Source organism: Mirounga angustirostris, unplaced genomic scaffold (assembly GCF_029215605.1).
Source record: "Mirounga angustirostris isolate CCGP_5_RB_7025 unplaced genomic scaffold, mMirAng1.0.hap1 SCAF_4, whole genome shotgun sequence".
Lineage (NCBI taxonomy): Eukaryota > Metazoa > Chordata > Mammalia > Carnivora > Phocidae > Mirounga > Mirounga angustirostris.
In genome coordinates this window covers 64777244-65344587 of record NW_026991712.1, presented here as the reverse complement: position 1 = coordinate 65344587, position 567344 = coordinate 64777244, and the positions used below count along the sequence as shown (strand labels likewise).

Genomic DNA, 567344 nt, shown 5'->3' with positions numbered 1-567344 from the left:
CCAGCCAGGGTCAGCAGAACCCTCCTGGGAAGCACCTTAGCCCAGACCAGGATCCATGTGGGCCCTGGTCTTCTTTCATCCCCTTCCTCATGCTCTCTTATCATCTGCCCTACCCATACGCCAAAAGGTTTCTTGAGGTCCTGGGCCGACCCTGGTTCCAGAAGGACATTCTGGCAAGTGGAATGCTCATGCTGCATGGTTCATAAATTCTTCATAGAGTCATGTGAGACTGGGCTACCAGAATGGCAGTGTACTCTCTCAAACACTGGATGTAGGACAAGTTCAACACCAATAGACCCTTGACTTAAGCTACATGTGTGGGCCCATGTGTTAACTCTGATCGGGCTTTGTTTTATGGTGCTATATCTAATCCTTAGCACTCAAGGCCAACCCAGGGTGGCAGCAGGTATCCTTTACTCTATGTGACCCCGACTAATGTTCTCTTCTGCCTCCACTTGATGTGAGGACATTACGCTTTCCCAGGTCAGCTAAATCTATGCCTGATGAGAGATAAGCCCTTCCTTGTGCCAGTGAGGCCTCTTTTTGCATTCCTCTCTGCTGGTGCCAATGAATGGAAGGCAGGGTGCAGTTAACATTAACATAATCACTTTCTAGGAATGTAGTGGTTGCTGCATAAAGAATTCAAAAGACAGATTTGAAAGATGTATTGTTCTAGATTTATGTTATAAAATTCCAAGTGGTAAATTCAACATAACCAGAACACAAATTATTGTTCACATTTTCCTGCATATTCTGGATAAGAACTTCATCTGTGGTCATCATCAATGAAATACAGTAAAAACATTTGAGGGAGTCATTAGAAGCCAGTATTCACAAGTGGCTTGATGGATGATATTGCATCATATCTAACAATAACCGCATTCAATAATGGTATTACAGAATTGCAGAAATACAGATCTATATTGTTTCAATGCATACAGTTTCCCACATGAACTCACAAGAATCGTGAACAATAACAGTACTGCTATTTTTTTTCTCATGGTGGGAGATAGGAATAATGCACTTGACAATAAAGAATATGGAGAATACAGAAGAATCTTCACATATACTGCCTGAATATTCCTTTAGGTGTAAACTTCTTGGTTTTGCTATTAAGTATACTTCCTGTTGGAAATAAAATCCTTAGAAAATGAATCAATCTTTAAAAAAACAAAAAACCGGGCGCCTGGGTGGCTCAGTCGTTAAGCGTCTGCCTTCGGCTCAGGTCATGATCCCAGGGTCCTGGGATCCAGTCCCACATCGGGCTCCCTGCTCTGCGGGAAGCCTGCTTCTCCCTCTCCCACTCCCCCTGCTTGTGTTCCTGCTCTCGCTATGTCTCTCTCTGTCAAAAAAAATAAATAAAATCTTTAAAAAAATAAAAAAAATTAAAAATAAATAAATAAATAAATAAACAAAAAACCAAAATGCTGACAAGAAGCAATGTAATCATTGTCTTCCACTTGGCTCTAGAGTAAACCACATTTACTTAACCACACTTAGGTAAACAGTTTATTGACTGTAACCTTTTATAAACAACTTATAAACAAGACACTTAAGGGATGCCTGGGTGGCTCGGTCGTTTAAGCGTCTACCTTCGGCTCAGGTCATGATCCCAGAGTCCTGGGATAGAGTCCCACATTGGGCATCCTGATCAGCAGGAGCCTGCTTTTCCCTCTGCCTGCCGCTCCCCCCAGCTTGTGCTCTCTCTCTCTGTCTCTCTGACAAATAAATAAATAAAATCTTTAAAAAAAGAAAGACATGAGACACTTAATTATGATCATAAAACAGAATGTAAATGTCACCAACTTTAGCAACACAAGACATAAAAATTCAAATGATGGACACTGGGAAGTGGGAAGAGGGGTAAAGGAAAGCGAGGGGCCAATGGCTTCATCTTTTAAAGTGTGAAGCTAAGGATTATAGCTTCATGATAAATTTAGAAATAAAAGGGCATACCTGCTGCAGTCACAAAGTTACCCCATGAAGAAACTAACAATACTGATAAGACTATGTTGGGAGGCTGGATAGGGAGATGGTAAGTCTAATGAACTAAATTTTCATCTATTAGAGCACTAGATACAAGATAATGTCTAAAATTGAATTCGGCAAGATATTATCTTCTACAGAGTGGGAACTGAGATGCAGTGGGGATAAGAAATTTATTTTCATGACAAATATTTTATTTTAAAACTATATGAAGCATTTCTTTGTTAAAAATAAGTTTTAAGGGGCGCCTGGGTGGCTCAGTCAGTTAAGCGTCTGCCTTCGGCTCAGGTCACAATCCTGGGGTGCTGGGATTGAGCCCCATATTGGGCTCCCAGCTCAGTGGGGAGCCTGTTTCTCCCTCTCCTGCCACTCCCCCTGCTTGTGCTCTCTCTCTCTCTCTTTCAAATAAATAAATAAAATCTTTTTTAAAAAAATAAGTTTTAAATGCAAAAGAAACTAAAGTATGATGGCTGGACAAGATAATTTTTAAGATTCCTTTCACATCTAAAATCCAAGGGAAGTGCTTCCAAATCTTAGTCCACTCAGGGGGAACCCTGGAATTTTTACTGTCAGAAAGGCTACCTGAACAGAAGCTAGCCCATGCCACTGGGAATTGCACAAATATTATTTTGATATATGTCAAATTTCTACTCCTGACCTTATTTTATCTTCTCAGTAGCTCTATGAAGCAATTATTATAATCATCTGGGTTTTAGAGATGTGGTTCAATGAGATTAAATTAGCTTTCCTGAGTGACATGAGCTTTAAATTGCTAGAAGGCAGATGAACGCATGGTTTTCTCGTCACTCTAAGTCCTCTTCTTTCCCACCACATCATGCCTCTTGTGGGCAGAAAGAGAAAAGTAAGAAAAATTATCTGCCCAAGGGCCAGTGCCCCAGTGAGATGTTTATATAACTGCCCTACGATTATAGGTTAGCTCCTCGGGAATCCGATGGAGAAGGCTGGCAAACTATAGCCTCCTTTTCTACTTAGGCTCATGAATATCAGCGATCTGTCAGCACACTTCACCAAAGCTTTGAGAGCTCATCAAAAGACTTGGAAAGGCCCATTAAAGTGATGGGCACCAACAGAGCATACAGCATCCAGAGGGCACTGGCTACAACCATTTGGACTCCCCAACCACAGCATATTTTCTTATGTTTGACCCACCCTCCTTCTTGACATCTTTTGCAAGTCCCAAGTCATGGTGATATACTCCTATGTTTCTTTCTCATGCTGCAATGAGGAGAATGCTTCCAGGACACATGACTGTCAGGAGTGCAGGAACTCCAGGAAGATTCGGGGTGGGATGCAGCTCATGCCTGTCAGACAGAATTTCCCAATACCTATCTTCCCAGGGAGTGCTGGACCTCTCAAGTTACCTGCACCAGACTCCTGCTTGGTGCTGCAGGGCTGCAGAGTATCCAAAGAGGGTATGTTTCCTGCTACTATAACAACAGAGTCCTTGACCTGCAGAAATCCATGAGAAACTGGAGACAGCTTATATAAATCTCCACTGAAAATACTTTATATTTCAAGTGGCTCTGCCAAATTGGAAACTGTAGCCTTAGAGCAACTTTGTGAAGTCATTGTGGTCCCCACCTGATTCCTCCTCCTTCCTTCTCTAAGTGTTCTCCTTTCCCCGCCCCCAACACTGGCTTCCCAGAGATGGACTCCACAGTGCACCCTCCATTTGGGTCAGAACAATAATGCCTCTCCAGACTTCCTTCTCCTTCCCTCTTTTCTGTGAGCCAAATTTAAGAGACAGGCCAGTTAACTTGATAATTAAGGGCACTGTATGCTATATATTGATGTACCGTCCCTCCTAGTAACATGTTTGCATTCTGCAGGAGGCCTTCAGTGCCTAAGTCTAAGTGCTTGACAGATGGAGGGCCATGTGCGCCCTGGCAGGTCTACTGGTGTAGTGGCTATTTTGAAGCAAATAACTCCAAATTCCTCAAATCACCTCAAAGAGGCAACACCTGATGTCACTGATGCAGAGTGCGAGAGCCGTCCTGGGGCACAATGAATGACATGGGCCACTTAAAAGTTCCATTGTCCTAGCACTCTGTTTACTGTAGTAATGTGGAATATTGTTCTTTGACCTCTCCATATTTCTTAGTATTACATTTAGTGTTATTTCAGTTTCATCAGGCCTCTTTGGCCACACTAAGACCCAACGTACCAAAATTACACTATTTAGTAAAATAAACTCAGATCACTTCCACACTCCAAAGAAATAAGTGTAGTTTCCTTGACATGTGGACTTATATTTTTAATTCATGTTCTTAAAAATATTCAAAAAAGACATAAAGGGAATACATTCAAGGGGTCAAATTCAGTCTAAAAAAAAACAAGAAATAAAAAGGTAGTGAAATAAGTATGAGGAAAAGAGCAACTTACATGTAAATCTTACAGAATCATTTTTCATATTAGACTTGTACATTCTAAATGAAACAGGAACCGATGATTTATTTTTTATTTTTTAAAGTATCTTGGTTTTTTTTCTAAGATTTATTTGAGAGAGAGAGAGAGAGCGAGAGAGAGAGCACAAGTAGGGGGAGCAGCAAAGGCAGAGGGAGAAACAGACTCCCTGCTGAGCAGAGAACTGACATGGGGCTCGATCCCAGGACCCCGGAATCATGACCTGAGCCGAAGGCAGATGCTTAACCAACTGAGCCACCCAAGCGCCCCCAAACAACGTTTTAAATAAACATATAAGCTCTGTCTTTTAGTGGTTAGGATATATAAACTTAGCCTAAATTTCTTGAATGGATATGCAATAAACTATTTATAACATTTTCTCTGTCCTACTTAACTTATGACTAATCCTAAACAATTAGAGAGTCAGATGGCCGAGTATTTAAAGAAGCAAACATCCTAAATAAATAGAAGGTCATTTCTAACTGAAATCCTGAGCCCCAAGCCTCTTTAGATACATGGCTATGGGGTCACTCACCAACAGCTACAAAAGGAAGCTGCAAAAGGAATCCTACAGAATCCTGCAATTTGAAAATAAGGAAAAACAAAGGAGCCTTAAGATCTGGATAGCATGGTCATCTGGTGGGGCCAGGAAGACTCCCCAGGCACCTCTAATAATATCAAAAGCAATTTTCAATTTTCTATATACCTCATGAAATTCTACCATATGGACCCTTCTCTTGAAAATTTGGGAAATAAAAACCTGCATCGACTGCTGATTTTTTATGATGCCAACATCCCTAAAACCTCTCAACATCTCGTCCCCCAACAAGAGAAACCATTTATAAAGTAAGGCTGGGTCTGCCCCCAAAGCCTATCATTTCACTAACACTTAAAAATATTTTCTCAACATTCCCAAGCAGCGCTCAAAATCAGCTTGATATATATAGAGAGCCTCCTTTGTGGAATAACAAGATTATTTTTATCATTTTCTGATTCTCAAAAATCTGACCTGTCACCAAAGAACTAAAAATATAAGGATGATAATGATATCCTTCGTCATTTCCCTCCTGGCTAATGGCTGCATTACTAGAGTTGGGTTTTTATCTATTTTCTGAGGGTCTTCTCTGATCATAGCACTCATCTTTTCATTGCTTCAAGATATGGGATAGAATAGCTATCTTGGGAAGGTGGCTGATTTTTTTCCCCACCTTTAAAGACAAGGTGTTTTTGCAAAACATTCAGCTCAATTTACCCTCTGCCTATTCTCTTAAATCACATTTTTGAGTTGGAAGTATATTGGAATGGATCCTAGAAAACAAACGCTGACTGAGGAGAAGCATTTTGTTCTTTTACCACAGCCAATTCAACACAGCAGCAGCATTACTGAGTGCCTACTATGTGCCAGGAATATAAAGATGAATAAAATGTTCCTCAAAGAGCTCACAACTTACCAGAGTAGACAGTCCCTCTAACAAATAACAATAGTATGCTATGATAAGAGCTATAATTTTATTGTTGTTTATATAAACATACAAGAATAAAAACACTAGTAAGAGAGCAACAAATACTGTCTAGGGAAATCAGAAAGGAAATAGGAAGCCAAATGATGTATTAGAGATAGATCCCAACAGTCTCTTACTGCTCAGAGATTCTGTCCCAATCTTGATATATCTGGGATTGGAAAAAAAAAAAAACTGGTTTTGAGAGTTGTTAGGAACATACGCTTTTTGGTTAGAATTTGGAATATACCTGTGAGGGTAAGTCCTCTCCCATTTATTCTTGGGGGTTCATTTTGGTGTCTTTTTTAAGTCATGCACAGATCAAAGTACCTACTCATTGGTCTTGCAGATCCGTGAACAAAGGAGTGTTTCAACTGTAAATGCCTCACATGGAGAGAACTCATTACTCTAACATTGATGAATTCTATTTTCAGATTGGGCAAGATACATCAATATGTTGTCAACCATTATATTGTCTATTACGTTATCAACAGGTTTTCCCGTACTTTGACTGTAGGTCTGGGGAGGACAAGATAAAGGAGACTTCCAAGCAGGGACAAGAGTAGGCCCTTGTTCCAGTGGCAGAAGGCTAGGGACAGAGGGGACTGAAAACCAGTAGAGGACTGTCTTCATAGGGACATGACAGTGGAATCTAAAAATAGTGACAGATGGTATCTGATTTAGGTCTTCCTTTTCTCTGTAGTAAAGTTCATCAAACATCGTTACCTCATGTTGTTGTGTTAGTAAGTACTGGTGGAAAAGAAGAAGGTTCTATATCCATGCTTTGCAGCTGAGTGAACTAAAGCAGGCTGTGACAACATCAGAAAAATTCTTATGAGATGGCCAGAGGTAAAGGGGGCAAAGCTGGGAGAGGGGTGGGACTTGGGTAGCACCTAGCTGACTGGTAAGGAAGAGACCTGGGGTCCCAAGTGTTCCTTTTACAAACTCTCAACCAAGCATCCTGCTTTCAGCCCTGCTCCCACTCTTGCCTTCATGGATTCCATGTGTTTCCTACTCTAAGTCTTTCCAAGATTCTACCTCAAAATTGGCTTGCTTGCTTTCTCATTCCTTCCCGTTGCCTTCTCTCCCCTGCAGACAAGCAGCTTTCAACTGTCCCTAGTCTAATAAGCATGTTACTCTCTTCTGTTGGATTTCCCGCTTCCAAAATTGAGTTTTTCTCTCTCACCATCTCTCCTTTCTCTTGTTCTCATAGGTTCATGCATTTCAAATTCCTTTACAGTGAGGTTTTGCACAGGAGTGGAGATGAATGCATGTGTTCAATCTATGGTTTTCTTTCTCAGTATACTTTGTTTATCTATTCATTAACATTCTATTTACTTGAAAATAACATGACACCAGTACCTTGCTTACAATTAGCACTAGACCCCTAAAAGGGCTTATAAAATCAAGACCCTCAAGGTTGGAATGAACTATAAATCAACCTGTCTGAGCTCTCATCAGATGTTTAATCCCAGAAATTCTTCAGCTTGCCTGATACAAATTTAATTTATTGAGTAAAAATGCATAAAGCTAGGTTATGATTTTGTATATCGTTATATATCATATTTAATAATACTAACAATAGCTGCCACTTATGATACACTTTCCATGTGCCCCACCCTGTGCTAAGGGGCATTTATGCCTCCCCACAATCCTATGAGGGAAGTATTATCATGGTCCACTGCTCCGACCACCCCAACATTTTGCAGAGAAGGAACCTGGGGTTTAGTGCAGGTTTAGCACTCTGATTGCTGGTAGCTTTACATGACAGGCAGAGCCTAATTTTGAGCCAGCTTTCTCAGATTCCAAAGCTTATCCTCTTAGCTGTGATGGTTCCAGATTTAACACTATAAGACTCTTAAAGAACTTAATTGTTTCTGCAGGGTGTCTGGTGTGTGCTTTCTGCTTTTTTTCACTTGGAGTTTTAGCCATTAGTAATGTTGTACTTGTTTATTGTTGTCTACATTTGGGTCTTTAGGGTTATGATCCACAGTAGTCCCAGGTTGACTTTGTCTGCCAAATTACTTTTTTTAAAAATTAAGATGAACCCAGAAAATAAAAAGAGTTTTTAAATTAGTTTAGGTCAAATGATGAAGGTAAATGTTGTCAAAAGACATGCTAATAGTTTCTAGGTAGATAGATGCATTTATCATCCATTATATAAAATCACTATAGCTTACATATTGAGTATAGTTAAATTAGCATGTTGACCAAGCCAAAGATTCTGGGTTTGGTGGGTTCTTTTTGCTAAAAATAACCACACAGACCCTCTTACACTGTTGGTGGGAATGCAAGTTGGTACAGCCACTTTGGAAAACAGTGTGGAGGTGCCTCAAAAATTTAAAAATAGAGCTACCCTATGACCCAGCAATTGCCCTACTGGGTATTTACCCCAAAGACACAGATGTAGTGAAAAGAAGGGCCATATGCACCCCAATGTTCATAGCAGCAATGTCCGCAATAGCCAAACTGTGGAAAGAGCCGAGATGCCCTTCAACAGACGAATGGATAAAGAAGATGTGGTCCATATATACAGTGGAATATTACTCAGCCGTCAGAAAGGATGAGTACCCAACTTTTACATCAACATGGATGGGACTGGAGGAGATTATGCTAAGTGAAATAAGTCAAGCAGAGAAAGTCAATTATCATATGGTTTCACTTATTTGTGAAACATAAGGAATAGCATGGAGGATATTAGGAGATGGAAGGGAAAAATGAAGGGGGGAAATCAGAGGGAGAGATGAACCATGAGAGACTATGGACCCTGAGAAACAAACTGAGGGTTTTAGAGGGGAGGAGGTGGGGGAATGGGTGAGCCCAGTGATGGGTATTAAGGAGGGCACGTACTGCATGGAGCACTGGGTGTTGTACGAAAACAATGAATCGTGAATCACCACATCAAAAAACTAATGATGTATTATATGGTGATTAACATAATAATTAAAAAAATAACCACACAGTTTTCTTGTCAACAATTTCAATGTTTGAGGGTACACTGTTAGAAGAGGCAAATGTAACAGAAACTACCCAGAACCCCAAACCAGAAGACCCAGGGTTGAGTCACAGTTCTGCATTTCTGTATTTTGAACCACAGCTTCAGGATATGTAAAAAAGAAAAGAACCTAATGCACAACAGTACTTTGAGCACCACTGAGACAATGTATGTGTAAGTGCTTGGCAGAGAGTAAGAGCTTAATAAAAGCTCATTTATCAGTTTGCTCAAAGAGACTCTAGCAAGTGTTGAAGAAATACTTGTTGAATAAGTTAGGGAATAGGAGATATATTGGAGGATATGTACAAGCAAATAGAAGAGGTTGGGTGTCTGAAATATCTTTCTAAAGCATCCCCAAGATTCCCAGGGGTGGCCCCTCTAATTGTAACAGCTGTACTAGTCACAGAGAGGCAAGAAACTTGAAGTGTCAGCTCATTTAACTGTATAGGGATCTGCGATGTGTGGCACAGTATTACCTGTGACTTGTTTTACCTCTACCATTATTAACTATAAATCCTGCCCAGCAAATCTCAGCACTGAGTTTTATCTGAGTGCAGAAGATAGTAGAATCTTCTCTTAGACTCACTATGGATGTCTTCCAAGGATAAACGATGCCACAGGAAAGGCAATTTATCTAGGTAAATACTATTATCTTCTAATGTCCAAAGTCTGCTAGACATAAATTTAAATCCCAACAGAAAAGTCTTTGAAAGGTTTGCCTCTGTCCTAGGTCTTCCAACATCAGAAAGATTTCAGACAGAAAGGGGGACATTTTTCCTCTCTTGGATATTTGAGAATGATGGCTCAGACTGGAGGTGGCATTGGGAATCCCACCAAGAACTGAAGGCTTAGGCTTAAATCAGAGCAGCCCCCACGTGCAGATGTTTCTACAGAATGTCCAGTAGGGCCCTATATACCAGGAATATGTTGAGGGCACAGCCAACTCCTGTAGAGTCATTTCAGATTGGACCCAGGCTCCTTAGAAATCCTTTGTGTTCAGTCCCACTGAAAATGGCTTGATATTATGGATTCATGAAGAAAGGAAGGCATGGGACAAAAGATATTTGTCTCATATCTTTCCTGATTATCCTTCAAATGTTCCTATCCTAGAGATACGTACCTCTCAAGCAAGAAATCATTCTGACTCTCAAAAATGTCTATAAAGACTGAACTCCAGTCCCAGCTCTGTCACTGACAGAGCATTTCAAGTTACTTAATCTCTCTGAACCTAGGTTTGTTGTTTTTTAATTTAAAAAAAATTAATGAGAACATGGGACTAGATTATCTCTTTGGACCCTTCTAATTCTAAATATCTCTGATATATCCATTAATCTGACAGGAATGAGCTTAGCTAATAGAATCATATGACTAGCAGGGAACATTCCATAGCTAACACTACAGTCAAATACTTCTTATTTCCTCCTATTTTCCTCTGTTGAGTGTCTGATGGAACTGAATTATAGGGTGGGGCTTCTGGATCCTTGTCTGAGCTGCCCATACCAGAAAAAAAGATGAGCTATGGCCTTTAAGCTGTTGAAAAGTTGTATTTCTCATAACCTAAGTAACTTTGACACTATGCACCACAGCCTGACAATTAAATTTTTTTCTCTCTCTCTCTAAATTTCAACCAGTGGATATGCTACATTGAGAGTGAAACCATTCTGATGTAAAGACATCTCTTTTCTCTCATCAGAGCCTAAAAAGCTGTCAGTGCCAGTTTCCTTATTAGTAACCAATCTGCTTGCTCAGACAGTGCCTCACAGTTTAAACCAAGTGAAAATGCTGTTCTCCAAGAACAGAGGAGCAAACACAGCTGAGGAATCGAGTTGAGCTGAGGTGGTTTGCAGAAGGCCACAGGAGCTGAAATTAAATGTGCTGCTCACCTCACCAAGACAGGGAAAGCAGAGTGCTGCTCAAGCCAGTGATGTGTACATGGTGCCTGGAAAAACATTCTCTACGGCTGCATTCAAGGAATTGCTCAGCTCATGCCTTGGCCCACAATTGCCCTTCATTAGGCACTCTTTTGAATTGGCCCAAGTGACACAGTCTTCTCCAAGGGAGTTGCTTCCAGCTTGACAGAATAACCATGGAGCCCCATTCCTTTACTGCCAATGCACAGGAAACACGCCGTGTACCATCTTCAACCTAACCTGTAACTAGTTTATTGTAGAGCAAGAGAGTCTGGAAGCTTGGTCTGCACCCCAAAAAAACTCTAAGGCCCTTGAGCAAATGGGTCTCAAGGAAATTTGCTGAGGGTGGTTTGTCACAAAACAATAAGACCCCAAAGACAGGTGGCCATTAGTCCCACTCGAGGAAAATAAAACAAGGAGGACACTAAAAGGAGAAAGCGTTTTCATAGACTTCCATGTGAATATCATGGGAAGTAGGACATGGGTAATGGACGTGAGGGAGGAAAGGTGGAGTGAAAACTGGCATCCTGGAAGATCCCAGTAACAGAGAGCCCTGAATCTGAAGGCAATGGAAGTAAACTGGGAATCCAGCAAAGCCCATATTTTCTGTGGGCATTTTTGTCATCCTCCTTAGTCCCTCTCCTCCCCAGCTGTTGGAGCCAATGGTTCTGTCCTGCAGTCTTAGGTACTTTCAAAGGGACAAGTGAGCAATTTTCTGCCTCCAAAGACCCCTATATTTCCTTGATTCTCAGACCAGAAATCTCTTTGGAGATTTAGGTGACAATACCCATTTTACCATCATTAAAATGAAAATACCTTGTTGAATTAAAACACATCACCAGAAAAGCCAAGAAAATCAATCATTTGGATATGAGCACTGAAAATCTCCACATGGGTTCTTCTGTGTTCTTCAATAATACTCACTCTTCTGTCATAGCCTGGTGGTTATCTGAGTGTAAGTACTTTATTTTTTAAATATACATCCAGAAAAGTGTACATATTAGAAGTGCATAGCTTTACAAACTGAACACAACCATGCAACCAGCGCCCAGATCAAGAAACCAAAAATCACCAGAAACTCTTTCCCTGACCCCTTCCAGCCATTCTTCCCCTTAAGAGCAACTCTTATCTGGCCTTACAACAGGATAGATTAGTTTTGCTGGGTTTGTACTTTATAAAACCGAAACGATATGGCCTATTCTTTTCTGTATCTGTATTATTTCCCTCACCAGTGTTGGTGAGATTCATCTATACTGTTGGGTGTAGCTATAGATTATTCTCATCACGATGCAGTATGATATCCCACTACAAATATACCACACTGTGCCATTCTGCTGTGGTGGGCACTATGGTAGCTTCCAACTGGGGCCTATTTCAAATAGTGCTGCTGTGAACATCTTGATACCTGTTTTTGATAAACATATGTAGTCAGTCATATTTTCTTATAATATCTGGCCCTACAGTAGATGGTCACGTATTTATCTGCTTTTCCAGACCCCATTTTTAAAAGCTCAGTAAGAAAGTATGCGCTGGGTGTATTTAGAAATTTATTAGAAAAAAAATAGGGTGATCTGATTTTCACATTGTCGCTCCACAATATTTTGGCAGTTTGTTCTCTAAAATCAAGCAGCAACAACTAAGCTTAAACTGCAGCCTGAATTCTTATTACCGTGGAATCACAGCATTCTCACTTGACAGACTCCTCCCGCCTCCTGGCAACAGCTTGTAATCACCCCAGCTATGTCATCTATTTTCAGCTCATATAAAATTCTTTTTTTTTTCAAAAATACTTTTTCCCAGTCTAGTTTTTCTTCTTTAAAATTCTTTGATTTTTAAATTAAAATATAGAGTAGTTCAGCCTAGTATCCTATCTTCAAAATGACACTGAAAAATGTTTTATGGGAATGTGGGAGAGAATAACCTTTCTACTTCCTCAGAGGAGACCCAGTGTTCTGTATTTTTTTTTAAAGATTTTATTTATTTATTTGACAGAGAGATAGAGAGAGAGAACAGGTAGGCAGAGAGGCAGGCAGAGGGAGAGGGAGAGGCAGGTTCCCCGCCGAGCAGGGAGCCTGATGCGGGGCTCGATCCCGGGGACCCTGGGATCATGACCTGAGCCGAAGGCAGCCGCTTAACCAACTGAGCCACCCAGGCGCCCCGTTCTGTATTTTAATATGGAAACTTAATGAGCAGATTCAGAAAAACTATTCCCAGGCTATGTGTGTTGTGGGAGCAGAAGGTGAGTGATTTAAAACATGGTCTCCAATTTCTTTGACATCCCTCCCCTCAAGAGGTAGAATCTGGGTAGATGGTGACTGGTTTGACCAATTGAGTAAAGCAGAAGTGATGCTGTGTGACTTCATGGCTGGGTCATAAATGGCCATGCAGCTCCTATTTGGTTCTCTTGGAATGTTCACTTTCAGGATGTTCCTTCTCAGAATTTAGCCACCATGCTGTGAGGTACCCAAGCCACCTGGAAAGGCCACATGTAGGTACTTTGGTCAATAATGCCAGTTCAGCCCAGCCTTTGAGTTCATCCCAGCTGCTACGGGGTTGAATTGTGGCCCCCCACCCAAAAAGATATGCTGAAGATCTAACCCTCAGTACCTCAGAATATGACCTTATTTGGAAATATAGTAATTAGTTAAGATGAGGCCATTTGGAGTAGTGTGGGCCCTTAACATGCCCTTATCAGAGAGAGAAGAACATCATGTGAAAACACAGACACACAGGAAAGACAGCCATGTGCAGATAGAGGTGGAGAGTGAAATCATGCTGCCACGAGCGAAAGAGCACCTGGGGCCACCAGAAGCTGGAAGATACCAGGAAGAATCTGCACCTAGAGCTTTTGAGGGAACATGGCCCTGCCAACACCTTGATTTAGACTGCTAGCCTCCAGAATTGTCAGAGAATACATTTTTGTTGTTGTAAGCAACACAATTTATAGTATTTCCTTACAGCAGCCCTAGGAAACTAACACACCAGCCCAGGTGCTAAACATGTGAGTGACAAAGCCCTCAGTGATGCCAGCCCCTAGCCACTAGAGTCTTCTCAGCTGAGGACCCAGGCACTATAGGAGAAACAAGCCATCCCTACTGCACCTTTTCGGAATTCCTGGCCCACAGAATGTGTTATGGTGGGGTTATTTTGTGCCTCTAAGTTTGCAGGACTTTGTCGCATGCTACTAGTAGTAGAGCAGGAGCCATCAGAGTTTCAGACATGGCAGCATGAGGCCAGGCCCCTCAGTGTAGCCTACACAAGACAGACCAGTCATCTCTGCTCTGAAAATGTGCTCAGCATCAGAGTGTCCATTGACACAAAAGAGTAATTCAATCCTTGAGTATTCTGCAGGAAGCATGGGCTTTGAACCTGGAACAACAGGTACTATAAGCCAAGCCATGCTAAAGGATTTCACATGGATTATCTCATTTAATCCTTCCAACAGCCCAAGGAAGGAGGTCCTATTTTAGGGCCACTTTTATAAATGAGGACACTGAGGTACTAAGAGGTTAAGAAACCTTGCCCTGAGTCACACAGTTCATAGTGGTAAAGCATAGTCTTCACACTTAAGGAAATGGCACCAAGAACCAAGAAGTTTACTACAGTCATTGGAAAGAAAGGATGTGATGCGGCTGGTTTCCAGTGCAGGACAGTGACCCAAATGTTTATTTGCTTACTTAATGGACATTTCTTGAGTTCTATTCTGTGTTGCTGTGTCACTTTGGGAAGGCACAGTCTTACCGCCTTAAAGATTCAGACATGTAAACAAGCATCTTTATAGTTTGGTCCAAAGTTGAATTATTCAAAAGAAACTGCCTTGATTAGGAAAATGAGAGAAAATAAAGCAAACCAGTACAAGGAAACAATGGGGTTTCCTTGCTGGTAGAAGCAGAGAGAAAGTTGAAGTCAATGATAGCTAAAATTCTAAACTAGAAAACAAGTTTGGGGTTAATCAAGCAGTGGAATGTGAAATTGAGCTGTGATTGGGTCCTATGAATCCAAGCAAAGCCCCACATATTCTCAGTGGCCCAAGGCATCCGATTAGATCATATCTAGCACAGCTGGGACAAAAACATTCATGACCACATCTAAATGAGTTCACTTTTAGACTTCCTTTTCCCTTCAATCAAAATGTACCCTTCCAGGTCCCAAAGGAGAGGAAAAAGGAGGAAAAGTCAGGGAGAATAGTTTGGTGGATGAAGACATTTTCCTGTTCTCCCAATGCTCAAGACAGCCTGGCCACAATGGTCCCTCTGAGTGGTCACCTGGGCAGATGGGCAGAGAAACAATTCCAGACTCAAGGATTTTGCCTGTGATGGGTGGCCCTGACTGTCATCCAACCACTTGAGGGTTGAGGGTGTTGTACTGTTTTGCAGAACTGGCAGAAATAGGTCAATGAAGCTCCTGGAACCTTAGCTCACTCTCCTGGCTTTTTGTCCCCTCAGCCCAGTCACGACTGCTTTAACCTTTTCTTCAAGTGGAATGTTCCTTCAACAACTTAAAATAGTTTCCAAAAATGTCTCACAGGAAAGAGAAAAGGTGAAGGTTACATGGAGCTGGCTCACCCATTTTGTGAGCTAAGATGAGTACTTTGATTTTTTATTTCTGATATATTTTATTACTGCTTTAAAAGGAGAGAGTTAAAGGCATCTGGGGATGATTCAGTCAGGGAAGGAGTTCAGTCCAGGACTTCTGCCGGCCCTCTAGAATATCTGGCACCCACTAGTCATCTGTGAGGAAGGGGAGAGACCGAAACTCCTAAAAGCCAACAATATTCCCTGTTTCTGCTCATCAGACAGCAACTCATTACCTACAGGCTGCAGAGCAAGGGAGACATATTTGTAATAGAGTGTCTGCTATAGAGAACCTTTTATTAACTCATTTATCTTTATTATCTTTATTACGTCCAATGGACATGGAGCCAGGATCACCATCAAAGCATACTTGGAAATAGCTTCAAAATTCTCCCAGTTCCCATTGAGATATGCTTTAAAGCTCTTTTTTTTTTAAGATTTTATTTATTTATTTGAGAGAGAGAGAGATAGTGAGAGAGGGAACACAAGCAGGGGGAGTGGGAGAGGGAGAAGAAGGCTCCCCGCCAAGCAGGGAGCCCGATGCAAGGCTCGATCCCAGGATCCTGGGATCATGACCTGAGCCAAAGGCAGATGCCCAACAACTAAGTCACCCAGGCGCCCCTGCTTTAAAGCTCTTATTATATGCCCTTTCTTTGTAGGAGTTAATCAAATGGGAGTCAATAGAAGATCCACTGGGAGGAAAACCTCGTTGAGTCTCTTGTCACGTGCAACATTGACTGAAGATATGATGAATGAGGGACATTTCTGTCATCAGATTAACTTTAGTGTGAGAGGCAGTATACTCAGAGTCTTCTGGGCTAAACCTTATGAGTTTGAATCCAGGCTCTCTAGTCTACTAGTTGTGCAATTTCAAACAATCTCTCTGGGCCCCTTTCCCTCATCTGTAAAATGGGGACAATAACAGCATCTACCTGCTAGGATAGTGGTAACCAATAAATGAGTTAATATTAAAAAGGCCCTATAATAACTGTGCCATAATGTGTTTTCTATCATTTGTTATTAGGAAAGGGAGCAAGAGTAGACTAAAATGAGACAATTGAGACCCTGAAAGATAGAAAGCTAGTCCCAGATTCTGTGTCCTCCTGAAACCACTTTAACCATCAGCGTCCATGGTGATTCTCCCATCCATGTGGAAAGAACATTCAGCAAGAAGAAAGAGCCCTTAATTGTTCTCACGTCACCAGAAACACACAGGAAGTCACATAAAACCAAAGTGAGATCTCCTGCTTTTATTACTGTATAAGTTCTGCTATTTCTTATTGACAAACTTCCCTATGATGTATAATTTGTAGGGCCATATAATCAAGGATTATTTGAAAAACAGTTTGGTGGGGGGGAATCAAGGGTGGATAAGGTTGAGTCGATTTGCCTACCTGTCAAATTGCTCTAATGCACAAAAGTAGAATGAGTAGAAAATGGAGGTAATATGAGGTAAACGATAAGGGTTACCTTCTTTCCAATCCTATACCAAGATTGGTCCTTGTTCCATAATAAGTGGTCTTCTCTGACAACATGCCTTAGACCTCCTCCTTTAGGAATCACTGTCCCTTAAACTCAATATCACCCCCTCTTAGCACAATACCTGGCACACAGTACTCTTGGTTTTTCAAAAAAAAAAAAAAAAAGACTGAATGGATAGATGGATGGATGGATGGATGGATGGTTGGATGGATGGATAGATAGATGTAAATTTCTTCAGATACCTAATCCATTTGAAAGAGAAGTATCTAGCTTTTCACAAATCCCCAAGATCTTAATTATGGAAATTTCTGGATTTCACCCAAATCAGTTTTCTCTACAGACACAGGCTTTCTGTGCATATCATTATACCACAAATTGTCTTTTCAATTTCCACTAAAATTTTATCTCTCACTTGATGAGCAATTTTTGTACTAGTTGAGACACCAGCTGAAATAGTTTCTCAAAGTACTTTTTTTTCCTTTCTGTGGAGAGTATATGGTGAATTGCTTATATTCATAGAACAGGGTCACTGTTGAATTTCACATTCCACTGCTTGATCTACCCAAAACTTCTGTTTTCTTAAGCTATAACTGTCTCCAACCTCAACTTTCTCTTTACTTCTATCAGCAACACTGGCTTACCTTTCTTTCAAATCTTTTTCTAAAAACCACAGAAAGTTCTAATTTCTTTTATTTCATGAACACCACAAAGATGTGGAGGTCTGGACAGTCAGGGAGCTGAACTCGCTACCTAAGAGTATTGATCTCATATACTAGTCTAGAAATATGACACACAGAATTTGCTCCCAACTTGAGTCCCTATGACATAGTACCTCAACTTTCAGGCCACCTCCACTCACATTATATGACTTCTCCTATTAAAAAAAAAAAAAGCCCCCTTAGTAACAACCCAATCTCCTATGTACAACCAGCTGGAGTGTGACATCAATATCATCAATATTTCAAAAATACTTTTTATAAAATAAAACAGTGAGCAAACTTGGGGGTTTTTGTTCTTTAGCATCTGTTCAATGAGTTGGAGGAGGCCTTCACATTTTTCAGTTAATATAGTTCCTATTGGAGATAACACCATTCACTTTAAGACTTAGAATGAAGGAATATTTTTGATAAGGAGTGATGTCAAGTAGTATATTCTATGAGGTAGTACATGCAACTCACATATACATACCCTTGCTTTGTGGGCTGGTCTTTCAGCTTCTAGTCTAAGAATTCAAGCCAGCCTTTGTATTCTGGGCTTTGAGGCCTGAGCAGATAGAGTACTACTTGCTTTTCTGGAATTACTTTGCTTGGGTTATACCCTGTGAAATATTCCAGAGGTTGTTGTATATTCATTTTAAATCTATCTGAATATTAAGATATGTTGGGTATCTCTAAAGATATTTCCTTTGCTGCCTAGAAATAGAATGAATTTACACTTCAAGGAGGCTATTCAAACTGCAAATTCTGCCACTAGGAAATCTCCTCTAAGACTGTCCTTGCACAAAGGAAGATGCACCTGGGCTGAATGTTCTTTTTTCTTCCCTGTCGGCCCTTGTTCTACTTTCATCTTGGTCTCAGTCCAGCCCATGCCTCATTAAAACCATTTCACTGTGGACTGATGAATGAAAAGGAAACCAACAACATGTAAAAGAACCCCTCTCCTAATAAGCCCAGCTTCATAAAGGATAAAATTTCTTTATTGATAACAATACCTGATACTGGAACAGTGCTTCACCTTTTCAAAGCTGTCGGGTCCATGGGCATTCTCTCCTTAGAGCTCTCTGAGGTTGGCAATTATTACAGTGAAGTGCTTATAATTATCTGCTCAAGCCTCCTGACTGTGGGGAGACAACCCTGGGATCTCCATTCAGGGCATTAGATGTAACTAGTTTCTAATTACACATTATGCAGCTTTGAAATGCAATGAAATTTTGGATTTCATTCCATTGAGAAAATATATCTAGATCCCACTTAGAGACACAGTACCCACTATAGCAGCTAATGGCTCTGACCCAATGGTAGCTAGACGGCAATGTTGCTTATCCACACATACCCACCTCTTCATGGTGGTCACATTGTCCAAGTCAGTGGGGCAGCAGCGTGAGTCAATTCTTAAGAGGCTAGTATAAGTCCACTCTTTTTTTTTTTTAAGATTTTATTTATTTTTCAACAGAGAGAGAGAGAGACAGCGAGAGAGGGAACACAAGCAGGGGGAGTGGGAGAGGGAGAAGCAGGCTTCCCGCTGAGCAGGGAGCCCATTGTGGGACTCGATCCCAGGACCCTGGAATCATGACCTGAGCTGAAGGCAGACGCTTAACGACTGAGCCACCCAGGCGCCCGTCCACTCTTTCTATGAAACAGATAGCATCACATAATATTTGAGGGTTTAAGATATGCTTTGAGTTTACTTTATAGCAGTTTTCCCAAGTGGTATGAACATCAGAATGCCGTGGGATGCATGTTCAAATACCTTCTTCTGGATCTATCAAATCAGATTTTCCAAGGGATTTATATGCTCAGGAAGGTAGGGGAAGCATCAGTCTCATAAAAATCTTTACCTAAAAAATGATTGCAAAAATATTCAATTTTATTTCTAATTTTTATGAAGTGAATACTGAGTCCTTCCTGCTAGATTCTCTGGCAGACACAAAGAGAAATAAATAAATAATAATTTCCTTTATCTGTATCAAGAGTTTTGCATATTCATCTCTAAATCCTCATGACAAATGTAAGCTGTAGATTGCATTTTACAGATGAGGAAGCCAGGGCTGGGGAAGGCTAAGTCACCACAGCTAATAGATAATGGAGTCCCAGTCATTCTGGCTCCTCATCACTACCTCCACTGTCTTACTTTTCTCCACAAGAGAGAGAAGACACATGCCTGGAGCAGAATACAAGCAAAATGCTGTCTGTGCTCAGTGAGGGTAGAGATGGCATTAAGCAAAGAACTTATTAATGTGGTCTGGACCAAGCCAGGAAGACTTCAAGGAGGAAGCAGGAGGACAGGCAAGATTAGGTAGGTGAAAAGAAGAAGGGAGCATATTATGGGGAGGAGGAAGGGCAACACGAAAAAGAAGATGGTACTGTTATGACCAATAAGTACTTACTGAGCACTTAAATGCCAGACACTTTCTATGTGCTTTAAATGTGTTCTCACATCAGTCTAATCCTCACATCAGCACTGTGAGAGCAGGCTAAATGAGAGCAAAATCTCATTTTGACTTAACTTAAAGGCCACATGTCATAGAGAGTAAGTCAAGTCCTGACATCTCCCTATTTCAATTCCTTTCCTCCCCTTGTTCCCAACCACACCTCAGAGACAAAATTCACAGAGTGTATCTTCTGTAGGCAAGCTCAGATGGTGCTCATGGTGAGGCCCAGCTTAAGTGGGGGCCCAGCCACATTACAAATGCCATAGGAAACTTTATTTCATGTTCTCAAACAAATTCTGATGTATATGGGCTTGTGAAAAACTCATTTGAAATGGGCTAAATTGTTGATGATAATTAAACGTTCAGGGCTCTTCAGAAAGTTCCACTGCTGGGGCGCCTGGGTGGCTCAGTCAGTTAAGCGTCTGCCTTTGGCTCAGGTCATGATCCTGGGGTCTGGGATCGAGCCCCACGCTGGGTTCCCTGCTCAGTGGTGAATCTGTTTCTCTGTCTCCCTCTGCCCCTCTGCCCCCTTGTGCTCTCTCAAATAAATAAGTAAAATCTTAAAAAAAAAAAAAAAGAAAGACAGAAAGAAGGAAGGAAGGAAGAGAAAAAGAAAGAGAAAGAAAGGAAAGAAGAAAGAAGAAAGAAAGAAAGAAAGAAAGAAAGAAAGAAAGAAAGAAAGAAAGAAAGAAGAAAGAGAGAGAAGAGAGAAAGAGAGAAAGAGAGAAAGAGAGAAAGAAAGAAAGAAAAAGTTCCACTGCCATCAGTCACATTGTTCTGCTCCATGAACTTACTCTCATCAGAGCATGAATCCTATGGTGGCCCTTTGTGTGAGGCCCTGAAGGATCCTAGGAGGAAGGCATGTGCTCCCACAGGGGGCAGGCATGGACAGCACTGTGCAGACAGGCAGAACCACTTCTTTTCTTCATGGCTGCCTTTAATGTTCTTCTGAAAAAGCTTACATTAGGGTTTATATAGAACTGAGGATTGGCCTTAAAATAAAATGATCAACTTTAGTCTCATGTCTGTGCCCCTTCCTCCCTCACTAGGTACCCAGTATCTTCATGCTCCCAAGCACTTAAAGCTTTCTATGGAGGCTGGATTAGGCTCATCTCGTGGAACTGCTGGAATTTCTTCCTTTCTCGCTTCCTTGCAATCTCTTATCAAATTTATCAGTGGAGCATCCCATTCCTTCATTGTCTTGCTAACTCCCAGTGTGAGAAAAGAACCAATTATGTACTAGATATAGGAGGCACATCATAGGTACTCCTCAAATGTTAACTCATTTAATACTCACTAGAACTTTAGGAATAAGAAATATTTTTATTGATGAGGAAAATAAGAACAGGTTGAATGACAGTCATATTGTTAATTGGTGGCAGAATAAGATTCTAATCCAGGTCTGAGTCAAAAACCACTCATTTTCTAGTGTATATATGCTCGTTGGGTCCTCTGAGAAGCAGACATGGTGACAAGATTAAACATGTAAGAGTTTATTGGGGGACTCCTTCTTAAGGAAGGGGGAGGGAACAGGAGCAGGCTGGAAGAGCCTGTAGATGGAGAGGCAGGTCTGACTCCTGGGAGGGAGAGGGGGAAGGGAGGGAACTGGACTGCAGCTCTGAGTCAAAGTCACCCGCTGGAGGAGTCCTGCATCCCTCGGGAAAGGCCCTGTGCTAGTGCTGCATCATGCTCAGCCACTGGCTGGGAGCAGCCTGGGGAACTTGGCCTCAGTGTGGATGTGAGGGGGAATCCAGAGAGGAAGCAGCTTGTGCTGTCAGATCATCATACTCCCACAGGAGGAGATCTGAGTTATGCATTTTCATGGCTACCATAGTCACCCCACTGCATGGCCTGATCTCCTTCTCTATACAGGAAAGTAGAAACAGCTCCTCTATGCATCCCAGAGGCCTCTCTTTCTGAGGAGAAATTTGGACAGAAGACGTTAGGTGTGTGAACAACAGTACCCATTACTGCAGTTGGCCTTGGGCTCATGTCTGGTTCTCCTCCACTCCCTCCTCCACTGTGCATTCAAAGGTCCCCTCATCCTCAGGTATAACCTCAGCAGAGCTTGGTGGCTTGCCTAACATTTTCAAGAAACCTTCGTTCCCAAGGGATCTGAGGCCTTGGCAACATCCTCCTTAGGATGGGATGGTGGTGTGTAATCATTCATAGTCAAAATGTGACAGAGATGTATCAGGAGACATCCAAGTGGATTGCCTGGGCTCTGCCCGTAGTCTACCTGCCCGTGTGTAACAGCAGCCCTGCTCCTCCTGCTGATCAGTGGCAATTACCCCTGCCAGGACTGTGACCCCTCTGCTTACTGGCTGGTCCTTGGAGGTGAGTCCCAAGGGCTTTGGTGATAGTCTTAGCTTATAGCTCAATGAGAACCTTGTTGTGCCCTCTGGCAACAGTATATACCCCCTGGGGACCAACACTTTCAATCTTGAGAACAGTAAGTACAAATCCCCTAGTGAATCACTGAGAGTGAGGGAAAGTGGAACCACTCCTGCTTCCACCTCTTGGTTTCTAGACCCTGCTTTTCCTCTGCTCCCTTTACTTGTGCGCTTGTGCGCTCTCGCTCTCTCTCTCTCTCTCTCGTATGTCCTCATCTGGCCTTCCTGTGCACAGCCTTCGTGAATATGTGCATGTCTCTTCTTCTTATAAGGGCATTAATCCCATTATAAGGACCATACCTTCATGACTTCATCAAACCTTAACTACCTCCCCCAAAGCCTTCTTCTCCAAATATCATCACATTGGGGATTGGAGTTTCAACATAGGAATTTGGCAGGGGGGGTGGGGATACGGGGGTGAGGAGGGGGGAGACACAAACATTCAGTCTATAGTACCTGGGTCCTTGCCAGGTGTTAAATCTCATGTCCCAAGAAAGTGTACCCAAGAAAATGAATTCCTGTTCATCTAGCCAGACATTCCAGCCCCCTTAATCAAGCACCCTCAAAATCTAGTTCCAACGGTATTTCCTTGATGGCAGGAAATTCTAGGTAACTCTTGAGGCTCCTTTTGTGCCCAATCTCTTTCCTCCTTCATCAGGCTCAGCATGTGCTCAGTCAGGTTATGCTGGGATTTAACCTGTTACCCACCTGGCAGCCAGGTGAGGAAGTGGGAACAGCTCCAGTTGTCTTGTGGTGGTGAGGTCTCCACAGCATCTCCCAGGGCTGGGGAAGTGCTACCAAGTACAGAGGAAACTCTGAGGGTTTGGAAAGGCTGCAGAAACATCCAACCAGATCCCTGCTGTGTTCCAGGGTCCCAGGTTTTCTCAACCAAGGTTCTGATCTTAGCATGGAAGACCTGCCTCAGCTGAACACCTGACTGTCTCTAGCTCCGCAATTCTGTCTAAAGACACTGCTCGGTTGGGTCTCTTTGTGAGCTATCAAAGACAGCCTCTGGCTCTCACAGTTAGCATTTAACTGCTTGTCAAAGGCCCTCCATTTCTCACAGAAAGGCTCCCATCTCATTCTCTGCAGGGCATCGGTACAACGAAGTAGTAACCAGCTTGTGCAGACCTCTCCCTCTCCGCCCCCATAATTTTCAGTTCTCCTTCCTAGGGTATTTTCTCAGGTCACCACTGGTTAAAAGCTGAGCATCTGGGCCTCCACCCTGTGCTGGGGATTACCATGCACTACATATCCTCAGGATGGTACCCTCTTTGCCTTCTGAGCTGTGAGGAAGCCTGTTTCACAAACCCATCTTACCACCTGCTTTCTCAGACCACTCCTGCCACCACTTGTGTTAGTTTGAATCCTTCAAGGGTTAGGTGTGCAAGAGATTTGTTGAGGGAAATGCCTGTGAAGGATAAAGGGGAGGGAGCAAGAAAAGGCAGGGAAGGCCCTCAGACCACACTGCAGGTCTGACACCTGTGAAGGAAAGGGAACGGGAGGGACCTGGGTAGGAAGGGTCTGGGACTGTAGCACAGTTCTTAGAAGGGTTCAGTTGGGCTAACGGGGAGACCTCCAGTCAAAGTCACCAGAGACCCACATCTCTCAGGAATGGACCTGCATTTCTACCCTTGCTTTGTCAGTCATTCATTGCAAGTGGCCCACAGGAAACATGACCTGGTACAAACATGGTAGAGGCTCCAGTGAGCTAGCAGCTGGGGCTGCCAGTTAACAATGCTCCCTAGAGCAGGAAATCTGAGCAGTGCATTTTCATGAGCACCAAATAACACACTAATGACCAAACTAAGTCTGGCCAAGACGTTAATGACTGATAATGGCTTGAGGCATTAGTCACTCTAAATAACATTCACATTTTGATAGCTCTATACAAAGAAATGACAATAATAGAGTAATTTTAAGATGTATGACAGGACCAATGGAAAAAGTAATTTGGTGCAATTGAGTCTTCCTTTACTCTCCTCAAATCATGCCATATAGGAAGCTATTCTGTATGGTACATATGCCCTTGATATTCTCATAAAATGGAAATAGTTCCATTTTAGAATTCAAGACATTAAGTTTGGGAGTAGGGAAAGAAATGCTCAAAATAAAGTCCATTTTTGCCTCCCCTATCTTAGGCTGAGAGGTGAGTAGTATTACGATTGGATGAAGCAATTTTCCACCTGCATTTTTCATAGCCAGTGAAAGAGAGTGGTGATGCCAGCCTGTGCAGACTCTTAAAGCTAGAAGGGACCCCATAAATCCTGTCCATTGTACATCAGTCTCCTGCCTGGTAGCAAACCCGTGTGCAAGGTTCTCATCCCAAATTCCCACAAGGTTAATTGTCCTTGGCTTGCACACCTCCAGTGACAGGGAACTCACTGCTTCCTAAGGCAGTCATTTGGTGGCTAGACTGCTCTAGTTCTACGATGTTTTAAAAAGTCATTGAGTCAGCACTCTTTTCCACATTTGGCCATGTTTTCCACAAATTACCTCACTGACTCCTTACAATGACCAGGGAGGAAGATTTTTTTCCCCCATTTTAAAAATGGGGAGCCTGAGAAAGAGTGGCCCTTAGTGTCACACAGCTGGAATTCAACTCCACGCCCAGTTCTTTTTCTTAGTCTCCCCACAAGTGCCTTAGATTATGTTGGGATCAGTCTCTAGTTTCCACTTTTACTGATTCTAGTTCACACAGAACAAACCTAATATTATTTAACATATGATGTCCCTTCAAATATTTGGATGAGACCTTAACATTATTCTATGACATTTTAATATCCAGGTTAAATACCCAATTTCCTCAACTATTCTTTGAATGCATCAGCCCCAAATGTCCCCAGACATGCTCAGCCAGACACAATTTAAGTCTCTAATATCCTTCTTAATGTGGCACACCCTACACTGAGTACATCTTCCAGACATCTTATGACTTGTGCAATGTGGAAGAAAACCATCACCTCCCATTCCCCACACACTATACTTCTATTAATGCAACCACACTATGCTACTGACTCAATAAACTTATAGACAACTTAAGCCTCTAGGTCTGTTTCACATCATTAAATTGTATTTCACATATTCTGTATTGGTAAAAGTTTGGGTTTTTTTTTAAATCATATTCATTCTGTTTAACTTTAACATATTAAATCAGTCTATTGCTCCAGCCTGTTAAAATTCTTAACCCCCTTTGTAGCATTTGAAATCATGTGATCATCTATAAATTAGTGTTTTTGAAAGAGCATCTGAGTATTAACAAATACTGTAGAGACCAGCCTATCCCATTATCACCTATTACAGGACCTATTAAGACCTCATTCCCTCTTTCCACTTCTAGAATCCTCTCTATCATAATGCTCTTCACCTGGGAGCTTCTTAGAAAATGCAGACTCCCAGGCCCCATCCCTCCTACAGAACAGAATCTGCACTTTAACAAGATTGCAAGTGATTACATGTGCACACTGAATTTTAGCTGCTCCGATCTATGTACCTTGAGCAGGTGACTTAGCTCCTCTGCCTCAGTGTCCTCACCTATCAGAGGGAGAAGGATGAGAAGCGAAAAGCCCTACAGCCCCTAAGTCCTCTAATTCTCTGCTTCTTCTTACTTCCTCAGTTGCCTTAAATTGTCCCCAGAACTCTCCTGCAGTTCCACCATAAAGGCAGGGGAAAATTGATGACTGATACAAAGATATACCTCATCCCTTTCAATATTAATAGCCACAAATGAGAATCTTTAACTCAGGAGTGGCAAGGCTCTGCATAAGCAGCCTAGAGTCATTTGATCTCTGTCCTAATTGAATCCCAGATTTTTAGCTGAGTTCCAGAAATACGACACTAGCTCAGAGACCCATGCCACGAAAGGGCTCTGAGATGTGTCCTGTCCACCTGGGGAGATGGGGATCTAAAAAGGCTTTTATGAGAAAGCCTTTCCAAATGAGAAAAAAAGCACAGGCTCCTTTGGAATCAGTAGATCAGAGCTCAAATTCTAACCAGTGTGTTCATCTGTAAACTAGGAGTAGTAAGAGCACTCATGCTGTAGGTCACTGTGAGTCTTACATGAGATTATTTCTGTGACATGCTTAGCCCATAAGAGATCAATAAATACTCAATATTGTTTTTATTGTTATCCTTTCATATCTAGAACAGGGATAATTTTAATTATCACACAGCATTGGTATACGTATTAAATAATGTGTATGAACATACTTTGTACATGGTTACAAATTACCCAACATCTGCTATTTTCTGACTTTAACTGATCTTCCACAACATAGATGCATAACAAAGAACAAATACTGAACAAAGATGTATAGATATCTGTCCTCTAAAAACCTGAAAATCAAAACAAGGGTAAAAAGAAGAGAAATAAGCCAGAGGGGCCAGGCTCCAATCAAATTTGTTGCCCCTACACAAAATTGCAGTGTCACCACAAACCAGTATTTAATCTATGTGTATAAGTCAGCATTCTACAGAGAAACAGAACCAATGGGAATGATGGAGAGAGAGAGGTTGACTGATTTCAAGAAGTGGCTCACATGACTGGAGAGGCAGGCAAATCCAAAGGCTGCAGGGCATGCTGGCAGACTGGAGACCCAGAGAAGAGCTGATATTGCAGCCTGAGTCCAAAGACAGTCTGGAGGCAGAAATCCCTCCTCCTCTGAGAAGAACTCAGTCTTTTTCTCTTAAGGCCTTCAAACTGACTGGAGGAGGCCCACCCACTTTATAGAGGTAATCTGCTTTACTCAAAGTCTACTGGTTTGAACGTTCATCTCATCTAAAAAACACTTTCATAGAGACAGATATTTGGTCAAACTGGTGTTTGACCAAATATCTGAGTCCTGTGGCCTAGCCAAGATGATGAATAAAATTAAACATCACACTATTTTACAGGTAAATATAGGCTCAATACAATTTTTATTATATCTTGTCTTCCAGCCCCATATGCCACTTATTCCACCAGAAAAACCAATGATGGCTTTGTTCTGCTTGTCCACTGCAACCACAGTAAGAAACCAATAGATCCTTTTCATTTATTTTTCTTAGAAAAGGAAAAGCCCTCCAACTTAGTGTGAATAACATAGTTAATATTGTTACATGAGTGCAATATACCAGATAGTATCCTAGGCATTTTGCACACATTCACCATAACACCCACCAATCCAGCAAGCTTAAATGATCTCTCCTCTACTAATGAGAATGCTAAGGTTTCTAACAGTTGTAATACCTCCCCCAGTATCATATAGGAGAATTTGAATCAAGTTCTGTCTTATTCCAAAGCCTTTCTTCATTCTACTGTCACACTGCTGATGGCAAAGACATCTTAGCACAGTGATTAGTTTTTAAGGAAAAAAAAAGATGAAACATTTTTAAAAGCTGGAACAAATGGCTCCACTAACTTTTCTATCCTTTTCTTCCCTCTCACTCTTCATTGCATTAGTATTTAATGTCATTTTAGGTGACAGAGAGAGAACAGACATTCACCACTCTCTGTACATGGTGATTTGTTCTAATAATATATTTTCCTCCTTTCAAACTGATGTTCCTTCACCAGTTAGTTAATGTAGGTCTATCAGGAGAAAGTTACTGCATTAAAACATAGATGCACTGTGGTCAGCTGCAAAGGTACCTTCTTATCCTGGATGGTCACTTAATGGCACCAATCTGTAAGAGGTCAGATCAGCTCCTCAGTGCTCTCCTGTGCCCAAACACAGTCATTCTAAGGGAACTGGGGTTCACTGTCCTCTGAGGACTATATTAAGCACTTTAAAGTCTAGACAGAAATGAATTGTCATGGAAACTCGCAAAACTCATAAAGAGAAGATGACCCAAGTATAATGGATTGACAAAAAGAGGATTTTTTTAAAAAAAGATACTCACTTTTATTAGTCACATAATGATCTTTTTTTTTTTTAATTTGACACACACACAGAGAGAGAGCGAGAGAGGGAACACAAGCAGGCAGAGTGGGAGAGGGAGAAGCAAGCTTCCCGCTGAGCAGGGAGCCCGATGCGGGACTCGATCCCAGGACCCTGGGATCATGACCTGAGCTGAAGGCAGACGCTTAACTGACTGAGCCACCCAGGCATCCCAATGATCTTTTAACTACTGCTACTGTCCCTTAGTAATGTTCATTGTATAAAAGCTGTTAACACAGATGTTGTCTCTTCAGCATGGAGTCCATAACTGACACGTGCTGTCACTTTAGGTAAGATCCTCAAATCCTTTTAAACCTCAAAATGCTCATCTCACAATTTTAAGAGGATTAAATGAGATAATGCATGTGAAAAGAGGCTTAAAATTGTAAATCAAACTCTTCTAAAATAAAAGAGTATTTAAATAAAAAAGAAACAGGCTTGAAAGCCCTTCAGTAGTCAAAACTTTATCTGAACAGATAACCCAAAGTTGAGAATACCCAGTAAATGGGAGTGCTGGATTCAAACACAGCGTCAACATCAATGCCTGTACTCGAACAGCTCCCCTAGTTCATGCATATCCAACTTCCTTAAAATACACAAAGTCCCTGGGTTTCTAGTGCACAGCATAAAGTTGTACTGCACAGAGCAAGCACATCTGGGACAGCTCACAGAAAGAAAATAGAGGCTTCCTATATTTGTCAACAGTTCTAAAAATTTACATGATATGACAATAACAAGTTGTGAAGCTAAAAGAAACTTTTCTAAACTTAGTAATAATAACCCATTATAACCAACCATGATAAAAAGACTGAATTATCTTTCCATTCTTGCTATAGAAAACATGACAAAATGGCTGTCATTGGAAGAAATAGTAAAGAATTTACAGATAAAAATGTAAGCGAAAAATTCCATAGCAATGTGTTAGGCATTTAATTTTGTGACATTTGTTTTTATCAGCTCTTTTAAAAACTGTACTTTGCTGTGATTTCTTGGTATAAATAATTCTGTATTTAATTTTGAATTTCTAGTTTTTGTATTCTTTTTCTTAATGAGAAATAGCAAAATTATATCAGCTTTTGCCCCTTCAAAACTGAGTTCTACCCTGACTGCAGATTCTCTAGTAGGAGAGAATGTGATTAAAAATAGTGATTTGGTCCGGACTTCCAGCTCTATTACAAAGCTGTCATCATCAAGACAGTATGATACTGGCACAAAAACAGGCACATAGATCAATGGAACAGAATAGAGAGCCCAGAAATGGACCCTCAACTCTATGGTCAACTCATCTTTGACAAAGCAGGAAGGAATGTCCAATGGAAAAAAGACAGTCTCTTCAACAAATGGTGTTGGGAAAATTGGATAGCCACATGCAGAAGAATGAAACTGGACCATTTCCTTACACCACACACAAAAATAGACTCCAAATGGTTGAAAGACCTCAATGTGAGACAGGAGTCCATCAAAATCCTAAAGGAGAACACAGGCAGCAACCTCTTCGACCTCAGCCGCAGCAACTTCTTCCTAGAAACATCGCCAAAGGCAAGGGAAGCAAGGGCAAAAATGAACTATTGGGACTTCATCAAGATAAAAAGCTTTTGCAAAGCAAAGGAAACAGTCAACAAAACCAAAAGACAACCGACAGAATGGGAGAAGATATTTGCAAATGACATATCAGATAAAGGGCTAGTATCCAAAATCTATAAAGAACTTATCAAACTCAACACCCAAAGAACAAAGAATCCAATCAAGAAATGGGCAGAAGACATGAACAGACATTTTTCCAAAGAAGACATCCAAATGGCCAACAGACATATGAAAAAGTGTTCAATATCGCTCGGCATCAAGGAAATCCAAATCAAAACCTCAATGAGATACCACCTCACACCAGTCAGAATGGCTAAAATGAACAAGTCAGGAAACGACAGATGTTGGTGGGGATGCGGAGAAAGGGGAACCCTCCTACACTGTTGGTGGGAATGCAAGCTGCTGCAACCACTCTGGAAAACAGTATGGAGGTTCCTCAAAAAGTTGAAAATAGAGCTACCCTATGACCCAGCAATTGCACTACTAGGTATTTACCCCAAAGATACAAAAGTAGGGATCCAAAAGGGTACGTGCACCCCGATGTTTATAGCACCAATGTCCACAATAGCCAAACTGTGGAAAGAGCCAAGATGTCCATTGACAGATGAATGGATAAAGATGTGGTATATATATACATAATGGAATATTATGCAGCCATCAAAAGGAATGAGATCTTGCCATTTGCAATGACGTGGATGGAACTGGAGGGTATTATGCTGAGTGAAATAAGTCAAACAGAGAAAGACATGTATCATATGACCTCACTGATATGAGGAATTCTTAATTGCAGGAAACAAACTGAGGGTTGCTGGAGTGGGGGGTGGGGTGGGAGGGATGGGGTGACTGGGTGATAGACACTGGGGAGGGTATGTGCTCTGGTAAGTGCTGTGAATTGTGCAAGACTGTTGAATCTCAGATCTGTACCTCTGAAACAAATAATGCAATATATGTTAAGAAAAAAAAAAAGAAGGTAGCAGGAGGGGAAGAATAAAGGGGGGGAGATCGGAGGGGTAGACGAACCGTGAGAGATGATGGACTCTGAAAAACAAACTGAGGGTTCTAGAGGGGAGGGGGGTGGGAAGATGGGTTAGCCTGGTGATGGGTATTGAGGAGGGCACATTCTGCATGGAGCACTGGGTGTTATGCACAAACAATGAATCATGGAACACTACATCTAAAACTAATGATGTAATGTATGGGGATTAACATAACAATAAAAAATTTTAAAAAATAGTGATTTGGGAAGGCAAACAAGAAATTCAGGTTTAAGTCCTATCTGAATTTCTATTTCATAGTGATTATTCTTTTTAGTCTTGTAAGAATATAAATTTACCTTAATTTGAGGAATACAAGGAAATCTTTATGTGAGAATTGCTATAAAATAGGGTGTCTGTCACACAGTAACTTCAATAAAACAGTCATTAAATATTAATTGGGGAAATGTTTATAATAAATGTGATGGCACATCCCAACTCCCTATCTTATATAAATAATAATGAGAACATGTATTTTATTTGAGCTAATATGATTGCATTATGAATTCTTAAGTGGAAGATAATCAAATATAACAAGTAGCAAAATGAAAACAAAGCCTGAAAATATAGCACCCAAGACAACAATAAGTTGAACTAAATAAAACTATCATATTATATACCTATGATGCTGTGATTTATAATAAGAAATAAATATATTTGGTCTTTGTCCCTATTCCTGGCACAAAGTTCTTAAGCCTTATAAATTCAGAAGTGATAAGAGCACTAAGAGCATCTTTTGTTTTTATATTTGGTCTTTGACCCCGGTCCCTGACACAGGGTCCCTAAAACCCTTGTAAATTCCTAAGTGATAAGAGCACTAGGCTCCTTTTGTTCTAATGAGGTGACACTGGGTGGGCTCCTGGATGGCTCCTGGCGGGGAGGGGGGGGGGGGCTGGTCACCAGAAAGACCAAGCCATGATTAGAAGCTTGGAATTTTCAGCCCAATCCACCATCCTCCAGAGAGAGGAAAGGGGCTAGAAATGGAGTCAATAATTGATCATGCTTACGTAAAGAAGCTCCCATAAAATCCCAATAGTATGGGGGTTGGAGAGCTTCTGGTTGGTGAACACATCCACATACCAAGAAGGAAACACACTCAAACTCCATGGCAGCAGAAGCTTCTGTGCTTGGAACCTTCCCAGACTTGGCCTATGTACCTCTACGTATCTGACTGTTCATCTGTATCTTTTATCAAATCCCCTATAAACTGGGTTTTTTCCAACACAGTAATAATAATAATAATAGGACGGAAGCAAGGGAGGGAGGGCGGAGAAAATCATCTTTTCATCTCATTAAGAACTGGTTATAAGAAAAAAGAAAAGAACTGGTTATAAAAGAGAGCAAAGAGAACAATTAAAACACTATATATATGTTTATATTTATATTTATAGTTTTTATATGGGTGTGTGTGTTGAGTCTTTAGACCCAACTAATTTTTAAAGTATTTAAAAACTGCTCTGAGAATATACAATCTAGGTAGGGTGAAAAACAAAAATCACAAACTATTCATAATGATGGGGTGGAATGCCAAGGTAGAGACAGGGTTATTAATATAACACTATTGTGACTTATTTAAATCTAAAGAATTGGCATGATTTAGTAAAAACTACTTCTAGGTAAAATAATAATATTTGTGAAGAAGCAGTCACAGATCTAGCCCTAATAAAAAGGCACTAAAGCAATAAGGTTTGAATGCTGAAAAATGCTGAAAAAACACATTAATGTTACATTATTTACACTATTCCAGAGCATAAATAAGAAACTTCTCAATTCATTCTTCTAGTCTATCCTAACCCTAATACCATAATTGAATAAAAATAGCAAATACACATGCACACATACACACACACACTTATAGGTCGTTCTCATTAATGAACATGACTATAAACATTCCTGTATAAAATTACTGGAAAACAGAATCAGCAAGATAGTTACTGAATATGCATCATATTCAGGCAGACTTTATCCCAGGATTGTAAGAATTCTTTATTAGGAAGTCTATTCATAAAATTCATAAGAGTAACAGAGTATATGGAAAACTTAATCATTTCAAATTATTCTAAGTTTTTTGATAAAAGTAAAAACCTTTAATGAATTAAAAAGAATACACTAGCAATGGGAGGGAGGACTTTCTTTCTTTTTTTTTTTTTAAAGATTTTATTTATTTATTTATTTGCGAGAGAGAATGAAAGAGAGAGAGCATGAGAGGGGGGAGGGTCAGAGGGAGAAGCAGACTCCCTGCTGAGCAGGGAGCCCGATGTGGGACTCGATCCCGGGACTCCAGGATCATGACCTGAGCCGAAGGCAGTCGCTTAACCAACTGAGCCACCCAGGTGCCCAAGGAGGACTTTCTTAAGGTAAAATATATCTCCTAGAGACACAGAGCAAGTATTATACTTTGAGTTGACATTAAACTAATTTTTACTAAAATCAGAAGAAAAGGATGCAGGCAACCAGGCAATACTATACTAGAACACTTAACCAATGCATTAAGATGGCAAAAACAATGAGAGAAAATTGTCATTATTTGTACAAAATAATGTTGTATAATACAACAGAATCAACTGAAAACTGTTAGAATTAATAAGAAACTAACAAAGTTGCAGGATATAAACAAACCCCCAAAATCCTACATATTAGCAATGATCAATTTTAAAAGGTCATTAAAAAAGAATTCTATTCAAACTAGCAACCAATAAACAAACAAACCTACCAGTATATCTAACATAGGATCTATAAAAATTAACTGAACAACATAACAGAAGATTGGAATAAATAAGGAGAGAAACCATTATTTTAAAGTTGTCAATTTTCCCCAAAAATCAATCTATAAATTAAATGTGATCCCATACAAATCCCAACAGAATATTTTTAAGGGAACTTGACAAACTGGTTCAAAAATTCTCATGAAAGAGAAAAATATAAAAACAACATGTTTTTGAAACAGAATAACAATAGTTTTTCCTACAAGATTTCAAAATATACTAAAAGGTTGTTTTAGTATTAAAGTAGTATGGTTAAGAAATAGATTAATAAATGGAAGATAATAAAGAATCCAGAAATAGCAGTCTCTCTCACTCCTTCCCTTCCCTTGCCATACACACATACATGTGCGTATGAGCACACTCTGGAATTTGATTAATATTAGATGTGACATTTCATATCAGGAAGAGGGGAGTAAAACAGAAAAATGGTTTAAGAATTTGAGGTGTAGGGGAGAAAATACCTTTTCCCCTACCCATCTTAGGTTCTCTGCTTGGCGCCCTGTATACTGGACTGACAAAAGAGAGATTAACAATAGGAAAGCACAAACGTATTTAATATAAATTTTGTATGAAACAGAAGCCTTCATAGGAAATAAAGACCTGAAGATGTGGTTAAATCTGAGCCTTTTTATACTAGGTTTGATGAAGAGTAGAAAGTTGTGAGAAAATATGATAGGACAAAAGGGTATGAGCTAAGGTATTAAAGTAGGAGAAATTCAGTAAGCCTAATTTGTTTGGATTCCTCTTGGCATCCCTCCATCTTCAGAGATAAGGATGCTCCTTCCCTCCAGGTATAAGGAAAGCACCTCTCATATGAGGGTCTTATAACTTGCTTCAAGGTAGAAGGGGTTGATCAGAAAGTTCTTCCTGTACCTGCCATTTCTCAGATTCTTTCAACTTGAAATATTCAAAATGCCACGGCATCATATTTTGGGATAACATGTCCCAAACCCTGTTGCATGTAAAAGGCTATTTATTTCAACACTGTCTATAATAGAAAGAACTTAAAGGAGTAGCCCTAAAACTAAGCATCAATAGGAGGATGGTTAAATAAATTATAGTAATCTACACTATGGAATACCACACAGTTATTAAAAGGAATAAAGTGGACTGATTGTACAGGAATAAAAGATCTCTAAAATACATCAGCTGGAAAAGAGCAAGTGACAGACGCTTCCTTGCAAAACAAAACCACCACTATATGTAAAGAGCAGTGAAATGACTATAAAATTATGTTATTAAGTGTGAATAGGGGAATGTGTGTGTGTGTGTGTGTGTACAGGTGACAGCAGGCTTTAAAGGAGGATTACCATATTTTATTCTACATCCCTATTTGTCTTAATCTCTTATAAGAATGTAGTTATGTACTACTTATATAATAACACACAATTTCATAAACCACAATATTCAAACAATCACAATTTTATCTCCCTTTAGGGGAAACACAATAGCATAAAAAAGCCCTGGAACATATTAGTTCTGCCTCTTAAATTATCTGGATTATTATCTCCTTATCTATAAAATGAGGATTTTGACTAGATTATCTCATTTCCCTAAAAAACTTTACATTTCTATGAGCCTATAAAATATAATTAAATATTTTCCACTTTTTTATACTTTATTTTTAATTTGCATTTAACAATACATCAGTTTTATGGGTACATTACCATTTATTACAAATGTAATAATGAAATTTTTGCATAAGTAAATTTTGTCTGCCACAAATGAGGTTACCTACTTCTATACTTAAAAATGATAGAGTTTAGTTTAGTTCTTTATCATATCAGAATTGCTACACGGTCAATGAATATTATAATGAAAGACAGGATGCAAATCATACAATTGTTCTTGTTGGGAAGAAATGTGACTAATTTAACTTTCCTAAACTCTTTCTCTCAGTTCTATTCATTAAATCTGAAAAAAGAAAATGACATAATATAAAATTTCCATAAGAGAAGACCAGGCCCTTCTCCAGAAGAAGTAAAGAAAGAGTTTAAGCTAGAAAAAAAAAATGCCCTTCATTTGAAATCTTTAAGAAAATGTTCCCGATTCTTCAAGGTATTGAGACAAAAGCAAAATGATATTATTTGAGAAAAAAAGGTATTTTCATGCAAAAATGCCTGAATAATTCACCTAGAACATTCTCCAGATCATCACTACCCTGTTAGTGAATACTAGAGGAAAGAAAGAATTTGTAGGGAGGAGCAAGATGGCAGAGGAGTAGGAGACCTAAATTTCCTCTGGTCCCAGGAATTCAGCTGGATGGTTATCAAACCATTCAGAATACCTAAAACTGAACAGGAGATCAAAGAAAAGAATATCAGCAATTCTATGAACAGAAAAGTGATCACTTTCTGGAAGGTAGGACATGTGGAGAAGTGAATCCCAGGTGATATACGGGAAGACAGACCACAGCGGGAGGGGACCTCCGTCAGCCGCTACCGGCAAATGATAGAGTAGCGGAGCACAAAATCGGAACTTTTAGAAGTCGGGTCCGCTGAGGGACGTCACTCCAGTGGCTAAGTGGGGTTGGAACCCTCGTGGGACAGTGTGGTCTCAGGACCCTTGGGGTCACAGAAAGACCGGGGATGCCTGAGTGCGGCAGAGCTCCCGGGTATCAGAGAGGGGAAGCTGGCTGCAGAGATGGAGCCGAGGTGTGGGCTCTCAGCTCAGGGTTGCCATAAACCGTGATCCACGGCACAGTCGGGCCACTGCTCCTCCAGCAGGGACCCAACAAGCAGCAGATCCAGGGAGACTCCCCTTCCTCCCTCGGGAGGAGCGGCGCAGGAGCGCAATGCAGAGATCTGCTGGGTTTGGAGACTCCACACGAGGTCGGGTGCCAGAGATAGAAATGCTAGGTCACAGGCCGGGTGAGCACGGAGTGTGGCTGGAGACTGGGGAGATGGGAGTGACTGACTACTTTTCTCTGGGGGCTCACTGAGGAGTGGAGCCCCGAGTTCTTGGCTCCTCTGGGTGAGGGGGGGAGTTTGGGAGGCCGCCATTTTCACTCTTGTCCCCCAAAGCTGTATGGAAAACTGGTAGGGAACAAAAGCTCCTAGGAGCAAACCCGAGCACATTACTTAGCCTGGCCCCCAGCAAGGGCGGGGCAATTCCGCCTCTGGCAAAGACATTTGACAATCACAGCAACAGGCCCCTCACTCAGAAGACCAGCAAGAACAGCCAACCAAGACCAAGTTTACCAATCAATGAGAACGGCAAAACGCTAGAGCTAGGGGAATACAGGACACAGAATCCATGGCTTTTTCCCCATGATTCTTTAGTTTTTAAAAGTTAATTTTTTTAATTTTCTTTATTTTTTTTCTTTTTCTATTTTTTTAGTTGAATTTTTCTTCTTCCCTTTTTCAACCAACATCTTATCAATTCCTTTTTTAAAATCTTTTTTAATTTTCATTTTTACTTTCATATTTTATCCCTTCATTGTATTTAACCTTATTTTTTTTGTGTATATATATATATATATATATATATATGTATTTACTTTATTTAAAATTTAGGATACTGTTTCTCTAACAGACCAAAATATACCCTAAATCTAGTGTATGACATTGTCCTAGTCTCCCACCTGATCATATCTCTTTTTTTTTTATTTTTTTCATTCTTTTCTCAACCAACTTATCAATTCCTTTTTTAAGATCTTTTTAAATTTTCATCTTTACGGGCACCTGGGTGGCTCAGTCAGTTAAGCGTCTGCCTTCGGCTCAGGTCATGATCCCAGGGTCCTGGGATCGAGTCCCACATCGGGCTCCCTGCTCCGCGGGAAGCCTGCTTCTCCCTCTCCCACTCCCCCTGCTTGTGTTCCCTCTCTTGCTGTATCTCTCTCTGTTAAATAAATAAATAAAATCTTTAAAAAATAAATAAATAAATAAATTTTCATCTTTACAATCATATTCCATCCCTTCAATGTATTTATCCTTATGTGTGTGTGTGTGTGTGTGTATAAGTTTTTCATTCTTTAAAATTTGGGGAGGCAATTTCTTCTAACAGACCAAAATACACCCAAAATCTAGTATGTGGCTCTGTTCTATTCACCAGCCTGATGATATTGTTTTGTTTTGTTTTTTCCCTTTCTTTTCCCCCCGGGGTTTGGGTCTCTTCTGATTTGTTTAGTGTATATTTTTCTGGGGTCGTTGTTACCCTGTTAGCATTTTATTCTCTCACTCATCTATTCTCCTCTGGACAAAATGACAAGACGGAAAACCTCACCTCAAAAAAGAAAAGAGGCAGTACCGACTGCCAGGGACCTAATCAATACAGACATTAGTAAGATGTCGGAACTACAGTTCAGAATGACGGTTATAAAGATATTAGCTGGGCTTGAAAAAAGCATAAAAGACACTAGAGAATCCCTTTCTGGAGATATAAAAGAACTAAAATCTAACCAAGTCGAAATCAAAATGGCTATTAATGAGGTGCAATAAAAAATGGAGGCTCTAACTGCTAGGATAAATGAGGCAGAAGAGAGAATTAGTGATATAGAGAACCAAATGATGGAGAATAAAGAAGCTGAGAAAATGAGAGATAAACAACTACTGGATCACGAGGGGAGAATTCGAGAGATAAGTGATACCATAAAGCAAAACATTAGAATAATTGGGCTTGCAGAAGAAGAAGAAAGAGAGAGGGGGGGCAGAAGGTATATTGGAGCAAATTATAGCAGAGAACTTCCCTAATTTGGGGAAGGAAAAAGGCATCAAAAATCCAGGAGGCACAGAGAACCCCCCTCAAAATCAATAAAAATAGGTCAACACCCTGACATCTAATAATAAAATTCACAAGTCTCAGAGACACAGAGAAAATCCTGAAAGCAGCCTGGGGCAAGAAGTCTGTAACCTACAATGGTAGAAACATTAGATTGGCAGCAGACCTATCCGCAGACACCTGGCAGGCCAGAAAGCACTGGCATGATATATTCATAGCACTAAATGAGAAAAATATGCAGCCAAGAATACTATATCCAGCTAGGCTGTTACTGAAAATAGGAGAGATAAAAAGCTTCCAGGACAAACAAAAACTAAAAGAATTTGTGAACACCAAACCAGCCCTACAAGAAATATTGAAAGGGGTCCTCTAAGCAAAGGGAGAGCCTAAAAGTAACATAGACCAGAAAGGAACAGAGACAATATACAGTAACAATCACCTTACAGGCAATACAATGGCACTAAATTCATATCTTTCAATAGTTACCCTGAATGTAAATGGGCTAAATGCCCAATCAAAAGACATAGGCTATCAGATTGGATAAAAAACAAGACCCATTGATATGCTGTCTGCAAGAGGCTCATTTTAGACACAAAGACACCTCCAGATTGAAAGGGAGGGGGTGGAAAACCATTTACCATGCTAATGGACATCAAAAGAAATCTGGGAGGGCAATCCTTATATCAGACAAATTAGATTTTAAACCAAAGACTATAATAAGAGATGAGGAAGGACACCACATCATATTTAAAGGGTCTATCCAACAAGAAGATCTAACAATTGTAAATATCTATGCCGCTAATGTGGGAGCAGCCAATTATATAAGGCAATTAATAACAAAAGCAAAGAAACACATTGACAACAATACAATAATAGTAGGTTGTCAACGTCTAGTGCGTTGGGGTCCCTGGGTAAGGGTCTACGAAATCACCAGGACACAGGGGATGCAGAGCAAAGGCAGCACTTGCAACTGCATACTGCCGTTTATTACTCACGTAGCTGTATACTTGCAGAGATCAGATAAACATAACAATGTATCAAGCCAACATCTGTGAAGTGAAATATACACGAAATGCAATAAGAACAAAATACATCCTGTTTATGCTTGCAGAATAAAGAATTCTCTTAGCCATCCTTCCTTTGGAGACAACATGTTCTTTGTCTTTAGAAAGAACACTTCTGATTAGAAAGATACACTTTAAGCTAGGCAAGAGCCACTTCCTGCTGATCCAGAACTTGCAACATGAGATAAGGGGAAGAGAACGTTTTCTCCTCCTGGCCTAGGCCTGCCTGGCCGACCTTAACCTCACTGCAGTCCTCAAATGACCCTGGCCTGCAAGGGGCCTACAAGCCTACACCATCTCAATTCCCTCTTTTTTCTTTTGTTTTAATAAAAGTGCCCTCCAAAGGATGGCCATAGAATTCTGGGAAGGCTTTAGATAGCAAAAATGCAACAGCATAAAGCATAAGATAACAATCAACAATACAAGTCCCATTCCTCCAGCAGTGTGCCCCAAACTCTGAATAATACCTTTTGGATCTAGTCCCTCAAGTTGCTTAAGAAGTAAATTGGCCAACGTAGCGGCATCTGATACAGTAAGCAAGGCACACATAGCCAAAAATAAATTTTCAGGCGTACAAGCCTTCCCCGTTCGCTGCAGGATTTTTTGCCCCTCCCCACTAAGCTTTTTAATTTGCCCCCAAGTCGGCAAAGCAGTAGCAAATATCTGCCGACGGCGACGTCGTCCTCCCAAATTCAGATGTGCCATGGCCTGTAACGGAAGTTCATCTTGGTCTGGATTCCCCATTTGTCGTCTGGTGGGATACAGTGCCATTCGAATTGGCCCTCGACTGGATCCATCGCGCAGGGAAGCCAGGAACAGGTCCGTCCATCCTCTGTGGAGACATAAGCATAACCCTTCCCTCTGCAAAGTAATAGCCCCGGTTGCCATTCTGCATCTGCGGTTGGTTTAAACCATATATGTTCATTTAATGGAGGGGGAGCGACCTCTCCCTCTATGAACTGTTTCTCTGCACGGGAGAGGATATCTCCCTGTGGAAGATTCAAGAAATTTAATGTGAACAGAGCTTGTTGCAAAATAGAACGTGCATTTGATTGAGTGAATGCTAAGATATGATCCTTTATCCTCCTTTTTAATTTTTTAATTTGTAACTTTAAGGTATTATGTGCACGTTCTACAATAGCTTGCCCTTGAGGATTATACTCAATGCCTGTTTTATGCATGATACCATATTGTTTACAGAAAGTTTGAAATTTTTTACTGCTATATGCAGGTCCATTATCTGTTTTAATAATAGATGGTAAACCCATCACAGCAAAAGTTTCTAAAAGATGGGTGATAACATGTTGTGCAGTTTCGCCACTTTGTGCTGTGGCCCATATAAATTGAGAATATGTATCTATTACCACATGTACATACATACAAAGTTCAGAAAACCACATCTGCCACTGCAGATATTCAGGCTCCTTTAAAAGAGCCCGACAGAGGACCCTCCAGTCCTCAGGAGAAAAACTGTTATAATGTCAAGCCAGACCATTAACTAGCTCCTTAACATAATGTGTTTGAGGTCCATATAAAGACACTGCCTTTTTCAAGCGACCAATATCTTCTATACCTATTCCTTCATAATATGGTGCTTGTGCCATTCCCTGGACCGGGGGAGGCCTAATAACAGGAAAAGCAAAGACAGAATTAGCTGCGCCAGCCTCATCATCGCTATCCTCTAGCGCATCAAGCTCAGCTAAAGCAGCAGAAAGGAAAGGATTTTTAGAAGAAAGAGCTGGTACAGAAGGCAAAGGCGGAGCAGAGGGCTTCCTAGAGGGTTTCTTAGACTCCTCCGTCATAGCCATAACCTGCTGAAAAACCTTCCATACATGCTCCACCTCGGGATCCGACTTTACTTTCGGTTTTGGTTCTTCATTACCACACTCGCTAGGCTCACGGGATGGTGTAAGCTTAAAGGTATCTTTCTCTACCGCCCTTTTCTCATCCGTATCTAAAGGGAGGTCTTGTATAGAAGGAGCCATCTCCTTATGGAAGTCTTCGACCGTGCGGTCATCCTCCATCGCTTTAAGCACTGTAAAAATAATTGACCAAATAGACCAAAACCGCACGGGAATTTTTTCTCCCTGTCTCATTGCCTTCTCGACATTATGTCGAACTCGCCGCCAATTATCCATGTCTAAAGTTCCCTCCTCTGGAAACCAAGGGTTCCATTCTCGAACCACCTTCAAACACAGCTCAATATCATTAGAAGCGACAGTAATACCATAGACAGCAAGTGAATGCTTCAGCATTCGAACATAAGGAGTAGAAGTTTCTTGTCCCATCACCCTGTACTTAATTAAGTTACTCACCCTTCCTGTACGTCCTTCAGGGCCCCTGTTCAGGTGCCAATTGTCAACGTCTAGTGCGTTGGGGTCCCTGGGTAAGGGTCTACGAAATCACCAGGACACAGGGGATGCAGAGCAAAGGCAGCACTTGCAACTGCATACTGCCGTTTATTACTCACGTAGCTGTATACTTGCAGAGATCAGATAAACATAACAATGTATCAAGCCAACATCTGTGAAGTGAAATATACACGATATGCAATAAGAACAAAATACATCCTGTTTATGCTTGCAGAATAAAGAATTCTCTTAGCCATCCTTCCTTTGGAGACAACATGTTCTTTGTCTTTAGAAAGAACACTTCTGATTAGAAAGATACACTTTAAGCTAGGCAAGAGCCACTTCCTGCTGATCCAGGCATTTAGAACTTGCAACATGAGATAAGGGGAAGAGAACGTTTTCTCCTCCTGGCCTAGGCCTGCCTGGCCGACCTTAACCTCACTGCAGTCCTCAAATGACCCTGGCCTGCAAGGGGCCTACAAGCCTACACCATCTCAATAGGTGACTTTAACACCCCCCTCACTGAAATGGACAGATCATCTAAGTAAAAGATCAAAAAGGAAATAAAGGCTTTAAATGACACACTGGACGAGATGGACTTCACAGATATATTCAGAACATTCCATCCCAAAGCAACAGAATACACATTCTTCTCTAGTGCCCACGATCTCCAGAATAGATCACATCCTGGGTCACAAATCAGGTCTCAGCTGGTACCAAAAGATTGGGATCGTTCCCTGCATATTTTCAGACCACAGTGCTTTGAAACTAGAACTCAATCACAAGAAGAAAGTCAGAAAGAACTCAAACACATGGAGGCTAAAGAGCATCCTACTAAAGAATGAATGGGTCAACCAGAAAATTAAAGATGAATTAAAAAAATTCATGGAAACAAATGAAAATGAAAACACAACTGTTCAAAATCTTTGGGATGCAGCAAAGGCAGTCCTAAGAGGAAAGTATATAGCAATACAAGCCTTTCTCAAGAAACAAGAAAGGTCTCAAATACACAACCTAACGCTATACCTAAAGGAGCCGGAGAAAGAAAAGCAAATAAAGCCTAAACCCAGCAGGAAAAGAAAAATAATAAAGACCAGAGCAGAAATCAATGAAATAGAAACGAAAAGAACAGTAGAACAGATCAATGAAACTAAGAGCTGGTTCTTTGAAAGAATTAATAAGATTGATAAACCCCTGGCCAGACTTATCAAAAAGAAAAGAGAAAGGACCCAAATAAGTAAAATCATAAATGAAAGAGGAGAGATCACAACCAACACCAAAGAAATACAAACAATTATAAGAACAAATTATGAGCAACTATATGCCAGCAAATTAGATAATCTGGAAGAAATGGATGCATTCCTAGAGAAGCATAAACTAGCAAAACTGAACCAGGAAGAAATAGAAAACCTGAACAGACCCATAACCACTAAGGAAATTGAAGCTGTAATCAAAAATCTCCCAACAAACAAAAGCCCAGGGCCAGATGGCTTCCCAGGGGAATTCTACCAAACATTTAAAGAAGAATTAATATCTGTTCTTCTGAAGCTGTTTCAAAGAATAGAAATGGAAAGAAAACTTCCAAACTCATTTTATGAGGCCAGCATTACCTTGATCCCAAAACCAGACAAAGACCCCATCAAAAAGGAGAACTACAGACCAATATCCCTGATGAACATGGATGCAAAAATTCTCACCAAAATACTAGCCAATAGGATCCAATAGTACATTGAAAGGATTATTCACCACGACCAAGTAGGATTTATTCCTGGGCTGCAAGGTTGGTTCAATATCTGCAAATCAATCAATGTGATACAATACATTAATAAAAGAAAGAACAAGAACCATATGATCCTCTCAATAGATGCAGAAAAAGCATTTGAAAAAGTACAGCATCCTCTCTTGGTTAAAACTCTTCACAGTGTAGGGATAAAGGGAACATACCTCAATATCATAAAAGCCATCTATGAAAAACCCACAGTGAATATCATACTCAATGGGAAAAAACTGAGAGCTTTTCCCCTAAGGTCAGGAACATGGCAGGGATGTACACTATCACCACTGTTGTTCAACATAGTACTAGAAGTCCTAGTCTCAGCAATCAGACAACAAAAAGAAATAAAAGGCATCCGAATTGGCAAAGAAGAAGTGACACTCTCACTTTTTGCAGATGATAGGATACTTTATGTGGAAAACCCAAGACTCCACCCCAAAACTGCTAAAACTCATACAGGAATTCAGTAAAGTGGCAGGATATAAAATCAATGCACAGAAATCAGTTGCATTTCTATACATCAACAAGACAGAAGAAAGAGAAAATAAGGAGTCGATCCCATTTACAATTGCACCCAAAACCATAAGATACCTAGGAATAAATCTAATCAAAGAGGCAAAGGATCTACACTCAGAAAGCTATAAAATACTCATGAAAGAAATTGAGGAAGACACAAAGAAATGGAAAAACGTTCTATGCTCATGGATTGGAAGAATGAATATTGTGAAGATGTCTATGCTACCTAGAGCAATCTACACATTTAATGCAATCCCTATCAAAATACCATCAACTTTTTTCGAAGAAATGGGACAAATAATCCTAAAATTTGTATGGAACCAGAAAAGACCCTGTATAGCCAGAGGAATGTTGAAAAAGAAAAGCAAACCTGGTGGCATCACAATTCTGGACTTCAAGCTCTATTACAAAGCTGTCATCATCAAGAGTATGGTACTGGCACAAAAACAGACACATAGATCAATGGAACAGAATAGAGAGCCCAGAAATGGACCCTCAACTCTATGGTCAACTAATCTTTGACAAAGCAGGAAAGAATGTCCAATGGAAAAAAAGACAGTCTCTTCAACAAACAGTGTTGGGAAAATTGGACAGCCACATGCAGAAGAATGAAACTGGACCATTTCCTTACACCACACACAAAAATAGACTCCAAATGGTTGAAAGACCTAAATGTGAGACAGGAATCCATCAAAGTCCTTGAGGAGAACACAGGCAACAACCTCTTCGACCTCAGCTGCAGCAACTTCTTCCTAGAAACATCGCCAAAGGCAAAGGAAGCAAGGGCAAAAATGAACTATCGGGACTTCATCAAGACAAAAAGCTTTTGCACAGCAAAGGAAACAGTCAACAAAACCAAAAGACTACCGACAGAATGGGAGAGGAGCAAATGACATATCAGATAAAGGGCTAGTATCCAAAATCTATAAAGAACTTATCAAACTCAACACCCAAAGAACAAATAATCCAATCAAGAAATGGGCAGAAGACATGAACAGACATTTTTCCAAAGAAGACATCCAAATGGCCAACAGACACATGCAAAAGTGCTCACCATTGCTCGGCATCAGGGAAATCCAAATCAAAACCTCAATGAGATACCACCTCACACCAGTCAGAATGGCTAAAATGAACAAGTCAGGAAATGACAGATGTTGGAGAGGATGTGGAGAAAGGGGAACCCTCCTACACTGTTGGTGGGAATGCAAGCTGGTGCAGCCACTCTGGAAAACAGTATGGAGGTTCCTCAAAAAGTTGAAAATAGAGCTACCCTATGACCCAGCAATTGCACTACTGGGTATTTACCCCAAAGATACAAATGTAGGGATCCAAAGGGGTATGTGCACCCCAATGTTTATAGCAGCAATGTCCACAATAGCTGAACTATGGAAAGAGCCTAGATGTCCATCAACAGATGAATGGATAAAGAAGATGTGGTATATATATAAATGGAATATTATGCAGCCATCAAAAAAAAAAAACCTGAAATCTTGCCATTTGCAACAATGTAGATGGAACTAGAGGGTATTATGCTAAGTGAAATAAGTCATTCAGAGAATGAAAAGTATCATATGATCTCACTGATATGATAATTTTGAGAAACAAGACAGAGGGTCATAGGGGAAGGGAGGGAAAAATGAAACAAGACGAAACCAGAGAGTGAGACAAACTATAAGAGACTCAATCTCAGGAAACAAACTGAGAGTTGCTGGAGTGGAGGGTGGTGGAAGGGATGGGGTGGCTGGGTGATGGACACTGGGGAGGGTATGTACTATGGTAAGCACTGTGAATTGTGTAAGACTGATGAATCACAGACCTGTACCCCTGAAACAAATAATATGTTAATTAAAAAAATTAAAAAAATAAAATACCGCTTATCAGGGTGATAGATGAAAAAAAGAAAAAAAGAATTTGTAGGTTCATCAGCAAAGAGTTCTACCTTCATTAGCCACCTAGTCACTTAGAATCCAAATACAATTTGTATCCTAGTTCAGGAGGACATACAGTTGGGGAAATGGAAAGAGTTCACAAGCTCAAGAATAAAGCAAGAATATCCACTCTTCCCACTATTGTTCAACATTACAGAGAAAAATGGTCAAATAAGATGTTCTTTGCTTGACACCAAAATCAAAAGCAACAAAAGCAAAAATAAACAGTTGAGAGTACATCAAACTAAAAAGTTTTTGCACAGCAAAGGAAACTACCAACAAAACAAAAAGGCAAACTATCAAATGAGAAACAATATTTGTAAATCATATATCTGAAAGGGGTTCATATCCAAAATATATAAAGAACTCATACAACCCAACAGCTAAAAATAAAATCTGATTAAAAAAATGGGCATTGTATCTGTACATTTTCTGAAGACATACAGATGGCCAACAGGTATATAAAAAGGTGCTCAACATCACTAATCATCAGGGAAATGCAATGCAAAACCACCATGAGATATCACTTGACACACATTAGAATGGCTGTTATCAAAAAGATAAGAGTTAACAAATGTTGGCAAAGATGTGGAGAAAAGGGAACCCTCATGCACTATTGGTGGGAATGTAAATTGCTATAGCCACTATGAAAAACAGGATGGGGGTTCCTCCAAAAATTAAATATAGAACTACCATATGATCCAGCAATTGCACTTCTGAATATTTATCCAAAGAAAATGAAAACACTAACTCAGAAAGATATATGCATCTTCATGTTCACTGATTGCAGCATTATTTACAATGACCCAGGTGTCCATTGATAAATGAATAAAGAAGATAGGTATGTATGTGTGTGTGTATCTACACACAATGGAATATTATCTAGCCATAAAAAGGAATGAAATGTTGCCTTTTATGACAACATGGATGGTCCTTGAGGGCATTATGCTAAGTCAAAGAAGTCAGACAGACAAATACTGCATTATCTCACTTAAACAAACTGAATTCAGATGCAGAGAACAGACTGGTGGTTGCCAGAACCAGGCTTGGTGTGGGGGTTGGGGGGAGCAAAAATAAGTGAAGGGGGTCAAAGGATACAAACTCCAGCTGTAAAATAAATAAGTCATAGGGATGTAATGTACAGCACGGTTACTATAGTTAATAATACTGTATTGCATAATTTTGCATATTTGAAATTTGCTGAGAGAGCAAATCTTAAAAGTTCTTATCATAAGAAAAAAATTGTTAACTACGTCTGGTGATGGATGTTAACTAGACTTACTGTGATGATCATTCACAATATATATAAATACTAAATCATTATGTTATACACCTCAACTAATACAATGTTATATATCATTTATACCTCAATTTTTTAAAAATGTAGATTAAAGCAAAAAATAAAAAAAGATGTCCCTCAAATATACCCTCCTTAACAATAATAATTTGGCATCTATCCATGGACAAAAGTGCCTTTGTTGGAGCTTTGAGGTCCAGATAGGAGACTATAAAAGCCCAGTGCCATCGAAGACTGAGAAGAGCAGGCTCTCCTCACACCTAGGCAACTGACTCACCAACCAGGTCCTGACTACAGATTCAGACACTGCACTGCACCCCTGAGCACTCAGCTACAGTTCCATTTGGCTTTGGTTCTGTCATCAACACCATATGCCAAGGCACTAGAGAGGAGTCATGCTGACCCATGTGTAGGGTAACAGACATAGAGACCTCAGTCCTGGTTGTGGACCCTGACATGGCCTGTGAACCAGCCCTAGCCCTCTAGGCCATGACTCAGGAGCCTCTGGAGGTAAGCCTGCCAAACTCAGACTGTAGATTCTGAAAAGGCCCTCTAACTAGCTCAACCCAGCTACAGGTCCACTAACATTCTCACTGGTACAGGGGCCTCACAGGAGATGCTCCTATCTGCACTTCCGAGATCCAGAGAGGGCCCTCTATATGGCTCCACCTTCCTCATAGCTACAGTCTGCCGATTCGCCAGCAGTCCAGAGGGTCCATGGTCCCAGCAAGAGACACTCCCATCTGTGTACCCAGAGATCCTGAAAGGGTCCTATGCAGCCACTATGTAAAATAGTATAGAGGTTCTTCAAAAATTTTAAATAGAGCCACCATATGATCCAGCAATCCTACTTCTGGGTACATATTCAAAGCAAATGATATCACTATCTCCAAGAAAAATCTGCATCCTCCTACCATGTTCATTGCAGCATTATTTACAATGGCCAGGACATAGAAACAACCTAAGTGTCCATCGACAGGTGAATGGATAAAGAAAATGTGATATACATATATGTAAAACACATAAAAATGTGATATAATAAATGTTTATATATATATTATATATAATAGCATACTATTCAGCCATAAAAGAGAAGGAAATCCTGCCATTTGTGACAACATGGATGGACCTTGAAGGCATTATGCTAAGTGAAATAGGTCAGACAAAGACAAATACTGTATGACCTCACTTATCTGTAGAATCTTAAAAAAAAAAAAGCCAAACTCATAGAAACAGAGAGTAGAATGTTGGTTGCCAAGGCTGAAGTGTGGGGGAATTGGGGGGATATCGGTCAAAGGATACAAACTTCCAGTTGTAAGATGAATATGTTCTAGGATCTAACATTCAGCATAGTGACTACAGTTAACAATACTGTACTATACACTTGAAAGTTACTAAGAAAATATATCTTAAATGTTCTCACTATGCAAAAAAATTATAATTATATGAGGTCATAGATGTGTTATTTAACCTCATTTGTGATAATTTCACATTATATACATGTATCAAATCATCACATTTGTACATCTTAAACTTATACAATGTTATATGTTAATTATATCTCAAACCTGAGGAAAAACACATTGCAGTAAGTACAGCAAAACAAAAAGGTAAGAAAAACAAAAGGCAAATATTGGAAAGGAAGAAGTAAAACTATTTTCATTCACAGGTGACATGATTGTGTACATAGAAAATCCTAAAGAAACAACAAAAATTACTAGAATAAGTAAAGTTTGAAGGTATAAAAAGTTTGAAGTTGGAAGGTATAAAGTAGAATTTTTATATTGACCTTCAAACCTTCAAAAATATAATTTTTATATAGTAGCCACAATTAGAAATTAACCAAGGGTTATTTACAATAGCATCAAAAACATAAAATAAATAGGAATAAATTTAACAAAGGCTGTGTGAGACCTCACATTGAAACTACAAAATGCTGCTGAGAGATATTAAAGAAGTCTTAAATCAATAGAAATATATACCATGTACATGGATTAGAAGACTTGATATTGGTAAGATGTCAATTATCTCCAAACTGGTCTATGGATTTAATGCAATCCCAAACAAAATCTGCACAGGCTCTTCTGTAGACAACAGCTTGAGTCTATGAAGATATAAATGATGTAGAATGGTCAATCCAACACTGAAAAAGAACAGTGTTAGGGGACTCACGCTAGTTGATTTCAACTTTTTGTAAAGCTACAATAATCAAGACAATGTAGTATTGATTGCCTCTGGGTTGACTGGAAAGGTACATAAGGGAGCTTTCTGGGGCAAAGTAAAAGTTCTGTATCTTGATTGAGTGATAATTTCACAAGCGTATAATTTTTCAAGATAAATATTCACATACCTGCCTGTCTATTCTTGGTACTTGAGCTATATCAGTAGACAAAAAAAGAAGCAGCAGCAGAAGATGAAGAAATGAAGAAGGAGAAGGAAGAGGAGGAGGAGGAAGAGGAGAAGGAGAAATGCCTGCTTTCATGGCAGGAGTCAGGAGAAAGAGACAGATAATGAGGGACAAGTATAATAAGGAAATTATATGACATGTTAGAGAGTGACAATACTGTGGGAAAGAGAAGAGTCCAGTAGGCTAAAGGAGCACAGGAGCGCTGGGAGGGTGCAGTTTTATACTGAGTGATAAGAAGATCTCAGTAGAGCAAACACTTGAAGGCATGTTCCAACTTCTTAGAGGAAAGAACATTCCAGGCCCTCAGGCCTAGGAAGTGCAGGGAGGCCAGTGTACCTGCAAGAGAAATTTCTTAGTGCAATTCCAATAGAACAGAACTTTCTCTAAAGATCCAGTGAGCACCTCCCTGAGCTGTTCCACCTGAGCTTAATGTAGGGCCTGCTGTCTAAGGGCATATATTAACCCAGATGACAATGGAAAGAAGAGAGAAATTGTGGCTTCTTTACACTGGTTATCTCATTCTGTGTACACTTCAATGTTGCATGCTTGAGGCAGGAAGTGAACTGTCTCATTGCTGAGCTCTGGTCACTTAACTGGCATGAAGGACACTGGTGCACCCTCAAAAATTTTGTTTCTGAGAGGTAAAAAACTGAAAACAAAACAGAATGAAACAAAAACAGTGTTTATTTCCCAGTGGCTCTCAGGTCTTAACCATTCCCTGCACTGGGGCAGAAAAAGGGCAACTTAGGGCAAATAAGAATGTTCCAAGCCCTTGAGAGTCCTCCAGAGGTAGGCAGGTGGCTTCTGGAAAGAAAAGAGTATGAAGGACCATAGCCAGAGTGCACAATTTTGAAGGGAGTGGATATTTACTGATTTCCCAGAATATTAGCACTGTGTGGTCACACAAATTCACTCTGATGTCGTTTTCTAGAAGACAGTCTATTTTTCTTGTTGTGTCTGAGATGGGCACCAGTGTGATAACTACAAACATCAGTTGGTCTAGCCAGTTCAAGCAGCTTTCCTTAATAACGTCTTTCCTTTTGTTTTTGTTTTTAACCTTGGGTCTTCATAAAGGCAGCCAAATATTAGTTGGAAAGAGCTGAGCCAACACTGTGATTCCTAGTTAGATACAAATGCCACATACAGAAGAAAGAACAAATATTGGACAATTCCCCCTCTCACATACACAGCCCAGCTTAAGAGAGACATAGCTAGAAATCAGAGCAGTAGCAGAGCCTGGAACTGTTTGCTTGGAGGTATGAAGTGAGGAGGAGGAAATTTAGCTACTATCTTATAGTTCACTCCTGCTATTGAAAAAAAAAAAAAAAGAATATAACTGAGTCTAGTAGTTTTAGCCAAATTCCCTGCTAACTAGCCTGTTCTGTCACTGTGGATTCAAGCTGGAGCTTACTGACTCAGTAGAAATAGGGAGGCATCTACTTGATGGCAGTTAATTTCCACTTCTCTTGTTTTAAGAAAACATTTGGTATTTACTTAACAACGCTTATTAACTCAAATCAATGTGAACTAATTAACATGAAAGTGTTATCTAATTTTTAATCAGTATTAATGCTGGTTTCCAGTAGCAAACACTTCAGAGTGAAACACTTAACTGATGTGTTTCCCAAGTTTTCCCCCCATTGTATTCAGTTTTAATTTGTGTGACAAATTTCACCTCACAAAGTGCTTCCTCCTATTTGATTCTTCTTAAACGCACATTGAGGTCTGTTTATATATTAATTTCTGCTAGAACCATAAACATCTCCTCCTTCATGTCTCCTCCCCAAAGGACCAAAAAGGCCTCTTGAGTGGCTATAAATGTCTCTGTATAAACACTTAATTAAAAACTGTGTCACAGTTAGAGTCAATCTGGTCTGCACTCTCATGCCAAAAAGCAGTCTTTCAAGCTGTGCATTTTACTATTAACTTTCCAGTGTAGCTTTAGAATCTCAATCAATTCTTTAAGAAATGCAAATGTTCTTTCCCTTTGGCTTAGCAGTAGCCACTGGGAAATACATATGTATAATTCCTTCCTGGTTATGCATGTGCTGTAACAATAATCAAAGCTAGATGCCACAGAAGATATTCCAGAGCATTTTTCCAACATTTAACTTTCAGCCTTCCCCTTGGCCCAGCCAGGTGGATAGTGAAAGTGCCACATGAAAATGTAGCATGTTCGTAGGATTAATCTTAATCCATTCTCACAACTCAATTTCCACTTCTGCTGGTGGGCCTCTTGACTACAGCACCCTCTCCCTCCAACCTACTCTCCACTCTCTTGCTAGGGTATTCTAAGGTCCTTTCCTGGCCCGCCTCAGACAGCCCTCTAGGTTTATCCTCTGCATCCCCTTAACACCCAACTTCAGGAACATACCTATGCTCTAATCATGGCATCACCAGCAATTCCCAAACACACCATGGGTTGTGTGCTCCCATGCCTTTGTACACATTCCCTCTGCCTGCAATGTCCTTGTCCCCCTGGTGATCCTCCATCCATCCTTCTATAGTCAGTTCAAAAGCCATCTCCTCTGTGAGGTCTCTCTCATTGCTCTCCCCCATCCTGGGCAGAGTTGAGGATTCTCTGCCAGTTCCCATAACACCATGGGGCCCTTGTCTATCCTAGTATTTATCACATAATATTTAATTATGAGTTTCATTACTGTCTCCCCACTAGGCTGTGAGCTCCTTAAAAGTGAGGATATTTTTCATTCTTATATTCCCAGCTGCAGCACCATGCCTGGCATCTGACAAGTAATCAAGAAGTCTTTATGGAATGAACGGAAGCTGATACAAATGTGGTAAGTATGGATTTTCCAGCTCTCCCACACATGGAAGCATGTGAATCCCACACTATGGAGATGGATGACCTCTGCTCAAAGTGGGCCTAAATCCCTGACCAAGAAAAGAAACCTAGAAATTATACCATTTCTAGATGCCCTCTCACCGATCCTTATCTCTATGTCTGATGGTATATGGGCATGGATCATGGAAGCATTTATGCCATGAAGGGATCCAGAATACACCACAATGGCATAAAAATTATTTTGAGCTGAAAGTATCTAAATTTCCTGAAATGCTTTTTCTGACTAAAAGCAGAACTTCCAAAAAAAACCCTCAAAAGAACTCAATTGTCATAAATCCCCTCCCCAGAAGGAACCAGGGAAGAGTCACTCTTCCACCCAAACAGACATTGTCAAAAAACTGTTATCTCCCAACTATTTTCCTAAAAGCCCATTTATCTTTCTAAAAAGTCACTTGTTTTCCCTTAAGAGCTCTTTGATACCCACCCTTTCCCCTTTAAGAAGTCATTTGTTTTCCCTAAGTGCCCCTCTCCCTTTTACTTTTCCCTATTAAGATGGTAAATAAGCCCCAAATTTTAACCACCCCTTTGAGTCACATTTTTCTGTGAACCCCCATACTTAAATTCATATTTATTCATACTTAAATGAATAAAAATCTGTCTTTTCTCTCACTACTCTGTCTTTTGTCAGTTTAATTTAAAGGCCTCCAAATACAGAACCTAAGAGGGTAGAAGCAGTTTTTCTTCCCCTACACACACATTAATCTGTATATGTGTGTATATGTATTTATGTAACTGTAGATACACATAGTCACATGGACAACTGCTCATGCCTACAGAGGGCTCCTATGGAAGATTCTGTTTGAAAGAAGAGGTCTATAGCTAAAACAAACAAATAAAAAACAAATAAAACACCAATCCATAAAATGAGGCCATTTGCTTTGATGAAATTTCATCAATTTCACAAAAACATGAATTGTCTAAGACCAAACCAGCAGGCTAGAAGGTAATCTATAGCTCCCATTATAGTATAGGAGAAAGGAATCCAAAATTAGAGACAAGAGACTAATTAATATATGAGCCCTGTTCTGCTGGATGTGACTGTCTTCCCCATAAGATTCCCAGGCTGCATGAGAGTAGTGACTCTTTCTGTTTTGTACATCATGGAATCCTCAGGGCCTAGCAGAGAGATTGGGACATGACAGTTATTCAATGACTAGCTGTCGAACAAACAAATGAACAAAGTCTCCTGTACTTGTCTAAGGAATTCTGGATTCTCAACTTGCTAAAGTAACTTTTCTAAGCTGCAGTATTTTAAAGATAAAATAAGCATAAAGACAATACCTATACCAGAGAGTTGTTTTAAAGATTAAGATAGTTCATGTAAAATATATAGCAATGCCTAACACCAAAAACTGTCCAATAAGGATTATTTTTATAATTACTATTACTATTAGTACTCCCTGAGCAGGACTGAAGTTTGTCCTTGAGGCACTTTTTTTTAACCCCTTAAAGGCAAGGTAGACAAAGGCTGGCTATGCTAGGCAAATTCGTTAACTTCTCTGAGTCTATAGTTCCTTACCTTAAAACATGAATAATAATGCCTTCCTTCCAGGGTTGTTGTAGGGTAGGTAAGGTAGCATAGATACTCATATAGTTGGCTTTCAATAACTATTAGCCAATTGTCAATCAACATGCTCATCTTGGTGATGACAGTGCTAAAGGCTGCACTTGTGGCGTACATTCTATGAGTCTACATAGATCATTCAGGCCTCATAAGGTAAGCATTATTAGCCCTATTTTATGATGAAGAAACTGACACTCATAATGGTTAAGAAACTTGCTTGACATCACACAGCTAATAAGCAGAGCAGCAGGATTAAAACTGACACGTACCTCACCCCACAGCACATGATCTTTTCTCTTCCAGTCCTGCTACTTTTGCAAGCCTTGTCCCATGAATATCTGCCTACCCTGTCTGCATTGTCCCCAAGAGGGACATGTGTTTGAAAAGGAACCTTACCCTGCATGTCAAGGCTGAGACCCTCATGAATCTGTCAGCCACGGAGACTGCCCATGACAGGCAGGGGCAGGACTCTCCTTTATGTTGCTTGTAAGAGAAGCAAATTTGTCATCCACCCATAAGCAAGTATAAAGAATTTCCAGTCTGAATTTTAAATTGGCCTCATTTTTATACCATTTTATCTCCACTCTTTCTCCTCTTTCTCAACTTTTTCTAATCTGTACTTTACGTATGTTTGTTAGATATCTTAAAGCATATTTGGAGTAAGGTAGGAGTATCATAAATAAGCCAGCAAACATACTCCACAGGGGATTCACTTGAATGCCCCAGGAAAATCTAGAAAGAACACTTCACAACAGAAGCGCTGTAACAGGAGACAAAAGCCCTGCATCCCAGCCCAACTCCCTGCTGAGTGCCAAGTGAGTCGCACAGGAAAACCACACACCTTCACAACCAAGCTGCACCAAACTGCCTCTTTGAGCCCCAAGAAGTTGTAAATGAGCTCGTGGTCCTGGACACAGGTCTCCAGGCAAACCAGAGACAGCAAAGAAACAGAGGCTTAGAAGCCTAACCTTGTACAACAGTACAACTGGGGCAGGAAGACAGAACCAGGGACCACAGGCGGATGCAGGCTTGAAAGAAGGTCCAGGGGCTTTCTCACAAGGCCAGTGCCTACCCAAGAACTACCAACAACTCTCAAGGCAGGAAAGGGATGTGACAGAGAAGTCTTGTACCTGGTGCCCCATCTCAAGGAACAACAGGGAACAAGATTTAGGCATTGTTTTCAGAGATGCAGAGTCTACCTTAAATCTTGCTGCCTCTTCAAGGCTGTGTCACCAGTGCATGGTGAAACCTAAAATTCTGTCAGAAACCAACCCAGCTTCAGTTCTAGATGGGTGCTGGTGATATTTTAGTTGCACAAGGGAAAGTGGGTATTTTTAAAACACAAATTAAATCATATATCTCCCTTGCCTAAAACCCTCCAATGATTTCCCATTTCACTTAAAATAAAATTCCAAGTCCTCACTGGACCCTACAAGGTATGGCCCTGCCTGCCGTTCTGAGTGACCTCCGAACCTTCTTCCCTTCCTCACTGTACTTCAGCTACCAGAGTCCCCTAATGACCTAAAGGACTGAGCTCACCCTGTTCTTCCCTCAGCCCAAGATGTCCCCCACCCAAGATCTTTGCAAGGCTGGCTATTGGGTCCCAGCTGAGCCAGCACCTCCTCAGTGGGGTCACCCCTGACATCCCAAATCCCCAAAGAGTCATTGCCCATCTCACCACCTGGTTTTATTTTTTCATGGAAGCATCACCATCTGAACTTATTTTGTCCTTATTGTTTTCTTGTTTATGTTGCTTCTTTCTGACAGAACGTAAGCTCCATGAGAAGGGGAACTTGTCCTGTTACATTGTCAAGCTCTGTGTTCAGGCCTTGATTTCACACCACACAACCACAACCTCATGCTATCCTCTTTGCACTAGGAGGTCCCGTGTCAAGAAGGAACTGGCCTGGCACCACAGTGCCTGTGGAAGGCATTTGGTCCCAGAGCAACCTAGATCCACATCATAAAGTGTTGTCTCCATAAATATTTGTGGCAGAAAGGCAAAAGCAAGAAAGGCAGAAGAGAGGAATTGCATGGGTCTTCCCCTATTTATACAGTCCCTCATGCTCCTAGCCACAAAGACTCTGACCTCCCTTTTGCAGAACTCCAGGCCTTCTCTCATCCAGGCAAGCCTCAAGGTCACAGAAGATGCTAAGTTCCTGGGAGCATGGACCATGTCCTTCCTACTCATTGGTGTGTTGGCTGGAGCACCGACCATGAGGCACAGCATCTGACCTGGAGCCAGCCTTCAATAAAATACATGTTGACTGAGTAAATAATAGTAAGCATGAAGGAAGATGGGTGAGGGCAATCAAGTTGCTCCCGCACCTGATGGCACTGTCCATCAAGATGCCTTTGAGAGCATTACGGCAGGCCTCAAACTTAAACATGCACCTGAATCACCCTGGAGAACTTCTTAAAAATACTGATTCCTGGATCTCACCCTACAGATTCTGTACTTCCAGGCTGGGAAGCTGATGCAGAGCTAGGAAGCTGATGCAGGCTGCGGAGTCATGGTATCCAATATTAAGGGTTTATGGATGACTGGAATCCATATGAGGATTTTCTCCTTTATTTGGTCAATAGCCCAGAATTTCTGGATAATGATGAAGCTGTGCCATTCTCTATGCTGTATGGAGCCTTGTGCCCTGTGGGCATCTGATAGATGTTGGTTGATATTAATAGAAATAAAGCCTTTCCCTTAATCCTTCTGAGCATCTTCTAATGAGGAATCCAGTTCTGCTCTCTCACTGTGAATGACTGGCTTACAGGTCTTGAGCTGAGTATATTATAATTCATCTAGTTATGAGGCAGGAAAATGAGTATAACCTTCCTGAATATAGCCAGCAGGTGTTGAGAAAGAGGCCAGGCCCTCAGCTCAGGCTGGGAGAAAGTGAGTGTATCTTTCAATAGAAGCTTATTAAGTGCTGCAAGAATCACTTGAAAAGAAGATGACAGAAAAACATCAATGGAAAACCAGTCTTAAGGTAATCTGAAAGTAAGTCTTAAAAGAGAGCCAGTTTGGGAAAAGGTATCAAAGGAGAGAAATCAAATACCAAGCATGACTTCCCAGCAGAGAACCCAAAACAATACAGTGGTCTTTCTAGCAGGCAAGACATTATTAATACTGATAAGATAAAAAAGTGTAGGTCACGAGGTACTTTTGCTTCAGAGAGGTCAAAGCATTTTCCTGAATCGTCTCACATTTATCCTCCGCAATCTGATTAGATGATGACTGTGGCGGGGACAAAGGTAAGGAAACTGAGGCATGGGGAAATTAAGCAAAATGAAGCTGCCTGCATAATCTATCTGGGGCAAAGTCCAACCCCACATGAGGGGGTCTCCAGATTTAAAGCCCAGGTTTGTTCCCACTGACATTAGCCCACAGCTCATATTACAGCAATGAAGTATAGTATAGATCAGTAAGATCCGAAGAATGAGGTATCTGGATTAGGAGTTGTTAGGCTCAGACTGGCAGACTAGTTCAGATCTCTAAAATGGATTCCCCAAAGGATGCCCCAGGACCAAACACATCCACTTCTTAGCCCAGCCGCAGGTCAGCAAGATTGAGTGGCCAGGTGTGGTCTGTCCAGACAGACCAGGGATCCGGGGATCCTAGTTAGGGCCCCAGCCATAGAGGAAGAAGGGAGGAGTAGGGCTTCTTCAGGTTGCAACCCAGCCCCTCTGAGCATAGTAAAGGGTGGGGAGCATCCTGGTGGGACCCCTAGACCACCCTCAGCCTTGTCTTCTTCTCCACACTTTTCACAGGTGGGACTGTGTCCACACCAGGCAAGAGCCTGCACAGGGTCCCCTAAGTTCCTCACATTTATCCAGGGCCCTGCAGATGTTTCACTGGCTCCTCACACTTAGCAGGCCTAAAACGGCACCGATTTTCCCCAGCAGGCAACTGCTCCTCTTCTGTCCTCCCTGTTTCAGTGAGGTCCACCAGCATCCAGTTGGTCTTGTTCCCCGCACACCTCTCTGTGCCACAGACAGACACTCACCTTCTCCTCAGCAGCACCTCCTCCTGGCCCCTCTTCTCTTAGCCACTGCCTTGATTCCGGATCTCAGCACTCCCCACCAGGGTTGCCACAGCAACCTCCCTCCCCAAGCACCACGCCTCACACTACATCTCTGCAATGCTGCCAAGCTGGCTGTGATGGAATTCCTTTCTAGTTCCCCATCACTTTCAGAATTAAACCCGAACTCCTTAGTAAGGCACCAGGCCAAGATCTTTATGATTTAAGCAACACACCGTCCTCACCAGTCTTTTTACAATAGGAAGTGAGAAACCAGTAATAAGGACTTAGGGATTATCCAAGTGGAGAAAGAGAGGAAGGGCCCCTCAGTCCTCTCCCACCTCAATTCCTGGCAGGGCCCCACCCTGTTTCAAAGCCCCAGTTGTACCAACAAACAATGTACCATGTCCCTGTCTCCCTGCCTGGGCAGGGGGTTCCCTTCCCCTCTTCCTCCACCTGGATAACCCCAACTCCAAGTATTAGTTTCCTAGTTACTGCTGTAACAACATACTGCAAACTGGTTGGCTTAGGACAGGAATTTATTATCTTATAGTTCTGTAGGCTAGAAGTCTAAAATCAAGGTGTCAGCAGGGCCATGTTCCCTCTGGAGGCACTAGGAAGGAACAGTTCCAGGATTCTCTCCTGGCTTCTGGTAGCTCCATGGTTTGTGGCAGCATAATTCCAATCTTCTTGTGGCATAATCCCTGAGTGTGTGTGTGTGTGTGTGCGTGTGCGTGTGCGTGTCTTTGTGTCTATCTTCCCCTTTTATCAGGATACATACTGGGTTAGGGCACATGCTAATGACCTTCATTTAACTCGATTACCTCATAAAGGTCCTAACTCCAAATAAGGTCCCATTCTGAGGTACTAGGGGTTAGGACTCACACATCTTTTGCAGGAAGGGACACTTTTCAATTCATAACAGTCCTTAAAGACACAGCTTAAGCATCACCTCCTGGCTGAGCTGGGCTGGGTGCCCCTTCCCCAGCACTTCCCTGGTATCCTACCTAATCCCTGTCACATCATCTTTATAGTCCACTTGTCTGTGTCCCCCACCCTACCATGACTCTGAAAAAAGGAACCAAACCTTCATCTCTGTAGTCCCAGGTCCTCCTCAGCCCAGTGCTGGGTACATCATGAACATCAAACATTTGGGGTTGATGAATGAACACAGATGGTGATGGACTTTGCAAGCTGTGCCGCTGGCCCCATTACATGCCTTCACCACAGGAGTACAAGGGAACACATGGTCAACAGTCTTGACTGACCTCTGTCCAGACTCCAGCCTCAAGGACAACTAGGTAAGCTGGCAAATTTAGTCCATTTGTCTCATACCAGCGTGATCCTGACACCTGGAAACTTCAGCAAAGACAGGGATCCATGGGGTGAAACTTCAGGATCTCCAAACCTTTGCCTTGAATATCATCTTTCAAGCTGTATTCATGAATTGTTGCCAAAATGAAGAAAGATTTTTTTCTTCTGGTTGTTTTCCTTACTGACCTTGTGAACCCATACTTCTAGAAGAAGATCCTTAAGGTGGGACAGCAGCTGTAGACTTAGCTACAGTGTGCAGCTCACTTCTCCTCCAGCATATGGAGAAGACAGGAGGCTGCAGATGTCACTGCTTCTTCACATCCACGCTGCCTGCGTGCCAAAGGCTACTTGGACCCCCGTCCCTGCTGTGACTAGAGCAGCCAAGAGAACTACTTGGTACCAGGCCCTTTTGCTCTGTCTGTAGCACCTGGCCTTCTCAAAGCATGAAATTAAAACCACTACCTTCTACCTCAACTACAGTAAAACACTGACAATTCATTTGGAAGCATGGGTCACAGCTGTCCTTCAGTAACTGCCATGCCTGAGACTGTGCCTGCGTTGAGCTTTTCATCTCCAACTTAATGAATTGTGAAACAGAGCCATCGTCTGTGCAGGGCTACTCACCCAAGCAAGTCCAGTCAATAAACGTATGTTTAGATTCGTATGTTTTGTTTCCAATGTGCTCTTGCGGGTTTGTGGCAGCATAATTCCAATTTGTCTTATACAGCTAAGATCCTTCATAGTGATGGCGAAGTAAGTGATCAGGTTGAGAGGAGAAATGCCACACAGCTGGGAAAGTACTCATGCAGGAAGAATCCTGCCACTTCCATGCTGCAGAGATTCTTTAATGTTCTCAAGAACATGAATTCCCCATCCTTAGAGCCTCTGCTTTGCACCACTTGTCATTATACTAATAATGGCTAGTTTTTTATTGTATATCACATCATTAATAATAATTGTGGTCATTTACTGAGTGTCTGCTAAGTACCATTAAGCCTTCACAGCAGTCCTAGCTGAAGCAGTTAGACAAGAAAATGAAATGAAATGCATCCAAACAGGAAAGAAAGAATTAAAATTGTCTCTGTTTGCAGATGATATGATCTTATATATATAAAACCCAAAGATCCACCAAAAAACTGTTAGAACTAATACACAAATTCAGTATTATTTCAGGATACAAAATCGACCTACAAAAATCAATTGCATTTCTATATATTAACACTGAGATATCTGAAAGAGAAATAAATAAGACAATCCCATTTACAACAGCATCAAAAACAATAAAATACTTAGGAATACATTTAACCAAGAAGATAAAAGATCTGTTACACTGAAAACTATAAGATGTTGATGAAAGAAACTGAAGAAGACACAAATAAATGGAAAGATATCCCATGTCTGCGGGTCAGAAGAATTAATACTATTAAAATATCCATACTATCTAAAACCATCTATAGATTCAATGCAACCCCTATCAAAATTCTAATGGCATTTTTCACAAATGTACAGAAAATAATCCTAAAATCCATAGGATACACAAAAGACCTTGAATACCCCAAGCAATTTTAAGAAAGGAGAACAAAGCTGGAGGCATTACACTTCCTGATTTTAAACTATATTACAAAAAATAAATAAATAAAATAAACTATATTACAAAGCCATAGTAATCAAAACAGTTTAACACTGGCATAAAAACATACATATAGATCAATGGAACAGGATCAAGACCCCCTGCATATAGGATCAACTAATACTTGACAAGGAGCCAAGAATACTCAATGGGGAAAAGATAGTCATTTCAATAAATAGTGCTGGTAAAATTGGATATTCACATGCAAAAGAATGACACTAGACCCCTATCTTACACCACTCACAAAAATTAAATTGAAATGGCTTAAGGATTTAAATATAAGAAACTGTAAAACCCCTAGAAGAAAATATAGGGAAAAAGCTCCTTGACACTGGTCTTGGCAACAATTTTTTGGCTCTGACACCAAAAGTACAAACAACAAAAACAAAACAAATGGTACTACATCAAACTAAATCTTCTGCACAGCCAAAGAAACAATCAACAGAATGAAGAGGCAACCTATGGAATGGGAGAAAATATAGGCAAATCATATATCAGATAAGGGGTTAATATCCAAGATATATAAAGAACTCATATAATTCATTAGGAAAATAATGATAATGATAATAATAATAATAATATTAAGAAATGGGCAGGGAATCTTAGTAGACATTTTTCCAAAAAAGACATACAAATGGCCAATGGTACATGAAAAGATACTCAACATCATTAATCATCAGAGAAATGCAAATCAAAATGACAATGAGATATCATCTCCCACTTTTAGAATGGCTATTACCAATAAGACAAGAGATAATAAGTGCTGGCATGGATGTGGAGAAAAGGAAACCTTTGTGCACTGTTGGTGGGAATGTAAATTAGTGCAGCCACTATGGAAAACAGTGTAAGTTTCCTCCAAAAATTAAAAATAGAGTTACCATATGATACAGCAATCCTACTTTTGGGTATATACCCTAAGGAAATAAAAACACTATCTCAAAGAGATATCAGCTTCCCCCACCACCATGTTCATTGCAGCATTATTTACAATAGCCAAGACATGGAAACAACCTGAGTGTCCACTGACAGATAAATGGATAAAGAAGATGTGGTACACACACACACACACACACACACACACACCAAGGAATATTTTATAGCCATAAAAAGGGGAGGAAATCGTGCCACTTGCAACAACATGGATGGACCCTTAGGGTGTTATGCTAAATGAAAAAGGTCAGACAGACAAATATTGTATGATCTTACTTATATGTGGGGTCTAAGAAAAGCCAAATTCATAGAAAAGAGATTAGAAAGGTGGCTGCCAGGGGCAGGGAGTTGGGAGAATTGGAGAGATGTTGGTCAAAGGATACAAACTTCTAACTGTAGGATAAATAAGTTCTGGGGATCTAATATATAGCATAGTGACTATAGTTAATAATACCTATATTACATAAAGTTGGTAAGAGAGATCTTAAATGTTCTCATCATACACACAAAAACACTGTAATTATGTGAGGTGATGGATATGTTAATTAACCTTATTATAGTAATGACTTTGCCATATAGACACATATCAAATAATCACATTGTACACCTTCCAACTTACACAATGTTATATGTCAGTTATATCTCAATAATGCTGGAAAAGAAAAGCCTTCACAGCAACTCTCTGAACTCTTGTCCCCATGCTATTAGAGAAGGAACTGATGGCTTCTTTGCCAAATGTTCACATGGTTAGTACGTGGCAAAGCCAGGGGGCCAGCCCAGGTGTGTTTAATTCCTGGGCCCATATTCTTGACTAAATCACCTTCAACACCTTCAGGTCTCCAGAAATCACAGTCAGAAATAAAACTCTGAATGAAACAAAACTGAACTTTGTCCTCTTGCACTTCCAGCACAGAGCACGTAAATGCATCTTACTGACATAACTGGAATCTTCCTCAATTGTCTCCTCCACCCCCTGCCATCCCTAGTTGTTGATGCAAATTGTGGGATGAGGCAAGAAGGCCACCTGAGTGGAAGCACAGAATGAAGCAGCTCCAAAGAGATGAAAATAACCTCCCTGTACCCAAGTAAACCTCCAGCACATGGGGCCCTGTAGGGATCCTTGCAGAGCCTCGATGTAACAGCTGTGACTTACATTCCTGTCCCCACACTTTCTACAGACTATGCAGAAATGACATGGGTTCCTGTATGCCTCACAGGGAAAGTAACCCACCCCCCACCAGGTGAGCAGAGACAAACATATGTCATGGGCTCCTACGGAAGTCACTCCTCCTGCCAAGGCAAGAAGCCAGCCTGGACCGGAGTCCAGGGTTTGAGTCCCAAAGGTCTGCAGGAACGAGGTATATAAAGAGGGGAAGCTGAGAAAGGGCCTCAGCTGACCCCAGCAGACAGGACCAAATACGTAATTTTTTAAAAATTCACTTCTAATTCATGCATGTGGATAAAATGACTACGGGCCTGGGAACATCTACCTAACTGGAATCATGACATTTCATTAAAGCACTGTTGACCCTGCAGGAGAAGTTAGAGGCACTAAAGGAGGAGACGCGCCTACATCCCCTTTGCTTAAAGCCTTTCAGTGGCTTATATTCTCTGGAAGAAAGTTCTAGCATCTTGGTCTGCACAATGTGGCTCCCACCCTAGCCCCAGGCCACCCCATGCCTGTGCTCCTGGGCTTCCATAGATGCTCTAACATACCTTGCTCTCCTGTCTCCAAAGTAGCTGTGCCTGTACCCAGAACATTATCTCCATGCTCTCCTCACCAGCTGACAGCTACTCATCATTCACATCTCCACTTACCACCTCCTCCTGGAGCCCTCGCAGCTCCCCCCAGGTGGAGGTCAGACACTTCTAAGTTCTCTCCTAACACCTCTACTCGCTATCAAAGCACTCATGCTGATGGAAACTGTTTGTTACTAGACAGAAATCTCCCTGAGAGTAGGGTCCAGATCACTGTGTTGTTACTATGCATCGAGTAACCAATGTTGTACTGGAAACACAAACTATAAATGAATGGAACAAATGAATGGAGCAAATGAATTCAGGGATAGAGCTTGATTTATTCTCTCTGTCCCTGAAAGTTCTCTTCCATCTGTTCTAAAAATAGATCCCTCTCATCTTGTCAACAGGGTCTGTCCAAGCAGGAAGTGTCAAGCCAAGGATCCATTCAAATTCTTTGAGTTTTGACTATTTCCCATTAAAAATATAATCCATAAATGCAGACCAAGGCTCCATCCATCAGACACCAAAGACTGAGCCCGACATCATCAATAAGAGGGCTGTTCTTGAGTCAGCACCAGGAAATGAAGAGTGATCCAGGCCCAGCAGCTCAGGGACACCAGCAGCTGCACCAGCTCTGACGGATTACCTTCGATGCACAAAGAGCATGTCTAAGAAGCAAAGAGGTCTCCTGTGCAGCAAGACGAGAACTGCACAGATATGAAGCTTAGCTGGTTGAGAGAAATTAGTAAAATGTTACTCTGTCATTTAGATGTATATTCATTTTTCATTTGGATTAAAGATATACTACATTTTCTTTATGAATAAAAACATGCTGCCAACTAACAATCACCTGTGCAAGAGAAGGAAACCCAATGTAGATTCCTTTTAATACTAGAGCAGGAGTAAAGCTGTCTCTTTATTATTAAGATTAATCTGATTAGATTGGAGAGTATTTTGGCAATTTTCTGCCTTTGGATTTGTTTGAAGGAGGTTTCGGGGGAAAAGCAACAATGTGCCAGTGAACCCAAGAATAGCAGCCGCCCCTATACAAACTCCACACTGGAGGACTCACACCCAGCATCCCCCCAAACCTGAAAAGTGGCCCAAAGAAGACACCTTTTAGGCTTTTCACCGTTCTCAACAACGTCCCTACTCTGGAAAATGCCCCTTGCCAAGCTAGGCATTCCAGGTATATTTATACTCTGTGACCCACCCTCCTGGCTATGGTGACCTATGCTGGGCCAGAGTTGGAAATTTGGAATTGGGGTTAAGAGAGTCTGGTTTCAATCTGGGCTGGTCCCTTGAGCAGGGAAAGCCCAGGGTCTTTGCAAACAGCCATTTTCTGCCAAGTGGACAGAGGAAGAGAGTAGGGCAGTGCATGGAAAAAAGAAGCAGGAAGCAGCTGTTGTGAGAGAGAGAGACTTTCTGGATTCCCTCACCTAGACCCTCCCTGCTCCCTTTCTCCAACACCTTCCCTCCTGGCCTAGACTCCTGTCCACTGTAAATGAACTTTTGGACACCCTCAGACTCCATGGAGCTCTGCTTCTACTGGACTGATCCTCCTTGACTTGACTGAAAGCTGGCCTGGAAGAGCACTGATTGCGGTGCTACATCGGTTATCTCCCCAGATCACGAGGGCACAGACCCAGTTTCCCCAGCACTCGGGTGCGCTCAGTACATGTTTATTGAGTAATGATATCACCCTCCTTGAAGGCCTCTCAGGGGAGGCTGCTCATTCACTGGCTTCCCAGACACCAGGAAGACAGGTGGACATTTTCCCTGCTCCCTACTGCTGCTTCTAGACACCATTCCTCCTCCCTTATTAAAAAAAAAAAAAAAAGCCAACACAGCTATTCTTCTCTCAAGTTTATGACATCACAGTCATCCACCCAGCTCAACTGCATTCCTCAGACAAGTTCTACCCGCCCCCTAACATGGACCCTCACCAGCCCATGGTCTGATTCCAGCCATTGGTAATTTGGTTACACCAAATCCATTTCGGGGTAACATCTGGGAATGGCCTGGTGAGAACTGATATGTCTGGTTCAGGGTAGCTACATGGTTGAGACTACATATGCTAAAGAAAGAGGCGAGTTCAGTCAGTTCTGGTCAGTTTGGCTCATGCAAGCAGCGAAACTAGAGAAGCTGGCTTTGAGGCAAGGCTCACCTCCCTTAACATTAAGTGCTTTGACCCAAGTACCTTAGTCCCTCACTAACACTGAACTGAGTGGACATTACAGCTTTTGGCACTTCTCCAAGACAATTTATTTAGCACCCTGAATAATACCCCAGATTCTTTACATTCCATCAGCACCAAGACATAACAACACCATTCATTTATTTCCCATTGTACAGAGCCCGGGGAGAGGAAGATGCCACAGGAATGACAATAGCTGTTGGTGGGGTGATGCAGTCTCCCTTTACAAGGCCCTCAGGACCCGTGTGTGGTTCAATTATCTCTGAGCAATTAAATCCTAATGGGGAGAAGTACTGCAAAGAAAATTGCAATTATACACATGTGTAGCTGCCTGCACCACACTTCAAACCCCTTTTATTTCTTGGTCTCTGTGTAACATGAGAGCTGTGCATGTGGAAACCAATTAGGACCAGAGAGCTTCTTCCCACATAATCAGACAGCACATCACTAGTGGGATTCCCTGCCTGACACAGAAGCTGTGGGGGTAAAAGCCATCTGCCCAACCTGGCAGGCAAGGTATAATTTCACATGCTTTCCCAGGGCCCTAGCACAACTTCAAAAAAGCGGAGTTGAAATTATTTGGCACTTGAAAATCAGATTCTTTTGTGTCCAATGGCTGCCCACTGCTTCCTAAGCAAGGAGAATCATGCAGATGGGTAAAAGAAGACATAGGAGGCCCTGACTGGTAAAAGTGACAATTTACAGAGGGCCCAGCAATACCCTTGACCAAATCCAGACATCTCCAAGGAATCACCAATGATAGGCGGGCACACATGTCTGCAGAGTCACTCCCATCGGCACATTGGGTACATAGAACATAGTATTGACCCATTCGAAGAATCTTCCCAGGAGGGTCTGGCCATTAGGTGCTCATACCAGAGTAACATGTAGTACTACACACACACACACCCCTTGTTCTTGCCTCCCCCCTACCTGAAGCAGCTCTTGCATGTAGTGCTACAGTACAAAGAAGTCTGAATGGTCACAGGTAGGTGGGATGGCAGTGATGTTTCATATCCTCTTGCTCATTGGTCTTGGTTGTTGCCTAAACTGTCAAGCTCAAAACTTATAATCAAATGATAAAATTATCTGAAGCAATCATGTACATCTTAACTTTCCATTTCAATATATCATATTAATTATGTGATACTGTATAGCTCTAAAGCATGTGACTGGCCCACAAAATCTTTAAGGTTCCAACTGTCCACTCAGGAAACACCAACCAAAAGAGATCTAATATTCTGCATTAGATTCCTTTTCCAGTTCGGGTCCTCACCAAGACATTCAACCAAGCACGTGAGCACATCTAAATTCATTGTTCACAGCCATGCTGCAAACTGACTTCATATGAAAAATTGCTGAGCCTTTCCTCACTGACCTTCTCCCAGACTGTCCCCCCACTTCCAAGTCGCATTTCTTAGAGCTTCCGTGTCCACTATCCTGCCAGTTGCCTCACTCCGTTCTTCCACACTCTGCCAAGGAGAGAACCTGGCCCCCTCCCCTGACAAAATGTAGCAATTTTCACTAAATTACAATATCTCTGATACCAACCAAACTAGATATTTCAGACCTAAATTGTTTCTAGGAGGCTTGAGGTAAATTTATCAGACAGTTGTTAAAGTCTATGCTTCACTTAGAGGCAGCAACACACAGGCTGATTGACCCATTCGAGAAAGATGGTCTGGTCATTCAAACACCTGACAGTCAAGGGCTCAATTCAGGCAAGTTTGGATTGGTGAAATGACATAGTTGATGGGAGAAAGGAGAACCCTACAGGAGCAGCAAGATTCTCCTCCTCATAGAGGAGAGAGGGGGACCAGAGAGAGGCTTACAGTAGGTGTTTGAAAAATTTAGAGTTCGGTTTTAAAGTCCTATGTCTTATTCAAGACTATTTGATGAATTAGTTTTGATATAAGCTGATATCTTCTTAGCTTTAGATTAACATAATATGCACAATATTAATTTTATCATTGTTTATAATTTATACTTGTTTATAATTATTATATTGTTTATAACTATGTTTATTATGACATAATTAAAACAAGGATTCTGAAGAGTGTTATACTATGGAAAATACTTAAGAAGTAATGATAAGTCAAATGACAAAGGGAACCAAAGTACACATAATGTAGGGTATAATTTCACATTTTAAAATAAAACTTATGCAAAGAAAAATATAGTCTAGCAGACAGTTCACCAAAATACAAATGGTAGATGTGTTTAGGTAATGGGATTATAGACCTTTTTTCTCTTTTTTCTATATACCTTTGATTTCCAAATCTAATGAACAATGTACAATTTTTAATGAACATATTTTATAATAGATACTTATTTTAAAATATAAGAAAACTGTCTCAGAGGCCACACTATAAAAATCAAAAGGAATCAGAAAAAAATAGGTAAGAAAATCACTATATGAAACTAACCTGTGACTTAGAAGCTACTAGGGCAACTGCCCTCTAGAAAAAAAAATCATGAGACTTAATGCTGTGGACACGACCCCACATTTTTCCTTTCTCTCTTTTGCTTTACCACATGGAAACAAAGGATCAAGCACCACTTTTGAGAACTGGAAGCAGGCCATTGAAAGCCTGCCTTCACCTGGTACATTTTTAATTTTTACTCCTCTGCTACTTACAAGGGTTTTAGCACACTTCCTGCTCTAAAATTCTCAGGAACTAAAGCCAGACCCCAGGCACCATATACATCCTGAAAGAACTGCAATTCCAGAGGAGGTTTTCAGTCTCTAAGAAGATTATATTTCTGCATACTGTCATCTCTCTGAACAAATTTCAACTTTGTCTTTTTTTTTTTTAAAGATTTTATTTATTTATTTGAGAGAGAGAGAATGAGAGAGAGCACATGAGAGGGGGGAGGGTCAGAGGGAGAAGCAGACCCCCCGCTGAGCAGGGAGCCCGATGCGGGACTCGATCCTGGGACTCCAGGATCATGACCTGAGCCGAAGGCAGTCGCTTAACCAACTGAGCCACCCAGGCGCCCAATAAATAAAATCTTAAAAAAAAAAAAAAGATTTTATTTATTTATTTGAGAGAGAGAATGAGGGACGGAGAGCATGAGAGGGAGGAGGGTCAGAGGGAGAAGCAGACTCCCCGCCAAGCAGGGAGCCCGATGCGGGACTCGATCCCGGGACTCCAGGATCATGACCTGAGCCGAAGGCAGTCTCTTAACCAACTGAGCCACCCAGGCGCCCTCAACTTTGTCTTATTCATTATTGCAAACCCAATGCCTAGCACAGTACATGGTACCAAAGGATGCTTCAAGCATATTTGCTGAATGTTTTCTAAATATTTTTTAAATTTAAACTCAATTAGCCAACATATAGTACATCATTAATTTCAGATGTAGAGTTCAATGATTCATGAGTTGCATATAACACCCAGCGCTCATCACATCAGGTGCCCTCCTTAATGCCCATTACCCAATTACCCCATCTGCCCACCCACCTCCCCTCCAGCAACCCTCAGTTTGTTTCACAGAGTCAAGAGTCTCTCATGGTTTTTCTCCCTTTCTGATTTCTTCCCATTCAGTTTTCCCTCCCTCCTGCTATGATCCTCTGCACTATTTCTTATATTCCACATATAAGTGAAACCATACGATAATTGTCTTTCTCTGATTGACTTATTTCACTTAGCATAATACCCTCCAGTTCCATCCACATTGATGTAAACGGTAGGTATTCATCCTTTCTGATGGCTGAGTAATACTCCATTGTGTGTGTGTGTGTGTGTGTATATCTCACATCTTCTTTATCCATTCATCTGTTGAAGGACATCTCAGCTCCTTCCACAGTTTGGCTGTTGTGGACACTGCTGCTATAAACACTGGGGTGCAGGTGCCCCTTCATTTCACTACATCTGTATCTTCGGGGTAAATACTTTCTTAGAATCAGGATTAGCCTTAGTAGAAACTGAAGTGAGTTCAAGTTAGTGAAAATTATATTTTATCATATTTAGGAATTGGGTTTTTAATTTGTTATGACTATATGTTATTTGGACAAATAACTGTACGGTTTTAATGAGTTTTAAAATTGGCCAAATTAACATGTGGTATCACTTTTAATAGTTATTTACACATAAGAGAAAGAAGCTGAAGCCAGACACCACCAACCACCTAGTGCAGCTTATGTGGATCACTGACAGACTATAAAGGAAGAAATCAGCAGCCTCTGGAACATTACCCTTGCAAACCTGAACCTATGGAATGATGGTGACTGTTCCATGCGGAGTTGATCCTAACCACTCCTGGGAAGTGTACCTGAGGGCCAGCCATTTGGTACCAGCGCTGGGAAGAAAACAGGAGCAACCATGTTGAAACCTCATAGCCGGTGACTGGACCAGGATAACTGGTACTGGCAAGAGTCTACAATGATGCTGTGTCTGATGCACTTTGACAGGTGCCACCTGAAAGTCCAATTCAATCAAAGTTGGTTTTGTGCTACATTTCCTATAATTCGTTTATAACATGTCACTCGTTCTTGTGCTACACAGACAGGAAAATTCAAAGATTTAACTGGCTTTTTCCTATCCTGCCAGTTCTTCAGCTCTTGGTTATATTCTCCGTGAAGGGCTCTGCAGATTCTTCAGAAGGAATATGAAATAAAAAAATAATAATAATAATAACAGTGCTTTAAATAAGTGAAGTTCTGGCAGGTTTCAAGGGCTCTCCTATTCAATATCAGACCCTCTTATTAATCTTCATAGAGTCAGAATTAAGAAATGAAACTTACAAAAACTTTTAAGGAAATGGAATTTTAGAGTTTAACAAAAAGAGCCACACAATAATATCTTTCAACTGTGGGAATGGCTTTCACATAGCAAGAAGCTACTTTTCATTTAACAAAGAACAAGGAGAGCCCAGCTTTAGTTGAAACTTGAGGAATTTAGTTCACATAATATGTTATCTTTTGTTCTCTGGTATTCTTTCCCAGGACTTTTTTTTAAGCAGGATAGATTCTCATCTTGCCGAGATGCTTTTAAACAATTTAACCTGAATGCAGAAGATGGAACAGACGGTCTTTTAAAAACTCTCCATATTCAAGATGCTGGACATTCAAGGGCCTCAAAACACCTGATGCATTTTCATACAGTGATGACCCGATAGCTTTCTCATCCATTTAAACCTACTTGTTGATTTCCTCTCCTAGTTATTGGGTACTGTCTACTTTTCCTCCAACTGTTCTCACCTGTCCTCTGACCTCTTCATCCTGTCCAAGTCCCTGTGAATTCACATTATGTTCTCTACAATATGGAGGGGACTTTCCTCTTAAACCATACAGGCCTCTAAAAAAAAAGGAGGATTATTAACCACAGGGTCTTGTTCAAATTCCAACAGGGGAAATTGCATTTTGCCTCCCTATCATTTATTCCCGTCATTTATTCAGAAATACTATTTAATATCCCTCTCAAAATAAAACCTGTTGCAGAGAGGGCTGCCTCAGAGGGGCCTGCCTTTCCTAGCATAGAGGAGATGATGTTTCAGAAATGTATGACTAATACTCCTGGGGCAGGAGCTGAGTACACTGGGATCCTTTGGGAGTAAAGGTACCTCCGAAGGATCAAATTGATTTTTATTTTATGAATGCAGTAGACAGTCCCATTAGACAGATTTTTTCCCTCCAGCATTTTGCAGCATCTTCTGAGATTCAGAATTAAGCCAAGAGCTGCTTGGTAATACTGTGTGGATGACGCATTACACAGAGCTGACTCTGTGACATCATGTCGTCTTGTTCTCAGAGCAACCTGATGTGCCTGCCCTGCACACCCCAATTCTGTGAGTCACTGCATGATATATTGTCCAGGAAATGCAAAATGATGTTCTTCTTAAAAACTCATGATTAAAAAAATTGAGGCTTCCGGCTAGGGAACGTAGAGTGAAAAAGTAAACTCTCAGGAGGGGCAAGTTCTCATTTCTGTTTTTCTTTTCATTATTGTTTAAGATCCTACAAGGGATTGTAGTTTATAAATAAGCATGGCAAGTGGTTATTTTCTTCGGTGTTTTATTGCCACAAAAATGAACTTTATTTTTACCAATCTGAACTTCCCATTATGAGCAGCGTGCCACTCCATATCCTAAGAAGCTTTTACCATCAAAAATGACTGAATATCTATATGTGTATTATGGATGTTGAATATAATTGCCTAAATAAGCACCACTCATGCCTGAAGAATTCTGCAATACAAAACAATCCAGATATATACAAACTTATAGTGAATTTTGACAATGATAGAATAAAAATCAAGGATAATCTACTAAAGAGAAAATTAAAATTTAGCCTTATCCAAATACTTCCAATCTGAACCAAAAAATCATGTGCTTGATACCAAACAGTAAGAATTCAAAGTTTAAAAATCTTTTCTTTTTCTGTCTCCACCTTCCAAATTTAAGTAAATAAAAGAACTGGTGAACCAAAGATCCAGTGAACAAAAAATGCAGGGAAAAAGAGAAACAGCAGACATTAATCAAGCTGAGATGTTAACAAGGACAGAATCTCTTTCTGGCAAGGCTGACCTTTCCAACCCAGTACATAGTACTTGTCATTCCTAGAGCTTAAGACACTAGGACAGCCAGACAGATAGCAAGAGCCCAGACCCCCAGGGTTCAAAAGCAATCAGGCAGACAGCACATATTAAATACCCTCCATTGCCTCAAAACCACCATCCTTTTCCTATTAGAAATGCACTATTGGGGCACCTGGGCATCTGACTCTTGGTTTCAGCTCTGGTCATGATTTCAGGGTTGTTACATTGAGCCCTGGGTGGAGCTTGCTTGAGATTCTCTCTCTCCCTCTCCCTCCCCACCACTTGCTCATGCTCTCTCTAAAAAAAAGAAAAGAAAAGAAAAGCACTGTTAATGAGAGGGCAGCATCATTTGGGACTTTGGATGCTACAGATTTGATTTGGACCAATGTAAGGGCGCCTGGGTGGCTCAGTTGGTTAAGCGACTGCCTTCGGCTCAGGTCATGATTTGGACCAATGTCTGGTTAAATCCCAAGGAAGTATGCCCCATGAAGGTATGGGTTCCATGGAGGAAGGATCACTCTGGGTAGTTACTTAACAGGAAAAGAAACCCCTGGAACCACTATTGGATTTGGAAGTCAGCCAACCAGGCAGAACCTGAAGGACCCTCTAGACCCAGACACTCTACTACATCCCCAGAGGAATTTTAGTTCTCTCTGTGCCACAGCCCATTTACCTAACAGCAAGGAGCAATGAGGGTCACTCAAGTCCTCTTCACTGGCTCTACAGTTGAAAATTCAGGCAGGCTTCCAGCGATACTTCATGTTACAGGTACATACATGCCTAGCAATGCATTCCCTTTGGCTTCACAGCTGGAAAACAGCCGGAGGTAGCAGGTGAGAAACAGAACAACTTTGCCTTTTCCCCCAATATTACTCTGGGCCAGCCATGGGAAACTTCACTAGGGGTCCCAAATGGGTTCAAAGTCAATGTCCTAGAAGAAATAGTAATAATTACAGCTATTTTTAAAAGGTGTCAAAATTTCACAGTTATAAGGATGTTCATCTAAGAACCTAGAAATAATGGCAATAGCGTGGCTTAAAATTAATGCAAAAGAGTAAAAGATACCCAAAGGCATCTAAGGCAGATGGCTCCCAGGCTTGCAGTTTTATCATAACTTCATTGAAAGCAACTGCTATTTTTAAAAAGACCCAGTCAATCAGAAGAAAGATCCAGTCACTATGGAAGTTCTAATTGTTACTAGCTATTGATACTACAAAAAATAACTTAAGGGTTGCATAGGTAGAAACTGTCAAACTGTTTTCCAGAAAGGCTGTGGTTTTTTACATTCTAAACAGCAATGTATCAGTGATCCAGTTTCTCTGTATCCTTGTCAGCATTTGGTATTGTATTTTTTTTTTAAGATTTTTTCATTTATTTTTTTGACAGAGAGAGACATAGCGAGAGCAGGAACATAAGCAGGGGGAGTGGGAGAGGGAGAAGCAGGCTTCCCGCAGAGCAGGAAGCCTGATGTGGGACTCGATCCCAGGACCCTGGGATCATGACCCGAGCCAAAGGCAGACCTTAACGACTGAGCCACCCAGGCACCCTGGTATTGTATTTTTTTAATCATTCTGATAGGTGTATAGAAATATCTCATTGTAGTCCTATTTTGCATTTCCCTAGTGGATAATGATATTGTACATCTTTTCGTGTGTTCATTTGCCCTATGTATATCCACTTTGGTAGAATGTCTCTTCATGTCTTTTGACTATTTAATAATTGGATTATTTGCTCTTTTACTGTTGAAGTTTGAGAGTTCTTTATAGGTCTTAAATACTAGTTCATTGTCAGATATGTGGTTTGCAAATATGTCCTCCTAGTCTGTAGCTTTTCTTTTACACTCTTAATGAGGTCTTTCAAAGACCAAAAGTTTTAAACTTTGGTCAAGTCCAATTTATCAAGTTTCCTTTTATGGATGTGCTTTTGGTGTTAACCTAAGAACTCTTTGCCTAGTCCCAGATCTCAAACTGAATTTTCTCATTTATTTTTTCTAAAAGTTCTATAATTCTGCATTTTACATTTAAGTCCAAGATCTATTTTGAGTTAAATTTTCTAGGGACAGCTGCGTGGCTCAGTTGGTTAAGCGACCGCCTTTAGCTCAGGTCGTGATTCTGGAGTCCAGGGATCGAGCCCCACACCGAGCCCCACATCGGGCTCCCTGCTCAGCAGGGAGTCTGCTATTCCCTCTGACCCTCCCCCTTCTCATGTGCTCTCTCTCTCTCTCTCATTCTCACTGTCTCAAATAAATAAAATCTTTAAAAAAAATTTTTAAATATTGTATAAGACATGAGGTTTAGGCAAGATTCCTTTTCCTCGGCATGTCCAACTTCTCCAGGACCATTTGTTAAAGAAGTTATCCTTCCTGTATTTAATCCCTTCTGTATTTTGGTCAAAATTAGTTGGGCAAATCTGTATAGGTCTATTTCTGAGTTCTCTCTTTCATTTCATGGATCTATATGTCTACCTCTCTATGAATACCAAACAACCTTGATTAGTGTTGCTTTATAATTAGTTTTGAAATTGGATAGAGTGATTCCTCCCACCTTATTCTTCTGTTTCAAAATTGTTTAACAATTCCAGTTCCTTTGCCTTTCCATATAGATTTTAAAATAATCTTGTCTACATCTATAAAAATCTTGCTCAGCTTTTGATAGGAATTGCATTAAACACACACATTCTATTTGGAGAGAATTGACATCCTTGCTATGCTGTCTTCCAAACCATGAATATATGTCTATTTATTTAGATCTTTGATTATTTTAGCAGTATTTTGTAGTTTGTATAATACAAGTTTTATTTACATTTTGTTAGATTTATACCTATTTCTCTTTTATTTGTGCAAATGTCAATGGTACTGCACTTTTAATCTCAGTGTCCACATGTTCATTACTAGTATATAGGAAAACAACTCATTTTTGTGCTGGATTCACTTAATTATTATAGGGGTTGAGTTTTGTTTGTCTTCTGGAGGGGTACTTTTTGGTAGATTTTTCAGGATTTTCTACACAGACAATTATGTCATCTACATCTAGAGATATATTTCTTCATTTCTAATATGTATGCCTTTTATTTCCTTTTCTTGCTTTTTGCACTGGCAAGAATTTACAGCACTATGCTAAAGAAGAGTGGTGAGAGCTGATACTTTCGCCTTCTTCCCACTTTTAGGGGGAAAACATATAGTCTTTCACTATTAAGTTTGATTATGGTTTTAGGATTTTGTAGATTCATTTTATCAAGCTGAGGAAATTCCCCACTAGTCCTGTTTTTCTGAGAACGCTCTTTAAATAAAAAATGTTGATTTTTTAAATTTGCATCTATTGATATGATCATGTGATTTTTCTTCATTAGCTTGTTTATATGGTGGATTACATTGTACAATTTTCAAATGTTAAACTAGCCTTGCATAACTGGAATAAACCCATTGGCCATGGTGTATAATTTTTTTTTATAGAATACCAAATTCTACTTACCAACATTTTATTAAGACCTTTGTGTCTATATTCATTGTGGAACTAGATCTATAGTCTTCATTTTTTGTACTGTCTTTGTCTGGCTTTAGTATCAAGGTACACTGGCTTCACAAAATAAATTGGAAGTGTTCCTTTCTCTTCTATTTTGAAGAGATTTGTAGAATTGGCATTAATACTTCTTTAAACATTTGTTAGTATTCTCTGGTGGAAACTTCTGGCTCTGGAGATTTATTTTAGGAGGTTATAACTTATGAATTCAAATTCTTGAATAGTTATAAGGATCTTCAAATTGTCTATTTCATAGTGGGTGAGTTGTGGCAGCCTGTGTTTTTCAAGGGATTGGTCTATTCCATCTAAATTGTCAAGTGTATGTATGTGGATTTGCTATTAATATTCCCATATTATCCTTTTAATATTTACAGGACTTTTAGTAATATTCCTTGTTTCATTCCTGCTCTTGGTAATTTGCATCTTCTCTGTTTATTTTTTCTTTGTTAATCTTGCTGGACGTTTGTCAATTTTATTGATCTTTTCAAAGAATCAACTTTTTGTTCCATTACTTTTCTCTACTTTTGTTTTTAATTTCATTGATCTGTTTTTATCTTTATTATTCCCTCTCTCTGTTTTCTTTGAACTTATTTTGCTCTTCTTTTTCTAAATTCTTGAGGTGAGAACTTGTTGATTTGAGACTTTTCCTCTTCTCTAATGAAAGCACTAAGTGCTATAAATTTCCCTTAAGTACTGCTTTAGCTATGACCCCACAAATTTTGATATGTTCTATATTCATTTTCATCAGTTCAATTTCTTTTTACTTCATTATAATCTTTGACCCATAGATTACTTAGAATTGCACTGCTTAATTTCCACATGCTAAGAAAATTTCCTGTTATTCCTCTGCTAGTGATTTCCAAATAATTCCATTGTGGCCAGAGAGCACATAATTATGACCTCTATTCTCTTAAATTTGTTGAGGTTTGTTTTATGGCCTAAAATATGTTCTATTTTGGTATATGTTCCATAAACACTTAGAAAGAATGTATACACTGCTGTGGCTGGGCAAAGCTTTCTATAAATGTCAATTAGATTTTGTTGGCTGATGATGTTGTTGAATTCTATACTCTAGCTAATTTTCTACTTAGTTGCTCCATCAATGTTGCTAGAGGAATACTGAAATCTCCAACCATAACTGTGGATTTTTCAATTTCTCCTTATAGTTCTGTCAGTTTTTGCTTCACATATTTTGCAGCTCTACTGTCAAGTACATACCCCCTTTAGGATTACTATCTCTTTTTAGTAGACTGATCCTTTGTAATTATATAATGTCCCTTTCTTATTCTAATTTTCTTTGCTTTGCAATCTACTTTATATGATATTATAAAGCTACTCCTGATTTATTTTGTTTATGTTTGCATTTTTCATCTTTTTCCATCTTTTTACTTTCAATCTTTCTATATTGTTATATTTGAAGTGAGGTTCTTATAGGCATCATATAATTGGGCCATATTTTTTAATATACTCGTCAACCTCTGTCTTATAGTTGGTATATTTAAACCTTTGACAGTTAATGTAATTATTGATATGTTATGAATTAAGGATGCCATTATATCTTTTGTTTCTCTTTGTTCTTCCAGTTTTCCATTTGTTTTCTTTGGCTTGTCTTAAACATTTTTTACTGTTACTTAAACATTTTTTAAAAATCCATTAGACTTATCTATGTTACTTTTTAATGTACCTCTTTGTAGAGTATTTTAGTGGTTGCTCAAGGTAGTACATTATATATAGATAACTTACACCTCTACTGATACCATGGGGGCAGGGAGGTGGTCTCATTACCACTGAAGAGTGATGAAAGTCCTAACTCTCTACTAGGTCTCCTCCAACAGCACTCTAGTGGAGGGGTTTCCTTATTACAATGTGGAGAAGGTGGGAGTCTTTTCCAATGTGGGTTAAGGTAGGGCCATGGTTTTCATGTGGTATTTGACTAGAGTAAAGCAATTATTATCTTAAAGTTTTCTGTCTTGAGATTGGGCTGGAGTGGGGGAGGTGGAAAAAAAAGTCTTGTCTTAAAAAATAAAAATAAAAATAAATAAATAATAGTGTTCTGTCTTCCTAAGCTGCCTCTTTCTTAGTCCTTTGGCTACAGAGAGCAGGCTCGTGTTGGCACTTTCTTTGCACTTGGTGCTTTCAGATTACTGGCTTATCAAGCCCTAAGTCTCAGATTTATGAGACAAAAAGAAAACACAGGGAATTTACCATTATGTTGTTCCTTGAGTCTTAAGGTTTCTAGCTTTTCTGCCTTCTTCTTTCCACCTTTCATAATCTTCTTATGTGTGTTTTATATATACTGTCCAGGGTTTGGGTTATACTTATCCAAAGAAATAGGAAAAAGTATGTCTATTCCATCTTCCCATTAGTGTAAGTACTTCTTCCTTAGCTATTTAATAAAGAAAAAAACAAATGAAGAAAGCACCAGCTAGTCATTACATTGTCATATAAATATATTCATTATCAGATAAATATATTTATTGTAAGATAAGTGTTACCATAAAATTTAAATTGAACTGGTATTTATTCTGATTATTATTATCAGAAAGCTGGGTTTTTCTTTAAGGCAAAGAGAAGTTTTCTTATAATGTGAAATGTGAACTGATTCATTTTAGTAATTCAAAAGATTGTTCAATTATCAACTTGATATTATGAATGTTCTTTTTTTAAAGATCTATTTATTTATTTTAGAGAGAGAGTGAGAGTTGGTGGGGGTGAGCAGAAGGAGAGAAAGAGAATCTTCAAGCTGATTCCCTGCTGAGCGTGGGGCCTGACACAGGGCCCAATCCCACAACCTTGAGATCATAACCCGAGCCAAAATCAAGAGTCAGATGCTAAACTGACTGAGCCACCCAGATGCCCAGTTATTATAATGTTCTCATATAAAATTACATTTGTATCAGCTTGTTAATAAATGCTGTAATTTGTGGCAGGTTATAGATAGAGCAGTTTTCAGATTAAATTCTGCCACAAATACTAGCATCTATTACCAGATAGTAAGAAAGCAACCTGTTTTCTTAGCTAGATGATGTCCCAGTCTCTGTCTTCTTAAATGCTCTAACCATACCTTGTATAATTTTTTTTCAAGAAAAACATGAATTCTAGAGGCAAAATTCAGTTAATCTCTCAATCAGCCTCAAGTGACCAGAATCTTCTAAATTGTAGGAACACAAGACTTTATTGTATTTAAGTCTCAGGCACCAACTCCATATGTGAGGGAAGGCAGGCTTCCTAGTTTCTTATACCCTTTCATGCAAGAGTGGGAGAGTGTCTCTAAAATATTTCAATCAATCTTTTCATGACAATACCCACTAGCATCCCCCTACACATCACAGAGAATTCAATCGCTGAGAAGTAAAGGACAAGGGGAAGGAAGAAGTAGTGGACAAAGCATTTTACAGTTTTCCCAGAAGTGGAGCGGCTAGTAACCACTCTGTGTTACAGTCACCTCTTGTAAGCTTCTGAAAGTCTCTACAAGCTTCTGAAAGTCATATCAGAGTGGGAAAAATACAGCATTCTTTACAAAAGCTATTTTCAGACTTTTTTTAAAAAACTTGGATTCTAGTAGAAAATAGGGAGGGGTTGCTAAAGTCCACCCATCTGCCCACCATTACCCAGTCCCCTCCCCAGGAGGGTAGTTCTCAAATTGTGGACCCCACACCAGACTCACTGAGTCAGACTCTCTAGAATTAAGGTCCAGAACCAGCATATTTAACAACCTTGTGGTAAGTTGGGAGATCTCTGCCTTTGTGCTTTGAGGAACTTAGTTTGCAAATCACTATGCTACAGTTAGTTTAATAGTTAGCATAACACAAAGAAAATCAGATCTCTATGGGGAACATTAAGTGGAAACAGAACCACCAAAATCTCCAGTCACAGTGAACAATTAAAGGGCAGCCACCACAGGTGGTCCTGGGGTCCAGAGCAGGAGTGTCCATGCATTCCAAAGACGAAACCCAGGCCAGGGTGACTTCCTATTGTTTTTGCTTCATTGAGTTATGAGGTGAATGGTAATATAGTATGGGTAAAGGTAGGGGGGTTTTCTTTCAAATTCCCTTTTTCTGAAATAACCTTTTTTAAAATAGTAACTTATTGAAACATTTTATGTCTTACTGAAACATCTTACTATGGAAACATGACATTTAGAGAGAAGTCTATTAGTCAACGAATGTCAATTAATGAATAGTGTTCTTTCTGAAGTTGACACGAATAATTTAATTGATGAGCACCATCAGCTAACATCAATCACTGAGGGGACACAGGTAGCATTCCAAACAGAGAACAGAAAGAAGGGGTTTGGAGGAAGTGTGCTGCATAAAGTCAAATATATGTAGAATAAACAAATACCTATACTGTCAAAAAATAAAACAGAACAGCGTCCCTGACAAGCCCCCATAAGCCAAACCACTGGAAGCAGGCAATGTTAATGTTAACACTGCTTTTAAATGAACAGTTTATGTTTTTAATATCTGATTTCAAATTTTTCATATTGCCTCTCCTGTATGTAGGGATTTCACAATTTCACATATTAAAGCATAGCAATATTTGACTATACTTTTAGTATCCTAAAAACAAGCCAGAATGTCCAAGAAAGGAATAAATAAATTTTAAAATATTTATTTCCAAAGAATATATAGTGGCATAGGAAAAAATTCTTTATACAATGATAATTTTTTTAAAAAGCAGAGATACAGATCTATATTTCAGTATAATAATGAGTTTGATCCCAATTTTGTAAACATATGCATACATATGTTTATTTGAGGTAGGCTGAAAAGAAGATTGGAGTGAAATAAATATACTGGCACATTTATTTCAACTCTGGGTATTGAGTATATTATTTTCTGTTTTACATATTTTTGTTCCAAAATTGTCTACAATAAATGTGTATTCATTTTATAATGAGAAAAAAAATGTTGCATTTTTCTAAGTGACCAAGCTTCCATTCTTTTGAAATGATTCTAGGATCTTTTCTACTTATTCATGTCCTCTTCAGCAATAAAATCATCCCCAACATATTTGAAAATACCCTTCAAGCACAAAGACATTGCCCAAATTTGAACACAAATCACTAAAGCTTGAAAATTCTACTATCCTATAAAGAACATGTGGTTCATATATACAGTGGAATATTACTCAGTCATAGAAAGGATGAATACCCACCATTTGCATTGACATGGATGGAACTGGAGGGGATTATGCTAAGTGAAATAAGTCAAGCAGAGAAAGACAATTATATGGTTTCATTCATATGTGGAACGTAAGGAATAGCACAGAGGACCATAGGGGAAGGGAGGGAAAACTGAATGGGAAGAAATCAGAGAGCGAGACAAACCATGAGAGACTCTGGACTCTAGGAAACAAACTCAGGGTTACAAAAGAGAGGGGGCTTGGGGGATGGGTAACAGAGTGATGGGTATTACGGAGGGCACGTGTTGTGATGAGCATTGGGTGTTAAACGCAACTAATGAATCGTTGAATACTACATCAAAAACTGATGATGTACTGTATGTTGGCTAATTGAACATAATAATTTTAAAAATTCTACTATCCTAGATCTCTCCATATGCCACGTACTGGCACATTTATTTCATACATAAAGAAGCTATAGGATAATAAGGAATTTTACCAGAACCTGATGTGTCTGCCATATTGTCATTCACATTCTGTTGTACTTTAGGCTTTATAAAGGATATGTCAATTACTAACAACTGAGACTTCACCTGTTAGAGAGGCATAGCTTGAGGATATAAATCATACATACATTCTGTTCCTAATTAAGGAGGAAGACTGACATATGTCATTGGAGACAACATAACAGACAGCTCTTCTGTGACACCAGCTTTTACATTAGTCAAAATGTTGCTTAGGAAATACTTGTCAGGATAAGACAAGGTTATATATACTGTTACCCATGGGACTGAGGACAGTCACCAAACATATGTGTACAAGACAAAAAAAGTTGCTACATAAAATCTTCACTCTTGAGTTACTCCAGTGGTATATATAGCAAAGAGAGGGTTTGAGATCCAGGAGGGAAAATGGAAAGGGAATTCAAACTCCAGAGTTGCTCTATAGGTGAGATTAGTGGGTAGGAGTCTCCCTGGCACAAAGAAGAGGCACCTTGTAAAGCTATCGTCTAACAATCATGGGTTCGAGTCCCAGTGATCCCACTTATTACCTTTGTAACTACTGATGATTCACATAATGTCTCTCATTCTCCTCATTGTGAAAGGAAAATTAAAATAATCAAATGGATAAGATGATTACGAAAATTACATGAAGAAATATATGCAAATTATTTGGATCATAAGTGTTTGAGTTCCCTAGTAAATTCCCATTCATCTCTGGTCCATCTGTGAGGAAGAAATTTAGGCATTTTGTTGGTGTCAGGGATTGGGTTCCATGGGATGAGGCAAGTCAGGGGCTGCAACCCGAGGGAGCACAGGGCCCTGACAGCACAAAGAGCAAAAGTCAAGCCTAAATCCTTTAACACTATTTCTTCCCAACTGAGTCACAACCCATTAGTGGAATGCACATCAATTTACTGTGCTGTGATTAGCATTTTTTAAGTGAAATGGAATGGACTCTATTAGAGTTCAGCAAATGTGATAAGGGTAAGTTTCATGAGATTCTTGTTTCTGTTTCATATATATGTATATGTTAATGTATGTATGCTGGATTGTGATGTGAAATGTATTTATTACTGTGGATCAAGGTAAAAAATTTTTGAAAACTACTTCTTTAGAAAAAGCCAGGTTTCAAAGTCTCAGCCCAAAGGTTCACATCACAATGACTCAGAGCTTGAAGGAATCAGGATAGGAACTGATTTGTGACAGTGTGAAGGCAGAAACAAGATGATTGCTGGAACATGCTTGGGGTATCCACCCTCTCTACACCTATCATTAGTATGTAGTGAGCTAGGCTGGCTTATCACATGCATAGCAGACCCTCGATACTGGAGAGATCTGTTGAGACCTGGTTCCCAATATGCTGGAGGTTAGCAGCTACTTTCATATTCCCCAGGGAAACCACTGATTTCCCTATACTAAGGGTAACCTGGGTTTTGTTCACCTGCTCTGTGGAACTCCTCATCTGGGGCTTGTTTTCTTACCTCCCTCTCGCCATACATACCTCTTGGGGCTGAGCCCTGTTCTCATTCTTCCCCACCTCACCCCACTCAGAGTTCTATGGACTCAATGGCACCTTGTTCTATTCCATGGCCAGTAACCACACTGGTCCTCCCCCTCACAACCCATATTGGCTCCAAAATGGAATTGATTTCCCACAGCTCAACTCATGATGAAACCTCTCTCCAACATGAAAACCTTTCAATACCATGTGTTTAAGTTTGATTAGCTTATCTTCTGTGTCTTTAGCTAATCACCAGAGCAGACCAGAGAGAGATGGAGTATCACCTGCTTCCTGGGACACTAGTTCCCAAATACTGCCTCAATAGCAAGCACGAGTCTCTATGTTCATAGTACCTCTCAGCTTATTTTTGCCCACAAGGATCTCATGCACAATTGTCAGGGGTCCTGCTGAGGTCCTGATAGCCAATGTGTACCACGGTCCTGTGGGAAATTATCTTGATGCCATTTTAGGCTACCAAAATGCCAAAAGTACTACCAGGAAGTCATGGAATGGTTTGCTAAAAATCCACTTATAACACACAGGGAGAAAGAAGGGGAAAGAGGGGGAAAGAGACCATAAAGTTAAACACATTTAGATAGGGTTACAAATAAACTGGAAGGACCTCACTGCTTGAATTCTGGGTTAGCAGTGTTCATTTGTCTTCTCTCAATCTCTCTCTCTCTCTCTCACTCACACACACACACATACACACACACACATACCCCTTTCTGACAATAACCAAAACTGAGATTTGAGCAAAGAGGGCTCATGGACGGAAGGTGCCCTGGGCCCACACATTAGCTTTGTTGGAGAGATGTAGGGATAAGTATCTCTGGCCATCGCTATAACTCAACAGTTAGCTGATTAAAAGCCCTGGGTTTATTTGTATTTCTTGGGCAGAGGACACGTGAGGCCAGAATGGCTGCTACAAACAGGGTCTTATGAATATTACGTGTTCATTTAGTAATGTGAATACTTTGTGCCTTTTTTATATTTAGCATCTCATAGATCCCATATATATTTAGTGTATAATGAATATTTAGTACCCAGGACCTCATGAATATTAGATATTTTTTGATCCTTTTATTCCTTCCCACCTATGTTTGACCCATGCATGTTCTACTTACTGTTTGTCTATATATAACATACCTTAAATGTTTCACTTATTTTTTTTACAAATTTATCATCTTCTATAATAGAACTAAATATTTCAAAAGCAAGTGCACATTACAACCACATTGCCCCTAACTGCCAGACTAGTAATCCTTATGAAAGAAACTCATTTAAGTGAACGTAACTTATCTTCATTGATATGGGAAATCTAGCATAGCTTCCAGAGCTGACTAGCTGGTTTTAACCACTATGAACTATGTGGCTCCAGTCAGTCACTTATTCTCCCCATCCTTCAGTTTCCTCAACCGTAAAACTGGAATGATAATGATATCTACTATATATGGCCATTGTGTAGATTAAATTAAATAATCTAAGGACTCAGAATAGTGCCCAGCACATAGTATATGCTATATAAGTGATAATTTTGTAATAAAGTTTTCCACAGACCCCTTCACACAGATGCCCTAAAACATCTTTTTTTTTTTTTTAAAGATTTATTTATTTATTTGAGAGAGAGAGAATGAGAGACAGAGAGCATGAGAGGGAGGAGGGTCAGAGGGAGAAGCAGACTCCCCGCCGAGCAGGGAGCCCGATACAGGACTCAATCCCGGAACTCCAGGATCATGACCTGAGCCGAAGGCAGTCGCTTAACCAACTGAGCCACCCAGGCGCCCCTAAAACATCTCTTTTTCATCTAAGCTATCAACTTAATGCCATCTCTAGGTCTGGAATCTACCTCTGTTCCCTTTGGGAAAATTATAGTGGTGCTTGTCTTATCTGAGATTATGTGACAAAGCAAAGTAAATGTAAATATGACTGTAACACAATGAGATCAGTCCAATGAGAGGACAATGCAGAGAGTATTACACTCTTCAATCATCTCTCATGTGAATTACACCATTTCCAATCATTTTACCCTCTTTTTTAACTCTCAATTCTTATTCTCTGTAGAACTGATTTGCCTGTATTATCTGGCTGTGGTTTTTTCTCCTTCTCCTGCCCTATTCAGTTTAAAGTACTCTATATCTGCTAGCCAGCTTGTGAACAAATGCATCCTGTCCCTCCATCCATTCTCTACACTTGGCCAAGAATGCATCATCCTGATGTTTTATACCAGGATTCACACATCCAAGCCCCATTTGTCAACACCATCTGCCATTTCCTTCCAAGATCTTCCTCAATCGTCCAAGTCCCATCTGAAGGTAGAAATGATGAAAAATGATAATAGTCACCCTTTGCCCAATAGCTGCTATGTACCAGGAAGTGTGTTCATGCTTCCCACTCTTGATCTCTAATCCTGGTACCATAGGCATTATTGTTAGCACCCAAGATGTCCTGTTAAGTATCTCTCATAAACCCAGAGACAGGAAAAATAAAAATGTATTCAGAGTTAAAATGTAAACTCAATACAATAGAGATCAGAAATATGTTATCACCTTAAATACCCAGAAAGTGAAGAGTCTTGCATTAATTGAACAAAACCAGATAGAATGTATAGTTATCTAAAGAAAGAATGTGCCATAAAAACTGTAGAAAAAAAGAAGTCAGTCACTAGCTAGTTGACTGAAGAATCATTCCCAACTCCTACTCTCTTGTCACTTTCCACCATATGGATGAAAAAGCCAAGCACTTGCTTTTCCAGCCTTCTTTGCAGCTGGAGGGATGGGAGACAGGCACATAAGGGGACCCAGCAACGGGATCATATAACACAATTCTGACAAGTGAGAAATAACTGGAAATCTGCTGGGGATGTCTACAAGAGGTTTTGCTTTCATAACAAAAGGGACAATCCTCCCCCTATCTCCTCCTGCCTTGAATGAGAAATATAATGGCTACAATCAGAAAGGACATGGCATTTAGACTCTAATAGATCTGAGTTCGAATCTCAGTTTTCCCACTTACTGGAGGTGCGGTATTTGGCAAATTCTTTAACATGGCTGAACTGTAAATGGGTTTAATAACACCTGTAGATGTTCCAGTGAGAAGAGAATGATGCACCAGAATGGTAAGATGCTTGAATCCTCAGCTGTTACGTTCTTTCCAACTGGCAGCTTCATGAAATTGACAGATTTTAATCAGAATGCACTTGCTACCATTGCTACTCTCTGGGTGCATCTACATCCCTTACTCTGCCCATATCTCTGAAAAAAGTCCATGTATTAAACTCTCTCAAATTGACCATTTCAGGGTGCTATATACTTTCTGCTAGAGCCCCAACTGATGCAACCACTGATGAAATATGCATGTCTGAGATGACCTCATTCAGACTGAGAGTAACCAGTCCAACCAGGCCTCAGAGGCGTCTTTCAATCCAAAGACTCCTAAACCAAGCCTTCCTTCCTTTCATGTCTGTTATTCACTCCCAAGTTACCAGGAAAGGACTCTGGTCTCCCTCCTGTCTCAGGAACTTACACACACACACACACATACACACACCCCATCCCACCCCAACCAAAGAAAAGGAAATAGCATCCAAGCAGGGTGAATAGCTGGATTAAACTTTAAGAAGAATAAAGAGGGGTGCCTGGGTGGCTCAGTCATTAAGCGTCTGCCTTTGGCTCAGGTCATGATCCCAGGGTCCTGGGATTGAGCCCTGCATCAGGCTCCCTGCTCGGCGGGAAGCCTGCTTCTCCTTCTGCCCACTTCCCCTGCTTGTGTTCCCTCTCTGGCTGTCTTTCTCTCTGTCAAATAAATAAAATCTTTTTTAAAAAAAGGAAGAAGAAGAAGAAAGAAAAAGCAGGAGGGACTAAAATACTTTAAACTCCATCTAGTTTCATGTTATATCCCTAAAGCCTACTATAGTGCAGTCAGTGAGCTCAATAAATGAATGATAAAAAGGACTGACCATGTCCACGTTCCCACTCCAGCCCAAGAAAGAAGGAAAAGCAGAGATGAAGGGGAAAAGCTTCTCTCACAAATAGGCTGGAGAGAGGAGGGGAAGGCCAACAATGATTCAGTAATCTCAACAGTCTGGGATTACTTGTATGTTTCATGTTGTGCGCTTACCCTCCATTAATTTTGATCAGGTTATCAAAATCCTGAATTTCCTTATTTCCATCTGGTATTATTTCTCTTATTTTACTCTAGATTCCTCCAGAATTCAGACACACTGAGGTGTTGAGAAGCAACTTTCCTCAAACTTAGTGGCCAACTTCCATTCATTGTTTAGCATGAAAATTAACACAAGAGAATCCCAGTTCCTGCCAGAATTGAGTCATTTCCATAACCTTAGTGGCCTTGGGCTTTTCCTTTGGGCTTCCCCACTAAGCGGCCTGTTGGGCTGCCTAGCTCTAGGTTTCCTGGTCTTCTGGCCCCTCAGTGCCATTTATACTATTCTATCCCTACTCCTGCTATCTTAAGATCTGCCTTTACTGCTGCTAGGAGAGCCACTTGCTATTGCCAGCAACTTACAGTAATCAGCAGCAATTAGCAGCAGCTGCCTGACTTAACACATATAAGAAGCAACTCAGCAAACTCAGAGGGAGAAACCTCTGAGAATCTGGACAATGGCTAACCTCTTCTCATCCTCCAGCTGCAGAGGAAGCCTTACGCCTATCTCCCCAGAACTCTAAAGAAACTGCTAATCTACACTAGATCTTGTAAACTCACAAGGAGCCATTTCTTCTTGGGTCTGCAACATATCTTTCTGGAATTCCCTCCATGAAACGCAGTTTGGCATGCTCAGGTGTAGCGAGATGGCAAGTGACTAGCTTCATGTTATCCTCAGTGATGAAGGTTCAGAAGTCATTCACCTTAAGCTTCTTCCATCAGCAAAATGGCACCAAAGGACTTCACAGGGGTGATGTTCAGAGGTGGCTCATGGAAAATGAATCTTAATTCCCTCATTATTCCATTCAAGACACAAATTGGCTGTGCCCACCATCCAATGCCCAGAAGTCAAATTCTGCTGAAAAACAAGACATGGGTATCAGTGTGGAACTGCTGGTCATGTTCTGGAGAAAACCAATAAGCAATCTATCTACATATCATTAAAAACAATTATTAAGCCTCTCCTATGTTCCAGGCACACTGCAGGCACTGGTATTCAGAGATAAAGAGTTCACGGGCTGGAAAGAGAGAGAAAGATCTAAGTAGACAGTTATTATACAATATGATAAACACTGTGATAGCAGGAAGTACTGTGTGCTAGGGAAGCCTATAAGAGGACATAAGGAAAGACTTCCTGAGAAGATGATGCTCAAACCAAGCCTTAAAGAACAAACAGGAGTCAGCAGGACAGAGACAGCCAAGGGCACATCAGGTGCAGTTAGTTTGAGACAATGAGAGAACCTGAGACATTTGTGGTGCTGTACTTTTAGTTCAGCTGATAGGTGAGGGGATAAGAAAGGCATGAAGTGGCAAGAGATGAGACTGAAGAAGGAGAGTCAAAGGAGGAAAAAGTCTAGAGGTTCTTGGTGAATTCCAAGGTTCTTCCAACCACTATCTCTATTTTCTTAAAAAGGACCCATGAGATAGCGGAATTTTAGGAATAGAAGAGAATTTGGATATCAACTATGGCCAACTGTTTTATACACAGGTAAACTCAGGCCCACAGAGGTCAAATCAAGATAAGAGGCAGCACACTGAAATGATGGGATGATAGTAGTTCACAGATGTAAAACATCTTATAGCCCATCAAGCCCTTGCACTTACCACATATCAATAATGGAAGGAAATGTGAACAAGTCCAAAAGACCTAAGTTGTTAGCATGCCTCAATCACTGCCTGGGATGAGTGATCTTCAGTAAGTCCTTTCGTGGCTCTGGATCTCATTTTCACATCTACAGGATGAAGAAGCTGGATCACTAAGGCTTTTTCCAGTTCTAACACTCCACATTCGTAGAAGCTGATACTACTGAGTCTTTACTGCCATGTTAGAAAAAAATAACCTCTCCTCCAAAGACCTGGAGTTATAATTTTCTGAAGGTTTTCAAGGTGGATCTAACCCATATTTCTAATCATAATCCTTTTCCTGCTTAAGCAAAATGGTCACAAATAATCTAACGTCACCCTTATTAAAACTGTCTCCAACTAAACGAAAAAATAAGGTGCCTCCATAAACTCTGGAAATCCCTCCGATCCCCAAAGAGTCAGTATTGCACTCCAAACTGAAATTGTTTCATGATATGCAAACAAAGACCCAAAAATTATAGTTTCCTTTCTTTTTTAAATTTAGGCACTAAAAACCTACAGGGACATTCCATAATAAAGAAATGAATATATTGCACCTTCTGCCTTTCTCTTCATTTATTATTAAAGACATTTGCAGGAGAGCAGGCTCACATTGCTTAGGAATCCATCCGGGCCTGCTGATAATTCTCATTATGAGGTGAGGAGCACAATCTGAGAGGTCCTTCATCTTATGGAGAGTGGAACAATGTGGCTATCAACACAAAGACTGAAGATGCAGGCAGGCAGTACTCAGCAGGAGCAAAAGGATGCCTCGGTAGCAGTGATCATGTTTCATGCAAACAACCTAAAATCAAGAGAAGAGAAAAAACTGAAAATGTAATTTGCTAAGTTTTTCAACAATGGCATTTATTTTTTAAATAAGAGTTCTGTGCTTCAAAGCATTGTGCTCTAGTGTGGGATCTGAACATGGAAAAGCTCAGCCTGTCTTTGAGGAGTTTACAAGGAACAGGAGAGATGAAAAATGAGAGTAGAAGGCAGCAAGAAATGGGTATCACAAAATCACAAGGTGAGTTCAGAGAGGAGAGAAATCGCATGCTGGGCTATGAGTGAGGCTGCAACCAGTTGGGGCAGGGCAGGGCTGTGGCAGAAGGTGAGTGAAGCATCTGCTCTCCAGGGTGTCTGGACCACCTCCCTCACTGGGCACTCTTCCTTCACTTAACCATTTCCCTCCTTGCATCATCTACATATCCTTTCTTCCTTCCTCTCCTTCTTTCATTTGTTCATTGTGTATCACCTCCACTAAAATGCAAGCTCCATGAGAGCAGAACTTTGCCTTGTTCTCTTCAATGCCTAGAACAATGACTAGCATGGAACGGGTACTGAATAAATGGTAGGAAGCAAGGCAGGCATGCAGGAAATAAGTGGGGAAAGGGGAAGGAGGGAGGGAAGATACAATCCACAGAAATGAATTCATGTCCCTACTCATCTTTACCTTACATCCTATTTACATTTTAAAGTCTGATGTGGATTCCTTCCACTGAGAGAGCTGCCCCTGCTCTGTTTAGCCCACCTAATTCTTAACTTGGCCCTAAATTCTCTTACAGTCCTGTGCCTGGCCATTCCCCACCCTGCATCCCACCAAACTACACAATCATTTGTACATGCCATGTCTTTGTTCCTGTTCTTCCTGTGCCTAAAATAGCATCATTCTTGTACCTTTCTCTGCCAGATAAACTCCCACTCATTCTTCAAAACACAATGTAGCAATTTAGCAATATCTAACAAAATGTTAAATATGCACTCCTTTTGATCCATCTACCCATTGCTATAAATGTATCCTTGGGGTTTTCTCACACAAGGCAAATGTTAGCTCTTCTAGGAAGTTCTTTCTGTACTCTGAGCCCAGGCCACAGGCTCTCCTGTGTTCCAAGAGCACACAGAGCACCCCTTTCATATATCATTTATCCCACAATGTGTAACTATTTGTTTACAAGGTGTCCTCCTTATGGTAAACCTAACCAGCTCATGAAACTTACATTCTTATGGGTAGACAGACAAAAATATAAGTAAAAAAGCAAATAAATACATAATTATATACTTTCAAATAAAAGCTGGGAAAAAAGGATAATGCAATCTCCAAGTAAGGAATGAGAATCCCCCTTTTTAACTTATTATGTACCTATTGTGTATCATGGTTGACACATTTTTAAATCTAAATTCTCCTCTAAGTGTTTGTACTATGCACTTTGATATTCTATGGTATGTTGCAGGCATCTAGGTCCTGTCTGCCCAAGTATGCTGTAAGATTACAGTGGGCAGAATCCATATCCTGTACATATTTGCCTGCCCCCATATCATCTAGCACATGGTGCACAGCAGGATTTCAGTTACTACCTGGTTGGTCATAGAAATAACTGAAAGCAAGGTGTTACTGACAAGTTTGAAACATCATCTATGAATAAAGAGATCAAACCCATGGAGAGAGAGGAGTCCAAATTTGGCCCCTGACTAGCTCATATTAAAAACAAACAAACAGCAAGATGGTGGAGGAGTAGGAGACCTAAATTTCTTCTGGTCCCAGGAATTCAGCTAGATAGTTATCAAACCATTCTGAACACCTATGAACTCAACAGGAGATCAAAGAAAAGAATAGCAGAAATTCTCTGAACAGAAAAGAAACCACTTTCTGGAAAGGACCCAACAAGGGGCAGATCCGGGGAGACTCCCCTTCCTCCCCAGGAGGAGCGGCACAGGAGTGCACCGCAGGGATCTGCTGGGTTTGGAGACTCCACACCGGGTCCTGTGCCAGAGATAGAAACACTCGGTCACAGGTCGGGTAAGCACGGAGTGTGGCCGGAGACCAGGGAGATGGGAGTGATTGACTGCTTTTCTCTGGGGTCTCACTGAGGAGCGGGGCCCCAAGTTCTCGGCTCCTCCGGGGCGGAGATTGGGAGGCCGCCATTTTCACTCTCGTCCTCCAAAGCTGTACAGAAAGCTTGCAGGGAACAAAAGCTCCTGAGAGCAAATCTGAGCAGATTACTTAGCCCAGACCTGGCAAGGGCGGGGCAATTCCGCCTCCCACAAAGACATTTGAGAACCCCTGCGACAGGCCCCTCCCCCAGAAGATCAGCAAGAACAGCCAGCCAAGACCAAGTTTACCGATCAATGAGAACAGCAGAACTCCAGCACTAGGGGAATACTGCACATAGAATTCATGGCTTTTCTTCCCATGATTCTTTAGTCTTTCAAAGTTAATTTTTTTAATTTTCTTTTTTTTTTTTAATTTTTCTTTTTCCCTTTTTCAACCAGTATCTTATCAATCCCTTTTTTAAAAATCTTTTTTATCTTTCATTTTTAGAGTCATATTCTATCCCTTCATAGTAGTTAACCTTATTTTTTGGTATATAAATATAAGTTGTTCTCTCTTTAAAAATTTTGGGATACAGGGTGCCTGGGTGGCTCAGTTGGTTAAGCAACTGCCTTCGGCTCAGGTCATGATCCTGGAGTCCCAGGATCGAGTCCCACATCGGGCTCCCTGCTCAGCAGGGAGTCTGCTTCTCCCTCTGACCCTACCCCCTCTCGTGTTCTCTCTCTCATTCTCTCGCTCTCGCTCTCGCTCTCAAATAAATAAATAAAATCTTAAAAATTTTGGGATACAGTTTCTCCTAACAGACCTAAATATACCCTAAATCTCTAGTGTATGCCTTTGTTATAGTCCCCTGCCTGATCACATTCTCTCCCTTTTTTTTTTAAATTCCTCTTCTTTCTTTTTCAACCAACTTCTTATCAATTCCTTTTAGAAAATCTTTTATAATTTTCACCTTTACAGTCATATTCCATCCCTTCATCATATTTACCCTTATTTTTGTACATATATAAGTTTTTCTTTCTTTAAAATTTTGGGAGGCACTTTCTTCTAACAGACCAAAATACGCCCAAAATCTAGTGTGTGGCACTGATCTATGCACCAGCCTGATCATATTCAATCATATTCTTTTTTTTTTTTTTGTAATCTTTTACTTTTTCGTTTCTTTCCCTTTCTTTTCCCCTGGTTTCAGGTCTCTTCTGATTTGTTTAGTGTATATTTTTCTGGGGTCATTGCTACCCTGTTAGCATTTTGTTCTCTCATTCATCTATTCTCCTCTGGACAAAATGACAAGATGGAAAAAATCACCTCAAATAAAAGAACAAGAGAGGTGCCTGGGTGGCTCAGTCGTTAAGTGTCTGCCTTCAGCTCAGGCCATGATCCCAGGGTCCTGGGATCGAGCCCCGCATCAGGCTCCTTGCTCCACGGGAAGCCTGCTTTTCCCTCTCCCACTCCCCCTGCTTGTGTTCTCTCTCTCACTGTCTCTCTCTGTCAAATAAATAAATAAGATCTTTAAAAAAAAAAAAAGAACAAGAGGCAGTATCGACTGCCAGGGACCTAATCAATACGGACATTAGTAAGATGTCGGAACTAGAGTTCAGAATGACGATTTTACAGATACCAGCTGGGGGCGCCTGGGTGGCTCAGTCGTTAAGCGTCTGCCTTCGGCTCAGGTCATGATCCCAGGGTCCTGGGATCGAGTCCCACATCGGGCTCCTTGCTCAGCAGGAAGCCTGCTTCTCCCTCTCCCACCCCCACTTATGTGTTCCTGCTCTCGCTATCTCTCTCTCTGTCAAATAAATTAATTTTAAAAAAAAATCTAAAAAAAAGATTTAAAGATACTAGCTGGCCTTGAAAAACGCATGGAAGATATTAGAGAAACCCTCTCTGGAGAAATAAAAGAACTAAAATCTAACCAAGTCAATAGTGAGGCTAATAATGAGGTGCAATCAAAAATGGAGGCTCTAACTGCTAGAATAAATGAGGCAGAAGAGAGAATTAGTGATACAGAAGACCAAATGATAGAAAATAAGAAGCTGAAAAAAAAGAGAGATAAACAACTACTGGATCATGAGGGCAGAATTTGAGAGATAAGTGATACCATAAAGCAAAACAATATTAGAATAATTGGGATCCCAGAAGGAGAAAGAGAGAGAGGAGCAGAAAGTATATTGGAGCAAATTATAGCAGAGAACTTCCCTAATTTGGGGAAGGAAACAGGCATCAAAATCCAGGAGGCACAGAGAACCCCCCTCAAGATCAATAAAAATAGGTCAACACCCTGACATCTAATAGTAAAACTTATGAGTCTCAGAGACACAGAGAAAATCCTGAAAGCAGCTCGGGACAAGAGATCTGTAACCTACAATGGTAGAAACATTAGACTGGCAACAGACCTATCCGCAGACACCTGGCAGGCCAGAAAGGACTGGCATGATATCTTCAGAGCACTAAATGAGAAAAATATGCAGCCAAGAATACTATATCCAGCTAGGCCGTCACTGAAAATAGAAGGAGAGGGGCGCCTGGGTGACTCAGTTGGTTAAGCGACTGCCTTCGGCTCAGGTCATGATTCTGGAGTCCGGGGATCAAGTCTCGCATCAGGCTCCCTGCTCAGCAGGGAGTCTGCTTCTCCCTCTGACCCTCCCCCCTCTCATCTCTATCTCATTCTCTCTCTCAAATAAATAAAATATTAAAAAAAAAAAAGAAAATAGAAGGAGAGATAAAAGGCTTCCAGGACAAACAAAAACTAAAGGAATTTGCAAACACGAAACCAGCCCTACAAGAAATATTGAAAGGGGTCCTCTAAGCAAAGAGAGAGCCTAAAAGTAACATAGACCAGAAAGGAACACAGACAATACATAGTAACAGTAACCTTACAGGCAATACAATGGCACTAAATTCATATCTTTCAATAGTTACCCTGAATGTAAATGGGCTAAATGCCCCAATCAAAAGACACAGGCTATCAGATTGGATAAAAAAACAAGACCCATCGATATGCTGTCTGCAAGAGACTCATTTTAGACCCAAAGACACCTCCAGATTGAAAGTAAGGGTGTGGAAAACCATTTACCATGCTAATGGACACCAAAAGAAAGTTGGGATGGCAATCCTTATATTAGACAAATTAGATTTTAAACCCAAGACTATAATAAGAGATGAGGAAGGACACTATATCATACTTAAAGGGTCTATCCAACAAGAAGATCCAACAATTGTAAATCTCTATGCCCCTAACATGGGAGCAGCCAATTATATAAGCCAATTAATAACAAAAGCAAAGAAACACATCAACAACAATACAATAATAGTAGGTGACTTTAACACCCCCCTCACTGAAATGGACAGATCATCTAAGTAAAAGATCAAAAAGGAAATAAAGGCTTTAAATGACACACTGGACGAGATGGACTTCACAGATATATTCAGAACTTTCCATCCCAAATCAACAGAATACACATTCTTCTCTAGTGCCCATGGAACATTCTCCAGAACAGATCACATCCTAGGTCACAAATTAGGTCTCAACCAGTACCGAAAGATTGGGATCATTCCCTGCCTATTTTCAGACCACAATGCTTTGAAACTAGAACTCAATCACAAGAGGAAAGTCGGAAAGAACTCAAATACATGGAGGCTAAAGAGCATCCTACTGAAGAATGAATGCATCAACCAGGAAATTAAAGAATTTAAAAAATTCATGGAAACAAATGAAAATGAAAACACAACTCTTCAAAATCTTTGGGATGCAGCAAAGGCCGTCCTAAGAGGAAAGTATATAGCAATACAAGCCTTTCTCAAGAAACAAGAAAGGTCTCAAATACACAACCTAACCCTACACCTAAAGGAGCTGGAGAAAGAAAAGCAAATAAAGCCTAAACCCTGCAGGATAAGAGAAATAATAAAGATCAGAGCAGAAATCAATGAAATAGAAACCAAAAGAACAGAAGAACAGATCAACGAAACTAGGAGCTGGTTCTTTGAAAGAATTAAGAAGATTGATAAACCCCTGGCCAGACTTATCCAAAAGAAAAGAGAAAGGACCCAAATAAATAAAATAATGAATGAAAGAGGAGAGATCACAACCAACACCAAAGAAATACAAACAACTATAAGAACATATTATGAGCAACTAAATGCCAGCAAAGTAGATATCTGGAAGAAATGGATGCATTCCTAGAGATATATAAACTACCAAAACTGAACAGGAAGAAAGAGAAAACCTGAGCAGATCTATAACCACTAAGGAAATTGAAGCAGTAATCAAAAATCTCCCAACAAACAAGAGCCCAGGGCCAGATGGCTTCCCAGGGGAATTCTACCAAACATTTCAAGAAGAATTAATACCTATTCTTCTGAAACTGTTCAAAAATTGAAATGGAAGGAAAACTTCCAAACTCATTTTATGAGGCCACCATTACCTTGATCCCAAAACCAGACCCCATCAAAAAGGAGAATTACAGACCAATATCCTTGATGAACACAGATGCAAAAATTCTCATCAAAATAGTAGCCAATAGGATCCAACAGTATGCTAAAAGGGTTATTCACCACAACCAAGTGGGATTTATCCCTGGGCTGCAAGGTTGGTTCAACATCCACAAATCAATCAATGTGACACAATACATTAATAAAAGAAAGAACAAGAACCATATGATCCTCCTCAATAGATGCAGAAAAAGCATCTGACAAAGTACAGCATCCTTTCTTGATCAAAACTCTTCACAGTGTAGGGATAGATGGTACATACCTCAATATCATAAAAGCCATCTATGAAAAACCCACAGCGAACATCATTCTCAATGGGGAAAAACTGAGAGCTTCTCCCCTAAGGTCAGGAACACGGCAGAGATGTCCACTATCACCACTGCTATTCAACATAGTATTACAAGTCCTAGCCTACAACAATCAGACAACAAAAAGAAATAAAAGGCATCCAAATCGACAAAGAAGTCAAACTCTCACTGTTTGCAGATGATATGATACTTTATGTGGAAAATCCAAAACACTCCACCCCAAAACTGCTAAAACTCATACAGGAATTCAGTGAAGTGGCAGGATATAAAATCAATGCACAAAAATCAGTGGCATTCCTATACACCAACAACAAGACAGAAGAAAGAGAAATTAAGGAGTTGATCCCATTTACAATTGCACCCAAAACCATAAGATACCTAGGAATAAATCTAACCAAAGAGGCAAAGAATCTATACTCAGAAAACTGTAGAATACTCATGAAAGAAATTGAGGAAGACACAAAGAAATGGAAAAACGTTCCATGCTCATGGATTAGAAAAACAAATATTGTGAAGATGTCAATGCTACCTAGAGCAATCTACACATTTAATGCAATCCCTATCAAAATACCATCAACTTTTTTCAAAGAAATGGAACAAATAATCCTAAAATCTGTATGGAACCAGAAAAGACCCTGAATAGCCAGAGAAATGTTGAAAAAGAAAAGCAAAGCTGGTGGCATCACAGTTCCAGACTTCAAGCTCTATTACAAAGCTGTAATCCTCAAAAATTTAAAAACAGAGCTACCCTATGACCCAGCAATTGCACTACTGAGTATTTACCCCAAAGACACAGATGTAGTGAAAAGAAGGGCCATATGCACCCCAATGTTCACAGCAGCAATGTCTGCAATAGCCAAACTGTGGAAAGAGCCAAGATGCCTTTCAACAGATGAATGGATAAAGAAGATGTGGTCCATATATACAATGGAATATTACTCAGCCATCGGAAAGGATGAATACCCAACTTTTACATCAACATAGATGGGACTGGAGGAGATTATGCTAAGTGAAATAAGTCAAGCAGAGAAAGTCAATTACCATATGGTTTCACTTATATGTGGAACCTAAGGAATAGCATGGAGGACATTAGGAGAAGGAAGAGAAAAATGAAGGGGGGGGAATCGGAGGGAGGGATGAATCATGAGAGACTATGGACTCTGAGAAACAAACAGGGTTTTAGAGGGGAAAGGGGAGGGGGGATTGGTTAGTCCGGTGATGGGTATTAAGGAGGGCAGGTACTGCATGGAGCACTGGGTGTTATACGAAAACAATGGATCGTGGATCACCACATCAAAAACTAATGATGGGGGCGCCTGGGTGGCTCAGTCGTTAAGCGTCTGCCTTCGGCTCAGGTCATGATCCCAGGGTCCTGGGATCGAGCCCCGCATCGGGCTCCCTGCTCGGCGGGAAGCCTGCTTCTCCCTCTCCCACTCCCCCTGCTTGTGTTCCCTCTCTCGCTGTGTCTGTCTCTGTCAAATAAATAAATAAAATCTTTAAAAAAAAAACAAAACAAACTAATGATGTATTGTATGGTGACTAAAATAACATAAAAAAAAAAAAAAGTATGGCACTGGCACAAAAACAGACACATAGATCAATGGAACAGAATAGAGAGCCCAGAAATGGACCCTCAACTCTATGGTCAACTAACCTTCGACAAAGCAGGAAAGAATGTCCAATGGAAAAAAGTCAGTCTCTTCAACAAATGGTGTTGGGAAAATTGGACAGCCACATGCAGAAGAATGAAACTCGACCACTTCCTTACATCACACACAAAAACAGACTCAAAATGGTTGAAAGACCTAAATGTGAGACATGAGTCCATCAAAATCCTTGAGGAGAACACAGGCAGCAACCTCTTCAACCTCAGCCACACCAACTCTTCCTACACACATCACCAAAGGTAAGGGAAGCAAGGGCAAAAATGAACTATTGGGACTTCATCAAGATAAAAAGCTTTTGCACAGCAAAAGAAACAGTCAACAAAACCAAAAGACAACCGACAGAATGGGAGAAGATATTTGCAAATGACATATCAGATAAAGGGCTAGTATCCAAAATCTATAAAGAACTTATCAAACTCAACACCCAAAGAACAAATGATCCAATCAAGAAATGGGCAGAAGACGTGAACAGACATTTCTGCAAAGACATCCAAATGGCCAACAGACACATGAAAAAGTGTTCAACATCGCTCGGCATCAGGGAAATCCAAATCAAAACCTCAATGAGATACCACCTCACACCAGTCAGAATGGCTAAAATGAACAAGTCAGGAAACAACAGATTTTGGCGGGGATGTGAAGAAAGAGGAACCCTCCTACACTGTTGTAGGAATGCAAACTGGTGCAGCCACTCTTGAAAACAGTATGGAGGTTACTCAAAAAGTTGAAAATAGAGCTGCCCTATGACCCAGCAATTGCACTACTGGGTATTTACCCCAAAGATACAAATGTAGTGATCTGAAGGGGTATGTGCACCCTGATGTTTATAGCAGCAATGCCCACAATAGCCAAACTATGGAAAGAGCCAAGATGTTAATCGACAGATGAATGGATAAAGAAGATGTGGTATATATATATAATGGCATATTATGCAGTCATTAAAAGGAATGAAATCTTGCCATTTGCAACGATGTGGATGGAACTGGAGGGTATTATGCTGAGTGAAATAAGTCAATCAGAGAAAGACATGTATTATATGATCTCACTGACGTGAAGAATTCTTAATCTCAAGAAACAAACTGAGGGTTGCTGGAGTGGTGGGGGGTGGGAGCGATAGGGTGGCTGGGTGATATACATTGGGGAGGGTATGTGCTGTGGTGAGCGCTGTGAATTGTGTAAGACTGTTGAATCACAGACCTGTACCTCTGAAAAAATAATACATTATATGTTAAAAAAAAAAAAGAAGAAGAAGATAGCAGGAAGGGAGAAATGAAGGAGGGGAAATCGGTAGGGAAGACAAACCATGAGAGACTATGGACTCTGAGAAACAAACTGAAGGTTCTAGAGGGGAGGGGGTTGGGGGGATGGGTTAGCCTGGTGATGGGTATTAAAGAGGGCATGTACTGAATGGGGCACTGGGTGTTACACGCCAACAATGAATCATGGAATACTACATCAAAAACTAATGATGTAATGTATTGTGATTAACATAACATAATAAAAAAAACCCTCTGAGGCTATAGATAAGTAGAACACTAATATGTAATCTGAATTTACTATCTATTAATTGAATTTGTGACTTATAAGAAACTTTATTTTGAAGAAGTACAGAAACCTATAGGAAGTGTATCATGCATAGCCTCTGATTTCTATACCCTCTATTATCTGAAGAAGGAGAAGGAAAAGGAAGAGAATCACACACACAATTAATAAGAATGAACAGACAAGTCACAGATGGGGAAAAATTATCACAAAACATATATATGGAACAATAATTATTGCACATGTACCAGATGGACAACATTTTTTAAAATCTGACATTAATAAATGTTTCCAGCAATGTTGCTCATTGAGAACTCTCATCCACTGCTGGTAGAAGTGTAAGTATACCCAGCTACATACAGTTGATTCTCATTATCGGGATGTACTTATGTTCTATAAAGTTGCCACAAACACTGAATTAGTAAATATTGGACCACTGCTCCTGGGGGAAAGAAAGGGTTAGTTTCCTGCAAGTCTCAAGTCACAATATTTTTGTCAACCAGTCAATACATAAATTTATTTTATGTGTATTTCTGTTTAAAGACACCTTATTTAACATATGTTGTTGATTCATCAACACTGAATTCATGGCTAATAGCACTATAACTTATGCCTAAAGGAAACATCTAAAACACATATATTCTCTGTAAGGCATATCATAGCTTTCTTGTGCTTAGGAACTCTAGACAGCAGCACTTCAGCACTACACTTGGGGCCCATTTTAAACAGTGAAATCAACAAAAACACAAAAACATTAAAAACTTGGCAGTAATAGACATGGCAAGGATACTTGTTTATAGTGAGCTGAAAAAAGAAGGCAGAGTGCCACCTGATTCAACCTCAGCTGGGAATGTGCACATTGGCAAGTCAAATATTTTGCCACTCTGCATACACTTTTCTGTGTATATAGTATACTTTGCAATAAAAAGAAAAATTAAATGTTTTTTAAAAAGGGTCAGAATGCTCCCCAAGTAAAATTCTTATATGAAATGGGGAAGGGAGGCAAGCAAGACCTACTTGCAAAGAGACTTTTTAGCTTTTCCCAATGTTTAAAAGATTATCACCTTGGGGCGCCTGCGTGGCTCAGTCGTTAAGCGTCTGCCTTCGGCTTGGGTCATGATCCCTGGGATCAAGCCCCTCATCGGGCTCCCTGCTCTGTGGGAAGCCTGCTTCTCCCTCTCCCACTCCTCCTGCTTGGGTTCCCTCTCTTGCTGTGTCTCTCTCTGTCAAATAAATAAATAAAATCTTAAAAAAAAAAAGATTATCACCTTAATAAGAGCACACATCAATTCACTTGCCTTTTCTTGATATTATATTTGAGTTGGAGGGCTTTATTTATCTTATAATTAAATAAGCAAAACATGTAATGAATAAATATAGTATATTTACACTCATCCATTAAATGGAAGTAACCAATAACTAATCTTGAGTCTTTTGGTATATGAGAATCATTAAGTTAGCCAAAGCCATATCTGAGCCACAAAACTTAATGCATGAAATTGCAACGGGTAGAAGCACCTAGAACCTTCTATCTAGAAGTGTACTAGTGAGAGTTCTAAGTACCCTGGAAAACACATAACAAAAAGTTAAACTGTCTGAACAACATCAAAGCCACGAGGCGTGAAACAAAATAATCCTCACAGTAACCAATTTTTCTATAGGATGTGCAACTTGTTTTTTGATCATGATATTCAGTGGAGAGAACTTTTCATCTGTTAATCCAGAGTCCATCACTTGCCCTATACAGACGAGTGGCCTTGAATTAATCATGTAACTTCTCAGGCCTCTAGTTTTCTCTCTATAATACATAGGGTGTAGGCCAGCCATCTCTAAAATGCTTTCCAGTGCTAAGATCCTCTGAAACCGAGAGTGAAATGTTTTTATTTATTTATTTATTTATTTATTTAAATTTAGTTAGTGAACACACAGTGCAATATTGGTTTCTGGAGTAGAATTCAGTGATTCTTCACTTACACACAACACCCAGTGCTCATCACAACAAGTGCCCTCTTTAATACCTGTCACCCATGTAGCCCATCCCCCATAGAGTGAAATGTTTTTAAAGGAGAACCCTTCACCTTAATGTTCAAGCTACAACTCATCTGCATTTAAGTGGTAAATGATCTGACAACCAAAGGAAATAATAGAATCAAAAGGCAATCAGAATCCCAAAGGAATTATTATAATTATAATCTTCCTTAATTAAATTGACGTAAAATGGAGGTTGTTATTAATAAATCCCTCAGCATGTAAAGCAAGAACACAGATCTTAGGGAACCAAAAGGGGGACATGATTAAACTGAAAGAAAACCACATTTTTGATAGTACAATCATTTCACACTTTCCGAAGGGCCTTTTTCCAAGCTGTTCCTCACTGCCCCTCATGAAGTTTCACAAGGAACTCATTAGGCTTTGAGAAGTGCAGGCTGACATTTGTAATATGTATATCAGGTTATAATACGTTGTTATATGTGAAGAAATAAAATCGGTAATCTTCAATTCAAATAGATCAATAAGCATATTCAATTGCCTGTTCTGCTTGCTACAACAGTTACAGATGACAAGATTTTCACCTTGTACTTAAAGCAATAGTAGGCGATTAGGTCAGGAGCCTTGAACAGCCAAATGGGTAACTCGTCACTTCCCTATCAGCAGAGCCCTATGGGTCCTGGCCTTCAATATTGCATCTGGGTGAAGAGCTATGTTTTTGAATTGCAATCTCTGTCCTCCATTGCCAGTACAACTAGCAAGTAAGGAAAAACTGACTTTTTAAGGGCCTGTATGGAGGAGACTGATGTTAAATCTACTTCGGTGTTTTAATAAACTATTAAAATTGAAGATCAGATGACCTTATGAACATTTTGGGCTTGTTAAAATCATCTTTTTCCAGGGCACCTGGGTGGCTCAGTCGTTAAGCGTCTGCCTTCGGCTCAGGTCATGATCCCAGAGTCCTGGGATTGAGCCCCACATCGGGCTCCCTGCTCAGCAGCAAGCCTGCTTCTCCCTCTCCAACTCCCCCTGCTTGTGTTCCCTCTCTCACTGTGTCTCTCTCTGTCAAATAAATAAATAAAATCTTTAAAAAAAAAAATCATCTTTCTCCAAATTTGAAATTCTTCATCACCCTAAGCCTTACCCTCTCCCAGAAATTAACTATCCTAGAAGAGTCCTGATGGAATTCTTTATTTCACTAAGAGGGATAAAGATATTCTAGATGGAACTTCCATCTTCCATTGTAAGAATGATGCTAGCTAACATCTACTGAGTGCCCACAATGCCACGCACTGTTAAATGTTTTACATGCATTATCTCTTTTAAAACTCATAACAAATCTAAGTGGCTAAAATTATCATGACCCTCACTTAGTGGATAAGGACAATGAAGGACTGACAGATCAGGTAACTTGCCCAGGATCACACAGGAAGTACGGAGTCTAGGACTGGAAACCTGGAATCCAGACACAGTGCCATAATGCATATCTTTTCAAAACATCTCTATACACTGTTGTCATACTCTTCCTTCTAGTCCTACATTATAGTAAACACCATTTAAGTTACCTTCACAGCTCCCAGTAACCCTCTTCCTCTGAGAACTGCCTACACACACACACACACACACACACACACACACACCAGAAGAATCCTGCAAACATGTACCTACTATGTTACTTCACCTTTTGGTCATAGCTGACTGGATCATGAGTGGACACCTGACCCAAGTCAGGCCAGTCAGAATCTCTCTCAAGAATTTCAACTGAAAGCTCTAGTGCGGAAGCATTAGGAGTGGTCATGTTAATGGCCAAGTTCTCTAGTGGTTGCCAAGGTTCCCAGAGCTGCCTGGCTTAGCCCCTTCCTGCATACTGCTTATCCAGTTTTCCTAGAATTCCAAAAAGTTTCTTTTCATGAATCTAAGTTGCATAAGAGTGGTACCAAGACATAGTCATTTATTCATTCAATAAACTTTTCAAGCATCTACTATGTGACAGGCACATAGATGGAAACTTAGTGGGTGGAACCCAACATTAAAACAACTAACCACACAAATAAATATATAGTTTCGAGTTGTAAAAAGTGCCACAGCAAAAAAGTATGGGTGCTGTTAGAGATGGAATTACTTTGTCATAAATGTGATAATATATGTAAAGCACTTAGCACAGGGTCTGGTTTCTAATAGGCTCTCAGTGTACGTATATTCTTTGGCCAAATTCTCTCTAAATAATAAATAATAGTTCTGGCACGTCTTCCTGGTTGAGGCCCAAATCCGGCCAAACTGTTCTAATTAACTGCTAATTTACTCCCTGCCTTTGGTTTCTGCTGCCAAATTATGATTCCCAAAATATCCTTTTATTATGCTGCCTATTTGTATCCCATGCCAAAGAATTTGGACTCTTTCCTGTAAGCCAGCTGTGAGGTCTCAGATGGGAGAAATGTAGGTAAGCAGGATTCTTGGTCACCTGCCCCACCTTACTCCAAGGGAAAATAAAGGTGCCCATGGGGGTGAGAGGGTGCATGAAGAATGAACGTCAGGTAGGCCATACAGCACTCATTATTTCTATTGGGTTAAATAAGTAGTCCAGCAATCCAATCTGCCCAATAAGTTTTGACCAATGAGGGAAGGAGGAGGAATGGAGAGAGCAGCTCTGAGGTAAACCCTTCATTCTTCAGCACTGGCAAGACTGCTTTGATCACTCAGAGCAAACTTCTATGGAGATGGTGAGTTCACTAAAAAAGTTCAACCATCAGTTCCATCTTTTTCACCATATCTGGATGTTGGAAACATTCTCTTTTCGAAGCAGAGGGAGATTCAGCCCCACCAGGTGCTACTCTGCCATCTATTCTCTCCTCCTCTTCCTCTTCCTTCTTCTCTTTCATCTCTCATTCTAAAGCATGTTGTGACATTTAATGTGGCTACACACGATAACGATCAATTGCACAGTATTATGCACAAGGACCTAGCTGATTTACAATGGGAATTATAGCTGTAGGAAATAGGGTTTATTCCTGGAAAGGATAATGAAAGCATAAGAACTTGATTTTATGAATCATACTACCCTGTGTGGAAGCAAAGTACACCCTATGAAAAAATCATTACTGTTCATAAAACTAAATTCAAGTCTGCTCCTGAAGGAGTAGTGAGTTCAATGAAATACATTCCTTCTTCCAGAGAAACACTGTGATACCCATTAAATGACAACTTAGAAATGAAGTAGCACTTAAGAAAATTGCTTACAAATTAGCAATTAAATGTAAACTTCCCTGCCTATCAGCGTCTTTCTCCCTCCATATTTTTAAAATATTTTTTTAAGATTTTATTTATTTATTTGACAGAGAGAGATAGATAGAGAGAGCACAAATAGGCAGAACGGCAGGCAGAGGGAGAGGGAGAAGCAGGCTCTCTGCTGAACAGGGAGCCCTGCATGGGGCTTAGGACCCTGGGATCATGACCTGAGCTGAAGGCAGCCACTTAACCTACGGAGCCACCCAGGTGCCCTTTCCCCCCAGTTTTTAAATGTAAGTTAAAAGAGATCCTTAGAGAATGTTCAGCAGATAAGGCAGAAGTAAAACAACATTTTCTACCTCCACAGTGCCTGTGGACCCAATCAATTTAATATGGGTTGGGCACCTCTCAACCTGAGTCCAGGAACCTCTACTTTCCTCCTTATCATCAACCTGAATTCTGGCAGAGACAGAGGGCACTTGTCCAGGGAATTAGTGGGTTCGGATCCCAGTTGCTCGGCCTGCCTGCCTCTCTCCTATTACTGATCCTTACATTTCTCAGGAGGCCAAATGGAAAGGAGATAATAAAATTCTCAAAGATGTTTTCTGGTTGATGATAATTTCAAAAGCCATTGTGCAAAATTTTCCCCCATCCTTGAAGTCCTGGGGGCGTGAAAGAATAAAGTGGAAACACTTTAGAAAGGATGAATGGTAGTCAGAGCAGACTTCAGAATAAACTATATTTTTAAATCTGACAGCAGGAACCATTCATTCAACATTTATTGAGCCAGGAAACTGACTCAGAGCTAAGTATTCAAAGATCAATACCACATAGTACTTGCCCTTAGGGAACTCCTAGTCCAGTAGAGAAACAACCACTTTAAATATTTTCAGGAACAATACAGGTTTATATAGTATTGAAAAAAATACTTGTTATTTTGATACCCAGTACCCACCACCCTTCTGATATTAGAACTCAATTTTGCCTCCCTCACTGGATTCAGTCTGGATGTAATAATTCAGTCATGGTATGATGTCCAAGACCAAACCAAATCAACTGGATACAATTCTCACTGAAAACTATATACAAGGTACTATGGAACTACAGAAAAGGATTCATAACTCAGCCAGGAAAGATCAGGAAAGGCTTCCTGAAGTTAAGTGATACTAAATTTGAGTCATGATAGCCAATCAACAGTTAGGGAAACAGGGTCAAAAACAAAGACATTTAGTGGGGCGCCGGGGTGGCTCAGTCATTAAGCGTCTGCCTTCGGCTCAGGTCATGATCCCAGGGTCCTGGGATCGAGCCCCGCATTGGGCTCCCTGCTCGGCGGGGAGCCTGCTTCTCCCTCTTCCACTCCCCCTGCTTGTGTCCTCTCTCTCACTGTGTCTCTCTATGTCAAATAAATAAATAAAATCTTAAAAAAAAATAAAGACATTTAGGAGCATAATACACAAAAGAAAAGAGATATATAGCGGCAGGGAAAGAACAGCACAATGGAGACACACATGTATAATTTATTCCAATAAAGTTAGAAAATAATACTGATATTTAGGTCCCACCCCACACCTATTGAATGAGAATCTTTGAAATTGAGACCAGGTATTGGTCTTTTATAAAAGGCTCCCAGATAATTCTAACTGTGGCTAGAAACAGCACACCAAACCATAAAAGGCAAACACACCTGTACCTGCAGAGCAGACCCTTCGCATTCTGGTCCCAGACTTCACTTTCCACTTATTTTACCACCTCTTGGCCCTCTTCCCTTTTTTTTAACCAACAATACTAAATTTCTTGTAGGTCTTCAAACATATCGTGCCTCCTCAACTATTTACACAGGCTCCTCCCTCCTCCAGCCTTTAGGAGGCTGCCCTCTTCCTCATTGGACATCTGGAAAGTTGTCAATTCTTCATGGCCAGCTCAAAGCCTAGCTTTCCTGGAAAGCCTTTCCTGACTCCACTACAGACGGAGGAGCTTCTTCCTCAGTCTTTCCCCAGCACCTATCCCTACCTCCACTGGAGTGACCATCTTACTGTCTTGTAACACTTCCCACCACTCCCTCCACACTAGACTCTGAGCAAGGATCTTGTCTTATTTTTGTATCTCTAGCCTGGTACATATGACTGCTACCCAACAAATATTTGTGAAAAATACAGCAGACTTCAGAATAAACTATATTTATCCAGAGAGAGGAAGGAATCCACCCACCTTCTTCATCTGTTAGATACTGGATATACTAGTCACTATTTCTTTCACTCAAACAAAAAGCCTTAAGGTCTTTAGAACTCCTTTTCAGAGTAGTCATGCAGGAGGAACCCTTGCTTAAATATGGAAATAACCAGTTACTCCTATTTCACTTTGATATCTTTGGATATATTCAAAGTTGAGGAGGTAGGACAGACTGCCTTAGGCCAGGAAATCTTTTCAATGTCTTATATAGCAACTTCTCAGTATTTACCAATGTTGGAGAATACACAGGAGTACAGAGATCAACAGTCTATCTCCTCACCTAGATCATAGGCCCCTTGGGGACAAAAGCTACAGTTTATTCACTTTGAATTCACAAGTCATAACACAGTATAGCTTAGAAGAGGAACTCAATAAATGTATAGAAATAAAACAGTCAATATCCCCTGGGGTTGGGGTTCCAGCTGGATCCCTCTGGGCCAATAGATGAAGTCTGCATCTATGCAGAAATCATCCCCTCATCTCATTTCTCTAGTCAAGACTTTTAGCATCCTGGGTTCTTATTCCAGCTCTGCCACTTACTGGCCACATGACTATGGCTTCTTCCCTTCTCAGAGCCTCAGTTTCCTCAGCTAGAGAGTTCTCACTCAGTTTATGCAATTGCAGTCAGATAGTGACTTGGCTAGAATCACCTTGAACACATCCTCATTCACAGATCCGGCAATTAATGCTGGCATTTTCATGGGATGTAATGTGGGCTCTCAGCTGGAATACCCTACACATGGCCTTAGCATGTGGCTTGGGCTTCCTCACAATGAAGTGGCCAGGTTTCAAGAATGAGTAGCCCAAGAGAGCAAAGTAAGTACATGGCTTTTTTTTTTTTTAAGTACACGACATTTTTATGACCTAGTTTTAGATGTCACACATTATCACTTCCGCTGTAGTCTATTGGTCAAAGTATCACAAAGGTCCACCCAATTTCAAGGAGAAGGGATATAAGCCTCATCACTCTATAGGAAGAGTATCAATACCACATTTTAAGAACAGCATGTAGGATGGAAAATATTGGGTAGTTATCTTGGAAAAATGCAATATGCCACACCTACCTAGGATGACTATGCAGATAAAATGAGACAGTGATATAAAGTACTTAGCCTGTGCATGGCACATGGTAAGTACTCAATAAACAACAGCTATAGGTATTTTTTTATTAGTGTTAAAGTGGCCCTTTCACTTTCCACCTGTGCCATAGAACCACACGGACTCACCTACAGATGAACTATGTAGTCACATGGCCAAAGAAGGTCACATCACAAGTAAGTGGCAGAGACAGGATTTGAGCCCAAGCTATCTGGCTCCCAAGTCTGCCCTCTTAATCTCTATACCAAGAAATCCCTCTTTTGGAGCTTCTGTCTTGTTGATGAATCTGAGAACCTGAGGAAGGAAGAGAGCAGCCATCAGTGAAATGAAGAGCCCATTAGGTTGGGAACATCCAGTACTAACTCTATGCGCATGGATACTGGTGGGGTAAAGAACATCAGACAATCCATATGGACCATTAACCAGGGCTCAGTTCCCAAAGAAGAGGATCCTCCTTGATCCTAGCACTGACTAGAAACAGCATTTTGTTTTCCACCAAAACCGTCATGGGTCAGGAGATCCTGTTCATGTCACTGTCTCTGTGCAAATGAAGCTAAAGAAAGGCAACTCAGGCAACTAGTGCACCAGGGAGGCAGAGGGAAGCTAAGCTAAGTGCACAAGGCTGAGGAGAGGTGGAGATGGGCTCTCCTCCCTGGGGAGGTGGTGGGGTTTAAAAGCATGGGCCATGGAGGCAGCCACCTGGCCTCCACTACTGACCAGTTAGGGGACCTCCAGTCTGAGCCCATTTCCTTGTTTGTAAAATAGGGGAATGATGATAAGAGAACCCTTGATGAAAGGCTGCTGTGGGGATTAAAGAAGCCAGGGCTTGGAAAACAATGGCACCTAAAAAGTGTTCAAACAGCATTAGTGATGGTGAGGATTCTGATTATGGAGTTCCCAGTGTTCCAGTTTGGGCTGCTCCAGGGCCCAGACACTCATTCTCTTGGCAAACATTTACACAGAGCTATGCAGATGTGAAAGGCTGGAGACCCCTCCGCACCCCCCAGGAGACTGATGAGACCTGCTGCCCCACAACTTGCACTTCTGCTTCATAACCTACATTGCATTGGCATTTCTTTTTCAGTTCCTGTCTTCCTACATAGACTATGGTGCCCAGCAGGGCACAGACCTCTTTTCTTACCTTTAAATCCCTAGCACAGTGCTTGGTACCTAATAGGTACTCAATAAATACTTGTTGAACTAATCAACAAATGAATAAAATAAAAATTCAACTCCCTACTCAAAAAAACAAAATAAATTAAAAATAAAATTTTTAAAAATCTCAGCCCTATTATCCAAATAGACAATATATTTTAAGAATTCAGTATGCTATCCCTCCTCCTTATAGCTGTCATCATCTTCTCTACCTCTTGGGATTTCTTCTTTCCTTCAATAAATATTTATTGAGGACCTATTTTGTTTAGGTGCTGGGAAACAGCAAAAATTTTTAAAAATAAAAATAAAAACTCTGCCTTCACAGAGCTATTTCTAGTATGGGAAACAGACATTGAAAAAGCAAAATAAAATATAAATATAATTTCAGATAAAAAGTGCTATGAAGGAAATAATCAGGGTGTTACAATACAAAATTCCTGGGTTGAATAAGCTTATAGAACCAGCAAGAAGAATCTATCTGGAGCTATGCTGGCATTAAGTGGCCAGGACTCTCCTTCCTCGCTGGGCCTAAGACAGCCCTCTCTGAAGGATACTGGGCAGTTAGGCCATAAGGAGGCAGGATTCTGACACAAGTTCTCAACACAGGAAGTGGTCTTTGTCTTTACCAGGAACCCATGCAGGCTGGGGAAGCTCCTGTTACCCACTAAGGCAGCACCAGCAGGGATCTGTTAAAACTACAAGGGCACCAAGCAGACCAAAATAGTACAACAAAGGCTCTGAAAATTAAATTGTCTTTGAAACCACAGCCTACAAAAGTAGCCCAGGACTGGAATGCTAAACCTAAAAGGGTGACTGCCTGCCAAAATAAAATACTAAATAAGATCCAGAGTCTCCTGATGTAATAACCAAGATATCCAGGATACAACCCATCATACCAAGAAACAAGAAAATCATAACTTGTACGAAAAAAGACAATCAACTGACACCAACATCTAGATGAATCAGATTTGGAATTATCTGACAAGGATTTTAAAGCAGCCATCATAAATATGCTTCAGCAAGGATTAAAAATGCTCTTTAAACAATGAAAAAATATAAAATCTCAGCAAAGAACTGTGAGTTATAGGAAAGAATCAAATGGCAATTATAGAACTAATAAATACAATAGGCAAAATTTTTAAATCTGACTGGATGGATTCAGTAGCAAAGTGGAGATAACAGGACAGAATCAGTGAACTTGAGAATATATTAATAGAAATTACTCAATATGAACAACAGAGAAAAAAGAGACTAAAAAGCAAAGCAAAACAAAACAAAACAAAAACAGTCTCAGGAACTTGTGGGACAACAAGAGATCCAATATTGCCATCACTGGAGAGGATAAAGAGAGTGGCTAAAAGAGTATTCCAAGAAATAATGGCTAAAAAGTTCCCAATTTTGGTAATTAAAATAAATAAATAAATAAAGCCACAGATTCAAAAAGCTGAGTAAATCCTAAATAAGATAAATGCAAAGAAATCTATACTAAGACACATCATAATCAAACTTCTGAAAACTGAAGACAAAAAAAAAATCAAAAGCAGCCAGAAGGAAATGATATTACCCATAGAGGACATCAATTTAAATGACAGCAGATCTCTCAGATTTCTCATCTAAAACCATGGAGGCAAGAAGGAAGTAGAACATTTTTCAAGTGCTGAAAAAGAAAAAGAACTGTCAACCATGAATTTTATAACTGACAAAACTATTATTCAGGAATAGAAGGGAAATAAAGACATTCTCAGATGAAAGAAAACTTAAAAAAAAAAAAATTGTTGCTGGAAGACCTATCCTTAAGGAATGGCTAAAGCAGGTTCTTCAAACAGAAAGGAAATGATAAAAGAAGGAGACTTGTGGCAAGGAAGGAAGGAAGGAAGGAAGGAAGGAAGGAAGGAAGGAAGGAAGGAAGGAGGAAGGAAGAAGGAAGGAGACTTGTGGCAAGGAAGGAAGGAAGGAATAAGAAACAACAGAAAGGGCAGAAATATAGGCAAACAGAATAGATTATCCTTCCCACAAGTTTTCTAAATTATACTTGGTAATTAAAATAAAAATGAAAATAATGATACTGAATACAATGATATTTAAAAGTGGAAAAGGTAAAGGGACCTGAATGAAAGTAAAGTTTTGACACTTCACTAAAAGTGGTAAATGCTAATACCATTCAACTGTGGTTAAGTCACATTCATATACTGAACACCCAGTGCAACTATTATGAAAATGATACACACAAAAACATTATAAACTGAAAAGTTTATCATTTTTACAAACCACTGAGCTTGGTTCTAAGAAACACAATGTTTTATAACTAATACCTGTCAATTTATGAAAAATATACTAATGGCAAAATGTTTATATGTTTGACTTAAACCAGGATTGTATTATAGTCTGTTAACAATATATAAATTACTAAATGGCCTACTTGATATTTTTCCCCTGAGATGTGTTTAAAGGGATTTTCTTTATCTTTTACATGAATGACTTCATGGTACTTTTTTAGTAATGTGGGTGAAATTACCATACACACAATAGGCAAGAAAATATTTTCAAGAAAGTAAACATAAAATTCAAAAAAAAATCTTTGTCCCTTGATTGGAATAAAATTAACCACTGAGGTTAAAAAAATAAATTTATGCATCAGGGAGCATTACTTTAGAGAGAAGGGTCAGGAAAAGTCTTTCCTTGAAACCAATGTTTGAGAAGATCCTAAGATAAAAGGCATTCCAGGTAGATAAGTACCCTATGCAAACATCCTAAGGCAGAACAGAGCCTGGTTTCGTTCAAGAGTCTTCTAACAACTAGATTATTCATATGTGTACCTTCTCTAATTGTTTTTGTTCCCTAAAACACACAGATTGTTTTTGCCATAAGAGTTTTACTGACACCTGCCGTAAGGAGAAATGCCCAATCAATAACAAAAGCAGCAAAAATGGAAACGTTACTAGGATACCAGGAAACTCACAGAGATCTCAGAGTAAATGGGGTCTGGATTTGTCTTGTGTCCCTTTTCCCCATCTCTTTGCAAATGACTCCATGGAGATTCCTTTCTAGCTTATCCTTCCCCAAGATACACACACACACACACACACACACACACACACACTTCAATCTTCTGACTCACTTCTTTATCTTGGTACTTTTTTTTTTAAGATTTTAATTATTTATTTGAAAGACAGAGAGAGCAAAGCAGGGAGGAGGGGCATAGAGAGAGGGAGAAGCAGACTCCCCGAAGAGCAGGGAGCCCGACTCAGGGTTCAATCTCAGGACCCTGAAATCATGACCTGAGCTGAAGGCAGACACTTAACCAACTGAGCCATTCAGGGGCCCCTATCTTGGTACTTTTAATATGGAAAACAAGTGTCAATTTGTGAACTTTTTCAGTAATCTAAGATTACTGGTTCTCAAGCAGGAGCAATTTTACTCCCCAATGGGACATTTGGCAATGCTTGGACACATTAAGATTGTTATGAGTGGGAAGTAGCTGCTACTAGCATCTAACGGGTAGAGGCTAATGATGCTGCTAAATATCCTATAATGGACAGGATAGGCCCCACAACAGAGAATTATCTATCTGATGTCACCTGCCTTAGGTTAATGACTATAAATTCCCATCCTAAGGGAATTCCAAGAACTCTGTCTCCCACCCCAGTGTCTAATCCTGATTTCTCCTTGAAAAGTCACCTTGATCTTTTCCCCGACCATCAAAAACACTATGGGTAGTAATTCCCAAAAGATGCTCCATGTGTTATATGACAAAATAGTTCTGTAGTCAAACAAGTTTCATAAATGTTTGGTCAAACAGAGATATATAGGTTCCTCTTATTCTTTGAAACTGGCTAGGTCAATAGAAATGGCTAAGGCCACAGGTGAGAGTAGAAATGAGCACCAAGAACTAAAGCAAGAGCTCTTTGACTACCAATGAGGCAAAGAGGTAGACAAGGAGACTGCAATCTAGCAATTCCGCTGATAGAGGCTGGAACCAAATATCACTGTTGGTACTCACACCCATTGATTATCTTCACCTAGGCACCTGGCTGGGGAAAGTGATGGAGATACAAGTAACAGTGGTACCAGGAACAGTAAGTACCTAAGTATGAATTTAAACCTAGTATTAGTTTCCTAGGGCTACCATTACAAAGTACCAAAACCTGAGTGGCTTACAAAACAGAAATGTACTGTCTCACAGTTTGGGAAGCTACAGGTTTAAGGTCAGGTTTTGGCAAGGTTGGTTCTTTCTAAGGACTGTGAGGGAAGGATCTGATCTGGGCTTCTCTCTATATAGCTGTTTCTCCCTATATCTCCTTACATGGCATTCCCTTGATGTATGCCTATCTCTTTGTCCAAATTTCCCATTTCTTCTAAAGGACATCAGTCATTGGATGAGGGCCCACTCTGATAACTTCATTTTATTTTCATTACCTCTGTAAAGATCCTATCTCCAAAGATCACATTCCAAAGTAATGGGCGTTAGGATTCCAACATATCTTTGGTTATCTTTGGAGGACACAATTTAACCCATAACACAAGGTAGGTTCAAATTCTTTGTTCTGGCCAATGGTTCTAGTTTTCTGGCCTAAAATCCTTTCACCAAAGCTATTAGTGAACAGTAAGAGGGACATATTTAATTTAATGCCTTCTTACGCATGAGCTACTTCATACAGAAAATGTCAAAAGTTAGACAGTAGGAGGGAGACCAGAAGAGAGGCCACATGTTGAATAATTGGGGGCTAATTATGGACATTTGTGCTTTCCAAGGTAAATGAACTGAGCTATCATAAATATGTCAGCATTTGCCTTCAGACAAAGTGTGACAAGAGTTTAGGCAAAGGGCAGTTGTTCTTCCCACTGTCAGAAATAATCCCGAAGTCTGTCAAACCTCAGACACAAAGTTCACATCTGTGGAGAACCTACCTGTGGTGGCCCCCTCAAAGCTATCTTATCCCCTACACCTGCTGCCATTTATTTACATTAAATGGCATTGCAAATTGTAGCAATTATGTGGATCCTGACTTGAAACTCATCAGTGCTTATACACCCACTTCACAGACACTGTACTCCCCTAGAGAACTGGCTGCATTCCATTACGAAGTTTGGGTCTTGGAAACTATTCAATGGCAGGTGTCGATAGCCAATAAATGAGCCACTGATGGCCTGCTTTCGTGTTTGAGCAGGAGCCATAACCCAGGGGGAAGTCATTCCACATCAACTGTCGCTGATAATCACATGGTGCCAAATGTCTGCATACTCTCACTCCTCCTCTCTGTATTTTTTATTTCATTTAAAAATATTTACAATGTCCTTACTACGTGTCAGGGACACAACCATGCTATGAGATAAATACAACTGCTATTCTCATTTTATAGATGGGTAAATCAGAAGGCACTGAAAGCATAACTTATCCAAGGTCACATAGCTAGTAAGTGTAAGAACTCATATTTGAACCAGGCAACCTGGCTTCAGAATCCATGTTGTATTCATTGGGCTCTGCTGTCTCTACATTGGCTTTGTGAGCCAATGTTACATGACAGAATTTGTTCAAACATGAATACTGAGGCAACCCCTGAGTATTCCACTCTAAGTTCTAAATATATGGACATCGCTCAGAGCAACCCTGTAAAATAGGTACTATTTCTATTCCCATCTTCGGTCTGGTAAATTGAAAGACAAAAAGAGGTTAAATAATTTGTCCAAGGTCACTTATAATGTATCTCAAAAATAATGTTTTTTTTTTGAGATACATTATATCTCCAAGGCTGGAGATACCACCTTGAACAAAGCAAACACGGTTCCTGCCTTAGCTGAACTAATGCCAGATAGGGACACAGACAAGTAAATAGGCAACTGTAACACACTGCAGTAAGAGCCGAGGTTAAGTTCTGTTGCTGTGCCAGCACATAGAGGTAGTAGTCAGCCTTCCCTCGGGACACTGAAAAGACTTCCTGAGGACTGATATTTTGACTTAAACCTGAAGATTAAGTTAGATAGGCATAGGGATAGAGAAAAGGGGGAAACTGTTCCAAGAGAGTAAACTGCATCTGTAAAATCAGGAAGCAAGACAACGGGCACGGTTCATTCCAGGAGTTAAAAGAAATTCAGTAGGATTTGATGTGTAGAATGCAAGGCAATGGAGTGGCAAGAAATGAAGTGGGAAAATAACATTATGCCCTAAGAACAATGAGGACCCACTGAGTTTTAGGAGGTAGAATAGCATCATCAGGTCTACATTCAGAAAGACAAGGCTGTAGAGCATGGATTGGTGGAAGGAAAACCAAAGTCAGAGAGTTATCTCTCTCCATTCTGGGAGTCACTGCAATAAACCCCGCTTAATATTATGCCAGAATTAAGCTCAGTGATCGACTGTCTCTATGGGGTGTGTGGTATAATAAAAAATATATTTGTGCCCAGTTTCTGGCAGAACTCTTAGAACCCTTGGAATTTCCTTAGCGACAGGAGTGTCTTTTGTTATTCATAAGGAGCACCTTTTGAGCACACCTGATTTATGCTTATAAGTGAGATAGGCTGGGGCCTTTAGACAGTTTCAGGATGGGACTGGTCACCGGAAAGACCAACTGATTAGAGGGATGAAACTTTCAGCCCCACTCACTAATGTCTGGGAAGGGGGAAGGAGGAACTATAGATTAAGCTCTATGAACACTCTTGAACAACAAGATTTGATGAGTTTCTGGATTAGTGGACATATGGAGGTACTGGGAGAGTGGCACCCATAGGAACCCTGATTTATAGCCAATCAGTCAGAAGTACAGGTAACAGCCTAGACTTGAGATTGGCATCTAATATGGAAAGGCTTGTGAAACTGAGTCCTTAATCTATCTTCAGACAGAGAGTGTCAGAACTGAGTTAAATTTGTAGGATACCCTGTCAGCATCACTGAGAATTGGAGAACTGTGTGGTGTGAAAAAAACTCTCACACATCTAGTGTCAGAAGTATTGAGAACAGAGGAGAAAAATAGAGTTTTCCCTTACAGGGTGAAAGAGAGGTGTCCTGTGTAACTCCTAAGCCACTGATTTATACAATTAGATAAATGGTGGTGCCACTTGCTGGGTGGAGAACACCAAAGGAGAAGTAAGTTGAGAGACAGCAGTAAAAATGAGTTCCATTTTGGACGTGTTTGGTTTCAAGAGTATGTAGGACCTCCAAACGGCAAATGGATAGATGGATCTGAAGCTAGACAGAAATCTGGACATGAGATAAAGCTTTTTAAATTATCAGTAAATAATTGGATATAGAACTCAAAAGACTAAATGCACTGATTAGGAAAAGTGCAAAAAGGAAAAGAGAACAGGGTTTCATGTGACATCATCATTTAAGTGCTAGCCAACAAGAGAAGCCTACAAAACAGACTGACATGGATCATTCAGAAGTAATAAGGAGCTGAGACACGTAGGTATCAGAGAACCCAAGGGAAACTAAAGGAAGTCTTTTCAAATGATTTTGTGCTGTAAACAAGTCAATTAAGACAATGGGAAGTATCCATCTGATTATGCCATATTGGAAAAGCAAAATGTTTGTTTCTGAGGGTTGTTTAGGAAGACAATGGAGAGCCCTCTGAAGAGAAATAAAAAACAAGCAATCATTTCTTGTCATTCACTATTGTAGGCCTAGATGGTAGCTGGATGGATAAATCACTCAAGATCTTTGGGTGCCACTTGCAACAAAAGAACAGCATCTTCAGCTCTATTTGGGGGCATTCACATAATAGTACTCAATGTTGAGCTAATTTTCTATCTTTGGCTTCTTTCTTTGTCAGCACATTATAATCATAGACAGAGTTGGATATAACTGTGAAGGAGAAAATCTGACTCAAAGATCCTTATCCTACCTGCTGCCAATGATCTAGTATCCTACATTTTCCCATTCCATCTCCCAAGACACTATAATCCCTGAAGGCAATAGTTCCCTCAGGTGTGTGTGCTGCAGCCATGGTTAAAGTTTTTCCTATATTCTTCCCTCCAAATTAGACAGGTCTTTCCTACCTCCCTCTTTTTTAGAGTCCCATGAGCAGGAGATGAACCACCCAGGGGTATTGTAATGCAATGCAACTACTGAATTTGCAATCAGAAAACCTGGGCTAGATTCCCAGTTTTACCATTTATCAGAACTATGTCACATTTTGGTAAGTCATTTTTCCATTAATCTCTCTGAGCTTTAGAATACCCACCTCTCAAAGGTATATAGATTGAGGGGGGGAGGAGCACTGGGTGTTATACGCAAACAATGAATCATGGAACCCTACATCAAAAACTAATGATGTAATGTATGGTGATTAACATAACATAATACAATAAAATTTTTTTAAAAACCTCTCTTTTAATGTAATATAGAGTCACTCAGTCTTCCCAACTGGATCTCTTGGATTCTTGGAACTACAGTTTGTCTAGCATGGAGTCAGATTTGCTTTGGTATCTGGTAAATCGATGGACTTTTTTCATGTAAGTTTCTGTGAGAATATTATTTCTGAAATTCTGTAAGAAGAAACAAACACCTCATTTCTGGGTGGGCTGAATTCTCCTGTGTTTAATCAAAGAGAGGTGTGATGAGCCTCAAAGGAGTAATTTCCTGTTACTTCCTGTTTTAGCAGCCCTGTATAGAAATAGCAAACAAGCATTTCTATGGTGCTTTACCATCTCCAAAGCACTCTTGCACATATGATTTGAAATTACCCCAGGATAGCTGACCCAAACTGAGATCTCACAACAGACTGAAGGCAGTAGCAGATATGAAAAATTCAACTGTTTTCTGTCAAGCCAAACCTAAGAAATTAGCAAAAATGTAAAACAAGGTGACTCTTCTCTCAAATTTTTTTGTCATAGGAAATATAGTTTTAATTAAAAGGTGTTAATTATATTAATATCTAATGTTTTTTTAATGAATTAATGTATAATTGTTTTAATTTTTAATGTGGATCCAACACACTTTTTATTTTTTTTAAATTTTATTATGTTATGTTAGTCACCATACAATACATCATTAGTCTTACATCAACACATTTTTAAGAGTGTAATGGGGTCCTGAAGCAAAAATGTTTGAAGACTACTGTGCTAGTGTGATGCCCAGTGAAATGGAATTTTAAATATTTTTTAATTAATTTTTTTATGTTCAGTTAGCCAAATACAATACATCATTAGTTTTTGATGTAGTGTTCAACGATTCATTAGTCGTGTATAACACCCAGTGCTCATCACAACATGTGCCCTCCTTAGGAATTTTAAATATTTCTTATTTTAAAAAATTGCCATTTGGAAATTGCTAATTGTTCTTTGCTTTCTGATGGTAGCCACATGGAGTTGCCTTGAAGCCTTCACTTTTCCTGGACAAGTCACCAAAATGCCCTTCAATTACTAACAGACACTGTGCTGGCATCAAGGTCCAACTCCCTCAACCCCACCTTCAGCCCACTGAGAGACTAAGCTTAAAGATGTCCAAGATGAGGTGGTTGAATTTGTGTAAGAAACTCAGAGGCTGTAGGTAGGGGCCAATAGGAAGGAAATGAGAACCCCAACTCCTTTGCTTCCTGCTTCAAAGTTACCATAATTGTCACCTGACTGTGTTGGGAGGCAGAGATTCCCAACAATACTCCTCAGGGTCACCCTAAGGTCAGGGGTCAGGCAAAGGGATCTTACCAGGATTTGGAGACAGCTAAACCCACACAAATGCCTACTGATCCATGTACAGATGGAAAAGACCATTTCATGAAAGGAAGTTATTGAGAACCTGGGGCTGCTTGGGCATGGGGTACCCGTGGGTGAGGGAAGAATTCCTTCCCCATCCTGCTCTAGTCGGTTCTGGTAAGCACAGCAATGGCAATGGCAACAAGCTTTGTATTTGGCAACTTCAATACGACCACACCTTCTGTGACACAGCCCTTGAGTAAGTGGACTGTATGCCCAGGTTGGAGCAGTGACACCAGTGAGTGGGAGCAACAGTAGCAGGCTAGAACAAGTGCTCTTATAGTAATGACCACTCTTCTCCCAGCAAGGCAATATTAACTGATGCTGACCTCCTGGATTAAATTCCTAGTGTTCATGGACTGATCACTGGAGGGCCCCTTCCAAGCCTCACCTCACCCAGGACCTCTGGCTAAAAAGGCAGGTGGGGGCACAGGGGTAGCAACTGGGAAACCACTATGGGGTGACATTTTTTGCACCCCAAACTGATGACACTAAACACCTCAGTTTCAGTTTCATTCCTGTGGTAGGCAGAATAATGACCTCCCAAAGATGTCCATGTCCTAATCCCTAGAACCTGTGAATATGGTACCTTACAAGGCAAAGGGACTTTGCAGATGTGATTAAAGTTAAGGACCTTAAACTCAGGAAATTGGCCTGGATTATCCAGGCAGGCCCAATCTAATCACATGAATCCTCAAAGCAGAGAATCTTTCCCGCTATGGTCAGAGATAGATGGGACAACAGGTGCAGAGAGAGGCTATATGAGGAAGGCTCCACAAGCCATTGCTGCTTTGAAAACAGAGGAAGGGGCCACAGGTCAAGGACACTGACAAGGGTAAGGAAACAGATTTGCCCCCAGGGCCTTCAGAACTGAACATAGTTCTACCCTGATTTTAGCTCAGGGGAGGCCCATGTTGGAACGTCTAACCTCCATAACTACAGATAATAAATTAATGTTGTTTAAGCTACTGAGTTTGTGAAAATGTATCACAGTAGCACCAAAAACAATTACTAGTCAGTGCCTTGCCCAAAGAGAATTCCTAAATTCTTTAATAAAACACTAGCTTAAGGATTGTATGGCAATAGCTGGAAGGGACCAGCTGAGCACAGAATGAATAAACACCTCCAGAGAAGCTCAAATGGGGGATCCCAAGCAGCAGGAGACCTGGAGAGTCCTGTGGTAGGTCACCCCCAGGCCCAGGAGCAAGTGATCCTGATGACTACTTGAAGAACTGGGATTATATTATTGAAATCTGTTGCATACCATCTCAGGACTTAATTTTAAAAGTTACCTTAGGAATCATCTCTAGTCCCTGCATCTTCTCATGCATGATTCTCTTCCATCAAATGGCACAACTTCTTTTGGGGACATTGTGTGCATTTTGTTTGTAAGTGGAGGCCTTGCTATTGGCTTCCTGGAAGGCCCAGAGAAGGTATTCTCTCATATTTCTCGGGCAAGGGCTTGCTTAGAAGAGGTCAAAGCAGCACAGTATCATTGTTAAGAGCAGTTCTTGGAGTCAGACAAGTGGGCTTGAAAACTCACTTTCTACCACTTACCCCTGTTTGATCTTGTGTGCTTTTTTCATTAACCTCTCTATGCCTCAGTTCTCTCAGCTGTAAAGTGGGGAATAATTATAGTGCTTACTCTTGGAGTTCTCTATGAAGATTTAATGAAATGATGCATATAAAGTACCTGACACATAATAAGTGTTTTTATTATGATGTAACCTATGTGGGTCCTTCAAGGGACCCAAGGGTTACATTTACTTTTTTACAAACCAAATGGTCCTTAAGGAGAGATTCATCCATGTATGCATGCCTCTCCCATCAGTGCAATTGCCAGAAGTCACAGCTACCAGCCAAATTAAAGTTGAAACATGTCTGTTCTCAGGAAAGTTACCCTAAACAATTCAAATAATAATATTTGATAATAATAATAATATTTAACCCTTTTGGGGATTGGCCATGTGCCAAGTGCTATTCTAAACCACATACATACAGTCTTCAAAATAAACCTATACCATAGTACTATAACTACCCCCATCTTACAGATAAGGGAATTGAGGAACAGAGAGGTTAAATAATTTTCCCAAGATCACACAGCTGAGAAATAGGGAGGCCAGTCAGTCCGCTCTGAGTTCCACACCCTTAATCACTACATCATAATATGTCTTTGAATCAAGTCATAAGATGAAATGTAAACCAATAAAATCAAAAGTACTGACCCTCCCCCTCACCAAGAAATAGGCAAGTATTGATTGGTTATTAATGATTTAAAGGAGCCAATCTTTTCAAAGAGTCAAAGGTTTCTGGGTAAACTTTTTTTTTTTACTTTTCAATTTTTTTTTTAATTTAAATTCTTGGTGACTTTTTAATTGGGGCAGGCTTAACTGATCTTACTAATCACTTCTGTTGAGTGTTATGCACCATTTAAAATTTCGAGCAAAATTAGTATTACTTTAGGAGGAACATGAGAAGTACTTTCGGATGAGTTGTTTCCCTTGTCCCTTGTTAAAGAACAAAAATTCAACTGAGTAAATCTGAAGATCTAATTGGCTTTACTCAATGATTCATGAATCCAACAACATCCTATCTAGCAAGTGGAGAGATGCTCTGAGGAGTTGTACAAAAATGGAAAGTTTTTATGGGAAGGAGGATGGTGCAAGGAAGTTATTAGTAAAAGAAAAGAAAGGATTGTTTCAGGCAAGGTCACTTTCCCTTAGGGGGAACCACAGGGGGTCTTATTAGGTAGATGACCTCATCTTCCTTTGGGGGATGGAGAGAGCCCCTGTGACAGATTACTTCATTGCAGCTGACCAGAAAATTCCTGAGCAATTGGTTAAGAATATATTTCTGGGGGAAACTGAAACTGCAATTAGGTTAGGTATTAAGTCCCGGTTTGGTGACTCCATTTTGAGCCTGTGGTTTTCTTTTTAACACCCTATATAGCCAGGGCATTGTACAAAGAAGGAGGCGGTTTGAGATACTATAGAAAGGAAGTATTAATCCAGACTAGACCTAGGACTTGACAATATCCATTTATCCCTTTGTCTTTTCAGTTTCTCCCTAGGCATTCTGCTAACACTTTATTCTTACTGGGTAAATGGTTATGTTGCTTTTCAATGGTTGCCCCAGTGACCCCAGCTACATTGTTGGTTGATCTCAACCCTAAGCCATTATATTCTACCTTGTACTTTCCCTAGATAAATCTCAAGGGGCTATCTAAACACTAATGACTTCTCACTGTCCCCTGTGAAATCCCCTGAGTCATTTAGGGTATAAATGAAAGAAAAAGTCCTAGGAATGAGGAAATTTGAGCCTCCTCCTCCCCACCTGGGGCTGTAGTTGCTGGTCCAATGAACATTTTGTTTGGCTCTGCCTGGGATTTCCCTTCTTACCTTCCTGAGTTTCCTTTAACCCATCTGCTTTCAGGGAATTTGGGCTGAGGCTATAAAATTAAAGTTCTTTATACTTAGTTTTCTTCCTTCTTCCCCACTCCCCATTCCACCATCTCAACTGAAACAATAAACACTCTTAAAAAACCTTAACCAAAGTGTTCTCACATAGCAAAACTTGCTGCTAAGGTTCTACCCCAGGTGAGGCAAGCATATCAGAGTCAGTAATACAACTGGAAAGTGATTGGTCTTTTGCACCTGTTGCCTGTATCACAAATAATATAATTGGCACGTGTTAAGAAAATGTGAGATTATTTTTCAGATATACACAGTTGTGATTTTAAAGATAAAATAATGTGATATCTATAATTTATGTTATCTAATTAGCATTTGTCTTCTTTGCTGGATTATATACTTTACAAGGAAGGAGAATGTGCCTGCTTTATTCTCTACTGTATCCCTGATCCACAATAGATGCTCAATAAATATTTCTTGACTAAGTGAGAAAGTTAATATGAAAGAATCACACAAAATGCGGCATGAAGAGCAGTCTGATTATGCAGAGGCAGTAATCAGCGGGCCCCTCTGTGAATGCTGCTTTTGGATGAAGGGTTGTCACCAAAAGAAACACTGTCTGCTTCAAAAATTTTGAATAGTACTAATCCTATAAAATGAACAGGATTTCAACACATATTTTAAAAGCATTTACAAAATGACTTCTATAAAATATTTCTCTCATTTCTCAAAATGTTTTTCTCATTTTCCATGGATTTCAGTGAAAAAGAAATTCTAGTACACATGATACAATAAAAGGCAGAAACCTTTTCTCGTCTGCAAAAGCACAGATATCTTTTCCAATTTACTTTTGCCACAACCTCCCAAAGGAAACACAAAGCTTGCCAAACTCAAATATTGTTAGAACTCAAACAGTTCTGGGTCCTGGGGTCCTGGGATCAAGCCCTGTGTTGAGCTCCCTGCTCAGCAGAAAGCCTGCTTCTCCCTCTCCCTCCGCTGCTCCCCCTGCTTGTGCTCTTCTCCCCACCCCCCACCCCGGTCAAATAAAAAAATAAAATCTAAAAAAAAAACCAACTCAAAACAATTCCAAAACTCAAAGGAAGGCAAGTTTCTAATCAACTCTGGGATGTTCACTTTCAATAACATTTTTTAGGGCTAAGAAAGAATAGGCCCAAATATAGCTTTAAAATGTTGAGTTATCTACTTTTTTTTTTTTAAGATTTTATTTATTTATTCATAAGAGATGGAGAGAGAGAGGGAGAGGCAGAGGGAGAAGCAGGCTCCCCACGGAGCAGGGAGCCTGATGCGGGACTCGATCCCAGGACCCTGGGATCATGATTCTGAGCTGAAGGCAGATGCTTAACCGACTGAGCCACCGAGGCGTCCCGAGTTATCTACTTTTATAACTGTTGGGGATAGAATTGTTGTTGCTTTGTCAAATCCTGCTGCAGTTTGACCCTTCTCTGTGGGAACTTGGTGATTAATAACGCCCTTAATTGCTTTTCCTCCTGCCCTCACAGCTGGTAGGAGAAGTGATGGATGTCACAAAGAAACACTGAACCAAGTTTTAAGGACAGAAAGGAAGTGGAGATGTAGTGCTGCTGGGCTCTGCCTCCTTCCTGAACCGTGGGAGGCCAGGGAGCCTCTCCCTTGTTAAGGAGAAAGCCTCAGCCCAGGTGCACTGGTTAGTCTCTCTCCCCATCACAATTCTGCTCCAGCTCATGACTGACAGGGAAGCATTCCTAAATCCCCAGGTTTTAGTTGGAGCTTTCCCCACCTGCCCTACAGGTCTATGGGGTGCGAGTGAATGAACCAATGAACTGTGTTTCCTTTCTCAGGTCCTTTGCTGATTAGTTGATGCAAGAGTGTCGGAGAACCATGGCTTTTCCTGTACTATGAATCAAGTGCAAGTGTTCCATAGGAGCTAAGATTACAGGAACAGTGTCCCAACTCAGTGCAGATGATGGAATCTAATCAAATAAGGAAGCATTGGAGAGGGGAGAGAGTGATAATGGGCAGTGAATGTGACTTTGATTTAGAAAGTGATTTTATGTCATTTGAGATAACTCAGTAACTTTCCAAAAAGACAGACCAAATTTATATAATTAGGTTCCCCAGACTACTGAAATCCCTTTCTGATAACTTTATTCTTTTGTTTTTAATACCAACTCTTTAGGAGAACTGGTATGGATGGGGAGGGCACAGAGGGACTAGACATCCTCAAGCAGCAGACTGCCTTAACTTAAAAGGGCCAGGATCTAAAACCTCAAAAGCTCTTGTCAAGAGAACATCTATAAGATGCATAAGGATTTATTGATTATAAAATGTATTGAAGGGGATCAGAATATGCCACCTCATAATATGCCACTTTGGCATAAGGATTATTTTGAGCTGAGGGTAACTGAGAAGCAGTAGACACAGGAGCTCTCTGCCCTCTTATCTGACTAAATAGCAGGGCAAATATTTCCCTTCCATAAAAGAAATTTCCACTTGTAAGGTATTCCACCCCCCCACCCATACCAAGAAGAGAACACAAGATGTAATTAATATGCGACCATCCTTTTCTTATCTAACCATGTATTTAACAGACTGTGCTACTCCCCTGCTTAAGATACTCCAGTGGCTTCTCATTCCACTTAGGATAAATCCAAACTCTTTAGCTGATGAAGCTCAACAATCCATTGCCTACCAGTATCTCCAAACTAATCACCCGCCACCCTCTCCTCACTTACTGTTTTCCAGCAAAACTGGACTTCTTTCTGTTGCTTGAACACCCCAGGTTACAGTTGTCAGATTTAGCAAATAAAAATACAGGGTGCCTGGTAAAATTTGAATTTCAGATAAAAATGAATTATTTTTTGGTATAAGTATGACCCATACAATATTTGGGATACACTTATACCAAAACAATATATATTCATTGTTTATCTGAATTTCAAAAAAAATTTTTTTTTAATTTATTTGACAGAGAGGCACAGTGAGAGAGGGAACACAGGCAGGGGGAGTGGGAGAGGGAGAAGCAGGCTTCCCGCTGAGCAGGGAGCCCGAAGCGGGGCTCGATCCCAGCACCCTGGGATCACGACCCGAGCTGAAGGCAGACGCTTAACGACTGAGCCACCCAGGCACCCCTGAAATTCAAATTAACCAGGCATCCTGTATTTTATCTGGCAAGGCTCATCCTTGTCCTAGTGCCTTTGCACTTGCTGGTGTTCCCTTTTCTGGAGGCCCCTTACTCCCAGATCACTGTCATATGACTGACCTTTCTTTGTCATTCAAATCACAGAGCAAATATCACCTCCTCAGAAAATCATTCTCTGGTCACCCAATCTACATGGCTCCCAACACACACATCTCTCCCTAACCCAGGCACTCTCTATCTCATCACCTTATTTCTTCCTTTTTGACACATAAGCTCTATTAAGGCTGGCACCTTGTCCATCTTGTTCACTCTTACATCCCATTACCTACAGTGGCATATAGTAGATATTCAATAAAATACTTGCTGAATGAATGAATGAATGTCCTCCCCATATACTAGCCTGGATTACACCTGTACATTTGAAAAGACTGCAGGTAGTAAGAAGTGAAAGTCCTTTTACTTCAGAAAATGGGGGAAAGTGGGGCACCTGGGTGGGCCAGTCGTTAAGTATCTGCCTTTGGCTCAGGTCATGATCTCAGGGTCCTGGGATCAAGGCCTGCGTCAGGCTCCCTGCTCCGCCGGAAGCCTGCTTCTCCCCCTCCCTTCTCCCACTCCACTGCTTGTGTTCCCTCTCTCTCTCTGTCAAAAAATAAATAAAATCTTAAAAAAAAAAAAAAGAAAATGGGGAAGGATCATTAGAAGTAGCCATATAAACTGAGCATACACTATTTGAACTACACCCCTAGCCAAATTATTTTATTAACTTTACCATTAGAAATTAAGAAAAAAAGGAAATAATCCAATTCTTGGAAATGATCTAAATCATTCAAATTACCCCCCTTTTCTAAAGGAGAGAAAAAATAGCAAAGCAAGCTTTGAATTTCAAGAAAAACTGTCATTAATTAGATTTTTTTTTTAAGATTTTTTATTTATTTTTGAGAGAATGAGCAAGCAAGCAAGCATGAGCAGGGGTAGGGGCAGGGAGAAGCAGACTCCCCACTGAGCAGGGAGCCCGATACAGGGCTCGAACCCAGGACCCTGAGATCATGACCTGAGCCGAAGGCAGCCGCTTAACTGACTGACCCACCCAGGTGCCCACTAATTAGATATTTAATATTGTTTATTCTAAGTAGCATATTAACTGTAGTTCAAATGTTTAACATAATAAACCTCTATTTTGTGTAGGCTTTACAGAACAACCCTCTTGAACTAATATACCCTTATTTCCATGTTTAATAATAGAATTTATATAATATTTTAAATCTTATAAAATATAAACCTCATTTGATCATTCTGCATGCTCTAATCTGGACCACAATTTTTCTATATTCAGTTATTATGGAGGATACAAATTTAGTTTTACCATTACCATTATGATACCATTTTAAAACCTCCAAGTACAATATTGTTCCTGTCGGGAAACATTAATCTGATTTACAACAATCTGTCTACAATGCCATTTTCAAGAATGCTTTACTGCAAAAAATAACAACTGCCTTCCTACGGACAGCCTTTTAAATTCTGAAGCCCTGTTGATTTTAATTTACCTGGTCAAAGTAATATGAATGTACATTGGTGTGAGTTTCCTGATTTCTACTTTTTGCATTACAACTAATTACTAGTTCTTCAGGAAACTGTCGGTGAAAGAGAATACCAGAATATCTCACAGTACATTTATGGATTCCTTAAAAGCATGGTTACCATGCTCTCATACTCTAAAACCACATTTCTTGGTCCCATGCTTTAAAGTTGAGTAGTCTTTAATTCTTCTTCAAAGCAGTTATGGCAGAGGCTAAAGTTGAGTTGCTCTTCTGGGCTTCTCCCTTTGACAGCTGAGAGAGTGATTGATACCTTTTCAGCACAGGAGTGATTTCATCCAGGGATGTGGCAGTAGTTCCCTTGGCTTCCTCATCCTTAATCTTCAGTTCTCTCTCACTGATATGCTGAACTTCTTCAGTACAGTCTATTAGAAGTGAGCCATGGAGCTGCTGAATTAATTGCCTTTGCCCCAACCATACCAGATCGTCTCGCAGCAGACAGAATCATGTGACTCCAAAATGGATAATGCAGACATCAGCCCAAAGTGAAAATGACTGGAAAAGGCTACGATCCCAATTTATTCTTGGTCTTTTTTGATCTCCTTATAACATACTTAATATATTTTTCTTCTCTTTGTGCCTAGTAACACAACTACACAGCCCGGATGCCATTTATTCCAGCTTACATGAGCTAAGGGATTGGAAGTTTCTTCCTAAAATCTTCAGACTATCATACAGATTGCATTTCAGTTCTAAGCTTATCCATTCACTACTTCTACATCTTCCAATTTTTACCTGCATAAAGTAAAACAAACCTTGCCCTCTTTTTTTCACCTGGCTATCCCCCTCACAACACCCAGGAAACATCGGTCCCACCCCCAACTGGAGAGGCAAAGGAACTCCTGGCAGTTATCCAGCTGATTCACCTGCTTCAGGAGACCTGAAGACTCATTCGCTCACTCATCCGCTCATTCAATAAATATTTATTAAATGACTTTGAGGCATTGTGCTAAGTACTGTGAAGAAATAAAGATGATTCAGATACAGGGCTTACCATGAAGTGGTTTATTGTCTACTAAAACACGCATACAAATAAACATTATAATGGTAGGCAAGAATGTGAGGCAATCCATAGAGTAAAAGAGACTCTATAGGAGAGGTAAAGACAAAGAGCTGTTGAATCCTAGCTGACAGGATCTGAGAAAGCTTCATAAAGAAGGTGGCATGTGAGGATAAGTAAGGTTTGAACCTCAGAGAGGGAGAGAAGGATATTTAAGCTCAACCACAAACCTGAGCAAATAGAGCAGTGGGACAGAGCACCAGAGCATATAGCCTCTCCCAACAGCTCAGTACAGTGCAGAGAATTGTAGACTTAGAATCAAAGCCACTGGGTCAAGCCCCAGCTTTGCTGACTTTTAGTCCTGTAACCTTAGTCACTTAACTTTTCTGAGCTTCAGTTTCCTTCTGTAAAGTGGAAAAGATAATTCTTTTTCAAAATTGCATGCGGTTGGGCAAATAAAATAGAATAAAGAAGTTAAAGTGCATGTTTCTAAATAACTTGTACCCCCTTTTCTCAAGACTTCTTTCCCTACTTGACCTGCATGTCTGCCTCCTGATTTCTACCCACAATTTTCCTCACCTTGCTTTTAACACCCCATCTTCTCCCATCAGGAAAACAGTAACAACAATCTCATTAAGTAGTGATCCCTGCTTCTTCCAAGACTGAATATAGGCACTATTGTTTTCCCTTTGAATTTGGCTTCAAAATGACACCCTTACTAAAACTATCCACAGAATTTACCCCTTTGAGAAACAAAAGTCTTCCAAATTCCAGCATATTGGTATTTTGGGCTCTTTTTCCTGTGCCAGTTCACTGTGTTAGATATGCAGAGGAAATGACCTAATCATTGGTCAAAGTCAAAGACACATATACATCTTGAAATTGTTCCTTAAGATAATCACATCAGGATTTCCTTGAATCCTAGGTTATAAATTATAAGCAATTATGTTTGCATGATGAAACCCCTTCTAATATAAGCCTGTAATCATAAAAGAAATGAAACATATAAATAATCATGCATATTACAACAGTTACATTGTTGATCTTCATAATTTAAAATTATCAATAGAGGAGTGTCTTCCTCTTGGACTTGAGTTAAAAAAGGTTGGGCATGGCAAAAAAGAAATCACAGAGTCAGGGTTTATGCTTTTCATCTTTGTATTTCCAATGACTGATACAGTGTCCGGCATGTGCTAGATGCTCAATAAATATTCACTGGACAAATGAATGAATGAGTGAAAATTACATCTCTCATCATACCTTTAGTCCCAAATTCCATCACAAACTGCATGTTCCATTAGTACCTTAAACTCAACAAATTACAAACCAAATCATTATCTTCCCCCTCAAAAAAATCCTTTTTATGATTTTCTATTTCTATTATTAGTATCATCATTCTCTGAATCACCCAAGTTCAAATCTGCATTGGTTCCTCATCTCATATTGAGTTACCAATTATCAGTTATCAATTCCTGACAACAGTTTCTTTAGAATATTTCTCACATCTGTTCCTTTTTTCATTCATCTCCACTGTTAACCAGTGATGAGGCAAGGTCAGGGATGCAGACAGGGCCAGGGGCCTCATAGGCCATCTTAAGAAAGGGAATATTCTTTTAAATGTGAAGAAGCCATCAATGGCTTTATGCAGAGGAAAGAGATCATTGGTTTTAGATTTGTCTCCAAAGGTTTTACTGGCTACTGTGTAGAGAATGCATTATAGGAAGACCAGCTAAGGAGGCTGTCCCCCTATCTAGGCAAATAATGAGAGTGAAGATAGAGAAAAGTAGAAGAATCTGGAGTAGTACATTCTAAAGTCCATAGGACTTGCTAATGGATTAAATATAAGGAGAGGGGCACCTGGGTGGCTCAGTTGGTTGGGCGTCTGCCTTCTGCTCAGGTCATGATCCCAGGGTCCTGGGATCGAGCCCCGGATCGGGCTCCCGGCTCAGTGGGGAGCCTGCTTCTCCCTTTCTCTCTGCCTGCCACTCTGCCTACTTGTGTTCTCTCTCTCTGTCAAATAAATAAATAAAATCTTAAAAATAAATAAATAAAATAAATACAAGGAGAAAGAAAGAGGGACATTAAGGATGACTCCTAGCTTTCTGACATGAGCAACTAAGAGTACAGCATTGACTGATACGGAAAATGTTGGAGACAGAGCAGGTTTAAGAGAATGATTGGTAGATGACAGAGGCTTCAACATATCTGAATGTTGATAGAAATTATCCAGTGGAGAGGAAATGATAGAAGATACAGGACAAAGAATAAATCAATCCTCAGGGGCCCCAGGGTCACAAATCCTGGGCTACCTGCCAATCTAGATGTTAGAGGGCTCAGCTTTATTAAAGTAAATGAGACCTGAGACCACAGACCACTAGTCAGGATAGAAGAATGCTTGGTTATACATGCATGAATGAATGAATGAATGAATTTGTTCAATGACTAAAATTATCTATCCTATTATTTTTATCTTTCAGAAGCAACATTAAAAGAAGAAATCTTAGAACATTTTTTGTCATTGTTCCCTATCCAGCCCCTAAAGAAAGAAATCTTCACTGGAAAAAGGCAGGTTACAAGCAGTATTCATTGTATAATCTCCTACACACACATGTGTGCATACATACATATTTTATACATACTGATACATAATTGAGGACTGTCATTAAAATGTAATAGTATCTTTATAATTGGATTACAAGTATTTTTCATTGTCTATATTTTATAAAATTTCTACAATGAACATGTACTATTTTTGTATTATGAAAAAAACTAATAAGTTCATTAGATAAATATCTTGGGCTCTCAGACACACCCAAGTTCTAGACGATTCTTCAGAGGGAAGGAAGAGACTAGTAGAGTCAGCAGCATAGCTTTATCCAAGGCATTTGGTCTCTGTTTGCCTGATCTCTCCTGCCACAAGGAGCATGTATATCCTCCCCAAGCCAGCTCCTGCGGTCTCAAACACCATTCTTACCTATGGTAGCTGCCACTCGCCCAAGAAAGTTCCTTTACCTATACAGAAAGTCCAGCCAAGGGGCCCATCACCATTTCTCAGGTCACCATTTATAATTTTTTTCATGACTTTTTTCAAAAAATATTGCATTCATATATTTTAAAAATTCAGAAGTACAGATAGTATATAATGAAAAAGCCTTCTCAAATCTCTGTTCTCCACACCTAGCCCCTTTCCCTTGGAGAAACAAATGTTACCAATTTCTCTGTGTAACCACCTAGAGATAAATTACAGATGGAGCAATAATTTTTTTAATTTAAATTTTGTTAGTTAACATACAGTGCAATATTGGTTTCTGAAGTAGAATTCAGTGATTCATCACTTACATACAATACCCACTGCCCATCACAACAAGTGCCCTCTTTAACACCCATCACCCAACTAGCTCATTCCCCACCCACCTCCTTCCATCAACCCTCAGTTTGTTCTCTATCATTACGAGTCACTTATGGTTTGTTTCCCTCTCTCTTTTTTTTCTTTTCCCCCTTCCCATATGTTCATCTGTTTTCTTTCTTAAATTCCACATATGAGTGAGATCATATGGTATTTGTCTTTCTCTGACTTATTTCACTTAGTATAATACACTCTAGCTCCATCCACATCATTGCAAATGGCAAGACTTCGTTCTTTTTGATGGCTGAGTAATATTCCATTATGCATGTATGCGCACACACACACACACACACCCCCCACATCTTCTTTATCCATTCATCAGTCAATGGACATCTGGGCTCTTTCCATAGTTTGACTATTGTTGATAATGCTGCTATAAACATTAGGATGCATGTACCCCTTCAAATCTGTATTTTTGTATCCTTTGGGTAAATATCTAGTAGTGAGATTGCTGGGTTGTAGGGTAGTTCTATTTTTAATTTTTTGAGGAATCTCAAAACTTCTCCAGAGTGGCTGCACCAATTTGTATTCCCACCACCAGTGCAAGAGGGTCCCCTTTTCTCCACATCCTTGCCAACACCTGTTGTTTCTTATGTCATTAATTTTAGCCATTCTGACAGGTGTGAGGTGGTATCACATTGTGGTTTTGATTTGTATTCCCCTGATAATGAGTGATGTTAAGCATCTTTTCATGTGTCTGTTAGCCATCAGGATGTCTTCTTTGGAAATGTGTCTATTCATGTCTTCTGCCCATTCCTTAACTGGATTATTTTAGTTCTTTATAGATTTTATCAGAAACGTCATTTGTAACTATCTTCTCCCATTCCATGGGCTGCCTTTTAGTTTTTTTGATCGTTTCCTTCACTGTGTGGAAGCTTTTTATCTTGATGAAACCCCAATAGTTAATTTTTGCTTTTGTTGCCCTTGCCTCTAGAGATGTGTCTAATAAAAAGTTGCCATGGCTGAGGTTAAAGAGGTTTCTGCCTGTGTTCTCCTCTCTCACATTGAGGTCTTTCATCCATTTTGAATATATTTTATTTATTATTTATTTGTATGGTATAAAAAAGTGGTCCAATTTCATTCTATGCATATTGCTATCCAATTTTCCCAACCACATTTGTTGAAGAGACTGTCTTTTTTCCATTGGATATTCTTTCCTGCTTTGTCGAAGATTAGTTGACCACATAGTTGTGGGTCCATTTCTGGGTTCTCTATTGTGTTCCATTGATCTATAGGTCTGTTTTTGCTTGGAGGTTCTCCAAAAAGTTAAAAATATAACTAATATCTAATGATCCAGCAATTATACTCCTAGCTATTTACCCAAGGATACAAAAATACAGGTTCAAAGAAGGACATGCACCCTAATGTTTATAGCAGCATTATCAACAATAGCCAAATTATGGAAAGAGCCCAAATTTCCATCAAATGATGAATGGATAAAGAAGATGTGGCATATATATATATATATATATATGTGTATATATATATACATATATATATATATATATATATATATATATATATGATGGAATATTACACAGTCATCAAAAAGAATGAAATCTTGCCATTTGGAACAATGTAGATGGAGGCAGAGCCCTCTGATCTAGGCAGCAGTCATCCGTTTAAGAAATCATTGGCCCTTTCCCAGCACATTGCATGGAGGGAGAAAAAGCCCAGCACTAACTACCTCAGTTCTCCTTGGAGAACAGCCTCTTCCTTCAGCCCCCTGCTCTAGGATGACACAATGAATAACATGTAGTCATAAAAATCAGTCTCTTTCATTTGTTTTCTATTATGTTGTACATCACTAAAGATCTAAATACAAAGGAAAAAAATTGAGAGAGAGGTTAAGTAACTTGCACAAATTCTATGGAGCTAAAGTTGATAAACACTATATATAACCAAGAGGGCCTAGAGGCTTTAGAGCCCCCACCCCATGTAATCTCTACCAGCACCCCAACCCAAGCTTTGAAATGAGTAAATGGTGTTTTCTCAGTATCTTATGTACAGAGCTCTGGAGAGTAGCCTCGAAGCCCCAACACCTACCAAACTAGCACAACTGCTCTGGAAATGCTATAGCTACACAATAGATGAAGGACAGAGTTGGTACATGATTTGCCAATAACAAACAGAAAAGAGACAATTATCACTCATCCTAAAAATAACCCTGGGAGACAGATACTATTATCCCAGTAGGGACACACCAAGGCTTTACAGATGAGCAAATATAAGTTAAGTTGCTTGTCCAAGTAACAGTGGCTGAGGCAGGTGGCTTAACAACTGAGCCACCCAGGTGCCCCAGAATCCACATTTTTAAAAGTAAGCTCTATTCCCAAGGTGGGGCTCAAACTCATGACCCCAAGATCAAGAGTCGCATGCTCCACTGATTGAATCAGCCAGGCACCCCAGGAATCCACATTTTAAATTTTGATGCATTCAGCAAATTGCATCCAAAGAGGTTATACCAATTTATATTCCCCTAAGAGTCTTTTTTTCTTTTAATAATTACAGCTGATTTTAATTGCGTACAATGAAATTTGTGTACATAATTTTATTTAATCCATAAAAGGGTCCTTTGGTCCTTTAGGAACTCTGGTTCCTAAACCTAAGGGGGACAATGGCCGAGTGTGGACTATGGTTTAGGACCTCATGATGCCTTCTCAGAGTCGTGTCTTCTGAGGGCAGATACATCAGATGGGCCCAGGGCACAGTTGCCTGATTCCAACAAAGGTCTTTGAGAGAAATCAATAGGTGTGTGTTGAAAAAAGGTACTTATAAAATCATTTCTGAGAAAAACAAAAAAAAGACCCTTCACAAGAAACCAGCCTCAGAGAAGCACTGTGAAGAGGCTAGCTGAAGGGAGAGGGGGGTCTTAAGTACTTTTCCACTTCCTGAACAATTTATTGGGCTCCCTGCCCTTACGCTTGTGATTAATAGAGCCTCAAGAGCTGTTGAGTCTCCAGGCCATTTTGCTTTAGGAAGCTTTGATTTGAAAAATGAGACAAGTAGTTTCACTGCTGTCATCAATAGGAAATTAGGAGATAAAAAGAAATCTATTTAAATGGCTTTTAAATATTCACAAGGAGAGCCACTGGGTCTTGGCCATGTTCCTCTCCTCTGTGCCCCTTGCCCAGATACCCCATTGCATCAGAATAATGAACACAAACTATGCCACTGTCAGCAGATGCTGAAGACAGTTGCAGTGAGTACAGCCAACATTGGCCTGAACTCTCTTGCCCCTCAGGAACTTAGATCTTTGGGGATGAGGTTCAATAAAGAATATTTGAGCTTTTCTAGAGCAAGGTGCAAGATAAGGTGACTGGAGAGGTACAGACACAGGAAAATGACAATCTGATTCAAAAGAAGCCTTTCACATTAGTTCTATGTAACTGTTTCCTTTTCTTTTTGGCATCCAAGAAAATCAAAGCCAAATTTGAGACTCAAGCACAATAATCTAGAGGACCCTGTAGTCTGCAAATCTGTGGTCTTTTTTCCTCTGGAGAGGCAGAACAGGAAATGGTTAAGGGCATGAGTTCCCATATCAAACTGGTTTCAAATACTGGCTCTACTGCTTACAAACCACGTGACTCTGACCATCATATTTAATTTCTCTGAGCCTCAGTTCCCTTTACCTCAAAATAAAGATTAAAATAGCACTTACCTCAAAGGACCCTTTTATGGATTAAATAAAATTATGTACACAAATTTCATTGTACACAATTAAAATCAGCTGTAATTATTAAAAGAAAAAAAGACTCTTAGGGGAATATAAATTGGTATAACCTCTTTGGATGCAATTTGCTGAATGCATCAAAATTTAAAATGTGGATTCCTGGGGTGCCTGGCTGATTCAATCAGTGGAGCATGCGACTCTTGATCTTGGGGTCATGAGTTTGAGCCCCACCTTGGGAATAGAGCTTACTTTTAAAAATGTGGATTCTGGGGCGCCTGGGTGGCTCAGTCATTAAGCGTCTGCCTTCACCTCTGGTCATGATCCCAGGGTCCTGGGATTGAGCCCCGCATCGGGCTCCCTGCTCAGCAGGGAGCCTGCTTCTCCCTCTCCCAATCCCCCTGCTTGTGTTCCCTCTCTCTCTCTCTGTCAAATACATAAATAAAATCTTTCAAAAAAAATGAAAAAAATGTGGATTCCCTTTGAACTAGTGATTCCACTTCTAAGACACTTATTAGAAGAAGTAAACAGATGTACAGGTAAAGACGTTGGCAGATACACTATGTAACTGAAAAAACAGCGAAGTAAACGTGCATCCATTGAGGAATGGTTAAATGAATTAGAATTCATCTATACAAAGGTATATATTATGCAGTAAGAAGAATAAGATATATGTGCTTCAGCAAGGTAAAAAATCCATAATATACCATTCTGTGCAAAAAAAAAAAAAAAAGTAGAATGCAAGGCAGCATATACTGTATGAACTCATTTGTATAAAATATACACATATTTAAATTTGTATTTAAAAGATCAGAATGATATAAACCAAATGCTAGTAGTCATTAGCTCTGGGGAGTAGGATGGGCTGGTGCCTGGAGAAAGCAGACTTTCACTCTTTATATAGTTCTCCATTAGTTGAATTTTGACAAGCAAGTGATATTTTACATTTTTTAAAAGATTAGCAAGCCTCATACTTTTGAGCTTAGCCACTCATAGAAAAATTAAGCAAATCAGATCCAGACATACTAGCATCTGAAGCTTTAAGCATATAATCATGTGGTTCATTTCAGCCATTTCAACTGGGTAAAATTCAATGTAATAAATAATAGAATTATGAAATTTTTACTTTGGCATACCTCAATACACATTTGTCCTCAAACTGTTTAACTGAATATATACTTTGTTTTCGACTCATCAATGCAACCTTTGTTTTCTTTTCTGATCCATGAATTCCCTCACAAGCCTATATACCTGCCTAATAGGTATTTCCACCTGGATATTCCAATGTGCTTAAAACTGACATGTCTATGTTGTCTGTTGAAGGGCATCTCGGCTCTTTCCACAGTTTGGCTATTGTGGACATTGCTGCTATGAACATTGGGGTGCATATGGCCCTTCTTTTCACGACATCCATATTTTTGGGGTAAATACCGAGCACTGCAACTGCACATACTGCATGGAGCACTGATTGTTATATGCAAACAGAATCATGGAACACTACATCAAAAACTAATGACGTACTGTGTGGTGACTAACATAGCATAAGAATTAAAAAAAAAACTAACATGTCTAAAACCAAATCTATCATCTTCCCAAAATATCCTATTTTTCCAAGGATATTCCCACTCTCCTACCACCTGGCCTTGGAAGTCTCACTCTTATTGAGTAGTCAGGCCTCAGTCTTACTCCATCAGCAGACTGGGTCAAGTACTGTTTGTTTTTGATCCACAGTATCTCTGACATCACTCCCTTCATTGCCATTCCCCAGGCCAGCCCCTAAATGCAGGTATCCCACCTCAATGTCACCTTGTATCTTTATTACAGTATCTATAATACTGTGGACATCTCCCCGGTGCACCCCCACCAACTGTAATCTCTAATAGACCATAAACTCCTCAAAAGAAGGTTCATTTTCTATTAATCTCAGCACCCAGCATCCTGCCTAGGGCACAGTGGGGGCTAGTTTAATATTTTTTTCAGTGAAAAAAGAGATGGAAAGAAGTAATTGGTCTTTCTTTCTAGCAGATTCTCCTTTCCCCATCTCCTTATACCCCACCTATTTTCTTCAATAGTTCTCCCTAGTTGATAATTCAATAGCATCATCATCATTGGTAATTTGCCACTTCTCAGATGAGAGCATAATCCTTTCAAATTCAATCATGAGTGGAATTTAAAGGACTTTATTTTATATATTCAGTGCTTTTCAAAGAAAACTTGAAAAATTCAAAGCTATAGAACCTAAAAAACTCCAATAGGCCCTATATTTCCATTGAGACTTTTACAAAACAGTGAAAATGAGCATTTATGAATCATTGGAGGGTTAAAGACCAAGTCCCTTAATTATCAATCCTAAAATATTATTTTATAAGAGGAATGCACACGTATTAAGAACTAGTCATGTAATTTACGAATCATTTCTAAATAGCTCTCTGACTATGATGTTCAGCTTATTAGGAGTTGTTAATATTCTATTACTCAGAGGTCATTAGCACATTCTGCTGGCAGTATAGATCACATAATATCAAGTGACAAAGGGAGAACATGAAATATTCCAATTGCAATTTCTTTTAAAAAGGGCTGCCATAACCTTCTCTCCAGAGTGCAAACTATATCTTGCAAAGTCTGAAAATGCTACAACTTTTCTCCATTAAGTGGGGTACCATCAGGGGAGGGGAAGATTACTTAAATAGAATAATAGCTAACATTTAATATGTGCCAGGCACAATTTGAAGGGCTTTCCAATAATTCACTAAATCCTCACAAAAAGTTTATGAGCTAGGTAGTTATTAACTCTATTTAACAGGTAGGGAAACCGAGTCCCCACTGAGGTTTTAAATAACATGTCCAAGATTGTATACCTTTTAAAAAGGGAGCCACGTGTGGCAGACCTAGACCCCCACTTTAAGAAGGCTTTGTGGCTAAACACTATAAAGATGTATTTCTTGCCCATGCTACATGTCTTCTGCAGGTGTCAGGGTGGCTCTCCTCACTGTGGTCACTCAGGGACCCAGACTGATGAGACAGTCATCATCTTGAATGCTTCTGATTTTCTTTTTTTTTTTTTAAGATTTTATTTATTTATTTGACAGAGAGAGACATAGCGAGAGAGAGGAACACAAGCAGAGGGAGTGGGAGAGGGAGAAGCAGGCTCCCCATGGAGCAGGGAGCCCGATGTGGGGCTCGATCCCAGGACCTTGGGATCATGACCTGAGCCGAAGGCAGACGCTCAGTGACTGAGCTACCCAGGTGCCCCAATGCTTCTGATTTTCAATCCAGAGGCAAAGAGAAACCCCTGGGAGTCTAGTATTATCAATTAAATGCTCCTGGTTTAAAATGACACAGATAATTTCTACATATAGCTTACCGGCCAGAATCACAAAAAGACCAGAAATGGCAATCCCACCATGTGATCAGAAAGGAGAAGAACTGAAAATACTTGATGAATTGTACTAATTGCAGTCTCATCTAGTGACCGAGATAGTTAAGGTCAAGGGTTCCCAAACTTGGCTCTGCATCTTGATCACTTGGGGAGTTTTGGTTTCTAGTAAAAATTCCCAGATTCCACCCCATATCTACAAAATAGAAATGTCCAGAGTGGAGGCTGGAAATACATAACCCCCTTGCACAATCCAAAACTATGTATCTGAGAATCACACCACTAGAACAGCTCCAAGGTTCCTTCCAAGGAAAGAATGCTATAAAAAGCAGGACACAGATTTTGGTGGACTGTTGTTTTACATATGCAAATTTTATTTTATTAATTAATTTGTTAGTCTCTATTAAATCTTTCTAAAGTATATTTTATGTCTTCATAAATTATATAGAGTAAACCTCTCCTTGTTGACTCTGATTGGTCATTCAATCAGCAAAGAATTCCCACCTTCATTCCAGCACTTTATTGTTGTCATGGTCCTGACCTCAGGAGGCTCAGGACCTATTATGGCCTACTATGGCCTAATAAACCATCTCCCTGGACAGCATTGGCCATGACCAATCCCTCGTCTCCCTACTACATGGCCCTGACTTCCAATCCCCACCCAAGTCTCACACCCTTAGTACTGCTTGCCATAGAGAGAATTTTGATTAAATATGCCCTTGATGGAGTTTATCAAATATATACAATGACTTCTTTTGGGGGGAAAAAAAAGGTGCTTATAAATGCTTAAAGCTGAATTAAACTGTTTTAATTATATATAACTTAAATATATACAAGCACAAAACTAGCCATATTTATATTACATTCTAGCTCCTGTACAACTATAAAAACAACATAAATTCATGAAATAAATAAAACCTAACAGCTAAGAGATCAGACACTTAAAATCAGAATGTCTAAGTTCAAACTAATTCCACCTCTTATAAATTGTATCTTTTTGAGTGTTACTTAAACTCTTCAGGCTTTGGTCTCCTCATCTGTAAAATAGGAATGATAATAATTCCTATTATATAGGTTGCTTCAGGATTAAATTAAATAATCCATGTAAAGCATTAATAAGTGATTAGTTAATGTTATTACAAAATCAATAACTTATATTACAAAATCAAATAAAATGCAAATTGAATTAATATAATGTGTTACACTATAATATAATGTGATACAGGATATTTTGCTGAAACCAAATAGCCAACATGAATATAGTACTGAACTATGACAGGTTGAGTCCACATACCCATGCTACTGTCTGCATGATGATTCAGTTTACCCATCATATTCCAACTGCGGGGAAAACTACATTTGCCCAGTACGCCATGATGGCTATGACCTTTTCCTGGAGTGAAATGGATCATCTGTCCATTGTCTTCCTCTATTCTATACCCATGAGTTTATAACACAGTATTAGCACAAAGGCAGGCTCTGAGATTACATATCTGTATTTGGTAATAAGATGGTCATTAGGATTTGCCAGAAAATGTTTATTCCTATTTCTTAAATTGTCATCAAAATGAAAACACAATAAAGAACATTCCCCTGAAACTTATGAGGAACCCTGGCCTATGATGGGAAGCCAAGAAAAAAGCTAATGGTGCTGGATGCCAGAATTTAGATCTTAAGTGATAAGCCAAGTATAAGAAAATGAAAGTTAATATAAATGCAAATTCCTACACTCATGTCCAAAAGACAAACCACACAAGTGATAACTGGGAAAACATATCCTGATAAGAGCACATATTTTAAGAACCAAGGAACTGTTTGATTGTCAATAGGATGATGTGCTTGCCAAAGATCTTGGTTACATTATCAGAAGCAAAGTCTCCAAAATAAAGTGAGTTCTACCCTGCTCCATGCAAGTGAGATCATACCTAACATCATTTATTTGGCACCATATATGGCCCTTTAATAGGTTTATTAGTAAATCAGAGCCAGTCTATTATGGTGATTAATAACATGGAATCTAGAGTTCAGACAACTAGATGGGAATTGTAATATCAGCACCACCATCTCAGGCATGTTGGTTCACCACTCTTTAGTTTTCTTAGTTTCCTTATCAGCCAAGTGCTGATACTAATAATGTGTATCTCATGGGACTGTTATGAGGATTAAATCAGAACATACATAGTAGTATGTACTGTATTCTAAAGGTAAAATGCTGAACACAATGTTTAGCCAAGGTAAGATTCTCAAAAAAATGGTTTAAACATTTTTAAGTACAATGAAGGACACAAGACAGTGAATTTTCCTTGATTTCATTTCACATAAAAATTATTAATAGAACTGGGAAGATTAGCTGAGAGAAGAGTCATCCTGAAAAGAACATGGGGTTGCTATGTTCAAATTTTTGAAGTATGTGACAAAGATGAAAGACCTAGGACCAATAAGTCTAAGTTATAGGGAGATTATAGGGAGATAAATGGTTTTTAACTCAACAAAGGTAAAACTACTCAATGAGCAGTTCAAAAATTATGCTGTTGCCACAGAAAGTGGTCAATTTCTTAGTGGTGGGAAGTTCCATAACTATTCTGACCTTCTGTGAATCAGTAAAAATTCCCTAATGCTCTTCACTCTGTGGAGTCCCTCCCTGAATGTCCCACCAACTGACTAGTCACACTTCAAGGCTACAGGAATCTAAAGACCAAAATCCTGTATCTCCAAGTCCCAGGATCATCTCAGCTTTCAACCTTTGCCCTGTATTCCCTTCTCTTATCTCACAAAACTGAAACAAGCCAAAAGATGCTTTTCATTTGGGGAAAGATTAAGAGGAAGCCATGAGCACAAAACGAGGTTATTACCTCCTTCAATGTCTAGCCCAAAGAGAGCCCAATTTCCTTCTAGACAAATCTTGCCTCATTTCACATAAGCCTTTAACTTCTGGTCCAGTGGCACTTAAATAATCCTTTGGAAGTCTATCATTTTTGCTGTTTTGGACATAATTGTGTTTTCATTTATCCAAAAAATGAAGCAAGGTTCAGCAGATGGAAGTTTTCTGGTATCTATTTTTAGTTTAATAAAAGAAAGAATTTTTAACCATTATTGCTGTCTAGTAATGGGGATAGCAATGGTCCTGTCAGTAGAAGTATTAGAACTGAAACTAGGTGGGTATGGGTATCAAACTAGATTACTTTTAAAGTCCCTTCCAACCATAAGAATCTATACTTCTATCTATATAATGATGTGGTAATTTCAAATGGAGTCTAGGAAGAAAAATCACCTGAGTGTATAAATAAATGAACCTAGGTTCATTTACTGAGACACGTCTGCACTTGCTATAAACACTTTAATTTAGAAACTAAAACTTCCATTTCAAATAGTTTTGTTGCTATTTTCTTCACCAAAGATTAGTGTATTTTAAAGATTTTATTTTTTTTAAATACTGCTCTACACCCAACGTGGGGCTCAAACTCACGACCCCACGATCAAGAGTCTCATGCTCTACTTACTGAGCCAATCAGGCACCCCCCGACACACTTGTTTTAATTCAATTTAGTTAACATATACTCTATTGTTAGTTTCAGGGGTAGAATTTAGTGACTCATCAGTTGCATATAACACCCAGTGCTCATTACATCAAGTTCAGGCGCCTCTTTTACAGATTTTTTTTTAAGTAATAGGTTAGTGTATTTTAATGATAAATGTTTGCAATACATTACAAAGAAACAAGTTTTCTAAGAATATATACATAAATAACAAACAAAACACTGGGTCTATAAAAGTTAAAGTGAAATCCCAGAGCAGCAATTGTATAATGTCCTCTGAAAATGTGTAACAAGGCTTGACTTTATGCTGAATCACTACATTATATACCTGAAACTAATATAATCCTGTATGTTAACTATACTGGAATTTTAAATTTAGAAAAAAAAAAAAAAAGGCTTGATTTTGTTTCCTCCTTCCACTTTCAGATCATGAATAAAATCACCCAGGAGGGTATGAAATTCAATGCATTGAATATAGGTGAACACAAAAATGAATGTAAGAAAGAAGCTACTACCAGATCATCTCAAAGCTATTCCTATGGTTAAAAATCTGCCTTTCTGCCTCTCATGCAAGAAGCAATGGTGTCCCATTGAAGAATTTTATTCTTTTAATGTCATCAGGCACTTTTGTAAAAATGAATGTGGAGGCTTTTGACACACTTCCTTCATATTGCTAAGGAATATACATCCCCCAGAGAATCTTCATTCTCTGCCTCCACAAAGAGCATGATAGTCTCAACCCCTGACATTTCCTCTTTAATAAACAGGGAATTTGTACATGGGCTGAAAAACGTCATTAAACACACTTCCTTTAGTCATTCAGTAATTTAGTTGCCATGGTAATCTTTGGTAAACTTGAAAAGTACTTTGGAGGGGTCATTTCCAAATGATTGTTTTTAAAATTCTAGAACTTTTAAAAGTCCTAGAGGATAAAGAGGATGAAAACGCTTTTCTCCTCGATGCCTCACCATGGTTTCATCGAATGGAGCAGAGCTATTCACAACGTGACATGCATTATACCTCTGACAATGATCATTTCATCATTTCCCACCTCAAGATCATTCTTACAGACTGCCCATATCTTCCCAACTGAGTGAAAGCTTTAACTCGGTTCTCCGTAGCAGCGAAGGGAATTAATTCATGAAATAAGCACTTTCCCATAATAGTCCCCAAAGCTTTTCACAATTGAGCAGTGTCATTTTTGGCCTTCCATCAATAATAGGGTGACAAAGTACACTCTGAAGCAGTTTAACAAAGGAACATCAGATAACTTGGTACTTGAACAGATCCAGGCCACTACCCAAGGAAACATTGTCAGGAGGCTCTGATGATTCATGGCTCTAACCCACTCTGTTCATCAACCATGTCAGGGCTCAAAAGGTTTCAGGAAACACTGTCTGGAAGACTTTCTTCTGGCTAATAGCTACATTTGACAACTGACCTTTAATCTTTACTTCACATTATCATCCTATCATTAGCCAAGGATAATACACGAGCATTTTTCAAAGATGATTTGATGGACTGAAGGTGTTCTAAAGATTTTTCATCCAAAGAAAGACACTATTATTAGCTTTACCAGACTCTGACTCTATCCTGAATTTTTAAAAAGAACTTAATTAAGTAAAATTAATGGTTTCACTAGAGTTGAATAAGCAGTCACACACTATTTGTTTCATTCTTTTCTGGGGGCTCTCTTGGTCACATTAGGATAGGCTAACACTCATGAACTAAAGCAGTGTATGTTGTGTGGTAGAAGGAGCACTGACCTGGAAAACAAGAGTCTGCTTTGACCTTAAGCAAGCCATTTAATATCCCTTAATCTGTTGCCTCATCTGTAATATCTGAGGATTGAACTGAGTAAGAGAGCATGTGGCTCCTATCAGTATAGCTGGAACACAGAGGGAGAAGTAAAATACAAGGCAAAACAAGGTTTGGCCATGTAGGGAGGGGCCATACCTTGCCTTGTGAGTCTCCTCAAAGATTCTGATATTTACCTGAAGAGCAGTAGGATATAATCCACTGAAGATTTAAGCAAGAGAGTGATGTGATCAGAGATGTTATTCTGGAAAGTTCACTATGGAGTTTGGATTATAGATCAAAGCAGAGACATGGAACCCAGTCAAACTACTTCAGTAGCCTTGGAATGATTTGCTTATGTCCCTGCCCCTGTGGCAGAGGCCACTTCACTACTACCCAAGTAGATCCAACCCTGCCCCGGTGCTGAATTACTTTTTAAAAGGGAATCATAATCCTGCCTTCACAAGATTGTTAAAAAGCCCAGCACAGTGCTTTGTCAAACCGACAGCTGTCCTGTTCTCCATTATCCCTGCCTTGGTCCCTCGATCTTCTGGTTATGGGATCTTGGGATGCTTACTTGCTACCTGGGGCCCTTGAAGTCAGAAGTCCTAGGTTCCAGTCTCCATTTTGACACTTCCTGGCTGCGTGAGCTTGGGCAGGTTGCTCACTGTTTGCAGCCTTGGGGTCCTCACCTGCAAAAAGTGGGGTAATAACTATCTCACAGTGGGGTCTGGATGATCAAATGAGATGACTTACTGAAAGCACTTTGGAAGTCATTCTGTATATCCTAGGCCTCCTTGTGCTTCCCATTCCTGGTAATCAGACAGCAGACCCTGGACCTTCCAGCCCATTCCACCGTGGGTGGGCCTGGTGTGGCAGGCTCCTTTCTGCCCTCAGGAGCTGCACTAAATAAACCTCCCCCTTCTTCAAATACACGAAACCACCATATCATCATATCAGATGACTGCCCTATCAGAAGGCCCTGCTTTCGCCTCACTCTTATTTAGTAATACCCACTCTAAAATACCCCTTTTTTCCAATAATCTCACCTTCTCTCACTTCTAGCTTCATTTTCTATCAGATTACTCCCCTCCATTCTCTGCTACAATTTTCCAGTTAATGATACCAGTTCAGACTCTTCTAAGAGAACTGGGTGGGGGTAGGAAGGTAGGAGGAGGCTAAGAAGTTCCACAAAAGTTCCTGGAACATGTGTGCATGAGGAGGATGGCTGCTGCTTAAACAAACCTCATTAGTTTTCCAGCTGCCTCTGTGTATGTGTATCTTTCCATCAACAGTGATTATGCAAATGTGATATTTGTTTTAATGAGCATGTCAGGTGTGTTTTGCTGTAACATTACATATGATTGACAGTGGTATTAAAGTAACAACTTGATGACAACTGCATAAGAATATGTGGAGCTGTAAAAATAGAGGTTTGGCAAACCTCTCTCTTTTAACAGTAGCACAGTCTCTGCTGGACAGTAGGACCCTAAATATCCTATAACGCAATTCCCACAATGTGAAGGAAATTCAGATATTCAGAATCCAAACCTAGTCATTCATACCTGCCAACTCCTTTGGAGGCACAAGACTGGCCTGGGGCTCCAGCTGGCCAGCTGACTAATATTAGGGAGGCAGTTTTCAGACCATATGTGGACTCTTTTGTGGAGCTGTACTGGGTTGAGGAAAGCACAGATTTTATTCTGGAAGATACAAAATAGCAGAGTGGATTTAGAGTCAGACTACAACTGAGTATGAATTCTGGTTTCTGCTCTTGCATGCTGTATAATCTTAGCAGAGTTATTCTGTGGATCTTAATTTTCTTATCTATAAAGTGAAGATATAGGACAATGCCTACTTCATGGTTCTGTAAGAATTCAATGAGGTGCTAGCTGCAAAGCACTTAGTATATGAACCCTCAAAAAATTATTCATGTTAGTAGAGACTTAGGACTGTGAAAGCATTAGTTTTCTGTTCACAAGTCTAGACTTTGTTCACTGTATTAGATATTGATGAAAATACTCCACCCTAGATCTGTCCTCCCATATTTTTCTCTCACCTCCTGCCTTAATTCTTGCTATCCTGACTGCCTTTCTCCACCTATATTGAAAAATGTCAAACCCTCTTCTGAAGGATACATGTAAGTGACCAAAATAATGGGAACTACTTAAAAAAAAAAATAATAATGGGAACTATTGATATCTCCTCTCAAGGGCGCTGACAGTTGTCTGGCAGGATCAAGAAAAAAGCTCATTGGGAAGAAGGGTCTCCTCTTCAACTCCTGCTCTTTCATTACATATAGTTGGGCAAGGAGAAAGGTGGCCTGCCGGAAGAAGATTCCCCCATCCTTCTCTGGGACACAAACAGGGACAGTACCAAGGAAACCAATACACCAAAATTGAGTAAGTTACCAAGACAACTTTTTATCAAAATCCATTTTCAGTTTTTTGATTTCACCATATGACCTCTAGTTATTGTTCTGGCCCTCCCTATCACAACACATACTCATACATATTTCATCCAAATCACATAAGGTTGTTATTAAAAGAGCAAACATCATGAGCCACCATTTGGCCATTTTATCTTCCTACTCCTGGCTCTAGAAAAGTGTATGATGGGAAATTCCCAAATAACAACAACAACAAAACCAATGGGATACCTGCATTTTTATGAAAATGACAGTAAGTCAGAAGGTTTTGAGAATTTCCTGTTGTCATAAAGGCAAAAACAAATTTCATCATCTCAAAAGTCTGAGCATCAATAAGGACAACAACCCTTATCCAATATATAGTTGCAAATATTTTGTTCCATTTCATAGGCTGCCTTTTCATTTTGTTGATGGTTTACTTTGCTGTGCAGAAGCTTTTTAGTTTGATATAGTGCTATTTATTTTTTCTTTTGTTACTTGTACTTTTGGTGTCATAGTCAAAAAATCATTGCCAAGACCAATGTCAAGGACCTTCTTCAATATGTTTTCTTCTAGGAGTTATGAAAACAGAATATTGAGGAGATATCTGCACTACATGTTCATTACAGCATTATTCATAACAGTCAAGATATGGAAACAACCTAAGTGTCCATCAACAGATGAATAGATAAAAAAGATGTGGTACATATATAAAATGGAATATTATTCAACCGTGAGAAAGAAGTCCTGCCATTTGCATCAACATGGATGGACCTTTAGGGTATTATGCCAAGTGAGGTAAGTCAGAGAAAGACAAATACTCTATAATGTCACTTAAATCTGTAATCTAAAAAAGCAAGGAACTCATAAAAACAAGGACCAGATGGGTGATTACCAGAAACCTGGTGGGCAGGATGGGGGAGTGGCGGAATTGGGACCCCTTGTTCAAGGATATGAACTTGCAACTAGTAAATAAGTCCTAGAGATCTAATGCATAGCAGAGTGATTTTAGTCAACGATACTGTATTATAAACTTTAAAGTTGCTAAAAGACTAGGTCTTAATTGTTCTCACCATGAAAAGGAAATGATAATTATGTGACATGATGAAGGTGTTCATTAACGCTACACTGGTAATCATATTGCAATATATATATATATATACACACATAAATGTATCAAATCAACATATTGTAACTTTAAGTTTACACAAGGTTATATGTCAACTATATCTCAATTTTTTAAAAACAAAAAAATTAAAAACCACACACTAAAACTAAGGGCAACAAGTGTGACATTTAGGCTTATTCTCTTTCCAAAAGTATCCAAGTTCTTTTTAACTTTGGGGCCAGCACTTGGTAGTACTCTATTCCCTTCAAATTCTTCTAGAGAATTTCTGCTCAATCCACTCTTCTTTTTTTTTAAAGATTTTATTTATTTATTTGACAGAGAGAGACAAAGCGAGAGAAGGAACACAAGCAGGGGGAGTGGGAGAGGGAGAAGCAGGCTTCCCGCCGAGCAGGGAGCCCGATGCGGGGCTCGATCCCAGGACCCTGGGACCATGACCTGAGCCGAAGGCAGACGCTTAACGACTGAGCCACCCAGACGCCCCTCCACTCTTCTTAAAATGACAAACTCTTTACATATTTACACAAAATTGTTTACTTTATGAATTAAGGTCCTCTATTTCCTGTGCCATCAGCAGGCCAATGATAGTCTCAGAACTTGATCAGCTAAACTTGGGTGTGAACTTAGTCTATGCTCTTCTTGGATTTTATTATAAGACGAATTTGCACATTTCAAACATTGGAGGTTTCTTTGAAGCTGAAATATATGAAAATTTTTTAAAGATTTTATTTATTTATTTGACAGAGAGAGACACAGTGAGAGAGGGAACACAAGCAGGGGGAGTGGGAGAGGTAGAAGCAAGCTTCCTGTGGAGCAGGGAGCCCAATGCAGGGCTCGATCCCACAACCCTGGGATCATGACCTGAGCTGAAGGCAGACGCTTAAGGACTGAGCCACCCAGGTGCCCCTGAAATACCTGAAATTTTAAAAATAGTTTGGTTTAGGGTGTCTGGGTGGCTCAGTCAGTTAAGCATCTGACTCTTGATTTTGGCTCAGGTCATGATCTCAGGGTCGTGAGATCAAGCCCTGCCTCTGCTCACGCTGGGTGTGGAGGCTGCTTAAGGTTCTCTCTTTCCCTGTCCTTCTATCCCTCCCCAGCCTGATCCTACCCCTCCGCACGACGTGTACATGCACATTTTCTCTAAAAAATAATAATAAAATAAATAAAAATAAATTTTAAAAATAATAAAACAATAATAAAAATAGCTTGGCTTTAAGATGCACAAATAATCCAAAAACTTTTAAATAATTAAAGGCTTCAACCTTCTCACGCATGAAAAATTTAGCTAGAATTCCTAATGAAATAAACTTTAACTCATATAACATAGAATTAAATGTTTCCAAACCAGGTTGCTCAAAAAGATCCAAAAGGCCTAAATAATTAATTGACAGCCAAGAATTGGGTATCATTTCCAAACCCCAAAAATGGGGTTGAGCTGAATGAGCAAAGAAATGACATATCAAGTTAGACATGTCTTGGTGAGGCCTTCCCAAGCAGGCAGCACAGTAACACCTCATCCTTCACAGCAGAAATAGCAATTCATCATCATATGGTACTATATTCTTTATTTAATAATAGCATTTAGCAAGCTTATTTTGGAATCTGATTCATTATCATTTTTAGGAAATGTAAAGGCCTTAAACCTTCTCCATACTGTGTGTGACTGTAGCTAAAGTTCACATCTTTCGCAGAAAGGTGAAACATCAGTTCTAATTTTATATACTAGTGTGATAAAGAGCATAAAGCATCAGATTGAAGGGCAGAAAACCCAGGTTCAATTTCTGACTTGGTCACTACTTTTCTGGCTTTTGTTAAATGTCTCAGTTTTTCCAATCACAATATATGGGCAGAATTCATTAGAACTTGTTACAGTTCTTTAGAACAAATTATGTCAACAGTATTTGTTTAAAAATTACTGAACCCATACTGTGTGCCTGACACCATCCTATTTGCTAGAAATACAATAGCAAACAGTTTCTAATCTCACAGAGTTTACATTTGTTCCAAATATGTTCCCTGCTATTCAATCACTGATATGATACCCTCACAAATTACTGAGGACACATGAAGTCAATAAGTTAATTTACTTATTTCCTTATTTACTAATTGACTTGGTTAAAGTCAACAAATATTTGTTGAGTACTTATATTGTGCAAGGCATTATTCTACATGCAATGAGAAAAAAAGTATGTCCCTCACTAGATTTATGCTGCAAGAAGATAGAGGTCATATTTGTCATTGCACTCTGTGTCCCCAAAGACTAGCCTGGTACCTGGTACTCAGCAGGTACTCAATATATAACTGCTGGAATGAGTAAATTTGTGAGTAGAAAAAAATATTATAGGCCCTGCTCTTAAGGGATTAGAATCTAATGAGGAATTTAAAGCATCTGTACAAGGCACCTGGGTGGCTCAGTTGGTTAGGCGACTGCCTTCGGCTCAGGTCATGATCCTGGAGTCCCAGGATCGAGTCCCGCATCGGGCTCCCTGCTTGGCAGGGAGTCTGCTTCTCCCTCTGACCCTCCTCCCTCTCATGCTCTCTGTCTCTCATTCTCTCTGTCTCAAATAAATAAATAAAATCTTTAAAAAAATAAAAAAATAAAAATAAAAATAAAGCATCTGTACATCAAATACAATAAATCATGGTACGTTATAAAAAGACATGAAGGATACAAAAGGATTAAAAGCAGAAACTCAAAACAGATACTAATATACCAATGTTCATAGCAAGAATATTCACCATAGGGACGCCTGGGTGGCTCAGTTGATTAAGCGTCTGCTTTCAGCTCAGGGCATGATCCCAGGGTCCTGGGATTGAGTTCCACATCGAGGGGAGCAGGGAGCCTACTTCTCCCTCTGCCTGCTGCTCCCCCAGCTTGTGCTCTGTATCTCTCTCTCTCTGACAAATAAATAAAATATTTTTTTAAAAAAAGAGAGCCGAGATGCCTTTCAACAGACGAATGGATAAAGAAGATGTGGTCCATATATACAATGGAATATTACTCAGCCATCAGAAAGGATGAACAACCAACATTTGCATCAACATGGATGGGACTGGAAGAGATTATGCTAAGTGAAATAAGTCAAACAGAGAAAGACAATTATCATATGGTTTCATTTATTTGTGGAACATAAGGAATAGCATGGAGGACATTAGGAGAAGGAAGGGAAGAATGAAGGGGGGGAAATCAGATGGGGAGACAAATCATGAGAGACTATGGACTCTGAGAAACAAACTGAGGGTTCTAGAGGGGAGGGGGCTGAGAGGATGGGTTAGCCCGATGATGGGTATTAAGGAGGGCACGTACTGCATGGAGCACTGGGTGTTATACAAAAACAATGACTCATGGATCACTACATCAAAAATTAATGATGTATTGTATGGTGACTACATAACATAATAAAATAAAATTTAAAAAAATAAAAATTTAAAAATTTAAAAAAGAATATTTACAATAGCATAAAAGGTGAAAACAACCCAAATGTTAACAAATGAACAGAGAAACAAAACATGGAATATCCATACAATGGAATATTATTCAGCCTTTAAAAGGAAGGTAATTCTGACACATGCTACAACACAGATGAGCCTTGAAGCATTAGACCAAATAAAATAAGACACAAAAGGACAAATATTGTACAATTACAATGATATGAGAAAACCTAGAATAGGCAAATTCACAGAGACAGAAAACAGAGTGGTGGTTACCAGGGGCTGGGGGGAGAGGGAATGAGGAGTTAGTGTTTAATGGACAGAGTTTCTGTGTGGGATGAGGATAAATTCTGGCAAGGGATAGTGGTGATGGTTGAATAACAGTGTGAATTTATTCAATGCCACTGACCTGTACACTTAAAAATAGTTAAAATGGCAAATTCTATGTTATATATGTTTTCCCACAACAAAAAATAATGGTAATTACAAAAAGACATGAAGGAGTTTGGGAGGCAGTGACATCAACCTGGCCTAACCAAGGATGGGTTTCTTAGAGGTGGTATCATTTCAGCCTGCTCTTCCACTTACTGCATACAAATCAGAGTTGTCACTGTTATCAATAAGAACCAAGCATTCATTTTCACAAGGTTCTTGAGTTTTATAGGACTCCATCTTATACAAGAAACTGGTAAGAGTGGTTGCTTCTGGGCAGAGACACTGGAAGTCTGGAGGGTTAAGGATATAATGGCCTGGGGTGAAATTTCTTCCTTTTCACTATACATTTGTTCTTTTTTAAAATTTTTTTGAGGGTAGGGGAAGAGGGAGGGAGAGAGAGAATCTCAAGCAGACTCCAAACCCGGCACAGAGCCTGATGCAGGGCTCAATCCCAGGACGCTGAGATTATGACCTGAGCTGAAACCAAAAGCTGGCTGTTCAACTGACTGAGCCACCCAGGCACCCCTATGCTCTAGGTTTTAATCTTGGATCCTCTTCTAATAAATTGCAATTTATTCATTTACTCTATGGCAGAGATATTTGTGGTGGCAATGCCCTGGATTAAAAGACAAGCTTCCTTAGACTCCTTTGCAGTAGGTATGGCCAGGTGATTAAATTCTAGCCCATGAGAAGTATTATGTTATTTTCTGAAAGTCCTTTTTCCTTCACTTTGCTTCCTTCCAGGAAGTGATTTTGAGGATAGAAGGCATGTGCTGAGGATAATGGAAGAGATAGGACACTTGGTCGCTGGTGGGATCCTAAAGCTTCCACCCAACACCTGGTTCCCTCCTGTGGATTTCTTTTAGGTGATGAAATAAACCACTGTGTGGTTAAGACACGGTTATTGGGAGTTTCTATTATATGCTCTTTACATAAGCTTTCTTTCCTTCTCCCCCACATATTGTTTCTTCTTTGGGCTCACTTTTTCGTTTGCTTACTTGTAATTCCTATACTTTCATATTCTGTAACTCACTCGCCGTTTTCTGGAAGTTTTCACTTTCTTGCTTACCACTTTTGCAATCCACTCTGCCTTTTGCATAGGGCTGCTACTAGGTATTCTCCTCCATCTCTGACTGCTGTGGCTACTTTATCAGTCCCATCATGCTGGCCTCTACACAAAATGCTGCACATTCTGCAGTTCTGCTATTTTGCAGTTGGTTCCCACTAGGAATATCAGCTCCAAGAAGGCAGAGCTGCCCTGTCTATTCGCAGCTGTACTCCTTGAACTTAGGGCAACACTTGACTTTTAGTAACTACTCTACAAATATTTCATTGAGTTTACTCAGCAAATATTTATTGAGCACCTTTCTAAGCACTAGGGACACCTCAGTGAACAAAATAGATAAAAATTTCTTCACTACGTTCTAGTGTGGGAGAAAGAAAAATAAACATTCAATCAATCAATCAATGAAAAAAAAAGAAGAAGAAAAGCTAATCTAGTATTTTACCAGGGGAGAGTTGCTATGGAAAATCAGGGCAGGGCAAAGGGGATTGGGGAACACATGGTAGAAAAGCTGGGCAGGAGGGAAAGGGGATCACAGTTTCAAATAAATAAAGGAGTAAGAGTTGGCCCTTGAAGAAGGCAACATTTGAACAAAGACTTGACAGAGGTGAAGAAGGGAGCCATTCCAATATCCAGGGAAGAGCATTCCAGGCAACTAGTACAATGAGGGAACAGCTAGTTCAAAGGCCCTGTGGCTTCAAGAAATAGTGTGGAGGACACTGAGCCTACAAGAAAGTGAGCAGGAGGGAGAGAGATTTGAGAAGAGATCAAAGAGATCTCAAACTTTGAAGGTCAATCTCAGTTTTTTGGCTGTTACTCTGGGTAACACAGGAAACCACTGCAGGGCTTGAAGCAGAAGAGGGACATGATGTAGTTTTAATTTTAGAACACTCTGGCTGCTGTGTTGAGAACAAATTATAAAGGAACAAGAATGGAAGTAAGAAGAACAGTAAGGAGACCTACAATAATTCAGATGACAGCTTGGGCCAAGATGTAGCAAGAGGTAAGAGGGAAATGATCAGATTCTAGATATATTTTGAAGGTAGAGGCAAAGGGATTTGTCAGTCAACTGGAAGTGGGGTAGTAAAAAAAAGAAAAGAAAATACTCCCTTGAATGATTCCAAGTTTTTTTGGCTTGGTCAGCTGGAAGAATAGTGTTGCCATTAACCAAAATTGGGAAAACTGCAAGTGGACCAGGCTTGAAGGGAGGATTTTAGTGTGGCTGTGTGAAGTGTGACAGGTCTATTAGACATTCCAGTAGAGGTGTTCCAGCAGACAGCTGGATATACACACCTGGAGTTCAGAGAAAAGTTCTGGGTTAGGAGTATAAAATTTGAGGTCATCATGAATATATGAAGAATGAGCTCTGAACAATGATAAAACCTATTTTCCTTTCTTGAAGGAATCTTAATATTTTGCAGATAAAAGAATGACTTCCAAAGAGTGTGAACAAGACCATTAACCAAGAAAACAAGTCAAAACCTCTATGATGCTTCCCATTCTTTCATTTTTTTTTTTTTTTATTTATTTGACAGAGAGAGGCACAGCGAGAGAGGGAACACAAGCAGGGCGAGTGGGAGAGGGAGAAGCAGGCTTCCCGCCGAGCAGGGAGCCCAATGCGGGGCTCAATCCCAGGACCCTGAGATCATGACCTGAGCCGAAGGCAGACGCTTAACGACTGAGCCACCCAGGTGCCCCTCATTTTTTTTTTTTTTAAGATTTTGTTTATTTGAGAGAGAGGGAAAGAGAGCACAAGCAGAGGGAAGAGGCAGAGGGAGAGGGAGAAGCAGGCTTCCCACTGAGCAGGGAGCCCGATGCCGTGCTCTATCCCAGGACCCTGGGACCATGACCTGAGCCGAAGGCAGACGCTTAATGACTGAGCCACCCAGGCGCCCCCCCATTCTTTCATTTTAAAGCAACATGTCTCAAAACATGGTCTGCAGATCCCCTGAATCAGAATAAAACCAACTTTTGTAAAAAATACTCTTAGTGATTCTCAGGCATACTCAAATCTGAAAACCACCCACTCTGTGTGTGTGTGTGTGTGTGTGTGTGTGTGTGTGTGTAACTCTGTGGCAGAGATTGTCATCTGGAAGTTTTCACTTTCAAACCTATAATGGCAACTAAGTGTGGGTTACACATGATGGACAGAACCTAAAGACAGTCACTAGGAATCCCTGATATCCAATTCATTTTATAATAGCCATAGGCTGACACGTGTTGCATGGAATTTATCAGTATTCAAGGAAATATATTTCTGGGTAATATTCTGAATCATTTCCTGCATCATCTCCAGAGCAACCTTGACCATTTGCCTTTAAGACAGACCTCTCTTGCTCTGAATTATAACAACTTTGGTTCAGAGGAGGATGTTTCAGGAAAGATGCTGCTATTTCTCAGCCATATCTGATTTTTTGGTGTCAACATTTAGAAAACTATATTCTCATGAGTTTTTTGGTTCTTTGTAATCTTTATTTTTTTCTTATACTAATTTTTTGCTTGCTGACAAAGTTTAAGAGCTCGTGAGACTATACTATAGACTCATAAACTGGAAAGTCCTTTCAAAGTGATTGGTTACTCAAAGAAACAAACACAGCCGACACTTGGAAGGCTTACCCAGGTACCCTTTCAAAGAAATGCTAATTCCAAGAGATTGTGCAAACACATTTAACAGGTTTCTTAAGTAATCGTTTTCAGGCCCAGATTAACCTATAGTAGCTAAGTAATATTTTCAAAATTTCTGGACCAGGAAAGCCATAAACCAAAGATCTCTTCATATAGTTTGTCAGGATGTGTGGCAGCTATGGGTTTCACTCAGGTACATTTCCTGCCTGACCCTTTTGGGTACTAGAGTTATCATTCCTAACCTACATCAATTGTTCTCATAGGTTCAAGAACCTGAAGCTACATTTTCAATCCACTCTATCAAAAAGAAAAGAAAAAAAAAAAAAAAAACACTTGACTCAGTATGCTATGGAGAATCTGGTATTAGAGAAACTTTAGAAAGTACTTAAGCCATTTTTAAATTATAAAACCCAAATTTGTGATTTCTCTAGGTTTTATTTTCCAAAATTCTGGGTATCTCTGACTTCAGTTCTGCTGGGCAAATAGTTTACATGTTAAATTACAGCTGTCACTTTCATTTGCCTCAATTCTAAAATGACATTAAATTTTTATAATTTCATTGTATAAAACATTAATGTTTGATAGGTTGCATATAAATTCAGCAAGAGTATAGAAGGACTGAAAGTCCAGAATAGAAATTAGAGATCCTAAGGATGCACGACTGTGTGATATAAGAGTTCCAGGCTGCAGGCCCATGGTATCTCCCAAATGGGCTCAGACCTCACCTTTGTACCCAAAGTGAACAGGACCCAGGAGGGGAGAGGGCTAATGTTACAGAGTCAGGAAGTGCTGACTCTGATGATTCCCTGGCACCATGTTAAGCACCTGCTCTTGCCTGGGCTCGGGTGCTGGTGAGAGGAGGGCACAGTGGAGGCCCTAGGCCAAAGACAGTAGTAGAAGAAAGGGTTCCCTGGGGAAGTCACTCCTCTTCTCTGAACATAAACCAGAAGGGGCAGCAGCATCAAATACTGACTTTTCCTAATTAAACTTACAAGCTTATGACTCTTGGCAGGCAGTAAGTTTATAAGTTATATCATTTTTTTATTTCCTACTGGTTACTACTAAACAGACCTGAAAGGACTTAATAAATATTAAGATACCCTTTCAAACTTTTATCTCCACTTTATTTAGATGGTACTTCATTCAGATCTTGTTTCTTCCTGGAAGGCACTGGATCTTATTCCCAAAATACTGAGGTACATGACTTCCCTTCTTTCCACACATGGTAAGTAGGAAGCACATGGCCATGAAGAGCACTGGGACCAGTAAGGGGGCATGAAAGGGAGGGAGCAAATACATGTACATTACAATATCTGGGAAGTACTGCCACACTTTTTATATGCCTTCCATAATGGCCTTTTGTCTTTTCCATTGGATTAACAATCCTTGCAATGCAGGCATCTTGTTGTCTTTCTATGGCACTTGGTATTCTGTTGCATTGGACATTCACTAAGTATTTGTCAATTCATGACCGATGCAAACTAGAAAGTGTAAAAAATAAAGATATCCTACCTATCATGTGTCCATTTTCAAGGCTGCAAATAGCATAAGATGCTGTCATGAATGCTTAATAGAAAAGCTGCAGTGTGCAGCTTACATATTCTGCTAATCTGGGAGCTATAAAACGGGAGAAAAATATAATGTAACAAAATGTTCTCAACACTTACTTTCTTACAAGAAATTGAAAAATTACAATTTGGAAGGTATCGATAGTATCTGCTAAATCGTCTGTTATTAAATATATTATCAAGGGAATAAATCCTTTTGCTGCCTATTGTAAGAAAACAGATTTAAACAAGATGTCAAAAGGAAGGAAAGAGAGGGGAAAGGATATGTTGTAAAAATATCCTTTGTTAAAAAGGCAGTTGCCATTTCCCCTTTATTTTTATAGCTGTTAAATGATGACAGAGACAACAAAAACTAGCAGTCATTAAAAATTTCAAACTATATATATTTATACATACAATTATGCAATATTGCCTTACTTAGCAATTCTTTTTACAACAGCTACATAAGATAATTTACAGAATTATCTCAAAGGGATCTCTAGCTGCTCTAGTAAAAACTTAGAAAATAATTTAATTTCTCCACAGGACCATTTCCAGTAAGTCAATTATGACAAATTAGTTGACTGTGAACTCTAACCTAGTTAACAACATCCTGTGTTTAATGACGCAATGCTTCAAGCAATGGGGGCAAGAGAGGTGGTTAAGACTCTCTCCCTCTCTGAGAGCCCATAAGAAGCAGAAACAAGAGCTGAGATGCAGCAACATCACCACCATCCTCAGACCGGACAGGGAAGGATGTGGCTACAGACTACTGGCATGCCACCTTTTCTGGGTCCTGCCTCCTTGACCTTCTCCCTGCCTCATGCATATCCCCCTATTACACCTGCTCTGACAACTGCCATCACCCTCCATAGTCCACACACGTATCATTTCTCTCTTGAACTAAGACAGTGGTCTCCTACCTACCTGGACTCTCTGCTCCCAGTCTCTTTCCCCTTGACTGCCACTTGAGTGAAATTTCCATCAATCTATAGGCTTACATCCCTTCATTCCATCAACTCCCTAATGCCTATAGCTCCTGGAGAACAGAAACACTTTCTCACTCCCACATCCCCAGTGCTAGCACGGCTCCTGGCACACAGTAAGTTTTCAGAAAATGTTGGCTGAATAAATATAGAATAAAGTGTGTCATGCAAAGCCCTTTATAATCTGGCCCCATCTGACCTTCATAGCCTCACTTTCTGCTATCCCTTCAAATGTTTCAGCAGTTCAGGATTGCTGTTTTCCCAAACACACAATGCATTTTCAAATTTCTGATCTCTAATGGAGCACTCTCTGTTTAAAATATTTCTCACCCATTTCAATTGTTACCCCCTAATTCATGTAGTGAAGTTCTGACTGAGACACATTAAATGAATGAATGAGCTAACAACTCTCACGGAATACCTTGCCTCTATTCCTGCATCTCACTGGCAGGACTACTCTGTCAATACTGTTTCCCCAGGCTCCTTCCTGTCAGGATTCATATTCCACCACTTAATAATATTAACTAAAACTAGCTATGTGAGCCTGAACAAGACTCAGTTTCCTTATTTGTCTTTAAAAATGTGGTTGGGAAACTGATGTCAGCCTGGGTCTATGTTTCTACTCTCATTCTTTTTTCTCCCACTTTTTGATAAAAGATCTGGAAATAAAAAACTATACCATGTGCTCAGTAAACAGAAGGATAAATCAGCACTTATAAAACACTTGGTGTATGAAGGAGGAGCAGAAAAAAGAGACCAGAAAGGTAGGTTTGGGGTGGATTATGAATATATCCAGGTATCATGCTTTACTCAGTATCATTTAAACAAGAAAAATAAATAGCTAATGGGGGAAGAGGGGTGTGTGTGTGTGTGTGTGTGTGTGTGTGTGTGTTGGGTGGCTCACTGTTAAAGACAGAGGCAATCCTACCCTCATCTGATATTTAGTTCTCAAAGAAATTGAGCAGGGCAGCCAGTGGAGGACACATTTTGTTTGTAACTCCAGGAGGACCAAGCTACTGCAGAGGAAACTGGCTTCTCTGACCAACCCTGGGACAATGCTAAGATTGCCTAAGGGAGAACCAGAGCTGAAGACCACTGAACCTCCCCAGCATTGAGAACCACACTGCTTAAAGAGACCCCAAATCCTGCTCTATATGGGATTCAACCCCCTCCCCCCACAGCTGATATAAGCAGGCAAAGAGTTTGTGGACCCTACCTGAATAGGTGGCCCCTATTGAGGCAGATTTAATGGCAGAAGAAACCTAAGGAGAACTTTAATTAAAATGTAATGACAACTCTTCCATACTGTTTTTCCAGAGTGACTGCACCAGTTTGCATTCCCACCAACAGTATAAGAGGGTTCCCCTTTCTCCTCATCCTCGCTATCACTTGTTGTTTTCTGTGTTGTTAATTTTAGCCCTTCTAACTGGTGTGAGGCAATATCTCATTGTAGTTTTGATTTTTATTTCCCTGATGATAAGTGATATGCAGCATCTTTGCATGTGTCTGTTGGCCATCTGGAAGTCTTCTTTGGAAAAAATGTCTGCCCATTTTCAACAGGATTATTTGGTTTTGGGTATTGAGTTTTCTAAGTTCTTTATATATTTTAGATACCAACCCTTTATCGGATATGTCATTTACAAATATCTTCTCCCATTCCACAGGTTGCCTTTTAGTTTCGGTGCTTGTTTCCTTCACTGTGCAGAAGCTTTTTATTTTGATGAAGACAACTCTTGGGTAGATTTTTTTTTTTCAGATTACAATTCTTTATTCATTTTTTTAAAGACTGGTTTTATGGGTAGATTTATTTAAAGGAAAGAAATACGTCTGGGCAAATTAAAAAAATAAACCTTACTTCTGAATTTAAAACCTACAAAAGAATCCAAAAAATACTACTGCTGAAATACAAAGTAGTCATCAGGATTAGTAAGCTAGAAGCTCTATAAGATCAAATGGAAAAGATATGTCAGAGAGAAAAATACAAACAAAAGGAAATCATTCATGAAAAGAAGCATGGAGACAGTTTCAAGAAGCCTGATATGCAAACGAAAATAAAGGCATTCCAGAAGGAAGAAAAGGAATAGAAGACAAGCCACAATCAAATAAAAGGAAAAATGAAAAAAAAAGTTTTCCTGAGCTGAAAAAAGCAGGGGCATAATTTCAAACAGCAGGGGCAACCAAGTGCCAGACAGGATTAATGGAAAATGACACACATTTAGGCACGTTCTGGTGTCATTTCTGAACTCCAAAGAATAAAAAAATTCACATAAACTTCCAAAAAGAGATCACATTACTTAAAAAGGAAAGAGAATCAGAAGAGCTATCACATTCTTCACTGATAATACTAGAGTTCAGGAGAAAAAAAGAGAAAAGGAATACTGTTCAGAGACTTTTGAAAGAAGTGAATATAATCCAAGAATTCTATGCCTGGCCAGAATATCATTTATAGCGAAGTTGGAGAACCTTCTCATTGGTGGGTGTCCTCCCTCTGGAGCCTCCCTCAACTTGCCTATGCCTGAGTGAGTAATAAACCTTTGAATTACTTGCTGTCATCGCTCTGGTGTGATATGTCTTAACATGAATACATTTAAAGCAGGGAAAGGAAGGCCCAGTAATAGGCAGGGCTAAACCACAAGAGGTAGAAGAAGGGCATTTTCAAACATAAAAGAACTCAGAATTTATACCACATATGTAAATTGTTTGAGGAAATCATTCAAGACAGAATACCTCAATTGAAAGAAAATTAAAACTAAATAATAAATTCATTGTAGGGGTCTAAAGTATAAGAAACAATTGGGATCCATGACTCTAGCAAAAGATATAATTATGTCAAAATACATGGTGGTATTATGTTTATATAAGAAAAATAGCATACTGCTCAAGAGCAGGAATGGAAACCAAAAGATGAAGCGAGTATCTTCGAAGTGCTAAAAGAAAGTAACTGTCTATTGAGAACTGCATCCTCAAATAAACAATCTTTTATTAACTAGGGTAAACTAAAAACATTTTCAGATAAATAAAAAAATGCAAGAGTTTGCCATAAGGAAACTTAATGAAGGAATTTTATAAGGATGTACCTCAGGAAGAAAGAAAACAAACTCAAAAAAGTTTTAAGAGACAAAAAGAAAAAATGAATACAGATATTGATAAATATACAAACTGATAAATTTAAACATATCACCTATAACTATAATGATGCTAATTTAAAAGTTTAAAAAAAAAAAACTAAAATACTGGCTAGCAATAGTGAATAATCTGATAGAGGATGATCAAAGTTTAGTACCTTCTACTATTCAGTCAGGAGTGTTAAGACATTGATTAACGTCACAACTCATTAAGTTAAATATAAATGGAAAAAATCAAATAAAACCTTGAAAAGGAAAACAGTGCCCAACTTCTAAATAATTAGAGAAAAAATGGAAGATTAAAAACAAATACGCTATCATTCAAAATAGAGAGAAATAAAAAAGGAGAAGAGGGCAAATTTTTAAAAGACAGAGATACCCTTCAACAGATGAATGGATAAAGAAGATGTGGTCCATATATACAAAGGAATATTACTCAGCCATCAGAAAGGATGAACACCCAACATTTGCATCAACATGGATGGGACTGGAGGAGATTATGCTAAGTGAAATAAGTCAAACAGAGAAAGACAATTATCATATGGTTTCACTTATTTGTGGAACATAAGGAATAGCACGGAGGACATTAGGAGAAGGAAGGGAAAAATGAAGGGGGGGAATCACAGGGGGAGGTGAACAATGAGAGACTATGGACTCTGAGAATCAAACTGAGGGTTCTAGAGGGGAGGGGAGGGGGGGATGGGTGAGCCCCCAGTGATGGGTATTAAGGAGGGCACGTACTGCATGGAGCACTGGGTGTTATATGCAAACAATGAATCATGGAACACTACATCAAAAACTAATAATGTACTGTATAGTGACTAACATAATAAAATATATATATATATATAAAATAAAAGACAGATTAAAACAAACCCAAACATATATGCTAAATTCCATTGAAAGTTAATGGATTAAACTTCCCAGTTAAAAGATGGAGACTGTCAGGTAGATTTTAAAATTCTAGCTATAAGCTACTCACCAGAAACATACCTAAATCATAAAGATGTAGAAAAGGTGAATATAAAAAGAAGAAAAAATATATTCCAGGAAAATACAGAGAACTAAATGAAATTCAAAGTATCATAAATCAAAATGTTATAGAAGCAGTAAAAGCATTACTTGAAGGGAAAGATACAGCTTTAAATATTTACATATTAAGAAATAAAGTATGAAAACTAATGAACTTAAGTCTAACTGTAGAAGTTTAAAAAAAGAATAACAAAATAAAATCTAAGTTGAAGATTAATAAAAGTAGAAATTAACATGTTAAAGATATAATGGAGAGTATCAATAAAGCTGAAAAATGGATCTTTGTGAAAACTTATAAAATAGAAAATCTCTAGTAAGATTGATCAAGAAAAAAGAGAATAGACAAAATAATATTAGGAGTGATATGATGGATATAACTTTAGATAAAGAGGAGAATTTTTTAAAGAGACTATTATAAAAATTTTATACCAGTAAATTTGAGATGTTAGAATAGATAAATTTCTAGAAATACATATCCTACTGTTTTTGAGAAGTCAAATGGCTTCATCTTTTAAAATGGGATCAGAACCTTAAAATCACCATGGTAATACCAAACCTAGATAATTTTATAGGTGAATTCTACCACACTTTCAAATAATCAGATGTTCCAATCTTATTCAAACTCTACCAGCGATCAGAAAAAGGAATACTCCCCAATTTAGTGAAGTTACTATATAATACTGATATCCAAACAAGACAAAGATAGTACAAAGAAGAAAAATTACAGGCCCACCTCACCCATGAATATAGATATAGAAATGTAAACAAAATGTTGGCAAACCAAAATTAGCAGTATAAAAAAGATAATACATCATGATCAAACTGGGTTTATCCCAGAATGCAAAATCTATGAAGTATATAAATATAATTTACTACATTAAATGATTAAAGGAGAAAAAACTATATGATAATTGTTGGGATTAGACTAAAAGGGTTCACATCCTGGTTTACCATTTACTAACTGCAAGACCTTGGGTAAGCTACTTAACCCTGATGATAATCAGTCTTCTCATCAATAAAATAAGGATACCATTAATATCCGCCTCCTAGTCCTATTTTGAGAATTTGTAAAGATAATCTGTGTCTGATACATTATACCTGCTCCTGGTATACATGCCTTTATTCCTCTTGTTACATCTACTAGAACACCCCTCTTCCTCCTCCCATCTATTCAAACCCTACCCAGGCTCAAAGGCCAACTCCAGATCCTCTTCTTTCATAAAGCCTTTACCATTATTCCCCTTAGCTTTAATTTATCTCCCTCTTCTACACAGTACAGTGTTCTTAAACTTCTGAAGGAGGGGTAGAGAGTCACAGATGCCTTAGAGAATCTAATGGGGAAAAAAAAGATCTATTCACAAAAATGCATATGCATACACATTTGCCTAAAACATCAGGAGATTCCTGTCCCTCTGAAGCTCACCCATGGAACCCCAATTAAGAACCTCTGTCTTCAAGTGTATGTTTCACCATCACCCACTCTTTTTACCTGAGACCATCTTAACAAAAGCACAGGTTGCTGCATGGAGCTAGAAGCAGCACAGAGAGAAGCTAGTGAAGCTCAATTCATAGATAAGGAAACAGACATACAAAGAGGTGACGTGACTTACCAAAGCCATGCACAAGTATAGAGGGTAACAGAGATGGAGCCAGAACCTGTCTCCTGACTATCTCTCTAGGTTTCTTTGCAAAAGTGTGTTTGAATAATTTATCTCCAACTCACAGAACTCCAAAATTGAGAAATAATGTTAGCCCATTTTTCAGATGGGGTGATGATCCCTTGGGGAATTTGTTTCCAGGTAATCAGGCTAGAAATTACTAAGACTTACTTACTCTCAGAATGATAGTTACTACACATACCAGCAACATTATTATATTTTATCCTACTTTACCTTCCTTGTATTGAAATTCTCTCACTAGCTTTATCTGAAGCAACACCAAACCAGGGAACACAAAACTGCCCCAATTTTATTATGTGAGGGAGCTAACTTGGAAGCTTTTTAAAAAACATTTCTACAACTGTAACCAATCAAAGAACATCATCAGTTCTAGATCTTGGGCCCAGATAGACACAAATAAAGTCAATCCACAATCTTTCATTCTCATAAACATATCTTCTGTCTTCTTCCCTATGAGACATTTTTCCAGAACAGCTAACAAATAGTAAAATGGATTATGCCCTGCTCATTCTCCACCCTACCTTCCAATTCTCAAAGAAGTTTAATGGAAGGGAAAAAAACTGAAAGAAAAAGAGAAAGAAAAGCATCATGAGCAATTTTTAGAACACAACAATCAACCTCCACATTATTAAAAACTGATTAACACTTGTATAGTCAGTCTCCTTATGCACGCAAGGACCTGTTTCACTATGTGGAGTCATACAACCAACCTAGGAAATGAGATAATGACTCAGGAAGAGGGGGAGGTTTGTAAAATGGGATATATTGGAAATTAGAGGAAAAACAATATTGGAGTGCCTGAAGAGCACAGGTTTTTAACAAATATACCTTAGAGATGAATGGTAAAGGCCACCTAGTCAAAACCTTTCATTTTTCAGGTGAGTAAACTGAAGCCTGAAACCTAAAATGCCTCACCTCTAAAATCCATAGGCTTTCCAGAGAAGGAAACCTGGGACCCACAATAAGAAGTCAGCTTGCCCAGCTGAAAATTCATACTATCCTGGATAATGAGGTAAGTACCATAAATACTGGAAAATGCCAGGAACGTTATTTAAACATTCTAAATAATAAGTCTTTCTTAGGCCTTGGGGGAAAGTACACACACCACAAGCAACCAGATCTTCTGCATTACCAAGTGGCTCACAGGAACCTAGATGAGGCTGCGGTGCACTTCTGGATGCTGTCAAGGACAGTGTCACACCTACTTGCCACAAAAGAGGTTTTTTCCTTTGCTTTCTTTAGCAAGGAAAACACCTAGAAAAAGTTTAGGCTGCAGCATTTCCCCTATATGTGGTCATATTTTTAATGTTTCTATCCACTGTTTTTATTTTTCATAGGTGTATTCTAAAAAATAATGGGCTGAACAATGTTTAGAAATAATTCTGGATTAAGAGGGACCAAGAAGTGGCACGCGGGTGGCTCAGTCAGTTAAGCGTCTGGGATCTAGCCCTGCATCGAGCCCCACATCAGGCTCCCTGCTCCACGGGGACCCTGCTTCTCCCTCTCCCTCTGCCTGCTGCTCCGCCTGCTTGTGCTCACTCTCTCCCTCTCTCTTTCAAATAAATAAATAAAATCTTTAAAAAAAAGGAGGGACCAAGAATTAATGTTTATTTGGCATAATAATAACTTCATTATGTACTCTTGATATTGCTTATGTGGGAAATATAGCAGAAAAAATTTATTGGCAGATTAATATTCGTTCACATATGGCCTATAACTGCAAAGACAAATTGAAATCTGCATGGCAATGAAGTTGCTCTCCTTAGGGGAAAGGAATTCAGGGCTCAATTGCCTAATCTGGAGTAAATCTACTCTAAAGTTTTCAAAAACTGTTCAGACTCCATTAATTAAGAAAAACACAAAAAGATCTCTTGCTCATTGCAATTTTACTTTCATAAGTTAAAATATAATTTAAAAAGATTTTTTAAATAAATGGATCTAAATTCTGTTGTTGGGTTCTTTGAGTGCAAATATCCCTAAAGTTCTGGAACTTCAGTTATCCTTTTTAAGTCAATCTTTCATTCTTATATTGAACTTCTTATATAGGTAAAGTCTAAAGCCAAACACCAATCTCATTCCCTTGGGATTTCGTGAAGAAGTCTTATGAAGGGGGGCGCCTGGGTGGCTCAGTCATTAAGCATTTGCCTTCGATTTAGGTCATGATCCCAGGATCCTGGGATCCAGCCCCGCATTAGGCTCCCTGCTCAGTGGGAGACCTGCTTCTCCCTCTCCCCCTGCTTGTGTTCCCTCTCTTGCTGTCTCTCTCTCTCTCTCTGTCAAATAAATAAATAAAATCTTTTTTAAAAAAAGAAGTCTTATGAAGGAAAACCATCAGCCAGTGGTGCTTACATACCTTACAGGTAGTGATAAGATTTGGGGAAATGCAGTTTTCTTGGTAAACTGCATTTGCAAATATTTGAAAAACAAACCGTTGTGTATTTTACAGATAGCAAATCAACTTAAGTCAATTCTAAAATGCTACCATCATTTTTACTATCCTCAAATCCAAAGTTCCCTCTAGACAAATGTACAATGTTTGGTAGTTATTCTATCTGCTTTTATACTAACTATATAAAATCTTAATGCTCTATCTTCTATGTTCATTTGTAAAACAAAACAATAGATTTTTATGTAGGTTTCTGGCTAAAACTGAAGCATATGAATACACAGATTTTTGTCTATGATCAAGAAATTTTCAAAAATTAAACTTTCCCTTCAAGTACTTCCAAATTAAAATTATAAATCAGTAAAAATGAACCATGTGGAAATAATGTGAGCATTTGAAGGGCTCTTTTCTGCTATTTTATCAAATTACTGGCACATTGAACTTCCTAGACAAAAATATTCAAAATAACTATGTTCACAGCAGGATTAAAGATTGAATCATCCCTAACAATTTCCGCTACCAAAAAGGGGCAACTGAGAAACATTTAGAAAGTAAATCTAAGTTAACGCACCATCAAAAAAATGAAAAAAAATGCTTACAAAAATGTTTTGCTGGACAAAGTAGTTATGTTCTGAGGGAACATAAAGGTATCACTTTCATGCCTTTAACCTTCTAGCCCCTTGACTGCAGAGAAAAAAATCTCCCTATAAGTTCACTTTTGTTATTGAAATACTTTTTAATAGGTGCTACAAAAATATAATTGTTGATTGTTCTGTCCTGTGCCTCATTTTTGCCTTTCTTAAGGAATGTTCTTAGCTACCTCTAGGAAGGTAGCTAAGATAGAAAAATAGGAATGGGGGCGCCTGGGTGGCTCAGATGGTTAAGCGTCTCCTTCAGCTCAGGTCATGATCCCAGGGTTCTGGGATCAAGCCCCACATCGGGCTCCTGGCTCAGCGAGGAGCCTGCTTCTCCCTCTCCCTCTGCCTCTCTCCCTGCTCATGCTTTCTCTCTCTCTCTCTGTATCTCTGCGTTTTAAATGAATAAATAAAATCTTAAAAAAAAAGAAAGAAAGAAAAATAGGAATGGGGAAGAAATATTTAAAAAACAAGCATAAGGAGCACTATCATGCCATGAAGTAAAGAGGCTATTTGGGGCCAGATCATGACCATCCAAGACCAAGCATAATCATTATTTTGTTAGGTAGAGAAGGGAGTTTATGAGAAGAGTGATTTTGCCAGATCAGTAGAAGACAAATCCCCTGGACTGACCTGAAGAGAGAATGAAGGGAAAGAACTATAAGGATGCTCCTAGAATAGCTCCCTGGGTATCAGTCAGGTCCTGGCTGGAAACAGATAGCAGTCAAACTGGGTAATTTAACAAAGATCAACAAAGGGAATATTACAAAGATGTGAGCGTGGTTTAAGGAAACTCACAAAGAGTAGTGACACAACAGCAAGAGCCATACCAACCTCTAGGCCTGCAGGAACCAGGGAAGCAATTAGAGGAGCTAAGAGAGTGTGTGTGGCTAAATGGAAAGAGCTGCCTGATTGGAGCTACAGCCTTTTAGAGGAACCAGCCAACCCATGGCAATCTGCAGAGGACTAGGGGCATACAGGCCCTCACCTTAAACTCTTTACACCCTCCGATCTTCTGTCATTGCTTCTTGCTAACCACAGCCAGCTGGAAGCCAGGGGCAAATAGCAGAGTAGAGAGAGGATCTGGAGAAGTAGATGGAAGAGACCCAGTCTAGGGATAAGGTAGTGATAGTGGGAATGAAAAGGATACAATATAAGAACACATTTAACAGAACTTTTAGACTGACTGGATTTGGAGTTAAGAAAAGTCAAGGATGAACATCATAGTTTCAGGCCAGAGTAACTAGACTAGAATGATAATAACATCAACTGAGACTGTTTTTACTAACCATTGTATTCCCAAAGTCCAGCATAGTACCTTGAGCATGAAAGGCCTTCCATAAACTTTTATTGGGGAAAAAAAAAACGTGGATGGATGGATAACGGAAGAAGCAAATTTTCATGACTTTTATGTCTAAGTCTTAGTCTTAGACATACTGACTTTAGAGTATTGTGGAAGAGCCCACCAAGTGGTTGGAGATTTCAGTCTGGAGCTCTGAAAAGGAAAGGAATAAAGATGTACCTCTGAGACCCATCTGCACAAAAGTGGCAGCTGACAGAATGAGAGTGGATGAAATGGCATAGAAAGTGGGTATAAAGAGAAAAGCAGAGTCTGATGACCAAATATGGGATCTGTCTGCATTATGGGACAAAAGAAGGTAGGGAAACCAACAAAGAGAAAAAACAAAGGGGAAAAAAAAAAAAACCAAAAGATGTGCAACCATCTGCTGTACTGTTAAAATATATTCACATATATTTGTACATCTTTGGTAGGCTTTCTTTTTCTTGACACTGCAAAATCTTGCCTAACATAAAGATGATACAAATGCAAGCTGGAGACCACCACTCACCTACTTGCCTAAGATTTTTTTTTAAGCCACAAATCCCAATCTTACTAATCTTGTTCACCTTGAATCTAACAGCCAACATTAATCCTTTTTTAAATTTAGAAAAGTCTATTTAACAGGTTTATTCGTTCAATTATGTATTGGGTACCTATTATAAATCCAGAATTATCACTGGCAAAGTGAAAGTAAAAATCAGTCTCCCAGCATAAGGAAATTAAAGTGAGAATTCACTGTTTACCATTTAACACCTTTTGACACTTGCTCTTTTTTTTCTCAAACTCTGAAAATTGAAAGAGGAGCTAAAACCTACAAACGCGTCCTTCCTATCAAAAGCCCAAACATGCCATGTTGTACATTTCTCTTAACCTTTCTTTCTTCCCTACTGTTCCACACAGTCTCAATAATCTTTGTGTCTAATGTCTGGAATATGGCAATCATCCAAATGTTTGTTGAATGAATGAATGAATGAATGAATGAATGAATGGGAAGCTAAGCCAAGCCCAGAACAGCCGTATCAATGTCCGTAACACTCTCCTATGGCAAATCACAAAACCTTTTAAGGGTCAAGGCTAGGTTTAAGGCAGTTATCTAAGATGGCCTTTGACCTAGCCTTGACCTCACAATATGAGTGGTATTAAAGACTTGGTGCTGAGTGTTAAGACAAGGGCAGAAAAAAAAAACCCGCAAATCCTAGAATGTTTTTTGTTTGTTTATAGCAACTCTATTCATAACTGCAACCTAAAATGCTTTTAGAAAAGAGGAAAAAAGAAGGTTATAGCATACTGTCTGATGCATAAAATGTGTTCACTAAATGTTTGATGAGTGAATGAACAAAGGGAAGCTGAGGAAAGATAGTGAGCTCCAGAAACCAAACTCCGGGGCAGGGGGGTGGGGGGGTGGGGGGAGGCAGGTACATAGATGGGACTGTGCCTAATGACCTCTCTAGCTGAAACTCAACTAAATCTATTTCCTAAGGGCTATTATGTCCATTTCCATGGGTAATTTTCTAGCATAACCCCCTCTTCACTACTCCCAACTTCCCATTAAAAAACAAAACCAAACCTGTAAGCCACACAATCAGCCCTGTGCTTCCCAAACTTGATGTACATACTCATCACCCAGAGATCTTGTTAAAAATGAAGGTTCTGAATCATCACATCTGGGTTGAGGCCAGAGACTCTGAAATTCTAACAACTTCTCAGGTGATGCTATACTGCTGGTCAAAAGACCACACATTTTGCGTCTCAAGGGCCTGAAAGACATTGCAGAGAATACGCCTATCGTCTTAAAGCGAGAGTTAAGATAATTCCTACTCCCACATTTCCTAGTTGTATAACCTCAGACAGGTCATTTTATTTCTCTGAGCCTCCTTTTGTGGAATATGATGATTAACAACTGCTAACACTTACTGAGTGCTTACTATGTACCAGGAACTAATGTTTCATATTTTCAACTTATGAATTGGACTTAGGTTAAAAAACCTGTCCAAAGTAGGTACCGTAAAACTAGATGTGATTCTAGGTAGTTTGACCCAAGAACCTGGTGCATAATCACTGTATAAGACTGCCTCTTTAGCTTACTCCCAGGGCGATTAGAAAGGTTAATAATTGGTATTTAGCTAACATTTGTTGAGTGCTCCTATGTTCCAGACCAAGCTGCCTCAGAGGCATATTAACTCATTTATCCTTATAACAGCCCTAAGAGGTAGGTACTATTACCACTGCATCTTACAGGTTTTTAATTAGGCCCAAATACCCGAAGGTCCAACAGAAGTCAGGATTGGAACTCACGCAGTTTCACTGCAGAGCCCAGCGCACTTTTGCCAGAAGCGTGGAGAGGATGCGATCACGGGGCTCTGGGCTACCAGACCTCAGCTCGCCCGGGTGGGCGCCCCCCAGTGCCCACCTAAGGCAGTCTAACTGCCAGCCCCTGTTCGCTCACAAAGCAAACCAAATCTTCCAAAACTAGCTTTATGTGCATCTGTGGAAAATGTCTTTCTCGGTCAACACCCAGGAGCCCCATGAACAGGTTCAGGCTATGGTAAAAATAAAATTTATGTAGTTCCAGAAAGCTGAAAAGCGAAACGTCTTGTGAACTGATTTGCACTGAAATTGGTAACAGTCGCTCCAGGACCCCCTCAAACCGCGACGCCCAAAATTCACACCACCCCGCTCCGCCGCTGCATCCTGGGAGACACAGTCCCAACTGGGCCCTGGAATTCGTAGTCTAGGCTCCCTGCGCCAGCACCGCCTACCTCTGGGCTCCCGCCAAAGAGCCGCCGGTAATCCCATCTGCTCTCCAACACTGCTCTCTGCCGGCCTTTTCTCGGGTTGCCGGGACTGTGAGCCTGTTCCGGGTGCTCCGGAAGCGAAGCTTTCTCTTCCGGAACGAGCTTCTCGGCGACCGCACGTGGTTGGGTTGCCCGGGCTTGAGCCGGCGTTGGCAAAGAAGTTAATTTGAACTGTCTCCCCGGAGCTAATGAGCTCAGGGGGAGCCATGGAGGGCCAGAGCGTGGAGGAATTGCTGGCAAAGGCGGAGCGGGACGAGGCAGAGAAGCTGCAGCGCATCACGGTGCACAAGGAGCTGGAGCTGGAGTTCGACTTGGGTAACCTGCTGGCCTCAGACCGGAACCCCCCGACGGGCCTGCGGCGCGCGGGACCCACGCCGGAGGCTGAGCTGCAGGCCCTGGCGCGGGACAACACGCAGCTGCTCATCAACCAGCTGTGGCAGCTGCCCACGGAGCGCGTGGAGGAGGCGCTGGTGGCGCGGCTGCCGGAGCCCACCACTCGCCTGCCGCGCGAGAAGCCGGTGCCCCGGCCGCGGCCGCTTACCCGCTGGCAGCAGTTCGCGCGCCTCAAGGGCATCCGTCCCAAGAAGAAGACCAATCTGGTGTGGGACGAGGTGAGTGGCCAGTGGCGACGCCGCTGGGGCTACCAGCGCGCCCGCGACGACACCAAGGAATGGTTGATCGAGGTGCCCGGCGGTGCCGACCCCTCAGAGGACCAGTTCGCCAAGCGGATCCAGGCTAAGAAGGAACGGGTGGCCAAGAATGAGTTGAACCGGCTGCGTAACCTGTCTCGCGCGCACAAGATGCAGCTGCCCAGCGCGGCTGGCATGCACCCTACGGGACACCAGAGTAAGGAGGAATTGGGCCGCGCCATGCAGGTGGCCAAGGTCTCCACCGCCTCAGTGGGGCGTTTCCAGGAGCGCTTGCCCAAGGAGAAGGCCCCCCGGGGCTCCGGCAAGAAGAGAAAGTTTCAACCCCTTTTCGGGGACTTTGCAGCGGAGAAAAAGAGCCAGTTGGAGCTGCTGCAGGTGATGAAGAGCAAAAAGCCTCAGTTGGACGTGACAAGGGCCACCAATAAACAGATGAGGGAGGAGGACCAGGAGGAGGCTGCCAAGAGGAAGAAAATGAGCCAGAAGGGCAAGAGAAAGGGAGGCCGGCAGGGTCCTGGGGGCAAAAGGAAAGGTGTCCCGCCCAGCCAGGGAGGGAAGAGGAAAGCGGGCTTGGGAAGCAAGATGAATTCTGGGCCACTTCCCTTGGGCGGCAAGAGGAAAGGAGGGCAACACCAAGGAGGAAAGAGAAGGAAATAATTTTCACCGTCGGACCCATCTGTAAACCAAGAACTATACACTAAATGTTAAATTCTAGTTGGGGCGGGGGGGGGGGGGGGGGGGTGGATGTTGAAGAAGGTGGCCGCTGCCTTCCCTGAGCTTGAGGTTAAAGGGATAGACTGCCCGACCCGCAAGATAGTATGTAAATGTTGGACTCTACAAATTAATGTTTTTCCCACAACCAGGAATTTGGCTGGAGATTAAAGGATGTATTTGAGGACATAAGAATCCGGGAAAGAATTTGGTGGAAACTGAGAATGAGTTCTATTTTTAAACAGACATCTTTTTTTGTTTTTAACTTTGGATATATTGTGAGAGAGAGTTGGTCGTCTTTCAGACTTAAAATTGATTTCTGCATTATTTTTATGACAAGGGAGTGTATCATATGGGGGAACGGAAAGATTACATTTTCAAAACTGGACTTATAAGTAACTCTTATGAAGGTTGTTTAATAAAAGTGTGTATCTAATGTTACTTTTGACATTTTGGCTATTGGTAGAAATTCTAAGTAAAGCCAGGGGATACCTGGTTCAGATTATTTTAGTTTACTTTCTAAAAAACATAAAGCAGGTAATTTATGATGATTTCAGTGATACCAACAGAAGTATGAGTTTTTCTAATAAGTATCAGATACAATATTGAAAGTGTAGTATGACTGGTGTCTCTTTGAAAAAAGATTTTATGCTTTTTAATACTGTGAAAACATTTATTGGCTGTAAATTATAAATGTGGACTTCACTAAATAGTAATAATCCTCAATAATCCAAGAAACACTTAAATCTTTTTCAACATTTATGTCCCCAGTTTTTTTGTTAAACTTCTGGTAGGGTCTGTTTCGAGAAGAGATAAAGAAACCTGCCAAATCTTTACTTGGAGTACTGTTATCTTTGATTCATTTGTCAAACTGACCTTAACTGGTTTGATTAGGAGGTCAAATGTTCATAGCTTTTATGGGTCTCCTTCCCTAATTGATTTCGGTACCCTGAGAAGGATTCATAGTAGATCTAGATTCCAGGGGAGCATTTTTGCTGCTGTTACAGCCCCATGAGCCACTCTACTCAGGTTTTTGGTCTGACAGTTCATAGAAAATTAAAGTTGGGAGTTAATTTTGTCTTTTTTTAGTGTTGCCTCATTTTTATAAGTTATCTTTAGAAATTACTATGGAAGAAAAGATTAATTCAAATTTCATGGTATGTTACTAAAAACACAGATGTTCAATTGTTGCTGTCTTAGGATACTTTCAGGTTAAGTTAAAGTTGAACTTTGCCATCATTGATCAACTCTCCCACTGGGAAGTGGAGCACTTGGCCCTAGAGTATAGTGTAATCATGGAAAGTTTGTAACTACTGATGAAACATTTAATGGTAACTTAACTTCCTCACAAGCTATTCTAGAGCACTTAACACCTTTTAAGTTCTCAACTGTCCAGGGTGTTTTGTTGTTACTGTTTGGTTTTGGGATTTTGGGGGGCGGTTTTTGTTGTTTTTTAGATTTTTGATTTAGCAGTTAGACACAGCACTGGCCCTGTAAAAACAAACAAAACCCTCGGGCTTTTTGCATGGTCCTTATTTACTATTAAAACAGTTTAAATGCAATGTCTTAATAATTTATTGGGAAATAGGAAGGCAAATAGCATTGTAAAGCAATCAGTGGAAAAAGAATGCCCCTTTTTCCCCCTCCCTTTCCCCATATCCCCAGTATGTGAAATAAAGGGTTTTAAGTAGAGAGACTTAAGGAAGTACCCACGATCCTACAAAGCAGTTACCATTACGGCAATTTCGGAGGTGGATGGTGAAATTGCAGGTAGGGCACTTGAGATTTTGACTCGTGGGAAAATGGTCCTGATCCAGAGAAGGCTAACGCGGGGGCAGGGAGAATTTGCATGGGGGGTGGGCAGTCTCAGCCGGGTGGGCGGGAGCAGGAGGGCGGTGGCCGGGATTGGTCCGCAGAAGGGGCGTAGGGGGCGGAGGAGGGGCTACTGGAAGGAAGACGGCACGGCCATGGCTGCAGCCGCTCGCGCCCGTGTCGCGCACTTGCTGAGGCAACTGCAGCGAGCAGCGTGAGTGCAGGGCCGGCCGGCGGGCGGGCGGGCGAGGGACCGGAGGATGCCGCCGTGCCTACGCAGCCCCTCTGGGTGCGACCCGCCGGGCCCCACGCGGCCTTACTCAGGTTACTTTCAAGAACTCGGGGAAGGGGATCCCATTTAGCGTGCTCTCTCCACGTCAGAGCCGTGCGCTCGGTGGGGCCGCATTGTAGCGGGGTGCCATGCAACGCGAGGCAGGTTGCACCCTGCTTGTTCTGCCGTTAAGGAAACAGGCCCAGAGAAGACAGTGCCTGGTTCCATGTCGTGGCAGACATTGGAGGGCTTGGCACAGTGACCAAGACAAATTGATGCATCCAGTCAACACATTTGTATTGGGTGTATATTATGTGCCAAAAACTATTCCAGGCGCTGGGGATACAAAAGTGAAAGACTCTGGAGCAGTTTAAACTTTAGCGGGTAATTGGATGAGGGGACAGGGTTTGTGAAACGGGCCCGGGAGGAACAGAGGGAAGAGAGAGATGGATGTGAGAAATTACCAGGAGCTTCACTCCCTGGCATGTACAGGGAGTCAGGGTATTAAATGTTATGACATGTCTGACTCCCCATCCAGAATTGGCAGGTATATAGTAGCCACCTGATAAATATTTGTGGAATGTACAAATGCACAAGTCAGCCTGGGAAAACATGTAAAATTTGGAGCAAACAGGTAGAGATAAGGGGAAAGGAGGGGGACTAGAGAGGAATTTCAAGTAACTGGGAAGAGCAGCACTACTGGCAAGAGATGTCGCCCCAGGACCTAAAGGAAGTTAAAATCCGGACCTACCTCCATAGAAGGAGGCGAGGATGGAGAAGACAGGCCCTGAATAAGCATATAGCACTTACCAGGCACTTACTATGTGCCAGGCACTGTCCCACATGCTTTACATATACTATTAATAGTAACTGTAATCCTTACGACAACCCTAGGCCATATTGTATTATTATCCTCATATTACAGTTAAAAAGAAAAAAAAGCACGAAGAAAAGGAATCTGTCCAGTGTCACACAGCTAAACAAATGGCGCAGCCATAATCTGAACCCAGATATTCTAGCTTCACAGTCCTTGTTCTCAGTTCTATGCTAAAGAATTTGAATTATGTCCTGTAGATAATAGAAAGTTATGGAAGCAGTAGTTCTCCTGTGAAACACTAATACTTTGAAATGCCCCGTAGGGGGTGGGGGGGAGGAATTCCATGGCTAAATAAATGGGAAACTGCTCACTGCAGCATAGTGCTTTTGGAGTCAGGATAATTAGCACACAGAAGGCTCTGAGAAGTCCTACAGGGTTGGGGGGGAAAAAAAAGGTTAGCTGTATTTAAACTCTTTGTTCTGAATCTGTGTTATTATAAAACTTTTTATCAAGCAACACTATTCATATCCCTTGGAACCAGTGTCATGTAGAACATGTTTTTGGAATGGTTGTATGACAAAGGAGGGTGGCATGATTAGAATTATGTTAGAGCTTTCTGGTGGCAGTGTGCAGTGAAGGGGAAAGACTAGAAGTAATTGTAATGCTTCAGCTAAAAGTGATGGCTTCAGGTACAGGCAGCTGGTACAAGGGGTAGATGTGAGAAATATTGAGGAGTCCATTAAAATCAGCAGGACTTTGTATCTGATTAGTGAGATGGAAGAAGTTGAAGTTTCTGGCTGGGGTATCAGGTAAATATTGGGGCCATTTACCAAGATAGGGACTATAGGAGCATTAGCTTTAGGAGGAAGATTATAACTTACCTTAGGAACTTCAAATTGGACATGCCTCAGGTACATCCAGGTGAAGAAGACCTTCAGCAGGTAATTGATTATATTGTTCTGGAGCTCCGAAGTGAGTTGGAACTCACACAAGCATATAGAAGACAGTTGAAACTCTGGGTGTGGAAGCACAGGCCTTAGCAAACTGTAAACCTAAAAGGGTTGAGAATGAGGTCCCCAGGAGCAGCAATGTGTTGAAGCAGGAGTGGCAAAATGGGGCTTATTTTTTAAATAGGGTATGCATTTAAAAAGTTGGAGATTCAGATAAAATTTTTTGGAAAATTGTGAAATGGCATCATTGGGCCCACATTTCATCTGGAAGGTCTGCCAGGGCTGAGGTGAAGTGGTGGCCACCTCCCTTGAACAAGGCAAGCATTCCAGCTTCCTGAGAGACCCTGGCATATAGTCCACCACTCATTCTGCACACCAGCTACATGGCCAGCCAGGAGCTCTGACCTCTCATTTATATTATCTACCAGCCTCCTTACACACTTGGATTTGCAAATGATTGGCACTTTCAGTGGAGGAAAAGGAGCCAGTATTAAAGGACAGGAACATGGCCAGAGAGGTAGGAGAAAGCCCAGGAGAGAAGGACTGCACATTCACTGTAGATTTGCAGTGTTCTCATTTGTGGGGTATATCAAGAAACAAAACAACCTAATATCCCCGGTGTGTAAGTGTGTAGGTGGGGCAGGTGGGGTGGACAATAAACTAGTAAAATTTAGAGTATATTACAAGTTGCTAGGTATTAAAGAGAAAGTAGAGGATGGGTTGTTGAAGGAGGGAATGCCATTTTAGAGAAGATGGTCAGAGAAGACCTAACTGTATTAGTATCTTATCGCTGCTGTAACAAATTACCATGACCTTGGTGGTGTAAAACAACACACATTTATTCTCTTACAGTTCTGAAGTCCAAAATCAGTCTTACTGGGCCAAAATCAAGGTGTAAGAGGGCCACGCTCCCTTCAGAGGTTCTAGAGGAGAATCCATTATCTTGCTCTTTCCAGCTTCTGGAGCTGCACTTTTTGCAACAGTAGATTGTAGCTCCTTCCCCCATCTTCACAGCCAGCAAAGGTAGCCACTTGCTTCAGTGGTCACATTACTTTTATGTCAGATCTCCTTCTGCCTCTTTCGTAGAAAGATGCTTCCGATTACATTTAGGGCCCACCCAGATAATCCAGGATAATCTTTCCATCTCAAAATCTTTAATTTAATCACATCTGTAGAGTCCCTTTTGCTTTATAATGTTCACAGGTTCCAGGTATTAGGACCTGAATATCTTCAGGGTCTCAGCCAACCACACTCACTAAGAAGGTAACTGAGAAGGAAGACCCATGGAAGGAAGGAGCGAGCCATGTGGCTCTCTGGGAAAGTACTTAGAGGTGGGGAATACCAGCATGGTTTCAGAACATGGTGACTGGAGCAGAGTGAGTGAGGGGGAGATGAGGTCAGAGATGTTGGGGGCCAGCAGGGGAACAGCCAAGGATGAGCCCAAGGTGTTTTGGCCTAAACAACTGGAAGAATGAAGTTGCCATTAAACTGAGGTGGGGAAGAGGCTTTAAGGGAAGACCAGGAACTGAAACTTAGGTGGGAGCTGAAATGCCTAAGACACGTTCAAGTGGAGCTGTCAGGCAGCTGAATCGAGTTCAAGCAAGCCATCTAAACCAGAAGGATAAAGGGGGAAATTGTCAGATGGAAGGCACTTAAGACCACGAGACAAGATATGGTCACTCAGGGAGTGAGAGTGGAAAGAAAAGGGAAGGATCCACAGGCCGGTCCCTGGGACCCTCCAGCATTCAGAGTCAATAGCATGAAAAGAACCTAGGCCAGGAGCAGCCTGGAAGCCAAGGGAAGAAAGTGTTTCCAGGGAGAAGGGAGTGGATAGAAGGATGCTGCTGCCAGTTTGGGCAAGATGAGGACTGCACTCAGAACTGAGTGGTATATTAGCAAGGTGAAGGGCATTAGTGACCTGGTAAACTGTTAGTGGAGTCATAGGGCAAAGGTCAGTTGGAGGGGGTCCCAGAGAGAATGGGAGAAGAGAAATTGGAGAACAGGTATAGTCATCTAAAGGCAAGGAGAGCAGTGGGGACAGCATCAGGAGAGGGAAGAAGGACAAGAGAAGGCTGTTAATATAAAAAGGGAAAAACACGGGATGCCTGGGTGGCTCAGTCGGTTAAGCGTCTGTCTTCAGCTCAGGTCATGATCCGAGAGTCCTGGGATCGAGTCCTGCATCGGGCTCCTTGCTTGGCGGGGAGCCTGTTTCTCCCTCTGCCTGCCATTCCCCCCACTTGTGCTCTCTCTCTTTCTCTCTCTCTGACAAATAAAATCTTGAAAAAATATATTTAAAAATTAAAAGATTTAAAGATTAAAAAGGGAAAAACAATATTTTATGTTGGTGGATAAGATCTACTGGGAGGGAAATCTTGATGCAGGACAGAGAAGATGATACAGTGATGTCCTTGAGTAAAGGGGGGGGGTGGCGACTGGTGAGATTTAGTGCACAGGAGAGGGGCTGACTTTTGCTGAAAGCTTGGCCAGTTTATCCTGGCCAGTGATACTGGGAGGAAGGCCAGAATAATCAGGCCAGAGCCAGAGGGTGGGTGAATGAGAGCCTTGCTCTCCCATGGTTTCCTCAGCTTCTCAACAGTAGAGAAGCCCATCAGTGGTTTCAGGCTATCCTAAGAAGGTGGGGGAACCCACAGTCTGTTCTGCCTACCCCAGCTCAGGTTCTATGTCTTGGCACACCAGGAAAAGAGAGAAAAAGTTCAGAGGATTTTAAACATCTACATTTATTTATTTATTTATTCATTTACTTATTTCTTCAATCAGTATTCCTTTAATTGGTATTAGTTTGTGCCTGTTACAATGCTAACCATTACGGATAAAGTTGTGATAAAGGGTAGATCTTGTCTTGCCACCACAAAATTTACAATCTAGAGGCAGATGCAAACAGGAGAATGGTACCAACAATACAGTGTGATAATGGTTCTAATGGGGAGGGAGGCGTGGTATAGACCACAGGGGGAGAGGGCCTACCTGGGGCCTCCAGCCTTAAGGAAGACTGCCCAGGGGAAGTGACAATTCAACAGACACTAGAAAGGACACTAATTACCTGGAAGAAGAGGGGGAAACATGTTCCAGGCAGAGGAAATAACAAGGACAAAGTTCTGGAGGCAAGAAAGAGAATGTGTGGCCCATTCAAGGAAAAGAACAAATTTTCCAGGAGCTCCAGAGGATGGACGGAGATAAGGGACCAGGCTAGAGAGATTAGCTGGGCCTGTGAAGCAGGGCCAGGTCTGAACTTTATCCAAAAAGCCATGGGAGGGGGAGTTGGGGGCATCATTGGAAATAAGCCCCTGACCACTGTGTAGCTCAGGGGGAGCCAAGAGAAGCCTGTTAGGGACTCTCTGTAGTTATCCAGATGAGAGATGACACTGAAACCAGAGACTGTCAGAGGACCCAAGAGAGGTGGATGGATTTGGGTAGAGAAATATTGGGGGGCCTTGATGAGTGGTTTGCTATAAAGGGTGAGAGGTGAGCCCAGGATAGAACTCAATATTTAAGGAATGAGCAGAGTGGGAAAGGAGCTGGAAAAAGAATAATTAGAGGAAACCCAGGTGAGTGGGGAGTCCTGGAAGCCGAGGAAAGCATTTCACCCACCCAAGGAGGGGTGGCCCAGTGTTCATTGCTAGGAGACCAAGGTCCTGGGGGGTCGGGGGTCTGAGAAGTAAGACTACAGCAGGAAAGCTGAGACTTGTTGAGACAGCAGCCAGATTTCAGGGAGCCAAGCAATGTGTGGGAGGCAAGAAAATGGAGCCAGCAGACCTAGGCCAGGAGGGGAGGCCCAGAGAGGGTGAGCAAGCCAGAGGGGAAAAGAGGTTGAGAGACTTTGAAGCATGAAACGAACTCTTAAATACAATGACAAAGATCTAGTGAGGGGGAAGACGAGGAAACACAGGATAGATGGAGGCCCCAAGAAGGCAAGAGAGGATGGAATTCAAACCACAAGAAATAGAAATGATTAATCAAGGCGGCCTCAAACCTTAAAAATATAAAATAAAAAGAAGGGGGAGGGGTGTAGGAAAGCATGTGCTCCCAAGGCCCTGGGCAGTGGAAAGTTTTGAGTCTGGAGATGTTCTTCCCTTTGCCTCCACTTTCTTGTCCTTGGAGGGTGTAAAGCAGGGAAAGTTCTCCAAAGAGAGCCCACCTGTGAAGGACAACGCCTTGGCCTTGCCTGCTGTGTTTTCCCTGCTGCAGCCTGAGAATGGCTCACGCCGCCGGGATGCTCCCGGGACTCTCAACACTCGGCATTTTCAGCCGTGTCCAGGAGGTGGCAGCCTTGACTCATGGTGGCGCTCACACCCGCTTCCCACGTCTGCTTTGACTTAAATCTGTTTTTGAGATCTTGATCACCATTGAGTTGAACACTTTTCCTTCCTTCCCCACCTTCCCCCTCAGATGTTCTCGCTCCAAATTTGAACGGTGGAGGGGGGGGTATGCCCCGGATCTACTGGGACCCCACTAGGACAAGGTCCTCTGGCAAGAAATAGAAACATAAAACCCTTTGGTGACGCTCAAATGCATAGCGAACAGGAGAAAGGGACTGTGCAGGAAATGGGAGGCGACAGAGACTAGGAAGGGAAATGGAGCCAAGGGTAGAGAAGTGGACTGGGAACTGAGAAGAGGTGAGGGATTCGGGGAGGAGAGGGTGATGGGCATGAGTGCACTTCAGGCCACTGGGGAGCAGGGGACACGGCCACTGGCCCTGGGGCGGGGACCAGCACAGGGAGGCACCCAAGGGGCTGGCAGGTCCCTGGGGCTGGGCCCAGAAAGGATGGAGGCATGAGGTAGTGACCAGCGAGGCCTGCAGGCCCAGTGAGGGCTTCTCAGAGGCCCAGGCCCACAGTCTGTTTCAAGAAAATTAAACACCTTGAAGACAATGGGAAAATACAAGTTCCCCGGGTGGGGGCAATGGGAGGGGAGGTGCATTGAGTAGTTAATCCTGGGTCAATTTGGTCAAAGCTCCTAACCTGGTAAAAGAGCTGGAACCTCCTAGAGCACTGAGACCCCATCTCAAACTTCCTTGTAGTCCCAGAGGGCTTACCTCAGCTTCCTGCAGACATTTATTGAGCACCAACTGAATAATTCCTGAAAGAATGTTCCTGCAACCCTGGAAAGACTCTGAGTGGACTTCTTGTCCATGATGATTTCTGGATTTTCCTACGTAGCGTTTGCCAATAGCGACTACTTTGATAGCATCTCAAGACTAGAATGCAGTGTGAGTCACATTAAAGCATCCTATCTTTTGGTTTTCTAGTTTCACTTTTCTTTTTTTCTTTTCCGCAGATGCCGGTGCCCAACTCATTCTCATACTTACTCCCAAGGTAATAATACATTTTCTGGTTTTAAAGTGGCCCAAATTTCCAATCCCTCCATTGGCCCTCATAATACATTTGGGCAAAGGATAAATCAAGGGATGTGCGAGGAAAGTTGAAATGGTTGCCTTTTCACTTACAACTGGCAGCATCTAGTTCTGATTATATGATGGGAGCTGAACGTATGCTACTGATTGATTATATGTTTGGCTCAAGTATATATTTAATGCTATTTATGATGTTTTTTCTATTTTAAATAGAATTATTTGCCAAAGCTAAAAATGGGGGCACAGATGAGATTTTAAGATTGTCTGAGTTAATCAAACACAATTAACCAAGATGAACTCTTTGGATCGTTTTAATACGTCTCAGGAAAGAAAGAGGCTAAAGAGCAAAGCAGTTCCTAGAAGGAAGAAACTTGTTTATATCAATTTTTTTTTTAAAGTAACATTCTGTTTCTTAGTAATTAAAAATGACAAAAGTTTTCAGTTCCCACAAACATCTTAATCCTTCCCAACTCCATTGTCCACAGAGCAGCAGGAAGCTCATTGTAGCTTCAGCGTGTCCTCAGAATGTCACATGAATTACTGACACAAAAACTGATTTCACCTCTTAGAAGGAAAGGTCAAATCTAAACAGCACAGTGAGAATGGAAATGAGGGGGGCTGCCCATACAGGAAACTAAGCAGAACCCACAGAGAAGCCTGTTGGGGAGTAGAACAGATAGAGTGACTGAGGGCTTTTTCCTGCCACTGGTGTGGCTCACCATTTAGGACAAGCCAAGGGACCTCCCAGTCATTAATGACCATCTGCCAGGTGAAAGCATGCCCAGCCTTTTAGGTCCTCATGGACATACGCAGAATTTTGTCTTCAGCTGGTTCTTTCCAATTCTTAGTTTATTTCAACCAAGAATTAGTAGTCTCCTGTTTGGGGGCATAAAATTAATAATTTAAAGAAAGATAATCTCACTGTTTCCTAGGATTCAATTTATGACTTTTCCTAAACTTCAGTAGCAAGAGTAATAGATTATTTCATTACAGTGGATAAGGCAAGAAATTTGAATTTTGATTAAGGATACCCTTGCCCTCAGGAATCCAAAGGTAAATTGTTGTCTAGTTGTGGCCTCTTGTTCTTTAAAAAAAAAAAAAAATGGTAGTGGAAATTGTTGCAGACTTCTTTTTCAATCTTATGACTGACCAGGAGTGATGAAAACAAAGATAAAACTCATTAAGTGATGGAGCCCCGCATCGGGCTCCCTGCTCCGCGGGAAGCCTGCTTCTCCCTCTCTCATTCCCCCTGCTTGTGTTCTCTCTCTCGCTGTGTCTCTCTGTCAAATAAATAAATAAAATCTTAAAAAAAAAAACAAACTCATTAAGTGAAGCCTTCTTGTTCTAATATGACAGGAAATCATTTCTGCCATAACTGAAACCTGATAACATTACAAAGAAATATCAGTTTATAAAAATTTTTATTAAATCTCATAAATAAAACTAAATTTTTACATGCTTTAACTTGAAAAATATAAATTTCTTACTGTGATCATTTTTTCTGCACGGAAAAATTTTAATTCAAACAACTGATCACAATTGTTATAAGAAATATAAGCAAGACTCTAATTAATGAATTTACTAATAGTTGTTCTCTAACAGTAATCCAACTCGAGTCTAGAGGGGTTTTTTTTTCCCCTAGAGGATTTTTAGACATTGTTTCAAAAGTATATTTTAATTTCAATGAAGAAAATATTTTAAATAACTTTTTTTTTTAAAGATTTTATTTATTTATTTGAGAGAGAGAGACAGAGAGAGAGCATGAGAGGGGGGAGGGTTGGGAGGGTCAGAGGGAGAAGCAGACTCCCTGCTGAGCAGGGAGCCCAATGCGGGACTCGATCCAGGGACTCCAGGATCATGACCTGAGCCGAAGGCAGTCGCTTAACCAACTGAGCCACCCAGGCGCCCTTAAATAACTATTTTCACACAATCAGCATCAAGTTAATATTACATTCTCTTAAAATGCAAGTTTTAATTTCAATTTGATAGACAACAATGAAACTTGAAAATGTATTTTAGCTAAGGCTTTTTCTTTTCTTTATAGGTAAGGCTTTTTAAGGGAGATGCTTATGTTCACTGCTGAAATACCAATTTACTAACAAAAACCATTATTTTTGCTTTGTTTTTGAGGCCTACTCTGATGCTAATTTCTACATTTCTAGCTCCTGGATTTGCACCTTCTGGGAAATCAACAGATTATGCCTTTGAGGTAGATATAATCAATCCATTCTTTCTCTTTATGAATGACTTGAAAAAATACTAGAGTATTTTGCTAATGCATTGTTATCTCATTTGAAGTCTACTATTAATTGGTGTTCCCTAATCTCATTATTTGACGAGACCCTATTTAGCAATAGAGGTAATGGAACTGGAATACAAATCTTCTGATAACATGAGTAATGTCTAGAATACTGTCTTTTGTTCAGCCATCAAAACAGGACAGATTCCCAGTTCTACAAACGTCTCCAACATATGTTGTATGTTACAGTTTAGTTTTGTAATTATAACAATCCTAAAAGAGGCCCAAGTAATCTTTTGAAGCAAGAATAAAGGAGCAATGAATTCTGATGAATTTTTATCACACCATAATTACATAATTATTTGATTAAATTTATGTCTCCTCCTCGTTCAGGAGTCATAAATTAAAATGAAGGCCACGCTAAGGAATATATACTTTATTCTCTACACAGTAAGGAACCATTCATTTCATTTATAGGTTTTTAGAAGTGAAACACACCCTATACCTAAATCTTTTTTTTTTTTTTTCCCTCAGATGGCCATTTCAAATATTAGATACGGAGCAGGAGTTACAAAGGAAGTGGGAATGGCAAGTATTTAAGATTCCTACAGTCTTCCATTATAAATGTTACATGTCTTTTAAAGCAAATGCAAATTGACAACAATTGAGCCCTTTGTTGTTAAAAATGTACAGTGTTAAATTTGCCAGAGAGAGAGAGTCTATTACAGTTCTCGGGCAATCAAACCTAACTTACAAATTATTTTTGTTGTTGTAGGACCTACAAAACATGGGTGCTAAAAATGTGTGTTTGATGACAGATAAGAACCTCTCCCAGCTCCCTCCCGTACAAATGGTTATGGATTCCCTAGTGAAGAATGGCATAAATTTTAAGGTTTATGATAATGTGAGGGTGGAACCAACTGATAGAAGGTATTATTTTATTGTTGCTATTTACTTTATGTAGAAGCCAACACATCTCACTGTTGCCTAAAACTTGCTCCAGGCCTTGTTTAATGGCGTGGCGATTTATTTCTGAAAAAATATGACCTAACTATGGCTTTTATTTTCCCTTCTCCAAGCTTCATGGAAGCTATTGAGTTTGTCAAAAGGGGAGCTTTTGATGCCTACGTTGCTGTCGGTGGCGGCTCCACCATGGACACCTGTAAAGCCGCTAATCTGTATGCGTCCAGCCCTCACTCTGATTTCCTAGATTATGTCAATGCCCCCATTGGGAAGGGAAAGCCTGTGTCTGTGCCTCTGAAGCCTCTGATTGCAGGTAAAGACTGTTTGTGTGTTTGTATGTTTTGTTTTGCAGTTGGCAAAAGGCCTCAGGAAAGATGCAAGCCAGGAATGTTAGGGTATACGTTCCCAAAGCTTTGTGATTTCTTCATTTCAGTGTAGTACATTGTTTGGAGAGCAGAACAGATAGCAGTTCATTGATGTTTAAAATTCTGATCTTCATTTATTGCGCAGATAGAGACAATTTGGGTCAGTGGTAGGGCAGTTTGCAGATTTATGCTAGGAAGTCACTGTGTGAAGGAGGAGGGAAGGTTATCATTTCCATATTATTAGATCCCTCTGCTGGCAGGTTGGTCTTCTAAACCTCTCTGCTTTGTCCCATTCTGCAAGCCACTGTGGAGTATAAGGGGAACATTCGCTATTATTTTTCTGGTGTTGACTCAACCCTTTCTTCCACACAATGGCTCTTTAGCTGACCTGGGGCTTTGTCTCTTCCCTGGGACATGTGGCCAGCATGGCTGCATCACTCTGGGCAACATCTGCTCTGTGGCTGCCCTTGGGGACAGACACGCAAATCCAAATCAGAATAGCTTGTCTGTCCCCGCACAGCCCTTGGGATCTCTTGGTCTTCCCTCCCTCCCATTTTATAGCATATTACTATTTAAAGTTTTATAGTGAAAATGCACTAACTGGTAACTGGACAATATCTGTCTGAAGTTTTGTCCTCTCTCTTCTCCCCCTCGTCTGCCCCCACTGTGAGTGGGCCTTGTGATGGTATAGGAGTAAGCTGAAGGCAGATGAACTGCTTTGACATGAATGAGCAATCAGCAGGGAGCACCATAATTGATGTCTGGCAAATGGAACCCTCTGGTGAAACTATGTCAGCATCACACAGAGGGGTGATTAGTAAAGTTTAGAAACTTGACAGAACTACAAAACCACAGAGCCCAGCAAAGGCAGAACGTTACTGTGCTTGCTGCCAAGAAGGAATAAAGATGTCTTTTAGAGAAGGCAAATATGAATTTTCTAACCAAGATGCCGAGCAGCCTGTGTTTGAATGCCCAGCTGCAGCTGCATAAGCTCGGGTGCTAGAGTGCCCAGAGTTCCTAGCTGTTAACACAGAAACAGACATTACACATACATGTTAAACATACACACGTGTTAATACAGACATGGACACCTACATACATGTTAGGCCTGGATACATGTTGGCACAGGCACTGACATCCTACATATGTGTTAATACCGATATAGGTATCCCACATTCTCATCGAAGTGCACATATATGTTAGACATGCCTACACGTTATGCAGACATGGACACCATGCATGTGAAACGTGTGCATATTAATGCAGACGCTGCCATCACATATGCATATTAAACATGTATGTTAATGCTGATAGGCATACTATTGCGCATGCATGTTAATGCAGACGTGGACACACATGTGAAGCCTATGTGCGGATTAATATAGATATAGACCTCAGGTGAGCAACAGGGGCATCAGAGCTTCCTTCTCTAACTTTGTTCCTTGCTTCCTAAGGCTGAATTAAGTATCTCCACTGACTTTTATTTAGATGCATTATGTAAATTAATATTATTTTGTTCAAGTCCCAACTACCTCAGGAACTGGGAGTGAAACTACGGGAGTTGCCATCTTTGACTATGAACACTTGAAAGTAAAAACTGGTAAGAACTGTGCCCATAAAAATTGTGTTTAATTCTCTCTCACCTTTCAACCCCACCTCCTTTTCTTTAATCCTAATATTTAAAAATCAAGGAGTTTAGAGTTAAGTACACACACACACACACACACATTTTCTTTCTTTTTCCAACTACATATCAAAATACGAAACAGTCTAATAAACTTTTTTTTGAGAATTACCTACAAAAGCCTCTTGCAATGCCATAATCTTGATTGGACTTTTCTCTGCCCAAGTTAGTAACTGTACATCCGTGGTGAATGATTATTCCCTTCCTTGGACATCTTTTCAATATTTTTTTTCCTTTCACCATTTTAAATCAGTTTCATTGAGACACAATTTTTATATAATAAAATGCATACATTTTTAAGAGTCAGTTTGATGAATTTTGACAGATACACCCATGTAACCACTACCCCAATCAAAGTATAAAACATTCCCATCACTCCAGAGAGATCCAAAAGTCCCAGGCAGAATAAATTGGTATTTGACTGCACATTTATAGTAACTTCTCTTTTTCAAATTAAATTACATTAACCTTTGACATTATTAAAGATAATAGTAGCCAATACTTGAATTCTACTTTACAGTTTTCCCAAGACTTTTACATAATATTTTCTAATACGAGCCTTACATCAGCTATGAGGGATAGAAGCCCTATATTGTTATGATCTAATAGAGAATTCAGAGAGACTAAGTGACTCGCCCAAAGATACATAGCAAGCTGCAGAACCAGGACCCAAACCAGTGGTGAGCTAGTAAACCAGCTCTCTGGAATGTAATCAGGAACTTAATGGCCAACTTGTAGTATTGTCAATTTCTTTGGTGTAAATACTCCCACCATAGCCAGTGACACCATTCAAACCAGCGTTGGGAAGAGAGGTACACACTTGGCTCCTTCAAACCAGAAGGAGCTTCAGATCCACTGAAAAACCCAGGTTTCTGACTCCAGACCTCTTTCCACTGTTCTTGCTGCCTCCCTTCATGAGAATGAATCTCATCTCGTATTTTTAATTTTTTAAGAATTGCTATCCTTAAGTAACTTAATTTTTTAAAATGGTGTCCATACCTTTCCCCTCTATTGAAAATCCCTGTCTTAGGCATTGCTTCCCGAGCCATCAAACCCACACTGGGACTGATCGATCCTCTGCACACCCTGCACATGCCTGACCGGGTGGTTGCCAACAGTGGCTTCGATGTGCTTTGGTAGGTACCGGTGCCAACTGGAGGGGCTTTTCCAGCCCCTGAGTCTATGGACAGTATTTTCTTGCTGAAAGCACTTGCTAAGCAGACATCGATTAGTGTTCCACAACCACGCCAGCTTTGGCTGTCCTTATCCCCTTTCCCAGATGAAAACGCAGAACCTGTAAAGGTTGGTGACTAGGTGGGCTCCTGGGTAAGCCATAGACCACTGTCCAGGATCAACCAGGCCAGCCACAGCGGCTGCCACAGGGACACAGCAAAAGGAGCAGGCGGAGCTGGTGTGCAGCATCTCAGACCCACAGCACCTGCCTCTATGGCTACAGGAAGCAGGAAACAGCCAGGACTGCCACGGCACGGAAGAGGGCAGGAAAGGGAGCGGACATTTCACCACGTCAGCACTTTGCACACATCACCACTTCACTACAGCTCTGAGCCACACGAGAAAGAAACCTGGCTTGGAGATGTAGTGACTTGCCAGAGTCATACTGCATGTTCCCTGGGCCTTAGCTGCGATGTGCTACTGGATCCCTGATCAGGACACCGTCCACATTCAGCATGTCCCAAACTACCTGTTTCATCCACTTGCACGTGCACATTTTTTCACATTCTACATCTCCGAACTCAGAACACATCTTACGATCTGTGGCACAACTGTATGGTTTTCTTCTTCAGTGGTACATTTTTTTTAACTGGTGCATCTTACAATGCATGGCATCTTAAATTCGATGAAATCTGATTCTTCTCTAACTTCCCCCACCACCTCACAGCTTCTCCTGGATCCCTTAAGTTAGTGAGCAGCAGGACTTACTATGAACTTCTTTCTCGTGCCCACACATAGCCCAGTATTTCCTACCACTTGTCCTGCTTGAATCTCTCCTATCTGCTCCCTCCTCTCGAGCCTCATTGTTCCCACCTTGGTTCAGACCTGCCCAAGTCTTGCTTGGACAGTTGCAGTAGTCTCCTTGTCAGTCTCCCTTCTTCCATCCCATAGTCCTTCTGTCTGTCCTCCATAACAGCCTCAGCAAACACATATACATGCGTGCACACACACATACCTCTGCCTGACAAGTCTTTTAGTGGCTTTCCACGCCTACTGCCAGAAGGCCAAATTTCTTTGGCCCTGGAATGTCCCCAATGCTCAGCTCTTTATCTGTTTGGAACATTCATCTTCCAGTTCCAATGGAGCATTCTCCCCTTTATGGAGCCTTTGCTGACCCCCACCCCCTTTCCTCTCCTCAGGTACAACTGACCACTCCGTTCTTTGCTTTTCCCCATTGGGTGGGCTATACATTCTAAGACACTTCCATTTCACATGCCCATCTCCTTCACTGCACTGTGAGCTTGATGAGGACAGGACCATCTTTCTCACTTCTCCATCCCTGTCCCTTAGCACAGTGACTGTCACATCCTAGGTATTTGGTTAATATCTCCCGACATGGACACCTCATTCTTGCATTGCCCACAGACTGAACAGATTAAGAACCATAAAGCCATAAAAGCATCTACCAACTATTTAAAAAAAAAATTCCAGTGGTTTGTTCAAAAGGTTTTATCTGCTTCTCAGGTGTAGAAGAATTTCTCCATTCTAAGACTGAAAACCATAATTCATGCCCGAAACAGTTCATGTTACATTGTGTTCCCAATGCATCATTGATCTAGATAGCTATGCTTTTTTTTTCTCTTCTGTAATTGATTCATTAGAATTGATAGCACCCCAGCAGGTGGAGGAAATTCTGAAGCTTGGTTCTTGAAATAGCCAACCTTTAGTTTAGGGCATGTCAGAAAAAAGAACTGAATTTTTTTTCAGGCCAAAATTTAATAATAACAGTGAATGGTAAGTTTTACAATGTGCTGCTCATTATTCTAAGTACTTTACATGTACCACCTCATTTAATTTTCACAGCAGCACCCGGAAGGCATAGTAGTATTTGTCCTTGTCTTAGAGTCACAGGTTAGCTAGTGACTTACCCCAGGCCTGCAACAGGAAGGTCTGGTGCCAGGATTTACAGCTGACCCCAGCGTCTGTGTTCTCACCTATTGCACCGCACTCTTAATAGGAGGTTCATATAACTATGACCCTCCTTGGGTGATATGGTATTTGATCAGTGCAAGGTATAAAATGATAAATATTTTTTACAAGGAAATCATTTTTTAGATTCAGTGCTTTTCTTCATGACACAAATATGTAAAAATTCAACATCATAAAGATTTATTCACACTAGAAAGGGGCCACATGTAATCCAGTAATACATACTGGTCAAAAAACACTGTAATGCTGTTAATATAAACTTCACTGTTAATTTCTATAATAAGCAACGACTATTGTGGGCAAGAGTCTGACCTGCTGGGATGCACTGTGATTATCACTGCTACAGAGCATATCTGCAATGGAGTGAATACTGAACATGTCCAAGAGAGTCTGTGATCTGAATGGAGGGAAAAAAGAAGAAGGTGCTTTCAATCTGTGTGTTTTAAATATTTCTCATTAGCCATGCCCTGGAGTCCTACACTGCCCTCCCCTACCACATGCGGAGCCCCTGCCCTTCAAATCCTATCACCCGGCCAGCATACCAGGGCAGCAACCCAATCAGCGACATTTGGGCAGTCCATGCACTTCGGATCGTCGCTAAGTATCTGAAGAGGTATGTGGCCCAAAGGAGATAGAAATGGAACGGAAGGGGTGCCTGGCTGGCTCAGTCAATAAAGCATGCAAATCTTGATCTTGGGGTTGTAAGTTTGAGCCCCAAAATGGATGTCGAATTACTTAAAAATAAAATCGAAAGAAAGAAAAAGGAAGGAAGGGAGGGAGGGAGGGAAGAAATAGAACAGGAAAACCACATTCCACCCTCACATAAAATATAGCGTGCCAGATCCTGAAATATCCTGAGCACGCCTGTTGATCAAAAGATCAGTCAGTGGACACAGAGGAGCACCAGAGACCAGCAGGTTCTGGAAGGATGAAAAGGATGGGGAGGGACGCACCTGAGGTCAGATGAAACCTGAGTCCTTCAGTCTGAAAAGGCAAAGGCAAAGGAACAAAATATGAGCCCCTGATTTCTGAAGGATGCATCTAGAAGGCTTATTCATCAAAGCCTCGAAACCAGAGCTCAGGTGAGGGCAGATGTCCTTTGAGATTTGGCTACACCAAGAGCTGAAATGAGACCCAGAGAAGCAGATGTTGGCTGTGCCCATGCAGGCCCTGTCCAGAGGCACACAGAGTCAACCCATTAAGCAAACTAACATGAACTGAATTTAAAAAATGAATGTGTAGAGTTGTCTGTCCCAGGAGATATAAAAAGCTTTCTGAAAGATTTCAAAGGATTTATGAATGATGTAGCCATGATTGGCTCCCAAGTGAGCAAAGATATACTTAGAGATGAAAGCTGATCCCTGAGACAGTAAGACCTATGCAAAGCCAGACTCAATTTGTACACATAACAGAGGGAAAGAGCACAGCAGGTTGGACCTAGATGTGAACATGGTGCTTCCTCTGGCCCCGAGCTGGAAGCTGCACTAGAGAGGGAGCTCAGTCTACATTTTGTAGTAAAGCAAAGGGAAAGGACACAGAACTATTTCAGGAGACCATCAGGGAGCAGGGTAGCATTTGACTGGGTAGATGCAAATACAGATAATGGCCAGTGCGTGAGAGAGGGGCAGAAGGCTTGGCAGAGCGCAGTGGAAGGTGAGGGGGTGTAAAGGACAGAGGAAAAGCTAAAGCACCATCATCTGCTCTTTCATCTTGGTATTCAGGGAATAAGAAACTAACCCTGGGTTTGGAAAGGAGCCACAGATGCCTAACCATTCCAAATGAAAGGAGATAAAAGGCTGTAGCACTCTTACTGCATAACAGGAACCCTTACTCCAGGCAAAATCGTGAAAAGCAAGCAAGGGGTGGTTTGTCATTCTTGGCAGTCAGGCTTCTTCCCTGGGGCAGGGTTTCTAAGCAAGTGTGTGCAGGATGGTTGAGCTGCATCTGCAAGGGGCCTTTGAGAATTTGCTTTTACAAAGTGGCATCAGGACATCTAGAGCGAGCAAAGGCTCATCCTACAATAACATCCCACTTCCATAAGGATAAATATTAAAATAACATGTGTAGTTTCCACAGATACTAAAAGAGGCCTCCAGAGGGTTCTATTTGGGGCAGTGTCACAGAAAGAAAGATGGCTGGGCAGGCTGCGTTTAGCCTGCAGGTAGCCCTGGGCAACAGGGACTCATTTCAGAGAAGTAGTCTGGGCCCTGTGCATTCTGAGTGTATGTTTACTTGGCCACAGTCAAGATCACTGACAAATGAAGAAGAAGAATGAGTCTCCGGGCACATTTCTAGAGCAGCTCACAGTCCAAGGGTCAGTGCTTTGCTTCCCCTGGCACTTTTATCACATGAGCAGCCTGACAGCATATTTATTATGCCTTTGCCCAAAACCACTGATGAGAAAATATGTTTCCCTTTGGTTTTCGTTGAGAAGACAAGATGTCGTTTGAATAAGTTGCCTAATTTTTCTTCCTACCAAGTAGAATTTCTTTTTTCACAGATCTTTCCCTAAGGCAGCTTTTTATTCAGTAGGAAACGCCGGTGTTGATGTAGGTATTTATATCATCCACAGGGCTGTCAGAAACCCTGACGATCTTGAAGCGAGGTCTAATATGCACTTGGCAAGTGCTTTTGCTGGCATTGGCTTTGGAAATGCTGGTGTTCATCTGTGGTGAGCGAACTTGAGATTTTATTTCTTCACCTAAGTTATTGCTTTTATTTTTAAAAAATGTTTATAATTTAGGACAAGTGGTAAGATCTAAACATGCTATAGAAAGAAGGAATTTAACTTAGGGTCCTGGAATGTTTTCTTAATTCAAATGTAATTTGTTGGGTCATAGTTTTTTTTTTTTAAGTTTTATTATTTTTCTAAAATATATTCTACCCCTAATGTGGGGCTTAAACTCACAACCCTGAGATCAAGAATCACATGCTCCACCGACTGAGCCAGCCAGGCGCCCTCATAGATTTTTCTTTTATAACAGCCTTATTGAGATACAATTCACACACTATAAAATTTACCCATTCAAAATGTATAATTCAGTGGGATTTAGCATATTCATGGAGTTGTACAGCCATTACCACAATTGATTTTAGAACATCTTATTGCCCTGAGAAGAAATTCCATTCCCCTTGGCTGTCACCCATCAATCCTCCTACACCCCCCAGTCGTAAGCAACTACTAATCTACTTTCTGTCTTTATAGATTTGCCTACTCTGGATATTTTATATAAATGGAATTATATAATATGTGGTCATTTGTACCTTTAGCTTAGCATGTTTTCATGGTTCATCCATACATGCATCAGTATGTCATTCCTTTTTATTGCCAAGTAATATTCCACTGGATGGATATGCCACATTTTATTTCTCCATTCATCAGAAGATGGACATTGGACTGTTTCCACTTTGGGGCTATTATGAATAATGCTGCTATGAACATTTGTGTATAAGTTTTTTGTGTGGATATATGTTTTCATTTCTACTGAGTATATACCTAGGAGTAGAGTTATTAGGTCATACAGTAGCTCTCTGTTTAAGTTTTGAGGAACTAGTGTTGTTATCCACAGCAGCTACACCATTTTACACTCCCATAAGCAGTGGATAAGGGTTCTGATTTCTCCACATCCTCACCATGTGTTGTGGATTTTTAAAACCTCAAATGCAAGAATTTTTTTTTCTCTTAATCTCTCACAAAAAGAAAGGGATCAGAATCCTTGTCAGTAGCCCAGAATTTATTTGTTTGATCAGAACTTTATTGGTATGATGCCTTAACACTGAATACCTGTGATCACTGAGAATTAAGAATAGGCCTTTGCTATGGACGGTGCAGTGAAGTCACCCCCAAACTCAGCTGCTGAGAGCACATATTGATACCACCTTTCTAAAAAGCAGGTGGGGTTCCTATGTGGCGCAGTCCATTAAGCGTCCAACTCTTGGTTTCGGCTCTTGTTGTGATCTCAGGGTCATGGGATCAAGCCCTGTGTCGGACTCCACCCTCAGTGCAGAGTCTGCTTAGGATTCTCTCCCCCTCTCCCTCTGTCCCTTCTGCTTGTTCTCTCTGTCTCTCTGTCTCTCTCAAGTAAATAAATAAATCTTTAAAAATAAATAAATAAATAATAAAATAAAAAACAAGTGAGCAAAATCTCCCAAGAGCTTGAAAAATGTTTATATCCTTGGGCCCACTAATTTTAGTCCTATGAATGTAGCCTAAAGAAATCATCATATGATCAAAGAATTTCCTAAGTGGTATGTATAATGGAAAATTTTGGAAACAACCTAATTTCCAACAGTTTAGGAATGGTTAACTGAAATGCAGTACTCAAAAAATAAAATAAGGCTATTAAAAATAATGTTTTAGAAGAATAGAAAATGATATGGGAAAATGTTTATAAAAAATATTAAGTAACCAAAGCAATGTTTGAAACTATATGCACATATGATCATAAATTAAAGATATGCATAAAAAGACTAGAAGAAACATCCTATAATGGTTATCTTGAAGAAATAGGATTATGGACCATTCTAAGTTTTACGAAAAACATATACAACTCTTAAAAGAAATCAAACTAAGATGTTGGGTATTGTTAGAAAGTTACTTTTGAAAGCTACATGAACCCTTTCACATCATGAAAGCACACTAAGCAATAATTTTCCAAATACTGTGAAGCCCAAGAAAGGTCAAGCACATTCCTAAGTAAACAGCAATTCAGAGAACCAATAGCTTCTGATCCATCTCACGAAAGTGATAGGCAAGGGATACCTTTTTTGGATAAGTAATCATATAGTTCACCAAAATACTCTGTCTTCTTATGAAATGTAAATCTTTTGCTGAATAAGCCCAAAGTCATCCAATAACCCACATAAAAAGACTTACAGACCATTTTACTATTGTAAAGCATTTCATTTACAATATATTAATTATAAATATATAAGCTTCTCACAGTATATATCTTGAGTCATCTAGTAAACTATAATATTGTCCTGTTTGTTCACCAAAAATTTGAGAGTATATAAAAAGTGTTTTTTCATTAGAACAAATCAAACCCCACAAATAAAAACCATGATGCCTTTTCTTGATAGCCTTTCAAACCACAATAATCATTTATGAGTCAACTCTATTAGTATGTAACATTTGAAAGGATGTATCAGTTATCGATGGGGCAGATCACTGGAGGGTCAAGCTTGCATGTCTAACACAGCACATCTTGGCTCACAGAGCTCCCTCCCACATCATCAGCTGTGCAGGAGCACGCTGCCAAGGCGGTGCCAGCCGAAACAGAAAACGCGTGCCCTCGAGCTTATTAAAGAAACTTCAGAGTGAATTCTTGATTTCTTCAAGATCGTCAGGTTAATCTACGTGTTTGGGAAGCAATTTCTGCATTTGACATACAATTCTATGAGCTTTTGAAGCTGAACATTTCAGAGGTTTTGTTAACGAATACACAAAATGTCCAAAGCAATAATATATTGTTGTATCAAAGAAAACAGAATGTATCACTTTGTGAGATGACTGTATTGTCAAGAGACTGTGAAGGGCTCTCCCATAAAAGTATGTTTGTTTTGTTAATTTGAATTTCTGATAGCTGTATGTAAACCTAAGGACTTTCTTTCTTTTCTAGCCATGGAATGTCTTACCCAATTTCAGGCTTAGTGAAGACATACAAAGCAAAGGATTATAATGTGGATCACCCACTGGTGGTAAAATCATAATAAATTCTTTAATTAAATTTCATGTTCTTTGCAGTTGCCATAAATGTATCTGTTAAATGTATTTGTCAATTCTTGATTGCTTGGAGTACAGGCTAAAGTAATTTAATATCTAGAATATGCAGGTTAAAGACCCAACTTTGCCCCATTAGTCACCACATTTTGTTTCTCTTCAGCCTCATGGCCTTTCTGTGGTACTCACCTCCCCAGCGGTATTCACTTTCACAGCACAGATGTCTCCTGAACGGCACCTGGAAACAGCAGAAATACTGGGTACGAACCATTACTCATAAATCTGTGACCCACGTATGTGGAGCATTTTGTAGGGTTGCTTCTGAGGATAAAACATAAAGGATAATAATACCCATAAAGTTGCTTTGGAATAGTTTAATAATAAAATCTGAGTGACCTGCCTACAGTCCTATCTAGCACTAAAATTCTATAATTTTGCTTCTAATAATCTATTAGCAATGAAATGGAACCAAATATTGCTTATGTTAAATTTGTAGTAATGATACTTCTCGTTTTCATTCCCAAGGAACATGAGACTCTTTACATAGTATTAATGTTGTGAATGGTTTTTGCTACGTTCAGTGGGTAATAAAATGAATCTAATTCAGGAAGTAACAGTACCTTCCCAATTATAGAAAATCTAAACAGCTAGAAACTTTATAAAAGGATCCCAAAAGAAGAACTTGTTTTGCTGCTCTGTAGAATAAATAATGTCTATAACAAGACACCCACAGTGCTTTTTGAATCTCACAAGCAAAAAAATTATATTCAGGGGCGCCTGGGTGGCTCAGTTGGTTAAGCGACTGCCTTCGGCTCAGGTCATGATCCCGGAGTCCCGGGATCGAGTCCCGCGTCGGGCTCCCTGCTCGGCAGGGAATCTGCTTTTCCCTCTGACCCTCCCCCCTCTCATGTGCTTGCTCTCTCTCATTCTCTCTCAAATAAATAAATTTTTTTAAAAAATCTTTAAAAAAAATTATATTCAGGCTAGCTTTAGTGTTAAGTAAAAATTTTTGGTATTTTTCTAAGATGAGAACTCTTTCAAGTAGACTTTCAGAATTTGATTAACTTTCCAAACATTTTATTCCCCTACTTGTGTTTAGGGTAGGAAGGGAAAAGCTAAAAAGAAAACTTCATTATGCTCTTCAAGCTCCAGCCGTTGGGAGAGGTTATTTCCAAGAAGGTAGGCATGACCACAGACTCCACGTGTCCTGCTTCCCCTCCACATCTCTCTCACACTGACGTGTGTGCTTTCGTAGAGTTCCAGGTGCTGGGCTGTGCTGGGAATGCTAATGAGAGAAGTCCAGGGTAGAGAAGCAGTGCAGGGACCTGATTTCCCAGCATGGGCTACTGGAAATATGGTGCCTACCTTAGCAAGGATCTTGTGTCCCTTTTCCCTTTCGGGTTGGGGCTGTTTTTTTAGCCATTCTGGGGACTCAGATAGATGCCCGGTAAATACGCAGTGTAAGTAGGAAGGAACCCAAATAGTAGGCTAGATGTATGGTAAATGGGAAAGTCTGAGAGAACTCAAAGCTAAAATTCCAGGCAACCAACAACGTTACTGAGAAAGCAATTCCTCCAGTAGACAAAACTCAGGGTAGAACGCACCAATTCTTTCTCCTTGCATAGGAAGTTTTGTTTAATGTGATTCCATACTTAGCCATTAAATATTTTAATTCCCTATGTAATCTTAGATTTTCCTAGCTTTATACCAGTTTATTCTCTTTCCTACCCTCTCTTTTTTTCTCAAACACTTCACAGGAAAACCCAGAGGCTTTGATGCTATGTTTTATGGCAGCAATCCCAGGAACATAAAAACCTCATAAACTTTATATCGTGTGTCACCTTTCCACCTAATCCATATTTCAGCTGCCACTGTGTAATACAGACTGGTCTTGTCAGGCAAGGTTTACCTTCCATCCAGCCACGCTCCCAACTAGCCCCGTTTCGGGTTCTATTTAGACCTTTTCCTGGAATACTAAAACAGTTCTTGCTGTCATAGAAGAAAAGGTTAAAACTAATTGAATAGTGTGCTTCAGTAGGGACATAAACTATACATTCTAGTCTCCTTTTGAACAATACAGAGAAAGTAGCCTTGACTCAACATGAGGCATTTTGGATAATGACTTACGCCACATCTGTTTGTCGAGTGCTTCACTTCCTGGCAGTGAATGTGTTCGACTAGAACGGGTGAGGGGCTGGAGTGCTAAGGGTCTGGGGACTCTCACTGCTACCCTGCCTGAGGGCAGAACCCCTAGCTCTTCCACACTGATGTCTCTACGATTTCATGTACTGATTATTTTTTTTTAAAGATTTTATTTATTTATTCATGAGAGACAGGGAGAGAGAGAGAGAGGCAGAGGCAGAGGGAGAAGCAGGCTCCCTGCTGAGCAGGGAACCCGATGTGGGACTCGATCCCAGGACCTCGGGATCTTGACCCGAGCCGAAGGCAGATGCTTAACCATCTGAGCCACCCAGGCGCCCTCATGTACTAATTATTAATCATGTCCAAATTTCCACCCCTTGGCAACCTTCTTCCCCCTTCACCAACATCATTATTATCTACAGAGTAAATACTGTTTTCTTTTTTTTTTAAGATTTTATTTTTTTGACAGAGAGAGACACAGCAAGAGAGGGAACACAAGCAGGGGGAGTGGGAGAGGGAGAAGCAGCCTTCCTGCAGAGCAGGGAGCCTGATGCGGGGCTCAATCCCAGGACCCCAGCTGGGACCATGACCTGAGCTGAAGGCAGAAGCTTAACAACTGAGCCACCCAGGCACCCCTAAATACTGTTTCCTGAGAGTCTTTATGTTCTTGGTTCTGTCTGACTGGTTCTGTAATATTTATTTAGAGGAACCCGCCCTGCCATTTGGCAACAGAGCCCAAAATAAGAAGTTTTATAGCTATAGAGAAGAAATATTTCCTTGCCTGGCTACATATAATCCAGTTTTGTCATTTTCCTCCTTTGGGGCAGTCAGTGTTAGACTTTTGTACCTCTATATGTCCTTGCCACACAAGGTGTTTGCAAAGTGTTGGTCTTCTTTTCCTAAGATGTTGCAATGAGAAAAGATATTGAACACATATACCTCTAGATGTCAGCAAATTCCAAGCCTTGAAAGTTACATAAGCTTTTCTCCTACAAATGCTCCTTCCTCCTCATCCAAACACCAGCCTTCTTTTTTGGTCTCCTCCCTGTGCTTCTTTTCTTGGCTCAGTTCCTCCTCTTCCCACCACACCAGGGGCGAGCAGCCCATCGGATATGTGAAAGCCAGGTTAGCCTCAGCCAACTTCTCTGCAAAGGATCTCGGGGTTCTGCAGGCTGGCCTGGCCCATCTTTGTTCTGCAGGGCTGATCACTGGGCTGGCCTCCGTGTGGAGGCAGAGTGGTGCCCTTGTCCTTGGTGGTAGGGAGGCAGCAGTAGGTTATATATTCAGCTATCTTGTGACTGAATGATACCCTCTGTCTCTACAATCAGCACTTTGTGTCTTCTAGGAGCTGACACCTGCACTGCCAGGATCCCAGATGCTGGGCCTATTTTGGCAGACACACTCCGGAAATTCTTATTCGATCTGGATGTTGATGATGGCCTCGCTGCCATTGGTTACTCCAGCGCCGATATCCCTGCATTAGTGAAAGGAACGCTGCCCCAGGTAAGAGATGCAGGGTGTCTTCACTCCCTTCTGAGAAGCACAAAGCTGCTGGGAAACCGTGGTCCACTGGGGATGTTTTAGGGGAGAGGAAAACCAAGGGGTCCTCCAGCAGCTTTCAGGTCTCCTCCACACCAGAGAGCAGCTCTTCTCTTCCCCTGTGGGAGGGGGCCAGGCTCCCTCACCTTTATATTCTTCCATAAAACTGTGGCTTTTTGGAGCTTTCATGATGTAACTGAAAGGATCTTTTATGAAAACTCAAGGCAAAAACAACCACATTTGTCTTGAGGGTATGGCAAAATTTCCCTTTTTACCATTTCTGCTCTTTTAAGAGTCCACTATAAAACTACCTGAAGCCGTTCCAAAAGGACCACTAATATTATTTTATATTATAAGCGTTATAAATTCCTACTGTTTTGTGGAAAAATAGGCATGGCCTTTAAATCAATACTATTACAAAATCACTTTTTAATGTATCTGGGAGAGTATATTTTATACATATACATATACATACGTATCTGTGTCACTTTGGGTCTTACTTATTTAAATGTCACTAAAGAATTCAAACTGAGCTGCCAACTTTATTGGGTAGAATCATAATAGATGTAGAGTTTCCCCTCCAAGTTTCTTATGAAGAGAATTTACCCTCCCATTGCACCTCTCTTACCTTTTGGATCAGATACCCTTGTGCTGTAGCATCAGACCTTAAAAGGCTACAACCCCATTCGCTGCAACTCACCATAAAATCGCGCCAGAGCCACGAGGTCTCAGGTTTTGGACCACACCGTGCTCACCGTGCCCAGAGTATTCACTTAGTCCTTCTGTCTAAAATGGGAAAGATGTGGATCACTTAAACACTGTAAGGCTCTGAGCGCAAGGCACTGCTACCCAAAGTTAAGGCAAGCATGGATCTATCGCTGACTCTGAAACAGAGTTAACGACTATCCTATCCACCCCACACAGATTCCTGCTTACCCTAAGTAGCAGTGCTTTTCCCTCACCCCACTCTGGTTAAATAAAGGCCTCACACTAGCTTCTTCCCCACTTGGCAACTGCTTAGAATGTTGAAGACCTCACCACTCACATAAGATGATACTTGAACGGATTGGGTTAATAGACTCATGTGTCCTCAGGAGGTAGGTAGGTAATAGCAATGAACAAAGTAATTTAAAGCAGCAGGGAGTGGTGGGGACTTTGGTGAACTAGAAAGCTCATAATCCATCTCACTGGGTGTCTTTTCAGCTACAATGTATTATCCCCCAGCAGAAATTCAGGCCCCAGCGCTGAGCTTCCAATTTCAAAAAAAAAAAAAAATCCACTGGTAGAGTTTCCAATTTCCAACAAAAATCAACAATCTGGATGTTTGTATTGTATTCCCTGATTACCCACTGTACAAACCAAACATGGCCCATGGGCCGGCAGGTTCCCTGATTTAGACTCAGACCCGGTAGCCTCAGCAGCATCTAAAAATATAAATGAAGGAGAAAAAGAAACATCTCAAAGTGTAGCTGAGCTCTTAGGCTAACTCACAAACTCTTAGTTCTAAGCAACAAGTCCAAGGGACTAAATAGCCAAAAAATATGACCAACACAGTTATCTTATCCAAACCTACGAGGTTATTAATTCCATGAGTACAGGGTCATGTTTTCCTCACCGGTCCTCGACTGCACCGAGCACAGGCTAGTAAACGTGTTAAATGGACACATACCTGCAGCCCTGCAGCCCTCTCTCTTCCAAAGCCTTCTGTGCAGGTGTGCGTAATGGCTGAATGGCGGTAACTTTTTCAGAAGTTTCCTTACACTTGATAGGACTCACCTAATGACAAGAAGCCATGAAAGCCTGTCCAGGGATTCAGAGACCAGAGACCAAACAGTCGCCATGGTTTTTGACATGGCATTTGGCTCCTAGCCAGTGATAGTGTCCGTTCTGCAGGAGGGGTTCTGAAAAGTTCTGCTTACTCAGGTATGTGTGTTTGTCAACCTGCAGGGATGGTATCCATGATTTTCAGACAAAACCGTGTGATATTCTTGGCCATTTCATTGCTAGTGGCAACGCATCTTCCAGCCACCAGCACATGCTGCAAAGTGTTTACTGTTTAAATTCCAGTGTGCTCAGTCTTTTACTTTCAGAAACTGTTCCAGGTAGCAACAGATCCAGACTAACCTTTGAGACCATCCACTAAAATGGCAAGTTAATTAGGTATCATATTAAATGCCTCAGTGCACATACCATCCCGGGGAAATCACAGATAGCAAAGCCTTAATTAGACAAAACTAATTTCTTAGTTTCACAAAAGATGCAAGGTAAATTGGATCTTTTGAATACAAGTCATCTCTGTAGAGGAGGAGGCCAGGATCTCCTCAAGCTGTATTCAAAAGGCAGCCCCAACATGAATTGCTGCTTTTTTAATCATGTGCCTGTGATTGGGAGAAGCATAGTTAATTTTAATAAACTAGCACTAGTTCCATTTTGGAGTCCATGTAATTGAGTCAATGTGTTGTATATATGGAGAAGGCAGGAGAGATTCACAGGACTTTGGGAGGAATCTTAGCAATAAGCCTGTCTGTTTTGCAGATGAAGAACTACTATGGGTTTTTTGTTTGGTTTTTTTGGCAGCAGTGAACATTTTACAGGAATGCTATGGCAACTTCAGAATTTTACAAATGCAGCAGGCTAATCTTCACTTATTAGTATCTACAGGATTTAAGGTAGTGAGAGGGATAGGTTGGTTGCTGCAAAGAGTATTGCCAGAGAGATTATTTATGTGGTCGACATTTGATAAAGCTCCTTTTATGTTCAGCAAGAGGGATCAGTTTTCTCTGGAAGGCACAACCGGGCCAGTATTCTTGACCAAACGCCACATCCCATACTGATGGTGGCAACAGCAGCCCTGTGTACAGAGGCTTCCAACCGCCAACGTCAGGCTGCAAGGCAAGCAGGCAAGAATAAATTAATCTTCCCAGCGGGGTTCCTGAAACCTCTGGAAAAAAACATTTACATTTCAAATCAAAACATTTCATTTCTGAGGAGAGCTGTCTACCAAAATGAGCACTTCCACTCCCTGGCAGACAGGCCAGCCGAAATGTTATTTTATGAATGTGCTAAAAGTAGTAGTCAGGATTTATTTCAGTGCCCATGTTAATCAGTTGTCCCTCGGTCTTACACGTCTATAAATGATAGCGCATTGCTGAACACATCTTAATTCAGGGAGTTTAGCTTTTACATGGTATAGATGATATGAGTGGGGATAGATCACAAACTTTATGTCCCTGTCCTCGTTTAACCTATCCTGGGGTATTAGAAATGTGAAAGAGAAACTCAGATCAGCTTGGCCTGACGTACTTCTGAGACTCCTGAACCACTTCATCAAAGATGAACAGGATCGTTTTAAGGGCCTCTGAGCTCATCAGAGAAGATTCTCTCCTGTTATAAACAGAACAATGTGGCAGGACTTGGCGGCCATAGCAAATGCTAAACTTTGGTTCTTGACCCTGCGGCCAACACAGATGTAAGTCTCTGCCTTGCTATGCTTTTCCAAAATTCTTTAGTCTCTGAAGATCTGCTGCAGTGTAAAATTTTTGGTTTTACCCATGCTCTTCAGCATGTCCCCCCATCCTTCTCCCATCTGTCCATCCATTCTTCCTAATTATTTTTTTAATCATGGTAAAATATACTTAACATAAAATTTACTATTTTAACCATTTTTTTAAGTGTACAATTCAGTGCCATTGAGTACATTTAGTATTGAGCAACCGTCCCAACTATCCATTTCCAGAACTTCTAAACCATTTCAAATAGAAGCTCTGCTCTATTGCTTAATAGTGAAATAGTAACTCCCCTTTTCCAGCCCCTGAGAACCTCTACTCCACTTTCTGGCTCTATGAATTTGCCTCTTGCAGGTACCTCATATAAGAGATACAATATTTGTCCTTTTGTGTCAGCGTAATGTCTTCACTTAGCATAAATCTTTAATGTGTCTGAATTTCATTCCTTTTTATGGCTGAATAATATTCCATTGCATGGATATACCACCTGTTGCTTATCCATTCATCTGCAGATGGACACTTGGGTTGTTTCCATCTTCTGGCTATTGTAATGGATAACCTTCTGGCTATGAACATTGGTGTACAAAAATATGTTTTAGTCTCTGCTTTCAGTTCAATTGGTTATATACCTAGAAATAAAACTATAGGATCATAGGGTGATTCTCTGTTTAACTTTTTGAGGAACTGCCAAACTGTTTTCCATAGAGAATGCATCATTTTACATTCCCACCAAGAATGCATGAGGGTTCCAATTTCTCCATATCTTCACCAAGATTTCTTATTTTCCATTTTTTGGATAGCTATCCTGATGGATGGGAAGTGAGAACTCACTGTGGTTTTGAAGTGCACTTTGCTAATGACTAAAGATGTTGAGCATCTTTTCATGTGCTTACTGGCTATTTATATATCTTCGTTAAAGAAATATCTATTCAAGTCTTTTGCCTATTTTTGAGATGGTTTGTTTGGGGTTTTCTGCTGTTGAGTTGCAGTAATTATTTATATATTCTAGTTATTAACCCCTCATCAGATCTATAATTTGCACTTTTCTCATTCTGAGTTGTCTTTTCAACTCTCTTGAGAGTGTCCTTTGATACATAAAACTTTTAAATTTTGATGTAGTCCAATTTACCTAATTTTGTATTGCCTGTGCTTTTGATGTCATATCCAAGAAATTATTGCCAAATCTAACATCATGAAATTTTCCTCTCTTCTGTTCTAAGAGTTTTGGTTTTAGCTCTCAGATTTAAGTCTTTACATTTAGGCCTATTTTGAGTTAATTTTTTAAATAATTCTTCCTATTTTCATTCTTCCTTTTACCTTACAAATACTTATTGAGGTCCTACTACATACCATATAGTATACAAGGACACAAGGAAGAGGAAAATAAAGTCTCTTCACGCCCTTATGGAGCTTACATTTTAGTGAGAGAAGACAGATGATAGGCATCTAATCAAATATAAATAAGATACAAGTGAAATCATTCCAGATAGTGATTAGTGGTATGAAGGGAAACCTGGATAATGAGATAGTGATTTCACATGGGACAGTGTGGCAGGAACTCCAGCAAGGGTGGTCAGAGAGGCTTCTGACTACAGGTGAAGGCAGCCACATTAAGATCTGGGAACAGCACTGCAGGCAAAGGGGAAAGGCCCTGAGACAGGGTGAAGATGAGCATTTTCGTGGGACTGAGAGGGGATGGTGGGGCTAAGTGAGATGAACTGATGGGAGAAGAGTCAGAGCTGAGGTGAGCAGCAGGGCCAAACAGTGTGGTATTGGAGGCCATGGTCTTGTCATTGCAATGGGAAGTCCGCAGAGAGCATTAAGCAAGTAATGATATGAACAAATTTACACTGGGAAAAAGTTATCACTCTGGCTGCTGTGTGAAGAATGGCCTCTAGGGGGAGAGAGTAGAGCAAAAGTGGAAACAGACTTTTGGAGGGGGGTAGTCAGGATGACTTAGACTTGGGTTGTGGCGGAACAGGAGGTGATAAGTGGTCAGATTAGGGATTTGCTCTGGAGGTAGATCTGACAAGTTTGCTGGTGGATTAAACTTGCAGAGAAGGGAAAGAGGAATCAAGAGGACTCCTAGGCTTTTCCCTGAGTGACTGGGTGTCACTGCTGAGATGAGAAAAATGGGAGGCAGGTGGAGTCAGAGTTCTGTCTTGAATATGTGAATTTTGAGATGCCAATATCCCCCTCCCACCATTTTCATTAATGCAACAAATAACTGTTAAGCACCTATGTACTGTGTGTTGAGCACCCGAGCAGACACTGGGCATGAAGAATGCGCACAGCCCTGCCCTCATGGAGCTGCCTCATCTACTAGGTATGCTCCCACACAAGTACTTAGCGTAAGAAAACAAACCAAGAGACCCGTGAGAATGGAACCAAAACTGGCATATATCTTAATTTCATTGAGGCCCAGAAATTTGGACACAGGGTAGTCATTGTAGTATCTTTTAATCTCCTGTCCCACTGGGATTAAGGAGACACTGATGGGGGTATAAATAGCAATAGGGTGTGCCATCTTTGCTGACTCCACCCAAAAACACTGGAGAAATTGAGCAAGTCACTGAATTCATTTAGGAAGGTAGAAGTAAAACCTTAGTTAATATTAAAAAGGAGTCACTTGTTGTCCTTAGCATGAAAGCTGATGTCCTAATGAAGTCTTTTTGAATATATTTTCAGTCCAAGTTGCAAAATATACAGTCTTTGAAGTGAAGGACAAGCTGCTTCTATTTTCCTCAGCAGCACCTGCTGTACCTGGGACAACGCTCTCTGCACAGAGAGCCTACCTGGCTGAGGCTCCGCCCAATGCTGTTTGGTCATTATAGCAAGTGTTTTGCCCGAGGATCGTTTGGTTCTGTACTTTGGGCAGAAAGCTATTGCCAGAACATAAGGCAAAGGCAATGGCTTTTGAAAGCTTTGTGGAAAAGAGGCATCATTTGATGAACTTCTGAGTGGGGGATCAGCTAGTATGAAGCAAACAAGAAATGGGATTTTTAGGGCGCCTGGGTGGCTCAGTTGGTTAAGCGACTGCCTTCGGCTCAGGTCATGATCCCGGAGTCCCTGGATCGAGTCCCTGGATCGAGTCCCTGGATCGAGTCCCGCATCGGGCTCCCTGCTCGGCAGGGAGTCTGCTTCTCCCTCTGACCCTCCCCCCTCTCATGTGCTCTCTCTCATTCTCTCTCTCACAAATAAATAAATAAAATCTTTAAAAAAAAATTGGATTTTTAAAGATAGGACTATTAACAAGTCATTGATTCTTATGGCCAAGTTAACTTACATAACCTAGTCGCTTTTACAAACTATCTTTTCAAAGTCCTGGGTAAATCCTTTTGTTTACTGTTTCAGGAAAGGGTCACCAAGCTTGCACCACGCCCTCAGTCAGAAGAGGATCTGTCTGCTCTGTTTGAAGCTTCAATGAAATTGTATTAATATTCATTCTTACTGAAAGAATTACCACTGGCCATCATAGTCCTGACAAGAGAAGCCAAGCTAGCCAGAACTTTGTCTTTTCATCTCCACATATAACATACCTGTTACCAGTCTGAATGTGTTATAAATTTATCCTGCAGAAGATTCCCTGATGCTCAAAGTCAAGCTACTTCCATAAAATAGTGGGAAAATACCCACTATGTCGGACCTTGAGCGAGACTTTAGGGATCCGTGTTCCTGTCCCAAACCCCACAGATTGCCACTGCTCTATTTATCAAATGGGCAAAAACTCAGTATCTATCAAAAACATAAATGCACATATCCTATGCCCAGTAATCCCCAGTCTAGAAATTTATCCTATAGAAATACTAGCACAAGTGTGTTAAGAAATATGGCAAGGATAAACAAATAATACATTATGTTAAAAAAAAAGAGAGAGAGAGAGAAGAAGAAGATAGTAGGAAGGGGAAAATGAAGGGGGGAAAATCGGAGGGGGAGACAAGCCATGAGAGCCTATGGACTCTGAGAAACAAACTGAGGGTTCTAGAGGGGAGAGGGGTGGGAGGATGGGTTAGCCTCGTGATGGGTATTAAAGAGGGCACATATTGAATGGAGCACTGCATGTTATACGCAATGAATCATGGAACACTACATCAAAAACTAATGATGTAATGTATGCTGACTAACAAAGTTAAAAAAAAAAGAAATATGGCAAGGATGTTTCTGGCAGCACATTTCCTAATAAAAAATCTGAAAGAACCTAAATATTCATTAATAGTATAGAGATAAATAAATCATAGTATATTAAATAATGGAATGCCATAGTGCTATAAGAATGAGATAAATCTATTGGAAATATGCCCATGATATACTGCTAAATTGGAAAAAAGCAGAACAATTATATATTTGTATGGTCTGATTTTTACTTATTAAATTATATATAAATATATGTCTAGAGAGAGAAAGGATACACATCAAAATATTAAAAGTTATCACTGGAGGGGCGCCTGGGTGGCTCAGTCAGTTAAGCGTCTGCCTTCGGCTCAGGTCGTGATTCCAGGGTCCTGGGATCGAGCCCCACATCAGACTCCTTGCTCAGCAGGGAGCCTGCTTCTCCCCTGCCTGCTGTTCCCCCTGCTTGTGCTTGCTCTCTCTTTCTCTCTCTCTCTCTCTCGTTCTGTGTCAAATAAATAAAAAATCTTTGGAAAAAAAATAAAAGTTATCACTGGAGAAATGGACTTTGGGGTATAGAGAATTAAGAGAAAATATTTCACTTTATATTTTATACTTCCCATTTTTATTTCATAAACATCTGTATTGTTTGGATTTGTTACAAGCCCATATTTTCTGATTTTAAAAGGGCCAAAAAAAATAAAGGGGCCAGAGAACAGAGAAAAATACCACTTTATTGTTTTAGGTCAGATTCATCTTAATTTATAAAAATACTAATAACTAATATTTAAAGATTAAAATAGACCCAAAGAGGTAAAATATTAGGGACTGATCCTCAAGTAAATAGTTCTTTTGAGAAAAACACTAACATCCTACATGGTAATTCCCTCTTTGGAAAGATGTGTTCGGTGCTCAAAATAAATTAACTCAAAAGCAAGCAGTGTTGTAGTTTATAGACTTCAGCCTTGCAAGTAGAATCTAAGTAGCATAATCTCTGTTATCCCCAGCCTGCAAAAATTTCTACAGCTCATTTCTCCTCATAAACGTTACCACACTGATTTTTTTTTTTGCCTGCTCCAGCTTTGGAAGTCTGGATCTCAGTGTACTTGTGGATTTATTCATGTTTTAAACTGAATTAAAGTTTTAATTGAATAAGTAATGTATATATAATTACATCAGGATTTTAAAAAACGGAAGAGAAGTGCATTACTTGCCTTCAAACTGGCCAGGCCCACTTTATCTGTATCAAGGTCTTTATTTCCTTGAGATCTTTTAAATAACATTGAGATAATGTTTATAGAGGTTTCTCTAACTTTATAAACATAAAATGTGGTCAGTACCAAAAACTGGTAATACAAACACAAAAGAAAATATCTGATCATATTGCACCATCCAGAAGACAGCCACTATTAAAAATTTGGTTTATGTTTTTTTATTATATGCATGAATATATTTTTGACATGGAAATGATATCATTAGGGTATAGTTTTAATTCCTACAGAACATTCAAATTATTTATACCAAGTACCCAAAAGGCAAGCTTAGGACAGTACCAAAAGAATTTCAGTTATATCTTACAGACCACATCTAGCTAAAATTCCCTCCAGCATTTCAAGAGTATCATGGGTTTTGAAAGCAGAAGCTGTGTGATTGAGCGTACAGCTAAACTCTCTGCCAGTCTGAGATCCTTCAGGAAACTTTAGTAAAAGTTGTTAATGTCTCAAAATACATTTGGCACAGCAAAAACGTATGTGTCTCCCCATCAACCCACCCTCCCAAAAAGTCCAGGTAAGTTCTAGAAATTCTACAAGGTGATGTAGCATCATTAGAACGGCATTAGATTAGGGGTCAAGGGCCGTGGGCTCCACTCCAGTCCCTTAGTCTTTCTTGGGCTTTACTGTATTCAACCAAGGCCTCTTCCACTTTGAAAATGCTATGCCTAGATTTTATGTACTCCATAGTCCTTAATGTGTGATTTTGAGTTTGGGAAATGTAATGTAAAATAATTTGAGACATAAAAATGCATTCTTGATCTCTCTTAAATGTTCGATGCCTTTACTACCAGTAGCCAGATGTCTAAATGTGACTCACCCGGAGGAGTGTTTGGTATTCATACTGATGATGACTCTGTAGAGAAGGATTTAAAGGTCAGGCATGAAGAAACAGATTTAGGAAGGCTTCATGTTTTTTATCTTAATACCCATCATGTTGGTCCTTACAATTTGAGAATATGGAAAAGATGTGTTTCTTGACTTACCAGCTATTAAAAGAATGTGAGATAAGAAATTCAGCCCATTTCTGTAAACCAAACACTTCGATATTTCTGAGACAAGTGCATTTTTCTAAGTCAAATCCTATTTTTTATTGATTACCTTTAAAAGACCAAAAAGTTTTCAAGGGTTATAGCTCCATTTATATGGATTAATTTACTTGCTAAGGCAAGAAAAATTAAAAGAATTGTATTCAAAAGTTTGTCTAATATCACTTTCACAAGACTATCATATTTGGTGAATTTTCACTCAAAATACATGCACATCCCTAACTTGTTTTATGATACAGAATACTAATTTGTTTCAAGTACATCATGTTTATGGTTTTTGTCAAGTGCCACAATAAACAGCCTATTTGTTTTGCACTCCTCTCCCTTCCCCATGCACCAGGAGGGCTGTGCTGGGCTTGGCATTTTTGCATCGCTGTGGACACAGCTGTGGGGTATTTTCCAGTGGTCAGTGAAGTCTGCTCTTGTAAAATACAGACAAGTACAGTATCAAAATAGAGAGCAAAACTTTCTTTCCTGGCCTTTTAACCCTGAGAAAGATTAATGATTGTTTGGATTAGAAACTGTACCCTAATGAGGGACTGTTGCCTCTGGGGAGTGGGTCTGGGAAAGGGGACTGTTCACCTCCGGGTCAACATTGCACATGCTGCCTCGTCTCTGATGACCAGCAACCCCAAGCTGAGACAGCTGCCCAGACCCTCCATCAAACGCCTGACCCTCTGGGAGCTGTTGCGGAGGCCGGCCCACATCCCCGCCATCACCATCACAATGGTCTGCCCAAGGTAGTCTCCAGGGATGAGCTGCACTTTGAATGGGCAGAAATTGCTTCTTGAAGACCTAGGTTGAATTACTGGCAGCTGGGAGTGGGAGGGTCTAGTTTCTGTTGCTATTATCCCACTACACTGTCTTTCTAACCACCCCCAACAACTCTCCGAATAAATGCATCCCCCCGCGCCCCCCCCCCCCGCCCCGGTAAACTGCAATAACTGTTGGTAATTTTATCCCATGTGAAATCCCTCATGAAGCTCCGTGAAGAACAGCCAACTTTAAAGTAACCCTACTTCATTCTTTCTGGCTTTAACTATTGGCTTTTTAATTTGGGTATTTTTAATTGGCTTTCCAACTTATAAAATTGGAAACTGATTAAAATAATCATGAGCGAAAAAGAGAAAATAACTACCATCATGCCATTACCCAAACACAGCTGCTATTATTTGATATACTTCCTTTCCATCTTTTTCATTTGGGTGGTGTAATTTCCAGCTCATTTCCCTCAAGGCATGACAGTTTAAGTATTTTCTACATTGCCACATAATCTTCATAATCATTCTTTTTAAAGGTACACAATGTTTTGTTGAATAGAAATTTAAGCATTTGTCCTTATTACAGGGCATCAAAATTGCTTCCAAATTTTGACCCCTACCAATGATATAGCAATGAATACTGGGTATGTGGCTTTTTTTTTTTTTTCATATTCTAAATTAACTTCTTAGGTTAACTCCAAACTGAATTTTTATATTAAGAGTATGGACATTTTTATGACTTTTGATTCATGCTGTCAAATTGTTTATACGCCACTATTGTCTTAACTTTGTGTCCCCTCTCCTTCAATCTTCTCTTTAAAATAAATAGTGTAAGCCAGCAAGAAATGAAACAGAGCTCACATGGATGACCAGGGGTAGGCTATTTGTACAGACCTGCAAGAGTCACCTTTGATTTTTTTTTTTTTATATTAGTATATCTTAACAGTTCACATGAACAGAAACAGATTAAAATTTTCAAATAAAATTATGAAATTTATTTTAGTGTTACTTAAGTGAAACTGTAGATCACCAAGACTACTTTTGTCGCATTTTTTTTTCCTTCTAGAACCTTCCATGGGACCCTAAACCTATGGGCTTGTGTTATTCACAGTCCCCCTGTTTTCCTGGCCAAAAAAAACAGACCCACGGGGACATATAAATATCCTTTTCTATAAGGCTGTTCTAGAACCATCCAGGCCTGTGAGTGTAAGGATTGCTGCACTGGGAGGAGGTAACCAACAACCATCTCCACCAAGATCCCTCCCAAGGGTCTAAGTTGCCCCTTTAATCAAAAACCTCTCAAATCTTTGCCAGTTATGCACATTGGTCCCATGTGGCTTTGGCAACATTTACTGGAGACCACTGTGAACCATATACCAAGCATTGCATAGGAGAAAAGAATGTTTGTAAAGCAACATACAAATGGAAAGATGTCTAAAGAGTACCACCAGGCTGGAGTGGCCACCTGAGTAAGGACAGGCTAATTTTCATTCATTTTTCACATCTCCTTTAACCACTATATACTCAGTACATAGCTCAGTACCTTAACAAAGTATTTTCCCAAAGGAGGAAGAAGACCATGGATTTGAGGAGAGGAGGATTGGGGTTCTGCAGGCAGGGGTGATTGGGGGGGAGGCTAGGGAATGATTACAGAAACATGACATTTAGTAGTATTTTTTTAGTAATATTTAACCAAACTATTGTCACTTTATAAATATCAACTCTTATGAAATGTGGAGGCCAATTTACTAGGGCATAGCTGGCAACAATAATAAACTAAAGACAATAACAGTTTCATTCTAACAGTTTCAGACACTTTTTTTTTTAAGTAGGCTCCAAACCCAGTACGGGGCTTGAACTCACAACCCTGAGATCAAGACCTGAGTCGATACAAGAGTCTGGTGCTTAACTGACTTAGCCACCCAGGTGACCCTTATAAGTTTCAAATAACAGTCGTTTGCTGGGCCCTCCACCCATGCCAGGCCCTTTATCAAGGGTTTGCCCACTATGAGAGAGGCATTGCTATGTCCTTTTTGCACAAATGAGGAAACTAAGTTAAAAAAAAAACCTGCCAACTTCACACAGCTAGTAAGGGGTAGGACTAGCACTCAATCCGAAAGTCATCTTGACCCTGCTGCATTCCCAGCCACCAAATTCACTGCCTTTCAAGTGCCTTCTGTTGTCTGAGAGCTTCTTGAATTGCATCTAAACACTGTATACACTTGTGTACAACACAATACGTTGAACATAGTAGGGGACCCCTAAGTATTTGTGGAACAGAGGATTCTATTTCATTGAAAGGGAAAAAAGGAGAAGAGAAAAAAGAAGATCCTGCAAGCCTTTGACATGTCAGAGAAAAGTTGAGCTGGCCGTGCTGGTGACCACACAGAAGGGTATTAGAGGAAGGTAAAAGAGCCACCTTGGGGATGAATCCCAGCCCTGCCTCTTACTGAGTAGCCTAGGGTAAAGACTTAGATTTTCTGAGCACAAACCTTACCTCACAGGGTTGTTAGAAACATCAATAGGAAGTAATGTATGCGAAATGTCCTTGCTCAGTAAATGTTACTTCTCTTCCCTTTCCTGAATGGAAAGCTTGCAGGAGGACTTTCACCCCAGCAGCTGACTAGCAGATCACTACAGTGACGCCAGTTGTATACTAAGGACTTCCAAACTTCCCTCAGAACAAGAAGTACCTGGGACGCTAGTTAAAGATATAGATCAGTCCTTTCCTCCTACCCCCGAGAAATTCAAATCTTGTCAACCTGGGTTGGAACCCAGGAGACAGCTGTTAACGTCAGTTTGGTTTAGGAAAGTTAAAACAGCACTTGGGCCTGTTTGGCAGCCTCTTGGCATAGATGGTGACAGAAACAGAGCAGGGGTCTCAACCTTCACTGTGCATCAGAAGCTTCTGGAGGGCTTAGTAAAACATGGGTTGCTGGGCCAGGTCCCCAGAGTTTCTGATTCAGTAAGTCCAGGTGGGAAGTGAGAATCTGCATTTCTAACTGCTTCTCAGGAACCACACTCTTGAGAGGATTGCAATTTTCTCACATTTCAAACTTAGCTGGCTCAGATTTCAGCTGGAATTAGTTCTACATAGTGTGTGGCAAGACCGTGAGCCCCTGGGGAGGGTCAGGACAACACCCGAAACTTACCTCAGGACTCCTCCACCAGACTGGGTACCCACGCCTGAGCGCTGTCCTGCCCCTTCCCCACCATGACCCGCTGGTCCTGCAGCTCCTCCTCGCGTTTCCACCTGATTTTCAGGCTGAGACCTTTCAGGATGTGCCCATCAAAGCCTGAGCAGAAAGGAGACGCTCGCTTAGGACTCCAGCCTTGGTGGTATTTGCTTCAACCATGAGGATACTATTAAAAAGTATATCAAGTACCAGAACACCAAGTTTCATTTCAGTATAATCGGTATAAAGAATGTAAGACGCCCAGCTAGGAGGTTACCAGACTAATAAAACTGTTCTGGCTAATCTGTTTAAAAAAGAAACTAGCGGCGCCTGGATGGCTCAGTCCGTGTCCAACTCTTGATCTCAGTTCAGGTCTTGATCTCTGGGTCGTGAGTTCAAGCCCCACATTGGGAGGCTACCTAAAATAAAAAAGAAAATGAAAATCCTCCTTGTTATATTCCTATTTTAAAAGCTATGTTGTGAAAAGTTTCCATTCTAACGTGGAAAAAAGGGATGTAAAAAAGAGTGAATACATGTATAGCAATGCCTGTAATTACTGGTAAAGTAGCTCCTTGGATACAAATCAAACAAACTATGCTTCAAGGGCAAAAGCGCCAAGGTGAAGAAAAGGACAGCTACTTACACCCAGTTAGAAAAAGAGAACACAGGGCGCCTGGGTGGCTCAGTCCTTCAGCGTCTGCCTTCGGCTCGGGTCATGATCCCAGGCTCCTGGGATCGAGCCCCTCATTGGGCTCCCTGCTCGGCGGGAAGCCCGCTTCTCCCTCTGCCACTCCCCCTGCTTGTGTTCCTGCTCTCGCTGTCTCTCTCTGTCAAATAAATAAATAAATAATCTAAAAAAAAAAAAAAGAAAAAGAGAACACAGCGGTCCTGCTGCTCACTCAAAGGCACCACAGGGCTCCCTGTTCGGGCTCTTCTTGTTGACACGCAGCATTAGCTCCCTACCATATGCCCTTGCTAGCCTTAAAAAAATAAAACTGCCAGTTATTTTACCAGCAAACCGCGGGTTTATTTTGAATGGCAGGGAACCGCGATCAAGGACAAGCAGGCTACCGCAAAACCATAGGCAAGCACACAGACCGAAAGAGAGGAGGGCAGTTGGGAGGGCTGTTATAAACAAAAAGCCCATTGGACTAAACTGGGAGTTTGAATGATAGTGACTTTTCGGGGCGCCTGGGTGGCTCAGTTGGTTAGGCGGCTGCCTTCGGCTCAGGTCATGATCCTGGGGTCCTGGGGTCCTGGGATCGAGCCCCGCATCAGGCTCCCTGCTCGGCCGCAAGCCTGCTTCTCCCTCTCCCACTCCCCCTACTTGTGTTCCCCCTCACGCTCTCTCTGTGTCAATTAAATAAATAAATAAAATATTTAAAGGATAGTGACTTTTCATTGGCTGAGCTGTGACTCTGCTCTCTCTCATTGGCTGGGCTGTTGCCGAGGGAGCAGGAAAGCCTCTCCTCCTCCAGGGATAGTGAAGTAGTGTTCACTGCAAGGTCTGGCTCTTCCTGTTGGGTCTGCAGTTGACAAGTGGTGGGGCCTAAGAGCGCCCCCAGCTGGCCTCCAACTCTATTCTAAAATGAGCTGTCCTTTCATTAATTTTCACACCCTTGATAAAGGGTTTTGGATGATCTCACCAGAAATGAGCACAGGCTGGGAGGGCTGGTCCCCTGTCATGCTACTGAAACACCAAAATCTATAGATTTAAAATGTTTGACTTAACATTGAGTAGAAAAAGATATTCCCTAATTTTGTGAAGGGAGAGAGATGGAGCACCTCCCAAACTTTCATTGGTTGTCCCCTATGCCCCAGTCTGGCCAATAGGAGGAATATTATCTTTGTTAGCTTGGATTCCCCCACCTTTCTTGGGTGGACCAGAGTTACCCAGTATGATGGACTGAATTGTTTCCCCAAAATTCATATATTAGGGCCCTAACTCCCTCCACATGTCTGTATTTGAAGGTAGGGCCTATAAAAAGGTGTCAGGTTAAAAGGGGTCATATGTGTGGACCTTGATCCAATCTGACTGGGGTCCTTCTAAGAAGAGGAAATTTGGACACAAAAGAAACACAAAGATGCATGCACACAGAAGAAAGACCATGTGAGGACACAGTGAGAAGGTGGGCCAAGGAGAGAGGCCTCAGGAGAAACCAAACCTGCGACACCTGATCTTGGACTCCTAGCCTCCAGAACTGTGAGGAAATAAAATTCTGTTGTTTAAGCTGCCCAGTCTGTGGATTTTGTTATGGTAACCCTAGTAACCTAGGATTTGCTGGCAAATGACAATCTTGAAGGATTTACATCAGAAAGGGCTAAGAGCCACTAGCAGAAAAGAAAGTAGTAAATCCAGAGGCAAGAAAGAAGAAAAGGCTTGAGGCAGCAAGCTGAGTGTAGAGTCTTAGGGGAGGTGAGCAGAGAGGGAGAGATTAGAAGCAGCCAAAAGCAGGGCAATGGAAGATAAATAGGGAGAGAGTGGTTGGGTTTGGTTCTTAAAGTTTGGCTCTGCGGGGCGCCTGGGTGGCTCAGATGGTTAAGCGTCTGTCATTGGCTCAGGTCATGATCTCTGGGTCCTGGGATTGAGCCCTGCATCGTTGTCTTCGGGCTCCCAGCTCAGCAGGGAATCTGCTTCTCCCTCTCTCTCTGTCTCTCCCCCTGCTCATGCTCTCTCTCTCTGTATCTCTCTGTCTCAGATGAATAAATAAAAACTTTAAAGCTTGACTGTATTATGAATGGAATCCCCTCTGGAGTTTCGTAGGAAATGGCAATAATGACATAGATTGTTTCAAAATTATTTCTGCAGGTCAGACTTTAGCTGTGATGCTTTTGAAAAATGCAACACCAAACCAAGCCTGATTCAAACTATGGGGAGTTAATGTTATAATTTTAAATCAGTATAGCAAGTGCAGTGATAAAAAACCAAATCGGAAAGGCTTCATGAAGGAGGTGACTCCTGTGTTGAACCGAGAAGGAAAGACGGAGTTAGATGGGAGGTAGGACATTCCAGGGACCATGAATAGCAGGAACGGTAACACAGAGTAAAAACGGAGAGTGCAGAGAATTTTCCACAGTTCAGTGTTGCAGGGGTGTCAGATGAGTGTCAAGAGGTGGCAAGTTGAGGCTGGAGAAGTAAATGTGGCCCAATCCTGGTGCCTTTTTGGAACTTGGAATGTACCCAGAAAGGTGGTGAAACCATCAGGGATGAGCCGAGGTGCCAGAGACAGAAGTGTAGTATAGATGGGTCACTTGGACAAGAAGTGTCCTGATAACAATTATAAAATAACAAAAAAAGGTCACTATAAATAAGCTAATATTTCTTTCATCTTTCTCTGTATTTTTTTAAATTTTTATTTGGAAATAACTGTAGATTCAAATGCAATTGAACGAAAGAACAGAGAGAGAGATCCCGTATACCTTCACACAGTTTCCCCCATGGTAACACCTTGCACAACTGTAATATCACAACCAGGAAACTGACACTGATACACGCTTCCACCTCATTCAGTTTCACCAGTTTCACGTGAGCTCATTTGTGTGTGTACTCAGTTCTATCACATTTTGTCACATGCACAGATTCATGTGACCACCACTACGGCCCAAATACAGAACAGTTCCGTCACAAGGATGCTACCCTTTTAGAGCCATAACCACTTCTCTCCCTCCCCAGTCCCTGGCGACTGCTAATCTGTTTCCTATTTCTATAACTTTGTACATTTTAAGCATGAAACCTTTTGAGATTGGCTTTTTTTCCACTCAGCATAATTCTCCGGAGATTCATCTAGGCTATTCTGTGTACCAATAGTTCCTTCTTTATTAGTAAGTCGTATTCCATGGTGTGAATGTGCCGCAGTTAAACCATTCAGCCACCGAAGGACATTTTGACTGATTCCAGCTTGGGGCTATTACAAATAAGGCTGCTATGAAAGATTGTGTACAGGTTTCTGGATGAACATAAGTTTTCATTTCTCTGGGTTAAATGTCTAAGAATGCCATATGGTAAGCACTTGTTTAGTTATGTAAGAAACTGCCAAACTGTTTCAGGGGGCTGCACAATTTTACATTCCCACCAGGAACGTGTGAGTTTCTCCACATCCCACCAGCATTCGCTATTACCACTGTTCTTTATTTTAGCCACCCTGGGAGGCATGTAGTGAGCTCTTGTTGCCGTTTTCATTTGCATTTCTCTAATGGCTAATGATGTTGAACATCTTTTCTAGTGCTGATTTGCCATCTGTGTATCCTCTTTGCTAAATGTCTGTTCATGTCTTCGCCTATTTTCTAACTGGATTATTTTTTTACTGTCGAGTTTTGAAAATTCTTTATATAAGTCCTTTGACAAATATGGGGCTTGCAAATACTTTCTCCCAGTCCACTCCTTGTCTTTTCATCTTCTTTCAGGGTGCTTTTTCACAGAGCAAAAAGTTTTAATTTGATGAGGTCCAATGTATCATTTTTTTCCTTTTATGCATCATGCTTTTGGTGTCAAATCTAAGAACTCTGATTAACCATAGAGCTCTATGATTCTATCCTAAATTTTTTTTCCTAAAAGTTTTAGTTTTACATTTAAGTCCATGATCCATTTTGAGTTAATTTTTTTTTTGAGAGAGAGAGTGCACATGAGCGGGGTTGGGGGCAGAGGGAGAGGGAGAGAGAGAATCTTAATCAGGCTCCAAGCCCAGCACAGAGCCTAATGCAGTTGATCTCACGACCCTGAAATCATGACCTGAGCTGAAATCAAGAGTCGGACACTCAGGGGCGCCTGGGTGGCTCAGTTGGTTAAGCTTCTGCCTTTGGCTTAGGTCATGATCCCAGGGTCCTGGGATCGAGTCCTGCATCGGGCTCCCTGCTCTGCGGGAAGCCTGCTTCTCCCTCTCCCACTCCCCCTGCTTGTGTTCCCTCTCTCGCTGTGTCTCTCTCTGTCAAATAAATAAATCTTTAAAAAAAAAAAAGTCGGACACTTAACCGATTGAGCCATCCAGGTGCCCCTCCACTTATTTAGATCAGCATTTCATTTCATCAGCATTTGTAATTTTTAGGACACAGTTCATAGGCGTATTTTGTTACTTTTATACCTAAGTATTTCATTTTCTTTACAGCAACTATAAATGGTATTTTTTAAAATTTCTGTTTCCACATGTTCATTGTTAGTATACAGAACTGTGACTGATTGTTGCACGTGTATCTTATATCCTGCAACATTGCTGATTCCTTGAGATTTTCTACATAGGCAATTATGTCATCTGCAAATAGGGATAGTTTGATTTCCTCATTTCTAATATGTACACCTTTTATTTGCTTTTCTTGATTTATCACACTGGCTAGAACTTCCAGTACTATGTTGAATAAGAGCATTGAGAGCAGATATCCTTGCCTTGTTCCTGATCCTAGGGGCAGAGCATCCAGACTATAACTATAAGGTTAGCTGTAGAGTTTTATAGGTGCTCTTTATGAACTAAAAAAATCTGTGTCATCTTTTAAAAATAATACAATAACATAGTAGCTTTTATTTTTCTCTGATGTTTATGCTTAGATAATTTACTGGAGTTCAGTTATTTTTATAATTAATGACAAAGCAATCTTTTCCATTTTCATTATAATCCTGTTAAGGTAACTGTGCAGGTATTATAATTTCCAGTTTTCAGATAAACCTTTTAAAAATAGAGACTGCAAGAGGTAAATTGTCTTGCCTAAAGTTAAATGCAAAGTGATAGACTTACACTAAGTCCTAGGGAATCAGTTCAATAACATTTACTGTAAACCTAATACTGATAGCATGGTTGAACCCTTATGAGCCAGGCATATAAGTGCTTTAGGTGTGTTATGTCATTTAATTGCTCAAAACAGCCTAATGAGGTGGATATTGCTATTATCCCCATTTTACAGATGATAATATCAAGCCTCAGAGTGCTGTATAATTGACCAAGTTCACACTGCTAGCAAGTGGTAGCAAGTAATTTGAACATAGACACAGATCTCCCTCTTAACAACCACTTAGTACGAAATCCTGTGTCAGGTCCTGGGGACACAAAGATGGATAGAAGAGAGCCCCCTGCCTCCAAAGGAGCCCATAATCCAGCAGGGGAAACAGATCAGCATATTTGCAGCTTGGTTCTTGAAGAAGCCACAGCCCCAGTTGGTAAATTATCTTAATAGTGTTAGAGCAGCTCAATAATATTTGTCGATTGAATGGCTAAATGGAAGGAAAGAAGGAAGAAAGGAAGGAAAGAAAAGGAAGAAAGGAGGGAGGGAAGGAGGAAGGTAGTCATCATTCTGGTTTCTTGGACAAATCTAACATTGTTTGTATCTTATACAGAAGCTTCTAGTAGAAAGTACTTTCTACTTTCCAGAAGTAGAAAGAGTTCCTTAAACCAAATCATCTACATGCTTCAGCCAGCCTAGTCTTCGCACAATTGTGCTGCTAACAGTGACTAAAAACTATCAAATATAAATATCATGGAATATCAGAATAGAAAAAAATGGCAGGAGCTGGTCATCCAGAAAAAAGAGCAAATCCTTCACACACAGCTTTATGGAATAGACAGGTTCAGCCACAACGGCTTCCCAAGGAGGGTAGGCTTTCCTGTCTGAGTAACTTTGATCTCAGCATTCCCCAAACTCCCACCACCTCACAAGACCTCCAACACCTCCAACACCAACCTCACCTCTCCTTCATAGAGTCTCATCCGCAGGCAAAGTGTCCTGTAGGGGAGACTCCAGGAGATACTGAGCAAAACACTCTCTTCTTGCTACAGTGTCCTTTCTCGCTTCCAATTCTCCCTTCTCCTCCTATCCCTCTCCCTGTTCTTCCTCTGTGCTATGTTATGACCACTGGGAAGTACTCATTCCCAAAGAAGAATAAGAAATACGAGTTAACATTAACTAAGTGTGGATTTTACAAGTTCTATTCTAAACATTTTACATATTTTTCAATGTTGTCATTTCAACAACCTTATGAGTCATTATTACACCTTCCTCTTTCCCAAACACATACACAGCCTCCTTGGTTCAGGCCCACCACCTCCCGCCTGGATCACTGCAGTCACCTTCTTAATGGCTTCCCTGCCTCCATTTCTTAACCCGCAGCAATCCATTCTCCACGCTGGCCCCAGGATGGTTTTTATAAAACCCAAATTGTCTGACCATGTCTTTCCTTTAAAATTCTTCAAGAGAAGGCACACAGCCCATAGCAGAAGGCAAGGCTGTCAGGATCTTGCCCCTGCCTCCCTGACCATCCTCCTGTCCCCACATGGACCCTTCACTGCAGCCTCACCGTCCTCCCTAGGGGCATCAAGGAACCCTTGTTGAGGTCTCCTCTGCCCATGACATTCTCTACATGCAGAGAATGCAGATCACCCTTGTGGTGTAAATACATCTTATTCTTTGTGCAATAATTTATTGCCTTGTCAAGCTCCCCCTCTAATCTGTTAACCAAGGGTAAAAGACTTTGTCTTAATCATCTCTAGATCCTTATCACCTAGTATGACAGCTCGCACATACAGCAGCAAATTATCAATAACTTGGCAACAAAGAATGGGAAGGAGAGAATGAAACAACTGGTCTGATTTTTTCCTACTCAGACAATCTGATTTTTCATTGGCCAAAGTCTCAAACTTTTCAACTTAATAAATGCAAAGCCTACATGCCCCAGATCCTCAGCTACAACTAATGAGCAGGAGAACAAATATCTCTTGCCCATTATATCCTGATATAAAAACAACCTGGCAAAAAGCAAAAAGTATTCTAAGATATGCCTTTTAAAGTCCTGGTCCACTAAGAACGTTGGGAGGGCAACCTGGGGGGTCCACAGAATTTAGGAGCCCCCTCTTACAGATCAATGCACAGAGAACCCCCTATCTAGGCCAATGAGGGATAACTTTGTAAAGAATAGACAACTATTTATCTACACAAAAGAAAATCTTCCTACCATTAGTAACAACATTAACATCTTAGCAGCTTTTCCATTATGAATCTGACATTTCCTTTTTCTTCAAAGCCCAATTTGAGTGCTTTTGATTTCTTAAATGAAATAAAGCCATCAACACACAATAAAAGCTCTGCAATATTTATAATTAAAGGTCTCTAGAGTGTATTTTATGTTACAGAAAAGATTGAATTTCTAGGCCTTCCTTTTAAATCCCTTAAAACCTTCAGCTTTAAAATGAGAGACTCAAACTCTTCTCTCGAGTCTTAACTTTTATGTGGCTTATTACTTTTTTATCCCCTCTAAAACTCTAAATCCCTTCAACATAGCTTTGGTTCCTTCCATGGCTGAATTGGCAGCAGGCTGATCTTTTTATTGGTGGGTAATGGATTTAGTTTGATTGCTGACATGGGAACAATGAGAGGATAAACAATTCCATTTGTGGCCATGAAATTTTCCATCTGTTGAGTGCGTTCATGACTGAAGAGCGCTGGGCAGAGACAGATGAATGCGCCCGCCATGCCCGATCTTAATGACATCCGTCATACAAGCTGAACATGTGGCTTCATAAATCAAGAGCTAATAGCAACTCTGGTTGCTCATGTCATTAACTCGCCAGCCGCTTAAATACCTAAGAATGTACCATAACGTTGAGCATAGAGACCTGATTTGCAATTCTCATCTCACCAAAAAACCAGAGGTAGCAAGGGAAGCCAAAGTCATTTTTCTAAGCTAAAAACAACAACAACAACAACAAACACACCTCTTTCAGAAGCATGCTTAAATATTTGTAGATGATATCTCAGATCTGTGCTATCTGGAATTGGTTTTAAAATACAATGGGTGGGCGGAGTGGGCAGAGATATAGATGAAAAAAGATTGGCCATGAGTTGATCATTGTTAAAGCTTGGTGATGGGAACCTGAGAGTTCCTTATACTATCTTTTGTATGTTTAAAACTATTCATAATGAAAAAGTTTTTTAATTTGAAGATAACTGGAAAATGGCAGTTTCCATTGTTTAGCATGAACATTTTTTGCCAAATTCTCTCTTAAAGAAAAAGAAAGAAGCTATGCTCACACAACAGTTCAAGCATGTAACAAGGCAAGTAAGCCATCGTCACCAAAGAGGAAAGCAACACATTCCAGAGGGAGATCAAGCAACACGCACTGTGGGTTTTCAGGAACCCACATCACTTGCCGCCCAAGCCCTAATGCCAGGAGATTATGGTGTTTGGGAAGTCTCAACAGTCTCCCCACTCCTCACACTTCTGATTTTCCACTGCAGTGAGTTACCTATTGTCACCATCACTTCTGCATTTTGTGACTTCTTTTCATGGATGTTCAGTCCTGGGTGCTTTAAGTTGGGGGCTGTTGTCAAAGAAATGGAAAATGAAAGAACAACGGGAAAGGAAAACAACAAAAGGAAAGTGATAGTGCCCTGTTCAAAGGACTGTTCAATCCATTTCTGTTAGATAAAGCCTCTTAATGCCACTCAGAGCACACTGTCTCAAGTTCAGCTGGATTCCCAGAGGAAGGTCTAGCTATGTCCCCATCAATCCTGGTATTGTTGCAAGGCCGGAAGAGGAGAAAGGGAGAAAAACCTGTGCCTCTATTAGCCTCCTGACTCCCAAATTATATACAAATAGAGTGTTGCTATAATTTACTCACGGTAAAATCACTGAATGTGTACTCTGTGCCCAACACGGTACTGGGCACTGGGGTTACCACAATGAATAGGGCACATGGCTTTTGTTGAGCAGGCAGACAAATAAACAAACAATCACTCCTCAGTGTGGTGCTACAGTGGAATATGACCCCCCTGACCTGCCTTGGGAATCTTCCAGCAGAAGTGATGCTGAAAGTGAGAATGTCAAGTGCAAAGGCCAAGAGCCAGTGGAGATTTGGCAGGTTGGAGAACCCCTAGAACTGTGCTGTCCGATATGGTGACCACTAGCCACACGTGGCTATGAAGCCCTTGAAATGGGACCAGTCCAAATTGAAATGGGCTGTAATGTAAATGTAAAGTACATACCAGGTTTTGAAGACTTAGCATAAATAAGTCAAATATCTCATTAGGATTTTTATATTGCTTATCTATTAAAATGATAATATTTTGGATCTTTTAGGTTAAATAGCAGATATTCTTTTTTTTTTTTTTTTTTTTTTTTTGACAGAGAGAGACATAGCGAGAGAAGGAACACAAGCAGGGGGAGCGGGAGAGGGAGAAGCAGTCTTCCCACCGAGCAGGGAGCCCGATGTGGGGCTCGATCCCAGGACTCTGGGATCATGACCTGAGCCGAAGGCAGACGCTTAACGACTGAGCCACCCAGGCACCCCTAAATAGCAGATACTGTTAAAGTTAATGTCACTTATTTCTTTAAACTTTTTGAGTGTGGCTACTATAATATTTTAAACTAGATATGTGGCTAGAATTATATCTCTATGGGACAGTGCCACTCCAGTTCAGGGTAAGCATGGGAACAGTATGGGTTGAGAGCCACCTTGAAGGAACTGAGAGTCTGTACAGTCCCCTGGTATCAGAAAAGGAACAGGAGTCATTCACTGTCTCCCTCACATCTCAAACTTCAGGTCTGAAGTTGAGCTCCTGCCCAGATTCTCCCCCCCACCCCGCGGCTGAGTGTTGCTGGTTGGCAGCTCAGCGCTGACTTCACACTAGAGCTTGCTCCACTGGGAGGAACCAACCCGCCCAAGATCACACCCTTCCCAAGGTGGCCTCCAGCTGGGGCCACTCAAGTAGGACGTCAAGTAGGAGACCAGACTGACTACCCTGACTCAGTTTGGGTAAATCTGAAGACTGCCCAGCCTCCAAGTTCCTTCCTGGGGTTGGCTGAGTTCCTCGTTGGGACTACATGGCATCCCAGCAACTTCCTCTGCCTGATCCCACTTCCTTCACTTCGCCCCCAGGTGCTGATCTTGCAAGCAATGGCCAGCAAACTTGCTCCCTGCAGATTTCATCTCAGAGTCAGCTTCCTGGGAACTGGACCTGCAACATGATATGCCCCCCAAATAGCTTCCTTTTCTAGCCTTCTCCTGGGGCCATCTTTAACTCCTCTCTTTCTCTCACACCCACAGCCTGTTGGTCAGCAATCCTATTGGTTTTACCTTAAATTACATCCAGAATGTGACCAGTTCTCACCTCCCCTTCCACTGTCACCCTGATCCAAGCCCCCATCACCTCTCACCTGTGGTCCTACAAGGGTCTCTCACTGCCTCCCCCTGCTGCTGCCCTTGCCACACTTTCTCACCCTCTCAACACAGTAACCAGAGTGAAGGTCTCAAGCCAGATCATGGCCCAGCGCTGCTCAAAGCCCACCAGTGACTTCCCATCTCACTCAGAGTAAAAGCTAAATCCTTGCTATGATCCAGCATGCCTAGAACAATCCCAGTTTATACCTGATTGCCCAGAATAATTTAGTAGCAATTGCTTTCCCCCTCAAAAGCAGTCTAGTTTGGATTATAAGTTACATAGTCACCCTACCTATAAGGCCCTTCATGTAGCTTCCTGCTGCCTCTTGGGCCTCATCTCCTACCCTCTCCTTGTCCACTCTATTCCAGTGACTCCAGAATATTCTGCAAACAAGTAGACAAACTTCTGTCTCAGGATATTTGCACTTGCTGTTCCCTTGCCTAAGATGTTCTTCCCTCCGTTATTTGCAGGCTAACTTCCTCATGCCCCTCTGGCTATTCAAGACCATTTTTTGGGGGGTGAGGTCTTCCCTGGCCACCCCTTTTAAAACTGCAAATATTTTACTGATTTATTCTGGTATCTTAGTCCATTCAGGTTGCTATAATGAGATGTCACAAACTGGGTGGCTTATAAACAATAGAGGGGAGCCTGGGTGGCTCAGTTGGTTAAGCATCCGACTATTGGTTTTGGCTCGTGTCATGATCTCAGGGTTGTGAGATTGAGCCCTGCACTGGGCCTAGAGCCTGTTTGAGATTCTCTTCTTTTCCCTCTGCCCCTCCCCCCACACTCCTGCGCACAAACACATGCATGGGCACTGTCTCTCTCTCAAATAAATAAATAAAATCTTTTGTAAAGAGTCTCTCATAAAAAAAATTAAAAATAAAAATAATGAACAACAGAAATTTATTTCTCACAGTTCTGGAGACTGGAAAGGCCAAGATCAAGGCACCAGCTGTCTGCGTTTTGGTGAATCTTCCTGGTCCATAGCTGGTGCCTCCTTCTCACTGTGTCTTTATGTGCTGGAAGGGGTTAAGGAGCTCTGTGGGGTCTCTTTTATAAGAACATTCATCCCACTCTTGAGGACTACACTTTTGTGACTTAAGCACCTCCCAAAGACCCCACCTCCTTATACCACCACATTGGACACTAGGATTTTAAGATATGAATTTTGGTGGTACAAACATTCAGACTGTAGCATCTGGTTATCATCTGTCTCTTTCAATAGGATGTAAGCTCTGTGAGTTTACACTTCATCATCCCCGGTGCTTGGTGCATAGTAGGTGTTCACTAAGTAGCTGTTGGAAAACTAAATGAATGAAATATGGATGGACTTCAAAAATATTAGGCTAAATGAAAGAAGCCAGACACAAAAGTTCACAATTGTATGATTTCCTTTATATGAAATATCAGAATACATCAATCTGTAGAGATAGAATGCAGACCAGTCATTGCTGGAGGCTGGCAGAAGGGGGAATGGGGAATGATTGATGGGTACAAGGTTTCCTTCTGGGGTGAGGACATATTTGGCAACTAGGTAGTGCTCATAGGAGCGATGGTAGCACAACCACTGTGAATATACCAAGTGCCACGGAAATGTATGCCTTAAAATGGTTAATTTCATGTTATGTGAATTTTACTTCAATAAAAAAAGAGCAAAAACCCCCAAATATGAATGAATGAACAGTGATGGAATGGTGAGGTCTGGCAGGGTCAGGGTTTTGTTGCCCTCAGTACGGAGAGGGGAGTGAGGGGTGTTATGCATTCCTCAGGCTATAGGAGGATGGCCTGAGAACCATGGTAAAGCCCATTCTCTTTTTTTTTTTTTTAAGATTTTATTTATTTTTTTGACAGAGACACAGCGAGAGAGGGAACACAAGCAGGGAGAGTGGGAGAGAAAGAAGCAGGCTTCCCGCCAAGCAGGGAGCCCAATGCGGGGTTCGATCCCAGGACCCTGGGATCATGACCTGAGCCGAAGGCAGACGCTTTAACAACTGAGCCACCCAGGCGCCCCAAGCCCATTCTCTTTTCAAGGCAGGGAGAACCTTCCCCGTAACAAGCAGGATCTTCTCACTCATGCCATATTTCAACAACCATATTAAATGCCCACAAGGTCTAGGCATGATCCACTCTGAACCTTACAGAGCTCTGTGATAACACCCAAAGCGGAAATCCAGATGCAATAATAATAGGTCATGCAAAAGCTCTGCATGTCATTTTTCAAATGATTTTCTTCCAAATAAATGTGATACGATAGATTCCTCTTGATTTCTGAACTTTTTTTCTGGATGAAATTGTTGCCTTGTCTAAGAGCATAAGCTTTGGGGCAGGCTGCCTGGGTCCTGATGCTGGCTCAACATCTTAACAGCTATCAAGTCCTAGATCAGTGGTTCTCAACCAGAGGTGAATTTGCCCCACAGGGGACATTTGGTAACGTGTGGAGACAAGTTTGATTGTTACAACTGTGGGAATACTCCTGGCAGCTAATGAGTAAAGGCCGGGGATGCCAGTAAACATTCCTCAATGCACAGGACAGACGGTCCCCACAACAAAAAACTATCTAGTCCCAGATTTTGACAATGGCACTGTTGAGAAACCCTGTCTTAGACCAGTCACCACGCTGCTTTGGGCCTCAGTTTTCTCATCTGTTAAATGGTGATACTGGCACTGGGCCTACTTACAGGTGATAATAGATAAAAAGTGAGCAAAAGGCTCGCGGCGTAGTGCTTGGCATATAGTAAATGCTATTTTTTTAATTTTTTTTTAAGATTTTATTTATTTATTTGCGAGAGAGACAATGAGAGACAGAGAGCATGAGAGGGGATAGGGTCAGAGGGAGAAGCAGGCTCCCCGCTGAGCCGGGAGCCCGATGCGGGACTCGATCCCGGGACTCCAGGATCATGACCTGAGCCGAAGGCAGTCGCTTAACCGACTGAGCCACCCAGGCGCCCGTAAGTGCGATTTTTTAAAAGTATTATTAGACTAAGCCTGTGTCTGATTATCTCGATTATTGCAGAACCTAGTAAGACCAGGTGAATTTGTCTTCTGCCCCTCCTCCAGTCTTAGCTGTGAGCTTTTAAAACAGGAGCATCGCTGATCACAAGGAGATGGAGCATGTTCATCACCTGCGCCAGAAAACCCACTGCAATAGGCTTGCCTGATTCAGCAAATAAAAATATAGGATGCCCAGTTAGATTTGAATTCCAGTAAACAATAAATCATTTTTCATATAAGTATACCCTGTGCGATGAATGGGGCACATACCTTATGCTAGAAAACCAATACTTAGACTAGACTAGAAAAACTGTTATTTATCTTAAATTAAAATGTAACTGGGTAGCCTGTATTTCATCTGATCACCCTACCCTCCAAGCACCTGCCCTCTGACGAGGAGAGTCTTTTTCACACACAGAGAACATCAATTTGCCTAAGTTAAAGATTGAAACCATCTCTCGCCCCCTCAGAGGAACTGAAAGGTGAATGTTACATCCGCTAAAATTGGGAATGTATCTCCAATTTCACAAAATAAACCACTGAAGATTGAACACAGAGGCCCCCCACGTCTGCACAGATTAGATTTGGGGGGTGGCAAGGAGTCCAGGTTTTGGAGTCATAACTGACCTGTATAGGGTCTCTCTTCTGTAAAGTGGTGGTACGTCCACCTTGCCAGTCTGTTGTAGGACTAATGTATAAAATGCCTGGTACCTGGGGCACCTGGGTGGCTCAGTCGTTAAGCGTCTGTCTTCGGCTCAGTCATGATCCCAGGTCCTGGGATGGAGCCCCACATCGGGCTCCCTGCTCCATGGGGAGCCTGCTTCTCCCTCTCCCACTCCCGCTGCTTGTGTTCCCCTCTCGCTATGTATCTCTCTGTCAAATAAATAAAATCTTTAAAAAAAAATGCCTGGTACCTAATAGGTGTTCCACAGTGATATCTTCGACATAGTGTTGGCACATGATGGGGTTCGATTAATGTGGGACGAACGGGCGAACACTGTCCTGCCCAAGCCAGGGGCCATAGACCACCATTCTATGTTGAAGGGCTACCACCGCTCTGTTCAGCCACTAAATCCACATCCCCCAGATGCTTTCAAAGCCACGCACTCCTAGGAACCACTCCAGATCTTTGGAATCAGAAAAAAATGGGGGTGCAGCCCAGGCTTTATCAGGCTGCTTACTTAGCAGGTCTGATGCGCAATCAGGGTTTAGAACCATGACAAACTGAGGGTTGCTGGAGTGGTGGGGTTGGGAGGGATGGGGTGGCTGGGTGATAGACATTGGGGAGGGTATGTGCTATGGTGAGTGCTATGAATTGTGTAAGACTGTTGTATCACAGGTCTATACCTCTGAAACAAATAATACATTATATGTTAAAAAAAAAAAGAAGATAGCAGAAAGGGAAAAATGAAGGGGGGGAATCGGAGGGGGAGACGAGCCATGAGAGCCTATGGACTCTGAGAAACAAACCGAGGGTTCTAGAGGGGAGAGGGGTGGGGGATGGGTTAGCTGGTGATGGGCATTAAAGAGGGCACATTTGCATGGAGCACTGGGTGTTATACGCAAACAATGAATCATGGAATACTACATCAAAAACTAATGATGTAATGTATGGGGATTAACATAAGAATAAAAAATTTAAAAAATTAAAAAAAACTAATGATGTAATGTATGGTGACTAACATAACATAATAAAAAAATAAATTAAAAAAAAACTTAAAAAAAAAATAACCATGAGTCCAAATCTTGGAGGATGGCTCTGTCAAGAGTGGTTCTCAAATTTTAGCCAAGGTCAGAGGCCCCGGAGAGCTTGTTAAAACAAGGATTGCTGCGCTCTCTCTGAAAGGTTCTGATTTAGGAGGCAGGGTGGGCCTGAGAATTTGCATGTCTAATACATTCCCCGTCCCCCCGCCCGCCCCATGCTGCTGCTGCCTGAAGACAATCTGAGAACCACCTCACTCCTTCCAAGCCCCAGCCACATATGATCATCATCAGGGGTGTTTTTAAATACCTATGCCTTGGCCCTGGAGAATCATATTTAAACAGTCTGGTGAGAGACCTGAGCGCCTCATAATGCTAGTGCCTCTGGGTCAGGAACGTCTGCTCTCCTAAAATGAACTTTTTGCTCTAATTCCGAAGTGTGCCCTGGCGCCAACAACCAGGGTTTCAAGGGGGCCCCCTAGAAACTCAGTCTCTCAGGCCCCACCTCAGAGCCATGCGATCAGAATCTGCATTTTAACAAGGCCCTAATTCCTATCACATTAAAGACTGAGAAGCATTGCTTAGGATTCAACAGAAATGAAACTTGCTAGCATCTTTGTGAGGGTAGATCTCCAGAACTCTGAGGTTGGAGAAACAAAGGCAGCACCACTCAGCCCTCCCTATTAGCCAGGCAGATAGGTAGCCAAGCATGCAATAAATAAAGTCTTCCACTGACATTAATTGCCTGCCCTTTGAGACAGGGCAGAAACAGAATTTTAAAATTGAAAGTAAGTGGGCATCCACATGCCAACAGTGTAGAGTCCTCATCCGTGACTTCCCAGAACCTGAGAGAAGAGGAACCCAGACCAGGACAGACTGCCTGACTTAGGCTTCGGCTTGCCCTGGCAGGGGCGGCCACTAGGACTCACAGGTGTGGTGTGTATTCAACTGTTTCGTACAGATTATAGAGTTTATATGCCAAAACGAGGTCTCAGCTGTCCTCCCCTTCACGGATTGTAAGGTTTCTGGGCAAGGAGCTCCGTAACTATCTAATATGATCAAGATTCTTGGCTCAGAGCCCAAAAGCCAAGCAGTATAATTTTGGCAAAAAAATTAATAATCAATATTGCCTAGGGTGTGGGGAATAAGCCCCTCATATCCTATTAGTGAGAGTGTCAACGGATGCAGAATTTTTGGAAGGCAATGTGGAAAAATCCCTCAAAATTTTAAACACCCTTATGCTATGACCCACTCTCACAACTAGAAACGTAGCCTACAAAAAAGTTAGAAGACATGTATAAGGATACATATATAAGGATGTTCTTCACAGCATTGTTTTTAATTTTTAAAAATGGAAATAAGCTATAGGTCTATCAAGAAAGTAGACAGGGGCACCTGGGTGGTTCAGTCCACTAAGTGTCTCCCTTGGGCTCAGGTCATGATCCCAGGCTCCTGGGATCAAGCCCCAAGGCAAGTTTAGCCCCTGCTCAGCGAGAGTCTGCGTCTCCCTCTGCCCCTCCCCCTCCCCATGCACACTCCCTTTCTCAAATAAATAAAATCTTTTTTTAAAAAGGAGTGGACAAATTCTTACAGTGCAGTAGTCTGCACATTTATTTTTAAAATGGGAACTATAAATGTTCACACATGAATGAGTGCATGTATGCATATGTATATGTGTAGTAGGACTCCACTTCTATTTTTTAAATTATTTATATATATATATTTATATATATGCTGATATATATAAATAAGCATAAACAAATCTGGAAATGCACCACCAATCTGTAAACAATGATTGCTTTTAGGAAGTGAGGCTAGAATAGGGGAAGTAGATTTCACTTTTTCTGTATACCCATCTATAATTTTTGAATGTGTTAAAATAAGCATGTATTATTCTTATTACTTCAAAAATATTTGCAACAGGTAAAAATTATTTCTTAAGAATTGTTTTTCTCTGGGTGTGTTTCGTTACATTAGCTTATTTAGTTCTGTGTTTCAGGCTTATTCATTAAACATAATACAATATACTCTAATTGACTAAGTTTGGGCCGTCTTAAAAAAAACCTAATCCAGCCAGGATTCCTTGAGATTAAATTCGGGTGACCCTGATTGGCTTCTGGGTACCCTAGAAGGTTCTTTTTTTTTTTTTAAGATTTTATTTATTTATTTATTTATTTATTTGACAGAGAGAGACACAGTGAGAGAGGGAGCACAAGCAGGGGGAGTGGGAGAGGGAGGAGCAGGCTTCCCGCTGAGCAGGGAGCCCAATGCGGGGCTTGATCCCAGGACCCTGGGATCATGACCTGAGCCGAAGACAAACGTTTAACGACTGAGCCACCCAGGCGCCCCTACCCTAGAAGATTCTTAATTTTAATTTAGTATCAGGTCTTTGAAACTATGTTTGTGTCTTTTAGCCCCTACTCTTTACTATTACCTCTTATTAAGCATGTGGTTAACCAAAACTCCAGGTTTCTTTTTAATAAGATGCTGCTAAACCAGGTCACCCCAATTCTGTATTATATAATTTTTTAATGTAAAGGTTAATGTTTATATTTAGTTTTATTAAATTCCATGTATGTTTTATTACCTACAGTCTGTTAACATAATTTCAGTTTGTTAACATAATTTTGGATCTTGTTTTCTATTTAGATATTCCTCTAAATGTTCTATTATTTAAAAATGTAATCACTGTGGAGGTTATAAAATTTATAGACATGTCTTTTTTTTTTAAAGATTTTATTTATTTATTTGAGAGAGAGAATGAGAGAGAGAGAGAGCATGAGATGGGGGAGGGTCAGAGGGAGAAGCAGACTCCCCGCTGAGCAGGGAGCCCGATGTGGGACTCGATCCCCGGACTCCAGGATCATGACCTGAGCTGAAGGCAGTTGCGTAACCAACTGAGCCACCCAGGCGCTCTAGACATGTCTTTTTACCTGAAAATGACCAAAACCTACTTAATCAAAAAGGAAACTTATCAGATAGAGACCTAAGTATCTCATTGGAAACTACCAAATTGGACCATTTTTCTGTCCCTCCCTTATCTCTGCCTCTTTATGCTCTTTCTCAATTCTCCACACCCATCCCTCACTTTTCCAATACTTCGCTTACCCCCAACCTCCCATCCCTCACACTGGCTCTCACCCACCCGTACAGGTAACCACAGACCCACCAAGTATGCATCAAGGTGAAAGTACTTGCTCCCCTCCCCCAGCTAAAACTCTTTACCCTGGATTTGCATTCAGGCCTCAGGCCTTGTCCAGACCATTGGTTCCATTTATTTCCACTGGCTTCCCCTCAATTTCACCTCCATTGACCCTGAGAACCACCTAGCTATTTAGTTTATACCTTCCCTCTGGCCCCAGCCTAAGGCCCAAATTCTGTTCCCAGGAGGCAGCTGTTTGGGTTTGGTGTCTACCCTGGTCCAGTCAAATGGGGTCCAGGGAACAAATTCAGAGAGAATAAGCATGGCTTCCCAGAGCCATCCTCTGTGGCTAGGTGCAATTCTGAGACATAAGTGTAATATTGACAACTAACTGATGAGTAAATGCCCCAAATTTGTCTACTATAGAAAGAGTGGTGGACACCAAGTCCAAGTCTAAGATGGGCTTTGAACCCCCAGGTTCAAAGTAGGGGGCAAGACTGTTGAATCACAAACCTGTACCTCTGAAACAAATAATACAGTATATGTTAAAAAAAAAAAAAAAGTAGGAAGGGAAAAATGAAGGGGAGAAATCGGAAGAGGAGACGAACCATGAGAGACTATGGACTCTGAGAAACAAACTGAGGGTTCTAGAGGGGAGGGAGGGCAGGGGGATGGGTTAGCCTGGTGATGGGTATTAAAGAGGGCCCGTACTGAATGGAGCACTGGGTGTTACACGCAAACAATGAATCATGGAACGCTACACTAAAAACTAATGATGTAATGTATGGTGATTAACAGAACATCATAAAAAAAAAAGTAGGGGCCAAGGCTTTGGAAGTAAAGAATGGAGTATAATTTAATGATTAAGTACATTGATCTTGGAGTCAAATTAGGGATTAAATCCTAGTTCTGCCATGAAACTAGGTATTTTAATCTTGGGCAAATTACTCAGTCTCTTCAGGCCTCAGTTTCCTCACCTATAAAACGGCAAAAATAATGGCTAGTCTCGTTGGGTGGTTGTAGACATTAAATGAGATTACACATCACGCTTCCTAGCTCTTAGCAAGCATTTCATAAATGCCAACTATCATTTTTAATATGATTACATCATCACTTTCAACATGAAGAAATAAATCTGTCATGGCGTAATGAAAGACGGTGGGTTTGACATAATACACATACATTTCAGACATACCTTATTTCTGTGTGTATACATAGAATATATAAGACAAAATATAGGATACGTATTATTCTACATAAATATAGAATAACAGAATATATAGGATAATATATATTAGGATATTTAGGGTAATAAAAATACAATCCTCTTGTAAATCTAATCTTCCTGTGCCACCTTGGGTGTCAGGGCACTGCTCGTTACCATTGCTCTGCAAGCACCTGAGGGTTGTACAAGGAGATGCTAAACAGACCACTCTCTAGAAATGTCAGCCTTGTCATGTACTGGCATGAGGGGAAAAGGCTCTGAAGAAACAGTCCTTTTGTTTAAAATAGAAACTTAGAAGGATGCCAAATTAACACACGACAAATTACTGAATATCCAGTTCTTCTGGAGGGAAAAATAAATAAATAAATAAAAAGCCCTCTTCCTTTCCGAAATGAAAAGGGTAATTGCTGGTAGCAAAATCCACGTTTCCTTTTCGGTGAAATTCTCCAGCGAAGCTTGGCGCTAACCGAGTCGGGGATTTCACTTCATCATTACTTCACAAAAGACTTCCAAAATCACTGCGGCAGACACGGCAAAATAAAAATGTTAAATACATCCTGGCTGGGAGGGGACTGAAGCCTCCACCCTCAATCAAAGGTTTACAATAATAGGATTCAGGGGAAAAAAAAAAAAAAAGACAGATGGGATTAGAAAATGTTGCAGTGAAGACTCTGGAATGAGATGAGATCACAGCACCAGCCTGTCTTTTGTGGACCTGCACAATGATCCCCGAGCCAGACTGGATTAGGAAACCTCGCGACTAGGGGTTCAGAGAGAGGCTTCCGGTTCCCGGCACTTTGGGGGAGAGAAGGCTGAAACGATGCATCAGATTTACAGCTGCAGCGATGAAAATATAGAAGTTTTCACCACCGTGATCCCTTCCAAGGGTGAGTAAAATTGCCCTTGACGGTTTCCTCACCGCGGCACCTTCTGCCAGAGGTTAAGGACAATCACGTGCTGTTTTACTAGGGCTTATCCTCAGGTCTCTCAAGAGGGGTTGATGCGCTCGCTGCTGTGATGGTATTTGTTATTGCTGTTGTTGTTTCTGAAAAGGAGGTACATGGATAAACATCAGTCATTGAGAAACAATCCATCAAAGGGGTGGGGGGAATGAGGGCAGTTAAATGCGCCCAGTTCCACTTAATTCAGTACTGGTAACCCAATATGCGAATGAAAGTGACAGCAAGCCATTGTTTTAGGAAACAGAGATGAAAACAAAATTCCCAGGGCAGCTAGAAAGATTCTTTCTTCTCCAATGAGCAGGTGGGCTCTGAAATGAGAACCAGCTGGCTCAAAAGTATGATTTCTAACTATGCCATCAGATGTGAGGAGAAATACTCCCGGCAGTGGCCTGAAGTCTAATAAAGTGGTCAAATAATGCCCTGACCCAGGGCTGGCCTCTAACACAGATCCCAGGGCCCCGCTCCCAAACTTCACCTGGAACTAGCATCACCAAAACGTGTGACTCTGTCAGCTCTTGTGCTGGGGGTGAATGGTGTCAAGTCCCAGGGAGGGCTTTGTGTGTGAGCTCAGCGGACAGCAGGTGTCTGGTTACTGGACAGTTCCCTCACCCCCTCCAAAGCTCAGCCCTCTCTCCTGCCCCTCTGTTCTCTCCCCACGGCCCCTGCCTTGCTGGGAGAGCCTGGGACTCTGGCTTAGCCCTGGTCTCATTGTCAGACTTGAATGAAGGGGGCTGGATGTTTGCTGGTGTTGTGACCCCCTGTTCAAACAATCCCTTTCTTCTTCCCGTGTCAGCCACTGACAGGGCCACTGCTGGGGGGTGGGGGTAGGGAGAGACTCAGCCTGGTCACAAAGAGACAGCCAGCAGAACATAAATAAAGCTTTTGACATCCATTGCCACATAGAGAGAGAAAAAAGAGCGAGAAGTCTGCCCACGTGCAGGAGTTAGAACTCTGTCTGGAGACTCTGGAAGTACCTGGAAAGTCAAAGCTCACCCTCTGACCCAGCACTTCCACTTCTGGATACTCTTACTCACAGATGTTCACAGGGGCACTGATTCTAGGAGGGCAAGATTGAAAATAGCTTCAATGTCCTTGAGGAGGGGAGGGGGTAAAATGCGGTGTCATTGTACTATGGAATATTCCACAGTTGTCAACAGGGATGAACTAGATCTATGTGTATGGATACAGATCTCAAAAGCATAATGTTGAGTGGAAAAAAATAGAAAAGGCTGGATGAAAATTTTATATGTATGATAACAATTACTATATCTGGCAATACAAAACAACTTATGGATACATATTCAGAAAGAGTATGAAAACATAGGCTGGAAAGATACAGAAAAAATTAGTGATCTTACTAGCCCTGGGGAGGAGTGGAAGAAGAATAAGGACAGAGTAGAAAGGGAATCTAAACTTGCCTAATTTTTTATCTTTTACATGAGAAAAAAACAAATTGGAAGCAAATATGAAAATGTTAAATTTTGTCTATTTCCTGTTATTTCTTTCCATTTAACAATTTTTAGAGGAAGAAACAAATCAAAGCTGAATAGCCCCTTTTAATTAAAAACTTATTCAATAATTCAGGAGCAATGTCACACTTCACCTGAATAAAAGCATTTGAAACAGGACCTTTGACTCCATTTGCTTAGCATAGTGGCCAAGAGACTGTGGTCACTTCTACACTGTGTGACTTTGGGCAGTCTACTTCATCTCTCTAGGCCAGAGTTTCTACTTTTGTAAAAGGGAGAGCTCGACTTTACTGCCCAGGGTTATTATGGCGGCGGGGGGGGGGGGGGATTGAAATACAGATACAACATATAAAGGATCTTGGGGCTCCTGGGGGGCTCAGTCGTTAAACGTCTGCCTTTGGCTCAGGTCATGATCCCAGGGTCCTTCCTGCTCTCCCACTCCCCCTGCTTGTGTTCCCTCTTGCTGAGTCTCTCTCTGTCAAATAAATAAATAAAATCTTTAAAAAAAAAAAACATATAAGGCATCTAGAACAGTACCCAGCATGTAGTAAGCACCATTAAATACATCACTTACAAAATGATGTCTATTTTTATTCCATATTTAGAGCAATGACTATGTTCAAAGATAAATATTGAATCCTGTATTTCTTTCTTGCCATTTTCATTCATGGCCATCTCCTGGTCATAAACCAAGTATTCATTGGTATTCATGGACATTTCACTGCTCAGGAAGCTGTTCACTAGAAAAGGAGTATTTGCAGCCTTACCTTAGACCGTGAATGGAAGAATTTCACCTCCTCGCACTTCCTTTTTTGCCTCATCTTGCTTTCTCCAAAGCCATCAAGCAGAGGGCTTTCAGTGAGAGAAGACATTGCTAGCTTTCCTTAAGTCACTGCTTATAAGAGAAATGGGTAACTCTTCAATACATCCCCACATTCCTTACCTACAGAAATAGAAGGTGGCTTCATTTTATCTAACAAGGTTATAGTTCTCCCTAGGATGCCCTTTTCCCAATGCTACCATTTAGCATGACAAAAATGGCCAAGACATTTTCTGAGCACAGGTTCAGCAGCATGGACAGTGTGGCCAATGGTTAAGAGGATAGGGCCTTGTTCCACCATCAACTGTGCATCCCCACCAATAACATAGGGATAATGCAGAGTACCTGGCTCACAGAGTTGCTACGAGGAGTGAATGAGATAAGGCAAGTAAGCCATCACCTGGTGAAGCTCAATGTGAGCTATTATTACCTTGCTATTGTTGTATTATATCCTTCTTTCCAACACACCCATACATATATATATTGGGTTCAACTTAATATTTATATGTATTTTTTAGCTGAGCCATCTTAATGTCTCACAAAAATATGGCAGCAGCAAGTGTTAGACTGTTACTTAAGTATTTTAAAGGCATGGGACATAGATACCAAGTCTATAGCTGAGGACAAGCATGGGTTTTTACTTTCTGGAGAGAAAGAGAGCCCTCTAAGGGAAAAAAATTCATAGACACAATTCACAGTAAATACAAAAAGTAAAAGCTATGGTTTTACCAAGAAGTTATACCAGAAGTTACTTCCTGAGACACACCAGAGGGGGTTTAATTTTAGGGTGAACAGCACCACAGCATTCAAAATAATTCTCTTGAGGATAAACAACAATGGGGAGGGGTTGGGGAGAGGAATCGGGGAACAGCAGGAGGAAATGGAGAAAACTCCAGAAAGAGAAATCCTAATGGAATGCTATAGGATCTAGAAGTTATCACCTATTCTTTCCACCTGCCTTCAGCTTGCAGAGATGGAGGACAATCATAATAACCACCATTGATTCCTGGGAACCTACTCTTTGCCAGGCACTGGACCAAGGGCTCTATAAAAATTAGTTCGTTTCATCCTTGTCCCAGCCCTCTGAGGTGGGTGCTATTAATCCCCACTGTCTTACAGACGAGGAGAGGAAGGTGTGGAGAGGATGAGTTATTTGCCCAAGTCACATAAGTGGCAAGTGGTCTAGTTCTGATTCACACTCAAGTGAAGGGAGTCAGCAACCCTCCTAACTAATGTCCTGGACGCCAGGTTTCACGGCTGTAGGTGCTCTGCAGAAAATACCATCACCTAGCACTCATCTGATCACTTATCCCATATGTGACAAGGAGTCATCTCAGTTCTAGGCAGGGCAGTGACATGGTAGGATTTCAGTTCGAGTAAATCATTCTAGCGGCAATATGGAAAAGAGACGCCTGAGTATCTCCATTTTCAACAAAATACACACCTTCTTCCAACCAACATTTTTTAATGCTTAATTGATTTTTTAAAGCTTTTTACTGTAGTAAAACGTGCATGATATAAAATTTACCATTTAAGCATTTTTTAAGTGTACAGCTCTGTGGCATGAGGTCCATTCACATTGTTGTGCAGACATCACCATTATCCATTTCCAGAACTTTCATCATCCCTAACTGAAACTCTATACCTGTTAAATAACAACTCCCCATTCCCTTCTTCCCCCAACCCCTTCATAACCTCTGCTCTACTTTCTGTCTCTGAGTTTAATACTCTAGGTATCTCATATAAGTGAACTCATACAATATTTGTCCTTTTGTGTCCAGCTTATTTCACTTAGCTTAATGTTTTCAAGGTTCATCCATGTTACCGCATGTATCAGAATTTTATTTCTTTTTAAGGCTGAATAATATTCCATTGTGTGTATATACCACATTCTGTTTACCGGCTCATCTGTTAGGGGACATTTGGGTTGTTTCCACCATTTGGCTATTGTGAACAATGCTGTTATGAACTTTGGTGCACTCAGCCAAGTAACATCTAAAATTGTAATTACACCCTGCCTATTCTCCCCACTTCCCCTCCTCCTCGCCCCTCCCACTCCAGGTGCAAACCCTCTCTGAGGCTACATCAGCCTCACCCGTGTTCTCTAAAACCATTCCTTTCTCTCTCTTGGCAGTGTCCAGTCCAGCCAGAAGAAGAGTCAAAAGCTCTCAACACCTCTTGACCAAGAATGTAAGGACAACTTCAATTTTGATCCCTTTTATTGGTTTTCATTACAAAAGCAGCATCTAGCTTCTTCACTTCCTCTTCCTGCTCTCAATAGCCAGGAAGTTTTTCTCTATGGCATGTTGGGGCTGCGTGATTTCCTGTCTTCCACTTCAAAATAATTGACAAATGTCCACCAGACAGTGAACAGCCTTGAATTGGACTTTCCTATTCTGCCATTTTCCCCAGACACATAGAGTAAATCTCATTCTCTAAAAAAACTGTGTTCTTATTTAAACAGAGTCCACAATGAGTATAGCATCCCTGACTGAGGTATTCTCCTGTTGTTGGCATTTGTGATGTTCCATTTTTTCACTATTATAAATAGCATCGCAATTAATTTGTACAAAATACTATTCTTCTGGATTAATTCCACGGTAAATTAACAAGTAAAAGGACAAGAATAGTTTCATCTCTCCATCGATCCATTCCTCCATCCAATATTTTCATGCCTACCATGTGTAAGAGACACTATGCTAGATGTGGAGAATAGTGATTTTTTTAAAAAATGATTTCTGCTTACAGCTTTGTCACATATTACCAGGAATTCTAAACAGTTGTCAGGCTTCTAGCAATGCTTTTCCATTTACCTCCAACCTCACTAACACTGACTTTCATTTTTTTTTACATTATCTTTTGCTACTCTAATAAGCATTTGCATTACCTTAAAATTAGTTTACATGTCATTAGAACCAAAGGATGAGGCAAATTTCTCATTTTACTTACAGATTTCTTTATACAAAAGTTGTCAATCCATCTTTGTACTTTCACTGAAAAGGTTTAACTGCTAATTGTTTCCTCTTGGTTATGCTGGAGTTTCTATTTCTATCACAATTTTTCATGGAACACCATTTTGATTTTCTAAGTATCTCAATTTTTGAAGGCCTCTTCTCTATTAAAAAGAATTTTTTCAGCATCCTGGGAATGAGATGGGGTTTTAGTCATTGTTGTTTTTACAAACATTCCTTTTTTTGATTCCCAAAGTAGTATGTGCCCATTATAAAATTTCAAATACTATGAACATATAAAATATCAGAAAATTCTAAGAAGCTGTGGAACATAATGGTTAGATATACAGACTTAGAGTCCAACTGCCTGGACTTAAACTCCAGTTCTATCCATTTCTAGCTAGGTAACCTTGAGCAAGTTGCCCACCATACTGGAACTCAACTGCTTTAGTGTTCACATGGGAAAAATAGGAGCACATATCTCAAGAACCACTGGAGAGCAAATGATTTAATACATGTAAAGTGCTTAGTCCAGAGCCTGACACAAACCAAGCATTCAATTAGTATTGGCTTTTTTTAAGTGAAAATTTCCCATATACTAACATATCATTATTATGCTCCATTGTTCAATAACATTGTTTTGCAATTTGCTTTTTTCACTAAACTATAAATCTTGAACGTCTTTACATGCCAATTAATACTTATAGATCTACCTCATTCTTTATAAAGGCTGCATACCATGCCATTATATGAATGTACTATAATTTTCTACCCAAATCACATCTGAAGTTTTCTAGATTATTTAACCAAATTCTACTAAACAATGCTGCAAGCAATATCCTTGAACATATTTTTCATGCTCTTATGCAAATGTTTTTGAGGATAAATTCACAGATATGAAAATGCTTGGTCATCAAATCAACACGTTGTACTCCTTAATGTTATATGCCAATTATATCTCAATTAAAAAAAAGAAAATGTTCAAAGGATAGGAACATTGAAAAAAATTTATAGCCATTACCAAATTCTTAGCAACTGTGTTTTAAAGTACCCTTACCAAAACACCTAAGTCAGTAATGTATGTCATCAATGTTGTTTATCTTTGACAATCTGATGGGTGAAAATATTTTGTTTTAATTTGCATTTCTTTAATTATTAATACCATTCTTCATCTTTTCAGGGATTCTGATATTTTTTCTCTATAGGTTCCTAACTCATGTCTTTTGTACATTTTTCTGTTGTTGTATGTATTTTTTAATGACTTTTGAGAATATTTTATATTAAGAAAGAAAAGAGGGGTGTCTGGGTGGTGCAGTTAGTTAAGCATCCGGCTCTTGATTTCAGCTCAGGTCTTGATCTCAGGGTCATGAGTTCAGGCCCTGGCTTGGGCTCTGTGCTGGGAGTGGAGCCTACTTAAAAGCAAAAAAAAAAAAAAAAAAAAGGAAAGAAAAGGGCTTTTAATGGATGGAAAATTTCTTTGTGGTAGGGCAAGAGATTGTTACCTTTCTCCTGGTCCCTGAAAACTTAAGCCCACAGTCTAAAAGAAAAATGCTCCTGACTTTCAAGGAGTGGGTGTTACCAAAAATGGAAGGGGAGGGGCGCCTGGGTGACTCAGTCGTTTAAGCAGGCAACTCTTGATTTCAGCTCAGTTCATTTCCTTGGGGTCCTGGAATTGAGGCCCACCTCGGGCTCTGTGCTCAGTGGGGAGGCTGCTTGAGGATCCTCTCTCTCCCTTTCCCGCTGTCCCTTCCCCACTCGCACTCGAGCTCTAAAATAAATCTTTTTAAAAATGGAAAGGGAAGGGGTTGTTTGTGGGTAATTTTCAGTTTAAGGAAAGTTTCACAACAGACTTTTCGGTCAAGGGGCTTGAGTTTGGCATTACTCTAGATTTGAAGGAGCCACAAATCATTCGTGACTCCAGAAAGATCCCTTGGGAATTGGGACTATTTAGTTCTACCAAATTCTTGCCTTGAATTTCTAACCCTAAACAATGTTCCTGTCTGAATCACTCCTAATACCTTTATCTACTGGCTTTATAAGGACAGAACAGTATTTTTTTTTTTAAGATTTTATTTATGTATTTGCGAGAGAGAATGAGAGACAGAGAGCACGAGAAGGAGGAGGGTCAGAGGGAGAAGCAGACTCCCTGCCAAGCAGGGAGCCCGATGCGGGACTCGATCCCGGGACTCCAGGATCATGACCTGAAGCGAAGGCAGTCGCTTAACCGACTGAGCCACGCAGGCGCCCAAGGACAGAACAGTATTTACAAAAGCTTTTAAAATGGAAACTAAATCACCATACTTTCTAATAGTTAAGTAGGTTCTAGGGAAGAAAATCCTCAGGAGATTTCAAACCTAAATAAAGGAGGAAACTCTCAGTTGTCTGAGATGGCGGTGATGAAGCCACATGGGGATGAGATACATAAAGCAACCAAAATACGGGACACAGCCTTCTGGAAGAGCCACTTGACTTCAGTCAGCACTGTAGAACCATGCTCTCAGGTTTCCTGGGAGTGGAAATTTTTGAGAAGGACAGTTATGTTTATGGCTTATGACTTTCCCTCTCCAAAATATTTTTACTCAGAGAAAAAAAATGACTCAAGTATATGAATACGTATTAAAATTCGCTTTTGATTTAAGAAAAAAATTAGAAGCTGGGTCCTGTCTTCACCGATGCAATCTTTCTCCAGGTGAGACAACTTAATAATGCCCTCTGGCCTTTGAGCTCTCCTCTAAATTTCTCGTTTCCCCTAACAGCCTGACTCATCCTTTGCTTGCAAACCTCAACACCAGCTGTACGGAACATTCAAATTAGAAAAGACAAGAAAGGTCTTAGTCTACCTAAGATGAGGGAAGTGAGTCCTAAAGAAAGAATTGTCTCTGATCCGACTGGCTCTTGGCTGCCTTTGAGTTCCCAAGGAAAACATTCATATTTTGTCTAACTGCTTGAATCTACCAATGTTTATGACTTTCTTTGTCCTGAAATTCTTATTTGTGTCTGTTGTCCCTGGGCTACCATGTGGAGTCAGGTTCCCTCCTTTACAAAGATCTCTCGTCTCTAAACCATCCTTAGTGCCACAGCATCCCTAGGGTACAGTCAGGGCCCCCCAGGGGCCACTGATTCCCAGCCCCATCATAATGAGCAGCGGTACCACCACCAGGAAAGATGGAGAAATGAGATTGTAAATGTCACATTCTCCCCAGAGTTCAACCTGATCAGGGAGAAATTGGCCTGGAAATTTACTGATTTTTCAAAAGGCACTGAGTGATTGATTGCACTTGAAATTTCTTATCTGGATGTAGGCACTTCTCTGGGTCTTATAAAGAGCACTCACCTAGAAGTCATAAAACCACAACCCTCATCCTGGCTCTGTCCCTTATAACTCTGTGACCCTGAAGACACATGACCTCTCTTGGCCTCAGTTTCCCTATGTGTAAAATTAGGGAGTTGGGCTAGAACATTGCTATGGATCCCATCAGCCCTAAATCATGATGATTCTCCATCACCTAGGTCTCACCTGTCTTTCCAACTCCCTACCAGCCCCCTAGGCTGGCAAACAAACAGAAATGTGACTTGAAGATGTCAGTGGATGGAATTCTGAGGCTTGAGTGTTAGCCCATGACTTCCATTATTCTAATCAATAACCCGAGACCAGCAGGAGAGCATCAATTTATTGCTCTAGTACATCCCCCCTACTTTCGGAAGGCAGTTTGCTGACTAGGAAAGGCAAATCCAACACCAAACCCACCTCTCCCTTCCCTCTCCCCATTCCCTTGTCTTACCTCCGTACTGGGGTGGGGGGCCCGCTAAAGAGCCTGCTCTCAGACCAGCTTGTCCTAAGACCAGCAGCCGCAGCCGCCCCAAACTGTGTCCTAGAGACCAGAAAATAGCCCAGGCTTTCAGAAGTCCACAGCCATCCATTCAGTTGTCTGTTTCCTGGTGTGGGCCCAACCCTCTCCCCCCGGAGCCCTCTCAGAGCTTCTGTTACTGTGGGAAATGAGAACCAAGTACAAGACCAGCTAAGAAAGGGAAATCTTCTGAACTGGGCACCTCTCCTCTTTCCTTTCCTGCTACTGGCATCTTTTGGGTACTGGGGAAGACACCCTGAAGGGGCACTTGGCCCTAAGTCATGATCTGGGAAGTAACCAGCCTCATCCCCATCCCCTGGTCGCTCCTACCTCTAGCAGAGGGCTGAGCAGCTAATGCCTCTTGGCTCTCCCCTTCCCGTTCTCTTCTGCCACCCCACAGTGCAGAGAAGCGATTGCGGAGGTGGAGTTTCCTGTTCCTGAAAAGGAACATTTGCTTCCCTTTCAGAGGAGGAAATGCTGGGTCTCCCTCATGGGCTCCGCAGGCTTTCTTTACCTGCTTTACTTTCTCCTTCTACAGAGTAGGTCTGAAAACATACCAGTCTCACTCCTCCTCACTCAGAAGGATGCTGACAGAATGAAAATAAAATCAGAAATACCTGTGATAGCCAAGAGCTCTGTGTCAGTAATGAGGCTCAGGTCTCTCATATTCAACCTGGAGGGTCACATTCCAGGGGAGAGCCCTTAGGCCAAATATTGGGGACTAGGGCTCCAAACAACCATTAACCTAGGAAATTCCAGTATTCTGGGCAACACAGCAGAGCACGGCCGGGGGAAGGAAGGTAAAGAGGAGAGCAGACTGTTAGTGCTGGGTGGTCAGTGCTGGACCTCCCACTGAGCTTGTGCAGGGTGGACCCAGGGCTGCCCCCAGCCCAGCAGAACCACCACCTTCTAATCATACCACAGCTTATAAATGTATCAACACATTGTACACCTTAAACTTACCAAATCATAGGTGTCAGTGATATCTCAATTTAGCTGAGAGGAAAAAGGAATAAATATTTTTAATTATTGGGGGGGTGGAGTGCCCAGAGGAGAAAAGGTATTAATCCTACATGCTCCTGAATGATCAGCTTTCTCCAAAGGCACAGAATGAATGAATCTGGGCCCTAAAATAGGCTTGAGAGGAGTTATTTCCTAACACAGATAAGACCAAATTGGGGATATATTAGTTTTCTAAGCAAAGGACTATTTGTGGTAAACTGAAGCAAAGAGTGTTCTTCTAGTTTCCTCTTTGGGAGACAAGAACTGCTCTCTGATGCTGTAGATAAATATGTGGCTTGAGGAAAGAGTAAGCTCTGCGACTGAAACTAAAACAGATGACAGGCATTTGCTCCGCCCCAATACAACAAGGACACACAAGAATATCTCCTTTCCACGGAACCACTAAGTGTCAAGACTGGGGCATGACCTCAGGTCTGCATGACCACAAATGGAGTTACCTTCTTCATCACGGCCAATCTGAGAGGAAAAAACACACACACACAACTGTTTTCACTTGCATTTAATTACTGTTCGACATCTTTTCATGTTTGTGGTGTCATGTTTACCATTTGTATTTCTCTTGTCAATGGCCAGCTGCTGGTTTTTGCCCCATTTTTCTCTTTTCTTCTTCTTCATTGATTTGTAAGAGTTCTATGTACATAGGGATCATTCCTCTTCATATGTAACAAATGTTATATTGAGCCACGTTCAATTCTTGTGTTTTTTTGTTTTTAACATGTATCTTGGATTTGTCTGGTATTTATTTTGGTGTGAGACGTGTGAACACAGATCCATTTCCCCCAGTGACCTGCCATTCATTATAACAGTATTAAAGATCCAATTTTTCTCCATTAAATCAAAATATCACCCCATTATATATATATATTTAAAAATTTAGTCTTATTTGCTTCAGCATCCTCCAAAAGCAACACAATTGTTCTATGTGGACAAGTGAGGGGGATCCATCAGAGGCTAGAGAACAAGAGCTCAGATGGGTCCTCCTACTTGCAGATGCCCCCAGTGCCCAGAACCTGGCACGGAACGTGCCCTCCCTGGGCATCTGATGAAGGAGCAAGCGAATGAGTCGATGCAAACCTCAGAGTAGCTGCCATGTACTATTGGACATTCCAACCAGCTTTAAAGGAGTGAAGAAATTCAGAATGGATGACCCCAACGTCCTGGATATGTATAAAACTATGCAGGATAAGAGCAAAAAACTGCTAAGATTCCCTTCACTACTCTTGGTATTAAGATAAAATATGGTATTATTTGTCTCAAGTTTTTTTACATTTAAATTATTTCAATGATTTAAGTATGTTTATTATAACTTTTAAGGCCCATTTCGGTGGGTCCTGACAAAAGAGGTATTTCCTCTTAATGTACTTCCCAAAATAACTTCAGCAGGTGATCATTCCTGAAAACACCTTAGCTCTTAGCATTCTGTCTGGTTTTCGGGAATTTCCACTTAGCGAACCACACATAGTGGAAATTCATCTCCCAGCTCCACCTGACACGGGTGCTCTGCAAGGTGGGGGGAAATGTGAGCATGTGGGGCTGTACGAGCAGCTTCTTTCTGTTTAAAACCTGGGAATGAGTTGGGCCCCGGGGTCCTCTCCCTAGCTCTTCTCTCTGCCAGAGCATTCAAAAGGCTGTCCTCTGTGTGAACGAGGGTGTCTGCTTAGCGCAAAGACCGTAAGACCCTGATTTCCAGAACTGTCATCATTTCAAATAGCCTGTTCTGTTGCCAAACCAGGTCAGGCCCTAGGGCAGGGGACATTTTTGGCCTGATGGCCCAGGCTCCTGACTCTGTGAAGGGACTGCTGGTGAGGAAACCCCACCCCCACCCCACCCCCCGCCGGGAACCCTCATCATCCTGCACCATGGCACTATTTGGCATGCTGAGATGAAATAGAACGGTTGCCTGTTGGAGGCCAGTTACCCCAAGTTCTCTCACTGCTGCTAACATTCGCTGGAGCAAGGAAAACTCCGATAATTCACTGTGGGCCCAAGGTGCGTCTGAAGATCCCGGGAGAGGTACAAGCTGACTGTCCTTCCTGCTCCCGGCAGGTGGTGATCGAGTCAGACCTCTACACGCCGCGGCCCCTGGAGCTGCTGCCGCACCGCAGCGACCGCAGCGACCGCCGCGACGGCGAGGGCCGCAGGGCGGGCCGGCTGCACAGCGCGCGGCCGCAGGGGCCCCACCTGGCCAAGGCCCCGGCCAGACCCGGTACGTGCGCCCTGGATCGAGTCCCCGGAACCTCCCTTGGCGGGGCGGGGGGGGGGGGGGTGACGCGCTCAGAGCAACAGCCGCAGGGTCTGCGGCCTGGCTTGTCTTTTCCAACAACCGCGCGCTCCTCGCGGGCGTCCTCCATCACGCCAGGTGAGCGCAGCACCTGTGGCGTGGGGCGTGCGCGCCCCGCCCCCTCCCTCCCCTCCTCTCCCCGCCCCTCCCCTTCTCGGCGCGGGCCGTTCCTGCTCCGAGTGCACCTGCTCTCGGGCCCCACCTACAGGGCAACACTTTAAAACACCTAACTGAAAAACACTCCTGGGCGAGCACAAATGCTTTTATCTGCCTTCTTGCTCCCCCAGGAAGCCCTGCTGGGTTCCAGAGATGAAAATCATAATGTTTCGGGGGGGGGGGGGGAGAAAAAACTAGTGTAGACATGACTCATGAAGAAACAGAAGCTTACCTTATTTATTTCACAGGCTGTGTATGTAATTATACGGGCTCTTCATAAACTGCCAACTTAAGATCTCACCATTGTAAATGTGAATGGCTTAGGGCTATTTGAACAATCTCTAAAAAGAATTTAGGGACAAATTTGTTTTGAAAACTGGAAACATTATAGACTTACCTTCAGCACTATTTTTAAAAATGGCCTCCACCCCAAGCAGTTCAACGGGAATCTGCGCCTAGCCCACTGAAGTCTGTGGTGGTATTTTGCCTTTAATTGCTGGTTTAGGTTATTTGTTATGTCCACAGCCTAAAGTAATTCCTATCTTAACTCCAAAAATGCACAATAGAAAGTCTGGGATGTCCTTCTCAAGGCATTCAGCTGTCAACAACTTTGTATGTTGTAAGAACTGAAATTATACTTCACTGAGTGTATCTCTTCATCTATCCATCTTCTCTCCTTCTTTAGAGATGCTCGACTGGATCCCTAAGGTTTCTTTGATCAGTAACACCCCGATCCTGTTTTTATGATCTGATGTATAATAACGCATAAATCAAGCGATACTCTCTAGCTAAGTGATTACATATACACATATGTAGAGTGAAAGCATTAGGAAAACCACAATCTGCCTTGCAAATTACGAGATAAATTTTTCTCTGTGTCTATATATAGGTGGGTGGGTGCATGTGTGTGTAGAAAGAGAAAAAGAATATCTTCGCTACAAAATCATAAAATGGATTTACAGCCATGTTTTTCAAAATTTAATGTGCAAACGCATCACCTGGGAATCTTGTTTTCATGCAGAGTCTAATTCTGTAGGACTAAGTAGGGCCCCAGATGATGTTGATGATGTTGGTCTGAGAACAATATACTGATTAGCAAGGATTTAGAGACGGTCAAATGGGTTCTCACAGTGGGGTCCCCAGAGCAGCAGAATCACCTGGGAACTTACTGGAAATGTAAATTTTGGGTCCCACCTGAGACCTATTGAAGCAAATTCTGGGGTGGGGCCCAGCAATCTCTGCTTTAACCAGCCCCCCAGGTGATTCTAAGGCACAATGAAGGTGGCAGAGCCCTGATCTGCAGCACCCCGTGCCCATTTACAGAAAAGGAAACTGAAAGCATAGAAGCTGTTTGACCCAAAGTCACACTGCTTATTAGCAACAGAACTGAAATTAAATCTTAGTTCTTCTAATTTCCTAGCCAATGCCTCTATCCCCCGCCCCCAGAGAGTAATTTCTTCCTAACCATCTAGTTTTAGGGGCCACTTTCCTTCCTAAGTAGCTTGTGGAAGCTTGACTGTCCAAGTCAGTCTTTTATTCTATAAGAGAACACTAAGTAATGAAATGGAGAGAATCTGCCCAACATGTGACAGTCAGCTCATGCAGGGAATGTGCTAGTCAGGTTTAAAAAAAAAAAAAATTGAGCTGGGCATTGATTCAATTCCTTCAGCTCTCCCAATCTGATAGATTCCAGAGGGAGGTTGGGGGAGACGGAGGGTTTCTGAGTCAAAGCCAGACCCAGGGCTTTCCGTGGGAAAGGCTTGGGCACTGAGTCTTCCATCCTCCCATCAGAAGGACGTGTGTCTCCAGGGATCTCAGATCTGGGGGCTTGTTTCTTTTCTGAGCTGTAGGAGAAGGCTCCTGGATGATGTAGCCTTCTCATGTGGGAGAAAGATTCTCTGAGGAATCTTGGAAATTGCAGGGACTCTGAAGGCAGAGACCCAGCTGAGAAACTCTCTCACCATGAGGCCCTGGGTAGGTGAGCCTCAAATGCCTGGAATAGGGACAACCATCTCCTGAGCCCTGGAGAATTGGCTGCCTATGGAATGTCTCCACCAAGATGTCCTCAGGCACCTCAGAATCAGCTTGTTCAAGTGGAATGTGTCCTCCTTCAAACCTGTCTTCCTTTCTCAGCTGGGATGTTTCCCTTAACACCCCCTTGTCCTCCCCAACCCCACTCCACCCACCACGTCACATATTAAACACTGACAATGTCAACTCCTGGATATGTCTCATCTCTCCCTCTTGGTACCTACCTCAGGCTACCTGGGCGCAGACCCCCTTCATCTCTGGTGTGTAACATCCAACTCTGGCCCTCAGCCACCCGTCCCTCTTCCCTCTACAAGGCTACCAGAGGGGACTGTCTAAAGCAGAAATCTGCCTCTGCCATCCTTCTGCTTCAGTGTCCTTCCTACCCCCACTGCCCTCCAGACTATGTTCAAGGCCCTCCAGAATCCATTCTCTGCTGAACCTCCAGGGCACACTCCTGTCCCCGCCCATCCATACACACAGAAATCCTGAGCTGCAGTGCAATTCTGTGACTGCTCCATTATATTCTGTTTCCCGGAACTTCCCTGACCCTGTTCCTTCTGCAGATTGTCCTGTCTCTACCTGGCAAATACCTCCCAGATTGGGTTAGGGTGTCCCTCAGTCACATTTCTCCAGCCCTGAAAGACCCCCAAAGCAGTTTGCCATTCGCTAGATCATCCTTACCTGGCTTCCTCTAACTGTTCTCCAAAGCCTCGATTTCCTCATCTGGAAAGTGGGGACTATTATATTTACCTAGCAGGGTTATGGTAAGGGTTAAATGAGATAATGTTTATGCGTTTTATACTCAGCACAGTGCCTGACACAGTAAATACTCAAAACTATGAGCTGCTATGATTATTTATGCCAGGGCACTGTACATTATGATTTAATCTTGGTAGTCTTGTAACTTCATTTTATTGCCTTTGAAATGTTTTCTTCCTTGGGTTGGGGAGTGTTTTATCTCTATTTGCTGTAGAGTGATAGGATGGGGCTTGTTCTGGAATGTCTGCCCAAGGAGAGGACTATATTGAAAGCCAACTTTCCCCTACCTGTTGCCAGCTCCCTCAGCTCAACACCTGCATTCTCAGAAGCTGCAGACTTCAGGGTAGAGATAACTCAGAAGTAGGTCGGGCTTCAGGAATAAAGGCATAGCAAGAAGGTTCTCACGTTAAGTCCCACGTAGCCAATGTCTCAGGACTCAGATAATCTCCAACCCTCACACATCCTGACGCTGTGCTTCCCACCGCAGGCGGGCTTCTCTGTTCATTTCCACAGAGGAGTGTCCAGGATCAGCAAGCAAAACCGATCCCAGCAGTAGAGACTTAACTCCTGATAACCTCTTGTGATGTGGCACCTTAGGAAGGAAGGACAAGCCAAGGGCTCATTCTCTGAGCACCTACTGCCTACAGACACAGCACTAAATGCTTCCACACACATGATCTTATTAGATCTTAGTTCTACCCTCCCCGCCCACCCCACGCCCAGAAGAGTGCCAGGGGTACAGCTGACCCACCCGACAGTTTCCCCATTGCCTGACCCTACTGCCTGATTTCGCTGCTTGGCACAAAGGCCTTTAGAAATTCCCAGCTTGTGGTTGATCAGCTAATGAGATCACTGATGCAGAAGTGGGGGGAAGTAGAACACAGAGTACCACTGAGTAATGCTTTCTCTGTTCAACCTTGCAGTGGGGAGTTCGGAGCCCAAATCATCAAATCTGTGTGGGAATCGAGCATATGGCAAGTCTTTGGTAAGTAAAATAAGCCTGGTTAGTTCTATCTGTTGTGCTTTAAACTTCTCGCCCTGTTCTTTGTTTCAGGCCCGAGGATTATCAGAACAGCCTACCTGAGGGTGCTTTGCTCCTAAAGTCTATCAGCTCACAGCACACCCCTGGGTGGTGTTCTCTTTCTTGCCAGAAATTCAGCTCTTAGGCAAACAGAAGGTATTGCCTAGAGGACGTCTCAAACACGGGGGGAAAGAAGTGGTTTCTGTGGTAGGCATGTGTCAGGTGGAAACACCTAATTCCCAGGGGCAGCTATGGGGGTAAAGAGCTGCAAGGGTCTTAAACGTTGTGAAAACACAAAACACCAGGCATCTCTGGTCAAGGGTCTCTGGAGGCAGACTCTGAGATGCGGGGTAGGGGCTTTGAGCTGTGTATTAGGGATCAGTACCCGCGACAGGAGAAGAGAGGTCAGCTTGCGCAGAGGCGGAAGTGCCGTGCGCACCGGATACCTCCTGGCGGGAGCTCTGGGGCCAGTGCCCCCCATCGCCTTGTCCTGAGTTGGGCCCAAATGGTCAGACCTTTGTTTCCTCCTTGCTCCGTCACGGTATGTGGCCTGCCCCACTGGTGGCAGCTTTTCCTTCCCTGAAGGGCGATCAGGAGGTGCACATCCAGATCTAGCTCAGGGTCACTCTGGAAAAAAAACCTCCTGCATCATCTTCTGGGCGTGTATGTGGGTACCCTCTGGGCTGGCACAGTAGGGGCGGAATCGTGGCTAGAGGTGAGGTCAGCTCGGGCATCCTGGGCTCCGTGAGCAGCAGCTCTCCAGATTGGTGGATCGTGCCATGTGAGGACTAGAAAAGACCCTGGAGATTATGTGGGCCAGCCCCCTCATCCTTCTGGAACAAATTGGACAGTGAGCCCTTCACTCCCCGTCTGAGCAAAAAATCTAATCCACATACCTCACTTAGGTCATCCCTGTAGGTAGGAGAACCACACAAAGGGCAGGGATGGGCCAAGCTGTTTTATCAGGAGCCCCCTGCCCCAACCTAGTACTCGAGAGAAACTGAGGGAGGCTGGGCCATTGCCACAGATTGTCAGGCTGTGACAGCTCAAAAAGCTGCCCTCAGCTGAGGCCGGAGGAAGACCAAGGTTAGGGGGAAGAGGGTGGCTCACAGCCTTGGACTACCTGCCCCAAGCCCCTGGGCTGGGCTCACACAGTACCTTTGGCGGAGAGGCACCTGCACCTGGGAGGCCAGAATGAACTGGGTTGGGATAGGGTGGTCATGGGGACCCAGTGACAAAGAGGCAGCACAACTGACTCTTTCCCCTGAGGGTCCTGCAGCTCATCAGAGGCCCCTTGTCCCAGGGTGGGAGAATGATTCGGAGCTTGCACAACTAATTCTGATTCAATGCTGCCGTGCACTGGAGGAGAACTAAGGACTCTGGAGAAGGAGAGGCGGGTCTATGTTCCCGGGGCTGGACTGTTGGCACGGTGGGGAGGGAGAGCTCCCGAGAGGCCACAAGGTGGCACAGTAACTCTGTCCACAAACTTTGGTCAGCTAGGGAGAGAAGGGGACAGTTAATCATGATGTCCTCCACCTGGAATTTCCCAGCCATTCCAGGAATGTGGTGACCCTAAGCCTTCAATGGGGTTGGGGTGAAGGAACAAAGCATAGCATATGCCCACTGACTAAGCAAATCCTGGATTTAGCCCTTGTTAGGCTGTCAGTTACTTTTCCATTCAGCACATGCTTCTTGAGCACTCACCATCTCCTTTAGGAGGGCTGCAGAGGGCCACCAAAGGGATTAAGTGCCAGACCCTGACACACACCATGTCACCTTTCTGAGGACTGGGAGACTAGACAAACATATGAAACAAGAAGAGAACCATAGAAAGAACTGGTGAACATATCACATAGGTACTCAGTACTGTGGGACATGGGGCATAAGGGCAGAGAGAAATCAACTTAGGCCACCAGCCTGAGGAAGGGCCTCTGGGAAGAAGTGGCCTTGAATGGCAGGCAGAGATGAGGCTCCATCCAGAGGGTGAAGGAAAAGCCGAGGCACCAGGCAGCGCTGTGCATGCGCATGAGGAAAGGGTTCGTTGTGCGTGGGAATCAGCGTGAGCAAGAGGAGAGGCCAGGCCAGCCCCGCTGGGATGGGAGCTGTCACAGTACCCATGGGGGATAACAGCTGTGTAGATGAGGGGGAGCCGGGTTCTGAGGAGCCTGTGCTTCCAGAGTTGGCATTAGTCCGGCCTGCTGTGGGGAAGCACTGTAAATCCATGGGGGTGCTGAGATTAGTGGTGGGTCTGGTCCGAAGCAAGGAGGTCCCGGGTGACTGGACCCGAAGGCTGCAGCAGAGGAAATGGGGAGGATGGCACTGACCAAGGCAGTCTTTCAAAGCACAAATCTGCAGGATTTGACAACAAAGTGGACACAGGCAGTTCGGGGGGGCGGTGCACAGAGTTGTCAGGTAAGATTGAGTTGTGCTCTCAAGTTCTCTGGGTCGGTGGTTCTCAAAGTGGGGTCCTGGGATAGGCAGCACCCAGGAACTTATTAGAAATGCAGACTCTCGGGCTCACATCAGACCTACTGAATCAGTAACTATGGTAGGCACGGTGTTCACAAGCCTGGCAGGGGAGTGTTAATGCCTGCCAAAGTGTGAGGACTATCATCCTGGGTGGTGGATCGATGGGGTCATCCCTCTTTCAACTGGCTCCAGTCAGTGCCAGAGTTGGGACCATGGCCACATCCTCCCCTTCCCTTCCCCTTCTGCAATACCCAGATTCCTCCGGTGGCCCGGATCTCAGTGAAAGCCCCCGGCATGCTGGAGGCGGTGGCCACGGGCTCAGAGAACGGAGCTGTTCTGACAAGAGGGTAAGTGCCCTGTCCCCCACCCTCCCCGCCCGCTGCCGGCAGGGCTCCCCACCCACTCTTGGTCCCGCCACAGAAGAGTAACAGGTGGCCTGGCTTACAGACTCTCAAGATGCTAACACAAAATCCATGCCAGCTTTAAATTACCTTTTAATGAGGGCAATAATCCTGGGTCTCTGTAGCGCCTCATCAACTGTTTCCCTAGGATTAAGCTGAAGATGGTTTCCACTTCATTAACACCACTTTTTAGACTTGGAGAAGTGTCATTCAGGAGGGTTTTTGGTTAATTAGATAAATGTAATCACAGGTCATATTGAGAGCCTCCTGGTAGGCACAGTGGTGTCAGAAATGCCTCGTGAATTAGGTGAAGGGCCCCTGCCCAAAGGTAAAGAAATAAGTAAGATACAAAAGTTTCAAACCAAATGTATAACCCCCACGTTACTGTTAACTCTGATCCAGAACCAGCAGCTGGACTAGCAGAAGTAGATAGTCCCCTCCCCTACCCCCAGCAATTCCCCCACTACCTTCCAGGCTGCACTAGAAGATGACAAGTGGGTGTCTGAAACTCAAGTCAGCATGCACATTTATGCCCCCTCCACCATCGTCCACACTGCACACAGTAGAAAAGGGGCTTAGGGGGTGATGAAGGGTGTGGGCTCTTGACTCCCAGCTGCTTGCTGGCCCAGCGCCACCACTAACCTGCTATGACCTCCATGCCCTCACTTATTTCCAAACAAAAACAAAAAATGGGGATGATCATAATACCCCTCTTGAGGGATTATTGTGAGAACGGAATGGGACAATATGTGAAGAACTTGGCACAAACTGTGGCTGTTATATTTCAAGAAACCTACAATCTAGCAGTTGGAAAGACACGTCCTTGGGAGCATGTGAGATGTGCACACCAGAGGGACCGTGGGCTGCAATATCAACCCAAGTGTCCACACCTTGGAAGCTTAGACTCTAAGGTAGAAGAGACCAATGTGAAGCTCTTGTAGATAAAAGAAAATCATCTAGAAAGAATTATAAAAACCAAGTCACTCAATGTACTGGGACCTAATTGGAGAAAAGTCAGAAAGGCATGTGGATTGTTTGAAGGTCTAGTGGCAAATGGTCCTGAGCAGCAGTAGCTGTTGCTGAAGGCTGGAGTAAGCCCACAACTGACTGAGCAGCACAGACCAACCTTTCTGTTCCATATAGCTTTGTCCAGAGGGTTCTCGACGGTTCCTTTCTCTCTGAGCTCAGAAATTCTCATTTCCATGTGTTCCTGGAGGCTGGCTCTTGAAAAGCCAGGCCATTTCTTTCACCTAGGGAGAGGAAGTGAGGATGCACCCCCAGGGCTCAGGCTCTTTCTATAGCTTTACGCTTTGGGAAGCTTGCCCTTTCTATCAAGATTGTTGGTCTAGAAGTGGGAGGGGTGGGAAAGGAGAACTTGGGACAAGAGCAGAACTTGAGATCCATGAACCACTGTGCCCAGAGCCACCTCCTTCCCTCACCCCATGTGAAGATCCCCCGAAAGAGTCATCCGTATGTGCATCCCAACAGTGACCCTCCATCCTGGTCACAGAGCAGAGGAGAAATAAGAGCTCGGTCTACTCCTTGAGGGCAAAAATTAAAAGTTTGGCTCTGTGAAATGACTGTCCTCCCTCCCTACCCCTGGCTTTTCTTTAGATCCAGACATCTCAAGAAGATGACGGAAGAGTATCCGACCCTTCCCCAGGGAGCAGAAGCCTCCCTACCACTGACAGGAAGCGCTTCCTGCGGTGTCCCTAGCATCCTCCGGAAAATGTGGACAAGGCACAAGAAGAAATCTGAATATGTGGGAGCTACCAACAGTGCCTTTGAGGCTGACTAAAGGTGACCCTCCCCAGGTGTCCTGAGTTGGCCAAAGTTCACTGCATATGGGGGAGAAAACTTCCAGATTGGAACTGAGCCACATTCACCTCTGCTAGTAGCTGGTCCAAACACATCACCATCTCTTACTAACCAATAGCCCTGGTTTAGGGTACAAGCAAGGAACTCCCCTGGAAGGCAAAAGAAAAGTGTGCCTTCTTAGAATCAAGAAAGCCATTGGCCTGAAAGTGGCTTTGGGAGGTCATAGAGTTTATATCCCTATCTTTAAGCAAAACCACACCACAATCAAACTTTCCCAACGCATTTTAAAGACCTCCAAGGAAGGAAGCAGGCAATCCCTCAGTCTTCCTTGTGAGTTGTTCTAATGTGTGTGATTTCTGGTATAAATATAAGAGCTTGACGTTTGAGGCACTTGTAAACACCGTGGTTCTTAACTATTCCTCTTACCACATTTATTTCATCTTGACAAAGTACAATTTTTAATGACAAAGTACTATATATTTACTTATAGTTCTAATATCCATTTGACAGTATTGTCAAGATCAGTACTGACCATTTGGCATGATTGCATGAATTCTCTATTCTTTTACATGCAGCTTTTCTATAGAGAAACATGATTAAAAATTAAATGTTGAATGCTAATGTTTTCGGAAGTGGCAGAGTCTAGTGAAATTAATAATACCTTGCACTGGCAAAATGATTTTAACTTTTGAAAGTGCTTTCCCATACATTATCCCTGTTAAAGAAAGCACAATTATTCCCAGTCTACAGATGGGGAAGCCAAGGCCTTACGAGAGACAGTTAGTGGAACTGGATACTAGGGCCTCGAGTCCACGAGACACATTGCTTTGCTTATTTTAGCAACTGATTTGAGGAAGGTTTTGAGGGGTAAGAGTATGTCTCTGGGGGCAATGTTTGAAAGGAAAAATGTGATAAAGTTGGAAAAAGTAAGTGATTTAAATGCAATACATCATTAAGTATTGGGTTGAACTTGAAGAAATTGCCATCTCTGTAGGTCAGAAACAACTGATCAATTTCACATGGTTCAACCTAATATATAATATTGTGCTTTCCTTCTTTCAATGGAAATGTCATCATCAATCCCATTGTTAACATCGATAGACTTACGATGATAATATGATAACGACAGCTCTCATCTCTTAAATGCCTACCGTGTGTCAGACATGACACTGAGCACTTTACGTCCGTTCTCCCTGTCTAACAACTCTGAGTTAGGTGTCCTTCTCCATTTCATAGACGACAGTTTAAAGCAGTTAAACGATTAGTCTCGAGGTGCCTGACTCACATGGGTGTCAGGCTTCAGTGCCTGCTGTTTGTATCTATTCCTTCACACAGAACAGCTCAGAACATAGAGAAGGATCAAGGTTAGTAAATAATGTTCACCTCAAATGCTAAACACAGACGATTGGCAGAGGCCGCCCAGAGTGCTGTGTGGAGGCGGAGTCTGAGACGCAGGCGTGCAGTGGTCAGTTAGGAATGCCGACCTGTGGAGGCCATTAGTGATACATGTCCTGCGTATCTGTCATCCGTAGTCTCAACTCTGCCCCCAGAAGGCTGGTGTTCTAATTCAGAAGCTTAAATTAATCCAACCCATTTAGCAAAATCAGACACTCCATGGTGAAAGTTAGTCTAAGACTCGGCTGGAAATTGCCACGTCTTGGTACAATGAAGAGTTTGGCCACGTTACCAGTCTCAACCGTTATTCATAGGCTACCACTCTGTCGCCTTTTGCTAAGTTACCTGTTTTCACGTCTCCAGGTGAACTGTAAAGAGGCATGGAGGGATAAGAGGCCTGGGCTTCTGGGCCTTCACCTTGCTGATCCCTGCCCTTCAGTCATTGTTTTAGATGCTCAGCACCCAATCCTCATGATGGAACATGATTTGGGGATTTGGCATCAAGTGCTCTTTCGATGAGGGCCTAGTCTCAACAGACTCATAGTCTTGCACAGTAGAGATAATGGGGCCTGGAGCACAGTTAGGGAACAAGCAGGTGATTTATGCTGGACCTATATCAATCAGAGTATCCTAAAACTATTTATTTCAACTTATTCAGTCTATAGCTGATGTCCTCCATTTGTATGTGGCACCTGGAGATTTCTGTAGGATGCAACTTATTTATTTTTAATTTAAATATTTCATGATGAAGTGTTTGCCTTGCATAGAATGTTTTAACTGACCAGTTCAAATAAAAATAAAGTATGCTTTGTTTGTAATATCAATAAACCACCACAAGAGTATGAGGCTCCCTCATTGAATGAGAGAAGGCTTTCACCAAGGGAAAGAATTATGAATCTGGACCTCACTGTTCCTTTACCTAAATGAAAAGGATTGTGAGAAAGAATCCAGGATGTTCTTTCCGTCCTAAGGCAGTGTCTGGTTTTGATATTACGGGCCCTGCCCAACAGTCAACACCAGGGCCATTTCTGACGGGGCTCGGCCTGGCATGACCTGTCCTCTTGGGGCTCATCCTCCTCCCTGATGCCCACCCCTCAGTCCCCACCACAAATCCCAGGGGGCCCAGTGGCCATCCCAGCCTGCTGGCCTGTCTCCCCTGAGGCCAGGGAAGACAGAGCTTTTCTCCTCTGTGCCCACCTCATGTTCAGCCTCCCTGGAGACTGGCCCTGTGACTCACATTACAGCCACTTGCAGAAGGGCGCCAAGGCTAGCTCAGACTGCTGTCCAGGATGACGGAGCCTGGAGCCTTCTCGCGCCAGAGGCAACAGGGTTTCCAGGACATTTAGGGTAATGAAATCGCCTCTGTTAGGACCAAGTCCGGTCAAATATTTCAGTTCTGACTTGTGTGCTCTCTGGCAGTCCTCCCCCCGCAAAGGCCTGAGTCGCCTTCAGAGCAGGCAGATGGGCAGTGGGTAGGCTGAGCCGCGGCTGCCAGAGCCCAATTTCAAAAGGAATCATGTGACATGTTGTCTCTGACTCTAAATTGGCAGAGATCTAGGGACAAGCAAGGAAAAACACAAGAAGATAACTCTCCCAAGGATTCTAATCCTCAGGAAGTGCATTTCTTTTTTAATATAAGAAATGTCAGCCTCTGTTGAGAGGTTTGTGGTGAATGCATCGCCAACGTGCACGGGAAGAAAGATTTCGTTTTGCAGGCAGGCCATGTGCCTAGAAAAAAGCCTTTTATTTGGGGGGGTCTCTTGGGTCACCCTGGACTTGGGGCAAGGCTCGCACCTATTAATATCCTTTGTGGGGAGGGAGCATATAGTTTGGGGAAAGGCATGTGCTCTCAAAGAGAGTGGCAGCAGAAGAAACCTGACAGGGGCTTGCTCGTGGACAGGGCAGCTGGGCCTGTGCCAACCTGGTTCCTAGCCCCTAGCTGGGGTCACTGGGAAAACCCAGTAGAGAGGCTCGTACCACTTCACATCATAAGCCCTTCCCACACTGCTGCCAGTCCTGGAGGCCTGGGCAGGGCCACTGGTGCCCAAGTTGCCATGAGGCTCAACTCCCCCCCCCCCCCCCCCCCAGGGGGCAAGCAGCTAGGCCTTTGCCTGATGGCCTAAGAAGGGTCTGTGCTTTTCCGGGAAGAACAGGGTAAGGGGTGGGCCAGGAATCTGAATCCTGCCCAGCCCCAAATAGCGGGATGGGGGGTACCTGGAATTCTAGGCAAGTGCTGATTAACATTTCAGACTCCATCCCCAGAAGAGCAAATTGAGTTTCCTACTCTTTGACCACCTGGGCCCCAGCATTCTTCAGGGAGAGGCCCTACTTCAACAAGCACCAGCCTGTTGCTCACATCACAACCCACAGAGCTCAGGAGGCTACCCAGCCTGGCAATCGCAGGCAGTGGGGGGCGGGCCTCAGTGGCTAATCAGCAGCCCCTGATGAACAAGACCACAGCTCGTTCTAAAATGAAATGCCACAGCTAGTGCTCCGAATGGGATCACGTTCTCTGGGGGACAATATCCACATGCAGGGCAAGAGGCAACGCAAACCATGAAAATGATTTCTCTGTTTCGCTCAGGGCTAGTTCTGGCCACAGCCAACCTGTGTTGAGGGCAGGCTTATTCCCCGTTTCTCAATGTCTGCCCACCCCCACCCTCTTTCATCTTCCCAGTCAGCATCAACACACACACATACCTTTTCCTTCTGTTTGTTTCCCCACCCCCGGCTCCCTGACATCTGGTGGGGTCTGAGCCCTCAGTGGCGCCCTCGGCCTGCTCAGGGCCCCCACCTCCTCTATCTCACAAAGGGCCTCCCGCCTTGGGTACTCCATGCCCTGAACTTCTCCAACTGCCAGAAGCTCACTGGCTGTGAGAGCTTGAGAAGCTGTTGAATATCATGGAGATTCAATTTCCTCCATCGTTGAACAGAAAATGTCGTATCTTCTTCCACATGTCCTAGAAAAGATTAAACAAGACAACTGACATTAATATACAATGTATGCACATGTATGGTGGTGCATGTGTGGAAATGTCCGAGTGCTTTGGCACTAGCTGGCAATGGCCAATGCCCAGAGTTCCCCCAAGTACCCCCCTTGGCCCTGGTTGCCCAGCCCCCCTCCGGGACCCTTGCAGACCTCCCCGTGGATCAGCAGCTGCAGGTAATGCCTAGCACTATGGAGGAGCAGAGGGGCCTCCAAGACCCACCCAGTGCTATGACCCAGGTTTGTTCTCATTGGTTGTCCACGCTATGCCAGTTGTTAAAAATTTGTCCTTTCTCCTGGAGACTAATAACTTTATTTTTAAGGTTATTTTACTAGCAAATATGGGTTTATTAAGGAATAGGAGAGAATTGTAATCTAGGACAGAGAAACTGCATCAAAACCATAGGTAAGTCCAGGAAACAAAGGAGAGAAGCGCTCTTTTATAGAGGAAGCAGGAAATTGGAAGGGCTGTTTTAAATGACAAGCCCATTGGAGTAAACTGAGGGATTGAAGTACAGGGGCTTTCCGTTGGCTGAGTTATAACTGTCTCTCATTGGCTGGGTTGTTGCCAAGGGAGGAAGAAAGCTTTCCTTCCTCTTGCTGGGGTAGTCAAGTAGTAGCCACATGCAAAATCCACCTTTTCCTATTGGATTAGCAATAGATGAGGAGTGGAAGGGTGTGAGAGCTACCCACGTTGAACCTCCTGACTCCATTTTAGTGAGATTTCCCTAATTCATTTTCACAAGACAATGCATTTGGATGTGCCTGTCTCGTAAGTTGAGGCATAGACCGCATAATTGTAAGGTGAGCTAAGGTCCGGAGGGGTAACCCTTTAAACAGTGTAAATTGTTATCAGTCCTTTATTTCTCCAAGGAATGGAGGAAAGGATTTCTTAGGAACCTGGAGATAAGGTGAGAGGAGGGGGTTAAGGGCCTCTGATGGGGGAAAAAATTCAGGCTACTTTCTCTATTTTGTCTGGAGTTCTGCTTATCCCCCATCGGTATTTTAAATGCCTTGAATTCAAAGTGCAATGCTCCCCAGAAGCAAGCGTCCTCCATCAAGAAGAAAAGAAATGGCCACCACAGGTGGTCCTGCAGGGCCTCACTTGCCAGTGCCCTATACCGTGGACACCGAGACATGTAGGGTGGTAGGGATGAGCATCAGACTCAAGACGGGAAGCCTGATTCTTAAGACTCAACTCTACAATGACTTGCAGTGTGCCTTTGTGTGTGTGTGTGTGTGTGTGTATCTCGTAAATCAAACTGCCTGAGTTTCTTTAAGCCTCCATTGTTGCTCATCTGTGAAATATGGATTAAGTTACCTGCCTGGTGGACCTCACAGGCTGATGAAAGATCAGAAAGGAACTGGTGCACAAAAAGGCTTTATCAATTGTGAATTGCTCTTCTAACATATGGTGTTATGCTAATCGACTCCATTCAGAAAGAAGCAGAGCGGGGAGTGAGAAGTGACTCAGGAAGCTCGAGACAGGAATGAGGGCTGAAGAGCTAGTCAGCAACCTAAAATAGAATCGTCTGCAGAGCCTGAGGCCAGGCTGCGGGGCCAGGCCCGTAAGCAGCGGGCAGGCAGGAACTCCCGGCTGGCAGGGACCCAGGCTACCTGCTCCCCCCATGTGCCTGTGGGGTCAGTGCCTGCAGCCGGAGGTGGCTGCCCGTGGGCCAGGTCAGTGCGGGCCACGGCCACCGGCCCACAGGCAGGAACTGGAGGGCAGGAATTCACAGTGCAATCTCTGGGAATTCAAACAGCTCTCCCTCTCTAGGAGATGTCCCCTCCCTGCCAAATGCTGCCCTGGCCCTTTGCCCATATTCCCTACCAGCGAAATTAGCCTGCAAATGAAATCTACAAAGCACGTTGGCCCAGGAGACCACAGGGCCAGCTCATGTCCTTCCACTCCAGGAGGGAAGCAGGCCCCTGCCCAGCCTGCCTCGGCCGAGCTCCAGCCCTTTGGTTCCGAGGCAGGTAACAGACACCTGTACCCACAGGACTGAAGACGGAAGAACCACTGAGGGGTTGGGGTCTGGAGGCAAGCTGGCCTGCTTGGGCGTAACTAGGCAGGGATTTGCTGTTTCACAAACAAACACTGCTCCAAGGCATTCCTGCTGCTCGCTTTGGCCAAGGAAAGCAAGGTAATAGCTCAAGGAACAGTGACCTCATCAGCAAAGCAGGCTCCCCAGTCTCTCACACAAACCCCACATCCCCGAACAACCCAGGAGACTGTGTGTCACGAAAAGTCCCAGAGTGGCCTGCCCTGTAGAGCGAGCAGGTGGCCAGTCTGGAAGTGGGCTGGGAGCAGGGAGGTAGCTTTTTTCCTGCCGTCTGGAGAAACCACCGTTCCAGGGCAGAGGCGTAGGGATGGAGGCTGGGGGGCGGGGGGGGGGGCATTTTTCACCTCAGGCTCCTCCCTCCTGCCACAACATGAACCAAAACAGAGGCAAAGCTATTCGTCATTTCGGCTCTCTCGGGGGCCCTGGCCAGGCTCTGAGCCGTCAGCGTGCTGCCTCGGCAGCCTCGGGGGAGCCGGGTGCTGCCGGGACCATTCAACCTGGTCCTGTTTCACTTCCCCCATCTGCTATTTTGTTCATCCTCAGGATGTGGGGAGAGGTGGAGATTGGGGAAAGGAGTAGGAAGTGGAGAGGGGAAGGGATGCCTGGACGCTCTGGCTCTTTATTCTCTATTTCTCCAGCCTGAGGAGAGGAAGGGCAGAAAGCCATTCTGGCTTCAGAAACTGGAGAAAAACTCACTTGCAGTGAGTGGCCCGGGGCCGTGTGCCAGGCGCTACCCGAAGCCCAGGCTAACGAGACATATCTTCCTCGGCCCTCCAGCACCGTGTGGTAGACTTCTTTACGTTAAGATAAATGCAGGTGTATTAGGAGCAAACTCTTCTTGGGGGGTTACCACATGCCAGGCCCTGTGCTAAGTGCTTAAAGTGCCTGAGCTCATGCAATATTCCAACAGGGCTATAATCGAGTTCTTTCCTTTACTCGCTCCGTTTCCAGAGGCTAGAGAGTCTGTAGCGTGTCTGAGGCCACACGGCTACGGGTGACAGGCCTGGACATAAACCCCAGCAGTCTGACTCCAGAGCCCACTACACGTGGTTGTCCAATCTGTGCAGTGCTCCCAGGGGCCTTACTAGGGACAAGGGCCACATGCCCCGGCACAGGGGACTGCCCCCACACAAACACACTTGCCTTGCGGCTTGCCTTGAAGGGGCAGCTGCCCAGAAGAGGCAAAATTCACTCAAATATTTCAGTTAAAGCCCGAGGTGTCTTTGGATGTGTTGTACCAAACAACAAGATACGTTACATATGTTACGTAAAATATGTAATATATATAATGCATTATTTTATATATGAGATAAAACCATATATACATTCATTCTTCCTCTTGCTCTTCCCTGCCTAAACAGCTCAGCCCTAAGGGAGTCTGGCCCAGCAGAGCAGGGTGAGAGGGCAGAACCACAGTGACCCAGAAAGAAGGCAGGCTGGATCCTTTTGAGATAAAGGACACCACTGGGACAACTGGAGAAACTCAAGTGGGGTATGCAGAGAGATGGCAGGCAGGTATCCTTGTGAGTTTCCTGATTGGGTGGGTCTGTTGCGGTTTTAGAGGGGAATGTCTTTGAAGGGGGCTCATGATGCCAGCAACTTACTCTTTTAAAATGTTTTTCATTACCAGTTTTACCTTTCGTTTACTTTTTTTTCTTTAGCTAAGAAAGCAGAAGAGATGATTTGTTGTACACCTGTTACATTCAGCCACAAATGAAAACAGAATTAGTCTCGAAAGTCACAGGTCCAGGGCAAAGGACCAAAATGGACGGTTATGGTGTAAGCAAGGTGGGTCTCTCAAAAGTGGATGGCTGTTCTAGATCCATTGAATCAAGTTCTAGAAAGTAGGCATGCGATCCAACAATTTGTACCAGCACCCCTGGCCTCTGGCTTTCCTTATTTCTGCTGTGGCTTCCATGAGGGCACAAGCTAATGGTTTACTTGGACTCTGCCTTGTCTTTCTTCTTGTTCACTTCAACCTGCGCATTTGCTTCTTCCTCCACAAACCTCTCACGGCACAGAGGTTTCCAAGAAGATAGTGCTAAGGCCGAGAGATCCCTTTTTCATTTACTTTTAAAACAAACTAGTAACGCATATATATGCTCTCACTGTGAAAAAACATCAAGCAATACCAAAGTTATTCATTAAAAAAATGAAAGCATCCTTCCGTCCCTTTCAATATCAGTGCCTTTTTCAGAAGGCCACCAGTATTATTGAGGTGGTATCTTCACAGAACACAAATATGTAAGGGAGAAGAGATTTTCAAGTTGTCATCACAAGAAAAAAAATTGTAACTATTTGAGGTGATGGATGTTAACTAAGCTTATCATGGTGACCATCTTGCAATGTATACATATATCAGATCATTGTATTGTACACCTTAAATAAATACCATGTTACAAGTCAATTATATCCCAATAAAACTGAAAAAAATAGCCAAGAAAAAAATAATTTAAAAATTTGAATTCTTGGGATGCCTCGGTGGCTCAGTCGGTTAAGCGTCTGCCTTCGGCTCAGGTCATGATCCCAGGCTCCTGGGATTGAGCCCCGCATCAGGCTTCCTGTTCATCGGGGAGCCTGCTTCTCCCTCTCCCTCTGCTTGTGAGCACTCTCTCTCTCTCTCAAATAAATAAATAAAATCTTTAAAAAAAAATTTGAATTCTCACTATAAAAAAAGGAAAAGAAAAAATGTTGTTAAACTTTCATTACATTGGTTGTTAAAGTCAAAAAAGGTTAATAAAATATACTTTGCTTTTGAAAAAAAACCCAAATATATAGGCAATTGACTTTTACATGGTACAGAGGAAAAAGGTTATTTGCATTGTGCTTTGAATTTCTCTGTAAGTTTGGGATTGTTTCAGAATGTCTAAAAATTAATTAGAAAACACACAGAAACCAAACATGAGCCTCAAAAGAAAATGTGCTCTCAGGTTGGAGACCCCCAGGGCATATCTCTATGGTCTCCTGCCATTAGAAGCACTAGAGTAAGGATTCGGGGGGAGTCTGGCCACACCCAGGCCACACTGTCTGGAAATACCAGGTGCTCTGTGCTCCCCAGGGAGTGGAGGCTCCCTCCTAGTGGGTATATGCTCCCTGGGTCACTTCACGCGCTCCAGCCTCCACTTGGGAGTTAATAGCAGAAAAGGTACCATAAGCAGCAATGCCTTGGCCTTCAGGTTCCCACTGCCTAGACACTACACCCCTGCCTCCACAGCAAACAGCTCCCACAGCTCCTGCCTGCAGGGGCCTGCAGGGGCTCATCACAATTTATTGATTGCAATAGACAATCACTCTAAAGAAGAAATGGTCACTGTAGTCTGGGTTTCCTCTCCAAATGCAGGGACTTCTCTGGAACTAGTTAATACTGATGGAGAAAGGTCGTGGGAGGGAGGGAAGTATGAGAAAGTGCCAAGTCTAATGGTGGTGTCCTCAGCCTGGGACAGTCCTGGCTCTTAGAGTGTCGTCCCTCTACAACTTCCACACCATGAAGATGGCACCTATCTGCTTCTCTGGGTTCAGGGCAAAGGGCATGGATATTTTCCACATTTCTGAATATCATTTCTGTTGGATAGTCTTTCATTTTAAGGACCAAGAGAAGGGTAGAAACTCCAGTGTTCCTGATCAGAACCACAGCTAATTTCCAAAGGGAGGAAATGCTGCCTGATGTTCCAGCCTATTACTCAGCAGGTGAGCTGATGGCCAAAGAGAGTGGTTGCGGTTCCAGTGTCCAGGGCAACAGCACAAACAGTGCGGGGGTGTTCAGGTCAGTGCCCTGGCTCCCTCACATAAAATTCCTGCATCATGTGTGCTGGGAGTGGGCAGGGCACAGAATAAAACAGGTAGGCTTCTTGATGTGAGAACATTTCCCCAGCCTCGGAACATTTCTAGGGCCCTTACTTTGCCTAGAAATGCAGTGAGTAAAAAACCATGGGCCTAATTCCCACCCAAGTCATCTGCGTAGGACCTCCAGAATGACAGCACCTCCCTCACATGGAACTTGGATTTGTGACAGGGACGTAAGAAGAACATCCTCCTCCACAATTTAATACTGCAATCTCTGCCTTCCCTGTAAGACAACAAAAAGCAAATGTTATCCTAGGGAAACACCAAATTTCACAGTGCCTATATTGGAATTACTGGGCAAGCAAGAAGAAGAGGATGTTAGGAAATACGAGCTAGCAGAAGTGAGCTCAGGGAATCGGATGTGAGAATGAGTGATGGCAGTCAGAAAGAAAAAGAGAAAAGACCAGGAGTTTAAAGAAGCTTAAAACCAGAAAGCAGGATGATTACAGACAGGAGGAACTGATCATTCAGGAAACTGTGCTGGACACGGAGAAGGCAGAAATGAAAAGACAGTCCTTGCTCTTGAAGACTGAAACAGTCTTTCACCTCAGATTATTTACCTATTAAATAGGGACAATAATATATATGGTAAGGATAGCCAATTATCTAACATATTTCGGGAGGGGGGTGTTAACTAAATGATAATTTTGTTAAGTAGGAACCCAATAAATATTTGGTGGTTTTTTTAATTTAAATTCAATTAATTAACATATAGTATATTTAGATTCAGAGGTGGAGTTCAGTGATTCATCAGTCTTATATAACACCAAGTGCTCATTGCCCTCCTTAATGGCTATCACCCTGTTACCCCATCCCCCCACCTCCCCTCCAGCAACCCTCAGTTTGTTTCCTATGATTAAGAGTCTCATGGTTTGTCTCCCTCTCTGATTTCATCTTGTTTTATTTTTCCCTCCCTTCCCCTATGATCCTCTGTTTTGTTTCTTAAATTCCACATATGAGTGAGATCATATGGTTTTTGTCTTTCTCTGATTGACTTATTTTGCTTAGCATAATACCCTCTAGTTCCATCCACATCATTGTAAATGGAAGATGTTGGGTTTTTTGATGGCTGAGTAGTATTCCATTGTATATATATACCACATCTTCTTTATCCATTCATCTGTCAATGGACATCTGGGTTCTTTCCATAGTTTGGCTACTGTGGACATTACTGCTATAAACATTAGGTGCAGGTGTCCCCTTCGGATCACTACATTTGTATCTTTGGGGTAAATACCCAGTAGTGCAATTGCTGGGTCATAGGGTAGCTCTATTTTCAACTTTTTGAGGAACCTCCATACTGTTTTCCAGAGTGGCTGCACCAGCTTGCATCCCCACCAACAGTATAAAAGGATTCCCCTTTCTCCACATCTTGGCCAATATCTGTCATTTCCTGAGTGGTTAATTTTAGCCATTCTGACTGGTGTGAGATGATACCTTCTTGTGGTTTGGATTTGGATTTCCCTGATGCTGAGTGATGTTGAGCACTTTTTCATGTGTCTGTTGGCCATTTGGATGTCTTCTTTGGAGAAATGTCTGTTCATGTCTTCTGCCCATTTCTTGATTGGATTATTTGTTCTTTGGGTGTTGAGTTTGATAAGTTCTTTATAGATTTTGGATACTAGCCCTTTATCTGATATGTCATTTGCAAATATCTTCTCCCATTCTGTAGGTTGTCTTTTGGTTTTGTCGACCGTTTCTTTTGCTGTGCAAAAGCTTTTTATCTTGATGAAGTCCCAATAGTTAATTCTACCTTTGTTTCCCTTGCCTTTGGAGATGTGTCTAGCAAGAAGTTGCTGCAGCCAAGGTCACAGAGGTTACTACCTGTGTTCTCCTCTAGAATTTTGATGGATTCCCGTCTCACATTTAGGTCTTTCATCTATTTTGAGTCGGTTTTTATGTATGGTGTAAGGATATAGTCCAGTTTCAGTCTTCTGCATGTGGTTGTCCAATTTCCCAACACCATTTGTTGAAGAGAATGTCTTTTTTCCATTGGATATTCTTTCCTGCTTTGTCCAAGATTAGTTGACCATAGAGATGAGGGTCCATTTCTGGGGTCTCTATTCTGTTCCATTGATGTATGTGTCTGTTTTTGTGCCAGTACCATGCTGTCTTGATGATTATAGCTTTGTAATAGAGCTTGAGATCCAGGATTGTGATGCCACCAGCTTTGGTTTTCCTTTTCAAAATTCCTTTGGCTATTCAGGGTCTTTTCTGGTTCCATACAAATTTTAGGATTATTTGTTCCAGTCCTGTGAAAAAAGTTGATGGTATTTTGATAGGGGTTGCATTGAATGTGTAGATTGCTCTAGGTAGCATAGACATTTTAACTATATTTGTTCCAATCCATGAGCATGGAACGTTTTTCCATTTCTTTGTGTCTGCTCCATTTCTTTCATGAGTGTTCTATAGTTTTCTGAGTACAGATCCTTTGCCTCTTTGGTTAGGTTTATCCCTAGGTATCTTATGGTTTGGGGCGCAATTGTAAATGGATTGACTTCTTAATTTCTCTTTCTTCTGTCTCATTGTTAGTGTATAGACATGCAACTGATTTCTGTGCATTGATTTCATATCCTTCCACATTGCTGAATTCCTGTATGAGTTCTGGCAATTTTGGAGTGGAGTCTTTTGGGTTTTCCACATAGAGTATCATGTCATCTGCAAAGAGGAAGAGTTTGACTTCTTTGCCTATTTGGATGCCTTTTATTTCTTTTTGTTATCTGATTGCTGAGGCTAGGAGGACATCCTGGTCATGTTCCTGAACTTAGGGAAGAAGCTCTCCGTTTTTGCCCATTGAAAATGATATTTGCTGTGGGCTTTTCATATATGGCTTTTATGATATTGAGGTATGTTTCCTCTATCCCTACACTGTGAAGAGTTTAATCAAGAAAGGGCGCTGTAAACTTCTTCCTAGAAACATCGCCAAAGGCAAGGGAAGCAAGGGCAAAAATGAACTATTGGGACTTCATCAAGATAAAAATCTTTTGCACAGCAAAGGAAAGGGTCGAAAAAACTAAAAGACAACCGACAGAATGGGAGAAGATATTTGCAAATGACATATCAGATAAAGGGCTAGTATCCAAAATCTATAAAGAACTTATCAAACTCAACACCCAAAGAACAAATAATCCAATCAAGAAATGGGTGGGCGCCTGGGTGGCTCAGTTGGTTAAGTGACTGCCTTCCGCTCAGGTCATGATCCTGGAGTCCCAGGATCGAGTCCCACATCGGGCTCCCTGCTTGGCAGGGAGTCTGCTTCTCCCTCTGACCCTCCTCCCTCTCATGCTCTCTGTCTCTCATTCTCTCTGTCTCAAATAAATAAAATCTTTAATAAAAAAATAAAAAACCTCAATGAGATACCACCTCACACCAGTCAGAATGGCTAAAATGAACAAGTCAGGAAACAACAGATGTTGGCGAGGATGGGGAGAAAGGGGAACCCTCCTACACTGTTGGTGGGAATGCAAGCTGGTGCAGCCACTCTGGAAAACAGTATGGAGGTTCCTCAAAAAGTTGAAAATAGAGCTACCCTACGACCCAGCAATTGCACTACTGGTATTTACCCCAGAGTTACAAATGTAGTGATCTGAAGGGGCATGTGCACCCCAATGTTTATAGCAGTAATGTCCAATAGCCAAACTATGGAAAGAGCCTAGATGTCCATCAACAGATGAATGGATAAAGAAGATGTGATATATATATACAATGGAATATTATGCAGCCATCAAAAAATGAAATCTTGCCATTTGCAATGACGTGGATGGAACTAGAGGGTATTATGCTAAGCGAAGTAAATCAATCAGAGAAAGATAAGTATCATATGATCTCACTGATATGAGGAATTTGAGAAACAAGACAGAGGATCATAGGGAAAGGGAGGGAAAAATGAAACAAGACAAAACCGGAGAGGGAGACAAACCATAAGAGACTCTTAATCTCAGGAAACAAACAGGGTTTACGGGAGTGGAGGGGGGTGGAAGGGATGGGGTGGCTGGGTGATGGACACTGGATAGGGTATTTACTATGGTGAGCACTGTGAATTGTGTAAGACTGATTAATAACAGACCTGTACCCCTGAAACAAGTAATACATAATATGTTAATTAAAAATTTTTTTAAAAAGATTATGATTTACTGAAAGCTCAGATGATGAGTAGCATTATTTTTTTTAGCAATAAAGTATTTTTAAATTAAAAAAAAGAAAAAAGAAAGGAATGGGGTGCCTGAGTGGCTGTATGGGGTGCGTGAGTGGCTCCGTAGGTTAAGCCTCTGCCTTTGGCTCAGGTCATGATCCCAGGGTCCTAGGATTGAGCCTCGCATCGGGCTCCCTGCTCAGTGGGGAGTCTGCTTCTCCCTCTGCCCCTCCACCTCCCCCTGCTCGTGCACTCTCTCTCTCTCTCAAATAAATAAATAAAATCTTTTTAAAAAAAAAAAGAAAGAAAGGATGCTGTACTTTGTCAAATGCTTTTTCTGCATCTATTGAGAGGATCATATGGTTCTTGTCCTTTCTTTTATTAATGTGTAGTGTATCACATTGATTTGCAGAGGTTGAGCCACCTTTGCAGCCCAGGAATAAATCCCACTTGGTTGTAGTGAATAATCCTTTTAATGTACTGTTTGATCCTATTGCCTGGTATCTTGGTGAGAATTTTTGCATCTATGTTCCATCAGGGATATTGGTCTGTAATTCTCCTTTTTGGTGGGGTCTTTGGTTTTGGGATCAAGGTAATGTTGGCCTCATAGAAAGAGTTTGGAAGTTTTTCTTCCATTTCTATTTTTTGGAACAGTTTCAGAAGAATAGGTATTAATTCTTCTTGAAATATTTGGTAGGGGCGCCTGGGTGGCTCAGTTGGTTAAGCGACTGCCTTTGGCTCAGGTCATGATCCCAGGGTCCTGGGATTGAGTCCCGCATCGGGCTCCCTGCTCTGCGGGGAGCCTGCTTCTCCCTCTCCCACTCCCCCTGCTTGTGTTCCCTCTCTCGCTGTGTCTCTCTCTGTCAAATAAATAAATAAAATCTTTAAAAAAAAAAAAAGAAATATTTGGTAGAATTCCCCTGGGAAGCCATCTGACCCTGGACTCTTGTTTGTTGGGAGATTTTTGATTACTGCTTCAATTTCCTTGCTGGTAGTTATGGGTCTGTTCAGGTTTTCTATTTCTTCCTGTTTCAGTTTTGGTAGTTTATAAGTCTCCAGGAATGCATTCATTTCTTCCAGATTGCCTAATTTGTTGGCATGTAGTTGCTCATAACATGTTCTTATAGTTTTGTTTTTTTTTTAAGATTTTATTTATTTATTTGACAGAGGGAGAGAGAAAGCGACAGCAGGAACACAAGCAGGGGGAGTGGGAGAGGGAGAAGCAGGCTTCCTGCCAAGCAGGGAGCCCGATGTGGGACTCGATCCCAGGACCCTGGGATCATAACCTGAGCCGAAGGCAGATGCTTAACGACTGAGCCACCCAGGTGCCCATATGTTCTTATAGTTGTTTGTATTTCTTTGGTATTGGTTGTGATCTCTCCTCTTTCATTCATGATTTTATTTATTTGGGTCCATTCTCTTTTCTTTTTGATAAGTCTGGCTTGGGGTTTATCAATCTTATTAATTCTTTCAAAGAACGAGTTCCTAGTTTCCTTTATCTGTTCTATTATTCTTTTAGTTTCTATTTCATTGATTTCTGCTCTGATCTTTATTATTTCTCTTCTCCTGCTGGGTTTAGGCTTTATTTGCTGTTCTTTCTCCAGCTCATTTAGGTGTAGGGTTAGGTTGTGTATTTGAGACCTTTCTTGTTTCTTGAGAAAGGCTTGTATTGCTATATCCTTTCCTCATAGGACCACCTCTGCTGCATCCCAAAGGTTTTGAAGTTGTGTTTTCATTTTCACTTGTTTCCATTAATTTTTTTAATTCTTCTTTAATTTCCTGGTTGACCCATTCATTCTTCAGTAGGATGCTCTTTAGCCTCCATGTATTTGAGTTCTTTCCAAATTTCTTCTTGTGATTGAGTTCAAGTTTCAAAGCACTGTGGTCTGAAAATATGCAGGGAATGATCCCAATCTTTTGGTACCAGTTGCGACCTGATTTGTGACCCAGGATGTGATTTATTTTAGAGAACGTTCCATGAGCACTTGAGAAGAATGTTTCTTCTGTTGCTTTAGGATGGAATGCTCTGAATATATCTGTTAAGTCCATCTGGTCCAATGGGTCATTCAGAGCCCTTGTTTCCTTGTTGATCTTCTGATTAGATGATCTGTCCATCGCAGTGAGTGGGGTGTTAAAGTCCCCTACTGTTATCAATGTGTTTCTTTAATTTTGTTATTAATTGGTTTGTATAATTGGCTGCTCCCATGTTAGGGGCATAAATATCTACAATTTTTAGATCTCCTTGTTGGATAGACCCTTTAATTATGATATAGTGTCCTTCCTCATCTTTTATTACAGTCTTTGGTTTAAAATCTAATTTGTCTGATATAAGGATTGCTATCCCAGCTTTCTTTTCATGTCCATTAGCATGATAAATTGTTTTCCACCCCCTCACTTTCAATCTAGAGGTGTCTTTGGGTCTAAAATGAGTCTCTTGCAGACAGCATATCAATAGGTCCTACTTTTTTATTCAATCTGATACCATGTCTTTTGATTGGGGCATGTAGCCCATTTACATTCAGAGTAACTACTGAAAGATATGGATTTAGTGCCACTGTATTACCTGTAAAATTTCTGTATATATTGCCTCTGTTCCTTTCTGGAACAGAGGTCTATGTTACTTTTGGGCTCTCTCTTCACTTAAGGGATCTCCTGAATGGAGGGGTAGGTAGCTGGAAGGCTTCGTACTTGTAGCTGCAGTGATGGAGGCCCTTGCCCAGAGCATGGCACTCTGTGACACCCTGGCCCAGGAAAAAAATGTGACCCCATGGCTGGTTGTGCTCTTAGTAGAAGAAGCTCTGGGCAAAGAACATGGAGCCCAATTTCAGGGGAATGATGCTGTTATGGGCTGAACTGTGTCCCCCAAAAAAGTCACATATTGAAGTCCCAACTCCTAGTACCTCAGAAGGTGACCTTATTTGGGGATCTTTACAGAGGGAATCAAGTTAAATGAGGTCATTAGGGTGGGCCCTACTTCAACACAGAATGTCCTTGTAAGAAGGGGAATTTGGACACACTTGAAGGGAAGATTGTGTGAAGAGATGTAGAAGGAAGACCACTCTCTGCAAGCCAAAGGGAGAGACCTGGAACAGAGCCTCCCTTCACATCCCTCGGAAGGAATCAACCTTACTGATCTTTTCATTTCAGACTTCTAGTCTCCATAACTGTGGGACGATCAGTTTCTGTTGTTGAAGCTGCCCAGCCTGTGGCACTTTGTTATGGCAGGCGGAGCAAACTAACACAGATGTCCACCCTACTGTGGTCCACTTGGTCCCCTTCAAGCAGTGCTTCTAAAATGTCAATAATGGGTAGATTTCTTTTCAGGAAAGAAGGACATCCTCTTACTCCACACCTATCCCATGACAATTTAAATCATTTAAAATTATTTTTAAAGTAGTATAATTAGTTACAAACATACAATCAAGCATAAATTTAGATTTTTGCTCTTGTAGAATTATGAAATCAAAACTGACTTCCTCTGTATTAAAATTATCAGTTGAGAAGATATTTGCAAATGGCATAGTTGATAAAGGGTTAGTATCCAAAATTTATAAAGAACTTATCAAACTCAACACCCAAAACACAAACAATCCAGTGAAGAAATGGGAAGACATGAATAGACAGTTTTCCAAAGAAGATATCCAGATGACTAACAGACACATGAAAAGATGCTCAACATCACTCATCATCAGGGAAATACAAATCAAAACCATGATGAGATACCACCTTACACCTGTCAAAGTGGCTAAAATTAACAACACAAGAAAAAACAGGTGTTGGAGAGGATGTGGAGAAAGGGAAATCCTCTTGCACTGTTGGTCAGAATGCAAACTGGTGCAGCCACAATGGACAACAGTATGAAGGTTCCTCAAAAAGTTAAAAAGAGAACTACCCTATGATCGAGCAATTGCACTACTAGGTATTTACCCAAAGGATACAAAAATATAGATTTGAAGGGGTACATGCACCCCGATGTTTACAGTGGCATTATCAACAATAATCAAACTATGGAGAGTGCCCAAATATCCATCAACTGATGAATGGATAAAGAAGATGTGGTATATACATATACAATGGAATATTACTCGGCCATCAAAAAATGAAATCTTGCCATTTGCAACAACATGGATGAAGCTAGAGTGTATTATGCTAAGTGAAGTCAGTCAGTCAGAGAAAGGCAAATACCATATGATCTCACTCATATGTGGAATTTAAGAAAGAAAAGAGATGAACATATGGGAAGGGAAAAAGAAAAAAGGAGAGGGAAACAAACCATAAGAAACTCTTAATGATAGAGAATAAACTGAGGGTTGATGGAGGAAGGTGGGTGGGAATGGTCTTAAAGGGTGATAGGTATTAAGGAGGGCAGTTGTGATGAGCACTGGGTATTGTGTGTAAGTGATGAATCACTGAATTCTACTCCAGAAACCAATATTGCACTGTATGTTCACTATCTAAAATTTCAATCAAAAAAAATTATCTGTTGAAATAAAATTACAGAATTAAAAAATTCTTGTGACAATGTTGGTGGCTTCACTTTGAGGAAAACTACCCTAAAGAATTTATACGCTGGGGAGACTGTGTCACCATAAAGCAATGCCAGTGGGTGGTCATCAGTGAAAAGTCCCAGGAATCATAGAACCAGATGGACACCTGGATTGTGCATTAACGCTGGTATGTCTCTAAGGAAACAACTTCTCCATTCCTCTGTAGAGAATCTTCTAGATGTTAAGAAACTGATAGCTTCCCACAGCTCAGGGCCTGTAGTCAAATGTTGAAACTCTGAGCAAGTAGGAGGCTTTGGAGGACATATTTGGGATGGAGATAGGCTCCCCAGGTGTGCCTGTCCCCCTCCATATTCACTGTGCCTATTTTGTAGCAGATTCACAAGCTTGGTTTAACAGAATAAATAAGTAGATAGACAAGTAATTTTTAAAGTACCCCATGTGTTATGGGCTGAATTGTCTTTCCCAAAATTCATATGTTGAACTTCCAAACCCTAGTACCTCAGAATGTAGCCTTATTTAGAGATGGGGTCTTTACATAGGTGATTAAAGGTTAAATGAGGTCATAAAGCTCATCCAATAGGACTTACAAGAAGAGAGAACCCAGGACTGCAAGGCACGGAGGAAGGGCCATGAGAGGACACAGTGAGAAGGCAGCCATCTGAAAGTTAAGGAGATAGACCTCAGGAGAAACCAAACCTGTTGACAACTTGATTTCAAACTTCTAGCCTCCGGAACTGTGAGAAAACAAATGTCTGTTGTTTAAACCACCCAGTCTGTGGTGGTTTGTTATAACAGCCCTAGCAAATTAATTCCCCCCACACACAAATGATCTCTCTCCAAGCCAATATCCCCCAGCACACTATTTGTTCATGACGTGGGTGGGTGTCCGACCACACTGCAGAGAGCATCATGCTGGCTGCTTCGGGAGTTGTTGAAATCGGGGTTGGGTATTTGTCAAAATGTCTTATCTCCCCTACCAAGCCATAATTCCTGAGAGGTCAGGATTGTGTCTCACTCTGCTGTGAACAAGAGCGCACAGGAGTCTCTCAACCAGTATTTGCTGGATATATGAATGAAAAATAGAAACAGGACGTAATCTAACTTTATATTTAGACATAGATAAAGAACATACACCAAAACATTCATAGAGATGATCTTTGAATATGGGATTATGGATGATTTAACTTTTGTTACTTTTATATCAGTATTTTCTTTACCTCCCACAATAAATTCTTATTATTATAATAAGATAAAAGAGGGGATATTTTATTTTGCTTTAATTGTTGTGTTTGTGTATCCAGAGCTGTTGCTCACTGAGACGCTGACAACAGAATTTAAGCTCATTCCCTTGCTGATGGCACCTTGAGGAAAAGAAGGACCCTGGGGAAGACCTGAGCCACAGGGACTTCTCCCTTGGTCCCCCTGAGACCAGGTGCTTTCACTTAGAATAAAGTCCCCAAATCATCTGCCTGCCCCAAGTCGTGCAATGTGGAGAGAACATCCAGTATCCAAGATAGGCTGAGAGGGAGCAGGGAATTTGACACCAAGGCCTGGGTGGTGCCTGCCCTGGAGGCCATAGACAAGCTTTCTAGACATTCATGTTGGGTGGTCCAGGGAGATGAGGCCTGTGTCCATTCATGGAGCTTCATAAGGATTTGGTCACCCTGTCTCCCAAGAAGCATGTTAAAGGTTTATGCAGACCTCAGCTCACTCTTGGGCAAATTCAACTCAAGAGTGTAACATAAAAGGCCCAGAGACCCTCCAACCAAAATGGTCTCTTACTTGATCCAACAAGAAGCCCTCAAATCCCCACTGCCAGAAGCCACCCATAGGGTCAAGCATTACCTACAGAAGGATCCAAGGCAGACAGCTTGTTACTCCATTAGCACACTGGCGCTCAGCAGAAAGAGTCCCAAGGGACTGAGATGAAGGCATTCCACGTCGTGATACAAGGAAGAAGTTGAGCAGTATCTATCATAGTTTTTCTTAAACATGAGCAATGCACAGACCCCTTTTAAAGGAAAAAAATCACTTGTATCCCCAGTACTGACTCAATTCATTGTTATTCTAGGGCAACTTAAATATGTACAAACATACAATTAGGTAGGAAAATAAGCTTAAAATATGGAAAAGTATGTTGAATATAGAAAACATAAATACCAATAAAATCCAAATTATTCCATTACTTTAATATGACAAACTGAACTGTTTTGCTGAAGCTAATTCGCTGCACGGCACAGGAATGCAGGGCTGATCACGCAGCAGTTATCACGCTGGAGAAATGTGAGCAGGCGGTGCTCTGACCACCATGACACCCAAGCCATCATCGACAGAACCCTGACACTGAGAAGCGATGGTTGTAAGTTCAGTAACAAGGCAATTACCCTGATCCCCAGGGAGATGTTAGATCACAAATGAAAACACATAGTTTAAAATTCTCATTGATAACTCTGTTGGAGCTCCAGTTTGAGACACTTTTATTCAGTTTCTTCAGCGCTACTACCAGAGAAAATAAACTCAAGTGGAGAACAAAGTTGGAGGAAACTTTAAAAAGAAAGCAGCAAAAGACTATGATTGGGTGCCTTAAAAAAGTTCAAAAAAGAGCAGAAGGAATTGAAATAAGTTGGGGGACGTAAATGGAGAGAAAAAACAAACAAACAAAAGTTACCTGGTTTGATTATTGAAGATAATGATGGTTTGGGGTTTGGTTTTGGCTACGCCTACCTCTGGATTTATCCTAACCATCTTATTATAAAGTAGCAGTTAGAACATGTGGTTGAATCAGACACCTCTGAGACAGATTTCAGTCCCATAATTTCCCATAAACACAAGAAGTAGTTTGGCTTCTCTAAATCTCAGCTTCTTTCTCCAAATAGGAATGATAGTTTTACCTTCCTCAAAGGATTCTCATTGATAACCCCAAATCATCTGCCCGCCCCAAGATTCAATTAAATAATCCATGTTAAAAAAAAAATCACTAATACATTGCATGGCACATAGTAAGTGCTCAGTTAGTAACTACTTTTCATATCAGATTTATTTTAGCCACATTAACCATAAATCTAGGCAAAGGACTTTAGAATACCTAAACTAAATAGTGGATAAACATGCATTTGCATTTGACCTTATATTTTAAAGTATTTTTCTTAATAAATAGTCATAAAATAAAATTTTATAAAACATGTTGAAATTATTTATTAAAATTTACATCAACAAGTAATTACTATCAAACATTATCCAAAAGATCTTTCTAAATTTGTACCATTTTCCAATGATTGGCTTCTCACCGATCAATTCACTGGACCAGGTCTCCTTAAAACCACATTTTAGAATTGAGCAATTTATTTTGCTTTGATTGTTGTGTTTGAGTATCCAGAGCTGTTGCTCACCGAGACGCTGACAACAGAATTTAAGCTCATTCCCTTGCTGATGGCAATTTGTTAAATACATTTTAAATAGTCACAGGAGGGAAAGATAAAACTTGTTTTACATACTTTAAAGAATTGGGTAATTGCTGGGTTACTTAAGCAAATGATTTGATACAAAACAACTCTTACAGGAAACAGACATGCCAAAATTAGTAGAGACATGATTTCCAAGGAAATAATTTTTGGCTAGGAAAAAAAAATAGTCATTGGAACCAAGTTAAGAGATAGGCTCCTGTGTGGGGTGTGTGTGTGTGTGTGTGTGTTCTCCTCCAGAAGAGGAAATGTGAAGTACTACACCTAGGAAGAGAATTTAAGGGCTTCCTTGAGATGAGCAGACTAGTTTTATCAAGAGTAGCATTAGGGGGTTGGAGGAAGCGAAACCCCAAGTGCAGTAATGCAGCAGGAAGACCATCAACAATTCTCAAGGAAAGCAACACAAAGGCTAAAATCCATGTGACTTGCGGAGAGGTCACAGGCAGCCAATGGCCCAGGACTTACAGGCAATGAGAAAAATCATAGCTAGCTAACCACCTGATTTATCTCCCAGACCTACACACTTTTGGAAGTAAAAGGGAACACAAAAATAAATTTAAATTATATAAACTTTGAAATATGTATTTTAATGGATAAATTGAATGTATCATATGAGTGGACCTATATATTAATTCTACTCCAAAGTAAAATTTTCTTTTTTTTTTTTAAGATTTTATTTATTCATTTGAGAGAGAGAGAGACAGAGAGAGCACAAGCAGGGGGAGAGTCAGTGGGAGAGGGAGAAGCAGACTCCCCGCTGAGCTGTGAGCCTGATATGGGGCTCGATGTGGGGCTGGATCCCAGGACCCAGAGATCATGACCCAAGCTGAAGGCAGACACTTAACCATCTGAGCCACCCAGGCGTCCCATAAAATTCTTTTTTTTTTTTTTTAAAGATTTTATTTATTTATTTGAGAGAGAGAGAATGAGAGACAGAGAGCACGAGAGGGAAGAGGGTCAGAGGGAGAAGCAGACCCCCCGCTGAGCAGGGAGCCCGATGTGGGACTCGATCCTGGGACTCCAGGATCATGACCTGAGCCGAAGGCAGTCGCTTAACCAACTGAGCCACCCAGGCGCCCCTAAAATTCTTTCTTTAAAAGTAGTCAATTACCATGGGGTAATTCCTGCTCTCGCTCTCTCTGTCAAATAAATAAATAAAATCTTAAAAAAAAAAAAAATAGTCAATTACTATGTATATTCAAGCAAAATAAGAAAAAAAAATTTATTCATATGGATTATCTGAAGATTAAGAATAAAGTAATTCTTGGTACATATTTATGTAGTTTAATCAGTCATATCTTTTTTTTTTTTTTAAGATTTTTATTTATTTGACAGAGAGAGACACAGCGAGAGAGGGAACACAAGCAGGGGGAGTGAGAGAGGGAGAAGCAGGCTTCCCGTGGAGCAGGGAGCCTGACACGGGGCTCGATCCCAGGACCCTGAGATCATGACCTGAGCCGAAGGCAGACTCTTAATGACTGAGCTACCCAGGCGCCCCTAGTCATATCTTTCTTATTGAAATATTTTGAAGAGTGTATTTTTATCACACTTTATAAGTTTTATTTTATGAAGTTGCACGCAATTTTCTGCAGTTGTATTTTATGATTAATAAATTTTAAATGGTGTACATCTTCAATTGATTCCTCTATGGACAACAATATTTTTAGTTGGGAAAATACTCTCTACACGTGCCAAAGTACCTGGTACACTGAGAACAAATTCTGCTAAATATGAAGATTCATAGTTTTAATTTTTTCTACGTTGAAATGTGTAAATAATTCAGACCAAATATTTTCGTGGATATTATTGTTTTTCCTAAGTCAAAGTACATTTCTTTAACAAATATTTTTATAAATGCTGCAAAATTATCGGCCTTCTAGTTGTCATTCCATTCCACTTCAGAATCTAAATTCACTCAATTAAAAGTAAGGGTTTTGTCAAAAGACCCCACAAGTCAAAATCCTCCAAAGCATAAGCATAATTATAGATTTTTTTAAATTAAAAATTCTACAACACTTAAGCCCTCCATGTTTAACTGTTCAATTTCTCCTTTGCCTTGTAAGGGTAAATTTCACTATCTTCCTGTTTGCAACTTTGTTTTCAATAGCTGCAATTTGTTAACATTTTCAATACTGAAGTTCTTTGGTCCTTCATTGAGTACCCTGATTAAACATTTAAAACTGATTTTAATCTAAATGCAGTCAAAGGACTTGCTTACCAAAAAATGTTTCTTCTGCTACTAACGAAGCCACCACATTAATATCAATGGTTTCACTTTTTGAATATATGCAAGAAAACTTGGAATTAAAAGTGAGTGAAATTCATCTAGAAGAAATGGCATTTGATCTAATGAAAAGTCATGCTTCACTGAATGATACATAAATGCATCTTCTGCAGCTGTACCATCCTTCTGCCCAGTCTTATTAAAATTAAAACAAACTTTTGAGGTACCTGGGTGGCTCAGTCTGTTGAGCTTCTGATTCTTGGCTTCCGCTCAGTTCATGATCTCGGGGGTCATGGGATCAAGCCGTGGGTGGAGCTCTGTGCTTAGCGGGGAGGCTGTTCTTCTCCCCCCTCCCTCTGCCTCTCTCCCCACTTGCACACACACTCTCTCTCTAAAATTAATAAATAAATCTTTTAAAAAATTAAAACAAACTTTGAAAGTAGCTACTGATGTATCCTCAGCAGACGTGTGCCTTCTGGTTTCCCTGTGGCCCCTATGGCCCTCCATTTGTGGACAATAAAAGCTGACACACACTTTGTTCAAGTTACATGCTCATTATTAACTATCTTGAGACACAGAAATCTGAGCATCTAATTTTTCATTAAACATGAACTTTTAATTTTCTTAACTGATTGTTGGCAGAAAGACTTATTGCAAAAGAAAAAAAAGCATTCTAAATGTATTAGTTTCCCAATGCTGCTATAACAAATTACAACAAATTTCATGGCTTAAAACAACACCAATTTATTATGTTGTAGTTCTGGAGGTCAGAAGCCCAAAATAAGTCTCACTGGGTGAAAGTCAAAATGTTGGTTGAACTGGTTCCTTCTGTCCAATTAAAAAATGGGCAGAAGACATGAACAGACATTTCTCCAAAGAAGACATCCAGATGGCCAATAGATACATGAAAAGATGCTCAACATCACTCATCATCAGGGAAATGCAAATCAAAACCACAATGAGATGTCACTTCTCACCTGTCAGAATGGCTAAAATAAAAAACACAAGAAACAACAAGTGTTGGCAAAGATGTGGAGAAAAATGAACCCTTGCGCACTGTTGGTGGGAATGCCTGCTGGTGCAGCCACTGTGGAAAACAGCACGGAGTTTCCTCAAAAAATTAAAAATAGAAATACCATATGATCCAGTATTTTCACGACTGGGTATTTACCCAAAGAATATGAACTAATTTATTTTTTTAAAAGATTTTATTTATTATTTGACAGAGAGAGCGCGCGAGAGCAGGAACACAAGCAGGGGAAGTGGGAGAGGGAGAAGCAGGCTTCCCACAGAGCAGGGAGCCCGATGCGGGGCTCAATCCCAGGATCCTGGGATCATGACCTGAGCCGAAGGCAGACGCTTAACGACTGAGCCAGCCAGGCGCCCCGAATATGAACTAATTTAAAAAGATATATGCACCCCTATGTTTACAGCAGCATTATCTACAATAGCCAAATTATGGGAACAGCCCAAGTGTCCATCAACAGATGAACGGATAAAGAAAATATGATTATATATACAATGGAATATTACTGAGTCACAAAAAAGAATGAAATCTTGCCATTTACAACAACACAGATGAGTCTAGAGAATCTAAAGCTAAGTGAAATAAGTCAGAGAAAGACAAATACCATATGATTTCACTCATATGTAGAATTTAAGAAATAAAACAAATGAACAAAGGAAAAAAAGAGACAAACCAAGAAAACAGACTTAATTACAAAAAACAAACTGATGGGTACCAGAGGGGAGGAGGGGGGGGGATGGGTGAAACAAGTGATGGGGATTAAAGAGTACATGTATCATAATGAGCACTGAGTAATGTATAGAATTGTTGAATCACTATACCATACACCTGAAACTAATATAATAATGTTAACTATATTAGAATTAAAATTTTTTAAAAATTTAAAAACCTGGTTCTTTCTGGAGGCTCTGAGGGAAGAATCATTTTCCTTACATTTTTCTATTTCTGGAGTCCATTTGAATTTCTTGGCTCCGGATCCTTTCCTCACATCACTCCAATCTCTCGTTCTGGTGGTAACATCAGCTACTGACTCAGACCTGCCTCCCTCATAGAAGGATCCTTGAGTACATCAGGCCCACCTGGATAGACCAGAATAATCTTCCCATCTCGAGATCCTTATTTAGTCACATCTTCAAAACTCCTTTTGACATGTGAGGCAATGTATTCACAGGTTCCAGCGTTTAGGACATTTTCGGGAGAAGGAAGGCATTACTCAGCCTACCACACTAAGCGATGTAGAAACTAAATGTAGGTTTACACGGTACAATCAATGTCACAGACAATGCAGCGGTGCTCAGAAAGGAACTTCTTAGCCCCTATTTCCTGAACATGTCTCCAGTCCACTTCTATTAGCCTGTATTTTCCCACATTTCACACTGGCCACATTGACTATCAGCCTGGCACTTTGAGCCTCTAGCGTCCCACAGGCCAAAACGTGGGTCCCGGCACAACTGACCGGTACACAAAGTCACCGACGGTGATCAGCAGCTGGTCCAGCAGCAACTACCACCCACCTGGGAGGAGAGGGCGTTCGTGATCCCTCGCAGCTGCCGTCCAAGAACACTTCAGTTTATCGGCAAACATCCCGCACACTCTCCTCAAAAAGGAGCAGATGGTTAGGCTGCATCTGGAAAACTTCAAGAAAAGCGACTGGTGTGCCTCGCTGTCTTTCAGATTTAACCGTGCGTTGGAGGAAGAACTCTGGTTGCCACGCTGCGTCTCACGCAGCTGGCCAAGACAAGAAGCCAGCAGCAGAGGCTACCAAAGCCAGCCTACTTATCTCGTTACTGGCCATATTATTACCTCCTTTTTAAAAAAGGAAAATTTGGGACAAATGCTAATCCAGACAGGATGCTAGAATAAGAGGTATCATAGAGGCTGTTCCAAGCCAACCTGGACCTGTGGTTTTACTCTAATAAGTGAAAGAAAAGTTAACATTCCTTTAAATTAGAAAAAAAGAAAAAAAAGCAAGATTTACCTAAGCAGCTGCTAATAATTAATAATTGAGGTTAAAGACAATGGAATTTAACCTGTATTTACTTATTCTAGATTATTATGTATCTCTTTATAAGAATAAATTCATGGGGCACCTGGGAGGCTCAGTCAGGTTTAGTGTCTGACTCTTGATTTCGGCTCCGGTCATGATCTCAGGGTCGGTAGATCGAGCCTTGAGTCAGGCTCTGTGCTGGAATGGAGCCTGCTTAAGATTCTTTCTCTTCCCCTCCCTTCTCTCTCTCGCCCCTCCCCACCCCTGCTCACTTGCGCGAGAGCGCTCTCTCTCTCTCTCAAAAAAAAAAAAAAGAATAAATTCGTAATAGTTTATTTTACAAAGGAGATATACATTTTCAAGGAAAATGTTAAGAGAATGGATTGTAGGGTGATCTATGATTTCTCAGTTATTCACGAACCAATCAAACCTAAGCAGGGCAACACCTACTGGCAACAATCCAAATTGCAATAACTACACCAAAAACCAGCCTGGTAATTTAAAAGCTAGTAAGTGATCACAAATACTGATTCCCCTCGGGCCAAAACTTATCCTGTTTGTATTCCACACCTGCTTCTGCACAGAACCCTCATCTGTTCCTATTCCCTTTCTCCCAACTCTGCCTTCTAGGCTTCCTTGGCCAGTCTCCCCTGGGTTCTCCTCATCTCCTTATGTTCTCTTCCCCAGTTTCCTGGCTAGTTTCTCCTCCTGCCCCCATGCTGTAACTATAGGTGTCGCCCCAAAATCAGGCCTCAGCCCTTTGTTCCTCCTGCTTTACAATTACCCTCTTGGAGCATTACTACAATCCATGTAACTGAAGGTCCATCTCCTTTCTTGATACCCACCCAAACTCCAGGCCCCCAATTCTTACACTTTCTTCAAATCTGGCCCCAGACCTCACTATTTTCTTTCTGTGAATTCTAATAGCATTTATAAACCACACACAAAATCTAAAAATATATATATCCTATGTTCTCTACACATTTGATATATGTACATTTGCTCCTTCCCATCCAGAGTACAAGCTCTTCAAGTAGAGGTGAGGTCTTTCATGCATTCATTCAACAAACATTAATTGAGAGCCGACTATATGCAAATACTGTTTTAGATACATAAACAGACAAAACAAAGATCCCTGACTTCATGAAGCTAATATTTTAGTGGGATGGGGTGGGGAGATGAGGGGGCAAAGAGAGACAATGAACAATAAACTAATAACCAAGTAAATTGTTTATAGCATATGAGTCGGTAGTAAATGCTCAACAGCTTTATGTGGCTTGTAACTATCATATTGGACAGTGTAGGTCTAATGCCTTAATTCCCTGGATTTCATTTAATTTCATCAGGAAAAATGTCAGAAACAAATCAAGCTGCCATATTAGTATTCATTTTCTCAAATGCAAAGCAACCCATTGCATCTACAAATACCACGATGCAGGTGGTGGAAATAAACTGGGGTTGTTGGCTTGTCTGCTTCTCCTGTTATAGAAAAAGTGAACAACAGAGTGACTACACTGGCAAATTCAGGTGCTCAGGCGGCTCCATCGGGTGGCCCAGGCTCACACCCTCAGGGTTCAGGCACCAGATGACCCCTTTTCTCACTATGAAAAAATACAAGAAAACAAATTGTCCCACAGGCTCTGAAGGGCAATTACAAAGGAGATGTTCCAAAAATATTTGGGAGATGACATCACCGGAATCAACAACTGCTTGCCAAGATTTTGAAGAGAACACCCCGCATTAGAATGTCCAGCTTTCATATGCTTGCCATGTTACTGTGTGATCAGCGGCCGAAGCGACTGCTTGCATACAGATTTTGTGAGGCAGCTGTTTTGACAGGACAACTATTTGACAAAACTGCATCAAAACCATCCCATCATCAAATCCAGTGTGCAGCCCTGACACTTGCCTGTCCCTGTCACCACCATTTCTGGAGGATTTTTGCTTACTCTATTGCTTTCTGATATATATTAGTCTTACAAATTACTTCTTCTTAATGAAAAATCATATATAACATGCAACACTTGTATAAAAAAGCATAGGCAATTACATTTATATGTGCTTGTACTTGGACAGCGTATCTCTGGAAGGGTATTTTTTATTTTTTATTTTTTAAAGATTTTATTTATTTATTTGACAGGGAGAGACAGCCAGAGAGAGAACACAAGCAGGGTAAGTGGGAGAGAGAGAAGCAGGCTTCCCGCCGAGCAGGGAGCCCAATGTGGGGCCTGATCCCAGGACCCTGGGATCATGACCTGAGCCGAAGGCAGACGCTAACTGAGCCACCCAGGCGCCCCTGGAAGGATATTTTTTAAAGGGGCAATGATCCATTACCTCTGGGGTGGGATGTAGGGTGCTGGGGATCAAGCACTGGGAGAACCTCACTCCTCACAAGATATCCTTTGAACTCCGAATATTTTTTTTACCATATGCATCTTTTACTTTATCTTTAAAAACCTTTTTCTGAATTTATTTTTTAGCAGTTTTAGTTTCACTAAAATAGGCAGAAAGTACAGAGAATTTTCACATACTCCCCCAACCCTTCACACTCTATTATTAACACCTTGCACTGGTATGACACAGTCCTTACAATTGATAAGCCAATATTTGTAAATTATTAAAGTCTACTGTTACATTAGGGTTCACTCGATATTGTACATTCGGCTACTATAGGTCCAGCATCTGTTCTCACAAACGGGTACTCTCAGGTAGTCCTCCCAGCAATCCCACTTTCTAAATGAGGAAGCGTGGGCTCAGAGAGGTTCAGTAATTTGCCCAAGGTCACACAGCCCCTAGGTGTGTTTGTGTCTGCCTTCATCCTAGATTGGCCCATTACCCCACAGCTGTAGTGTATCTGAAGCACTAGACAAGCCAGCATGAAATCACTGGTCTTTAAATTTAATAGGAAAAGAAAAAATCTCTTGAAAATGTTTTCAAACAATGGCTCCATGAACATGAGCAACAGTAACTCCTCTTGAAAGGGGAAATAATTTGGCCACCTGTGGTTAAGAAATATTGCCCCACCCTCAATGTCATGGCTACCAAGTCAGTGAGCTCCCTACTCCCTGTGCCCTCCCCTTGAGTCATACGAATGTACCAGGGACAGGAAAGAGGGGAAATTCCACTCGACACCGGAAGTCCTATTACAGGAATGAGTGACTCAGATGCCACTGACAGACTCCCTGCCCAACCAATCAGCCTTGTTAAGGAGGCACATGCTTTCAGGGCATGATTAATAGGACACAGGCTTCTAGAGCCCCAATTTTTAGCATATGGCTAAATTCTGGGCCCCAAGTCTGCAGACAAAATCTTCAGAAAGCTTTCAGTGATTTAGTTTCCTTGTTGATTTCATTTCTTCAACAACCATGAGCTGAGTGCCCACTGGCTACTGAAGACACCAAGGAGAAGGCAGGTGGGACAGACCTAGCGCTCTTTTAATAACGCAATGGGGTAAACATAGAAACAGATGATGAAAAGCAAAGAGATGAGGGTGGAGCGAGGAGGACTTACTAGTATTTTCTGGGGCTTCTGTCTTCAGGGAGATTTCTTTTGATGTATACCATAGCTATAATAAGATGCAATCTGCTAAATGTGCCTTAAGAACAGCACAAAGCAGATATTACGGGGATTCAAAGTGAACAAAGTGATTTGAGAAACTTAGTTACTACACACAATTTGAAAATTATGTGTAGATCCTTGCTTCTGGAGGTGTGGTCCACACAACCGGAGCACTGATGTCACCCAGGAGCTTGTAAGAAATGTAGACCCATTGAATCAGGATCTGCATTGGAGTAAAATCCTCTGGTGGTGTGTCTACGCAGTCAGCCCTGAGAAGCACTGGTTTAGAGCCCAAACAGCTCTAAAGCTTGCTTTAAATATGGTTTGGGTTTTGTTGTTGTTTTTTTTTAAGTAAACAATACGCAGAACTAAACTCCCTGTATTGTGAAATTAGCCTAACCACAACATAATCTTTCAAAATTCATACTTCTCTTCCTTAAGTGCATCTCGTATTTCCCATTCTTCCTTTATTCAATCTGAGAGGGATGCAGGTGTGTGGGGTTAAAAACAGAAAAGAGAAGGAGAAAAAAATAGATCCTCTCTGTGAGGCAGGCAGGGCTGGCATGCTCCCAGTAGATTCAGTTCTAGAAAATAAAGCCTTTGTGCTTGGAGGTGGTCTGAGGCCTTTCGCTCTCAGGTCTCTGTTTCACCTGGCCTGCTAGCTGGCCTGCTGAGTGGTCACATCAGCATCAGTGCATGTCCTTTTGTGCTGATCTCATTTTTTACTTGGATCCAGAAGCATTTGCAGAGTACCTATGAAGTGCATAACAGGGGCTAAGTGCTCTCAGGTATATAAAGGCGTGGCCAACGATGTGTAGAAATAATTACAAGAATAGGTAGAAAGTAAGTCGTACCAAAAGAGAGATACAAACCAAAGAGAATGAATGTTCGGATAAGGGAGAGAAAATTCCTGGCTCAAGAAATCCAGAGAAGATTTTGGGAAGGAGGCCTCAGAACCAGCTGAGCCTTAAATGATGGTCAGGATTTGAAGAGGCAGACATGGAATTAGAGCATTTTATAAAGAACATCTAGCCCAGAAAAAGGGTGGGGGCACAAAGATGAAGATTTCTCCCAGGAGATGAGAGAATCTGACTGAGACATGTGAGGCAGCAAGCCGGAAAAGAAGACCTGGAATTTGGTCATAGATGGTCCCAAATGCCGAAGTGTGGGAGCAGGAAGTCACCGAAGATTTCTGAGTAGAGGAATAACATGACCATATCTGTGTCTTGGAGTTTTTATACACCAGGGCATTCTTTGCAGAGGAGGGAGTGAATGGGCGAGGGTAAGAATGTAGGGAAGTCCTACTGCTTCCTATGAGTCCCAGTTGAAGGTAGATAGATATTATCCCCTTTCTTCGTGTTCTTCCCTCTCCCCACACCCCTGCTTCCCGCAAACCATGCAGTCCATGGATGCTCAACATCTCGATGTTGACAGGGGCTGGAGTGGAGTCCAGCCCCCACGGAGACTTTCCTGAAGGCTGCGAAGAGGCATGAGCCCTGTTCCCAGGAAGATATTCACAGAGCACAGGTGTGTTATGATAGGAAGTATGAAAGCTGCCGATTTATCAAAGTCTGGGGTGGTGATGATTATCACTGGGCATGTTCACCATCAGAAAGGAGATGATTAGATAAGAAAACACACTTGACAACAATCTCCTTTCACCTGTAATTATTTCTGGGTATGTGCTGTTCTAAGAAGAACATTTGGTCCCTTTTTCGGTGAACTTGATTCCCCTGAGCCAGCTGATTCTTCTTTCTCGTTATCACACAACTTGGGAGCTCGATAGAAAGGCAGAGCCATTTTGCCAATTCCCTCATTTAAAGGAGAGGCAGAATGACTTGTCCAACTGCGATCTGCCAAGCTGGAACAGAACCTTTTAAAAACATATAAAATATAAAAGCTGGAGGAGGGTCCCTAGCGTCCCCACACACACTGGGAAGTGGGGGTGGGGAGGCTTCCCTGTCGTCCACGTCCACCAGACTGTTGGGTGCCCAGGAGGGAGCAGTTCCAGCCTCAGTGTGAGCTGCCCAGTGGGAAAGCACCTCTTCCCCAGGTGCCAAGGTCCATGGTACCCCTGACGCAGAAGCAGGCGACCTGCCCGCAGGGCGTGGCCTGGATGGCCCCACCCCTGGCCTGACTCCCATTTTCACTCCTCTTAAAAACAGAAATGTAACGGAATTTTAAACTGTTTAGACGGGAATGTAACGTTAAGAAAATGCAACTTATTCAGCTTGGCCTACACCAAAATACAAAGAGGTTGGTGTGAAATCACTTCCTCAATGAGAACTAAGTGAGACACGCTCAGTCGCTTCCCAGCAGAGGTGAGAAAGAGTTATTCCTCTCTCTCTCTGAGTCCTTGTGGGGAACCACCACACGTCGTCGGGTAAAGTCCCTGCTGATGAAGTGTTCAGGGCTTATCGCTGCTCAAAGACACCTCCAATCACGGCCACAGACCTCACCAAATCAAAACATCCCCTCAGGCCTTAACTGTTTTGTGCTTTGAGTTAAACTTACAAAGGAGAAAAGAGATGGCTAGATAAATTAAGGCAAGGAACACTGGAAGTTCTCGGCCGATTTTCCTTGGACTTGGGCTTTGTCTAATCACTTGCACTAAAACACAAGGCCTTAGAGCCAGACCTTCCATTTCCAAAATAGTGTCAGTCAACCTGAGGGCAGAGCCTTGCTTTGGCTCCTGATTTATAGAAACAAGGCAAGATTCCCAGCCTCAAAACAACCTCGTGTTAGAAAACACTGAAGCCAGAAAGACTGGGCTTCCTGAGAGTAAGACAAAGACCAGACAACTGTGTCACCCAAGCAGCCATGAGGGAGGATGAGGCCTGGACAGTAAGAAAGTAGTCTTCTGCCTGATACTTACGTCAGCTGTGTCTAATTGAATAGAATGCATTCCACATATGGAATTTTAATTTTTCTAGAAACTCCATTCTAAAAAAGCAAAGAGAAGCAGAGAAATTAATTTTAATATTTTCACTTAGCACAGTATATCCAAAATATTATCCTTTCAATATATTGCCAATATAAAAATGATTAGGAAGAGATTTTACATTCTATTTTGTCCTAAGGCTTCAAAATCTGGTATGTATTTTACACTTAGAGCACATCTCATTTCAAACCAGCCACATTTCAAGTGATGAACAGCCACATGTGATTAATGGCCACCGTGTGGAACCCTTCAGAGTCAGAGAATTAAAAAATCAATGAAAAAGATAATCTTAGGACACCGGTATTCTGAAAAGAGCCTGCCTGCCTACTGCAGGAAGGGCAAAAGTTAGGTTCTCTGGGAAGATGCCACATCACAGTCTTGACGGGGTTTGTTTCATCTTTTCCCTGACCCTGTGACCTGGATATTATTCTCTCCTGATTAACAATAAGGAAACTGGATCAGTAGTCTAACGGCTGGGCCAAAGTCACACAATGAAGAAGTGGATATGGGATCTAAGCCCAGGCCTCCTGACTCCTCATGCCGGCCATGCAGTGTTCTGGAAGAGCCCCACTTCCAGGAGACAATTTCTGAAACTCAAGAGGACGCTCGGTGACATCATTCTGTCCGGTCCCACACAGATTTCACCCTCTTTTTAGAAGACCAATGAGACATCAACCCAACAGAGATGCACATCCATGCATATTATCCAGGATGGTTTTTAGAAATGTGGATTTAGTGGGGCGCCTGGATGGCTCAGTCGGTTAAGCGTCTGCCTTTGCCTCAGGTCATGATCTTAGGGTCCAGGGATGGAGGCCTACATCGGGCTCTGCGCTCAGAGCGGAGTCTGCTTCTCCTTCTCCCTCTGCCTGCCGCTCCCCCCGCTTGTGCTTTCTTTCAAATAAATAAAATCTTTTTAAAAAAATAGAAATGTGGGGTTAGGTGGGAAGGTGGACTCAAGCAGGCTGGCCATGGGCAAACATGTCAGAAGGGGCTTTTGGAGTCCCTCTGGAGTGCCTTCTCCCTTCACCCCTCTGCTGGGCTCTTATCCTGGACTCACTCAGTACGGACCCCTCCCAGCTCCTCATGTCCCCCTGGTCATTGGGCTGAGGGTCATCACCTGCATGCATCGCTCTCTGCTTAAACGATGAGGTGTGCTCTGGTGTTAGATTCAGGGTCACCGCCGCAGATGAAACAGCGGCCTTCTGGAGAGAACGCCTAGAGTTGAAGAGGGCAAATCAGCAGAGCAGATGTTCAGAAGATAGAGAGGGACTTTCATATCATTTCCCTTCACATCTACTGGTCCAGGTCAGTAATGTTCTGGAAATGAATGCTCCATTCAAACCTAAACAACAGGGCATTTACCATTTCATCTAAATAGTGCCCCAGCCTCAGGCCTGGGTAAGTCCTGTTTACTGTAATCAGTTCTGCTGCAGACTTAGAGATAGGATCCCCCCACCCCCACCCACCCAGGTGCAGACTAAGGCTCTGTCCACTTATCTCCTCTCTACCTCCTCCTATTCCCCAGCCCCTTCTCCCCGCCCCCTCCCCCGCCCCCCCCCCCCCAACACTCTACAAACCAACACCTGGTCAAGGAGCTGGCCACATCTCCTTCCTGCCAAGTCTTGTTCTGCCCATGAACTCTGGGCTAAGATATCAATCGGGGGATTCTCTCTGGGAGGTCCCAGTGTCCCTCCCTCCTCCCCATCACCCTCTGTCTCTGCACGTGCACACAGCCTGGACCCAGCTCAAACTCATCCCTCACTGACGACCTTCGCCTTCAAACAGTTCTCTGAACAATGGCCAGCCCCGCGCTCGCCAGAGTGCAAACATCCCTCTGCTCTCTGCTCCCTGAAAGGCCATATGGAAACTCCCCCTCATTTGTTGGCCCACATCTGACAGAGCAAAGGGCTTTTATCTCAGAAGGAAAGAGCCCAGTGCTGAGCAGCCACCACGCCCCTAAGCACACACAAAGTCAAAAAGACATTTGCCCAAAAGGCCTGTCACAGAGAAGTTTTCTGTGTGTGCGTGTGTTTTTAAAAGAATTTTCTCTTCCCGCCAAAATGTCTGTACCAGCAGCAGTAGCAGGTCCGTGGAGAGCCTGCCACCTGACCTGCTCGGCAGGTCCCTAATTGCGTCCCATCTGGTGTCTGGCACACACAAAGGCCACCGGCCCAGCTCCGCCCCCAGCCTTTCTCCCGGCCGTTTGGTGCGTTCGCGCAGCCTGCGCTGGGCCGCACCCCGCCAGGCCCGACGGGGCGCACGGCTAGCGGGCGCCAGGCCCGGGGCCTCCCAGGCACTCGGAGCTGGCGCACAGCTCGGGCGAGGAGGACAAAGGCCGCGCCTGGTGCGGAGGGCCTGCGCGTCGAGGCGAGCACTGTGCACGTTTTGTCAGCCAAAGCCTGACAGGCGGGGGGACTGGCTCTCAGCCAGAGAGAGCGGACGGACCAGCCCCGGGACCCCGTGGAGCGTTGGCAGTGTGCATTAAAATGCGCTTGCCTCTGACTCAGCAATTCCCAGCTCCTACGAACATCCCAGACTGCAATTCAGAGGGGCCCAAAGACAAAGCTGCCAAAGGTTCCCAGCGCCGCCTTTTTGCAAAATAGCAAAAGCTTGGGAGCGGCTCTAACAATTAAGAATGGGTTGGGTTGCAGAAACTGGAAGGCACACGCTGTAAAATACTGGGTAGTGATGAAAGGTGATGCTGGAGGCCTGTATGTGTAGGCATCAAAGGATAGCCAGAAAAACATTCTTAAATTTAAAAAGCCAGTTAGAAAATAATATACATAATATCATCCTCTTTCCTTATAAAATATTTTTATGTAAATTTATATGTACATGCACGACTGTGTGTATCTCTGTATGTAGAAAAAAATATTTGTACCAGGCTGTTAACTGATTATTTCTGGATATTGAGTTTATGGCTGATTTTTTCTTCCTATTTTTGATTATCTGTATTTTCTGACTTGTACACATTTTCCATAATTGTATAATAAAGAGGTTTAAAAAGGAATGCTGGAGTCAGCTCTCTTATTTACTTATAAGTATTATTTAAAACCATGGACTAGATGAAGTCATCTGAAGGAAAATACAGAGAAGGGGCTCCAGGGCAGAGGCCCCGCGACATCAATATTTGGAAGTTGGGCATAGGAGGAGACGGACACAGGAAAGGAAACCAGGAAGGGGTAGCCAGTATATGAAAGGAGAAAAACCAGAAGGATCCCAGAGGCCACGTGAACGAAGTGGCTCAGGCAAACGAGAGAGGCACTGTCACATTTCCCTCAGAGGTCAGATAGTAAGATTAGGACAGCAAATTGGGCAATGGAATTTTATCAGGACAAGAGGGAAGTTGCGGAAGTGGAGTTTTGCTGGGAAGAAAAGGCAGAAACACGGGAAATGGAGAGTGTTGTCCGCCGAGGGAGGGTTGGTTTTTTTAAAGGTGGGAGATATTTCCACACTGGGGTAAGGATGACAAGAAGGGTCAAGTAGGGAGGGATGCTGGGGAGAGAAGGGAGGGTTGCGAGTGCTCCAAGCTTGGCTGAGCCAGAGGCGCAGGGTCCAGCCCGTGGCGAGGGGCCCCCAGCTCGCCCTCCTCCAGGAGGAAAAAGCACCGCGACAGGTGGGCCCGATGCAGGCAGCTTGGGAGGCGTGGCCGGGCAAAGATGAGGTGTTTCCACGCTGTTCTAGACTTTTTTTTAAATAAACAAATAAAAAGCAGCAAGCTGTGCGTGAAGGGAAGTCTGAGGAGAGAGATGAGCATGACCTCCTCAGACGGGGAGAGTCACCTGTCCAGGGGTGCAGGGGGTAGGATTGTGCAGCAACCCTGAGGGAGGGACTGCTTGAGGCTTGTGGCATCCATGCACTTTTTACAGAAGTTCGGTTGGCACCCTTGTGCGTTTGCTCTGTGAGCGAGGGGGCTCTCCAGGGGGAGGGAGGAGTTGGCCAGGGCGTGGGTGAATGCTGCCCTGCAGGGAGTCTCTCACCTCCAAGCATCCCTTCCCGGTGCGCTTCAGCCCGCTGCTGGCAAAGGCTTCTCCCAGGCCTGCCCAAAGCCTATTTACCGACTCTAAGACTTCGTTTAGAGGTCTGCCTGCTTCAAAGAGCTGAGAGAGGTGCAGTCACTAAGCACATGAATTGTAATTAGGTATCTGTTCTAAAATTAAAGTAGGAGTTCCTTGAAGGCTAGGAGTGGGTTATCTTTACTTTATTTCCTGAATTCTTGGTACAGAACTTAAAAAGTAGGCACTCAATAAATAGGTGTTGAAGAAAGGAGGAGGGAGGGAGAGAGAGAGAGGAAGGCAAGGAGGAAAAAGTTTTCCCCGTTTTAGAATTGAGGAAATCAAAACTCTGATTTCAAACCCTGCTTATAAAACACCAAGAATTACATATTAATATTGGTCATATTATCAAATACATGATTTGAGCTAGAGGGACCCGGCGCACGATATGCTTATGCTAATTGTCCTGGTATAATTATTAATGGAGTCATCAGCGGACACTGGAGTTCAGACTGGGGCTGGTTACTTGAGTGAAAGCTTTCAGAACAATCTGCAAACTGAAAATTCAAAACTTTTTCATGGTTTTCATATGGATCAGTATCAGATTCTCACTTTTGACCATCCCTCCACAACCCCAGTGTATTACACGTGGGAGTGAACTGAGCTATATCTGTTTAAAAATATTTTGCTATTTTTTAATTTTGTTAATATTTTCTTGATTACACATACCAAAGAAAACTGAATTCATTTTTACAGCCTTTTTTTTTTTTTAAAGATTTTATTTATTTATTTGAGACAGAGAGAATGAGAGACAGAGAGCATGAGAGGGGGGAGGGTCAGAGGGAGAAGCAGACTCCCTGCCAAGCAGGGAGCCCGATGCAGGACTCGATCCTGGGACTCCAGGATCATGACCTGAGCCGAAGGCAGTCGCTTAACCAACTGAGCCACCCAGGCGCCCCTTTATAGCCTTTTTGAGGTGTAACTGATATACCACGAACTTGGCTCATTTTACTTGTCCAATTCAATAATTTTTGGTAAATTCACAGCTGTGAAACCAAACAATAATAATTGGAATAATTTTATTTATAGGCAGGAAATCATGTATATCTTAAGCTTTCTATTAACATGAATTATTTAATGTACACAACTCCATCCCCAAATAGACACTCTGTAACTCTCTCTCTCTCATTGGTTCAATTTTGTAATAATTTATATCTCTCAGGAAATGACTTCATCTCAACTCTTAAGATAATAAATGGAAATTGTAACAACAATCATATTCTTGAGCATGATAAAACTTTGGTATTCTTTTCCCAGGACACAATCCATCTTATGTTTTCACAAAAGGGGGGGGGGGAAGTATCACAAATGAGAACATCTCTCTCTCCTCACTCTGCAGGGGAAAGACAGTAGCTGACAACTGATGATTAATTACATGGCCCAGAAACGTTCTGCCTCTGGGTTCCTCTGCTCTGGCTCACCCAACCATTCCACCGTCTCACCAGCTACTCGCACTTGTGGTTGTTACTAAATAGATATCCTGACTTGCCATATTCTCTGGATTATCAAAGAAGAAAATCCATGTGGCAGCTGAGAGTGCAATGGGCCTTGTTTCCCACGGACCCTTTGTTCTTTCCCACAGCTCACATTCTATGTGAGGATTTGGGGTTGGAAATTGCTGACCAACTTCTCCTTTATCACAGACCCTAGAAAGACGCCAGCATGGTGCACTGAAACTTATCACTACCATGTTCTTTCACATTCAATATTGTAGAATCAACTACCCTGCCAACTAATATGAGTGCAGTTTCTGATATCAGTGTGCCAAGAAAATAGCAACAAGGGCTAAATCCTAACTTCTTATCAAGCCATCCAAGAACATTGACAATACAAGCAAGTGTCTGGAAGAGAGTAAAAGTCAGAGATCTTTCTAGAACCCTCCAGCGAAAAGCTCTAGAGATGGAGTTTTTGATCCAAGAGCCCCAGGAGTGGTTCCCAAACACTTAGATGTAAGATTTCAAAAATATTGGGGGTTTGGAGAAGAGATACATTTGGAATCTGGTATATTTTGCCAAATAAAGATTCCTTCATTGTTTTTTGTTGTTGTTGTTGTTGTTGTTAAAGATTTTATTTATTTAGGCATGAGAGACAGAGAGAGAGAGAGAGAGAGAGGCAGCAGGAGAAGCAGCCTCCCAAGGAGCAGGGAGCCTGATGCGGGACTCGATCCCAGGACCCTGGGACCATGACCTGAGCCGAAGGCAGACGCTTAACCACCTGAGCCACCCAGGTGCCCTCCTTCATTGTTTTAAAAAGAAAGATTATTATTTGAATACCCCTAAATAAAAAGAACGTGTTCACAGAATGATTATTCTATAAGTTAAATTTTGTTTTACTTAAAAATGTATTATGCCCACCTATTTTTCTCAAATAAGAGCATATCCTCATCCAAGATAGAATCATCTTTCATATAGACAATGGAATTAGAAAGACATTTTATAATTCTTTACTCAGATCAAAAAATTAATCAAAGCAATCCCAAACTGAATGCTAGAATTCAGGCAACATAATATGGTGCTGCAATGGTCTAATGAATTCCAAAGAATCTATGTTCTTATCCTGTTCCTGCTACCCCTTAATTTGTATTATGGCCTAGGGAAACTATTCCTATGCCACTCTTTCTCCATCAGCAAACCTGAGAAAACATTCATCTTTATAACCACATTGTACAAATTTCAGTGAAAGAAGCCAATTAAAGGGCTCACACCACACAAATAAGCTACCACTAGATCTAAAGTGCTCAGTAATTACAGTAAATTTAGATGTTATCATCATACCTAGTCCCCAGATTCATTTATGACTCCCTGGTGACATCATACACTTTGTCCTTCAGAAGGTGAACAGTAAACCAAACATAAAAGTATAAATTAAATTTACTACCTCAAGTCAGCTAAGTGAGGTTTATCAACCACCTACAGTCAACTGCCTGCCCTCCTTTGGTCCTGTGAGGGGCAAAGACAAATCCCGATGCAGTCCCTAAAGAGGGAGGTAAGACATGGACACAAAGCATGGGTCCTCAACACCAAAGGCTAGGGGGACAGTGTTCGGGAACAACAAGGAGGAAAGTATTTGTTCCTATCTCTTCCACAATCCAAGCCTTCTTTTGCTTCCCCCAGACAGTTTCTGTTTAACTTTTCCTTTTGAAATGATTTCACACCGAAAGAAAAGTAACAAAAATAGACTTTCATAAAGCCCTTCAAACCAAGCAGTTGGGTTCACCAACTGCTGACATTTTAGCCACATTTGCTTTATCATTCTATCTCCTCCCCTGTCTCTCTGTATGTGTATACACACACACACACACACACACTTTTTCCTTAAATTATCTAAGAGAGTTGCAGACATTATACTTCTTTATTCCTAAATACTTGAGTGAATATTTGCTAGAGCAAAAATATTCATGTATACAACATAGTACAATAGTCAAAATTATGAAATTTAACACTGGTACAATACTGTTATCTAATCTATGAATTTTATTCAAGTGTTGCTAATTGTTATAGACTGAATGTATCTCCCCAAAATTCATATGTTGCGATCCTAAACTCCCATTATGACTATATTGGAGATGGGCTCTCCTAGGACGCGATTGAGATTAAATTAGATCATTAGGATGGGGCCCTGATCCTTATTAGAACAGACACCAGAGACCTCTCTCCCTTTCTTTATCTGAGCACAAGCACAGAGGAAAGGTCATGTGAGGATACAAGAGAAAGTGGTGCTCTACAAGCCAGGAAATGAATTTGCAGGTACCTTAATCTTGGATTTTGCAGCCTCCAAAACTATAAGAAAATAAACTTCTGTTGTTCAAGCCTCCCACTGTATGGTAGTTTGTTATAGCAGCTTAAGCAGGCTAATACGCTAATGGTTCCAATGACCTTTGTAACAATGTTTTTTTCTTGCCCAGCACCCAGTCTTCCCAGAACTCTTAAAGCCCTTTATCTCTACCCCTTCCTTTACACAGGAAGCACTGCCATTAGTTTTTGCTAAACTTTTCACATGTATGTGTTCATCTCCCTGGGGAAGCTTTAAGCAATGTGAATCTTTGCCTTTGTCTTGCACATCTGTGACTGCCACGCACGGCCTCCACAGGGTCCTGCACACAGGAGGTACTCATGAATATTTGTCAGTTAATTGAATGGGAATAAGTTTTAATTACTAGCTGCATTATGGCTTAGAGCCAATGGTCATTAAATGAACCACACCTCAGTGGCCCCTCTCATTCTGTTGCCAGAACAAATTTTCCCATTGTTCCATGGGAATAATACATACCATATCTTATTCACACAGAGGCTCTAGTTTATAAAAACAATTCTTTGGTGGGACGCCTGGGTGGCTCAGTCAGGTTAAGCTCAGCAGGGAGTCTGTTTCTCCCTCTGCCTGCCACTCTCCCTGCTTGTGCATGCTCTCTCTCTCTGATAAATAAATAAATAAATAAATAAATAAATAAATAAATAAATAAATAAATAAATAAAAACCCCAAAACAAAAAACTTCTTTGATCATGCTCAGAGATGGATAAGCTCCCAAATTCCTTCAGGATAAAGTTCAACCTCTTTCCAGGATTTTAAACACCCTTCAGGATCTGAACCTAATGTGCATTTTCATTGTATTATTACTTACTCTGCGCTCCACGCTCGAACCAAAGTGGGCCACTTGTCATCCCTATGAATGTCCTTAATTTTCCATTCTCCACCCTTTACTCATTCTTATTATCTCTGCCTAAAATGCAATTCCTCATCATCATTGATCAAAATTACCCTCTAGCATTGAGCCCAACACTGGAATAGAGCAAAATTGAATTGTTCGTCCATAAACGCACAGCACATTTATTCCACAATAATTTATTGAGCACTTACTCTATGCCAGGTACACACTACATGCTCAAACTACAGCAGTGAACGAGACAGTGTTTCCTGCCCTCCTCATCATCCTTGCCTCTGCTAGTCGGGCAATATATTCTGAGAATTTGAGCAGGATTTCTGTTTAGAATGACTTTGTTTTCCTGATGTGATAATATAACAGTTCATCATGTGGCCAACAAGAATGCCTTGTCTTTGTAGGCAGTTCGATGGTGGATAGGCATATACCCATTCATTATCTCATTTTATGCTACCTCAGAGGTTCCCCTTTTATGAAAGAGGACACAGAAATTCAGAAAGGTTAAGTTAACTGACCAAGGCTGGTGTCAGATATAGATGAGAATCCTGGCCTTCCAACCTCCGGTCCAGTTTCACCACCTCCAGAAACCAGTTGTGGAGGAGGGATAAGCAATATTAGCCCTACTTTGTAAATGAGAAAACTCATTTAAGCATAGTGGATGTCAGGATATGCTGCAAAAAGAAATGCAACCTAGTGGTATTTGGAAATCAAATTCAATATTACTTCTTCCACCAAGATAACGTAAATCATATACCAGGGCCTTGAGAAAAAATAAACCACTTGCTGCACTTTATTTGAATTCATATGTTCAACTGTTGGTAAATTGGCCTTGCTTTATTAACACTTAAAATTTGAACAAGTAACCCTGTAATTCACTAAGCCAGTAAAAAATTCAAATGCAAGTAATTCTTCTGTAGTTCCAGTCTTGTCTCATACTATTAAAGTAACTTAGCATTTCAGAGAATTGGGAGAAAAAAACCCTCTCATAATCCACAAATTCTGACATAACACTGCTAGCTTGAAAACGTTTCCTTTCAGTTTTTTACCAGACACAAACATTTTATATTATTATAATTATAGTTCTCATACTCTGCTTTGATTTTTTCACCTGATATTCTATTCATCCTTTTCTGTGTTTCTACACAGTCTAAAAATAGAACAGGTCTTGGAATCAGAAGCCCCAAATTCAAAATGTAGCTCTACACTTACCACCTATCTACAAGGGCAGTTGTAGACCTTACAGGGCTCAAAGCTTTTACAATTGCGGGGGCGGGGGGGGATGCCTCTTAAAGAATACAAAATTCAGAGTAGGATTAAATATTCTTTTGGAATGGAAAAGGAAATCACAACACATTTCTGGAGATGTGGAGATTTCGATCTTTTCTTCTGAGCTCTCTGCAGGCAATTTACCAGAAATGCTTATACAGAAATGCTCTCTGATTATAATCTGGTTTCCCCTCCTCCCCTGCACACCATGTGACTCCTGAACTCACAGGGGGCCTGCAAGTGGGGGCCCTAAAGCTTAAGCTTCATTTGCTTTACAGTAAATCCACATCTGCCATTAAGGTCTTGGGCAGATTGTATAACGCCTCTGGTCCTCAGTTTGCTCACCTATAAAATGGGTAACAGCTACCTGAAGAGGTTGCTATGAGAACTAAATGAAATAATGCAGAAATCAGTGCTGGAACCCCAGCAGCACCACACAGGCTGGTTATCAGCCCCCTAATGCCAATGATCCGGAGGTGGAGGCTGCTTATGGGACACCAAACACTGCTCCCCCTCCTTAGAGAGACTACTTCCCTTCCAGTTAGATTTTTGTCATTTTTCAACAATCTCTCCCTTTCCTGTGTCAGTTTTAATGGATTTTTAGACTTACAGATTTTGTTAGTTCTTTACAAACCCTTCTCTAGCAGTTTATAGCTCAAAATAGGAATTAAGTAAAGCAACTCTTTTTCCGGGCCTTCTTAATTATTTCTTCTGAAAACAGTGCCTAATAAAATCTGATTTGGGGTTTTGCTTTTTGGGGTTTGTGTCATTTGTTTTTTGTTTGTTTTGTTTGTTTGTTTTTTGTTGTTTTTGGATGTACTGAAGCAATTACAAAAAGAGGACTCAAAAGATTCAACGGCTCTGGCCTGTGAGCAGACGGGCCATTCATAATTTTGTAATTTCCAATTTGGGGCAGCCTCAGATGAATTTCCTGCCCAAGCTGGTCTACTTATGGAACAAAAGCCTGGAGATGTGTCTGTTTCACGCCCCATTGGCGGTGCACACTGCTCAGGGCTGGCCTCTCTGGTGGCCTGTATTCATTCGAGGGACTCACCGCCCTCCGCGATCTGGCTTTTACAAATCACTACAGAGAAATCCAGTGTAGACAACACAGACGTGCTTTCCTTCAAACCACAGGGACTCTGCCACAATCTTTTTTATCTTGTAAGTAACCCATAAAGGTTTCAATTAACTATTTCCTGTTATTGCTTCCTCACCAGGAAAGGTCCCCTTGGCTGGGGCAACTTCCCCAAATGCTCCAAAAACTCTGAAAGTTGTCCCTAAGTCATTTATTCCATAGTTTACAACATAGATCCCTCTAAGGACCATTTTCATATGGCTGCTTTTTACCCGATATCCTACAGGCTTTGGCAAGCAGGGACTAATTAGGTACCTGTGAAATAATACACAACCTGGGGAAAGGTGCTAATACCCCAAGAGGCAAGAGATGCCAAGTGTCTCATTCCATTTTAAACAACTAACCTTGGGGGGCGCCTGGGTGGCTCAGTTGGTTAAGCGACTGCCTTCGGCTCAGGTCATGATCCTGGAGTCCCAGAATGGAGTCCCGCATTAGGCTCCCTGCTCAGCCAGAGGGTCTCCTTCTCCCTCTGACCCTCCCCCTCTCATGCTCTCTCTCTCATTCTCTCTGTCAAATAAATAAAATCTTAAAAAAAAAAACAAAAACAAAACTAACCTTGGGTTGTAGTCCCACCTTTGTGAAAGGAATGCTTCTACAATTACAGATACTCCAACCCCAGTTCAGCTACTTTCTCTCACACAATAACGGAAGAAGGGATGAGCAGGAAGAACTGCGAGGTGGGCCCGAGAAACAAACCTAAAAAGGAGGCTTGTTACCATCTCACAAGCAGATCTGGGACAAAGGAGCAGGAAAATGGGCTGCATACCACCTCTGAGTACCGGAGAGAGGAAACAAGTTACCAGTTAACTAATTTTATTTTTTTCTGAAGATTTTATTTATTGATTTGAGAGAGAGAGAACACGAGCCAGGGGAGGGACAGAGAAGCAGACTCCCCACTGAGCAGGGAGCCCTGAGGTTGGGGGGTAGGTGGGGGACGGGGAAACAGGACTTGATTTCAGGACTCAGGGATTCTGGGATCATGACCTGAGCCAAAGGCAGACACTTAACCGCTTAACCGACTGAGCCATGCAAGTGCTTGCAGTTAACGAATTCTAAAGGGCAGGTCGTGAGGTGTAGCTGTTACTTCACAAGATTTCTTTTACTAAAATTCTCTTTCATATTTAAAAAAGAGTATATGCTTAAAATATACTTGGAGAGGGTGCCCGATGGCTCAGTCAGTTAAGCATCTGACTCTTGATCTCAGTTTAGGTCTTAATCTTGGGGTGGTGAGTTCAAGCCTCACATTAGGTTCCATGCTGAGTGTGAAGCCTACTTAATATATACATATATATATACGCTTGAAGACAATTAAATACTTATAAGGAAATTTCCTTAAATACTGAAAGTAAATGTTTAGTAATTGTGCATTCTTTAAGAGCTAGAATTGACCTCAAACTTTAAATTAAATTTATAAAAATGGGAAAAAAATATCTGCTTTATCAACTTGTGATTCTATGGTAAACTTCATGCTTCCACTGCTCTCAAGATACTTGGCCCACCTATTTACACTCTAGCCCAAAGGCACGAGAAATTTGTACTAATTCCTACTACTGCTCTTCCCAAAGCTTCAACACAGGTTTCTTCTCTATATCTTGAATTTTGGCTCCTATATTCTTCAAACATTAGGCTGAGCTGTTTTGGCTTTTTTTCTGTTAACATCAGTGTAGTTTGATGGATTGTGATTCCTAATAAGAGTGTGCCCGACCCCATGCCTGGGAAGAATGCTTCCCACATACACATACATGGATGTCTATTTATTGGATAAATGAATGAATGGTAGAGAAACCCTCTTCCATGCTTAAAAAAAAGTTTGTGAAAAATGAGAACGAAACTAAAATAATGTAATAGGGCGGATAAAAGGAGTATTTAAGATAAAGTCCACCTTATAAGGGGCTTTCTGGACAGCTTCTTTTCATTGACTACAATTTCTGAGCATATTATGTTGAGCCCATTAATCGAAATTTGCCCATGGACAAACCTCTGCCAAACACTGCAATGATAGCCTAATATGGGAGGCTGAAAAATGACCTCCAAAAATGTCAATGTGTGAATTCCCAAAACTCCTAAGCATGTTACCTAACATGCTAAAAAGGAGTTGGCAGGTGTGATTAAATTAAGGATCTTGCCATGGGGAGATTAGCATGGATTTTCCACATGGGCCAAGTGTAATCACAAAGGAGACAGAGGGAGATTTGACTAGAAAGAGGAATGTCAGAGGGATGTGTCATGCGGAAGACACCACCAACTGTTCCTGGTTTTGAAGATGGAGGAAGAGGCCATGAGACATGGAACATAGGCAGCCTCTAGGAGCGAGATCATGCAAGGAAATGGATTCTCCCCCAAAGCCTCCAGAAGGAATGAAGGCCTTCTCACATCTTGATTTTAGTCTAATGAAACTGACGTCAAATTTCTGACTTCCAGACTTAATAAAGATGTGTTGTTTTAAGCCACTAAATGGTGGTAATTTGTTAGAGCAGCAATAGGAAACTAATAGAGCAGAGTGTAGTATAGTAATTTCATTTTTCATAGAGATATCTAAGATCTTTCTCTTTCAAACTTCTATGATCCAAAATAATTGAGCACAGTGACTTGAATAGGATGAGTTGGTAGTCCTTGAGCAGAAATGACAAAATCATGGGCAAGAGCTAACTGGATGATAAGAAACCAATCAACCAACCTCAAAGTTAAAAGACTACCTAACAAAAATCCAGTAGATTCTTTATTTATTATTGCATTGTTTTTAAAGAATTTTCCCAGTAACTTCCTTGATACACCTTTAAGTCATTTCAAGTTTTTTATAAAAAAATACTATTTCAATAAACTCCAGAGTCCTGTAGGACTTCATATTAAGCACAATATCTGCTAATTACAATAACTGGTAAGGCCCTAATCGTATATGTTGGGTTTGATTTTTCTAGAGTCAACACAGTTATATTAACAGATTATACACATTTGTAAAGGAAGATTCTGCCAGAAGTAGCTACAGTTGGTAATTGAGAACCAGGAGATCAAAGGGTTTGTCCTAAGAGTTGGCATTCCTTCCAACACTCCCCAAAGAGGTGCCATAGTTTTTGTGTCCTCTTGAAACCTTGAAAGACACAGAGGTCAAGTCCAGACATGCATCCTCACCCCCTGCAGCTGTGGCCTCTGATCTTGGAATGCATTGTTTCAGCAGATGCAGTAGAAGCCAAGAAAGCCTGCCCTGATGAAAGGTTGTGAGAGCCTGGATAGCAATGCCAACCAATAAATAATTTTAGCCTCGTTCCGTTCATATTCTTTTATTTTCTCTCTCTTCCTCTTGACCCCTTCTGCAGCTGAGGACTCTACTCAAGCATCATTTCCTGAGGAAAATCTTCCCTGCCCAACCACCCAACTAGCTGGAGCCCTTTGTTATAGACCTCCATAAAACACTGTATTCCTTTCCTTCAGAATGCCTATCGTGGTTTGTAGTTATATATTCATTAGGGTGGTTATTTGTTTAGTGTGTCTCTTTCCCCACTGCAGGGGCCAGGGGCAGGACATCACAAAATGTGCCCCTTTGACATCTTGATTATTTTAAATAAAAGTTACATAAGAAAAAGCTGATGCAAGGACACTCAGCCCCTCCTCTGTCCCCCTAAAAGCAGGAAACAAATCTTTCATATGAAAAAATGCCCTCCCTGTACTAAAGAGCAAAAATACATCTTTATCATCAGAGATAGGGACTTTAAAAGCCAAGGAAACTATGGAAACAAATCTTGTTATTTTTTTCTAATCAACTACCTCAGCTTTAATTCGGCTTAGAATTCCCTACCAATTCCAGTGATGGGTATTAATTCCACGTGTTGCATGGAGCACTGGGTGTTATACGCAAACAATGAACCATGGAACACCACATCAAAAACTAATGTATGGTGACTAACATAATAAAATAAAATTTAAAAAAATAATTAAATGTCTATACAAATTTAAAAAAAAAGAATTCCCTACTAATTAAAGCTCCCAAATGCCTGTTTTCTTTATCCTGTCATTTCCTCACAGATTTATTGTCTCTTTGTCTAAAATGTATAAAAACTGCATGCCTTGATAATTTCTTTAGGTCTCAGATTTCATTATTGGGCCTCTGTGCACACATAATAAAACTTTGGGTTTTTTTCTGTTAATCCTTCTCGTGTAAATTTAATTCTTAGTCCAGCTGGAAGACCTTGAAAGGTAGAGGAAGAATTTTTCCTTCCCTATACCACTAAACATTAAATCCCATGATTAGAACCAGGTCTGGTTTATCCTTACTAGTTTATGGTAGGCCATGATCAATACTGGCTGAGAGAATGAATGAACGAGGAACCTAAGGCGTGGATCCAGGCTTCCTTCCTCCACCACTAACAAACTCTTGGCTAAGCTATAAATCAAGTTAATGTAGGTGAGCCAAAAACCAGAAGACGACTCTCCGGAACATTTAGAATATATTTGTTGAGAGCCCACTGGGAGCTGGAGCTCTTCAGAGAGCCACAAATCTCGAAGAGGAGCCAAGGCATACACAAAAAGCTCTAACGAAGGACAGAAGTAATGACAGCTACAAATGGGAGACAGATAAAGTGCAATGGAAATTCAGAAGAGGCTAAGTGGCCTCCAGTTGAGGGTATCCTGCCTTATTCCATGAACCTCCTCTCTTGATAACATTCCACACTCCCTTGCTCCTCAGTCCTTTTGCTGTGTCCGTTTGGCAAATGGAAAAGGTGTCTGCTTCTTCTGCTGAGGCCCTGGGTCAACCAGCCCAGCAGTGGATACCAAGGGTGAAGGAGATGTGTATCACTAAGGATCGGTTCAGGGCCCCTGCCTGTGGTCACGCTCCCCAGCTGAGGGGACAAGTGGGGCTTAATTAACACCAAAGCATCATGATGGACCTAGCAGAGGGCCTGAACTCATGCTTGCCAAAACGAGTCCTCAAGGCTGCTTGGCAGTTCTACTGTGTTTCCCTGATCAAATTCCTTCCCTGTTTTCCTCAACAATCACTTAAAAATTCTTTACTCTCCTCAGATCTCTGACAGTGCCTCCCACACCATCAGTTCCTCCTGTCTTTCTCAGCAGATGACCTTGCCTCTCACTCCACAAAAGAAACTGAAGTCAATGAATTGCTCTCTGAGGAGAGTACTCACCCAAGGGCAGGCCCCTCTCCTGGTGCGGCCTACGTCCTGGTGTGGTCTCCTCACCTGACTTGGGATATCTTGAAGGGCCACCTGAAACTCAGAGCTCCCCAAGGAGTTGGCCAAGGTCTTCACTGAGATGGCACTGTAGTCAACTTCTCCCTCTACCCAGTCCTGCTCCCTTCCCTTCTTCAGGTGTTGACTACAAGAGCACTCCCTAGCCCACATCCTGCATGCTCATCTCCATCAGACTGTTTCCCAGGGGAGACATGGCCTACCAGGGCTTGCCTGCCTCTTCAGGAGCCTTGTTTGCACTGTCCTCCTCCACCAATCTCACCACTTCACTCTGGCTTTGGGGTCTTTGAATTTGGAATGCCTGTTCCCTCCGCAGGGCCTTACTCTCCTTACCTAGTTACTTCATTGCCGCTCCATCTGCCAGGTCTCCCTTCACACAGAACTTCCTCCTGAGGAAAACAGATCAGTTTCCTTTGTCATAACCTCTCATGGGACCATATTTCTCTCCTTCATAGCATTTGGAGTTCCACCTGCCCTCTCAGAATTTAAGCACACTAGCAGGGCTGCTTGGTTTTGCTATTATATCCTTTGTGTTTTGCATAGTTCCAGGTGGTGTGCTAAACGCTGGACACGTTCCCTTAGGGAACTTACAATCCACTTAAGGAGACAGTAATATAGGGGCACCTGGGTGGCTCAGTTGGTTAAGTGTCTACCTTCAGCTCAGATCATGATCCCAGAGTCCTGGGATCGAGTCCCGTGTTGGGCTCCTTGCTCAGCGGGGAGCCTGCTTCTCCTTCTCCCTCTGCCACTCCCCCCGCTTGTGCTCTCTCCCTCTCTCTATTAAATAAATAAATAAAATCTTTTTTTAAAAAAATGAGACAGTAATATGGAGGTTAAGAAGGTAGTAGACCTCCATCTTACCAATGAAGAAACTGGAAGCTTGTGACAGGCATGGTCCCAAGGTCAGCAAGGAGAGGAATTGGGATTAAATTAATGAACTCCAAAACACCCAGGGAAAAAGGGAGGTGGAGAAGGATTCCAGTGACTGTAATTTACTAAGCTGGTCTGTGGCCTGAAATAGGTACTGTTTCTTCTCAATTACAGAACGTTTTCTCTGTGAATTCCTAGTGATTTAAAACTGCATTGCCCAGTACACTAGCCACTTGCCACATGTGGCTACCGAGCCCTCCAAATGTGGCTGCTCTGAACTGAGATGTGCTGCAAGTGTAAAATGCACTTTGGATGTCAAAGACTGAGAATGTGGTGGCGGGGAGGGGTGGGAAGAATATCAAATACCTTAATAATAATGTATATTAAATGTTAAAGTAATATTTTTGGACATACTGGGTAAAATATATTAAACTTAAAAAAATGTAGAAGCTCTCTCATCTATCATTTGTATTCATTGTTGAGCAAAAAGTGTTCAGTTAACTAAAGTAGGTCTACCAGCCTACTAGCCCTGGGCGACAGGGAACTTGGGAACCTGGGAATGAGGAATGTGGGTTAATCAGCTGAGTGAATTAAGTGCATGTTGGTCAAGAGAACACCAACACTGAAAAGACAGTAACACATTATGCTACAAAGAAATGCAGTTGATAAGGTGCAAAGTACCTAGTGGACCACATAAGATAGATGAATATTTGGTTACTTGATGAATGTGGATGTTCCAGTGGGGTGGGAGTGAAAGTAAGAGGCTGAGCAGAGGTTGAGAAATGTAATTGTGGAGTATTTATGGGGAACTGTGACTGTTTAGTTTGGCTTGAGTAAAGAGTTCGTGCAATGGAGTGGAGTAAGCTCTTACAAATAAAACTTTGGCATGTTTGGCATATACCACCCAAGGGAATAATTCACTCACTTCACATAGAAATCTTGTATAAATTTACTTTACCAGAAGAAATGGGTTCAACATATGCTAGAGAAGAATAGTGAGAAGCTCATAACTGAGTGCATAATTCTTGTAGACTCTTGTAAGCATGTGAATTGAACCCTGCAAGGTACATTTGTTACATTTTGCTGTGGCAGAGCACTGTTATTTCCCTCTACTATCCAACCTAAGCTTAATTTAAAAAATTTGTTATTGAAGCATAATGTACATACATACAGAAGAGTGCACTTAATAGTAGAGCTTGGATTTATACGAACTTAAACACATCCATAAAATTAGCACCCACGGCAAGAAATGGAGCATTGTAGCACCCAGAAGCCCCCTTCCTTGGGGTTCCTTTCAACAACCCTTCCACCCAGGGTAACAACTACCTTCTAACAGCATACACTATTTGTGCCTGTTTTTGTACTTTTATAGAAATGAAATTGTACACTCTGTACTCTTCGGTGCCTTACGCATAATTTTAAAGAATCAATCCAGTATGGTGACTAACACAATAAAATAAAATTTAAAAAATCAATCCAAATCTCAGATGATTAAATGAACCCCAGCTCAGCATTGTACTGTGTGTTTTGACAAGTCTCTTAACCTAAGTCTGTTTCCACATCCACAAAAGTGGATTATACCCATGTTTACCTGAGAGAGTTGTCAGGAGGATTAAATAACATGCTTGTGACTGGCACATGGCTCCAGCTGTTACACTATGCTCAGACTTTCAGGCTGTGAACTTCTGGGTGGTGCAAGATCCCTGGGCGGTGCTAGCCCAAACAATTCTCCATAGTATATGCACTCTCTAGGCAGTGACCAAATTCTCAAATGAGCATCTACAAATACGAGGAAACCTGCTTACTTGATCCATCTCATTTTTCGGCCTAAGGAAAATAGATGCGATTTCTGTCACATACTTATTCATACCCCTTCTAGAATATCAGCTTCCTTAAGGGAAGGGTCATGTCCCGTTTACCACAAGTATTCCCAGTACCTAGCACCAGGTACTGTAAGCACTTGGTTAAGTATTAGTTGCTAGTTGAATGAATAAATAAGAGCTAACTGTATTAGGGCTTAGGAAATTGTGTCAGAATTTGATCCAATCTTTTGAGGTATGGTTAGTAAAATTACAGTAGTAAAATCACAGCAAAGTCAATCTCCCTCCCTCTTTCCCTGTGCTGGCCAGGGAAATCCACTCAAAGCTAGCACATTCTGTACTTGGAACTTGAATAAGCACATCAGATCCGAGACCTTCAGAAATAAGGGCAGTGTAGTACACTGCTTTTAATACTGAGTTTGCTCAAATGCAACAGCTCTTAACATACTAATGCCAACACACTAAAAAGTTTTCAGAAACATTCTCTTGACACACATTTGTCCGCCATGAGTAATTTTTTTCCTGGTACACTTTATCTTGGTTTTCTACTGATAATATTTCACATATTCTTGACCATATCCATTTATTTAAAAAAAAAAAACAGGGAAGGGGAAAGTCTAATGTTCCGATGGAATTTCGCTTGATTCATTTTACCCTCCACTACTTAATTAAAAATAAATTTTCACTTCTCAGAATGGGATGTATTTCTTCAAAAACTACCAACTGTTTTACATTATAATTAAAGGTCTGATTGGCTGGCAAGTCTACCACTCTATAGGTGCATAAACCAAGCAAGAAATTACATGGTTATAAAAATGAGCTGAAAGATTTTAACAAAATAATAGTTTATTGACTATAAAGTAAAACTAGTTTCATATAGATAACTAAGAAGCCAAAGCTATTTTTAATCAATCTGTTGTGTAAAGTATGGCTATTATTCCCTGATAGTCATGACTAATTTTTAAAAATTCTTTCAATACTTACTGAGATTTGCTAAGCACCATGCTAGACAAGGAGCTATAAATAGCAATCCCCACTCTTCAAAACAAAGTCTAGTGGGAAAGTTTTATGGAAGCACTAGGATAATCAGGAAATGATTCACAGATCTGTGCCATCAAGGATGAGTAAAATTTTAAAAGGCTAAGGAGACAAAGCAAAACAATCATGCAGAGAAAACATTTACAAATACAGGCATGGAGATAGAAGCATGCACATACATGTTCTTGGAAGATCCAAGTCACCAGGTCTACATTAGGAAGTGAAGGAGAATTATTTTTTATTTTTATTTTTATTATTTTATGCTTTCACATTATTTTATACTTACCCTTTTTTTTTTAAAGATTTTATTTATTTATTTGACAGAGAGAGACTCAGAGAGAGAGGGAACACAAGCAGGGGGAGTGGGAGGGAGAGAAGCAGGCTCTCCGCTGAGCAGGGAGCCCGATGCGGGGCTCGATCCCAGGACCCTGGGATCATGACCTGAGCCGAAGGCAGACGCTTAACGACTGAGCCACCCAGGCGCCCCTATGTTTATCCTCTTAGCAGTTGTATTTTACACTGTAAATTAATAGATTGGCATTTTAGTGTCATGTGTCAGTCTTGCACATTTGAGATAAGCATTCTACTGAAGGGTAAACTCATTTTTGGTGGGTTAATCCATCAGATTTCTAAGCCTAGAAAGGTAAAATCCAGATGGTGACAAATTCAGAGGCAATATAATACTGCACAGACCTGACTGGGTGACCATTTGGCCTTGCAGGTGACACCCTGATGTCACTGGCACAATTTATTCATATTTCTATAGAATGGAAATCAGAGTAATCAGTGCAACAATCCACGTAAGAGATGAAGGAATAGAATTAGAGCAAAGGCCTTAGGCAGGCTGAGAAATTTTTTTAAAGATTTTATTTATTTACTTTTAAAGAGAGAGCAGGGAGGGGCAGAGCGAGAATCTCGAGCAGACTCTGTGCTGAGCGTGGAGCCCAACATGGGGCTCAATCTCATGACCTGAGCCGAGATCAAGAACAGGACGATGAACCTACTGAGCCACTCAGGGACCCCTAGGCAGAGAATTTACAACGGATTTCAATGTGGAGACGTGAGGGAGGCAGGAGGTTTCTCAGTGGGTGATAAAAGGGAAGGCAACACCACTAAGAGAGAGAAAAAAAGGAAGGGGAGGTCCAAGTTGGGAAAAAGAGAACATGTTGCATTTAAGGTGTTAGCAGAAAAGTCATATGGAAATATCTAAAAGCAGTTGAAAATATGGCTCTGAAAGAGACTGTGTAAGTATTTCCACTTCTTGATAATGAGATCAAGTTTTGTTAACAGATAAAATCACCTGTATAGGTAGTACTAAAGGAGAAAAAGAAGTCTAAAACAGAATGTTGGGTTAAGTCCTTAAGGGTTCAATCAATACCATAAAACACAAAACCAAAATGAAATGAGGAATGCCAGGTCAGCTTGTACACAGATGCTTTATTATGGATGTTAATAGTCAACATTGTATGCAAGATTCTCTTAACAATGGAAAGTTTTCCCATACATCAAAAGACTCCATTTATTTGTCAGGGTAATTGCTGTATTAATGTGAAAACCTTACAACAAAATGCAGTATTATATATGTGTAGTCAGTTTCCATGCAAGTATGGCTGCTACATGTATGTCCGGCATTTTTATAACATACTGAAAGAAATTCAAATGAACACAACAGTATAAAGGTGACTTAAGATGCCTGACATGTTTAAAATTAAAAATCTTCTTGCAAAAAGCAACAAAGCAGTTAACTAAAGGATTCAACCAATACCAACCCAAATATGTACTATGTCCAATAAGCCCAGGCTTATCTGCAATATATTACACTTGGGATAATTTAATGCTCAAGAAAAATTATGCTTTAAAAAAATATAGCTCTTCCAAGATATACTTTGGTGACTGGAAACTATGTACATCCAAACCAGCTAAGGGCTATGGGCTACATTAAAACAAACAAACAAACAAACAAAAACCATTATGTGCTATTAGTTCAAAGTAACTGAAATTGAAATGATCCAGTATGATTTTGCTACAATCATTGGTTTTATAAAGTGATATTTCTGTGAGAAGTTCACTAATTAGGAAGCAATCAACAGACTTAACAAACATGCTAAGAAGATTCAAATTGGTCATCTATTTGTTATCAACGAGGCATAATCTTGGTACCATACATTTTCTTCACTTCTCACTACATATAATATGCAAAAATGAGCAAGTGGATTTAAAGAGCTTAAAACCCTCTTAGGTCTACTGTTCAAGAGCTAGGCGTTAAAATACTTAGTATTACCATTTCTACTAACATAAAAACATCAGAAAATCTTAAGCCGTCTTTGTTTTAAGGCATAGTATTTTGGCATCTGCAAGAATTTGCCTGGTAATGGTTGATTCCATGAAGTTAACTTGAGAACTTGCCATCATTTGCTTTTTACCTTTTCACACAGTGCAAGTGGTGGTGGCTCTTTCCGTCTCTCATAGCAGCAAGCCGATTCTGCTATTTTCTATAGCAGCATACTTCAGGAGTGGAGAGGGAGAGAGTGTGTCAATTATAAATAATTACAACTACAGTGTACAATTCTATTTGCCTGTCAGTGTTTAAGTTGACAGCACACCATTATATGTCTCAAAAGAAAGTACATAAAATCTCTACACAAAAGCAAATAAAGACATTCTTTCAAAAAGAAATAAGTGCAAACACCTAAAACAGGCAACTGAAGCAACTGTTGTAACCTGTAGAGAAACACAAACATTTATAAAAGGACAAAATATTTTTATAAATAAAAGATAATGTTCTCTACTTCTGAAACACTGAGTAAATATAATAAACTTCTAAGTGCAGACTGTTTTTAGGGACCAAAGTACCATATTATTTGTTTAAACAAAATGCAAAAATTTCAAACACATATACAAATCACCAGATTAATTTATATGACCCCCCCATATAATTTAAAAAGAAAATATTAAATTATTATTTAGTACATTTTTAGAACTACTTTATAACCAACATGATTTAAAGGGCATAGTGCAATATTTAGGTAGATGTGACATACAGTATAGCTACTGTATTCTTTGCAGCCATAACTTACTACTGTTTCATATTTCATACTTAAACATCAAAATTGTTCTTTATGTTAGCTGTAAATAACAGGAAACAACACTGGCTTCTAGACACCCTGTATAGGTATAAATATCTACATTTAAGCTTTAAAAATGAAAATAAATTATAAAAAGACTTCTTTCCAATTTACAAAGTCTTCTTGCTCCTACATACTGTACAATACATTCAACAAAACTCTCAGCTCTTCTGAGATTTATGAAGAAAATACTGACTCTTTACTAATAAGGAAAAAAACCTTTTTCAATGCTTCTTGTTTTTAGTACTATGCTCAAATAAATACATTTAACACTGTAGTTCATTTTATTGTTTTTGAAAAATACCAAAAATTAGTAGTGCAACTTTCTCTCCTTCTTTTCAATTTCTTCCCACTGTATTTCTTTGTAAATGGTAGCCCAAGTAGGCTAAAGTACTTCATAAAACCATGTGTGCTTCCCATACATAGACTAATTACAGAAACCATACATACTCCTAAACCTATCTGTAACAAAACTGCAGCATCAGGAGAGTAGCAACATACATCTTCTGGAGAAAATACGTGAAAACTTACTTTTAGGATATCCATAACATTCTAATATGGTTTTCCCATCTTGTTCTTTTAAAAACAATTTTTTAAAATCTCATCTCTTAAAAAAATTAACTATGAAATTACCGACCCCTTACTTAAGTGGCTGGGCTTCCTGCCCGTCCAATATGAAAAAAGATGTAAACCGTTTTAGGGCTGTATTAAAACTTTAAAAACAATTAATTGACAAAAATTTCATTGCAACCTAATTTAGTATAGAATACAGTAAGAGTGGGGCATTTCATCCATTTTAATAACAATTACAGTATGAGAGCTCTTGAAGTGCTGCTCGTAGCTGTGTAAGTGCTCAAATATCTTCTTGCTTGTTCAGTCATGATAAGTTGGTCTTCCGTCTTCCCATAAACCACTGTTTCCCATTCACAATTTGACTATGAAGGAAACATTAATAGTGATGTGAAGATTACTAAAATAACTATCCACTCCACTTTACAACTGATTACGCTTTTAAAAGTCAATTATTTCAACCAACTGGATATTTAATGATAATCACTGTAAACATGTTTTGATAATGGCACTGTGATTCTTTTTATTAAACAATGTTTTAAAAATACATACTGAAATATTTATGGTCAATTTTTTTAAGTCCATCTTTTTCTTTATTTATTTTAATTAAATAATTTTTATTTTTAAAAAGTCCATCTTTTTTAACTATCTACATTGTTCATAGACCTGTGGAGGCAGTTGAAAAGTTTTCTACCCACAACCCCCCAATTCAAATCAGTCTTAACACAGAAAGAAATGTCAGTCTTTATTGCTTCAAAATTTTGCAAAAGATTTAAAGAGAGGATGTAATGTCAAAAAATGAGCCGAGAATGCTTTATGTTTTGCAAATTAGGAAATATATCCATAATACAAGGTCAAGTTTGTGTTTGCTTCATTGGTTTTCTTCCTTTATTATAAAGATTACTACATTACAGGTATGACCTGCTAAGTAATATATTTTCCTGAAAAGTTCTGTGTTGAACACTGGGAAATCAAACCATTTAAGATGGACTAAGAGAATGTGCTACATGGCTCTTTGAAGGGCAGCAGCTAAAGACAGAGATGAGGTGGCCACATCTGATTGCTAAAGATGTGTTCAAGGACTGCTTAAATGTCAGGAATGCTAGTGCTGCAGTCACTGTGGTATGAAGAAGAGAACTTCTTCCTCAATGAACTCTCAAACTAGTTGGGTTGAATTCTTAAGATAATGTAGTAAAAAATTTTCCAGCCTTCATTTACTGCGACATAATGGCTGCACAGCAACAGAAAAAAGAATTTTGTTTTACAACTTCTGAGCCAAAAAGTTCACTGGAAACAATCATACCAACAAAATCAAGCTGAAACTGCTTCCAACCACTTACCCTTTCAAGATAGCAATTAGGGCTACACATATTTGTTACAGAAGAGAAGGAGACTTAGATATCTTTAGTTTAAAAATGAAATTGTGCTTAAGAAATCACCAGAAGAGACTCTGGCTACAACTTCAATTGTTTAATTTATATGTGCCCTGATGAATGAGTCTCTCAAAAACCAAATCTAGTTTGAGTGACAAAATAATGATGAATGTTTAGTTACTGTTATAGTCAGTTTTGAATCTAAAAAGAAAAGGTATAATTTGTGATCAGTAAGTCCAAAGTGATAACTGAATAAACAACAACAAAAATCACTAAAAGAAACTTATAAATTCATACCTGAAGGTTCTTTTCCAATGTGACAACTTTAGAAGTGTTAGGGTTTGGTTTCTTTTTATTAAGTGTATATGTTTTGTTGGTTGAATTTATAATATCTTGTTTTTCAGGAGTCAAGTTGCACCTATTGTCATGTATTTCCAATAATGGTATCATTAATAAAGATGTTGTAAATATATTTTCTGACTAAGAGAGAAAAAAGAAAGAGGAAAATAACTAATTCAAAAATGGAGACAAATGGAGGAACTACTGAGTAAGTGGTGGTGGAAGCCCTGTTCATTTCCCTCCAAGAAAGCTTTTGGCTCCAAGGAAATTTCTAGTAATGTAGTAAAATTAAATATTTCAGAAATTAACCAAAGATAAACACTGAAATTTAAAGTTTTGAGAACTACCATTTTTTGACATCATACATAAGAGAGCAAACTCCTCTCAAAACAAAACAAATATAAAAAGCAAGGAAGTAAATATTCTCTACAGTTAATAGTTTCTTTCTGAAGTAAGCAAAATAAATACTAAAGGAAACTATGAATCTCTAATGAACTAACGACACAATGAGTAAGAAACAAGAACCAGCAGGACTTAAAGCAACCATCTTAACAACAACAAAAAAATTCTTTACCAACCTGCATGTCTGAAATGTCTTCAGTCAATAGTTGAGTACCTGGTTCTTCTTTTTCCCAATTATCTAAGACTAGTGATTTTCTGACTTTCTTTACGGAAGCTGTATGCTAGAATGAATAATTTACAATAGAAACATTACGGTAAAGTCACTTTTATTTTTAAAATAAAGACTTTCATTAAAAACAATACTAAAAGATTACCTCCTGTTTGCAGCTTTTGTAAGCAGGTTCATCTTCCTCTTTGAGGAATATATCTGTTCCAGTTTCTTCTTTTAAAACTTCCCGAATATCTTCTTCCAAGAAGGCAAGTGGCTGTGACTAAATTGTTTTTAAAAGGGTTATTAAAGAGTCTTTTATAGCAATTTCCTTTTTCCCCATATACAGAAACCCATCTTTTATACTTTTTCATTATTGGCATAATTTTCTCCCAGTCCCTGTAGATACCTAAGTTGAATGAATTAACTAATACTTTTATGGCAAAAATAATACTGCACATTGCAAGCACTGAATGAAGTGTGGCACTTTGTTCACTCCAGGCTTCACTCTAGCCTTCCTCCTTCTGGGGAACCTACTGTAGCTCCCACGTCAATCAGGAGCCTCAGAATTAAACAGGTAAGAGATTATTTCCCAAATATATATATATATATTTTTTAAAAGATTTTATTAATTTGACAGAGAGAGACACAGTTAGAGAGGGAACACAAGCAGTGGGGAGTGGGAGAGGGAGAAGCAGGCTTCCCGCCAAGCAGGGAGCCTGATGTGGGGCTCGCTCCCAGGACCCCCGGATCATGACCTGAGCCAAAGGCAGACACTTAACGACCGAGCCACCCAGGCGCCCCTCCCAAAGATTTTTATATAAAAATAGGAAAAATAAATACAGAACAAATTGGGACTACACTAGTTCTCCTTAATCTACGTTTATTGTACTTATTATATAGAATGTAATCACTAATTTACACGTTTCTCTTACCACTAAATGTGTGAGCTACTTAAGAGCAGTGAGCATAGGCGCCTGGGTGGCTCAGTTGGTTAAGCGACTGCCTTCGGCTCAGGTCATGATCCTGGAGTCCTGGGATCGAGTCCCGCATCGGGCTCCCTGCTCGGCAGGGAGTCTGCTTCTCCCTCTGACCCTCCTCCCTCTCATGCTCTCTGCCTCTCATTCTCTCTCAAATAAATAAATAAAATCTTTAAAAAAAAAAAAAAAAGAGCAGTGAGCACATCTTTTTCATCTTTGTGTATATCTCTGTACACCTAGCCTCAAGCTTAGAGCTGAGACAGTGTTCAAGAAGTGATATGTGTGTGTGTGTGTGTTTGTGTGCGTGTGTGCAGCTATGTACTGGAAAGAAACTTGAGTGTGGGCTGAATAGTGAAATAGTCTCAAAATATTATTTACCTAGCTTCCTATCAAATAGCTAAGCCTACCATGTAAGTCAAAAAAAATGGTCGGTTTTAGAAAGAAAGAGCACACACGGGGGACTGGGAGCATAGGGAGAGGGAGAGAGAGAACCATACGTAGGCTCCACGCGCAGTGCAGAGCCCCTCTTGGAGTTCAATCTCGTGATCCTGATATCATGACCTGAGCCGAAATCAAGAATTGGATGCCCAACCAACTGAGCCACCCAGGCGCCCCTGGGAAAAATGTTTTTAATTATATCAAATAACACCTACCATAACCAAGATCTGTTTTAAGAAAAAAAAAGTAATCAAAGTGCCACTATATAAAGAACAAACTGACAGCACAGAATGACCAGCAGCTTATATTCCCAGTCAACAAAGCACTTACAAAAACTTTAAGAATGGAAATAGCATTTTTAAAGTGCTCGCATCTACAGCCTGAGACATGCAGGAATTATGTCAGTATTTCTGTGTAATGCTCCAAGAGCTTTTGTTTTAAGAATTATATTTCACAAAGAACATTGATTAGGTACTCTTTAAAAAAAAAAACCTATAGTGCTCACTTCGGCAGCACATATACTAAAAAAAAAACCTATGATTTGTTTTTCCCTCATAAGAATACAAATGTCCTAGGGAAGTGCCTAAGACATAGATGAATTCATTCACTACCAAGAATTACTCTCTTAATTGTCCTAATGTGACAAAGAAAAGAACTACTGTATTTAATCCTTCTCAGTTTGATACTACCAAAATTTAGATTTATATTTAAAGGACTTCCAGAGTTTTTAGTCTTTTGAGTGATTTTCAGCAAACATGAGAAGAATCAATGTTTATTAAGAAAGCAACAGATACTTAAGGTATACCAGATTAAAATTCTGGAACCATCTCTAAGAAGTGCATGTGACTCATAGTAAAATACATTAGAAACCTAAATGGTTAGAATATTGTAGGTACTCAGTAAATAATAACTAGAGAAGGAACAGGAGGAATGAAAAGTCAGCTTGCTGCAAACAAATGTATGAGTATATAGATATTTTAGAAACTGTAATTACTAAATCATTATTTTCTTTTTATCTTAAGTTGCTGATGAAAATGATCTGTTTTGGCAATGGATAAATTCTTCCCAAATGAGAACATACTGACAGGGACTTTAGGTCACTTAAAACCTAATTTCTCATGCACTATTATTAAAGTAACAATTTTTATTCAATTTATATGCTGAACAAATGACCCTGAGGCACTGTAGAATTCTTAAATGCCTTCAAATCATTGTTTATTTGTCTAACTCCCAATTAGGCTACACACTCCTACGAAGGCAGACAACATACCTGACAGGCTCAATATTACATCCCCAAAGCCTAGCCCAGTGCCTGGTACCTATTAGGCACTCAATCAAAACTTGTCAAATTAATGACGCATTTTAAAATGAATAGCAAAACACTGAAACAGATTAGTCTAATCAATTAGGTAATTCCATACAATGGAATATTACACAACTATTAAAAATTATGGGATAGATATATACACATTAACTTAAATTTTTTTTTTTAAAGATTTTATTTATTTGAGAGAGAGAGTGAGAGAAAGAGCACAAGAGGGGGGAGCGGGAGAGGGAGAAGTAGACTCCCTGCTGAGCAGGTAGCCCGATGCGGGACTCGATCCCGGGACTCCAGGATCATGACCTGAGCCGAAGGCAGTCGCTCAACCAACTGAGCCACCCAGGCGCCCTAACTTAATATTTTTTTAAAAGGTTATAAGATAGTACATAAAGTGTGATCTCACTTTTGTTATGTGTATATGCACAAATAAAAGTCCAGACAGCTAAAAAGAATATAATTGTTCACAGCAGTCTAAGGAGCTAGGGGACAAAAAAATTTCATCAATCCTACTATATACCCTCGGAAAAGAGCAGAAGATTTGAGGGTGTGACATTCCTTTTGGCAGGAAACTGATTACATCAAGTAAACTAGAATTAATGAATCTAGTCAAAATATGACTAAAAATAGAAGAACATAACTAAACTCCCCTAGAAGTAACCATATTTTAAAAATATTTTATTTCTAATGAACCTAACTTGGCAGAGATCTGTATCTGCCTACAATTAGAATGCCCGTAGTTCATCTAACATATTTCAAAGTTGACTATATATCTGAAAGCACAGAAACCTTTCCCACCTCCATTTATGTACTATTGCTACAACGATTAATCATAGCAGCAACTAAGTACATACTACTTGAAACTGAGCACCAATCCCTTTATTTCTACTATCTTTTTTATCTCCAGAAATAACCCTCTGGGATGTGTTTTATGATCTCCATTGAATAGAAAAGTAAACTGAACCTTAAAGAGGTATCCTGATCAATCAGTCATAAGTATTATAAGGAAAGTGCTTATGTATATCAAAATATGAAAATTACTTTATTCTGGGGCGCCTGGGTGGCTCAGTCATTAAGCGTCTGCCTTCGGCTCAGGTCATGATCCCGGGGTCCTGGGATCGAGTCCCACATTGGGCTCCCTGCTCAGCAGGAAACCCGCTTCTCCCTCTCCCACTCCCCCTGCTTGTGTTCCTGCTCTTGCTATCTCTCTATCAAATAAATAAATAAAATCTTTAAAAAAAAAAGAAAGAAAGAAAATTACTTTATTCTATTGCAGGTATCCACCACAGAAACTACTAAAAGGTGGGTTTTAATATTAAGAGAAGGATTCAACTAACACTTGATTTGCTTTCTCTACATGACATGATATAAAAGAAGTATGAATTCAGAACAAGCCAAGCAAAGGTTTATTTACAACTCGAGTAAAAGGATTCACACAACAAATTCAAATTTATAAATCAAGAAATAAAATTTTATCAATTTCAGTGAACATCTTTTTAAAATGTAAAAAATCAAAGATAAAAATCAAACTTTATTAAAATTAGGATATTTCTTAAAAATAAAAAATGTATACATACCACAATTTTAAGAGGTCCATATTTTTTCTCCTGAGCAGCAAGCGCATTCTTAAAAGGCGTAGGAGTTCTTGGTGTGGTACCCAATATAGATCTTCTAATAGTAGGTGTTCTAAACCTAGCCAATGATTTAGATATTTGTATTATAGTCAAAATTTGATTCTATAAGAGTTAAGGAAGGCAAACCCATGATAAAAGCATACACTAAATTTTTCTTGCATACACGTTTTATTTAAACATTCCAGGACTGTTTTAAAGTATGCCTGCCTAAACTAATTCTTACTCCAATCAATCATCTTAAAATAGAAAAAGACAAATGCAGAAAGAAGTACTAAAAATGTTATTTTGCTTCATATCAAAGTTTTCCATTATTTTTAGTTGTTTTCAGTCAGTAGGAATGAAACATGAGGTTATGATCTGTTTTCAATTCCAAGTCCTATATAAATAGGGATTAGAATAAATGGACGAAAAGCTATTTTTTTTAAAACAAGGTCATTTTTATTATTATTTTTTTAAGTAAGCTCTATGCCCAGCGTGGGGCTTCTAGTGATGACTGCGAGATCATGAGTCTCATGCTCCATTGACTGAGCCAGCCAGGCACCCTATTAATCTATTCTTAAAATTGTGCTTCCTGTTTTCTCTAACACAATTATTTAATGTCTACTTACCCTACATTTTCCTTTTGATCTTTGGGGGTTGTTTCCTTGTGAAGAGGGGTTGTGATGAGAACTTTCTGCCCACAAATAGGGGTTGACGTAAATGAAGGATTTTCTATATTAATTTGTTCATTTCCAGGGCATGTGTTGAAAAACTAAAAAAGAGCATTTAAAGACAATTTCTAGAACATTAAAATATTAAACTGATAGGATTTTCAAAGATATATATATATATATTTTTAAAAGATTTTATTTATTTGACAGAGAGAGACACAGCAAGAGAGGGAACACAAGCAGGGGGAGTGGGAGAGAGAGAAGCAGGCTTCCAGCGGAGCAGGGAGCCCGATGTGGGGCTCGATCCCAGGACCCTGGGACCATGACCTGAGCTGAAGGCAGACACCTAACGACTGAGCCACCCAGGCACCCCAAAGATATTTTCAAGTATAAGATATCTCTCCATTCTTTTTAGAAAAGAATTAGCAATAATATTTCATTTACATTCCGCTCCATGAGGGCAGGAATGTTAATGTTGTTCATCATTGCCTCCCCAGCTCTTTTAAGTGTTTAGCATATAATAGACATTCAAGAAATAGTTGTTTAACAAATATTCGAAAGTTCAAAACACAGTAAAACAATTTTATAACTATTATCAAATAGAAATCTATAGAAGCCATAAATAGCTGCTATGTTAAGTTTAACAGTTTCATGCAACAGGGTAACTGTAAAAGTATTATTATTTTATGAATACGCAATCTTAGGTATCCTTTTCTATGAGATTTCTTTGAATTCTGAAAATAATAATAATGCTTTGCTGATAATACAGCTGTCTAAAAAATTTGCCTACCTAGAATACAGCTCAGAACCTTGGAGCAGCCAGAGCTGGTATCAGGAAAATGACACAATTTACTCATTGAATCTTAACTTACATATAATCATGAAATACTGATTGATTTTTGTAGCCAACAGAATAGAAGCAGTGGTAGGAAGAAGTGGAAATTACTTTAAGGCTACTTATAACTGGAATGAATTCTAGCTCTATCACTTCCAACTCCTAATATCTGCAATACACTTAACCCTAAGATGAGTAGTCAAACCTTCTCAAAACCCTGCAGTGGTGCCCATCAATTACAGGATAAAATTCAAGCTCTTTACTATGGGATACAAGGTCTTTATTACCATGCCTCAACCTTTTCAGCCACTTTCCACCTTAGGATTTATATTTCAACAAAAATTGCTAGTGTTCAAAACTCCAAAAATAGAAAATTGCTAGTGTGCCCAACCCAGTTTCACCTTCCTCAGGATGCTTTGTAACTCTGAGATCTGGGGTGCTATTGGAAAACGCAACTATTCAAACTGTATTCTGTGTCAATGGTATCCCCTGAGGCACAGGGGGACTGATTTTCAGAGAACAGAGTGCTTATGTACAGTCAGATTCTCCTAACTTCCCAGCATCAAAGTACACCTTCAATAATATCCCAGCATCTTCCAAGTTTATTTGACCATTAAATTTTCTTCTTTTTCCATAAAACTTTTTAACCTCTACCAAGACACTTTCAGTAAACATCAGCTCCATTCTCTTACTAACTGACCATGGACAAATTGCTTAACTTCTGAATTTGTTCCACCTAGCTCCTAAGGTCGTTTGGAAGAGGATTAACTGAGATGCTATAATAAAAGTGTTTAGCATATAGCCTGGAATGCAGTATTCATTAAGAAAGATAGTATTATAAAATAAGAGATACAGTTTGCCCTGTATCTCTTGTAAATATCTGCTACCCAGGAACATTAACTCCAAGAGAAAGTGAGTATCTGTTCCTGACAACCTTAGAAAACCTTCAGACACATGAAATTCTTACAGTGAGCAGTTGTCTATGGATGTATAACCGGTATCTGTTGAACAGTTAATCAGGAAACTGGATCTCAGTCTCAACTCTGCCATTAGATAACTGTGGGCAAACCATTTTACCTTTCTGGGCCTATTTCCTGATGAGTTCTATAAAGATGTAGAACTACTTATCTAAAACATCCTTTTTGGCTCTAAAAATGTTAAGATACCATAATGCAACTACTATACTTTATGAGATAGCTTCTGATCTACCAGAGCTTAGCACTCTCATGTACACGTTTAAATACCTTACCCATTTTTATGTGTTATCAAAGCAACAAACTGCTAGTAAGGATATTAAGGATGTTAATCGAGCTCACCAACATTTGGAAACAACCAAAAACAACCCTCTACCTGTGAAGGAGAAAATGGTAGTGTTTTCACCGGCGTATGTTTTAGTGCTGTATTACCACCATCATTGAAACAGCCATCGCTATGTTCGCTGCTGGGGGACTGACCCACTCGCATTCTTCTCTTCTTTCTGAGGATGGTTGGTGGAGTGCTAAACTTGGCCACATTTGGGGATGTTACAGGAACAGCCTCACCGTCTGCACCATTACAACTGGTTTTTTTCCCTTCAAGTACAAGACTGACATTAAATTGACATTCCATGGCTCCTTCATTGTGTTGAATTCTCATTAGTTTGACTGGGGTGGACTTGACAGGAGAAGCAGCAGCATCAGAAAGATCGAAACTGGTAACATCACTCCATGCTACAGGATCCTGCAATAAAATAAATCCTTAACTAATTAACTAAAGCTAATGCTTTAAACTAGTTAAATGTGATATCAAACATAGAAAGATGACTTTCACAAAGTTAACTACTCATTTTTATTAGGAGAAATAGGCTTTTCTTGTTCTTTTTTTTTTTTTTTAAAGAAAGGCCATTTGAGAGGAAGAGATTATGGTTTGACTACAACTCCAATTTGGAACATTCTGAAATAATATTTCATTTAATTCAGTAGCTGAAGCTTACTGTCAAAGTAAGTAAAAAGAATAAATTATTTTAAGTTATTATCAAAGAATACAATTCTTCATAAAACTTCACACTCTATTCCACATCAGAAAAATACTATCAAATTCAATATAATTTGGTAATGTGTATGGAACATCTTCAAAATGGTCATACACTTTGATCCAGAAATTCAGTCTAACCTAAGGAAATAATCATGATTTTACACAAAGGTTTACATAACATATTCTGTAATTTGTAATACTGAAAAACTGGATACCACCTAAATGTTCAATAATAGTACACTGAGTAAATAAATTTTTTTACATTCATATGATAGAATAGTATGAGTCATTAAAGTTGAAGTTTAAAAAATAGTTAAGAAAACAAAGACATGCTCATGATATAATGTAGAAAAAAAATCCACAAACAAAATACATAAGAGTATCTTTTGGTTTAAAAATATATGCATGCATGTATGTCTTATATGTATAGAACACACCCTGAAAGAAATACTTCAGATTATTAACTCTGGGCTTCTGGAGGATTTTTCTTTTTTACAGTTTCATCTAGTTTCCAACTCTCTCTAATATACTTGTACAACTTGTATAATAAAAAATAGTTAAATTTTATTTTTTAAAAATTTTAGACAAAGTACATACAGAGATAGATATAGATTTAAGTTTTTTGTTTTTCCCAAAAGCCACTGCAAAAAATCAGAATAAAATTAAGCATGACATACAAAGGAATGTTTAAAATAAAACTGGTCAGTGTCCCTTAAACTAAGTTTCCGACCATGAAACCATGTAACTAAAATTGAGCTTTTGATAATCTCACAATTTCAAACTTACAGATTCAATAAGTTCTAGAGTCTCTGCAAATTCTGGGATGGTCTGTAGAGAGGACAGCACAGCATTTGCCTCTACGGCCAGGAACTTTGTGGGTGAATTCTGCTGAGCAGACAGAGTTTGATTTTCATCCATACTGTAAAACTCACTAGTGTGCTCCTCGAGGCTATTTAGAGTATTAGACATGCTATCATCCATGAGGAAACTACCAGACCAGCTAGAAAAGCTTCCAGGTTGCTAAAAGTACAAAAGAAATGTATTATTTGTCATTCTCAACCTAGGCATAAATTTGGATTTTAAGTAAGAGTTTTTTCCTAGGATAACATACTTCACAACATTTCAGCTAAAAAATATAGTAGCAAATATACTGTCTTTCCTCAAAATGGATGTAAACATTTTTTTCATTAAACCTCTTGTCTCTATTTCTTTTTTCTAACTAAATTTTTTTTTTTAATTTATAAAGTCATGGTGAGATAAAACTAGCACATGTATGCAACATAAAGTTCAAGCTCCCAGAATGTGGTCTCTCTCTACCTTTTACCCTTCATCTCGCAACACTTTCACTCATCCTCCTTCCAGGGAATACCGAATACCCAACTATAGTCGTTGCAATTCCCACACGAGTTAGTCTTTGACCCCAGAATGCCTTTGCACAAACTACTGCTCCCGTTATCTAGAATGCTCTCCAACACAGACCAGGGAAAACTTTTATTCTTCATTTTAAGATACACTTCAAATATTGGAAAGTACTCCATCTGATCATCCACTTTTACCTGTTTCACTTACAATAATGTCCTGGTTCATCTACTTTGCTGGAATATAATCATTGCCTTCCAAGATTGAGCTCAAATAGGATTTCTTCTAGGAACACTTCTCTGACTACCTAAACCTTAGACACCTCTCTTATGTGCCCTATAAAACTTTGTGACTTATTTTATCACACTACTTCCTATTTCTTGTCTGTGTCCTCACTGCAGAGTAAATCCTTTGAAGTCAGGAGCTGTGTCATTTTTCTCTCTCTGAAGAGGTACAGTGGCAATTTACTTATCTTTTGAGCTTAGCTTCCTAGTATCTCATAATAAAAAAACAAGAAAGGAGACCTTGAAGAGTCATGGTTAAGAAACAATATGTAATTTGAAAGTTGTTAAGAGTGGATCCTAAGAGTTCTCATTATATGAAAAAAGTAGTTTTTCCCTTTTTCTTTTCTTTTTCTGTTTTGTACCTATATTAGATGACAGATGTTAACTAAACTTATTGTGGTTATCATTTCACAATATATGTAAGTCAATTCATTATGCTGTACACCTTAAACATACAGTGCTGTATGTCCTATCTCAATAAAACTTGGGAAAAAAATATGTAAAGCATATATCTCTGTCCAGAACTCTCGGAGGTGATAAAAATGTTCTTACATCTGAAACTGCTCACTATGAGAGCCACTAGCCATATGAGCAACCAAAATGTGACTAGTACAACTGAGGAACTGAATTTTTAAATTTCATTTAAAATTAAATGGGGCTAGTAGCCTACCATATTTTAGAAAGCACACTGTCCCGTCCACAGGAAGTACTCAATAAATGGCACCTATTATTTTTAAAAATAAAAATTACTAGAATGTGCTAGATAGTCAATAACTAGAAAACAATAGCAAAATGTTTGCTAGACAACAATAGCAAAATGTTAAGTTTCAAGTAAGGTGGAAAAAAATTTCCAACATTGTTATAAAATAAGTTCCACCTGTTTTAAATTTCTTCCAAAATAAAAGAAATTAAGGCACTCTTAGTTTATTAGCATAGCCAACTTCCGAGTTTACAATCACTTTCTAGAGATAGGTTCCAAGCCGTATGCATTTCAATTAAATTTGGAGGTGGGAAAAAGATTCAAAAAGGTGATTAGGCCCAGTGGAAAAACCAAAGGGTTGCATTCAGACTCACCTGAATTTAATTTTTAACAACAAACCACCTACTTCACAGAGTTAACATAAGGATTACTAAGAATACATAAAACACACCTATAATGGTCGAACATAATAGATACTCAGTAAAATGACAATATTTATTATCAAATAATTTTTAAGAATAAATATTTTATATGTGTATGGACTCTACTCCACTAGGTGTAGCAACTTCCCTCTAGAATCCAGAATCTCCAACCAGATCTTTACGAGAATGGATTTTAGATAAATAAGTTCTAAAAAAATTAATAGCTTCCTTCATTTTAATGCAAAATGCCATTTCTTTTAGCTACTTATATCTTTCTGTTAAATTAAAAATGACAGAAACTATCAAAAAAATAAAAAATGGTTTGAACATGATATAATTATCTAGAAACGTGGACTCTCTAATCATAACTATTTATTTCTCAATAAAACCAAAATTAATTTTAAAATAAGTACACTTCAGGTCTTCCTATTTGCCCAGGGTTTTTGCAATTTCAAAACAAAAACTATGCCTCCTATGGCATGCATCTTGTCTGTTGTGGTTAACAAACGTTGTTTTTATTAACACTTTTAAATGGTTTAAAGAGATCACCAGTTGCCTTGTAACACTATTTCAAGAACTCAGTTTATTCTATTTAGTAATTTTGTATTAGTTCTCAGTCACCCTGAATGGACAGTCCCCTCATTAAGCTGCAAACCAAGAATAACCCTTTCCTAAATGCAAAACAAATCTCAGGATATTAAACTTAAAAGTATAAACTTTTTTTCCTTTAATCCATCTAACATAGCCTAACTTAGCTAGAATGAATACCATTTATCCTAATTTAATACTCCTAATTGTTCCCGTCAACCAAATCCCAGACAATAGTTTTCACATGTGGTAATCAATATTCACATAAAAATTTTTTAAGAACATAAAACCTAAATGTTCCCTTTCCCTATATTTTTTAAGTTATTATTTTTTTCTAATTTACCAAATTTGTATTCATAATAAATAGGAAAAAATGCTCAAGGACAGAATAAAGGCAATTTTGAAGCACATAAATCTCTACACATCTATTAAATGCTTTATTTTTCAAACTTTTTTTCTATTAAAGCCATCATTACAAGGAATGTCTAAAATAAAAGCAGAGCCAAAAATCATAATAAAAGCAAAGCCTAATCTAAACCACACATCATTTTCACAAATATATATATATATATTGCAGATCATACCTTAAGTCTGCTTGACATTTACAACTCAACAAGCATCTTAACACAGAACATTGTAAAATATGTTCAAAGAGTTGTATATCAAAATCAGGCAACCTCAACAATGCAAAATAGAAAAACTATTTTTAGTCCACATTAAAATCTGAAGTCATACTGAATATGCTTTCCATGCATTAGTATATGAAAGTCAATGCTAATGAAAACAATAAAAGCACATAAGGATTCTAACAAAATCTAAACACTTAAGCTTATTTCTTACCGATGAAACTCGCTTTCTTCTAACTTCATTCTCAGCTGACATAAGAAGCAACTCAAGTTCCTTTATTTTTTTTTCCTTATCAGGATCTTCATCAATGAAGGGTGGCTAAAATAAGTTAAATAAAAGAGAAAGACATGCTACTTAAACAACTGTTTTTATTATTATTATATTATTAGTGTTCTAATTTTTATCTTCTATGCAACATAAAATCTATTTTCTCCAATAAAGCTTAATACAACTAAATCCCAAATGCTCAATATCACAATCTCTCTGGTATCTAAATATTTTCAATTTAACAGAAAAGATTTGGGAAATTTATTATTTTCTTTTTTTAAGTAATCTCTACCCCCAATGTGGGGCTCAAACTCATGTCCCCAAGATCGAGCCACAGGCTCTACTGACAGAGCCAGCCAGACAGCCCTAGAATTAGGAAATTCAAATGCATTAAAAAACTAAAAAAATAAACAAATACATTAAAAAAAACTATTGTATCATCTATATTAATTTAGAAATTTATGTCTGGAGTGTGTTTTATTAAATCATATGTATGCACATTCTATCCAATTTAAGAAAAATATGTCCATTTAAAACCCAAATGCTTTAAGTTGGAAAAATGAAAGGACGACTCTACTGGTGTTGTCAACCACCTTACATCTGTACAGTTTATATTTCTCAAACCCATTTATAAACTTTCTCCTTTAGTGTTATAATACTCAAAGTAAATAGAACAGATAGTATTGTTTTTGCCCTAGTTTTATGAATGAGGAAATAGGACTATTAGACTTTCAAATATATGTTTGAAAGTGTTTCCTTTTTTTGCTATAAATAAGTTACCTGCATAAACGCAGGAGTCTGAACATGTTCTACACAATTGCCTTCAGGTGACACATACTGATAGCCTGGGATCTAAAAAGTAGTTAAAATATTAGTATCATACATATAGCACTATATCTGAGGCAAAGCATAAAAACTCTTGACAAAATATCAGCATTAAAAACTCATAAAGTATCTCTTTAACTTTGAAAATTCATTTACATAGTAGTTTCTAATAACTACATCTTTGTTCCTAGAATCTACTAATGAAAAGTAACTCATAGGAAAGACCAATCTTCTCCTGGATGAAATACGAGAATTACTTGGCATATATTTATCAGCCAGTCTATTATCTACAATATCCACCAAATTATTTTTTTAATCTGCTATTAGAAGGATTGCTCTATCTCTGGAAGAAGACAAAGTAATTGTGTTCTTATCTTTCAGAGGAAGGGCTTGGTCCATATGAAGCACTCACAAAGACAGAGATTAAAGCAAGTTTTTCAATATTCATTCTTCCTACTCCTACCACCACCCCATGCCAATCTCTTTGTAAAAAGATATGAAAACAGAGGCTTCTTCTATTATTCTATTGCCTTAGAAAAACAATCAGAATCACTCATGTGCTTTTTAATACTCTGACAACAGACTAAGAATTATTTTCTTTCTTTTCTAAAGCATCTGTAGTAAGAATTTTGAAGTTGCATGCAAATTTAGTGTGCAATGGTGGAAAGAAACATGAAAAGGTATTTTTTAAAAACCAAAAAACCTAATAAATATAAATAAGAAATTGTTTATCTTCCATAATGGCCTACCTAAATCACTATCTGATGCAGAATCACCATACATAACTACTAACATAGAACTTAACTTTCACAATACTTGATTTGTATGTTATCACTAAACTTTCAATGAATTAGAAATTTCTTTCTCAAACTTTCCATTTAAATCTGTGACAGTATTTCAAACCAATCCATTTTTTCTTTCAAGTCAAAATTAGAATGATTTTTTTAGTAGTTCAAATGAGTTGAATTATGAATGCATAAATCTTTTAAGAATTACTAAAAGTATAATAAATAATTCTTAAAGTACAAGAAATATCCTTATTTTCCAATATATTTCGATTGAAACTGTTAAATACTCCCTTGACCCCAAATAATGTTTAAAACTATGTTTCTATGAGTTAAAAAAATAAATTTAAATGATAACCTTTCTAAGACAGAAGCAGAATGTTTCAGTTTATGGTGCTGAAATCTAGGACTCTAAAGAAAAATGTAAAGAAACAGACAATAAAAACCTTAAGGTATTGAGTATCAGCAGATAACTATACCGTCTTCACATGTTTTCCTATTTGTAAATTAAGATGTCATTATTTTTTAAAACGGTTTTAAAATTATGTCCAAAAAATAATGTCCACTTAATGAGGTAAATTCAAATCGAATCTGTGCATACTAACCACAGATTTTTAACACCCAGACAAATTTTATCTTTTGGTAGACACTATTTTTAAGTCCTGACTTAATCTTTACATTTTATGTGATAAGAACCAAGAATTGCTCAACATGAAAAATGGTATGACAGACAGGCAGACAGAAAAATATAAAACAAACCTTATGAAAACTCCTAAACTAATTTCTTGCAGAGAAGAAAATGCACTGTAAGGAAAATAGAGCTTGCCCTATCATGAGCTTGGGGAATCTCTAATGAACCTGATTAAACAAAGACTGACATCACTTAGTTGACTGGTTAGTAGGGAGAAAAGCAAAGTTGAGTGCCATCAAAGAACCAATTAATTATCTACCACACCTCCCAAAATGATGAATGGATTTTGACTATTTTTTCCTTAAAACCATTTTATACACACTTACCTCTTAGAGATAAGCAATACTACAAAATATTTCTTAAAAGGAAACTACAATGGATGATAAAGCACAGATGACCATAAGCTTTGAATCATAAATGAAGTTTCAAAGAATGGTAGCATTAGGAAATGTACATACTGTTTCTTAACTAGATAATATAAAAATTACATATAAAAGGAAACATTTTAATGAGTTTGTTTCCAAAATATTTATCAATCAAAATAAGTAGAGATAAACCTCCACTAATGGTCTAACAGCTTGTTATAGCAATTTTTTTTTCAGTTTGGAAATTTAAATGTCTATTCCCCTTAATATATGTTATATCTGTCATATTAAGAAATCAATCATTCTCCCATATAACAACTAAAGAAATCTTTTAAATAATAAAGGTATTAAAAATATGTGCCTGAACAGGTATGTAAAACTGATTCTGGGTTTGCAAATGGTCCATAGTCGCACAAGGTTTGTGTTGAAGTTTAGATGAAGATCGTTCTGATTTTATTCCATCTTGTAAGTAGCCCTCCTGTTCCACTTTTCTTCGCATGGTAGAATTCCAGTGATTTTTGATAGAATTATCAGTCCTAAGAAATGAAAGTGTATAATTTAAAAGGAAAAAAAAAAAGGATTCCACAAATTTTAACACTGTATAAAGTGTACAAAGTGCTTAAAACAAATTTTCACAAATAATGGAACTAGATACTTTCTCAATTCAAAGATAAACTGTCAGTCAGGCATAGTTCTAAACAGTGGAGATAGAGCAGTGATGAGAAAGTCCTTCTCTCATGAGGCTTACATTCTCATTGAAAGTGTGGAAGCATGGAAGGAGTGAAGAATAGAAAAACAAAAAAATAAGAAGAAAAACATTAGTTTTTCTTCAAGCTAAATTCAACAATACATAAAAAATCATATACCATGATCAACTGGGACTTATTCTAAGGATACAAAGATGGTTCAATATCTGCAAAATAAATCAATACCATATTAACAAAATAAAGGATAAAAATCATATCATCTCAATAGGTGGAGAAAAAGTATTTGATAAAATTCAGCATCCATTTATGATAAAAACTCTCAACAAAGTGGGTACAGAGGAAACATATCTCAACATAATAAAAGCCATACAGGACAAACCCACAGCTAACATCATACTCAGTGGTGAAAAGCTGAAAGCTCTTCCTCTAAGATCAGGAACAAGACAAGGATGCCCATTCCTGCAACTTTCATTCAACATAGTTTGGGAAGTCCTAGCCACAGCAATCAGACAAGAAAAAGAAAGAAAAGGCATCCAAATTTGAAAAGAAGTAAAACTGTCACTATTTGCTGATGACATGACTATATATAAAAAAAAAAACTAAAGAATCCACCAAAAAAACATTAGAATAAGTGAATTCAGTAAAGTTGCAGGATACAAAATCAGTATACAGAAATCTGTTGTGTTTCTAATACACTAATAACAAGCTATCAAAAAGAAATTAAGAAAACAATACCATTCACAATCACATCAAATAGAATATAATACCTAGGAATAAATTTATCAGGGAGGTGAAAGACCTATATTCTGAAAACGGTAAGACACTGATTAAAGAAACTTAAGACAGCACAAATAAATGGAAATACATACTATGCTTATAGACTGGAAGAATTATTAAAATGTACATACTACAAAAAGCGATCTACAGATTCAATGCAATCCCTACGAAAATACCAATAGCATTTTTCATAGAGCTAGAACAAATAATCCTAAAATTTGTACAGAACCACAAAAGGCCCCAAATAACCAAAGCAATCTTGAGAGAGAAGAACAAAGCTGAAGTATCACACTCCCAGATTTCAAACTATACTACAAAGTGATAGTAATCAAAACAGTATGGTAATGATACAAAAGAAACATAGGTCAAAGGAAGAGAATAGAGTCCAGAAATAAACCCACGCTTATACAGTCAGTTAATCTTTAACAAATGAGGTAAGAACATACAATGGGGAGAAGACAGTCTTACCAATAAAGGGTGCTGGGAAAACAGGACAACTACATGAAAGGATAAAACTGGACCACTTTCTTATACAATATACAAAAATAAACTCAAGATAGATTAAAGACTTAAATATAAGACCAGAGACCACAAAACTACTCAAAGAAAACAGGCAGTTAGCACTTGGACATTGGTCTAAGTAGTACTTTCTTGAACCTGTCAGACAAGGGCAACAAAAACAAAAAGCACTACATCAAACTAAAAAGCTTTTACACAGTGAAGAAAACCATCCACAAAACAAAACCTACTGAATAGGAGGAGATATTTGCAAATGATATAAACAATAGGGGTTAACATCCAAAATATATAAAGAACTCATACAACTTAATATAAAAAAAAAATCAAAAAATGAGGAGAGAACATGAACAGACATTTCTCCAAAGAAGGAATATAAATGGCTTATACACTTAAAAAGATGCTCACTAATCATCACTAATCATCAGGGAAAGGCAAATCAAAACCACAATGACCTATCACCCCATGCAGGTTAGAATGGCTACTATCAAAAAATACCAAAAAAAAGTGTTGGCAAGGATGTGGAGAAAAAAGAACCCTCATGAACTCTTGGTGGGAATGCAAAAAGGTACAGCCACCACGGAAAACAGTATGAAGGTTCCTCAAAAAATTAAAAGTAAAACTACCATATGATCCAGTAATTCCATTTCTGGAAATTTATCTGAAAAAAACAAAAACACTAATACAAAGATATATGCACACCCATGTTCATTGCAGCATTATTTACAGCCAAAATATGGAGCCAACCCAAGTGGCCACTGATAGATGAATAGAAAAATAAGATGTGGTATATGCATGCCATGGAATATTACTCAGCCATAAAAAAGAATGAAATCTTTTCATTTACAACAACATGGATGGACCTAGATGGTATTTTGCTAAGTGAAAAAAGTCAGATAAAGATATATACCATAGAATTTCACTTATCTGTGGAATCTAAAAAACAAAACAAACAGAACAGAAATAGACTCATGGATACTAAGAACAATTTTGTGGTTGCCAAAGGGGAGGGAGGTTGAGGGCTGGGCAAAATAGGGGAAGGAGATTAAAAGTACAAACTTCCAGCTATAAAATAAATAAGACATGGGGATAAAATGTACAGCATAGGGAATATAGTTAATAATATGTAACAATTTTGTATGGTGACAGATGGTAGCTAGGTTTAGCTTGGTGAGCACTTAAAAATGTATATAAATGTTAAATCACCATGTTGTATACCTGAAAATAATATAATATTACATGTCAAAAACACTTCAGTTGGAAAAAAGCAAAGAAAAACATCAGTGCAATGCAGATCATTAAAGTAGGATAAGAAAAGTGAGTAACTAGGGTAATTTGATAGGTGGTCCAGGAAGGCCTCTGTGAGGTGACAGTGAAGCTAAGAATGAATGACAAGAATGAACCTGCCGTACAAGAAAAGAAAAAAAGAGCATTCCAGATAAAGGCATAGAGAGGGCAAAGGCTAAAAGCCAGGAACAAACATGGTCAAGAAAAACAAACCAAAAATTAGAGAATCCCAATATTTTTTCACTAATTAGAATACCTAAGTTGGAAAGAGTTCACTGGCTCCCTTTTTACCTAAAGTTCCTTTTATAAAAATGGGAACCTTCAACCCACAATTACTTGTAGTATAAATTCCACCCTTCATAAAATATACAAACATTTACTGAGCATCGACTACATACATAAAGCGTTAAGGCACTTTATATTAAGGCTAACTTAAATGGACAGTAAAAAGATATATAAAAGACTGAAAACATCAGAAGTTCCTAAACCTGATTCAGTAAAAAACACGATGCTTTAATTTCCTTACCTATAAAAAAAGACAGCATTATTTGCTTTTAATATTTCATTAGTATATGAAAATTAAGTATATAGGTAAAAGCATTTTATAAACTATGAAGTACCATACAGAGACTACAGCAATAAAAAAACATGCAGACCTCTGAGTGAGGTATGGATTTTCCCAAGGTTGCTGGTCTACCGTACTACAGACAATCAGGAAACATTTGAACCAGAGCAATACATACTTATAGTATACTTACAGTATACCTATAGTATACAGGGGCGTATCGCTTTCCCTGAGGGAAATTCTGGATTTTAGCCACATGGATACATATACACTACTTCCATGATTTGAATAATACCATAATTAAGAATTGCATTTTCTCTCATGAACTTCCATAGTTTATTTCAGCCCATATATTTGCTATTCTCTGGTCTTATACATAGAATCCAATATGAAAGAAATCTCTTCAATTTAGATTCCATTCCAACCAGGTTTGTACAAAGAAGGTCTGTCTGACTGGCATTGATATGTGAACAATCTGTGGATTATATTAACTGTTCACATAATCTAAAGACTTAGCATTTTACTGCACAAATTACTGCTATAAAATATTTCATTAAAAAATAATTCTATCCTTTACACAGAATTTATTATAAATAGGCCCAAAGGAATGCCTGTCTAAATTTCAATTATAAATAAAAGTCATTGGGATACTTGCAAACATATTTAAAAGTAACTTAATAAAGATCAAGTTTAAGTACAGGAAAATGTATATACATTTATATAAGCACCTTCCAGGAAGTAGTTTGGCAATTTCTGCCCAACGATTTCCCAACCGCTTATGTGCTTCATAGATGATCCGGTCCTCTTCTTCTGTCCAGGAAGATTTCTTTACCTCAGGATTCAGATGATTATGCCATCTTTCTCTACACTGCTTGCCTATTCTTCCTTTCAAATGTTTTGCAATTAAAGACCATCTTTTTGGCCCATATTTCTGAACTAATTCAATAACCTAAGAAACAGAAAAACAAAGTTTAAAAAAGCACTATCTTTTTAAAAATAAATAATTCATGGGGATGTAATGTACAGCATGGTGACTATAGTTAACAATACTGTAATGCACATCTGAAAGCTGCTTAGAGAGATCTTAAAAATTCTCATCACAAGAAAAAAATTTTTGCAGCTATATATGGTGACAGATGTTAACTAGACTCATTGTTGTGATCATTTAGCAATATATACAAATAGCGAATCATTATGTGGTACACCTGAAACTAATACAGTGTTACATGTCAGTTATACCTCAATTAAAAAAAAGGTTTTAATTACCTTTAATTACCTTTTAATTACCTTACAAATTACCTTGACAGAATTTTGAAACATAAGAATACTATTTTTTAATGCATTAAATCCAAACCACAACAATTTTTCTCATATTCATCATTTGCCAAGTACAAAAGTACAAACTTAATCAAAATACAAGGTGCTAATTAAAGTGAATTGTAAGTTAAATTGTTTTCATTGAAAATTAATTTAAAACAACAGTAAAGATGTTGAGACTTATAGATTTTCTACTCCTGTATCTTTTTTTAAAAAAAAGCTTCAGCTGAAAGCCAAATAAATCAGTTTGGAAGCAGGAAGGATCTACAAATTTACTGTCTTCATTTCTTCCTTTCTCACACTAAAAGGATACAGATCACACATTGTAAAACCTATCACTGACCATCAAGTAAAGCAGATCAGTTCTGAGCCTGGTGAACGTTTTTTTTTTTTGAGTGGGAAGAAACATGCTCTAATTCCCCAACTACATTAACGTTTCTGCCATAAAGAACATGAACTAAAGGGCAATTCCTAGTGGAGGGCAGCAATATTCCTATTCTCAGACTTTTATAACACAAAGAATTACCTTAGTTTTTAAATCATCCAACCCTTTAGAAACACGATGCTCTGGTATCTACCTTATTTGGGGGCTCATTACAGGTCAAGAGGGATAGTTAAGAATGACTTTCTTACATATCATGTTATCAGATAAAATAAAAATTTAAATTGTTTTTAAAATGTTAACTCAATTTTCAACAAGAAGCTATACCCTAAATGTTGCTAACTTAAGCTCTAAATAAGATGACTTAGCTGACAGCATTTTTCCTCCTGTAAACCAAACTCTCAGAAAGAAAAAGCTATGTATATTATACTTGGTTTGACTCAATTCAGAAAAACTACATTTCCAGACACTCACCTTTCAATTCTTCTACAAGCAGCACCCAAAGAACAAAATCATGTGATTTAAACATATTCTTTGTGACAAAACAATATATTAGGAAGAAAAAAAGCCAGCCCACCTACACAGTCGGAATAAAGAATATGAACATGTTACCCTCTGATCTTCTTCTTTAGTCCAAGGACCCTTTATCAATTCTGGATTTAAAACTTTCTGCCATCGATGCTGGCACTGAAAATCCGAACGATTCTGAAAGAATTGATGATTTTATTATTGAATAATTCATGTAACACTGTATTGAAAATCCGAATGATCCTGAAAGAATTAATTTTGTTATTGAATAATTTTTGATATTTTGTCTTCCAGAAAGCAAATCAGCCTAAACTCAAGAAGAAAGTCTTCAAGAATAATGTATTCAATATCATTCTTTAAACTGGGGGTGTGTCTGGGTGACTCAGTCGGTTAAGCATCTGCCTTCAGTTCAGGTCATGATCCCAGGGTCCTGGGATGTAATCCCGTATCATCGGGCTTCCTGCTCAGCGGGGAGTCTGCTTCTGCTTCTCCCTCTTCCTCGGCCCCTCCCCCTGCTTATTCTCTCCCTCATTCTCTCTCTCAAATAAATAAAATCTTTAAAAAAAATAGAAATGTGGGGTTAGGTGGGAAGGTGGACTCAAGCAGGCTGATCATGGGCAAATGTCAGAAGTGGCTTTTGGAGTCCCTCTGAAGCTCCTTCTCCCTTCATCCCTCTGCTGGGCTCTTATCCTGGACTCACTTGCTACAGACCTCTCCTAGCTCATGTCCCCATGGTACATTTGGGCTGAGTGTCATTACCTGAGTGCACACTCCCTCTGTGCTCTCTCTCAAATAAATAAATAAAATCTTTAAAAAAAAAATTCTTTAAACTGTAGTATTTATTGGGGCACCTGGGTGGCCCAGTCAGTTAAGTGTCTGCCTTCGGCTCAGGTCGTGATCTCAGAGTCCTGGGATCTGCCCCTGTTCTAGGGCTCGCTGCTCAGCAAGGAATCTGCTTCTCCCTCTCCCTCTGACCCTCCCTGAAACTCATGCGTGCCCTCACTCTCAAATTAAAAAAAAAAAGAAAGGCCTTAAACTGTAATATTTATCTTACATGCCTATGTCTCGATTCATTCTTAAATTAAAGCCTTTGGCAGAGCTTAGACTATCTATATTATTTTAATTTATAAGTATGTGTCTCTGCAGTGCACCTTACAACATAGCAAAATGCAAAGCTATTTAACACAGATACTGCCATAAAGAAATGTATCTAAGATTGAGGAATAAAAGGGAGTAGACAGAAAACTATACAAAGCAGACATATGAACCCAAATAGCATAGCGATCTGAATTCATATAGTACAGCAATACTTAAAAACCCCTAAAGGCATTACTAGACCACTGCATGGTATTTAAAGGATTTTTATAAATGATGAACTCCAAGTTATCAAGAAAAAAACTAAATATATCTATATGAAAGATGTGCATGACATATCAGTTAAATTATTTAAGTGTTGAAGCTTAAAAGGAAAATGAATTTACCAGGATAAGAAAGCCTTATGTAGAAACATCTCAAATTCCAAAAATCATTAACAAATGAAGCCTTAGTCAATTCATGACCTAGTAACTCTTACATATAATAATAATACATAATAATAACAACAAAACACTTAACTTCACGACTGATTCAGAGTTTACAAAAATATTAGTTCATATATAGGATTATGGATAATGTTGTTTACCAGTGGCTGTCTCTGTGCCTGGTGGATTTCAAATTATGTTTAAGCTGATTTTCATTTATGGCTTCTAACCATCAATGCTGATCCATTTTAAGGCTATCATTTTCTTCAAAATAATCAGGCAGTTCCTGCATGTCACTGTAACATTTCTCTGTTCTCTTCATTTGCTGCTATTTCATTGAAGTTAAACTGATAAAGCTAATATAAATAACTTTTCTAATTTAGTTTCCATTTATTGAACACCTGCTAAATGTCAGGAAATGTGCCAAAATCCTATATATGTTATTTCTAATTCTCACAACAAATACTACGAAAACAGTACTATTATTTACATATTGTAGATAAGGAAGCTGAAAATCAAAAAAGTTAAGTAATTTTTCTAAGACCAAACAGCTAATAGAGCTGACACCTGAATATAGACTGACTCCAAAACTTATGCTCTTTCCATTATCTGGTCTCAATTTTCAGGTTATGTTGAAAAGCATCATAACAATTTAGAAAGAACATAGGTAACCTGGTTTCTGAAACCCATGGTAGTCAAAACAGAAATTCAAAAATGAATATTTTGCCTCACTACCTTTAATGTAGTAAGGAACAAAAGGAATGTATGTGAAAACACTTTGTAAATTATAAAATTACATACTAATGAATAGTATGTGAATAGTATGATGAACAATTAAGTATAATTCTTTTAAAAATCAGTAACACCTTAAAATGCAAACATTAAATGACAAACTTTTCAACAGATCTTTTTCTGATTTTATTGATCAGCTGCCAAAAGATTTCAGTGTATTTAACTTCTTTCAAATGTTTTAATGTTTATCAACAAATATTTATAAAGCCCTAACCAAACTTAGCATCATTTTCATTTTAGATTAGTAATCTTTTTAGGCCCCTGTATAAATTATTAGAAAATCAGACTTTCTGACCTTTGACCACTATAGGAAGATCAGAACAACAGAAATGTTTTTAGAAAGGAAACCTAAGTCTAAAATAATGAAGACACAGGGCGCCTGGGTGGCTCAGCTGGTTAAGCGACTGCCTTCGGCTCAGGTCATGATCCCGGAGTCCTGGGATCGAGTCCCACATCGGGCTCCCGGCTCAGCGGGGAGCCTGCTTCTCCCTCTGACCCTATCCCCTCTCATGCTGTTTCTCTCTCTCTCTCTCTCAGATAAATAAATAAATAAAATCTTTAAAAAAAAATAAAAATAAAAAAAATAAATAAATAATGAAGACACATTTCTGAAAAACAGCAAATTTAATCCAATGACCTATATCATCCATGTTAGAAATAGAAGATAATAGGGATGCCTGGGTGGCTCAGTCGGTTAAGCGTCTGCCTTCGGCTCAGGTCATGATCCCAGGGTCCTGGGATCGAGTCCCACATCGGGCTCCCTGCTCTGCGGGGAGCCTGTTTCTCCCTCTGCCTCTGCCTCTCTCTCTCTATCTCTCATGAATAAATAAATAAAATCTTTAAAAAAAAAAAAAAAGAAATAGAAGATAATAGTTTACTCACTTGAAGATGACTAGCAATTAGAGTCCAATCATCAGTTCCGTGTTGTTCAACCAACTTCTTTAACTTATCATCCTATTAAAACAGGAATGAAAATTAGAAAGCTTTCCTCCCCCACCTATTCCTCTATCCCTAAATATAGATAACTCTCCAATTCTTTCCTGTCATATCTGACAGCCATCTATAGAAGGACAAGCCACTATAATACAAGCTCTCCCATTTACTCTACTGTTTCTCTCAGTCTCAACATCAAACCACTGTTCACACCTCTGGTGGAAGAAAAATATGTGCACATTAGTTGATGAATAACTTTTCTCAGGTTTTGCTTTTCAATATCTTTTAATATCTTTATTAAATATTATTATTAACAAGTAAATACAAGTATGAAATTAATAAACCTGATCACATAATTACCTCATCTCTTGTCCATTTTACTCTGTTCCAGAGTTTCTTCAATCCTTTCTGTTGTGGTACTTCATAATCATGATCAGCATACTGAAGGTCATCATCCTCATCCTCACTAAAAAAAAATAAAAACCCACAATTGTGAAATCAAGAGTTTTATGTAAATTTGTGAATTCAATCTTTGAAACTTTGTATACAGGTATGACTGAAGAAGCCACTCAGACTAACATACATCAAGTTAGATTATTCAAAATATAAAAAATTAAGAGTCATACAATTGAGAATAGCTATAGTTCTTACTGACACCAGAGAAATGATACGCCACCAGGGGTCAAGTGATAACCTCTATGTCATGCTAAAGAGTTTGACTTTTATTCTTTATTTGACCTTTATCCTAAAGAGTTAAAGGGCTTTAAGTAAGGGAAAGACACCTCGTGTTTTGGAAAAATCACTGGCAGGAATGTGGAGAAATGGAGGAAGGAAGACCAATTACTAATCTTTTACAATAACCCAAGTAACAATGTTAAGGGTGAAATACAAAACACAGTCACATCTAGTTAAAAGAAACAATGGAAGAAATGATTCATCAGCATTACCAACAACAAAATTAAAATATGTGAAAATAATTTGAATATATAAGATCAAGGCATAGTAAACAATGAAACACTATTATAAGATACATTAGACTTGAATAAATGGAAAAACACTCAGACCCCATTCCTGGATAGGAAAACAATATTACAGATGTCCATTCTCCCTAAATTAATTCATAAATTTTTTTTTATTTAAAGATTTTTATTTATTTATTTGAGAGAGCGAGAATGAGAGAGAGAGAGTACATGAGAGAGGGGAGGGTTAGAGGGAGAAGCAGGCTCCTTGCTGAGCAGGGAGCCTGATGCGGGACTCGATCCAGGGACTCCAGGATCATGACCTGAGCTGAAGGCAGTCGCTTAACCAACTGAGCCACCCAGGCGCCCCATTTTTTTTTAAAGATTTTTATTAATTCATAAATTTTTTATTTTTTTTTAAAGTAGGCTCCACACCCAATGTGAAGTCCAATGCAGGACTCGAACTCATGACCATGGGATCAAGACCTGAGCCGAGATCAAGAGTGGGACACTTAACCGACTGAGCCACCCAGGCACCCCTAATTCATAAATTTAATGAATAATGATTTTCAGAGGGAGGGTTGCCTGGGTGGCTCAGTCAGTTAAGCATCTGCCTTCAGCTCAGGTCATGATCCCAGGGTCCTGGGATAAAATCCCACATTGGGCTCCCTCTCCTTCTGCCTGCCATTTCCCTTGCTTGTGTGCTCACTCTCCCTCCCTCTCTCTCTAATAAATAAATAAAATCTTTAAAAATAAAAAAGATTGGGTGCCTGGGTGGCTCAGTTGGTTGAGCAACTGCCTTCAGCTCAGGTCATGATCCTGGAGTCCCGGGATCGAGTCCCACATCGGGCTCCCTGCTCAGCAGGGAGTCTGCTTCTCCCTCTGCCCCCCACCCCATGTGCTCTCTCTCTCTCTCAAATAAATAAATAAAATCTTTAAAATAAAAAAATAAAAAAATAAATAAGATTTCAGAGGGACTTAGACATGCTGATTCTATAGTTCATATGGAAAAATAAACAATTAGCACTACCCAGTATGAAGACATACTGTAGAGAAACAATAAATAAAACAGAACAGTACTGGCATATGAACAGATACACAGGTCAATGGAAGAGAACAGAACATTAAAAAAAAAAACCACACCCAAATGGGAATTTGGTAAATTTTAACAGTAACATATCAAATCAGTGGGGTAAAGATGGACTTTTCAATAAGACACAGGGTGGCTATTATACATAAAGCTTGAGTCTTACTTTAAAATAAAAAACGTCAGATGAAGCAACTATCTTACATTTTAAAAACTGAAACTGTAATAGTACTATTAAAAAAATAGGATAGAATTCCATCTTTTTATACCCTTGAGTAGAAGAGATCTAAATGTAACAAAAATCAAGAAACCATAAAAGAATAAACCAACTAAGGTAATAACAGTGGCAATGGAAAGAAGCATGTGAAACAGAGTTATTAAAAAGGTAGAAACAAAAGGATTTTGCAAGCAATCAAGGATGCCTCCAAAACTTCTCTGACTTTAGGAGCATAAACAGAGCTATCCACTGAGATACAGAATAGAAGGAAAAACAGAACTTTGAGAGGGAGAAGAGAATGGGGAGAGTAGGCAGTTTTGGACTAGCTGATTTAAAGGCACTTGAGAAATATACAAGTGAATATATCTTGAACAGCACTGTCAATAGAAATATAACACAGCCACATATGTAATTTCCTAGTAGCCACATTTTAAAAATAGAAACAGGTCAAAATAATGTAAATTATTTAACCCAATATATTAAAAAATTACTACTTCAACACATACTCAACATAATCATGAACTAGTTTACATTCCTTTTTTACTTACTAAAGTCTTCAAAATCTAGTGTGTATTTTATAGTTAGAGTGCATTGCAATTCAGACTAACCACATTTTAAGAGCTCAATAGCAACATGTGGGGAATGGCTATTCTATTGGGCAGAGCAGATCTAGGAAGGCACCAGGGCACATGGATCTTCTGCTCAGGTTAAGAGGCCTAGGGTAGACACACAGTTTTGGCAATCACCAGCATAGAGAAAACAGTTAAAGCCATGAGAACATGAAGCCTCAGAAAAGAGGGCGGGTCTTTATGATAAACTGAATTAGAGGATTTTGGGTAGCTAGAGGACTGAATACAGTCATGAGCATCTGAAAATAATAAGAGCAAATATTTATTTAAACTTTCTAAGTACCAGACATTAGGTAGTCTCTGAAATTTCTGTCTTAAAACCCCACAACAACCCCAAGAGGGAAATATTACTATTCCCACTTTACAGAAAAGGGAGACTTTGACTTAGAAAAGTTAACTTCTTGCCTACAGTTACACCAAATGTAGCATGACTGAACTCCAAAATTCACTATTTAACCAGTATACTACCACATACTAGAAAAATAGGGAAGAGGATACTAAGAAGCTGGAAGATACCAAAGACAAACTTGAAGTATAAATCCGAACAAGGTTCTAGTTATAACTGAACTACTTATTTTGCATCGTGGATATATTAACCTCTTAGGGCTTTAGTTTACCTGTTTGTGAAATAAGGATAATACCACCTACCTTATAGTGCTTCAAGGATAAAATTAAATGAAAAAACATATAAAACACCTCATGGCACAGAGAGGTAGCTCAATATTAGTATTATGTGCGTAGGCTGACTGCCCAACAATATTCAAGATTATTTCTGCTTTACTAGATTCAACTCTTTTCCAAAAATTCACTCTGATTTCAAATAGCTAAAGTTTGATGATTTAACTTTAATGTAATATATTTAAGAACATGTGGGTAGTTCCCAATATCTACATATAGTTTAATTCTTACAAAACTGAAAAATGAAGGCCTAGATTTAATATATACTGTCTATAGATCCTTTGCAGGAACTTCTGATTTCCCTTGATTTGTCAATTCTATAGGACCAAAATTCTTTTTTTTTTTTTTTTAAGAAGGCTTCATGTCCAATGTGAAGGTTGAACTCGTGACCCAGAGATCAAGAATCACATGTTCTACCAACTGAGCCAGCCTGGTGCGAGCCCCCCCACCCCCCCCACCCCCGGCCCCGGACCAAAGTTCTTCATATCTGACCAAGCAAGACACCAAGATCCCCAACTCCCCTACCTATGTAACTATCTATCTGCTTCAGTTCAATGCATTTCAACATTCCAATGCTCTCTCCCTAAAGCCAGTGTCTATTTGTAACAATAATCTGCCAGTTCTATGCTTGTTTTGTTGAATTAATCTGAAAATAAAGACACAAGTTTAAAGAAATACCTGTTATTTGCTGCCATCTTCAGCTATCAGAAATATCCACCTGATTAGCCAAGATTCAATAGTTAAAATGGAGATGGTTCAGGATCCAGTGACTTAATAAATTTCTAAGAAGGCTACCAAATCAGAAAAACACCATATTGAGGCTTTCTGTCCAATTTGTATGTACTCATGGCATCTACCCTTCTTTTTTAATGCTCATCACACAGGCCAACCTTTCCAACCAAATAGTAAGTTCAGGAATGCAAAGACCATATCTGATACCTCTCAGCACCAAGCACAGTACCTGTAATATTTGTAAAATTAATGATCAGTGAATGATCTTCCTTACTCTTTTACCTCCTCCAAGTACTCTGTATTCCAAAATTACCTCATTCCCTTCCAACCCAATGAAAACTTCCACCTCCCTCAATACAGCTGATCTCAAGTGGATATGAGAGAGAAAACTTTTTTTTTTAACAAATGAAAATACCTCTAGGAGAAGGGGAAAGGCATTCTCATTTATTAAAAAGGACTTTCAAGGGGCGCCTGGGTGGCTCAGTCGTTAAGCGTCTGCCTTCAGCTCAGGTCATGATCCCAGGGTCCTGGGATCGAGCCCCGCATCGGGCTCCCTGCTTGGAGGGAAGCCTGCTTCTCCCTCTCCCTCTCCCACTCCCCCTGCTTCCGTTCCCTCTCTCGCTGTGTCTCTCTCTGTCAAATAAATAAATAAAATCTTTAAAAAAATAAAAAATAAAAATAAATAAATAAATAAATAAAAAGGACTTTCAAAATCCAAATGCACATCCAAGTGGTAGAATTTTAAGAAGCATAACCTGCTGAAACAAACAAAATATTCAGTACAGAAGGGGTTCTTTCGGGTGTCTACTAATATTGCCTAACCTTTCCTGGAACTGTCCCCAGCAACATTACCACTTCCTGCCATCCCAAACAGCCCTCAGTTGTGCTTTTCACAGGTTCCCCCCTTTCTCCCACCCCTCAGATCCCAACAGCTTTCACAACAGCATATTTGACACTGCTTTTAAAAATTAGATTATTTCTAGATCAAAAAATGTTTAATTCGGGGACTTGCCTATATAAATCTTGAGTGTTCAAAAAAAATATCTACATCAAGTCCAATCTGTACAAAATTCACTGTAGGTTATCAGATTATTTTAACTTAAGGGTAGGAGTCCAAAGACGTTACTTTGGTCAAAAGACCAGTTTCCAAGGAGTCATTTTCCTGAAAACTTGTTCAACTTTAAAATTTGGCCTTAGTTTTTAACTACATACTTGGTTTGTGAGAAATTTCTATTTCTACATGAGGTTTCATTCTCTGTTTTGCATCAGCATGGTCATCAGTTTCAGAGAGTTATACAGCCCAGTCAATGTTCAGGAAGCTGGGTTTTTTGAGTGGGTGAATGTGAGGGAGGATTAAAGTAGAATTCTTAGAATCATCTCTCTACCACTGGGACTTTCCTGGAGTCTATCCACCTAGCCACTTCTTAGTTTTAGCATAAGTTATTTCTATATTGGTTAAGTAATTGTTGAAAGAATGATATAACTTTTAAATAAGTGTGACAGAATAAGATCCTAGAAAATTATCAATATCATTAGCTACAATAGAAAGATGCCTGAGAATGTGTACAATTTGCCAATAAAAAAGAGAAGGGATAAAACCCCACACGTAATCTCACCAATATTCTACTTTCACCACTGCTTAATAATGGTTAGACACCATCAAAACAAATCTGTTCTATTTATCTGCTTTTTAATATCATCGTTTAGCATTTTTATATTGTAGCAGTGATGATAATATATAATAACTAAATAAAATCAACTCCTTACTACAGAAGTCAGTCATTTTTAGCCTAAGATGACTGATCTAGAAGACAACAAAAATAGGTAAAATTATTTCTCCAGAGACAAAGCAAAAAATAGAAAAGGAATTTGGTTTCTGAATCTTCATCCAGGACTTGGTTACCAGAATTACTCTGCCAATTTTATTTTTTTAAGTCAAAGAAAATATTTATTCTATAACTGTCTGATATGTAAACTAGCACTACATTCAAATGAAAAGGTTTTTTTTTTAGATTATGAATGAACAAAGTGTTTAGGGTGATTATGAAACAGCCAAATGAAGCATGTACACACACACACACACACACACAAGTACTATGACTCATTAGGCCAGGAAAATGGTTAAGAGAAACTTTACAATGGGTGAGAGCTAATAGGATGTTACGGTCATAACTTACCCTGTGAAATAATACACAAACTATTCATACTTGACTATATTAAGATAAAACATTTAGGGAGAAGTTCAATTTTTAAAGGATACTAATTTTTAGAGTGAAATGAGGTACTGAAAGGAAGAATTTGAGAATTTTTAAAAATTTACTTTTATTTGAAAAGAATCACTGGTTCAAAATTAAAGAAATATCAATAGTTCTATCAAATTTGCTCTAATAAAATTACTTCAACTTGATCGTATTTTGAGTCATAAATCATCAAATCTGAAATTTTTATCAAAATCCAAAATTACATCTTTATTTTAAACTGGGTTGGGGCGCCTGGGAGGCTCAGTCATTAAGCATCTGCCTTCGGCTCAGGTCATGGTCCCAGGGTCCTGGGATCAAGCCCCACATCGGGCTCCCTCCCTGCTTGGTGGGAAGCCTGCTTCTCCCTCTCCCACTCCCTCTGCTTGTGTTCCTTCTCTCACTGTGTCTCTCTCTGTCAAATAAATAAATAAAATCTTAAAAAAAAAAATAAACTGTCTTGACAGGGTAATTCTATATTTTCTTAAATCCAATCAAATTCAAGGTATGAAAACTTACCAGGTTGAGTTAAAAAAGTGAAATCAGGCCACCCGGTGGTAATATTATGTACTGCACACATGAATATTTTATTTCCAAACCTGGACTGCAAACTAGCATCATTATAGTAAGACAAATTTGACTTCATTTGACCAGTATTAATAGTAATACTGAAATAAGTTCTGAAGGGAATTCTACCTACCTACTGATAAACAAAAATGATGACTGAACTTTTCTATTTTATTCCATTAGTGTGTATATTTTTAAATGAGCAAAGATGATTACAAAAGGATTCAAAACAGGATATACATTAAATCTGGAAGTTACTTTACAGACCCTAAAATCCAAACCCCTAGAACAACAGACTTAAAAACTGGGATATAGAGTTTACTTGCTTTTCTAAAACAATATTGCTAATTAATGACACAGCTGCTTAAAAAATCAGTTCATTTTCAGTATTCTTTCACCCATAACACTCATTTTGCTGGAAATAACAGTAAAATTGCTTCCCATACACACACATAACCCACTAAAAAACATTTTCCAATGCAAAAGCTGGCTTTTACCTTTCCAGTTTAGTGCAGTTCACCAAGTGTAAATACCTGAATCTGTTACTACTTAAATATGTCTTCTAGCTTCTAAATGACATTCTTTAAAGTTTATTTTTAAGGGTAGATCTAGCTTTTAAAAACTAAAATTAATTACTCAATACATAAATATGCTTAAAAATCAAATACATGTTAATAACATATACCAATTTTGGTATTGCCTATAAATTATATCATTAAAACCCCCAGTGAGATCTAAAACTATTTAAAGTCACAACACTAAATGAGCCTTTTCCTTTATGTAAATCTAGATCAGAGATACTACAGCTATCTTAAACAAAAATCAAAAGAGCCAACATCCTCCAGTTGTTTCGACCTAAGGTAACAGGTTTTTTTTTTTTTTTTACTTTTTTTTCATATCATACAGAAAAAAGTATATTACAGGATTTATGCCCATAGTCTTATGCAAAACTTTTATATAGCAAACTATAGTTTTCACTCAAATACGTAGTCGTATAGTAGAGATCTTAAATTGACCAAATTATTTCCTTTCTCAACTATAAATTAGGTTCATATTTATTATTAAGACATTTAACCAAAAGGCATGAGACCAGACTTTGCCCAATAATTTCAGCTTCAAAACATTTCACATTCTATTATCTTCTAAGATAAATAAGACATATTTTCATATACAAGAAATATAATTTAGAGCATGAAACACATTTAAGTAAGAAGACCCCAAGAAATACACCATTTAGATGTGATAACTTCTCACCACATTCTCTACCTCTATACTCCCATAGGGAGCACAGCTTCACCCCACCGCATTTAATTACTCCAGCCTTATGATTTTTTAAATCATTCTATAATACATTTTAATTCATACAGCTGACAAGGAACGAAAGTGAACAGTACATCAATGTTCAGATCTCAATGCTCACAGTATTGTGAATAAAAGAAAATAACGTACACAGGCAAATTAGTCATTAAATTACTTCTCCTTTCTTAGTCTACTATTATGAAGCATACAAAAACTATGAAATGAACAGACAAAATCAATTGGAGGACAGGGTTCTAACATTCAAGTATCCACGTCTAACCATATCTAAATGATGATGGTAGCATTAGCTAAGACACTCTTTCAAATAAGATTAACATCAGTACTGATAGGTAGATAATGCCACACAATGAATATAAACAAACTTCTGTTTTTGAGTTGACATAGTCACTTGTCACTTTGCTTAATGAAATTATTTTATTTTAAAAGTTTTGTATATTTAAAAATCCACAAGGCCTAAGCCAGTACCTCAGTAATTATAATTATAGGAGTTTTAATATCTATCTTTTTTGAAGATTAGGAAGTTAATTAGAGCAGAGATTCTCACCTGGGTGATTCTACCCCCCTCAACACACATTTGGTAATGTCTGGAAACATTTGATTGTCACAACTCAGAGAAATGGTGTTACTGGCATCTACTGGACAGAGGCCAGGGATGCTATTAAACATACTACAAAGCATAGGGCAGCCCCCCACTACTGAGAATTATCTAATCCATGTATCAGTAGTGATAAGGTTGAAAACCCTGTTGTAGAGAGGTGGGTTTATGTGAGTGTATATTTGTTCCATCTGAATCTGCAATGAATGAATCCTAGTACTAAATTTCAACTTAAGAAATACATCTCTAGTTATGACTTTAAGGCTGTGAACCTAGATAAACAAAACCACTTGGAAATCCTGCCAAACATCTTTTCAGGTTTATTTAATACTACTGACAAAAGACAACCTCGTTTTTTGTCATCTAAGTGGTTACTACACACAACTTAGGTGTAGCTACTATAGTAACGTATAAATAAAAATTAGATGAGTAAATTCCTCCTAGCCAGTTTTCCAACAAAAATTATGCCCTACCTCTCTGGGCAACACTTAGTTACAGACAGAGCCAAACACGGGAACTAAAAATATTCAGTGAATCAAACATTGTTTTAAGATCAAGCTAGGGTAGTAACAGTGTAACAACTTCCCAGCAGAAGATACTAAAAATATATACATAAAGCTGAGAACATGGGAACGGTAATCACGGAAAACATCAAAAAGGTCCTCTCTCCTCAGCTATTCCTCAGAGGATTTTCTCTACCTGTCAAGGTAGCAAAGATGGCAGAGGGGTCCCAGCGCAGGTTTATCAGAGTTTAACTGATACAGTAATTCAGAAGAAAAGAATCTCTCCGGACACCATTTTCAAGCCGTCCGGGCTGCACATGAGCACTTTTATGTGCGTGGGGTACTCCCTGAAAGCGCAGATTTACCTGGCAAGAAACTCCAAGAGGAGGCTGTGAGAGACTGAAGTCTGGACGTGCGCTGTTGGGAAAATCAACTCCTTAGATCAATCTGGGCATTTGTTACTCACTTTCTGCGCCTTAAACACAGTGGTCCCCAACTCTCCACACGTCACGGCTGCGATCGGGCCAGCCGGGCCGAAGAGGCTGTGGGGCTGCGGGAAGGAAAACCTCTGCCCCAGCTGGGGAGGGCCTGATGGGGAAGCACTGGGACAGGGAAAAGAATCTGAGCCGGGACAGTGCCAACAGGCCTGAGTGAAAGGGATGTCACCCACCTGCGCGACCTCTTCGCCATCCTTCAAGTACCGCATAGGCGCGGGCTGGGCGGGGACGCAGTTAAGCCTCCTCCAGCCTCAAGCGAATGCTCCTTGTTCCCGACCCTCCAGCCGCTTCCCTCGCTCCCTCTCCGAGGCGACCGAGAGTGGAACGCACGTCCCCGGCAGGGTAGGACGGAGGGGCGGACCGCGACCCGCCCCCGGCCCGCAGCGCCGCTCCTAGCCCCGGTCCGGCCCGGTCAGGGATGCCCCCAACATGTCAGCAGGCGCGCTCCCGCCCTCCGCCGGCCCCTCCCGCCGCCTCTCAGCCTCTACTCAGTGGTCCCAGCTCAGCTCTGCGGCGGGCGCCGACCCCCGCCCTCACCCCGCAGCGAGCAGCTCTGCAGGGCTCGCAGCCTCCTGCAGGGTTTTGTCCGCACCGCCGAATCTCGCGCCCAGCCTCCCTCAAGAGCCGCCGTTTGAATCTGCGCACGCGGCCCCGAACCTCATTGGCTGTAGCGGCCGCACGCGGGGGGACGAGGGCGGGGCGGGGAGAGCGCGCGCGACTGAGGGCGGGGCTGGGGGGCTGGAAGTCGGGACTGGAACTCGCGGGAGTCGTGGAAGGAGCTGGGAGTCAGGGGGTGGGGCCGCAGGGCGGGCTCGCGGGTCTTGCCTTGACAGGACCCGGAGCGCGCCGAGCGCCGCACTGCGCGGGGCCTGCTGGGAAAGCGAGTTCCGGTGCTCGCTTAGAGGCGGGTCCGGAAGCTGCGGCGCGAGTCCAAACTTCCCGGGGTTCGCGGACACGGTCCTTGGGGGTTGGGCGGCCTCGCCAAGGCAAGTCCCCGCACCCTCCTTTCAGCCACAGCTCCTCCATTCCTAACTCCTCGTGTGCATCCCGCCTTGTTAGTTAGGGGGCGCGGTCTTCCGATTTGAGACAAATCTAACCATAAAATTTGCGCGGCCGTTATTGTTTAAGCAAAAATGTGAGCTATTTTTTGCCCAGACATCAGAGCTACTGGACTAGCGAACACTGTGGTAGGAAACCGAATATCGAGAATGAGCGGGAGTGACAGGTGAGAAAAGTTTTTAGCTGGAGTCGTGCTTGGCACAGAAAAAGGAAATAAGCCAAGTCTGCGTCCAGTCTTCGCAGTGCTTAATCCCTTAGCTCGCTGTACGGGAAATAATTGAACCCGGATCCAGAAGAACAATGCGGGAAGACAGGAGCGAACTGGAAATTTTGCCCAGATAAATCAGTATGGTAGTCAACTATAGAAGGTGACCTTCCCTCGCAGGAGAGACGGGAGGAGGGGAGAACTGCATGGAAGGAGTTTCCAGCAGTTCTAACTACTTTAGAAGTTTCAAGTGTAAAACTACGAACTGCTGGAATCAAGTAACAGTAAAGTAAATTACAGTAACAATTAGACATGGTAAAGGATCCAAATTTGCAACGTAACATGCTCTACTGCATAGAGCACTAAACCACATGTTAATATTATAACAGACTTACATTTTGCTATTTTGAAATTTTACGCATCAATTTTTGCAAATCAGAGATGCAGGTGCAAATGTGAATTGAAGAGCTTGCATGCACTACTTTGAAAACTTAAAACGCCTTTTTATAGTTCCTTTTTCTCAAGATAAGGGTTCTGGGAAGGTAAAACACCTTTTATATCATTCGTTATTGTGTTGCTCGTTCACTTTATTTTTAACCTAATTGAGAAAGTAATGTCATTTGAAAACTGATTTCTGATTTACTCCTGAGTCATACATTACTCAACTTACTTATATTCTAATAGGAAGCAGAGTTTCTCCTATATATTAGGCTTTTTACACAGAGTACTTTTTTAGAGCTCGAAGGCAGGTATTTTAGATTTTGAAAGGGGTTCACAGTCATTTGAATACACACTTGAATGTAATTGAGAGCTGGGCTTTTTTTTTTTTTTAGCAAAATATACATTTTAAAAGAGTTTTTATTCCGAGTATTATAAAGAGCTCTCAAAACAGCTATGAGGTGGGGGGAAGCAATGAAAAAATGAGCAAAAGATTAGAGCAGACATTTCACAAAAAAAGATAGACAAATGGCAAATAAGCCACATGAAAAGACGCTCCACATCATTGATCATTAGAGAAATGCAAATCAAAACCACAGTGAGATACTATCACACAGCTATTAGGAGGAGGGGGAAGACTGACTATACAAGTGTCGGTAAAGGAGAAGATGCTGAGCAAATATAACTTTCATGCATTGCTGGTAGAAATGCAAATAGAACAGACACTTTGGAAAACTAATGTTTATAGTGGTTTTATTTGTAATCACCCCAAACTGAAAACACTCAAAGGGATGTTCTTCTCATTATCACACTTCTCAATCCCCGAGAGTTGTTTTGAATAGTCTGTTAAAGTTTCTCAGGTTTTTCCACTGAGGTATAGGGGATTGAAAACCAAGGGGAAAATGATGGAGGACAAGTGTTAGAAATTTCTTTAAAAACTGTTTTATCTTAAAAACTCATGTAAAGTTTTCTTTCTACTCCATGACAAATATATTCCTATTTTTAATTATAAAAATGATTTTTAAAATATTTTTTTAATTTATTTTTTTTAAGTAATCTCTACGAACCCAACATGGGGCTCAAACTCACAACTCTGAGGTCAAGAGTCGCATGCTCCTCCAACTGAGCCAGCCAAGTAACCCTAGAAAAATTATTTTGAAGGTATATACTGATTTACTTTCTTACTCCAAATCTTTAAATAAATTGCTTCATTATTATTAAATAAATGAGCAGTAAAGTGCACCATGCTCATCCTTCCCATGACTATACCAACTTATTCTCCAGAAAGGCCAAATACTCCCAAGGTTTGCTTATGTTGTTTGAAAAGCTTTTGCGGGCTTAATATAGTACCTGAGAGACTATACTTTTAATAGAGCCATATGTATCATTGCCATAAATAGATTTTTGTTCTATTTATTGTAGAATCCCAGTCCCTAGAATAGCAATACATCAGTATACAATGAATAAACAAAGGCAAATAATAAGCTCATGAATAAATGTGTTCATAAAAATATAAATTAGGGGTGCCTAGGTGGCTCAATCGGTTGGGCATCTGCCTTCTGCTCCGGTCATGATCCCAGGGTCCTGGGATTGAGCCCCACGTTGGGTTTCCCTGCTCTGCAGGGAGCCTGCTTCTCCCCTCTCCCTCTGCCTGCAATTCCCCCTGCTTGGCTCATCTCTCTCTGTCAAATAAATAAATAGTCTTTTAAAAAAGCATAAATTTGAAATACCATTTTATGACTACTAAGGTAGCAAAATATTTCTAAATTCTGTCAACAAACTTTGAATAATTCCTTGATGTTAGTACTGAAACTGGTATAATCCTTTTGGAAAGCAATACTAAGCAAAACCCATGAAGATGTGCATAGCCTATGACAGACATTTTATCTTAATATACTGTAATTTGGGGTGCCTGGGTGGTGCAGTCGTTTGAGTGTCCAACTCTTGGTTTCGGCTTGGGTCATGATCTTGGGGTTCTGGGATCAAGACCCTCGTCAGACTCCACACTCAGAGGGGAGTCTGCTTGAGATTATCTTTCCCTCTGTCTCTCCCGCTTGTGCCGTCTCTCTCTCTCTCTAAAATAAATAAAATCTTCTTTAAAAATACTGTAATTCAATGCAAGCAAAAAAGATGTACTTCAATGCTTATAATGTTATATTTCATTAAAACCCCAGTTGGTTCTCATCAGGAACAATTACAGCAGTAAAAATAGTGTAATATTAAGACAATGCCATTAAATAGCTGTTACGCCACTGGGCCCTTTTAGGTGTTTCACATGCATTCATCTTAGATAATATGCACAACTTGTATAATTGTAACAATCCTATGAGGTAGGTACTATTATTTTCATCCACTTTATTTTTTTAGAAAAGATTTTATTTATTTATTTGACAGACACAGTGAGAGAGGGAACACAAGCAGGGGGAGTGGGAGAGGGAGAAGCAGGCTTCCCGCCGAGCAGGGAGCCTGATGTGGGGCTCCATCCCGTGACCCTGGGATCACGACCTGAGCCGAAGGCAGATGCTCAACGACTGAGCCCCATCACCCACTTTATAAATGAGAAAAATAAGGCACCAAAAGGTTAATTTGTTCAAGGGCCTATAGAGGCAGAACCAAGATTTGAATTAGAAACCAAGTTCCCAATCACTTTACTACCCTAAAATCCATGAGCATTCAACTACCAGCATAGTATAGATGTACTGTAGGATGGTGTAGAGCAAAGAGCTGGTAGCAGAATTGTATGATTAATATGTTATCTATGTACGTAAGGTCTCAGGGTGTATGTGTATGTGGGTAAGTGTCTAACATTATAGAAAATGGTCTATGGGGGCGCCTGGGTGGCTCAGTTGGTTAAGCTAATGCCTTCGGCTCAGGTCATGATCCCAGGGTCCTGGGATCGAGTCCCACATCGGGCTCCCGGCTCAGCGGGAAGCCTGCTTCTCCCTCTCCCACTCCGCCTGCTTGTGTTCCTGCTCTTGCTGTCTCTGTCTCTGTCAAATAAATAAAAATAAAATCTTTAAAAAAAAAAAAAAAGAAAGAAAGAAAATGGTCTATGGACTGCATACCAAACTGTTTAGCAGTGTTTTACTTTGGAGGGAGGGATGAGATGGGGGCAGGGCAGGCTTTAACTTTTTACTCTATGTATTTTTGTATTATTTGACTTTTTTAAAGCATAAATTCTTGTTTATTTTATTTTTTTAATTTAAAAAAATGACCTGGAGGGGCACCTGGGTGGCTCAGTCGGTTAAGTGTCTGCCTTCGGCTCAGGTCATGATCTCAGGCTCCTGGGATTGAGTCCCGTGTTGGGCTCCCTGCTTCTCCCTCTTTCTCTGCCCCTCCCTCCCTGCCTGTGCTCATGCTCTCTCTGTCTGTCAAATAAATAAATAAAATCTTTAAAATCATTAAAAATGAAATAAAAATTTAAAAATGAGCTGAAAATAAAAAGAAATAGCATGTTATATAAAACTTGCCCCAGTATTGATAACGCTAAATAAACATGCTTTGGCAGAAATGATGAAACCATATATTATGTGCTCAATCTGAGAACAAAAATCAGGTTTAGGATTATATCTTGGATACATAAATATCTGTTTCAACCTCTCCCCACCACCAATGTATTTTGGTAATCTCTACATTTAGGATACTATTTTAAGTTTGATGGAAATTATAAATAGAAATCATACTGTCATAAGCAGCTATAGAATTCTTAGTTTGGCTTTTAAAGGTAAAAATGAGTGGTTGATCTGCAAGAAAAAAACTGTAAGAGAAAAAAATATTTTAAATTGTGCCTATTCAGGAGGTGGGTGGGGGGATGGGTTAAATAGGTGATGGGGATTAAGGAGGGCACTTGTTTTTTGTTTGTTTGTTTTTTAAATATTTTATTTATTTATGTGACAGAGAGAGACACAGCGAGAGAGGGGACACAAGCAAGGGGAGTGGGAAAGGGAGAAGCAGGCTTCCCACCAAGCAGGGAGGGAGCCCGATGTGGGGGCTTGATCCCAGGACCCTGGGATCATGACCTGAGCTGAAGGCAGACGCTTAACAACTGAGCCACCCAGGAGCCCCAAGGAGGGCACTTGTGATGAGCACCAGGTGTCATATGGAAATGTTGAATGACTGTATTGTATACCTGAAACTAATATTACACTGTATGTTAACTAACTGGAATTTAAATAAAAACTTAAAAAAATTTTAAGTGTCCCTATTTCAAACCAATATTCTTTGCTCTACTCTTTTGTAGTAGCTAGAATAATGGCCCATCCAAAGATATCCATGTTCTAGTTCCCAGAACCTATGAATATAATACCTTAATGGCAAAAGGGACTTTGCAGTTGTGATTAAATTAAAGATCTTGACATGGGGATATTAGGTTGGATTATCCAGGAGGACCCAATGTAATCATAAAAGTCCTTAAGAGTGGAAGAGGGGAGCAGGAGAGCCTGACAGATTTGGAGATGCTATACTGTTAGCTTTGAAAATGGAGAAAGAGGTCATGAACCAACCAAAAAAAAAATTTAAGAAACAAATCAAGAAAATGGATTCTCCTCTCAGATTTTATCTCAGGGAAATTCTTTTTTTTTTTTAAGATTTTATTTATTTGACAGAGCACAAGCAGAGGGAGAGAGAGGGAGAAGCAGGTTCCCTGCCGAGCAAGGAGCCCAATGTGGGACTTGATCCCAGGACTCTGGGATCGTGACCTGGGCCGAAGGCAGCCACTTAACCGACTGAGCCACCCAGGCGCCCCTCTCTTTGAACTTCTGACTTCCAGAAGTTTAGGATATTAAGTTTGTATTGTTTTAATCCAGAGTTTGTGGTAATTTGTTACAGCAACATAGGAAACTACACCTTCTCTGAAATTTGCAACATTTTTGGCCTGTGATGATAAAAGTACTGCTTTCTCTTCAAAAGGTCATCTTTCACATAGTGTTCAAATTTTAGCACTCATTTACAACAAATGAGCCTATTAACTGAGGGTTCAAAATGAAGGATATGAACTCCGGATTAAGAGAGAGGGCATTAAACAAGAGAAATTATTTACTAGAAGATCACAAAATCCTTAAAGCAAGACTTGCTCATCTGTGGGAAACATGACATGTACGAAGATATGAAGGTATGTGCTTCTTTTTAATTCGAAGCTTTCTACCTCCAGTTTCAATTTTGTCACCTTCCACATTATTAGGGATAATATCTTGTTTTTGTTTTTGTTTTCAGCCTCCCCTTCTCTCCTGGCCTAGTATATCCAGGCACTCCTAAAGGGAACAATGAATTTGCAAGATCTTAGGGGAATCTGGTTATTGAAAGTCATTACTGGCATTTAGGGTGCCAGTTCTAGGAACAGAAGACTCTTGTAATGTTCAAAACAGTCCTGCACAAGGAAGAACTATCTTGAGTTCCATTCAACTTTCAACCGGACAGTAATGTAAGTGAAAAAACTGAAATTATTTAAGCCTAGAATCAACTTTTAACTTACAAACACAAGTACACGGTGTTAGGGTTTTTTTTTTGCTGTTTTAAAATACACTATTTCCAGGGCGCCTGGGTAGCTCAGTCAGTTAAGTATTTGCCTTGGGCTCAGGGCATGATCCCAGAGTCCCAGGGTCCCAGGATTGAGCCCTGCATGGGCTTTCTGCTCAGTGGGGAGTCTTCTCCCTCTACCCTTCCCCCATGCTTGTGATCTCTTTCTCTCTCTCTCTCTCTCCCTCTATCAAATAAATAATAAAATCTTTTAAAAATATACGCTATCTCCAGAAATACAACTAGTACGTAAACCAGGGGAAGATTGCATTTTATTTTGTTCAGACTTAACCGAGAGTTGTTTCCCCATTTTAGAAAATCACATCACTGAGGATAACTCAGCTCAAGATTTTAAGATAGAAATATAGCCCACTGGTATCTGTGTTTCTAGCTATGGAGTTCATAGTGATTCTACATATATTTTGGCTGGATTAGTTGTGCCTGATGGGCTTTATTATAAATCCCTTCTGTTTCTCCTCCATATTGTAGGGAGAGCATTAAATTGTTTTTTTAAAAATCTGTAAGTTATCTATGAATATCACTTTAGTAGGGTACAGGGAGTAGAATATATTGGTTATAAAGAGGACACTGGCTCGAGTCGGTTTGAAAATATTGATCTAAATATATTCATCCATCCATCCCTCCCTCCCAAAATCCTGTATCTGCTATCTTCCCTTCTTCCCTTTCAGCTAAACTTCAAAGGTGTCTTGACTTCACTACCTCATTGGTCTTCAATCCTCTCATAATCTAACCTTTACCATCACCATCCATTGAAATTGTGGCTGCAAAATTGTGGCTGTTAAATCCAATGGACACTTGAAAAAAGAAATTCATTTTACCTGAACTTTCTACAGCATTTGACTTTATTACTTCCTTTTATTTGAAACTTTCATCCTTCGTTTTCTGTGACCTCACCTCCATAATTTCCATACCTCAAAGTATTTTGGAAGTCTCTGTTCTTCCGCCAGCTCCTTAAATGTCGGCATTCTCCCAAATTGCATGTAGCTGTCCTCTCATCGTACACTCTCTTCCTAGGCCATCTCAGCCACTTCCATGATTTCAGTCACATCCTAGGATTCACAGATCTTCAACTTGCAATCCCAAACCCTCTCCTGAACTCCATCTCTCTCCCAAAATTCAACATGTGAATTCCCAAATGGAATTCCTTCCCTTTCTACCCATCTGTAATTACTCCTGTATCCTATTCCAAATTAGTAGCACCACCATCCAGCCTCTCAACTCATAACCTGAGAGTCTGGATTGGCCTTTTTACTGTCTCTCCAACATCTTCTCCTTGACATCCCCACTGCCAGTGGGTCAGTTCAGGCTCTCATCTCTCATCAATTACAGCAAGTCTTTTAACTGATCTCTCATCCTCTAGTCTTATCCAATCCACTGTATCCTCCACTTGGCCACCTGAAGGATCTTTTAAAACACAAGTCTGTTTAAATTATAATATCTGCCTTGGGAAAGTTCCAATTCTAATTGGAGTCTCAGAAAACCCTTCTCATTTTGACATTTGGGATCACCTCACCTGTTTTCAAACTATAGATTACTTTTAAAGCAATTATGGCTACAGAACGTATTTTGAATGCCATAAACCTTAACAACATAACAGTAATAGTATAGCTAATAGAAGTTAAGCAGAACGGGAGGATAAGGGATATTAGAAAGTGTAGAAATGATAATTTCTTCATTTTACATACTGAAGAGTTGTCTAAAAAAATTGATGGCTCAATAAACAGACTTAAGAATATTATATAAAGTTAGAGGGATGACCTAAGAGAGCAATAGCACTCATCTTTCATAATGGAGAAATCAAATACTGTCTAAAGTTGATAAATCAAGGGATTAGACCTGGTAGGGAGGTAACCACCAAAATAGAAATAGTTGATTTAGCAATTGAGATGGAGGAACTGGGTGTCTTTCTATATAGTTTTGAAAAATTTTTTTTAATCAAGTACATTCATTGCTTTGAGAATAACTTTTTAAAAAGAAAAAGAATTAAGGCCCATTTCAATATAGATTACTTCTTTTTCAGCTATTGATTTAATTTTTTCTAATCACTTCACTGTACCAAAAATAAATTTAATAACATTATAAAGCTTATTATAGTAAAGAGAAAGCCAAATCACTTGCCATAAGAAAGATCACAAAAAGAAATAATCTTAATGTGAGAAGCAATATTTTACGCACAACTTTGTACGCTGGTTACTAGTCACTTAGGTAGTACTACTGCTAAATGGAAACAGAGGAGATGACAAATACCAGGATAGAGCCATGAGAAGCTAGAGATAGAAATGGAACTAATCTTCCTATAATCCTGATAACAGTGAAAGAAAGCAAATAATTGAGGGTTTCTAGCTCCTAATTTCTCACTTTACTATTTCGCTAAAATTTTTGTTATGTATCTGTGCATCTAATTTATACTGGTCATATTCAGTAGCAGAGATACCTTTTCGTTTCAAAGGATAAGCTCATATTCTGAAGATGGTTTTATGTACTGAATTTAGAATCTCATTCTTTTTTCTTTTAATGTTTTATTTATTTATTCATGAGAATCAGAGAGAGAGAGAGAGAGGCAGAGGGAGAAGCAGGCTCCCCACTGAGCAGGGAGCCCGATGCGGGGCTCAATCCCAGGACCCCGGAACCACGACCCGAGCTGAAGGCAGACGCCTAACCATCTGAGCCACCCAGGTGCCCCTAGAATCTCATTCTTTTACACTGTTTACCTTTCCTTAGCAACCCTATTTGCACAAGCTTTCTCAAACTTTGTCATCCCTATCCATTCAACTGGATCGCTACCCTCTTACAGGAAGGATTTGGGGGTCTAAATTGTGGCAGACTTAAGCATCACACTTAATTTTGCTTGACGGACTGCCCTAATAAATATTTTTGGTACATAATCTTGCCAATTTGATTTTTAAACATCATATTAATTCTTTGGGTCTTGGCTTGTAACATCCCCTCTTGGGAAGCCTTCTCTAAGCCACTAGCAAGTCAGGTTAGTTCCTCCTGTAGTGTGATTCCCACCACCCAGTAGTCCCCCTATATTTGCACTTGCTTGTTTAAGCGACTCTCTTTCACTAAAAATATAATGGCAGGAAGTATGTCTTTCTTGCCATTTTATTATTCCTTATTTGTAGCAAATAAGGCATATGAAAAGATTTCATAGAAATGTTTTGATGAGATACAAGTAGCCCATGAACTGTCCTTTGAGAAGTATCACCTTTGGGGAGCCTTCCTACTAAAGCAACAGACCTGCTTAGTAAATGACAATCATTCCAGGCTCTTGAAATGAGGGAGTTGGACTTTTATTTAACCAATGATTCTCGAATTTACCCAGATCAATCATCTAAGAAATTCTGAAATCCTTCTTTAAATTATCTCCAAATTTGGGGGCAGAAAACAAACCCAAGGAGGGAAGAACTTGGGGTAGAGGGCTGGGGTTCAGGTAGGGAACTTCTAGGAAGTGAAATTAAAGCCAGGTAGTACACATTGAAATAATTTCAAACCAGGTTAGTGTACCTGAAAACAAGCTAGATTTAACAATAGATGTTTATAAAGATTTACATGACTACCAAATTTTACTCCTTTGCTAAATTACAAATATAGTACTCAGGTTAAGAACTTAGGCTATGGAGTCATAAACATCTAGGTTTAAATTCAGCTCTACCACCTGTAAGTCCAGAATTTGGGTAAATTACCAATCTACCTGAGCCTATTTCCTGAAAGATGAAAACAATGATGTTACCCAACCACAAAGAGTTGTTTTGAGGGTTGAACTAATTATTGCATGCTGTGTTTGGCCTATTGTCTGGATATAGGGAAATGGTCACTAAATGATAGTTAATATGGAATGTGTTTATTGCTTGTCTCCATCATTGGGATGTAGCTCTAAAAGCTACATGGAATTTGTCTTATTTAGAATTATTACCCAGTTCCTAGAACAGGGGACATGTTGAATTTTGTTTTTTTGGGGTTTTTTGTTTGTTTGTTTGTTTTTCAGGAGAGGGGTTGGGGTTACAAGTGAAAATCTGTGAATCCTAGGATGTGACTGAATCAAGATTATACTTCAATCATTCAGTTTGTTTGTTATGCACTGATCAAAAGCCAAACTTCTGTTCTGTGGTATGACAAATGGACCAAGGACAGGTTTAGTTCCAACGAGGAAAGAATGCAAGTTTAAAGAGCCTGTTAGTTTTTCACCTCAGGATACCATATATAGTTTAGAAAATCAATTAAAGACTTCGTTTAGAAAATCAATTAAAGACTTCAATTTTTCTGTATACATTTTTAATGATTAGAAACAATGAGCTATGCAGTCATAATTGCAGTTACTGGGGTCTGAAAAAGCCAGTCAAGAAAAATAAAATCCATACTGAACTGTTTTAAGTAGGATGTTTATCTTATTCACTGAAGTTTTTGAGAGCTCCAAACTATATGGTATGTGACCAGTGGGACGCATGTACAAGACCTCAAGTCCAAGCTTGGGACAAGTGTAGCCAGCCAAAGCATAAAGCAAAGCTAATTATGTTTAGTTTACTTGGAGCCCACACCAATGTCACTTGTCCCATCAGCACTATGCCAACAGCAAATGAGCCCATGATGACATATCAGCAGAACAAGGGGGTAGCAACTAAAGAACCAAAGTTATAGTAGAAACTGAGGGCTTGAAAGGCTCCATGACTTGCCTTAAGTCACAGAACAAGTTAGTCACAAAGCACAGACTGTCAGTTCTCCAGATTTTCAGTATTGCATGTGGTCATAAAGCTCTTGCATAAATATCTGAACATAGAAACCATTGTTTTTAGCTCATTAACTATGTATCACAAATAAAGCAGGTTTTAACCTAATAAATTATTTAAATAATGTGTGCCCTATATTTGAGGATTTATCAGTTTTAATGTCAACTGAACTCTACTGAATTATTTTGATATGTAAACAACAGTAATAGTAAACATTTAAGTGTTTACTGTACGTCAGGCACTGTTCTAATCGTCGAATACATGTTAACTCATTTAATCCTCACAACAACCCCAGGAGTAGATGTCCTCATCATCCTACTAGAGAAAAAACTGAAGCACAGACAGATCACACAGTAAACAGTGTGGCAAGACTCAGTTCTAGGAGCCTAGTGTCTGAGGCTCTGCTCTAAGTTAAACAAGTCTATTCTAACAGAATGGATATTAAGCATACGTATTAAAACTTAAAAGTAAATATAAGTCATGTTGATTGCTAAGCCATAGAAATGTTACTACTATTTTCTGTATTTCCCTTTATTCCCTCTTTATCTCTAACCAGTATTTTTGAAAAATCAGCACAAAACTAAGTTCTCTATTAGAACATGTCTGTTTTGTCTTAAATATTCAGTAAGCATAACCCAATTATGTAAAATGTCTAAAGGAATTTTGCTTATTCTTTTTTAACTGAGTCCATTTCATTTACATTGAGATCACAGTAAAGGGGAGAAATTCCTGTTCCTATATGATGTCCCACTAAAGGAGGTTTAAAAAAGACCTTTATTACATTAAGAATTCCTTTATAAAACTAAACTATATTTTCATGCGTTATATTATTAAAGTATAATTCCAAGAAACTCAAGAATAAAAATCATTTTAAAAAGTTAATGTGGAGAAGTCGAGGGGAAAATCAGTATGTATTAACTTATAGTTTTATTAATATAAAAGAAAACTTCAAATACTGTACAGTGAGGTGTGTAGAACACTATATAGTTATAATACACTATTACCAATTATTTATTACTCAAATGTAATATATACAGCAACGACAAAATCAGAAAATAATGGGTAACAGCCAGTGCCTTAGGGATGATAGAACATTTATACTATTTAATTGAGCAGTTAAAGCACTTGCTATGTAATTTTTCTAAATATTTACATTACCACTTATTTTTACATTTTCTAAAGAATATTTCCCTCCAAAAAAGTAGACTCTCCAGCTCTTGGCACTAATTCTTAAAGTCCAATAAACCTGAAAATATTGATAACCTTTTCAGTCCTTTATTGCCCCACCACAGGCATAAAGGCTCAGGAAGGGACTTGTGCATTCTAAAGAAAAGTATGCAATACCTTCAAATTTTAATACTAAGTAATTGATACTCACAAGCAGATAACATCAACTAAAACTTTTTTTTACTAGTTTTCCTTTTCTTTTACAAGAGAATAATCATTGTATTAATATTATACTACAAAAGCATGTAGACTCCATAATTTAAAAAATTAAATGTCAAATATACAAGTAATGGCATTTTCTCCAATAATTCACAATTTTTACAATTTCTGCTATTTTGGAACAAACGTTAAAATTCCCACGATTTAATTATCATTAAATATGAATTGAAACACTTAGCATCTTGAAGAGTTATTAAGAATGGCAGAACTTACAGTTAACTATAAATCTTACAGTAGCTCCTCTTTGTTAAGTAAACATTCTACTATGGTATGTTTTCAAGTGAATAGTTCTGGTTTGAAAATTAATTTCTTATATTATGAAGAGCTTTGAGGATGTACAATTTTGTTAAATTATATGATAACCTTGAACTGTAGGATATTTCTACCCAACTTACATAGAGTATGTATCTCACTACTGCTGTGATAAAAGGTCATTTAAAGTTCATATTGAGTGGAATTTAATTCAATTTTGCAAAGGCTTTTATGAAAATCTTAATATGGAAACCTTGTTTCAGGAACCATGAAACTCTCAAAATCTACTCTGCAGTATTTTTAAGCGTGGGCCAATTGAAATTCCTATTGAAAAATGAAGACAAAACTGTATTGATATTCTAAAATAAACATAGTATGATACTGTCACTATATTGACCAAAGCATAATTAATGACAGAAGTTATGAGTTTACTTCATACCTAAAGATTAGTTATTAGGGAGTTCTAAATTTTTAAAGAAATGTTCACTAACAACCAGTATTAGTAGGCATCTACATAAAATAATACTGTTATAAATTTTGCATTTAGTAGCTAACATGTGATGTCAGTACAATTCTCAAAAACCTGTCATTAGTAATATATGAGTTGCTAGCAAGTGATCTTCCCTGAGGTAAGAGACCATATGCAAAAGTCTGCTCACTTCAAATCAAGTTAGATACTTAAAAATAATGGCAATAAGGACCTATGGCTGGGATTCACAGATGCATTTCAGATTAGTATCTTAATTGCAAGCAGTAGGCTTGATTGTAAAAATTAAACTAAAAATCATCAGAAGATATAAAGCAAATTTCACAGTCAATAGCATTTGCTAAATTTCTCAGGTCTTTATCCTAACATTTTCCAATAAAATACTTGAAACATAGGAAAGGGGAAAAAATAGGCCTTGGGCTTGCTCTTTAACTAGTTCCTGAGTAGCCATTCCCTTGGAGTTCATTATATTCTAGCTCATAATATTTGGCAGTGTCATGTGTTCTTCAACTTCAACCAGTTTCTCATTACCAATATTCTACACCACCTTCAACTCTACCTGGACTTTGGGTCATCAATTCAAACTTGGTATGATTACCTATAAAATGGATTACTGAAGAAAAAATTTTACAATTTTACTTCAAGTTTCAGTGAAACATCACAAGTAGAATTATATGATTGAGCTATAGTTATGTTACATCTAGGGCTAAAAAAATATTTTAACTGATTTATGACCTCTAGCTTGAACTCAAAGTTGTGGTGATCACAAATGGCAGTACTAAAAAATAAGAATTCTATAGTCATGTATTTGATTATGATAACCATATGGAACGACAAAGGATGAAAATTAAGAACTTAAACTGTTTCTAAAACTTCTTTGTGAAGATGATACCTGGCCCACTTCTCAAAAACTAATTACCCCAACCAAATTTCAGCAGATTTAAAATAATTTCAAGAAATCTGACCATTCTCAAAATCAAGCCTTTTATTCTTTATCAAGGGAGAACCCAAGCTATTATAATATTCATACCTAACCAGCTTCTAAATAGCATTGCTGTGGCAAGAGAAATTATTAGTGTTATCAGAGATTAAAGCCCTTCTCCTAATGTTCACAGGTGCACTCTAATTTGACTGAATGGAAGTGTTTAATAAGAAGATAAAATTTATTTCTGATTTTTTACTATATGCTATAAGAGTATATTTGTCAGTTATTAACGAAACATGCCAAGCCACAGGTGAACAAAATATTTGTTAAAGAAAAGGTGATTATATCATTTACCTGGAAGCAGTGCATTTGCTTGTTAAACATTTTCCTGTATTTAAATTAATAAGAAAAAGCCAGTTTCAGTGGCTGAAAAAGCCAGAAATAACTATAGTGGTCAGTGGTATTGGCAATTTTTAGTTTAATACACAGAAACCACCTATACTAACTAAATGGCAAATATTATTTGGTAGCTGTAGTTCTTTATGCAAAACTAATGCACAATATAAAAGTCCTAAATTTTCCTGCTCTTTAGATATTAAGATAATTGAAAGTAAATTTAGAAAAATCGAGATAAAATATGGTTTAAAATGTGACATTGTGATAAAATTAACCCAAATATATATCTTGCTCAGGTATCACCTGCAAAATGTCTAGATTCTCCATTCTTTCCTTTTTCAAATGGAGTAGTTCACTTAGTAAGTGGATTAAGTCAGAGATACTTTCATAGAAAGAAATCCAAAACCTCCCTCCTTTGGAAACACAAGTCAAAGTACTGTCTATATTCGTTATGAATCAATAGATTGAAATTTTGAAACACCTGATAATATACTTTCTGATGTACATTTTCTTAGACTGCAAACACAGTTCTGCATCTGTTACATGTGCAAACAGAGACAGCCAGGCTTTGAATGCTCTAGATAAGAGATTGTATTAATATACATTTTGTCTTTCATCCATTCAAATTCAACTTAATTTCAGTGAACAAAGGAAAAAGATGGGTTGAAATGTACATTTCAGAATACAGACTTGCAGAACAGGATAAAATAGTGCAATACCAATCTCAGGATAAACATTCTTTGTCTTTAAGATAATAAGCATGAAAGGCTGCTTTTTGAGGAAACTGGCACTAAAGATTTGATGAATACACTATTTAAGCAAATGCCCAGTTGATCAGGGTCTGATGCAGTAAAATTTGTATCCAAATCCAAGTGAAGCCAACAGATAATGTTATGGATGCTAAGGAAAAAAGGAAACATTTTTGGTTCAAAGGGGTTCAAAGACACTTAGCATATACAAGCTTAAATACCATTGATCAAAATTGTAGAACAATGTAACTCATTCGTAAAGATAAATTCTTATATATAAATTCTCTGTGAATCTGACAGACTCTGAAAATTAGAGATTAACTACTGCTACCATTATTTTTATATTTTCTACCACACTTTGCAATCAACTTTTCTGCAAGATTAAAGAAAAAAGAATTCAGTGGTACTTGACCAGGCCAGGATTAAAAAAATAATGGTAACATATTATCAACAATAGAGCACACAGTTGGCTGTGTTGGCTCAGACAGCAACATTACTGAATCACATTGACTTTATCATTCTAGAATATTGTCCCCCTAGCCTTGCTCAATCAGCAAAATGTTATATCATTACACTCCATTCTCAAGATATTTTCATCAAGAATACATATCTCTATGAATGTGTTTACGTTCACGGAAATGTCAGGATCCCAGTATCTAATAAATCCTTCTATGAATTTTAAGATACAATGTAGTTCTGATAACCTTCAAATTTACATAAATCTTTTGACACTCTAATAAATATGTGGAATGGTTACCTGGATGACATCAATGTTAGCAAAATCTCATTCCCCACTCAGTTCTAGCCTTTTCAGAAAATCAAACATTAGCAAGAGAATTTTCATGTTTGAAACATTAAGACTTTCATGGAATTAGAATTACAAAAAACTTCCAATGAACCACATATATGGAAGAAACTCATCTCAGCAGATCTAATAACTAATTTATAGGAATTCAGAGCCAGCCTGGGCAGCAGTATATTAAAAGCTATTGCCAATCACACACTTGCTGTCATGCACTGAATAACAAGATATAATCTCTGAATTATATACGTACAAGATTTTTTATGACTAATCAAGTTATGTGGCCCAGCCAACAAATGTTACATATTCACAATAAACATTCTGCCTTTATTAGCCTCTAATTAAATCAAGAGTGATCCATTGGCTCAGTTGTGTTTGTCATCTCAGCATCTTGACTATCCATCTCTTCAGGCTCCTCCACTGAATTTCCCTTTTGTGCTTTTGACCTTGTGGCAAATGCTGCTCCCAGGGCCTCTGCCACACAGCTATCAGTTGTTTCTGTATTCAAATTTTCAGTGCCACCAGTTAAAGAAAAAGATTCAGGTAAGCCAGTCTGAAGATTCCCAGACTTCACAGAACTCACTTCTACTTTCCTTTGAGGAAGATCAGATGGTGACTGCTCTGTACTTTGATCCCGCAAATGCTTGTCCATTGAAGCCTGGATAGAAGAAACCATTTCCTGTAATTTTTTTCGCTGGGCCTCAACCAAATCAGGATCAAGCTGCCTGCTGTCTCTCATTGTAACTACTCCAGGAGCTATTCGAATAAGCTCACTATTACTAGGAGCAGCTGTGAATACAGAAGGCTCTATTTTAATGGAGCTATTACTAAAGTCTGTCCCTGTGTTATGCTTCCTTACAACTGGGGCTTCCCTAGCTCTTGAATCAAGGTGCGGGTTACTAGATGCAGTTCCTAGAGAATGCCCTTTTCCCTGAAAGGCAGTTACATTATGAAGCTGCTCAGATTTCTTTTTCACTACTCCACCACTACCTAGTTTTAACAGCCCATGTGAGGGACTTGATTCTCTACTTCTTGTAGTAGCCTCTGCTCGAACCTGACTTACAGCCTCTTTAACTAAATCTTCAACATCAGGACCGATGGGGAAATGTCCTGCAGCATCCACACACAATTCCAGTCTATCTTCAGAAGCATTATAGACAAAGGTTTTGCCAGGCAGATGTGGAAAAGTACAATGCTTGCCATCAGCCATACCTAAAGAAGGAGAAAAAACGTATTTATTAAAATCTTACTTTAAAAGTGTAGTAAAGACAATTACAGTTGAAATAGTGAATTTTCAACAATATCGAGATCACAGTTTTGAAAACAAATTAAAAAATAATTTATATTTATTAACAGAATTTAATACTATTAAAAAAATATCACGACAGACCTTACTGTAGGTTCCACAGGCGATTTTTTTTTTTTTTTTTTTTACAAATATCATTAACCTGTTACAATTAGGAAAAGGGCTCGAAACAGTTAAGCCATGAGAAAACACTAACAACAGTGTTAGTAAAACAACTGCTTGCAGTAAAGCAATAAGAAAACATACTTTCATTTACTAATTCAAATTTAAAACTTTGCAAAAATACCTATAAGGGCAAAGTGTTGCACAAAATATGCTGCACAGTGTGAATTAAAATTAAAAATTATTAGTAATTCTGCTAAATTACAGAATACCAGCATAAAAGTGGTTTTCTCAGTGTACCTTAGGTATATATCTTTTACAAATATAAAAGATAATGAACTTTCAAAATGAGATATCCTATAGTTAAAGAAGTAATTATGAGGGCATATTTAGGAAAGCTAAGATTAATGCACTGTGTCTTTGGTATAACTGTAAGAAATGACACTTGGTCACAATAAATGAAAAAGATCTTGTTTAATTAAATTCCTTTGAAAAAGTTATATTTCATGTTACTCCTCTTATTCCTCTCGGGTAAGTCACAACCACCAAAATAAGCCTGACTTACAGATGCTCCTCAAATGGCCCCTGCAATTTAATTTACTTCTCATAGTCAACTAATGTAGCAATAGAAGAACTTGAAAGCAGGCTTCTATTTTCTAGTTGAGGAGCTTATTGTCACTATCTGGTATTCCAAAATTTTATACTTTTTCCCAGCTTGAGTATAAGAAAATTGTGTGTTTTAAACTATCCAATATCCTTACATTTTAAATTTGTTTCTCAAAGTATACTCCAAGTATGCAAAAATAGGGGTTTTCAAATTTTATAAAACCAAAGATTTTCTATGTCAGCAACAAAAGAAAGATGAAGTAGAGAACTCTTATTTTTATTTTTTGTAAGTAGACTCCATGTCCAGCATAGAACCCATGAAGCAGAGAACTCTTAATAACATATGGTGCAAATGGGTATGTTTATGGCAAAATATAAAGGCAAAAGCAAACTAGTTAAAAATGAATGAAATTGTTAGTGCTATACAAATACAGAAGTGGAGGATGACTGAACTATAGAATGCTTAGTGGGCATTTAGGTAGTCTCCAGTTTTGTAAGTTCTTAAGAATAGTTTTTCCTCCCTCCTCTGAAAAAAGCTAGAGTGGTTCTAATGTATCTCACTGTGAATATTCCAAATAACTACAGAAAAGAACTAAACTGCAAATGAATAAATAACATACAGTAATTTTAAATAAACATTCATTTCAGCTGTAAGTATCCATTAATACAAATCCAACTAGAATTTCCTCTTAGCAGAACATTTTTGGCATAGGTAACTGAAAAAAAGAGACAGACAAAATTTAAAATCAGAGATGTGGTCTCAATAGTACCTTTCAGGCCACAACCCTTAGAATCGGCTTATTACCAATCCCCTACCAGAGATCTGTAAATAGCCCATGTGAGGGACTTGGTTCTCTACTTCTTGTAGTAGCCTCTGTTCGAACCTGACTTATAGCCTCTTTAAATCGTCAACATCAGGACCGATGGGGAAATGTCCTGCAGCATCCACACACAATTCCAGTCTATCTTCAGAAGCATTATAGACAAAGGTTTTGCCAGGCAGATGTGGAAAAGTAAAACCTGGCTCAAGAAACAAAGGTAGCAAAGAAGAGAATTTTGAATGATTAAGTCCAGGGATGACCCTAAGCAACTTTCAAACATTAATTTCGATAGATAACACATGTTGAGTCTCACTATGTGCCAGGAACTAAAACAGACCCTGAAGATTCAAATAAAATGTAATTCTTAGGAGATAAGTACAAACAGATCCTTATAATACAATCAAGTAAGTGTAATGATGGATATACTACTGACTTCACTGATTATTTGAGGATTAAATGAGAAAACACGCAAAGCATACCACAGAGTGCCTAATGTAAATCAGGCAGTCAATAGTTTTAGTTCCTCTACTAGATCAAAGTTTTGTAACTGTTTCCAGACTGCTATTGTGATGCTTTCCCTTGGTCCTCCCTGGAAAGAATCATAGTCCCACATATCACAGTATTATTCACAATGAAACACTGGAAACAATCTATGTAAGCTTTCAACAAGAAGACAATGGCTAAGAAAATTACAGTCTATCTACCTGATGGAAGTAATATGCAGCAGCTATCAAGAATTGATATAAATAAGAAACCTATGATGCTTCATATATATACAGTAAAATGTGCATGAATAGAAGGAAACAAATCTAAGTACTATAATTACAATCAGGCCAAAACATGTATGTATAAGACAAATATTTAAAAATTATAGGTGATGTTTCCCTTTTCTGTAGTTTCTAGACCTTTTACATTATTTTAAATATGTTTTAAAAGTGCTCACTTTGGCAGCACATATATTAAATATGTTTTAAAAAACCAATGCAAATACTTTACGGGTTGTGCTCCCTTTAAATCATTTAGGTTTTATATAACTTATATAGCCTTTTGAATTTTAAGAATCAAGGTGTTATTAAAATTCCTATATCACATATCAACAGTTCCATCACACATATACACCAAAAAATATGTATACTAATATTTAGGGCTACGTTCTTCCTTACATCAAAACAACTAGAAATGCATCAGAACAATGGATGAATAATATTAAAATGATAAAACAGAATACTATGCTGTAGTGAAAATGGTAGTTGAACCCATCAATGTGAATGAATCTGAAAAAGTGTTGCAGAAAAGAAGCAAATCACAGGGAACGCATATAGCATAATTTTCAATTTCCATTTTCACGAAGTTCAAACACGAGCAAAACTCAACATTATAAAGATAGCTATACAAGTTTTAAAACTAAATTTGACATTCATGTCTGCATTTATCTCTGTATAAAGACCTGCAAGGAAACTTACATTTTAAGCAAAAGAACTTTAAAATATCTTTCCAAATATAAAGAATAGGAATATTAATAGTCTAGTTATATTGGGAAATATTTCTGTTCCAATGTAGATATAACCATCTGTTTGTTAGGGCGGATTTGAAAAAAGAGAAGTATGTTCCAATCTTTGAAGGATATGGGTATATGTGTTTTGGGGTGATATACTTTGATTCTTTGACCACAGGATAATAATAATGATTTGCCATACAAATCTGTCCTCAACAAAAGAGGTGAGGGGCACCTGGCTGGCTAAGTCAGAGGAACATGGGATTCTTGATCTCAGGATCAAGAGTTCGAGCCCCACGTCGGGTGTAGAGATTACTTGAATAAATAAAATTTTAAAAAAGATAAAACTCTGCCACAGATATTAGAAGAAACTGTATTTTGAAAAGTAAAATTTTCTGACAATGACCATTTCAAATGGTTGTTATAGTCAGAAGAATTTTAATTATTCTGCACGTAACAGCTAAAATTCTAATAATAACAACAAACATTAGCTAATTATTTATTAGGTACCAGGCCCTTTGCTAACTGCTTTATGTGCATAATCTCATTTGATCCTAACAACCCTGAGATTATAATAGCCACTTTACAAATGAAGAAATTAAGACTTAGAAGTCACACAGGGAGCAAGTGGTAGAACCAAAATTTGATCTCAGATGTTCTTACTTCAGAGTTTTAAACTACTTCCTAATAAGGATAAATAACACAGGTAACATTTAAAAAACTATAATGGCTATTGAGAGATAATTCACATAAAATTCATTTTAAGTGTACAACTGAATGGTTTTCAGTATATTCACAGCATTGTGCAACCATTACCACAATCACTTTTAGAACATTTTCATCACCCCAAAAAGAAACCACAATCACTTTTAGAACATTTTCATCACCCCAAAAAGAAACGCAAACCCATTCATTAGCAGTCACTCTCATTTCCTCCGCCTACTCTAACTCCCAGCCCTAGGCAATACTGATTTACTCTGTCTCTCTCTAGGTATGCCTATTCTGTGATATTTCATATAAATGGAATAATATACGATCTATTGTGACTGGTTTGTCTCATGCAGCATAATTTTTCAAGGCATGATCTAGCATGTACCAATACTTCATTCCTTTTTATTGCCAAATAATACTTCATTGTATCGATACACTAAATCTTACTTATCCAATCACCAGTTGATGGAAATTTTGGGTTTTTTCCACTTTTGACTATTATGAAAAATGCTATTACGACCCCTTTGTGTACAAGTTTTGCGTGGACAGGTTTAATTTCTCTTGGGTATACACCTAAGACTAGAACTGCTGGGTTGTAACCATGTTAAATCTTTTGAGGAACTGCCAGACTGTCTTCCCAAGTGGCTGCACCATTTCACATTCCTACCACCAGTATGAGGGTTCCAATTTCTCTGTATCTCCTTGCCAACAGTTCTTATTATCTGCCTTTTTGATTATAGCTATTCTAGTGAGTGTGAAGTACAATGTCATTGTGGTTTTGATTTGCATTTCTCTGATGGTTAATGATGCTGAGCATCTAAACATCAGTTTATGTACTTAACAGTTATTTGTATACTTTCTTGGGAGAAATGTCTATTCAGATCTTTTGCCCATTTTTTAATCGCGTTATTTGCCTGTTTACTGATGAGTTCTTTTTTTTTATATTTTATTTATTTATTTATTTATTTATTTATTTATTTATTTATTTATTTATTTATTTGAGAGACAGAGAGAGAGAGTACACAACGGGAGAGGAGCAGAGGGAGAAGGAGAAGCAAACTCCTCACTGAGCAGGGAGCTGATGCAGGGCTCAATCCCAGGACCCTGGAATCATGCCCCGGGATCATGACCTAAGTCGAAGGCAGATGGTTAACTAACTGAGACACCCAGGTGCCCCCAAGTTCTTTATATTTTAGATACAAGTCTATTATCAGATACATAATTTGCAAAAATTTTCTCTCATTCTGTGGGCTATCTTTTCACCTTTTTTTTTTTTTTTTTTTTTTTAAGAGAGAGAGCAGGGGAGAGACAGAGAATTTTAAGCAGGCTCCTCGCCCAGTGCAGAACCTGATGTGGGGCTCCATCTCACAACCCTGAGATCATGACCCGAGCTGAAATCAAGAGTCAGACGCTTAACCGAGTGAGCCACCCAGGTGCCCATCTTTTCACTTTCTTGATGGTGTCCTTTACAGCATAAAAGTTTGCTTTTTATTTATCTATTTTTTTCTTTTGTTGCTTGTACTTTTGGTGTCATATCTAAGAAGGCTTTGCCAAATCCAAAGTCAAGAATTTTAGGCCTATGTCTTTTTCTAAAAGTTTTCTAGTATTAACTCCTATATCTAGATGGTGGATACATTTTGTGCTAATTTTTTATTTGCTGTGAGGCAGAAGTCAAAACTTCATTTTTTTGTATGTAAATATCCAGTTGTCCCAGCACCATTTGTTGAAAAAACAATTCTTTCTCCATTAAACTGTCTTAGCATTACAGCTAACATTTTAAAAATAATTTCAAACCAGAAACATAAAACTATTTAGTAAATAATCAAAAGTCATCCCCACAACCACCCACCACCTACCCCTCCCACACAAAAACAAATGAGGGAAGTTCATTCACTTCCATGAAAGTGCATATTTACCCTAATTACTGAGAATGCCATTAATCGATCCTAATTAAATACTAACTTTTAAAAAACCACTAACTGATATCAATATCATTCAGGATGTAGAATAATGTGAAAATGGGAAGTAAAAAGAAAGGGATGCAAAAATAAGGGGGAGGATGCTCAGAGAGAAATTTATAGCTTTAAATGCTTTTATTAGAAAACAAAAATTTATAAACAATAATTTAAGCTTCTACATAAAGAAACTAGAAAGAAAAGGGCAAATTAAACCCAAAGCAAGCAAAAAGAAGGAAAAAAAAATGTAAAAGCAGCAATCAATGAAACTAAAATCAGAAAAACAACAGAGAAAACCTGTGAAACCAAATCCTGTTTCTTTGAAAAGATCAATAAAACTGATAGACCATTAGCTGGACTGGTCAGCAAAACAAGATAGGCACAAATTGCCCATATCAGAAATGAAGGAGCTACAGACCTTACAGATATTAAATGGACAGTAAGGGAATATTATGAACAATTTTATGCCAATAAAATTGTTAACTTGGATGAAATGGACAGATTTCTTGAAAGACAAAACAAAGCTTACTCAAGAAAAAATACATAAACTTAAGAGGATTCTATTAAAGAAATTAAATTCATAGCTAAAAACTGTCCAGCAAAGATAACTCCAAGCACAGATGGCTTCACTGGTGGATTCTACCAGTTAAGAAAGAAATAACCATATCAAAGTATTACAAAATCTACCAGAAAACAGAAGAGGAGCAAACACTTCCCAACTATATTTTATAAAGCCAACATTACCCTGATTAAGTAGTCATTTTAAGAAAACTACATACCATTATGCCCCATGAATACAGTTGCAAAACACTCAACAAAATATTAGCGATTTGAATCCAGCACGCAAAGTTGGTTCAACATCCAAAAATCAATCAATGTAATTCACCCTACCAATAAACTAAATAGAAAAGCTGTAAGATCATTCAGTAGATGCAGGAAGAGAGCACCTGATAAAATTCAACATCCATTCAAAATATAAACTCTCAGTAAACCATCAATAGAAGGGAATGTCCTCAATCTGATAAAGAGCATTTCTGAAAAACCTACAGGCTGAATTGCTTTCAGGAACAAGGCAAGGATGTCTGTTCTCACCATACCTATTCAGCAATGAACTTATAGCCACTGCAATGAGGCCAAGAGAAATACAAGGCATACTGACTGAAAAGGAAGAAATAAAACTGTCTTTTATTTGCAAAAGACATGATGACCTACACAAACAATCCCACAGAATCTGCTAAAAAGCTACTAGAATATGTGCATTAAGCAAGGTCACAGGATACAAGGTCAATGTATAAAAACCAATCTTGGGGCGTCTGCGTGGCTCAGTCGATTGAGCGTCTGCGTTCGGCTCGGGTCATGGTCTCAGAGTCCTGGGATCGAACCCCACGCAGGTTCTCCACTCGGTGGCGAGTTTGCTTCTCCTGCTCCCTCTCCCTCTGTGATCTCTCTTGTTCTCGTTCTCTCTCAAATGAATAAATAAAATCTTTTTAAAAAGTTTAAAAACCAATCTTATTTTCTATACACTAGCAAAGAACAAAAGGAGTTGGAATTTTTAAAAAAACATTTATTTATTTGAGAGAGAGAAAGACCAAGAGAGACAGCGGGGGTGGGGAGGGGCAGAGAGACAGAGAGTCCTAAGCAGACTTGGCACTGAGTGCAGAGGTGACATGGGGCTCAATCTCACTATCCTGAGCTGAGATCATGACCTGAGCCAAAGCTAAGAGTCCAGTGCTTAACTGATTGCACCACCCAGGTGCCCCAGGAAATTGCAATATTTAAAAAAGCATCTTTTACAACAGCATTCCCAAAACATGAAATATTTAGGTATAAATCTAACAAAGGATATGTAAGAATTATATACTGAAAATTACAAAATTTTGATGAGGGAAATTAAAGAACACTTAAATAAATGGAAATGTTTTCATGAATCAGAAGATTCGATGTTGTAAAAATATAACTTATCCTCAATTTGATCTACAGAGTCAACAAATCACAATAAAAATCCCAGCAGACTTTTTTGTAGAAACTAACAAGCTGATTCTAAAATTTATATGCATAAGCAAAGCACCTAGAATACCCCAAATTTTTTTTTTGGAAAAGAATAAAGATGTTTGCAACAACATGGATGGAGCCAGATAGTATTATGCTAAGCGGAATAAGGTAGAGAACAATGAATACCATTTGATTTTATTCATGTGGAATTTAAGAAACAAAACAAATGCGGGGGGAAGCAGAGGGGCGGAGAGAGAGAGGCAAACCAAGAACCAGATCCTTAACTGTAGAGGGTAAACTGAAGGTTACCAGAGAGGAGGTAGGTGGGGGACTGGGTCAAATAGGTGATGGGGATTAAGGAATGCACTTGTGATGAGCACCAAGTGTTGCATGAAAGTGTTGAATCACTATATTGTACACCTGAAACTAATATTACACTGTATGTTAACTAACTGGAATTTAAATAAAAACTTTAAAAAAATAGAAAAAAAAAGAATAAAGATGGAAGACTCATACTAACTGATTTCAATAATTACTATAATGAGGGTGCCTGGGTGGCTCAGTTGGTTAAGCGACTGCCTTCGGCTCAGGTCATGATCCTGGAGTCCCAGGATCGAGTCCCACATCGGGCTCCCTGCTCAGCAGGGAGTCTGCTTCTCCCTCTGACCCTCCTCCCTCTCATGCTCTCTGTCTCTCATTCTCTCTCTCACAAATAAATAAAATCTTAAAAAAAAAAAAAAGAATTACTATAATGATACTTTAATCAAGACTAGGTATTGGCGAAAGGAGAGACATAGATCAACAAATCAGAAAAGTTTCTAAAAATAGACCCACACATATATAGTCAATTGATTTTTTAAAATAATTTTACTGATGCTATATTTTGCATATAATTCATCCTTTTCAAGTGTATGATCCATGGTCAATTGATTTTTGATGAAGGTACTAAAGTAATTCAATGGCTAAGGTATACTTCTTTCAATAAACAGTGCTGGAACAATTGGATATCCATACATTAAAAAATGAACCTCAACTCATACCTTGCAACATATAAAAAATCAACTTGAAATAGATCATAAACCTAAATATAAAATCTAAAGCTATAAAACTGCCAGAAGGAAACAGAAAAAAAATTTTGTCACCTTTGATTAGGCAAGGATGTTTTTGGATAGGGCACAAAAAGTACAAAAGAAAAAACTGTTAAACTGGTTATCAAAATTAGAAATCTCTGATCTTCACAAGATACTGTTAAGAGAATGAAAAGACAAATTACAAACTGGGAGAAAATATTTGCAAAATACTTACCTGATAAATGATGTGTGCCCAGAATATATAAAGAACTCTCAAAACTCAACTAAAAAGAAGATTCAAACCAATTTAAAAATGAGCAAAAGGAGGAAGAAAATAAGCACATGAGAAAATGCTCAACACCATTAGTTATTAGGGAAATGCAAATTAAAACCACTATGAGGTAATACTATAAACCTATTAAAATAGTTTTAAAAACAAAAACTGATACTACCAAGTACTGGTAAGGAACAGAGCAACTGGAACTCCAATACAGTGCTAAGGAATACAAAATGGTCCAGCTACTTTGGAAAATGATTTGGGAGTTTCTTATAAAGATAAGCATATACTTACCATATGACTCAGCAATCCCACTCCTAAGTATTTACAAAAGGGAAGTGAAACATATGTCCACACACAAAGACCTATACACAAATGTTTATAGTGGCCTTATCTATAGGAGCCCAAAACTGAAAATCACCCAAATGTCCTTCAATCGATTATAGATTTTCAAAAATGTGATACATCCATACAATGGAATACTACTCAGCTATATGAGAGAATAAACTAATACACGCAACCAGATAGACGAATCTCAAAAGCATTAAAACAGTAAAACGGAAATTGGCAATTTTTTTTCTGTAATGGAGCAACACAGTAAATACTTTAGGTTTTCAGACCATATAGTCTCTGCCACAACTATTCAATTCTGCCAAGGTAGTGTGAAAGCAGCCATAGACAAGAGGTAAACATGAGTGTGGCTGTGGGTTTTTGTTTGTTTGTTTTGCTGTGTTCTGAGAAAACTTTATTAACAGGCAGCAGGCCTGATATGGCTGCTGGGCAGTAGTTTGCCAACCCCTGTGCTAAATCAAAGAAACTAGACACAAAAGGTTATATTAATCCATTTATATGGTGATACGAAAAAGGCAAACATAAAGAGACAAACAAAATCAGTGGTTGTCAAGGCCTGGGGGTAGGAGTTAAGGGATTACCTAGAAAGGAGCACAGGGCAACTTTTTGGAATGACGGCAATATTCTGTATCTTGATTATGGTGGTGGCTACATGGCTGCATATGTTTGTCAAAATTCATATACATACAAAGGGTGAATTGTACTGTATGCAAATTATGCTTCAAGAATCCTGTCTTAGGAAGGAAGGAAGGAGGAAAGGAAGGAAAGTAGGACCAAGGAAGAAAGGAAGGAAACCAGCCAGTCAGCCATTCTTTGGTCCCTGATTCAAATAAACCAAAAGAAAAAAAAAATTTTTTTTAAGACAATAAAAAATCACGGAATTGTAAAAGGTCACTGAATATTGGTGATGTTTTAAAAATTATTTTTCATATTTTTTTTTAAAGATTTTATTTTATTCATGAGAGACAGAGAGAGAGAGGCAGAGGGAGAAGCAGGCTCCCAAGGAGCAGGAAGCCCAATGTGGGACTTGATCCCAGGACCCTGGGATCATGACCTGAGCCGAAGGCAGACACTTAACCATCTGAGCCACCCAGGTGCCCCTATTTTTCATATTTTTAATAGGTGATAATCATATTGTAGTTTTTTTAAAAAGAAAGAGTTCTTACTTTTAGAGATACATTCTGAAGTTCTTACAGATGAAATTATATTATGTCTGGGATTTATTTTAAAATAGTCCAGTTGAGGGGAATAGAAATGTACTGATAATTGTGAAGCTGAGTGGTAGGTAAACAGGGGTTCATTATATTATTCTTGCTACTTTTATGTATGTTTGAACATTTCTACAATAGCCAAGTTGGGTTGGTTTTTTTGAAGAAGGGAAAAAAAAAGTGTGTAAGAGATAAAAACCATAAATAATGATTATGCAGTTAATGTCTATGGAGGTCAGGTAGGTGAAAAAATGAAAAAAATGAGTAAAGCCAAAATCATTCACATCAAATCTCTGAAAAAACATGTGAAGTCCAAACACACACTGCTAATCATTCTCTTAAGACCTTAAAACCTGAAGATACAGTTGTATACTTTCACATATCTTTACAAACAATGCATACACAATGTGAAGTTAAATGTAAAATGAGTAATTTCTTAAAATTCAGAAAGCACTGAGGTATATATAATAACAGCCAAAACACAACAACAACAAAAATACTGTATTATCTGGTTCTGGTACATTCACTAGCATTATAACCAAATCTGTTTCTAATTTCTTTCTTTTTTTTTGCTTCTAATTTCACAATTTGTCTTTAGTTACTAAGAAACATATACACAATTTAATGAGAAAATAGGAGCAAGAAAGTAATAGGAGACTTTTTAGTAATATTATAGCAGAAAACATAGCTGATCATACCAGGATAATAATCCATTTTAACTAGGCAAACTGCTAAAGAAGAACATATACCAAAAATTAATGATGGAAGTAGCTTTAGAATATCTGCCCTTTCTTAATCTTACAACAGCCTAAGTGGAGATATATTATCTAAGAATAAAATCAGATATTAACTATACCCATGGTTTTCTTCATAATATTGTAGAATACTCCACCCTGCTGGAACATGTGAGGAAGTCCCTTTGCATAAGACCATACATCTTCTCCTGTAAAATAAAAACAGATATAGTATTGGCAACAAACAAAAGAGTTCAACCCAAGGTTGCTTAATGATTAACCTTGAACAGAGATTGCAAGGCAGATCTCCCAAATGAGTAACACAGCTTGGTATAACATAAAGAGATGATATGGAGTGATGGGACTGTGGTAAACTAGAAAATCCATGGCCCATCTAAAGGTGGCAGCCACTACCATGTGCTGTCATAGAAGAGTGTAGGCGCAATGTTTTAAGACCATATGGCTTTTCAGAAGCCAGAAACCTAGGTTTTTCATGTGAATTCTCCTAATTTTTAAATGTAGAAACTAATTCAAAAAAGTCTTTAAAACTGCATGAGTCAATACTGGGCATATTAAACAAAATATACCTGAAGACTCAATCCAACTCAAAGGAAAGTAGTTCACAACCTTGAACTAGAGCAACAGAGAAGGTTATGGAAAGATACTTATTTTTAACAAGTAAAATACAGAATTGTGTATTTTATATATATATATATATTTTTTTTTAAGTTTTATTTATTTAACAAACAGAGACAGCAAGAGAGGGAACACAAGCAGGGAGAGAGGGAGAGGGAGAGGGAGAAGCAGGCTTCCTACTGAGCAGGGAGCCCGATGCGGGACTCGATCTCAGGACGCCGAGATCATGACCTGAGCCGAAGGTAGACGCTTAAAGACTGAGCCACCCAGGTGCCCCTGTGTATTCTATATTATGTTAAAATCAAATAAAAATAGATGGAAGGGTCTAGGGAGAAAAGTAAATAGGTAGACTGAAGGTACGTAATTAATTATTATGTTGTTCCAAAGTTGACTTTCTTAAATAGAAATTTAGGGGGGAAATACCTTGTTGAAGAGATTCAGAATAACCTTTAGAAATCTACAAAATACCAGAAGCAAATGACCATTCACAAAAACATTTTTTTAAGAACATCCTTGACAGTGACTATTTCAATAAGAAGTTTCAAATAAAAAGACAGATAATCACTGTTCAAAAAGTTAATGAAGAATAGAAGGAACGTAAAAATTAGTTACTTTTGAGGGTGCCTGGGTGGCACAGTCAGTTAAGTGTCTGACTCTTGGTTTCAGCTCAGGTCGTGATCTCAGCATTGTGGGGTTAAGCCCGGCGTCAGGCTCCACGCTCAACGCGAAACCTGCTTGGGATTCTCGCTTTCCCTCCCCACCCTCTAAAATAAATAAATAAATCTCTTTTTTTTTTTTTTTTTTTTTTAAGATTTGTTTTTTTAAGAGAGAGCGAGAGTGAACACAAGCAGGGGGAACGGCAGGCAGAGGGAGAGGGAGAAGCAGGCTCCCCACAGAGCAGGGAGCCCGATGCGGGGCTCGATCCCAGGACCCCGGGATCATGACCTGAGCCAAAGGCAGACACTTAATGGACTGAGCCACCCAGATGCCCCAATAAATAAATCTTTTTAAAAAAATTAGTTACTTTTGGTTAGTGGAATGATTGTTTTTGTTTCTTTATACTTTCACTATTTTCTAATCTGATACTGTATATATGCTACATTTACAATCAGGACTTTTTTTTCAGTTAATCTTAACAAAGAAAGGTTAAATTTTTATTTTTGAATGGAGGTTACTAATGACGTGGCTTAATCATTATGTACATGCAGTCTCTCAGAGCTCTAACCCCTTCCCACGTTTATAAACAGGAATATGAATTTGCATGGCAGTTGGTTAAAGTTTAGAGTACTCAGTACATCAGATTAAAGTATGCAAATTTTAAAAGCCTTGGCGCTTAAAGTTTCAGTTTACTAGAACATTTACTTACACACAAACACTTCATTCACTAATGATACAGTATTACCAGAATATGGCTAAATTTAAGGGTGGGCACACGAATTTAATTTTACATTTTGAATATTAATAAAAGCCTCCAAATACAGAATATTAACAACTTACAGTAGAAGTTCCGATTGCTGAACTTATCATTAAACTTCATTTGGATAAATTATTTCTATGGCAGGGTGGCTGGGTGGCTCAGTTGGTTAAGCGACTGCCTTCAGCTCAGGTCGTGATCCTGGAGTCCCAGGATCGAGTCCCACATCAGGCTCCTGCTCGGCAGGGAGTCTGCTTCTCCCTCTGACCCTCCCCCCTCTCACGCTTTCTCTCTCTCATTCCCTCTCTCAAATAAATTAATAAAATCTTAAAAAAAAAATATTTCTATGGCAATAACCTTTCATTTAGTTATTATCAATGTTACCTTAAATGTACTAAGTATTTTATAAAATACTCAGAATATAATTTATTTGAAAAACATATAAAAATTATATAGTAGTGGGGCGCCCCAGTGGTTGTCAGTTAAGCCTATGCCTTCAGCTCAGGTCATGATCCTGGGGTCCTAGGATGGAGTCCCACATCGGGCTCCCTGCCCAGTGGGGACCCTGCTTCTCCCCCTCCCTTTGCCTTCTGCTCCCCTTGCTTGTGCACTCTCTCTCAAATAAATAAAAATTATATGGTAGCACTTAAGTTTTTTTGGTAGAAGTCTGAATAGGTCTTAAAATAGTGAATTCTCCAGAACTGTCCACCATTAAATACTAATTTTAAAGTGACATTTCCTAGTATTTTACATACCTTACTCTTCCTTATTTAAGCAGGCAGAACTCTAAGTAAGAACTCTATTGGAGTGTTTATCAACCTTGTTTTCATTCTGTCCCTCTAAGGATCTTTTTTTTAAATTATTCCTAAGGATCCCTTTAAAACATTTTGCTTAGCTGCCTCCTCTGTGGCATTTGAATACTACAGAAATACAGATATACTGCTTATCTGTTTATGTACTGCAGTATATCAGAGTTTTATTCATTAAAGATTTTGTTTACCCTCTCCCTCTCCCAAGAACCAAACTTCACTCCCCTTCAGAGCAATATGTGGCCTCATTAAGTATGCATGCTCTGTTCCTTTAAGGGAAGGATAAATAAATCGAAACCTCTATTATCTACACAGCTTTGAGAAGGCACTTTACACAGTTTTGTTTTCTCATCACAACTAAGCCCTATTTTACAGAAAAGGAAACAAACTTAGAGAGTTTAAGCAATTCTCCTAAGATCAAACAGCTTGTAAGTGGCTGAGGCAGGATTTGAATCCAAAGCTTAAGCCCTCCCTTTCCACTGATATTAAACCTTTACCAGAGGTCAAATTGTGTTACAACAAATATGACAGAACTATCCAGTCTTTTCTTGTAGAAATCCCTGGCATCAACAACTGGTTGGGAGGAAAAAATAGGCAAATTATTTCCTTTGGTATACAAATACTTCCACTAAGTCATGTTTGTTGGTAACAGAACCAAGAAGAGAGATTAGAGATCAGGAAGCAGGAATTGTGACACTCTGTACAAGTGCCCCATCAGCATCATACTGCTCTCCACTGCATTTGCCCCCATTCATCCTACAACTGCCCTGGTTCAGGCCTGTCTCCTGCCTGCAATACTGCCACCACGTCCTCACTGGTTTTCCCTCCAATCTTGTTCTCCTCAAATCCCGCCTTCTTCCGAGTTACACCTTTAATGGTTCCCCAAAACCATACCATAAAGCCCAAGCTCCTTTTTCATGGCAGATAAAGGCACTCGAAGAGTCATCCTTGCATTCTCTCCTATCTCACATCTCTCACTGCACCCTAACTTGACTTTTACAAAGCAACACCACCAAACTGGTCTGGTTCCCAAAGGTCAATAATTACTATATATTCTTTAAAACTCAATTTAGGTGTCACTTCCTCTTAGATTCTTCAGAGTGGCAGGTAGGTAGGTACCTTCCTTGCTACTTTTACGCAGATGAGCACCATAGTTCTCATCACACTGCAGGTTAATTTAGTGTACTTTTCTGCTTCCCCTTCTAGACTAGCTTCTCAAAGTCAGGAAAAAGTCAGCGGTCTATCTGACTTTCTATTCCCAGGGCCTGACACAGTGCTGAGGAGACAGTACCACTCTTAACATTCACTGAATGAATGTATATGAATGAACAGTATAAATGAGGTTTTTCCTTTTAACAATGCCTGAAAGAAGTTCAGAAAAACTTAAATGAAGCAGCACAATGACAACTGTTCTTCAGTGTTAATATGGATAAAATATAACTAATGGAACCATCTATACCTCTTCATGAATCTAATAAAAAAAAATCACAGCAAAAACGAAGGGAAAGACTTTTAGTTACAAACTTCCAGTTATCAAATAAATAAGCCATGGGGATGTAATGTACAGCATGGTAACTACAGTTAATACTGTATTGTATATTTGAAAGTTACTAAGAGAGTAGATCTTACCAAAAAAGGGAAAGATTTATTTTTCTACCATTCCATTAGAAAGCAAACTCTTAGAGAACAGGAATAGCTTGGTAAAGCATTTGGCAAATATTATATTAACTCATATTTTTGTTAGCCCCCAATTAATTTTACTTTATAATTTATCTGTTTCTTCATAGTAAACAATAAAATACTTACATTCAGCACATTGTGTGTACATATAAATGTAGAAAAAAAGTCTATACCACTATCATCAATAACCTCTGTTCACATTTTGTCTTCCTCAAATCCTTCCTCCTAAGTCTTCAGTTCTCCTACCGAAACAGTAGTTATATATGGCAGTGGTATTATGGATGGTTTTTCTTTTGGTTTATCTTTTTTCCTCTTTAAGAATTTTTAATTTTTAAAAAGTATATTAAATTTTATATTTAATTTTTAATTTTTAAGAAGTATATTAAAGTGAACATTTTTTTAAAATATCACATTTTTCTACCTTTTACTACTAATAATAAAATCACGGGTTTAAAAGTGGGCTTAAAAGCTCATCATTCCAATTATTAACTGGCTTTTTAAAAAAGCACTTTGAAGTTTCTACTTTGCAATTTATGAAGTGAGCAAATTTTAAAGTCTAACATCTATATGAAATATATATATATGTTTTTAGTGAAGTATAATTGACACACGTTACATTAGTTTCAGGTGTACAACACAGTGATTTGACAACTCTATACGTTATGCTATGCTCACTACAAGCGTAGCTACCACCTGTCACCATACAACACTATTACAATACCATTGACTATATTCCTTACGCTGTACCTTTCATTCCCATGACTTATTCATTCCATAACTAGAAGCCTGTACTTCCCACTCCTCTTCACCCATTTTGCCCACTTCCCTCCACCCCCCACCATCAGTTTGTTTTCTGAATTTATGGGCCTGTTTCTGCTTTTTTGTTTTGTTTTTTAGATTCCACATGTAAATAAAATCATATGGTATTTGTCTTTCTATGTCTAACTTATTTTACTTAGCATAATACCCTCTAGGTCCATCCATATTGTCACAATGGCGAGATCTCATTCTTTTTCTATGGCTGAGTAATAAAATGAAATATCTTTGTAAGGTCATCTGGCTGGCTCAGTCGGAAGTCCCATGACTCTTGAGCTTGGGATCCTGAGTTTGAACCCATCATTGGTTGTAGATTACTAAATAAATAAACTTAAAAAAGAAAAAAATATGTATTTTTAAAGACCCCCCCCCCAAGATACCTAAAATTAACTCTGAACTCAAGTATCTATCACCATAAAATAAACTGGCCAAAATGTAAATTTAAACTAGAAATATGGGACTACTTCTACTAGAAATAATCCTAAAGCTATTCGTTAGCTGAAAGAATTGTTGCCATCTCTCTACCCTTCCTGCAGATCCTCCCATCTAAAAATGTATCTACCTTACCAATAGTCAAAACCATTTCTAAGAAAGGCATGCCTGTTTCTCTCCTTATACCGAGTCCCTGAAGTATATCCAGCCCATACAACTTTTAGCGTCATCATTAGCATTAAAAGATGTATTTATCATACATATACATGCACACAAACCTGTGTGTAAATGTTTACACACACACACAGTCTGATTTTCTCTGGGAAGTAAAAATGTTAAAGACAACTATCATATTTTACTTTACATACACTTGAATTCTTTGAATATTTAAAAATAATATAATCTTGTAATTGAAAAAATATGAAGGAAAATAAAAGGTGTCAAAGTAGTTGAGTACAGAAAGGAACAGAATCAATGTTTAACTTAATCTTCAAAGTATGATAGTATAAATTCATGTATAACATACATTTATCTTAAGATATATCTATATGCATCTTTCAGGAAGATAAAAGATATATAAAAATCAAACAAGTTTCTCAACTCCTGAAAGGCTGCTAACCTTTATAGTGAAGTGGGGTAAATATCACAAGTAGCTCAATTCTGTTAAAGCAACTCCAAACTGACAGATTCTGTTTTTCACAAATCTGTCTTTATCTCTTGAAAAAGAAAATTAACTAGAAACTTAGTGGAATACACTACTAAGAAAAAAAAAATTAGCCTAGTATTTATGATGGCTGTTAGGCCATCTGTCATGCTTACCACAAAGAAAATCCACCAAAAAATGGTCTACAAGAAAACTGAATAACATATTTTGTAATGCCAAAGTCACTCACATATAAATAATGAAGATGACAATCTGCAAAAATTGTTCAATAACCTCCAACTAGTCTGGATAAAGCAGATTTAAATATGAAATATTACAGGTAGAACATTATTTCATTTTAAACTCTCATATTCAAAGTGACTAGTTCCATGAATGGTTCATACTAAGCAAAAGACTGATGCATTTGTTGATACAAATAAATAATAATTATAATGCCCTCAGTTTAGATCCTGCAGCTAAGTTTATGGAGGTCAAGGACTATGTCTCATTCATCTTTGTATCTCCAGCACAATCTCTAGCTCATAGCAAAACATTCATTTTGCTGAAAAAATTGCATTCATTCATTCAGCAAGCATTTATTTGGCACCTAATAAGTGCCAGGCCCTGTACTAAGTGATAAAGTACTCATCAGTGAATAAAACAGGCTACCGTCTCTGCCTTTGTGGAGTTTACAATACAGTGGGGTAAGCAAATAAATAAGTAAACCAACAAAGAAGATAATGAAAACTTGTAATAGGGTATGAGAGAAATGAACACGATACAATGATAGAGGGGACCTACTTAGAGTGGTTAGCAAAGGTCTCTCAAACCCTTAGATAATGGTCAGAAAAAGTCTCTCTAAGAAGGTGGTATATAAGCCTAAACCTAAATGAGAAGAAGCCAGTTATTCAAACAGCATAAGGCTTGATGCACTCTTTTTCTAAACTAACGTAACAGCAGCTTAGCTCATATCTGGTAATTCACAAAGTAATTTCTGCATTTTGAAATTTGCAATTTTCTAAATAAGCTCTGTCGTTTTTCAGCCCTCTCCAAACTAAACATCAATATTTCTCCAGCACTCCTTACATAAGGTTGTATATGTGTGTGTGTGTATATATTTATTCCCAAATTGACATTTTTACCAACACATCACTTTTTATTAAGAATATCTTCTAGGGGGCGCCTGGGTGGCTCAGTCGTTAAGCGTCTGCCTTGGGCTCAGGTCATGATCCCGGGGTCCTGGGATCGAGCCCCGCATCGGGCTCCCTGCTCGGGAGGAAGCCTGCTTCTGCCTCTCCCCCTGCTTGTGTTCCCTCTCTTGCTGTCTCTCTCTCTGTCAAATAAATGAATAAAATCTTAAAAAAAAAAAGAAAAAAGAGTATCTTCTAGGGCGGGGCACCTGAGTGGCTCAGTGGGTTAAGCATTTGCCTTCGGCTCAGGTCATGATCCCAGGGTCCTGAGATCAAGCCCCACATTGGGGCCCTCTGCTCAGCGAGGAGCATGCTTCTCCCTCTGCCTGCCACTCTGCCTACTTGTGCTTTCCCTCTCTCTGTCAAATAAATAAATAAAATCTTTAATAATAATAATAAAAAGAATATCTTCTAGAGATGCCTGGGTGGCTCAGGCAGTTGGGTGTCCCACTCTTTATTTAGATTCAGGTCACAGTCTCAGGGTCATGGGATCGAGCCTGCATCAGGTTCTGTCCTGGGCATGGAGCCTGCTTCGGATTCTTTCTCCCTCTCCCTCTGCCCCTCCACCCCCACTCATGCTTTCTCTCTCTAAATAAAAACAAAACAAACAAAAAGATTATCTTCTACATAATTCAAATACAGTTATAAGAAAATCAGAGAGGTAAAGAACAAATATTTATAGAGGGACTAATACAGGCCAGGCACTCTCTTAGTACTGTTTTACAGCAGAAAATCTCTCAAGTGCTACAGTAAAAAATTTTTTTAAAATAACAAAACACTCTTTTTATGCTCAAATTTGTGTTGGGAATAGATTTAAAGAGATGTATGGGTTTATAAGGGCAGCAACATAAATGTTGGAGGTAAAGAGGGAAGGGATCACAACAAGACATTATGTTGTTGAACTCATTGCAGTCCACAGTCTAGTACTCAAGATATTCAGGTCCAGAAACCTCAAACTAAACTCAAAAAGTGACTAATTATAAACCAGAACTATATTTTACTGATTTTCATTATAAAATATATTATTATGCTGACCAGACTTAAAGTATGGATCATAATCTCACTCTTGCCATTTATTTATTTACAATGGAGAACACAGCCTTCTAAGTGAACGTAATCCTCATCTGCACTCTCATCTGTACATCAATACTTATATCAGGAAGTTAAATGAGTGTTCAGAACAGATACTTGATGAATACAGAATCTCTAAAGGGATACAGTTCTTTCAGCCAGGCCGTGGTGAGGACTGATAAAATATTCCCACCCTAGAGATTACCTTTCTAGTTACCAGAATTTTCATGAACTCTAGATGATGTATCTTTTCCCTTTGTACAGCAGTGTCTAAACAGTGCCAAATTCTGCTTTTCAACTCTTTTTCAACGTTCAATGCTGACCATCCATTCCATTTCTGCTGACACAGCCTTTCTTTAGACATGTTAATGTCATCTATTTAATGCAATCAAAAACATTTCAAAGTGCCTGCAACCTGCTGGGCACTATACTAGGTACTGAGCATCCAAGTTTAGATAAGAGATGAGCCACATCCTCAAGAGTTCATCTTCTGTTGAGGAAGACCTTCTCTTTCCTGTTTTTTACGTGGGAGATTGCTAGTTTTTAAAGTACCTTCTGCATATACCTAATTTTATCCATTCTCTGCCGATGTTATTTAATTTTCAGAGTTCTAGGAGTATTTTATTGTTGCCCTGTGTCCCAACTACAAAGGGTATTTTGTAGAGAAGAGGCAACTGAAAGTATTGGGGAGTTAAGCAGCTTGCCTGAATCACTAAGTTAATAAGCAGTGGAGCCAAGATTCAAATTCTAGGTCTTTCTGACTCCAAAGATCACACAATCTTTCATGTAGTCTCTAAGAAACTAGAAACCCTAAGAGACAGAAATACAGTGTGCCTAGTACATTTCTTGACATATCCCCCAATTCGATGGCTATGTCTGCCAAAATAAAATCAGCAATATCAAGTTATAAATGTGTACAGAGCTTTTAAATCTCCTATTAACTTCTAGGCCCCCAAATTTAACAAGCCAGGAATAAATAATCTTCATTTTGGTAGGTCAAGGCCCAATTCACTGATATTTACTACTCTTAGAAAAAAGAATCAAAACCCAGATCACTTTTCTAGTTAAAAGCTCTAATCTCAGCAAAAATAAGGCTCTTCTAATATGTAACATAAATTTTAATTCTACTTTAAGCCTTAGTAAAGCATATTAAGAGTGATTTTGAAAACAAAGATTAAGCAAATAAAAATAATGTTAGAAGTGCACCATTGGATCATATCCCAAATCATCTAAAGCTTTAGATTACATATTTAGTTGATATTTTTAATTTATGCTGAATTATTAAAAAGAAATGCTTCTTAAGCAACCCCATTAACATCTACCTGTTTCTTGTATTTCTCATGAGTTATAATAGTTTATTACAATTGATGGCCCAGAGTCAGTAAGCAAGGAAATAACTTAAGCACAAATCCTAATGTACAAATAAAAATGTGATGAACTGGGAAAGGAAGAACAGGCAGGAAATGGAGGACAGAGACTATTAGGTGGGAGAGCAGTGAGAATATAAACACCAGAAACTGCAATTCATCAAACAGGAAGTCCTGAAATCACATGACATGCAGGAAAAGAAAATTTAAAAATAAATGAAAAGGGACAAAGTGGGCAGGCTCAATAGAGCCCAGGAGGTAAAATATTTTAAAACGTTTTAAATAGATACACTATAAGGCTATTAAAAAAAATTTACAACAATAAATTATATTTAAATAATCTGGTGACAGTTAAGAGACTACTTTCACTTTCTTAGTTATGTTGTCCTAAATATTGACTTTAGTAGAGAATCATGCTAACATATATCCATTAACTGTAAAAAAAAAAAAAAAAAAAAAAAAAAACCTAAAGAAAATAATCTCCTCCTAAACTATATATATAATTGAAGAGTTTTTACGATGACCACAGATTTTTTTTCACGAAGACAACAGAAAAACTCAATGCATTATATTCACAATTAAGAAATAACCGTCTAGGTTAAAATGATCTTACCCATTAATGTTGCTAAAAGACACAAGGAGTACATTTCTTTGTCAGCTTGCTCCTGAAGTTCCTTAGATAGTTTACCAGTAACAGCAATCTCTTCTTGTTTCACAGTGTGGGCCGTGTGTGCTGCAGCAGACTGACTACTTTCTGCTTTACTTTTTAGAATCTCTATTGTAATTCTGTCACCATGCTGTAAAGGAACTGGCTCCTTTTCCATTCCTGCCTGGGGTGGCATTAACTCTTTAGGAGGAAAGCCATATCGAATACACTGTAAATATGGAGGAATGTTAAATTCTCTGGCTATGCTTTCCTGAAGTTCAAAAAAGGTTGTTGAAGACTTAAGTGTAACCATGGACTGCCGTCCATCATTAGTTGTTATTCGGATCTTTTTCTCCTTAGAAGTTGTTGGTGAATAGGGAGCCTTGGTAGGGGTAGCAGGTGCAGAGGATGCACCATCACGAATGGTACTAGGAGAAACAGTCCTGGGCTGCCCTTTTTGTTCTTGTTTTAACTTCTCTGTTTTCCGTTTCTGCATTACAGCAGCCTGTTCCGTAATATTCTGTTGAATAGTTCTTTCAGTTTTACTCATGTTTAACTCCTCCTTGTGCAAAGTTTTTGTTTTCTGTCCAGTAAGAATAATTTTAGTTGGGAGCTGAGATTCCGACTCTTGTCCTTGTACATCTCCGACTCTTTGGGCATGAGCACCATCTATATTTACAGGAGTATAATCATCAGGATTCTTTTTGGCAGTCTGATGCAATATAGTGTGGACAACTTTCTGAACTAGGATTTCACTCCCAAATTCACCTGGAAAGTGCTTGGTAACAAGTTTCATTGCAACATCATAAACATTACTATTTAAAGATGAATCACTTTCATACTGGAACCAATATACTGTTTCTCTGACCACTCTTCCACCCCATTCCAAAGTAATAGGAAAAGCTTCTGGTAGATTGTCATACTCTTTACCATCCCAAAAATGTTTGAATCCACAACCACATTTGCCACCAGTGGACCTAGAATTAGTTCTGTCCCCATCCAAATACACAATAGACCCATCTCCTCTGACCCTTCGCACAGATGTGCCATGGCACCAATTACAAGCTGTCAGGTTACTCAATCCATAGTCTGGTACCAGAACATCTTTCACTGAATCATATGAGCAAACTAAATTGTTCAAGGGAAAGCTATAATTTTTGTCAGGCCTCAGCTGTCCATGAGTACTTTTTGCCAGGTTATACAGTTTCCCTCCTGGAGCCAACCACTCTGGAGGAACATGAAGTTCAGAAAGGGCACCACAGAGCAAACATTTGTGAAGGCGATTATCCATTACTGCTTTTTTAGCAGCTGCTGTGACTTCTTCAGGCTGAACTCCTATCACCCCAGTCCTCCTGTAGAAATACTGATGGACATCAGCAACCAAACTAGGATGGATACCATGTTTGTCCATAAAGACTTCTTCCATAGCAGCAACAAGCCTAAGTAAGTATTTATCCTGCAAACTTCTGTCTCCTCCAATAACACAACCACCATCCTCCTCAAGTTTAATGTACTTTTTAATAAGGTCCTGAGGCACACCCCATGCTTTAGGCAGCAAATTCATAGGCAGTTTGGGCAAAGCAGCCCCTTTTATGCCTACCAAGGGGATATAATGGTTTCTACCAGAGCTACTCCATGCAATACAGATTGGTTTGTTCAAATGACCATCTCTCCCTGTGCACTTCTCTGCAGGGATGAGCCCAGGCAGAAAGGTGGCTGAATAATCACCAGAGCTTCTCATGCCACTGAGAGAATCTAGCAGAATAATAGGGCGATGTAATACATTGGCAAGGCCAAATATGTGGATGTTCCTCAAGCCCAAGGGAACACCCTCAGGTGGTACAAACAGAGGGTCACACTCATTGATAATGTCCTCCCATTCAGCGGCATCAATGAAGTCATGGAACAGGGCTTGATACTGGGCCAGGTGCTGCTGAAAGTGTTGTTTAAGATTCTCTCTCAAGGCATGCCAGAAGAGCTCCCGGCCTACTAGAGCCCGGGACACAGCATGCACCAAACAGTGTCCGTCCCCGTCCACATGAACTGGAATGAGGCATTCCTGGCTTTTATTGGCCCGCTTGATGTCCTCAAGAGTGTCATGCAAATACAGGAGGCTTCCGGAGCGGTCCTTGCCATAGCCCACGGTGTTAACATGCTCTGGTTCGATGAGGAAGGCGCGGTCACCTAATAAAGCGCAATCGAACAGTTCACCCTGGTTCATGTCCCGGAGAAGCTTAGCCCTGCCTGTCTGTTTATCCATTCCATAGCGAGCTAATATGGGCGACAACAATTTGCAGTGGTAGTTAGAAAGGCCCATCACCTTTACCAGTTCCGTGTTCTTCTTGGGTGCCCCTGTCACCCCGAGCAGCGCGTTCCGCAGCAGGTTGTGTAGCACTACGTCCGGGTCGGTCACCTCCTCCACCCCCAGCAGCTGTTGCTGCTCGTGCCGCTGTCCGCACTCGGTACACTCGATGCTGACAGAACCGGAGGCCGGGAAGAACAGACGCGCCTGGCACTTCGGATCCGGGCAGCTCCCGGAGAGGATTCTCCGGTCTCTCCGTTTCGAGAGCCCCCCCGGAGGAGCCGCCGCCGCCAGGGACGGCGGAGTCTGCGGAGCCTCGGGGGGAGGAGGTGGCGGAGGCAGCGGAGGCGGCGGCGGCGGCTGAGACATACCTCTCGGCTCTCGTGTCTCGCTCCGCGTCCCAAGCGACCCTCAAAGGCTCATAGCCCAGACCCCCACCAGCCCGACTCTGTCTAGTCCAGGCCCAGGACGAATCACTTTCCTTTCCCTACCAGCTCCTCCTCCTCCTAAGCGAAGGCGGAAGCGCCGGACGTTGTTTCTCTTCTTACTTCTCCACTGCCGTAGCCGTTGCCCCGAACGTAACGGCCACCACCCTACCCAGCACTCACACTCACTCACTCTCGCTCTCTCTCTCCCTCAGACACACAGACATACACGCCCTCACTGAGAGTGCGCAGGCGCAGCCACCGCTTTGCCCTCTGGGAATTAGAGTCTTGCAGCCTCTCTTCCGGACGTTGAGTGCTAGGATCTTGGATCCAGAAAGAACTACAAATACCGTGAGGCCAAGCGGTTCAGCTCCCGCGGAGAGGAGGAAGAGGAAGGCAATAGGAGGGGGGCAGAAAGGAAGCTAGTCACTCATGTTGCTTGCTGGGAGTTGTAGTTTTAACTGGATCACCTTTGTCGTCTTCCCACTTCTAGAGCGCAAGCAAAAGGGAATGAGAGACCACATTTCCTAGGATGCCCTGCGGTGCGTTCAGCTTCACTTCCCCCTTAGGCGGATAGGAGGATACAGGGAAGTCTGGTAAACACAGAAAGGGAATGGGTGTCGGAAGCGGAGGGTCTGAAGTTCACGACTCCTAGAAGGGGAGGGGAATGAAAGGCTCTCAGTGAAGAAGGTACAGTAAATAAATGTCCAGCGATATGGCGGGCTGGGAAGTTGAATGAAATGATCTAATCTAGACTGGAGGTCGTAAAAGAAAAAGGGGGAAAACAATGAATTGATTCTCGGAGTATTTCTTAAGGTCTTTTTTTCTGCCACACTTCTCTGTTCTCATTCCTACCTGTATTCCAAGCCACTGAGTGCCTAAGTCCCCTTTTCTGCCTTTTCCCCCCTCTCTACTGAGGGTAACTGGGGCACAATTTGTTTCCTAGTTCCCTGTATGTCTTTGCAGTTTACAGTACAAATAACAATACCTTGAATGCGTATAGAGTCATATATACATACAAAGCCTTTTAACTAGATACAGTTTGCTCCTTACGGCCCTCTCCTCAGAGAGTTGTAACAGCTGTTTATTAAGTTCTTAATATATTCCTGTTGCAGCCTTTACAAACACGGTATCATTTGATCTTCATAATAACCTTGTTAGAAAACACGTCCAGAAAGGAAATGACTTCCGCAGGTTCACACAGCCAGTAAGTGACGGTTAGGCATTCAGATCTAGATCTGTACCCATTTTACAGACAGGGATATAGGCAGGAAAGGTTAGACCAGTTTTATATAAAATAATAACTAACTTCTCATTACTGTTGCTTTATAGTTTACATAATATGTTCATATATATCATCTCATTCTCTCACCAGTCCATTAATACGTTACCAGGTATTGTTGACTCCATTTACAGTTATGGATACAGACTAGGAATTAAGTGACCTGTCCAAGGTCAAATCACCAGTGTATTTCTGACCCAAAGAGTGCTTTTTACACTATTTTCTACAAAAGAAAAGAGCAGTTAAGCTCAGACCTTTTGTTAAGCCTCTGGGTCTGTTAGTGACTCAAGGAGTGAGTGGTAAAGATGTTTACCCTTAAGAGGGCAGCACAGCTTTATTGTGTGCTTGGAAACTGCCTCTTCATGCAAAACACATTGATATGTTAATTGAAAGCTAGTATTGTTTTAATTATTATTGTACAGTCAGCCCCTTTCACTTATTCTGGAAATTCTTGCTTTCTGAACCTTAGATAAGTGAACTGTCTCAAAATTTCTGAAACATTTGGCACAAAGTAGATACATCAGTGCAATCCATGAGGTCATTTGAGTCTTCTGCAGCTGCCAAGGGAATTGTTTACTTTATTAGGTTTTTTGAGTAAATAGAATTTGATGCTTTGAAATGAACCATCTGTAAGACACTCCTAAAGGGTATTAGTACTGACTTTCACCCTAATTATTGTCTACAGTTTTCTTCAAAAGAAATATGTTTGAAAGAGAAAGTCTTCAAATGTTATTTTCTCACCCAGTTCTTCCAGGTCCATGCAAAAAATGATGTTACCTTCATATAAGATAGGTAATGTTACTTAAAGGGGATAGTTTTTTCAATAAAGTTTTTCTTAATTCATGCAGGGAAAGTTGTTTATTTCTATTTTGACAATAGTTTGGTGGTACTACATATGTGATCTTGGAACTGATTTTTTATTGAGTGTTTATAAGTTGAGAAATTGAATATGCCCATTAAGTAGAAATCATTGTCTTCTGTTACTGAGAAGTTACACCTGCAGTGAAATTTTATTTTCCTCATACAGAATCTAAAGAATTGAATTATGAAAGCTTCGGAGCACATGAAAGATAACAGCAGTGTGCACACTGGCATGCACTTTTATGTCTTGACATCACCAAGGCAGATTTTCCTTATTGATAATACATGTGAACGGTGAAATAGATTTTTTAAGTTGCATCTGAATGTGTCGTTCTGAATCATACTTGACAAAATCATACTTGACAAAACCCTACTGAAGAAATGGGTGGCCTCTCTGGCTTGTCAAGCACAGTCCATTCAACTGATCCGTTTTCCCCATTTGGAACCTTGATTAGTTAGAAACTTTTTTCCCAAACTAAATCTGACATTTAAACCCATTTGTTACTATAGTTCTCCTAGTTTTAAGAATGATACTTTTGAGAGGAAAAAATAAAATACCCTGGTATAAAGCATAGTTAATAAGGGGGAAGGAGAGGAGTTAAGTTTTCAATCAATTCTGGAGTTAAATTAGTTCATTTAACCTACAAATCACTTACTTAATGAGTCTGTAGATGCAAAGTTCAGAAAGAAGAAAGCTCACAAATAAAGGGGCAATGATATTTTTTTAATATTTTATTTATTTATTTGTCAGAGAGTGAGCAAGCACAAGCAGGGGGAGCGGCAGGCAGAGGAAGAAGCAGGCTCCCCGCCAAGCAAGGACCCCGACGTGGGACTCGGATCCTAGGACCCCGGCTGGGATCATGACCCAAGCTGAAGGCAGACACTTAACCAACCAAGCCACCCAGACATCCCAAGGGGCAATGATATTAACCATACCAAGTTCAATATGTGAATTAGTCTTTTACAGGCATTTGGAAGGCATGGGTACCTGTAAAGTAAGAGAATTTTGTTAGGACAAAATATGACATGCTGTTTCTTATAAAGCCATAGGAGTACAGAAAGCTTCTAACCTGTTTATGTGAGATACACATGCTTCCTTCCTCTTCTCCCCAAATTCCATGACCTTAATTGTCTAATAACTTTCACAAGAACTTTTTGAGATTCCTAATAGTTGTTGTTCTTGTCTCAGTATTCCGGATGGGAAAATGAGCTGAGCCCCTAGTGTTAGCTGCTCTGATACATACCTCTTCTACCACCTTTATCCCAGCATCACTTCTATCTAAATTGCCAAAATGTAATTTAGTTCAGTTAAATTCAGTTAAAACTGAAACTCTTTTTCCCCCCATAAATTTCTAGTATGACACTTCTAAAATTCCTGTATTGCTGTTAGCAAACTTAGTAAATGCAAAAGCAAGAGGCATCCACTTAAGAGAACAACTATCATTGTTTTTTCTCTTTTATGTTGGAAAAGGAAGGGAATCATAACTTTGGGAATCGTTATAAGTCAGCCACATACTTTTTTTTTAAAAGATTATTATATTTATTTGAGAGAGAGAGAGCACAAGTGGAGGGAGGGGCAGAGAAAGAGGAAGAAGCAGTGTCCCCACTGAGCAGGGAGCCCTGGGGCTGGGCTCAATCTCAGGACCCCTGGATTGTGACCTGAGCCAAACACAGACGCTTACCAACTGAACTACCCAGGCGCCCCAGCCACATGCTTTTTTATATGAAATATACATCTGTACTAAGAGTTGACTGTGTTCTTCCAGATTCCTCCCCCAATCAGACTTTGAGTCATAAGCTTTTGTTGAATCTCACAGTGGACGTACAAGGGACTTAATTACTTGAATAGGTACTGTAGGTAATTAAAGGGACGCAGAAGGAAATCCCTGACCCAAAGGAACTCAGAGTCTAACAGAGAAATAGGCTCAACCAAACTTCATAAATACAGGTAGAATAAAGCATATAATCGATCAAAACAATACAAGAAAATAAATATCACAGATGCTATGAAAAATTTATTGAGGGCTTATTGTAGGGTGGGTGTTTTTAAGAATATTATCTTAATCTTTAAAACAATCCTGTGAGGGGCACCTGTTAAGCATCAGTCGGTTAAGCATCTGCCTTGGGCTCAGGTCATGATCCCAGGGTCCTGGGATCGAGCCCCACATCGATCGAGCCCCACATGGGGCTCCCTGCTCAGTGGGAAGCTTGCTTCTCCCTCTCCCTCTGCCACTCCCCCTGCTTGTGCTCTCTCTCTCTCTCTCTGTCTCTCTCTTGTCAAATGGATAAATAATATCTTTAAGAAAAACAAATCCTGTGACATAGGTAGTATTGTTTTTATTATACAGATGAGAAGACTTAATTCTGGAAGGTTAACATTATCATCATCATTATTACCACCCAGCTAGCAAGTAGCAGAGCTGGGCTTCAAATCAAGGTTTTCTTCCATGTTCACTCACTCTTTCCACTATATCACAGCTGCTTAGTGATTTGAGAGAGAATTAGCCAAGAAGTGAGTGCAAACTGGTGGCCAGTGGCCAAACTTGGCTTACATGTGTTTTTGTTTGGCCAGCAGCAGTTTAACTTTTTTTTTGAATGTGAACATCTTTGCACAGTGGCCAGCACTTTACTCTAACATCATATACCAGGTCCCCTTGAGACATACTACCTTCCTGGCTCCAGAAAGCATTTGCATTTTCTGTATCAGACAGCAACTGGGGACAGAGAGGGGCAATTCTCAAAAGGCTCATGAAGAAGGTATTTCAAAGGGCGGAAGGAGGACTTTGTGAGTTGCAGAGAGAGGGGTGGCTGGGTGGCTCAGTCAGTTAAGGTAGGCTGCTGAGCCTACGTTCATGTGGCGAAGGTCAAATTCCACCTAGGTAACATCTCTACATTGCCCAATAGAACTATCTGCAGTGATGGAAAAGTCCTATGCCTGTCCTGCCCGATATGGCAACCACTAGCTACATGTGGCTATTAGGTACTTAACGTGGCTAGTGCAACACAGGAACTGATTTGTTAACTTTATTTAATTTTAATTAAATTTAAGTAGCCACGTGTGGCTATGGCTCTCTGTTGGCAGCACAAATCTAAGTCCTTATAGCTATTAAGTCTACATTAAAAATAATGATTCCCCAAATTCCAGTGAGGTCCTAGCTCTGGTGGGGGTCAAGGGATGGGGACTGACTGTAAAAGGGAACAAAGGAACTTTTTAGGATGATAGAAATATTCTTCATCTTGATTATGGTGATGACATGGATATATACATTTGCCAAAACTCATCCAACTGAACTTTAAAAAGGGTGTGTAAATTATACCTCAATAAAGTTGATTTTCTTTTAAAGATTTTATTTATTTATTTGAGAGAGAGAGAAACAGCATGAGAGGGGAGAGGGTCAGAGGGAGAAGCAGGCTCCCCCTGAGCTGGGAACCTGATGTGGGACTCAATCCCAGGACTCTGGGATCATGACCTGAGCTGAAGGCAGTCGCTTAACCAACTGAGGCACCCAGGCGCCTCAATAAAGTTGATTTTAAAAAGGAAAAGAAAAAAGGGGCACCTGGATGGCACAGTCAGTTAAGCATCCAACTCTTGGTTTTGGCTTAGGTTATGATCTCAGGGTCCTGGGATCGAGCCCCATGTCGGGCTCTGTGCTCAGTGCAGAGTCTGCTTGAGATTCTCTCTCCCTCTCACTCTGCCCCTCCTGCTTGTGTTCTCTCTCTCTCTCAAATAAATAAATCTTACAAAAAAAAAAAAGTAGAAGAAAAAGTTGAGTTCCAGAGACAGGAGTTTCACCTCTAGTCTACCTAAAGCATGCCTACTGCAATCCCATTTTTTTTCGTAAGAACCAGCAAAGTCTATACGACATTACAGTACCCTGTGTGATCTGGCCCCTGGCTACTTCAGACATTATTTCCTTAGCTCATGCTTCTGCCACACTGAACTCCTTGTTGATCCTCAAGACACTCTGAGTAAATTCCTGTCTCAAGGCCTTTGCACTTGCCCTTCTTCTGATTGGAAAACTTTTTTCAGGTAATCACTTAGGTGTCTGCTCAAATATCAGCTCCACCACTTCTGCCAATCTCTCTAAAATAGCACCTCTGTCCTTCTCACCCTCCATGTCCTTCTGCTCACTTTCTTTATAGCACTAATCACTATCTGAAATTATATAATTACTTGTCTATTGTCCTCCTTTCCCATTAGACTGTAAGGCTGTTCATAAGGGCAGGCAGTTTGTTGATTGTTCGAGTCCCTGTGCCAGGCACATGTAGCCTCAGCAAATACTGCTGAATGAATGAATGGCTATCATCCATGGCGGTGTTTCTCAGCCTGAGACCCAAGCATATACCTTCACAGAAAATCCACAACTTCTCTAAAAAATGTTTTAAAATCCTGCGTTGGCATTTTGGTACTAATCTAAAACAATCTTTATGATTTCTCAAATGAGCACCTTAAAACATGAAATTCTGAATGCCTGAGTTCATGTAGTGTTTAGGATTTTGTGTCAGGTGAAAACCAAAGGACATCATGACAAAATGTATAAAGATTTCACAGTTATTTTGATAGAGTTGGGTCATCACATGTCACACAGTAGCCTAGACATGCCAAACTCAAAAGAGCCAACACTAACTGCCAGTGCCACGTTCCAGTTAGAAACAGAAATTGCACAAAGCACGCACATGTGCACACACAAACACACATACACACTCATTCGGAACAACTTAGTAACTATAAGTGAACTAGTAAATACACAGGGATTGTTTTGTGGTTTCCAGTAATAATCAGATTAGATACTATTAAATTAAGATGTCATACTTAAAAAGGGGTGAGGCGCCTGGCTGGCTCTGTCGGTAGAGCATGCAACTCTTGATCTTAGGGTACTGAGTTCAAGCCCCATGTTGGGCATAGAAGTTACTTTTAAAGATTTTATTTATTTATTTGAGAGAGAGAGAATGAGAGAGAGCACATGAGAAGGGGGAGGGTCAGAGGGAGAAGCAGGCTCCCCGCTGAGCAGGGAGCCCGATGCGGTACTTGATCCCGGGACTCCAGGATCATGACCTGAGCCGAAGGCAGTCGCTCAACCAACTGAGCCACCCAGGCGCCCCTAGAAGTTACTTTTAAAAAAAGATGTCAGATACTCAAAAATACTAAACCTATCTTATAATAAGTGACTACTTTATAGTTACCAGATGATAATTAAAATTGGCATTCCAGGATTTTGTAGCACTAGAATTTCTATTGAAATATGTGATCTGATCTCCAACTAGTAGCAGAAAACCTGGAAGTTATTAATACAGTGTATTTGTGCAAACAGGTATCATTGCATTGACATTATTAAACATACAGAGACATTTAATATAGATCAGAAGTTGCATCTTCCTCAAAATGGTTGAAAGACCTAAATGTGAGACAGGAGTCCATCAAAATCCTAAAGGATAACACAGGCAGCAACCTCTTCGACCTCAGCCACAGCAACTTCTTCCTAGAAACATCACCAAAGGCAAGGGAAGCAAGGGCAAAATGAACTATTGGGACCTCATCAAGATAAAAAGCTTTTGCACAGCAAAAGAAACAGTCAACAAAACCAAAAGACAACTGACAGAATGAGAAAAGATATTTGCAAATGACATATCAGATAAAGGGCTAGTATCCCAAATCTATAAAGAACTTCTTAAACTCAACACCCAAAGAACAAATGATCCAATCAAGAAATGGGCAGAACACACGAAGAGACATTTTTCATCCAAATGGCCAACAGACGCATGAAAAAGTACTCAACATCACTCGGCATCAGGGAAATCCAAATCAAAACCTCAATAAGATATCACCTCACACCAGTCAGAATGGCTAAAATTAACAAGTCAGGAAACGACAGATGTTGGCGGGGATGTGGAGAAAGGGGAACCCTCCTACACTGTTGGTGGGAATGCAAGCTGGTGCAGCCACTCTGGAAAACAGTATGGAGGTTCCTCAAAAAGTTGAAAATAGAGCTACCGTACAACCCAACAATTGCACTACTGGGTATTTACCCCAAAGATACAAATGTATGGACCCAAAGGGGTATGTGCACCCTGATGTTTATAGCAGCAATGTCCACAATAGCCAAACTGTGGAAAGAGCCAAGATGTCCATCAACAGACAAATGGATAAAGAAGATGTGGTATATATACACAATGGAATATTATGCAGCCATCAAAAGGAATGAAATCTTGCCATTTGCAATGACGTGGATGGAACTGGAGGGTATTATGCTGAGCGAAATAAGTCAATCAGAGAAAGACATGTATCATATGACCTCACGATATGAGGAATTCTTAACCTCAGGAAACAAACCGAGGGTTGCTGGAGTGGCGGGGGGGTGGTGGGAGGGATGGGGTGGCTGGGTGATAGACATTGGGGAGTGTATGTGCTATGGTGAGCGCTGTGAATTGTGCAAGACTGTTGAATCACAGATCTGTACCTCTGAAACAAATAATACATTATATGTTAAAAAAAAAAGCAGGAGGGGAAGAATGAAGGGGGGAAATCAGAGGGGGAGATGAACCATGAGAGATGATGGACTCTGAAAAACAAACTGAGGGTTCTAGAGGGGAGGGTGGTGGGAGGATGGGTTAGCCTGGTGATGGGTATTAAAGAGGGCACGTTCTGCATGGAGCACTGGGTGTTAATACACAAACAATGAATCATGGAACACTACATCAAAAACTAATGATGTAATGTATGGTGATTAACATAACATAATAATAAAAAAAAAGGAAAAAAAAAAGAAGTTGCATCTTCATGCTCATAAGCCCAACAGTTCACAATTCAAATTAACATTAATTCAAATGGCTGGACCAAATAACCACTGTCGTTGGAGCAGGAGAATGCTTATCACTGCAGTTATATTAATTTTCCTTCTTTTCATCTTTTTCTGTCCCTTTATTTAAAACCCAAAGGGTGCTTTTGGGGTAAAAGAAAATAGGTTCAAGAGTTTACTGAAAGAGGGGCGCCTGGGTGGCTCAGTTGGTTAAGCGACTGCCTTCGGCTCAGGTCATGATCCCAGGGTCCTGGGATCGAGCCCCGCATCGGGCTCCCTGCTCGGCGGGAAGCCTGCTTCTCCCTCTCCCACTCCCCTTGCTTGTGTTCCCTCTCTCGCTGTCTCTCTCTGTGTCAAATAAATAAATAAAATCTTTAAAAAAAAAAAAAAGAGTATACTGAAAGAAACACTTCATCTTCATTCCAGTTATAATCTTGAGTTTTTGTAGAATGGCCTGATGTCTCTATCTGAACCTTCTAGCTCTGTCCCCTAAACACAGTCTAATTCAATTCCCTTCATGGGTATGACATAAAGAGTCAGAAAAAGCATTACTTGACATATTTTTTTTTAATACGTACAGTCTCATAAGACATTTTAATAGGTGGGAGAAGAGCAAAAGTATAAGGCAGCATACTTTCTTAGCCCTTTGGATCATTTACATAAATCCTTTCATAATATTCCAAGATAATAATGCATTATAATTATGTACAAGAATATAAATGCCGTCTGCAAGGTTTTTATTTCGGTGGGCAGGAAAGTATTGGAAATTATGTGTGTGTGTGTGTACACTAAATTAAAGCATCAGCACTAGGTGTCAGCAGATCACAACACTGGAGAGCACCTCAATTTGGGCATTGGTCAAATAGCAATAAATGGGGGCACCTGGGTGGCTCAGTCAGTTAAGCATCTGCCTTCGGCTCAGGTCGTGATCCCAGGGTCCTGGGATCGAGCCCCGTGTCGGGCTCCCTGCTCCGCGGGAAGCCTGCTTCTCCCTCTCCCTCTGCCCCTGTTCCTGTACTGTCTCTCTCGCTCACTTTCTCTCAAATAAAAAGATAAATAATCTTTTTTAAAAAATAGCAATAAATGGACGTATGTCTTTCACAATAACACCTCTTGCCAAGCATTTTCTCCTTCAAATATTAATTTTTAGCCTGACATTGCTAAGTGTGCTCCACAAATTCTATGGATATTAGTAGGTATCATGTTGAAGGGAGGGTTCTATAGTCAAGTCAGTTTGATGAAACAATAAGTAAATGAAGTTGGTTTTCTTCTTTTTCCACTAAGTACTTCTCAGAGCCTTTCTATGCTGATGACACTCTGACTCCAGAGGACAAGCAGTGATGCTTCCAGAATGTCTGGGGAGAGAAGGGCTTAGTGGCAAGAGTCGGCTTGCAGCATAACATACTAGGATGTATTACATCTTTCATTTTGCACATTAGTTTATTTACTGTGTATATTTACCGTGTATATTACCAGGTGATCTGGGGGTGCTGATAGAGATAACGGGGATGTTAATACCCTAAGCCAGGGCGCCTGGGTGGCTCAGTTGGTTAAGCGACTGCCTTCGGCTCAGGTCATGATCCTGGAGTCCCGGGATCGAGTCCCACATCGGGCTCCCTGCTCAGCGGGGGGTCTGCTTCTCCCTCTGGCCCTCCCCCCTCTCATGTGCTCTCTCTCATTCTCTCTCTCTCTCAAATAAATAAATAAAATCTTTAAAAAAAAAAATACCCTAAGCCACCCTTGGCATTGTTATTGATGTGTAGCATTTCCACACCCCCTTAGCCACAAAATCATTTTGAGTCTGTGTCAGAGGCATATATTTTAGGGAAAACCAACACAGAGAAATAGTGCCTCTCGTCATGGTCTCTGCTTTTATCAGTGTGCTTTAAAAGGGCTTAATGCTTGTCCATATTTTCTGGTAGTTCATGGAGGTTTTTTTCCATTTAATGTTTTCATCTAGCTGACATGTATTTTTGCACAGGATGTGAGGGAGAGATTCAACTTATTTATTTATTTTATATTGCAAAATACCAGTTGCCCCAAAGCCTTGCATTAAATATGTTTTTGGTTTTGGGGTACCTGGGTGGCTCATTCATTAAGCGTCTGCCTTCGGCTCAGGTCATGATCCCAGGGTCCTGGGATCGAGCCCCGCATCAGGCTCCCTGCCCCGCAGGAAGTCTGCTTCTCCCTCTCCCACTCCCCCTGCTTGTGTTCCCTCTCTCGCTGTCTCTCTCTCTGTCAAAAAATAAATAAAATCTTAAATAAATAAATAAATAAATAAATAAATAAATAAATAAATAAATAAATAAATAAATAAATAAAAAATATGTTTTTGGTTTTGTTTTCCGGTCCAGAACCCTTCAGATCAACTTACCAGTAAGTTCAATATGTAAAACAGACCAATATGGCTGAAATGGCAATGAACAAGAGTTCCTGCAACTTGCCAGCCACGCTTACCCCCATTCCCACCTCCCCCCCTTTGAAAACCACTGGAAAAACTCAGCCCCTCATAAATGGCTTGAAGTGCCCCATCTGTAACATGCTACATTAAAATGTTTACTTATCCCAATTATTTTTCTATTTTTCTGCCAGTCTCATACTTTAATTTATGGAGCCTCAGACCTTTCTAATGCAACAAAAGAAGAAATCGAAACATCTGATAAAATGAGATTTGGGGGATCCATAAAATTAGCATATTTCTTTAAAATGTCTACTGTTGGCAAGAGTTGACCAAATCCCTTCAATATATAGAAGATTAACTTGGTAAAACTATATACTGGTTGATAATTTGACAATGTGTGTCACAAGTTTACAATGTTGATATTTTTTGATTTACCAAATCACTTGTAAGACTTAACCCTAAAGAAATAACCAGAAATGTATGGGAAAATTTTGCTATTGTTTATATTATTGATAGTATTGAAAATGTTCCAGGAGCCTGGGTGGCTCAATCGTTAAGCGTCTTCCTTCGGCTCAGGTCATGATCCCGGGGTCTTGGGGCTCCAGCCCCGCATCGGGCTCCCTGCTCAGCAGGAAGCCTGCTTCTCCCTCTCCCACTCCCCCTGCTTGTGTTCCCTCTCTTGCTGTGTCTCTCTCTGTCAAATAAATAAATAAAAATCTTAAAAAAAAAATGTTCCAAATTTTAACAATGCAGGACTGGTTAAATGGATCCTGGCACAGCCATGAGATGGGATACTCTAGCCGTTACAGTGATGTTATAAAAAAGAAAAATACCTTATTGAGTGCTTGTGATGACTCTGGCACTGTACCAGTCACCTTAATTGTATTGTCTTAAGCCTAACAATATCCCTAGATGATAGGTATCATTATTCCCATGCACAGAAAAGAAAACACAGAACTTCAAACAGCTAGTGAAGTAGTGTTGCTGGAATTCAACCCACATCTGCTCTTTACCCTTGTTCTTAATCACTGTCCTAATGATACGGAGAAATATTCACTATTTACTGACAAGCTATTGTTTTATAACCCAATTTTTTTTAAGATTTTATTTATTTATTTGACAAGGAGATAGAGCCAGAGAGCACAAGCAGAGGGAATGGCAGCGGGAGAGAGAGAAGCAGGCTCTGCACTGAGCAGGGAGCCTGATGTGGGGCTCGATCCCAGGTCTCTGGGATCATGACCTGAGCTGAAGGCAGATGCTTAACCATCTGAGCCACCCAGGCACCCCCCAATTTTTTTTAAGTAGGCTCCATATCTAATGTAGGGCTTGAACTCATGAACCTGAGATCAAGAGTCGCATGCTCTACCAACTGAGCTAGCCAGGCACCCCAAATAAGACTGGCCCCATTTTTTAAGTAATCTCTACACGACATGGGGCTACAATCCCAAGATCAAGAGCCTCCCACTCTACCGACTGAGCCAGGCAGGTGCCCCCCTCATGATAAGCTATTGTTTTAATGTAGTTTAACTGACATTAAAATAAACAACAAGCAAAAAACTTCCTCCCATGTAAAACCTCTTCCTTTCCAAAGTTAGTTATGCTTGGTCATTTTTTCGCCCAAAACAAATCTACCTTGACACATGTTTTTTAAGTTGATTTTGGAAGTTTTAAATGCCTGCTTTAAGAATTCAAACAGTGCTGAAGATTATAAAGTAGCTGCAATTTTAAGCATAAATGATATATATGATTGGATACACTTGTAGGCTCTTTTTTATGTTCCCTCAATTCTCTCTCTTCTTGCTCTGGTATCAGCTTTAGGCAAAATGAGGGGAAGGATCTGTGAGGGTCTAGATGGCTAACTTCGACCCAGGAGAGTCCCTTACGTGTGTAGCGTGGTGGTTAGAAGTGCTGTTTCTGGAGCTCAGCTGGTTAGACTGAGTCCCAGCTTTTGAATTTGAGCAGCTTGTCTTCTTGGTGCATCAGTGTCTTCATTAAACGAAGGTGGTCATTGTACCTATCTCATAAGATTGTGGTGAGGATTAAACTAATTGATGCATGTAAAGTGCTTAGAAAAGTGCCTGAGACACAGTAAATGCTCAACTATTAGCTACAGTTATTGTCGGTATGATGATGATGATGCCCATGTGCAGAGATGAGGAAGACAAGAAAAATATGAATGCTCCCTATGTACCATATGCCTGCATGATCTCTCCATTTGATCCCTCTGAATTAGATATTTTTATTCCCTGAAATTCAGAGTGGTTATATATGGACAGAATAGAATAAATTATTAGACCCATTTCTAGGACTAAGGACAAGATAAATTCTGAAAGCTGCCTGACCAGGAGATAGCAAAATGCTGAGGAATGAGATGAGAAACAGGCCTGCAAAGCCATACCACCCTTTGGGCAGTGTTCTAACATTCAGGACTAACATTCAGGACTGAGTAGGTGCCTAACCCTATCTGGTATCAGAAAACTACTTTAGAAATCCAACTGTTTTTACACTGACTGTATTTTCCGTAAATATTTCTTGTTTTCTTCTCCCTTTGTATGTACTAAAATTATTTCTGAACTACCAGTCTGTCTCCATTTGTATTTTGAGGGAACAAAAAGGAAAAAGGAATCTTTGGGCACCTTCTGGAGCTTTCAGGGAGAACATGTCAGGCACCAGGTGACCTGGGCTTCAAATACCAGAAGCCTAAGAGGGAAAAGAAATGCAGAGAAGAAAATCCTCGGGGTACCTGGGTGGCTGAGTTGGTTAAGCGTCTGCCTGCAGCTCAGGTCATGATCTCAGGGTCCTGGGATCGAGCCCCAAGTTGGGCTCCCTGCTCAGCATGGAGCCTGCTTCTCCCTCTCCTCCCTGCTTGTGTTCTTTCTCGCTATCTCTGTCGCTGTTTCTATCTCTCTCGCTGTTTCTATCTCTCTCTCAAGTAAATAACTAAAATCTTAGAAAAGAAAATCCTCTTCCCCAGAGGCTTCTGGAGTGTTCTCTGCTCTAACCTTAGAAGGTTTTGAATAATGTTGCCTAGAGAATGGCCTTTTACTTAGTCATCTATCCAGCATGACTCATCCCTAAGAGTGTTGAGTAAGTGAAATTTTACAGTATTTATGCTTCTGTGACTTTTATAAACATGGTGATGTGGAAAGAGCATGGACTTTGGAATTGAACAGGCCTAAGCTTTGTCACTTGGTACTTGTGTTATTTTGAGCTAGTTAATAACTCCTCTGGGCTTGGGGCACCTGGGTGGCTCAGTTGGTTAAGCATTCGCCTTTGACTCAAGTCATGATCCTGGGGTCCTTGGATCCAGCCCCACATTGGGCTCCCTGCTCCATGGGGAGCCTGCTTCTCTCTCTCCCCCTGCCCCTCCCCCTGCTCGTGCTGGCTCTCTCTCGCTCTCAAATAAATAAATAAATAAATAAATAAATAAAATCTTTAAAAAAACTTCTCTGGGCTTCCTCATGGATAAAATAGGAATAATGAAAATCTATTTCACAGAATTGGTATGGAAATGAAATGAGGCAGCAAAAATGAAAGTATAACCTCTGGCACACACAGGCACTCGTGCCTTTCCTTTCTCTGTCAGGTTATGGGTTTGGAGTGAGCATTTGGCCACATCGTGTATTTATTTTTATACTTTTCTACTATATCCCATGCAGTGCTTTGTTTACAGTGAGCATCCTATAGTGACTTAACAACATTGCATACATACACAGAAGTAGATAATGGGTAAACAACTCTAGGTGTGTCCTAATGTTGATTAATCCATTTATCCTGTCATAGAGAACAACTGCCAAATGTAGATAAATAAGATGTGCAGTCAGGGCTGAAGAATTGGGCAGCGGCTTCAGGGGAGAGTGGGGACCAAGCCCTCGGCCCCCTCTGCTTGCAGAGCCCCCTGAGAGCTTCTTGTTTCAGTTGACTCAAAGGCAGTCTTCTGTGGGTGAACCACAGCCTCGCCTCTTCCAACACCTGGGATTCCTCTTACAGACAACTTGCTATGCTTGATTTAAATTGTTTTCCTTTTTTCTCATTAAATACTGAAAAGGTAAGAAAGATACTGCGGTATTTATTTACCCATACACTGAGACTGCATAATTACTATAACTTCTTTGAAACTGTAACATCATTTCAGACTTACAGAAAAATTGAAAAAAAAATACAGAATTCCCACACACCTTTCAGATTTCCTAAATTTCAGTATTTTATACACTTGCTCATCCTTAGCTCTCTATATTACATACACAGTTTATTTTTTTGGACCATTTAAGAGAAATTTCCCTTCCTCCTCCTTCATTCCTTTCTTCTTTCATTCATTCATTCATTCCCTCCCTCCTTCTTTCCTTCCTTCCTTCGTCTCAAATAAAACATATGAGGTAGAGCTAATACTTCCTGCTTCACCCACCCTCTACTCTCCCTCCCCGCTTCTCCTTGCCTTTGTTAGGGAACCCGCTGGGTTACATGTTTTTGTCCTTTTACTACGTATGATTGGATCTACAGATACTGAATTTTCATTATTCGTTGAGACTTGCTTTGTGACACAGTACATGATCACTTTTATGACTATTCCATATAACCTGAGAAAGAATATGTACTCATTAAATGAGCCAATAGCAGGGCACCTGGGTGGCTCAGTCAGTTTAGCGTCTGCCTGCGGCTCAGATCAGGATCTCAGGGTTCTGGGATCAAGCCCCGCATCAGGCTCCCTGCTTAGCGGGGAGTCTGCTTCTCCCTCTGCCTCTCCTTGTGCTCTCTCTCTCACTCACTCTCTCTAATAAATAAATAAAATGTTTAAAAAATAACTAAATGAGCCAATAGCTATAAACCACTTGCAACAGTGCCTGGCATATCATAAGCACTATGCAGTGTTAAATTTTTAAGACAGTGTAGTTATATATAAATCCACTGGCTCAAATTTGTTAACTGTCTTGCTCAAATTTTGTATACTTGAGCTCTCAACTTTTAAAGAAGTTTGCTAAGATCTCCCTGTGATCGTGGATCTGTACATTTTTGCATGTATTCTGCCAACTTTTGCTCCCTGGCTTAGGAGTGAGAGATTCTGGTCAGTTGTCTGCATCTCACCCCTAACCCCTCCTGTTAGTGTTTCATTGCACAGCAGAGAGCTAGGATGGAAGTCAGGGTGCTGACTCAACTGAAAAGCCATCACAGGAAAATGGAAGTTTATGAATCCAAACATGCCGAGAATCCCAGTGGCCTCAACATCTCCCTTTTGTAAGTTTTTGCTCAGCAGCCAAATCATCATTTGCTACACCCTGATATTTCTCCTCTCCAATGTCCCCTGCCCCACGCGTTGCACCATCCTACCCCACTCTCTGCCCCACACCCCTCAACCGTAATTCTTCTGAAGCTTAAGCCAATTTGGGGGATAATATTCACCAAATGCCCTCTCCAATATTTCAAAACTAAATTTCAATATTTCAATGATATTTATGGGACTGGAGGCTGGGGAAGAAATGTTTCTTAACTGATTCATTAAAAATCGGATATTGTTGGCTATATCATGATAAACAGAATACGCATGAAGAGTGGGAAAACAGACATGAAATAAATAAAACCAAATAAATTGTGAAAATTGCTAAGAGAGTAAAGAACTGTTTCTGTAAGGAAGAAAATAGTGGGTGGGGGCGTGTCCTGTGAAGATGTTTTGCGGAAGGCCGTTCGAAGAGGAGTGACCAGCTCTCAGAAGGTCGTCGCCAGAACAGAACTTGTTGGTTGAAGGGCTGAGAGAAGCCAGCAGGTCGGGATCACAGTGAGAAGCGGAGCGGTGGCAGGAGAGACGCGGGCTCACTCATCCCAGGAACTGGAATCCTTTGAAGGGTGCTAAGCACAGAAGGAGGTGACCAGATTTATGGCGGTTTTTGTTTGTTTGTTGTTTTTTAAAGAGCATGAGCGGGAGGGGGGCGAGGGGGAGGGAGAGGGGCAGAGGCAGAAGGAGAAGCAGACTCCCCGCTGAGCAGGGAGCTGGACATGGGTCTCCATCCCAGGACACCTGGATCATGACCTGAGCCAAAGGCAGACGCTTAACGACTGAGCCACCCAGCCGTTCCTGATTTATGGTTTTAAATATAACTCTAGCTAGAAGATGGAGAATGACTGCAGAAGATCAAGAGTGGAAGCAGGGATACCATTCATAGCAACTTTGGCAAATGGGGGTTTTTGGTGAGCTCAGAGTATGTCTCCCTCTTGTCAGAGTTTACTAAAACCACAATAGCAAATGAAACAGACTTCCTTCATCTGTAAAGGATCGTTTGTACAGTTTGTGATGACCATCATAGACTCGTTATAGGTCTGGAAGGTATAGAGTTATAACCACAACTCCACCCCCAATTTAAATTTTGTGGGTATTTTGTGAGAACGTTTTATTTTGGAAAAATCTAACTTTCATTTAAAAAGTACAATTAATTCCCATTACCTTGGGAATTACTTACTCAATGATTGTCAAGTTTGCTGACATTTACTTCATCTGTCACTTTTTTTCTTCCTTTGCTGAATTATTTAAAAATAAATCCCAAATATATAATTTTGTCCCTTCATATTAAGGATCCACCTCCAAAATATGAACATTTTCTTACATACCACAAAGCCATATTCACAAAATTAACAATTTATTGCTAACATCTAATGCCAGTTCCATAACTAAATTTCTTTATGTCTCAAAAATGTCTTTTTTATAGTTGGTTTGTTCAAATCAGAACCTAAGTAAGATCCGCACAATGCATTTGGTTGTTAGATCTTTTAAGTCTTTTAATCCACAGCACTGCTTTTTCTTTTTTTTTCTCCTTTTTTCTTCTTTTTAAAATTTATGTTATTGACTTGTAGGAACTGGATTAATCCTGTAAAATGTCTAAATATTTTATAATAAAAACTGTTTTTAAAAAAACAGGATAAAATATGGGGTTTGAGCCTTTAAACTTCCAGTAAGTCAGACCATCTCTCTGGAATGTTCTTTGAAATGTCTGGCATACAACACAGTTGGTGAACCATAAACACTCACCACACTTGGCACACATATGCAAGCTGTTAAATAAGAGTACTTGTGCTTAATGTTTTAATTTTATCATTCAGTCTTCTCAGGTTCTTGACCTGCTTACTCACTGTGATTTGTCTACTGTTATTAAATTAACAGAGTCTGAAAATAGCAGTTTCTCAAATGTTTTCAAAAGCAATTAAGATAATGCTTCAGCTTGCTAACCTCAGCCCTTTTCACTTCAGAAATTAGAAAATTAAAATTAGTTGAACTGGCATCAATAAAAAGCCAAGTTTGGTTCCACTTCAAGGATGCACAGAAAAAGCAGTGGCCAAACAATGCATGTTGGTCTCTCCGAGAAGGATGACTTTGGTTTCTTTGCTATAATTAGCCTCTGTTGCCAATGGAGCAGTCTTATTACCTGCAGTAAATAGAATTAGATCACTAGTTCTTTTGGCTTTGTTGTTTCAACAGGTTATAGGGCATGAATATTATTGACAATACCATGGTTATATAAAATGTTGGCATAGGGAAAACTGGATAAGTGGAATATGGGAACTCTGTACTATCTTTGCAACTCCTCTAAATACAAAATTATTTCAAAGTAAGACTTTTTTTTTTTTTTTTTTTTTAGAGCGGGAGAGAGGGGTGGGGAGGGGCAGAGAGAGAACCCTAAGCAGACTCCATGCCCAGCGTGGAGCCCGATGTGGGGCTCGATCCCACGACCCCAAAATCATGACTTGAGCAGAAATCAAGAGTTGGACAGTTGAGCCACCCAGGTGCCCCAAGATGTTTTAAAATATTAATTTCCTCTTCTAAATGATTATCTTAAAGAAGTGCATGGTTATTCCATTGATGATGTCATTGCTTTAATTATCTTTGAAGCCCCTTTTTTGGTACTGTCCTCAAAAACCTAAAATCAAAGTTCGTAAAACTGGAAGATTGTAAAAGATCTGAGGAGTTATCTAGTCCAATCTCTCAACCATTCCAGAGAATTCTGCTATGTACCATACATTATTTACCATTCCCCTAGTGGTTAATATTTAGGTTGTGTCCCAAATTGTCCCCTTTACAAAGTTTATTGGACATATATCTTTTTTTGTACACATATCTTTAGACACATTAGAGCTATTTCAGTACTCTAGATTTCAAAAAGTGGAATTACTGGGTCAAAGGAAACACCCATTTAAAATATTGATTCAGGGCGCCTGGGTGGCTCAGTTGGTTAAGCGACTGCCTTCGGCTCAGGTCATGATCCTGAAGTCCCGGGATCGAGTCCCGCATCGGGCTCCCTGCTCTGCAGGGAGCCTGCTTCTCCCTCTGACCCTTCCCCCTCTCATGTGCTCTCTGTCTCTCTCATTCTCTCTGTCTCAAATAAATAAATAAAATCTTATAAAAAAAAATCTTTAAAATATTGATTCAGTCCTTCCGATTTGCCATCCAAAAAAAGGTGTATGCTTCTACCAACAGTGTGTGGGCATATACTGACATAGGTTGCTAGCAATCTTTTACATTTTTGCTTCTAATAGGGGCCTGGTGAGTTTGGGTCCGTGGGAGCAGCCTGCCCCTGTAGGAAAGAATATTGTACCAATGACATATTTTAGAATTACCATGATGATATGTTTTATTATTATTTTGAAAATTCTCCTGATTGCTTGCCCTTCTTCCTGCTGACTGCTCACACCACCCATCCCCACTTGGTATACTGCTGCTGATAGGTAAAAAAGCCTTCTTGCTTTAATTTGCATTTCTCTGATTAGTAGTGAGGTTGAACACATGCTTATTTATTAATTGGCAACTTGTATGCCTTCTCATTGAATTGCGTATTCATATCATTGATCTGTTTATTTATTTACTTATTAAAGATTTTATTTATTTGTCAGAGAGAGAGAGGGAGAGCACAAACACGGGGAGCGGCAGGCAGGGGGAGAAGCAGGCTCCCTGCTGAGCAAGGAGCCTGATGTGGGACTCGATCCCAGGACCCTGGGATCATGACCTGAGCCGAAGGCAGACACTTAACTTACTGAGCCACCCAGGTATCCTGGTCTGTTTTATTTTTTATTTTCCTTTTCTGATTTTAAAACAATGTTTTCTATATAATAAATAGCAATCCTTTATTACCCAGTTTGCAAATTTATTTTCTGTGTGTCATCTTTTAACTTCAGTCTCTTTTGCTATATGAGAGTTATGATGGTGTTTGGGGGAAGATACAAGCGAGGTGTTTTTTTTTTTAAGATTTATTTATTTATTTTAGAGAGAGAGAGAGAGTAGGGGGAGGGACAGAGAGAGAGAGAGAGAGAGAGAATCCTCAAGCCGACTCCCTGCTGAGTGTGGAGCCCGACATGGGGCTCCATCTCAGGACCCTGAGATGGTGACCGGAGCTGAAATCAGGAGTCTGGCCACTTAACTGACTGAGCCACCCAGGTGCCCCAAATGAGTTTTTATTTCATTTAAATTCATTTAAAATGAGAAATACTAGGAACTACGAATACATTTCAAAAAACTATCAAATTCCAAGTAAGAAATCCACTGTGCTTTTCTGAGCAGGGAGCAATGCTCAGGATCAAAGCAAAGCATAGCAAAAGACTCTTGGGTGCCCTTCCTAGACTCCCTCTACTTGCCTCCCAGCTCCCATCTCTCGCCCCATGCTATGGCTCTCCTGGGGATTCCAAGGAGAGGCACAGCTCTTTACAAAAGTGTTTAATCTTCACGTAATCTGATCAATCCATCATGGCTTCCAGGTTTTGTGTCAGGCTAAGGAAGTTCTTTCCTACCCAAAGTTTGCAAAGATATTTTTCTAAATTTTTTTTTTTACAAATAGTTTTATTGTTTTGTTTTTTTACATTTAGATTTTTAAATCACCCATGATTTATGGGTAATTAAGCCAATTGTCCTTATGCTGTTTATACTGAATTATCTAGTCTTCCCCCACTGATTTGAAATGCTACCTTGAGGGGCTCCTGGCTGGCTCAGTGAGCAGAGCATACAACTCTTGATCTTGGGGTTGTGAGTTCAAGCCCCATATTGGGTGTAGAGATTACTTAAAAATAAAATTTGGGGGCTCTTGGGTGGCTCAGTCAGTTAAGCACCTGACTTCAACTCAGGTCCTGGGATTAGGCCCCCCACATAGAGCTCCCTGCTCAGCAGGGAGTCTGCTTCTCCTCTGCCCTTCCCCCCCCCCCCCATGCTCTCTCTCTGTCTCTCTCAACTGGGTGGCTCAGTCATTAAGCGTCTGCCTTCGGCTCAGGTCATGATCCCAGAGTCCTGGGATCGAGTCCCACATCGGGCTCCCTGCTCAGCGGGAAGCCTGCTTCTCCCTCTCCCACTCCCCCTGCTTGTGTTCCCTCTCTCGCTGTGTCTCTCTCTGTCAAATAAATAAATAAAATCTTTTAAAAAATAAATAAATAAAATAAAATATTGAAGGGGCAGCTGGGTGGCTCAGTCAGTTAAGCGTCTGACTTTTGATTTTGGCTCAGGTCATGATCTCAGGGTCTTGAGATGGAGCCCTGTCTCGGGGGTCCAAGTTCAGCCGGGAGTCTGCTTGAGATGCTCTCTCTCCCTCTGCTCCTCCCCCGGCTCATGCGCACACGCACACACATACACTCTCAAATAAATATTTAAAAATTAAATATTTTTTAAAAATGAAATGCCACCTTGAGCATGTGGAAAATCCTGTAAATATGATCCTGGGTTATTTCCTGAACTCTGTTCCATTCCATTGATCTAGTTGTCTTTTTCTGATCAGTACCATACTACCCTATTTACTATATAGTTTTACAGTTCTTTCAGTGTCTTGTAAGCCAAGGCTTATTTTGTTATAGTTGTTTTTCAAAACCTTCTTGCCTATTTTGAAATATTTACTCTTCCAGATAAACTAGAAAATCAACTTTTAAATATAAAAAATTCCATTGGGATTTTGATAAAAATTACATTTAATTTACCAATCAATATGGGGAGAATTGGCTTTAAAAAATATTGAGGCTTCTTATCCATATTTGACTCTCCATTTACAAAGACTTTATATGTCCTTTGGTAAAACATAATTTTTAATGGGTTTTGAACATTTTTTATTAATTTTATTTCTAGGTATTTTATAGTTGTGATTATTATGAATGTGTCATTTTTGCATTTTATTTTTGAACTGGTTCTTCCTGATACATAGTAAAACTATGATTCTTGTATATTCCTTTTATACTTAGAATCTTGTATTACTATACTTTGTTTACTTAACCCTCCCCCATTTCTGATCATTAGGTTGTTCCCAAGTTCTGATGGTCATAATTAGCATTGCTATAAACATCTCTAATTAGGTAATCTTTTCCCTTTAAATTTCTTTTTAAAAAAAAGAAAAAAAGAGGGGCGCCCGGGGGGCTCAGATGGTTAAGTGTCTGCTTTCGGCTCAGGTCATGATCCTGGGGTCCTGGGATTGAGTCCCGCATTGGGCTCCCTGCTTCTTGGGGAGCCTGCTTCTCCCTCTGCCTCTCTCTCTCTCTATCTGTCTCTCATAAATAAAATATTTAAATAAATAAATAAATAAATAAATAAATAAATAAATTTCTTCCCACACATGGGAAAAACAGATTTAAAGGGTATATGGAACTTTATGGCTCTTATTACATATTGCTCTTGAAGGGCTAGCCCCCTTTCCAATTCTGCCTGTAATAACATCAGCAAATCAAGTAACAACGATGAAGATAATGACGAGGATGATGAGACTAGTTGGTGAGGGCCAGTGTTATGCTCTGGGCTTTCCATGTCTTTTCTCATTGAGTACTCCCAATGAATCTATAATATGCTATTGCTGTATCATATAGACAGATAAGGAAACAGGCACAGAGAGAAAGGGTAACATCTGAACGCATAGCTGGTAGGAGGCAAAGTCATTGTTCCATGATCAAGGCCTTCTTCCTATGTCTTCTCCAATACCCATTCTTTCTACTTTTCATTTACATTTGAGACTTTAAAAGGTATATAAGACCTGAAAGTTGTTTTACTTTGCATTTCTTAACCAATAAGTAGGTTGTTAGGTAACACACTTGTTAAACCTCTTTTTCATCTCCTTTGACCACTTATCCAATAGACTGGTGATATTGATTATATATTTGTAACAACTCTCTCTATAAATTGGATAGAAAGTTTTTAAAAGATTACATTTTTCCCCACACCTTTACAAATATTCTTGGGTTTTATTGCCCATTGATCCTTCCTTCCTCTATTCTAATTTATATCTTCTGTAAATTCTTCTTATCTGAAAATTCCATTACCAGCATGGAGAATATTAAGTAGATGGAACACACTTATCTCATTCATAACACATATAACAAGGTGTTCCATCTACTTAATATAAGTAGTAGTAGTTAATAATAATAACAGCTTTCAAAAACCGAATACTTACCTAGTGCTAAGGACACTATATACATAATCTCATTTAATCAGTTCTATGATCCAGTGAGATGATATCTTTGTTTTACAGATGAAGAAATAGGCTCAGATTTATCAACTTGGCCAAGGGCACACAGTTAATAAAGGAAGTCCTGTCTGTTACAAAGCCCATGTCCCTAACAAAAGTACTACTGGCCCTCCATTATGTCGGGAATAAAATTGACTCTCTTTGAAAAAAAAAAAAACCTCTTTATCATGTTAAAAAATCTTCCATACCAATTTATTTCTTTTTAAAATTTTGAATGAATGTGTTTTTTAGTTGAGATATAATTGACATATAACATTATGTTAGTTTCATGTTTACAACATAATAACTTATTATTGTGAAATGATCACAATAAATCTAGTTAACGTCCATCAACACCTAGTTACAAATGTTTCATGCCAATTTCTTACAAGCTTTAAATCAGAGATTTTTAATTTAATTAAATAGGTTCTTGACATTTATTTTTTTTTAAAGATTTATTTATTTATCAGGGAGAGACAGAGCAAGAGAATACAAGCAGGGGGAATGGCAGGCAGAAGGAGAATCAAGTTCCCCACTGAACATGGAGCCCAATGTGGGACCAGATCCCAGGATCCTAGGACCATGACCTGAACCAAAGACAGACACTTAACCTACTGAGCCACCCAGGAATCCCTGTTCTTGACATTTACAAAGAACCTTGCCATTTGCCTTGCTTAGTACCTCTTGTGGTCTCTGGTGTTGCCACTCTGGTCTCCAGGGGGCACTGTTTCCCCTTTAATCAAGCATTTGACTCCTAATTCTCTTGAGGGAAAATATTTAAACAAAGTTTACAAAGGGCTCAGATGAACAGAAGGCAAATGAGTACAGAGAGTAATATACAACTAGATAATTTGATTCACTGAATGCAGAGTAGGAATTTCAGTATCTGACACACCCTACCTAGCTTCCCACTGCATGCACAGAGCAGAAGCCTTTTTTTTCTATCCTTCACTATGTCCTCAAACAAGCAAAATTCTTCAAAAACTGGCTCTGAGATTGGTAAGGCTAGTTCCAGCTAAGGGCTTCCTTCCAAATTCTAGTTTCCAGTTTCAGTATCTGCCTCTCCCTACATACTAGACACCAAGCATGTCAGCCCTCTTCTGGGAAGATGGCATTGTCTACCCCTGGTTTGTAGCTTTATCCTGTTGTTTGGAAATGGTTATCTATGGGTCTCTCATACCCCTTCATGTCTTGGTCAATATGCCAAGAGTGCAGGGCCCTGACAGCTTATATTACACATCTATAACTACATAACAGATTACTCCAAAACATAAAGGCTTCAAATAACAAACACTTTTTTTTTTTTTTGATAGTTTCTGTTGACTAGGAATCTGGGCATAGCTTAGCTGGGTGCCCTTGGCCTCAGGGTCTCTGATAAGGCTACAGTCAAGGTGTTGGCCAGGGTGCAGTCATCCCCAGTCTTGAATAAGGGAGATTCTCCTTCCAAGGTCACGCAACATAGCTGTTGGCAGGCCTCAGGTTCTTACTCACTGTTGGTCAAAGACATCCTTTTCTTGCTCTGCATGTCTCTCTTAGGGCAGCTTACAACATGATAACTGTCTGCCCTCAGAGTGAGTGAGAGAGAACATGAGAGGGTGCTCAAGATAGAAGCCACAGTCTTTTTATAACCTCATCTCAGAAGCAACATCCTGTCACTTGTGCTATATTAAATTAGTTAGAAATGAGTCAATAAATCGAGCCCACAGTAAACTGGAGGTGATTACACAAAGGAGTGAATACCAGGAGGCAAGAACAATTATGGGCCATTTTAGAGGTCTTCTACCACATCACTCTTTACCCAATCCATTTCTCATGGTTGTGTTTGCAGGAAGCAATCTTTTTTTTTTTTTTAAGTAATCTTTACGGCCAGCACGGGACTCAAACTCACAACCCTGACATCAAGAATAGCATGCCCTACTAACTGAGCCAGCCAAGTGCCCCTACAGCAAGCAATCCTGAGAGATAAAGTAACATCTCCCTCTGGGACAAAGAAGCTGACTTAGCTTGTTGCTTGCTAGAAAAGCAATGGGCTCCCCAAGTTCACTGTTCCCCCACTGAACACAAACCCACTGCATGTGTAGCACCTGTCTGGGCCCCTTGGTATCACGCCTATGGAACTTGGGGGCAAGAGGAATTGATACGAACAATTCATGCTTTTTATGCTGTGCTGTGGGTAAAACAGTTTTTTTTTTCCTCTGACTCATATGTCTCATGTCTTCTTTCAGCATCTGTGAAACAGTAAAGACTAACTTATTGGCTTGTAAGTGGGATAAAATCAAACTGCAGACCTGACAGTTTGACTCAACAGCACAATTCAGAATTGTATACAGGCCTGGGAGACCAGCATTCATATTCATTTTATTTGACAAACACTTATGTGCCAGGTAATTATTCTAAGAGTTTATGGATATAAACTCATTTAATCCATGAGGTAGACACTGTTGAAAATCTCTGCTTTACAGATGAGGAAGTAGAAGCCCAAAGATGTTGAGTAACTTGCTCCAAATCATACTGTTCATAAGTGTCAGAGCCTCGTTATTCAAACAGAAACAACACAAACAACCTGGCTACAGCCTCCATTGATCCAGCGTATCACGCTGTGTTCAGAGCTGAGAAGAGGTGGAGCAGAGAGAAGATGGGGGAAATGACAAAATAGAGAGTTAATTCCTCAAAACCTTTGTTGAAATCATCAAATTAGAGTTTTCTATTCCGAACATACTAACATATTATCTTGTTTCAAAGGGATTTTCAAAGGATAAACTCTACCAGTCATATTGCTAAATGCTTTGATTTCGTGTGCTATATTTGACTTCTTAGGATTTGATTTAGAACACTTGTTCTAGATTCAGACTATGAAGTTTAAAATGAACTCTCCACACAAAAATCTGAACATGGAGTTTATAACAGCTTTATTCATAAGTGCCAAAACTTGGAAGCAACCAAAATGTCCTTCAGTAGGTGAATGGATAAACTGTGGTACATCCATACAGTTGAAAATTGTTTAATGCTAAGAAGAGATAAGCTATTAAGCCATGACAAGATGGGGGGGGGCTTTAATGTATATCACTAATTAAAAGAAGCCAATCTGAAAAGGTTACATACTGTTTGATTCCAACTATATGACAATCTGCAAAAGGCAAATCTATGGAGACAGTAAAAAGATCAATGGTTGCCAGGGGTTGGGAGGAAGGAAGGGATGAGTAGGTGGAGCTTAGAGGATGTCAGGGCAGTGAAACTATTCTGCATGATACTATAATGGTGAAAACATGTTATTAGACATTTGTCCAAGCCCATTGAATATGTAACAACAAGAGTGAACCCTAATGTAAATTACAGATTTTGAATGACAATGATATGTCAATGTAGGTTCATCCATTCCAAGGGAAATACCACTCTGGTGGGCGAGGTTATGCATGTGTGGGGGCAGGGGTTATCTAAGAACTCTCTACTTTCTGCTCAATGTTGCTGTGATCCTAAAACTGCTCTAAAAAATAAAGTCTATTTTAAAAAATGCTTTGACAGTGTACTTTAAAATGTAAAATATTATGAATAGTATAAGCACGTGTAGTAAGTTTTTGTTAACCTCTCTCTCTACCTGTCCACATCCCCCATGCCCTTGGCCTCATCTTCCTGCCTGTCATCTCCTCCTTTCCTTAGCAAGTATAAGTGGCTTGGCCCCCACTTGGCCTCTCTTCCTCTGCTCCATTGTCCTTCTCTTGAACCTTCCCAACCCAGGTTCAAGCCGGCTGTCTGTCTCCTCCATGGCTTTACCACGGCTGCAGAGCTCAGGGTCAGAAAAACCACAATGGTGAAGATGAAATGTATTGTACAACTTGCATTCTCCTCCGTCAGCTCATCCCTCAGTGTTTCCTGCAACTATTTCTGTGTTTCTCAAACCAGAGCTTTCTGCTTGAAATATGTATCAGTAAGTTTTAAGTGTAGTTTGCTTTTCTGATATTGTACTATTTTGAATAAGTATTTTCAAAGTCTTAGGCCATTTCTTCCTACTCTACAGATATTATGTGTCAGCTTTTTTGCATATATATAAAATTGGATTCATGTTATTAATTAAGCTATTTTTATTAAAACAATTAAAATAATCTGGCTTCTAAAGAGCATGCATATCTATCGATGATGATTCACCCAAAAATGCTTATGCATTAGCAAACCTGGGGTGGGGGGGCTGATGTGTTTAGAGTTGCTTTAATTATTGGTGTATTGAAGAAGATTCTGTGGAAAAGTTGAGTCATATTCCCTTCTCCCATGTGCCTCAATTCCCTAGAATAAGCCTCCCTTGTTCTTCGATTAAGGTATTTCTTCACTCAATGACCTCAATCAAAAGCTAATTCAATCCTTTACACATCTCTTTTAGCAAGACTACAGACCACTCCCTGGGTCCTAGGGATCAATACTAATGGTCTCAAATTGGTAGCCCATGGGGCAAATTGGCTTGATAGATGTGGCTCATTTGGCCTGCACAGTGTTTTAAGAAAATCTGAATTTGTTCCTAGCATTTTGAAATAATGCCATTTCACATTAAAATGTATATTGCAAGCTTTTACTGAAAAATTAACAGATCTGGCAACATTGGGCCTCTGTGCCCCCCTAGCAACAATCAGCTGGTAGCAGCCATCAGCTGTCCCTTTAGAGAGGGCATGCACCTCTTGCCACTCATGAAGACTGATGGTCAGTTACCATTTATCATCTCACTTTCACCTCTTCTGACACTTACCATCGCAGGGGCCTCCCCGTGCTTTAGGCATTTGGTTTGTAAACTCTCCTACACCTGGTCCTTGCTGCCTTTCACCCAGCACCACCCGTTGACATTGAAGGCTCTGTGGTGCTCTAGAAAGACCATGGGCTTCAAATCAAATGGACTCAGCTCTGCCACTTACCTGCTGTGTGACCTGGGTAGGGTTATTTCACCTCTTTGAATTTCTGTTCCTTTATCTGTAAAAAAAAAAGGGGGGGGGATAATGATGGCATGGTTATGTGGATTAAAGGCAATAATGGGAGCATCTGGGTGGCTCATTTGGTCAATCTTGATTTTGGCTCAAGTCATGATTACAGAGTCGTGATATTGAGCCCTGTGTTGGGCTCCGCACTCAGCAGGGAATCCGCTTGAGATTCACTCTCTCCCTCTCCATCTGCCCCTTCTCCCCCCGTGTCTGTGCACAAGCACTCTCTCTCTCTAAAAATAAATAAATCTTTAAAAAAATAAATAAAGGCAATAATGTACATAATGTGCTTCTGATTGAGCCAAGAAGAGGCAGGAAGGACTCAGTGAGTATGGCCTGCCTCCTTTGACAATCTCTGAGCTCACCTCTCAGGAGACTGCAGGGCTACTCCTGTAAGTCTCCAGCATGGTCAATTCATAACTAATTTGTGTGATACTCTCAGGTGTCTAGATACAAATAATAGAAACTAGGAGTACCTGGCTGGCTCAGTTGGCAGAGCATGTGACTCTTGATCTTGGGGTCGTGAGTTTGAGCCCCATGTTTGGGGATAGAATTTAGTGAAAAAAATTAAACTAAATTAAATTTTAGGGGCACCTGGGTGGCTCAGTTGTTAAGCGTCTGCCCTTGGCTCAGGTCATGATCCCGGGGTCCTGGAATCGAGCCCTGTGTCGGGCTCCCTGCTCTGCGGAAAGCCTGCTTCTCCCTCTCCCACTCCCCCTGCTTGTGTTCCCTCTCTCACTCTCTCTCTCTCTGTCAAATAAATAAATAAAATCTTTTAAATTTTTTAAATTTAAAAAAATAATAAATAAGTAAAATATAAGAAGCCAGATAGTACTTAAGTAAAATTTATATTTTATAATTGTCATCTGCCATCATCAAGGAACCATAATGGGTTAAGTTGTTAACCAACAGCACTTCTATTGCTTGGAGAATAATCCTATGGCATGGTAAATCGAACTCTTGCAATTAGTTATATAAAGAAAACAAAAATGAAAAAGTTTGTGAGTTGGCATGTTTTCCAAAACTGGGGGGAAAAAAGACAATTCTCTATATGCCACACTTGCTCTCACACTGTAACCTGTAGAGTTCCTGATATATCTATATATCTAGCTTGCTTTTTATATGCTGCTGTAACAAATTACCACATACTTAGAGACTTAAAACAACACAAATGTATTATCTTATAGCTCTCTAGGTTTGAAGTCTGACATTGGTGTCACTGAGCTAAAATTAGTGGGTCAGCAGGGCTGTACTGTTTTTTGGAGGTTCTAGGAGTGAATCCATTTTCTTGCCTTTTCCAACTAATTAATTTGTATTGATACTTTGAAACTAATTGAAACTAATTAATTGTATTGATTCCAGCGGACACCCACATTCCATGGCTTGAGGCACCTTTCTCCACCTTCAAAGCCAGCAATGTTGTATCTCTCCAACCATCCTTCCATAGTGACATCTTTTTCTCTAACTCTTCTTTTGCCTTCTTCCTCTTCACTTTTAAGGACCCCTGTGATCACCTTGGACCCACTCAGAAAATCCAGGATACTCTTCCTATCTTAAGGTCAGCTGACTGGCAACCTTAATTCTATCTGCAACCTTAATTCTTTTTTTAAATTAATTTTTAAAAATTGAGGTACAATTAACATATGACATTATATTAGTTTCAGGTGTACAGCATAATGATTCAATATCTGTATATACTGCTAAATGATCACCACAAGTCTAGTTAACATCCATCATCACACATAGTTACAATGTTTTTCTTGTTATAGAAATTTGAAGATCTCCTCTCTTAGCAACTTTCAGATATACAATACAGCATTACTAACTAAAGTCACCATACTGTATATTACATCCCATGACTTATTTATTTTATAACTGGAAGCTTGTGCCTTTTGACCACCTTCACTCATTTCACCTACCCCCCCACCCAACCCCAGCCACAGCAATCTGTTCTCTTTTATCTGAGTTAATTTTTGTTTAGTTTTAGATTCCATATATAAGTAAGATCATATAGTATTTGTCATTTCTTGTCTGACTTAATTCACTTAGCATAATGGCCTCTAGGTCCATCCATGTTGTTCATGCAAACTTAATTCTTTGCCATGTAATATAACATATTTACAGGTTCCAGGGACTAGGATGTGGATATCTTTCAGAGGCCATCATTCTGCCTACCATAGTAAGTAGGTACATTACTATGAATTTATCTCACTTAATCTTCACAACAACCTTATGAAGTAGGAAATACTTTTACGAATAAGAAAACTGAGGCTGAGGAGTTAGGAAATGTGCTTGGGTCCAGAGCTGGTAAGCAGCAGTGAGATTCAAACCCAGAGCTGTTTTCCTCTAAAGCCATGTGCTTAATCACTATACTATACTGAAATTTGTTCAAATGGTATTTTCTATTTTCTTTTTTTAAATTAAAAATTTTTTTAAAGATTTCATTTATTTATTTGAGGGGAAGGGGGGGCAGAGGGAGAGAATCTCAAGCAGACTCCACACTGAGCATGGAGCCCAACGTGGGGCTCCATGCCACGACCCCAAGATCATGACCTGAACCAAAATCAAGAGTCAGACATTTAACTGACTGAACCACCCAGGTGCCTCTCTTTCTATTTTCTTTGAAAATGATTATTATAGTAAAAATTGGATTTGGAGGGCAGTGGGTTAGCCCAAGGAGTATATATGTATCAGTTAAAATTCAAATAAAGATATTGTCTCTTTATTGCCTTAATGTGCTGCTTATATTTTTCTGAATTGAATTTTATATTATCACAGACTTTTGCAACTAAGTCTGACTTTTCACACCATGCCCCAAATTGTTAATACCACTTGCTTTTAAAAAGTCAAACAGAGGGGCTCCTGGGTGCTCAGTCGTTAAGTGTCTGCCTTCGGCTCAGGTCATGATCCCAGGGTCCTGGGATCAAGCCCTGCATCGAGCCCCGCATCGGGCTCCCTGCTCCGTGGGAAGCCTGCTTCTCCCCCTCCCCTTCCCCCTGCTTGTGTTCCCTCTCTCACTGTGTCTCTCTCTGTCAAATAAATAAATAAAATTAAAAAAAAAAAGTCAAACAGATATAGTTGCTTCCATTTGATTTTGCTTATTTGCAGAGTTTAAAAGTAAATGAGACCCCAGGTAGTTATATGATTCAGTTTCTTGCCTTGAATACCTCACATCACCACTTTTTTTTTTTTTTTTTAGGGAAATGGATTCCATTGTAGGTGTTTAATTTCTATGATCTTAACAGCTTTTTCTTCTACCTGTCTTTCATGATTGTTCTTTAATGCAAATAACTAGCAATTAAAAGTAATTTATCCCAGTCATGAGTTGAAATTATAAGTAATGAGATAAAATTTTAAAGAGGTGGTTGAGGCCAAATAGCATGCTTGTAAAACTTTCAAACAGTATGGTATCAGGCTTGAAGAAAGACACCAGGCAAAAGTGGTGAGATAGTTAAAAAGGCAATGTACTGAGGAATACATTCAACAGTGAATGCACTCCACATCATGTAAGGAAAAACTTAGGGTGTTTTTCTCATTTTCTGTCAAGGATATAAAATCCCCTTGAAAGCACAATGCATGTTTGTACCTTGAGCCTTCCCTCTGTCTTAACACGGTGCTTTGAAGAGGAAATGTTTGTTGAATCACTGATATTTATATTTACCTATGATTGCATAAAAAGCACCTTGCAGATATCAAGAAGAGAAAATAAGTGATAAATGGTATATTTAAACTACATAAAAAACTAAGTGGGTGTTCAAATGACCAGTTTCAAGTTCAAATCCCAGTCTACAGCAAATGGTTATCTATGCCAAGGGCTGGGAGTGGAGGTAGGGGAAGGAGCTGAGAAACAGGTGATTCTGTGAAGATAAGTTGTGGGAACAGTTCTTTATTGTATGCTTCATAAATGATTTAAACTACTCTTTGTGGGTGGGGATAATGTTTTTAATTTCTATCTCTCTGAGCCTAGCACAGTACCTGGGATACACTGGGCACTCAACAACTAGTTACTGAATGAAGAAGAAAAAGGACAAAAGGCATTAAATTCTTAGATGACACTAAACCAGAATGCACACACGTATAAATTACGTATCTGTGACCTCCTATACTAATATATTGTACCCATTGTAAAACAGAAACTCCAAATTTAAAAACATGAAATAATCAATATACCTTGAATAATTTAATGGCATTTTATTAATAGTATAAAAGCATTTCTGCTTTCATTTGATGCTTTATTACTTGGTACTTTATTACTTTTTTTAAATCTTGGTTTAACACATTGTGATATAGTGATTTGAAGACGTGGTTCTAAGTTTAGTTTATTCTGATATTACATTTTAATAGCTGTCATAGCTGAAAAAGATACTTCCAAAAGATATTTAGGTTTAAATTGAAGAAATACACTGTTTTTGGCTATACCTATTAAAATATTCATTTTCTTCTTCAGTCTCATCAACCAGTTCTGCAAAGGTTTTTGTTGAAGTCTTACTAGTAAATTCCCATTTTCTCTACTATCAATCAGCAATTCTTGCAAACTAATTTAAAAGCATTGCATTTTAATTAGTTTAAGGCCCACTCAAATTATTTGGAGAATATTTCAAGAAATCAAAAATTGTATTTCCAAAATGTTTAAGTATGCATATATGAGAGTTTTAAAAGGACACACACACACACATACACACTGGGATTTTTTGCAACAAAAATACACACTGATAGAAATATTTCTAAACATAATTTTCAAATATTTTCTCCAACATGTTTCTTTCAAAACACATATACTCTTAAAGGAGAGGGCAGATGGAGTTACTCTCTCACGTTAAAACTTTAGCTTAAAAGGAAAATACTACTCACAGAAAAGGTAAGGAAATCTGGATCCCTGGTATTTTTGTCAGAGGAAAATACATCTTCATTCTGATATTTATTCTCTTAAGTAATAATAATAACCAGTGCTTATGTAGTGCTTATTTTGGTGGTAGATTTTTATATATTAGCCTACCTCATCCTCAGAACAACCCGATGCAGTAGATACAACTATGCTCTCCAATTTACAGATGAGGAAACAAAACCTCAGAGATGTTAATAATTTGCCCAGGACTACATGGCTGACGTGGCTGAACTATGGTCAGACCAGGTAGTGTGTATGCAGGAGCAATGATTTTAACACTGAGTATCTTGAATCCTTCAGTAGAAGATAAAGAGTTTCCATGATGACTCTCCATCTCAGTACAAAGTATTATATAGATTCTATTGAAAGGATTTTTTTGTACAGAATTAACCACATCAATGACCTCCTATGCTACACAAACCTGCAGTACACTGACGTTGGATAAAGGAGAGCTTTCCTGCAAGGGGGAAGCCCATCCTTCTCAGGGAACCTCACAGAGCACATGAATGACTGCCTGACAAAGGACTGTTTGAGCAAGCCCAGTGTCAATATGTATGTTAAATAAGAAAATTTAACTTTTTTCTATTTATTTTTTAAAAGGTTTTATTTATTTATTTGAGAGAGAGAGACAGAGAAAGCAACAGAGAGCATGAGTGGGGAAGAGAGGGGAAGCAGGGAGCTGAACAGGGAGCCCAATGCACCCCTAACTTTTTTCTTTTTGAATAAAACAAATAGACATTGGAGTATTTTCTTTGTGAACTGTATTAGATTGTCTTGAGTACCCTTAGGATGTACACCCTCCACCTTGGATTTTTTTGACTTAACAAATATGATGAAATTTAAAATCACTCAGGAAAAGTACAGTTTTGATAAAATAGGTATAGGGATAATCAAAACAACCTCTTAACTATAATGCAAGAAAACATAAGTAGGCTAAACAAGCATTTCGAGTTCAGATTTTAAAATCTGATAATGATGAAATGTAATTTTAAATGTGAGAGTGATTCTAAGTAGCTATATAGGAGTGTGAATTGAAGAGCTGTAAGAGAATGCTCTCACTGTACTAAGGACTTACCTGATCCTTCCTAGAGTTCCATGTCTCATACTGGCCATCTCATCTAAAGAAGAATGTGGAGAATTTGGAAAGAATTCATATGAGAGTCATAAAACATTAAAAAAAAAAAGAGGTGTGAGAAAAAGTTAAAAGAACTGGGGTTGCTTATTCTAGAAAACCTAGAGAATTTAAGGGTCTTCCGCTATATGAAAAGTTACAATCCCTTAAAGTCTTTTTAAGTCTTTGACACTCTGGTTGAGGCAGGCACAGATGCCTTAGAGAATCAGTTGCAGAAATGATAGCAACACACGTTTTTAAGCCAGAGGCTATTAAGACTTTGCATTTGAAATGGGTTCAATCATTCATTGTACATAATTAACAGTAAGTAACTGAGTCACCAAATGAATAGTGTTTAAGAAAAGCTATTATTTCCTACTGATAAGCAACTAAAATAATTGTTATCTTCAAAGTCCACCTAGTAGGTTTGAGCTCAAAGGCCTAATAAGGTTCTCTGAGGAACACAGTAACTGCTGACCCAACTTATGTAAGTAAGTTATTATCAACTATTAACAGATGTAATTTATGTATGTAACAGACTATCCAAACAAGAGACAGGGAAAAAAAGTGAGAAAGAAAAAAGAGCGATTTGTATTTTGTTCTTGATACTCATAATAACTAGATTGGAAGACAATGAGGTTTCCTTAATTTCCTAATTAGGGAAGGATAATAGTTTTACTTCAGATAATTAATGGTCTTAGCAAGATTTAAAGTAATTTCTAGCAACTTTTTATCAAAAGTTGTGCCAGCAATGTAAGGGTTCTGATCTCTGAACACTTCCCCTTGGTTTTTCTCAGGAGTCTCATATAGAAAGTGAAAAAGTCCTGTGATCTAAAGGATCTTATATTTGACCCTAATGTGATCTTGCTTTAAAATGGTTTTCACTTTGTTACGAAACACACTTGAACTTCAGGCACTTCAGTTTTGAGTCTGAACTTGGCTAATTTGGCCCAACAAAGATGTTGAGCATTGGGTCATTCCCATCCCCAACACACAAAATGAGTATAGTCTCAACCATTTTCTAAATGAAGGAAACAAGTTATTTTGGCTCTGTGCCAAGGTGGTTTAAACCAGTGTCAATACTCATCAATTCCCATGAGTGTCTGAGTTTTTCTAACTATCCCTTGGGTGGCTTTGTGTTATACTAACTTGTTTTGCTCAGAAAATTCAATAAATTAATCACTTTAATTCTCATCTTCTTACCTATTTTACTGTAGGCTTTTCGGGTTAACTATTTCCTGAGCCAATTCATGGCTTGGACTATCCTTAAACTACCCTCCCAAGAAAAATGGTTTTCTTTTTTTGAAGTTGTGGGATGCTACGATTGGTATACTGAAGGATAAACATAGCTTGAAACTATAGCAACAACTTATGATATCTGACCCACTTAAGGAGATGAGTTTGTAGTAGAATGAAGGAAAAGGTGCTATGAAAGCAATACAAATAATATGAATCAAAAACATCTGTGCTTTTGTAATCATGTGGTTGGTAGCACTATTGTCTAGTCTTGCTGATTTAACTGCTATAAGACAAATATTCTAATGAATGCTGGCTCTCACTTCTGTTACCAGCTGACTTATGAATAGAAGCCATTCATGCCCCATAGCTGTCATTTTATCAAATTTCCTCCCTATGGGAAGTGATATTTCTTATATTATCGGGAAGTGATATTTCTTATATTATGCTCCTCAACTCTTCCAAAGTTACAATGAAAGAACTACAAATAATAGAGGACTTTATTAGGATATAAAAAGTCATGATGGTTCCTTATCAGGCACCAGTTTAGAGAAAAGGTTTTCCATTTTGAAGAGTAGGTAAAAACCAAGCACTCATCTCATTGGAATATATTACCTAAAAAAATACTGTATTCTCTTGTTAGGTAGTTGTTTGTTTTTATTTTTAATATTCGGGTCAATAGTTTACAGTATTACCAGTCCAATTTTCTAAAGTTCTGAACATAACTGTATCTTAGAATTTTTTTTATGATTGTTTTCCTGTTACATTTAGGACTTCTTCAAAAACTCTCCCCAAACTCTCAAATTTTACCATTCTTCATACTAGTACAAAAGGAATATAAAATATTGGCGTTTTTATATGTGTTAGAGCTAATCATAATGATGACAATAGCAATCAATTGATATTATGTTCCAGGCATTCTACTAAGTTCATTTGATCCTCCAAGCAATTTCATAAGATAAGCACTATTATTATCTCTGTTTCACTGAGGAGAGAAAAGTACTATTATCCTATGTTACTGATGAAACCAACGCTCAGAGACGTAAAATAATCTGCCCAAAGTAGAAAGTGGCAGAGCCAGAACTTAAACCTGAGTCTGTCCAATTCCAAAGCTTATGCTCATAATCTATACATTATAAATAAAATAGATGAACAAAATATTTGCCCTATGTGCATGAATAGAGTCATATTTCCAAACAAAATTTTGGAACCCATGGGCTAAATAAAAAACTTTTTTCGTTTTAAAATTTTATTTATATGAAACCTTTTATAAAAGCATAAATATCAGCTAGACATTTAGCTGAACATTCAACAACTTTTCTTTTACAGTATAAACTCAAAGAAATTGGAAACATAATGGAACATGGAGATATGATCTATTTCTATAGATGAATATGATTAATCAAAGTAATCAGACTTAAAGTGTGCCTTTAAAATTAATTTTAAGTTGGGGCGCCTGGGTGGTTCAGTCGTTAAGCATCTGCCTTTGGCTCAGGTCACGATCCCGGGGTCCTGGGATCGAGCCCCGCATCAGGCTCCCTGCTCAGCGGGAAGCCTGCTTCTCCCTCTCCCACTTACCCTGCTTGTGTTCCCTCTCTTGCTGTGTCTCTCTCTGTCAAATAAAGAAATAAAATCTTAAAAAAATAAAATTAATTTTAAGTGAAAAAGCCCTTTAATATTAAGCTTGTGAATATATTTACAACCTCTAGTATTCTGAGAAATTAAGCTAGGAAATTGCAGCTCTCAGATTATAAATGCAAAATACGGGCGCCTGGGTGGCTCAGTGGGTTAAGCGACTGCCTTCGGCTCAGGTCATGATCCTGGAGTCCCAGGATCGAGTCCCGCATCGGGCTCCCTGCTCAGTGGAGAGCCTGCTTCTGCCTCTCTCTCTGCCTCCCTCTCTGCCTACTTGTGCTTTCTCTCTGTGTGTCAAATAAATAAATAAAATCTTTAAAAAAAATGCAAAATACATAACTTCTTATCAGTTGAATGTGGCTCACCCACCTTCTTGTCTTAAAATTTTGTGGGAGGTGGTGTGTATGCATGCATGTATGTGTGTGTGTGTGTGTGTGCGCGCGCACGCGTGCGCACGCGCGCTTCACAGCAGGAAGACATTCTGGAAATGTAATGACTCTCAGATGTTTGTTTTTTAAGGAGAAAAAAAGGAAGGAAAGAAGGAAGGAAGGAAAGAAGGAGAGAGTGAGGGAGGGAGGGAGGGAAGAAAGGAAAGAAGGAAGGAAGTGAGGGAGGGAAGGAGAGAGGGAAGGAAAAGTTGATATGTCATAGCCAGGTATGTATCTCTAAAGCGAGAATGATGTCATTATATTTGGAGTTTATTGACACAAAATTTCCTTTTGTCTGAGAAATTTTTCAGCATGGTGAATATGGTTTTAATTAAGAGATACACTGATCATTTGTTGATTTTGGTACAAGGGAGGAAATTCTGTAGCTTCTCTGTGCCTCATTGTGTGGATCACAATGGAAACAGACAAAGGACCATGGCAGTGTGTTGATTTGTATCTACTGTATTTTACATCTATTTCCGAATGCCACTGAAAATCGTTGTTTAGAAAGTTCTGCAGGATTATTGTTTTGAAGTATAAAAATATTGGATTCACAATTCATTTTCTTTAAGAAGGAGGCCATACTGTGTTAACTGACATTACAAATGAATATGCTCACCTTTACCTGTGGGTTAAATTTTTGAATATTATTTTAAAACATAAGGAAATGTACCCTGAATTTAGGGAAGCCACACATAAATGCTGGCTCCTCTAATTACCTTTGAAAGTTTATTTGTTCATAGATTTATGACATAGTCTCTGGAATCATATGATCTGAAGTATAGATCATTGCCTCAAAATCAAAAACACGATATAGATATGGTAATCTTTGTATAGTTGTCCGAATCTATCTTCAAGTGATATCTGATAAAACTTAAACTACAGTAGTGTTGTGGGGCAAACGCAACCCTGCTCTGCTTCCAAATGCTAACCACTTTATACCACGAGCACTGAATCATGTCATTTTTAGTTTTCCATTCATCTTCTTTACCTCTCTTTAACTGGAAAAAAGGGAGACAAATAAAATGCAACTTCTATATTTAAAGAATGAGTAATAAGAAACTGTAAAGTGTGACCTCAGCTGACTTGGAGATTAATGGGAATGCAAATAAATAAATAAATAAAGTAAGTAAGTAAGTGGACTTGGAAAATGTGTGGAAAGGAAATTTCTCTGTACCCAGAATCTGCCAATTTCTTAACTCTCTATCTATAAACACAAAAGCCAAAACGTTGCTGATGGAAAAAAAGTAGAAAACTTCAAATAACACTAAATGAAGCATAGTTGTTCCCCGAAATTATTAGGATACTTATTTCACTTCCCTGAGTTTCCAATTTACACCCAGCCACAGGCCCACCAGGCCATTCCTGGGGTGACTCTTACTCCCCTGGCTGTCCAGCGGTCCTGCTCGCTGGGCACGTCAGGGTCGTCTCCGCCGGGCGGCCGGGCGCGTTGGCCCACGCGGCTCTTGGGCCCCAGGGCAGCAGTCACTGCCCGCTGAGCAGCCGAGAAACACCGAGGAGCCCGAGCCTCTAGACAGGATCCGCCGGTGTCCCCTGAACTTTGCGCACGCGGCGAAGCTGGAGGCAGACCGCGCGCTGTGGGAAGAGATTTCCGCGGCGGGGCGGCGGCGCGCCTGAGCAGGGGCCGCCCAGCCCGCGGCTCCAGCCCGGCGCCGGCAGCCCCAGCTTCGGCGCGGGCGCCCTCCCGCCGCGCTGCCGGCCGCCCCGCTCTCCCGGACCGCCCGGCACACTGCGGGAGGAGCCGCCGGCCGCCGTGACGCGTCAAGGAGGAAGCGGCGGCGCCCGGCGGCCCTGCGGGGAAGGAGGAAACGCGAGTGCGCTCGGCTCCGCGCCCGCTGCGCCAGGAGACAGCACCGTGGAGCGGGGTAGGTGCGGGGTTGGCAGGGACCCGAGGCGGGTGGGCCGGCCGCAGGGTCCGTGCGCGTCCGGGCCGCAGTCGGAGGCCCCGGGTGGGTGAGACGGGGCGGGGCGAGCGGTGCCCGGGCCTTGACTGCTGCCTCTTCTCGGAGCAAAGGTGACTTTCCTGGGTCTTTTGGCAGCTCCCCTGACCCTCAGCCCGAAAACCTCCGAGTTGGTGGAAGGGGAGAAGCAATACCCCCGCCCCGCCCCCGACTCTAAGAGTTTGTGGTCTGTGTTTCCTTGAGGTGAATTCAGATTCTGCTTTTTGATTCCTAAGCGCTCGAGCCGTGTCGGTGGACGGACATTGTTAACCCAGTGCGCAGCTTCCCAGCTTAGAGGAGCCGGGAACTGGGGGGGGTAGGAGACCCCCACCTGAGGCCGAAAGAGGGCGCGGGTCACCTGCGAGGATTGGGGATGGAGGAGGCCCCGGGAGCGGAGGGCACGGGAATCATTAACCTGTTGCCAGCGGACTGAAATCTGAGGCTAATGGGTTACTAACCTTCGGTTCTCTGTGATTTAAACCCTTTCCGTCTCTTTTAAAGTGAATTTGGCTCTGTTGATTCCCACAGCTTTAGTGTTGATATGTACCATCTAGAATGCTTTGAGATTTTTAGATTTGTCATTTTTAGTGGTGGTTGGTTGGGGAGATAGAAAAGAGAAAGAATTTATCTCTTGAGACTTAAACTCTTTCCTCACTGAATTTTGCACAGTGATTTCTGAACCGTGAGTAGAATTTTGGTCCTCCGCAAGAGACTATGTGCTTGAGCTGCAGGTACACTTGAGCTGCAGAAATAGATATAGAGCACTATAGTTCCCAAATCTTTATTTAAGACTATTAGACTGTTGTGTGTTTTGATTCTCTACTTTGTCTCTAGGTTGAGGATTTACCCAAGCAATCTGGGAAGTGACTTATTTATTTAATAAACACTCAAATGGTTCTTACCACGTGCTTGGGCTCCTTCTTACTGTTTTATAAATATTAATTCAAATTGTTAGCGCAAAATATTAAATTATAGCGGTTCCAGCAGTGAAGAGGCTGTGTACACTTCAGTTCCCCAATGTCATTGCAAGAGCTAGAAACATTAGAGGAAGTTTCAGGCATATTTTAGGACTGGGTGTGCCTTCTGGCGCACTTGGCTACCACTCCTGTAAGACAAGCCGCCACCCCTTCACTCCCTGGGGGAAGGGAATCTGGAGCTATGGGAATGAGACCTCTTCCTTGTAGATCTGCGCCTGATCCCTAGCATCATCTGTAAGACAGTCTTTCTTATCCATAGTGCCCATCATTAGCTAACTCTGGAGAGACCAGAACTTCCCCCTTTTTCAACTGCCACTACATGGAGCCTAATTTTGTTTTTAAAAGGAGCTTTGTTCCTAATCTGTTTGACAGTTGATGAAACCATAGTTTAGTGAAATGTACTATAAAATAGACTGTTTTTGCTTGTACACGTCAACATAAATAATGCTTTGTAATTTTACTGCCATTTGCTGTTAGTAACGTAGAGTTGATAGATCAACCTGGTAGGTGTCCATTTTGTGATTTGCAGACATAGAGAGAGAATATTTTTCCAAAATAAAGTACCCTCTTCAAATGAGTCCTTGGCCTGATGGTCAGATTGGAAGAGACCCAAAATGGTGAATCATGGTTCTTGTCATTATGGTGATTATCAATTTGATGTCAAAATCTGCATGTCATACTAGCTTTCTCTTTCTAGCTTTCTCTATTTCCCATTTAAGTTTCCAGAGAGATGATTAAATGAGACTCTGGGCCTTATTTAATAGGATTATGAGGTGTCTCCTGGAAGCAGGAAGGCTCGCTTTTCCTCTGATATAACTTACGGTACAACAAACAGTGGCGTTCATGAATTCAGTTAAGCGAAATGACGACTAACGCTTTCATGGTTTACAGAGTGCTTCCAGATATATTTGTGAAGTTGGCAGCCATTTCTTATTCCCGTTTTTACAGATGAGGAAACTGAGGCATAGAAATGTAAAATGTTTTAGCCAGGATTGTACAGCTGGTGGGAGAGAGAGCTTGAATAGAGAGCAGATGTGTGGACAGTGCCTGGCATGTGCCAGCCAGTAATAAACATTGTGGAATGAATGATTCCAAATGACTTCAGATTTCTTGCTCTTTCCAAACATTATGATTCTCAAATACTGTAATTGATTTATGCCTAAGAGATTTCTGGGCCTATACCAATGTCTCTCAGTTATTTCAAACAGTATCTGATATAATAAACATCTTTTCGACAGAAGAGATGAGAATGCCCTTTGGACTCATTTCTTAGGATTTGTCAACTCTGGTTTTTGAAAAAAGCAGTAAGCTGGTTATTTTGTTCTCTTCTCAAACATCTTTCTTTTTTCCTCTGATTTGAAGATAGTTTAGATTAGACATATGGTTTCATTGTTTGTGTCGACACCCTCCTTATCTCTCCCCGCTCATTGAAATTCATTTTTAAGGACTACAAATCACTGTAGGTTTTCAGTGTCAGTGAACTCAATTAAGCTACTTAGATTTATGATCAGGTTCAAACACAATGATCATAGGTATTGTCAAGTTTTTTTGAAGCATCTGACACTACTACTACTGTGTTCTTTGAAATGTTTTAAGTACGTTAGTATAAAGGGTCTCTTTTTAAAAAGTTTTATTTATTTAAGCAATCTCTACACCCAGCAGGGGGCTGGAACTCACGACCCCAAGATCAAGAGTCACATGCTTTCTGACCAAGCCAGCCAGGTGCCCCTAAAGGTTCTTTTATTTTTATTTATTTATTTATTTTTTTAAAGATTTTATTTATTTATTTGACAGAGAGACACAGCGAGAAAGGGAACACAAGCAGGGGGAGTGGGAGAGGGAGAAGCAGGCTTCCCGTGGAGCAGGGAGCCCGATGCGGGTCTCGATGCGGGACTTGATCCCAGGACACTGGGATCATGACCTGAGCCAAAGGCAGACGCTTAACAACTGAGCCACCCAGGCACCCCTAAAGGGTCTTTAAAAAAAAAAAAAACAAAAAAACCCCTCAACTATTTATATCCTTCTAGTATAATCTCTGTTTCCTAAAGTATGTGACCTGCAGAGAGTTAACCTACAATTAGGGGGGAAACTATGGCCATTACCTGCAGGGAGGAATTGAGAAGGGTATCATGGAAAAAAGAGAGATAGGGTGGCCTTTCCCATGAGGGATATTAGGTGGTAAGAAGCTCTTAATGAAGCCAGACTGAGTCATCTGCCTGTCAACATTCTTCTGTGTGGGGGTGGAATAAAATACTTTTGAAAACTGTCTTGTGTCAGAAACCACTTTACCTTTTCCAATCCTCATATTTTCTCTCTCTCTTTTTAATTCATGTAAATTACTGACTAAACTGCTGATTCATGAAACTCAAATTATGTAACATGTTATTCCTGACAGAAACAGCTCCCATGTTATTTTAAGGGATTCAAGGCTTCTGTTTTCCTTTACCTATTCCATTCCTTATGGTGGCATCTTTGTTCTCGTTTCACTTTTTTTTTTTCCTTTCTATTTCATGGAGAAAAGTAAATCTAAGAGGTGCTGATTCCACATCTTGAAGTTCAAGTCAAAGTAATTTTAACTCAGTACTAACTTTGAGTTAATTGTCATTGCTGAGGAAGACGACGTGGAAATCAAATGTGGAGGGCTGAGTCAGAGCATGGATAAGTAAAATTTTATTACCTCTCTGAAGCTGAGCCAGGGGATTTTCAAAGGGAATTGGGGCAGTGTACAATATCCTTGCCCTTGTCTAGTTTCCCAGGGCCTCTCCTCTTTCCCACAGGTCCTGAATACCTGTCTTGGTCCATCTCCTTGTAGCCACTATTTCTTCTATTATTCAAAACCAAAATCTGTTTTCCTAGGGTGGGGATGGGGGTGAGTGAAAGGAGGGTGAAGGGAATTGTTGTAAGGTAAGGGATTGATACTGTGTAAGAGGGAAGACAGGAGATGTGTGGGTGAAGTAAGAGATATTTAGTGAATTCTCATGGTGGATTTGTGCAGAGTACTGGCTTCCCCCAGTGGGGCCATAAATACAGGGAAAACCTACATGGGATCAAAGAATGTCTGGCAAGGATTAAAAACATCTACCGGTGTGTGATATTGGCAGGCAGAGCTCCTTTGTAGCACCAAGTGTGGAGGGGTCGTTCTAGTTAGCTGTTGCTTCAGGCCACCATATGAGTTTGCAGATAATTAAAATGTAGAGGGCTGGTTTTGTGGCTTTTAACTTGAGAATAGGAATGATCTGACAGGCTTTTGGTTGAATAAAGGCCTGGATTTTTACTTTTTTAAAGGCATACATTTTTTGGAGAATGTCTATAGTGTTGAGATAATGTTACTCCTTTTACTGTTTTGTGATTTTAAATAAATGACATTTGTATTTACATTGCATATAATAATGAATATGATTCAGGTTAAGTGCTTCCATTCAGGGTCCTGATATATTTGCTATGCCAGTCAATACCAAACTTTTTTTTTTCCTATAGGTAAAATAGACTTCATATGTAATATATTCATTCATACACAAAATTGGACTCGTTGATGGACTAGACATTCCACAGACAGCTGGATGAAATGTCCTCAGGTACAGTGAGGCTTCACTAGGACTTGACTAATTGCTTGAGTTAAAAAATGAGAAGGACCTTTATTACTCTAATTATTTACCTCACTGTTTTTAAAATAAAAATAGATTAAAGTTAAAATGATCTGGTTTCCAACTCAGTGTGCATATATGCAGACAAACATACATATAGGACCAAGTGTATAGCCTATATAATCTAATACATATGCATGTTATATATATGACTAGCCAAGAAGGAATATAAGAATCATATCCTTAGTTTCCCAAGAAAACACTATACATCCTCTCTTTCCCCCATTTTAATTTTATTATTGTCTCAAATTTTCTAAATGTTTTTTTTATTTTATTTTATTTATTTATTTGACAGAGAGAGACACAGCGAGAGAGGGAACACAAGCAGGGGGAGTGGGAGAGGGAGAAGCAGGCTTCCCGCGGAGCAGGGAGCCCGATGCGGGGCTCAATCCCAGGACCCTGGGATCATGACCTGAGCTGAAGGCAGACGCCTAACGACTGAGCCACCCAGGCACCCCCTAAATGTTATTTTTAATTACAAAGGTATGCATGCCCTTAAATTCAAGCAACTGAGAAATATGTTAAGTAAAAAAATGAGTCCTCTCCACTCTAATCTTACCCACAAAGATAACCACTCTCAATTTTTATATCCTTATAGACTTTTCCTCATGTTTATATAAATTTGTATATCTATAAATATATGTTGAGGTTTTGTATTGTTTTTAAAGATTTTGTTTATTTGTCAGAGAGAGAGTGTGTGTGAGCACAAGCAGCAGGGAGCAGCAGGCAGAGGGAGAAGCAGGCTCCCTGCTGAGCAAGGAGCCAGATGTGGGACTAGATCCCAGGACTCTGGGATCATGACCTGAGCTGGATGCAGATGCTTAACCAACTGAGCCACCCAGGCATCCTGTGTACATTGAGTTTTTTTTAAATGGGAATCATTCTACCCAATTTGTTCTTTTGTTTCTTGTTTAACACTTTATTGTGTACATCTGTAGATCTACATAAATTTTGACAGCTAGTGTTCCACTTCATAGCTAATAACTTATCCATTTTCTAGCTCCATTACTTCTATGTTCTCTCTTTTGTGTCTTTTAAAATATATTTAAATCACCAAAGTAATACATTTTTTTCCAAGAAAAATTTAAAGAAAAAGAAACTAAGAATCACCAATAAATCTACCATCCATTAATAATCACTATTAGTATTTTAGAGTACATCTTTCTAAACTTCTGTGTGTATCCATATTTTCAATGCCATTTAAAAAATTTCTCTTATACAGGCTTGCTTTGTTGGCTAGAGAATCATGTTTATGTAGCCAACCAACATCATGGATTCTATGCATGTTTGAACCAGTTATTTTACAGTTTCCTGGCCACCAGCCATACCCTAAACCTGGATAACACTCATGGAAATTTATACTACTGCTCATCAAGGGGATGAGGTGAGGGTAATGGGTGGACTGATAAATCCATCCAGATCAGCATAAATCCTTCTAATGGAGGTCAGTCAATACTTGTATTTTAAGCACATCCTAAATACAAGATGTTTAAGAAGAGAGACGATGGAATACCCACATGTGATTGTGATCACTGCAGGAGAAGCAGAAGTAATGGATTTGATCCAAGGAAAAGTGTTAAATTCAGTTAAAAATGAGAAGAGCTGAACTTTAGATGTTTTGAAACAGTCTCCTAATGATAAGCACATGGTTTGGAGTCCTTGGTTTAACAAAGCTCCCACCAATGGTAGGAGTAGATGACCTTGAAGTTCCTTGTGATCCTATTCTATTATAGCCTGTCTCAGAGTTAGTGGCTTAGTATAATTTCATGCATACAACTGCCTAGTTGCATACTAACTCCACCAGTCTTTCCAGACAGCACCCGTCCAGGCAAGCATCTCTCCACCCACCGAGCACGTCCAGAGCTATCTCCCACACGTTCCTCCTATGTCCCCTTGCTGCCTTTCCCCCTTTCTGAACGTTTAGTAGCCTTTTGACCTTTTTCTTTTTCCCTTTTCTTACAGCTTTTGCTTTAAGGAAATTTCTGTTCTTTCTCCATCCCACTCTCTTCATTTTGGTCTTGAGCAAAAAGGTACTAATCATGGTGATACAGTTAAGAACAAGCCTTTAATAAGGGAAAGGAAAGCTTTTAGTTTGGGAGGCAAGGTAGACATTATAAAGAATAGTGGTTTCAACCTTCAAAGCCCTTGAGAATACCCAGTAATTCCTTTCAAAATTTCCACAGACGTCTCCACCCACCTCCTCTTCTGTAAATAAGCTGGTTTTCCTTAAGCATTGGCATGTGTAATACAATTTAAAACTGTTTATAATGGGGGGGAGAGTTCATGTTATTGCAGTAGCATTGTTTTGTGCTACTTTTTCCCCATTGAAGATGTTAGCTATGTTATGGATTGAATAGACTGTTTTAGATAAGCTGACTCTTCCCTTCAGAAAATACATCTAGTTCTAGATATCTGGTTTAAAGCAATCTCTTTGGTTTTAAGTAAGTTGAAGACTAAGAAGGCTATTTTAGATTAAAGGTTAGTAATCTTTGAGAAGTGGTATGTCAAGATTCCAAACCCTTTCCTTTCAGATTTTCATCAGCTGAGATAGACATTAGTGAGAAGCATAGATCAGCCTTTCATCCTTAGGAGTCAGAGAAGAAGCAATACTGGTTGCAAGAATGTTAGGTTGCCCCTGGAGACTCTCTCAAGTCAGGCCCAGGTAGCTGGCTTCATGTCAACATAGCTCACCTGTAAAGGTGCTTTGGCCAGACGGCTTGAGGAGCTTCACACCAAGACAATAGCTGCTTAAGCTACACTGAGAGTAAAGGCCTATTTTTTTCATAAATATTAATGAAAAAGGTTTTGAAAAGACATTTTTATTCAGCTTTCAAACAACATGATGCTAAAATTGATGCTGGCTTAAGCATGAAAGTTCTATATCATGCACTTATTTGAACGGGATTGGTAAACATTTAGAAATTAAGACTTTGCCATAATTTTAAAAAATTGTTCTTATTTTTGTAGTTCTTTGTGTACATAGTTGGTATTTAATCCATTCTGACATAAATAGCTCTCTTTTCTGATTGATCTCCTGTTACCCCTACTCTCTCTTCTCATGAATATTTGGTTAAAGTTTTTTTGTCTGTAAGGGAGTGATTTCTTTTTAATTAATGAAAGATAAGACACTCAAATGTCTTAGCAGAGAACATTTTTAAAGAGATTTATAAGACTAAGCTACCTTTTCTCCTTGAGTTTTGTTTCCTCCTTTAGATTTCCTTGATTTCTGCTTCCCACTGATATTAACATCATTTATGTTTCGCCTTTTAAAGGTCCACTCATGTATGAACAAAAGTCCCTGTCCTATTGAATTTATTTGTTGCTTTCATTGGATATTTAGGATTAAAAATTTGCCTTTGGGGGGATGCCTGGATGGCTCAGTCGGTTAGGTGTCTGCCTTCAGCTCAGGTCATGATCCCAGGGTCCTGGGATCCGGTTCCACATCCGGCTCCCTGCTTCTCCTTCTGCCTGCTGCTCCCCCTGCTTGTGCTCGCCGTCTCTCTCTCTCGCTGACAAATAAATAAAATATTTTTTAAAAATTTGCCTTTGGGATGCAGGATGGTATTGATAAATTGCTACTTTTGTGTAGAAAAATAAGGAAAGAAAAAGGATATATTTTTGCTTTGCTTGTCTAAGCATAGAGAGACTCTGGAAGGCTACTAAGAATTTTTTTTTTTTAAGATTTTATTTATTTGACAGAGATAGTGAGAGCAGGAACACAAGCAGGGGGAGTGGGAGAGGGAGAAGCAGACTTCCCGCTGAGCAGGGAGCCCAATGATGGGCTCAATCCCAGGACCCTAGGATCATGACCTGAGCCGAAGGCAGACGCTTAACGACTGAGCCACCCAGGCACCCCAAGGCTACTAAGAAATTAACAGTGTTTATCTATTTGGCATTGGGTGGCGAGAGCTGGGTGGGTAGGGACACGGGTCAAAGCAGACTTTTCACTATGTCTTTTTTATATTTTCTTGGTTTGAACCATATCAATATGTAACCCATTGTAAAAATCATTTTAAAAATCATGTCTATTGGTTTCCTGACTTTTATAGAAAATAAATCTGTCCTTTTCTATTTTCCCTTTTCCATATGTCTTTAAGAAAGTTGTTTTATTTTTTCCAATAACATGATTTTATATATTTTATTTATTTTTTTAAAGTTTTATTTTAATTCCAGTTAGCATACAGTGTTATATTCATTTCAGGTGTACAATATAGTGATTCAGCAATTTTATACATTACTCACTGCTCGTCATGACACGTGTACTCTTTAGTTCCCATCACCTATTTAACCCACCCTCCACCCACCTTCCTTCTGGTAACCACCTCTGTAGTTAAGAGTCTGTTTTTTGATTTCTCTCTCTCTCTCTCAAAAGTTGTTGTTTTAAATCTTTTTAAAATAATCCTTGTGTAGTCTAGTTTCAAAGGACTAGCAGTATTTTTTGGGAATCTTGACCTGTTCCCTTCTGTTTTCTCAAGTGCGGTGTCTTAAGATTCAGTATGAAGCCTTCTCTTTTTTTTTTTTTTTTTAAGATTTTATTAATTTATTTGATAGAGATAGTGAGAGCAGGAACACAAGCAGGAGGAGTGGGAGAGGAAGAAGCAGACTTCCCGTGGAGCAGGGAGCCTGATGCGGGGCTCAATCCCAGGACCCTGGGATCATGACCTGAGCCGAAGGCAGACGCTTAACGACTGAGCCACCCAGGTGCCCCAGTATGAAGCCTTCTCTTAAGAAATTCTAATACTGCAAATACAGCCAAGCCTAAAGTTCTTGTTGGCTTATTTGATGAATCACTTAACTGAAATTGTCTGCAATATTCTGCCAACTGGATACTCAGTTGTTTCCTAATAAAACTGCCAGACAGTAACAACATAATTAATGCAAAGTTAGTTGATTTTTCCCCCCCATGGTATCTTGTATCTTATCATCATGGTTATAATTTACCTACTTAAGAGTATATTAGTTTGAAACTTGTAGAAAATAAAGGTTGGTTTCCTTTAATATTAAATAATACTGCCCTTTTTAATACACACTAAGCCAAATAGTTTCTTTCATCTGGACTTTTGTAGTTTTTGTCATTTGTGACCTGTATTTTACTTTGTGGAGAGCAAAGAGAAATGAACTAATATTTGTTGAGGGGCGCCTGGGTGGCTCAGTGGGTTAAGCATCTGCCTTCGGCTCAGGTCATGATCCCAGGGTCCTGGGATCGAGTCCCGTGTTGGGTTCCCTGCTCCACAGGGAGTCTGCTTCTCCCTCTGCCTCTGCCCCTTCCCCTGCATATGCTCTCCCCTCCCTCTGTCAAATAAATAAATAAAATCTTAAAAAAAAAGAGAACTAATATTTGTTGAGTATCTACCACATACTAGGTACTTTAAGACATTATTATTTTATAAAGATTTATTTATTTATTTGAGAGAGAGAGTGATTGCGTGCAAGCAGAGGGAGGGGCAAAGGGAGAGGGAGACAAGCAGACTCCGTGCTAAGCAGAGCTGGACAGCACATGGCCCTATCCCAGGACCCTGAGATCATGACCTGAGCTGAAATCAAGAGTCTGAAGCTTAACCAATTGAGCCACCCAGGCACCCAAGACATTATTTTACTAAATGTTCAGAATAACTCTGGGGAGTAGGTGAGTAGTTTTATTTTACAGATGAGCAAATTGGGGCTCAGTGAGGTTTTGAAGGGAGCTGTATGCAGGCAACACAGGGCAGAGCTGATCTGAACATTTCTACCTGGATTTATTAGGAGGTCTCCTATGCCTTTGAGGAGTGGGTAAAGGCTGACTCGGCTTAAACCCCTCATCTGAAAGAACTGGCAGAATTGATTTACAGATAACTCAGATTACCATCTGCTGTTGAGGTAGTGGTTAGATGAGTTTGAGGACTGGCTTTTCAGTTTTACCTTATTATTCTGAGATTACATTGTTTTAATTTAGTAACTGGTGCCAGACTTCAAGAAGAAAGCTGACTGAAAATGTTTTAAATATCACATATTTCTTGCTTAATAGAAAAGGGCTTAAAATTCTAAATTTAATTACTGAATGGGTTAAATTCTGAATATATAGGGTTTGAATGTCTTATGTTAGTATCTGCAGAGGTGTTAAACTTGTACTATTAGCAACCAATGCCCAGTGAACTTTGCCAACTCTAACAAATGCTGTTGTCATGCTCTTGTCTAAAATCACTTGAAGATGATACTTAGCACCACTTATATAAATCTGGAGATAAAGCCATCAGCAGGTACAGTCTATCATGATGATGATCTTTGATGGATGTTAGCTAATGTAGGTATATCATGTGTCTTGGCTGTTACTGGGATGAGCTCCTGTTTAACCAAGTAAGAATGAAAGAACATTTTATGTCTCAATTCATATTATTCCATTATCTAACGTATTTATGTTCTGGGCAAAGATGGTAAGAAAGATATTGAGGAAATTCAAGTGATTAGAAAATTTTAAAAGGAAATAAAAGGTCACAGTGAATGAAGAGGACAGAATAAACCCATCCTCAACATACTCTGGAATCTGTTACACTTAATACTTTAAAAATTTTTTTAAATCTTTATATACTTTCCCCATTGAATTATCTTGGCATCCATGTAAAAAATCAACTGACCACAAATGTAAAGGTATATTTCTGCACTCTCATTTTTATTCTTTTTTTTTTTTTTTTTTTAAGATTTTATTTATTTGACAGAGACACAGCGAGAGAAGGAACACAAGCAGGGGGAGTGGGAGAGGGAGAAGCAGGCTTCCTGCGGAGCAGGGAGCCCGATGTGGGACTCGATCCCAGGACTCTGGGATCATGACCCGAACCGAAGGCAGACGCTTAATGACTGAGCCACCCAGGTGCCCTCTCATTTTTATTCTAATACCAGTGCTACACTGTCTTAATTAGCTTAGCGTGGCTTTGTAGTAAGTTCTAAAATCAGGAAGTGTGAGTCCTCCAACTTTGTTCTTTTTCAAGATTGCACTGACTATTTTGGGGCTATTGCATTTCCATACGAATCTTAGAATCTGCTTGTCAATTTATGAAAAAATGGCAACTGGGATTTTGATAGGGATTGCATTGAATCTGTAGATCGATTTGGAGAATATTGCCATCTTAATGATATTTTGTGTTCAGATCCATGAACATGAGTTGTTTTTCTATTTACTAAGATCTTTTCTAGTTTTTCAACAATGTTTTATAGTTCTCAGTGTAAGTCTTGTGCTTCTTTTGTCAAAATTTATTCCTAAATATTTTATTCTTTTTGATACTGTTGTAAATGGAATTGTTTTCTTAATTCATTTTGTTTGCTCATTGCTACTGTAGAGAAATACAAGTGATTTTTTTTTACTGAGGTATAATTGACTTAATGTTTTATTAGTACAATTGGTTTTTTTTTTTTTTTAAGATTTTATTTATGGGGTGCTTGGGTGGCTCAGTCAGTTAAGCGTCTGCCTTCGGCTCAGGTCATGACCCCAGGGTTCTGGAATTGAGCCCGCATCGGGCTCCCTGCTCAGTGGGCAGCCTGCTTCTCCCTCTCCCTCTGCTGCTCCCCCTGCTTGTGTTCTCTCTCTCTATATATAAAATCTTAAAGATTTTATTTATTTATTTGACAGAGAAAGAGAGAGTGAGAGAGAGCACAAGCAGGGGGAGAGGCAGAGGGAGAGAGACAAGCAGACTCCCTGCTGAGCAAGGAGCCTGACGCGGGACTTGATCCCAGGACCCTGGGATCATGCCTTGGGCTGAAGGCAGACGCTTAACTGACTGAGCCACCAAGGCACCCAGTACAATTGATTTTTATTTTTTTAAAGATTTTATTTATTTGACAGAGAGAGACACAGCGAGAGATGGAACACAAGCAGGGGGAGTGGGAGAGGGAGAAGCAGGCTTCCCACTGAGCAATTCCTCTTCCCGCTGAGCAGGGAGCCCAACTCTGGCTCAGTCCCAGGACCCTGGGATCATGACCTGAGCTGAAGGCAACTGTTTAACCAACTGAGCCACCAAGGTGCCCCATGATTTTTAAATATTGACCTTGTATTTTTTTTTTTAAAGATTTTATTTATTTGCTAGAGAGAGAGAGAGCGTGGGTGAGAGTGAGCGAGAGTACGAGCAGGGGGAGCTGCAGGCAGAGGGAGAAGCAGGCTCCCTGCTGAGCAAGGAGCCCGATGTGGGACTTGATCCCAGGACCCTGAGATCATGACCTGAGCCGAAGGCAGCCACTTAACCGACTGAGCCACCCAGGCGTCCCTGACCTTGTATTTTTAATCTTGCTGAATTTACATATTAGTTTGAGTAGTTTTTTGGTGGATTCATTAGGATTTTCTATATACAAGATCATATTATCTGCACATAGAGATAGTTTTACTTCTTCCTTATCAATCTAAATGCCTTTTATAATTTTTTCTTTCCTAATTGCTCTGGCTACAACCTCCACTACAATGTTGAACGGAGGTGAAGAGAGCCGATATCCTTGTCTTCTTCCTGATAACAGGGGAAGAGCATTTAGTCTTTCATCATTATATGTGATGTTAGCTGTGGGTTTTTTGTAGATGCCCTTTATTAGCTTGAGGAAATTTTCTTCTTAATTTGCTATGATTTTATTATTAGAGTGTTAGATTTTTTAAGTGCCTTTTCTGTCTCTATTGAGATGATTGTGTAGTTTCTGTCCTTTATTTTGTTAATACAGTATATTACATTTGATTGGTATTCAGATGTTAATCCAACTTTACATTCCTGGAATAAATCACATTTGGTCATGGTATATAATCCTTTTTATATGTTGCTGGATTTGGTTTGCTGGTATTTTGTTGAGGATTTTTGCACCTATATTGATCTATAATTTTCTTGTGATATCTTTATTTGGTTTTGGTGTCAGGGTAATACTGGCCTCCCTGAATGAATTCCTTCCTCTTCTTTTTCTTGAGAGGGGTGAGATTTTATGAAAGATTAATATTAATTTTTCTTTAGCTGGACCTTGGCTTTTATTTGTGGGAAATTTTGATTACTAATTCAATTTCTTGTTACATATCTATTTAGATAGTTTCTATTTCTTTAGTTTGGTAGTTTTTTCCTTCTACAAATTTGTCCATTTCATCTAGGTCATCTAATTTGTTGATGTGCAACTGTTCATAGCATTCCCTTAAAATCCTTTTTACTTCTGTGAGATTTTTAGTGATGTTCCCATTCATTCCTTATTTTAGTGATGAATCTTCTTTCTTCTTGATCAGTATGGCTAACGGCTTGCCAACCTTGTTAATTAGTTTTCAAAGAACCAACTTTTCATTTTCTCTATTGTTTTGCAATTCACTATTTCATTGATTTCTACTCTAATCATTATGGCTTCCTTCCTTTTGCTTGCTTTGGGTTTACCTTGCTCTTCTTTTTCTAGTCTCTTAAGGTGGGAGGTTAAGCTGTTGATTTTTAGATCTTCCTCTTTTAAAGTAGGCATTCACAGTTACACAGTTCCCCCCAAACACTATATTAGCTGAATTCTAGAAGGCTTGGTTTTTTGTGTTTTCATTTTCATTTATCTGAAAGTATTTCCTAATTTCCCTTGTGATTTCTTTTTTTTTTCCCTTGTGATTTCTTCTTTGACCCCTTGGTTATGTAAGAATGTGTTGTTTAATTTCCACATATTTGTGAATTTGCTGAATTTCCTCTCTTTCTAATTTCAATCCATTGTTGTCTGAGAACATATTTGGTATGATTTCTGTCTCTTTAAATTTAGTGAGGCCTTCTTATGGCCTAATATGTGGGCTTTCCTAGAGAATGTTTCATGTGTACATGAGAAGATTGTGTATTTTGCTCCTGTTGGTAGGACTGTTCTATAAATATCTATTAGGTCTTACTGGTTTATAGTGTTCTTCATGTCTTCTCCTTCCTTATTGATCTTCTGCTTAGATACTCCTCTTAATAATACTTTTAAGGCATTATTTTAACGTTTCATTTTATTATAAATATAAAAACTTACTATCAAGATAAAAGACACAAATGTGAACTTATAATGTTTAGTGGGCTATTTAAACAAAATTAAAATAAAAAATTATTTACTTTCATTACTTTTTAATATTAAAATTTAAATGTAACTTAAGTTCAGTGATATTTTCTCAGGTCCATGATTCTTTTGTGTCTATGTGATAGGATTTGTTAATAAAGGGCACTAAAATAGTTTTTTCAAACAGTATTGACACTCATGTCATCTCAAATGAATCAACACTCTTGTTTTTTTTTAAAGATTTTATTTTTTTATTTGACAGAGAGACACAACCAGAGAGGGAACACAAGTAGGGGGAGTGGGAGAGAGAGAAGCAGGCTTCCCCCGGCTCAGGGAGCCTGTTGTGGGGCTCGATGCAGGGCTTGGTCCCAGGACCCTGGGATCATGACCTGAGCCAAAGGCAGACGCTTAATGACTGAGCCACCCAGGCGCCCCTGAATCAACACTCTTATTTGATCAACTACCTGTTAGGAAGTATGAGTTTACTTGCTAACATGTGGTGGAGGTGACAGCTCTAAAAAATGTAACAAATAGCACCACATTTTACACTAACCAGAATTGGTGAGTAGTTGAATTTTATTTTTCATTTTCTCTCTTTTTTTAAAAGATTTTATTTTATTTGAGAGAGAGAGCACAAGCAGGGGGTGGGACAGAGGGAGTAGTAGATCTCAGGACCCAAGCCAAAGGCAGCCACTTAACTGAGCCACCCAGGCACCCCTTATTTTTCATTTTCAATGGTCCCATTATTTGATCTAGACCTACACAAATTCTATAAAATCCACATTTCAAAATTTGCAGTGGTAGAAAGGCCATGTGAAATTCAGTTAATAGAGGCAATTTAAAATATATCAATATATGAATACCAGTAAATTCTTTTCCTCAACTAAAAATACTTGGACATTTAAGTACCATGTGTTTGTGAAGACAATATAATTTTACTTTGCCCTGTAGCATATATAGAAATTATAATTATAATGCACTTTAAAAATAGACTGTTGTTTTGAGATTATACAAAAGCAAATACCCACATTTTAGTGTGTTTTTTTTTTTTAAACTGTAGTTAGAATGATCTCTGATTTAATGAATCCTGTCATCTTACAGTGACCATTTTGGAAGGCCCTTTGGCCTAGGTAAATACAGGGTGTGGGCCAGGGGTGCCTGGGTAGCTGAGTTGGTTAAGTGGTTGCCTTGGGCTCAGGTCATGATCTCAGGGTCCTGAGATCGAGTCCCACATCGGGCTCCTTGCTCAGCAGGGATCCTGCTTCTCCCTCTTCCTCCTCCCCTTCCTGTTTGTTCCCACTCTCTGTCTCTCTCAAATAAATAAATAAAATCTTTAAGAAAAAAATGGGTGTGGGCCAGAATGTAGAGGAAAAATTCTACATCGTTTCTAGATTATCCAGATTTTTGGATTATCAGAGGCAACAGCAGTTTAGGAGAAAGCATAGATTGGAGAACAAACAAAGAGTAGCTACAGAAGAATGAAAAAGAATGTGATACGGAAACAATATAGAAGTGGGTGAAGGAGGAGGGTAGGTAGCTACAGAAGTCTTTATAGGTCCTTGGCAAAGAAGCCAGTACACAGACATGAGTTCGTAAGTTTTCTAAATCTTTATCTACCTCCGAGAGGGAAATTTCTGAGAGCGAAGTGTGTCGTTGGAACACATCCTCTTAAGTAGTGTAGTTATTGCAGTAATTGAATTTCCTCTTTCCATTTAGATCATGTGGCAATATTCTCTGTTGGCAACACTAAATGTCTAAGTAGTGAATGTAAGAGTTTTGTTAAGTGTTTTAAAAATCTTATGAGCTAACTTAGAAAAGTGATGATGGGTGTAAAAATGCTTGGCATAGTAAAGGGCACAAAGTAGGAATGTGATAAATGCTGGCTGATAATAACCTATCGATAATATTCTATAATACTTAATAGCGTTGTCTAGGGAATTTAGAAAGCCCAAGTTATAGTGTTAGATCTGCCACTAACTTATTAAGGGATCCTTAGCAAGCCACTTGATTTTCTTGGATTATAAATTACTCAAATTTCCTTCTACCTTTAAAATTCTATGATTCTGTTAAATCCACATAGAAAAAAACAGCTTTAAATAAAGATTATTATTTTAATAGAGATGGAAGTTTTGTTGTTGTTCTCAACTTCTACAATTTTAACTAGGGTACACTCCATGAATAAGATTCTTTATAGCATTATCTAAAGCCAACCACTGATTTATTTGAAAACAAAGGGTTTCTTTACAGTGTCATTTAGCCTGGCTTTGCCATGAATCCAAGAATTATTCTACACTAATCAGAGAACAGTAATTCAGTTGTACTTAAATTTAGAGTTCCACACAGCCATTCATGAGAGATGAATTGAGGTGAACAAGTACTTCTAACTTAATTTGCAAAAGTTCTAAAATGTACAGGTGGAATGCACTGTAGAAAAGTGAGAAGTGAAAAGTAGATTGGAAGTGTGGCTCAGATCATGCAAAACTGTTGGAGAAACGATTGCTGCTTTTTGTTATATTTTCTGATCTGCGTGATTTCTAGCAAAAAATTAGTGATAATGTAAATTTTAGGAGCATTTTTACCATTTTGAAATATTGATGTATGGTGTGGCTGTTAGATAATGAATTGGTATGGTCGGTTGTTTTTATTTTAAAAGGAAGCCAGTACCTGTGGAATCATATTCATGTAGTTGTGAAGGAAAAAACCGTTGCTTTCCTTTACATGCAATACTCTGAACAATTCTGTACTCTGGTCATAAATGTGTGGTAGTTTTTCAGCACACCAAGCAATTCTGAGACACCAGCTGGGTGTCTTAAAATTTAACTCAATCCTGACACTGCCTATCTGGAGATCCCACCGATTCAGAGCTCAGTTCTATAGAACTGTTGTCCCCACCCCCTTCAGCCAACAATTGCAAGGCCAGGTTGTTACCTGTTCTTTGGACCAACAGGTATACTTAATTTCCCATGACTCCCTCCTCATGTTTGATTAATTTGCCGGGGTGGCTCACAGAATTCAGAAGAAAAGTTTACTTACTACATTGCCAGTTTATTATAAAGGCATATAACTCAGGAACAACCAGTTGGAAGAGATGCATAGAACATGGTATGTGGAAGGGATGAGGGGTGCCCTCAGTCAGGGCTGCACCACTCTCCTCACACCTTGTGTACCAATTTGGAAACTCTCTGAATCCTGTCCTTCTGGTTTTCTATGGAGGCTTCATTATGTAGGTATGGTTGATGAAGTCATTGGCCATTGGTGGTTCTATTAAATCTGTATAGAATTTATTTGAACTCCAGCCCCGTTCCCTTCCCCAGAGGTGGGGGGTGGGTGTGTAGGTGGGACTGAAATTTCCAACCCTCTGATCTAATCAGATTGGTTCCCCTGGCAACCAGTCCCTATCCTTATATTACCTTGGGGTTTTCGAAAATTCACCTCATTAACATAAACTCAGGTGTGATTGAAACAGGCTTATTATATGAATGACGAAAGACACCTGTTTCATCTTTATTGTTTTTAACACAGGATTTTAGGAGCTCTGCCAGAAACTGAGGAAGACCAGATATATGTATTTCTTAATATAAACCACAATATCACTGTAGTATACTGTTTGGTTTTAGGAGACAAATTATGCTCTGAGACTGAGTTTGTCTTTACCAGTGTGAAAATTAATAATGGGAAACCTCACTAAAATGGGTCAGGAGGTTCGGCAGGCAGAGCTCTCACACCTTACTACTCGTAGGCAACTGCAGACCCAACAGAAAGAGATGCACCTTGCAGGTGGATACTACTTTACTACCTCAGCAGAAGGAAGAAAGACTTACCCTATCTCACGCTCACCCAACAGCCCAGCCAGTGAAAATCCACTATACTTCCAGCTCCCGGTTTACTCCAATGGATTTTTTGTTTATAACTGCCTTCCCAACTTACCCCCCTTCTCTATAAAAGAACCTACTACTCCTTTGTTCTCTGGACTTGCCTATGGTTTTGCTGCAGCTTGCTTGTCCGGGATTGCAATTCTTTTTTATTCCCGAATAAACCCATCTTTTGCTGGTAAAATAACTGGATGTTTTATTTTTAAGGTCAACACCAGCCATTTATTTCTTGCAGGTTCGCTGTAGGCATTTCATAAGCCAGTAGCATACAGGATAATGTCTCTTACTAAGTCAATAAAGAAATAAACTCCAAACCAATGATAGATCAGAAATTACATTATTGTTCCAGGCAAGGGGAGATGAAAGAAATAAAGTCCAAATTTAGTTGAGGTATACCTTTATATAGTTGGTACTCAGAGAGCTCAGCCAACCGAGAGCTGACATTAAGCAGCCAGAGCAAAAGTAAAAGTCCTTTGTTGCCGGAGCATGTTGATAAGGAACAACGGCACTGATGTTGGTGGGAAAGATGTTCTTCCTGGGGCCCCTGTGAGTTTCACCACTGTCGGTAAGAGCGGCCTTTCCTGCACCAGGACCCACCAGCTCACCAGGTTTTGGGAGATCTATTTAGATCAGCAAATAGCCTTGCCAGACTGAATACTCACAGATAGTCCTCACAGACTCTCTGTGTTTATAATCTAAATGTCCCCTTGCCATAGTTGCTGCTTCATATGTTTTATTGATAAGCCCCAAGCAAGGCCCTCAGCAGCTGTGCTACGGAGTGCTTATCAACAATAATGGATGAGATGATGAAATTCTGACATAACTTACTTCACTCTTACATCAAAACAGCTTTACTCTTAAGAACAGTGTCATTCAACAGCAGTTAAGAACAGTCATAAACAAGTAGATCTGAAATCCTATCAAGCCAATATACAACATTCTTGTTTAAGAATTGTTAACATCATGAGAACCAAAACAATTTTTTCCACTTCCATTAAGAGAATACAGTACACTTTAAATACCTATGTAATCTTTAGTGGAAAACCCAGGAGGCAAGCCATTCAAATGTACTGTGGGTTTTTTCTTTTTTTAAATCTTGAACTCTTCCTATTGAAGTTCATTTATTATAATTCTGTGTACATTGCCTTAAGTTCAGTTTTAAAAGGAGGGAAAACAAGTTACAAAACACTAAGGTAATTGATGGTGGTTATGAGTCATTATGGTTTATTGTGCAAGTATGTACAGTAGTAGAAGGATCCATCAGGCACAGCTCTCTTAAAATGACAGATTCATCAAATCCTCCGTGAAAAGGCTCCTGTATATAGTTAATGGAATTCTCTTCTCATGGACTTTCTAATCATTAAAATATAAAATTTGGGTCACTTGGAGAAGGTTCTGGATAAGTGACTGTTGAAGACTATATTAATTTGTTGGTCAGCATTTGTTCTTAAGCCTTTCTAGGACCCACAAGATCTAGCCCTATCCTGGAGGACAGTATTGACTTTCAGACTTTATACAGGTAGAAAGCACAGAGTACTTTCTCTTTCATCTGAGGTAGTTAGCCATAGACTTAACATCTTGTGCTTAAAAAGCTATTTTCTTTTATTTTAACATCTGTTGTTGAAGTTTACCACTCAGGCTTCAATTTTAATGTTTCTCTTTCATAATTAAAGCAGAATGAATCTTTGGACTGTGGCATTTAATAGAACCTTTATTCAAACTTTTACATAGTCATATGTAAAAACAGAATACTTCTTTAAAATGTATATAAGATGGTTACAAATGGAATGAATGTCAATGACAGGCATGTTATGCATAGAAGTAGCAGGTTGCCTTGGGTGACTCATTTTTTTCAGCTTCTTTGAGAATTATACTTAAATGTGGTTAAGAATGGGCATTTGGAGGCACCTGGCTCAGTTAGTTAAGCATCCGATTCTTAGCTTTGGCTCAGATCATGATCTCAGGGTCATAAAATCGAGCCCTGCATTGGGCTCCATGCTCAGCTCAGAGTCTGCTTGAGATTCTCTCCCCCACCCACCCACCCTCTCAAATAAGTAAATAAGTAAATCTTAAAAAAGGGGGGGGGCACCTGGGTGGCTCGGTCGTTAAGCGTCTGCCTTCGGCTCAGGTCATGATCCCAGGGTCCTGGGATCGAGTCCCACGTTGGGCTCCCTGCTCCACAGGAAGCCTGCTTCTCCCTTTCCCACCCACGCCAACCCCGGCTTGTGTTCCCTCTCTCGCTCTCTCTCTATATATATCAAAATAAATAAATAAAATCTTTAAAAAATAAAAAAAAAGAATGGGCTTTCTGGACTTAACCCAGACCATAGTTCAAATAGTGGCTCAGCCACCACTTACAAGGTTTTCACCTGTAGAATAGGCACAGTAATAGGACATATCTCATAGGGTTGTTATTAAGTTTAAAATAAATAATACTTATGGAAAGAGCCAAGATGTCCATCAACAGATGAATGGATAAAGAAGACATGGTGTATATATATACAGTGGAATATTATGTAGCCATCAAAAAAACAAAATCTTGCCATTTGCAACGACGTGGATGGAACTAGAGGGTATTATGCTAAGCGAAATAAGTCAATCAGACAAAGACAAGTATCATATAATCTCAGTGATATGAGGAATTTGAGAAACAAGACAGAGGATCATAGGGGAAGGGAGGCAGACACTTAACCGACTGAGCCATAGGGGAAGGGAGGGAAAAACAAGATGAAACCAGAGAGGGAGACAAACCATAAGAGACTGCTAATCTCAGGAAACAAACTGAGGGTTGTTGGAGTGGAAGGGGGTGGGAGGGATGGGGTGGCTGGGTGATGGGCATTGGGGAGGGTATGTGCTATGGTGAGTGCTGTGAATTGTGTAAGACTGATGAATCACAGACCTGTACCTCTGAAACAAATGATACATTATATGTTAAAAAAAAAAAAAAGAAGAAGAAGAAGATAGTAGGAAGGGAAAAATGAAGGGAGGGAATCGGAGGGAGAGATGAACTATGGGAGACTATGGACTCTGAGAAACAAACTGAGGGTTTTAGAGGGGAGAGGGGTGGGGGGGTTAGCCCGATGATGGATATTAAGGAGGGCACATATTGCATGGGGCAGTGGGTGTTAAATGCAAACAGTGAATCATGGAACACTACATCAAAAACTAATGATGTAATGTATGGTGACTGACATAACATAAAATTAAATTAAAAAAGAAAAAATAATACTTGTAAAGCACTTAACATAATGTTTGTGATATAGTAGGTGCTCAATAAATGTCAGTAATTAATAATATACTAGTCCTCCTGTATCTGTAGGTCATAAGTTCTAAGACCTTCAATGGATCCCTGAAACCAAGGATAGTACCAAACCCTATATATATTATTTTTTTCCTATGCATACATAGATATGATGAAGCTTAATTTATAAATCAGGGACAATAAGAGATTAACAATAATTAATAATAAAATAGAACAATTACAACAATATACCATAATAAAAGTTACATGAATGTGGGCTCTCTCTCTCTGAAAATGTCTTATTGTACTATATTTGACATTCTTCTTGTAATGATGTGAGATGATCAAATGCCTATGTGATGAGATGAAGTGAGGTGAATGACGTAGGCACTGTGACATAGCATTAGGCTACTATTGATCTGAGATACATTTAAGGGTCATCTGCTTCCAGACTGCAATTGACAATGGGTAACTAAACACATGAGCAAGCAAAACCATGTGGTAAGAGGGGACTACTGTATTCTTTTTTTTTTTTAAGATTTTATTTATTTATTTGACAGAGAAAGAGAGCACACAAGCAGGCAGAGTGGCAGAGAGAAAGAGGGAGAAGCAGGCTCCCAGCTGAGCAGGGAGCCCGCTGCGGGACTCAAACCCAGGACTCTGGGATCGTAACCTGAACCAAAGGCAGACGCTTAACTGACTGAGCCACCCAGGTGCCCAGGACTACTATATTCTTAATGGATAAAATTTTATGGCTTTAATTTTGTTTCTCTTTTGTTAATTACTTAAAAGGAAGACATATACCACAACTTTTCCTTCATAAGTCCTAAGAAGCTAGGAAAGAGAGAGATCTGGAGAATGGCAAAGAAATGATTCTTCAGAGATTATTCCTGACCTAAGCTTAAAGATGATAAGCCTATTCCCCCTGTTGTGTCCCCAAGAGTCTGACTTCCAGCCCGTTGCCCTTTTTGGACTACACAAGCTCTCTGAGTGATTAGAGCTACTCCTCTGGTTTACATGCATCTTTTGTGTATGACTCCCAAATCATGGCTTCTACACTGACCTTTATCCTTTGCTATTCAAAACTGATATGTCCAATTGCCTACTACCAGATAACTAGCTTCACATAGTGATACCCTACAGGTAGTTCAAACAACATGTATAAAACAAAAGATGTCTTCTCTACCCTCCTCCTGATGTCCCATCCCCACTTTCCACTAATTTTGTCTTCCTTTTATTATCCCTATTCAACTTATGATATCCCCATCAACCTGAGAGGCATTCTAGACTTGTCTCCCTTATTGCCTACATCCTGTCATTTACAAAGTCCTCCTGATTTTACCTCCTACATATTTCTCAAGTTTGTCTCTTCAGTTCTATGTCAACTATAGCTTCTTGAGGGTTTCATCATCTCTTGCCTCTTTCTCTAGATTTCTCTAACCCCATCTTTTTTTTAAATTAATTTATTTTTTTTGATGTAGTGTTCCATGATTCATTGTTTGCGTATAACACCCAGTGCTCCATTCAATACATGCCCTCTTTAATACCCATCACCAGGCTAACCCATCCCCCCACCCCCCTCCCCTTCTAACCCCATCTTGATCTTGCCCCATCTTCATTCATTCGTATTGCTTTCAAAGTGATTTAAAGTGAAGATATGACCACTGTCGTTACTACATACAAACACCTTCTTCATTTCCTATATTATCAAATCCAAGGTTCTTAGCATGGCTTATCAGGCTCACTGTGATCTTCTTATCTCTACTTATTTACTAGCTCTTCCAGGCTCATGCTCTCAGCTCCAATAGTAATTACTTCCACACATACTATGTGTGCTTGGAATACTGATCCTCTGCTCTTCACTAACTTGTCCAATTATCAGTTCTCAGCTTAAGAGCCACCTTCTTTAGGACATCTTCCCTAACTTTCATTTTCCTTGCTATACTGTCCCCCAAAACAGAACCACTTTCCTCTCCTCTGTACCTCTCCACTATAACCTCTGGATACTTCTTTCCTAACGCACTGTTGTATTGGAATTATCTCTTGTAGCCCATCAGGAAGTCTTGAGCTCCCTGGGACAGCTTTAACAGAGTGCTTTTTTCCAGAGGTGGAAGTCACAGTAGTTATTAAAATTATTTATCAATACAGGAGTACTAATAATGTAAGAAAAGAATATGTAAGGTGACTTGGTTCTATGAAAACATTAAGTTCGGTCATTTTATGTAGATACTTGTCCAATTATACTTAAGCACCGTAGGCTCCCCTTACTACACCAGAATGCTGATATTAATGTGGCTCAGCTCTCAACAATTTGTACCCATTTCATTAAAGGTCAGGTTATAGTATATGAAGTTATTTGATTTAACATAGTACAGCTAATAGAACATAGTAGAACCTCAAAAAATGTTTATTGAGTTGATGAATACTAAACTCAATCTATATAGACTGGGCCTTTGTGGTTAATTGCTCATGTTAGTCTGGCCATCTGCTCATACTTTAAAAAACAGGCTAAAAAAATGGAGGAAAAAATACCCCCTTTCTATCTTGCATACCAGAAGAGACTAATCTTCTTAAAGCCCTCTTTTAATTGCATGCCTATCTTTCTTAACCTACAATAGCTCTTTATTAGTTCAAATCCAAACTCCTCACCTTGTCTTACCTATTCAACCTAATTTGGGGCAGCAACTTCTACAGAATCATTCTGTACAGTTAGATCCACTTACTTAATAGGCAGGAAATAGGGATTGGTGGTCTTTACTTGAAACAGATTTTGGCTTTTCAAATCTAGGCTTTAGCATCAGGGTAGAGACTTTAAAATTATATGTTGGTACACTAAGTAAAAACTTTGTGTTCATTAAATATTTATTGAGTGCTCACTATGGGCTAGGCACTGGAACAGTGGATGGGGCTTTGGTGATAATCAAACTCAACATAACCTCTGCCCTCATGGAGATTTCAGTCTAATTGTGAAGGCAAATAATTATAATTCAGGGCAAAAGTTCTAGGACAGGGGAAGTGCTCCTGGAGCCCAAGTTCACAGCAGGAGCATCTAACCCAGCTATGGGATCAGAGAAGGCTTCTTAGGCTCAGTGACATCTAGCCTGGTGTCAGTCAATGGGCTGTGCATTACAGGCTGAAGGAACGCAAGTACAGAAGTTTAGTGGGAAGAGAGGCCGGTATGCTCAAGAAAATGAGAGAAGTTTCCTAAGGCTAGATCTCAGGTACAGGGAGCCCTCTGTATTACTGTAGTAGATCATGAAAGAGAAGAAAGGATATCTCTTTGTCCTATCAGAGACTTACTTTCTCTTTTCCTCAGGGTCTAAATTATTCAAATAAATCCATTCTTTTCTTTCATGGAAGTTTTAAGAAGAAAAAAATCAGAATGAATAAAACAAGCTTCTGTTGTTTCACTGCTCAGCTTCTATTCACATATTATGTTGCTTTTAATTTATGTAATGTATGCATACAAAATTAATAAGTCACACTGAAATGGTATAGGTATCACTGTAGTTTGCTAACACCCCCATCCCCCTTTGAGCATTTCCTTGGATCTACTCCTTGGATCTCCGTTGCTATCAGAATTGCATTAGATAAACTCCTCAGCAGAGTTGTCAAGCCTTTCATGGTTAGTCTTCAACCTACCTCTCTCTCTCTTTTCTACTTGTCTCTTTCATCCTTTGTCCTGCCATACCTTTAGCCCATCCTGTGTTTTCCTGTGTTTGAGCCTTTACTTACCTTCCCTTTCACTGCCTGTCAGATTATGATCCTTTCTTGAAAACTCAGTTCAAATTTCTTTTTCTATCAAGTCTCTGATTTTTTTTTGCTTTCCTTCTTACCGCCTCCAATTCTCCAGAAGTGTTTTTTTTTTCTTTTCAATAAAACATACCATAATCTTTTGTAGTGTTTTTTTTTTTTTTTAATGTGGGCTGCAACCCATTAGTGACTTGTGAAGTCAATTTTGTGGATTGTGATCAGCATTTAAAAACCTAGAATAATGGGATGCCTGGGTGTCTCAGTCAGATAAGCATCCAACTCTTGATTTCTGCTCAGGTCATGATCTCTGGGTCATGATCTCAGTGTCGTGAAATTGAGTCCTGTGTCAGGCCAGCACTGAGAGCAGAGCCTGCTTAGAATTCTCTCTCCCTCTCCCCCACCCCGCATGTGCACATGCTCTCTTTTTCTCTAAAAAAATTTTTTTCTATATTATAAAAACCAGGATGCCTGGGTGGCTCAGTCGGTTAAGTGGCTGCCTTCGGCTCAGGTCATGATCCCAGGGTCCTGGGATCAAGGCCCACATTGTGCTCCCTGCTCAGCGGGAAGCCTGCTTCTCCCTCTCCCACTCCCCCTGCTTGTGTTCCCTCTCTCGCTGTCTCTCTCTCTGTCAAATAAATAAATCTTAAGAAAATAAAAATTAAAAAATTATAAAAACCTGAAATAAAATAGACCAGAATAGAAAATATCAAAATATGTTGTGTATCAAAAGTATAGGTCTCCCCCACTACCCAAAAGTAGAGTGTTCCTGTGAAACCTTTTGTAAGCCAAAATGGTGTAAAGCAAAGAAGCAATTACCATTAATTAATATGGAAACAATTTTGAATGTTCCCAGATCTGAAAAAAAAATAACCTCTTAGGCTTTTCTGATACCTTAGGACACATCTTGCTAAAGGATGCCCAGAATAAATTGTAGATGAAGCAGAGATGCTCACAGACACAGTTCAAAGCTGGTGCGGCTTGATGCTGAGATGCTGGGCGTAGTTCTGGGCAAGGAACTTGGTAGTGCCGCTCTGGCTGCTTGGGGTGTACACTTTCTCTGTAAACGCTCACTGCAAAACAAATGCTGAATGCCATTTTCGTGTTTCACCTTCTTAGTGAAAGCAGAAATCCTCTTCCGATTTCTTTCAGTTAGCAAAAACAGGTACTGAGGTAGGTTTGTCATAAAAGCAACGTGGTGTAATACAAACTTTCAAAAAAAAGCAGGGGATACCTGTGCTATTGTTCTATGGTACTTTTGTTGCAGGTGTGTATGTGTGCGCACGTGCGTTGGCTCATCATGTAAGAAATATTTCTTGGGGCACCTGTGGCTCAGATGGTTAAGCGTCCGACTCTTGATTTCAGCTCCGGTCCTGATCTCGAGGGTCTTAAGATCCAGCCCTGCACTGGGCTCTGCACTTAGTGCCGAGTCAGCTTGGGATCCTCTGCCTTTGCCTTTTCCCCTGCTCTCTCTCTCTCAAACTCTCTCTCTACAATAAATAAATACAATAAATCTTTTTTTTTAAAGATTTTTATTATTTATTTGACAGAGAGAGACACAGCGAGAGAGGGAACACAAGCAGGGGGAGTGGGAGAGGGAGAAGCAGGCTTGCAGGGCTGGATCCTGACCTGAGGATCGTGACCTGAGCCGAAGGCAGACGCTTAACGACTGAGCCACCCAGGCGCCCCAATACAATAAATCTTTAAAAAAGAAATATTTATTATATAGTTCTTGGTAAAAAAAAAAAATTGAAAAACAGTGGTTCACATTACATCTATGGATTAGCTCCCCAATTAGAATATATGTTACTTTGAGACAAGGACTTACCAATTGGGCTCTAAATATTGCACCCTCTCCAATTCATATGGTATCTAGGGTGTTTTGTTCATTTTAAGTGTTGATTTTCTTTGAGCTTGTCTCTAATTCTTCTTAAATCCTTTAACAGCCTTTCCATAAAATTGCCCTTACAGTTCAGTCAAGCATATTGGAATCTCCCAGTTCCCTCTTCTCCTCTGGAAAACTTCCTTCAGGATTCCTCTGTTCTCCAGTTCCAGTCTGGGTTGCTGCTGGATGGTCATTCTGTGAATTCCCTTTGCCTCTTACCTGGACTGGATCCCTTGCTGCTTCTTTGGTGGCTGATTCTGTTATTTTGGTAGAGCACATAGTCCTGATAGCTTAGTGAGCTATTGTACCTTCATATTGGAGTGATAAATTGGCTGCCTCTAGAACTCTGGTTGAAAACTGTTTTCCCTCAGACTTTTAAAAGCATTGCTCTATTGTCTTCTAGATTCCACTGTTGCAGTTAAGAAGTCATGCCATTCTTATCCCTAAACTTTTGTATGCGACCTCTTTATTCCTCTCTAAAACTCTTAAGATCTTCTTTTTATATTTTTTATTCCAAAATATTACAGTGATCTGCCTTGTGAGGTCCTCTCTTCAGCCATTGTACTAGGTACTCAGTGGACATTCTCAATGTAGAATTTATGTTGTTCATGTTTTGGAAGAATTCTTTGATAATTTCATCCTCACTGTTTTCTCTTTGGAGATCTTGGATTAGTTCTGTGTTGATTTTTTGGATTGGTCCTCTTATTTTCTTACCTGTTTTTCCTATTGTCCATCTCTTGCTAATTTTTGTTCTACTCACTACAAGCGTCCCTCAACTTCATCTTCCAACCTTTTTATTGAAAGTTTTGTTTTAGCATCATTGTTACTTTCCAAGAGCTCTTTCTTATTATCAATTGTGCATTTTAAAAATTATTTTATTGAAAAAAATCTTGTTCTTGTTTCATGCATATATCTTTTATCTCTATGAAGGTATTTCTTTTGTGTGTAGGTTAAAAAACTTTTGTCTATTCCTAGTATTCTGTTTCTTGTTTCTATTTGTTTTAGTTTGTTTCATGTTTGTTTGTTTTTTTCTTTTTTACTTTGGTCCTTTGTATTAGAAGTTCTTCTTAAGTCCCTGATGATCATTTAAGAGTAAAACATTAAAAATTCATTGAAAACAAAATAAAAGTTCTATGTATCTGATTGGAACTTGTTAAAGATGAGCCAGCTTTTTTGATGGGGACCATCACAGATTTCATCAGCAGCAGCTGCTTTCTCAAGGACCATTCCGTTTTTTCAGACAAGAAGCCTCTCATCTCTTTCCTGTTACACCAAATCCTGAGCCTTTTTACGGAATCTGCAGGTCAGGTCAGCTCCGTCCTGCCTGGTGTCCCCTCTGCAGACCCTCAAGTTTCACCTTCTACCATTCTGCCCATTTTCCATTCCTCCATCGGTTGTCTTCATATAGTATGGAGTTTGTTGTCTTTTGTGTTTTTCCTATTGTTTGAGGTGACTCCTGAGAGAAAGGGGTGAAACACATTTATACCAACATTTTAAAATGAGAAATCCTTTTCTGAGCTTTTTAATTCACAAGTTTCTCCATATATGTCATTAACAATAGAGGGAATATGCTAATATTTCTCCTACACAGTTATGTTGAGACCTAATTAATGCTAATGTATTTATGTAGATGAAATCCTTGTGTAAGTATTAAGTGGCATGCTGTTTTCCAGAGAGCACAGAGAAAATGCTGTCTAAATTTTAAATTACCTTTCATGGTTTCTCATTTCAAAAAAACAGAGGTTCTCCTTTTTTTAAAAAAAATTTTTATTGTTATGTTAATCACCATGCATTACATCATTAGTTTTTGATGTAGTGTTCCATGATTCATTGTTTGTGCATAACACCCAGTGCTCCATGCAGAACATGCCCTCTTTAATACCCATCACCAGGCTAACCCATCCTCCCACCACCCTCCCCTCTAGAACCCTCAGTTTGTTTTTTAGAGTCCATCGTCTCTCATGGTTCATCTACCCCTCCAATTTCCCCCCCTTCGTTCTTCCCCTCCTGCTATCTTCTTCTTCTTTTTTGTTTTCTTAACATATATCCCTTTTAACTTTAGATTTTCGCAGGCCGGTGTTTATTGTCTTCTCATGGCCAATTCCAATATCCAGAGTAGGCCATTAGAAGACGATTCATAATATGAAGCATGCTGAATGTGGCTTTGTGAAAGTTGTTAGTTCTCATGATATTGAGGTGTGAAGTTAACTTTTAAAATAGACTGTTTTATATCCTAACGTCATTTTTTAAAAAAAGATTTTATCTACTCATAAGAGACAGAGAGAGAGAGAGGCAGAGGGAGAAGCAGGCTCCCCACTGAGCAGGGAGCCCAATGTGGGACTCCATCCCAGGACCCTGGGATCATGACCCGAGCTGAAGGCAGACGCTTAACCATCTGAGCCACCCAGGCACCCCCTAACTCATTTTAATGTTCTTTTTCTTTTTGAGCATCTGATCATGGTTTTTCCATCCCCGTAACTTCAGTAAAATTTCTTACGGGGCAATTGCTTATAAAGAAAAGACTATCTTGAAGTAGTTTAAATAGCCATATAGTTTTTTGAGTAAAGAGTACAGACTGCCTGTTTTAGAAAGTCTAGGTCTAGAGGAGTAAGAGAGCTGGAGGAGATTGATATGGTGCCATATTGTGAAAGAATGGTGTTACACATTATTTTAAAATTCTTCAACATGTGTGCCATTTTAGTATAAAGCTAAAAACCTCTTATCTTTTAAACTTTTAGCCACTTGGCAATTTGTTTTTTTTTAATCTGTTTGATTTCCTAAGTCTTTATCAAAAATTAATACAATGTGCTTTACAGCATAACCTGGCAGGTAGAGTGCAAGTATTAGTGTTGGACAGGACTTGGTTTGAATTCCAGCACTGCTGAGCAAGTTACTTAAAGTTTCGTTTTCCACTTCTGTAGAATGGAGTTAAGATGTCCTTGCGGGGGCACCTGGGTGGCTCAGTCGGCTAAGCGTCTGCTCAGGTCTCGATCCCAGAGTCCTGGGATCGAGCCCTGAGTTGGGCTCCCTGCTCAGCGGAGAACCTGCTTCTCTCTCTGCCCCTACCCCCGCTCATGCACGCTCTCTCTCTCTCTCTCTCAAATAAATAAATAAAATCTTAAAAAAAAAAAAAAAGAAGAAGGTGTCCTTATGGGGATTACATGAGAGAATGCATGTGAAGTCCTCAGCACAGGGCTTGGCTCCATTCATAGTTAGTTCCTTCTATTGAGATATGGAAGGCTTCTAGCTCAGTGCCTTTTCCTCCTCCTTTCCTCCTACTTACTGAGGATGTTCTGCTGAATCAAAACTACCAGTAGGAGGTTATACAATTCAGATCCTTTCGTCTAATTCTTAGAAGTTTTAATTTGGAGATAGTTTCAGTAAATTCAAAAAAATACTGCCACTAAAGTAGTATCTATTTATGCTCAGTGCTTTCTAAAGAGTTAATCCTGTCTGTGCTGAATTAGCAACCTATGAAAACAACAGTGCATTGCTGGAGGGAACTCCAAATTTTTGAAATAACTTCTTTGTCAAGCTACTCAGGCCTTGGGTATTAACTAGGGGAATTTATGAATATGTCAAGCCTTGATAGATTCTTCCTTTTTATGTTAATGTACTGTAAATATGCTGGGCTCATCCTGCCTCTGGGACATGTTTTGTCCAGGCTGTTCCTTGTATCACCAGTATCAAGGTCCTCCTGGACCTGACTAGCGCTAGGGACCCCCAGGACCAGTTCAACTCTGCCCTGACTCGCATTTCCCTCTAACACTTCTGATTTCGAGATCAATAAACTCTCTACTCTGACAAGTAGAAGGAACAGGCTCATCAATTTTAATTATGAAAATTGCCTACGTGCTACTGTCATCAATTTGTCTGGGTTACCTTTACAAAGATGGTGGACTCATCAATTTGAAACCCTGAGTTCAATTTGAAATCCCTAATGGCAGAGTTGGCCATTAGGGATTTCTAATTTTGCTATTAAATTATTTCCAGTGAAACTCTAACTAGATAGTCTAGCTGTATGAATGCTTATGTGAGAGAATGGTAAAGAAAATTTAGAGTAAGGGATGGATCTATTTTGTATTATTCAGAAAATTATTCTATAATACAGTTTCTGAAATTAACTACCTTTGGTCAACATCTCACAAAATGGGCAAAATTTGATTTGATTCATCTGATAGAAAAATTATCATTTTATTAATGGGCTGTTTCTTGCATTTGGAAGACTAAATTCTAATTTTGAAGGTGAATATTATGTAGCTTTACAGATATATTTTTATTAAACTAAAAATCTCCACTTACACTTTTTTATTTAAAAAGTAGAAGGTTTAACATTCCAGGGATATAGTAGACCTAGATTTGAATTGCTTAAAATATTTTTTGTAAGCTATTCACTCTTTTTTAAACATATTATTAAATACATATAAGAGAATATTCGCAGCAGATGTGCAAAATATAAAGAATAACACTACAACAAACACCCATGTAGCTACCACTCAGTTTAAGAAATAGAATACTAATAATACATTAGAATCCCCATGTACCCTTCCCCAATTCAGTGCATCTCCCTCCACCCACCAATTAACTATGGCAAAGCTTTGTATTTATTATTCTCTTGACTTACTGTAAAATGATTTTTTTCAACATTTGTATTTATCTCTAAACGTACCTTGCTGAATTTTTTGCTTTTGAAACTTATATAAATGGAATAATTTCTCTTGATACTTTTACTGGTAGTGTTGATGACATTTATCCATGTTGATGCGTACAGTTGTGGTTCATTCATTTACATTTCTGTTAACATTCTACTGTATGACTATCCCACAGTTTAGTTACCTATTCTTCTCTTGATGGACATTTGGGTCATTGCTAGTTTTTTGGCTAGTATGAACATTTATTTCTTATACATGTCCCTTGTTGCATATGAACAAAAATGGAATCGCTAAACAAATTGCTTAATTTCTGAATTTCATGCAAATTCAATTTGCTTTTCTTTGAATTTAAGGAGGATTTGAGATTGAGAGAATTTATTGCAAATCAGTGCTTTGATAATTTGGTATCAACTTTAACAGTTTTTCTAGGAAAAATAGTTCAAAGTATTTAAAGATAGTTGATTTATTCAGAAAGTCAGGAAATGAGGAATTCTAGATTACTTAGATACGTTTGTACATGGATATAGGGATATAGATATGAGATAAAGATATAGTTAATTTCAGGAATCAGAATATAATCCTAATAATAATAACGGCTAACTTTTATTAAGTATGTATGAACCAGGATGACTGTCCTGGTACGTGCCAATTGAATAATTAAATATAAGCCACTGCTGCCTGGAAATAGTTTTGTGTGTGTGAATCTCTGAATATGGGCAGTGGAAAAATTGCCTTCAGATTTCTTGATTTTTGGACAAAAAAGGAATTTTATATTCATTCAGCCTGCTTTTAATCAGTGCATCTTCTAGCATCTGGAAGTAAGATGGACTATAAGATGCTGACTTAATTTTTCATTGTAATATTTGAATTTCTACAACTTCACGATAAGATGAGTCAATAATGGCTGTGATAATTGTCAACTTTATAACTAGTGTTTATTGCCAATGTTTTCCTTGGTATATATCTGGAAGTTATGTGCATTGCTGATATAATGCCCTCTCTTCTGAAAAACCCTTGTTTTACAACTATCTAAAATTTGCTCACTTTTAAGATTTCCTCCCTTCTTCTGTACTTAAGATATTTATTTTTGCCCCTCCCTGGGCCAGGCACCTATTTGTCTAAGTGCTGGAGATGCAATAAGAAAAACTAGATCCAATCTAGCACTCAAAGAGCTTAGAGTTCAGTGACAGAGAGGGATATGTGATTAGACAATTTCTGGGCAATTTGCTTTCTAAGGATTGGTTCATAGTTAGTCTTAAGAAAAGGGAAGAGAAAGCCTCTACTATTTAGATATTTTTAAAAATCTGTTCTTTGATTTAAGATAAATGTACAATAAATTTAAGTAATTGCTTACTCATTTTTATAGGTAATTTTTAATACATCTACTTTCGAAGCTTTAAAGAAAAAGAAAAGTTACTCATTATGATTCTTCCTAACAGAATACCATTCTGTTTTCTTGTTTGGATTTCATGAAAAAGGAGAACTACTTTTTTTGTTGCTTCAAGTATTTTTTTAATTCCATGAGTCATGACTTCTGGAAACTTCTTATTCAGAAAACATAATAGTCATTGATCACATCTTGTGATTATTTTAATGAAGTCATAAGGATGGCATGACATTTAGAACTATGTAAACAACACATGGGATGGTACCTTGAATCCACAGATACTCATGAACTTAGTAAATGTGGATATTTTAATACTGGTTTGCTTCATTAAAAGAAAAAGCAGGTACACCACAGGAATAATCTTTGGTTACTAAATATCATTTATTGAAAGGTCAATCTAAGAGGGACTGTAAAGTGTCCCGTAGATTTGGCTATGAGGAGAGCACTGTGCTATGTGACAAAGCAGTTTGGGGAGGTGAGGGGTGGAAGCTGATGACATTGTGTTGAAGAGTGAAGAGTAGAAGAGAAGAGAAGAGAAGACAGCAAGTGTGTACTCTGTTCATTCCATACATGAGTTTGTAATAGAGTGACCAACTACCCAGTACTGCAGGGCTTCCTTGGACTCAGGACTTTCATTTGGTTATTCTACGTGCCGGGTTCAGTGCTAGGTTCTGAGGTTGTAAAAAGTAGATGTGCAAAGAGAGAATTGTTATATAATATGATAATTTAGGATATCAATTTAAGGGGCTGTGCAAACACAAAAGGGAATACTCCCCAGTTTGCAGAAGGTGGTCAGAAAGAAGATGAATCCAGAGAAAGAGTAGGAGTTAACCCCAACAAAAAAAACGGGGACAGAACATTTCAGGCAGAGAAAGTGTGCAGCGTCTAGTTTTTAGAGAAACACAAGTCATCCTTTCCTGAAAGAGAAGGGGAAGTCACTAAAAGGGAAAGGAGCCCAGGTTCTTATACCCAGGGTTTGGGCATGTGGGGGATGTTAAGGGAGATAAAGTCTGGTGATCTCTATGTCTTCAGTGAAACTCGGGTACTGCTGAGGAAGAGAAAGAAGAAGATGTGGCGAGTTTAAGGAGAGTGAAGAAATCACAAGTTTCTGAGATAGTCAAATGTGGTGATATTGGGTGGAAGAACTCCTAAGAATTACAAAGCGCTAGAAAAAATAGCTAATACTTAGGTATTAGATACGTAGGTATCTTATGAACATTATCACATTTAATTATCATAACAACCACAAGAGATAGATACTATTATCTCCATTTTACAGATGAGGAAACCGAGGCACAAAGAAGTTAACACTGGCCCAAAGTTATGCATTTCCTAAGAGGCAGAAGCCAGGACTCTGTAGGTCCTGTGGAACCCTTCACTCTTTATCTCTGCATTGAATACATTTCTACATGTGATTTCACCTGACACTCACACTTATCTCTTGTGGTATTTTTATCCCCAGGTGAGGGGACAGTAACCAAGGTAGAATCTTGTTCAAAGTCACATGTGTAGTCAAGATATATAGGTCAGGCAATGTGTAGGAAAGAACAACTAAAGACACTGTAAATTGCTGACACTTTTCTTTCCCCCACATTACATACTTTCCCAGCTTTAAAATAAACAAATATGATCCTACCCTCTCCGTACCCCAGAAATATTCTAGCCATTTGTTTGTATTTTGGTTTTCTGAATTCAAATGCACATCCCCCTAAAAGTCACAGATGACACTTCTTAATTCCTAACCAGGTTGCAAGATTTTAAATATTGGCCTTAGATTTTAAATGCCCTTATGAACCCCTGAACTCCGGTTGCCCTCTGAGTCCTGAGTTTTTTGGGAAGTGGTAGTGACTGAAGATTTGTTTGATAAGCAATGTGCTGTTGTGGTGGGAGAGAAGTCTTCAGAAACCCGGAGATGGGAATCCCAGAGCTTTAGCAGAATTGGTTATGAAAGGTGGTTGACCCTCCCAGCAAAGGCAGACCAGGGTCCCAATAGCAAAGGAAAGAGTTGGACTGTATATTTTGGATATTCACAGATCAGGGGGTTTCTGTTTAAATTGTGACCAGCTTTGACTTTGATAATTTCTGCGTTTACAGATGAGGAGAGATAATGTAAAGTTAAGGAACACTGCCCCATTTTTATGTTACTAGTTAATGATTGAGCCAGGACTAGAGTTAAATCTCTGCCCCCTTAACCTATTGCCCCAGTGGGATTAAAAGCCAGTGAGACTTTACCACCACCAAGACACTAATTTGCTGGTACATCTCTTGCGGATGGCGGCTGCCTCAGTACTCTGAATGATTCCAGGCAGCTTCATAGACCTGACATTTTCATCAAAACTCTAATGTGAGAAAGACAATTATCATATGGTTTCATTCATATGTGGAATATAAGAAACAGTGCAGAGGATCATAGGGGAATGGAGGAAAAACTGAATGGGAAGAAATCAGAGAGGGAGACAAACCATGAGAGACTCTTGACTGAGAAACAAGCTGAGGGTTGCGGAAGGGGAGGTAGGTGGGCGGATGGGGTAACTGGGTGATGGGCATTAAGGAGGGCATGTGATGTGATGAGCACTGGGTGTTATACGCAACTGATAAATTATTGAACACGACATCTGAAACTAATGATGTACATATGTCGGCTAATTGAATTTAACTTAAAAAAAAATTCTCTAATGTTGTGACACCACACAGCATCCCCTCACTCATCGAGTCACCCTAGTATGTCAGGTGTTATCCTAAACCCTGCCAACCCAATGGTGAATGTGACAGGCAATCTCTGCTCTCATGGTGCTTAAGGAGAGACAGTCATAAAACAATCACCCCAAGTGTTTAATTACATTTGCATGATAAATGGTATATAGGATAAGTATTGGATACTATGCGAGTGTAACAAGGGCCCTAACCTAATAGTATGGCCCTAAGGACATACTATTCAGGCTGATCCCCAAAAGGCAAGTAGTAGTTAGCTAAGTCTTATGGACTGAATTGTGTCTCCCTTCAAATTCATATGCTGAAATCCTGACCCCCAATACCTCAGAATGTGACTGTATTTGAAGATAGAGTCTTTAAAGAGTTAATTAAGATTGAGTAAGATCATTAGGGTGGGCCCTACCTGACATGACTAGTGTCCTTGTGAGAAGAAATGAGGACAGGCTGTGTATACAGAGGGGGGACCGAGTGAAGACAGAGGGAAGGATGGCCATCTACAAGCAGTGAGAAGAAACCAACTCTATAGACACCTTGATCTTGGACTTCTAGCTTCTAGAATTATGAGAAAATAAATTTCTGTTGTTTAAGCTATCCAATCTGCGTCACTTTGGTATGGCAACCCTAGTTGACTGATACATCAAGCAAAAAGTAGAGGTAAGAATGTTCCTGGTAGAGTGACTCTACAGACTGAGAGGAAGGTTGTAGTTGGCTAGTTTGCTATTTAAAGGGACTCTTTCCATCTATTTGGAGGAATAAGAGAGTAAGAAGAATGGTATGTTACCCACATTTACAAAACCAAAAATCTTTTCAAGTTATGGGTTACCAAAAACTAACAAAGATTCCTGAAATTGAGTCATATATCTAGTCTTTTAAAAGATAATAATCTGGATATGTAAAATTGTTTATGTATACATTTATTTTTTTATTTTTAACAGTCTTTTTTTTTTTTTTTGAGAGAGTGAGAGTACACATGCACATGAGCAGGTGGGGGAGGGTCAGAAGGAGAAGGAGAGAATCTTAAGCATGCTCCATACTTCGCATGGAGTCTGACTCAGGGCTCAGTCTCACGACCCTGAGATCATGACGTGAGCTGAAATCAAGAGTGGGACGTTTAACTGACTGAGCCCGCCAGGAGCCCCTGTTTATGTATTTATTAATGGTCCAGTCTTCTGAAATTATCATGTGTAGACCTGCTTCTAAAGAGTATTATATGTTCATCGGTTCTTTTGCCTGGGAGGGTCTGTCTCTGCCTTCCTACCCCTGAAAATCCAATGCATACTTAAAAATAACTGAAATCTTATGTACGTGATACCTTTGATTGCTCAGGCCCCTCCTCATCTGTCCTTTTTTACTAATTGTGTATACTAGTGGTTCGCACACTTACACTTAAGAGTGTGTTCCCTTACACTCTTAGAAATTATTGAGGACCCCAAAGAGTTTGTATTTATGTGGATTATCAATACTTACTATATAAGAAGTTAAAACTGAGAAATTTTTAAAAATATTTAGCTATTACATATTAACATAAAACATTTTTATGATAAGTGTTTCCCAAAACTAAAAAAATAATTAGTGAGATTAACACTGCTTTACATATTTCAAATCTCTTTAATTATATCTGGCTTACCAAGAGACAACTGGATCCTTATACCTGTTGCATTCAAACAGTTACAATATGTTGTTTTGATTGAAGTATGCAAAAAAAAAAACAAAAAAACCCAGGCCTCACAAAGATATGTAGTGGGAAAAAGCAGGGATATTTTAATAGCATTTCCAGAAAACTGTGAAAATTCTTCTTTGATACTATACCAAGACTTGGCAAGTGGCTGTTTTTTAAACACAAGCTATGTGGCTTAAAACAAGAAAAATTTATTCTCTCACATTTCGGGAGTCTAGAAGTCTGAAATCACGGAGTCAGCAAGGCCACATTCTCTCTAAAGACTCTAGGGGACATTTGTGCCTTACCTCCTGTAGCTTCTGGAGGTTGTCTGCCTTATGTGGCCTTCTCCTCCGTGTGTCTCTGTGTCTTCTCTTCTGTCTCTTGTAAGGACACTTGTCATTGGATTTAAAGCTCACCTGGAAAATATATAAATGATCTTATCTTGTGATCCATTTGGGGAGCCACCATTCAACCCGCTATGGTCAGCTTACGTTTTGAAGGGACCTTGGGTGCATGCATGGTTTTGTAACTTCATACATTAGTCTTTTGGAAAATACTTGTTCACTAATTCATGCAGATTTTCCAAATGTTGACTCATTTCATTTAATAATATTTTTAAAAATCACATTTATTAATATCCCTGAGTGCATCAGAAAAATCTTTCAGTGGAAGGAAGCAGGCGAGCTCATGAGGGGGAAGAAACAAATTTTCCAAAACTCTTAATTTCACTTTAAAGGTTGAGTTTTATCATTGCCAACAAATACACTGAGTTGTTTTCCTCAGTGTGACAGGCTTACTTTGTTCGTTTTCAAGAAAATGTCTGCCAAATACCCAAGTTTGGCAAATATTGTCATTTGTCAGTCATCCTTTTCAGTAAAAATGGTGTTCTGTATAAAGCAGTTAGTTCAGCTTTTAACTCAAACAATCACACAAGGAAGGACTTTCCCTCCAGACACTCATTAGACTTTGGTAATAGAGCAGAAGTGCTTTATGCATACTAACCATTTTGTCACACAGTATATTAAAAACTAATGGACTCAAAGGTCAAGATTTAATAAAATTTATACTGCTTTTTCAAGGATATCCTTAAGTGAACTTGGCTTTTTCCTCTTTTTAAACTGCAAGTGAGTAATGGTAAAGAAAACAATGAGTAAGATAGCCATGAGCCTGCCTTGTTTCATGCCAGGGCACCAGCAGTTCTAGGTATTATTACTTTTGCACCAGCAGTGCGAATCAGTAAAAAAGGCAAATAACATCTTAGTGTTGTTATGAAAATAGCCTGACCTCACAGATCCCCTGAAAGGGTCATAGGGCCTTCCAGGGCTCCATGGACTTGAAGATTGAAAACTGCTAGGGGCGCCTGGGTGGCTCAGTCGTTGAGCATCTGCCTTTGGCTCAGGTCATGATCCCAGGGTCCTGGGATTGAGTCCCACATCGGGCTCCCTGCTCGGCGGGAAGCCTGCTTCTCCCTCTCCCATTCCCCCTGCTTGTGTTCCTGCTCTCGCTCTCTCTCTCTCTGTCAAATAAATAAATAAAATCTTTAAAAAAAAAAAAAAAGATTGAAAACTGCTGATGTACATTTTAGAACTAAATCACCATAGACTGATTAATTTTTTTAACATACGTGTATTTCTTGTTAATAGGACTGTTTCCTTAGAAATGAAATATATGCATGTACCTAAAAGTAAAAACAAATAGTACAGGAAGGCTTATAATGAAAAACAACACTCTCCCACCTCACTAATCCTCTGAAGGAAACACTATTTTAAGGAAACATACCTTTTTATTATAGAAAATTTCAGACATCTACAAAAATTGTCTGAATAGTATAATTAGCCTTCATAAACATGTTGCCCACTTTCAACAATTACCTACTTACAGTTAAATATTATTCAGCTAATCACACCCTCTTCCCCTGTCTCCACAATTTTGAGGCAAATCTGAGACATCAGGTCATTTCATCTTTCAGTATATTTTTTAAAGATTTTGTTTATTTATTATTTTGAGAGAGCGCTAGCAGGGGTAGGGGCAGATGGAGAGGGAGAGAGAGAATCTCAAGCAGACTCCGCACTAAGAGCAGAGCCCAACACCACACTCCATCCCAGGACCCTGAGATCATGACCTGAGCTGAAACCAAGAGTCAGACGCTCAACTGACTGAACCACACAAGCACCCCCTTAAATATTTCAGTATTACCTCTAAAATATAGACTCTTTTCAGAAACGTGACAGTAACATCATGTCTTTAAAAAACCACAGTGATTTCTTAATGTCATTAGATATCCAGTCATCATATTTAAATTTCCCCAATTGCCTCATATTTTTTTCAGTTTGTTTATTCCAATCAAGATCCAAATAATATCCATATATTACAATTGGTAGTTGATGTATCTTTTAGGTCTTTTAATCTAAGTGTTTCTTGCTTTTCTTTTTTCCCTTACAACTTATGTAATGAAGAAACAAGGTCATTTGCCCTATAGAATTTACCACTAAATTTTGCTGATTGAATTCCTGAAATGTTACTTATCATGTATCTCTGACCTCTGTTTTTCCTATACATTGGAAGTTAGAACTATAAACTTGATGAGATTTGGGTTCACATTTTTTGGCAAGAATACTTCATAAGTGGTAGTGTGTTTTTTCTTTCAGGAGACAAAATGTCTGTTTGGCTATCCTTTTTTAAGGTGAGCAGTCTTTGATGGTCATTGCCTAGATGCATTAATTCCTTAGAGGTTGCAAAATGGTCACATTTCTTCTTTATTCATTCTTCTATAAAAAGCAACATCCCCTCATCGACTATTTGGTTACCTTGGATATAATTTGTATTGGAAAGGCAGTATAAAGGCTTGATTCTTACCATTTACCAGTTAAAAAAAAAAAAGATTTAGTTCCTTAGTATCACTCATAGATAATCCATGAGGTTTGTTTTGTATTTTTTTAATGATTTGTTTATTTATTCGAGAGGCAGAGAGTGCACAAGTGGGGGGAGGGGCAGAAGGAGAGGGAGAGAGAATCCTCAAGCAGACTCCCCACTGTTCATGGAGACTGATACAGGGCTCAAACCCAGGACCCTGAGAACATGACCTGAGCTTAAACCAAGAGTTGGCTGCTTAACCAACTGAGCCACCCAGGTGCCCCTGTTTTGTATTTTTTAGTGTCTTTGTAAACTTCTGTATTTAGCATTCATTGTGTTTCAGTTCACCATAGTCATTATTCTTTTTTGTGCTTGATTTTTCCATCTTTGGTTAACTGCATTGGTCCTAAGGCCTTTGACATGACTCTGGTATTCATTTATATCATACCAGAAAGTAAGGAAGTTAAGACATTTCATTTTGTATATTTTCTGCCCCATATCTGCAATCATCCAATCCCACAAGAAGCCCTGGTTCATTTTAGCAGAAAATATCTAGAGACCACTACCTAGGTGCTGATGGTGCTCATTTTACTTCATTTAAAATGTGCTCTTTTGCTGTTGGTAGAAATGAAAACTGGTACAGCCTCTCTGGAAAACAGTATGGAGGTTCCTCAAAAAGTTAAAAATAGAGCTACCCTGTGACCCAGCAATTGCACTACCAGTATTTACCCAAAAGAAACAAACATAGTGATTCGAAGGGGCACCTGCACCCCAATGTTTAAACCAGCAGTGTCCACAATAACCAAAATATGGAAAGAGCCCAGATGTGCATTAACAGATGAATGCATAAAGAAGATGTGGGGTGTATACACACACACACACACAATATTACTCAGCCATCAAAAAGAATGAAATCTTGCCATTGGCAATGATGTGGGTAGAACCAGAGGGTATTATGCTAAGTGAAATAATTCAGTCAGAGAAATACAAATATCATATGATTTCACTCATGTGTAATTTAAGAAACAAAACAAATGAACATAGGAGAAGAGAAGGAAAAATAAAATAAGATGAAAATTGAGAGAGAGGCAAACCATAAGAGACTTCAAACTCTAGGAAACAAACAGGGTTGATGGAGGAGAGGTGGGTGGGGGGATGGGGTAATTGGGTGATGGGCGTTAATGAGGGCACTTGATGTAATGAGCACTGGGTTTTATATGCAACTGATGAAACACTGAATCCTACCTTTGAAACTAATTTTAAAAAATCTTAGAAAGTAAGTCCATATGAATGAAGCTATTAGTGCTAAGCTCTGGGACCCAAACTGGAAAAAAACAAATCACCTATTTATGACATAGTCTTTTGAATCATGAAAATATGCTGGAAAATAACTTTCCCCCTTAGCATACAAAAGAATGCATAAAAAAGTTCTTGTAATCTCCGTCTCCATTAATGGAATCTGAATTAGTCTTTTAAAAGAAATATGTGTAATTAATCATGGATTAAAAATTACTGACCAGATCATATAAATCATTTGAGACAAACTTAAACCCAAAGGCTTATTCCAAATTCCAGTGTCAAAATTACTCAGCACATCATTAATAGATGATTTTCTGCATACAAGATTAATAGAAAAGATCTGACTTTTGAGGGTCGAGAAAAGGATTCAATTGGATGTCAAATTCAAAGATTTTATTTCCTCTCTAAGATGAATAACCTTTAATTATTGTTTATCAATTTTATTTTCTCTGGCCCACTGCTATAGAGGGCTTCAGCATAATTATATCATAGGTCACTAATTCTCTTTTATAGAGTTAGGTCCCCTTCACTGTAACATTAATATTTATATAAACCAACATTGATTTAACAGAAGATATATAAGCACTGTTATATATAAGAATTATTTGGAATTTGAGATACAGAAAATAACATTTAAAAAATTGTTTTTATCAGAAATTTATACTTAATCAGTCTTTCTTTATGAAATTTTCAGGCTCCTTTATATTTCAGTAAATGTACAGTCCCCGTTGGTGTACTTAAACTTTTATTGTGTTCCTTTATTATAATTCATTTGTCATTATATCTTTATAGTGCATTATGTTGTGTTCCTGCTTTAACTTTGTTTCTTAGTCAATATATTTTCTTCAGTACAAAAGAGTCAAGGTTATTCATAAAAGTTATTAGCCATCTCAGAATTCCAGGCATAAAGTCTGAGAAAACAGTGGAAGTTTCACATTCATCTGCTCTAGAATATTAGCAATGAGTTTCTTAGAAACTCATTGACTTTTCAAAGTCATTTTATTATACATGGTTAAGTTGTCATTATAGAGAGCTGATGTAGCATAGTGGTTGAGAGTATGTACTCTGGAACCAAAGTAGCCAGATTCCAATCCCAACTCTGCCAGTTAATAGCAAGTGACATTAAGCCAATTGATTTGGCTTTGTAGGTGTTTCTTCACCTGTAGAATGGGGATGATAGTTGTGCATAGCTTATAAGCTTATTGTGAGGATCAATATATGTAAAAGTGCTATATGACTGTTAGCTATTACTATTTTGACTCATACTGTTAAGAACATTAGCAATTATAGGGTGGCACATTCGGTTAAGCATCTGACTCTTGGTTTTTAGCTTAGGTCATGATCTCAGGGTGGTGAGATCAAGCCCTGCATCTGGCTCTGAGCTCCACACAGAGTCTGCTTAAGACCTTCTCTACCTCTTCCCCTACTCCTCTCCCCCCTCAAATAAATAAATAATTCTTAAAAAAAAAGAACATTAGCAATTATTGTCAGGGATACAAATAGTTCTAGTTCTTTCCTATTAGTGTTCAGAAATATGTCTATAACTATTTTATCAGGAAACTGTAATATTACCTATTTATGTGATTTTCTTTTTTTTTTTTTTAAGATTTTATTCATTTCACAGAGAGAGAGAGCACAAGCAGGGAGAGCTGCAGGCAGAGGGAGAAGCAGGCTCCTTGTGGAACAGGGAGCCCGATGCCAGGCTCTATCCCAGGACCCTGGGATCATGACCTGAGCCGAAGGCAGATGCTTAACCAACTGAGCAACCCAGGTGCCCCTATTTATGTGATTTTCAAAGGGTTTTAGACATGCTAGAGTCAAATACATTCTCAGAAAAACACATCTCCAATTTTATAATGGAAGCCAAGAGGATTCATATGCAGAAATTTATTTTTTATTAATCTGTTTCTTTCAATATTATGTGGCTGATCCGTGTAAGAATATCCTAAGGACACTGGGAATAATAGGATGAATCACATATGCATCTTGCCAACAATTATTGACTAATAGAGGACAAACAAACAACTCTGAGGTAGAAAGCAACAAGTGCAGATAAAATGCTCGTAGAAGCTTACAGGAAAGAGAGTATGCCCCACTAAAAGATTGAGAAAAAACTCTTAAAGGAGCTTGTATTTGAATAATGCCATGAAAGAAGAGCAGGACTTATGTCTGTAGAGAAATGAGGTTCTGTGTCGCATGTAGAGGAAAGGGCTTGTTTTGCTTGGAGAATGGGAGGCATGAAGGGGAAGTAGGATTATGTGATGGTCAGATATGAAGGCTCTAGGAGGCTAGGCTAATAAGATTTTATTTAGTCATCAGTGGGATATTGTTAAGGTGTTTTCTACAAAATTAAGATGGCATTCACATAACATAAAATTAACCATTTTAAAATGAACGATTCAGTGACATTTAGTATATTTACAATGTTGTGTAACCACTACTTCTAGCTAGTTTCAAACATTTTCTTTACCCCAAGTTAAACCCCATGTCCATTAAGCAGTAATTTCCCATTCCCATTCCCCCCCGCCCTCCAGCAGCTACCAATCTGCTTAGTGTTTCTGTGGATCCACTTATTCCAAGTAGTGGATTTATTTGGGATGTGCCCTCTTGTGTCTGACTTCTTTCACTTAGCATGTTTTTGAGGTTCATCCATATTGTAACATATATCAGTACTTCATTACTTTTTATGGCTGAATACTATTCTGTTGAACATATATAACACAATTTGTTTATCCATTCATCCCTTGATGGACATTTGGTTGTTTCCATCTTTCAGCTATTGTAAATAGTGCAGCTATTAACATGTACATGTAAATATTTATTTGGGCACATGTATTCGGTTGTTTGGGGTAAATAGGTGTGGAATTGCTGGGTCATATGGTAATTCTATGTTTAGATTTCTGAGGAACTGACAAACTGTTTTCCACAGTAGCTGCACCATTTTATATTCCTACCAACAAATACAAGGGCTCCAGTTTCTCCACATCCTCACCACCACTTGGTTTCCACTCTTTTTTTTATCATTTTATTATTTATTTTTTATTATTACCATCCTAGTGTGTGTGACATGGTATCTCTTTGTGGTTTTGATTTGCATTTTGCTGACGACTAATGATGTTGAACATCTTTTCATATGCTTGTTGGCTGTTTATATATCTTCTTTGGAGAAATGTTTATTCAGGTCCTTTGCCCTTTTTAATTGTGTTGTTTATCTTTTTGTTGTTGAGTTGTACAAGTTTTTTTATATATTCTTGATGCTAGACTCTTTTCAAATATATGATTTGCAAATATTTTCTCCCACTCCATATGTTGTCTTTTTACTTTCTTGATGATAATCTTTGATTCACAAAGTTTTTTAATTTTTTAATTTTGATTTTTTACAAAGGTTTTTAATTTTTTATGAAGTGCAATTTATCTGTTTTGTTGTTGTTGCTCATACTTTTAGTGTCATATCTAAAAATCCATTATCAAATCCAAGGTCATGAATATTCATATCTATGTTTTCATATAAGATTTTTATAGTTTTAACTTATATTTAAGTCATTAATCTTTTTTTTTTAAAGATTTTATTTATTTATTTGACAGAGAGAGAGAGAGCGAGAGCAGGAACACAAGCAGGGGGAATGGGAGAGGGAGAAGCAGGCTTCCTGCCAAGCAGGGAGCCCGATGTGGGACTCGATCGCAGGACCCTGGGATCATGACCTGAGCCGAAGGCAGATGCTTAACGACTCAGCCACCCAGGTGCCCTACGTCATTAATCAATCTTGAGTTAGTTTTTATATAGAGTGTGAGGCAGGAATCCAACTTCATTTTTTTGTATATGGATACGCAATTGGCCAACCACTATTTGAAGAGACTATCCTTTCCCATTGAATGATCTTAGCACCCTTGTTGAAAATTAGTTGGCCATAGATATATGGGCTTATTTATGGACTCAATTCTATCCCAGTGGTTTATAGGCCTGTCCTTGTGCTAGTATTATATTGTTTTCATTACTATAACTTTGTGGTAAGTTTTGAAATCAGAAAGTATGAGACCTTGTTCTTTTTCAATATTGTTTTGGTTATATAGGGCCCTTTGCAATTCTATATGAATTTGAGGGTCATTTCTGCAAAACAAGGCTTAGAATTTTGATAAAGATTGCATTAAAATTATTACAGGATTTGAACAGAGAAAATGATGTGACTAGAATTGAATTGTCTTAGACAGCATTCTACAATATGGATAGGAAAAGGAAGGAGTCTGGGAGACCACTAAAAAAGTTAGCACAACAGGAAGGCTCAGACCTATATTGTCAGAGTGAAGTAAAGGGACAAATGCCAGACAGGCTGTGGAGGCAGACTTGAAGGGACTGAAGAAATTGGTCCATGCATTTAATAATTTGCACCCCATTGTTATATGCCCCAGGCCCTGCAAATGTTATGGTAAACAAGATGGATATGTTATTTTGCTTTCATGGACCTTGAACTCTAATGGGGCAGGAACAGGGGAACAGTAAACAGTGAAATAAAGAGCAAATTGTGATCACAGTGCTATGAAGAAAATGAATAAGCTACTATTACAGAGATAACAGAGGAAGGCCTATTTTATATAGGAAAGGCCTTGGTGAAGAACAGTTATTTATGTATTTATTTTCAGGTAGGCTCCACACCCAGTGTAGAGCCCAATGCAGGGCTTGAACTCACAACCCTGTGATCAAGAGTTGGACGTTTAACCGACTAAGCCACCCAGGCACGCCCCCCACATTTTTTTAAAGATTTTATTTATTTATTTGAGAGAGAGTGAGCATGAGTGGGGGGGAGGGGCAGAGGGAGAGGGAGAAGCAGGCTCCCCACTGAGCAGAGAGCCTGACTCCTGGGACTCGATCCCAGAACTCCGTAATCATGACCTGAGCCAAAAGCAGATGCTTAACTGATTGCCTTAACCCAGGTGCTCTCCTTTTATTTTTTTTTAATTTTTATTTATTTATTTATTTGATAGAGAGAGAGCCTGAATGGGGGAAGAGCAGAGGGAGAGGGACAAGCAAACTCTATGCTGAGCACGGAGCCTGAAGCAGGCCTCAATCCCAGGACCCTGAGATCATGACCTGAGCAGAAATCAAGAGTTGGAGGCTTAACTGACTGAACCACTCAGGTGTCTCTCTCAGTCTTTTTGTGTGTGTGCTGATTAGTCTGGTTTAGCAATTTGACTGATTTTTTTTTTTAATTAACTTTTGGTCTCATTGATTTTTCTTTTTTCTCTTTCATTGGTTGTGCTCAGATCTTTATTACTTTCTTTCTATGCATAATACTTTGGTTTAATTTGCTCCCTTTGTTTAGTAAGGTAGAAACTGAAGTCACTGATTTGAGAACTTTCTTTTTTTATTATGGGTATTACCTCCTAAGGACTGCTTTATTGCCATCCACAAATTTTGATATGTTGTATTTTAATTTTCATTCAGTGCAAAATATTTCCTAGTTTTCCTTTTGATTTCTTCTTTGACCCATGGGTTACTTAGAATTGTATATTGATTTCACATATTTGGGGATTTTCCAGATGTTTTTCTGTTATTGATTTCTAACTTAATTTCACTGTAGTTAGAGAACATACTTTGTATGTCTTAAATTCTTATAAGTTTATTAAAACTTGTTTTGTGGCCCGATATATGGTCTATCTTGGTAAATATCTTGTGTGTACTTGAAAAAGAATTATATTCTTGTGTCTTGTAGTGATCTATAAATGTCAGTTAGGTTAAGATGGTTAATAGTATTGTTTGGGTCTGTTATATCTGCTGTGGTCTGAATGTTTGTGTCTACCCTCAAATATATACATGGAAATCTTTACCTCCAAAGGTGATGGTATTAGTAGGTGGGGCATTTGGGAGGTCATTAGGTCAGGAAGGTGGAGCCCTCATAAATAAGATTAGTACTCTTACAAAAGAGAACCCACAGAACTTCTTATTCCCTTCTATCAGGTGAGGACACAGAGAAAAGATACTGGCCATAGACCAGGAAGAGGGCCCTCACTCAACCATGCTGGCTCCCTGATCTCCAATTTTCAGTCTCCAGAACCCATGAAAATTAAATTTCAGTTGTTTATAAGCTACACAGTCTGTGGTATTTTGTTATAGTGAACCAAAATGATTAAGACAATATCCTTGCTGATCTTGTTTCTACTTGGGCTATTATTATGAGAGTGTTTTTAAAACCTCTAAAAATAGCATATGCCTATTTTTCCTTCAAGTTGTTTCAGTTTTTTCTCATTTATTTTGAAGCTCTGTTATTAGATACATAAATGATTAGTACTTTTTTTTAAAAAGATTTTATTTATTCATTTGCTAGAGAGAGAGAGAGAGAGCACAAGCAGGGGGATAGGCAGCAGAAAGGGATAAGCAGGCTCCCCGCTGAGCAGGGAGCTCCATGCAGGGCTGGATCCCAGGACCCTGGGATCATGACCTGAGCTGAAGGCAGATGCTTAATGACTGAGCCACCCAGGCACCCCTGGTTTTTAGTAATTGTATTATGAAATATCTTGTTATAGTTTTCTTTGTGTTTCTGGTGTTTGTGTTCATCAAGCTTGTGAGATCTGTGGGTTTATAATTTTCATCAAATTTTGAAATTTCAGTCATATTTCTTCAAATGTCTATTCTGATCTTTCCCCAGCCTACCTTTATCCTTTCCTTCTTGAACTCCAACTACAAGTATGTTAGGCTGCTTAAAGATTTTCCATAGCTTATTTTTTTTTAAGATTTTATTTATTTATTTGACAGAAAGACACACAGTGAGAGAGGGAACACAAGCAGGGGGAGTAAGAGGGAGAATCAGGCTCCCAGCCGAGCAGGGAGCCCAATGCAGGGCTCGATCCCAGGACCCCTGGATCATGACCTGAGCTGAAGGCAGACGCTTAATGACTGAGCCACCCAGGCGCTCCTCCCATAGCGTATTGATTCCTTTTTTAATTCCTTTTTTTCTCTACAATTCATCTTGGAAATTTTATATTGTGTGTCTTCAAGTTCACCAATCCTTTCTTCTGCAATGTCTATTCTTCCATTAATCCCATCCAGTGTATTTTTCACCTTAGAGATGGTTGTTTTCATCTCTAAATTGGATTTAGAAATTTTTTATACCTTCCTTGTCTCTACTTAATTTTTTGAATATATGTCCATTATAATAACTGTTTTAATGTTCTTGTCTGCTAATTCTAACATCTATACAGTTGTTAGTTTCAGTGATTGATTTTTCTCCTCATTATGGGTCATATTTTTATTTGCATGCCTTGGAATATCTGATTGAATGGCAGATGTGAATTTTAGCTTGTTGGGTGCTGAATATTTTTGTATTTTTATAAACATGCCTGAATTTTAATTTGAGATGCAGTTAAATAACTTTAAAATAGTTTGATCCTTTTGGATCTTGCTTTTTATTTTTGGGCAGCGCTCAAGCAGCATTTAGTCTAGGGCTAATTACTCTCCAATACTAGGGCAAGACCCTTCTAAGTACTCTGTCTTGTTGAACTGGGACATTTCTAGTTGGCCTGGTGTGAATAGCGACTGTTCTTGGCCCTCTGTGAGTGCCCAGTACTTTTCCTTCTAATGCTTTGAGATGGTTTGTTCTTTCCATGACCCTGAGTACAGGCATACACTGATCAGCACTACTGAATTCCCAAGGAAGACCCTCTGCAGATCTCTGGGATTCTCTGTGTTGTTATCTTGTCTCCATATCTGAGTTGTGAATGCTAGCTATCTTGTTCTCCCTGGTCTCACAGCTCTTGCAGTTCCCTCTTTTCCTGCCGTGGCCTGTAAGTTCTCTGAAGGTGATAAGCTAGGGCCAATCTTGTACATTTCCCATCTCTGAGGCATCACTCCTTTACTGCGTGATATCCATCTTGAAAACTGTTGTTTTATATATTTTGTCTGGCTTCTTTTTGTTGTTGTTGGTTCAGGTGGGAGAGTAAATATGGTCCTTGTTACTACATCTTGGCCAGATTGAGAAGTTCCCCTAAGGCTCTAATCTTAATAGTTACTTCACATTTTTAGAAGAGGAAGAGAAACATTCCAAGAGTCTATAACCAGTAGCCTCTGGTACAACCAGTCTGTAAAATGAAGTGTGACTGTTGTTTAATCTGCCTATTAATGCTTTTTAAACACCCAGAATATTATAAAGGTTTGCTGTGAGTAGTGGTTTATAGATTGTCTGGGCCAGACTTCAGAGCTCTGGGGCCTCCTTTAAACATGCCAGTGACATTTTCAAAACACAAGGGGCCATTGATAGATTGCAAATCAGTTTTCACTCTTACTTGGTAGTCATTCTGCAAACTTGGTTCTGCTTCTACTTTTGTCATCTGGGTAAGGTTGCAATTAAGGAAAATTTACTCTCTAAAGATGTTAGTAGTATGTAGGGCCCCTTGACATAGGCAATTTACCGTGATTTGAGGCTTTATTTCTTGGACACTAAAAACCTTTCTAGTCCCACTCTGAGAAGTGCTGTGTGATTCTTGTTTATCTTATTCTTAAAAATTTATTTGAAATTGAAGGGAAACTCTTACAATCTTATTTGCATGAAAAGAAAAGACCAGTATTTTAATTAAAGCAAAGGAGAGAGAGGGCTTACGGAAAGCTGAAAATAATCATACTAATGAATATATTCTTAAGCACTTACTATGGGTATTTCACTTGTTTTGGCAATGGGGTGACAAAAGAACGGGCTGGCTATTTTTATTTTTATGTACCTCTGTGAATCTCATAGATTTAGTCTTCAAAACAGTCTTATTTAGGGGCACCTGGGTGGCTCAGTTGTTCAGTGTCTGCCTTAGGCTTGGGTCATGATCCCAGGGTCCTGGGATCGAGTCCCGCATTGGGCTCCTTGCTCAGCGGGGAGCCTGCTTCTCCCTCTGCTGCTCCCTGAGGGACTGCTTGTGATTCTTCTCTCTCTCTGTGTCAAATAAATAAATAAAATCTTTATTTAAAAAAAGTCTTATTTAATAGTAATTTATTTTCCCTTTTCTTTTCTTCTTCTTTTTTTTTTTATATAATCTCTACATCCAACATAGGACTTGAACTTTTGAACTCAAGACCCCAACCAAGATCAGGAGTCACATGCTCTACTGATGGAGCCATTTTGAACATGATCAGCTAGTCACATCTAGCTGCCCATCAGAGCTTTGGTTAACATGAAGTAATTGGTGTTATTTCAGTGTCATATAATTTCAGATAAAAACAGAGAATCCTGGGGCTCCTGGCTGGCTAGCTCAGTCAGTGGAGCATGTGACTCTTGATCTTGGGGTTGTGAGTCCGAGCCCCATGTTGGGTATAGAGATTACTTAAAAAATAAAAATACAAATTTTTTTTAATTGAAAAAAAAATCTTGCTGTTCTAGGTAATTTGAACAGCCTAATTGTAGATGAATATATAATTTCTTTTAGGCTTTTTGAGATACTGAAAATAGCTTTTTCTTTCTTAACTGGCTGGGGCCTAGGGTTATCCAGTAAGGAGCTTACAGTTTAGTTTTGGAGATGAATATAAATAACAGAAAAAAAACAAAATGAGGTAGGCCTGCTAAGTTGCCACATTGAGTGGTACAGATCCTAAGTGTTATAGTATTTTATTGGATAGAGAGATCCCTGAGCTGAGCTATCATAATCTGAACAGGTAGCTAGGACTAAGAAATATTCTGAGCTGGGAAGCAGTGGATATAAATGTTCAGTGGCAGGAATGTCAGCTATATGTTGTGGCTACTGTACAGTGAGGAAACAGTCTGTCACAGTAGTTGGAGATTAGGTGGAAAAAATAGGTGAGGGTCAGATCTAAGAACCTGAGTTCTTTGATTTTGTACTTTATACAGAGATGGCAGCGCAAATGAGAAAGTTCATTGAAGAGACTCTGTAATGGAAAAAGCCAAGGGCCTGGTGACCAAATGTGAGGACTGAGAGGGAAGAGTCCGAGGTTTTTAGCTAGGACAAGAGTTATCATTATAGCAAATAGAAAAGTCAGAAAGGAGGGCTTGAATGAAGTGATGCCAGAGATCCCTGAAGCATTTTCTAAAAATTCCCAATTTCTCTGTGTGGCTCCTGACTGGACAGCACTTTCCCTATGGTCCTTTGCCCTTAATTGTTGAGCCTAGCAGGATGAAATTACATTTGGAAGGGCATTTAGAGGTCATGAGGTCACCTGGCCTAATCTCTTCATTTTACAGATAAGCAGATCTGGGGCTTCAGATATTGTGACTTCCCTTAGGGCCACACAGCTAGGCTGGCCTCTTGGCATTGTTTTCTGAAATTCTTCCAGCAAATGCTGCTTGTTAGTAAAGTGGGCCTTGTGTACCACCACAATTCAATTAGTGTTTGACTTGATTCCTCAAATAGTTTTTCACCTTCAAAAATCAAATAAATTAATAGTTAAAATAATTCCTTCTGAGTGGTCTGATATTTTCCTTTATCCATACATGTTGTCGCAAACCTTGTAGTACACCGTGGGCATTAATGCCAAACTCGGCCTGGGTGAAATGAGTCTGCTCTCTTGAAAAGTGCCTGAGCTATTTGAGGGGGAGAAGGAATGAGTAAGTCTGAAGTGATTCCTACTGAGACTCCTTTCCAGAATTTTTAAAATGAAAAACGAGGATGTGTGGTGGAGATCAGTAAAGGATTTGCTTCCTTTCTTTGCCCCCCTAAATCCTAGCTCCTATGACTTCTCATGCATGGAACCCTGAATTCGTGAGTCCTACCCTGCCCGAGGAGAATGAGATTAGCTAATGCGCTGAGTAAGTGAACTAAGCTGCTTTCAGAGGTCTCACCCAGTCTTACGCCTCGGCTGGAACCTGGGGAGAGCGCCTTCTCTTTCCCCTCCCCCAAGCCTCTTTCCTCATTTTCTACATGGCTGTCTGTCTCCCTTACCCCGTCCCCTCTGCCTGTGTCCCGCACCTCCTCCCTCGGGGTCACGCACCCCCACGCCCTCCCCGCTTTATTTATTTAGGGCCTCCCGGCGGCATCCAGCCGGCACCTTCACGCTGGTCCACAGTCTTCTAGCGAGCGAGGGGGCAGAGCTGAGTGAGCATAAACCCCGCCCCTAGCCTTGGGCGGAGCTAGTGGCCTAGAGGGGTCCCTTGATTGGTGTGGGCGGGGCCTGCTGCGAGGGGCGGAATCAGGAGGTCGGGCCAAGGCGGGGAGGGTGGTGGGCCCCGCTGGGGGTAGGAGGCGCGGCGCGGAGGCCCGTAGAGCGTGGCGCAGCTGTGGCGGCGTTTCCCGCTCGCTATGCGTCGGGCGAGGGTCCCCGAAGGTAAGTACGGGGAGGGGTCTGGGCGCCGCGAGAGCCAGGTGAAGGAACCCCCGCGGGCGCGTTCGAGCCAGGTGTGGTTTGGTCGGACCGGCCCCTGGGCCACTTCCGTGCGTAGTAGGAGCGTCTGGTGCGGAAGGGCGGCCCCCTGGCGTGAACCCCTAGAGGCAGGGAGACACGGGGTCCGGCTCTAGTTTTGCAGCACTTGTTCACGGCATTACCGCCGAGACAGAAAACATTTGCGTTGCTCCACACACCTCCCTAAATCTCGAGAGACCTCAGGTAGTGAGATTTTATGTTCTTTAAAATACATTTCTAGTTTGTGGTTCAGGACTGGAGGAGAAACTCGATAATGAACTTGCAGTGCAGCTTTATTTTGACTTCGCGTTATTCAGTTTGCAAGAAGAGTGCGATTGGTAATGGGACTGTTATTTAAACAGGGACACCAGGATTTACATAGGCAGTGTATTGTGGAGGTTAAGCTCTTAGGCTTTGAAGCTGGAGTGCTTGGGTTTGAATCTACTTGTTAATTGTGAAAACTTGGGCAATTTGCTTAATTTCTCTATGACTTTGTTTCTGCATATGTAAAATGAGGATAATGATAGTTCCATCTTTATAGGATTGTTATGAGGATTAAATCAGTACTTAATTCCGTCTGGCGCATAGTCCACAATAACGTTGGGTATTATGCATTTAGATGGGCATTAATCTTCAAAGCTGTCAACACCGGAAAACCTTTCCGCAGAGTTGTAGCTAGAAATGCTTGGGGATTCCTTTGGAATTTCAGAGACTGAATCCCACCAGATAAGGTCTCATTACTTTTCTCACCTACTAGAGATGTGATCCTCCACCTGGTTTCAAATCTAATCCACTCTCAAATGATACAGAAGCCTCAGAGTCTTAAAGGCTGATCTATCTAAAAGACGGATGAAAAGGCAGCACTTTCAGAGAGGGTATCCTCATTTTTAACACCAAGCTCCGGTATGCTTGTTTAAAAGAAGGTCATTATCACTTTTATACAGAACTTACAAGTTGTGTTACTTGAGATGGGTGCTTATTTGTACTATTATTGCAAAAGGACGTAAACCAGAGTACCCAAATACATAAATAAACTAAACATCATAGGAATCATAACTAGCCACATAGAATCTCAGAATTGAAAGGAATCTGAAAAATCACAACAGCTGCCCTTTACAGATAAGGATGAGGCCCCAGGATCCAGAACCAATAAAATGCATAGTTTAGGGTAGAATTCAGCTCTGCTGAACAACGAATTATAAAATCAAAGAATGATGTTACTTCTGATTTTGGTAATTGTACTGTTTTTATTTTTGACAGTTTTATGGTGCTGTGAATGGTTTTTCTCTCTGCAGCATCCTCCTTGGTAGCTTAATTGCATGATTCATAATCATTCTTCAGCACCTTTGATTTAAATCACAAGTCTCAAAAGTTGCTACATCAATGATTGCTTTGAGAACAAGATGATTGTCTCTTAAGCTTTTTACAAACATGTTCCAACAGTGCTTTGGTTTTGTTGTTTTAAAATGTAGTCCTTTTCTCCCATGTAGGGAATATAAACAGCCAGTGTAAACAAATTGACCTACTAGGCAGTTTGTTATCACTGTGTTATTGGTGAAGTTTTTTTGATCTGCTAGGATAGAGTCAGGAAGTGGAACACTGAATACTAGCCCAAGGAAATAGGACTGGGTCACCAAAGAGATACACTGCAATTGCTGCTAACTTCAAAAGCATCACGGAGTGAAACTATTTGAAAATATTGGTGTGTTAGTTGCTGACTCTTTCCTGGCTCCTTGCATGGTTCACTCCCTCACCTCTAGGTATTTGTTTAGATGTCACTATCTCAGTCAGACCCTAATTAAAAATTCCATACAACCCCACTCTTCCTATAATATGTATTTATCTCTTTATTTACTTGTTCATTATCTCTTGTCTGCCATTAGAGGGTAAGTTCCATGAGGGCTGTGGTGCTTGCCAGTTGTGTTCACTGCTGTATCCTGAGTGCCTGGAAACTGCCTGGCACCAGGTGTCAGATTTGTGCATCTGATGCAGACATTTCCAGCTAGGGCTAGTAATTACTTAAACCAATTCACTGTCATTTTGCCCTGCTCCCCCTTCGCCCCTTTTCTAATTATTTATTCTGGTTACCCAGGAATAAAACCTTGAGGCAGTATTAATGCCTCCTTCCACCTTGCACTCCACATGCAATAGCAAATCGCTATTACTTATTTCTCCAATTTTTTGCAAACCTGCCATTCTTATTGTTGCCAAACTCCTGTTTCTTTAAGCCCTCCTCCATTTCATTCCATTCTCTACACCTACAACCTTTCAAGTTCCCTTTCTGAATGCCTTTACACCCTCATCTGCAGAATGAAATCCAGAGTGAGAAGCCTGGCATTCAGAGTTCTCTACGTGATTTCAAATGCACTTTTCCAGCCTCTGTCTCCTATATGTAAGAAAAGTGATTTCCAATTTATGCTTGTGACTATGAAAATAAAATAAGGCTTTAATGATAATGCCATGTAAAAGCCAAAGGTGAGTGTTGCTTCTTGACAATTTCTGTTTTTATCGAGTGGAGTGAATGTTTTCCTGTAAGTGGGCAGGAATTCAGACAAATTGAACGAATGGCTATTCTCTGTACTGAGGACTTTTGCTGCCCTCTCTGTTTTGAGTGCTCAGCCTTCATATCCTCCCTCACCAACCCAAATACTTAGATAAGTTCAGTTGGAAGTTTTTTTTTTTTTTTTCTTCCTCTGAATTCTAGAAACTTTTCATACTTTTCTTAGAGAATTTATCACAGTCTATTTTGAATTGTAATTCTTTGGGCATTTATCTTTTCTTTTTGCTACATATTAGCTCCTGGAGGGCAAGAATCACGCACATAAAAATTCCAGTTACTTTTTTAAGGAAATATAAGACATCCACTTCTTTGTTTTTAAGTAAAAGTGAACTTAAAGTTCTTTTTTACAGGTCTTTAAATCATTAGATATTGAGCTTCAACAATCATTTCTACAATATGGACAATTAAGGAAAAAGGCAGGGGGAAATTTAGTACTACATAAAAAGATCCAAATGAAGATACTGAGATCTGGATTCATAGAAGGGAAGAGGTATAGGGAGAGCAACATACCCAACACCCACATAAATGGACACGCAGAAGTTTAAAAAGTTACACAGACTCACTCAGGAAACCATTAGGGCAAGACAGACTTCATGGAGTAACATCTGCAGCTTTGGTTTTTCTTGTGGGGAATTATTCCCAGCTTTATTTTGTTTTTGCATCTCTACGCACAAATAATACTGTCACTGCTTTGTTTTCTGAACTGGGTAAGACTGAACTTTCTCTTCCTCTTTCTGGTCTGCAGAATGTAGTTTACCTTCTTTTCCTTTATTTTTAAACTAATAAAATGTTCATACTTCTTTCTTATTTTCCTGTATGTATGGAGAAGATATATGCCAGAAGCTCTTAGTTCTTCAGAGAAAAGAGATAGAAGATACTTGAATTTATCTATTGTGAGAAGCTTCCGGCTTTAATGTTTGATACCAGCATCTAGTTTAATATATTTTGTTTCATTTCATTACCAACATATCCTTGCACATACTCCAGTTGAATGAATGCTTTTATTTTGCATGTGACTTTTTCTGATAAATTAAAATTTGTCTCTAGAACATCTATAGACATTTCTGAAATTTAATTTTCTCTCCTGTTGCCTCCCAAACCTCGACTGGGTTTTTCCCATTCTAGGACATGCATTAGCCTAACTTACTCTCTTTGTTGATTTTGAGTACTTAGAGGTGTCAACTGTATTTATTTTACCATTCCTAGGATGAAGCTGCAGTTTCTATTGGTAGGAAAGAGTTGGTAAGGAAAATAAATATAAAAGTCCTAATTTTTTACATGTTAAAACTTTAAGGTAAAAATCTGCAGATTATTTTTACTAATAAGTAGCTATTATAAGGTCAGGACTTAAAGCTAATATACTACAATTTATTTTTAAAATTTTTAAAATTTAAATTTTTAAACATCTGTTTTTTAAATTGTAGTATATTAGCTTTAAGTCCTTACCTTATATTAGCTATAAGGAGAAAACTTACTACCAATTACATATTTAAATCATACCACAATTTAAATTTCTTCTTATGTGCTAACCAGTGAAGTTTTACTGTCAGAAAAAGAATCTTGAAAGCAAATATTTGCTTTGGAGTACAGTTTCCTTTATCACACTGTATAAGCAGCTTTGTTTACCCTGAGTTCTCCTTGTTTTCAAAAGCCTTAGTTAAGGGTACATATCAGATAGGATCATTCATACAAATAATAAAAGATGGGGTGCAGACTAATTACACATTTCTAGCACATGATAAACACTATGCAAGTATCTGTTAAATAAATCTATATTTTTCAGGATTTTGTTAAGAGTACTGTAGCATACTAATATGTTTAATAATGGAATTAATCTAGTAAAGGGAGAAATTGATGATTCAGGAGACATTAACGAATGATGAGCCCTTGGTTACTTCGAAAATCTCGCACACTTTGACAAATGGCAATTTTTACGTGCCTCTCTCCACCTGTTTGTTGAAAGAATAAATGAAATGTGTACCCTAGGTACATGACAGTACATAAGTCACAATTTCTACACTCTAGTCAGGGAGGTTTTCAATATACAAGATGTAATCTTAGATGATTATAAATGCTAAAATGGAAAAAAACCAGGATGACGACAGATTACTGTGGGGAAGGAGCACTGTAGTTAGGTGGTCCCAAAGGCTTGCACAAGGGCCTCAGTGTGAGGAGCTGATGGGAGAGCATGCTAGGCAGAGGGGACATAGGTATAAGAGATGAGATGGGAGAGTGCTCAGTGTGTGTGAGAAGTAGGAACGGGGCTGTTCCCACAGGAGTCTAGTGAGTAGGGTGGTGGGAGGCACTGGTGGGATGCAGCTGGAGAGATTGGAAAAGGTTAGGGCATGTGGGTGCTTGTAGGCTATTAGCAATAATTCAGGGTTTGGATTTTATTCTAAGGGCAGTGGGAAGCAATGGAAAGAATTTAAGCAATGGGGTGAAATTATCAGATTTATAGTGATGAAGAAAATGATCCTGGTTACTGCAGGAATAATGGATTGCGGGGAGTTAGAGTGGAAGGTTCTCTAAAGAGACTGTGAAATGTGATGGTGATTTTTCTTTGTGGGGGTTCTTTGGCAGTTGCTTTTGTTTTTGGTTCCTTCTCACTTCTCCCAGTCTTCCCAGCCAGAGAGCCAGAGCAAGGCTTCATAGGACCTGCAGTATTTTACCACTGCTAATTCTGTGTGAAATTCCATGTTCATTTTTCTCATGCCTCATATAATCATCCATCAACCCATGACTCTGCCAGTGATCACAGTCCTCCAGGAATCATCCTTGAAACTGTTCTGTGTTCCCATCTTCCTGGAACATACGCTGGGAGTGTGCCTTCCAGTGGAAAAGCTTGGGAAGCCAGGAAGAGGGCAGGTGTTCTGGTTATGGGGAACCCAAGACAGAGACCTTAGGAGGCTGAGAAGGATAGAGCAGAGCATTGCAGCTGCAGTGAACATCCCTACCCTGTTGGTTCTGGAACCAGTGGAGGGACATGTTACCAGTTGGACTCAGTTGAGGATCTTCTTCCTTATCCTGGCAGCTTTGAGTCTAGTATTGGAAAACAGAGGATTGTCTGTTGTTACTTCTACCTCCTCACTCAGTCCTTTCCTTAAATATCTGTATTAAATGGAGCCAGTTTCAGAGAACCGGCAGACTCATGTAACTTTTATCAAGGTTTTTGGATACTGCTGTCAGATTGTTGGGTGCAGACCATTCTTCTATATTGTGTCCCAACATTGAATATCTTACACATATTTTATTTATTTATTTTTTTAGAAAGTGGTTTCTTTTCTCTTTTTTTTAGGATTTTATTTATTTGATAGAGAGAGACACAGTGAGAGAGGGAACACAAGCAGGGTAGGTGGGAGAGGGAGAAGCAGGCTTCCTGCGGAGCAGGGAGCCCGATGCAGGCTCGATCCCAGGACCCTGGGATCATGACCTGAGCCGAAGGCAGATGCTTAACGACTGAGCCACGCAGGCGCCCTGCACATATTTTATTTCTAATTCTTAATACCACTTTTCTTTATCAAGAATCAGGATAAATAAAAGGTACCTCAAATAAGAGATACGATAAACCTTGGAAAAACTAGGACTGCTTTGTGATTACAGAATGAGGGAAAAATCAAACAGGGGCGTGGGGTGGGAATTAGAGGAAGGATATATTAGTAAGGAAGGAAAACAGGAAAAGTTGTAACTGATTCATCCTGTGATATTTGTAGGGGAGGTTACTATGTATCTTCCATTTTCAGATCCTGTTAGATTTTTAATCTGTTGTGCAGTGAATTTAATTTACAGATGTGACAAAGATGTGCTTTGTTTCTATCGGATGTGTTTGGAGCTAGTATTCTGAAACGTGGAAATAAACAGATACAGATTATATACTATTACAGTAGGCTTTCAGTAAAGTAACTAGTCAGTTTGAAGAATTTCCTAAGGTGCTTTTAATGTAGTTTAAAATGAAACCCAACTCTCTTGGCCTGTGCTCGGGAATAATTCCTGCCCCCTTCCCCATGCCCATTCCTTTTCATATTCTCTGGGTCAGTCCCCATTTTCCAAACCAGTTCCTATGCCATACCCTAGGTCTGTACGGGGATTTTATTTTGTCTCTTCCTTTGTCAGTTCCCTCCTTTAGGACCATTGTTTCCAAACATCCAGCACCAACACTCCTGCCCCCCTTAACTGATGTTAGCTATATGGAATTGAAATAAAAACCTTAATTTTAAAAAGGCCTTAATCAGTGCCTATTTTAAGCAGTATTTGTCAACAAAATTGTAACATAACATGAATTTGGACAGTTTTCTGTCATGGTATTTCATCCATATTTCCTACTTTTTATAGCCCCGAAATAAAAAAAAAATAAATCTGTTAATGATTTTTTAAAACTCCCCCCCCCCCCCATGGTAGCATCCTTTCGTGTGTCCTTCTTATTTCATAATTTAGCCTTTGATTGTCCTTGTGATGGGGCCAGTACTCGGGGCCTATCCTGTACCATTGACATAAGATGTTTTATGAAGCTGGGCCACTCCTCGTACAGTGCTACACAAACTGACCCCTCCTGGTGGCAGAATCAGAACGCTGCTTTTCCTGTGCATGGCCTTTTTTCTATAACCTGATAGCTAATGGATGCTTGGTGTTCTCCCCTCTTCAACCTGTATCTCCAAAGGTGATTCAGAAGAAGGGGATGCAAGCAGTAGTACTATAAGGAATTCAGAGACAGTGTGTGCACATCAGGCTCTCAGGTCAGAGCTGTGATCACCATACGGTGCTACCACCCAAAGCTGTGTGCGAATGTGGACCTTGTAGCCTAGGTTTGTTCATCTGCAAAATGCAGATAAAGATACTTGATGAGTCTCTATGAGGAACAAGTGATATGTTAGATGTAAGGCACGCTTCAGATAGTGCCTAGCATTAGTACTTAGTAAATACTAGTTTCTTAACCTCAACAGTATTGACATCTTGGGCTAGATAACTTTCTGTTGTAGTGGCTGTCCTGTACGTTGTAGGATGTTTAGCATCATCCTTGACATGTAGCCACTTAGCAACCCCCTCAAGTTGTGACAACCAAAAAATCCCCAGACATTGCCCACTGTTCCCCTGATGAGAACCACTACATATAAATACAGTATTTACTAGCTGTTAGTCTACCTTTGCAAACCACTTTCCCCCTAAAGTCTGGCTGGTCCCTGAAAGTTCTATTCTCATCTAACCCACTTCTTTTTGTCAATTTGGACTTGTCTGAGTTGATTCACTGGATGAATGTCAAGGTTAGTTCTTTTATTCTGGGTTAGTATCTGAACTTAGTCTCATTAGAGCTACAAGACCCACCCCTAGGTGAGCCAGCTGCCCCTGGAAACCAGTCTCCAAGACTATATTGTGACTCGCCAACAGAGTGAAGGCAGATTCTTTTACCATTCTTCTTCTTCTTTTTAAATTTTATATATTGTTTATTTGAGAGAGAGAGACACAGCAAGAGAGGGAACACAAGTAGGGGGAGTGGGAGAGGGAGAAGAAGACTCCCCGCTGAGCAGGGAGCCCGATGTGGGGCTCGATCCCAGGACCCTGGGATCATGACCTGAGCCGAAGGCAGACACTTAACGACTGAGCCACCCAGGCGCCCCTCTTTTTTTTTTTTTTTTTTAAGATTTTTTCTCTTTTTGGTAATCTCTACACCCAACATGGGGCTCGAACTCAAGACCCTGAGCTCAAGAGTTGCATGCTCCACTGACCGAGCCAGCCAGGTGCCCCCCACCCCACCACTCTTCTTTTGAAAAGCCTAACTTACCTATGAACCTCCCCCAAAATTCTAAGTTTTATTCCCACATGAACAACATAGCTTTTTTCTATTTGTTTTTAGTTGTGGGGTTCTTATATCAGTCCTCTTCTCTCTGTTTTATTTCCCTGCTTGGCCATAAGATGATTTTGCAGAATTTTAATTGCTTCAGTTTCACAGAATAAACACAGATTAAATTTATAGTAATAGCAGGGTTGCTTTTTCGTAGTTTCAGTCCTGACTACTTAAGAATAAATTTATGAGGGGCACCTGGGTGGCTCAGTCGTTAAGCATCTGCCTTTGGCTCAGGTCGTGATCTCAGGGTTCTGGGATCGAGCCCTGCGTTGGGCTCCCTGCTCTGCGGGAAGCCTGCTTCTCCCTCTCCCACTCCCCCTGCTTGTGTTCCCTCTCTCGCTGTGTCTCTCTGTTAAATAAATAAATAATATCTTTTTTTTTTTTTTTAAATTTATGAGCCTTCATTGATTTCCAAAGGACTCTTTAGAGTGTATATATGTTGTAGAGGCAGTGGTATAACAGGTACAAGTCCTGAAGTCAGACTACCTGGGTTCAAATCCCGATGCCACTACATGGAGCAGATTACTTCTCCTTTTATGCTTCAGTTTCTCCTTGGTTAAACCTGTCAGTAAGGCTTCAGCGAGGAGCCACAGTCTGGCTTATAATAAGCTTAGCCACTAAATATTAAATATTGTTAGGTTTCTGGACTGATTTAGTTTGAAGGAAGGGATGATCTTATTTAAAGTGAGACAGTGTGGAATAGCAAACAAATACATATAGATTTTGGAGGTGGTCAAATCTGGACTTAAATCCTAGCCCATTAACTGGATAGTAGCTTGGACAAGTGATTTCTTTCTTTAATTTATTATTATTATTATTATTATTATTATTATTAGGGGGCAAGTGATTTAATCTCGTTGTTTTTCTCCAAGCAGCATCCTCATTTCCAACACAAGATTTTAGCACCCTTTTTTCAGAGAAAATTGAAGCAGACAAGTGTGATCTCTTTCAAACTTCTCCCATATCTGCCTGGCTTTATTTTTATTTTTACTTATTTATTAATTTTTTGCCTGGCTTTATTTTTAGTTAGGCTGAGAATATATGACAGTCTTCATCTGTGCCCTCGTGGTGTACCATGCACACATGTAACATCACACTTAGTGAACTATTGAAATTTTTATATTGCTTATCTCTGTGCCCTCATGGTGTACCATGCATACATGTAACATCAGTTAGTGAACTATTGAAATTTTTATATTGCTTATCATTCTTACCCATGAGATAAGTTCTTTGCAGGTAGGATTTTTTTCTTATTTCTCTTCCTTTGTCTTTCTATTGCTTAATGCATAATGAATGCTTAATGAGTATTTGTTGAACAAAGGAATAAAAAGTAATTTGAAACAAATTGCTATGTATTAGATCCAATTTATTGACTACTTATACAGAGCTAGGTCTTTTACTTATCTCAGATGCTTAAACAACCATATGAAGTAGGTGTTGCTAGCCTCATTTTCCAGATTAGGAAACTAGGACTCAGATAATTTAATCTTGTCCAAGGACTGAGGTGGAAAATTATAGCATATTGTCCCCGTTGGAGTTGTAGTCACAGGACGGAAGATCATCTCTCAGGAGTTTTTGGCCTTAGAGGGAGAAACACAGTAGCTACCAAACTGCAGCCTGCTTAGGAGGGAGCAAGATGACAAATACATGTTGTATTTGCTTTTTCCCACCCCACATCATGCCAGAGGGATGAAATCAACCAGCAGCTAAAGGGCAAGGGAGCCTAAAGGGTGCAGGCTATAGAGGTCAGCATCCCAGGGCGTGGAGCAGGGTGGAGATGGATCTGAAAAGACATAGAGGATATCCAGCAGAGTCCTCCCCTTCCTGTCCCATAGCGTTCCCTCTCACACTTTGGGCATAACACTTAGGTTCCTAACTCGGGGGAAACACAGTCAGCCATCGACACTCACTGTATTTGGTGTGTTCATACTCCCACCCAGAACCAATGCCAGTGTTCAGAGAAGGCAACAGAGAAGAGAACTAAAATAAAACAAAACTGGTATAGTCTTGGCATCTGTAGCTAGTCTTTTGCCTCAAGTTGATCACTAGTACCTATTTTATGTTCCCCTCCCCTTTCCAGCACCTTAGCTTGTCAAAGTTGTTTACTGGTGGAGGACCCCAAACTTTCATTCCCACAGGATCCAAGTCTGTAGTAGTCCCATCTTTATTGAGTTGCCAGTTTCCCATTGACCAGTACTGTTGGACATGCCCCCACTGAATCTCCTCAATTCAGACATAATTTTCCTCCCCACGCTGTATAATGACATCCAAGTTTCCTCTTGGAAATCCAGATCAGTCACTTTACTGGGACAGGGACCACTCTCTTATTAGGGTGGATGGTGTGATAAACCACACATGGCTAGGGGATAGGCTTAGCTTTCAGTTGAACAGGACTGTTCCTTGGTGAAAGCATTCATCCACCAAACCTGAGGTTATCTTGAGAAGGAAAGGGGTAGAGTGTCGTGTTAAATCACAGGTTCTGGAATGAGACATCAATTCAAGTTCTAATTCCACCAACTACTTGCTCCAGTGACTTCAGGCAGTTACCTAGCCTGATTCGGTGTCTGTTTGCTCCCATGTTAAAGGAGAGTGACAATAGTATCTTCTAGGGTTACTGTGAAGATTAAATATCAGCCCAGTGCCTGGCACACAGTAATAATAATCATCACTACTGGTACATTATGAAGTTTAAAGTACAAGTTTGTAAAACAATATGTTCCATCATTTTAACACACAAGCACACATATACTCATAATACAGACATATTCTCACACCCATATATGTTTATAGACATACAGAAAAAAATGAAACATGCAAAAAATATTGACCGTACATGTCTGTTGTGTGCTAAGAAGATGGATATTTTTCTATATGCCTTTCTATATGCCTTTAATTTTATGATTATTATTTTTGCATTCAAGTGGCAAAAGTTACTCAATGAATTTTATGAATAATTTAAAAGTGACTCAAGAAGGTAATTGAGCCAAATTTCATCATAAAAACATAGTTTTTAGCCTAGGGTTAGTCAGTCCTTGTTGATGAAATCAGGGAGAATACCACTCTTCAGCCAGTTCAGTCTTTTTGAGAACTGAGGGTGCACTGAGTCAGGGACTATTGCAGTTCTGATACTAGGTTTATATTATTGATAATGGGTCTCCATGTCAACAAAATGAAATGTATTGTCAGGGAGCCATGCAAACACAGACATTTCCCAAAGATTGAACATGAGTACTCCAGAAACTGAGTGACACTGATAGGACAGATACTTGATCATTCAGGAACCTTCCATGTTTAAGCATCAAAAGCAAACAAAGAGGGGGTCTGGGTGGCTCAGATGGTTGAGCGTCTGCTTTCGGCTCAGGTTGTGATCTCCAGGTCCTGGATCAAGCTCCATGTCCCGTTCCCGGCTCAGTGGGGAGTCTGCTTCTCCCTCACCTTTTGCCTCTCCCTCTGCTTGTGCTCTCTCTGTCTCTGTCTCTCTCTCTCAAATGAATAAATACAATCTTAAAAAAAAAGGCAAGCAAAGGAGCGTAAGCCATGATTCATAGCACCAAATTGAGTGAATTGCTTCCGAAAGAGTGATTTCATTTTCTCAAATATTTCTGCACTTCTTCGGAATTTCTGATCCCATGAAGTTCAGGCCTGGTCACAATGGAAAATAAGTCCAGCTTCTCTTTGAGATCTAATAGATTCTCTCAGGATGCTCATGAATTTCCAGAAGTCTTAGGTTTGAGTTTGGTAAATATCTTCAGCAACTTTCTGCCACTCAGTCGTCTAACCAGTTAAGATAATCTTAACTTTCACACCCAACTTCCGCTCCTTCCAAGTAACCCATAAATTGTCAAAGGTATTAGAACAAAGAAATACTGCGTTGTCTACTTTGTCATGGGTCCATTGAGCAAGCAATGGGTGATTGGGAAAAAGCCTGACTGACATCCATAGGACCGGTCATCTTGACCACCTGATTATTGACAGCCTCTCTACAGTGAGCTTTTATGTAGGACACAAATATTTTTTACATTCTGTGCTGTGTTGAAAAGTTCATCCACATACATCTGCAAGCCTCTCCTCGTTTTTAAACTTTTAAAAATTTTTATTTAAAAGATGAAAGAACAACATATGGGAATATACTCTCCCCTTTAAGACTTTATTTATTTATTTGACAGAGACACAGCGAGAGAGGGAACCCAAGCAGCGAAGGAGGGAACACAAGCAGCGAGAGAGGGAACACAAGCAGGGGGAGGGAGAGGGAGAAGCAGGCCCCCCGCGGAGCAGGGAGCCTGATGCAGGGCTCGATCCCAGGACCCTGGGATCATGACCTGAGCCGAAGGCAGACGCTTAACGACTGAGCCACCTAGGCACCCCTACTCTCCCCTTTAAAAAACAATTTGAATCTTGTTCTTTCCAGCTCTTTTACCAGTGAGCCATCTATTAGCCATTGGCCACAAGTCAGCATAGGTATATACCTGGGGCATGCATTTCTCCTGACACCACATATACCGCTCAGAATTGTGCCCAGTGGGAAGAGTTCCCTTCACCACTCTTTCAGGACCATCCTTGAATAGGGCTGCATTGTCTCATTTCTGGTTGGGGCTAGCATGCCATGCATGTCCATTCATAAGCGGGCAGGTCTTTTCCCTCCTCTGCTGACTGGTCGTAGGGTGCTCCCCGCGAGTGTGTGGTGAGAGAGCTCACGAGGAAGATGCTGCCAGTACCAGGTATTCCTGCAGTTTCCTTGTGCATTCCAGACCTGCTCAGGCCCAGTCTTGCTTTTAACATACCAAGTGGAATGCTTTTGTACAGTCCAGTTTTATGATTCAGTAGGTCCGATAATATTGTTCATGACTGGGCTGTTCTTATTATATAGTCTCTTGGTTTCCCATGGGCAGGTATATAATCTTTACGTGAGCTTGGTAGCAAGCCAGGAACCAAATGGATAAAACTTACTGACAGTACCCTAAGGAGTCTGTAACTCTTATTCTTGATGCTTGTCAGAGGCTCCTTCCCCCATCCCTGTCTGCCATGTCATTTGTAGTACTGGTGGGTATGCTAAGGCATAGCCCCAAGAGTTAGGGCAGCTTTTATTGCTGAAGAACCTTCTCTTGAATCAGGCCCCCGTAAAAACTGGCAGCCTCATAGGTTACCCAGTATATAAGTCAGAGCAGCACATCCTAATATGAAGCTCACCAGTTGTGTTACGTCTTTCTTAGTGGACATAGTGCCAGGAGTAGCAATTTTACTTTAGATGGGAGAGTTCCTGCCTCAGACCTCTGGAACCATAGAAACCATCAGTGTGATAGATCCCTGAACTTCCGTGGGTTTTATCCTCTATCCTCTGGCTTGTACATGTGTCTTACAGAGGCCTCCTGAGTGCTTGCTACTTCTTGTTCACCAGATCCAGTTAACATAATGTCATCAGCGTGATGGACCAGTGTGGTGATCTGTAGGATATTGAGATAATCGAGTCCTTCCAGACTATATTACGGCAGTGCAGAAATAGCCTTTAGGTAAAACACTGAAGGTGCACTGCTATTTCTGGCACTTGGTGGGAAATTGCATTGTATTGTTCTTACTGATGATAGAAAAGAAAGCATTTGCCAGGTCAGTAGTTATCTACCAGATATCAGAGGTTATGCTCATTTTCTCCAGCAAGAAGTATCACATTTAGAAGTATAGCCATGATTGGCCTGACCATCTGTTGTTATGTTCCAAGATCTTTCTGGCTTTGGTCCAAGTAAACAGGCAAGTTAAAAAAGGAGATATAATAGGAATCAATGCCTCTGTATCCTTCAGTGTTTTTGATAGTAGTACTGACTTCTGAGCTTCTCCCATGGATGTGGTACAGCTTCTGGTTTACTTTCATAGGCGGAGAGGGGAAGAGTTCCAAGCGTTTCTTCATGGCCCTTTCTTCCATATGGCCATAGGACAGGGAACCAGTGTGGGGGCTTGGCCACTTACTAAGTATATCCATTTTCACAAAAATTTTAGGACTAGGGAAATAACCAAAGGATGGGCCTATGGTCCCATGGTACCTACCATGAGATACCAGGGTTGACTTCATCACTCATTTCTTTTCTGGAATGAGATAGGTGCTCTGACTGGTGGGCCATGTTTTGGGTCTTTGGGGATAAGTGTCAGTTTAGACGTAGTAGCTAGTAACCCTTGGAAGGACTGTACATTTCTCTTTACCCAGTGAGCAGTCACCCTTTTGAATGGCTGCAGGTCTTTCTCAGGGAAGGTCTGGAGAAAGATTGTTAGGATACACTTGTGGCCATGTATAGGATCACAGTAATCTCATATTTAGTCCACCTTGGCCTAATATCTTTTGAATGTACTCCCATATATGCTCCTCAGACTCCTGCTGGTAAAAATTTCTGAGATTCTGCAGATTTTTCAGTATAAAGGCAGTCTTTTCCCAGAGTTGGCTTTGAACTTCTTCCTGGGTTCTTGTGGGAGCTAACTCTCATTGGGGTGCAATGAGGGGTGATAGGAATAGGTAGTGAGGAGACTTGGCATCCTCCTAAGTGCTGGGCTCTATACTTACTGCCCACTATACATGTCCCCTGAGTACCTTGTATGAAACAACTTATCCTACTTCCCAGCTCTTCCCCCCCCTTGTCTATTCCTGATGCCACTTAATATCAAACCTTATTGTCCCTTCCAAAGGGAAGACCTGAGACATGATGTTCTCCTCTAGTTCTGCTCCTGTGGACCGTGCACAGTAAGGCACAAACAAGCTCTACATAATACAGTACCAGCAGGGCCCACCACCCTCTGGGTCCCACATTCTCAACGGATAGGTGTGGAAAGTGTAGCACTGTAACTTTCACCCTCTTGTCACTTCTGCTACGGTTGGAGAATGGGCTGATGTGGGTCTGCAACTCCTGGGCAGGGTTAATCTGCCTTAGAAGAGCTAAGGGTCCACCTGCTCTGATTCTGTGGCAATAGAGCGATGGAACTGTGGGGCAAGAGTTTGATCAGGTGGCTGTCCTGGTCTAATGGGCGAGCTGAAGAATCGAGCTGCTTTAATGGGGCACTCTGAGCTTAGGATGGGGCCGGTGACTTGTCTATGTTTTCTGACAACTAATTCAACTACATATAAATCCTTCTAAACTGCATTTCCAGCATCAAATCCAGCAAAGTGGGTTTTGAATCATCTCAAAGGAAGCACCCTTATAATCAGTTAAAATTCACCATACTCAATGCCTATTGATAGATTTTCAAAATCATTACTTCAGTATAATTTATTTACAATTTTTAGATCTGTCAGAGTGACTTCTTAAAATCAGTCACCAGGGAAACTGGCAAACTATTTAAAGGGTATTATTTGGTATCAGTGGAGAGTATGAGCTGCCGTGTAGCAAAAGTGACATCAGTTTGACATCTCGAGTCCTTTGTCCTTGGGTGGAATGATAATATTAACATAATTGTATTTATTCTATATGAAGTTTGTAATATCTCTGACCAGCGGCCCAGTGCATAAGAATTATCCACAGTTGTAAAAATGCAGCATAGCACAGTGGTTAAGAGTCAAGACTGGAGCTACACAGCCTGGGTTCACATCCTAGATGGGCAATTTATTTAATGTCTCCACGTCTCAGTTGCCTCACATGTAAAACAGGAGTAAATAGTTACTATATAGGATCCTAATCTGAAGCAAGCTTCACCTGCTCATCTTGATGTAAGAAGCCTGAAAAACACACTTTGGGGGTGCCTGGCCGGCTCAGTTGGAAGAGCATGTTGACTCTTAATCTCAGGGCCGTGAGTTCGAGCCCCACCTTGGGTGTAGAGATTACTTAAATAAATACACTTAAAAAAAAATAAAATAAAATGGAAAGCACACTTTGAAAAACCCTGCTTGAAATCTAACAAAATAGAGCCGTTTTAGGTGCAAGTTGCCCTCAGTCCACCTGAACTGTGGCTCCTAGAATGTCTTAGTGGTAAGGAAGGCTGGTAGGATGCACGTGTTTGACTGTGGTTTAGCTGTTGATGGGGCATAAGAGAAACTGTATCTCTAACCTGGGCTGTGACTTACGATCAAATGTAAATTCCTACCAGAATAAGCATGAAATTGGTCCTGTGAATAATGACAAATCATTGTATTTTTAAATGATTTTGCTAATCTATGTTTTTTTTTTCCCCCTGTTGATTAAGGTTGCATGATGGAATATGAATGTTACCTCAAGAGGTTTTATGTTTTGGATTAGCTAACTGTGTTTATCCTCTGCTGACTATTTCTTCGGACTCATTTTTTGGTGTCCTTTTGAGGCAATAAACTCAAAGGGATTATAACATGGACTACAAGGAAAGCTGCCCAAGTGTAAGCATTCCCAGCTCCGATGAACACAGAGAGAAAAAGAAGAGGTTTACTGTAAGTATGTAATATAAAGCATATGGAGAAAAAATGAATATAGAGAATATTTCCATTTTTTTCTTTTTTTTTTTAAGAGTTTATTTATTTGACAGAGAGAGAAGGGGAGCAGAGGGAGAAGCAGGCTTCCTGCTGAGCAGGGAGCCCGATGCAGGGCTCGATCCCAGGACCCTGGCATCATGACCTGAGCCGAGGGCAGACGCTTAACGACTAAGCCACCCAGGTGCCCCGAGAATATTTCCATTTCTTCTTTTGTTCTTCCTTAACCTAGAAACATCCTCCCCATGTTTCCACATATCCAGATCTTACTTACCCTTCAAATGATATATCCTCCACAGTCTTCCCTTTGTACTATAACTATAACAGGTGCATCCCATAACAGATGACTTTCAACTCAGAGTTCATGTCACATGGGAAAACTGAGGAGTTAAACTAAACCCTTTGGTCTGACCACTCCAGTCTCTTTTCTTTTTCTTTTTTTTAAGATTTTACTTATTTATTTGTCAGAGAGAGAACAAGCAGGGGGAGTGGCAGAGGGAGAAGCAGGCTCCCTGGGGAGCAAGGAGCCTGACGCGGGGCTCGATCCCAGGACCCCGGGATCATGACCTGAGCTGAAGGCAGATGCTTAACCGACTGAGCCACCCAGGCGTTTTTTTTGTTGTTGTTTTTTAAGATTTTATTTATTTATTTGTCAGAGAGAGATCTAGTCTCCTTTCTTAACTAGGTGGGGCTGGAGCCCCCAGTGACACTTTTCTCCCAAAGTCGCAGACAAGGAACTGGAAATAGCTTCTGTCCTCTCCTCGGTTCTCCCTTTCTTAATAAATGTACCTCCATACCCTGTACCAAAGCCCAGAGGAGAGGCTGCAGTGTGTGTCTGGCCATTTGCCTCTGCTCGGTGTCTGTTACAGCGGTATCTTATGCATTGTTCATTTATTCCGCAATCTTATAAGCAAGTCCTAGAAACATCACATTGATGGTAAATAAGAGGTCAGTATACCTCAGTAAAATAGTGGAGTGTGTGAAAGTTTTTTTTCCTTCCCTCTCCTATTTTTTTTTTTAAATCCTTGAGCATTCTCTCCTTTAAGGGCATAACCTCCTGCCAAGTTTGATGGAAGTTCATATATAGCAAATATAGGCAGTGGGTTATCTCAGTGTCCATTTACTTTTCATGGTAGAGGTATTTTCATGCCTTCTGTGACAGGTTCAGGGAAGCCTGTAGCATCACTCTTACCCACCTGTTCCCAGAGCTGTCCCTTGCATTCTTGGAGGCCTCCTCCAGATCACTTTGTTCATTTCCTTGCTTCAGATTATCAAATGTTGCCCTTGTAGAGAGGCTTTTTCTGACCACCCTATATAAAATAGCACCTTCACACCCCACCCTAACCCTTTCATTCTCTGTCCTGCTTAATTTTTTTTAGTTAACCACCTAGTTAAGAAAGGAGACTGGATCTCTCTCTTGAGATCTAAGATGATCTCAGTCTCACAACTCTGAGATCATGACCTGAGCCGAAATCAAGAGTCGGATGCTTAACCAACTGAGCCACCCAGGCGTACCATTCCCTTTTTTTCATGTAGGCTCCACACCCAGCATGGAGTCCAGTGCAGGGCTTGAACTCACAATCCTGAGATCAAGACCTGAGCTGAGATCAAAAGTCAGACGCTTACCTGACTGAGCCACCCAGGTACCTCTACCCTATTTAATTTTTTAATAGCAGTTATCACTACCTGACACATTTTGTGCTTATTTATAACTAGACTAGACTAGAATGCGAGATCCTTTGAAATAAGAACTTCCCTCACTGTTGCTTTATCAGTACCCAGAACAGAGATGGATATTTAGAAAGTATTTGTTGAATTGATGTTGAATGAAAAGTAGTACTAAGTTCACATGTTAGTTGCTGACCACTACAGGGCAGTCCTCAAGAACCTCAGTTCTAGGCAACACAGATAGACCCTACCTCACCCAACACAGACTCTGTGTCGAGCCTCAGTGGGTCCCAGATGCCTGTGTCCTACTTGGGAACAAAAACAGACATTGTGTTATTTGCTATCTGTAATATTTTTATACTCTAGTTCTCGTGTCTTTTATATAGCTCCATACTGTGAAGCTTCTAACAGAGAAATGCATTACCTTCTAGGATGTCTTAACTTAAACCAAGTCTAAATTATACTTTCATTTATCCATTCAACAAATTGTCATTGAGTTTGTGTGTCATGCTAGGTGCTGTTCTAGGCACTGGGGATATGGTAGGTAGCAAGCATGATACGGCCCTTGCTCTCAAGCATCTTAAATTCTGGTGGGACAAGACAGGCAATAAGGAAATATTTTTTTAAAAAAAAACAAACAGTTTTATATTATAATAAGTATTGTACTGCTTTCTGTGAATTCTTGTGCTTCTTTTGCAAATGAAAGTGTTTTTTAAAATTTGAAGAGTTTGTGGTTACTTGTTGGTGTTTTATTAGAACTTAATAGGCCCTTGTTCAGGGTGCCTGGGTGGCTCAGTCGGTTAAGCATCTGCCTTTGGCTCAGGTCACGATCCTGGGGTCTTGGGATAGAGCCCTGAGTCAGGCTTTCTCTGCTTTGTCTCTCTTTCACATAAATAAATAAAATAAAATCTTGAAAAAAAAATAGGTCCTTGTTCGTAAGTCATACTGCTGATTGGTAACTTCATGGGGCTTTATCTGAAGCAGAGCTGCTTCAGCCTGGAACCTATTTGTGGCTTCTAGTCTTGGCTGTCCTTTGGTAACCATGGGAAGCTACCTTACCACACTAGGAAGCCAGCATAACTAATTCAAGTGGCTTGCAGTCATCTAAACCTAAGTTTCTGATTCTTTGGTAGCAGTTCTGCTTCCAGTCCTATCTGATCTTGAATGCTCTGAGTTAAATCTGTAATCTAGTCTTAGAAACAGTGTAGCTTTGCTGGCCCCTTGACCAGGTTCTTTATCCTCTACTTCCGCATTCTCTCTTTGTGAGCAGTATCATGTTACAGACAAATCTGGTATCTTACATCCAGTAGCTTCCTCTTTGACAACTTGATGCCTTTTTAGTTAAGACCAGAAGAGCCATGTTACCACCCACCATCCCAGCTCATGTAGGGTGCCTGGGTGCTCTTTTTCTCTCACTCTAAGTAATTCATCACTTAACTCAGGTGATTGATACCAAGGACTTTGTTTCACGTTCCAGGTGAGACCTTATCCTCTCTCACACAGAGGAACGTGGCTTTGCATGCTGGGACCCTTCTCACTGTGCGCTTATTAACGTGACCATATCTTACAAAGTGCTACAGAATTCATGTTTTAATCACATAGAGTATCAGAGAGGTACTCTCCTCACATATTATCTAACTATGAACTTGTGAGTGTAGCTTTCAGTCTTTTATGGGAAAGGATAGTTTATACATATTTGTATACCCATGTTCTAAAATAAACCTGGTTTACTCTGAGTTGTCTAATAGACAATGGACAACTGTATTGTAAACCCCAAAGTAATTCCTATCTCTATAATTCATAACCCAAGTCATACATCAGTGAGCTTTTCCTCAAATGCATGGATTCTTGTTATTTTTCTCTTTAGAAATGACACATAGGGCTCCTGGGTGGCGCAGTTGGTTAAGTGTCCGACTCTTGGTTTTGGCTCAGGTCATGAACTCAGGGTTCTGGGATCGAGCCCTGTGTCAGGCCCCTCACTCAGTGTGGAGTCTGCTTAAGACTCTCTCCATCGCCCTCTGCCCTTCCCCACCCCTCATGCTTCTCTTCCTCTCTCTCAAATAAATAAATAAATCTTTAAAAAAAGAAAAAAGAAATGACAGATCTTTGGGGTCTCAAACCATTCTCTACATTAGTATGTTGAATTATACTCTGAAACTATGGGATGGGATGAATTACAAGAATTAATTCTGTATTATAATTGTTGATGATTTGATACTGGTTCTGGTACATGAAGGGTCGAAGATTTAAATTTTAGTCTAATAAGTCTGTGAATTTGGGCAAGTTATTAAGCTTTTTTGGGCCATCATTTCCTCATGTGTATACTAGGGGGTTATAGTATTTGTTCTGCTTACTTCATAGGGTTGTTGACTCTGGTTATATGAAGTTATATATATATGAAAATATTAAACACATGTAAGATGGCAGTAAGAAGTCTGAGGATAAATTCCAGTTTGAAAAATACTGTGTACAAGATGACCTGGAAGGAGAAGAACTAAGAACTGACTCTTTACTATGTGCCAGGCACCACTTTTGAAAATACTTTATAATTTAGTGTAATGGTTATTGCTGGAGAAGAGGAGAGGAGAATGGCATCAATTGAATCTATAATGTTGTAATCTTGGGGGGAGAGAAGTCTGAAACAAGAATGGCAAAATGTTAAAATTCAGAACATCTGAATGAGTTCACAGGTGTTCACTGTGTTATTCTCTTTGAAAATTATACAAATATTTCATAACATTTTAAAAATAGAATATCTCCTAAAAAACAAATAAAATATCTCCTTTCAAGAAAACAAAGTCTTTTAACCAGTATACTTCTGTATTTTAGAGAATCATGTATAAACATGGATGTCTAATATCAGTTCCCTGAGTATAAAAACAGGTTATTCACCTATTAAATAGCTAATGAATTTTTTTGCAATCAAGTTTTGTTATGCTATTTTTTATTTCTGCAGGTTTATAAAGTTCTGGTCTCAATGGGCAGGAGTGAGTGGTTTGTCTTCAGGAGATATGCAGAGTTTGATAAGCTTTACAATACTGTAAGTAAATGTCAGTCTGCAGGATTTTTTTTTTTTTTAAAGATTTTATTTATTTATTTGAGACAGAGAGAATGAGAGAGACGGAGAGCACATGAGAGGGGGGAGGGTCAGAGGGAGAAGCAGACTCCCTGCCGAGCAGGGAGCCCGATGCGGGACTCGATCCAGGGACTCCAGGATCATGACCTGAGCCGAAGGCAGTCGCTTAACCAACTGAGCCACCCAGGCGCCCAGTCTGCAGGATTTTTATTTAACACAAAACACCTGAGGGTGCCTGGCTGGCTCAATCAGAAGAGTGTGCAACTCTTGATCTTAGGGTTGTGAGTTCAAGCCCCATATTAAGTATAGAGACTACTTAAATAAAACTTAAAAAAAATTAAAATAGAATAAAACACCTGAGAAAACTTGCAAATAAGAGAAATTTCTTTTTTTAAAAAAGATTTTATTTATTTATTTGAGAGAGAGAGAGAGATCATGCAAGAACAGGGGGAGGGGCAGAGAGAAGCAGCAGACTCCCCACTGAGCAGGGAACCTGATGTGGGGCTTGATTCCAGGACCCTGAGACTATGACCTGAGCTGGAAGCAGGAACTTTACCGACTGAGCCACCCAGGTGCCCCAAGAGAGATTTCTTTGAGTGGTTAAATAATACTCCTACTCAAAAAGACAAGCAGAAAAGCATAAGAGATTCTCCAGAAGCATCCTAACTTTGGAATTCCTACCAAAAAGGGTGGAGAGAGGATTGTTGAGAATTTCCAAGTAAACTCTTGAAGATATAAAAACTAGATATGCAGCTTAAAATACATTTAATGTCAGAATATTAGAAATAAATTCTTTCTACTGCCTCTCTAATAGTTGTTAATCGTCATGTTATTTCTGGTTAAATTGCCCAGCAACTAGATTTAGGTGTGAAAGTTTGTCATAAGCTTACCTTCCTTCTATAGTTTCATTTTTGGCTAGAGGTAAGTCTTCAGTTCCAGATTTTAAGTAGCCAACACAACTAAAATGAATATGGACTTTTGTAAGTTCTAACAGTTACTGGTCGGTGGGGGGTGATATCTAAGGGATCATTAATTGTTTAAATTAGTAAAATCTATTTTTATATATTCAGAATTCAGATATTAAATATTATTTTTAATCCAGTGTTTGCAATTCCAATTACTCTCTAAAGTAGGAAGCGAGAGCACCATGGTCATTGTAACATGTCAGGCCAGATCTATGCAGAGACCAGTGTTTGTGTATTATTGTCCATTGTTGTGTTGGATATTAGTCATACATACCTAGGAGGCCAAAGAACCCCACCTGTGTTGGTCATTATAGACCTTAGATTATTAAGACAGCTCTGGATTCCAAGCTTTGCTTCAGTTAAGGAAAAAAGCAATTATGCTTCAAATCCCAAATTTAAATTTTTTTCTGCCCTAAGAATAAATAGGAATCTCCTTATGTCATTGTTTAATAAGTGGTAGATTACCAGGCATCCTTCAGAAAAAATTGTTTCATATTAAGAAGGTAATTTTCTTCAATTTTCTTAACCTGTCTCTTGATTTTAAAAATAGGGTTAAATAGATACAGAAGTCTGTGGCTTACCATTTGTAAGATACTTTAAATATGGAAGAAGTTAAGCATATCTCAGTTAAGAGATAAATTATTTTCTAAATGGGCCAGAATGAATCCAATGTCTAGTTGTACAATATTCCATGTTTTGTTAAGTCATGAAAGTAAGGCTTCTGATTCATTTCTTTATTTTTTTTTAAGATTTTATTTATTTTGGGAGGGGGGAGAAAGAGAGCAAGCACAAGCGGGTAAAGGGCAGGAGAAGTAGACTTTCTGCCAAGCAGGGAGCCTGACGTGGGACTTGGTACCAGGACCCTGGGATCATGACCTGAGCCAAAGGCAGACGCTTAACCGACTGAGCCACCCGGGAGCCCCTTCTGATTCATTTCTATTTAGCATTTCACTGTATCTGCTTTTCTTCCAAATAATATTCAAATGCTTTGCTAGTTAAAATTGAACTTTTAAAATAATAAAGCTTTTTAAATGGCATTTTTTTCCTATGTAAAAATAATATATATTCTAGGATATCTGGAATGTAGAGGAAAGTAAGTGTTCAAACTTAAAAATCACCCCTCCTATGTTGCTACTCAGAGATCTGTAGTATTTTTACTGTGTTTTCTTCTGTTTATTAATTTTTCTTTAATGCATATGTAGCCAAACTAAATATATATATATTTAGTTGCTTAATCAAATGATACTGTGACAGTCTTTTTTTGACTGTAAGTGAAGTCACACTTTTGAAACAAAATAATAGCCAAAAACAATTTGTACATGAGGATATCTTCTGTAATGTTGAATGATTTTTATTTAGTTAGTTTATTTACTTACTTATTTTTAAGTACACTCCATATCCAGGGTGGAGCACAATGCAGGGCTCAAACTCATGACCCCGAGATTGAGACCTGAGCTGAGATCAAGAGTCAGATGCTTAACCAACTGAGCCACCCAGGCACCCCTATAATGTTGAGTGATTAAAAAAAAATAGTTTATATTGGGAAAAAAATAGTTTATATTGGAGGCTGGGTGAGGGTTAAATTGTCAGCTCTATTTGAAATTCTTGGATACCATTATATAAATGATTAGCATTTTTTTGAGGATTGTACAGATTTGACCGTAGCTATCATGATGATACTATAACACATATATGCATATACCGATAGTTTATATTAACTTCTTTGAGAAACAAGATGAAATTTTTTTCAGTAAACTACTAATAACTGAAAATCTGAGATTTCTTTCTGTATTTTGCTTAAAAGATTATATTAGCCAGATTTACCTTCTAAATGTGTTTCCTTCTGTAGGACTGTTTATAAGAAGGAAGAATGTAGGGGATATCACCTAAAAGCTCAGCAGTGTGGATATCTTTCATGAGTGAAGAACCATCCTCATGTCATGATGGTTTCATGATTTAAATAGCTAGAGATTAGGGGTGCCTGGGGTGCCTGGATGGCTCAGTTGGTTAAGCATCTGCCTTCAGCTCAGGTCATGATCCCAGGGTCCTGAGATCGAGTCCCGCATCGGGCTCCCTGCCTGAGCGGGAGCCTGCTTCTCTCTCTCCCTCTATCCCTCTACCCCCTCCCCTGCCCACTTGTGCGCGTGCTCTCTCAAATAACTAAATCTATAAATAGCTAGAGATTAATTAGGTTAGGGTGTTAATATTTAAGTGTCTTTAAGTATAAAGGTGAACTAGAATGGTTTGGGGATACCCTCCCCCCCATGATCACTTTCATTCTCTTTTTCCAACAAACACCCCATTGTAAGCTTTTTGCAGAAAGTTTTCCTTAATATATAGTTGAGTTTTTATTATCCTTCTCCCTCATTTTTCCTGTATTTCTCTTCCTTTTTTCATCTTTTTCTTATTTCTCCATTTTCTCTGTCTGCCTCTTTTTCTATAACTCCTAATTCTACCTCCTGCAGTGAGGTGCAAAGCAAAAAACAGGGGAATCGCATCAGTTGTATTCTTTGAAACCACAGAAGTGGGGTTAAACCTGGCCTGGATTTCCCTAAGACTGAAAACACAAATTCTTTCCCTGTGTTCCTTTTAGAGTACAAGAAAAAACAAAAAGTAAAATAACCAATCTGTAAACATTTTGTCCGTAGAAATGTATTTTTTATAAGTGTAGTTTGCATTTAAAATTCTTTAATTGTAGAAATTGTTGCACACATACAGAAGTAGAGAGAATAGTACAAACACAGATAACAATGTAATGTACCACCAGCTGCCGCAGGTCCAGATACACGGCCATTCTCGTTTCATCTCTCTCCCTAGCCAGCCCCCTGTAATTTTGAAGCAAATTTTAGACTTCATACCATTTCATCTGTAAATATTTTAGTATACATCTCTAAAAAGATAAAAGTTCTTTACAATTGCATGTGCACACATACGCACAGTACTAGTACCACATCTGAAAATAATTAACAATGACATTTTAATATCTAGTATTCAGTTAGTGTTTATATGACTGGTTGATAAATCTATGAAGTGTCTTTATGCCACAAAGTCTCCCCTTCCACCTCTTTTCTTTCTGTTACAGTTTTTTTGTTGAAAAAGCAGGGTCATTTGTCTACAGATTTTTCAGTCTGGATTTTGCTGACTGTATACTTGTGGTGTAGAGTGATTAATACACTCTTCTATTCTTTGTATTTCCTGACATTTTGGTAGTTGGATATATAGTTAATGTGTGTGTGTGGTTTTTTGACATCAGGCTTATAATAAAAATAAGCATTAATCCATTTTTATGACCTTACTGCCCCAAATTTAATGTCTTCAGGGCCAAGTTGTTCTTTGTCTGGGAATAAGCAAATCTGATAAGCGAATGTATTAAAATATTAATAAGGGGTAGGCTAGAGCAGAGGGTCTTGAAAGCAAAATTCACCAGCTCTCTTACAAAACAATTGTCAGTCTGTTCATATAGAAAGAATGCAAAGACCACAACTTCTCTTGAGGTAATAAATGGTGAGTAACATGTATTCAGATCTTTACTCCAGATTCTTGTCTAAGTGCCAAAATCATCTTCATTTTACAGACAAGAAAACTGAAGCACAGAGATGTTAAGTAACTTACCCAGGGTCGCAAAGATACTAAGTGTTCTTTTGGGACAAAATAGGATGATTAGTCAAACTAATGTTATCTTATTGGTGTAATTTAATATTGTATATATTTGATCATGATGTCCTTAAAAGTATGTCTTATGATGTATTTTCTTGAAAATCAGATTATAATTTGTTTTGGTACATGTATAACTAGAAGACTTAAAGAATTAAGTTCATATAATGTTTTTTTTTTTTTTTAATTCTAGTTAAAGAAACAATTTCCTGCTATGGCCCTGAAGATTCCTGCCAAGAGAATATTTGGTGATAATTTTGATCCAGGTAAGCAATACCTTCATAGTGATAGTTGAAGTTTGAAGAAGTAGTTAATGTACCCATTGTGCTGTACAGTAAGTAGTACCAGGCTTCACGAAGCTAATCGATCTCATGTTCTTTGAACATAATGCCTCAGGAAGGGGCTTTCTGTGTACGAGGCATTGTTTTGTCTATATATTTGACAAAGAGAGAGCACAAGCAGGGGTAGCGGGAGAGGGAGAAGCAGACTCCCCGCTGAGCAGGAAGCCCCATGCGATGGGGGCTCCATCCCAGGACCCTGAGGTCATGACCTGAGCCACACTTAACTGACTGAGCCACCCAGGCACCCCCCAGGCATTGTGTTAAATACTTCGCCTGTTTTAATTCATTCAGTCCTCACAAAAACCCTTTGAGGCAGGTGTTCTTATTATCATCAATGCTTTTTAGGTAAAGAAACTGAGGCACATTTAGGTTAATTAATTTGCCCAGGTTCACAGCTAGTAGGTGTCAGATTTGGAAGTTAAATTTAAGCAGTCTGGCTTCAGGTAAATTTATCGGTCATTAAGGATAATTGGGGGTGTTTTTCTAACCATGAAGGACATTCTTTGTTACATCCAGAATATTTATTAAATATATACTGTATACACAGCACCCAGCAAGCCTCTGAATGGGATACTAAGAAAATGTCCTATTGTTCACCCTTAGAGAGCCTTATGACACATAGGCTGTCAGGAGTCTGGAGCTATATGTCTGAAGCCTTAAGCCTGGAGCTTTTTTCACTTGAATCCATATCAGTCTAGGTCGCAAATGGCTACATACAGAGAGATAGAAGTCTCCTTATCCACCAAATAATCTCCTTATTCAGATGAGAAAAGCCACCTATCTATGCCACAGCTGAACCCTGATGAGCTAGAGTGCCGTCCATCCTCATCATCTCTCTTACCTCTGTAACTAATTTGCTTGTAGCCTTGTAGCCCATTAAACCTAGGATTCCTTACATGTCTGCTTTCTTGGGTCTCTACTCAAAAATAAGTTCTCACATCACGTATCCTGACTGTACATCTCTGCAAATTAGCCTTTTTCCACTGTGCCCTATGAAATTCTGTTCATGATTAACAAATTCCTCTTTATCCTCCATCTTTTTCATATTTCTTTTACATTCTTGCTTTAATTAAATTTAGTCTTTTCCCTGAGGCTACTGGATCATCCCCAATAGCCCTCTCAACTGGAGGCTCTTCATTCTTTTACATTTTATGAACCTCAGGATTGGAGAGGGTTCTCACTTCCCCTATTATGTGTAGAATTTTTTTCTCTTGAGAGAATTTAGCACACTTCATTATCATTGCCAGTCTGTCTCATCTGGCTGTAGATTTTATGAACGTTGTACTTGTCTTTTTTATTGATTTATAGTGCCTTGGTAAATCTTGGGTTTTCAATAAATATTACTTGAATATATGAATTCATTAATAAAGAGAAGCAAATAAAGAAAAAGAGCGAGGCAAAAGAAGACCGAGTCGCCACAACAGAGCCAGGCTGGACATTCTGCAGAATTGATTCTGTAGGCCAGTTTTTAGCTGAAGAATGCTTTTTTCCCAATGAAATCTTTCGCAGAAAACGTCATGCGTAGAACAGATAAAAATGGAACTGCTTTGTTGGTGCAGCAGTGAAGTGTGTCTGCGTAGCGCAGGCTGACAAATGTCATCACGGGCACCATGTGGGTCCTAGAGTTATTTGGGTAAAGTGAACGTGAAACACGATGTGAAACCGACAGTGTGCGATACACGGTAGTCACAGGCGCAGAAGAGACAGGACAGAGACTAGAACACGGGCTAAGGGAATATTCCGATAGACCTCATGTTAGCTAATCACAACGAGGACTGCAGTGGAAGTGAGCTACAAATGGAGCAATATGCAGGAACTCTTTTAAGGACAAATCTAAGAAATTTTGGTGATCGCTCAGGTAAAGGAGACATAGAGAAGGGAATGAGAGAGAAGTGAGGTGTCAGGCCTGGGTGAACGAGAGAATGAATTACTATGAAGTGGCAGAAACACATCTGAGAGGAATCGGGAACTGTGTGTTACTGATAATAGAGACTTGAACTCAGTCTGGAGTTCTGGAGAGCCCTTAGTTAAACCTAATGGCAGAATCATTTCATTTCGTCATGGGAAGAAGACAAAGAGATAAAGACCTCTCTCTTGAGTTCTTATGTCGTAGTTTAAGAGCATGTCTCCATTTTCTTGTTTTCACTTCTTGATTCTGGTGGTTGCCAACCTAAGGTAAGTTTTACGTATCTGAAGGTAGATTTTAAGGGTTATTTCTGCCTATACTTTTCAAAAAGTTAAAATTTCATTTTGAATTTAAGGATCTTTCTGTAGAGGGCACAGAGATAGCTATACTTTTTATATTCTAAATGGTTTAATATCAAGGCTTTTGCCAATAGGATCCTGAGGTCAGTATGCAAACTACTGTTTTTTTGAAGTTTAAAAAAAAACAAGTTTATTTTATCTTAACTATTGAAAAATAAGTGTACAAAGTAACAAAATCAGTGTGAGTCCAATAAGAGACAGGACATATGAAATTTAGAGACTATGAATGTTAGAATATATAACTGTTTGCTCAGTATTTTATTTATCCAGTCACAAAAACATCAGTTAACATCAATTAAGTACCTTTCATTACACTTGTGTTAAGGGCTAAAGATAAAATATTTTTTAAAGGCATGATCCTTCAACAGCTTTTATGTAGAAACCACTTTTATTTCTCACTTTTAACCCTTACTAATTGAAGAGAAATAGGTTTGTACAAAATAAAAAGACAACTCCCCATTATTGTTCTAGTCTTTGAGTTCTTCTGAAGCCAAGACATTGTACCCATCTAGTTCTTTATAAGACTTGGTGTAGGTACCAATGCCTCAGGAAATTTTTCTTAAGTGCTAGTCCCTGGGCAGGACTGGGGAGCCTCTTCTCTGCTCTCATAGCAGCTTGTGAATTCTCTGTTAGTTTCTCTGGTGTGCCCAAGTATAGTGATTTGTTTAAATTTGTCTTCCACTACAATTCGAGCTTCTTGAGGATAGGTACCATGTCTTAAGGAAACATTTTTGTATTTCCAGTGCCTTGTACAGGGCAAAGTGTCTAATAGGTGATTGGTGAACAAATGAACAAATGAATGCATGCATGCTATTTTCAACTAGTCTCTTATTTTGGAAGGTCTACTTAATATTAGGTTAAAGATTTTAAAAATCGCTTCTCTTAGAACTTAAATTTTCAAATAGTTGAGGATTGTGAATTAGGTACCTTAATTTTGTTAGCCAGTCTTACTCTTTTTTCTTCTCTTTTGGATGACTTCTATTTTGAGTCACAAAATATTATAGCTAGAAAGAGAGCTTACAGATCATTTAATTCTATCCCCTAGTTGACAGGTTAAAGGGGGAAATCTGTGGTTAGAAAACTAGGCAGTGGCACAAGTGAGACTCAGTTACATCTTAGACTCTGATTCCAGTGTTCTTTCCCTGTAGTAGGCTGTTTTTAAAAGTGCTGCTACTGTTGCAATAGTATATAATAATACAATATCTATTGTAATAATATAGTAATACTAGCAGTAGTAATGATAATAATTGTGCTATTATTTGAGTTCCTAACTATAAAGTAGCTATTTTACCTCTGTTTCATGCATGAGGAAAATAGAGACTTAGCAAAGACCAGCCACCACACAGCTAATACATAGCAGAATTACATTCATCCAGGTTTGTTTGTTTCTCTTTTCACTTTATTGTCTGGGTTATGCATGGGACCTTTAAAAACAAAATTCACAATCTTTTTATGTACATGTTATTTTAAAATTTAAAATTACTTGTTTTGGACATTACAAAAATCTTAACCTTGTTTCCTAACCAGAAAGGTGTGGATTAGGAATTTTAAAAAAAAACAACTCTGTAGTCCCTGGGGGCTCTAAATATCCTTGATGATGAATATAATTAGGCACTCTGGCCACCAGTAGCAGTATTAGGATTAAAACCCAAGGTCTCCTTACATCAGAGTTTGGTGATTTTTTTTTTCCCCCTGTCCCACAGTACTGGAAATTGTGTCCTCTTGGTTGATTTTTCTTGAAGCAGTGAAATGACAGAAATCTGTATAGGTCATTTTCATACACACTCTGGAGACTAAAGCTTTCATTTTATTGTCTAAGCTTTGATTTCTTTTCAGTCTCTAATTGAAATTTCTTTTGAATTACAACAGATAAATTCACATAAATTCTTAATTGGAGAGTTGGTTTTTTTTTTAAGATTTTATTTATTTATTTGACAGAGAGACAGAGAGAGAGGGAACACAAGCAGGGGAGTGGGAGAGGGAGAGGCAGGCTTCCCGCCAAGCAGGGAACCCTATGCGTGGCTGGATCCCAGGACCCTGGGATCATGACCTGAGCCGAAGGCAGACACTTAACGACTGAGCCACCCAGGCGCCCAATTGGAGAGATTTTTAAAAATATATCTCTCCAGGGGCTCCTGGGTGGCTCAGTTGGTTAAGCGTCCGACTCTTGATTTCGGCTCAGGTCATGATCCTCAAGGTCCTGGGATCAAGCCCCGCACAATGTGGAACATGCTTGGGATTCTTTCCCTCTCCCCCACCCATGATGCACAAGCCTATATATATATATTTATCTCTAACTCTAATTCTTAAAGATAGTATGTCAGCTTTATATAAATTCTTGGGACTTACCAATAATGGGCTTGTACATTTTAGTCTTACCTGGAATTTTTTTTTTTTTAAGATTTTATTTATTTGACAGATAGACAGCAAGAGAGGGAACCCAAGCAGGGGGAGTGGGAGAGGGAAAAGCAGGCTCTCACAGAGCACGGAGCCCTATGCAGGGCTCGATCCCAGGACCCTGGGATCATGACCTGAGGAGAAGGCAGACGCTTAACAACTGAGCCACCCAGGCGCCCCTCTTACCTGGAATTTTTAAAGATACTTGCCGGCTTAATGTTGATCTAAAAATTAAGCTTGGAATTTCCTCTAAACTTTGACTGCTATAGGGCTTCTTTTTTCATTACTGACTTCTTTCTGTTCTTATGTTGGGCTTTCCATAGGGCTTTCAAAAACTGTTCAGAGTCAGCAATGAAATGGAAGTAGCACTTACGCAGCATGGGCTGTAGCTCACTAAAGAAGAAACTTAATCTCACAATTGATCTCCCAATGTAAAAATGTACCTTTAGAGTAAGTATCCACAGAACACGTTAGAGCTGCATCCCTATAATACTAGCTTTTCTCTAAATACCTCAAATGTCATTCATTTTAGTTTTCTCTCCTATGTTTACTTACTAAGTTCAGTTCCTGAAAAATAACTGTTTCAAGTGTAGTTTCTATTGTAAACCTCACCTTTCCTTTACTGTGTGGTGAATAGGAAGAATGCCCTTGGAAGAGTTCTATACGATACCTTCCTGAACTTCTTCAAGAAATTCACAGTTGAACAGGAAAAAAGTACTAAGTGCATCTGGATCTAACAGACCAGATCTAATTTATATTTGTTCTTTTATAGCCATACCTTACATTTAAGAAATGGAAATAAACCTGAGTGACTAGAAACAACCCATAATTTTGGTGACAAGCATTGTACATTAAAACCTTTATTGAGTAGAAACCATTTTACTAAATCAAAACTCATTCTTGAGTTGAATATTGTTTATAGATTTTTATTGAGACATGCAGCCAGTGAGACACTTTTTCAAATGTCCTGTTTTTTTCCATTTTTAGAGTATATTTCTTAAGAATTTGGGTTCGTCTCCCCCTCCGATTTCCCCCCTTCATTTTTCCCTTCCTACTATCTTCTTCTTCTTCTTCTTCTTCTTTTTTTTTAACATATAATGTATTATTTGTTTCAGAGGTACAGGTCTGTGATTCAACAGTCTTGCACAATTCACAACACTCACCATAGCACATACCCTCCCTAATGTCTATCACCCAGCCACCCCATCCCTCCCACACACCCCCCACTCCAGCAACCTTCAGTTTGTTTCCTGAGATTAAGAATTCCTCATATCAGTGAGGTCATATGATACATGTCTTTCTCTTATTGACTTATTTCGCTCAGCATAACACCCTCCAGTTCCATCCACGTCGTTGCAAATGGCAAGATCTCATTCCTTTTGATGGCTGCATAATATTCCATTGTATATATATACCACATCTTCTTTATCCATTCATCTGTCGATGGACTCTGAGAAACAAACTGAGGGTTCTAGAGGGGAGGGAGGGCAGGGGGATGGGTTAGCCTGGTGATGGGTATTAAAGAGGGCACGTACTGCGTGGAGCACTGGGTGTTCTACGCCAACAATGAATCATGGAACACTACATCAAAAACTAATGATGTAATGTATTGTGATTAACATAACAATAAAAAATTTAAAAAATAAATAAAAAAAAGAATTCAGGTTTAGGGTGATGGATTTGTAACCCCACAACAACAAATAACAACAACAATAACAAAAATAGTAATAAAGATTGTGCTCTTTCTCTCTACCAGGCATTTTATTGTAAATTTATATGCATTGTCTCACTTAATCCTATAACAGCATTATGAGGTATAAATGTTAGTTATCCTCATTTTACAAGTACGGATTTAAATCTTAGAAAGGTTCAAGGTCAGTTAACTAGTAAGTAGCAGAGATAAGATGCTTGAATAAAGTTTTTTAATTCCAAGAAACTTTTGTGCTTTACCTGTATTGCTAACCTGCTCATGCATAATCCTTAATTATCAAGTCAAAACACTTTGAAGCTGCTAGACAGTTGTTCTTTAGAAAATTGTTCCATTGTGTGTTTCAAGGGATGTTTAGCAGGGGGAGTTTTTTAGCAGCCAAGTTTTGGTGGTAATTAACCAGTTGCAAGGATTTCCAGTAATTCTTGTTACTTTTTAAAATTAGTATGATTTTCCATCACCAGTGTCATAGTGTTAATTTTTATTCATTATCTGGTAGTACTTGAGGAGTCAGACAAATTGTGGTGAGTCTATTTAGAACCTAAAAGGGCATTTCTTTGGAGAGTTTTCTTTTGGGAGATATGTTTTCTGCTTGATTTTAATTTTATAATCGTTGTATTTATAGATTTAAAGATATATATATATATTTCTAAGTATTTCTTATTGTATAACAAGAGACATGAATTGAGAAATAGCTTATTGAGCGGAGCCTGGGTGGCTCAGTCGGTTACGCGTCTGCCTTCGGCTCAGGTCATGATCCCGGGGTCCTGGGATCGAGCCCTGCATCGGGCTCTCTGCTCAGTGGGGAGCCTGCTTCTCCCTCTCCCCCTGCCACTCCCCCTGCTTGTGCTGTCTCTCTGTCTGTCAAGTAAATAAATAAAATCTTTAAGAAAAAAAAAGAAACAGCTTATTGATCAAATTGGTTGTCCATTCTTATATAACTATATTGATGATAATTACATAGTCTGACATAAATAATCCTAATAGTTTGTCTCTCTTAACAGATTTTATTAAACAAAGAAGAGCAGGACTGAATGAATTCATTCAGAACTTAGTTAGGTATCCAGAACTTTACAACCAGTAAGTAATTTTCATTGTGTTTTGAAGAGGTGCTGAAACCAAATCTAAGAATATTGAATAAGCTACTGGTCTAGATTTTATACATTCTATAGAATATTGTGCTATATATGCTTGTAAAATCCTCAAGCAGTTTTCCCCTGGTATCTTTAATCTCCTTTTCCCTCCATCAACTCAAGACCCTAGTTATTTTCTTTCTTCCTTTTGTACTTGTATTAGTTTTTTAGATTAAACTTGAAAGAACGTTGCATAGTACACAGTTAAGACGTTTTTCTAGTTATATTCAAAAAGCATTTGTTAAATCACTGTATTATACAGCTGAAGCTAATATTACACTATATGTTAACTCACTGGAATTTAAATAAAATTTTTTTAAAAGCACTTATTAAGTACCTGCTCTATGCATTGGTAATGTAAAGAGGGCCTTCCAGAGGCACAAGCTCCCTGTCTAGTGGGAGAAACAGACGTATAAACAAGCAATTAAAGGTAGGAAAGTTTTATGATAGAGGTGCTAGAAGATAATGGAGAAAAACGTGGCCAGCTTTCCTTGGGAGGAGGGCAAGCAAGGCTTCCTGGGATTTAAAGGATGTGCAGTTGTTCCAGAAAAGGTAGGGAGAGCATCCAGGCAAAAGGGGCAGTACATGTAACAGAATCTACAAAAAGCCTGACATGTTGAAGACACTTTAAGTGTTTACATTTCACGGTGACTAGACTATGGAGTAGGTTTTCAGAAAGGAGATGAGGCTGAAGGACTTGGCAAGGGTCACGTACACACGCCAACATCCTTGTTCCACCTGTGACGGTATTCTGTCGACCCAGACAAGGAGTCCAGGCCTTCTCCACATAGCATTGCAGACAGCCACTTAACAGGAAGGTGCTTTCCCGGCCGTGTGTGTGTCTCATGCTAATAAGCCAGAAGGGTGGGTCCTGTCGGAAATACAGGTAGATCCATGGTTTGAGATGTGTTTTCATTTTTGAGTCTGGTAATTAGTTCATGGATATTCATTATAATTATTATGAATTTTAATTTACATATATGTTACTTTGTTTTATTTACATAAAGTATTATGTTCTTAGAAGAAATAAAGAGGATAAAGTAAAATATCTCGGGAGTTTTCCATAGCTGTGTAGACGTGAAGGTTGCCTTATGGATGGTGATGCAAACGTGACACACTTAATAGTCTTTTCAGAATCACAACACTGAAGGACTGTATTTTTAGCAGTTGTTCTAAAACCGGTGACTACTATTTGTGTAGTTCTTCACAGTGTAATTACTGAGGGTGACTACCATTCTGAGCAAGTCCTCTGACCTCCTTTTTTTAACTTAATATAACTTACTAACTCAGTAAAATACTAGAACTGGACCTCCTCTGACCAAGGTCTTCTGCCCATTGCTTTGGATTTTCCCTGTTGCTCACAAGGCCAAGGGTCGGGAAGAGGTGCAGCACCTCGGGTAGCTCTGGGCTTAGCCAGTGCATTGAGGAGCAGGTGCCTTTCCATTCTGGGCCTTCAGCAGGTAACGAACAAACACAAAATCAGAGAGGATCCTTGAATTTGGTGTTTGTATGTCGGTCTTTTCCTCAGCAAAGAGCCTTTTGTGATTTGGCTCTCTAAATAATTATTTTTTAAACATTATGCAGCCACTCTGGAAAGCAATATGGAGGTTCCTCAGAAAGTTGAAAATACAGCTACCCTATGCCCCAGCAATTGCACTACTGGGTATTTACCCCAAAGATACAAATGTAGGGATCCGAAGGGGTACGTGCACCCCCATGTTTATAGCAGCAATGTCCACAAAACCAAACTATGGAAAGAGCCAAGATGTCCATCAACAGATGAATGGGTAAAGAAGATGTGGGGGGTGTGTGTGTGTGTGTGTGTATGTAATGGAATATTATGCAGCCATCAAAAAATGAAATCTTGCCATTTGCAATGAGTGGGATGGAACTAGAGGGTATTATGCTAAGCGAAATAAGTCCATCAGAGAAAGAGAAGTATGTGATCTCACTGATATGAGGAATTTGAGAAACAAGACAGAGGATCATAGGGTAAGGGAGGGAAAAATGAAACAAGAGGAAACCAGAGAGGGAGACAAACCATAAGAGACTCTTAATCTCAGGAAACAAACTGAGGGTTGCTGGAGTGGAGGGGGGTGGGAGGGATGGGGTGACTGGGTGATGGACATTGGGGAGGGTATGTGCTATGGTGAGTGCTGTGAATTGTGTAAGACTGATGAATCACAGACCTGTACCCCTGAAACAAATAATACATTATATGTTAATTAAAAAAAAATTATGCCTTTTTCCTAAGACAAATTCTAGGTATTCAGCTTAGATCCACCCCCTAACCATTAATTTTTGCTATCTGCCCTTGAGATTACTCAGATTGTCATATTAGTGGCTTGTTTGAAATACAGTTCCTAAACCAAGAGGTCAAATTTGTCTTCTTTGACAGAGCCTCACATGGAATAAATATAGAACAAATGTTGCTGGTGATTATTTCTCCTGGTATTTTGAAGTGTTACTCAGAACCTCTACCACTATGTATTAAATTCTAAATATTCATTCTGGATCTGGAAGTATAACATTTTAAAGATGCTATATTTGGTATTAAAAGTCAACTAAAAGCAATTTGATTATTTTCATTTTAACATTATACTATAAAATACACAATTCTTAAGTATACAACCTAATGGATTTTTATGTACATATACACCCTATAACTGCCACCATTCCATTCAAGGTAGAGGACATTTATAGAATTCCAAAAATAAATAGCCAAGAGTTTTTTCAAACTTAATTTTTCACTGACATTTCGTATTTTCTGGATCTCATCTTGGTGTTAACAGAGCTTTGTTAATTTTCACACTTTTAATTTATACATCAAACTATAAAATTGTACAGATTTAAGAGAGCAAGAAGAGAAGCCAATCATCAAGTGTATCTTGAACACCTACTGTGTACCTGTTACTCCTGTGTTAGGGAAATGCAGTTTAAAAATACCTTTACTTAATGGGGTGCCTGGCTGGCTTAATCAGAGGAGCATGTGACTCTTGATCTTAACAGTTGTGAGTTTGAGCCCCATGTTAGGTGTAGAGATTACTTAAAAATAAAATCTTAAAAAAATAAAATTACCTTTACTTCTTTTAAAACAACTTTACTAAAATTTATTGTTAGAATTATTTAGAAACTGGAATAAGATAGGTTAATATTTATTTCTCTGATTTCTAGATTAAAAAAAGGGTTTTCTGAGCATATCGGCAGTGCATGATGTAAAGTAAAACAGTGACAAATTTGACTTAAAAACTTTTGAACCCCAGATATCACAAGTGAAATTAAAAACCAAAAACGTAGAAAAAGCTTCCCATAGTAAAGGACAATAGATAAAATATACTTACTATAGAAAGAGCTTGTACAGATAGGACACACTTAAGACAGCAGAAGAAATGGACAAAGCACATTAGTGATTTATAAAAGAGGAGATACAAGTGGCTTATTAATTACCAGAGAAACTGAATATTTCCTTATCTATTTAAGAAATGCAAATGGGAGTAAAAATACCTTATTTTAGCTTTATTGCAGTATAACACATACAGAAAGGAGCACAACTCATGATTATATGCTTAATGAACTATGAGAAAGTGAACACATCTGAGTTGCCACCTTCCAAGCCAAGAAATAGAACATTACCAGCACACCTGAAACCCCTCACATGCCTCCTCTCGATCTCTGTTCCTTCCCTCCTTCCCAAAGGTAATGATTCTCCTGATTTTTAGCAGGATAGATTAAGGTGCCATTGTTGTACTTTATAATACATGGAATCATACAATATGTTCTCGATCTGGCTTGTTTTCAACCATGTGAGAGTCATTTATATTGTTGGACATAGCTATAATTTGTTGATTTCCACTGCTGTATAATATCCCATTGTATGAATATACTCCAGTTTATCCATTTTACTGCTGATACACATTTGAGTTATTTTTATTTTGTTACAAATAATGTTGCTATTAACATATCTTTTCCTGCAATGTGCAAACATTTCTGATGTATTTGGAATAGAACTTCAGGGTTGTAGGGTATTATATATTTAACCTTAAGGGATAATATTAAAAATGTTTTCCAGAGTGATTGTACCAGGTAATACTTCCACTATCCATGTCTGAGATCACACTGCTCACCTCACCAACACTTAGTATTGTTAGTCTCTTCAGTTTGAGCCATTCTGGTGAGTGGGTTGTGGTATCTTACATGTTGCAATTGTCTTTCACTAATTACTAATAAAGTGGAGTGCCTTTTCTTTAAATTACTTATTTTTACTTAAATTATTAGAGATAGTAATATAAACTAATATTTAATGTTAATGAGAGCTGGAGAGAGGGTTCAGGATGTTCATCTACTGCTGGGAGAGAATAAATTAGCATAACCTCTCTGGAAATCAGCTTAACAAACTGTATTTAAAGCCTAAAAATGGTTTATAATTCAGACCAAATAAGTTTATTTTTAAAAATCTGTATTGAGGGGCACCTAGGTGGCTCAGTCGGTTAAGCGTCTGCCTTCAGCTCAGGTCATGATCCCAGGGTCCTGGGATCAAGCCCCGCGTCAGGCTCCCTGCTCAGTGGGAAGCCTGCTTCTCCCTCTCCCGCTCCCCCTGCTTGTGTTCCCTCTCTCGCTGTGTCTCTCTCTGTCAAATAAATAAATAAAATCTTTAAAAAAACAAAAAAATAAATAAAATAAATAAAAATCTGTATTGAAAATCCTACATGCAGTTCTAATGTTATGCACAAAAATTATGATTGCAACATTATTTGTAGCAGTGAAAGTTGTATAATAAAAAGTTAGAGGCCATCTAAATATTCTAAAGCGAAAGAATATTGAATAACATTTAGTGCATTCTTATTATACAGCATCATACATCTATCAAAAGTGACTGTTTACAAGGAGTTTTTAACAACATGGGGAAATGTTTATGATGTAGTTTTTAGGTAAAAAATAACCAGTAAGATAAAAATATTTTAAATACAGGGTGGTCTTAACAGTGCAGGAAAAAAAATTGAAATAAAATACCACCAAGATTAGTAATAGTTGCCTCTGTGTGGTAAGATTGAAGATCCTCACCCTCACCTTTAAAAAAAAATTTTTGTTGAGATAAAATTCACATAAATATAATTTACACTTTTAGCTGTTTTTAAAGTATACAATTTTGTGGTGTTTAATATGTCACATTGCTGTATAACCATCACAACTATCCAGTTCTATTGCCTCAAGGCTAATCTGACAACATCACTCCAAAGAGACTGCAGCTGACCCTTGAACAACATGGGTTTGAACTGTGTGGGTCTGCTTATGCATGGATTATTATTATTATTTTTTTTTAAAGATACTTCTTTTTTTTTAAGATTTTATTTATTTATTTGACAGAGAGAGCTAGAGAGGGAACACAAGCAGGGGGAGTGGGAGAGGGAGAAGCAGGCTTCCCACTGAGCAGGGAGCTGGATGTGGGCTTGATCCCAGGACCCTGGGATCATGACCTGAGCCGAAGGCAGACGCTTAATGACTGAGCCACCCAGGCGCCCCAACATGGATTATTTTTTGATAAGTACAGGACAGTACTGTAAATGTATTTTCTCTTCATTACAATTTTCTTAATATTTTCTTAGGTTACATTATTCTAAGAGTACAGTATGTAATACATATAACAAAATAAGTGTTAATCAACTGTTTATGTTACTGGTAAGGCTTCGGGTCAACAACAGGCTGTTAGTAGTTAAATTTTGGGGGAATCAAACAGTTACACATGGATTTTCAACTGCGTGTGGCGTTTATGTCCCTAACCCCCATGTTGTTCAAGGGTCAACTGTACTTTTGAATTTCTCCTTCCCCCAACCCTTGGCAATCACTAATCTGCTTTTCTGTCACTGTGGGTTTGCCTGTTCTGGACATTTCATATAAATGGAGTCATATAATATATGAACTTTTTTGTCTTTTTTTAGCCTAATGTTTTTGAGGTTTATCCATGGAGTATTAATGTGTCAGTACTTCAGTCCTTTTTATGACTGAATGATATTCCTTTGTATGGATATGTTACATTTTGTTGGTCCATTCTTTTGGGTTGTTTCTACTTTTTGGCTATTGTGAATAATGCTGCTATGAACATTTGTGAGTTTTTGTGTGCATATGTTTTTATTTTTCTTGGGTACATACCTAGGAATGGAATTGCTTAGTCATATGGAAATTCTGTGTTTAACTTTCTGAAGAACTGCCAAACTGTTTTCCACAGTGGCTCTATACATTCTCACCAGCCCTACTCTTTTTAAAAATTATTTTCCATCTTTCTGAATTTCTACAGTGAATGTATATTTTATTTAATCATTAAGGACAATTTGATGAGGAGTACCTCAGATACAGAGTTTAAATTATCCCTCAGGGATGTCATTAATTCAGTCCTGTCACTTCATTAGTGCATTAAGGCCCCCTTGTATTTTAGTCTTATTTTTTTCTCTTCATGTTTGATCTTCATACCCATCTCTTCATCCCTCCTGTTGATACCCACTCATATATTTGTTATGTCTTTGGAATTTGTTTATCGGGTATTGCTTCATGTCTGTGAATATTTAATATATATACAAAAATGATACTGTACTACCTTGTTTCTGACTCTTGAGTAGAATTCTCTGTGGGCAGTGACCGTAGCTTTCTTACTAATTTTAATTTAGTGGTAGATGCCTATTTTGCTTCTGATTCACTGCTAGAAAGTTACAATGAGTATCCTAGTCACGTGTCTTTCACTAAACCTACACATGATTTATTTTTTGTGGTTTATTCCTAGAACTGGAATTTCTGGGCCCAGGAAAAATGCAGACACAGTTTTACCAAGTATTGCCAAATTCCTTTTCAGAAAAGTTGCCTCATTTCACATTCTTACTAGCAATGCATGAGGGTGTCTCTTTCCCTATATCCCTACCAGCTTCTGATATTCTCTGTCTTTCTAGTTTTTGCCAGTTAATGGACAGAAAGTGGTATTTCATTAGTGTTTTAATTTTTATTTCTTTGATTATGAATTAAGCTAGACATCTTCCTTACCATTTGGGTTTTTTCTTTATGAACTGCCTTGTTTCTATCTTTGACCATTTGTCTGTTGGATTCCCTATTTTTAAAAAATTAATCAGCCTGTTCCTTTTATAATATTGATGGATTGTATTGGCTTTCATACTGTAAATGCTACTATGGTTGTTTTCATTTTAAAAGGGAGAAAAGCTATAGAAATGCTTTCAAAGTCATAATAAAGTTAATTTTTGTTTTTAGTCCAGATGTCAGAGCATTCCTTCAAATGGACAGTCCAAAACATCAGTCAGATCCATCAGAAGATGAGGATGAAAGAAGTACTCAGAAGGTAGTAAGAGGGATTGTATTTTTTAACAGAAAAAAAAACCATTCCCCAAAGATGAAATTACTGACAACTTTGTGGCAACATTTACTTAAAATGATGTAATTTCATCCATTGTAGATTTTCTGCTCTCTAGAATACATAAAAACAAATGTGTACACCTCTTACTGGTTACTACTTGTTAAAAAATTTATAAAATGAGGACTTTTATGATGAAAAAGTAATACATGCTAGTATTTAGTAAGGAAGAGTAGTAGAAAGTTTAGTTAGTAGCAAGTTTTGAAACTTTCTACTAGGGGCCCTTGGGTGGCTCAGTTAAGCGTCTACCTTTGGCTCAGGTCATGATCCCAGGGTCCTGGGATTGAGACCTGTGTTGGGCTCCCTGCTCAGCAGGGAGTCTACTTCTCCCTCTCCCTTTGCCTGCCACTCCCCCTGCTTGTGCTCACTCTCTCTCTCTGTCAAATAAATAAATAAATAAAATCATAAAAAAAATTGGATGTATTACTTCCTTATCCCTAACCAGACCAGTAATTTTTAATATTTTAGTGGTTTTCTTTCTAGTCTTCTCTTAATATATAAGGATTTTCTGGTTACCTAATTTTAATTGTACAATATATACAATTTTATATTCTCTCTTCACTTTGCCTCTTAAATTTTTATCATTATATATCTTTATAATCATTAACATACTAAAACTGTTGTTTTGAATTTTGACCAGTAGGAAAGGCCTTTCAACCAAAATGTTAATTGAATACTTCTTCTACATTGCCAAGTTTTGGCATGAACTCAGTTTTATTCCTGTAGGTACATGCACATAATCAGTATGTCTTCCAAATCAAGAATAGGATATTCTTATTTTTTTAATCAATTGTGGTAACAAATAGGATAAGCCGTGGCTTATTATAAAGATGTTTTCAACATTTACTTTAGAAAGTGATGTGAGAAAGGTAAATTATAAAACTTAACCCAGAGAATTATTATTTAGCAATTAAAATTATAATGAAAAAGTGTATATAAATATGGTGACACCTTTATAATTAATACATGATGAAAACTGTGTTTGCTTAATATATGAATGAAAATCAGAGGTATTGGGTTCAGGTTTGTTTTTGTCTTTATAATGTCTTATTTTGTCATGGTTCAGTTTTTGGATTTAAAAGATAATATGAATCAGAACATTATTGTCACACAGCTAAAATCTTCATTTGGAAAATAGACATATTCCTTTTTTGTGACTACTGTAAAGTAGTAATTTTCCATTTCTGATGCCACAAGAGGGTTTTCAGTTAAGAGAACTGATATATCTTTTCCATTTGTGACATGGTTGATTCTAGGACAACATAAAAGGATATTTTAACTTTGTATCTTTGCAACTTGTCAAAAGAGAAACAAACTGGGAGAGCATTTGTAATAAATAAGGCATATTTGTAATAAATAAGGCAAAAATATTTATGTAAAAATGTCATACAAATGGATTTTTGAAAAAAAGGATATTTAAGACCCCAGTAGATTAAGAGAAAAGGGGCATGAAGAAATACGGTAAACAGAGATGTGGGGGAATGTTCAACCTCAGTGCAAGTAGCAAGTGAAATTTGTACAATAGAGATTTTTTTTCTCTGCCAAATTAACAAAAATGTAAATAAAGTATTTCAGGACTGATAAGGGTAAAGCACAGTAGGCACCCTCAGGCTTTCCTGGCATTGCTATAATTTTATGCAACTCTTTTGGAAAGCAGTTTGGCAATGTGTACCAAACATGAAAATATTCTAATTATTTAGGAATTGATGCAAATGAAATAATTCTTTACACAGAAAAAAAGATATTCGGGGTGCCTGGGTGGCTCAGTCGTTAAGTGTCTGCCTTTGGCTCAGGGTCATGATCCCAGGGTCCTGGGATCGAGCCCCGCATTGGACTCCCTGCTCCGTGGGAAGCCTGCTTCTCCCTCTCCCACTCCCCCTGCTTGTGTTCCCTCTCTCGCTGTGTCTCTCTCTGTCAAATAAATAAATAAAATCTTAAAAAAAAAAAGTTATTCATTTTAGTACAGTTTCTGTGAAAAATTAGAATAAATTTAAATATTCATCAATCAAATAGTGTTTGTCCCCATATATTGTACATTTTGAAAATACTTAAGATAGTATTTTAAGTTTTGATATACTGTTACCTGAAATCAGGGTATAAAATTTTATATTCATTTTCTCACAGTGATTCCAGTCAGTTTTTTAAAGTTTAAAGTTACATAAAGACTGTATGAAATTGCTATAATATTTGCAAAATCATCTGTTAATAAGGTTATAGATTTTTTAAAAGCATTTTCTTCCTGATACTTTGCATATTGTCCAATTATGAGTATATATTTTTAATTGAAAAAGGTGAAACTATTAAAAAATATTTTAAAGAATAAAATGTATGTAACCCTGAAATTTCCATGTTTTGCTTGGCAATCATGTTGAGAATATATAGGTTTAGGTCATTTGAAAAATATCTTGCCTTGCTATAGGAGACAGCTGGTTTTGAAGAAAGAACCTCCCCGAGTTCTGGTCCCTGTTCTCTGTCACTTCTGGCCTCAGATCTGAATTTTATTTCCTTTCTCTTTTTTCATCCATAAAATCTGAAACTTGGACTAGGATCTCCTCCAGTTTTAAAATATGGATAAAAAGAATCTCTTCAGAAAAGGGAGAGAATCTCAAGCAGACTCCCTGCTGAGTACAGAGCCCAATCAGCAGCTCGATTTCAAGACCCATGAGATCATGACCTGAGCCAAAATCACGAGTGGGATGCTTAACCGACTGAACCACCCAGGCACCCTGCTGTAGCTATTTATTAAGGACTTCTAAGTGGATAACTAAATTAGTAGCCAGAAAATATCTTTCAGGGCTTTTTAGTGAGAAAAAAATAGAGGCCAAAAGAAGTCAAGAAACATGCTTTTGATTAGTGTTCACTGTTAATAAATTATATCTCACTTTTGGTTTAGTATAATCTTTAAAAATAGTGGGTAGAGTAAAAAGTTATCTGATTATATTTTCCAATAATTTCCATTATTATTTCAGCAATGTGCTCTATTAGGAAAACCACTGCTATGTAATGAAATCTTCCTACATAGTGGTGTGATTCAGGGCACAGGTTGTCCTATTGTTTAATCCATGCTTATTGAATCCTCTTCCCTCATCTATATAAGGAAAGTTAATTAAATGGAAAAGTGATCCAGTTTTGGGGGGCCTGGGTAGCTCAGTCAGTTGAGCGACTGGCTCTTGGTTTTGGCTCAGGTCATGATCTCTTGGGTTGTGGGATTGCCCTGCATGGGGCTCTACACTCAGCGGGGAGTCTGCTCGAAGATTCTCTCCTTCTGCCCCTCCCCCTGCTCACCCGTGAGCTCTTTCTCCCTCTGTCTCTGAAATAAATAAATCTTTAAAAAAGTGATCCTTCAGTTTTCTTCATGTTCATTAAAAGAATAAGTGTATCAGAATTGTAACTTAGTTTGTATTATGTTATCAGATTCTCTGGAACACTATAATATATAAACAGAAAAGATTCTTCCATGTTAAAATTATGGCACAACAGGATGAATCTTATTTCATGAACCAGATTTTTTATACATTTTTTTTTTGTCTTGTGCTAGATTGTATGGTTCTTTGTATTTTTGTCTTCTGGGGGCTGAAAATGTATTACATGAAGATTTTTCATGTAAAGATATTGATAGGAAATTTCATTTTATAAGAAGCTGGTGCCAATATTGTTATTTCATAAGAAATGTATTATTATGCTTAGGAATTTTGCCCTTTATTTTTAAAAGTAGTTTGCATTCTGGAGATTGTCTATAAGTTTCAAATGAATTTAAGTGGAAATCTATATGATATATGTCTCTAATAAGAAATTGCTTAGGTAAAATTTTTCAGTACTGATTAAAGAGAAAAATTTTTTAAAGCTTATATCTATAACTTATATCAAGGATAATTATATAGGGGTATAGTAAAAGTATGCATATTTGGGATCTCTATAACTTTTAATTCTCTATGCATAAAGAATTTCAAAGGGAATTTAATGTGAAGCAGGATTCACTACAGTTGGCTTTATAAAAAATGCTCACATTAACAAGATCACTAGATTAATCTGATGGGATTTGGGGTTAAATTTCTAGCTAATTATTAGTGAGCTAGAATCTTTTCTTAAATTGCTTTATGGCATAGTAGGTAAGTAAAGATTTGCTTCTAAATTAATATTAGGAATCAAATTTATATTATTATAAAGAGAAAAGGCTATCTAAAATTTTTATTTGACTACAGTGGTGGAATTAGAAAGAAAAGCACTCTTGTCTACATGTATTTGACTTGGAAATAAGTCCATCTCCTATAATTCATTCGAGCATTAGCAGTCTTCGTCCTCATCATCTTATTATTTCCATATCATAAAATTAATAAGCAATTATTTGAGAATTTGAAAAAACAGCCATTTTAACCAGCGTTTTAAATGTAGAAATGATCCTTCATAAATTGGGGTTTCTACACCCACCTTGTCCAAGGAGCTTTCCCCAGTGTACTTCATTCATTTGACTACTTTGAGCTTTATTTCTGCCTTATTTTTCTCCTTACAACTGCTCTTGAAATTTATCGTTAAAATGATTATATTGTGTGTTTCCAAATAAGTTACTGCATTTATTAAGAATTAGGACTTCAGGCTTCTTTAACATGGCAATACATCCAATATCTGTGGTAGAGTTATGTATATTTTATTTCAGAAACATTCATTGACTGATAACCTTTGAAGTTCCAATAAGAGTGTTACTGCTTTTTTTCCCCGTCCCAATAGCTACACTCTACCTCACAGAACATCAACCTGGGACCATCTGGAAATCCTCAGTAAGTCTGTTTCAAACATCCTCTAACTGAATTCTAGGAAGACCTTTTTTGTGAATGTATAAATATATACCAGTTTAATTAGACCAGTTTAACTAGAACCCTATAAAATATAATAACCATAGTTACAGTGAATATAATACTATCATATGCTTGCCTGTTTTACTGCCCTAGCTTTGCATTACTTTAATAGAGTTCGGAGTTCTTAAATCCACAAATTATAGTTGGGTTCTGCTGTTTTGCTATTGTTATTTCTCTAGGGTGTGTGTGTGTAAAACCAGTAGACTTTATTTCTCAGGAGATCTGAAGTCCAGGGAGGTATTCTGACAGAAGTGTCCATGCAGGCCTAATGGATATTCTCACTGGTGCTCGGTGTTTTTGGTGCAACCCTAGTTGTCAGCCAGCTTGTTCCAGAAGAGTCATGATGGACATTAGCATATTAAAGGCTATTAAACTTGCTTTAACCAGTTCCTCCCTCCCGTGGTCCCATATTTGAGCACAGGGAAAACATTGAGGAATAGCAGGAATGGCATATATAGAGTTCATCTTGAATGTCAACTCTAGCAGTTCATTAGAAGTGAATGAAGGGGGGGAAATCGAAGGGAGAGACAAACCATGAGAGACTATGGACTCTGAGAAACAAACTGAGGGTTCTAGAGGGGAGGAGGATGGGAGGATGGGTTAGCCAGGTGATGGGTATTAAGGAGGGCACGTGTTGAATGGAGCACTGGGTGTTATACGCAAACAATGAATCATGGAACACTACATCAAAAACTAATGATGTAATGTATGGTGACTAACATAACATAATAAAAAAAAAAAAGAAATGAATGCCTAGACCACTGAATACGAAGGATTCCAGGCCACTTCTTGGCTCAGTTGGAGGAGTGCCCTGACAAATCAGTAATATCTGCCATGGTTTGGAGAAAGAGTATAGTATTGCTGTCCTTACTTGTAATGATTCTTCAGGTTCATTGGATTCATTCTATCTTTTATCCCAGGACGTTATGTTTCCCTCACTCTTTTGGTCCACTTAGTGAGTAAAGATAGATAAAGAAATGGCCCAAGGTTTGGGTCCTTCAGCATTGCAGTAAGGTAGAAAAACTGGGAATGTGATGTCACAACAATCAGATGAAGAAAGTGTGTCAAGGAGGTAGTAATTAACTCTGTTAATGTTGCTGGTAAAGCAGGTAAGTGTTGAGAATTGACCACTGGATTTGATAAGTCATTGGTGACCTTTGCGAGCCATTTCAGGGGTGTGGTGGGTACAAACTCTGATAGAAAAGAGTTCAAGAGAGAACTAGAGGAGAGGATAGCAGGAATAGACAAAGAATTTAGATCTCTTACTTGAGGAGTTTTACCACAAAGGAAAGCAAAGAAATGGGGTGGTAGCTGGAAGGGGAGGTTTGGTTTTGAGCATGCTTTTCTGTTGTCAACACTGAGTTTATCAGGCAGCACAGAAACAGAAACTCGCTTTCAGTTAGGATGTATCACCAACAGTTAACTGTGGGGCCTTGGGTATTGCCTGAGTTAGCCTATTTACTATGTTTGAGGAATTTGCATGATTGTTCGCTATTACGTTTGTTTAAAAAAATTATTTCAGTATCTCAGCATATCATTCAAGAACAAAATAACTAGTCCAAAGAGCAGATTCTTGAGGAAGAAAAACACCTGAACTTAGTTAAGTATTTATCTCCCTAATCTTTACCTGTTATTATTTAACCTAGACCTGGTGTTACTCACATGTTTGAATTGACCATTTATCTCAGTAATGAATTAAAGGAAATTTAAAATCTAGTAGGTTAAGTGTCTGCCTTTGGCTCAGGTCATGATCTCAGGGTACTGGGATCAAGGCCTGTGTCCTGCTCCCTTCTCAGTGGGGAGTCTGCTTCTCCCTCTCTCTGCTTCTCCTTCCTGCTCATGCTCACTCTCTCTCTCAAATAAATAAGTTAAATCTTTAAAAAAAAATAAAGGAAATTTGAAATCTAAATGGTGTCATTCTCCTCTCCCTAGTCCAACTTAGGATTCAGACTGTGTTGAAGGAAAAAGCTCTTCTGGCTGCTTAGGCTCCACTTTCTGCTGCCCTGTGCTTTTGTCTATCTACAGCCAATGTTGTTTTCACACGGCAGGGTGAAATAAAAGGACAAAATTAGTATTCCCTCTGGTTTCTCTACTGGATTTTCTGCATTACCATCTATGAGAATAAGCAGAGAGGTCTTTTATCTGTAATGTACAATAAGTTATATTACATGTCCGAAGAATTGCCGGATGAGGTAGTCCTTGGAATATATTACTAATTTATATAGTTGTTCAGTGCCCTCATTAACAGCATTGGTGAGGTTTATGATTAATAAAATTGGTTTAAATAGAAGCTACATTGATTTCAAAACAATATACAGATACACATATATCCTTTTCTCCCAAAGAGACTATTACTGAAATCCCTCTTAAGCAGAACTTAACAAGGCTTAAATAAAGTTTTAAAATGTCTTATCAGCAAGTAGATGTTTACTGCTATTCATCATTGCCTATTTTATATTCAAGATGAGACACTGTCATTGTGAAAGCTGGAGTCTTCATGCTAAAATGTTTTGTGCCCAGCATTTTCTTAGTAGAGTGAGGTGCTAAGAAATGTTTAAAAGTTAACATCTTTCCAGTTTCTAGGAGGCTAATTCTTGTCGTTGTTCATTTTTTCAGTGCTAAACCAACAGACTTTGATTTCCTGAAAGTTATTGGAAAAGGCAGCTTTGGCAAGGTAAGAGTGTTTTTATTTTGCCATTCAGTAAATAAGTACTTAAGGAATGCATGCCTTATATATTCCAGGCCGCAGGACTTGTTGGTATGCAGGATATGGAGTTACAATGCTTTCTCTACCTTCAAAATGCTTAGGGAGTTAAGGCGTTTACTCAGATTTTAACATAAAATTCATTTGTTGGAGTATTTGTTGAGCACCTATCATGTCCAAGCAGTGTACTGGGTTCTGGTTAGTTAGAGAGTATTGAACAAAACTGACACAGTTACTACCTTTGTGATGCTTGCAACCTAGTAGGGGAAATAGCCAATTAAAAATATGCAGTCATGGGGCACCTGGGTGGCTCAGTCGTTAAGCGTCTGCCTTCTGCTCAGGTCATGATCCCGGGGTCCTGGGATCGAATCCCACATCGGGCTCCCTGCTCAGCAGAGAGCCTGCTTCTCCTTCTCCCACTCCCCCTGCTTGTGTTCCCTCTCTCGCTCTCTCTCTCTCCTTCTGTCAAAATAAATAAAATCTTTAAAAAAATATATGCAGTCAATAAATAATGAAAAGCAGTAATGGGGACTGTGATGTAAATACAGAATAGAGTGAAGTGATAGAGGACAATAGGCAAGTGGGGGGAAAATTCCTACTCAGATGGGTCGGTCAAGGATGGCTTCTTTAAAGAGGTGCTTTTTAAGCTGAAGCTGGAAAGACAAAAATGAGCAACTGTGAAAATAACAGTTGAGGAAGGAAAGGGGTGTTTGAAAACCCTGCTGTTCCTCGTACAGTGAGTGTCAGATGAATCACACAACTTGACAGTGTGGCCATACCAAGGAAGGAGAATCTGCTTTAAGGCCAGAAGCATCATAGAGGGAGTTACCAGAATCATTAGATATATTTAAGTGCTTTTTTGCATTACGCTTCAGTCTGTAATGAAAATAAATATGTATGTGTTTAATTATAGTTTGCTACATTCTGAGCTTTGGGTATCTCTAGTTTGTTTTCTGAGTTCCCTGGATACCAGAAACTGTAACCATACAATTAAATCCATGTGTGTTAATTCAGCACATATATATTGACCACCCACTACACGTGCTAGTACAGCAACAGAAAGAAAGGGATGCTGCACTCAGAATGCTCACAGTGTATTGGGATGTTAGAGATAATCTGTCATTAAAAATAAAAAGCATTGTCTTTTGGAAACTTCATGTTTAGATCTAGAGTCTACCAGGAATTGGTTCTTGGATATAGCATGAAGTTGTAGGGTCACAGTTAATTTTTTCCCCTATTAATATCCAACTGATCCCACACAATTTATTAAAAAGACAGTTCTTTCCCCACTGATCTGCAGAGTAATTTTCATCATTTATTCAGTGTCCATATATGCATGGATCTGCTTATAGATTTTCTGTTTTATATTTCTGTTTCAAGATATTATATATTGTTCCATTAGTCTATTAGACTGTGTAGAGTGATATCCAACAAAACAAGTCCTCCCTCCTTGTTCTTCTTCAAGAGTCTTAGCCCTTTGCATATCTTTTTAAGTTTTAGAATTAGCATGCCAATTTCCACAAAGTTCTGCTGGATTTTGATTGGGATTGCATTTAATCTGTAGGTCAATCTGGGGCGCCTGGGTGGCTCAGTTGGTTAAGCGACTGCCTTCGGCTCAGGTCGTGATCCTGGAGTCCCAGAATCGAGTCCCGCATTGGGCTCCCTGCTGAGCAGGGAGCCTGCTTCTCCCTCTGACCCTCCTCCCTCTCATGCTCTCTCTCTATCATTCTCTCTCTCTCTCAATAATAAATAAATAAAAATCTTAAAAAATAAAATAAAAATAAAATAAAATAAAATTTATTCTAAACTCTTCTCCATTGAGGGGTCTTGGTTCCATTTTCCTTTTGCCTGTTTGTTTCTTTTTTTAAAGATTTTATTTATTTATTTATTTGACAGAGACACAGCGAGAGAGGGAACACAAGCAGGGGGAGTGGGAGAGGAAGAAGCAGACCTCCTGCGGAGCAGGGAGCCTGATGCGGGGCTCGATCCCAGGACCCTGGGATCATGACCTGAGCCGAAGGCAGACACTTAACAACTGAGCCACCCAGGCACCCCTGCCTGTTTGTTTCTTAACGATCTGCCTGTTCTCCAAATCTACCAATCTATTGAAAAAATGCTTGCTTTAAGGAAATTGGTACCTCCTAATTGCCACATTTGAATTATTTTCTCATAATGTATTGGAAGATGAACCAGTCAAACTAGAGCAGGAAAGGTCAGGCAGGTGGGAGGTGTTGAGAAAAGGAAAAATGTAAGAAGAAAAGATGTTGTATAGAGTCAAATATTGTAGCAAACAAAAAAATGGAAAATGGGGAAAATGCCAACAGTTGATTGAGCACAGGACATTTTTACCCTGAAGATGTTTTGACTCCATCTTGATTAAAAACAAACACTTTTTTCTAATTAATAGGTTTTATTTTTTAGAACAGCTTAGATTTACAGAAAAATTGAGTAAAGAGAAAATACAGGAAGTTCAGAGAATACGCAAACATCCTCCACTCCACACACAGTGTCCCTATTGTTAATATCTTATATTAGCATGGTACATGTGTTCCAGTTAATGAGCCAACATTGATACAAAGTCCATTGTTTATTCAGATTTCCTGCTTTTTACCTGATGTCCTTTTTTTGTTCCAGGATATCATCCACAATACCACATTATATTTACTTGCCATGTCTCCTTGAGCTTCTCTTAGCTCTAACAGCTTCTCAGACTTCCCTTGTTTTTGAGGACCTTGATGGTTTTGAGAAGTACTTATGGGGTATATTGTAAGATGTCCCTCTATTAGAATTCGTCTGATGTTCTTCTCATGATTAGACTGGGGTTTTAAGTTGTAGCGAGGAAGACAACACCTATAATAGAATATAAAGCCCAGCAGTGTTACCAGTTGCTGTGTCAGATCATCTCAGAAAGCTTTAGGATGTATCATTTAATAGTTACACAACTTGTCAGGCTTCTTGAATCCCTTAAAAAGTTATTTGCAAACCCTATGTCTGCTTTTTTTCTGGCGCAAGAGCCTCTAAATTTCTTCAGATCCTTGAAAGTGCATACAGCCTAGCCCATTGTAGAAGCTCAGCTCTACATGGTCCTTCTTCCTCTGAATGCTTCTGGATTTAAAACTTAAGAGAAACCTAAATATTAAAACAAAAATGCATTTCAGTCACATAGAAACCATTTCCTTCTCTGCTTTTATCATCAATATCCGTGAAGTCGATAGCCTCAGTATTTTCTAAGGACACTCTTTAGGACTCAGGGCTGGTGTGTGCGTGTGTGCACTCAACACACCGCACACACTTGAGGATCTCAAGCAGTATAGATTTTGGGACTTAAATTTAGTAAAAATCTCAAACGTCAGCACATTAAATGACAAAGAAATGGTACCTGGCTATTCGAGTGATTAACATTCCTTTTCTGTTATTATTTTATTAAAATATCTAAGGAGAAGTAGAATAAAAATGAATTCAGTAGTTTTCAGTTTTCAAAACTAAAACATTATCTAGGTCCCCTTTAGACTTTTTGTACATAATTTATGAATTTACTGACAAGCGAATTATTTTTATCAAAATATTGAAATTTCTAAAAAAACCCCAAATACTGAAATTTCTAATTGCACAATCTGTAACTACAACAGGTTCTTCTTGCAAAACGGAAACTGGATGGAAAATTTTATGCTGTCAAAGTGTTACAGAAAAAAATAGTTCTCAACAGAAAAGAGGTAAAATAAAATAGCATTGTTTCTCCTATATTCACTTGCTCAATTAACAGAATTGTTTTCTGGTATATAATGCAAGTTGATCCTTTACTTTTTTTTTTTTACAGCAAAAACATATCATGGCTGAACGTAATGTGCTCTTGAAAAATGTGAAACATCCATTTTTGGTTGGATTACATTATTCTTTCCAAACAACTGAAAAGCTTTATTTTGTTCTGGATTTTGTTAATGGAGGGGAGGTGAGTTTTATGATTAGTTTTCTAATGTTGATAATGTTTAGAAAAAATAGAATAAAGTCACAGTTTTTCTTTGCTTAACAGTTTTTGGAAGGATAGGCCAGCATTAACAGCTATTAGATTCAAGATGCTGGCTAATAAGCACAAAGCAAGATGTAGAGAATTGTAAACAAAGCTCTTAAGCAGCTTATGGTGTGTAGGTGTGAAGATTCATAAAAGAACCTTGGTATGAAGCTACAGACTTCACAGATAATATAGCAAGAATAATATACTGAAACGTTAGAATAAAACATGATTTGTATTTAGATAATTATTGTCTCCACAGTTGCATATAAAGATTACTCTAGCCTGTCATTTTCTAAAACGTGCAAACTATAATCAGAGGAGATGATCCTCTAATAAAGAGTTCTGTGGTGAAGTCAGTTTGGAAAACGTTTCATGTTCCATCCCATTGGCAATTAACAATATGTTTCTTGGTGATTCACAGTATGTTTCAGCACGTTAAAGACTTTGAGTTCTGCCAAAGCCAAGATTTCGTTGAAAATATTTTCTTAGCATGCAGTCCCTTTTTGTTTGAACCAAATCTGTTAATAATACTCCCCAAAACTCTAATCAGAGGGATATTGAAATACATTTTGGAAAATGCTACTGTCATGATAATAATTATAGTAATAGCTAACATGCATGAAGTATACTTATGTGCCCAGCATTCTGGATCTTTATATGTATTATTTTCACAACAGTCATGTTTTATAAGATAAAGAAACTGAGGCACAGAGAAGCTAGGTAAGTTGCTCAAGGCATGTGGTTAATAAGTATTAGAGGCAGGAATTGAACTCAGGCAGTGTGATTCCAGGATTTAGGCAGTGGACCACCCCTGTTCTTCTCGTTCTCAATCCTCACACCTTTCTAATTTGTTTGATCTCTGATCTGTGAATGTCTCTAAAAATTATTCTCATAGATTGTGTCCTGTCTTTACAAAGGGATCTTTCATCCCCTAGTCCCAGATCAGAGAGAGAGGAAAAGTTATTTCGAAAAGTTATTTCAACCTTAATATAGTATACTTAACTGTAGAATAAAGGAAGATACTGTCTATTCTGCAAACCTGAAAGATGGTCAGACACACCTAGATAATTTGCGGGAAGATCATTAAAAGAATCATCATACAACCCCCTACATCTATATGACAAAAATGCCATATGCCCCCTCAGTGTAGAGGCAAAACTTTGAAGGCTGAAGATTTGAGGTTGTCATTTTATTTTGTGTGTACATGAGTGCTAACATATAATGAGAATTTATTGAGGGCCTGACACTGTGTAATTATTTTTCCTGCATTATTTCAATTAATCATTATAACTCTTTGAGATAAATACTCTTCTAAGGCTCAGAGAGGTTAGGTAACTTTCTCAATGTCACCATGTTTTCTAGTAAGTGTCAGGTCCTGGATTTAACCTGGACCCGAGTACCAATCTGTGACTTTGAAATGTCCTGCAAGGCATTAACTGCAGATGAGATCCTGTTGCGAGCTTCCTGCTTTGTCTGTGGTTTCTTCATCTTGTTTTAGGACCTTGCTTCTGAGCCCTTTTTATACAGTGATCTCTCATAAACTGAGTAGCAAAGGTGGAAACATGTAGGCTTGTATTCTAAAAGATAGACTTGGCTAAGATAATGGGGAATAAAAAGAATGGAATAGAATGTTGGGGTTGGTGGAGGAGGAGCTGAATGGGGCAGTAATAGAAGGGCAATAAAGATGAGAAAGGACAGAGAGAGGTAGGAATATAATTTCATTATGGGTTTCCTGTTATTTTTACTAGTACTGTCCCCCTGACTTTCTTTTTTTTGTTAATTTAAATTCAATTAGGCAACATATAGAACACTGTTAGTTTCAGATGTAGAGTTCAGTAATTCATCAGTTGCATAGTCCCTCTGATTTTCATACAACATTTTAACCTTGACATGTGTACTTATTTGATATGATACTAGACATTTACACAAGCCCTCCTGAACCTCAGCTTCCTCATTAATTTTCTGCCTCAAACTACTTGGGTAGATTAAATAATACAAACATATAAAGTCCTCAGCATGGTGCCTTTGATTTAGTAAACAGTGTTAGCTATCATTGATGAATGGTCATGTTTTCATTTGGGGTAGTTTTCATTAATATTATATTGGATAGATGTGATCAGATCAATAACTAGAATATTACAGTAGTATAAGCTAATAAAGGCAATAGTAGGGCTAAACAGGAGGGAGTATTCAGAAATGATTAAAAGATAAAAACAGAAGAATTTATTCAATCGTTAGATATAGAGCCTAAGGGTAAAGGAGCAGTCCAGATGAATCCCAGGCCAGCCTCCATGTCCCTACTCTGTCAGGATCTATTATAACTGATCTTCACCATAACCTTTCAGAAGAGGTTAAGAAAAATTGGGGGACAATTTTTGTAAGTCAGAGAAGTTAAATGAATTGCACACAAAAAGAGAAGAATCAGGATTTGAATCCAAGTCTGATCAGCTTTAAAACCGGACTCTTCTCACTGTACCTTGTTGCGTCCCATGGCTCAGAGGGCTGGGTAGAAAGTGATGTCATTAAAGGATAGAATATAGCCATAGTAGCAGTAAATCTGTAAAAGAAGACAAGGGGCTCTGTTCTAGACAAGTTGAATTTGTTGGCTTGTGAAATATTCAATAAAGAGCGGTAGGCAGCAAGTCTTTGCAGGAGAAGCTCCAAGCAGAGGTGTAGGTGGGGTATGTCCACATGAAAGACATCGACATAGAGGTGGTTAAAATCACTGGATGGATTAGGTTACCTGGACAGGGTATCCGGAGAAAGAATAACAGTGGAGAAACTGAGGACAGACACCTCGCTATCCCTGCAGTGTAAGGGGCTGGAAAGGAGCCGATAGGGAACTCTCCAGGGAAGGAGAAGCCCTAAGGCGAGATCTTTGTTTTAGAAGCCCGGAAACTTAGAGTAAGGACCTAGGGCAAACTTCACCCAGGCAGGTAAACCTAATGAGTAAAGGACAGGTAGTAAGAAATAAAATACGATTTCAGGAGTATAGGAAATGAACTGGAGAGCCCACCCGCTGCTCAGCCCTGGCCATTTGCTACCACACTGGAATTTAGGCTTAATGTTGCAGAGCTTCCTTTTTTTTTCCCCCAGAAGAAACCAAACCTGAATTTTTACCAAAAAATTTCTCCATCTTTAAATGTTACCAGTTAATTTAGATTTTTTCTAAAAACAGTGTTTGGCTCAAACACATTTTATCTGTGGGTTATATTTGGTCTGTCAGCCACTTGTTTCCAATCTCTGAATAGTGGTGTTTTTTTGTTTTGTTTTGTTTTTCCCAAGTGAAACCACAGTCAAAGAGCTAGTGAGAGACCTTATTGACTCCATGGCAATATCCAGATCATCGGTCTGGATTGATAATCTTTTCCAGAGGGGTAAGGACACAGCCACACCGGGGATTGAGGAGTAAATGAGAGATGAGCAAGTTCAAGTTAGCAAGGATAGAGAAACATGTGTGGTTAAAGAGAGAATGATTGCGAGGTGGGGGACACAAAGGAGAGTCACAGTTCTGTGCTTTGGTGCATTTTTATCTCATGTTCAGAGTAAAAAAAATCCTGTTTTTGTATTTATAGGATATATTTGTTTCACTTTGTGTGAATGATCTTAATACCCATTTCTTTTTCCATTTTACAGCTGTTTTTCCACTTACAGAGAGAACGGTCCTTTCCCGAACACAGAGCTAGGTTTTATGCTGCTGAAATTGCCAGTGCATTGGGTTATTTGCACTCCATCAAAATAGTGTACAGGTACATTTTAATATATTTCTTGTAAAAACGTCTTTTTTTATTACTTTGTTCCAGTTAATACTCAGTTTTGCTTTTCTTTCCTTTTAATTTCATAGAGACTTGAAACCAGAAAATATTCTTTTGGATTCAGTAGTAAGTATTATCTTTTAAAAATCAACCAATTCTCAATTTAATTGTTGTTATGCTTGGTGGAAAAAAGGCAGCCTCAAAGGTTCCACACCGCATCATTCCATTTATGTAACATTCTCCAAATGACAGAACTGGAGAGATGGAAAACAGATGAGTGGTTGCAAGTGGTTTCTGCAATGACAGTTTCAGCATAGGGTAGGGGAGTACAAAAATAAAGGGGTAGTGTGAGTTCCTTAGTTTCTTTGGGGTGGTGGGTAGTTTTCTATCTTGATGGTAGCAGTAGTGACATAGATCTGCACGTCTCTATTGCATAGAACCACACATAATACACACAAATGCATATGTGTGAAAAAAAAACAGTGAAAACTGAATAAAATGGACAGTCTGGTTAACAGTATTCTACCATTCCTGATTTTGATATTTTCTTACAGTTATATAAGGTATCAGCATTAGGAAAAGCTGGGTGAGGGGTACACAAAACTCTGTGTACTATTTTTGCAATTTCATGTGGGTCTATAATTATTTCAAAGTGAAATGGTTTTAAAAATTGTCAGCTTATGCCCATGCGTTGTTTTATCTTACTGCCCCTCTGTTTGTCAGGGACATGTTGTCTTAACAGATTTTGGGCTTTGTAAAGAAGGAATTGCTATATCTGACACGACAACAACATTTTGTGGGACACCAGAGGTAAGAAATAGGTTTCATTTGTTGTTTATATAATCATGTGTAAAATGCAAAAATGAATCACGAAGTGCAAATACAATATTCGAAATCAGAAAAGTAGAATAAAACTCATTTCAGAAAGCTTTTAGCTACTTGTATATATCTGATAATCATCCCTTCAGAACATTTAAAGTTTATTGATAGTATTTTTAATTGTGATTGTAGGCTACCACAGATAACCCAAAAAAGATATAAATTATGCTTGGGTTTTTTTTTGTTTTTTTTTAGATTTTATTTAGATTCAAGTTAGTTAACATGTCGTGTATTATTAGTTTCAGGGGTAGAATTTAGTGAGTCATCAGTTGCGTATAACACCCAATGCTCATTACATCAAGTGCCCTCTTTATTTTTGCGTATAACACCCAATGCTCATTACGTCAAGTGCCCTCTTTATTTTTTTTTAATTTTTTGAAGATTTTATTTATTTATTTGACAGAGAGAGAGAGAGAACACAAGTAGGCAGACTGGCAGACAGAGGGAGAGGGAGAAGCAGGTTCTCCACTGAGCAGGGAGCCCGATGCAGGGCTCGATCCCAGGACCCTAGGATCATGACCTGAGCCGAAGGCAGCCGTTAACCAACTGAGCCACCCAGGCGGCCCAAGTGCCCTCTTTAATGTTCCTCACCCAATTACCCCATCCCACCATATGCTTATTTGTTTTTAATGTTAAAAGTTTACCTTAGACTTTTTAAAGCATTTGATTAGATTTCTGATCCTTTAAAAATCACCAATCAACAATGAAGAATATACTAAAATTGTAATGTTTACCCCACTCTAAATATACTAATAGCCTTTGAAGTACTCACTTTAGAATGAGTAAATTGCATGGTATATGAGTATCTAAATAAAAAGCTTTTTTTTAATAAGCTAAATCAAATATGGCAAAATACTGACATTGCCTATAATTAGTGGCAGCTATATATTGGTTTCTGTTTTCTCTTTTTATGTGTGATGAAAATACTTTATAATAAAATTAACCATTCATTTAACAGAAGAAAGGAAAGCAATGGATGTGGAGGAAAGAAAACCGTAAGTCAGGGCGCTTAGGTGGCTCAGTAGATTAAGCATCTGCCTTCAGCTCAGGTCATGATCCCAGGGTCCTGGGGTTGAGTCCCACATCAGGCTCCCTGCTCAGCAGAGAGTCTGCTTCTTCCTCTGCCTGCCATTCCCCCTGCTTGTGCTCTCTCGCTCTCTCTCTGTCAAATAAATAAATAAAATCTTAAAAAAAAAAAAAAAAAAAAGAAAACCACAAGTCAGAATTAATCAGAACATCTCATCCTCTACTCATGTTAGCTAGCAGAAAATGTAACCTTCCATTTGAGACAATAATAATAATCTTTACAAGTTATGTTAAAGCCTTGTTATTCTCCCTACACACATACACATTTTGTTTATTTTAAACTATCCTAATTTTAGTATATTTATAGTGATCTTAGAAGCCAGGTAGTATCTCATCTTTTTTTTTTTTTTTTTAAGATTTTATTTATTTATTTGACAGAGACAGAGAGAAGGAACACAAGCAGGGGTAGTGGGAGAGGGAGAAGCAGGCTTCCCCCAGAGCAGGGAGCCCGATGCAGGGCTCAATCCCAGGACCCTGGGATCATGACCTGAGCGAAGGCAGATGCTTAACGACTGAGCCACCCAGGCGCCCCGTATTTCATCTTTTTGTAGAGTAATTGCAAATATCATGATGAAATGTGTGATAAAATGGCTCATATGAGACTTTTAATCAATGTCAGAAAAGTTAAAAATAATTAAAAGTAAAAATACTTTGAAATGTTTTTTTTTCCTTCCTTTTTCTAATCCACCCCTAGCTCTTAGATATATTTGTAACCATTCTAGTTTGGTTTGTTTATGAAGAAACATTTTTTTTGTGAATGTATATTGAGTTTTTTGAATATGGATACATTTTTATGTAAATTATATCTCCTTTAAATTGAATTTTTTTTAATTTTTATTTTTTATTTAAATTCAATTAACCTATAATGTATTATTAATTTCAGAGGTAGAGTTCAGTAATTCATCAGTCTTACATAATACCCTGTGCTCATTACATCATGTGCCCTCCATAATGTTCATCACCCGGTTACCCCATCCCCCCACCACCTTCCCTCCAGCAACTCTCAGTTTGTTTCCTGTGATTAAGAGTCTCTTATGGTTTATCTCCCTCTCTGATTTCTTCTTGTTTTATTTTTTCCTCTCTTCCCCTCTGATCTTCTGTTTTGTTTCTTAAATTCCACATATGAGTGAGATCATACGATAACTGTCTTTCTCTGAGTGACTTATTTCGCTTACCATGATACCCTCTAGTTCTATCCACATCGTTGCAAATGGCAAGATTTCATTTCTTTGATGACTGAGTAGTATTCCTTTGAATATATATACATCACATCTTCTTTATCCATTCATCTGTCAATGGACATCTGGGCTCTTTCCATAGTTTGGCTATTGTGGACAGTGTTGCTATAAACATTGGGGTGCAGGTGCCCCTTCGGATCACTACCTTTGTATCTTTGGGGTAAATACCCAGTAGTACAATTGCTGGGTCATAGGGTAGCTCGATTTTCAACGTTTTGAGGAACCTCCATACTGTTTTCCGGAGTGACTGCACCACCTTGCATTCCCATCAGCAGTGTATGAGGGTTCCCCTTTCTCCACATCCTCACCAAAATCTGTCATTTCCTGAGTGGTTATTTTAGCCATTCTGACTGGTGTGAGGTGGTATCTCATTGTGGTTTTGATTTGTATTTCCCTGATGCCGAGTGATGTGGAACATTTCTTTCATGTGTCTGTTGGCCATTTGGATGTCTTCTTTGGAGAAATGTCTGTTCATGTCTTCTTCCCATTTCTTGATTGGATTATTTGTTCTTTGGGTGTTGAGTTTGATAAGTGCTTTATAGATTTTGGATACTAGCCCTTTATCTGATATGTCATTTGCAAATATCTTCTCCCATTCTGTTGGTTGTCTTTTGGTTTTGTCGACCGTTTACTTTGCTGTGCAAAAGCTTTTTATCTTGATGAAGTCCCAAAAGTTCATTTTTACTTTTGTTTCCCTTGCCTGTGGAGACGTGTCTAGCAAGACGTTGCTACAGCCGAGGTCACAGAGGTTGCTGCCTGTGTTCTCCTCTGGGATCTTGATGGATTCCTGTCTCACATTTAGATCTTTCATTCATTTTGAGTCTATTTTTGTGTGGTGTAAGAAAATGGTCCACTTTCATTCTTCTGCATGTGGCTGTCCAATTTTCCCAACACCATTTGTTGAAGAGACTTTTTTCCATTGGACATTCTTTCCTGCTTTGTTGAAGATTAGTTGACCATAGAGTTGAGGGTCCATTTCTGGGCTCTCTATTCTGTTCCATTGATCTATGTGCCTGGTTTTGTGCCAGTGCCATACAGTCTTGATGATTACAGCTTTGTAATAGAGCTTGAAGTCTGGAATTGTGATGCCACCAGCTTTGCTTTGCTTTTTCAACATTCCTCTTGCTATTCGGGGTCTTTTCTGGTTCCATACGTATTTTAGGATTATTTGTTCCATTTCTTTGAAAAATGTTGATGGTACTTTGATAGGGATTGCATTAAATGTGTAGATTGCTCTAGGTAGCATTGACATCTTCACAATATTTGTTCTTCCAATTCATGAGCATGGAAGGTTTTTCCATTTCTTTGTGTCTTCCGCAATTTCTTTCATGAGTACTTTATAGTTTCCTGAGTACAGATCCTTTGCCTCTTTGGTTAGGTTTATTCCCAAGTATTTTATGGTTTTGGGTGCAATTGTAAATGGGATCGACTCCTTAATTTCTCTTTCTTCTGTTTCATTGTTAGTATATAGACAAACAACTGATTTGTGTGCATTGATTTTATATCCTGCCACTTTACTGAATTCCTGTATGAGTTCTACCAGTTTTGGGGTGGAGCCTTTTGGGTTTTCCACATAAAGTATCATATCATCTGCAAAGAGTGAGAGTTTGACTTCTTTGCCGTCAGATGCCTTTTATTTCTTTTTGTTGTCTGATTGCTGTGGCTAGGACTTCTAGTACTCTGTTGAATAGCAGTGGTGATAGTGGACATCCCTGCCATGTTCCTGACCTTAGTGGAAAAGCTCTGTTTTTCCCCATTGAGAATGATGTTCGCTGTGGGTTTTTCATAGATGGCTTTTATGATATTGAGGTATGTTCCCTCTATCCCTACACTGTGAAGAGTTTTAATCAAGGATGCTGTACTTTGTCAAATGTTTTTTCTGCATCTGTTGAGGGGATCATATGGTTCTTGTCCTTTTATTAATGTGTAGTGTATCACATTGATTTGCAGAGGTTGAACCACCCTTGCAGCCCAGGAATAAATCCCACTTGGACATGGTGAATAATCCTTTTAATGTACTGTTGGATCCTATTGGCTAGGCTTTTGGTGAGAATTTTTGCATCCATGTTCATCAAGGATATTGGTCTGTAATTCTCCTTTTTGGTGGGGCCTTTGTCTGATTTGGGGATCAAGGTAATGCTGGCCTCATAAAATGAGTTTGGAAGTTTTCCTTCCATTTCTATTTTTTGAAACAGTTTCAGAAGAATAGGTATTAATTCTTCTTTGAATGTTTGATAGAATTCCCCTGGGAAGTCATCTGGCCCTGGACTCTTGTTTGTTGGGAGATTTTTGATTACTTCTTCCAATTTCCTTGCTGGTTATGGGTCTGTTCAAGTTTTCTATTTCTTCCTGGTTCAGTTTTGTACCTTATACATCTCTAGGAATGCATCCATTTCTTCCAGATTGCTTAATTTGTTGGCATGTAGTTGCTCATAGTATGTTCTTATACTTGTTTGCATTTCTTTGGTGTTGGTTGTGATCTCTCCCCTTTCATTCATGATTTTATTTATTTGGGTCCTTTCTTTTTCCTTTTTGATAAGTCTGGCCAGGGGTTTATCAATCTTATTAATTCTTTCAGAGAACCAGCTCATAGTTATATTAATCTGTTATACTGTTCTTTTGGTTTCTATTTCATTGATTTCTGCTCTAATCTTTATTATCTTCTCCTGCTGGATTCAGGCTTTAACTGCTGTTCTTTCTCCAGCTCCTTTAGGTGTAGGGTTAGGTTGTGTATTGGAGACCTTTCTTGTTTCTTGAGAAAGGCTTGTATTGCCATATACTTCCTCTTAGGACTGCCTTTGCTGCATCCCAAAGATTTTGAACAGTTGTGTTTTCATTTTCATTTGTTTCCATGAATTTTTTAAATTCTTCTTTAATTTTTTGGTTGACCTATTCCTTCTTTAGTAGGATGGTCTTTGAGTATTTGAGTTCTTTCCAAATTTCCTCTTATGATTGAGTTCTAGTTTCAAAGCATTATGGTCTGAAAATATGAAAGGAATGATCCCAGTCTTTTGGTACCAGTTGAGACCTGATTTTCGACCCAGTATGTGATCTATTCTGGAGAATGTTCCATGTGCACTCAAGAAGAATGTGTATTCTGTTACTTTAGGTTGGTATGCTCTGAATATATCTGTGAAGTCCATCTGGTCCAGTGTGTCATTCAGAGCCCTTGTTTCCTTGTTGATCTTTTGTTTAGATGATCTGTCCATTGCAGTGAGTGGGGTGTTAAAGTCCCCTACTGTTATTGATGTGTTTCTTTAATTTTGTTATTAATTGGTTTATATAATTGGTTTCTCCCATGTTAGAGGCATAAATATTTACAATTGTTTGCTCTTCTTGTTGGATAGACCCTTTAATTATATTGTATCCTTCCTCATCTTTTATTACAGTCTTTGGTTTAAAATGTAATTTGTCTGATATAAGGATTGTTACCTTAGCTTCTTTTGATGTCCATTAGCATAATAAATGGTTTTCCAGCCCCTCACTTTCAATCTGGAAGTGTCTTTGGGTCTAAAATGAGTTTCTTGCAGACAGAATATCAATGGGTCTTGCTTTTTATCCAATCTGATACCCTATATCTTTTGATTAGGGCAGTTAGCCCATTTACATACAGAGTAACTGTTGAAAGATTTGAATTTAGTGCCATTGTATTACCTGTAAAGTCACTGTTTCTGTATATTGTCTCTGTTCCTTTCTGGTCTATGTTACTTTTGGGCTCTCTCTTCGCTTAGAGCATCCCTTCTAATATTTCTTGTAGGGCTGGTTTGGTGATCACAAATTCTTTGATTTCTGTTTGTCCTGGAAGCTCTCTATCTCTCCTTCTATTTTGAATGACATCCTTGCTGGATAAAGTATTCTTGGCTGCATATTTTTCTTGGTTAGTACCCTGAATATATCATGCCAGTTCTTTCTGGCCTGCTAGGTCTCTGGATAGGTCTGCTGCCATTCTAATGTTTCTACCCTTGTAGGTTACAGAGCTCTTGTCCCGAGCTGCTCTCAGGATTTCCTCCTTGTCTCTGAGATTTTGCAAGTTTCACTGTTATATGTCGAGGTGTTCACTTATTTTTACTGATTTTGAGGGGACTTGTCTGTGCCTTCTGAACTTGAATGCCGGCTTCCTTCCCCAGGTTAGGGAAGTTCTCCACTATAATTTGCTCCAGTATACCTTCTGCTCCCCTCCCTCTCTTTTTCTTCTGGGATCCCAAATATTCTAATACTGTTTCACGTTATGGTATCACTTATCTCTGATTCTCTCCTTGTGATCCAGTAGTTGTTTATCTTTCTTTTTCTCAGCATCTTTATTCTCCATAATTTTGTTTTCTATATCACTCATTCTCTCTTCTGCCTCATTTATCTTAGCAGTTAGGGCCTCCATTTTTTATTGCATCTCATTAATAGACTTTTTTATTTTGACTTGATTAGATTTTAGTTCTTTTATTTCTCCAGAAAGGGATTCTCTAGTGTCTTCTATGCTTTTTTCAAGCCCAGTATCTTTTTTATAATCATTATGCTGAATTCTAGTTCTAATATCTTACTTAATGTCCATACTGATTAGGTCCCTGGCAGTCAGTACTGCCTCTTGTTCTCTTTGTTGAGGTGAGTTTTTCCATCTTATCATTCTGTCCAGAGAAGAATAGATGAACAAGAGAACAAAATACTAAAATGGCAACAATGACCCCAGAGAAATATACACTAAATAAATCAGAAGAGACCTGAAACAAAAACAAAAACAAAAATTAAAAAAAGAGAGAAAATAATCAACCAGGTGAACAGAACAGAGAAATACACTGGATCCTGTGGGTATTTTGGTCTGTTTGTTAGAAGAAACTGCATCCCAAAATTGTAAAGAAAGAAAAACATACACACACACATACAAATAAAATTAAATACAAAAAGGATAGAATGTAAGTGTAAAAATGAAAATTAAAAAAGATTTTTTAAAAAGCTGATAAAATGGGGTGCCTGGGTGGCTCAGTCAGTTAAGCGTCTGCCTTTGGCTCAGGTCATGATCCCAGGGTCTTGGGATCGATCCCCATATCGGGCTCCCTGCTCAGCGGGGAGCCTGCTTCTCCCTCTCCCTCTGCCTGCTCCTCTGCCTACTTGTGTGCTCTATCTCTGTTAAATAAATAAATAAAAATCTTTGGAAAAAATTAAAAAGTTGATAAAATAAGAAATTGGTTGAAAAAGGAGTGAAAAAAATTAAAACTGAAAGACTAAAAAGTCATGGGGGGAAAAACATGTATTCTGTATACTCTTTTCCTGTAGCGCTGGAGTTTTGCAGTTCTGTGATCAGTAAACTTGGTCTTAGCTGAATGTTCTTGCTGATCTTCTGGGGGAGGAGCCTGTTGCACTGATTCTCAGGTGTCTTTGCCTGGGCAGAATTACACTGACCTTGCCAGGGGCCCAGGCTAAGTAATCTTCTTCAGATTGCTCAAGTGGCTTTTGTTCCCTGAAGGCTTTCCAGGCTGCTTTAGAGGATGAGAATGAAAATGGTGGCCTCCCAGTCTCCCTACAATCTCCCTACCCGGAGCCAAAAGCTGGGGGCCCACTCCTCAGTGCACCTTCAGGGAAAAGCAGTCACTCCTGTCTCCCTGGTCTTCCGCCGCACTCCTTGCTCACCCAGCCTGTGACTGAGCATTTCTATCTCAGGCACGTGACTAGGTTTCGAGTCTCCAAATTCTGCAAGCTGCTGCGTCACGCACTCATGCCACTCCTCCAGGGGGAGGCGGAGGGGGTCTCGCAGAGGTTCTACCACTTGCTGGGCTCCCTGGACCATGCCTGGGTTTGCGGTATATGGCAACCCTGAGCTCAGAGCCCACTCCTGAGCTGAGAGCCCATTCCTGGGCTCGCTGATTGCCGCTGGCTTCCCCATTCCAATGCCTGGGAGCTGTGCCCCACTCAGGCACCCGCCGTCTTCCTGTGACCCTTGGGATCCTCATTCCAACCTAGGATTCCACCCCATTTCACCACCTGAGCACCTTTCAAGCAGGGACATCCCTCTCCGGAGCAGACTTCTAAAAGTTCTGATTTTGTGCTCACTGGTCTGTTACTTTCCGGTGCTGGCCAAGGGAGGCTCCCTCCACCCACGGTTTATCTTCCCATATATCCGCTCGGATTCACTTCTCCGTACCTCCTCCTTTACAGAAAGTGGCCGCTTTTCTATTTGTAGAGTTGCGGCTATTCTTTTCTTAGATCTCCAGTTGAGTTTGCAGGTGTTCAGAATGATTTGATAGCTACTAGCTGAATTCCTGCGGCCAGGTCAAACTAAGGCCTCCTGTTCCTCCGCCATCTTGGACTATCTTGAATGTATATCGATTGTATAATTATCAAAATCTTTTTTTTAAAAGAATTTTTTAATTTATTCATTTGAGACAGATACAGAGCGAGAGAGAGAGAGCAGGAGCAGTGGGGTGAGCAGAAGAAGAGGGAGAAGCAGACTCCCTTTTGAGCAGGGAGCCCACTGCGGGTATCGATCCCAGGACCTGGAGATCATGACCTGAGCCAAAGGCAGATGCTTAACCATCTGAGCCACCCAGGCGCCCCAAGTTATCAAAATCTTTAAGTCCTGTAGTTTTAAGAGAAGAAACACAAGTTTTTTTGGTCATCTAAATCGAAATGTAATCAGAAATTACTAAACCCTTTTAATATATTTTGCCATTTTTTGGGATCACATTTAAAAAAAAAAAAGCCTAAGAAGAAATTATTTCCTTACTTCATATGGGAAGAGAAAATATATATTTTGCAATCTTGAATTCAAATTCACCATTTTATATGTGTGAAATTGTTTAAATGTTTTACAAATAAAATGTGCATAGCCATCTAATAACTTACACTTTTCTAAATAATATGTTAGAGAATTATATAGTAATTACAGTAATTACTATGGTAATTAATAATAGTTACTATTATAATTCTCTAATAACAATGCAATTCACATTCTTTTTTCTTTAAATGAAGGCGGAAAATTGGATTATAATTGCCACATTAAAAATTCTTTCTTCAAGAGAAGCAATTATGAGTAATGATCAGAGGAATTTCTAAAATAAATTAATCTTGTGAAAGACTCTCCCTGCCCCCCCCAGCCCAATACCTAGTTTACATAGTATTACAGATTTCTGATTTGTTGTCCTCTTCTGTTTGCCCTAATTGCATCACAGTTTGTGGGGGGAAGTGCTTGAATATGTGTATTTTGAAAAATGTGCCACATGATTCTGAAGAATACTACTGCTTGAGAACCCCTGGTGTAGGATGAGCATACCCAACCAATTAAAAATCTAGATAATATGTTTTTAGCATCATACTAACATCTTAAATTTGTTAAATTTCTTAATTATTCCTAAATTTTATCATGAATTGTTTATTGAGTTGATCTAATATTTAATGTTTTCCATAGTACCTTGCTCCTGAAGTAATCCGAAAACAGCCCTATGACAATACTGTAGATTGGTGGTGCCTTGGTGCTGTTCTCTATGAAATGCTGTATGGATTGGTATGTATTTCTGCTCTCTCATTATTGTTCCAATATATTTTCATTATTTTGAGTTGTCTGTCTTTTTTAATAATCCCGAGGACTCTTAGATAACACTGATTGAGTAATAGTAGTAACCTGGTTAAATGAATCCAGAATCACATTGGGGATATACACAAAAGGAAAAACTTTTCCTTTGTTACTGTCTTTTAACGTAATTTTTTTTTCTCTGTCTTACTAATCACTACTTACACTAATCAGTAGTCTCATCCAACTTGGCATTTTTTAGAAATAGACACTAGCTATAACATTAATATTATTCACTTCCATACAGTTTACTTGTCATCATTCTGCCCAATTTCAAAAAGATGGAAAGAAAAAGATTTTTGTATTAATTAGAAGATCATATCTTTTGGGTTTTGCCTTATATTTTATTTTTATAGGATTAATACACTGGTGCTTCACTTTTTCTGCCGATAGGAAACCCTCTATTCCCTTTACCAAAAACATTACTAGATTTTATTGAAAAAAAAGGGATGTTCACTAGGAAATCACTTACCCCAGTTTTTATTAATTGAAGACACATAAGGCCAACCAGTGCTTCTGATTAACGTGTGTAAAATTGTTTTACTACAGTAATTAATATTCCAACCAGGAGTGCCTGGCTAGATCAGTTGGAGGGGCATGCGACTCTTGATCTTGGGATCTTGAGTTCGAGCCCCATGTTGGGTGTAGAGATTACTAAAAAAATAAATAAACTTTAAAAATATGTATCATTCCAACCAAAAGCAAGCAATTTAGGCACTTTGGTTAGTTTACATATTCTTATAGGACCAATTTTTCTTTATACTTTTTGAGATATTTAGAGTATTTTCTAAAGTCTTTTTGTGATCCCATGAGTGTCCAGCAGCCCCATGCTGGGGACCGTGCACTCATCACCCATGCTGCTGATCACACTAAGCTAAATACTACCATCAGCAGAGACCTGAGCTGGGGCTTGTTTTTTTGTTTGTTTGTTTGTTTTTAAAGATTTTATTTATTTATTCATGAGAGACAGAGAGAGAGAGGCAGAGGGAGAAGCAGGCTCCCAAGGAGCAGGGAGCCCGATGTGGGACTCGATCCCAGGACCCTGGGATCATGACCTGAGCCGAAGGCAGACGCTTAACCATCTGAGCCACCCAGGTGCCCGGGGCTTGTTTTTTTTAATTCACTTTTTGTTTTGTATGGGGTTCCCCCTGCCGAAAACTGGGGAGCTCTCATTGAAATCCAACGCATGAGGTGCATGTTAGAGCATTTGTCTTGTGTTGCTAACTTTGAATGATAGATTCCTATGACAACCAACACTGTCTCTTTTTTGCCCTTGCTTACTAAAAGATTTAGTGTTCTCGTTATAGTGACTTGGAATACCTGATATACACTTACTTTCTTTAAACGCTGGGTATTTGCTGTCCTGATATTTCTGAATCCTTTAAATTTCTTTAGAGGACTCTGAAAGTGGAAAATACTGTCATTGTATATAAAATGCAATTGATTCAAAAGGGAACATTTGAAACATAGATTTCACTAATGACACATATTAACTTTTTAAAAATAAAGTTTGATTTTAAAAAGTAAAAATGTTTTTCTTTCCTGTAAAAAAGAAAGTGACAAGCTATATAACTGCCTTAACTTTAAAAATTACTTTTAGTTTAAAAATTAACTCGACAATAAACTGGCTAATCCTCATGTTGAAGCTGTACAGGGCTTAGGCTGTGAATTGTAATTCTGCACAGTGCACCCATAATGCTGTCATTACCAAAAGTCTCCATCTCTACTAGAAATCTCTGTTTTAATTCACTTATTCCCAAGTCTCAAAAAATATTTAATATTTGATCTGTGTTGAGTCTGTGTGTGCAGTAATTCTTTCCGTATGCTTTTAATGAGGTTGGCGGTTTTCTCCAGAACAGATACTATGACAGCTTTTACACGGTTTATACCTGTCTGCAGTGTATTCTTGAACATTCAGTGAATGCATATTGGGCTCTGCATGGTGCTGGATTTTAAACCCTCTTCACATTGGAGACCACACTGCAGATGTACACGTGCCCACAAGGCCTGTGCATTTCTAGAACTGTCCAGACCCAGATTGATCCCTGTAGAGCAAGGCCAAATCCAACTCTTTTAACCCTATTTCAGCATAGCTTAATTAACACTATTTTCCTTTTTTCCCCTGCCAGCCTCCTTTTTATTGCCGAGATGTTGCTGAAATGTATGACAATATTCTTCACAAGCCCCTAAGTTTGAGGCCAGGAGTGAGCCTCACAGCCTGGTCCATTCTGGAAGAACTCCTAGAAAAAGACAGGCAAAATCGACTTGGTGCCAAAGAAGACTTTGTATGTATATACTTCCCAGTACCTGCTTTATTTAAGCTTATTTTAAGATTCAAAGAAAAAAAAAAAAAAATCTCATTCCTTTTGATGGCTGCATAATATTGCATTGTATATATATACCACATCTTCTTTATCCATCATCTGTCGATGGACATCTTGGCTCTTTCCACAGTTTGGCTATTGTGGACATTGCTGCTATAAACATCAGGGTGCATGTACCCCTTCAGATCCCTACATCTGTGTCTTTGGGGTAAATACCCAGTAGTGCAATTGCTGGATCATATGGTAGCTCTATCTTGCCATTTGCAACGACGTGGATGGGACTGGAGGGTATTATGCTGAGCGAAATAAGTCAAACAGAGAAAGACATGTATCATATGACCTCACTGATAATGAGGAATTCTTAATCTCAGGAAACAAACTGAGGGTTGCTGGAGTGGGGGGTGGGATGGGAGGGATGGGGTGACTGGGTGATAGACACTGGGGAGGGTATGTGCTCTGGTAAGCGCTGTGAATTGTGCAAGACTGTTGAATCTCAGATCTGTACCTCTGAAACAAATAATGCAATATATGTTAAGAAAAAAAAAAAGAAGAAGATAGCAGGAGGGGAAGAATGAAGGGGGGGAAATCGGAGGGGTAGACGAACCATGAGAGATGATGGACTCTGAAAAACAAACTGAAGGTTCTAGAGGGGAGGGTGGTGGGAGGATGGGTTAGCCTGGTGATGGGCATTAAAGAGGGCACGTTCTGCATGGAGCACTGGGTGTTATGCACAAACAATGAATCATGGAACACTACATCTAAAACTAATGATGTATGGGGATTAACATAACAATAAAAAAAATAAAAGTAAAATCAGAAAAAAAAAAAAGATTCAAAGAAAAATTCTTATTTTATGTGGCATTTACTGGGACGAATACAGCTCTTAAATAGCACCATGGAAAAGAAGCATGCTTGTCCCAGCAGTTCTCCCCAGTGTTTATAGGGTTTGAAGCACTTGCACAGGCGGCTTTTCATTTGATCTTCGTAACAGTTCGAGCCTCTCCTCCTCACCCCTCACATCCTGCTTTCACACCCTATTACTTATTTGATTTTCATTTATAAGAATTTTCCTCCCTTCTTTTTAAAAAATGTGTGGCATGCAATTTTTGGTTACCTAAACTTTTAAATCATTTTATTTAAGAATTTATTGAATGCGGGCGCCTGGGTGGCTCAGTATTAAGCGTCTGCCTTCGGCTCAGGTCATGATCCTGGAGTCCCGGGATCGAGTCCCACGTCGGGCTCCCTGCTCAGCAGGGGGTCTGCTTCTCCCTCTCCCCTCTTCCCTCTCGTGCTCTCTGTCTCTCATTCTCTCTCTCTCAAATAAATAAATAAAATCTTTAAAAAAAAAAATTTATTGAATGCCTCCTGTCTGCATGAGGTAATGCCTTTTGCCTTGAACTAACATTTAATAACTTTTTTCTTCTGAGAATTTGGTGACACCTCCCTGAGGTAATTATAGAATCTACAGGTTTGTTTGGTTTTTTAAAAAATCGGGGTAATTAAGAGTGCCTGGCTGGCTCAGTAAATGGAGTGTGTGACTCTTGATCTCTGGGTTGTGGGTTTGAGTCCCACAATGGGTGTAGCAATTACTTAAAAATAAAAAACCCTTAAAAAAAAATCAGAGTAACTAAATTGCTTGTGTAGCCACTGGTGTTATGTTCACATGTCAGTAAATTCATGAACTATTGGGGAACATGAACTTTTACTTTTTTTTAAAGGTTTTATTTTATTTATTTGACAGAGAGCGACACAGCGAGAGAGGGAACACAAGCAGGGGGAGTGGGAGAGGGAGAAGCAGGCTTCCCGCGGAGCAGGGAGCCCGATGCAGGGCTTGATCCCAGGACCCTGGGATCATGACCTGAGCTGAAGACAGACGCTTAATGACTGAGCCACCTAGGCGCCCTGGGGAACATGAACTTTTAAATTCACTTAAATCTCCCACAAATTCAGGATGTCTGCGTGGCTCAGTCGGTTAAGCATCTGCCTTCGGCTCAGGTCATGATCCCGGGGTCCTGGGATTGAGCCCCACATCAGGCTCCCTTCTCAGCGGGAAGTCACTTCACCCTCTACCTCTGCCCGTCCCCCTACTTGTGCACTCTCTCTTACTCTCAAATAAATATATAGAATCTTTAAACAAAAAAATTTCTCACAAATTCTTGGGGCCTGTTTATCAGTCATGAACTTAAACCTGAATGACAAACTTGTCTGCACTGCTTTTCCCCTCCCACACTCCCCAGTTTAGTAGGTCGCTCTCTCAACAGCTTTCCGTCTAGCTTGGATTTATTCCATAGTCCTTTGTTTCATTTAGTCTTGTTAATACTTCACACCTTCTTGCCCCTTGGTCCTTTTATGCATTTCAGTGGCAGAAATCCCAACCCTGGCTGAATCCTGGTTATCATCTTCTGGGCTGCTGAATAGTGCTGAAGAAGGTTGTAGCACCGGGCATATTGGAAGCACTGTGAAGTCCCAGTCACTAATCTCTGTGCTTCCCCACTGCCTGGTGATGCTCTGTGTTTCTGTAGCTGCTTCTCCTACTCTCTGTACTAACCATTTCAGATGTTCTCCAAATTTCCAGACTCCTTTTCTTCTTCTTCACTTATAGCAGATGATCTTGCCTTCTCTTTTATAGGGAAAATAGAATCAGCCTCAGTCTCACTGTCAGATTTGCAGACCTAACACGCACCTGCTCCCTGTCATTTCCCTCTTTCTAATGTAGTGGAAAAGGCCAGTTTCCACCTCTGCCCTGGATCCCGACTTCTCATGGGGAACCCTGTGCATGCTTTTTTTCTGCACAGAAAACTGCTTCCTTTTGTTAGGGGTCCTTCCAATCAATAATTAAACATTATCAAGTCTGTTGCTTCTTAAACCAAAACCCCTCAACCATGCTGTCCTGCCAGGTAATACTTTTTCCCTTCACAGCCAAACTTGTTAAAAGTTTCTGTACTCATTTTTTCTTTCTCAATTTCCTCTCATTTCTCAGTTTACCAAAAATAGCTACTAGAATTGCTGAATCAGGGGACCTGGGTGGCTCAGTCAGTTAAGCATCTGCCTTTGGCTCAGTTCATTACCCCGGGGTCCTGGGATTGAGTCCCACATTGGGCTCCTTGCTCAGTGGGGAGTCTCTTTCTCCCTCTGCCTGCCGCTCCCCCTGCTTGTCCTCACACTCTCTCTTTCTCTCTCTGACAAATAAAATCTTTAAAAAAATAAAAATAAACTTCCAACACTCTTGTTCCATAGGCTTCCGCAAGATCCCACAGTCATCTCATGCTTTCCTTTCTGTATTTCTGGGCCCTCTTCTGTAATGTCCTGTGTAAGCTCCTTTCTTCAACCTGTTGGTTAAGTGTTGTGGTTCCTTGTGGTTGTCCTAAACCCTCTTTCCTTCTTCTGTGCCTCTCTTCCTTGACAGTCTCAATTGGCCCAATGGCTTTGGTTCTCTATGTCTTCATCTCACGTTTATAACTCCAGTCCAGACCTCTCTTCTGAACTCGGGACAATGGGATATCTGCCTATTCAGCACCACCCTTTGGATTTCTGGAGAGAACTTCAAACATAGCATGTTCAAAATTGAACTCCTACCATTTTCCTTTTTTGTGCCTTAGGTCAGAAATCTGAGTCATTCTTGACTTCTCGTTCTTCCTTACTTCCATATTCAATAGACAGCCAGATCTTATTGTATTTGCCTCCTAAATCTTTCCCACAACCACACGCTTTTCTACTCCCACTGTGATTACTCTTTTTCTGCCATTCTCAACTTATTTTTTTTTTAAAGATTTTATTTTTAGGTAATCTCTACATCCAACGTGGGGCCCAAACACACAAGCCTGAGATCAAGAGTCACGGCTCCACAAACTGAGCCAGCCAGGCACCCTTACCATTTTGAGCTTGTGTTTGGCCACAACAATAGCTATTTTTCCTTCATTTGTTCATGGCTTTCCAGTCCATTTCCCTATGACAGTCCAAGTGGTCTTAAACAAGAAACCAAAAATCCCCCATATTTGTGACATTCCTAAAATTCCCTCATGACTTCTCATAATCCTAGAATAAAATCCGAAATTCTTAATGTAGACCCAATATGATATGGCCTGTTTGCCTCACAGGCTTCCCCTTGTGTGACAGGCCCAATCCTTTCCTGTACTGCAACAATATTTGACTCATTTTCTTGATCCAACTAACCTCTTTGCCACCTCAGGACCTTCGTATTTTGCCTGGAATGTTCTCCCCCTCATTTTTTATATGACTAACTTTTACTCACCTTTCAGACCTCTGATCAAACATTACTTCATCTCCAGAAAGTCTTTTTAGACCCACCAAACTAGGTTGGATCCTACTTTACACGCTCTTGTGTCACCTTGCAGGGAAAATAACTGGAATTGATACTCTGCCAGCTTTTGATCATACTAACCCAGAATAGAATTTTTTTTTTCTTGGTACAGTAACTTATCAGTTTGATTTTACCTCTGCCCCACTGTGTAAAAAAACTCTTACCTAACTTCTCTTTCACCTCTTCCATTCAGATAATAATTACAATTCTTTGTGCCTATGTAGTGCCTTATTTTTTTTTTTTAAAGATTTATTTATTTATTTATTTGAGAGAGAGAGAGCACAGAGGGGAGGGACACAGGGAGAGGGAGAGAGAGCCTTAAGCAGACTCTGTGCTGAGCGCAGAGCCCAATGCGGGGCTTGATTCCATGACCCTGAGATCACAGCCTGAGCCGAAACCAGGAGTTGGACGCTTAACTGACGGCGCCACCCAGGCACCTTGTGCCTTATTCTTTTCATGTCTCTTTTATTTCCATATTTTTCACTAGTCCTTAAAATTGCATGTGAAGTGTCTAGGACAGAAATGTTAACTCCATTTTACCTACAAAGAAACTATGACTGTGAAGAGGATATAACTTAGGTTGGTCATTCTGAATAACTGTCCTGTCTGCTCTGGTGGTAGTCTCTCCACTACACTGTCTTGCTGCATGAATACCATTAACCTGTACCTAGAAAGAATTATTGAGGGACAAAGTGGTAATGGTTCAGCTTCATATAATTATTCAGTGAGTACTTAATTGTATTTTTCAACATTAGTAAAAAAAAATTATGTATTTCTTTAACATTCTAGCTTGAAATTCAGAATCATCCTTTTTTTGAATCACTCAGCTGGACTGATCTTGTACAAAAGAGGATTCCACCACCATTTAATCCTAATGTGGTAAGTGTCTATCCAAATCTTATTTTCTAAACTAGTGAAATGTAGAACTATAGCTCATCATAATTTTAGCAATAGATCTCAAAATCTAATGTGAATGAAACTGAATCATCAGTACCAATATATGAAAATATGTCTTGGGGTTGTCTAGTGCACTGATCACTTCAAAATGACCAGTAAAATTATAGTTATATTACATTGGTAAAAGTATCTTTTAGCATAGTAATTATGAAGTGTTTCTTTGGAACATGTATAAGAAAGGGATGAGCTCATTAGATTAAAAAAAGATGCACATTAAATAAGTGAGGTGTCTCATGCCTATAAATCAACAAACATGTTAAGTAACATTAATGCACATTTTTTTCTAGATTGATACAAAACCAAGCACAGGCAAACATTAATGGTAATGTTTCACAACACTAAAACACTTTAAATAAAAGAAAAAAAAATTCACCTATGATCCCGCAACCCCAAATCAATCTTGATTTATATTATACTCCCTCCTAGTCCTTACCTGTTATTTTTACTGCTATAATAACACATCACAAAAATTGCCATTTTTTTTATTTGATAGTATAAGGATTGTCATGTTTTTATTTAACGTTACAAGGATTTTCTAAGTGCCTGCTCATTTTTACATATATTATTATTACCATTCACTTAACAAGAAAAGGCAATCGAGCATAAGAAAGCATAGATAGAATAGTGATTTTGAAATGAGGCACAGATTTGAATCCTTGAATCCTTTTTGGAAAATAAAATGTTCATGTTAGCTTGACTTGTTAAATCAATTGATGGAAACATTTTACCTAAAGATTTTTTTTTTTTAAGAGGAAAGCTTCATCAAAGATCTGTTTACAGTGTTAATGATGTTGAAAATTTGGGGAAATAAATACAGAACAATAGGGAAATTTTTAATAATCATCAGTAGGCCAATAATGATGTTACTAACTATTGATGGCTATATCTTTAGGCATATACTTTTATGCATTATAATACGTAATTTATTCCTTACGCTACCAAGTTACTACCGCTACGGTCCTTCTAATTATACATGTTTTATAAGTGAAGAAATGGAAAGTCAGAGATGCCACATAGCTGGATTAAAAAGTAGCAGAGCAAGGATTCAAATCTGTGCCTCATTTCAAAATCACTATCTATGCTTTCTTATGCTCGATTTCTTTTTCTTGTTAAGTGAATGGTAATAATAATAAATGTAAAAATGAGCAGGCACTTAGAAAATCCTTATAATGTTAAATAAAAACACGACAATCCTTATACTATCAAATAAAAAAACATGGCAATTTTTGTGATGTGTTATTATAGCAGTAAAAATAACAGGTAAGGACTAGGAGAGAGTATAATATAAACCAAGATTGATTTGGGGTTGCGGGATCATAGGTGAATTTTTTTTTTTCTTTTATTTAAAGTGTTTTGGTGTTGTGAAATTCATGGCATACTTTTTTAGTAAATCAGTGCAGAATAAGGAAATTGCTTCAGGGAAATATTACTTAGTCTATTCATTTTAAAGGTTTGTTTCAGTGCATAGCTTATGACTAGTAATATTTAATAAGTGTGACACTGCCCACCTGTTAACAATATTTGTAGATTGCCTTATTTCACATAGCTTATCCAGAAGTGACTCCATTAAGGACAGTTTCTGTCCCTAATTTCTACAGTTTGCAGTAAGAACCTAGGACCTTTAAGAATTATTTTATTTTTATTTTTACATTGAAAATCTTACTGAGTTTAGTTATCCTCAAATAAATATGTCATCAGGCACATTAAAGAGTTAGGTACTCCTAAGCAGTACTGGAAATGGAAACAATGTTGACTTCAGAGTCAGTACCTCCATTTGGATCCCCACTCTTTTTGACTAATAAAATTTTTTAAAGCAAGATCCACAACCAAGAAGCCACAGAAGAAATTGGTAAATTTGGCCACATTAAATTTAGAAATGTCTACATGGTAAGAAAGAAAAAAAAAAAAAAAAAAACACTGCAAATAACAAACTGGGGAAGGTTTCTTTAACACATAAAGCATTCTTACAAGTCAATGAGAAAAAAGACCAATGACCAGTAAAAACATGGACAAAAGACACAAAATATGCAGTACAGAAAAATAAATACAGATGGCTTTTAAATATATGGAAAGATGTTCAAACTCTAATAGGTTACCATTTTCCACTTAACGGATTAATAAAGATCAGAAAGTTAGAGTATGTTAATGTAGACGTTCTCATACTCTGTTCTCAGTACTTGCATCCTTTTATTTAACTCTGACAGCAATTCTATGAAATAGTACTACTATTTTCCATATATTACAGATGAGTTAACTTAGGCACAGAAAAGGCTAAATAACTTGCCCAGAGTTTCAAGTTAAAGAACTAGAATTTGAGCTCGGGCTCTTCAAAGACAGAACCTTCCCTCACTCTTACCATAAGCAATACAGTGTTATCCCTATCAGTACTAGCCATGAGCCATAAGGGCATTCTTAAAATATCTATAAAGTCAAGTAAAAGAACATTGGCCATCATTTACTGAATACCTTCTACCTGTCAGATTCTGGGAATTTTGTGGACTAACACATCAGATCCTCACAACAACCTTAACAGGTAGGTGGTAGTATTCTTACTTACAGGAGTGGAAACAGAGTAGGGTAATTTATATAGAAAATTAGAGCTAGCAAAAAAAAAAAAAAAAAAATTAGAGCCAGCAAATTTCATAGCCAGAATTCAAACCTTAGTCTTATTCCGAAGCCCATCCTTCTGGGGTTACATGTAAGAATTTGATGACATTTTATATATACACATAAGTACAACTTGTAGCATTCTTCTTCCTCTCTGGAGGAATTTCTCGTATTGAGGGATCTAGCACTCTGGGTTTCCCTTGTCTGTGCTCTGCTGTTTGTAGACCTACCAGGCTAACTGTATCCTTGGCTTAGAGTACCTGCCCTGGATCCTTGTCTGTTCACCTCGGTTAGACTTGGTGACATAGACATGCTAAGGATTCCCTCCCGTTTAGCAGAGCAGAGATAACCTAGAGATTCAGGAGTGAGTTCTAAGAGTGAGTCACTGGAATTTGTCTCTCAGTTTTTATCTGCAAATACGTCAGAAGGGGAGAGTGCGGTAGTTTGTACCAGATTTGTAAAGGAAGACGAAGAACCGCTTCCATCAAGAAGCTGCCATGCTTTACTTCCCGGGTTCCCAGCTTCTTTAGGCCTCTACAGCTAAGATGTCCTAGCCAAATGCCTAATGACCTCTGTAGCACAGTTTTATTTAACGCCCCTTTATTCTCCTCAAAAGGCTTCACCTATCCAGAGTATAGAAACTAGATAGGCAAGCATCTGATAGGAGCTCAAGTGAAAAGTGCCATCCTGAAAACCTACCTGGACTCCTTTTCTAAACTTAGAGGTGGTGCTGGGTAGAGAGAAAGAGGGGTCAGTTGCAGGGCCTGAGGTTCAAGTTACCATAGGTAAGGACTCTGTTATGCTAGCCTACCACCCTTGTCTCTCCCCCCTTCCAACAAGAACTTTGCTAGAAGGACAGAAAACCTCACCTAAATAGTAAACTCTGGAAAGGAAAAGCAGAAATGGTTTCAAAGAAATGGTGAAGAAGGAAGACCTCTAAACTTGCCAGGAATAAATATATAAATTCATGAAGTGGTTTTAATAAAAGACTAAATTAATTAGTGAAAAACGAGCTAAGGTGACTAATAATATGCTTTTGATGTTTTAGGCAGGACCAGGTGATATCGGGAACTTTGATGCAGCATTTACGGAAGAAACCGTTCCGTACTCTGTGTGTGTGTCTTCGGACTATTCTATAGTGAACGCCAGTGTGCTGGAGGCAGATGATGCATTCGTTGGTTTCTCTTACGCACCTCCTTCAGAAGATTTATTTTTGTGAACAGTTTGCCATCCAGAAACCACTGAGCAAATATAAGCCTACAGATGAGACTGAAACTCCTCTTTGTGTGAATATATTCAAATATGTTTAACTAGTGCCTCATTTTTACATGTAATGTTAAAAACTATGAAAAATGTATTTTCTGCTGTATGCAAGAAAATAGGGCATTTCAAAGAGCTAAGTTTTGAATTAAAATTTCTATTGTTTATTAAGCTTATTTTTAAACAGAGTTTTAAAAGCTATTCTCAGCATTAACCTATTTTTAAAGAAAACATTTTGCTAATGACTGTTTTTCTCCCATGAGTTTACACTAACATCTACCCAAGACAGACTGTTTTTCAGCAGCCTATTTCAGTTTGGTTAACATGACATTAATGCCTTTGTAACTCTCTACTTTGACCTTTGTTCTCAGATCAGAACTATGCAATTGGTATGTGGTTGTTTAAGAAGAAACCACATCTTTCCATGATAAGTCATTCTTTGACATAATCAGTTCTTGGTAGGATTAAAATGTGAAAGCATAGTTAACACATGGGCTGTGAGTTAACACTTTGAATAAGTGTTCATTCTGCAGATCAAATTAAGAAATAACAAAAGGAGACCCATTGCTTTTGAAATACCAATTCAAATTTGTGAATTATTTTTCTCTGGAAGAAAAGTAAAGGCTTAATAGTTAGAAAGTTTAAAATATTTCCAAAGATCTGAAGGGTAATAAAATACTACTGGACTTTTTTTTTTTTAGGTGGTGCCAAAAATGAATGTGTCTGTGTCATGTATTTATATTACAAATACATTCTATTTATGTTCTTTCTGGTCTTTATGTTGTTAAGTAGGCCTAAATCTTGGTATTTGCTTTTGCAAAAAGCTGTTCAAAACTGTCTTTCTACTTGGTTAATAAGTGAAAAATATTGAGCCTTCTAGAGTTTTTACCTAATTGGGAATATAAAAAATAGAATAGCAAATTCTTGGTCAGTATATGTATTTCACTACAGTGTTACAAAAGTTAAAAATGATTCAGGCCGATGCAATGTCAGTATCTTTTTTGTCCTAGAAAAAGCACAGGAAACTGACCTTAAAATCATACTAAAAACAAACTGTGTACTTGTCATTATAAAAGAGAATACAGAAAAACTAAGAAAGAATGCTTGTCTTGGAATTCTGCTTCTTAGAGAAGAAATTTTTCAGGTCATGTAGGAAACATCGTGAAAGTTTAGGGACCAACTTTATATGCTTCAGGAACAAGCATTCTTCCCATGTGTTTTCTCTTGAGAAAGAAATCACAAAAGCATTTCACACCAAGACCCTTTGGCTTAAAAATGTTCAGCAAAATGGGGGAGGGGGGTGTGCTTTTGTTAGATTAATAATGTTTGCATCCGATACACTGAATCTTCCTTTAGAGGTAAGACTTTAATAGCAACACTGTAAATATTTGGTTTATTTGGCACTACTGTAAGTTCCGCTTTTACACAAAGTTCTTTGCTTATTATAAAGCAAAATAAAAACTGTAGTCTCTTGTATGATTTTCTTTTTTACTCAGCCACTCCTTAATTAAACTGCCAAAAATTAAAGTGCAATATTGTATATTTTTAAGAACAAATTCAAATGTGCTGATGTTTATTGGATCACAAGAAATACAAATCTTATAGTATAATAAAACTAGCAAAAAGATTAATAAGCATCTAATCCCTGTCATCATTTTAAATTGGTGATGGTTTATAAAAGTCATTACAAAAATGATTTGTATATGTGAGGGATAAAAGTATAAAACTTTACCTGTATTTGGACACACATAAAAATTAGATTATCTAGATTATCAGAGGCTGACATATTTAATATTCAGGGAATAAACATCTTCCTAGTTTCCAGTTTATTTTTTCTCTCATAGCATGCTGTCTTTTAGAAAAAAATGTGTGCCCTTTGAGTAGTTGAACCATTTCATGGCTATTGCCAAAATAAATTCAAGGGTCTGAGTGAAGAATCCCTAACATTCTTCATGTTATCCATACCTCTTATTTTATTGCATATGGTACAGTGAAGAGCTTCCCAGCCATTGTTACAGCATAGTACACGCTGAAATTGACAAGTTTTGGGCATACCTGGGGGGAGGTGCTGAATGATGTAGATGGAGACTGGAAGCAGGTTCTCCGTTCAAAAAAAAATTTTTTTTTTTTAAAGATTTTATTTATTTATTTGACAGAGACAGAGACAGCGAGAGCAGGAACACAAGCAGGGGGAGTGGGAGAGGGAGAAGCAGGCTTCCTGCCGAGCAGGGAGCCCGATGTGGGGCTCGATCCCAGGACCCTGGGATCATGACCTGAGCCGAAGGCAGCCGCTTAACGACTGAGCCACCCAGGCGCCCCCTCCGTTCAAAATTTTTATATGCCAAAATAATTTTTGAACTTAAGATTTTTACAGAGCCAACAAACGCTGTTTGGATATAATTTTAGCAATGGAACATTTAAAAGGTGGCTTAAATATTTCAAATATTTATTACTGTAAAATTTGATCACTATAAAAACTTACCGTTACCAGTGTCTTTTAGCATACCTTTAACTAGTAA

At 39.7% G+C, this 567344-nt stretch overlaps 7 protein-coding genes across 33 annotated transcripts; 4 read left to right on the top strand and 3 right to left on the bottom strand.

The window, feature by feature from the left end:
• Positions 1 to 39394: 39394 nt before the first annotated feature.
• On the bottom strand, positions 39395 to 170868 carry LOC123860545 (endogenous retrovirus group K member 8 Gag polyprotein-like). 4 transcript variants are annotated; one of them, XM_064588270.1, is made up of 6 exons: positions 170730 to 170867; positions 108505 to 108670; positions 89558 to 89805; positions 88983 to 89110; positions 88082 to 88236; positions 39395 to 42022 (listed from the first exon to the last, which is right to left on the bottom strand). In XM_064588270.1, exon 6 carries the CDS (start codon positions 41784 to 41786, stop codon positions 40980 to 40982), a length of 807 nt encoding a protein of 268 aa, XP_064444340.1. In that variant the 5' UTR covers positions 41787 to 42022; positions 88082 to 88236; positions 88983 to 89110; positions 89558 to 89805; positions 108505 to 108670; positions 170730 to 170867; the 3' UTR covers positions 39395 to 40979. The 4 variants fall into 4 exon arrangements, with proteins under 4 accessions (XP_064444340.1, XP_064444337.1, XP_064444338.1 ...); XM_064588267.1 differs by having other exon boundaries at positions 89613 to 89805; XM_064588268.1 differs by having other exon boundaries at positions 88082 to 88233; positions 89613 to 89805.
• On the top strand, positions 170845 to 173202 carry RRS1 (ribosome biogenesis regulator 1 homolog). Its single transcript, XM_045896471.3, has one exon. It carries the CDS (start codon positions 170954 to 170956, stop codon positions 172067 to 172069), a length of 1116 nt encoding a protein of 371 aa, XP_045752427.1. The 5' UTR covers positions 170845 to 170953; the 3' UTR covers positions 172070 to 173202.
• Positions 173203 to 174064: 862 nt separating this feature from the next.
• Positions 174065 to 226974, top strand: ADHFE1 (alcohol dehydrogenase iron containing 1). 6 transcript variants are annotated; one of them, XR_006794337.3, is made up of 15 exons: positions 174065 to 174149; positions 181269 to 181306; positions 183507 to 183553; positions 184118 to 184171; positions 184359 to 184513; positions 184663 to 184859; positions 186434 to 186511; positions 187626 to 187731; positions 190218 to 190370; positions 192330 to 192428; positions 195379 to 195457; positions 195643 to 195739; positions 198967 to 199124; positions 200930 to 201083; positions 205355 to 206012. XR_006794337.3 is itself a non-coding variant. In XM_045896465.3 (14 exons), the coding sequence occupies exons 1-14, from the start codon at positions 174091 to 174093 to the stop codon at positions 223974 to 223976; spliced, it is 1410 nt and encodes a 469-aa protein (XP_045752421.1). In that variant the 5' UTR covers positions 174065 to 174090; the 3' UTR covers positions 223977 to 226974. The 6 variants fall into 6 exon arrangements, 4 of the variants coding, with proteins under 4 accessions (XP_045752421.1, XP_045752422.1, XP_045752423.1 ...); XR_006794338.3 differs by lacking the exons at positions 200930 to 201083; positions 205355 to 206012 and adding an exon at positions 196579 to 196658 and having other exon boundaries at positions 198967 to 199101; XM_045896465.3 differs by lacking the exons at positions 200930 to 201083; positions 205355 to 206012 and adding an exon at positions 223887 to 226974.
• Positions 226975 to 232697: 5723 nt separating this feature from the next.
• Positions 232698 to 257448, top strand: VXN (vexin). The gene is made up of 6 exons (XM_045896463.3): positions 232698 to 234115; positions 238614 to 238669; positions 246348 to 246507; positions 250452 to 250513; positions 253274 to 253365; positions 255034 to 257448. Exons 1-6 carry the CDS (start codon positions 234049 to 234051, stop codon positions 255215 to 255217), a joined length of 621 nt encoding a protein of 206 aa, XP_045752419.1. The 5' UTR covers positions 232698 to 234048; the 3' UTR covers positions 255218 to 257448.
• A 53374-nt stretch (positions 257449 to 310822) lies between these two features.
• Positions 310823 to 350151, bottom strand: MYBL1 (MYB proto-oncogene like 1). Of its 3 annotated transcripts, XM_054512583.2 has the most exons (17): positions 349722 to 350151; positions 339888 to 339993; positions 339477 to 339548; positions 336367 to 336459; positions 334784 to 335004; positions 330565 to 330739; positions 328318 to 328389; positions 327484 to 327588; positions 324077 to 324310; positions 322628 to 322996; positions 320401 to 320543; positions 319736 to 319850; positions 315589 to 315705; positions 315391 to 315495; positions 314771 to 314953; positions 313341 to 313465; positions 310823 to 311910 (listed from the first exon to the last, which is right to left on the bottom strand). In XM_054512583.2, the coding sequence occupies exons 1-17, from the start codon at positions 349739 to 349741 to the stop codon at positions 311898 to 311900; spliced, it is 2268 nt and encodes a 755-aa protein (XP_054368558.1). In that variant the 5' UTR covers positions 349742 to 350151; the 3' UTR covers positions 310823 to 311897. The 3 variants fall into 3 exon arrangements, with proteins under 3 accessions (XP_054368558.1, XP_045752417.1, XP_045752418.1); XM_045896461.2 differs by having other exon boundaries at positions 310823 to 313465; positions 349722 to 350150; XM_045896462.2 differs by lacking the exon at positions 314771 to 314953 and having other exon boundaries at positions 310823 to 313465; positions 349722 to 350150.
• Positions 350152 to 362422: 12271 nt separating this feature from the next.
• On the bottom strand, positions 362423 to 392852 carry VCPIP1 (valosin containing protein interacting protein 1). Of its 2 annotated transcripts, XM_064588266.1 has the most exons (4): positions 389869 to 392852; positions 379320 to 379406; positions 367633 to 367781; positions 362423 to 367227 (listed from the first exon to the last, which is right to left on the bottom strand). In XM_064588266.1, the coding sequence occupies exons 1-4, from the start codon at positions 392570 to 392572 to the stop codon at positions 366916 to 366918; spliced, it is 3252 nt and encodes a 1083-aa protein (XP_064444336.1). In that variant the 5' UTR covers positions 392573 to 392852; the 3' UTR covers positions 362423 to 366915. The 2 variants fall into 2 exon arrangements, with proteins under 2 accessions (XP_064444336.1, XP_045752416.1); XM_045896460.3 differs by having other exon boundaries at positions 362423 to 367781; positions 389869 to 392851.
• A 382-nt stretch (positions 392853 to 393234) lies between these two features.
• Positions 393235 to 566291, top strand: SGK3 (serum/glucocorticoid regulated kinase family member 3). Of its 16 annotated transcripts, none has more exons than XM_064588258.1 (18): positions 432113 to 432545; positions 502404 to 502620; positions 507284 to 507367; positions 512216 to 512288; positions 519738 to 519813; positions 527115 to 527202; positions 532000 to 532049; positions 534744 to 534801; positions 538461 to 538544; positions 538649 to 538780; positions 542480 to 542592; positions 542688 to 542724; positions 543322 to 543408; positions 553195 to 553290; positions 555486 to 555641; positions 560791 to 560880; positions 563439 to 563491; positions 564614 to 566291. In XM_064588258.1, exons 2-18 carry the CDS (start codon positions 502543 to 502545, stop codon positions 564702 to 564704), a joined length of 1446 nt encoding a protein of 481 aa, XP_064444328.1. In that variant the 5' UTR covers positions 432113 to 432545; positions 502404 to 502542; the 3' UTR covers positions 564705 to 566291. The 16 variants fall into 16 exon arrangements, with proteins under 16 accessions (XP_064444327.1, XP_064444332.1, XP_064444328.1 ...); XM_064588255.1 differs by lacking the exon at positions 563439 to 563491 and adding an exon at positions 479511 to 479663 and having other exon boundaries at positions 432120 to 432545; XM_064588256.1 differs by lacking the exon at positions 563439 to 563491 and adding an exon at positions 437075 to 437172 and having other exon boundaries at positions 432120 to 432545.
• Positions 566292 to 567344: the final 1053 nt, after the last annotated feature.

Excerpts from the sequence above, each read along its gene's own strand:
- LOC123860545 (XM_064588269.1), bottom strand. The coding sequence starts at position 41,786 with ATGGGACAAGAAACTTCTACTCCTTATGTTCGAATGCTGAAGCATTCA.
- RRS1 (XM_045896471.3), top strand. The coding sequence starts at position 170,954 with ATGAGCTCAGGGGGAGCCATGGAGGGCCAGAGCGTGGAGGAATTGCTG.
- ADHFE1 (XM_045896465.3), top strand. The coding sequence starts at position 174,091 with ATGGCTGCAGCCGCTCGCGCCCGTGTCGCGCACTTGCTGAGGCAACTG. Across the intron at positions 186,512-187,625 it reads ACACTTGAAAGTAAAAACTG|GCATTGCTTCCCGAGCCATC; the intron begins GTAAGAACTGTG and ends TCCCTGTCTTAG. Across the intron at positions 199,125-223,886 it reads TGAAAGGAACGCTGCCCCAG|GTGCTGATCTTGCAAGCAAT; the intron begins GTAAGAGATGCA and ends CTTCGCCCCCAG.
- VXN (XM_045896463.3), top strand. The coding sequence starts at position 234,049 with ATGCATCAGATTTACAGCTGCAGCGATGAAAATATAGAAGTTTTCACC. Across the intron at positions 238,670-246,347 it reads AACACCTCTTGACCAAGAAT|GTGGTGATCGAGTCAGACCT; the intron begins GTAAGGACAACT and ends TGCTCCCGGCAG. Across the intron at positions 250,514-253,273 it reads GAGCATATGGCAAGTCTTTG|ATTCCTCCGGTGGCCCGGAT; the intron begins GTAAGTAAAATA and ends TGCAATACCCAG.
- MYBL1 (XM_054512583.2), bottom strand. The coding sequence starts at position 349,741 with ATGGCGAAGAGGTCGCGCAG. Across the intron at positions 339,549-339,887 it reads TAAAATGGACAAGAGATGAG|GATGATAAGTTAAAGAAGTT; the intron begins GTAATTATGTGA and ends CTGTTTTAATAG. Across the intron at positions 328,390-330,564 it reads AGTTTTACATACCTGTTCAG|ATCCCAGGCTATCAGTATGT; the intron begins GCACATATTTTT and ends ACTACTTTTTAG.
- VCPIP1 (XM_045896460.3), bottom strand. The coding sequence starts at position 392,572 with ATGTCTCAGCCGCCGCCGCCGCCTCCGCTGCCTCCGCCACCTCCTCCC. Across the intron at positions 379,407-389,868 it reads TCTTTTAGCAACATTAATGG|GAGAAGATGTATGGTCTTAT; the intron begins GTAAGATCATTT and ends TTTATTTTACAG. Across the intron at positions 367,782-379,319 it reads TATTATGAAGAAAACCATGG|GTATGGCTGATGGCAAGCAT; the intron begins GTATAGTTAATA and ends CTCCTTCTTTAG.
- SGK3 (XM_064588257.1), top strand. The coding sequence starts at position 502,543 with ATGGACTACAAGGAAAGCTGCCCAAGTGTAAGCATTCCCAGCTCCGAT. Across the intron at positions 532,050-534,743 it reads GGACCATCTGGAAATCCTCA|TGCTAAACCAACAGACTTTG; the intron begins GTAAGTCTGTTT and ends TCATTTTTTCAG. Across the intron at positions 542,593-542,687 it reads TCCATCAAAATAGTGTACAG|AGACTTGAAACCAGAAAATA; the intron begins GTACATTTTAAT and ends TTAATTTCATAG.